The following is a 524,182-nucleotide window of genomic DNA, read 5'->3' on the forward strand; positions in this document are numbered from 1 at the left end:
TCAAAACACCTTGCCACAGTATGCATCAGCCTCTTAAAACCAAGGGAGCTGCTTGTAACCAAAAGGTATACACGGGCTCAATTTCTCCAGGATAAAACATCAGGTGTTAACTCTTGCTATTTGCTTCTGACGTATTGCCACTACTGTAAAAAATCAGCGTTTAGGAGCTGTATAAAAGGAAGCATCTGAAGTACCTTTAAAGAGCAATCAAAACAATATCATTCTTCATATGTCTCTGTTCTCTAAATACCTCCTTAAAACCAGCTTCTGCAGTGCTGCCATCAACTACCTTCCTTTCTCCAACAACACTTAAGATGACTGGGTCGTTGTAGTTAATATGTCTATAAAAACTATACAAATGCACACAGACTAACTGCTGCCTTCACCTTCTTCATGTCTGTCTGAGCACTTGTGGCTTATCCTTATTTACCCAGAATGGTTTGTTCTCTGAAACTAAAATTGTCTTTTTTTTTACAATCTCTATAGCAACTGGGACAACGACCTTAATCTTTATCCCCTACTACTTCTCTTGAGCCAGAATCAGAGGCTGAAGGAGCTTCTGAATCTTTCACAGATGGGATGAAGGACTTTGAAGCAAGGTTGCTTCCAGAGATGGTGAGGAGAGAGGACAAAGAAAATCTGCTGCTCTAGGGTTTTCTGTCATTAGGGATGCAGTACTGGGCATGCACATCTTGAGACAAAGCAAACCCTGTAATGTTAAGAAAGGATGTTGAATGGTGGTCTAGACAAAAAGCTGGGAAATCTAAAAAGGGATTTCAAATGAGTAGTACATATGTTTAGCTGACATGATTAAAGACGCACTAAATTATCCTGGCTATAGTTATTACAGGACAAAATCCTATAGCTCATATATTCTCATTTTGACTATTAAAAGTAAGTAACTGATTCACAGTTTTGATATTTACCATTAATTCCTTAAAAGAACTGTCCTAAACATTTTACAGTCCTTTAAAACAAAGTAAAAAAAAAAAAAACTAGAAAGACCTTAATTGCTCTTTACAGGGTGTAAAGAGAGGGATGAAAATGGAGCACAAAGAGGAACCTTTTTTTTCCTGAGATAAGAGTGAGGGCTTGCTGAGAGACCCAAAGGAAAGGGAAATAGGTGTGAGGGTGAGGTGATCTCCTCAGCGTGTAGCACTGCCACACTGCCTACAGATCCCAGGATAAAGCACAAGTTCAGCATGGCAGTCCTCAGCTCTCGTCAGTCGCTTGCACAGCTTTGCTGCTGCACTGAAATCCCCAAGGCACACTAAAAGTACTTCCAGCTTGCAGTTTTCTGTCATTTGAGAAGATGGCTCACAAGCTCTATTTGACTCAAGGGATTGCTGTAGGTACAAAACAACAATAGTGCTATCACTAAGCAAATGAAATAAGTGACCTATTTTGTTACCTGCCTCTTTATGTATAAATATGAATAAGGTTTGGCTTTTACCTGCCCAGGTAGTCATTTCACAATTCCAAGGTTTCAATTTATAGTTTTCAAACCCAACCATTCATCTTAATTGTTAAAAAATTTGATCTAGAATTTTGAATTTAAATTAGTGATGTAATTACTGCAAAATGTCGCCTGCTCAGTGCCAAGTTAAAAAAAAATGTGTACCCATCCTAATTCTCATTTTTCTTTTAGCTGTGTCTGTAGTATGAAAAATCGACACAGCAGTTCCAATTGGACACAGATTAGGAGTATCCTGGGTCTGCAAGTCCATATTTGCAGTTCCTCAAAACCTGTCAGTATCATAATTATCATTTTCAGTCGTCACCTCTACATACAAAGTCTACAGTATGAGGGACACAGCTCCCCATTTATTTTAGAAGCACAGAGACACCTACTTTCATTCTACTTTTAAGGCACAAAATATCACTAGAGAGAGATTGCATAGTCATCATTTTTTCATTTTTTTCTCCTTTATTTCTTTAAAACTTGTGGTCTTCCTGCCTATAGAGCTTATATAGAAGGACACAGAAAGAATCTCCAAATTTCCTTTTTTTTAGTGATCTTGCGCTTTTTTTTTAATTAGCCAACATTATCTGAGCAAAACATTATCTTTGTATGATGTGCACTTTCTGGTGCCAAATTAAAATGAGCAGTGCAAAAAAGGTATTTAGTAAAGTGGAAACATTAATTTGTGTAAGAAAAAAGATGCCATCCTGAAAGTTTAAACATAATGAAGGCAAAAAATGAACATGCATTTGGCCCAGGATAGTTTCTGCATCATGTTTTATGATTGTATTATTTGTCTTGCTTCTAGTAAGCATCTGACATGCCTTAAAATATGAAAAAAAAAAAGAAATGGTTAATATGTTAGCACTAGTGGATTTCAATTGGTTTTGTTTATTAGTGCTTACATAAGTCTAACAAATATGAAATTATTCTTCACCCAAAAGGTCTGCCTTCTCTTACACAGACCAGAAAATATATTTTTTAAATCTTATTTACAAGCTGTATGTCTATCTCATAGACCCTATACATACTAAACCCGGAGTAGAAATTATTGGGAAGTAAACTTGGCACTATCATTAGCAAGGGTTTCAAGAAACCTTATTGAACAACAGTATGAGGAAATAATCATAAGAAAAGACCATAAGAGCAGAAATTGAAGGCACCACAAGTGTTTGAAAACCAAACTGGGTTTGGTACAATGGGGTTACAGCTCCCATAGGCTGTGAGCTGCCTACATCCCATGCCACTGGTGTCACTAAACAGCACACATGGGTCAGGGTGGTAGCTCTGCCATGGGAGCTCATTTCACTGACAGAATGACAGGAAAGGTAATAGCAACAGAAATATTTAATTATTTCTGTAAAGGTAGACACTTCCATGAAGAGGACATGCACTTTTCTTGGTATAGCAGCTGTCTTATTTCCAGTCTTATTAAAAAACCACAGATTTGTAACTCAAATTTCAGAGGTGAGAGAGAGAACAAAAAATATTGAAAACTAGTGCCAAAACTCTCCAAATTAAGCTCCTAGAACTTTGGACACTAAGCAGCCTGATTTCCAAAACTGCAAATCAGACATCTACTTAGTTGCCTATATTCTGGGGTGCTCAGCAAATTCCAAGATGCCCAAAAGCCCTGTTGAGTACCCACCGGCTTTCACTCAGCCTGATTGTTTGAGCAAACCCTGTTGGAGGGGATGGAAAGACACACTGCTGTGATTTGAAATTATTTTATTGACAGCAGAAGCAGCTGCCATTTGAAGCACATGTCAAAAACAGATTACCAGATGTCTCGTCACCTGTAGAAGCTTTAGAAAACATTTGTAAACAATAGTTATAATATTTGAGTGTTAGCCCCTTCCCCATAGTCATTCATTTTGGATGTCTTTGCACAAGGGGTTGTTAAAGAGATCCTGAAGCAAGAACTATGTCACATGGAGTGTTTATCAAAATTACATCAAAATTCTTCCACGCTGGTGGCCTGGAAAAGCATACTATATTCTTCTATAAACAGATGATCTGCAAAGAGACCAGAACTTCCAAATTCTTAATTCATTGACTACTTCAGCTAGCAACATGTGTCAGAGAGGAAGTCCTGCTGATAATAATTTACCTTTTTCAATCCTGAAAACAATGGGAAACAGGTCTCAGACATGTTTCCATCATCCTCCCTATAGGAAAAGAGAAATACTTCTCACCCCCTCTGCTCTGGCAGTGTAATGCCATGCAGCTCCTCCTTTGTATGGTTATTAAAAATACCATATAAAACTCTTTGTTCCCAAGCCCCCACTACTGAGGGATCTGTTCAGTATCGTCTCTACACTGCAGGATATTTGCAGCTGTTTCAAAACCCAAGTTTAGAGCCTGGATGCCCCCAGTAATCAAGCTGTACAAAATGGAATTGAATTTCAACAGTTTGGGTCTTATTTTTGGGATGTTCAGCGGAGGAAGCTCGAGGCTGGTCTCCAGAAGCCAGGACAGCTTGGCTGGGAGAGCTCTCAGAGGAACCAGCTTGCCAATAAGAACATCCTCATCGCTCCTGGAAGTATATTTGCTGGGCTGAGGCATCCCTGATTGCAGGAGACCTGCAGGACAGGCTTTGCCCATGCCTTCCCAGACCAGATGGTAAGATCAGAAATTCACCTAAAACAGTTCAACCATTATTGGGCATTCAGTCCAGGGGCCAGACTACAGCTCATCTGAACTAAAGCTGCCCTGAAATGTGCAGCAGATTAAGTATTCTAATAGAATAAACCCCTGCACTTATGCCTCAAGAGAGATTTTGGAAAGCCTTGGAGAGCAGTGGTCTCCCTTAAATGCAGGCACAACTGACTTTCACACGGCTTATGACAAAGCCAATGTAATGCTGCATACCATCAAGAAGTAAAATACATGGCTCTATGGTAAATCCTAATTCAGTGCTTCAGAAAATCCAGGTAACTTTATGATGGCTGTGTGGGATACAACTCTAATTAAAAATATTATTTGGCAGACAGCTGTAGGTAGGATTGGTAGGAATTCAGGATTTCTTTTTTTTTTTTTTTAAAGCACTCTACTCAAGCTACATGAATTATAATTGAGCAAAACTCTTTACAAACAGCAATCCTAAAGTACTCTCAAGTTGAGCTGGGAGGTCACATTTTTCAGCAGCTAATTACTGAACTAGGAGGAAAAGAAAAAAATACAAAACGCCTCAAAGAAAATAAAACAAGTATTTATTATATACTGTTACGAAGAACTGATAAAATAGTTATTTTCATAAATTTGTACAAGTGTGGTTGGAGAGAGCAGGTGTGAGAATGAAGGACTCCCATAGTAATCTCTCAGGAAGCATGTTGGGCTCCTTCTCCAAAAGGGATAAATTTTCATAGAAAAATGAATTGTTCAAAAATTTGCTCCAACAGCTGCTCAAAACTTTCAGTAGAACATTTTTCAAATATCGTGGCATATTTCAGCTACAAAAATCACCAAGTCTGCCATTTCTCAGAAACAAGTCTGCATGGCGCTGTAGCAGACTCAAAAGCAGACTCAGTACGTATCCCAAGGGCACCGCACGCCGGACTGTGAAGTGCACAGAGGAGATGGGCTGATCCTGAAAGGGAGAAATGTTATTTCTGCTGCGCTACGGTGCAGTGAAAGCGAGCGGCACCGGCAAAGTCATGAACTATTCACAGCGCTCCGAGAAGTCACTGTGTAATGATGCACAAGACAGGTCAGGTTACATTACAGCATCCATTCCGAGAGTCTTCAAAAAGGAGTTCTAAACGCAAGATCAATGACGCGCTCCGCGGGCCGGGCGCGTCCTGCCAAGCCTTCGCCGCTCGGCAAAAGGCTACCTGCAGCAAAACGTGCCATTTCTGTCCGAATGGTCATGTCCCTTTCACTTCATGGCTGACATAACATCGAGGCGAATTTTCACGCCGAAGCGCACTCAACAATCATTCACTGTCTCTTGACGGGAAGCCGGCGCTCCAGCGAGGGGGGCGCGCCCGGCGGTGGCAGCCCCTTCCCCTCGGCAGCTCGAGGGTCTGGGTCCCGCAGTGCCCCGCCAGCCGCGGGGCCCCGCCGCCCTCAGCGCTGCCGCGGTACCTGTTGCGGCCGGGGCGCCCTCGCGCCGCTCCCTCAGGAGCCCGCGGCGGGCGCGGCCCGGCCAGGCCCGGGGGGCCGGGGCGGGCAGAGGGGCGCCCCGGGGCCGCGGCGCTCCGCTCCGCGCATGCGTCCCGCTCTCGGGAATTGGTTCTCCTCGCCGGTCCGCACCAAGTTCCAGTCCGCGGCTGGTCCCCCGTGAGGCGGCGGCCGGGATGGGGGCGGCTGCGGGGCGGGCCGGCCCGCGGGCGCTGCTGCTGCCGCTGGCGCTGGTCGTGGCGTGCGCGGCGCGCAGGTGAGCGCCGCCGGGCTGCGGACGGAGGGAGGGAGACAGGCGGGCGCGGCGCCGCTCCCTAACCCGCTTGTGCTTCTTCCCGCAGCGCCGACGGGCCCAGCAACATGTCCTACGTGAAGGAGACTGTGGACAGGCTGCTCCATGGCTACGACATCCGCCTCCGCCCGGACTTCGGAGGTGAGGCGCCCGCGGCCCCCCGACCCGCGCCCCGGTCCCCCCCCCCCCCCCCCCAGGTGCGCTAACGCAGCCTCCCGCTTCCCCCGCAGGTCCGCCCGTGGATGTGGGCATGCGGATAGAGATCGCCAGCATCGACGTGGTCTCGGAAGTCAACATGGTGAGTGACCCTCGGGCCGGACCCCACGCCGCCCCGGCCGTGCGGGCGCTGCCGCAGCCGCGGGACCCGCGATGCGACCGGCCGGGAGCCCGGCTGCGCGGGGATGCGCGTACCGAGCCACAGCGATTGCCACAAAATAACCGAGCACGTCTCAGCTGCTAGGAAAAGTTATTTGCGTTTTTGGAATGATGTTGGCATGCCTGCGGTGGCACTTCAGAAGAGCTCCCTGCCCTGGTCAGAATGCCTACTGCAGGTTTGAGGTTTTGGGTAACTCTTGCCCCGGTTTGCCCTTTGCGTAGTCAGCAGCTGCCGTCGGAAGTGCGGGAGTTTCTTGAACTGTAGCAGCAGATGGCCAGATGTGCGTGTTTTCATGTTAAATTATTTAAAGAGTTAGACGGTTCACTTTGCATGCTAGTAGCCTTGAATAAAAGGTGCAAAGAGAAGAGAAGGACTTCTAGAAAATGCTCTCTTTCTTGTAGAAGGGAAAAAAATTACAACACTGCAGAATAAGTACATAAGGATGCTTCCAGCTATCAGAATCAGAAGTCTCATAGCTACAGGTGTGACACATACTGCATTTGATTCCAGCTCTCCTGCAGGAAGGAATGCTAATAGACAAGCAGGTTTAAAGAGCAAAAATGTGACTTTAGTGCCTGCCTCGTTTGACAGCCTTTTCCCAGAAGAAGACGATGAATCAGTTGCAAGTTTGAATGTTGTACAAAATCATGTTGAATTAGTCAGCAGCATGGGCATTTTGCTCTCACTCTCTTTTCTTATGTTTGATCTCACTTGAAAATCTCAGTTGCTTTCTGTACATAAGGGAACACCTACTTAGTTAAAAGAAGCTTAGAAACCTTATATTTCCATTCTGATCAGCTGTTTATTTCACTGGGTGATATTGTCCTGTTTGAAGTAATTTACCCAATGGTGGGGATTTCTTCCTTGCTATATTAGTTTATAGCTGTAATAAAAACAATCTCTTCATTGATTTTTTTTTTTTTGTTTTCATTCTTAGGTTTTTTTCCTGTTGTTTGTTATATGTATCACAGGTTCTGTTTGTGTGCTACTGTTTTATATGCTTGTGAATATGCGTGGTAGAGTGGGGAGGAAGCAGAATTTGTCATGTTGTGTATAGCATATCAAGGTCTGCATACTGCTAATGCCGCACAAAGACACTTTGCAAGTTTCAGCTCCTGGTCTTCCTGTTCCTGTATTGTACTTTCAGGGAGGAACATGTTGCAGACCACACAGATAAGGCAGAGGAAACAGAACACAGACCTTATCAAAATAGTCAAAGAACAAATCTACTCCAAGCTGTTTCTATGACACCTACTGTAGTGGGATTGCTGCTTTCACATCTGGAAAAAGCCAAACAGAGCAAAACACAAAAACACCTGTTCTGAAAAGTCCAGAACTTATCTTTTAAAGTCTCAGCACCTGAAATATTGTTAATCTGTAGGGGGGTGGATGTGGCAGTTTCCAATGGCAGTCTCACAGGGCATTAATTGCATTGCACCAGCTCATAGCATTTTTTAGTTGCATCCTATACCTGTCAAAGCTTTCTTCCCCATTCTAACACTTGCACAGCCTCTGGGAAAGAGAACATATATGCTAAATGGATTCTTTGTATAATCTCTGTGTGTAGGGGGCAGCTTGGCTAAAACTGGTCCAAAAGTAAGAAAATATTTTCATTTCATAAAATGCCACATCTCACAGTGGAGGGAAGCAACTGGTCCAAGCTGTAGCTGTAGCCATTCCTGAATGCAAAATATGGAGTGTCCATTCTGAATCAGTTTAAAAGGGCTTTGATATCAGAAGTGCTGCCTGTACATACCTGTATGTAGTGTTCATTGTTGCAAGGTCTTTATTGTGTTGCTAGAGATTGTCTGCCTGGTTTTGGACCGTGATCAGTAATTTCATACATCATTGCAAAAACAAGGTGCTTGATATCTTGCCATAAGAAGAAAAGGTTTTTTACGTAGTAAAATAATGCTTTCTTCTAGTCCTTTTTTTATTTCTGAGAAATCACAGCCTTGAGATTCTTAATGTTGCAGTCACATGTAAGTCATTCATTGTCTTTTCCTTTAAACTATGTCTTACCGATTTTTTTAAAAGTTTATTTAGTAACAACTACTGTTCAGTTGCTTCAGGGCCAGAAATGTTTTTCAGAAGATCTAAGTTTATAGTGTCCTTTGGCTATAGGGCAGTTTTGTTGCTGAAGGAATAGGAGTAAGGAGAGCGATACCCTCATCACGTGAGGCCCTCCTGACAAGAGAGTCTGGTTGGATCCACCAGAGTTCAATCAGTCTCACCATAGCAGTATTGGAGGGAATTGTCTTATCCCTTGGCTTTCCTCAGGAACATGAGAACTTATGTCTAGAGTGATAGAGGCACACATTTCCAGTCATGGTGCCCACAGAGTTAAATTTTGTGTTCCAGTCTCAATGCATAAATAAGAGTAAAGACTATATATAGAGGGGGAGAGAGAGAGGCTATGAAGGAGGTGCTCTCCTTTGGTGTGTTGGGTGAGACGTGGTCATGGCTGTAGACTGTCTGCTATGTCAACAGGGTGATTTGTACGTCCAAGTACATCCAGTCCTTGGGTAAAAAGTTGAGAGATAGGCAACAGAATTATTTCGAATTCTGCGAGCACCAATAGTAATAACTGTCTGTTCAAGCAGCTTGGCTGGTTGAAGTGGCTTGTTCTGATCTGTGAGACTATTGTAAAATACTTTACTCAGTTAATGAAGCAAGACTTGCACAATCTGGAAGTCAACTGTTGTAGTTGACTTCAGATATGTTGTCTTATGTTGATTTTTGCAGGTAATAATCTGAAGAGCTTGTCATACAACAAGCAAGCAGGAGAAGTAGAATGTAAACATCCTAGTGACCATTGCCTGGTGCTAACCGTGCTTCCTCCCTTACGTACCATGAGATACATTTCACTTTAGTTTTCCATCTGACTTCCACAACCTTGCTCTGGTAAATGCAAGCATTTAACTTCCAAAGGCACAAGGTGACCTTTCTCCTTGTCTCATTTAATAACTGTTGAGCTAATTTTCATTCATGACAGAGCTCCATAAGTATAATAGACATTTGCATGAATATAGAGTTCATTAAGAACCATGCTATGACTAGATCTATTAAACTGCTGTGATGTCTGGTTTACTCTGATGCCTTTATGTGGTTGGCAGAAGGTGCTGCTTGTACATCAAGAGTAAACATGGGCAGAATCATTGGCAGTAATTTGTGTCATGCTTCAGGGCAAGCAAGCTAATAATGTATTTCTCTATCTACTAAGAAACAGTCGAGAGAAGTAACTGGACTCGAAAAAAATTCAGATGGAGTACATGTTGTAGTTTCCTCTAAAATGTGTTCCTTACTGAAGTAAAGGTGGTCACACTTTTATAATGGGCAAAAGATGACATGTACATGTCCTAAAGTTAAAAAAAAATGCAATGGTGAAGAAACTTTTATAGGGTAGTTAAAAAAGATGCCAAAGAGGAAAGAAAAAAAAAGGAAAAAATCCCTTTATTTTATATTGGGACCACTGTTCCTGACCTACCATACTGATTTTACACTGGTGATGATGTAGTTTCTGTGATCGCAGACTGAAGGTTTCATGTCTCAGCAAAAAGAGGTAAATAAAATCATGGAAAGAATGTATAAATCTTCAGCTTCTCTAAAATTGTATTTATTACATTTATCTTATCTCCCAAATAAGCCACAAATCTTGCAGAGATTAGTTTATTTAACATCCCAACCTGTTGGGTAATGTCTTTTTGCCCCGGAAAGCATTTATATAGATTAAAACTGCTGACTTTTTGTATACTTTTTGTAAAGTTGATAATTAAATAAGTCAACTGCATAAACATATATGTATGTATGTATGTATGTATGTATGTATGTATGTATGTATGTATATGTGTGTGTGTATATATATATACATAAACAGAAGTTTTCCAGTTTGCCACAGAAGCATCCAGGGCCTAGAAGAGCAAAGGCCTTCCCCTTCCTTTAGGTCTGATGTTAGCCCAGTGTGGCATCCTACAGTGGTAGATGTTTAGTCAAGAGAATCTGAATCTGTTGGCCTAAACATTTGAGCTGGGTAATGCTTAGAACCAAGGCACTGAAAGTTTGACCTTTAATCCTGGCAGGCCACTGCTTGTGCATCAGACCCCAGATCCAGAAATGGTAGAAGGACTTCCTGTACATGGGTGGAGATTAAGACACTTTTTGCAGATTGAGAAAGACTTAAGCTGTGTTTACTGGAGTAGCCAGAATTTCATACATCTTATTCCTCCTTTCTGTCTTAATTAGGTATCTGAGAATTTAGCATGGTGGCTGTTGTGAATCTCAACATAGGAAATAAATCCTAGGGAACCAAATTGGCATTATGAGCCCCATCTCATGCCTCTGCATCACAGCAGGCAAGTCTCATTTTTTGTAATTGTAAGCTTGGTTTATATAGAACTAAAATGTCAAAAATTCCTTTAGCCCCAGCCAGTGTGGAAACACAAATGATAATAAATGGTCCTTGGTCTAAATATATTTACCAGAAGATATTCATATTAAACTAATTAGATTAAACTATTTTTTCTCTGAAAAGTCATAAAGCTTAATAATTATTAATGAAAATTTACTTAGCTGTAGTGCAGAAGAAGAAAGGAGAAATACTTTTTTTGTTATATAGCAACTGTCCTAAAGAGCATGAAGGACATGCAGAGATACTTTAATATTAATAAGAATGTTCAATAACTGATTTTAATTTTTTTCAGCAAATATGGAAAAACTAATCAAGTAATAATACATAAAGGCCAGATCATTTCATCACTGTCTATTCCAAACAGGAGTAATTATATTAGTGAAATGAGGAATGAATGTAGAAATGGGCAGCTTGAGGTTAAACGACTGTGTCACTGTTAGTGGATGTTTTGTTGGATCGTTTTTGATTTGACAAGAATAAGTGTATTCAACAAAATGTATTCAACAAAATTGATAAAGAGGCAAAATTTATAAAGCAATTGTGTGAATGTTGTCTCATATGATCCAGACATCTGATATATCTTAATTTTTCAAATGTTGAATGAAATTGAGACCAGCTTCAGGGTTGATATAAGCTGTAGTCCACATTTTCCTTTAGGCTGACAGGCACAATACTTTTCTGATTTCAAGACAAACTAGCTGTGAATGCCCTTTAGAAAATATGTATTTCTTTTGTCTAATGTTAAACTCACAGTTCCCCACAAATGCAACTCTCCTGACTCCCACAATCGAGAGTTAATCATGTCATTATGGTGCCTATGAAATTAAAGGGGTGACACTCTCCCGTTTAGCAGTGGAAGCTTTAGCACCCAGTTTGAGGTGTGTAGGATTTCATTAAATAAGGGGTGTGCCTGTAAGAGATAGGCTTTTTAGTTGTGTGGAAGGGAAAAGGACAGGATTTCCCCAGCACTGCCTGTTTAGAGTACATGCATCAGACAACATGATTGTGCTGTGACTGCTGGAAACATCCAGCTGGTGATCTGATAATGTGCACAAGTCCTGCAGTTCAGCAGTACAAACCTTTGGAAACATTCACAGTGCCAAGTCGTTGTCTGATAATGGAACACAAATTATTAACTCAAAAAGACCCATCCTCCTAAATTAACTCCTTTCTATAAAAAGAACAAGAAATCCATGAAATTAAATTTCATGTTTCTTTTCTTGTGTGCAGGACAGGACAAGTGCTTCTTTAAAAGCTTTCACATTTTCCACAATTGAATTTCCCTTTTACTTCTGATTTTGGATTGTACATCGACTTCTGAAAGAGAGTATAAGAACCCTCCAAACTAAGAATTCTTCATAAGGAAATTCAATGCATGCATTCAAAAAGCCTCCAAAACATACCTTTTTTTTTTTTTAATCAGCTTTATTTTGTACTCTGTTGCTAGAAAAGTTCCATACCTCCTCTAGGCCATAATATCATAATTATCTACCAACTGCAGCCTCAGTACAGACCTGAAGCTGAAGCTGTGCAATCAAGAGAGGGAACACTCACACCACTAGTTCACCCTGAGGTGGGAAAAGAGGGAGGAACCTCAGTGGAGGAACAGTGACAACCTGAAAAGCTGTTACCAAAGACCTGTTCCTGTTCACAGGATGCCAGGTATTCTGTGACAGCAGCTCCAACTGTTAAATCAAACCCAGAGATTCCTTCAGAGGTATCCCCAACTGGTGTGTTTTGTTGATCCCTGTATTCTAAACAGCAGCTGCTTGGGAGAATTCTTGGTAGTTTTTTACCTCCCATCCATCTTGAGTGTGCTGGACTTTAAAGCATCAGTAAAGGCCTAAAAATAACTATAAGGTCCTCTGGCAGGTGTTGAAAAGTAGCGAAGATGGCTACTGGAAAGATTTTATACCTTAATGCTCTTTGAGACTCCTTATTTTCTTTTAGAAAGAGAATCCAGAATCTCGAGGTATGCACTTTCATGCTTGTAGAATTCTCTCACATAAAAAATGCCTGTAACTCTGGCAGTGCTCCAAAAAACATATTAAAATGAAATTATTTCCACCCCAAAGGCTAAACTACTCCAAATATGCTCACAAGGAAATTGGTCGTAGGAGTCACTGAATAATCTAGCAGAATAACACTAGATAATGCAGTTGATTCTTTCTTTAAGCAATAACTGTGTTAAGGTTTACGTGGGATGGAAAATGTAGATCAGATTCCTTGCCTATCAACTTATACAATAACCTTGCAAGATGAAACGGTGCTTTTGGCCAAAGCACTGAGGTTGGCTTCATCTCCTGCTGGAGCAAATTCTTAATGTTTTAGGAAAGGTAATTTAAAAGATTCAAAGGCAGCTTCTAGAAAGCTGCATAATCACTCAGACATCCACCTTATAACAAGATTGACTTGTATGGTTTTAAATGCTCACGTTACAGTACATAGTTTCAAAGCATAGATTAATGATTTTAGACTGCCAAACTTAATTAAAGGTTGGAATAATGTTCTCCATTAAAACTCATCAATCCATTTGACTGAGATGGAAGAATTTCAGTCATGTCTTTTTTAATTGCCTGTAGAAAGAACTGAAGAGTTAGCAAAGTTAAAACTGTTGAAACACATAAACGGTGTCTAAATATTATGCAGGATCTTAATCATATCAAAAGAGGAATGAAGTTAATTTTGTAGCATAATTTTAACCTGAAGAGCCTCGTAAGTGACTGAAGTAACGTGAGTAGAAGTCAATGGCATGTAGATGTGTTTGTGCTTGTGTATCGCAGAAGCTTCTGTAAGCACTAATTATTGCCGTGCACTGAGGAGTCCTGTCCCAGCCAAGTGGACTAGATGCTGATAGTCCCATGTTTTCAATGAATATGCTCACTGATTAAATTTCTTACACCACTAAAATGAAGTACATAATATCTCCACCAGTTCAACAGTTTACTCAGCAGCTTGCAGGAACAGTTCAGCTCTCCAGTTTACATAATTTTTAAACCTTTGTTTCTTTATAATTTTCTCTGTTGTTACTCTTCAACAGTATGAGAGAATAACCAAGTCTGGAATTATACCCTCCCCTCCTGTGTTCTTCGTTATGATTTATCCTTTCCTTCATCAGTGGTTTTTTTGCCAACCATTAACTGATCAAAATAATACACTGGTCAAGGAGGGAAATGGATGAGCTTCAGAGGCTTCATTCACATTAGCACATTTCACAGGCAGTGCAGCTTTGTCACTGATTTCCTGTGAAGGGAACAAAACATGGGATTGACAGCCACCTGTAAATTCTGAAGTTAAATATTAATCTGCAGATGATTCTGACATACTACTCAGGCAAGCTTATTACCTGGGTTTATTGTGGAACCTCATGGTTTCAGTGACTTTTGCACAGTTTCTGTTTGGAAATCCAGACACCAGTGGTGCTCCAGATCATAGAGAACAAGTAAGTGGAAGTGGTGTTGCTGAGGACAACCTGTTGTGCCAGGGAATAGCATCAGGGCCAGACTCGGCAGGAAAGGACCGCTGGCTCAGCAGGGACCCTGCTGATCTCACTGCTGCCCTGCAGGGCCCATCAGGTCAAGCTGCTGTCATGACAGATGGCTAATTCTTTTCAGCAGATTTGAAGCAGCAATACCGTGGTAGATTATTTTTTATAGTTTTATATTTTTTCTATTTAGAACCTTTTACAATGGTTCTAAATGCAGGAAACATTTTTTATGAATTGCATAGTTGAGTTTTTTTCCCAAGGATGTTTGTGGGGCTAGAAGGAACTTGAAATAAAGCAATTGTTGTGCTGTTTTTTTCTCATCTAAGTGATTATAGTAATGAAGAATTCAGCACAGTGTTATGGAAAGGAATTTAAAAATATGGAGCTATGTACTTAAAACTTTAATCTGTTAAACTCATTAGTATGCATAATTTTGCAATTTTTATTAAAAAAAAATTGGAAAGTCAGTATTTCATGTAACTTCCAGTAAACAGAAGTGCTCAGTACAACATGTTGAAATATTCAAGAACTCTGGAGCAAGAAGCTGGACAAACTTTATGCAACAGCAAGACAAATGCAATTTTGAACCAATACACTTGCGTTGAAATATTTTATTAGCTAAGTTTTATATTTATCCGTGTGCTCTTGAGTCAAGAAAAATATATTTGACATCTTGGTATGGGAAAAGATTGCTCCCATTTATTAGCTGTTCTTCCACTTCAGAATATCAGCTCCAAATGGCTTCTCTGGAGTACATGGAGCATTGACATGCTTGGCTCACCTTGTTTATTGGTTAGTTCCTCTGAAAATCAGTGAAGTTGCATCAGTAATGAGTCAAACCAACCTTATTCAAGATGATTATACTTTCCTGCAATAACTGCATTTTCTTGAAAAAAATTTTGCCAGTAATGTATAAGCTCAAACTGTTCTGAAAGCACACAGACATCAAGAAAAAACTTTTTTAAATGCTTAATTGGTATGATGATGGCTCTAAGAAGCAAAAGGCAAAAAAATAATGAAAATGAGCAATTGAGAAAAAACAAGGAGTTTGTTATCCTCATGGGAATATATTCTCTGTCATTGTGCGGTCTTGACTTGCAGACAGCTTGGTTTTCCTTGAAGCATTTTTACTGTTTTCCTGCTGCTGTATTCATGCATCCTAGCCTAGTGTTTAAATTAAGGGTTGGAGCAATCCTCAGTATCAACACAGGCTGGGGAATGAACAGATCAAGAGCAGCCCTGTTGAGAAGGATCTGGGGGTGCTGTTGGGTAACAGGCTGGATGTGATCCAGCCATGAACACTCACAGCCCAGAGAGCCAGACATGTCCTGGGCTGCATCTAGAGCCCCGTGGGCAGGAGGAGAGGGAGGGTATTCTGCCCCTCTGCTCTGCTCTGGTGAAACCCCACCTGGGGTGTTGTGTCCAGCTCTCGGGTTCCCAGCGCAGGAAGGATGTAGACTTGTTGAAGCAAGTCCAGAGGAGACCACCAAGATGGTTAGAGGGATGGAGCAGCTCTCATATGAAGAATTGGGATTGTTCAGCCTGGAGAAGACACCAGGGGTAACCTAATTGCAGCCTTCCAGTCCCTAAAGCAGCCTACAAGAAAGATGGAGGGGGACTTTTTACAAGGGCATGTAGTGACAGGAGAATGGTTAATGGCTTCAGACAAAAAGAGAATAGGTTTAGATTAGATATTAGGGAGACGTTCTTTACTGTGAGGGTGGTGAGGCACTGGAATAGGTTGCCCAGAGAAGCTGTGGATGCCCCATCCCTGGAAGTGTCCAAGGCCAGGTTGTTTGGGGCTCTGAGCAACCTGGTCTAGTGAAGGCTGTCTCTGTCCATGGCAGGGAGGTTGGAGCTAGGTGATCTTTTCTCTTCCAGCCATAACCATTCTATGATTATATAATTTAAATGTTGGTATAAGAAGCTATCAAGTCTTCCCAAGAGTAATCTGAGACCTCAGTCTCCTTAGTCTGTGCTGAGCCAGATCCAGTGAAAACAAAATGAACATGAATACTACCTATGCATCCTCTTTTTTATTATTCACACTCACAACCACATTATCAGAATAGCATGCAAGTTTTAAAAGTCACAAGTGGGAATCTCTTCTGTTCTTTGTAGGTACCTTTGATTTTATTTCTATATTTGACTTTAAAATAAAGAAATCAAAATAGACCCATAATAGGAGCTTTGAATTTTTTACTGAAACTGGGTAAATGTGTGAGTGTTAATGCCTCTTCCTCCTGGTAATCACAACAGTCACTGTAGCAGCAGAACAAATCTATGATTGGAGGTCCTTATTCTGAAGAAAAAGGCTGTGATTCAGGCTGCTTGGGTCATGCTCAGAAAGTGTTTTGGAAGCCAGTGTCTTAGATTTCAGGCTTGTGTTCAGCCAGAGATCAGTGCCTACAGGGGTTATATGTTGTTTGCTTTATGGAAGGAAAGACTCTCAGGGGAGAGATATCAAGTGGAACCAAAGTGTAAATTTCTCTCCTTACATGGATTTTTTTCAATTGGTTTGTTTGTTTTAATTTCTCTGGCCCTCAGTTGCTTCTCTGTTAAGACTTCTACTTTGCAGGGATACTATGGGATTTAAATGCATTGTATGAGCATTCATTTGGACAGTGAGCAAGTTTCTGCACACTCAGGTGGAAAGAAAAGGCCTGCAGCCAAAAAAGAATATATCCCCTGTGACCAGTTATTTCAACACAGCATCATGGCTTATAACCTAGCTGGTCTGTTCTACATCTCTACAGCAATACTCCTGCAGTCTTGACAGGAATTTCTTACTTACCTAGTGAGAAATCCCAAGAAAGCACAAGATGTTGCATAGTTATTACATTTTCCTCAGTGGTATTGCTGAATGACATATTGTGATATATCAAGAGGCAACTGTGAATTGAACTTCACTCATCACAGTACTTTGCCCAGTATAGTAGGCTTCCAGATGAACATAGTGAATGTCAGAATAAAGAGGAGTTTCTGAATACCACACAGCATCATGCATACTTTGTCAGCATTAGCTTTTAAAGCACATATGATTCTGCGCTGGCTTGGAAAATCTTCATGCATTCATTATTTATTTAGCTTATATATTCACTCTAATATTTAAGAATATATTGTTTGCAGATGGTTTCACAGGAGAAGACAATTATGATAGTCTTTTGTCAGAAGAATCAGACATCAAAATATGAAGCTTCTCTTTCTGTTTAGTGTTTGATGCCACTAAATGCCTATTTCTTGTAATTAACAGAACAGGTAAGCTACTTGCATGATTATTTTGTTAGGAAGGCTACTTAACCTTACTTAATTTCAGAACATTTTTTGGAACGTGATAACAACATGCAAAAGCAGAAGGTTTTGCTAATCATTAGGGAAGTGGCAGTTTTTCAAATTTATCACTCAGTCCTCATATTGTCTTTTGCAAGATATTGCAAGGCTGGCATGTGGGGAGGAAGAAACAATAAAGACTGGCACAAATTCTGCTTTTTGTCTCACACACTTACCAGGGCAGTTAGCATGAGCAGAAATTCCCCTCTGTGAAAAGGACATTTTTCTTTAGGTGTTTGTGAAAGAGTTTTAGTGCACCCTAAAAAACAATAGCCTTCATGCAAAGTGTGTGGCTGACAACTGAAAATACTCTTCCCACACCCGCCATTCTTATTTCTAGAGTGGACATTTACTTCACTGGGTGCTCTGTCAGTGCCAGGCCAAAGGGGCTCTTAGACAACTCTGCATTGCAGTTTCAGCCCTTTGGCCTCTTGGTAAGTTGTGTCTTATGCTGGGAGTAGCACTTTGAAGTCAGCCATCCCTGGGCTAGAAGAGTGTGGATACCTAGCTTTAATTCCTGGGTAGATGAGGAGGTCAAGTACTTCAATTCTGAAACACTGTTACTGATGTGCTGGAATGAGAATTGACTGCAGTAGTGCCAAATATCTTCAGTTGTTATCAGTCTACTCACCAGAGAGGTAATGCAGGTTCCTTAAACGGGCAAAGAGGAAAGTTTTCATCCCTCCTCTGAATAATTTGTTTGAAGTATCCTTATCTCTTTCTTTATTAATCCTATCATACAAAGTCTATGCTGATATTTCTTTGAGGTTAGGAGGCTAAAGTTAGGCAGTATGAGACCTTGACAAAGATTTTTTTCCCTGCTTTGTAATATGTTACTCCTTAAATTCAAAGCAAGGAACACTTTCTCACTTAGCAATTCTCATGATTCAAGCATTATCACAATCGCAGACCAGTTGCACAAGTAATGTAAAGGCATCTGAAAACTGTATGGATATTAGTGTGGTTTGATGCATAAAATTGTTTCTTGGACTCATTTTTTTTGGCCATGTCTCTAGGAAGAAAACCAGTCAAAGCCAACACAAGGTAATATGGCTGGTGTGTGCCAAGTGGAAATTTTCATGCACTTGACAAGAAGTCCCTATAACTGAGTGAACTGGTGTTATAGCTGCTTAAAGATACTGAATGAATGACAGGACCTAAGAATGATAAGATATTTAGATCCATGTCAAAACCTGATACATTTATTAAGAGTAAAGTGTGAAATGAGAGAAGTTATCTAACCTAGTCCATCCACTAAGTGAGGAGAATCCTACCCTTCATTGTGTATTGGCTGTTCATACTCCAGGCCAGTCTGAAAGATTCCAGGAGCTAAAATCAGAACATTGTTGAACAGTCCTTCCCTATCTCAGTCAGGATATTCTCCTTAACTCCAAGATACTATTTCTCATCTATTCATTTTATGACTTTTATATCACATGTAAGCGTCTGCTCCTTTCACAAAAGGAAAGCTGTCATTTTTTCTCCTTTGTTTTACATTCATTAATGCTTTTTTCCCCCTCAAGTTTTTTTTCTGATATGGTATCTTTAAAATCAATGGTCATTTTACTTACTTTCAAGTTAACAAAACAGCACATCATACGCCATTGCAAGTAGCAGCCTATGTAAGGATCTGCCTTAGGCAGTCTGGAATGCCATGCTTGGCTATGTTCCTGCTTCCTGCGTGAATTTTCAGATGTTGCTGAGAAAACTTAGCAACTGATGTGTAAAGCCATTAGGAGTAGGAGTAGTCCATTTTGGAGTTGTACTTTTCACTACACATTGACATTAGATCAGAACTCTTGTTCACCAATACTATTATAAGTTGGCAGTAACTAGTCTGTTTTGAATAAGTCATATTTAGATGAAAGAAGGAGGACAAGCAGACAAAGTGTAGTTTCAAAAGCCAACTTCTGCATATGTATGTATTCCAGAACAAGGTGTCTTTCAGATGTTGGATGGAAAGTAATTGCAATTCAGTGTATCATTCCCAAATCTCCTCATTTCCCTGTAATTTTGTTCCTTACAGCACAGCCCTGTTGGTTTTTTATACTATAAATAGTATTTTATACTATAAATAATATTTTATTAATTCTGTTCTTACATCTAAGCAATCTTATTTAAATGTACCTGCAACCTTTTTATTTTAAACATGACTTCCTGCATTCATTCAACTTTCAGGTTGTCATCCTGGAAAATGATATAGATTAAATTTGTTTGTGAAAAGAACTAGGAGTAAACAGGCTCAAGATACTTTGCTGACATAAATTATTTCTCAGCAAGTTCTTAGGTAGTCTGACTGAAGTTAGTTTGGAATCAACATCTTTGAGATAAGGATGTAGATAAAAAGCTTTGACTGCTCAGCCTGGGCGCTATTGCAGACCTAAAACAATCAAATTCTTGGAGAGAGTGTATTTTCCACAATATGAATTCTACAAGATAGGCAACTTCTATATTGCTTTCCACATCAGTGCCAAGAATGAATTTTCATGCAAGGCTGAGTGAAAATGTGTTACAATAAGATAAGTAAACACATTTTTTAGTGTCAGCAATCTAGCTTATTTTCTCAGTGTTTGGTTTTCCAGTGAATATGCAGCAGTAGGCTATCAGCAAATCTTTTTTTTTTTTTTTCCATATTCAATATCTTCTGACACATGAGATATGCACAAAGGGGCAGCAAAGCTGAAAGCTCACAGGGTTTCTGATTAATTGTTGTAGATGTAAATAACAGAACACCTGTGTGGCAGATGTGAAGGGGGACTTCTGGTATCTTTTAGGAAGATACCCAGCTAGAGTTTACTTATGGAGCTGCTGAAATTAGCCTGCACTTTGAGAGTCATTTAGATGGCATTCCATGGGTTTTGTCTGGTTCCAGGGAGAACACTGACATTTTGAAGTAGCAGTGGAGGCAAGAAAAGCAAATAGCATATGAGTCTTCAGTGCAGACATACCTTAGACCCAGGTCAAGAACACCACTTAAAAAGAAACCAAAACAAAATAGTCATCTTCTCTCCAGCATGTTTCTGAGTTTGGTGAGGGTGGGCAGCATGTTTCCCCGAGGTGGATTCTAAGCATCAAGCTGGAATATGTTTCTCACCTTAGCAGGGAGGGATATAATACCTTGATAGCAGACATGGGCAATTTCTCAGTTTCTTTGTAGTCGTGGTACACCCAGACAGTCTTACTGACAATTTGAGTTCAGAGTCAAGTGATAAAAGTGTATCAGAGGATCATTGGAATGTATTTCAGAAAGGATCAGCATGAAAAATATGTAAATAAAATGATAATAATGAACCTAGAGCATGCCAGACTGAAATATAAATACTAGATGGTGTATTGTATATAATCTGTCATAGTACGATCAAATTTTTAAAAATAACTACATTTTTCATTAAAGATGGTGTCTGAGCAACGAAATCTCTGAGAAGAGATTAAACATTAAAAATTAAATCCAAAACAATTGTTTTTTTTGTCTGTCTGTTAACAGATTAAATCTCTTCTATCTAGATACCTGTAAACATAATATAATTTAAAGAGAAATACAAAATGTAATTTAACTTCAATTTTTTAAATTTAATTTTATCTTATACCATGTTTTATTGTCCGTATTTAGCTGGATGGGAAAAGATGGCCAAGAAAATTTTCTTTCGAAAGAGAGCTCTCTGCATTCTGCTGTCCCTTGGCTCCTATCTCTTGTCCTCATTCTTGGCTGTATCTCAAATGATAAAAAGCCAGAACTGATGTTTCAATAACAAGTGCTAGATTTATTTGCTCAGGTAGCTGCATAACTAGGGATTCGAGTAGGAGGATTTTGGCAGAAGTGTGATGGGGGAAACACTGTCTGGAAAAAAGTTTCCTAAATTCCTGTATTTATTTAGTGATTATCATTAACACATTTATTTAGTGATTATCATATCACAAAAGGCTAGGGACTTGGTATTAACATTGGAAAATGGAATGGAATAATCTAAAGCATCACTTTACTCTTCATTGCTAAACAAACAGAGCAAGAGAAAAATTCATAGAAATCTGCACAAAGATGAGAAGGAATCCTGTAGTGCTCTACCATGATTGTGAACAGATATTATCATCTTTGGAGCAGAAACAAATTCCCAACTCTACTCTATAGCCTTCTTCCTCCAGGAAATGTTTTGAGCGTGATATTAAACAGTGTTGTGAAATTTACTCTTAGTTTTCTTGCTTCTTCTACACAAAGATACAAATTTTTAAAAATATAAGCAAAGTACTGTGATTCAGTTTTTATAGAATCAAAATACTATGACTCAGTTTCTGTCTCCCTTTAGGGTGTTCCATGGAAAATATCAATGGATTCCCTTGGTGAACTAAATGGTAAATGAAAACAGTGCAGAAGTCCAACTTTTATCCTGAAGATTTTATAAACCATTCTTCCTGTACCTGTGGCAGTTATTGTTTCTTTATGTTTCCCATGCTTTCAAATGGGTATTACTGCTTTTCTTGTAGGATCCTTTGGAGTCTTCTTCACTTGAGATTTGCTGTTAACAAATTTTCAGTGTACAAAAATCTGCTGCAAAAAATACTTCAAAACCCATTAATCTATCCCTTGCTTTCCACTTCCAGTATTTGCATCTGTTGGAATACAATAGTTGACCAGCAGCAGAAGAACTGTGTGTATATCACACTCTCCAAGCAAAAAAAAAAAATTTAAAAATAAGATGCTTGAAAAAAAAGTAACTTCCAAAAGAGGTATGAATGCCTGGCCACAGTTATTTAAACATTTACTTAGTCAAAAGTATGAATCAGGAAAAGAAATGTTATCCGGTAACAAAAAACTGCTCAGGTCAATGATCAAGGACATCATATATGAAGTTGTTAGGGATCATGTAAAAGGCAGTGGTGTTCTTCCCTGAACCAGGACTAGAAAGGAAAGCTTCTTAGGCTATGATTCTAGATAGCCTGATTCAGTTCCTAAGTCGGCTGTAGAGTTGCAGTTGTATTTTATGTAGCAATATTATTTTCTTTTGCTGAAGGTCTGAGCTTTTCAACATGACCAGTTACAGCAACATCCATCAGATTTATTGCTAAAGGACTGGGTGATATTTTATGGTACTTCTGATTTCATTTTAAAAGAAGAATTACCTAAATTAATTTCACAGCATAAGAACTAGAGTCACAAAGAAGGATTTATTTCCCTGTATTATATATTTCTGCATCTGTATTTTCGTTTTATTAGGTGACTATGATTTGCTTCCAGCATTTTCAGATCATGGAGGAGTTTCTTCGAATTCTCATAATTCAAGTTCTAATCACTTGAGAATTAATTTTTGCTCACACAGTTGGGGAAAAAAGTGGTTAAGAGGATTATTTTATGAAAGAAGATACCTAGAAATATGCATTTTTCTTTAAAATTCTCTTCTAACCTGTTGATCATAAGCCTGAGACCTAAACTAACAATATCTACTGGACTTGCACACATTAGCAAAAGAAAAAAAACAAACATGGTTTTATGGAATCTCCAAGTCTTTGACCATTTTATCTTTTCTATAAGCTTCTGTAATCTGTAAACTGATTATAGAGCGGCAAGATAAAAAACAGTTTTGTTTCCACTGAGTCTAACATGTTTGTCAAAGCAGTGATACAATTTGGTTCTATGCTGGGCTGCAGAAAGAAAAAACTGGTTTTTTACTTTCTTTTTCATAATTCATCTATTCTGGAATGAAAGCAACTGGAAGCAATATCAAGTAAAAATCCCTCCTGAATTAAACCAAGGGAATGCAGATCAACATGGACAGATAAGGGCACATCTGTTGGTAGAGCACTTGGTCACAGTGTTGTCTTGCATGTGCTTTTAGTTCCTTTGGGAGGGTGTCCCAGTGTAGACTACTATTTGGTTTAGAATATCTGAAAATACAGAAGACAGTATAATGATGAAGACTGGAGGGAAGGGCATGAAAGAGATTCAGAATAGCTTATCATTTTTGTAAATTTGGACATTTCAGAAATACTGGGCTTCCCTATCTCTACATTGCTGTAATTTTTTTTGTTCCTTTCCCCATTATGTTGTTCTTGGTCAAACCGTAGGTTCATCCACTCTTTTTGCTCAGCTTGCATAAAACTCTGCTTCCCCATTACAGTGGTATTGGAAAGTTAGTTGTGAATAAGAAACAGAAGGAACATTTAACACTCAGTTTTTCAGGAGCATTCCTTTAGTGATTGCCAGCAAGGCAAAGTATCATACAAATAAACACAAATAGCTCATAAAGGAAAATTAAATAAATAAAATCCTGTGACTGGCGGTTCCCCTTTGCTGTGCAGGATATTGTCTATCAGTAATCATTCCAGAGTGCAGCCATTAAGTTCAATGTTTCCTCTGTGGGATTTTCTAGCTGTCTGTAAATCTACCATTGGGTAAAAAGCACCAATGGCATTATTCAATATCTGTACAGGTCTTCTCATAACCTGTGACATAGATCAAGTCTTCTAGCAAGCTTTTCTACATTAGAACCATCAGCATGTTTCAATACCATTGACAACCAAAGATGTGATCATTAAAAGGTACCTTTTAGAGGTATTGAAATAATTTGTTAAAGGTGTCAGAGAGCATTTGAAGTAATTTCTTAAAAGATGTCAGAGAGTATTTGCTCACTGTCTAACCAACATCTCTTTGGAGCAAGTAGGAGTTGCTCTCTCCTCTCTTTTCAATATGATTGTTCAAAAATAATTCAAAATTTAGCACAAATAGTTGAAGAATCAAAGCAGTCTGTTTTCTCAACCAGTTTGAAGTCTCTAAGTCTCTTCAGATTTAGCTGTCACTAATGTACTCTTTGGACTGCAGTCCAGACAGAGAGTAGGAATAGCGAAGACCAGTTCACAAATAGAAGGAGCTGTAATTAAGTTTCCAGCCTGTTCCCAAGCCCATTCTAGTCTTAACAGCCTCAGTAAGACTTAATTCTCCAGCATAAGTCAACAATACCTCCATTTATTCCAGGGGTTTATACCAACAACAGAGAAATCAGTATAAAGTTTAAGAACTACAGTAACAAAATACTGGGTTCTGTATCATTTCAGAGCATTTCAAATGCTGATGCTCTTTGATGATGCTGTTTTTATCAATACAGCTGTGAAACACTAAGGAGAGAAAAAGAATACACACATGGTATGCTTGAGCTACTCTTTTCATGGAAAGGCTTCTAAAGAAAATGAGACAAGGTCAGTACTTTAATATTCGTAGCCCAGTTAAGATATATGACAATATATCAATATATTTGGGTAATGAAATGTATAATCTATTAAGTGAAAAAAAAAAGTCATTTCAGGTAAATAAGGTAAATATCTTAAAGCTTGAAAATGACATTTGTTTAAAAGAGAAGGATTTTGTTAAAGAGAATGATTATTTAAAAGAAAATCACATTAACCAATCAACTACATTTTTGAGAACTAATAAAAACTTCAAATGAAAACTTTATGACTCTCTGACTGAAAAAAAAATCGTACTGCCTTGACTAAAAAGAAAAGAGGCAAAAAAGGAAGTGATTACAGGCTGAGAATTTGTATTCCAAGTTTTAGTTGGATGGTTGCATTGTAAACTCCTCAGATTCCTTATGTTCACACTGCCAAGAATTACTCTAATGTAGTAGATGAGAATTGCTCTAATGTATTACTGTTGGCTGGAAGTAATTATTTCAATTCAAAAAACTAATGACATTTACTAGTATTGCCATGCTGCTTTATTGCAGCTTTGAAAAAAGATGGGCATACTGAGTGGTGTGGCATTCTAAACAGACTAAATTTAGAGCCCTGTTCCCTGCTCTTTCCACTCCGTTTCATGAGATCAAATCTGAAAAGCAGCACTTTGTGTCAGGCCTGCAGTGGTGTGATAGAGTAGGTGCAATGGCACCTTGAATTAGACCAGACTCTACAGCATGCCTGGAGAATGTGAGGTATCCAAGGCAATGATTGGTCACCCTGTGATGGAATGTAGGATAATCATCAAGCTAATCCCTTTTCAGGGATTCCATGTTATGCAGGATAACATGAAGATACTAGTTTAAGTATCTTCATGGAAGCAGGGAAGCCAGATCTTGCAGCACTGTGCCCAAAATAATTAGTCCAGACTCAGCAGGGATGATGAATTTTGCCTTGGCATGCAGAAATATGGCTTTATCAATTCTTTCTCGGTACAGACGGGTGAGAAGCCATTTAGGTTGCCTGTACCAAGACTTGCAGCAAAAGAGTCACATGCATGAAATTAGAGCATGGGGTCAGCTCACTCAACCTAACCTAGCCAGACAGAAGCTGTCTTCCTAACTGATTGCTCATGGTGTGGCCTTGCAAACCAGATGTTCGTCACAGAGGAGAAAGGTACAATACTGTTGTCTTTTCACTTGGCTCCCTTTGGGCTTGAGCAGTTGTGCAAAATCACAATTTCCATGTTCTAGAGTAACTGATTCCATGCCTTCTGTAGTGGGTTTAGTACTGGCCAAACACCAGTGCACCCACTAGAATTATTTACTCATTTTATGCTGTGAGATAAGGATTAGGAGGAGAGCAAAGCAGGCTCGAGATGTTAAAGGGTACAAGAAAACTTAATTAGCAGAATTAAAAGAAAAATAGTAATAAATCAGAATAAGCTTTCAAAATACTTCTACTCCTCCCAGCTTTTCTTTTCTTTTCCCACTGACAGCGTAAAGAGACAAATTTGGTATTTTTAGTCAGTTTACCACTCTTAAAATAATCTTTCTTCAGCCCGCTTAGAAAGAGGAGTCTCTCTTACCATGCCATGGAGATTTTTCCACAAGAAAAAGATCTCTTGTGATTTTAATTTTCACGAATAGCAGCTGCCCAGAAATCTGCAATTGTGAGGTCCCTCCCACAGTTTTGGTAGTTTCCCCACAACTACCACCATGGGTCATTTCAGCTTATTCAGGTACAATTTTAAGGATGAGCTGTTCTAGTATAGAAACAAACGTTCTCTTCTTTTATCTCTGGGAACAGAGGTTTTCTTCTTCCATTCCTGGGGCAAGGTTTTTCATCTCTCATTACTCTCTGTTCAAGCTTCCCAATGGATCACAGCTACTTTAACATCTGCTTGCAGGTGCCTCTGGTCACGGGTTTAGTTAGAACGCTACATCCCCCAGTGCATTCCATGCGTTACAGGGAAAAAAAGTCTCATGCATCAATTATATCTTCTCCATAGCCTTACAAGAGAATTTCAGCCCAAGACTAAGGCACCTCCTCATTCTCCCATCTGGGATTTGACTCCTTCTTCACTGACCTCGATGTCTCCATGTTATTTTCTTTACGTGTCTTCACTCTTTCCTTTTTTTCTCACTTGAGAGAGGATTGATGTCTGCAAGTTTCATCTGTGCGCTGAGAGAGTTAATACTTCTCCCTGGCCTATAGAAGGTTGTGTGATCTCTGCCGGGCAGCGGCCGCTCTGGCTGCACGGCTGTTTTCTGGCCCTGCCGCGTTCAGTGCCAGTCCGGGGGCTGCTTTCTGCGTGGGGCTGCAGGGCCGGCTCTGTTCATGGCCGCGTGATTTTCCACCGCCACAGCAGGGTGGACTCCAGCCCCACCCAGCTAAAAACCGAACTACGTTAAACCATGACATCTCCTTAAGGAATGGTTTGAACAAAGTTATTCTAAGTTGCTAAGTTGTTCCTGTAGAAGTAATTGCATGGTTTTGGGCAAGAAAACATGAAGTGTAACATATCTGAGGTCCTGCCCTACTTCCATAAATGCCTAATATTGAAACCTTATATTAAAATGTTTGCATGTGAAGTTCTGAAATAAATAGGTGTGAAATACAAATCTGTGTTTCATGTCTGGCACAGAAAGGAAATGTGTGTATTTGTGATTGCAATATGGGTGGACACCAACCATGGGACGGCTGCAAATTCTAATAATAACTGAGGAAAGTAAAGCATAGAAGAAGGCCTTTGAACCTAGCTTTTGTTTGCCATTAACCTGGATTGATTTAGGAGCATTTGAATTACAGCATTCAGGATGTTGCTCTTTGCTTGTAGTCAGGCCTTAGAGTGCTGCAATAATAACCTTTTTAAGTATAATTTTAAAATATTGTTTGTATCCTTGAAACTATAGCTTTGGAATATATAGAAAGGGAATATGCTTATCTCACTCCTTAACAAAACTGAGAAAGACAGCTTGAGAAAGGAAGATGGACATCATCTCAAGGATTTACAGCTTCACCAAGGGAAGCTGGACATCACTGTTGTGAGATTTATAGTCATTGTAATAACAAGGGGGACCCACATCTGGGGAGCTGGACTTCACCAGATGGGATTCATCATTGTTCTTGCGGAAACTGCACAAACATCTCGGAGGCTGCCACCACCATCTAGGAGTCCTCCTTTTTTGGGACGCCTCCTGAGAAAAACTAAATCACAATAGCGTATAGAATTGTGATGTGAACAAGTAGAAATAGAAACTGCTGAGAGAGCTTCTGAGTACCCCTGTAAATACCTGTAAGCCCAAATATCAGTGTGCAGTTGGAGGGAAAACTGCCTCCACTGTACCCAGCGTGTTTTGCTCAAACTTTACCATAATTAATTAATAAATTGATTGTTGCTTGAACGTTGGCCTAGTCAAGCCTCTTATTTATAACATAGGTTAGGAGATCTTTCTCCTTTTTAATGACTTTATTAAAAATCAGGTCAGGTGGGAAGAATCAACGTGTCACACTCACGCTGCCGCTGCTTCCCGGAGTGGCGGCGCAGTGGCGCGGAGGAGGAGGAGGAAAAATGCCATCCTCCTCGAAGTAGCGGGGTGGTACTCGACAAAAAAGGGGAATTCTCAACAATAGGGAGTTAACGACCGGCTAATAACAGGTGATTACAACATGAAACTATCAACAAGGAACAGTTTGAACTCCCCTCTGGCAGCAACTGGCCCAACCTGTGAACTCTGCAACCTTTAGAAAAAGTTGATAACTTTTCTGCTCATCACTGTTCTGGTGGGAATTCTCTTCCCCCAGGAGTTGAGCAGAAATTCAGCAAACTTACAAAGGAGGAATGTATGAAAACTCACAGTTAAAATCTTCTTCCATTGCCTTGGCAAGGAGTAAGGACTGGTCATATTCCCCTGTCAACAAATCTATGTAGGTCAATGCAAGAACCTATATTACAAATTCTTAGTATACAACATTTACGTGACCACATTTTCAGCAGAGGTAAGGATAACAAAGAAGCTAAATCATAAAGATATTTTTTATTAAGACAAACAATGAATTTCTCTGGATTTTCTACAGTGAAGTTGTAAAACCTCCCTGAAAAGATAAAAGAAGCCTGCTTAGAAGATTTTTTGGATAGTTGAAGTCCCTCTGTACCAAATGTGCCAACAGGCTTTATTTTTCAGATGACAAATTTCTTAATATGAAGTCCCTTCTCAAAGGTGCTAAAATCTAGCAACAGTACAGCAGTAGCCACAAGGATTATAAACAGGAATCTGTCAAGTCATAAATAATTTATTAGCTTTCTCTAGTCTTGTAGCAAATTCATCGTCAGAATACATGGTGTGTGTAATTCTAACTGAAATACACATACCCGACAGCTCTGCATGAGTGTTTGTACTGGGAATTACAAACTGGAGCACATGCAGCATCCTGCTCCTTTGTGACTGCATGTGCTAAGAAAGGGGGTGAGGCAGGAGGTCAGTGCCTCCCACTGCATAACCACATGATTCCCAGCTGCTGGTGCAATGTATAGGAACATAACTGTTATTCCTTACTGGCTTGTGTTTTCCAGACAGATCAGGTTAAAACAGAGCTTTGAAAGCTGTGATTGGTGATGGCAAAGGCTCAAGCAAAATAAGCAGTTACCTAAACTAAGCAAGTGCGGGACGTAGAAAATTTGTAGGGGTAAACATAGGAGGGAAATCCTGTAGTTCTCCCAGCAGTGACCCCAACTCTACTCCAGGTTCAAGCCTCTCCCTGAAACAACTCATTCAAGTGCCCTCTCCCCATGCATCCCTGGAGGCAATTTCCTCTTGCAATGCACCCCTGGTTCTGCTGCGCTTGCCGGCGCTGACACTGCAGGAAAAGGCTGTGTGGTTAAAGCTGCTTTGGTGGGAGGGAGAGGCAGCTGGCAACCTTCTCCTTACATTCCTCCAGACAACAGGGCATGGTGTGAGCTCGGTACTGGCAGGGAAAGCAGCTGCTTTAGATGTAACTGAGTGCACAAACAGACACAAGTGTCAGGAAATGGAGCTCATTCGGCCTTTGCTTCCAACCCACACAGGTAGATAGTGCCTGACAGAGCAACACTCTTGTGGTTGTGAAACTGAATTTTTGTCAGAATTAGTGAGTTATTTTGCCTCAAGACAGTAAATATATTTGTTTGTACTGATACGAAACCTGCAGCCCACTGAGTATATGGGTGGATATGAACCAGCTCATTCTGCATCTTCCATGTACTTTTTACAACAGAAGGCTACAGATCCTGACACAGCGTGCTTTGCCACAAGGAGAATCTGTTTGCTATCATTGCACATGTCCTGCACAATTTGCAAGATGTGATTTCACTGTGCTGAATCCTTAAGGACCAAGGAGCACTTATATATGAAATAAGCTTAAGTTTTCCGTGCTTGAATTTCCATACAGCCTACCATCTAACTCCAGAGGTCTTCTCATACTGTTTTTGGCTAGTGTAAGGGTTAACTCTGAAGGAACAAGAATACTCTCAAATTCATCCTAGAAGAGTTACTTCAGTTTCCAAAAGAGAAATTTGCAGAAGAACCTAGAGCCTGAACTGATGCTTCCATCTGCAATCCCAGGAAAGCAGCATCTGTCTAGAGGGTTAGGCTTGGATTCAAATAGTGAATTCGCTGCAGCTATTAATGATGTAAAAATAGTTTTATTTTTTACATTAGCTCTCTCATTTTTTCTGCTACCTTACAAAACCTTTTCAGATTATTGAAGGGCAATTATGAAGGTCTAAAATGTATAAACTAAACTCCTCACCTACTGTGAGCCTTGTTTGTGTTCTACCAAGGTAGAAATTTTCAGGTCAAAGCACAGCCCCATAGGTGTTAGGCATCTGGTCCAAATAATAATCTAAGCTCATTTTTACTGTCGTAGAGAAAGAAATGTCTGCCCAGCAAGTTATCAGTCAATTTATTATCATTTAAAAAAATCATAAAATGTCTATCAAAGGTATGATAAGAAATTCTTCTACTCTTAACTGAAATAACACTTCATATAAAGAGAGAAAATTATTTATTAAATGAGCGGGACAATTTATGTGAGATAGTGAGCAAGGGGTAAAATCAAGAATCAGCAATAAAACATGTCAATAAACCAGGGTAATTGAATCAATCACAAATGTTGTTAGACTTTTTTCTCCACTCCCAATCTGAAGCAGAGTGAGTGGCTGTAGCAAAGCTCTATTTGGAGATACTCTCCAGTTCCATATTTGCCATCTGGAAATGGCGTGACAGAAACACACTGATGTGCATTTAAACACACACCCACACTCTCAGAGGCCCCAGTTACATAAGAGTATGAAGCAATTAAAGCCTCCTGATTTAGAAATAATGCTATTTATTGCAGCTGATTTCATGCCTCCTTCTTACATGCAGTGCTTCTTAAAATCACAGCCTTGGTGTGCCCCATCCCTGTGCTGGGAGGAGGCAGTTCATGCCATGGCTTCAAGTCCCTTTGGTCCCAATGCTGCAGCCAGGGAATAAATAGGAGCACAGTATTGCTTCTCCTGCCTATGCACTTGATTTCTCAAGCATGGAAATGGAGTCAGGAAGATAGAACAAATCACAGTAATTTCAGATGTTGTCAGGCTTAATTTGTAGACTTAATTTGTGTAATTAAGTCATAGAAGCACTAGGTCTTAGGGGCATCTGATGCCATCAGACTTGCATTGCTGAGTTACAAAAATAAGATACTGGTTTTCTGTGTGCATTTCAAATTAAAATTACTTTCAGCTGAAGAAAACTTCATCACTCAAGGCTTATGGGGCTGAAATTTGAAAGCATGGTGGTAGTTAAGAGACTCACAATAACAAATTATAAAAAGGCAGAAACTATGTAACTTTCTTTAAAAATAAAGATATGTCAAATAAACATAAAAATATAAAAAGAACTATACTAATCAAGTTACATTTGATAGGAAAAAATGCAGCACCTTACTGCCCTCTGTACCAATTTAAGTGTTAATGTTGCAATCAGCAGCACTTAGGTTTTTTTGTTGATAAACCTTCAAAACAGGGAGATATGTTCATTTTGTTTGAAAAAGTCAGGTTCCCTCAGTTCAGTTCCTATCTGGACCAAATAGACTGTGTGCAGATGTGTTACCACAAGGAGTTTCTTAGAAATAGTTTGCTAATGAATTAATCATTTGCTAGAAAAGAACAATAGGAGAAATGTTAGAAACATACCATTTTTTTTCTAAACTTGTCTTCTTTTATGTTACCAAGTACTTCATAATGGATTTTCCTAGGAGTAAGAGAATCCCAAAAATCTTTAAGTCCATACTTCTGACAGGTTTTGCTCCTTTTCCTGTCAAGATCCTCTGGTTGCTCAATGGCTAGCATTCCTGAAAGACTTTTTAAAAATTTTACCATCTTCCAGTGTAGTTCACAGGGCCAAAAGTAGTATTTCCAATTAATTAATCTGTGAATGAGGACAGCTTCCCTGAGGTGGTCTTATGTTGTGCTCTAACCCTTAGCTTGTGCTCAGTTCACTTTGCTCAGCAACTAACTGGTTGCAACATTTTTATCTTGGCTCCAGCCCCTATTTTGATGTTGAGCTGATATATAATGCAGTAAAAAAAAATAAATAAATAAAATCCAGTGGTAAATGATGAGTATGAGTAATCAACTTGAAACGAGTAGGGTCAATACCTATGCGTCACCTGATAAGCAGTGTCCGCAGCCCCCTCCCCTAGGTCCTAAAACACTTCCTTTCTCTTCCATCATTGCCACTACCCCTCTGCCTTTTTTTTTCTACCATGTCCTCTTTTTTTTCTTCCTGAGATGCCAAATCCTCAGACAGGGCTTGGCAGTTTTCTTGATTTGCACTCTGTCTGGCTGGCCAATATGCTGAACAGCACAGTGGGCATCTTAACAGCTGTCCACTTTCATATGCCACATATTGTGCACAGCATACCATAATAGATAAGATTTATTAAGTGTTTAACTGGAAATCAGGCACTAATCAAATAATCAAGTTCTGCTGTTTAGAGCCACTTCCAGAATGAATGCTCTACTCACATGTCCTGCCAGGGGTTTGACCTGAAATCATTCCAGTTATTAAGCTGATCCATTCCAGTTATTAAGCCTTAGGCACTCTGAGCCGGTGAAGGGCAAGAGAGCAAGTACCAAAGAAAGACACAGAGATCTTTACATAGAGGGAAAACCCATGTGCAAGTTGTTAATCAAACAGTAGGTGGTAGCTCTGACTCAAAAGACTTCATCATCTGAGTTACAAGTCTTAATACTTTGATAAAGGAAACAACTGAGTGAAAACAAAAGCATGTAGGAATCCAGCTGGTGTAAAAATCCTTTTTTTTTTCTTCCCCATTGTCCATTGTCCTGAGTTCATGAGTTAGAAGTTCCTGATTACAATTTACCACCTGTCATCATCAGATTGAAAGACTACGTGTCATGGTAAAGGGAAAGGGGAGTGAGAAAGTTGTCTGTAGGAAGCTTGCTACAGCTAGGAGAGGTAATAGACGAGAATAAAGGTTTTGGGGATGTAGGGAACCTCAAAAGCAAGACTTCAGCTGAGGATGACCTGCAGCTCTGGTAACAGGATAATTTGTATCATAGAGATCACTCTATGTGTATTTAGGACAGTTTCTTTAGATGCTATTAACATTTACTACTGGAACATTAGGAATTGGCATGAATAGGTATTTGTGTAATTGTAAAATAAATTAATGTATTTAAAAACTTCAAAACTATCTTTTGTCCTGCCTCTTACCAAATACTGATAATGAAATATTGCACTTAGACATATTGGCAGTTCCAGAGCAGCCTGAGAAGGTCCCACAGTCCATTTCTTTGAATGTTGCAAGTTTTAGCGGTGCTGTAATACCTGCACAACACCTGTGGTTAATAGGGACTTAGAAACTGACAGAGACTGATCATCTGTAACAACCTGAAGTAACTGATATAAAACTGATGTAAAATGTATCCTCAGAATTTGAAAGTTTTCCCCTTGCTAGCTGTGATCTACTTTGTTTCATTCTCAGCCCATCCTGTCCTGACTTCGCAGGTCAAAAAGTCAGCAGCAAGTCGAGTCAGCCATAGTCTTTCAGATATTTGAAGACTGATATATCTTCTCTCCTATATGTCTTCTCTGTACTGTGTTAAATACAAGCTGTTGCAGATTCTCCTTCTCTTTACACATCCCACTAGAGCATATGCCATATGCTTATCCTTCTGCAACAGCTTGACAGTAGTCCACATTTTGTAAGCTACATTTTGCTCAGAGCTGCTTCTTATTCCTTTCCTGTATATATACACATTCAGTATATATATGTGTGTGTATGTATATATATATATACAGGATGGGGATACTGTACACAGTGTTACTGTTGAGTATAGAACTTGAATGTGTTATTAACTGGATCACATCACATTTTTTTCAGCTGTTTTCTGAATTTATCAAGATCTTGACACAAATACAAGATAGGTAAAGGAAAAGACATAGCAGAATCTTTTCTGTCATTAAAATAATTGTTTTTTCTATTACAGGCAGAAATTTAAGCAAATCCTGTCTCAAAAAAACCAAAACCAAAAAAAAAAAAAAACCACCCAAAAAACATGCAAGCAAAAACAAAACAACAATTCTGTCACTAAATGTGTTAAAGGTTGAATTCACCACTACTGTGACAGGCTTCTATCTTAAAATTTCTTTACAACATTCTTATAGATGGTGACAATTTCTAGTGACATTTTCTCACATAGAAGGAATGCAGTCCTCTCATTATCTCTGATAGTGTACAAGTTAATATCAAATCACTTAAAGTAACCATAACGAAGTCACAAGCCACAATATTTTACTACTGCATTTGGTCACTTCAAAATATGATATTGTTTTTTAATATTATCTCTTTTTTTCTTTTTTTTTTTCTTTTGCAATGCGATGTCTGTCAGCATCTAGGAGCTGACTGTAATAGAATCCAAGAAAAATATCCAAGAAAATCCAAGAAAAATAGTCCAGTTCATAACACATCAAATTAGAGATAATTATTGAAGCAAGGGATGCTGCACTCCCTCTGCTTATAACAAAGGATGGAAAGTAATTTAAAACGGTGATGCAGGAAGCAGCACAGTATTTTTTCTGTGTAATATTTAGGATAATGCATTCAACTCCCTATTTACAGTATTACAGTGTACACATCAAAATAGTGCAAGGAGTAAAACATTAAACAAAGATTGGAATTAAAAACATTAAACAAAGTTGGAATTTCCAAATTCCAACTCCAAATGCCATTGGAAACAATGGCGTACTTGCATTATCTCAAAATAAATGTGATTAGTAGGCAAAGATTAGAAATAAAAGTTAAGGCCTTAAATCAGTCTTGCTGAATATCTGTAATCCTGTGACATCCAAAATGTCTGTCCAGAATCAAATAATCTGTCTGAGAAATCTATAGAGGTATATTAAAGCAGCACTTCTCAAAATTGAGAATATTGCCCTTTATTCATTTCATATTTTAATACTGAGTCAGAGTAAGGGTTCTTCACCTCAGAAAGAAAAAATTACACGTCATAGTCACCTTCTGCTGCAAAAGATGGAGAGCAGATTATAGGCATAGAAATCACCACAGATAATTCTCCATTCTTTCTCAATCTGTACCAGAAAGAAGAAAGGTTGAGAAACAACAGCTCCCACAAATGCTGCCCCATCTCTGAACTTAAGAAGCTTATGGTAACTTACGCAAAAAACCAAATCCACAGCTCTCACCTTGCTGTGAGAACAGGTAGGGCAAGAAAAACCTGGACTGGCATGATTTAATACCTGCCAAGAATGCTACTGCTCAGAAGATATATTTTATAGTACTAAGTAGTGCAAAATCTGTGAAGAGCAATTGTGGTGTATACATGACATCCATGACAGGATGGATTTATAAAAGACAGCTCTGAGAAGTTGCTAGGTAACAGTGTCTTGTCCTCACAACTGCTGGGTGCTGATCATCTGTTCTCACGATGCTCTGCTGCATCCACTTGTCCTTGCTCAAAACTAGTGTGGATGCACTAGTTAAATAAAAGTAGATCTGAGATGATCTCTCTAACTTACAAGTGTTTCATTTGCCAACCTTTTGAAAGTCTGCCTAATTCATCACACTTACACCAAACACAGCTCTTCATATTTCTGGGAAATTAGTTCCTGGTCCTCAATGCTAACTCTTTCTGAGTTAGACCAAGAAGGAAATTTTACAGCAGAATGCTCACCACTCTGCCTGATTTTATTAAGAGAATACATGACCTACAATATTGCGCTCAGTATGGTGTCAACTCAAAAAAAAAAAAAAAAAAAAGCTCCAGCAACACATACAGGAAACTAACTTTAAGGATATCTGAGAAAAAACTAGCCCTGCACCAGGACTCTCAGAGGACCTGAAATGGCCTAGGGGAACAAAGATGGTAGCACCAAAACAAATCCAACTATAAGGCAAGTTCCCCACAACCCATCATAAATAATAAAGCACATCTGCTGCAGACATAACGTCACTGGGATTTGTATGATTGAATGTGACAGCCAAGGAACTCCAACACTATCAGTGGCTTTGCTTGGGCTCTGTTTTTTTCCAAGCATGTTATCACAGCTTAGCCATTCCCTTGCTTCATTTCACTGCGGCATTTTGTCCTTCCTGTTGTTTTTAAAAGCAGAGTGAGCAATACATTATAGATCATTGTCCTCCAGAGTTAGCAATTCAAAGTGAAGAAGTCACCCTCTGAGGAGTGAGCTGGTACAGCAGCTCCCTGTGGCCTCAGGTCTGAGGTGAGTACAAAACCTCTAAAGGAACAGCTTAGCTGCCCCATCTGTTCGCTGTGATGCTTTACTCTCCAGCAGTGCAGGCAAAAGCCATGAAAGCCTGGCTGCAAGAACCCAAGGAAAAGAAACCAATTCACTTTGTTATGCAGAAAGCTCTCAAAGGCCATGTATCTTTGGTGAGATCCATTATAACAGGAGCTGTAACTTCAAATGATACTTCAAGTGATCCCCAACTGCCCAATAATGGTGTCCTGCTTCTGGCAGTTTTGATCAGTTCCAGTCAGGAGAAGAGTTATTAGCTTAATAAATTCTGTTCAGCCAGAAGCCAAATATTCTCAAAAACAGATTTTGGAAGTAATCATCATATTCTTCTGCTGGGCTTCTTATTTTTCAGTGTATTGCCCTAAGCATTCTTTGTACTATCTAGAATTAATGGCTTCATGTTAGAGACTCTCTAAAGGCAAACAAGAGTTTTTAAGATTGCTTTACACCCTTTCCAAAAAGTGCCACAATCCAAGTGCATCTGAAACCCCCCTCTCTCATGTTATAGAAACTCTTCCCAAGTAGGCCAGAGACTTGCTTTTTGCACACTCATTAGGTGCCATGACTTCAAGCTGGGCTGTACAGTACGCCCCTGACAGAAGTCCTCCTCCACCCAGGACACACAGCGTCCTTCTGAAGGCAGAGCCTCACCAATCTGCCAGGATTATCCTGCTTGAATAATTCATCACATCCTACTGCCAATGGTTTTTGCTGTTTGGGGACCTAGTTCATTAAAATTTCTTCATAACAAAGGCACTTAGCATATGAAATAAAAGCCAATGGCACATCTGACCACTATTAAACCATAGAGTTTTCCTTGAAACTTTTGTTAAGTTCAACTTTTTTAGGCACAAAATGGATTTTGGTGCTTACTTCAGTCCCTTACCCCCTCCAAATTCCCTTTTCAACTAATTTCAGCATCTTTACCAGCACATAATGCTTTCAGAAATAGTCTCTTTTCACTGGCATCTTTCCAGTTCTTCAGAGTACTCCTGAGTTTGCAACTTACCAAATGTTGCTTTCTTGTTACTTCAGTCACAGTCAGTCTTTCAGGACATACTGGGGTATGCCTTCAGCACATTATTGTGCCTCTGCAACACATTCCCCCATTCCAGTGTGCAGCACCTTGGTCAACTGCCTAAAGGCACAGCAACCACATCTTTTCCTCCTCAAGGAAACACAGTATTTTCTAGAAGCTTTTCTACAGTTTAGAAATATCCTGTAGCCAGTTTGAATCTGTTCCTTTTTCTTCTTCTTACAAAAGTTTCTGTTGCAACTCAAAAATCATTCGACAGATTTATTTTTTTTAATCTGAAGCTTTGGTAGGAGTGGTACTGGACACAAAAGGAAGAGTTCAAAGAAAACTGAGATTTTTCATACATGTTTCACAGATGTAGATTTCCTCCGATTCTCTCTGCTGCCATAGTGCTCTTTTTTCATTGTTGTACTACATGGGCTGCCATCAGCTGCCAGTCTTGGGTTAGGTTCAGCTGTGAGCTGTTTGGAACACTAGTCTTAAAATAATTTGTTTGTAACCAGAGATTTCACTTATCACAGCTGCAGACTGTATTATGCAACTCCCCATTTCTCTTTTGTAAATAATTTTGCAGACATTTTAAATCCTAAATCCCTAATTTGCTACTGGTGGCTAAATATTATGCATTAAAGTCTTCTTCAGTGACTACCAGCTTCTCAAAACTTCCCTCTTCATAACACAACAAATGATTAAGAACAATCATTTTGATATTTGTTACCTAATTAGCACTAGATTTATTCTTCCTTGTAGTCAACTCAATGCCAAACTAGTCAGTACAGTTCTTCATGGCCACAGATCTTTACCCATTCATTTACCTCGCTTGAAAGCACACTTCACAATATATACCAGATGCTGTGTGTATGAATGTATTCCACATGAAAACAAAAATCCAGTCATTTCATTATTTTTAAAATGGTTTGAAATACATATGATGTCTACAATTTTACAATAAATAGAATAATATAATTAAGCTCCCTTTCAGTATGAGGAATGAGTTTAGTTCATATCATACTTCTGTTTGGAGCTGCTTGTCTCTATATCAGATCCACTTCAGAATGGATCTTCCAAAGCCTCCCAGACAAGTACATGAATGCATGTTTTTTACTGCCTGTGTTGTATAGCACAACATCATTTTCAACAGACATCAACATCAGAAACAAAATGACAATGCAGATTACCATCATTCTACATGAGCCACAGAAATTATATATCGAGGTCAAAGCTAAACATCTGGGACTCTAGGAAGTGTTTTAGCTAGTTGAGCTCACCCCATGCCCAGTGTGCCCCTTTGGTGAATGTCTCTGCCATAGAACTTTTGAACAAAAGTGTTCATAAAGTACAGAAGTGGGAAGTGGGAGACAAGTCAAGTACCCAGAAATTTCTGGGTACTGAGAAGTTAAACAAACAAAACTTGCAAGAAAAAGTTTATAGGATTTTCCATTTTTTTCTAATGGATGAATGCCTGAAAATTTCCCTTGCTTATAATAGATACCTGTTAATACCATATGTCCGCTCAAAGTCCCCAGAGCACATCACATACTTGTTCATTTGCCTGTATTTCTCACTTCCTAGCTTGCTGTGACTATAAGGGAAAAGGTATTTTACTGTTCATGAGATGTTTCTGCTTTATCCCCTCTCTTTAAAACTGGTTGTTAGTTCACCCATTAACACTAACTGCAGCAGCAGAGCTATCAGATGTGGAAAGCCAATTCTCTCACTAAACATTTAGAACTTTTTGGAGTAATAAGGCAGAAAGCAGCTAATGCACCATGCAATGTGCTAGCAAAATGTGAAGCACTACAGCTTAGATAAACCCATTTGAGTCTAATTCACCTTTTGCATGATCTCAGTAAACATTTCAATCTTCTGAATAAACATGTGTTGGTGAAGGGTGATTGCCCAAGTCAGAAACCAACTTCTCCTCAGTTGACATTGCAGTTGCATAAACACCCAGGATTAAAACCACCTAAAAAACTGCAAACTTTTCATAAAATCTACATTGATAAAAGTCACAGAATTGTTGAGGTTGGGAGGCACTCCTAGAGGTAATTTGGTCCAACCCCTCTGCTCCAGCAGGGCCACTCTAAGTGTGTTGTATAGCACCATTCCCAGACAGCTTTTGAATATCTCCAAGAATTGAGACTCCATGACCTCTCTTGGTAACACATACCAGTGCTCAGTCACCCCTCACAGCAAAAAGCATGTTTGTGAAATTCAGGAGAAACTTCCTGTGTTTCGGTTTGTGCCTGCTCACTATTGTCCTGTCACTGGGCACCACTGGAAATAGCCGGGCTCTGTCCTCTTTCCACAATTTCTTCAGGCATTTACAGACATGAATGAGATTGCCCCTCAGCTTTCTCTTCTCCAGGCTAAACAGCCCTAGCTCTCACACCCTTTCCTCATAGGAGAGGTGCTCCTGTCCCTTAAACATCTTTTTGGCTCTTTAACTAAACTCTTTCCAGTAGTTCCATGTGTGTTTTGTTCTGAGGAGACCAGAACTGGACAAAATATCCAGCTTTCCTCTTGCCCAGGGCTGAGTAGAGAAATTATCGCCTTCACCAACCTGCTGGCAGCATGTTGTTTGACAAAGACAGCCCAAGGTACCATTAACCTTCTCTGCAACAAGGGTACATTTCTGGCTCATGTTCAGACTACTTTCCTGGTGAGTATCCACCAGTATATACCGGTGAATGGTGGTGTTCTTACTCAGAGGCAGGAATTTACATTTCCTAAAATATGTGTGTGTATATATATATGTGTGTACATGAATATATAGATATATATATTTCTCTCTGTGATTTGCATCAAGGAATTGCAAATTTCTTAACCAAATGTTAATTTTCTCCTGTGGTGTAGCTGCAGGGAGTGTTTTAAGCAATAAATACTAATTGAGTTAAGAGTAGCTGCTATATCCAAACTACTTGAAAGGATGAAAGGCAATTTCCCTCCTAAGGAATCCAAAAATCGCTTGGGATTGCAAGTCTACCAAAATTTCAAGCAGAAATGTACTAAAGCCTTCAGAGGAGGCACATGCTTGCAGTTCCCCAGGCAATGACAACTACACTTTGCCTTGATTCTGAATCAAAGAAAAAGGTCTCAAAAAATATACTCAGTACAAAGACACTATTTCTAGTGCCAGAGCTAAAGCTTTCCAAAGGATTCAGCTGCTATACTGTAGTAGGTGGTAGGTTAAATGGATGCCTTCAGTAGCTGAGTTCCAGACCCTCTTTCTAGGTTGAAGACACTATGCTGGCTTTTGTTTTGTCTCCAGTTCCCAAAGTCTGCACATTCTCAATCTGAGCAACTATTGCAAAATTAGCAGCAAAGGAAACATTATACTGATTTATTTTTCATTTCTCTTCCTTTCTGATTTTCAAATTAAAAATTTTAAAGAGCCTTCAAGAGAATATCTCTTCCCGTGTGTACCTATTTTGACATTTCTTACCAATTAAAGTGTGGCATTTTCTATAATACAATATAGTAACTACAGTCCTTTAATGAGTGTAATTAATTAAGTCTCAGAGCATCCCTGTGAAATAGCCAAGACTTATTATTTTCCAGGTAAGTGAGCTGAGGCACAGAGAAGTTAGGACCAAGGAAAAACAAGAAAAATGCTCAAGAAAAACTGGCAACAATAATTCTTACACAAATGCTGATAAGTTTACATTTCTTGATACTAGCAGCTTATTACTTTGCGAGACATTCATAATTGCTTGTTAATTATGAATTGGAACTGGTTTTGAATGGTCTGTTAGGCTCTCCCCCAACCTTATTTTGCTCCTTCCTTCAGAGTTCAGCATATAACTTGAAAGTCTGCATTTCAGCATCCAAAGATGCCACACATAGATGACTTATGAAAGTCATTAAAGAAATAAAAATAACAAACTTCTGAAACTGGTTATGGTAGAGGTCCATAGTGGATTAATCAGCCTTACCTGTCACTTCTACAGTAGATTGGAACATTGTCTATCCTCACTATGGTTTATAAAACAAGCCACTGAATGTTGTAAATAGGTAAAATAGTAAATACTGGCTAAATAGCACATAAAAATTAGAACAGTAAAGCATGGCATAGTGGATAAAGGTGCCAATAAACCATGTTTTTAAAATTCTGACAGCATGTTAGGGCTAGAATGATTTTCATTTCTTCTTGTTTCCAAATTCTTCTTAGTTACATCTTTGGATAAGGCCTGATTTTTTAAAAACTGCTAGAACCCACAGACCTGCTCTTTGGGAGTGTTTCAGGATGTGCCACATATCTGGGGTTTGTGCCTGGCTTTTAATGCCCTGGATGTACCTGTAGAATGCAACTGTAGACCCATTAATGGTCATGGGAGTTAAAGCAGAAATAGTTGAGAACTTGTTAAAAGTCTGTATGACATTCTATAGTGTGTCAAAGAACAGACACTTAAACAAAACAAAACTCTGTCAGGACGTTTTTCAGGGATTGTTTTTGGACTTTTCCATTTCCAAACTACAGAAGCCTTGAAGAGTATGTGCCAAAAAACACTGTTGGCATCACATGTCAGATTTCCAAAGTGATTGCCCAGGAGGTTTTTCTCATAAAACTGTCCTCTGGAAAAAGAAATAATATCCTCATATAACTGGGCTGGCAATCTAAACTAAAAATGGTAATCAAAGGATTAACAATGTCATGTTCTGTAAAACAGACAAATTAATAGCATTAATTCACATTTGTTCCAACTTAATTTTTGAGCATATTTTTCTTTTTCTTTTTAAATTATTTTCTCATATGTGTGGCACAATATTTATGAGTCCGTTTCAAAGGTGTTTTATCTCAGGGTGTTAACTCAAATCTCCGTAGGTGGCTCTTTAGCACAGAGCAGAGTTCATTTACAGAGCAGTTGTTCTAACATCTGCCACCACTCCGCAGGACAGGTGACCTATTTTGTATTTTGGCTTTTGTAAAAGTCTTACAGTGCCGTGTGGTCCTTTAGACATTGTGATCTGGTCCTAAAGATCATCCTTTTTAAGCTCCTTCTTTGTTGTGTGCTTGTTTATTCAAGGCTTGAAGTGTTTACTTTCAAGTAAACTACTAAGAGTTTAGTCAGCACAAGTACAAACCCAACACTTCGTTAAGACAAACATGCCCTAAACCAATTCACGCTCATTGAAACCTCACTAATGAAGCCTTTGGCATGTCCAGGTTTCCTTCTGACAGACATGTGTTCATGAAGTGATGTGTGTGTTCATGATGAAGCGAACCATGTGCTAACACAAGGTTCTGATGCACCTACATCTTGGTTTCCCACAAAGGACCAGATAGTACATGTCACTACAGGCATGTGTCAGGGAAGAAGGCACAAAACATCTTTCCAGTTCTTGTCCATATTCTAAGTTTCTTTATAAACAGGTCCTTCCATACCAGTGCCTGGACCAGACCCTACTCGTAGTGCTAAATTTCTGAATCTCATACAGATGCAGTAGTATTATTCTCAAACAGACATAGCAGAGCCTCTTTTTACTTTTTTGTCTGTTTACATGGATGCTTCATCTCAGGTGGCTGCATGCCTCTCTTCTAATTGAAGCCTCCTTCCCCCATCTACACAGACACAGGATTTTAATCAGACTATTTGTGGTCTACTTACAGTGGACAAACAAGTGAACAAAAATTCACCCACCCAGTTTCCTTGGTGAGTTGCCAAAGGTATGTGAGACCAGAAAACATAAAAACACAGAACTCTCCTGCCATGTAGCTGGAGAGACAATTTGTCCTACTGGCATCAGATAATTAAATGCAAACTAAAAGCAGGAAAGCAAGCTGGTAGGTACTGAACATGAAAGAACAGTTCACCATGGCAAGTGTAATTATACTCTTAGGCTTTAACATAAAAAAAATTGTAAATAACAGCTACTTCTGTATTGACTAGTGTCAACACAAGATGGTTTTAATGTTCTGAACTTCTAGGAGTGGGGTATATTCCTGTCCCTGAGTTTCAGAAAGCATTTCTCACCCAGCACCACCCTAGCATTTGTTAGGATCAAAGTGAAGGAGAAATTCCCATATGGTTTCTGTGACTCAGACAGCTGACCAAGAAATCCCTGAAGAATCACACCAAGAAATAGCTTGATATAAATTCAGAAAGGTGGAAAAAAACCATGATGTAGAAAAAGATGTCTTGGGCACGTTTTTATTAATTGAATCCAGCTGGAAATGACAGAATAGGAAGAATAAATGTGGGAGATGGCAAAGCAGGAAAAACACAAGAAGAGAAAACAAAAGGCCAATATTTACTACTTTATTTTAAACGATATTATTGTAGACAAAGTCCAGTCGTAAGTCAGAAGAAAATGTTATTCAATTTGTGTGTTGCCGAAGAAAAGTTAGAACCCTTAAAAAAGCTGTGAAATATTGTAAAACAAAGATGTCATTGGGACTCCTCAGATGCCATATGAAGACCTAAAAACATGAAAACAGTGATTCACTTCCTCTAGGAAAACCACAAAACTGTTCAGTTCAAATAATCTGCTTCCATTATTTATGTTGTTCATCAAATATAAATATGTTTTCCTATCTTCTGCTGATCAAATAATGAAAATATTCAAGTCTACTCACAAAAATGAACTCCAAGCCTGAATCTGCTGCCCCACCATGATTAGGTGAGGTGATCTAGAAGGCTACAAAAACAGGCTGGGGTCATGCCTCTGTAGCGAGGACCTTTCACAAAGTAACTCTATAGCATGCCTTCCAGCAGATCAAGGTGTCCTGGTGTATCCACTGTCAACAGCAGAGCTGCACAGACCTGCCTGAGGGTCGTGGGCACCCTGTTGCTCACCCTGCTTTCCACACCAAAGGTGGACTTCACCAGCAGCTCATGCTGCAAAAAGGTCATCTTTAATCCATTATTTTCACAGTTCGCCTTGTCTTCCTCCCCAAAAAAACTTTTGGATTTGCGTAAATTAAAGCCACTGGCTGTTTGAATAGGTCCTCTGGCTGGGATGCCTGATATGCCAGGTCTAATGAGGGTACAGCAGAGAACATCTGCTCAACATAGGTTGAGCCGGTGACAATAGGACAGAAGAAGGCAAAACTTCAGGCTCCTTCCCATTAGAGCTCTGGTGATTAGTACTTGTTCATTCAGTGTCACCTGGAAGTCAACTGTGGGCCAGGTTGTGGACTCCATTATCTGTATACACGTAATAATGTTTCCCATTAAGATGATGCTGGAATTAGGAAGACATAAGAAGCAGGAAGGACTAGGTGTCTGAACATGCATCACAAAAACTTGACTGATGGCAAAATTAACAAAATTTTTTTCTACTTTCATATTCAGGAGAAATTACTTGAAATATCCACTAAATAAATTAAATATCTACTACAGCTAACAATGACTGCTGAAATATGTTGAATACAGTTAAGAAAAGTAAATTAGGAACATATGACTGAAACCTCATTCTCTTGAATTCCATGTTCTGGTGGAGATTCTTGCACAAGTGGAAAATAGCTGCAACAAGGCACCCTTTTCTTACAGCATCTTCCAGCTTCTGTGAAAAGTACAAGACTCGTATGAGAAAGCTGAGCTTTAAAACATCTAGCACTCTGTAGGCTTTCTAGTTGCCTTGGAGAGGAAAAAAAAAGAAACAAAGCAGACATGCTAGCTAGAATAAGCTGAAAAGTACATCATAATGTTAGAAAACTATGAAAAAATATGTTGAAGTAACTCTCATGCTTTAAAGGTCCAGCCTGATGGGGAGAAAAAAATCCCTTGGTGAGTTGATCTGTGAGTTTTCATGATCAGTGATGCTTTCAACAGGAAAGGATTAACTGAGTGGCAAATAACTTTCCTTTCTTCTCTATGGAAAGAGATCGTGTTTCTTATGGATTCATTTCAAAATTAGTTAAGCTTGACCCATCATTTCTCTCTTAGGGTTGCTTCTTCCTTCATTTTCTAAAACACTTTATATCAAGTCTGTTAAAAAACAAATTGAATATATAAATGAACTTGACACAGCCTTTCTTACTAGTTACTTCTGTAATCAGTAGACAGTAATTCCTATGATAAATTAATATTTTTATATTCACATAGTAAAAGGCTAAAATGGAAAAACAAACTATCCTATAAGAGAGGAATTTAGAAGCAAAAATGAAAGAAAAGGATTTCAGACCAAATAAAATTCTTAGGTTTTGAAAAATTTTTAAAAAATCTTTATCTTGTTGTCTTGGTATTCTGATATTCATCATTGCATACTGGCAAGTATGTCTCTAAAGGACTGAGAAGATGTTGAGAATTTTCTTTTTCTTCATGTGTGATGCACTCATAAAAAACACATATTTTTGCTATTTGGGGCATGTTTTAGGTTAAAATCCTTAACCATGGTATAACTGATATGGTTGGCTGTTGCAGGGGGTAAAACATTATTTTATTCCAAAGCAAAGCTGCTCCAAATAATGTCTTTGTAAACACATTCCCACAATTGAAAGTAATGTGCAACTTTCCTCTGTGAGATAATGGGCATATTCCTCTAGTGTGTTCAAAACTAGTCAGCTCACAAGTGAACTTTGTTACATAAAAGACATCAGTTTTACAAAGAAAGAAAAACCAATTATGTGGTACACAATAAGCAAATGACAAAAACGGAAACAATTGCAGAAATTCAGGCCAATTGCTTCAAAATTCAGGTTGTCGGAATAGTCAAAGCGGTATGCACAGACTTTTTAATTTACCTGAAATACAGCAAAACAGACATCAAAAGCATATCTCTGAATTTAATATGATTCTCCTATTTCCTTTAAAGGTCCTTGTCAGACATAAGTCTGTGCTCGTTAACATGTAAGTTCTTGTGAACAAAACATTCTGAAAATTCTGCTGCTTTCACTTTGTAATATTCTAAATGTTCTTGATGGGATCATTAGTCAGTAATACTTGATGGCTAGTGAACCTCACACTAATGAGGGTATTTGAACCTTAGGGTTGCCTAATTAACCCTGCTTCAGTTGCAAAGTAGAAGGTTGAAAGTTTCAGAACAGAAATAGCAATTAAATGCAAAATTTATTTAACTTGCTAGAGCAATAGAAGTACATAAAGAAAACTCAGAAGAATGGTCAAGTGTCTAGCATGTATAATCACAGAATTTAGTGCTGAATTCTCCATTAATGTCCCCAAAATAGTCTACCTACTTTGTATCTCTTAACAAGCATTTCCAAAATTACCTCGTCATTGTAGGAAAAAAAAAATTACATGTGGCCACTCAAAGTGGAAAGCAGCAGCTCAGGGAAGGATTTTAGGTTTCTTTCATGAAAGCATTGATTCAGACTAGCATCAAAAACAGTTTTAGATTTCACCATCTGTGAAATGTAGGAGCTGTCTTTATGAAAGCAGGGAGATTGCCTACAGCTGATACTACCAGCCATTACAAATTAATGCATTTGTCAGAAAAGAGCATTGATTTCCAAAGGCAGTCAACACCTGCCTGTACCAGTTTTTCTGTGGAAAGCTGGTATGCTGCTTTTCATTGCTTTAGGAGCTCTGTGAATCCCATGTTACTCTCTTAAAATTTCCTTGGTTTGCTGCTGGCTATATTACCTATATCTTTCCACTTTAGAATATTGGTAATAAACCTTCATAGGGTGTGTTAGAGCTCTAGCCCTGTTGTGCTAGGCATGGCTAAGATCTTTATGATATTACTTTACTAACTCCTTTCAAGAAAAGGACCTGGACCCCCATCCCAGTGCATCTGAGTTCAGTTAAGGAAAATGGAATGGCATGTTCAGTAATAACAAATAGGATTGAATGGCAGCAGACAAAAGTTTTGTTCTAAATCAAGCTGATTATTTTTCCTGAGAGGACACTGTAATTAAAAAATTACAGAAAGTATCTGAGAAAACTAGTGTCAAAATTCAGATGATCAAATTGTGTGTTCATACATATCTGAAGTATATATAAGAGCTTGTGAAGTTCTAACAGAGAAATTCATTATTTTAAACCAATCAAGTATAAAAATCAAGAGGCTCAGAAACAATTCTTGTATGGCACTAACAACTTAATAAATTTACAATAAAGCTTCTGATTTTCTCCTGTAATTTCTTCTTCTAGGTTTTCCCAGGATTTAAATGATTTAATTTTTTTTCTGCATACTGTCTCCTCTTTCCCAGCATCTCCACTGGTAATTTTACTTTCTCTTTGCCCTCACACAAATGTTGTATTGCCTTAGCCACTGCACCCTCCTGTAGCCTTTCATTGCAGTCTGATTGGAGAAGCTCTGTAAGCCTGGGGAAAAGCCAGGCTGTCTGTTGATCTAACCAAAGCAGTGTGTTTGCAGAAATATTCAAGAGGCAGGATGCACTGTGTTCAGAATTTGTACAGGGTCCAGTTTTATTTTGATTCCTCAGTGGCTTTATAGCATATGCTCAGGAGATAAAGAGAGCTAGGAGCACTATGGCTTGAATAGGAAGTAACTTATTTGTCATAGCCATACAAAACAGCCACATCAAAGTAAAAATTGATATTAAAAAATATGTGCAAACAGATGAGAAATTATTGCAAACATTGTCTGTGTCCCTGTGGCTTCTATCATGCTCTTTTATCGTAATATCAGTGTTTTCTGTTAGAGAAATCTTTATTTTTTTTATTAAAGAAATATGATATACCTTAGAGAAAAGAAAGGGAAATGAACTGGTATTCTAAAATCAAATGTCAGATCTTCCTCTGTCTAAGCTTTCAGATGGTTACAAAAGGCTTAGCTGGAAGCCAATTCTTATGCCAAGATGCCAAGATACACACTGAAGCATTCCTATAGACTTACTATTTGAGCTGCACTATTATTCCTTTATACACTGTACATTGGCCAGAAGGAAATATTATTTGCAAACACCAGCTAAAGGAAATGCTTTATATAGTTGCAAATCACCTGTATGTCTCTATAAGTATGCAAACACAGTATTTGATTCCCAACATTTCTTTGGTAGAAGTATGCTACAAAGGTTGCTTTTCTTTCCTTTCCTCCTCATCCCTCAGTTTTCTTCACACTTGGGAATTCAACAAGAGTCTAAAACAAAGTAAAATACATCTGACTTTTAATAGCTGTTACTCAAAGTGACTCAAAGCTCCCACTATTATTTTCTTCTTTATTAATAAAAATTCAATCAAAGTAAAATGTTCTAGATTAATTCTTCATGAGCTCCATTTCTGTCATTTTTCTGCTGAGACATGACAGCATTTCATGGCTAAAAAAAATTATTTCTCAGTATTTTTCTCAAACACTTTAAGTTAAAAAGAAAAACAGCACAGACATGCACAGGTGCTATTACTAGAATATTACAGAGTAAAATAAGGCAGGAGATTACCTCAGAAAATATCATATGTGAATGAAGGTAATTTCCTACACTTGAATGGGACACAGATTTTCCCCACCAGGTCAGGGTTTAAAGTCACCAACTTAACACATGCCTGTGATAACTTTTCCTTCATCTGTAAGTAAAGAAGATTTAGCAAATTAGAGAAGCCCTTTGATCTACTTGATTTTCTTGTGTAGATGTTTAAAGCTAAAAATTTCAGCCAAAAATTTCAAATATAAATTCAATAGAAAAAAAAATTGTTTTACAGATAATAACAGTACAGTTGAAACTTTTAAGCATGTTATGTTGTCAGACATAATTCTACTTTAACATGCTTTTAAACAATGAGACATTTCCTGTTCAAAAACAAATGTTAAAACATCATGCAGGAATATATAAGAAGAATTTGCAAGTCAGTATCATCATGTAATATCATTAATAATCATAATCAGCTCTAATGAAATTTTTAGTTCAGTACATGAGCTTTTTTGTATTTATCTTAGACACATAGGCATTAGGTAAGAGACAAGGGGCAAAAGTTGGAATGTGAGAAATTCTGACTGAACATAAGAATGAAGATTTCCCAGCTTAGGACTATGACACACCAGAACAGATTGTCCAGGGAGGTTGTGGATTTTCCATCCTTGGAGATATTCAAAATTCAGGTGCATGAGGCCTCAAGAAGTCTGATCTCACTGGATATGCTGTGAGCTGGAGGAGGTTTTCTGCAACATCCCTCCAACTTGTATGATTCTGTAATTCCTATAAAAACTGGTAGGTGTACCTTAGAAAGAGGCTGAACACCCACACGCTTTGAATCATGTAACTGGAACTTTGGGCAGGGCTTTCACAACAGAAATAATTTTTTAAATAAATATTCATTAATTCTTCTCACAATTTATGAATTTTGACCTCTCCAGTGTTAAAAAAATACTGCGTCAACAGCCTGATATATTAGTTTATAAGATTGTTTTTTTCTAGTATATTCATCTCTACCTAGTTATTTAATAAAATAGTTTAAAAAAAGCAAAACAAAACAAACATGAGGTGTCATTTGATTAAAACAATTTTAAAAGAACTTTCATTAAGTATTTACTTTTGGGTGATCCAAAACTCTTTTCATTTTACATTTGTCTGCTGACCTAAAAAAAAAAAAAAAAGCCAAACCTCCCTCCCCCAGACAACAAACCCCAAATACCTCATGCTTCCTTCTGATGCTGCTATTTCTTGATGCTCAAGTGACATATCAGATAGATAAGTATTCAGCTCTTTCATCTTTTTTTTCATCCCATTCCCCAACAAGGTCTCATCTTATAAAATATTTTCTTATAATTCGTCTCCTAGTCTATGGCTTTTCAGTATTAAATATAATCCCACTTTTACTACTCCAGCACTAAGATGATCATTGTGATATTCTGATACTCTCTGATGGTAACAGTGGCTCCTTACTTTAATATCTGCTGCAAATTTCATTGCTACATTTTTATTTTTCTAATGGCAGAAAAAATATAAGAGAGAATAAAAATTAGTCCCAAATCTCTTCCTTTGAGTTTTTCTGCCTGTAATCTCCCTTGGCGTGTGACTTTCTATGTTCTCCATACAGTACTGGCACAGCCCCTCTAAACCAGACTCTTAACCATTCTGCTGTTTTTTCTGAGTTTGGCTGGAGTGGCATTGATTCTCTTCACAGTTGCCCAGTGTGGGGCTGTGGTTTGGGTTTGTGCAGTGCTGATCAGGACAGGGATGTTCTGGTTATGGCTGGGCAGTGCTTCCAGAGAGGCAAGGCCACCAGTGAGCAGCCTGGGGATGCACAAGGAGTTGGGAGGGGGCACAGCCAGGACAGCTGACCCAGGGGATATTCCATTCCATTCCATATGGTGGCATGCTCAGCACTGAACCAGGGCAGAAGTGGCCAGGGTGCCACTGCTGAGGCCCTGGCTGAGCAATGGTCAACTAGTGCTGAGCAATTGCTTTCATTTTCATCACTTGTCTTCCCTGGGTTTTATCTCTCTCTCTTTGTGATTTAGATTTTCACTACAATTTAATACTAATGTTTTACTTCTGTTATTAAACTGTTCTTATCTCAACCCATGAGTTTTCTCACTTTTGCACTTTCTTGCACCCATCCTGCTGGGAGAGGTAGGGAGAGTAACCAAGTGGCTGGATGATGCATAGTTGCCAGATGGGCTTGAACCGTGACACTTCTTTTGTTTTAATTCCCATTTTCATCCATTTACATCATGTAATCAAAGATGTTTTTCTGAACATTAGATAGCCAAGGTCCACCAGATTTCTTTTATCTAGGGAATCAGTCACAGAATAAACATGAAGTTACATTGATCTACAATTGCTAAGCATATGTTGCATTTTATTTTATCACCAGCTGTTTCTAATTTTGTTACTTATGGTATTAAAATAGCAACCAAACAAAAAAAAAAAAAAAAAAAAAAAACAAAACAAAACAAAATAAAAAAACAAACAAAAAACACCCCAAAAAAGACCCACCACACAGTTTACATAATTCTTGAGATTCCTCTAAGCAAAACAAAACCAACTCCAGGGTAAAAGGAGTTATCAATTAATCTCAGATCTCATATACAAATGAAACTTAATCTGAAACAATGCATACTTTTAAACACCCTCAATCTAAAAGTCAAGTGAGAGCAGCAGCAACTGCCACATCCTAATTTATTTACCAAAACAAACAAACAAACAAACAAATCCAATGGTAAATATGTACTAGCTAGTTGTGATAGAGTTGACTTAGGTGTAAAGTTCAAAGACTTGCCAGGGAATATTCTATATCTAATATTACATTTAATAGATTCAGGACAAAAATAAACCACAATTATGAGTCACTAAACAGAAAAGTTACTTGCAGTTAAACATTATATAAGATTTCCATTTCCTCAAAGACTCAAAAACCAGTATCATAAAGTTGAAAAAGTCATATATCAAGTGTAAAAAATATGGTGTGCTATTTACAATTGAATGGGCTTTGCTTAAAGATTTGATTAAAAATTCTAATTAGTTTTGCACTTCATTATAAAAAAGTATCTAGAGAATAAGTTATAAAACCATAGAATGGCTTGGGTTGGAAGGGACCTCAAAAACCAGTCTGGTTCTCACCCTGAAGTAGGTGAGAACACCTCTCACTAGGGGAGGCTCCTAAAAGCCCCATCCCACCTTTCCTTGAACACTTCCAGGGATGAGGCATCCACAACTTCTCTGGGCAACCTGTTCCAGTATTTCAACAGCCTCCCAGTAAAGAATTTTTTATAATATCTTATCTAAACTTACTTTCTTTCAGTTTGAACCCGTTCTCTCTTGTCCTGTCACTCCATGTTTTTGTAAAAAGCCTCTCTCCATCTTCCTTGTAGGCTCCCTCCAGATACTGAAGGCGGCAATCGCATCATCCCAAAGTCTTCTTTTCTCCAGAATAAACAAATATACTGTAAGATGTTATGAAAAGTGGTAGGATAATGAGGCCTTTGAGATTAGCAATTAGTGCCATTCTGAGAATTCAATAACAAAACACACATTGTCATGATTTGGGATGTAGAATCTCTTGCCCTACACTAGTTAGCAGTCAAGTTAGAAATTTGGTTCTCTCTGAACTCTACACCTTTTTTCCCCATCCATTAAGCATAAAGCACAATCCTGTACCCTATCCTGAACTACAGAATGGTCCAGATTAGATATTCTCTATCTAGATTCATTTCTATGCCTGAGCCACAGTCAGAAGAGACATTTGCCAGCTTAAAAGCATTATTTATCTAGATTTTCCCATTAGACTTGTCTCTGAAAAGAGCCACTAGTCCTGCACTAACAGTGCTCAGGCACTGGTATCATCTCAAGAAATCTCCCCAGGCAATTCTGGTCTTGGGTTGTTAATTTGGTTTTTGGATGGATACATATCTGTTAGAGAGAACTGTGGTAGATCAGCGATTTTCTGCCATCTGTGAACAGATGGATTGAAATTAGTTACTAATTGGGGTGAGGGACCTCAACACATGAAATATCAGCCACCTGGGCCATTAAGTCACCTGCTCTCCTAATGCCTCAAAATGGCTCAGGGATGTCTTTGTAATATTTGCAGCTGGGAAGGATCCAAGTTTCAATCTTTCTTTTGGCTGACAGTGTTGACGCAGGCTTCAAACCAGGCAGTGATTAAATCTTAGATTTCTGAGTTTGAAATCCCAGTGTTGCTTTGAGTTGCATTTTAAACTAGTAAGTATTCTTTCACCTCTTAAGTAAGCAATCCACTTATAATAGCAGACCCCTGTCTTGCAAGCAAAGCATTGCAATGGAATTATCTCAAACTGTCAATGTCTGTTTTAACACTTGCAAACATGATCCCAGATGTCTGGGGTGTCTCAAACATATATTTTGCTACCAGTTTTAAGACTTAAATCTTGCATTTGTTGCTAGAACTGGATGCTGTAACCATAGTGATTACCTTTCAGTTGCTAGACTTTGACTCTCCATGAAATGAAGAAGGAAAAGGCTTGGGGAGAGATTTAAACAGTTCACCCAGTATTGAACTGGCACTTACTGCTGAATCTACATTGATACTGTGGAAAATAGGTATCTTTATGACAAGCAATCTTTGCAGACAGAATTTGAAGACAGAATACGATTAAAAACTGACTGAAATCAAGGATTAAAGAACAAGATTTTTTCCTGTAAATACAAAAAGGGAGAAATAAAAACATTGTTCTCATACAGAACATTAATCTTTAGCATAGCAGATATCCCCATCACAGAAAGGCTTTTCCCAAACATCAGGTTGGTGATGTAGGAGAGGATATATGAGAAAAACCAAGCGCTGGGCAGGGACTAAGATGTCGTAGTTGCTCCCCGGGTGCTGAGACATAAAAGCATTATCCATGTCATAAAACTGTGGCAGCTACCATTGCAGCAGACCAAAAATGATACCTTTTAAGCCTACTGAACTTCATTTTGCTGTAGCTAAAACCAAGCTATTCTCCCATCCTGTCCTCTCCACATTCTGAGTAGGATTACATTACCTATATATATATTTCTTGCAGAAGCCACAAAGATCTTACTCATCTGCAGCTATTTCACTGCTCAATACGCCAACATTTTTTGTCTGTTTTATCACATCTCTAATCGAGGGGAGACCCAGGAGTTAACATTCATCTGGCTGTCTTAGAACAAGAGGGCTGTCAGGATAAGACTTGCTGTCCATTTAAAGTCTTGTCTCCACTGTAGCCAGCGTCCTATACTATATAAAAAGGTACAAGAATCCTCTAACATAGAGAAGTGGAACAATCTCCCCCCCAACATTATTTTCATTCTGACCCACAAAAGGGAAGTTATTTTGCCCTGAACCATGCTAATTTATATTCCTCCCAAGATTTATTTACAACACACTTTCGTAAGCCTGTTTTAACAAGTGCAAATTAGGTGTCACGTCTATCACTAAAAATAGCAAACTGAAAAGCATATCAGAAGAGTAATTTATATCACTCAAATTATGAGAAATTATAGGAGATCTCCCTGCAACAACACTGGTGAATGCTGGAGATCTATTTCTGGTATTGTGTTCTAGGGTTCAGAGTGGTTGGAAAAGGAGGCAGGACTACCTGCTTCAGATGATTTGCTAACACTGACTGTGAGAGCAAGGTGTTCAAGTCCCAGAGCCACTCTCTGATTTTCTATCCTTTTCCAAAGAAAATGGACTATTGCATCTGGAATGTTTGCGGTAGGGTTTGTTAAGAAGGAATGTACTATAAGAAAGGAATGTACTAAAGTGAGAGCAAAGGAAGGCAGAGCTGTCCCTTGTTTCCTAAACTCCATTCTCCACTGCACTCATTTGCTCTATAATTATTTTCTGAGAAGGGTCAATCTTCAGGGAACAGATGTTCATACTATCCTGAGATACCTTAAAATGTTGTAATTAGCTGAAAGCAAGCAGGAGGATAAATTATTTTTGTAGTTCAGTTAATTTATTACTATACCCTAACAGATCTAAAAGCCATTCCTGCTATAAGTAAGAGAAAAACTACAAAACCATTCAGATAAAACATATCCATCTGTAGAGCCCTATGACTAGCCAGCACATTTATTTCTTAGCATTCAGTGTCTGCTGATGCAAACCCACTGGTTCTGTAACAATTGAATCGAGGTTTGTGCAATTTAACAGGAAAAATATGGAAAACATCTATTTTACTAAACCCATACTTGACTTCACCTACACCCTAACATCAGGAACCTTAACTGAAGGCATTTGCCAAATCGCTTCCAAGATTTTCTTGCTGCATGGCATGGTGCTGCATCCTATTTTGTGCTGTAGCTTCACTTGTTTCATTACCTGGGAGGTCCTTAATTCTGATTAGGAGCTACCAGCCAGAGCTATTTTATCATACTGAAGATCAGCAAGATTCACTCAGTCATTTCCACAAAGAAGAAATCCTTCCCATCATCTGCATTGTTGCTCATACCAGGAACAATGGCATGACCTGGCCACCTCTGCCAAGCACCAAAGCTTCCCAAAAACTGATCTCCTGACCCAGGAGTTCCCCCTGGTCACTTTCTCACCCCCTTCTTGCCACAGACTCTTTGTAGGTGGCGAGAGGAAAAGAGTTACATCTGTCCCATAGTTTACTGCTCTATAGGAGTGGTGCTTTACTGACACTGGTTTCCGTTTGTGTCCACAGACACCTCTTTTATGAACACTATCTTCAGAATAGCCAAGCCTTCTGGACCTCTACACTTCATGCTGCTCTGATAACAGTGCCTCTGATTAGCTCTGTAAGAAGTTAAACCAGTCCTACAAAGAGCTGGTGAGAAAATACCATACTTCAGCTTTGAACAATAGTGTCACAGACCTAAGCCTCACAGTTTGGCCAGCTGTATGTAGAACATCTCTGGCAAAATACAAGTCCATTTTAGTGGAAAATTAGTCCTACTACACAGTAGAGGCATCAAGAAACAGAAAAGCAGTCATATTTGTAGAAGGGGGAATAAATGTATAGGACCAATGCCTGTTTCACAACGAAAACACAGTGAATTTCCATTCCTCTCTTGGACTGAAATTGTCTAATTTGCGAAACAGTGAAAACTTGCCAGTAACAAACAGCAGTTTGCTTGTTTCTAAATGGAAAAATATTCATGAGGACTTTTAGTTGACACAGTTGAGGCTTTACAATGACTCCAGAAACTAAAGCTTCAGAAGAAAATGTTGCCTGGCCAACAACCCATGGATTTAAGATCCCTCAGCCCTCAATAGTCCCTCTAGCATATATCATATCAGTTGCAATAAATTCAGGACGCACCAGCCTTATGGCATCTGCATCAGTGACCATCAAGCATGGGTCACATAGATGTTTTAACTTTATCCTTCATAGCTTGACACAGCTGCCTCTAGAAGGCACCAAGGGAAGTGAAGCTGTGTGCAAAAGAACTGCTATGTGTACTTCTCCTGACCTTTCGAGATGGACCAAAAAATGAGTATTTCAGAAGCACAGGGACATGTTAAAAAAACCCCAGACAACAACTCAACAAACCAACTCCATGCTTCTGCCAGCAAGGTTCCATCTGTCCCTCTCAGAGGTCACCATGCTGGACAAACTTCACAACAGCATCTCAATATTCTGTATAATCTCTATTTTTTCTTTTTTTTTTTCCCAAGTTAATAAATGAGCAAACAGAGCCAAGGTAATACTGAAATAGTTGACTGGCTGCTAAGCTCCTGCAGTATTTTAATGCTGTGAAAACACTAATAAACTTACCTAGCAAATATTAGAGAGTAGATAGGCTCTTAGATGCCAACCCATGAGATGCTTGAGTGTCACAGTCATTTGGGAAGGGTTGGTGCAACCCTGGCAATAGAACTAAGCTGCTTCTGTTGACTTGACACTGTAGAACAGTTGTACACAGCTACCAAACCTGGTCTCAGCTGTAGCCCCATGCCTGGCAGCACAGTGCTAACTCATTCTGGTTCACCCTCGCCTCCTCTGACTAGAAAACAGGAAAATTGCCTTGACTGAGGACAGTGGTACATGAGTCCTGTAATCTTTCACAAGATGCTTTAGTTTTTCCTGCCTTGTTCTTGGAACAGTAAATCCCACTCCAGAGCTGTGGTTTCACAGCTGCTCTGAGCTGCTCTGCAAAGCTGCTTTGGCTTCGTCCTTCACTCTTAGTTGTCCTTTTCTGCCTCAGAACCAATGCTTGGATAGCCATTGGTGGTGGAGACAGGATCAAGGAACTTACCTACACAGAAAAACACCATGCAAAAATAGTAATGACAAAGTTCATCTCTAACCTGGATTCCTTCCACTTCCTAACTAGTTATTCAAATATGTGCAGTCACACAGGAAAGGATGGAAGTAGCACTTGTCTTGGGCCTCACTGAGGTAGAAGCCTTCTGAAACTTCAGTCTCAGAGAGAGGTTTTGCTGCCCTAAGCATTAAATAAAACTGATTTTGAGGTTTGCTTTATTTATAAAGTCATTTACATGAAGACACTCTCCCAGATTTTCAGTATATTGGCACCAGTCCCAATTTTTTGCACTAAGCTACTCAATTCCTCAGATAATTACTAATCCCACGTTCTCCTTAGTTACATATTTTGCAGAAAAGAGAGCCTGCACCTCCATATCCTAATCAGTACTCAAGAGTATTAATCAGATGCTTTCCAACTGACTGATGAGTTATTTGCTCTTTCTTGGGTTTTTTTTTTCATCTCCTAAAATGTCTACACATACTATACAGTACTTTGAAGTGTTGGCTCCCATGAGACTGGCAACAGCACCGCATATGTAGGGTTTTAATCAGATTAATCATATTAAATTGGCCAGTGCCATTAGTTACCCAACTGATTATGCTGTTAAAATAAAAATAAAGTCCTTTACTATCAACACTCTGCATTCTGCTCTGCATTCTGTTCTGAGGATTTAGTGTCAACAATACATGCATTTAAAGGCAATCTGATTCCTTGCAAAAGCCAAAAGCAAATTTTCCACAGAGAGTCTACATCAGTGTTGTATACTCACCAGCTGTGATGTTAGATTATCATGTAAGCAGCTTAATAATATTTAAATTATGCAGCTCATGAGAAATCGCATGAAGGGTTTTTCCTCAAGCTGCCTTTTGTTGAAACATCCCAGATGAAAAGCTAGTATTTACAGCCCATTTGGTTTGCAGTGATCCCAAGATGACAGAATTCAGAATCTGGAGGATAGCTGAGACAGTGAGCAGTGGAGTTAGGACTCAGGACATCAAGACAGTAGAATTTGGTTTATTTGGGTAATTGGTAAGTAAAATTCCCCAGCAAGCAGTCATCAAGCAGAAAGAGATGAGGCTGAATTTTTAAGAAAACCAGGAACAATCTACTTGTGTCATGCAAGAAGGCCAGACTTTCACCAGCAGAAGTGCCAGGCTAAGACAGAAGCCTCTCCATGAACTAAAACACAGCTGGGAGCATACAGAAGGAGGAAACAAGGCAACAGAACTGGCAAGGAAACCAGTGAGAAGAATTACTGGTCAACCGGCTGGAAATGAGAGGAAGTGGAGCTGCCCTCTATGTGAGAAAACAGCTGGAATACTTGGAGCTCTGCTTTGGGATGGATCAGAAGCCAAACAACATTTTATGAATCAAGATTAGCAGCCAAAGCAATACTGTTTGGCCTTGTATTGTGGGTATTTGAAATCCTGGCCAGGAAGAAAATGCAGATGAGACTTTCTTCCAGCAACTGGAAGAAGTCTCATGTGCACAGGTTCTGTTACTCATGGGACACTAACACTGCTGTATCTGCCAGAAGGATGATGCAGGAGGGCTCAGGAAATCTAGAAGACTTCTTGAATGCACTGATGACAACTTCCGGTAACTGAGAAGCTAACAAGAAAACATGATCTGCTAGACCTTGTAGTTACAAGAATAAAAAATTTGTCTGAGATAAAGTCAGAGGCAACCTTAGTTGCAATGACTATGAAATGGTAGAATTCAGGAATCCAAGAGGAGAGAAAAACAACAAAAAGCAGCAGCACAGCCATGGATTTCAGGAGAGCAGCTAAGGCTGCCTCTGACTTTCATGTTTCAAATTCTCTTTCAATCTCAATGAGACCCTTCCAACCTAAATGAGTCTTTGATTCTGTGAAGCATAAAAATATTGCTTCAAATCCTAGTTGGACATGACAGTAAAAAGAGACAGGGCAACAGGAAAGGTTTCTCTATTTAAATTAATTGTAAAGTGAAGATACATACAACATAGGTTAAAAGATAATTAGGAGTTCACTGATAAGAATTTCAAAACTGCTGCCAGCCCTGGTGAAAAATGTGTGTCATTGAGAAGGTCTCTGGTGATATGAAAACCAGCAAACATTATACCCATCTCTAGGTGCAGCCAGGAAACTCAGAATTCAGCAGGTGGAAAACTCATGGATTAAGCAGCAGCTGAAACAAGCCACAAAGTGCACTTTCATTGCATAGATTGTGTACTAAGTGACACTGGCAGGATATGGGCAGCACAGAGGGAAATTTTTACCCTCCCATATTCTGTAATGGTACGGCTGCACTTCCAACAGTGTCTCCCATTTCTTTCCTGGTACTGAGAAACTGAAAAGGATCTAGTGAAGAGCTGTCAATGTGACCAGGGCCTTGAGCACATAACCTATCAGGAGAGACATGGGAACTTGTCTCACTTCAGTTGGCAGGGAGAAAAGCCAAAGGAAAACTCATGGCAGCCTTCAATGTCCTGAAGGGAAGATTGCAGTAAAACCACTCTCAGTAGTGGCAGATGAAATAGTGAAGGGCAGCAACTACTAACTGCACACAGGGAGGGTCAGAGGAGATGTCAGGAAAGATTTCTTAGCAAAAAGGTGGTACTGCACTAGAAGAGTCTGCCCACAGATGTTGTGGAATTCCCATTCTTGAGGGTCTTCAAGATCTTCTAGACAAAGCAATATCTCAACCTGAGACAGGTTGGTGACAGTCCTGCTTCTGGCAGGAGATTGGACTAGAAATTCCCAGAGGATTTTGCAACCAGCACTATGACAGTGTCACTAATACCCTTAGTGTTATCCACTCTAAGCACAAAATGCCTCTGCTTTGACGGTCATTATAAAGGAGAAATGTCATAATATTCCTCTCTCCCTGGTTCCTAAATACAGCACAAAATGTGAATATCAGCCTGACCCATGATTTATGGGTTAGAATCCTGTAAAGCAGTCAGGGTGATAAAAATATACAGGAAAAATGTCTCTGGCCACATAAGTCATCATAATCATGACCATTTCAGAGAACACTATTCAATCATATGCCTAATGAACAATGAAACTAAGTTGTCCTGAGCATTTAGAAAAAAAAAAAAAAAGTAGTAGTTACATACAAAGCTACAAAGCAACCAACCAATTAAACAAAACAAAAACCAACACCAAAAATACCCCCCCACACACACCCCGTAAGGTATACACAAGTTTAAAGATCTGGCAGCAGCTATGTAATTACTGTTTCTATTCCAGGTAGAGACACTGACTCATCACATGTCTCTTTGACCTCCATCTGCTTTGCTCTAAACTAAAGAGACTTGATATAGTAGAATGACAGCTGAGAACCAGGAAGGAGGAATCAAATAGATTTCAATCACCAGACCCATAGAAGTAGAAATAACTCCTGCTCCTAAATGGGTAAAAAGTAAATTTTATAAATATATAAAGGCATTAAAAAATCAGTTGCTGTTTTTATAAAGTTAGCCCAACCTCATACTAAGATATATGTATCTTCCCTCCTACATTGTTAAGCATCTTCTGGATCCAAAGAATCTAGCTATGGTTGGCTGTCTTTATTTCTGATTTCTTACTTTAAAGTTTGGCTTAAGATAAGACCCTCAACACAGAATTAAGGTTTGTGGGGATTTTCTTTTACTTCACATGATGAGCTAGTTCATCCTGGGACTCCAATTCATTTTACATTGCTGACACTCACTTTCTCATGTTTTCTAACTTTCTGTCCAGTTCCTGTAAGATTTCTGGTACTGTTAGTCCTTGTACAATAGGGTTCAAGACAAAAGTCAACAAACCTCTCCCATCTGCTCCTAAGATTGCAATCAGTTCGGCTTCACCTGTAGCACTGTGCCCTGACATCACAAGGAATTTTACTGAGCTCTTAGACATACAGCACACTCTGTAATGGTCTCATAATTCACCCCTGCTGAGCTAGATGGAAATTGCAAAGTAAAAAAATAATCAAGTACTTACAGTAACAACCATTGATAGAAAACAGGCTGCTTTCCAATTATCTTGTTTAAAGGTAGCAAGGGAAGTGGGGTTTAATTAATTCTTCACTCTTCTACAATGTTTTTCCTTAATGGGAACTTGAAAGCACTGCACTCTCCCAACTACCTTCAGCTTAGTTTGCTTTAGTCCTCACATCACAGTCCATGTGATAGACCCTCAGAGCTCATCTATGCCCAAGTCATGAGTCAGGCCTCCAGTCAGTAGAGAGCCATCTCCAAATAGTCCACACAAGAAGACGGGAAGTACAGTTTTCACCCAAATGCCCAGTCCTACTCCTTTGTATTGATGTTTCATCTCCAGGCTGGATGAAATACTTTAGAATGTCAGTTAAAGCTGAAAATTTTCTTTTCCTTGGAGTGCTTTCTCCACCTGTTTGCAGAGAGGATGAGGACAGCCCTTCCTGAGCACAAGGTCACAGTCCTCAAATGTCATTGCACCATTTCCTTTCATGCTTGCATATGAGCAGACAAGTTTTTGTAAAACTCAGAGAAGGAAGCTAAGATATTCTGGACTTCAGCACAAAGCAGCATATAATACTAGAATAACTTTCCACTGTAGTTGTCAATAGCTGGTCTTGAGCATTAGCTGGAGTCCTCAGACACAGACAGAAAGGTATGGGCCGCCAGGACAAGTGGGGTTTGTTTGTGGAGTTTTAGCAAAAACTTATTTTTAGCTGTGTCACCGAGAGAAATATCTGATACTGCTGTCTACATTTGCTCTTAAAAGATGTATGTAGGCTTTTATTAACGTATGGTGGTCTGTGGGCTACTTGGAAATAAGGAACTTTTCTGTTCCTTTGTTTTCTCTTCAGTTGTTCTTTCTGAAACACCAAGTGCCCACACTAAGGACAAAGTGTCAAGGACAAAGTATCAAGGACAATGTTATTTGCTGCCTGTAAAAAATACATAAACGCACTGAATATAGTCACTGTATATGTCACTACATTTTTTACTTCTTTACTCCAGCATTCATCACCATGACATCTTAAGAGTGTTTATCTCCTGTGCCATATTTCTCCTGTTCTCCACCCCTCCCCTTGTACAACTTCATGACAGTATTACCCTCTATAAAAAAAAAAAAAAAGACTAGCAGCTTCAAAAGCAAAATCAAATATTGTGGGAATACATATCATTGCTTGTTTCCTACTAAAAGCAGTTGATCTTTACAGGAATATGAATCATACCATGGACATGTTCTGATTCTTTTGTTGGCAACATAGCCACTTAAGACAGACATGGTATTAAACTTGAACTGTGAAAAATGTTATACTGGTGTATCTCACTGCTATCCCAGACAGTGGGTTATGCAGCTGGAAGTTTGAGAAGGATACAGTAGTTTTACACCTTTCTTGAAGGAGTTTCCAGCTTGCAGTGAGGATAACAGTAACTCATCTGCTTACCTGCTGCCTTACTTTCCTGCTAAATTTTGGCAAGTCCACTTCCATATTAGTTTTAGTAACATCATCTCTCTTCTTCCTATACAAAGAGCAAATGGCACATTCAAGCCTTTCAGGTTAGCAAAGTTCAAATAAGAGGGGAAAAAAAGCAGCAAAGGGCAAGGCAGTAGATTATTGGTTTTAAGTTTGGAAGTCCTTACTCTTCTCCTCAGGAGGCAAAACAGAACACACAAGATAAAATTGGGATTTTACCCTCATCTGTGTTAAATAACAAAAAACCAATGGAACACCACTGTCACAACAACCCTTTTAAATGTCAGAAGCATTTATTACTGCTTCTGCTAAGTCTTGTTACTAAAACACTGAACAAAATGCAGCAAAATATGTAGTTTACAGTTGCAACTGAGAAGTGTTTTGCTTTGCTTTTCCAGTAATGCTTGGATGTAATTCTTATCCCATTGCAGTTCAGGGCACTTCTGTTTTGACTTCCAGGAGTAATACTGGGTCCCAATACAGTAATGTTTTTACTTCCAACATTATTACGATTCTAATCTTGTTCTTGGCTGTGCTTTGAGCAATAATGAGCATCATCATTACAGCTATATGGATTCCTGCTAGATCTTTGCTTCTTTCTGTAAGACCCAACTGTCATGCCACATAGGTAATCATAAAGTTATAAATGCCAACACTTCCCTGAAGAATGAGCAGCATATTTGAGCAACAAAAATGCAAGGCTCTTCATTAGCAATTGGAACTACTAACTGGATCAAACAAAATTAAAAAATCACAGAATCATTTAGGTTGGAAAGACCTCTGAGGTCATGTTGTCCAACCTTTGACTGATCATCACCTTGTCAACCAGACCAAGGCACTGAGTGCCACATCTGGTTGTTTCTTGAACACCTCCAGGGATGGTGACCCCACCACCTCACTGCGCAGTCCTTTCCAATGTTTTCCAACCCTTTCTGTGAAGAAAATCCTCCTGATTTTCTTCAGAAAACCTGAACCTCTGTGGCTCTTCCCATGTTGCTCTTTGTCTGGTGAAAAGACTGACTTTCAGGTAGTTGTAGAGAGAAAGATAAGGTCCTACCAAGACTCCATTTCTCCAGATTAAACAACCCCAGTTCCCTCAGCTGCTCCTCATGCGACTTACACTCCAGACCCTTCAAGAGTTTTGTTGCTCTTCTGTGGAAATGTTCCAGCACCTCAATGTCTTCCTTGCTGCGAGGGGCTTAAAACTGAGCACAGCATTCGAGGTGCAGCCTCACCAGTGCTGAGTACAGGGGGACAATCCCTGCCCTGCTCCTGCTGGCCACACTATTGCTGATACAGGCCAGGGTGCCATTGGCCTTTTTGGCCACCTGGGCACACCTGGCTCATGTTCAGCTGCTGTCACCAGCACTCCCAGGTCCTTTTCTGCTGGGCCACTTTCCAACCACTCTGCCCCCAGCCTGTAGCACAGCCTAGGGCTGTTGAACCAAAGCATAGGACCTGGCACTTGGCCTAACAAGACCTCACACAACTTTTTCTCCTACAGAAATCTCACATCTATAAACAATCTGTAATTTTCTGGTGGAAAACATGATCTCTGCAAAACAGAAGTTTGCTGTGTGAAAATTCTGATCCTGTTAAAGAACACCAAACAGCTCCTGTGTGGAAAATAGAAGGAGTTTATCCTGTTGTCCTGGAGTCGTAGCTTTCTCTTCCGTTTTCCCTGTCAGAAGTGTAGCTCACAAGAGTCATGGCCTCCTGTGAACCAGGCCAGGGAATACTGAATAATTTGAGCACATGCTCCTTCTCCTGTCTTCCCACTACTTTGGAGAGAAGAGGAGAAGAGCTGGTAACATGTGCTGCATCAGTCTTCATTGGAAACAACCACAGGAACTCTTAACTGTGTCCTTAGAAAGAAAGGCAAGTGCAATTGGTTCAGTACTGTACCCCCTAATTCCCTGGCTTTCTTGTTTGGCTGGACTGGAGACTTAATAAAGAGATGCAGCTTCGCAGACATTTTTAGAAAAGAATATGAGTAGAACCAGTATATTCTTCCTCCTTAATTTTAGCTAAAATTTTTTCCACTAATTTCTGTGCAGTATCTGGAATTCAGCATCAGGGGCAGTCAAGAAATAGGGGAGAACCCAAAACAGCCCGCAAAGAAACAGGCAAAAAAACCCCAACACAAAGCACACACAAAGTCCAAACATAAACCCAAAATCCCACATCAACGACTGTGTCCTCTTACCATAAAATAGCTCTTCTGCAGGTGAGGATATAGAGCTTCCCTTGGAGTTCCAAGGTAGGACAATTAACTTGCTGAACAACTAACAGCTGCTTCTGATACATTAACATTCTTGCAACATAGGAACGAGTACAATTTTTTACAATTTGCAAATTTATATATTCGCCATTCTTTCAAAACTCTGCCCTTCCTATTCTTGTATTAGATAGACACAGAAAATGCTCTTTCTTAATTAACAAGAGTTTGCAGTCACAGCAGGATTTACATATATTGTTTTTCTGTATTTTTGGCATTATTGCTGTCAATATTTATATTCTGATTATCACTCCATATTTAATTTTAAATTGCAATTCCAGTTACATTTGTGTTGATTGTTATAATGTATCTGAGTTTCATTGCATCTCATTTTCTGTGAGGCTGCCAGATATTGTATTAGTGGGTGGTTCCCAAGGATAAAATTAAAATTTAAGATTGTTTGGGTGTCCAGTGTTCATCCCACAACTACCAGTATGCACTGCTGTCTGTTAGAAGTATGACATTGGTGCACTTCTCATATTAATTTTGCTGCACAGTGCCTTCATGTGCAACCTCATGTAGAGAGCTACTGTCTGATATTGACCTAGAATAGCTAAATATTCACAAAATAACATTTGACTTGCTAACTTTTTCTAATAACTGCATCCACATTATTTATTTTTTGCTGTTAAGGCTTTCAGAGTGTGCTTTGATATGCGGTTATTACTTAAATATATCACAATGTGCTAACCTGCTGTTCAGTTCATGAAATGATAACAGAGCTTAAATTAAGGCCACCTTGGAAAAGGAAGAAACAAAAGGTCTTTTAGACCACCAAGCTGAACATTGCACATTAAAAGATTCCCTATTTTCTCCTTAAGATATGGACTTTGTAAAAGAAAAAACAACTAGCAGTACAGCAGATATGTGAACTCATCTTTTATTCCACCAGAATCCATAATTCAGCTGATAAACATGCTGAAGTTCTAGTTCTGTGTCTCTCAGAAGGTTAGATTACAATATAGTAATGTATTCCACATTATATTCTGACGTACTGAACTGGTAAATCACAGGGTAGAAATTACCAGCAAGTCCAAATTCTTCAGTTATTTTAATGTATCTCTTCTGGTTTCAGAGATCTACAGAGGTTTAACAGGAAAAAACCTGTTCTTATCCTTACATTATCTATTCTTATTCCACCAAAGAATAAAAGAATAGGGGGAAAAAAACAGAATTAAAAAAGGAATTATTGTTGTATGGTAACTCTTCAGTCTATTCCTTACTGAAACTCCAAATTGTTTATCTGACCTCAAGTACAATATGCTTCAATGGTCCATTCACTTTCTTTACTGAGAAATTTATACTGGGAGGCTTGGTGCCAGTATTTATCTATGAGGCTTCTTAAATTCAGACTATGAAATAGCTTTCAATTTTGGTAAAGTAGACTAGTTTCTCTTACTCACATTTTCACAGAACTTCTCTTACCTAGGACTAGCATGTAAGTATTTGTCTTAGCAACCTACTGCACCTTAGATTTACTTATATGTTATAGTACACATCTACATACACACATTTACAAATTTCTGGTTTGATAAAAAGAAATAAGAAATTTCCACAATTACTAAGAAAGAAAAAAACATCTCATAATAGTAAATCAAAATTTGTCATGGAAAAAATGGAAACTAGATCAGATACATACACTGCACTATTAAGTCTACTGAAATATCATGATTTTTCAGCAGAATTACAGATTTTTTTAATTATGAAAAGTACAGTTCAGAAAAAAAAACTGTTCAGTGTGTTTCTATAAAACATGAATTGTTTTTAAAAACAAATCATTGGAAAGAACAGTTAGCTGCAGAAATAGATTTTCTTTTTTAATTTTACATTGGGCCCTGCTTCTTAAACTCATGAATAGAATTTTTAAAATATGAAAGTTAAATACAGTGTGATTTATTTGCATATATAGACTTATGCTTGAGATCTTTCATAAGAAGCTAAAAAAATTCTGCAGCCAATTACCACTACAGATGTGACAGATTCAGAAATTATTCATATAGTCTAGAGCTTGAAAGCACAAAATCCCCAGCAAATTTTACAGGGTAGAAGACAAGCAGTCATTAAATCCTCAGTTCACTCACACCACTGTACAGTATAAAAACTAATACAAGAACCTCCAAGATGTGGCTAGCCATATGGCTTGCCAGCATTTAATACTTTGCATATGAGAGATAAGAAGGATAAGTCTGTATGCCGTTAAAAAGCAATTAGAAATTTTATAATTACAAAATTTGGGTTATTATAGTGCAGCTGTGGTTGGCTTTTCATTAAAACAATCTTTGACTATGCTTTTTAAAATATGAACTTACTGCAACAGGGACTCTCACAATCGTGACATCAGACTATTTTTCTTACTTAAATACTGAGTAAGTAATACCCCCACGTACTGAGGAATGGAAAAAAAAAAGATAATTTTCTCAGTTAGGGAACACTGAGATTGCTTTAGGATGAAGGTCAGATTTCTTTTCCTCATCAACACTTGCTGGCTTGCCACATACTTCTCCATGGTACAGCACAATTGCAGACTAGTGGATCACTCTCTCTACTGTGGTGTTGCCAACAGCAGCATCTTGTGTAAAGCACAAATGTTGGATGAAACAAATCCTTTTAACAGACCATGATGCTAAAAATAGCAAGTCAACTTCTTCTAGTAGTCATAGCCAAGAGACAGAATTTCTTTATCTTTCACTTGATCACATCCCTTAAGATCTCTTGTAGCTTACTGTGGCTGCTCTTCTCTGGATTGAGCTTTGAGAACCATTGCATAGACACCATTCTCAATTGTTTGGTTTTCTATAGAACAGCATAACAATTCCACAAAAGCAGCCTTAAGGCCTAGTGAAAATATAAAGAAAGGCAAGAAGGAGAAAAGATAATTATGTATAACCAGAATTTCTGTTCCATCTGTGCTGCAGGCTACATAGGCTCTGCTGGATCAGGCAGAAGATGTAGAGGATAGCAGGTGCAGGGGGTTTGAATTTTATCAGTCATCTATGAAAGCTTTTCTGCCTAAAGAGATTTGAAATAGAGCAGGTTAGGAAACAGATAAAATGTATGAAAACTGCACCAGAATAGTGGTGGGGGCTTATGGGGTATTTGTGCTGTTAGGTGGGGGTTTTGTTTTGTTCTTTCATGTTTGGCTGATTTTTGGTTTTGTTTTTAATTTTTGTTTTCTCTCTTCCAATTCCCAACTGGTTTTTGTATATGTGTAAGAGGAGCTAAGGGTAAACTTCTCTTTAAGTGGTGCTTCTAACCCACCTCTATTCAAGTTTTACATTCAAAAACTTGCTTCCTTAGTATTCCTGCTCCTCTGTACCCCTATTTAAATTAAATCACCTACTCAGCAAAATCCAGCATATATCTCATTGCATTACTTTGTAGTTCCAGGCTTGACCAGTATGGTCTGAAAAGGAAAGGTGTTCTGACCTCCTCCTAGTGACCCAGGCCAGCAAATAACTGAACAAACCTTCAGCATACAGCCTCTTGTGTGTGTTGTGGGTAGCAACCAGTTTGCAGGCCTGAAAAGGGGCATATCTATGAAATCCTTGCAAATCTGGGGTCTGTGCTCACAGTGGATGTAATTATCCTATTGTATATAACCACTGATCATCAATCATGATATTTCACCCATAAAGAAAAAATCCAAAGAAAACTACTGGCCCAGGATAAGGAAGAGCAATATTTGTATTAGCAATTTTCACTGGCAAGTTTGTATTATAGCTCTGTTGGTTGGGAATTTTCAGGTAGAAAGTCTTTTTGAAAAGTAACTCTGCTTTGATTTCATGGCAATGATACAGTCTTAAGAAGACACTATAGATGAAGAGCGCAAATTGTATCAGACAGCTTTTATGCTGTTTCTTCAAGAATTAGAGTCCAGGCTAGGATTTGTGACAATGACAGAGGTAAGGTTTTCTATCACATAAAAGAAAATCTTACTCCTGACCAGACCAATTTTTTCAGTAATAGCTATGATTTTGATGCACTTTACCATAGAAATGTGGGACAAAGTGACCTGTCACTTGAAAACAGGGCTGGGGGAGGAGATGAGGAAGAGAAAACTGATAGTCCACATACTGATGTTCTGTTCCTCTTTAAAGAACTCCATGAGCTACAAAGTACATGGGTTTTTCCACTTGAAAAAATTGACTACCTTTAAAATCATCAATTTTCCAGAAAGACATATACAAGAGAGCAGATCAGATTACAAGCCTTTTGAACAATTTCTTTTCAGACAAAATGAAAGCCGAAAGGCTGCGTAAATGGTGTTTCACTGGAGTTATAACATGATAGCCAAGTTGTTGATTTTCTGTACAGCAAAATCCAAGTGGCAAGGACAGAAAGCGCCACATTTCCCAGGCTGAGACGAGATATGCCTGGCTATCTGCAGTCATTAGATATGGCAACTCCAGCAGAGGCAGAACGGGAAGTTATCCATTATGTTCTGAGATGGTGTTTGCTCTTTCTGAGGAGGGCTAGGCCTTTCTGGATTGTGGGGGGAATTTTTCAGGGTGAAGGGAGGGAATATCAGACAGAGGGAATATCAGAAAAATATCCTAATATGCAATGCTATTTGGCTGAGCTCAGCTAAACACTGCTCTTTTCACATTTAAAAAAAGGAAAATTAGAAACCAAGTTTGATCCACAGACTGGAGACCCAAACATGCCATCTATTCCCTCTGGGCCAGGAGAAAGCCTGGTGTAGTCACTGCCAGTGGTAAGTGTCAAGTTTGACACACTAATATGAACAAGCCAAGATTCATAATCATGCCTAATGGCAACAATGCATTGATGATCCTTAAATTTCCTATTGCTACTGATAATCAGTTACTGCAATTCATCCAAAAATAAACTTCTGGTCAGTCAATCAGCATGAAAATACAAAAAGCCCTTCTTGTTTCTTCCCTAGGACTACACCTTGACCATGTACTTTCAGCAGTCCTGGAGGGATAAAAGGCTCTCTTATTCTGGAATACCTTTGAACTTAACTCTGGACAACAGAGTGGCTGACCAGCTCTGGGTGCCGGACACGTATTTCCAAAATGACAAGAAATCATTTGTCCATGGGGTGACAGTGAAAAACCGAATGATCCGACTCCATCCAGATGGGACAGTCCTTTATGGCCTACGGTATGTTGGGCATTTTCATCTCTCTGTGCTGGCAGAAGTGCAGGTAGAATCAGTGCCACTTTCCTGTGCTTTTTTCCTGGTTTCTCATGTATGAGTCAGCACATACTCCATTTAGTTGACCACAACACACCCAAGGATTTTCCACAGAGCAGCAACACAACCTTTAACAGCTACAGCTGTAGCTAATGAAGCCTAATGCCTCTCTTCCAGCTCTTCTGAGTGTGTTAAAACTATTAAAGAGTTCACCCAGTAATCAATCACAGCTCACACAAACACTTCCTTCCTTCTAAAATTTCTCTAGCAGCTCTTTGGGACAAGGGGAATTTAAAATTTGGAGTAATTTGAAGAAATGTGATATTTGGTAGAGAATACAAAGGAGATATTTGTAGATTTGCATGAATATTAATTAAATATTATCTATATGCCTGAGTATAGGCTCTCAGGGTGCAGCAAGGCCAAGTATTGCCAGAGGGTGCAGGAAGAGGTGCTGAGCTGTCAGGTCTTTTTCACAGCTCCAGCTGATGCACCATGTGTTCCCCAAGAAAAGGCAACTGTTTAGACACATCTGGTGGACAGACTTTGGCCTGTAGCTGCAAGTAAAACACATGTAGTGTCCCCATCCCACAAGAAAGCTCTAACCAAAGACAAAAATAACAAATGAGCAGAAGAAAAAATGAAGTTGAGATACATTAAATTTTTTTTCCTGCAACAGATGGCAGTTATGGCACTAAACTTGCATCTGTTACAAGTGGTCACTTTCCTCATAGTGATAAATATGCTTCTGTTCGCCTTTAGCTCATGTAAGCATCAATTTTTTCGTGTTCCAGGTGGTATATATGCCTTGTAAGAAACAAAACATGAGAAAACACTGAAGAAAATACTTCAAAGTAAAACTCAGCATTCAGAAATTTGAGCACAGTTCCAATCTAGTCTCACAAGCAGAAAATAAGCTCTGCAGCATATTACCTTGATTTAGCATCTGTGCAGTAGAGAGCATGAGGACAGTATCACCAAAGCTCTCACGTGGTTTGTGACGTGTGAGTTTCATTTTCTTTGCTGAAGACAGAGCATTGGCCTTGCGTGTCTTGAACAAGAAAAGCAACACCAATTATGCTGCAACTGGGGTCTGAGTTCTTCACAAATTAATTAGGGTCTTTAACCATACCTCAGGGATGATTTAAATGCTTCCTTTCCCTCATGATCCCTGTTCCCCAAACAGCTTTTCTGTTTCCAGTCCAGAGTTAATATTTCCATTCAGGCTCAGTTATTAAATTTTACTGGCTTCTTTAAACAGAAATTGGAAAAATCATAACAGCTCTAAATAACCTGTTTGCTTGCACCCATGTACACAGCAGTTTTTCATTGATGCAATGTTCAGCCTCAACAGAGCTGAGGAGAAATAAACCAAGGTTAACAATTTGGCTTTACAGATGAATAAACAAGGGAAGCATGCGCATAATACACTGGAGTGGTTTTAAATTGTGTAACAAAGCATTGTCACTTTACTATGTCTCCATTATTGGATTGTTTCTATGATAAACTCAACAATCCCTTTAGCTATTTTTGTCCAGTAACTTTCAGCTGTTATGCGCCCACAGTTTAAAGAACAATATGTGCTATAAACTTGTGCAGACAGAGAATATTCCTAAGGCTTCTGACCTCTAAAATTGGTCATTGTTGTTATGTCTCCTGCTTCAAAAGGCAGTTCTGTTAATTGCTAACAGTAGAAAAAATGTGTACTATTACAAACCAAATAACTCTTTTGTCCTTTCACCCAAGAACTACACAGGCAAACACATTTAACTCCATGGTAATATTTCCAATGAATTTAATTTCAAATATCCCAGGGAAGTTGAGTGTCACTGTTAATTATTAACTACCTGAAGATCATGTTTCTTCAGTTCCTGTCAAGTACTCCTGCCAGCAACTATGATAATTTTCTGTAGTAGAGTCACCTGCTTCCTAAGAGAAATGAAAAAATCCCTTTGGGTCAATGTGCAAACCTGCAGCACTGTGAGGCTGGTGTATGGGACAGTGCCAGCCTGGTGCCAGTACAGCTGGTAAAATACTGGATTATTCCTTTTTTTTCCCCTTACCAATTTTTAGCAAGTGCTTGGATGCCATTAGCTCTAAAAAGTTCTGGCACTAGTAGTGTCTCTCATTACTTTTATTCCCTATTCAGGCAAGATTCTCTGGAAATCTCTCCCAAAGCTCCAGAACCTTAAACCAATACATTCTGTTGCTTCTTTTGCTTCTCCTTTCTCCAAGTAAGATGCTAGACATGTAATGTGTCTTTGAGATATTTAAGGAACCATTCATAATTTATTGTACTGAATTCCATATTCAGATTCTTATGTCATGATGTCAGGAATGGAAGCTCTGATTTAAATCATCCTTTCCTAGTATTTTATGCCACGTCTTAATTCTTCTCAGATTTTTAGTAGCAGAAAAATGACCCCGTGTTGCTTTGGAGACATCTGTTCTTGTATCATGACATTGCCTCACAATAAACAACAGCAGAACTTCATGTGTGTGGAGGGAGCATACCTTCAGCAGAGTTAGTTGTTAGGAAGTGTGACATACCTTCAGCAATACCTTTGCACTGACTTCTCTCTCTCCTGATGTTCAGACACAAACCCACCTTTAATTAGACCAATTCTTTATTTCAAGGCAGGGGGACTGATTATACCATGGCAAGGTGTGGAGAGCTGGTTTAGAGCATCTAAAACTTTTGGTTTCAGTGAGACCACACATTTTTACACTGCTACAGCAGAGGATGCCACTTTGCTAGGCACTGCTACAATTGCAAGAGGACAAGGGGAAGAATAATCTTTGTCTTCAACATAAGGATTTATTTCACCACTTCTTACACAAAGATTTTCTGTGGTGCAAACACTGACAGACAAGTTCACTTACCTCCAACCAATTAACAAAGGAGAACTGATCCATTTAACATTTGATTTACTAACCATTTATTCATGCAATATCCATGGAAGCAAATCCTGGAGGTGGAATGCAAGAAAAGCTGTATTTCCATGCAGAATGTTTTTAGTATGATCTTGAAAGTTAAGTGGACACTTTTACTTTTTACTTCCTCAATTTTTCCAAAATAGCTGAGCGGGTTATTAAAGAAATTTGCTGTAGAGTTGTTTACATCTTTTATTGCAGTGAAATTTTAATAGTTTGTGGATTGCTTTTGCATTGCTATGTTTTGGGATTATGGAGTTTTGGCTTTCCTCTAAACACCTTCATGGATTTCCTTAAAGAGTCAGTTATTGATTTCTTCTGAGGACAGCCCATCATGGCAACAAGTAGCTAATTTACACCGGTACTCAATAGATTGCCCTACTTGTGTTACTGAACAGGTCCAGCCAAAAAAACAGACTGCAGTTGTTCTAAATGAGGAAAATCTGTGTCATCCATGTAGTGAAATAAAAAGCTACACTTTATTTCACTACAAAAAAAAATAGAGAGCAAATTATGAAGTAGTATTTTATTAGGTGATAATTTTGAAAATCCTACAAAAAATATTTCTGAAAATCCTACAAAAAATATTTCTTCCATGCATCAATGGAAAAGATTTAGCAGTGAGCATTTTAAGACTCACGAGAACCAATCTGGGACTGCCTTTATGTTTTAGACCCTAAAAATATACAAGAACTTTGCAGAAATAAATCAAGCAATTATTTATCATTTCTTCCATTTAATACGTAGGGAAGGTGAGGACATACTTCAGGTTGAACTGATCTCTGCAGAGAGTTTATTTTAAAAAAACCAGCAGAAACACACAAGTGCTGAACATGGACTCAGTTTAAATATATGAGCATTGGCTCCTGTAATCAGTAGTTGAAGTACATAAACTCCACATGGTGGTGTCACAACTGGCTTCACAGGTCTGAATTTCAACACAAGCTTTAGATGCTGTAATTATTACAGCTGTCAAGTACAGCACTTTGAAGAACTAAATAAGCATTTTGTAGTACAAAGCCCACTATGCTTTTTTCAAAGATGACTTAATTGAAGCAGGGTCTAGATCAAATTCAGATTACTGAAATGATGTGTCAGCTATTTAAGTATATTAATATTTTAATAACTCTTTAATCTCATTAACAGTATCAAAAGAACAAACAAAAATAATTAGACAATATTTAACAAATGTTTAATTTTAAAGCTGAAATGTACTGCAGTGTATGTGTTGCATATTTTCTAGGCAGCACACCATCTCTTACCATCTTGGAATAAATAGATTTTGGATGATTTTCTTATCCTCTATTTTACAGGCTCTGTTCTGCCTACTAAATTTGGCTAAGTCCTCCTTTTCTCCCATATCAGAAGTGCAAATATCTTCCAATACTTTGAAATTATTACTCTTTCACTGTCAACCTCATCTGCATCAAAATTGCACTTTTAGATAAAATGGTCTGCAATCTTTTTAGTGTTTTACTTGTTTTAAAAGAACTCCAGTCCCACCAAAGCTCATCCATAGTGTGTATAAGTAACTCTATTATAGTTGGCTCAAACATATTGGGAGACAAAAATCAAGTGAAAAAAGAATTTAATGACAGAGAGTAGCACTGAAGTACTTTTGATCAAGAGATATTTCAAATAAATATACATACACACTCTAAGAATCCCTTCATCCAATAATAATATAGGCAAGTTTTTACAAGTATTTCCTTCTTTAGTTGCTTTTAGGGGGTAGGCATTAAATGAGAAAGGAATTTTTGTGTATTAACTAGCTCGGTTGTCTCACGCTGTAAAAGCTCAGATGCAGAGATATCCTACAACTGAATAACCAGAAAGAAAATCCTCACAAGCTTTTCACAACTGAGCCATGTAACTCCTGTTGTTTCAGTGCAGCCAGTTAGATACACTCCCCTGAAGCAGCACATACTTAACCTGCACACTCTGGAAGTTAGTGCTTAAGCTTGCATAATGTCATCATATTTGCCTTTTCCCTGAAATTCTAGATTTTTATCACATTTCTTGCCACTTAAACTTTGCAAGGAACACCAAATGGACATATACAATTACAACACTTACTTGTATTTTTGAAAGAAAAAGGCAAAAATATTTTAAAAACCACTGTAATTTAAGTTATATAGCTGGAATATATTTTAGCAGTACAGATTATTTAGTGTATGTTTTTATATAAGGCTATATACAGGTACATAAAATAGATCTATTTTTTATATATATATATAAAAAATAGATCTAAAATAGATCTGAGTCCTCATATGTTAACATATTTTAGTATGTTTCATATCACTATAAATTTGGTACATACCACATCATGTGTGGTTTTCAGATCCTGAACTTCATTAAAATGCCATTTATAAAAAAAAATTCCCTCAAGTGATAAAAATTTAAAAGGGACAGTAATTAAATCTGAACTTTGCTGCAGATGTCCAACTTACTTGCTATTAATTTTGAGCATGCTGAGAACAGTTAAGGCTGAAAGACAAAATACAAGTTTTAGCTGCTTAAAACTAACCTTACTCTCATTTCATTTATATTGCTGTTGATTCATGACATCAGTTGTTCAATAAAAATTGGAGGGGCATAGGAAGAGGAAATCTGTGCCATTTCTGTGCAATAAATGTATCAGGCAGGGAAACTGAGGTACTAGGGGAGACAGCAAATATTTTACCAGACCTGCTCTAAACTGATAAATACACTTAGATACAAAAGAGGGAAGAGTCTTAATTTAGGTGTTCTCTCAAAGAGACAAGCACTTTGCTAATAAACACTACCTTGAAAGCTGCTGAAATCCTGAACAAGTAAGGATACAGTCTGTTTGCTAGAGACATAAAAGTGAAAAAGGAAAATTAATAAATGATGCCAGGTTGTGGGGGCTGCTGCTCTCAGAGACATGCCCTTGCTCAAAGCCCAGAGCAGTCAGGCCATGTCTGCTCTGAGCTGCAGCATGCAGCTGTATGAAGGTGCTGTATGAAGTGCTTAAGGGTTATTAGTGTGAAAAGCAACCCTGCACTGATTTAATTCACTGCAGCTATCACATGCAGTGTTAATAAGTAATTTTATGAGAAATTAGAATCAATTTTTTGAGAACAGTGCAAAGACGCAAATAATAATGCATTAAAAATTTTTGCAGGCAATATATTTTCTCTTTAACCCTCACTCTTCTATAAATATCTCCACCTAAAAAGAGGATTAGCCTTTCTTCTCAAATATCATTGGCTTGGCTTAAAAGTAGCTGCAAGAGAATTCACAATCTAAATAATAGCCAAACCCTTGAGTATGATAAAATGAAAAATATAAAATTAGTTACTCCATAAAATACAGTTGTATATTCCTGTGTTTGGCACTTCTTCTATAGTATCAACATACATGGTGTTATAACTGCCAAGACAAAATGGCCTCATTTTAAGAGGCAAAATATGTGACAAAAAATCTGCTGTAATTTATAAAACCATTAATAAGGAAATCAAGCTGAGCAGACAGGAGGTAGGTACTTCAAATACAATTCATGTCATTTTGGATTACCAATCTAATTAGACATGATCTTCCAGGAAAGAATCTAGAAATATCAGAAGTCCTGGAGTTACTCAGAGCCTACAGCAGGAGTCAAAGTGTGGACAAAGCAACTTGAAGATCATTCAGCCCTTGAAACCTGCAGTAGCTAAATGTAGATGGGAGGGACCTACACAGGAGTCTGAGCTGACAGTGAACTGTTCCTCAGTCTCTGGGCAAATCATGGGGCAGTAACATCAGCTCAGCTCCCCCAGCCTGGGTGCAGCTCTGTCTGCAGCCAGGGTGGCTGGTTGCACCTCAGCTGAGGTACCTGCCCCCAGGTCAGGGTTACACAGCAGTCAGTCTCCAGCTTCAATACCAGCAACATGTCCCACTGACAGAAACACTGGCTCCAGTTTTTGAAATTCCCCTAGAAAAGCAAACAGCAAACTCCCAGATACAGCAACAACAGAAAACACCAGCACAAAATAAAACCCAAATTACTAAACAAAACACAAGTACACAAATGGAAAAAACACACACAGGTTCTTTCTAGAGCTCAGTAAGAATATACACTCATTACACCTAGCTTCTCTTTGAAAAAAATACTTCAAACCAAACCAAAACACGTACAAATTACTCATGCTCGCTTATTGCAAAGCGAAATGTTTTACATATGCAAAGTCCAGTTCTTCGTATTCACAAGAAATTGACAAAGACAAATTTTTCCAAGCCACATGGATAACAATAGGCTTGGTTCAACCAGACACCAGTCATGCAAGCAGAAACATACCTGTCCTCTTACACCACCATCAGCCCTATACCTGAGACAGAGGAGTTTCTAGTCTGAGATCAGTTATGTACAAAGGGGAATCTGACCTCTCCCATGGATCATGGCACAAGCAGAAGAAACCTGGAGAAGTTTAAACACTTGGAACTTCTCAGGCCTGGGAAGTTTAACTGCCTGATGCTCTCATGCAGGCTGCTGATGTGTCTTTTAGCAGAGCCTCTACAGCAACCTCAGAGAGTATAATCACAAGAGACTGCAAATGCAGCATTTTTCATAGTCATTAGATAGATGGATTTGTAAACTATGTGAGACAGTGTGATCAAATGGCTATATTGGAAGCATAAATCTACTTCCAGTCCTGTTCCTGTTGCATTTGTGTAAATTAAGAACCTGGAAAATAAATGTGGTGTGGAAAACTTAATATTTTGAGGTTTATCAGTAGATATGAGTTGTTTCAAACTTGTTCTCGGGTTTGTTGATAAGCCTTTTTACAAACAAAAGACCAAATACCTTAAGGCTAGCTATTTTTTAGTAAAATGAGAGCTAAAATTGAGCAGGTTTTTAAAGGCCTAACAGTTATACAGTTAAATTACTCATATATCTTCAATGCTGCATTTATCAATTTTAATATCTCTTGGCCAAGGAACAGAAAGAAAAATTGCACAGATTTTATTGTTATGGATTTAGTTCAAATAATGTCTAACCCATTTCCTGTTATTTTCTTCTGTCAGAAACCATCTGTGGAATACACCTTTGGAGTCCAATTTAAAAAAACCTCAATTTCTCTTTTATTAGTCCTGAGCTATTCTGCAAGAAATATTTCCATACCCGAATAAGAATTTCTGAAGAAATACTTTCCAGAAATCTCTAGTCATATTTTCATGTGGAAAGAGGGGAAAGAATAAAAGATAGTCAGAGTATTTCCTAAGAAATGTTCAATTGATCCCAGCTGGCATAATTTCAAATACATTTGGCTACTTGTCTTGTTACAATGTCTCCAGCTGCTGAGAGAAGTAAATGGAAAAGCTATAAAATTCGGACTTTTAAATTTTTGGCAGGATTCTAGAAAGGTATAGCAATATTTCATTTTTAAAATTATTTCTTTATCTGAGACTGATAATTCTGCTCTTTATATAATTTGGTAACACAGGGTATACATTTAACCCATCTACAGAGAATTACTGAAGTGCATAAGGACTCCAAGATGTCTCTCAGGGCTATCAGAGTTAAGCCTAAACTGGCACAAGGCCTGTATCAGCCAGATTTTTAAAACCCCTAAGGCAACAATTTTAGCTTTTCACCATCTATCTACCTTTAGATGCAGGGAAAAGCAATTCCCACTGAAACACTTCAAGATGAGCAAAAAGAGTTCAGCAAGTAAAACCTGCTTTAAGTAAAAGGCTTAAAAAGCAAAGAAAAAGAAGACTAAGGAGTAATTTAACTCAAATTCTCAAAAGTTTTAAAATACATGCTGTCATCCAAGTGTGGGCACCAAGTGTGTATTAAGACTGCTACAGATTTTTGTGTTACCTGGGAGCCCCCTGCTGGGACTCTGTCGAGAGAAAATGAGAAAAGAGAAGGTTTTGTTTTGAAGGTGTGGTACAGATGTTTCAGTAATATTTAATTATGCTATATATGGTATGTTAGTGCAACCTTATTTAATTTCTCATAAGCAAATCACTAAAAATGAGAACTCTGCACAGCAGACGCATATGCTTAGTATTAGTTAAATGCTTAAAATACTTTAAAATATCACTTATTCTCATAATTCATGATGATGATTCAAATGGGCAGCCTATCTGCTGAATATAAGGAATTCAAACTGATGGGTGATCTGTGTGGTTATCATTAAAGAACATATAAACAGAATTAGCTTTATTCCATTTGATTAACACATACACCAAAAAGCCCAAAACCACAGACATTACAGGACTGCAAGAAGAGCAAAATACCAAAAATAATTTTGTCTAACCAAACCAACACATTTCAAGCTACGTACATATTAGAACAATTGCTGTAACTCACAGATCATCCGTATTTTCTTTCCTGAAAAATTCATTTAAAATATTTCAGCCCATACTGTAGTCCCTACCTCCTCCATTCTGCAGGTACAGCCATTCAGAGCTCTGTGTAATTAAACTGCCTAGGTTATAAACAGCAGCCTCTTCCACAAGTATTTTGTACCCATATATTTTCACTCTTGTGGTTGTCAATGATACAGACATAAAGCTTAGTTTCCAGATTAATCTTTGAGGATATTTTGTAGGTCTCCCTATAAGCTGGAAAAGTTTTCTCAATGGCAATGGAAGTTTCTATCTTTTGTGAGCATTGAGGCGATGGCTGTTTGATATATATGTATGAGCCTTCACTCACTAGTGATCTTTTATTCCATTTTTAATTCCTTTTTTCTGTTATTTCCAAATGGCAAAATGTCAGGCTTATGTATAAGATGCCAGTGAAAATATCAAAGCATTTTCTTAAGAAAAAATCAAAGGCCTGCATGCTCACAAGATTATAAGTAAATCTGCCTGAATACTGCACAGTGCTATTCAGGACTTTTTGCTTTCATGGGGAATAACTCAATCTTCTGCTATGCTCAGTCACCTGTAGGAAATTTTATCAGTATAAGCAAATTATTTGCTAAATTGAAGAGCTATTAGCATTCTCAAAGAGAAAGTCATGGCCATAGCAAGAGGAGTATAAAGATCAAAGGAAAGAACTCATCGCAGTTCTCCTCAGTATGCCAGGTATGCACTTTGTGTAAAGGTAACAATAAGTAAAATGTATATGTAAATATTTTCCCTTCCAAAGCATCTTTAAATTAGATGCAGGAAGAATGTATGAAACTAGTAGAAGATGCAATATATGAACTTAAAAATGTAACATTTCCAAACCCATTTTTAAACCCTTCTCCTATAAAGGTTTCAAACTCCATCCTTGGATACAAAAATAAGGTGTTCATTGAAGGAAAAGAAATCATTCTGTGAAACCACTGGACACTAAACCTTAGCAGTAATGTGTTATTTAGATACTAGACTTGAGAATAATAGCAAAAAATTGTACAGGATGGAAAGTATAGGGATGAGAGTTTCAAAACCCTACAGGCTGACACAATGACTTTTCTACATTTTTATTAGTTTATCCTAATGAAAAAATATCCACGCAATTTATTGTGACTTACATCATCAAAACAGTTCAGGGAAGAACTTCTGAACTATGAAATTCAACAGAAAATATGACACAGTAGTCAAGTAGCAATGCCATACTGTATTATTCCTCTTGTCCTGTGAGAAGGATTAAGAAAAAAAAGAAAAAAATAGTAAAATTACCCAACTACCTCTTGGGACTCAAGAAGCCATGCAACACAGAAAGGTTATGATGAAACAACACAAAGTGAGAATTTAACACCATAAACAACCTGGTTTTTATCTAAAAATTCTTCTTAACTACTCAGACAACACAAGCAGAAAAGTTGGCCTGTTTTATAAGTTTCAGTCTTAATTCATTATTTTAACATTATGGTAAAGAGCATCTCTGTCAACTAAGGAGATTTTTACTTGTTCTGTCCTTATAAACATTGCATAAATAAAGGCACAGTAGCATTAAAGAGGGTCTGTTGTACTGTGCTCTTAAAGCTAAAGATAGAACAAACAGGAACAACAACAGATACTGACTGTGAGGAATTACACATCAACTACTTGTAGAAATCAAATGCAGATGTGTTGCTAGGAGAGAACAAAAGCCTGCAGAGTCTGAGCCTGCAGAACATGAAGGATCACAGAATCACATAATATTCTGTGTTGGAAGGGACCCACAATGATCATCAAAGTCCAACTCCTGGCCCTGCACGGGACAGCCCCAAAAATCCCACCCTGTGTCTGAGAGCATTGTCCTAATGCTCCTTGAACTCTGTCAGGTTTGGTGCTCTGCGATTACTCAAGGCAGGAGGAAAAAAGCATCTGTTCCTCCCTGCCCCCCAAAAAAACCCAAAACAAAAGAAAAAAACTAAGCAAACCAAACCCAAACAAATTTTAAAAATCAAAAAAAAACCTGAAACCACCAGCTAATTTTTTTTTTTTTAAATAAGCAACAACAAAACAAACAAACCAAAAAGTGACTGTACCAAATGATACTAACATTACTGCTGCTATCTAGCAGACTTGTATTCTCTCCTGAGCAGGGTGTATTGGTCAGTGGATATTATCTGCACCTTTCTAGTCATTTTTTGAAGGTTTGTGTACAGACATTGAAAAAGTTACGGATTTATCACCTTTATTTTTTAATCCAAACCAGGTTGAAAACCAGTTATCTGACTTTATATCTCTCTTGAACCATCGTTTGTGCTAAGCACTTCCCACCCGGCTTGCTCTTTTTCTTTTATCTTGCAACATACTTGCACTGTCAAACTAAATTACTATTTGCAGTAAATTTCAGCTCCAAATCTAAGGCATTTTTTATTGAAGTATCTTGGTTGCCCTGATATGCCTCTTGGGATTTATATTGTAAAATATAATATATTGTAAAATTTATTTTCGTGGGTTTATAGCTGTGCAGTAAAAATTCTCATTGCGCTGAAATTTGGCTAAGAAACATCAAATACACAGCTTTTTTAAAATATATATTTAAAAGGTTTTACACTGAAAATTGTAGTGACTTTGTATTATTATTCTTGATATTTACAAACATCTTCATTCTTCCACCATTCATCTTCACTCTACTCTGACCTATTTCTGATGCACTAGATTGAACAGTATAATGGTCCTACATTATCTTTTAAAAGAACATATCTGGCTTAAGGTTTTGATTTTAGAAGGTTCTAATTCAATCAGAGTGACATGTTTGCTCACAGACCTTTTGTCTTGCCACCTCTGTCCTCATCTCCCCCATGTATGAGCTCTCCCTTTCCCATTGCCTCCTATTGCCACCACTCTGCTGGAGCTTCAGGTTCTTCCCTTGGAAAAGGCAGAAGCCAGCAAGTCAGCTTGTCTGAATTTCAGGAAATTAGCCCACCCCACTCCTACTTCGTGATAGTCCTAAGCAGCTATTTAACTGTTTAACTATGTAGCTGAAGCAGAGTTCTGGGAGCTGAAAGACTATTCATTAAGGGTTTAAGCAAAAAATGACGAATTTACTGACAATTACTTGGAGTGTCAAGGTAAATCTCCCAAGACAACTGAAATGTGATATCTCCTTCTCCAAAATATTTTCATGCCCACAGCACTCTAATTGAAAATTATGTAACCTTTGATACATTCCTACTTTGCATTGACTGTAGAAGTTAATGTTTTTTGTGGAAAAAAATACAGGGGAAAAAAAGTGACCTACAGCTCCGGCAGCAAATCTTTTTAAACAACTGCCAAGTAGGACATAAAATACAAAAGCACAGTGTTCCCATAAGCATTCAGTAGCACCTGCCTAACACGCCTGATAACATCTATTTGCATTCAGAAGTGAGGTTAAAGGTGGGAATGATACCACCAGCTTACATTTCACAATAAAAATCAGAGTAAGGAACAGGGAAATCTGCTTGAAGACATCACTTGCCGCAGGCAGTTCTTAGGCAGTATTGTCCTATACATCACAACACCATTACCACAGGGTGCTGCATCTGAAAGCCTTCATCACAAAACACATATGCCCCAAGTTCTGCAAGAGATTTCTGAACCTGGAATACTTTAAGGAAGATCAGCAGTGACCTTCTCCAGTAAACAACCCTTCATCATTCTGACAAACAAACCAACAACAAAAAAAGAAATCAAAGGAAGAAAATACAAGAAAGAATAAACAGCAAATGGATAACAGGTTTCAAATTCACAGTCAGTTCAGTCTAGCAGAAGAGCATTTGACCATTGCATAGCTTTGTAGGCACAAAACAGGTGTGATAAACTAGTGCCTGGGTCATGTTAAATATTAATTGAAGCAAAGTAAAATGACCACAACAGCAAGACCAGGCACGTGCTTACTCCTATCAGCACATCCTGCATTAGGCTCAGTAACTGTTTGGGCATATAAAGACACAGTCACAAACCATTCTTTCTCTCCTCAGTGAGTGTCACACTGTGCTCCATGGCTTGCCCCTGCCTGAGACTGAGCAGATACCTCAGGATTAGGCTCTGCTGCTGAGACAGACAGGGAACATTCTTTAAGAATAGTGTTTTGACTCTTCCAGGACTTCTGTCTCAGACAATGCTCAGGCAGCTTACCAGCAATGAGCTGACCATGGCAATTCACTGGTGGTGAATATTCCCACTGACATGGGAATAACTTGACAAAATTCATTGTGTGGGAGCACTGCCTTCATCTGTTCTTCATCATCATTACTCTCTTCTGATGTGGTGCTATTTAATGATCTTTAGGGCCCAGCATGGAGCCCAACTGATGAACTGATTCAAGAACAATAGTCAGTTCAGGCAAATTCTGCCTCATTTGTCTTGGCTGCTGTTGAGTTAATATAACCAGGGGGAAATAAGAATGGGATAAGGAGTGTCTCAGAGGAACCTACAGGACAACATGGCAGCCCAGGCAGACAACTCAGTAGCTTTTGGGGAGAGCATATGAGAATGGAAAGAGCAATAGGAGCAGTCATGTTTTCATTAAGTTGTTATTTTTTTAGCATTCTTATTTCAAGCCAATGCAGTTGATTGATTTGACACCCTGCAGATTAACTTTTCATGCCTGTCTTTTGCTTGAAAACAGACATTTGTATTTACACCTCAGAGAAAACCCAGTATTCCTCCTCTACATTTGACAAGTCTATTCACTCTCAGGAATGTTACTAGCTACAAGGGAAGGACAAACCCAGAATGATTCTTCCAGGTCTCAGCACAAATCCATGACCATTACTATGCTACAGCACTAGTCAGTGCTACTATTAGTTATTTCTTCTTCTAGTTTTTTCAATAGTTTGTTGTGGTTTTGTTGGGGGGTATTGTCACTGACCACTGCAGCTCATTTTATCTTAAAAGCAGTGTTTCAGCCCTTGAAAGGCATTGATAATTTTACCATGTGTCCCTTTCTGGCCACAGCTGTAGTAGCTCAAGTCCTTTATACCCGAGGCAAACGACGTTATCACTGAGCTGTTCACATTTTGTTCAAAGTTCAATGTGGGCAACTAAAGAGACAAAGATGAAGGAGAGGCAAATCAAGCAAAAACTGCCAAGTTCAGGGTATTGAGAAAATACAGTAGAAAGCCCATAGTCTGACCCATTTTTTTCCTGCCTAATCTTTGTGCAACTTATGTATAACAGGTCACTTTACCCAATATTATAAAGGCCTTTGAGCTGTGTGTTTCTCTTTACACATCTTCCTCAAGGTCCTTTTTATTTTGTCATGATTATTCAACTGCACTATTTCTCTGAGCAAGACCAAAAGGAAATGTGTGTTGTACTTTTTAAGCGAAATCATACAAAAGCTTTCTTTTTAAACTTGAGTGTTATCGCAAAGTATGCAGTCTACAGCAGTGACTTAGCAGTTGACAGCTTGTCACCCTAGAGTCATGGATATATGTCCTACTGGGAAAATTAGCTAAAATATAATAGTTTCCTAATTAAAAAAAAAATAAAAGTTTTCACATGCCAGTCTACTCATATCTAAAACTAAGGATCCAATGTTGCAAATTTTTTATCAGCTTCTAATGAGATCTGTGAAAGCATTATTATTTAATTACCTTTTGGCCCTTGACAATTTTACTAATACTCATAACTCCTTTTTTTTTAATAGAATTTAATAGACTTTAATGGAATGTGACCAGACAAGCAACACACAGGCTGTTGGAACACAGATTTCCCAAGTGCACAAAATATTATATCAAATACCCAATACCAAACCAATAATGCTGATGCTCAATGTACTCCCTACAAGGAGGCTGCTCCAGGCAGTAGAAGTTGGGCACATTTCCAGGTGCAGAGGTGACATTTCTCCCAGGGTCAAGCACTCAGGCTGTGCTTGGAAATGTATGGTGTCAGCAGGTATGATAACTATAAACCTTGTACATGGCTTGGACAGAGAAAAAATTGGCAGATTACATATATTTTTATTCCTGCCTTCCTCTATTCCTTCAGTAACTCTCCTTACAAGACATCCCCACACAAACATCAGGATTCTTCCAGTTTCAGAAAAATTAAACCAGTTACACCAGGGATACAGATCTGGGTTCTGATGTTCCTAGGGGACTAAGTTCCCTGATACTAGTAAAGTTAAATTAACACTGATTTAATAAAATCACTTTTTTACCTGGAATATGAAAGTCTACTTCCAGCACGTACTAGAGCCCTAGCACCTACAGTGGTTAAGAGAAGCATGTTTCTTCTTTATTTGATTTGAAGATTTCATTTAGCTTTAAAGGAAAAAAAAATTAGTCTACCCCAGTTCATATCCTCATGTACATTTATAATTTATGTTCTGTCGACTGACAGAAAAAGAACAAACATATTAAAATTTGATACCTGACCTCCAAATGAAAACCTCTATCGTGAAATTCTATTTCACAATAGAATTTGCATTGTTTAGTTCTCATCATCTTCACATTTAATTAATATTGCTGTCTTAAATATTGCATCTATTTCTTGTCCAAGAATTGAGGAAATTTTCTAAGTACTGAACCATAAATCTACTTCCTCTATTCATTCTGAACCCACTTTAACTGCTCATTGATGATTTTACTCAAAATACTAAGCTTTAACATTTATTCCTACAAAACCTGCTGCTCTGCAGGGAAATCTCTGACAGTATTATTTAAGGAAGTCAGATTTGAAAATACTGGACATCAGTGGTTTTTGTTGGTTTTTTTTTCATTTAATCTTATCTTAAGCAAAAAATAACTTGAATATATAATAAGTATAAGATATTCAGAGAATAAGGCATCAAAGTAAAAGCTAAGCAGTAGATCGAATAACTTGAACCCCAAGCCACAATTTCAAAAATTTAAATCAGTTGATTTTGCTTTTATGCAAATACTATTTATCTTGCCTGTTGGCAGTTCAGACTTCATGCCATCTCAGAATGTCTGAGTACTGACATGAGTGAAATTAAGTAGCATAATGAAATATCTCCACCTAACTGCTTGTCTTCTTTGCATAATCCCATTTTTGGCATTTGTAGCCAAATTATTCTAAAGAATGTAAGGACAGTAGAATAAAATACACTGTACAAACAAAATAAATTAGCCCCAACACCTGAACTTAAAATGTATTTTAAGAATGGAAAGCCTGGAAGAAACACATCCTACTTTGAGATATAAATAGTTCTGCTTCAAGTGTAGGATTAATCCTGGTCTTAAACATTTACAAAGCCTTATGATATTCTGCCATTGCCACAAACTTGTGCTGAGGGCCTTTCAGGTCTAATCCTCTTGAACACAGATTTATTGGAGCTTTGCCCTATCTTCAGAATACTGCAATCTCCTTCCTGCCATTACACCCCTGTATTCTGCATTTGAATGTCTTTATTTTTAAGCTGCTGGTGCATGTGCAAGCCATCAGTTACTTTCTCCACCCAGAGAGAGCGCAACCGCTAACAGGTCTGGGATTTATTTATTCTATTTATAATAAGGTGCTTGATTTTATTTTCATCAAGACAACAATTACTATGATTTCATCTGGGTTTAATTTATCTGCTCAAATAATTTTTGTGGTTATCCAGAGCATAGTGCCATTAACAATTTTACACAGCTGAGCTCTATCAAGAGTGAGAAACATGCTTGAAAGGCAGATTAATGAACTACAGGTAATGAAGGTTACTGAATCCTGAAGCACCCCTGCAATTACATGCAGCTGTTTTCATGGAAACTTAAGATTCCCAATAAAATTTAAGCACCTCCAGCTTTAGGAGGGACCATTTGTGTTGGCAGGCTGGTGGAAAAGACAGTACAGTTGGCAGAATTACAATGTCAGGGGAAAAGATTATGTAGAATATTTAAATTTAAGATACAAACAATTGCATTCATTACTACTTCACTATCAATTTGCATTGATGATGAAAGAATACCTAATTGCTGTTGCTTATATAACTTATATAAAATATGCAAAACTGAAGAAGTAGTACAGATACCCTGCCATTACGAATAACTGATAATTCAAACTCTGGTTATCACAAATGAGTGTTTAGGATGACTCAAAAATCATTGCCAAATATATTAGCAAAAGAAGGTTTAATATAAATTTGAACAACTTCACAAATTGGACAGGTGACTCTTTTACTTGCTATGCAGATGAAGCATACAAATGAAAATCAGATTAGAATCAGTTTAGAAAAGTGTAAGGGTGCAGAACAGGGTGCATGACTCATTATAGATCCAAGATGGCAACATTCATCCTATACTTGCTATAGTGGGTTTCAATCACTTCACACAGACAAGCATCTACAGACACAATGACTGTGTCTAAATAAATTTACTAAGATTTACCTGTTAAAATTACCCCCCATCCAATTAAATACTCATATTAAATACCTTGTCATTTCTCTGTGGGTGAGACTTGAGCCTTGAGAGGTACTGGGGGTGTCAGTGTGAGTTTTCAGTGGTGGACCAGCAAGTATAGCAGAGCTCTGAGAGGTGTCCCTCTGAGAGAGAGGTGCATCCACTGCAGTCCAGAAGAGCTCAAAGGGCAGCTCTTAGAACTGCTGCTTAGAGGGTCACAAAATGCTAGGCTTCAGTCATTAGTGAGTTTCTATCTGCAATCCAAGCTGGTAATTACTGGAGTTCTTAAAAACGACGGCATGGCTCCACTCAGCTACAGTTCAGGAAAATAATGTTCCAAGGCTGTCAGAGGCTGACTGATTCTCTCTTGTTCCCCTCCTTGGGGAGGCAGCAGAAGTCCCTGGTACAGAGAGTGCCACCCCCACCTTAGCCATGCAGGAATTTGTAGCACGGTCAAGGTACACTTCACCACTCAGCTCATTGCCCAAAAGCCTAATGGGAATCCCTGAGACCACAAAGCAGCCTGAGGAGGCAGCAGGGGGAGTGCAACCTCACCACAGTGGTTCAGAAAAGGCTCTGGTTGATACAGGTGAACTAAATTACCATAAAGGCCGATTTATTAATTGGGAACAAAACATTTCCCTATGGAACCTTCATTAAAAAGCATTTAACTGTGACTAATGTTAGTATATTGTTATGTGTGATCTTAAGCGCTATTAAGCAGGTGTCTGACAAATGAGTGTCGTCTCAGTGCCTCTCAGTGAGGTATAATTGATACATGGCTAATCTAAATGAGGTCCTACCGCAGCTGAAGACCTTTTTTTATGGCAAATGCATGTTAAGACACATGGGACAAAATTTAATGGGACAAAATCAGCCTGTCAAAAAGTATAAATGTACCATTTTCATGGTACTTTACACAGTATTCCAGAGTAGTTTCATGGGCTGGTTCTAATTACAGTCCTTGCTAGATGTTCCTCATACCAGATATGACAGATGGATTTTGTAGACTTAGGAAATGTTGAAGCATGTCACAGTAATAAAGCATGTGGCATTTTTTTCCTTTTTAATTTCTGACAGTAAAGTGACAGCAAGGATTACCACCCCAATACAGCATGTAAGTGTGTTTGACTTTCAGCACATCAAAAGTAAAATCTCAAGATGTGCTCCTCTGGCATTCATTAACATGGAACTGGAACAACAGGACCAAATGCAGATCAAGAAAAGAGGTTATCTGCCTTTATCTGGTATAAGTCTTTGGAGAAAGAAGGAGAGAGACCAATAAAATTATAAGCCAAGTTTGCCCATTCACAACTTCAAAAGTTTTATAAGCATTTAAGAACCCATCTTTAACAAAAAAAAAAAAAAAAAGCAAATGAAGGTGTTAATTCACTTGTCTTTTTCAAAGGGAGCTTTAAAATTTGATCCCCATCCTCATGAAGTCGTTTAACCTTCCTCCCACGCAGTCACAGACTTATCAGCAAATATTTTTTTAGATGTTCTTGTGATTTGTGGTCTAACAAGGCAGAGGAATTGCCTTGCAAAAAGTCTTAGGCTGTGGAGAATACTTTTAGGGACCGAATATCAACTCACATGCCCTCTAGAAGAAGTAAGGATCTGGTAAGGATCTGAAGCTTCCAGCCTGCAATCAGAGTTACTCTCAATGTTAATGAAGTAACCGCTGTACAATGTTATATTTCACTAGTGTTTGATTGCTTCACGCCATTATTAGAGGTGATGTACAATTATCATAATTAAACTGATTATGAAAGCATAAAAATCATGAATGAGGTAGTATCAGGTATTCCACGGCATGGATGAGAATACACCTACCTATCAGACAAACTTAAAACAGCAGTAAGTGACAACAAAATGGAAAAAGAAGGATATCAGCAATATGAGATAGAAATAAAACAATTTGCTGAACAATTTGAAGATGTCTCAATTAATAACATTTAAGAAAAGATGTCCAAGTACAAATCTCACTGAATGTTCTTCAAAACACTGTACACCTTTACACAGAAACTGAGTCAAAATCCTCTCTACAATATTCAGCATATAGTTGTATGCTTTATGCTGTAACCAGTATACTGTACTGCATAAATTGATCATGCTTTACAAGCCCTGTAAAGACTGCATGCCACAAATCCAAGTACATACCATTCTGTATTTCAATAAACAGAAAACCCATTATAGAAAATCTTGCCATCATAAACAAGTAAAATGTGGTTGCAAGTCTCATTGGGTTTTTTCACCTTCCTCTTACAGGATCACAACAACAGCTGCTTGCATGATGGATCTACGCAGATATCCTCTGGATGAACAAAACTGCACGCTAGAAATTGAAAGTTGTAAGTTACTGGAGGGAAAGGGTTGGCCAAATGACAGCTGAGAATTGAACCACGTTCACAGGTCAGGCAAAACAGGAGCAAGTTGTTCAAATACCGTGGGTTCAGTGAGCTTGCACACTGAACATACTAAATGTATTTCTGTAATACACAAGCCAAAATGTGTTTCATTCACAATACTGATTGATCCAAGCTTGTAAGATGTCTTTCAAAATCTCTCGACAAGGAAGGGAGGAGGGTACTTTTTGAAAATTAGCTCAGAGGACAGCAGTCAAGCACTGTCCATCTTCAGTGCCTAAGCACTGCTGAACCTGGATTAATTAGTACGTTCATCTCTAACATCAGGATTGACATCTGTCCCACGTGGTTGTGGCAGGATTGATCAATTGCTGTTAGCAAATAATTTGGAGGTTATAAAAGGAAATAACTTGATCCTTCAGCACCAGGGTTAATGAGAGCTTTGTCACTGTCTTCCATGAGCATGGGAACACAGAGTGTATTTACAGATTTTTGTTATTGTCCCTTTATTTTATGATGGTAGCTGTTAGAGAAGTGCCTGTGTAGGTTTTTGAAAAGAATCTTTATTATGCTGGCCATGTAGCTTCCCTTTCCAGTGTTTCCCATCATGCTACTGATCCCCCCAGTCACTTTCTGCTGGTTCAAAACTCAGTTGAAGTGTCACAATCCACCACTTTGCAGGACCTAAGAATTTGTTTGTTAAAATGCATGTTTGTCTTCCCATACTTGGGCTTTGTAGTCCCCTGTCTATTTTTGGCACAAAACAATTTTCTTGCTTGCTGCTCCTTGGCTCATCTTTTGGCTTAAAGTTATTAAGGTATGTAATGGATGCTTTTGGAGAATGAGTCAAATCTTGATTTTCAAAATATAGTACATAACACTTCTCCTCAGTCACTTTTCCACCTGATTAGCAGAGGAAACAGATATCTATACAATACCACAGCAACCAAAATGGGTGACAATAGTGAAGTTGCCTTCAACTACCTCCCAACAAATAAACTAGGTAAGTGTTCAATATGGAGTCCCCAGCTCAGTCATGACTGAAGATGGTGAAAGTAGGTAAGCATTTATCAGCTAGCATATATCAGCCCAAATAATGAAATTAGACTGACACTTTACTGTTTTGTACCTCTCTTTTCACAAGCTTTCACATAAATGAAGCTTTGTAGGGATAAATATTCGATGAGAATGGATTTAGTACTACCACTGAGACCTCATCAAGAACCAAAGTTAGTATCAGATGGAATAAGCAATTAAAATGCTAACACAACCAGGGATGAGAGAATACCATGTCATTCATGTGGCCAGTCACACATGCCCAAAAGAAAATTGCTTTTCAGACCTTTTGAACACTTGTATAAATAATTCATGTCTCCAGAGATACCTATGTTGGTATGCTAAGACTTGTTGTACCAATCACAATTTGCAACAGGTCAAAATTAGAGTCTCAGTTTCTTCTCATGAGCGTTTAGGTCAGCTCTGCTACCAACAGAATGATTTTCCAAAAGCACAGATGCGCTTACCTGCTACTGGAAGCCCACAAGGGATAGATGTGTCAGGGGCACTGGTGTCTTTGACAATTATCCACCTAAAATGTACCTTCTAATGCACTGCAGTTGTTCTCATCTGCATGTCTAAAATTCTTGAAAATTATTGATCATATGTCCTGGGGTGCCCTAAACCAGGACATCATATTTGGATGAATAGAGTACTGAATGGCAAGCTGCCAGCTTCTTTCTCAGGCATTTGAGTACAAGTAAGCCATTTGTCCAGAGTACTCTGCACTCAGTAGTACCAACTAATCCCCTTGAGAGTAATGAGGGGACAGAATGAAATAGGGTGAATAAAAAGGTGATAACCATGGCCATGGCTTCTCTGCTCATGCCATGTGTGTTAGGCATGTGCCATTTGCTTCCACAACAGAACCAGTTTATAAGATTCCCACCCTCCAAGCTCTCCTTCCAGCTCCTGCATCACCCTTCAGCTATTGAGCTTCTGTTCTCTTTATTGTGCCAGTATAGAATGTTCACAGAGCTAGGCTGAAAATGAAACTCTTCATATTTTTTGGTTAAAAAAATATCTCTTTGATAGAAAGGCTTATCCACCACAATTTTGGGACAGACAGGAATTCAATAAACGTCAGGATAGAACTATTCCTTAATTAAAAGGGCCAGGGAAGGTGGTGCTGTACTCACTAAGCAAGTCTCTAAATCACTAAGCAAGTCTGCAATAGCAGTTTCTCACCACTAGACAGATACTGTGCAGAATGTGCATTGCCAAACCATTTTCAAAGGACTGGAAAGTGGGCTTGTTCATCTTTATACTGTGCACAGTTTTGTGGCTTAGCCCATGTGGCACCAGCTTCCAGAGCAGTACTTTGTACTGTGAGAGCTACAGGACTTTCTTCATTCCCAAAGGTTGACAGGCAGTCAGCTTCTCAGAGAAGGGTGCTTCCCCATTTCTAAAAAGAGCAAGCTGGAGACACATTTTCCCCTCCAAAACCTGAATGCTCCCCAATGCATCGACAACAGCTGTGCAGCTGTGCAGCACTGCCGCAGAGCACCAAGGCTGAAGCACACACAGCCTGGCTCTCTTTTGGGTTCCCATGAGTTTTTAGGGGTGAGTTACTCCTGCTGCAGAAGGAGCATGTTCCAGAGGAACCAGGAGGTCCCACAGATTAATTTGTCAAGGAATAGATGAGCATTGCGCTACTTGTGAGCAGAAAGGCACTGAGTCATTTCTCCTCATAGGGATGCTGTGGTAATTAGCCAAAGACATACCCTGAAAACCCAAAGTGATAAGAATTGTTCCTTAATAATACTTAACAGTGAGTCATTTCAGGCATTGCAAATAGCAGCAAAACAGCTGTGAGACACAGGAATGGAAAAGAGCATAAGGAACCAAATGCTGCACTTTTATCAAACCTCTCCAGCAGCACAGCAAAGGCATGGATAATGCATGCCTATATTGAGCCAGCAGATTATTTTCATGAAAAAATTGCATTTCCAGCTTTCCTAAAGCTATCTTACAGGACTGCAGAAGCTATGTATGCATGGCTGACAACAAGAGAAATGTATACATTTAGGAGGGGAGCATTTTGGCTGCACATGTTTCTTCACACACATTTTTCACAGCTTTACCCAACCAGTTCACCTTATTCCAAATTCTGCAGTGGAAGATGGGGAGACCATATCAGACATTTTACACCTGTTCCAGTGTCTAATACCATGATGGCCACTGGAAACTTCTGTGTACAGAATCAAGGGATTTTATAACTGGAACTGCTTCATCAGTGGAGCTGGGATCTGTAACAATCCATTTCTCACAGATTAGCATATACTGGGAAAGAGGAGACTTAATACTTGGCTGGAGGTTACACAGACTGCTTGGCACTCTCACATGAGCTCTGATGGATGTCAGCTTGGCAGTTTAAGATGTTAAATCCCCCAGCTGTTAATTCTGCTGTATCAAGTAGCCTTTGGCAAAGGCTGCAAATGCTATGGCAGTTCAGAACCCAGTGCCTTGGCACAAGTCCGCTGTTCCTGGCAGCAGCCAGGACAGGCTCTGGGCTAGCATGGGTGCAGACACACAGCTGATAAAGGAGCAAGCAGAAGGAGGAGGCAAACAACCAGGGATGGTAGGATCAAAATGCTACAATTATATGACCCAGAGATTGTCTGTCAGAGACTTCTGACTGCACACAGCTGCTCCACTCTAGCATCCTTCTTTACAAGTACAAGTGCTAACCTCACTGCACTACCTAGGGAGTAAGACAGAATACTGTTATTGTTTTAATATTCTTTGTCCCTCTGAGGCTGCCAGTATCACAGTAACAGCAGGATCTTGTGGAGTGAGCTTGCACCTGGCTTTCACTCATCAGAAAAAAATGTGTGCTGACAGCATCACTCTTACAATAAATAACATCCCCATTTGGGGTTTTACTTACAGCATCACACAAACTTCAGTGAAATGTGTTTCACTGTCACAGGAGAGGGAGGGACCAGCTGTGCTCCAGTTTGGCAAAGTTATTTACTTATTGGCAAGCTACTATATGTTTTACAACAGGTCTGAGCTGACTATCAAAACCATCCCTTTGGACTCAAAAATCTGTGTCTCTATGACAACAGTTAATGCTGCAGCAGGATTCAGGGATCAACACTGCAACACTAAATTGTGCATTAGCCTTGTCAGCAGCACCTTTAGAAACCACTTGAATGGGTGAACTGAACAAGCCCACAGAAACCTGAACAGAGATACTTGGGGAAAAGAGGAAGATTTATTCCGTTGGCTACAGTATAAGAAATGGCAATTCTGTTTTAATTCCATTGTTTTATGCCTGTCCCTTCTTCATATAGAAATAGATCTAATACTAAATATATTTAATGCTTCTATGAAAGCACAACCAACTTAGGGTGATATTGAGTAAATCAATAAAATGCTCCACTTGAACCTCTACGTAGTTTGTTGCCAGGAAAAAAACAACAGAGTTCATACCTAAACATTCATTATCACCTTTGTTGGCACAGAGCCATCTGAGGGAATGAGATTTGAACAGATTTATCACAGATCTCTGCTTGAGACAAGATTGCATTGATCCAGGGTATGACTGCATTTGAACTACCAAGGATGTAAGAACTTACACCTCAAACAAATAGGGATTTTTTTTTTTAGAGATGAAAAACCTGTCTTAAATCCAAGCTTTCCCATACAGCTTTTCCTTTGCCTGTCTGCAGGCACCAGATATCTAGTAATTTATTCATGCCTAGCAATAAAAATTCACTAATGAATATTGCTGTTCTTGTACCTGAGGCAGCCAGAGCTTTGAGCTGGATCCACTTATATGTTGTCCCTAAAGTATCCAAAACCACTAAAAGGGCATCTGATCTCATCCTGCTTCTCACCAAGCATAACAAATTGGTTCCACAGAAAGCATAATTTCTCCTTTCTCAAAGGAGCTTGCTGCTCAGAGTATTCTAAAAGCCAGTTGTAAGGCCCCTACCCAATTAAAAAAAAAAAAGTCTGGAAGGAGGATGAACCCAATGCCTTTTTTAAGAGCTTCTATTTCTGACTTTCCTAAAGAGGGCAGCCCCCCAATACCCCTTGCTTAGGTTTTGCACATCTGTGAATGAAGAGCTTCTCTCACTCACTCTCCTGCCAGACTGTCCCAGCTCTCCCATGAGACCTGTCAGCCATAAACCTGTTCTCTGGAATGAGTTGCTTCCCATGGGTCCTGTAAACCCTGGGTGAAAAAAAACCCTGATTTTCTCCCCTTTGACTTGTCTCTGGTTGTTACAGCATAACACCGGGAACAAAAACTTTCTTCTGCTTCGGGCCAATTCCTTTAAGTGTTCTAAAATCCATACTCAGCTTTAAATTTCTTCCAAACCTGGTGGAGTAAGAGGAGCAAGATAGAGGTACCCAAAACTCAGATCATTCAAACAGCGCATCTTTCTGAGATGTGATGCAATGCAAACTGTCTGAATGAAAAGCTCAGAAGGGTTCCTGCCTGCCCATCTTCCCTTAATGTGCCAGCTGTAAGTGATAGGATGTTCTTAGCATGTCATCCTGTTGACAGCTTTCCCAACTCACCAGTGTGCAGGTGAGTCTCCATCCATGCCTGCTGTGCTCCCATTGCTGCCTGTGCTGTGACCTGCACAGATCACCTTATTTCACAAAGACTCTCCCCCTGGATCAAATGCCATGTTCAAGCTCCCACAAAGCCTAGGAAAAGAATAGGCAACAGCAGGACACAGAAAAGCACATTTTATCACAGCATACTCATAAAACAAGCAGGACAGTACCCTACAAAACACCCCAGCAAGAGCAGGAATGGAGATCAGCACAAAAGGCTGCCAAGTTATCCCATGTACTGCCCACTGGCATAGCAAAGTGACTACTCTCTGGGCAACACATTTTGCAATTTGAATCTGGCTTTATAATTTATTAAGGCATTCAGATAATAGAGCCTAGGTTACTCCATATACCCTATGCAGACTGTACATACTGAGCTGGTATCATTGCAAATGCACTCGCAGAAGGATTGCCCATGGAGACTCTGCATGCACACAACAATCTCTGGATCCACATTAACTTCTGACATGCCATCCTTCTGAGCTGCAGAGAACATGCTGGCAGCAAAACAAGAGAGATTTTAAAGTTACAGCATGAGCATCCACAGCAGTCAATTTAAACATCACAGGAACAGAAAGACTAGCACAGAGCTGTGAAGCTGAGCAAGTTGTTTTTTAGATACTTTGAGAGGCAGATTCACAAATAGCTTGTTGATATTGAAACTGAGAAATTAGCCAAGTAGGACTGCATGCATCCTTTTTTTTTTCTTTTTTCACATCAAAAGTTAAAATGTATTTTTGGCTCAGTTTGTGTCATTCCTTACCACTCATCTTTTAAGTCAGCCACTGAGCTAAAATAATTCATTCTTCACAGCACACTAGTGTTAAGCCACAGTGACTGCTCTGTTTCCACACTTTGGAAATATTTCTTTCCCCAGAGGACTATAAATCAGTCATGTTACTTTCAGAATGTATTTTTACACTGCACACAAATTTACAAGTTGCTCAGATGCAGATAGTTTAGTCTATATGACTTTCACATTTTATTTTCAAAAAGATGGATAGCTTGTCTTTATATGGATGCATAGATTTTAATAGCAAATATTTGACATTCAACAATTCCAGAACATGAGCATATGAAATTAGCAAAGCTTGGACTGTCTTAAACACTTCTTTTATTACACACAGAGGAATGCAGAGTTATTTTCACCGACTGCTCTTCTTGTTTAGTGTCATCTCAGTAATCTCAGAGGTCCCAATATGTGACCCAGGGTGCTCCCTGGCAACCACAGAGGACAGGAAAGCTGGAGCTGAGTCACTTCCCAACACAGCCTCATCAAGTCAAAGTCTTCAGCCTCTGAGACTTCTCAGGCCAGGGGAACAGCAAAAGGAAAAACTTAGCCTGCCTTTAAAAAAATTTAAGGATTCATTTGGAGGAGGGGCTGACTTCTCCAGAAGCAGCTGTGCTCTTAGATGAGTCTGTATTTCTGCAGTCAGAGCTAAAGCAAAAATAATCTCTGCACCTGGTAATATAACAATCTTGGAAAATCTGGTGTACTGTGCTTTGAGACAATACAGTTGTTCTTGATTGGCACAGCCATAAGTATTGTTTATATATTTCAAGACAATGTGTCTTCTGCCAAGGTGTGAATTGCTGTATAAAAGAAAAAAACCCAGAACAAACTGGAAGATTCTGGTACTCATGGATTTGTTTCAGTTTGTGGAAATGAAGTCTTTCCCCCAATGCATCTGTATTTGCAGATATTATAAATCTTGAGGATTTATCTGCTCAGTGCCTATCCCTTCTCTGTCTTGATCTATATGTTTGACTTCTTGACACTGCAGTAATACAAACAACAAAACACAAGGCCTCAAAATCTCAGTGGGAAGATGACTTATCTTAAACTTATCTTAAAACTTATCTTAAAACGTCCAAGTACAGTGAACTTGCACTTGGTTCCATGTTGGACAAAGCATTTTTTTTGACTTAGAGATGGAACAACTGAGAGGTGTTTTAAAATATTTTGTTTCATTTCTAGTCCCATGAGAAAGGTGAGACAAATTCTTTATACAAATCCCTTTCCCACATTTCCACATTTACCTCTCTGAAAAACTTTATGCCCCTGCATTAAATAATTAAAATGTTAAAAGGGTTTTCACTGTCTCAGGTGGGAACACAATATTGCGCAGAAATATGCGTACTTGTATAAGACGTGCTGGCAGAGGTAAGAAACATACAATGTCCTGATTCATCTCCAGTCCACTCTCATCTGTGGAAAGAAAGGACCCTACTGCCTTAAAGAAGAGCAGGTTTTGGCCCGACCCACAGGAGCACCAAGCAGATGGACCTGGATTTCAAATGCCTTTTTCACCAAGTACAACAGCTGTATCTAAAGTTGGGCGAGTCTGCCTGGCAACAAAATGAGAGCACTTAGAAGTAGATCTTAATTAGTCAAATGAAGTAAGTGCTCAAGGGCAAGATGTGTTTACAATATGAGCAGACAAAACTGTGTACCATGCAATATTGACTGAACTAAATTAATTGAATGCTAAGCAGCTGAACCTCTGTTGCTAATGTTTACATAATGTGCTTATAAATAGTGTTGTTCCCTTTTTAACTTTGTAAAGCAACTCTAGTCAGAAAAAAAACTTCTAGGATTATGGCTCAGACTGTGAGAGTTGTCTATTGTACAGCAGCTCAAATGAGAAAAGAAAAAGAAGGAAGAAACTGGTGGGGTTGAAAAAAGATTTGCATTGGACTTACAAATTCTACATAAAATGTGCTCCTGACAGCGCTGCAAGCAAGTTCCCTTTGTCAGGTTTGTGTGAAGGTGTGGAAGTCCTTTGAGTTAGTAAATATGGTGAAGGATTGCTTCAGGAGAGGGCAGGTCTCTCTCAACATGCCAAGGTCTTTCATCCTGAGTCTAGCACTCCCAGACGGTGCTGCCAGGACTAGAGTGGAAACAATGTGTAGTCTGCCTTTTGCTGCTCCTGAAAATGGATATTTACTTCCTCCTCATCAAACCAGAGGGGAATAAAGGTTAGAAGAAAAAAAAGAAAGAGGGGGAATAAAAGCAAGCAAACCTCTGCAGAAGAGGTCAGGATCTTTGGCTCACCTTTCTGCCTGTTGAGATACAGCTGGTAACCAGTAGTGTCCCCATTCTTAAGAAGAGTAAGAAAGTGAGAAGCAGAAAGATCAAAACAGATTCAGGAAAAAGGCATCTCTGAATGAAAGGAAGAGAAGATGGCTGAGATTTCTGACACTTGCTACTGGAAAGAAACAAATCCTCTCTTTCCAGCTCCAAGCTCTCAAGGACAGTCTGGTACCACCAGCAGGTGAAATGGCATGAAAGGCAAGGAGACTCTTTGGGTTAAGCTTCTCATGCATAGCTGCTGCACTGATCACTGTTGACTAGTCTTTAGACAAGAACATGACAGTGTGACTTCAGAACTTTGGTGGTTTCAACCCCACAAGAGAAGAGGATCCAGGCAAACAAGTGAGAAATGTGGAAGCGATTAAACAAAATGTTCCTCAGCATAAGTAATTGCCAAAGTAACTATAGTGCCATTGTAAAACTTTATGCTTCAGAGCCACTCAAACCAACTTATAAGATGAGAAACTTGCTAAAAGTCTGTAGAAACTGAGGCATGATGTGTGTGTCAGAGCTGACCTGTCCCTGTACGTATTACATGTACAATTACACAAGTGTCTGGGTTGCACAAGAGGACGCCATGAACACATACTGCTCGCCTGCTTTCTGAAAAAAAAAATTAAAACAATATATTACTGGTGGAATTTTTTAGACAACAGGTCATCAAAATTATTCAAGTCGAAATTTGAATCACTGGCACTGCTCACTAAACATTTGCATATAAGGAACTTCACAATTTTCAATGACATCTTAGCCTCTAAGCTGCTACGGACAGGCTGCTTATTACTACACAAAATGTGTGGACATGAACAAGACTTTTTAATCACAGTTTGATTTACAGGAATTACACAGAGATGTGTAGAGCAGAGGCTCTTAACATCAGGCTAAAAGTCATCACTCCAGTGATGAAAGGAAAGTGCTGTAAAGGTGAAAGAAATGAGATGGGTAAATCAGGCTGCATTGGAACAAGTCAGACCCCTAGCTGTTGTACTGGCTTAGATCAAGTGTCTGTCTTAACCATTATCTTGTCTCTGAGAGTGGCCAGCAGAACATATCAATGAAGGCACAACAGAGCCCAGGACACTCATGCTGTTATTTCCTCAGTGAGCACCTCCAGTAAATGTTCTGCACTTTGCTACATCCAGTCAGAAATAGTATCATACTTAACAACCTGGATAGATTTTTATTTTGTGATTCTGCGACGGCTTTTGAACAAGCAGAAACTAAGGACATTTGTGGCAATGAGTGATTTCTGCAGTTTATCTGTATGGTGAATTTCCCTTTATTTCTTTCAAACTAGCCACTAGACATGATTTGTAGCTTTCTTGGTCTGAAAGTCTGATGTTCTGTAAATAACCATGTGCTCTTCAAGCTCACCATGCTAACTTAGGATCTTACAGACTTTTTATCAGCCACCTTGCCTCCAGGCTAAAGAATCTTGACTCAGACAGGTCCTCTCTTCACTGGAATCAAGTGTGTCCTTCATTCTAGTCAATTTAGGATTGCTATTTTGGGCAAAGAAAGGAAACTCCATGAAATAGCACAACATGAATTGAAATGTATATGGAAATGCAAACAAAGAATTTTGCATTTGCTTCCCTTTCCTAATAATTCCTCAGTTTGTTGTTTTTTGGTTTTTTTTTTTTTTTTCTCTCATAGTTAGCTATGAGAGAATTAAATTCTTAGTAGTGAACAGGACACAAAAATACCAGCATGCCTTACAGGAGGTACTCTTGCACATGGAAGCCATACTAGCTAAAACATACTGATGTGTGTTTCTGATTGTTCATTGCATTATATTTATTTTAGCCTTTAAGTTCCTATGCCATCACTGGCATAGTCCAGTAGAAGGAGCCAAACTAACTGGAAGGCATTTTCAATACAAGTTGGACTATTTATCCAGAATCCTTCATTTCTCCCTGTTGAGACACAGGGATACAGACAAGTTCTGCTGTGTTAGCCATTGAACAGATATTAAGCAAAACCAAATAATGTCTCTCCCACAGGACTTTCAGGTTTGTGTCGGGTCTCACTGGCAAAAAATGATAACAAGTAAAACTGAACCAACATTAAAGGTACTTGCAAATTAAATCAAGGTTATAATTCACTCTGTGAACTAGATGAGGATCTTGCAAGAGTGACTTTATGCTGCAATAACGTTTATTTTCCTCTTCTAATGGATAGGAAGTTATGTCTCCAACTGGGATGGAACAGATTGCCGCATACATAAAACTCATTTTTATTTGAGAAACCTTCTTAATGAACTGACAATGTTTAGTACTCCAGCAAGTAAAAGTAACCAAGTTTTCATTTGAGCCAGTGTTGCTAAGGCTAATTCATATCCCCAGGGCAAACAAAAAATATTTCCCAGTGGAAAAAAAAAAGTACATTATAGATGCAAATACACACTCAAACACAAAAGGCAGGAAATCTTTTCTATCACCTTAATGTTAACTAGTTACACTGATTTCCAAAACACATCTTCAGATGTGTGGTGCCCCATTCACAAGTCAGATTTAAGATTAAACAGTACAATATGTACCACTGTATGGACTGCCTTGGTGGTGTGTGGAAGAAATGAGTTATCTTCCTGCTTGAATGCAATCATAGGAATAATAACAAAAAAAAAGTATGACATTTAGCAACAAAGACGTAAGTTGTTAATGAAAGACACAATCCAGGAGGAACAGAAGAGGGTTGGGGTACAGCCTCAACCTCAGCTTGAGGACCCTGTCCTTACCTAGGGCCAACTAATGTGTGCACACGGAATTGCTGTAGCCCTTGAAAAGCCCTATTTAGATCCGAAGGAAGAGACCCCGCTGCTGGGTGCTGCTGCCCCCTGCCCTGGAGAATCAGAAGGGAAAAGGGATTCTGTTTGGACATCTCCATTGAATTGCTAATGATAGTGGAACCATGATTTGCATTTGTGAATGTAACACACATCCTCACTTATCCCAGAGATATTTGAGAAGTGCTGCAGTGTAAAACAGAACAGCCTGGTGACATCCCATACACTGTTAAACTTGGCTAAATCACTATGTCAGCAACATTTCTTAAGTATTTTTTTTCTGTGAATAGGGAGATTTATTCATAACCTATTTCTTGCCATGTGTGTATATACTTACTTTTTAGATCTGTGGTACTTCTGACCAAGCATTCTCACTTAAACTCTCAGATGCTGAGGGTTAAAACAAAACAAAACAGAACAAAAAGTTGGCGATTAAGAGCTGTATTTTAATTTCTAGACAATATTTTCTAGGAAGCAGAAGTTTTATATCTCGAGTTGGGCAATTAAATGTGCTTTTTAGTGATTTGAAGATGGAAAAGAATCTAGCAAGCAAAAAAAAAGGCTTAAGTAGAACAAATATTTTTTCAGGGACCATTTTTAATTGTACAACAAATAAATAAATAAGTTTTTAGTGGTCACTTAATATTTCGGTCAACAAATCCACACGGAGAATTCCTGGGAAAATTACTTTATTAAGCGAGCTAGACTGCTAGGGATGCCAGCACAGCAATGAGGCCATGCTCGCTGCAGAAGCTGGGAGCAAACCAGCTCCCTAAATAATCGGTTCGGGTTTCGGCTCCCCGCGCATCCCCCGCGCGATCCCCGCGCATCCCCCGCGCATCCCCCGCGCATCCCCCGCGCGATCCCCGCGCATCCCCCGCGCGGTGCCAAGGCGGAGCGCGGGCGCCCCCGCGCGGTGCCGGGACGCGCTGCCGGCGCTCCGGTGCCCGCCCGGGACCCGCGGCGCTCTCTCTCCCGTTCGGCCCGGGGCAGCTCCCGTCAGCGTCGCTGAAACACGGCGGGCCCGCGGTGTCTCTGACTTGTACGAAACTCGTGTTGGGACATCACGGTCCAGCTGCGAGTGCTGCTCTCTCTGTCACGAAAGCAGAGCGATGCGTTTAAATTGGTGGCATGGATACGTACGCAGAGGGAAAAGGATTGCACGGCAAAAGAGCTGCCGAGGGAATACCTGGGCAGTACTGATAAGTCCGGTGAACAAACCGGCATTAACACTGGCCACTGCAAGGGCAAGACTCACTTCTCCTATCACTGAAACAGCTTTTCTTCCTTTGTAAACGCTAAGGTATTTGCTGCTCGAAATAAGGGGTTTCCATTGCCTGCTAGCCAGCAGTCAGTACTGCTCCACACTTAAAGGTTTCTCAATTTACATCACTACAGCTCCTCGCTTAAAGCCGCTGTCCACTTGAAAAAGGAGAAGGAGCAATCTGTCTCCTGTTCAGAGCTGAGATCAATTCCTGCCTTTAACCTGCCACAACCTTCCTCCCAAATTTGCTAGAAATAAGCCACGTCGACACCTATGAAACACGAGCACCTGTGAAATTCCTGCACCTCCGAGCCACTGTCAGCCATGAAAAGCAATGCCTCTCACACACCTAGAACAATGTGCAAAACACATACGGAAAGGGCATCACACAGCAACAATCCTATCAGGGAATGGACTGTCCCGGGAAAATTTATGCCTTGTTAGTGTCTAGCAGAGATATTACAATCACTGCCAGGGAAATAATGGATGTACTGAAGTGCACGGTATCTAAAACCACAGGAAGATATTTTTGCTCAACTACTTTTCTAAAAATGTGAATGCTCCTGGGTGAAAAACATCACTATCCCTTTCTCATAATTTCCATCAACTTTAGGGAAGCTTTAATTAAAGAAAAAAATCTATATATTCAGAAAAAGTACTAGCTCACATTCGACCCACTTTTCGTTGTATTTGGAAGCTGGCAGAGATCAAAAACATGGCCTATCAGGAGTAATAGCTTGTCACCAGCTGATGCCTTACATGCAAGGTTCTTGCTTTTGGTTAGTTGACTGTATAACCTACTAGTTCTACTTTTCACTTAGAAGCTAAAGTCATAGCAAAATTAAGAGAAACCACATTGTCTACATTACAAAACTCACATAATTTCCTTTTGCAAAAGTCCGACATGACCACACAGCATATCAATAGCATGGTGCAATCTTTTTGTAAGAAGTTGTGCCTATTTTCTTTTTGAAATCTGCCTTCTGATTTCCCAGGTGTTGATTTGGCACCTATGCGGGTTTTAACAACCAAATCACTGATAATTCACCTTCAGGGAAGGGAATTTCAGCCACAATAAGGGGCCAAACTATTATTTCTTTTCTCAAAATGTCACAGAAACTGCAGAGAGGCTGGCTGTGGCTGCCTTAAGAAGCTGCAAGTAAAGTCTGGAGCTCCTGGGGACTGGAGGCTGTTCCTCTCACTGCCCTGGGTCCCAGCCTGGACTGCCCAAGGAAATGGTACAATCGGAGCAAAATTGGAGGGCGGGATGTGAAAACGGCAACAGGTGATGACAGCAAAGATCAGAAGAATAATTTCCATGGTTTTCTTCCAAAGCCTGAGGCAGAGTTCAGGATTCTCACATCTAAACCTTCACCTGTGACTTTGCAGCAAGTAGCTGCTCAAGATCTAGGTAGTGATGTTCCTTTTGTTTTTTATTCTGTCCCCTAAAGACAAAGACTGGGTATAACCTCATGTAGAGGATATCTGTGCGGTATGCAGTCTACACACAATCAATGCCCTTCCAGGGTGAGATGGCAGTTCCAATGCCATCTGTTTTGCACCACCTTTTCTGAGAAGAGAAATCCTTCAAGAGCAGGTTTTTGTAAAACAGATTTGCAAGAAAAGGAAGTTAACACTTCCCTGCCAATCTCAGTCTTGGTCTTTTAAACAGTCTTAGCAGTCTTCATTCACTTTCAGCCATTCTGTATCACACCCTACATGTATCTCATGTCAGCCCTGGGGTTTGTGTGCAAAGCTTTTAAAGCAGTTACTGAAGTCTCAGTACCAAGCAGCTACCTCGACCTTTTGCAGCAAAAAGGAATGAAAACCAGCCATGCAAAGCTCTGTGTCACAGCCCTGGGATGGGTCATTTGAAACAAAAATAAAATAGCATAAGTAATGGGAAACCCAGTTTTAAGCTTGCAGCAGCAATCCATATTACATAAGTTAGTGTGGTGTTTCAGAGCAATTCTGATAGTTAGAAGACCACGGCACTGAGCCGTTCAGAAATAAAATTTGTGACCATTTAGCCTTGTTCAGCCCATCATTGTGCGTTTGCATCAAAAGAGAGCTGTTCAACAGCTGCAGACTCTCCAAGCAATCTCTGAAGCCTGGCAGCAAGTCCTAAGGGTGCCTCTGACTGTCACCAGGGAAACCATAGATCTGTTCTGCATGTGGTCAGCCTTCCAGGGAGGAGGCTATTACCAGGCACCATCATAGGAAAAGACATCTCAAGACCAATTTCCTTAGCTGGATATTGCATTACTTGTGCATATGAAAGGGTAGGTTCCTAACTCTGTGGAGGCTTCAAGGCTACAGTTGATTAATCTGGCAAAAGTACTGTCAAGTTTTCTAAAGGTTTGAGTTCAAACACATGTTTTTATTTGATCTGTATTATATGATTTAAACCTGATTAAATCTAACACCTGAAGGAAAAATTTAAAAATAGATGAGATGTTCTCTCCTCTGGTAGATATCTGGGGAAAGTAGAAAAATGCAATAAAGTGGAACCAGTTTAAATATTAGTTCAAAAATGTTGTCAATTGCGAGATTTTTTTGAAACTCAGTCACTTCTGAGTTCAATCAAAATATTTCTGAAAATGGTAACAATAATGTTAACATTTCCAGTGATATAATAGCAAATTAATTTTTAATTACATTATAAATAATCAACATCACTGTTAAAAGGAAACAGAAGAAAGGTGCTAGTTTTGGAGTAAAAAAGAAATAGTTCTGTGATAACAGAAGATCAAAGATGGCGTGGTCTAATTAAAATATAAAATGCTTCATGAATATCAAAGGGTTACCTACAGCTCTGACAGACATTGTCAGGTGATACTACAGCACCTTAATTCTTCTAGAATCATCTTTGTCTCCACTGGCTCCCAACTGTGTATTTTGTCACATCCTGCATAGGAAATCAAATTAAAATCTGGGAACTGAACCTGGTTTTACTGTCAGAGCTCCTCCAAAGAGAGTTTAAAAGTTTTGCTGATGATGTGTCTGTCTGTTGGCAAACTGAGCAGCTCAAGCCTGACTGAAAAGTAGTAGTATTAGAGCTAGCTAAAAAACAAACTTTAAACATGAATTCTGTTCTTGTTTTTTGTCTTCTCCTCTTCTGCATCTAGAATCTTCCTCAGGGTATAGAGAAGGCTTCTGTGTAACAGGAATGTCACACAACAGAAGGCTGAATTCCTGTTTAACAGCAGCTCCTTCCACTTGAACTTCAACTGTTTAAGCAAAGTAATAAAACAAAAAGAAAAGTCAATAATCAAATTGTGCCTCTGTTTCAGATGGATACACTACTGATGATATTGAATTTTACTGGAATGGAGGAGAGTCAGCAGTGACAGGAGTTAATAACATCGAGCTCCCACAATTTTCTATTGTGGAATACAAGACGGTATCAAAGAGAGTGGAATTTACAACAGGTAAGCACTGACAAGTTAAAAATAGCTGTCCCCTCTTCCTCCAACCCAGAAATATCAGTGCCTACCTTTTGTGAGGCATTAGTCATTTTATGACTTCTTTCTTTCAGGAGCATATCCTCGACTATCACTGAGCTTCCGGCTCAAAAGGAATATTGGATACTTCATTTTGCAAACCTATATGCCTTCCACGCTGATCACAATTCTGTCATGGGTGTCCTTTTGGATCAATTATGATGCCTCTGCAGCCAGAGTTGCTCTAGGTAACTTCTCAAAATAACTGAATGATGTGGGAACTTGCTGTCTTTGAAAACAGGGGCACCAAATTCATTCTGCTGGTTGTAGCATCATTAATTGTGATCTTACACGAGCAGCACAGGGCCTCAGTTGTCAGGAAGGCAGGCAGGTGTGACTTTGCCTACATCTGAAGCTCTTGCTCCACACTTAGGCTGGGATTCTGGCTGCCTTCCTGTTGCCATAATGGTCTTTGGATCAGGCCAAAAGCATCTTGCTTCCAAACTGGAGCGTAAAAGTCTAATTCAGGTGTCTGAGTGTATCCACGCTGTGCTGCATGAACAGCCCCTGTTGATGTTAAAAACTGTTCTCTCAGTCTAGATCTGTGACTGGAAGGAGTACACAAGATCCTACTGACATCAGTGGAGATATACCAGCCTACACCAAATAAATCTGGTTTACCTATGGTTGGTTGTTTTCCATACCACCTTCCTTCCTACAACTTTCCATAAGAATGAAGGTCTTCTGCACTGTCTGTGCTTTAAGGCATATATTTTTTCAGCTCTATTGCCAAAAAATTAAACTTGTTACACCTGTGCCTAGAGCTATTATCTACATGCACTAATGACCTGTGACTAAAGCAGACTAAAAAGTAATTTCATCCAGCTAAAAGAAAAACACATATGAGGAAAAGAAAAATCAGTGGTGGAGAACACAATGAGATGGAAATGCTTTACTTGCAAGCACCTAGTTAACAGGAAAAGTTGTTTTGGTACAAGCATATATATTAACCTTCTCTTCATCAAAGACCATGACTTTATCAAAAGGCTTCCCTTTCTCCTTTCAGTCCTGCATTTTGAATCAAAAGCTAGTTACTTACTGCAGATCCCCTCAGCAATGCAAGCCACATATAGGGTCAAACAGAGCTACTGCTGTAAATGAAGAAGCACTTTCTCTCATAGAAAGAACAGCAATCAACTTTTGCTATCCAGGTCAGCTAACACCACATTCCCTAGCACAGTTATTGCAAAAATTAAGGCAAGAAGTTCCAACATAGCCTGGGCTATTAAAGGTTATTTCATTCATCCTCTGCTGCATGAAAAGCCAAGGAAGGTGCTATCAGCAGCCTTGCAAGGTTACGTTCCTTTCCAGTTCTGCAAAACACATTCCTTTGGCTGCTAAGAACCTGATCACACAATTCACCCACATGCATGAGAAGTGCAATGCTGCCATTACATCTTTTGTGCTCAAATCTCCTTCCTTGTCTTATTAGTCAATGTCTGTTTCTTCCCTTCGCAGGAATCACGACTGTGCTGACCATGACCACCATCAGCACCCACCTCAGGGAGACCTTGCCAAAGATTCCCTACGTCAAGGCAATAGATATTTACCTGATGGGATGCTTTGTGTTTGTGTTCCTGGCCTTGCTGGAATATGCCTTTGTAAACTACATTTTCTTTGGGAAAGGACCTCAGCGTCAAAAAAAGACAGCAGGCAGAGCAGGACATGCTACAGGAGAGAAGAGCAGACTGGAAACAAATAGAGTCCAGGTAAAATGTTCAAGCTGTCTTGTCAAACATTACTTTTACTGTAAAAAATGTCCATTTATATGATGATAGGGACAAGTACAGGTGGAACACGTGCAAAAGCAATGCAAAAGCACTTAAGATTGCCTAGAGAAAGATTGTATTTTAAGATCACAGCAGCATATGGTCTGTTCCATCTTCAACTGGAAAGAGAGCTAGCTGTTTCCAGAAAATGAAAATGAATACTTATGACAATTATTTCTTTCTTCTTTGTATTTCTTGCAGAAGAAATACAAGGGGTACAAGGAAGTTAAATATTTATCACTTCAGCTGTATCTTTTTTTTTGCTTTAGAAAGTGGTATAGAAGAAATGTATAGGAACTTTATAGTAAAGTTACTATACATTTCTATAAAGAAATGTATAGGAACTTTATAGTAAAGTTCCTCTTTGCATACAGAAACTTCACCAAAAAATAAAAAGCATAGACAAGCTCAGTTGCTTCAGTGAGCCCTGAATGAAGCCTTTAGCACTGACCTTTGAGGAACACAAGGATGCTGCTGCTAGGTTATAGCAGCTTTCATAGATGTCAAGACTTTTCCCTCAGCTAAATTCAGGCACACTACAATTATCCCCTGTTTAAAAAACAGGCCAGAAAACTTACAGAAAGTAATACTACAGACATATTTTTAATGAGGATGAGTTAATTTTGCAATATGCCACTGAGCACATGAAAACATCTATAAACCTATTTCACTTTCCCCAGTTTTTCAGAAACAAACCCTTTGGAGTCACAGGTGTATTTGGCCAGTCTGGCACAGAGGAAAATACATATCCTAAGAAGCCAAAAATTTTCTTCCTTCCTGTGCTTTACTTACAGTATATTACATCCAAGTATTAATGAGATCTTGCGCAGGCTGTCCTATAAACTTCTTTACTGCTGTGGCCTGAGGGGAAAACATTTGAGAAAAACTGTATTCAAGCCCTCTGTTCAGTCTGAAGAAGGAGACCGACACATAAAACTCTAAGAAGTAAGACTTGATCAATGGCTACAGTATCATGTACACATCTGGAAGTGCATTACAGAAACTCTGTGATATTAATTCTAGGGCTGTGTGTTTGGTGTCCCACCACTACAGCTATGCACCCTTAAAAAAGCCATCATATCCTCAGTCTCAGTGAGCTCATGAGCCTCTTAAAAGTTCTTTGCCTTCTGTCCCACTGTGTTGGAGATGCTTTATTACAGTGAGGGCAGAAATTCGGTTCAGGCAATCAGCAATCTCCAAGACCCCACAGAGCACAGGAGATAAACCACCCCAGTATGGATTGTTGTGCACAGACACTGTGTATCCATTTCTATCGAAAATAAGGAAGGGGAAAAAACAACATAACCCACAAATTCTGACCAGCTGCCTCAACAGCTCCTGAGATAAACCAGCCTAGGTGAGACACAGCACAGCAAGGAATCATGACGAAGAGGAAATCAAGACTTCTTCAGAGGTCAGCCTTGGCTACGTGTGCCCCAGCGCACTGAACTGAGTCAAGGATAAGAGTGCAGGTAAGTTCTTCTCCTACATATTTGGAGAGTTCATTTAACTAACAAAATGCCATAACTCATAACTAAAAGCTTTTTTCTAAATGTTATGCAGCAAAGATTACACTGAGATTGCTACTCAGAATGGGATGGAAAGTTTTTAAAGCACCACACTGCATACACCGTCATTTTTCTGATTAAAAAAGGAAGTCGTATATGCTTTGTACCAGGTTTTCTAAGTGCTCCCACTTCAGACAGCAACCCCATTCTGAGACTGAGAGTGCTTTAAGTGAACAGACTGCTTTGTGCCTGTACAGTGCAGGTTTGTGATCATAAATACAAATATATGCACACATATACATAAACACACACATGTGAATGGATATGGGTGAATTTTGTGTTCCACACACTGATGAGAGACATTGTGAACATTAATTTTACTCAGCATAGAAATACTGATTTCCACCAGTTGTATTTCTGTCTTTGGCAGGAAGAGTGCACATGACCAGAGCAGTGGGACACAGCAAGGTTATGTAACCTCCAGTGAAACAGCTCCCAGCCCCTCTCCATCACTTTTTGAGATTTTTCACTGGTATTATGATGCCTGCACCAGAGCAGGGGAAAGCTGGTTTTTGAGCATAAAAGAAGTACAGTTGTAAGTATGAATACCTATAGGACATTTTTTCCCTTTTACTCTTGACCCACACCACGTACCCATACAGGCACCTGTAATTATTAGAAGATATGTAACAGTGCTTCATCTCTTTGTGCCAGGTGAAGATATTGATCATTCTCATCTGACATACAACTCCAAAGACTAAAAGAGTTCAAATTTCTCTACCAGATAACATAAGCTTTAGATGCTTGAGAAACTCAGCAAACTGACCACAATATGAACAGTATAGAGAAGACCAGATGAAAAATGAAACAGAACTGCTGTTTCATATGTGGCTGTTCCATACTCAACAGACTGAAGAAGATGGAAATAAAGTCTCTCTAGCTTTACAGTTTATGGCATTTTTATTCTTAATATACAAAAACTATTAATTTGTAGCAAACAATCTTTCTGTTTCTCTGAATAAAGTATAAAGACTGTTTATATCTCCTTGTTCATTTGTCAAACGTAGATGTCACTGACATCACCATAATTATGGATAAAAAGAAAAAACACCCAGCAAGAAAATATTTAGATAGTCCAAGCATGCAACTGCTTCTCTTTTCCCAGACAATTGCAGCATGAATAGTAATTACATAGAAGATATCTAGTTTGGAAAAAATGTGAGTGGGAAATGGGCTACACCATCAAAAGGTTTATAAAGGTTTATCAACACAAGGCAAGTGATAGATTGTCTCCCCAGTTCTGCACAGCATCACACTTTGCTTCCAAATATCCTGTGAAACACTGAACACTTGGGATAGAAAGCCAGAGACCAGCCACAGGCTCTGAGGAAAACTTACCATTTTCCAATACAGTGGCTACTGGAAAAGGAAAAAGAAGGGAAGCACGTAACCACACAAAAATCTTAACCTTCAAGTAAATCTCCTTGTGAATAAGCATAGCCTTGCTGAGCATAAGCTGGGTTTTTGCAGATCAGATTGTGGTAACACTACAGCATTTGTTCTAATAAGACAATCTGTATGAGTAGCATGGGCCTGAGTCTTTCATCTTAAGAGGAAGAAACAATGGGTTTGTATTGAGAGAAAACAGATGTTCTTACCTTTAATCTCCCAACAGTTAAGGTGAAAAAAAAAAAATAGTAAAAATTCATTCCAGACAGTGTAAAGGATTTGAGACCCATTCTCTGCCAAGGAATGCTAACATGCACTTCCTCTAGAGCTGTCTGGCTACTTTTTATGCAGTCAATACAGGCCTGTTGCTTTGGCTTGTTGTCTTTTTATTACTTTAACTATTTTACACATACAATATCATTTGATGATCCTAAGCAGGAAACTCATTTTCTAAGTGCCACATGACAAGAGGAGGTTTCATCCCCCTTAGTGTGGGGACATTTATTCCACCCTTAGTGCTTGTCAGTGGCCCAGTCAGTCAGCATCCTGTTAGGGGCACCCTGCACTGAACTGCCCTGCTGGGTCACAGGCTGATTTGACTGTCTTAGTCAGGGACAGCCTGAGGGACACCCCTCAGCAGGTCTTCCCAGTTTATAACCCCTTTGTGGGTCTTCCTCTTTATTTATGTTACCCACTGCCAGCAACAGCCAGCACCTGGGAAGGACTCACGCTAACAGCTTATGGAATATCACTGTTTATGAATAAAAAATGGTGGCAGGGTAATCTTCAAGGATTGCCAGTGACAGTATCCGACTGCAAAACCATATTTAAAGCAATACACAGACAAACTCTAGTCCCCAGTGAAAGCATTCAGCCCACAAAGAATTGGGTAAGAATCACAAGTGATTCTTACTCAGTTGGCATCCCTGTGGGGTAGAGGACATATTCAGCCCATCAACTGATGCCAGTAGTTGCAATGGAGTCTTCCCTGACTTTTCCCCATTCTCAACTTATTTGTATCCTGTTTCTTGACATTTAGGTGGAACTTGAGCCACTGTATAGTCATAAACAGTTTTGTTACTGATTGGTGTAAAATTCTCTCACTTCACTCTTAAAATCAATAAAATGTGAAGCCCATGCCCAGTGAGGGGTGGTCATACCTTGGATAGAGGTGTGAATTAGTATTAAAATTAGATTAAAATGAACCAAGTTCATCTGAGGAGAATGATTTCAGCACAGTTGTTGGCTCACCAGCAGATCAGCTGCACGAGTCTTAATACATTGCAGTGACCTTCAAAATATACTGAAAGGATTTTTAACGATGTGGGAAATTGTACAGAGCATTTGAACAGGTACATAAGAATATCTTTTATACTCCCATGAGCTAATCTAACCAAGATCAGTGTAAGGCTCTTGTCTCTGAATTGCAAAGATTGCAATTCAAAGACCAACTTGCTTATGACATACAAATCATCTTGCCTAAAATGGCTTAAATTAAATTAATTTTAAAAATAACAGGTTCATTCAGAACGCTTGGAGCAGGAATTCAGACACTGCTTGGCTCATGACAAATTGTCAGGATATATTAATTTAAGAAAGATCCCTCTGAATCACTTCAGAGTGTAGGCAGCTACAAGTTTTCTTCCCAAAAGAAAAGTCATAATAACTGCTTAATAATGCATGCATTATTGTTGCTATTATTACAACACTGAAGTCAATTAACTTACACATTAGATTATGTAATCAAAGACCGCTCACGGAGCTATTTCATAAAACTGGGAAGAAAAGACTGACCTATCAAAACTTCTGAGAATTAAAAAGAAAAAAAATTCTTTTTACACAGAGACAACTCTGAGAACACAGAAAAAATGTCAGATCTTCAGAGTAAATGAATAGTCCCATAGTTATGGCAGTCCTCTGGAGAATAGGAGACCCTGGCTTAAATGTTCCTTCTTCTTAAATTTGAAGAACTGACCTAAAAAGTATGAACTGGGCAGCCCATATCTCAAGCAAACATTTGAAACACCATGCTGATGTGTGACAAGCTGACCTTTCCAACCCAGAGCTTTTCCCACCAAAACAGTGGTGGGAACTGGGGTGTTAGCACTGAATGCTCATTTCAGCACATACAGAATCAATTTCTAAACCAGAACAGTGCATTTTCTACCTGTGATGACTTATTACTTCACTTAGAAGGCTTTTTTACCCCAATTCTCTTGTGTGGCTTACCTACAAATCCTCCCTTCACTGAATTCCTTTCAGTTAGCAAGTGCTTAGTCTGGCACAGTGCAAATATGCCGTCAATAATCATGTAAAGATTTCTCCTTGTGATGGCAAACATCTTCCCCATTGCCAGGTGGAACTGCAACTTTCTTTGGTCCCATCTTTCCTTTGCAGCAACCCACAAAAACTAGGTTTCCCTGTGTGTTTTTGTTGCAATTTCTTCTTGCACATTCTTCAAATCTGCTGTAATTATTATATCATTTCCTAGGTTCTGCTATGTCTTACTAAAATGTAAAGCTCAGAGTGTAAACAAAGCACTGCATATCAATGGTGCTTCACAATGCCAGATATTGTCTATAATTAATACTTTATTCACTGATATAAAGGCATCCACAGACATGACTGAGTTTGTTATAAATTTGGGATAGGTCCAACACCTCCATTTACCAAAAATAACATTAATAGTCAAGCCTCAAGGTGAAGACCTTGAAGTTTCATTTAAGAGGCCAGTGTTCTGATGCATATTTATCTCATGTGAGCTACGGTGGATATTTAAATATCTGTGAATTTGAAACATCTATTAAGTCTTTGTGGAGAAGTTAACCTGGAAATACCACAAAAACTTTTCAAAAGAGGTTTTACTACAAATGTGTAGAAAAGTAAAGACTTGTGAAAAGGAGAACATTTCACAGCAATGCAGCAATTAGTGGTTAATTACACTCATACATAAGAAGACAATGATACAAAAATATTTAATATTTACATATATAGTTGTTTGTGCCAGACATGTACATACTGATTACAGTTTCCAGTTTAGGCATTTAAAACAGTGCTCTGACTAATAGCACAAATAAAGGGACATATTTGAAACAGCTCTTTCTGATGCTAATACAAAAAAATGCAATTGAATATAAGTTTTCATTGAATAAAATGGATTATTCTATCTGCACATGAACAAGTTTATGTGCTGATTTCACCCCTGTAATATAGTAATTGCCCAAAATCAATTCTCATCATGAGTATTTTACAATAACTGATAAAATATACGTGTATATATACACACTCTTCATATGATGAACCCATTGTTACAAAACTTTTAGAAACCAACCTGCAGCACTAAAACAGTCAAAGACTGTTTAAAATGGGCAGAGACAGCAACATCTTTTCATCTGGAGTATGTGAGAGCTTCAGGTGCCAGTCACCAACTTTAAAGATCAGTATTTCATAAAGGCCGTGGTCCAAGTAAAAGATAAAATTACAAAAGTCTAACTTCACAGAGGATGAGAAAATTAATTGAATTACAAGACCAAGGAGCCAAGTCAGTATGGAAGATGCTTAGCTGTTGAATAGCTAATTTCACACCAGTCAGGAAAGCGTATTCAGTGTCTTTTCAGCTTTGTGAATGCTGTACCAGAAAGGGCTGTCATTGCAGCCCCAGGAGCACCCTGACACTAGAGCCACAAGGTCCATCTGGGAAACACCTTGGGCTGGCTGAGGAGCTTGTCTAATCCCCATTCCTTCCTTGACACAGGTTGATGCCCATGGAAACATGCTGAAACCACGTGAACTACGAAATAACGTTTGCACGATCTTCCATGAGCCCCAAGCCAGCACGTTCCTGTACAACAGTGCCACCCTGCAGGACAGAAGAGCCACTTCCAGCAGAGACCTCTACAGCAGGAGTGCTCTGGACAGGCACAGGCTCCATAAAAAAGGACATTTACGCAGGAGGGCATCCCAGATCAAAGTCAAAATCCCTGATTTGACTGATGTTAACCTGATAGACAAGTGGTCCAGAATGGTCTTTCCCATCATGTTTATTCTTTTTAATGTTGTTTACTGGCTGTATTATGTCCACTAAGTTATGCAATAATGTTACCACTGACTAACATAATTAGACTTGTTTCTTTTCCTTTTCAATTTCATTAGTTCTGAAGAACTGCAGTAGCTATAATGTCCCATGTTCAACGTAAGATACTCTGCCATGGAACACTTCTAGATTTAAGCTTTTTACAACAAACAACAACCCAACACAAATCCAGGGTTGCAACATTTAGATCAGAACAGTACAGATCATCTCTTAAGGAGCATCCTGAGAAAAATTGCTCTACCTTGATTTTTAAAAAGTTTATGCATCACCCATGACCATTCTGTGCCAAATTTGTCTCACTGTGTTTCTTACCACATATTGGCAGCTCACAGCAGCATGCTTCCAAACAACACAGTCAAACTACTAGTAGTATCTATGTCACTGTCTTTCACCATTCAGAGTGTAGAGAAATTTGAAGAAATTACAGTTTAAAGAATTATAACTATTGCACCATGCTTCACTTCAAACTTTATAGCTTTACTGGGAAGTATTTCCATAGTGTGTTTGAGAAGTATCACTCAAGGAGAAGTCAAATAACATTTTCATAGACAGAGATCTTCAAAAGAAAAAAGGGTAGCAGAGAGAAATCCCATGGAGTATCCAAGCAAGTAATCAGCTTATTTGATCTTCATGGAATTCTGTTATTTCCACAATAACAGAAGCAAAGTCGATATTTATGAGAACGGTTCTGCTATATGTAATTTTGTATTAAAAAGTAGAAAACAAGCACATGTTGATTCCTTGAAGCAACTCTGTGGGATACCCCCGGCCAAGATTTTTCTTAGCACCCAGGTTTCCTGTGGCTGGTAATTGCAACATTCTCCCAAAGGCTGGTAGATGTCTGGGAACAGATCTGAGGAAATTTCTGCACACAGTTTCCTTCGGATTTCTTTATTCCACTGAGAGCCAGGAGATGCAGCTGAGCCTTACGGCACACTGGCAGTGCTGGGTGCACTCCTCCTGAGGAGCTGCCTCTTCTTACCTGGCTGCCTATTGCCTGACACAACTCCAGCCAAGGAGCCAAGGCCAAGGGCTAGCATCATCCATGAAACTGAGAAGCAACAGGTCAGTCATCTTCTGCCTATATTAAATAGGTTGTAATATATATTAAATAAATTAAATTAAGGAAGTCTTGCAAACTGAACTTTCCAAAACTGCAAAAAATAGCACCAGGAGGGAGACAGCAGTAGGACCATATGTGCTGTCCATTGCAAACACATATCCATTAAATAGTTTTGAATTCTTTCAACTGGCATGAGACTTAACAGAGTAAGTCCATGAGCCATTGAATTTGCCTGCTTTGTGCTTAGACACAAAAATTATTTCAAAGAAAGTAATGAATTCTGCAGATTTGTAATGTAAAATACAACCATCAGTGATTCATGTTTTTCATTACCTGATTTCCCAAAGATATTCACAGACAGACCTCAGGTAAGTAATTAAGCCCAGCTGATCCAGTGGTGAAGAGATACTACAACTTCTCCTTACAGCTGCAGTGAACGTTTTAGAAGAGCAAACATCCAACATCAAAAAAAGACTTTAGGTTTAAAAAACAGGATCCTTTGTTTTTGATTACAAGGGCAGTTGCAGTCCTCCAACATCTGCATACACATATTTTTCCTAGTTTATGATTCAGCCAGATACTCCTGGCATAGTTGATGGGTACCTGGACTAAAATCAGTTACATTGTACAGTTCCAAGGGAGAAAAAACAAAGTATGGAGCAGGGTAAGAGCCATTAACAAAACAAGAGCAGGGCACATGCAAAACTCCTTGAGAACAGCATGTTCCAAAACAGGAGGAGCTAGCCTTCTGCCTCAGGAGATGTCAAACACATGCCTATCCAAATCCCAGCCCTGCAGTCCATTTTGAGCAGCACGTACCAAGGCATGTCTGTATCAAGAGCTGGAAGCCATGACCTCGAGTCAGGAAACAGCTGCCAGCTCTTGGTGCAAAGTTTAGCAGCAGGGACTAATAACCCATCACATACAGAGGCAAGAGCCACTAACTGTAGGTACAACTCCTTCTAAAGAAAAAAAGCAGAAGAAAACATTTCTCACCTGAGAGCAATAGCTTGGCAGCAAGGAAAAGCCAGTGGTTATTAGTGGCATGGCATGGCAAAATGAATCCATTCATAGGTTGCCCAGGTACAATGCCATCTGGAGCTAGAAATTATGGAGCACAAAAGAAACACGATTTCTCCCATCAATAAGTTGGAGTAATTTGGCTGACTTTGTGCAATAAAGCTGAATAATGCTGTAATGCTAAGTTCCCTCACAGTGGTACTTTAGTAGTTTCCCTACCCTGAGGAACCAGACTTCAAGATCAGCACAGGTAAGGACCTATTGCTAATTAGATTTTAGCTAAACTCCCATGCAGTTTGTGCAGCTCTCATGCAATTTCTACTGGAAGTTGTTTCGGCTGGGTTTCCTTAGTTGAGTTTCTACTATCCCTGAGCATCAATATTTGTGTGCCTACCTGGAGTCTCCCAACAACATCTGAATCTATTGATAATATGGACCAATAATTTTCTTTTCATTCAAAAGCTAAAAGAACAGTAAGGATCTGAGATACTACATTCATACAAGTTTCAACAAAGCAGCTAGCTTAGCTAAGACAAAGCTCACAATAATCACCCCTCTTCTCTAGCAGAGAGAATCTTGATTAACTCCAGCCTTATTAGACACAAAAAACAGTCTTTTCAGTGAAGCAGGAATATTATTGACATTACATTGCTTTATGCTACCACTGAACAGCACAGAGGTTGCACTTTCAGAATATCTGCTGGTTCACCTAGTTCACCCTTACAGGAAATGTTCCTTCCCTTTATACTGCAAGTGGAAGATTACTTGACATAAAACACAGAAAAGCCACTCAGGGCCAAGTCCCACCAGCTGTTTCCCATCACCAAGGAGCCTGTTCCCATGAATTCTCACATATTGAGGATGCATTGCTAACACATCCTTGGTAGTATTAGTAAAAAAAAGGCTGGGTTATATCTGTTACATAAAAAAATGGGTTCTCTATTACAAAGCACGATCTCCCCGCATCTGTGACTGTGCATCTCCTCCTACCTCCTTGGGCAACCAATCATCCTGCAGCCCAAGGAAGGCAAGAGATCACACAAGACTAATGAATTTCAGCATGTAATAATGCTGAAATGTATACTCACAAGCTGAAAAGAATTAAATGACAAATAAAAAAGGTACCATTTCTTAAAAGAAGACCAGGTGACTTTGGTCTACTTGCTGCGTTGGAATGCTGTTAACTCTAATGGTGTTGTTTGCTCTTTGACATGTGTATTTCTCAATTATTTTGTAAGTAATCTTGAATCTCACAGATTATAAAAACATCCCTTCTTGTCTAATGTGGGTACCAATCTAAGAAATGGCCTGGTACTCACTGTTTTACATGTTTTTTATTGCAAAGTCCAATTGCAACACCAATGAGGAACTAAAATAATTACATGGCAGCAGAAATATGTCATATTGCTAGAGACCATCTCTGAGCAATTTAACTCATCCCTGGCTCTCTGTACCTGCACAGTCTCATGCAAAAGTATAAAATCAGTCCCACTGCCAAAATGTAAGAAAGATAGTTTCCTTTAGCAGATCATGCCTTTCAGTGAGAACATCAGCCATCTCATCCACATCTGTGAACATACCAGTCTCCTTGTTCCTGTCTCTGAAATGTCATTTGCTTTTCTATCTAGCTGACAACATATTAACTGATTTTTTTTTAGATTTTTAGAAGGAACTTTAGAAGGAACTTCAGAAGGAACTTTACAAGGAACTTTGTACACTACAGCTGACATTTCTGAAACAAATCCAGCAAATCATCATTTCAAGAAAGAGCTGAATGAGATTTTGGCATAGGTAAAGAATTCAGGATAGGGCTTCACAAACGAAGTTGATAGCAGTTCTCATTAGATGATCCAATGTCTCACTGGGTCCCATTTAAAACAATATTAATAGAAATATGACAGATCTGAAACCTCTGCCTTCACCCCCTCACCCCCCCAAAAAAATTACTGTAGCCATCAAAAAAAATTATTTAATCTCTATGATGCCAGGAATCCTTCCCCACAGACAGTCCATCACCAAAGCAGTCCCTGTGGAACTGTAGCAGTTCCTAGTTAGAAAAATCCCCACACCTTCCAGTGCCTTTCATTACTCTATTAGCTAAACTAGCTGAGTAACCCAATGCTTAAAAATAGCCAGAGCCTTCTCTATGTAGTACTCTCCACACAGGCCTGCAGAAGTCCAAAGAATGGTATTTGTGATATTTGCCTCCTCTTCTAGGTTTTGGTGGGAGTCATTTTGTCTTTCTGGAGAAGCCCTAAAGCAGGTATGAACTAAAATTTTACAGAGGAAAGAGCATACACCAAATGTAACTGAGGTTGATTTAAAGTAAAAAAAAATTATGGACTATCTTGATGCACTTATGAAAGCATTCTTTAGTACTAGAAGAGTAAAAATCCCTTTACTGCTGATAGTGCATTATAAATATTAATTCACAAATCAAAATGATAGCAAAATGTGCATACTTCAGGATAGGGTGTTACTGGTTCTTAAAACCACCTTTCAGAAGAAAGCATAATTATGTCTCAACATGTTTCCCGTCAGGAAGCCTTGCTTCAGAACTCAGAAATGTTCTACAGACTTATTTAGATCTTCTAAAAACACAACTTTCTTGGCATATATAACTGCTTTGTTGCAAAAGCAGTTTTATAAACAATAGTCAATCCCATACTGACAGTTTGCTGTTCATATGCAGTTCTGGTTCCCTTTAGCATACCAAGATCAAAGCTGACATGGCTGATATGAAAAAAAAAGGTTTTTCTGAAATCAAGAGTTCTGTGAAACAGAAAAAAGTGCAATGAACGCCAGTAGAGGGCAAGCAACGTTATTTTTATAATTCACTTTTTATATTTTGTAGCAAGATATGCTGATTTTCTGAATCAAATTGCAGGTCTGTTTATGCAATGTGAATTTCTGTAGGTGCTTTTTAGGTGGTGAAAATAAAACTTCCTACAGTGTGTCTATGATATTGTAGGTACCTCCTGTACAAAGTTTTGTTTCTGGTGTAAATTACATACTCAAGAGGCCCCTCCTGCAAAATCAAGAGAGATTTCTAGAACACCTTTATGATGGTTAGCTGGGGGGCTTTTTGCCCATGCCACTGCAGGCCCCAGAAGTGAGCTGCTCTGTCAGATAAGGACTGGGAGAACAGGAACCCATGGTCTAGAATTGGGCCAAAGGAGCAGCATCTCGTGGGAACAATACTTACCTGTTAGTGTGGTGGGATGTGCAAACTCCAGAGCTATCCCACATGCTGCAGCCGTTAATCAGAATGAGTTCACACATGGAAGAATGTAGGAAAATACAGATATTGCAAACAGAGCAGAAAAGCAAGGACAAAATTCGGTTCCTTAATGCTAATGGGGTCTCTTTAGACTCTCACACCTTTGGCCTAATTCTTAGTCACAGGCACAAGTTTCTTTGTCAGTGGGGCTCCTCACACCAGAAACTCTCTTCAAGACGTGCTCCTGGCCACAAGCTTCAGATGCTTTTGTCCTGTGTATGTTTGTCCTATTTACTACCTGCTCATGTCTACCTGCATTCAGCAAAGTGTAGCTGAAGATGACACCACTGTAATGGGTCTTGTGAAAGCTCTGGCTTTTTTTCATTAATCTGGTCAGGTACAGTCTCCACAAAGGCCTTATCTGTCACAACAGGAGACCTTGCTTGTTCCAGAAGTACCTAATTCTCTGAGCAAAGAGGAAAAAAAAATAATCTGACAGTACAAAGAGCAAGCTCTGTTCTCCATTCTTTCTGGTCCTTTTCCTTGCCATCTGCTGGAGGCCATTATGAGCCTTACATTTGTCTGTAGAGATGTAAGGTCAGGATGCACGTTTCAAATGCAGTGCCGTGTTTTAGCTGCTGCTTCTCAACTGCTTGTCAACTGGCGCTCCTGTCCCCCTCTGGCCATTCACACTGTGTTGTTATGCCCCCTATTAAAAACATAATTTTGATGGTAATATTAAAAATACTCATTTTTTCAATAAAGTCTAACACCTATTAAAAAAAAGCATCTCACTGCACATTTATTTCTGTCAACAACAGCAGTATCAAAAATCTGTCTTCTTGTTAAAAGCAAAAAAAAATTGAAAAAATATTTTTTCAGCCTTTTCTGTTCAGTGCTGTAGTAAGGACAGAGAAATATAGGATGATACCACAGACTGAACACCACCACATACCCTTAATTAGAAATCCATTATTACATAGGTTGCTAGAGAATTTAAAATGAAGCTATGTAAGCACTTTAAGTCTACTAATAAGAAAAAGTCACAAATATTGAAAGTAGAATTAGTATCAGATTGTGCAACTGAAGTTTCATGGGTTGGACATAAAAATGGAAGTTATTATTTGTGGACTTTTGTTGTTGAGAAAATACCACTATTTTGTATTTTTGAATGGTTGATCTTGAAAACTGAGAGCAACACGTAAAATCAATGTAGCAACACAAAAGTTCACTTCAGCAACACACCAAAAATTAGTTTTAAATATCCACCTTCCATTGAAGTACAGACTTTCTAGGTATGTTTTTTGTTGTTGTTTTCACAGTACATCTATAAATACATCAGCACACAAGTTTCTTCTATCCAAACGACATCCCAAACAATAGAGCACACTTTTATGAAATAAATTGCTGTTATTAAATCCACAACTATAAATAAAAGTAGTTCCCTTTTGTCCTAAATGGTAAAAAACGGCATGGTAACAATAAAAACAAAAATTAAAGCCTCTTTTCTCTAGAAAAGCCTTTCAGCAATACATGCCCATCAGATGAGCAAGAGTTCTACCTTCAGACATGCATCACACAATACATGGAGCATTTGAACACATAAGGCCATATTCTCCTATAAAGCAACTAGACCTAGAGGAAAGGAAAAAGCATAGCCAATACAAATATATCTATAAATAAAATAAAGAGACTTGGTAAATTTATTCCTTACACTCACAATTAAAAAAACAGCATCCTCCTAACATGCTGCTGGACAACCCGCAGTAACTCTTTCCAGATTTTTCATAAAATTAAACAATTATCACTTCCAACCTGATTTTTAGTTTTAATTTTTTACCATTTATGTAAGGCCCTTATGTGTTATTCGATCCATTATGAAATTTGTTGCTTATGGAAATTCAATACTATGATCAAGCCATATCTGTTAGAGGTTGTACTCCTTTCACTAAGATACATCTTCCACTCTTTCATCTTTACAACTCTTTACCCACTTCTCCATTCTTCAATGGCTGACACTGAACATGTATATCTGATTAAATGTATCAGTACCAAATAAAAGAGAAACAATATATTTAGGTTTCCTATCTATTAAACCATTAAAATCCTTTTCATAGAAGCCTTTCTACAAGACCTTCCTCCTCCTCTGTGACCAGTACTCTGAAGTCCATTATTTTATATTAAACTTTGCATATATGAAAACCTATGGCACAAGAAAATACAGTGGAGTAAACTCAAGACCCTGATTCTGAAACTATGAATAAAGTTATCAAAAATTTCCTTATTATTTATACAAAAGTTGCCTAAGACACGCACATGCACACAATGAAAATCACGCATCAGTATTTATGCAATCATTACAGATCATTTGCTCCTTATGTATGGAAAAATGGCCTCACAAATAGTAGAACTGTAAAATCTCTGGTGTGCCCTTTCCTAGTGTTAGTGCTTTTAACTTTTCTTACATACTACAATCAAAACTCCATCTGGTTTCAGATAAGTTTAGAGCAGAATTTACCAATTATCTCCTGTATTAAGTGAGCTAGGAATATCTTTCTCATAGTCTATATAGGTCAGCTCCTGTCCAGCACTGCACCCCCTTTTTAAAACATTAATATTTTTAATTGAAAAGCTACCAACAAGGATACACTCTGCAGTGCTTTTTCTACAACTTCTGAGCACTGAACAGGGTGCCTAGAGAAATCATGGTGCCTTAACCACTGGGAAATACTCAAGACATCTGGAAACGGGCCTGTGCAGCCTGCTCTAGGTTACCCTGTTTGAGCAATGAAACTGGACAAAATAACCTCCAGAGCTCAGATCCAACCTCAACTGTTCTGTCGTTCTACACTGGTTTTGTTTGTAAAGGTGATTTTCCCCAGCATCTAAAAAGATTGAGTTTAGAGATTCATAAATCAAAAAATAGCTTACTACGATTATTCACACACAAAGTCAGGTGTTTATTTACCATATTTACAAGTATAAATACATTAATGCTACAAATACTCTCTCATTCTTTATTAGCATGGCACTTTAGATAAGGTAACATACAATGCCAGTAAGGTGCCTTAGTTTTACCAGGCACCTGTGTAGTCACTGCCCAAGTTTTACCAAAACAAACATGGCACATGTTGTGATTATCTTCAAATGTCTGTAAATCTTTAGTACTAAAAGCAACTGTACATTAGATTTCCATATTTTTGGTCAAATAGATACAAGAATTATTGAAAGATTAGTAGTTCATTTGGTCATAACAGTCTTCTGACTTCAGTATTTGACAGCACCAAAACCTTTCCGCTTTGCAGTGAACACATTTTTTCCCTAAAGCATTTAGGGAGCCATCACCAGCAGATGACTGTTGATCTGAATTCCATCATTTCATCTGCAAGACAACCTTCAAAAAGGAGAAAAGGAATGAGATTAAAGATGGTTAAGAACAAAATTTAAGCAGCCTATGAAGAGAAGCCTTTTGCTTTCTGTTTCAGTATAATAGGCAACTGAATAAACATCTCTCCTCTGGAAAATACACTGTTCCTCTCTCAACTCTCTTTTACAATCCCACAAAACCATCACTTAAAATAACTTCTTTACCCTTTACTGCACTCAAACCCTTCTTTAGCTGCCTGCAATCAAAAAGCAGAATAGTAAGTCCAGGTCCAGTGAGACTCCTTCTGCACAAAGCAGAGGCAAGGGACCAATTCTGAAGTGAATTCCTCCTCGCGAGCCCACAGAACTAAATATGAAGATGACCATATCCCATAGCTTGCAGACAGACCCTCAAGCAGAACAAAGGGCATGTGAACACTAAAGTCTGTCCTGGAAGAATCCTTGCTCACACACTATTTTTATTTAGTTTTGCAGGGAAGAAAATCCATATGAAAGCAAGGTGTGAAAGCTCTTAAGGGCTATAATTTCATGCAAACACAATTTTCTTCAAATCCTCATTTTCCTTAGCCTTTTCTTAAGAAATCTGAGACCCTTCAGGATCTCAGAAACCTTATAATTTCACTTGAAAGTCTCTTCTTGGGTCACTATACTGTAATCTTTGTAACTTTCTTTGTGATTCACTATGCCATGGAAATCAGAAGACTTAATATGAACCAAATAAGTCTCCCAGACAATGACATTTTGTGAAGCTGAGGCAAACGTGGGAGTTCTCACCAATCTTTCCACATAGGACAGGGATAATCAAATTAAAGAATGTAGATTTAGTCTAGATATTAGGAAGAAATTTTTTACAGTGAGTGTGGTGAAACACTGGACACAGATGCCCCATCCCTGGGTCAGGCTGGAGAGGGCTCTCCAACCTGATCTAGTAAAAAATGTCCCTGCTCATTGGGACATTTGCAGTGAGCTTAGACTAGACAACCTTTACACATCCTTTTCAACCCAAACTATGCTATGATTCTATGAATTCTGCTTAAAATAAATCAGTTTTGTTCCTAACCTAAAAAGTTAGGAACAAAATATTACATCAGTAAAAGTTACCTTATTAGCAGCTTCCAGTGCATTTATTAGGTTCTGCAACTCTTCCTTATTCATCTCTATAGAAATTGGCTTAATTTCACCATTTTCTCTCACATCCAAATCAAGATTGAGGAGTGGCATTTGCAGCATGGAGATCTTATCACTGGAGAGAGCAAGCTATGCAGATTGACACAACAACAATTAAGTGTAAGGTGGAGCCATTAAATTTTTAGTCTTTCATAATATCACATCTATATTTTATATTGAACTTATAATACCAGAACAAACATCAGCATGACAAAATTAACTTCATGTAAGTCATCTCTCATGTTTTCAGGGTTTCTTCCTCCATTATTGGGACTTTTATTTGTTAATACCAACAATATATTGAATAAAGACCATCCTCTTCATAGACATGTCCTATACACTTGCTAAAACCAATTTGTTAAAATTCAGGGATACCACATTTTGGAATTCTAGGTGAAAACAAAGGATATATTTGATCACAGCTCTTAATGAATTACTTAGATTCTGAAATCACCACATTCAAATGGGTCTTCCAATCAACAAGAAGGTCTTACAGAATGGGTTTGTTGCATTTTTCAACACTCTGCAGCTGATCAAACACAACGTCAGACATCCTATTAGACATACACCGAGTCAGGTTACATGCCAATTGTGCTTTCTTTTTTATTGACTACAATACTCACTCTAGCATAGACAAGGCTTTTAAAATGCATTAAAATCAAAGATCAGTTGGCAGTACTATAGGTTAGTATTGCATAGACCTATCTTTATTTAGAGAAGAGAATGCAGTGGAGCTCAATCATGACAAGCAAAAAAAAAAAATCATAACCAGCTCAAGGGGGTAAAAAAGTGGTTTTAAGAAAAATACTTCAGACATGTACCACTAATTTGCATCACAAAATAAAAAGAAACTCAAAAAATTCTCTAGACAAAAATTTAAAAGAAGCCACAAAAAAACCCCAAGAGTTCACAAAAGTCTATATTTTTGAAAGCAGTAAATGCAGTTAGCAAGAGATCAAGCCCAGTAACAGTTCATCTAAAGCACATTATGATGCCATATGTGCTCTTGCAAAAACTTGTTTGTTTTGGGCATTGTTCTTTACTACCAAAACAGGAAGTCTAATGATAAATTATTTCAAACTAATTATTGAATGTCCATTGCAAAAATATGAACATTTGAAGAAAGTCAAGAAACCTTATCCTGAATCAGTCAACTAATCTTAAAATTAAGCATATACTTCTTCCTTAGAGAATAAACACTGTTTTTTCAGGCCTCAAAATTATAACAGCATATAAAATGTTCAGGTGCTCCTGAAGAGCACCAAGTCTCACTGAGCAGCTTTAAAAGAAAAGACAGGAAAAACAAAATAAAACAAATTTTTAAAACTTACATTTGCAAATTTCTGGCAAGTCTTTAATGTGTTTTTACATCAGTCATTAACGTAATTTTGCAATACCTCTAATAATTGAACCACTCTGCAGAGGGAGCAGGCCTAATGGGACTGTATCAATTCACTTCCCTGTTGTAGAACATTTCTTTCAAACAGTATCAAGGCAACACTCTCACCTTTAACTGCCAGTCAAAATCCAACAGCTGGGCAGAAGAGATTGCATGAACATTTTCTACTAGGGCATTCCTGATTTCTTCCTTTCTACCTTTCAGACATTTTGTGATTGCTTCTTGATAATCTGAATTTAACTCAATTATCTGCTGAGCAGCCTACAAAAATAAAAATAAAAATTAAAACCACGATCAACTGCACTATGAACCACAGAATTAACATGTACTACATGCAATAACTAAAATATCTAAGCTGATAGCTGCCCTTTGTGGCTGCTCTCTGTCTTTGGTAGTTAAGAGTCAGTGTTTACCACATCAACATACAGAAAAAGATCATTTAAATTAAAAGACACCGGAGAATAGAGGTTTTATCAGGCTTCTTACATGCCACCCTAAAATCAAAAGAACATCACACTCCCAAACAACTCAGGTGTAGGTCTGCAAGTTTCTCAGCATCAGGGCAGAGGCTAAATAGATCAGCTCAGCTGAAACAGAAATACTGATGTAGGGAGGTCCCCAAGGCTACACAGGTGTCTTTCTTTAACCCAGCTTAGCAGGTGGTCAAAATATAAGCAATATGCAAGAGATAAGAATTATTATTTCTTGTAATAGATTTTGCAAAGTTTATACCTATAGGAATGTCCTGAACTACAGTCCCTGTACCACATGGTCCTCCATTCACACTTAGATTTTTTACAAAATTTATTTACATACAGTCAGTATTTTACACCACTTCAATGCAGTACTAACAAATAAAGAAAACCAAACAAGAAAGTGAACTTGTTTTATTGTTAATGAGCAGTATTATATAAACAGATTTATTCTGGGGATACTCAAAATACCAATTTAAGCTATAAAACCAGTATTTTAACAAGTATCCTGTTTTAAATTCATGCTGAATTTTAAATTCAGCATCTATTTTAGTTTTTGTTGTAGGCATCTTGGCAGCATATCTCTAAATGCTGCTCACCTTCTACCTATTTAAGTTGAATCCACTATCTATAAATCTTACACTATAAAAATATTTCAGGATTAAACAAACTACAAAACTAATCACTCCAGTCATTATCTGTCCAAGTCGCGGCAAATCAGTGACGAGCCCTTACCTCTTCATCAGACATATTTTTGCCCACTGCAGTTTTGAAATACGTCATAGTTTCTTCTAAAACCTCCATCCACTCTGACAAGCTCCAAACATTGCCATAATCCTGGTATCGAGGGTATGCACGGCCGCAGACGCCATCAATTACCTTATGAAGGAACTGAAACGATGTGATACAAAATTTCTAATTGTCTCACGGTTAATCCGTACCTTATATGAGACTGATCAAACACTTCAGTTGTCAACCCTCCCTCCACTGGGAGGGTTGGGAAGCCTCAGGGCTTCCAGACGGCAGCCCACACACCCTTTAAAAAAGCCCCGAACAGGTACTCCCTGAATATTAACTGTCCTCCCGTCTCCCCTTAAAGGCAGTCTACGAGTCTGGCCCCAGGAATCACAACGCGATTCACATTCCTCCTGGACTTACAAGCGGACTGAACAGCTGTGAGCACAACTACAGTCCAGCTGAGACGCCGAGTCACAGGCCGCCTCAGTGCCCCGCGCACCGGGACTGCCGTGCCGGGCCGGGCCGGGCCGCCCAACACGACCCGAGCTGCTCATCGCCGAGCCGTGGGCTTCCCTAGTCTCCCAAAGCACTGTCCTCTGGCACTGCGGCCTGGCTGGAAGGGCGGCCCGCTCCGCGACCCCGCGCCGCCGGCGGGCCCTGCCTGCCTCCCTCACAGGTGCCGGAGGACGGCAACCCCCCCCTCCCCGGCCCGGCCCGCCCTACCCGGGCCGCGGGGAGCCCACCTCGAGCGCCCGGCCCGGCGGGAGCTTCTCCAGCAGCAGCGGCATCTCCGCCACGTGACCGCCCCGCCGGCGGCGCGCATGCGCAAGTGCAAACACCCGCCCTCATCCGCTCCATAGCGCGGGTTCGAGTCCCAGCCCCGGCGTCCCGACAGCCTGGTGCGCTTGGCGACCAGAGTGTGCCCCGTGGGACCTTCGGTCAGACGGCGAATGAAGCCAGAACCCCCCCTAATTTTACACGCTTTTATAGGCAATAACACTTAGGCTATTTTTGCATTCTGCCTGTCTTGCAGCTTTGCTTTTTACCCCTTAACAGGTTAAATTTGCATTTCGTGGCAAGCGAGGAAGCTCAAGATTTAAAAGGGGCACCACATACGTGATTTTAAATCAAATTGAGGAAGTTAGGAGAAACACTGACTGCAGAAGCCTGTGCTGCTTGTACAGTGTTTACCACGAGGAGCTCATTTTTTGAATGCTTTATCAAAGTGTGAATTCAATCCTAGGCAGACAGTGGAGGAGGTTTATGGAATAGGTTTGTACATTAGCAGTGACCTTACCGTGTGTTGAATGATTGAATGTGAATGCAAAGAAGCAAAATCGCTGTGATCACTTTTACGAGAAAAGCTGTAAGAATTCAAGTCACAGCAGGTCACAGAACTGCACAGACTGTTATACCTGTAGGCAGACTTTATTTCTCTGAAATCACAAGGCTAATTTACAGTCAAACAGTTATGCATATGTAGGCGTAACACTGGGCCATAAGAATATCAAAGCAGCTACAAGTCAGAACTGGTGGACAGAAGGTGTTTGTAAAAAACCCAAGCTGGTTAAGTCAGTCTGCAGCACAACTTCTTCACAGACAGTCATGTGGCCTTGTGGGAATGATGTGGTGCATGGGAGTTTTGGAGAAGAAATACATGGGGAAGAACCGACTTCAGGTTTTGCTGACTGAAAACTTTCAAATTCCCCCCATTTCCCTTAGGGTTTGCTCCTGCTAGTAGATTAAGATTTTTAAAAAATTTATTCAATTTTATTATGGAGAAATTACTCAAAGCTGCTGTTTAAATGAGGAGTAGATGAAATTTCAAATTTAAAATTTATTTTCAATTGTAATTTCCTTTCTTCCCCTAGAAATTTGTTAGATAAGTGGAAACTTAGCCACTTTTGCTGTGTGCTTCAAAACAGAGCACCAGGGGGAGCGTCTGCTCCAAACAATTCAAACCAGTGACAACGGAGAAATGCGAAGGTGATCCAGACTTGCAATGAAATAATTTAGGAAATAAAGAGAAAGGTAGTGAGCGTCCCACTCAGTTGAAAGGGCTCAAACAAGTGAAAATTGGAAGTGAGCAAAGATGTAACGCAAGAAAACAGGAAGAGATAGAAGAGGATAGGAAATTGCCATCCCACGTGACACTATCCCAGGGAACAGTTTCAAAGAAGCTAATTTTTCCCAGTCTGAAGAATAAAAAAATTCGCTTTTCATTTTTTTCACATATATATAGTTTAAAAGTAATATTTTTGATTCAGCCTATTGGCCCATGAGGAGCAAAATCAGACTGCTCAAGGAAACCACAGCTGTGTTATAAGTCCCTCTTTCAGAGCTCATGTTCAACTGCAGAGAAGTAGAGAATATAAAACTGGCCTTTGGCAGTTTGGACTTTGTTTGGAACTGCATTATTCGGATCTGCCATCAAGTCTTAACCTTTAAAAATACCTGTTTTTCATGCTTCTGTACCACAGCAGTTACAACCCACACCACCCCTTGAAGTTAAGCTCTCAAATAACCACAAAATCAGGGAGGAAAACTTGTAGAACAGTAAATACATAGGCAAGGATTTTAAAGCAGCACAGAAAGAAGCAATTTTATGAGAGAAAAGTGTAGAGTGAACTTTACATTATTTTATCCACATTGCTGATGACTTTAGAAGGGTTTATTTGCTTATAAAGATAACCCACAAGCTAAATTACAGTAATTAAACCCATTTTAAGATCAATCCATTTGTTGCCCTTGGTTTTGGAAGAATATAAATAATTAAAACTTTGGGAAATAACTTAATAACCAGAAGTTATTAATATTATAGTAACATACACTTTATCTTAACAATATAGTAATAGTTATATATTCTTATATGTAATATATAATAATTGCTATAAATAATGTGTACATAATATAATAGGAGAGTGCTGTACATTGCTGTAAGTACATCCAGTTGGGGAGGATATCCAAGCACCAGAATAAGGGTCCCACAAGGAACTATTAAACAGGTGTGTCAATAGCAATAAATAGGTATTTTACCAACACAAAGGGGACAGTAAAGGCTTTTTTTAAATGCAGTGGAAATGCTGAGAGTGCAGTTGAGATTATGCTGAGCTAAACATGGGTTGCTGTGGAGAAGGGTGGTGCAACTGATCCCCTAGTCCCTGTTGCCAGCTCTGCTCCCTCTCCCAGACCCTCATGCCTGCACTAGGGTGCCTGGGGCTGCAGGATGAAACTGCAGCTGATGTAGATGAAAAGTCATTTTATTTTTGCATTCTTTTTTTTCCCATGTGTTAGATTTCCAATGTGAACAGAGCACCACTTCTGACAGAAGTGACCTCTGCAGTTGGGACTGGGGACAAAACTACCCCTTCTGGTAGCCTATACTTAGGTGAAGTTGGTTGACACATGAATATCAATCAGTGAACTTTATCTATTAAACCAGGAATCTTGAAAGTTTTTGCAGAAGCTTACATATAATCATGGTCCTAGTGATATGCTGCAGCTGAAGGAGATTGAAAATAACATATCTCTATTTAATGTTTACACTCTGAGGAGCCAATGAAGTTCATAGTGATGCTGAATGAACATGACACTGATGTGCATAACATACTTTATCACCTACTTGCTGTTCATCATCTATAATCATAATTCCTTCCAAATTACAAATCTGTTTCTCAAATAATTTTACTTGTAAATTTTGAACATACAAAACCATGAGAAGTTTTGGTTCTTTGCCTCAGTCCTTATTCAGTGAATATAATACTCATGTATTCACTCTCTTGAGACATGAGGAGTACAGTGTGTCATGCACACCATGGATACAGTCTGTGTCCACAGCTTTATCTCTATCATGTCTCCTTTTTCCAGTAAGAGATGTAACAAGAGGAACTTAAACGTTCTTGAATTCACTTCTCACTAATATTTCAAAATCATGTTGTTGGTTTCTGTACTTCTGTCCTTCCCACAGACTGCACTCAAGAACTAGCAATAGCTCTGAGGGACATTCCTGTGGTTCAACACCCCTTAGAGTCACAGTTTATACACTGAAACTGTACTGCCTTTCACGGACAAAAGCATACTGAAGAGATCATTCAAAACAGCTCTGCTACACTGTAAGATCTTGAGAGAGGAAGTGCTATTGTTGGAAACACTCCAAGCATACTTGGAAGTACCAGATGGAAAAAAATATTGTACATATTACTTGAAATCAGTTAATATCATAGGTTTGTAAAATATCTGTCCTATGTACCTCTCAATACCTGCCTGGCTGAGGTAACAGAGGAGCCAGGAGCTGGTATCACACCTGGTATTCTGCAGGGCAGAGGCAGAGGAATAGCTTACACTAGAAAAGTGACATCCTAGGTACTCCAAGGAGCCTGTAGTTGGCTTGAGCCATACACCCACTAAAACAACAGGTCAGAAGACAAACTAGAGTCAGTAGCTGGGAATCTGCTCATGAGTACCACGGGTCACGATGTTTTGTAAGCAGCTGGACACTCTCAGACCTACCCTGCCTCTCCTCTCCCCAAGACACAATTCTTTGCATAAGCTTCTTTGATTGGAGAGGGTGGAGTCTTCATCTTCCCTGCTACAAGAACATTATGAATATTTTCCTAACTCCCCTTTCTACAATTTAGACCCTTTATTTCTTATCCCATGCTCAGGGAACCTGTAGAAAGTTTATTTTTATCTTCTCTATTGATACCATCTTATAAGGAAAAATATATTGTCACCCTTTCTATCCTTCTATGACCCTTTCTTCATGCTTTAAAATTCTGGATGAACTGAACACCAGGTACACATCAGAACTGGAATTTTACTCACAATGTTCAAGCCTAATGATTGTAATGTCTGGAATTCAAAATGACAACAACAGAAAATCAGCAATCCCTTTTAGGTCAGATGTAGTAAAACTAAGTCAAAATATTCCCTTGCTTTTCCAAGCCCAACCTTAAGATTTCAGTATTAATAATGAATGGTAAGAATGTGTTGGTGCTTTTCAAAAATCTTTGGACATCATAAAACAGAAAAGAAAATGCCCAGTAGGTAGATTATGGTGACTCTTAACCCTAGTAGTAAACAACAATTAGTACATGCTGGAATATGCTGCATAGCAAGTTGTATCAACACGTCATAATAGCAGTGGGGAGAAAGTATTCCTAAAACAATAAACACCCCACTACAAACATCTCATCTACACAAGAACTTCAGGGTCTGTATTTATTATATAACTCTGAGTTGAGAACTACTATTACAGCTACTGTGGATTTTACTTTTATCACATCATATTTTGAAATGAAATTAAAACAGCAGCTGCTGAAAGTTACACTGGCAATATTCTGTTTCTGCTGACAGAGGTTGTTTCAACCAAGGGCATATAAAGAGAAGGTAACTATGACAGACTAAGAAAAAACAGTTTGTATACAGATACATCCATAGTGAGGCACAGCAGTGCTTTTTGACTAAATCTCTTCGGGGGTAAATAAAGCTAACTTCCTCCCAGGAATTCCTCACAAAATGGCCTCGTCATTTATAAGTCTTTCTCAGTCTTGTCAGTCTGTGTCCAGCTTGGCAGCACATTGTATTAGCCAGATTTTCTAGACTTCTTTGTGGTCTCTAAATAATACGGAGCAGCTTTCCACATCTCTGCATCCTACTGCTCTTGTCTTTTCCATCGGAAATAAGAATTTAATAGGCTTCTCCAAAAGATAGCAAAACAAATGAAAGTGACAACTTCTCTCAAAGCTAAATGACTGTTCAAGTATTAATTTGAAAACTAGATTTTTAGAAGCAGTTGTCAATGTTCTGGACAGCTTCTGCATATTTACCAGCTTTTCAAACTGTTAACTCTCACTGCAGTTGTATGACCACATGACTCATGACCTTCATGACTCCTGTGACAAATTGTGCTTTGAATCATACTACTGCAATTCCCCTTTTTTTGCTTCTTTTTTTTTTTTTAATCTTGAGAGTGTCTCAAATTAGCAAAGGCACAAAAAGAAGAGAGGCACTTTTTTACATTGGAAATTTTCTCATGGCTTAGTTGATGAATAAGACACTGTACCAATCCAAACATCTCAGCTTGCCTAAGTGTTATTTCTCTCAGTACAAAAAAAAATATTCTAAGTTTTCAAAAAACTCTACCAGCCATCTGAAAAAGTCTGGAAGCCCTCCAGTGTGTGCACAAGTGCAAGAATTTTGTACACAGTAAAATGCTACATACAAATAGGGTTTGCTATTGTAATAACAAATGGTAAAAATTGCTATAGGAATAATAAATAAAATAATGAATCTTATTATGTGGGTGACAGTGGTATTTTGATTACTATTTTGCTCACACCAAATTTTCAGTGGGTTGATTTTATTACATCAGGAGAGATATTTTTAATTTTTAATAAAGTGGCTGACATTTACTATTATTTAGAATTACTCTGGAGAAAATTCTAGAGAAGAGCTATCTAGAAAATTTGTTTGCATTGTGAAAATGTGACCTACTTGTTCTTCCAGATAACACAATAAAGAATGTAGTCAGAAATTTTCATTTCACAGCTTGGAGAATATTTCTAGAGAAATACTGAGCAACTTAAACCAGAAAATTTACAATTATTATCATTTTCCCAGTTTTCCTTAAATAATTCTTCTCCTTATCCAGGCAAAATAAGGAGAAAATATAAATTGTTCACTTCAAAACGGGACATGCTTTTTCCTTATGGTATTTACAATTAAATATATGACATAAAGTTCTAGCAAGGAGCAGTTGGTTTATTATTGTCACATAGTGCAGGTTACAAGTAAACCCTAAGCTTTCTTCTAAATTTGAACTTGACCTACAATACTTGTGAAAGTATAAATTTCTCTTGTCTTTACCATGGGTATTGCTTTTCATTAATTCATCTTGGATCTGTGATGCACTGGGCTCACCAAGTGAATCAGAAACACCTATGTGGTAACATTTCCTCCAAGCAAGCAAAAGCTGTACTTGTGCTTTGTCTCAGTCTTGGTCCATCTTTGTTTAGACTTTATCTTGGTTTACTGGCTCTAGAAGGTGAAATGATCAGATAGAATGTCTGCTGGGGCAAAGTTTCACCATCAAAAATGTTTAACTATACATGAACATAAACATTAGATTTTTTTCATTGTGGTGTCTTGTGGACACTTTTAATCTGATTCTTGGTTTCCTAACCTTAAATTAACCATTTTATGAGAAACCAGCCATGGATTTTTCCTCTCAGGTGAAAAACACCTGAGAGAATAAAAAAAAATCTGAGTGGTATCTTCATATCTATCTGCTGGATTAGTTTTATTTGTTCAAGAAATTGATATAGTAATTGTGGCATAAGTAGTTAAGTTAGAATATTGACAAAATTTGTTTGGCAGGCTGGAGTCACTGTCCAGTAGAAATTGTGTTAGAAAAACTGTAGGAAAATTTAATAGGAAAAAAACACTTGAAAAATATTATAATGCAGACAGTAACTTTATGCAAGCAAAGACAGAGAAAAAAAACAACAGTTACTAAATATTTCATTTGATATCACTGACTCACTTCCTTTTGTTAGCTGATAAAGTGGTTTGATAAAAAGAAAGTGTAGAATTAAGATTATTTGTGGACCAAATGAATTCAACATGTTAACTTGCTTCTATATACAATGAAAAGGAAGGCACAGAAGTACATATCCTAAGTGCATATCAAAAGTGTTTTGACACATAATTATACTGTAACAGTGTAAACCAGCAAATGACAAGTTAGATAGATATGGCTGAAGATTAGCCATGGGAAATTGCCACATCAGAGTAAACAGAAAAAGAAGGAATAAAGCAATTTTCCAAGTGCATTAAACTGCCTATGTGCAGTTCCACTCTAGCTAGAACTACTTTCCAATCGTATGAACACTTTTCTATCAGTCCCCAAGTATCAGCATTACATGGTGTTCCCTTTTATTAGGGTTAGTTTTGTGTCTTCTTATTCAATGGGCCTGTGTTAGTTCATGGGGAGTGAATATGGATTGTTAGAAGCTTGAGTCTCCCCATAGATTACCACCTCAGCTTCTCTATTAGATAAAGTAAAAATGGCAGGATAAGAATTCCTGATGCAGTAAGCAGACAGTATCTCATTAAAAATTATTTTCTTCTTGTCTTGCTAATTCAGAGCCTCTTAAAAGTGAAAGACTTTCAGATTCCTTGTTAAATTCCAGCTGATAATTATTTTCTGCAGAATGGATAAGATGAACATCTCTAGAACAAAAAGTCTCATCTTAGTGTCTTTAAGGATGGAAGTTCCTAATACACACAATGCCAAACCATAGTGAGTGACAATCAGTAAGTTCTGTGCCAATAACAATAACTGCTACAGGCTGCTAATAACTGCTCTCCAGAACTGGCATCTAATGCCAGCTTCCTGATTCTTTCCATTCTTCAGTCGCCTATACTTGATGTATAAATCACAGGCAAAGCATGAGGATTACATGAGTGAGTATTAGCCAGTTATTCCCTTAAAACTTGTCTACACAAGCTACGTCACAGCAATTTATCCACAATTTACTAAGGTCCGAATGGATTGTTAAACTGCATTACACCTTTGGCTGGACACTTTTATTAGAAATTTAGTTGGCCTTTGGTCAGTTTGATATGATTCATTCTTATCTGGTTTACTTTAGCAAAACAAAGGTGGATTGATAAACACCAGGAACAAAAAGAATTATTTAATGGAAGCAGTGGTCACTGCTAGGATATGAGCAAATGAGTATGAATTAGAGTTTGGAAGCTACAAGATAATTCTTAACCCTCACAGCAACCAAAATCTGAGGCGATTTTTTTAGTACAGTAATATGAGCAAAATACCTAACTAGTTTTAGAAAAAATCAGTCAGTTTATGAAACAGAGGCATGCTTGCAATTGCAAGGATTTAATGACCCTGAAAATGCCTTTCAGGAAAGTCCCCACAATAATATTTACATACCACTGTACCTTTTGCAAGATTTTAAAATGTATATCATTTATATAGAATGTACCTTGCATGATCAAATATTAAAACAAATAAACAAATGCTCAATCTTTCAAACTGAGCATGTAGGCTCAGATTCACTAACAAACACTTTCATGTGGTGGTGTTTATTCTCCCTTATTCCAATTTTTATTTGTAACCTGAAAGTAGTAATACCTTCTTGTCTCACAGGGAGCAGGAAAATTGAAGGAAAATTCATGACTATTTATAAAATGCTCACTCAAGTGATAAAAACAATCTCCTCACAAGGAAATCAATAAACCAGTACAGATCTAGACAGTGTATGGTAAATAAAGGCTATGGCCACACACAAACTAGAGCAGATAAACAGCTGTTTGTTCACTGTGTATCTGTCTTCCAGGGGTCCTGCCAGGAGATACATCTGATGATCATGTAGGAAATTACCTTCGTGCTAAGCACAACAGACTGCATTAATTTGCTCTGGCAGCATTGCTTAGGACTCTAAACACATATTTATCAGCCAATGATCTGGTGAACCATAATTCAGTGTAATTTAAAATTCCATGGTTTTTTTAGGAAATCTCTGCTTCGGTTAAATTATTTGGATTTATTGCAGAGCTAAGGAAGTAAAGATATCATGAAATTACTGGATAGCAATAAAATCCCTTTCTGGCTATAAGTTATTATTAATATGCCACCACACCTTCAAATATATTTGAACTAGAGTAGATATCATAATTTGTCACTATTTACCTGTAAATCCACACTGGATCTCTCCAGTATATCCACTGACCTCATATGAGTGCACTATGCTGATGTGAGAGCATCCACACTTCAGTAATGATAACCATCTATCTCTACAACCCCAAATTGGCACTGCTATTTATGTGGATTCGTCTCTGGGGAAGAGATTCTCCCAAAAAATCATACCCAGGTTTTCACATTCCATTACCTTGAGGTGCTCTGGGAAATGTTTGATAGCATGCTATGGCAAATTTCCCTCTTCCTTTCAGGTCTCCATTGGAAAGTTTTCAGTTTGCCGACATGTTTAGTCAGCAGTTCAAGAGCTCCTCTCTTTCATGTGTTCCAAACAGTGTCTGTATGAGCACAGCAGGCTGAGCTGTTCTTGCTTGTACTTGCACAGTTATTGCAGCCATAAACAGATGGAGAGTTTGAAATACACAAAGAGCTCTGCCACTGTTTTGGAGTCATCAACCGCTCTTGTGTCATTGGACTAATGTCAGGGAAATTCCTGAAACTTCAGGAAAGCGTGGAGAGGTGCAGAGCACACATGGTCACTTAGAGGGTTGGACCACAATAATATTTACTGGATTTAAATATAAAAAGTATTCACAAAGACAGGAAAGAATAATCCAATTTCTTGTCAGAAGACAGCTACTGAAGAAAAATGTACATCTAATATCAAAATTTTTTTAGTACATACAAAGCAATATTTACAGGGTATTCGCATCAATGACCAAAGCGTTGAGAAACTTCTTATTAAAAACCTACTTGTCTTCATATCATCACCAAGAGATAACAGAATTGCCATTATTCTTATTTTCATTAGAGGTGGTTTCCGGCAGAGAAGGCACTAAGTGGTTTAGGGCACTAAGATCAGAGTGGAATTTAATTCACTTTGCTCTTCTGTGTGACTCCAAAGCTAGTCTGAAGCCAATGTTTTAAACTGAATTTTTACAGTTAGTGTGGGCACTGACTGTTCACAGGAGTAAAAGGTAGGACCGACAGGCAAGGATCACAGTCTTTTGTTATTGCCACTACCCTGGATGACCTGAATTTCAAAGTTTTCCTTTTTCATGTGGTGGTTCAGGATATGATATAAAAAAGACCTGCAGATCTCTGGGGAAACAAAAAAAGGATATATCTGTGTGGAGGATGTTCAGTGTTATACCTACACCAAGAAAAGCTATCAGTAAGATTTCTCAGTCAAGCATTATTTCTGCTGACTATGATCTTTGTACTTTTCCACAGGATACCCAGGAGAAGACAGTTTAATTACACTTCAGACATGGTGGATGGTTGCTTTGCATGTCTGGAATCAAGACCATTCATACTACTGGACAATTGTAGTGAAGGATAAAAGTGCAAACGTGTATGTAATGGCCAAGTCAGGAGTCAGCAATGCCTCCCACTCACCTGATCAGCCTCACCTCTCCAAACACTCACATGCTCTGCTTCAACACATCTAATTAAAGTGCACAGAGTGCTACACTAAGGCAGCTGTGCTCTTTCTGGCAGGGTAGCTCATTTATGGCTTGCTCAGGTATTTCTGCATGCACTGATGTAGAGGCCTAATTGAGGCAATTGTTACTGCTGCACAAACAAGGCAAACAAAATAAGGCATTTCATAGTTGCAGGCTTAAAGAATGGACTGTCATGCATGAAAAAAATGAATGGGAAATGTAAGACTCTGGATATGAATTATTTACAGTTGCAATGGGATTACAGTAGCTGTGGTTGGTGACAAGCTGCGTGATATTCTCTTCTTTTGTCAAACATCTTTGCCAACTTTAATGTTCCAGTAAATCAATGTTAACTGATTAAATTACTTTAAAGTAACTGGGTTTTGGCAAAGCCTACTACCAGCTTGTGTCTTGCAGCAGCTTGCTCTGCCCTCCCCAGAGTTGATTCATCTTTCCTACAGCACCTGAGCCAGCAAAGCTGGTAGATTGTAGGTGGATCTCCTAGCAAAGGATCTACCTTTGCTAGGCGGTAGCAAAGAAATAGAACTCCACATATTTTTCTGACAAGAAGATCCTATGTAATTTCAAGGCAGTGGTTACAGACTTCCTCCATGTAGAATTTTTATTCCATCTGATATGCCAATATGTTTTGAAATTTCTACTCGCCACATGGGCACTCCAAAGAAGAGACCATCAGCAGCTGTTCACTGAATGTAACCAAAATGTTTTCAGTGTGTGGTCAGGGGTGCAGGACATGCTAGAATGCAGGAAACAGTGGAAAATAACACCATGCACATAGATGGGAAGGAGAGCACAAGCAAGTACCACTGCTCAGCACAGCCCTCCCAGGTCTTTGTAAGGAATTCATTGTTGACACTGGACAAGTACTGGTAACCCCAGTCTATTTGAACAGGGACCAAGAGATCTGCAAATAACATTTCCTGGTGGATTTTTTTTCTTACTTTTTCTTTTTCAGCAGAAGATGATCTCGAATGAGGAATCCTCACACTTTCATGTAAAAGGCCATGTGATTATATCGTAAGAGGCAGCCTCCAAGAGTGCCCTGGAAGACTGCAAGATCAAAAAGGACAATGTGGCACTTCACAAGGGGTATTGATGAAAAACTCACTGAGGTTCCTGATGGCAGTGATTTGTTTAAGGCAATTTGGGCAGTTTCTCAATAGCCAGAGGCTTACTTCCCAAAAAACAAGAGGAAGTGTTTACTAACCTTGATTTGCCCAGTGGCCAGAAAACTTGATGTTTAGACAGGCCAAGCTGCCTTCAGTGTTGTAAATGACTGTAAAAAAGTAAGAAAATCAGTTTTCCTTAAGAGCTGTCAAGGGTGTCAGGTATTGTGACAACCATACTCCTACCCCCAACTCCATTTGCCGAGGCCTTAGGGCAAAGGAAAAATAAACCTTTCAACAATACCTAACTGAGCCTCATGGACTCTATGGCCGAGCTCTCTCACCCAGAGCCGTGGGGCGTGCGGAGGAGCCGCTTTTGGAAGAGTCCCCGCCGCAGCTCGGGCCGGCGTTCCCGCCTCAGTCCCCCCTCAGGGGGAAGGATCAGAAGGGGAACGGGGCCCGAGGCTGCTCCGGGCGGCGGAGGGGCGGAGGCGGGCGGGGGGCCGGGCGGCACCGGCGGGGCGGGGCGGGGCGGGTGCGCGGCCATTCCCCGGGGATGTGCTCGGCTCCGTCGGTAAGTGCAGGGCAGTTTCACGGGGCAGCTCGCCCGTGGGGTCGGGTGCGTGGGTGGTGGTGCGGGAGGACAGCGGTGCCGGGCCCCGGGGCCGAGACGAGGCGGGGGAAAGGCGGAAGCAGCGGCCGCGGGGGAGCTCCCCTCAGCCCGGCCGCCGGCCCGGAGAGCGCTGCCGGCGCCGGGACGGCGCCCCCGAAACTCGGCCGTAGTAAAGGACGATTTGTGGGTTTGTGCTTTTAAATGTCCCCGGGACCACGAGCGACTTCCACCCCCCCCCCCCCCCCCCCCCCCCGCCATCCGCCGCTGTGTATGTTTATCCCCTCTTCGACTTTGACTCCAGAAACAAAAGTCTTTGTTTTAATAGTTCGCGGTGGTGACTGAGGTGGCAGCTTTTTCCTACTTCACAGATTCATGGCAAGGAAGTAGACTTAAGTCCATATAAGTTGCAGGTAAATTCCTGAAACTCTAGGAAAGTATGCAGGGGTGCACATGTTCACTCACAGGTTTGGATCACAGCAGTAGTTACTGGACTGAATTATGAAAAGTATTCACAACGGTGGGAAAGAATAATCCAAGTTTGTATCAGAAACACAGCTACTGAAGAAATATGTACATCTAATATCAAAATTACTATTATTTTAATACTTACAAAGATATACTTACAGGGTTTTCGTGTCTCCCCGATGACCATAGTGTTGACAAACCTCATTTAAAAACATACTTGTCTTCATATCATCACCAAGAGATAACAGAATTGCCATTATTCTTGTTTTCATTAGTGGTGGTTTCCAGCAGAGAAGGCACTAGGTGGTTTACCTAGGATTGGAGTGGAATTGAATTAATTTAGCTCTTCTGTGTGAGTCCAAAGCTGGTCTGAAGGCATTGTTTTAAACTGAATTTTTACAGTTAGTGCATGGGCACTGACTGCTTACAGGAGCAAAAGGTAGGATTGACAGGTGAGGATCACCTTCTTTTGTTAATTGCCACTGCCCTGGATGATCTGAATGCCAAAGGCAATAACCAGAGCTGGTATATGTTTTTGACGAAAACTAGACTGAAATCGGGACCAAGTGCTCTACATGAGTACTTAAAGATACTCTCTGTATCTCTGCAGGCATTCCTGTCCCACCTTGCTTATGCCAACATGAGTACTTTCACAGTTGTAATGATGGATTGGGAAATGCAGTGATGTTATTGTCTTTGAATTAGTAAAAGGTCTTACAGATCAGTGAGAACCAGGTTCAGTAAATACCAGACTCATGAAGGAGTTGACTAAGCCAGGAGTGGAAGGCAGAAGTGAGAACAGTTCTTTTCAGTGTTAACTTTTAACTCAGTTCAGCTGCTCACAGCAGTGATTATCTAGTGTCTTAGATAGTTTTGGGGTTACTAGGGTCAGAATTTCAGCATTCTTAACTCCTTGCATAGTTTGTTTTTAGCCTTCTATATATTGTGGCTTAATTTTTATTAATAAAACTTAAAAGATATGCATTTGTAGTTGAGCCTTCAATTGCTGTAGGTTACTTCTCACTTTCATGTTTGAAATAAAATCTCAAGAGTATGTTTTATAGGGGTACAGGAAGTCTCTAGTGGTTAAGTGGATTCACAGGTTATTCCTGTCAATATATCTCCAAGCAGTAGGCAGGTTTTATTGCTTTGTGGCAAGTTTGATTGTCTTCCTGAGGTTGTACAAGAGTTGGTTTTGTCAAAAATTCAATAACCCTGGAGCATTAGACCTGAAAACCTCAATGGATACCTTGGGAATTTATGGAACTTTTGAGTAGCTGAAAATGTAGATGTCTTATAAAACCAGAAGAATAGAAAAAATTATTCAGAAACCTAATCTAGGATTTTAGGAACTTAAGTACAGTTTCTTGCTTTAATAGGTCCTTTCAGTATAAATTTCAGTGAGTATGCTAAACCTTGTCTACTCAAAAGAGTTAGAAACCAGCAATACTGCCAATATGGATAAAGTATTTATGGTAGCAAAGGGAGTGTACATGGCTACAAAGAAAAAAAAAACAAAACACATTCTTCTGCATTACTTGAACATCAGTATAAATTTTTAATATGGTCCACACCTTAGTCTTACTGTGAAATTCATGTGAATTTCACACATAGCAAAGCATCTGTAGTGACTAAATGCTGGCTGACCATAAGCTAAAGATATACCTGTGTGGAAAGACAGTCATAAAAGAGTAAAACTTAAACTGCAAGGTTTTGATTTACAGTTTTGAGACCAGTGTGGCACATGAGAACATGGCACAAAGCAGAACTTTTCTGATGGAGAAAAGGATGTAAAATATTTTCACAGGTGATCGCTCTTCAGCAGTCTTCAGTTTTATTTTGGAACAATTTAATCTGAAATTTAAACCTTAAATGTGGTAGTGTATGCTTTGGCTGTGTCTATAGGTACAAGATCTGATTGGTATCCTAAATAACTTTTCCTAAGATGAAGGAGATTTTCTGCTTTTATATGATGCTCCCACACTGTAGTATGTTAACCAGTATTACTGCATGGTTTGCTATTAAATTATCTTGCATCCATCCTTGTGTCATGGCCTTGGCACTTCTTGGGTTTTAATGCATCCTGCTGGTTGTTTTTAATTTGTGAAGAGCTGTTGATGGCTGGCTTAACATACTCAAACCAAGAAAATTCCTTTCTAAGATCCAAGGCTTTTTAAGGCTTGAAAGTTTTCAGTGTTGCCCATGCTAAATTAGACTTTGTAGGTAGGAGTACCTGGCAAAATAGTGCCACAGCAATTGGTTTTTCATACTAACATTTGCCTTCCACTCTTAATTCAAGAATTTTTACATCTTTTTTATAAATATATAAAATATATATTTATAAAATATATAATAGAATATATGGCTGCAAATCACCACATAATTTTCTCAATCTGAAGTTTTGATTCCTGTAGGTTTTTGGCTATTTGTCCCATAAATTGACAGCAAAACTCTCTTATCCAGATCTATTTGGCATATTAGAATGCCTCAGCAGATTTCTGTTTGGTTTGCAAATGTGTGACAAATTTTTGAAATACCATGTTACAGAGAAAGCAGCAAACCTTAGGAGAAAAGAAGTCTTCGTTCTTCAGAGTGTAAATTATTCTTCAGGCCCTGGTTCCCTGAAGCGTCTTCATTTTCTGCTAGCTTCTGAGTTTTAAAAGATGATTAAGAGGAATTTTTAATATTTTGCCTGTATGGTTCTGTCAGTGTAGTGACAAGTGCTAGTGTAGAGTACTGAACCTGTGCAGTAACACTTGCTAAATGGGACTGTTGTGTGGATTGGGGATGATCCATTCTTCCCCATTGTGTAGTGCGACTTCCATCTAGGATAGCATTTTTTATATTCTGTGGTCACTCGGACATAAGGGGGAGATTCCTTGTCTGAGTTGCTTCCCTTTTAGGTGCTGTAGAAATTTTTCAGGTAAGATAATTTTTTTATTGCATTTCTGTTTGCCACCAATTAATGTATTACTTCCTACTGGAAACTAGCCCAGATGAAGGCCTACTGCACACTGCCTCAGGAGCAACAGGATAGAGACACACACCATAAGCATGCATGTGTCAAAGGTCTGGGGAACATTGTTGTGAAATAGGTCATTTACCAAGTGCGTTTAACGAAGAATTTTCTGAAAGAAAAATGAGGACTAATTATTTGGAGATCACAGCAAGAGAAGGATGTTGTCAGAAGGGAGGAAGTGGTTAGGAGAAGCCAGGGTAAATGGTAAGGCACTTCACATGGCATGTGAGCAAATGACCACAACATAATAGTAAGGTGCACTTCCAGAGCAGGATAAACATAGGCTAAATTATCTATACATCTGTTTTGCTGATGATCTTAAGAAATTATCTAGTATGAGAGAGATCAGGAATTGCTAAGTGACTTGCCAAAGGCTACCAGTAATATAACTGGAACAAAGGAATTTTTAGTGTCAGCTGCATCCCCCACCAGGAAAGCTAGGAGTAAAGGGTTGCATGCAGATATGCGGGTGATACTTCACAGAATTGGAAGCTGACAGAATTTAAAAAGGACAGTGGAAGGGAAGTGATAGGAAAAGAAAACAACTTACAGACATGAAATAGACCTACAAGAGGTTGCTTACGTGGGGCTTTATGATGCAAGGCCCTTCTTCCAGGGTACAGTCTTTAAAAGTAGGGGTTTTCTCAGCATTACAGCAGAGAGGTCTCAAAGCCTGTTTTTGTTGTGATATAGGATGGTCAGACATGGAGAGTGTATAGTGTTGATCTGTCCTGTGGTAAAAATAATACTGTTGTGCCTTGCTTTAACAAAGGCAGGACAGCCAGCTATTTCCTGTTAACCATATGTGGTCCCTCCAGTTTTTCATGTCTCAAACTGTATTATAAGAAGGTGAAAGAATCGGAGCACATGAAGGAACTGGTGTAGAAAAAAAGCAAAGACAGCAAATAAATCCAGTGTCGTATAATTCCCTTCCACATTTCATCGTTATCATTATGTTAGTAGCAGTTAGTAAGCTTACTACAAGAACTTCCCTTTCTGAGTGTAAGACATACCTGAAATGCCTCTATATCAGTTGTTTCCATTTAGCAAGATCAAGAGTGTTTACTTGAACAGTGTATAGTGTGAAAATAAGGACAGGCTGGCTTGTGTGAGACTGTCCTCAAAACTTGGCGTGTGATCATTTAGGCTTCCTGTTTTCAAATACATGAACGTTATTGCTGGGGGTTTTAAACATAAACAATTTTTTTAGAAATTAACTTCTAAAAATAGTGCTTCAGAGTAACTCATCTTGTAGATCATTTGCCAGTGTTTCAAGAAATATCTGGTGTTTTGTATTTCTACTTCAAGTTCACATTAGCTGGGGAACTCAAAACTTGGTTATAAAAAATAACATGACAAGAGGGTCAAGTAATGTTTTAAGGGAATTAATTTCTCAGAAAAATTGTTTAAAATAGCTTTTATTTGATCTTTGGTGACTTAATCCTCTAAAATGTCTAACATGAAGTTGATGAAACTTCTTCTGACCACAGAAAATGTGTTCAATACTTTATGAACCAGATTTATGGAGGAAGAAGAATAAAATTCAAAATTGAGTTAAGAAATGCAAAAGAGGTTTCTGAAGTTTGAAACATCAAAAGTGCTATTTTAAAATGCTGATAAAACTATTTGGAAAAAAAATTGCAAAATAGTAGCTCAATCAGATCCCAGGTGAGTCAGAGGGCATTATGGCAGAGGATGAGATCCAGATGCTTTTTTCCCAGGATATCTGTTAATTGTCTGATTCACCTCTCTCGTCATAGGAGATTATTTGTTATTTCTCATACAGTGTTTCCAGTGCGGTGGGTTTGGGTTAGTTGTTTCTCATCTCTACAATCTTCAGTTTTCTTAGACGTAGTTATATTAGAATACTGGAGATACTGACAAAAACATGCAGTGCACAGACTGAATCTGATGTTTTCTGTTCCTTTTTAAGCTCTGCTTCTCTGTGGTAGGGTGGGGCAGAGGGTTTGGAACTGTGTCAGGAGTCAGAAAGGATGTGTATGTGGTGAGGGGTAACTGCTCTTCAGCAACATTGCATATGCAGTTTAAACTATTAGCTTCTCATCCAGTGGTGAGGAATTCCTTCTCAACATGCTGTCATGTTAAAATGTCCAGTGCTCTTCCTCCCTGCTTTCCCAACTGCTTTATTTTGTATAAATAGTGGTCACCGTGTATCAAATGCTAGAAAAGATAATAGATTATGTAAACAAAAAATACTTAGAATTTAGAAGGTTTTGAAATTTGTGAGGTATATTTTAGCTGTATAGGTTATTTTGCCTGTATAATTTTCACTGAATGAACAGGATCTCCTGCTTAAGCTTTTGCATTCCCATTAGTCCTGGGAGATCAAAAAAGAGTACCTTCCTTCTTCATCAGTATTAGATGTTTGTTTGCCTGATCTTATGAAAACAAAAATTATTTTCCCTACAAATGTAACCTACTCTCAGATATCTGGCTGGTGGTATCTTGGAAATTTCCTGGCATTTACTTACTTAAGTTTGCTCCTAGGTCATTGTACACTGTAACAGTGTGTAGAGATATGTCAGATTATTGGGCAAAAGTGGGGTTAATTGACACACCCTGTATGATTCATGCTAAAGATGAAAGTTTAAAGGAGTCTGAAAATTTTAACAGAAGAAATTGTGGTAAAACTCTCCCTGATAATCCAGTGTATTTTTAGTTAAAGCAAACATTTAATTGAAAAGGCCTTCCATTGTACAAAATCTGTTTTACAATTACTGTCTTATCACAGCAGAGACAGTTAAGGAGAATTGTTGTTTCTTCAAAATGGCCAAGCCTTAAGGATGTCATCCAAAATCCAGAAATTTGGGGTTTTTTAAATCACTGAACTGACGAAATTTGTGATTGCAGGAAAAACAGCCAACCTACCTCTTTTCAGCCATCTTTTAAAATTCTTTAATTTCCAGTTCTTTGTTCATTAATTCAGTCCTAACTTTTGTAGATGAGTCTGTGTTAATTTGGGGCTTTGGGAGCTCTAGGTGTATTGAAATCTGCATAGTCCTGTATGGACTCCACTAGCAGTATGTTCTGCAGTCCCTAAACATTTTTGAAGACTTTTCAATCTTTAGACTTGTTCTTAGGTCCAGTGTAAATTAACTGAAGCATCTCTTTCACGTGTGTACAGATCAGTGTTTGTATGTAAGACTGTGTGGTAGCCGTTTAATGTGATTCATTGGTGTGAAGTAGCTGCTTCTAAATGTGAGTTCCCATTTCTGGAGGAAAAGCTGACCCTGACTAAAATGGCATAGTAACCTCTGTGCAGAGGGCAGTCCCTCTGGGAACTGTCTCCCAGGCAGTAGGATTAGAAGAAGCAAGGACAGAAGATGCCATATTCTGTGAAAGTAAGAGGATGCCATGTGTTTTAAAAGATCTTCACAATCTCTTCTTTCTTGCTTCTCTAAGAAGTCTCAGACATAGCTGCATTCCCTTGCAACCTTTGGTAGTCTGATGATTACTGGGACCACAAGGTTTAGGACTGAGAAAAAAAGGAAAACCATTTCCTTAGACTGGTCCCTTATGATGTCTGGGGCAGCACTGCAGAAGGGCCTTGGAAGCACAGTAGGGTACTGCCAGGGGATGCTGAGAGGAAATGTTGTATAGAGGTTTTGGTGGGTTTTTTCTCTCCTTTGTGTGCAGGTCATGGTTTCTAAAGAACATGATTTTCATGTACATAGTTACAGTCTTCCGAGACACCATGGCAGTCAATAGGTACCACATTTAATGGTGATAGGACAAAAATGTCCCATCTTAATTTGATGATATGAAGAAGCCAGATAAGCATTAGAGAAGAGCTTTCTAGCTGTGACACAGACATCCTGGCTTTTTAGGAAGTTTGAAGAATCTCCTTTTTCAGAACAGAATGTGTTGATGTGGAGATATAAATAGTACCCAGTTTTTAGAGGACCTGGTGAGGGTATCGTGCTCATGTGTCAAGAATTCTGCAGTTGTAATAGAAAAATCAAGGAAGATACGTACAAGAAGATAGTCTGGATAAAATAGTCAAGTTGATAGTTTGCAAAATTATTATTTAGAGCAACGTGTTGGAGGAATCTGAGCAGGACAGAGTGGCATTTGTCAGTAGAAGAGAAAGATACCACATAAACAGAAGCTTGAATTGATTGAAACCAAAGTCAGGATTAGTTTGATAACCACACAGGAGAGTCTGTTGTAAAGAGATTTCCTTTAGGAAGATCCAGCAAGTTTTAGAAGCAACTTATGTGTGGAAATTTAGAAAGAGGTTTTCTTCAAAAATTTTGCTAGAATCTATGCAGGTAGTAAGATACCAGATGGAAGGAACGTAACCCAAAGCAAGAAGTACTGATGATTTTGGGCTCGTGCAATTTATAGTTTTAAACAAATATACGATGAATTGTTCTATGGAAGAAGTAATACAAGAAATGTAGCAACCATTAGTTAAAACTTTGAAATTGTAAAAAACTTTGTTATAAAAACTAGCACTTCTGAGCTTCTACTAAAGCATGGTTTCTGCAAGAAGCCTTTTCTGACTGCATTGGGTGATTTGATAAAGTGAGCAACACATAAGTGTAGCTATGAGCTTTGACTCTCTGTAGGAAAACAAATTCCTGGGTAGAATGCTAGAGCTAAGTTAGGTGAGTAAAGGAGAAGCATTGGCATGAAACTTATTAATCCTCTGTCAGTTGTTAAAAGTTCTCAAACCTCTTTAATTCACTGGAAGAAGTTTGGTTGATAATAGCTACTTAGTGCCTTTCGCTGGCAAGTCCTCACTTTGTGCCTAAGGCTGTATTCAGATGTATATTACTAGATTGTTGTCTTCTGAGTTTAAGAAGGTATGTTAATCACCAGCATGGACTGCAGTGTCTGAGATGTGGATTCCTTTCAAAATGCTGTTCTCTGTAGAATTAGCAGCTTGTCTGCCTTTCTGCACCATGCTTCGGCATGAGAAACTGGTGGGTGGACTGCTATTACGAAAATATTGTGCTTTTTAAACAGAGTAATCAAATTATAGAATCCTGAAAGGTGTGATGAAATTCAGACAAATTCTATCTTTGAAGCAGAAGTTCCTGACCTTACATAACCTATTAACAGTCTGGGCTGGGTTCATTATGAAAATTACTTTTTTCCCTAGGTTCATTCAAAACTGTAGCTGTGACTTTTTGTTGAAAGCCTTTACAGAATTGTTGTAACTTGCTGTATTTTCAAACATTTCTAGAGAGATGACTCTCCTTGGACTGTAAAGCATTTCACGTGCAATGGCAGATCCCATCCGCTGGGCCCGATACCGCTGGCAGCGGCTGATATCAACAGAGGGCAGAGAATGCAGCAGCAACAATTCAAATAGCAAGTGCTATCAATCATCAAAAACTACTGGCAAACATAGGATAGTGATACCCTGTTTGGGACATTTTAAAGAAGAGTATGAAAAAGTGTCAAAACTGTACATGAATAACAAAATACGGACTACTAGGTATACTTTATTGAATTTTTTACCACGGAATTTATTTGAGCAATTTCACAGGTGAGGAACTCCTTTTTGATTGTGGTAATTCTTCTGAAACTGAATCCTTCTGCTTAAATGTTTGTTTGTGTTACTATATTAAAAAAATTATTCCTCCTGCTGGCCTATCACTTCTGAAAACATACATGTTATATGGCCAGAGTTTCTTGAGTATTATCATCATTGAGCTAATCCTTTTCTCCTTAGCTTATGTACTTTCCACTTACTCTTTTCTTTGGACTCTTGAACTGTTTCTTGATCTTGGAGCACTGCCACACACCAATCAGCAGTGGGGTTTTCAGCTTATTTCCTGCAAATGTCTTTTTCCCCTTCCCACACGTCTTTCTACTGTGTCAATTTTTTTCATCTTCCTTCTGCTTGAAGAACTGTGGATTTGTCAAGCTACACAAGAAAGTCACAGGATGGCTTCCTTTTTAAAACATGTCATCTTCCTAAGAGATGATAAAATTAAGTTTAAAGGACCTGGAAATTTGAGAGTGCAAAATTCACCAGTGCCTCACTCTGGAAAACATTTGCCTGGATGACAGTTTTGAAAATACACAAGAATTCTTGGTTTCTGCATTACCTGGTCATGTATGTTAAGCAACTGTGTTGCTAAGTAATATATTGACTGGAGAGTGAAAACAGAGTTTGGGATAGTTATTCCTTAAATTGTGGGTGAAGAAAAGATAAATCACTGATAATTTAAATGTCTGTATAGCATGGAGTGGGGAAATGAGGATCATTGCCTGCTAGCACATTAAATCCTGTGTTTTCTCTTTGTTTCAGAGTTGCCAATTTATATTTCCTATTTCTGGTTGTCCTAAATTGGGTTCCTCTAGTTGAAGCTTTCCAAAAAGAAATTACAATGCTACCTCTGATAGGGGTTCTGACAATTATTGCAGTGAAGGATGGTCTGGAAGATTACTCAAGATACAAAATGGATAAACAGATAAACAACTTAGTAACCAAAGTATATAGCAGGTAAGAGACAAGAGTGTTTGTGGTTTACTGTTATTATTTGACTGTGACTATTACATGACAGAGTTGGTGATAACTCTTTTGTTTACCTTCTGGATACTTATAGAAGCATAAAATAATGTAATTTGGGAAAGGTCTCTGAAAGTCATTTAGTCTTAATCCTGCTCAAGCAGGGCTATTTAGATCTGTTCACTCAGGAACTAATTGTGACTTGATCACCAGTTTTGTTAAATGGTTATCATTAGTGTAAAATCTGGAAAAAAAATTTGCTTTGAGGAAAATGAGTTCATGCATGTGTTTGTACTGTATTAACCAAGGTACTTTGACTAGTTAAGCATTGTTAAACATAGCATTTGTTTTGAAAGGTGTATTTTTAATTCTTCTAAAATAGCTTAATGGAAATTGAAAGGCTGCTAGTTTATTAACAGCATCATGTTGTACTCATAGAGCAATATCATTTCCCCAAAGAGAACAAGATGGTTTTCTACTTGAGTGCATCACACAGGTCATTCAGTATGAGTGTTAACATCTGTATTCCACCATGCAGGACTGCAGTGTTACACACTGTGGGTGCAAGTCAGGCAGGGAGTCTGCTAGTGGTGAGTCTGCTAGGCAGTTATTATCATGGATGATAAAAAGACACGAATGCGTCATATTCTAAATTAACCATGAAAAAACTTCTCTAAGTATATATCAGTGCTGCCCACATAATTGTTTTTCTTTTATACCTCTCATAAAAGGATATTCCAGATTGTAAAATACAAAGATAAAGGAAATATTGTGAAGGGTTTTTTTTTTCTTTTTTGCATGCTCTGTTTCCATGTGGGAAAACAGTATTTTGGAAAATCTCTCATTTGATATGTTGTAGTAGCCATCACAAATAGCACCTCTAGGTTTTTCTCAGTTTCAGCTTATGCATTTATAAAAAAAATCATTGTTCTTCTGTGTATTCCAGGAAAGAGAAGAAATACACAGATGAATGCTGGAAAAATGTCAATGTTGGGGACTTCATCCGGCTTTCACGCAATGAAATCATTCCGGCTGACATGGTGCTGTTATATTCTAGTGACCCAGATGGGATCTGTTATATTGAAACTGCAGGCCTTGATGGAGAAACCAATCTAAAGCAGAGACAGGTGGTGAGAGGATATTCAGAGCAGGTAAAAATTGTGCTTTTCTGGTGGTGTAAGAAAGCTGACATGACAGGTGGTGAACTAAAAAAGCCCAAACAACTCAGCCCTCTAGAGTGCCTAATTCATGGTAGCTTAGCAATCCCCATCTGAAAATCAAGGTACTAGGTAACACATTTCTAATTTGTTGCTTGAGTGGTTTTGGAGAAAATCTTTGCATGTTCACATAATCCAGAGAAAGACAGATCTATCTCAAGTAATGAAAACCAGCAAAATTAACAAGTCAGGTAAATCTCACATAGTTACATATGGTGTATAACATGTCACGGGTGAGAAACTGGAGCTCTTTAGAAGGGATTTCTGTCTCCAACCATCTTGGCATTCAAAGAGTAATACACAAAACAGAAGAGGACTGACTTCCTGAGGATGATAAACTATTTTGTGAACAAACTGACATTACTCTGCTGCTTTCAAGATACTAAGATGTTGCTTCCTCTTAGGAAGGGTTTAATCTCCTTTTCCTTCTACCCCTGTGGTTAGCTGAACCACGTACAAGTTCATGGGGGTGGAGAAGCTAATATGTCATTAGCACTAAAACACTGTGAACAGCGAATGTTTCCTATTCAATGATAAGAAATAGCAAAGAACTGCAGCAGTTGGTTCCCTCTTAGCCTGCATGGCCAGTGACTGAATCCAGTCCTTGCTGCAGCATCTTCAAAGCAAGTGGCAAGCACTGTTCTTTTCTTCTGGGAAGCCTAAGCCAAGCTGATCAAAGGCATTCCTAGGTCTCCTCTTGCACCTTAGCCATACACCCACCCCATTCCCATGCTATGTTATCAAATGGTGTGTGTCAGGAACACAGCACAGCCAAAGCAAGCGGGCTTGGCCCTGGGAATCTGCATCTCTCCATCTCAGTGAGTGTCTCATGCAGGGCCTGTCATTCCCAGCTCCCTTACTCAGTTTCCATCTTTGTCTCCCTTCTTTAGGGACCTTTACACAAAATCCAAGTACTTCTAATTCTGCCAAAATTTAAGTCTTCTCTTTTGTGCCAGGAAACATAGGAAAGCTTCTCAAGAAATAATGTACAAAGGCTTCTACTCTCAGTGTTTGCTTTGCCAAAATAACAATTATAATGAAAAAATATAGAAAATAAACTTATAGTCCCAGAAGATCGGTGTCCATATTAAGACACCTGCATTTGGACATAGTTTTTGTAACCTCTATTTTATGCTGGCAGAGTGTAGATAGCTGTGTCCACTGTAGATTACACCCAGAGTTTCAGTGCTTCCTGTTTCAAGGTATATTACAAGAAGCTCCACCAGCAACATATATTTTGATGTTTCCAGACAGTAGAAGAAAAGAATTGACTGCTTTGGCTATTTCCCTTTGAGAGTAGTTCTTATTTGGGTAATCAGTGTACAGTGAAGAATTCTTGCAAAGCATCAGTCAAGTATTGTCTAACATTTTACAGAAATGTTGTACCCCCTATGCAAATTGGCATGAGAAGGGTCAGTGGAGAGACAGGTCTTTCACAGTTAACTAATTTTTGTAAAGAGAATGTATCTGTGTCAAAGACTGTGTTCATACTGACTTCAGTGCAACAAATCAATATAGCAAAACATAGCAAAAAAAGAATTTTAATAAGGCTAACAAAGTACTTGTAACAATATGATGTCTTCTGAGTTTCAAATTCTACTTACAGGATTGTGTTTTAAGCTCACAGTTGCTATTCTGCCAGTGTGAAGTCATCCAGTAGATGGAGTACAGTCTTCTCAGAGACTTGTAATTATGTTGAAGATATATTCAGTAATACCTGTGAATCAGAGAATAATGCTTGGGAGTTTAAATCCTTAAATTGGTCATTAGGGTTTTTTCTAAAGAGTAGAACAAATGACTTTCCAAAAAGTTAGTGGCAGGTACTCAGCTTGGAAATGACTCAGTTATACCAGAGGGAAGCCTGTGTTATACTAGAGAGTAGAAGAATATTCATATGCCAATAATTGAAATTAAGTCACAATAGCAGGTAATTCCATAGATAAGGTCTTTGGTTTTTCTCTTACTTCTGGTCATGTTTCATTCTTATTAATAAAGGAGATTTGGTTCACTTGACTTTTCACTGAAATGCTCACCTGCTTTTCATTTGCCATATGTTGTTCTGGTCTTTCATAACAGCCTTTTCTTTGGTACTTATAAGTCTCAAACATCCTTGCAAAGTTCTAGCTGCTTTCTTTGTGTTTGCACGGAAACCATCCTGGTCATGGTACTGGGAGAAAAAGTCTGTTTGCAAGAAATTCTGCTTGCAGAGAAGACAGTGTCTCTTCTTTCTGTTTTTTCATTATCATACAATGAGAAAAATCTATGGGAAATCTCTGCCTTTCAGATGTTCTTACTGCTTTTGCATTTTTTTTCTTCTTCCTCATCCTTCCACCCATTTTTTTCCTCTCCAGTGTTCTCAAAATATCAGCAATTCAAGTGATACTTGACAGTGTTTAATATTTACTAGGAAGTCCAGTGGTGTGCAAATCTGATTTATACTAGGTAGGAGGCCATCAAAACCACCGGCAACCTCCAGTTTAGAGGCTAAATTGTTAGATAGTAGTATCTGAACCTCTAAATTTACAATGTTTTTAGGTTCTACACATTTTGTCTAAGTTCTCTGGGTTTTTTTCCCTTCCCATGGCTTTAGGTCTCTGAAATTGATCCAGAAGAATTTTCCAGTAGAATAGAGTGTGAAAGTCCTAACAATGACCTCAGTCGTTTCCGAGGCTTTGTGTAAGTAGGCTTGCTGGCTCTTCAAACTATTGTCATTTGCTTTGACATTCTTACTAATTTGATGAGATCTTGTAATGTTTGCTTTAAGAAGTAATGATATGGATAGAGGTCAGTTTGCACCACTGCGTTCCTGAGTGCAGCACAACAGACAGAGCTCCAGAAGGGTTTTCTGAGCAGCAGATGGGGCACTGATGCTTTTTATTTTGTATTAAATATTTTCAACATCTTAGTTCAGGTTGTTTTGCAAACTTAATACTTGAAATAGCTGTTTTAAATCTGCTCTTCATAACATATGGTATCTATAGTATTTGGTCTGAACCACAGCCAGACTGGACAAGCTGCATTGCTTAGAATTAGAAATTGGAAGGACTGGCTTCCTTTCCTACTCGGATTTGTTTTGTGTAACCATGAGTCAATTGATCAAACTCCTTTTCACCAGTGTGCCTATGTCTGTCTTTTCTTCAGGCTGGGTTTCTGTTATGAGTTTCCTTCATGGTTAGGATTGGAAGGGACCTTAAGGTACTAGAGGATCATTAAGGTCCCTTCCAACCCCAGCCATTCTATGATTCTGTGATACTTACAGGTTTATGACTTTCTATAGATAATAGGAAAACAAAATACTTTTTTATGGGGTGACCTGTTTTCAGGTTTTGATAGTTAGAAGGTCTTTATTCTTTCCTTTGCACACTGACACATTAGATATTTGAGAATAAAAATAAATACATATAAATCTTATTCTCTGAGGAAACACCTTGACAAAGAGTGGGCCTAACTGTTCTGGAAGCATACCACAGGAGTGACAGTGCTCACAGTAAATTTACAATGAGATTTAATATTTTTTTCAAATATTTTCTTATGCTGATAATCCGAGTAGGATAGGGTTTTAGATTTCCAGTATTTGCCTCTTTTAAGTAGTGTTGCCCACTTCTCATATACCAGATAGCAAATGCTCAGATTTTCAAGGGTGATCTGCTTTCCTCTTACTCCATTCATATGAAAAGTCCAATCAGACATGTCGGGATGGCATTCAGTGACTTGCGGCTTCTTTGGGAAATCTGTTCCTAATGATTTTGCAAGGCCTGGTTGGTAATTGCTGGATTCCTACAGCTGACATGAGGTGATTTTTTTTTGCAGTGAGCATTCAAACATGGACCGAGTGGGTCTCAGCAAGGAAAACTTATTGCTCCGAGGATGCACAGTAAGGAACACAGAAGCTGTTGTAGGCATAGTGGTATATGCAGGTTAGTGAACTGCCCTGGCTCTCACAGACTTGCAAACAAGATGGTTGTGTGCCCTAAGAAACAACATTGTACAAAGGGGAATTGGGAGAGTAAAAGCTTGAATCCAGCAGAAGGCAGCCATAGCTAGAAATATTAAGAATTCATATCTGAGTTAAGTTTGTTTCTGTTTTCACAGTAAAATCTGATACCCCTGATTTTTCCTGGAAGGGCAGATCTGTTGTGTGTGAACAGGTCCTCATCCTCAACTTGTTAGTTGCAATGGTAAACTGAGATTTTGAAATGGATATGGAAATGTGTGACTTGCTTAGGACTTTTTTTCTTAATCAAAACTGAAGCTAGTGCTGTTCTTCTGGTTCTGTTCTACAATTTGTAGAAAGGACGGAGGTTTTCACACTAATCAATATGAGGTATCCAGCCAGATACTTGTAACACAGGTGTACGATTTTGTAGAAAATGTTAAAATAATGTGGAAGGGTCAAGAATGATGTTTCTAAAGGAAAGAATATTAGTGACAGTTAATGTAAGCTAATGAAAGTTAACATATGCATGACAGATTTTGATTTAACTTGTTCCGTTTTCTTTAGGACAGAATTCATGTATTGTAGGAGAATCTAGTTTACTCATATTTATAATGGCTGTTCAAATATTATTTAATAGAAATATTCTGTTTCCCAAAGCTTTAGAAATAAAAGGCACTTGCAGTTGTGATACCTGTTATTAGAGAATTTCAGCCTCCTTTTTGGTTGCAGGTCATGAAACCAAAGCTATGCTGAATAACAGTGGCCCTCATTACAAGCGTAGTAAATTGGAAAGAAAAGTGAACACTGATATTCTGTGGTGTGTTCTGCTCCTACTTTTGATGTGTTTAACTGGGGCAATAGGTAAGTGAGAATCACTCAGATTCCTGCCATTTTCCTTTCTCAGCCTACAATGGTTAGTGTTTTATTTTGGGGCTGATTGATTTTGTCAGTCTTCATCCATATGTAATTTCCTGAAGTTGGGAGTTCTGTGAGGTTTAAATTCATGTTATCATGTTTGATCTGGAATGTGGTTAAAAAGTGTGTTCCTGATGTGAGTTTTTGGGTCTGGATCCTGTTTCTCCATTTGGTTTATCTTTTTTCTAACTAACTGTTCAGCAAAACTCCTATTTTCCCATAGAATTTTTCAGGTAACATGAGATACATGTACACATTGTAGTGAGAGACCCAGTGTAACTAGAGCTGTACTGACTTGATATTTTAGGGGTTGATTAAATGATTAGCTTACACCTAAACAGACTAATTTTTCTGACGGATCATAAAGGTGTTTAAAATATGTTAAAAATAAGTTCAATAAAACTTCTTCAGATCACACTTAAAATTATGACATGATGATGTGTTCACTAGTAGACTAAAACCTAGACAAGCAACAAAAGGATAACAAAATTAATTGCCAGCAGGGTTTTTTGGAGGGAAAAAACTGTGAGGTGTAGTTAATGTTTCTTTATTTCTGAGATACGCTGTATAGATGCTGTTGATAGAAGGTGTATAAGGTGTTTCTTCATGTATGTATTGATACTTGGAACACCTGTTGGGAAAAAAACCCAAGATAAAAAATTGTAGTTTAAAAGCTTAGAAAGAACTGCAGAGTGTAACAGCTAACATAATAACCCTGAGCTGTGATACACTTCACATAAAACTGATTGACTTTATCTTGTTCTTGTTTTCAAGGTCATGGAATTTGGTTAAGTAGGTATTCAGAAATACCTTTTTTTAACATGCCCGGGCCAGATGGGAAATCGAGTTCTCCAGCATTAGCAGGCTTCTATATGTTCTGGACAATGATAATTTTATTACAGGTAACTGGTCTGGTTTGAACACGGGTCATATTCTCATCTCATTTGTACCCTTGAAGTAACCCTTTGGCTTCAGTAGAGCTACTTCATGCTTGTAACTGGCCGAAGACCATGGTTTTATTTAATCCCTGTGTTTTATTTTGGTAGGTCTTGATCCCTGTTTCTCTCTACGTTTCAATTGAAATTGTCAAATTGGGACAAATTTATTTAATACAGAATGACATTGATTTTTACCATGAGAAAACAGACTCAACTATTCAGTGTCGAGCGCTAAATATTGCTGAAGACCTTGGTCAGATTCAGTACATTTTCTCTGACAAGACTGGAACCCTCACTGAAAATAAGATGGTTTTTCGGAGATGCAGCATTGCAGGACAGGAGTATTGCCATGAGGAAAACGGTAAGACACTAAACCTTTGTTCACCTGGATCGTTTTTCTAACATATTTGATATCATGAGCTAAGTATTCTTTACTCATTGTGGAAGAAGTCATGCCTACTCGGTTTTGTTTCTCTCCATGGAATATTCAGAACCCAGAACATTGGAAAATTGCCCATCTGCTCCTTCCTCTCTTTTTTTTCTCTAGCTAGAGTGACAATGCTTACCTAGCATTTTAAGTTTTAAACATCCTGCTGACTGTTCTAGCAGTGTGCCACTTTTTTGTAGTATATGTTAAGATTCCACTTTGACATAGTTCTGCTCTTGAGGACATAGTAACCCAAATTAAATACATGCTTAACAGTATTACTACATTATTTAACAGTAATTTTAAGGTACAAGTCAATCAGATGTGTGTCCATGTGTGTGTTAATGCTGCAAAGGTAAGTTCCTTCATTATAAATGACTGTAGTATTCTTAATTAGATCTTACACAGCTGCTTATTATTAGGCAAAAAATCAAGAAGTAGTGTTAGTGAATAGTTGTTGTCTTATTGTCTAAAAGTGTAGGATCTTTAAATGTGTATTTCATGAGAGCCAACTTGAAGTCTTCTGGGAGCTGGGAGAAGATATAGCTCCAGACACAAGAGAAAATTGGGTAGAGTGCCATGAATGATTTAATTAGCCATTTTGTTAATTAGGTAAAACCACAAAGTATTTATTACAGTTCCCATGTTTGTGTACTAGTGCCTGCAGATATTTGCTCTTTTGCTGGTGGACAGTGCAAATATTCCATATGAGATCAAGGGTGAGGTGCTGATGATGGAAGAACATGTGAGGCACAGCTGTGTAGTAAACCCTCTTTGTGGTTTGCATGGGTTTGCTGCCAGATAGAACTGCTCACAACTACAAGCAAAAGGCACACTCTGCTGGCCACAGCAATGAATCAGTTCAGCCCTTCTTTTGTTGTGCCGTGGGACCAGATATTACAGACAAATTTTACAGCAATTTCTGCACATGTTTTTTTGGAAGTCTTATGGTGAGGGTTCCCAGATGCTTCTTTGGCTTTGCATAATTGTCCTAGGAAGGATGACAACAGCAAAGTGAGAAAAAATGTTTAAGTTTTGAACTTGACGAATGAATAACTTAAGTAAAAAGCACATTATATTTTCAGAGCATTTCCTAAATCAAGGAAAACTTTCAGAAAAGAAACCCAAGAGTGGTGTGAGTGATGCAGCTGTGGCTGATTCAGGTCTCAGTGTGCCAGGGAAAGTGTACCTCCACACTTCTGCTAGTAGTTCATATAAAGGTATCTTCCAAAATTATTAGTGTGTTGATTACGTACATAAATACTTCTTCCTGTGCCCTGTCTTTTCCCTGAACAGTAAACATTCATTTCTTCCTAACAAATTAGAAATTATATGAGCCCTGAAAATCAGTTGGAAAAATGTTGGAGGTCCTGTTTTTTAGTCCTGGTTTATATTTGTTTCGATGCATGGAGCTGCTGTTTGCAGGGCTCTTGCTACATATGGTAAGAGTTACAGTGCAACACAGTACAGTCTTTTGCATGGAAGCTGCCTAATCTGAATATGTATTTCTGGGTTTGTATCTGTATTTTATGGGGGAAAGGGACGCCTGTGATTCAGAATAATCCTCCATAGATATGTCCCCAGGCTGTGTTCTGTCTAAAGTGACGTGTCCTTCTTAGACCATGGCAGTAGAGCAGTGTGCTGTTGTAAGAGATGCCACATGTTACTTCAGAGAGAGCATGCAGCTTCTCCACAGCCTGGAAGTAGAGCAGAATGGGTGTGTGTTGTCCAAGCCTGCCTCTACAAACACACATACTAAGTCATTGGTGCTGCTTTCCAGTAAGAGGTATCAGTGCCTCGTGTGGGATTTTGTATTTGGTTGTTGTGGAGAGCCGCAGTCTGTTATGTTCCCACTTAGCTGCTTTATAAAAGAGCTATGTTACTAGTTTCATACTGATATCAGGAAGATGGCCTGCCAAGGAAGGTGTAAGCTCTGGCCTCTCTGTTCCATCAGAATAGCAGGATGGAGGATGGAGGACTGGATTCTTTCATTTGTGTTGCAGAAAGAGAAGACAGTAGAAAATACAAGACTTGCAAATGACATACTAAACCTATTTCCATCTCATTTAGAGCAACAGACCTGGGGACTGACCTGTGGAAAGGTCTTCTGTTTGCATAAAACAGAATTGTATCCTGCTTTTCACTTCTTTCCTGTACATTTGGTACCACCTCAAATAAAGAAATAGGGAATTAGTGTTTTTGGTGGACATGTCTGCAATGTACGCTAAAGTTGTTTTTTTGCTAGGATGCCATTGTTTGTATTCAGACTTCAGTGAAATAAAGAGGCAACACAGCTCTCAGAACAGTTTTTCCATGCTGTCTGTGGATTTTAGGCACTGAAGTGCTAGCATATGCTCATGGAATGCTGTTTTCACAGTGAGAGGTAAAACTTGAAAGCTGAATTGTGTACATAGTTCCAGTGTTTTCCAGAGATTTCAACTTCTGGCATGTGTTCAAACACTCTCAGAACTCCAGTGCAAACACTTGGATATGTTCTTAATCAAGGACATGATAGCATAGGAGTGTTTCCATTTGCTACAGAGGTTCTTTACACTATTGATTTGTGGAGAGGAGCAGAACTGCATTTACATCTCTGGCACAAAGGTGTTACACATGTCCAGACAAAGTTTGATTATTGAAACTTGCTTTTCAATTAAAAACATAGAAAATGTGTATCTTTTTGTGAGGGGATGTCCAGTACTGAAACAATAAACACAGTTTGAATGAGTTCCTGCTAGCAGCTGTATTTATCAAACCTGGGGCATATAGTCCTGATCCATCATAACATAATGGCTAGAAAACTTGTCAGAAGTCTGGTCCTGTTTTTTTGGCTTAAAGCAGAATTGTTGCTATTATTCTTGATGAAATTCTTCATTTTATTTCTTCAGAACCTCCAGTAAAGTCCTTTTCAGTGCTTTCTCAGGCATTCCATTCTAATATGTCCTATCATCTCTGACAAGGTTTTGTTGATACCTAGCCTGAGTCCATCTTGCTACAATATGGAGCCATTGGGTCTTCTGATAGCCAGTGTTCGCAGAAAACAGGCTATTTCCTTCCAATCTCTATGCAATTTCCCTTCACTTGAACATTTGACTCCCATCAATGTGCCCTTCTGGAGGTTGTGTAACTCCAGTTTATTTTACTGTATCTATGTGACTCATGTTGTGTAGAACTCAGATCATTTTTGTTCCCTCTTCTGGATCCAATCCAGTAGAATGCTGCTCAAACAAGAAGATAGCATGGTGGCTTGTTACAGGTTTAATTTTTCATAAATGGTGGGTTATTCTTAACTATATAAGTAATTCCTTACTTTAGGTGGTGTTTTGGACATGTTTCTTTTTGCTCATGGAACAATAATTTTGTTTCCCTTTCCTTAGCAAAGAGGTTGGAATCCTATCAAGAGATTGATTCAGAGAATGAGGATTTAGCTGATTGTCAGTGTGGCTCTTCAACCCCTACATCAAAATGTCAGGATCACAACTGCAGAGCTGTGTGTGAACCTTTGAACAGAAAGTCTTTGAACCAGTTATCTGGTAGTTACTCCGCATTCAAAAGGCAAGATGAAGTAGGTGATATTCCCAACTCAGGACACATGGCTTTCAGCAGTCCCATTGTAAGTAGAAGCTGTTTGGTTCGATGCTAAATTTCTGAATTAACTCATGAACGTATCTCTTTTTACTCCCATTTGATCAGATTGGTTGTCATTTAAGAAATCCCTTCTCTCTTCCACCCAAATTCTGGGTGTCATGATGGCTTAGTTGCATGCTATTTACAACTGATGTTGCAGACACATGTTGGTTCATGAAGGTGTATACTTTGACTCTTGCTGCTCTGCATCCATGATCACTTCAAATCAAATTACTGACTTAATAACAGTTTGTTCTTTTATTTTAAGAGGTTTCTAGCATTTTCTTTTGCTTTTAATAGAAAATATCTATATGGTCAATACTTATTTGAGGTTATGTGAGGAGAAAACTCTGCTTCTGTACCTGAAGGCATCTAAATACCATTCATCATACTTAATCTCCGTTGAAGTGTCTAAGGCTATGAACTAAGCCTTTAGTGTTTACCTCTTTGGGCAGGAAGTTTGCCATTTTCAGTGGTCTAGTACAAGGCAGTGAAGATGCCAGTATTCCTTTGTTTCCTGGTGTTACAACTCAGCACAGGAGGGAAGTTGTATGAGCTTCTACACTTCGATCGCCTGGAACTGATTTAACCTCCAGAGGCTAAGTTTATAACCTGATGGAAACTTTTGTTCATTTCATAATAGGAAACAGATGTTGTACCAGACACACAGCTGCTGGAGAAGTTCAGTCAAATTTCTTTTCATTCCTATCAACAATCAGAAGAAGCTAGCAGCAAGTTATCTTTGGAGACAATGTATATCACTGACTTCTTTCTTGCTCTGGCAATCTGTAATACTGTTGTAGTCTCAGGCCCCAGTCAGATCCGTCAGAAGGTAAGAAGGCCTTGTTTTGGGTTATTTGTCCATTTTTGCAAGTAGCTGTACTCTTTTTAGCTCAATTACAAAAAGAAAAATTTTGTTAATTGAATTAACTGATATTTAAAAAATTATCCTTTTCACCTCTGCAGTTTTGTCCTATTAGAAAGAAGGGAATTACTGGAAAACCATGGAGCGCAATGAGTTAATGAATGAAATAATACTGATAAATTGGCTTCAATCTTTTTGTTTCTGTAACCATTAGTAACTTTTACAAGACAAATTTGGAGATTAAATTGCAGTTGTAATTTTTTCCATATTCTAGTTATGGGTTTTTTTAGATATGGGCATAACTTCCTATAATAATACATTGACAGTCAGGTTATCTTCACAAATAGGTTATTGTTGGCTGAAAAATAAGAATAATCACTGAAGATTCACAGAATATTGAAATTAAGAATGCTGTTACCTCATGGAATGCTGTTCCCTGACTATTCAAATAGCCATTCAGCAAAAGTATGGAAGATGAAGTTTTATATATATATTAGTCTAAAGAAAAATTGCTTTGCAGTATGGGATAAAGTTGTCTCACCGTGAATTAACAGTGCATTTTCTAGTCTGCCCTGGTTTAATAGTTTGGAGTGACCACTTGTTTTTTTTCACAACCTAATTTTTTTAAAATATAGTACTTTTTTTGTTTTCAGATATTTTGGGGTTTTTCCATGTGGGATTTTCATAACTCCATTTTTTGCCAGTTTTGACTGTGTTGCGGGATAATTCCCAAGTAGAGCTTTGATTTCTTTCCCTCATTACCTGGTGATTCACATTCATTGACTTTGTTTTTGGAAAAAAAAAAAATAGTGACATGTGCAGAACTAGATTTTTGTGTCCGTCTAGGTAGTAAGCCTACAGCCATAGCTGGGGACATTCACAAAACATATCCTGTGGGATATGAAATACCTCCTATTTATAAATAAGCTTGGTGTTTTAGTGTGCTTCCAAGCATTCCCAGAAAGTGTGCAGTAGGCAACCTAGAGATCCATGTGAGGCAGATGAGTTCATATCAATAGTATTCCTTAAATGGGATGAAGAATAATATACATGACAATCTTGTTTTTTTTTTGAGAGTAATATGTCTGAATAACTTGCCAGTGGGGTAGATGATCTCCAGGTCGCTAATAGGTAGATTGGGAGGAGCAATGTGGAAGGAGGTCTCTGAGTTCATGGTTAGGGAATGACAGGAAAGAACTCAAGGCAGCAGGAAATTTCAGTGTTGCCATAGGAAGGGGCAATGAAAGGATGCATTTCTAGTCCCTCTTTCCATGATGTTGAATGGAGACGCATTGCAACTTGCTGGAACTGTGGAGGACTGAGCCATAGTTTTTTCCTACCTTTTGGTTTTCAGTGGCAAAAGAGAACATGCTTCCTGGTAACTCATTCTTACGTCCTCACCAGCAGTGAGAAAGGAATGTCAGCCTTGTACGCCTGATTTTTGTAAGCTGTTAGCTCCCTAGCTGTTCTGAGTAACAGGAAGCCGATTATTTTGTAACACTGATCACAGGAGAACTGTCTTTTAATTTAAAACACTAAAAACTGTTGATAAGTTGTCAACAGTTAACTGTTGATAACTGTTGATAAACACAAACTGAATGTTTAGTAGTTCTTTTAGCTACTTAGTGTGAGGGGGTTGGTTCATTCTTCACAAGTATTTTGCTAATTCAGGACAAGGATTAAAGTGTTTAGTTCAATGTGCCGCAACTTCAAAAAGTTACAATGTCATGCTTACTCTGTTCATTACTGAAAGTTCTGAAGAGAAGTATTGCATGGAGTCATGAATTCAACTTGAAACACATCCAATTTTCAGACCTGAAGTACTTCCACAGCTTGTAGAGGCTGTTTACTGTACTCATATGGTTTACTTGAGCTGGCCATCTTTAATACAGTCAAACCCATGGTAAATTTTAAAATACTACTTTCATTATGAAACATACCTATTTGGTAAGGTGTCCTTCCTTAATATAATAAAAAAGGAAGAATTTAACATAAATACTTTCTCTAACTATTGTGTTCCAGATGGGACTCTCTTCGCTGAGTAGGATGCCTATTAAATCTCTTGAGGAAATCAGGCAAATGTTCCAGAGGTTTTCAGTCTGGAGACTAAGTTCTTCTCCACTTCCAAGTGTAAAGGAGTCATCATCTGAAAGCCCCAATAGTTTTGTAAGAAAACTGTCTATTTTTAGAATGAAACTGGCTTCACCTACTTTGGATGGAGATGCTCAAAGGATTTCTGAACCCCACAGCCCAGAAAATTCTCAAGTGCCTGGAGAACTACATCTAGTGAATATAGCTGCTGGTGGTGAACCCAACCATGCTGCGTCATCTATTGCATTATCTCACATACCAAAACTCTGTTACGAAGCTGAGAGTCCAGACGAAGCTGCCTTGGTTCATGCTGCTAGGGCTTATAAATGTGTTTTACAGTCTAGGACTCCTGATCAAGTAACTGTGGACTTTGCAGGTCTGGGGTCTTTAACGTTTCAGCTTTTGCATATCCTGCCTTTTGATTCACTGCGGAAAAGGATGTCAGTGGTGGTTCGGCATCCAGTCTCCAACAAGGTGGTGGTGTACACAAAAGGTGCAGACTCAGTCATGATGGATTTGTTGAGAACTGCATCTGAAGGTATCTACAGAACTTAATGATAAGTTTTAACATTTTGCTACTTCAAGAATGTATTTAGACTTTCAAAATTTTCTGCTAAATTGAGCCTAAACATGCGTGTTTAATTTGCTTTCTCTTCTTTTTGTGTGATAGTACATCCTAATAATTCTGAAATTGAAGAGAAGATTAAAGAGAGAACTCAGCAGCATTTGGATGATTATGCCAGAAGAGGACTGCGCACTCTGTGTATTGCTAAGAAGGTATTTCTTTTAATATATATTTTGAACAATGTTTGCAGTTTGTCACCAGCCTCAGTGGTACCACCAATGGAGCAGACATCATGCCTTCTAAACAGATTCTTCTATTGCCACATTTTAGGAGGAATTTGTAAGAAAACCCAGATCATTTCCTGACATCTGTTAGATTGCCATTTTTGTCAGCTCAGGATTCCAAGCATCTTAGCATCCTAATTTTAAAACATGGATTGTCCAGAACAGCCGGATTTTTCTTCAGGAGTCATAAGCAGGTCTCCTTGTGTGAATCTTACCCTGGGTGGGATTTCAGATACAGAAAAGAGATCAGGTTACACCTGTTTTATTGGGTTTCACAAACAGTTTGCGGTATTACAAACTGTGCATGCACAATTGAAGTGATGCTTTGAGATTCCATTTTAAATTCAAAGCTGCTCAGAAGTAAAATTCCATAGGGGTCAAAACAGGCTAGAAGCCTCTTGACAAAGCTTTATGCAAAGTGAAAGTGCAGGCAGTGTGGCTGTGCAGCCATCGAGCTGTACCCTGCTGTGCAGTGGTTCTGTGCCAGTGTCAGTGCTGCAGGTGAGCAGCAGTGGGGACAGTGCACTGTGCCCATTGCCCTGCCTGCCTTCCATCTAAATGGAAATCTGTCAGGCAACCCCAGGAACCTGCAGGGTGCCAATGAGTAGCCTGGCAAAGTAGTCTAACACTCTGAACATTGTACTAATCTATGGACATTCTGGAGCATGTGAGCAATGTGCTGCCAGGAGCTGCAGTTGCAGGTTCAGGATATGGATAGCAGAAGTAACCATGAGAACACTTTTGATGCACTGTTGAAAATCCATTATAGATACATGCCTATGTTTTCCCTCCCTGTGTAGGTGATGAGTGATGCAGAATATGCAGAGTGGTTAAATCATCGTTTTTTAGCAGAAACCAACATTGACAATAGGGAGGACTTGCTGCTTGAATCTGCCATGAGGCTTGAGACCAAACTAACCTTGCTTGGTAGGTAGAAAATACTGTAACTCCCAGGAAAATGCCTGTGATGTTCATAATTGGAATTTGCTTGCAGAGAGCTGTGTTAATCTCAAGCTGTGTAACACATAGCTTTCTAATGACTTAGAATTTATCATCACTCCTGAATTTTCATAAATCTCTCTGGTAAGTTTGTGCTACTTGTAAAGCACACTGAAGACAGATGGTGCTCTCCTGTTGTTTGTAAAAATCTACTGTTTTGGGGGTTTTTTGTTTCTTTTATTGTTAATATTTTGTATTTTTCTATCTTCACTAGAGTTTTTAAATGCAATTATAACAAACACATGAAATGATAGTAACAAGTCACAGGCCTGCCTGTACAAATATTCAGAGATACCCGACTTCTGGGCATATTTTCTATCAGTGTTGCATTTGTGGCACAGCAGGTGTGCTTGTGCTGTATTCTCCTTTAATAACATGGAGAGAAGTCAGGCATGCTTCTGCCAGAACCATTCCTCTGAAAGTCATTCAGCTGTGCAGAAATGAAACAAAAAATGTTTGCTGTAGGTGTGTGAAAGGTAAACTGCAGGCAGTCTGGGATAATCATTTTAGAGAATTGCCCAGCAAATAACATTTAGAAAACAAAGTGCAAAGATCTGACTGTGGTGGTAAAGGCAGCTCATGCTAGAAGCTGAAGAGAGAGATCCTATTGTGTAAAGGTGCTCCTTCTCTCAGTTTGCTTAGTGTAAATGCAATAAACCTTCATCCTGAAGGAATTCTGGGATCACTGGCTTCAGTTTCTGCAGAGAAGCTAGAGCAGTGCTGCAAACTGATTCTTTCTAAGTATATATAGGTACCCTTGGGCACTAAAGCCAGCAGAGAGAAGTCAAGCTGCTTTGGAGACCTGCTGAATTGCAGGTTTGTGTCTCTGGTGTTACAATAAGCAATATGGGTTGGCCCTAACATTAAATGGAACTGAAAATAAGGAGGTTAAACAGCTTCATACTGCCAAGGTGCTTGCTTTCAGGAAATTCCAAGCACGTGGTGGTACCATGTCTGTTATGGGATGTGGGTACACAGAGAGAACCAGCTCATCCTGTCCTCTTGAAGCATTTTGGTACAGCAACACTAACCTTTCTGCTTGTCTAAATTAAGGTGCCACTGGCATTGAAGATCGCCTGCAGGAGGGTGTTCCAGACACAATACAGGCATTACGGAAAGCTGGAATAAAAATATGGATGTTGACAGGTGACAAGAGAGAGACAGCTGTCAACATTGCCTATGCTTGTAAACTGCTGGAACCAGAGGACAGAATCTTCACTCTTAAATCACAGACTAGGGTGAGTAGAAAAGTAATTTTATTCTGTGCTGAAAAATTCAATAAGGCTAGTCCACAGGACAGTACAAAAAAGCAAATGTTGTTTGCTTGAGAAATCAAAGAACATTTGCTTTTCTTTATTGTTCTTCCTTTTGGGTAAAATATGAAATGTAACAACAAAATATGAAAGAACATATGAAATGTTCTTCCTTTTGGGTAAAATATGAAATGTCCCTACATTATGATTAATTATTTTAATTGAATAAACTGTAATTTCTCTCCGTGGTAAGTTAAGGAGTTGACATGGCCTCAGGTTTAGAGGATTGTTCTAAGACCTTTAATTTTTCTTTTTTTCTCTGCTTATACTTACCTTAAGAAATACAATTTGTATATGCCATAAAAGATAGTGTGGCAAGAATTAACTGTGGAGAAAATAAAGTGAAAAAAGAAAGGATTTTTAGTCCAGTTGTGTTTGAGGAAAGCTTGGAGTTTGATTTGTGCCAACATTTTCCTTTTACTCTGCTTGGAAATCAGTGTCTGACTTGACAGTGAGAACTAAGCCTCTTTTGAAGTGCTCTTCCTCCCTCTATCTAGGCTCAGAAGTAAAAACCAGGATTTGATACTGTTGCATTTCAAAGTAAAATGATGAAAAGATTTAAGAAGATGTATTTTCTTCTATGTTGCACGTGCTTTATATAGATTGATTCCACAAACTTCTTGAGCATCTTATATTGATTCTGATAAGGTAAAACATTCTGCAAGGCCAGTTCCTCAGTAATTCATGGTAGCTCACCTGTAATGTGATATGAAGTGCACTTCTGGCTCTACATGCCAGGCAAAAGAAACACAGAGAGCAAAAGTTTTATCAAAGCTGTATTTATATTACAGAATCCTTAATTGTTGCTTTTCCTGCTAGTCTGTGGAGGTTTTCTGGCTTGCATAGGTTTTTCTCTCTTCTCTTAGTGCAATACCCAAGAAAATCTGCTAAAGCAAAGGTTATCACAGACACTTTTATTAACAACAGTCTTTATTAACAACAGTCTACATCCTTTGTGATTTTAAAGGGGTATTCAGCCTCACGTCTGAACCTTTCAAAATAAATACTATACAAGATCAGCATTTGACATTTTCCCCATATGTATTTTATGAATTGAAAAGGGAGGCAGAGTACAAACAGTATTTCATAAGATGCCTTTCTCTTGTCTTTTATTAGGATGCCTGTGCCTTGGTAATGAGCAAAATTTTAGAAGACATCCAGAAGAATGCTTCTGTCAAAAAAAACCATGGTGAGAAACTTGGAAATGTCTCTGCAAGTCCCTCCACCCAAGCTCAAGGGTTCAATTCAGGCCTGGTTATTGATGGAAGAACTTTAGAACATGTCCTTCACGACAGCCTACAGAATATTTTCTTGGAACTCACAGAAAAATGTCGGGCTGTAGTCTGTTGCCAAGCCACACCGCTGCAGAAGAGTGTCCTGGTCAAACTGGTGCAGAGTAAGCTAAAGGCAATGACATTAGCTGTAGGTGAGTCTCGTGGTTATCCTCCTTTCTCTGAAAAGAAGTAGAAGCCGGTTTCTTCTCTTGTATGTTTTGTTAATGTCTGTTTATTTTATGAGCAAGATAATCCTTTGTAGTTGTCTCTGACATGAGATGATGCTTGTCTTCTGAAGTAGCAAATTTAGTCCATAAACATAGGTCAGTATAAAGCAGTAAGAACAGCATCAGTCATACTATTGTTATGTAACATGCAAAGCAGCAAGTGAGAGCATTTTTCTTTCCATCATAACCCCCCAAATTAGGAGGCAGAGGGGAGACGACTGGCTGTGATTTAAAGCACCCATATTTTGTGGTGCATCATGCCAGCTAAATTCTGACAAAAGGAGCATCTATTACATATTTGGAGAACATAGCTCAGTTCAGTTAGGTGTTTCACTTACTAATCCTGTTTTCCTTAGTGCTTTTCAGTGTTGGCCATAAAAATATATTTCTCTGAACTCTCTGGTGTTTGATATTTGTCTTTTCCTGCCCCCTCCATTGCAATGTGATAGTCGGCAAAGCTAGTTTTGATTTTTCCTCTTTTCTCTGTAGGTGATGGTGCCAATGATGTCAGTATGATCCAGGTGGCTGACACTGGTGTGGGAATATCTGGCCAGGAAGGCATGCAGGTAGTGTATCCAAAGACAGCTGCAAATGATGTCAGGGTCAATTTTAAATCAGTTCAGAGTGTACTCTGGAGACTCAATAGCTCCACAGTCTGTTCCCTTACATGGGCAAAACTTTGCAGCCTGAGCCTCACACCCAGGCCTCAGCATTCCACCAGGAGCAATCAAAGCTGAATGCCGCAGGTCAAGCTTCAAACAATAGTTTGCTGTCTGTCAGTGGGCTCCGTATGACTCATGTCATGCAGGGAAATGAGCAGCCTAAGTGTCAGTGATTTCTGTGCAGTGATTTATTGTGTGGTAATAATGATGACAGCCATATTCCTGCCTGGGCTGTGTTGGCCTGAGCTCTGTGTGTTAGTTGTAAAGTCTTGTATGGAAGGGGATATCTGAGGGAGGATAACTTGGCAAGCACTATGTATAAAAAAATCATAAAATGAAAATTTCCAGCAGTGGGTAAGTTGCTTGATTGGTAGTATCTGAAGTTTATTTTTAACGGTGTGGTTATAGCATATCCTTTTGTTCATGTGTGTTGCAGGCTGTGATGGCAAGTGACTTTGCAATCTCTCAGTTTAGACACCTCAGGAAGCTGCTGCTCGTCCATGGTCACTGGTGTTATACCAGACTTACCAACATGGTGCTTTATTTCTTCTACAAGAATGTGGTATGTAGCTGTCCCATTCCAGGAGAATCACAGTTTATGTATTTTTTAGCACTGAAAGGTTTATTGAGGCTTTATTTCCTTTTTTCTCTTCCTATTGTGAATGGTTTCAAAAAGCATGTGTCAAACAATTCAGTTTCCCATTTGCTTGCAGAAGCCAGAGACTCTTATTTCTTGGACTAAATTTCCCACTTAAAGTCATTGTTTGATTTCATTAAACAGTGGGTGAAGGGCACTACTAATATGGTGGCAGCATGACTGTTTCAGCAAGTCATGTCTGATTTTGAAATGTTTCCACGGATTACTTTAACCAGACCTAAGACCTACTGGTTTTTCTCTTGTTTTTAAAGCATTTGTCAATGCTGAAATTTCATCATGTCATCTTTGGCTTTTCAGACCTACGTGAATCTCCTGTTTTGGTACCAGTTTTTCTGTGGGTTTTCAGGCACATCAATGACTGACTACTGGATCTTGATTCTTTTCAATCTCCTTTTTACATCGGTGCCACCCATCATATATGGTGTCTTGGACAAAGATGTATCTGCAGAGATACTCATGGAACTCCCACAGCTTTACACAATGAGCCAGAAATCTGTGGTAGGTTACAGAGTGCTTGGCCTGAAGCAAATTGAAATGGTCAGCATTTGAGCCATTTCTGTCTTTTATGTTTCATCTCAGACAAACATTGTTTTAAATTACTTTCTCTGTTAGGAAATGTCTAGGCCTGTGTAATATGTGCACAAATAAAAACCTGTTTTTCAAAAGATTTTTTAGGCTCTTTTCAGAAATCGACCCAATCTTATCAGACATTTGGATGATAAAAGAAATTAAGGACTTCAGGTAAAGCCATATACTAGACAAACATTGTTACCAGCATGTTTTTTTTCATTCATCGTGTCAGCTGTCAACATGCTGCCTCAAATTGGGATTTGTTTGAGCAAGATAAGGGCACTCTGTATACTCTATATTTTTTCTTTGTCATATAAAGGTCTCAACTGACAAAGAACCAGAGCAGATTAGTTTCAAATAATCCTCAAATAATTTCTGTCAGTCAGGGTACTTTTCAGCTTACAGGTATGTTCTGTTATTTACCTTCCCACGTGAAAACACTTTACATCATACCTGGTCTGTCAGTAATTTCTGTCAAAACATTTAGCACAGAAAATCAAAGGGAGTTGAGGGAGTAGGTTCTAAATCAAAATTATATATCTCATTGGGGTTTTTCCTGACTTCTGCTTTGCTTAGCATGAAGTCTAGCATAATTTTAAATTTATATTTCTAAAAATTTAATAATTAAAATAGTATCTTTATTATAACAATTGAAGGCAATGACATACTGAGCCTGAGACAAAATCGGTACTAATAGTCCAAAGAGAAGAAATATTGACAGCATGAGTCACCTAAAACTCAACATTTTCTTTATGATCAGATCCTACAATATCATTAGAAGGTATTTCTTAACCAAGAGGATGGTCATACACTGGAACAGACTCTTAGAGGTGTGGTCAATACCCCCGAGTCTGTCAGTGTTAAGGAGGCATTTCCACAATGCCCTTAATAACATGCTTGAACTTTTGGTCAGCCCTGAAGTGGTCAGGCAGTTGGACCAGATAATCCCTTCCAATTTAAAGATTTTATTCTGTTCTATTCTACTCTATTCTAACAAATATTACTAAAAAAAGAGCTACAATGTGTGGTGTTCTAGTGTTGTCTCATTTATTATAACCTGGCAGAAGTTTAGGTCCGGTCTAGAAGAGAAAGAAGGTTATACAGTGAACAGACAAATTGTTTTTCTTGTTTGTGGACTTCTACATTTCTCTTTATATGTGCCTAAATATTTTATGTTGCTTGGTTTACAGTATTTTTGAAAAACAAAGTATTCTTTTGGTACCGATCCAAACCTGTGTAGATTAGCTTGAGCAGGTCTGTGCTTTGTCAGTCAAAGAATTTTGATTAAGTAAATGTTGCAAGGCCTCATTATTTGTTTTGATCTCCAAGATATGTACAATGCAGTGATCTGAGCTGAGATGAAGATTTTGAAGCAACATAGTCAGAATTACTGCATTACATAATATATTTTCTTCTTTCACTTTTTATTCCCTTATCTTCTGTTAGTTTTTTTGTCTTTTGTCCATCCCATCATTCCTTTCTCTCTCCAACTGTGGTTGGAGTTACTATCATTTCCTTTCATGTATGGAAGCACATGGAAATAATTGCTTGGACTTAAATACAGTATAGAAAAAAAGAGAAATGCTTTAAAAGATGCAATAAGATGCAAGATCATAATAATAATATATAATGGAACAGTAAATGGGATTCATCTTCAGTAGTTTAAAGCAATTTCCTGAAAGGCAAATAAGTTTTCCACATCACCTTCAGTTCAGTGGTTCAGTTCTTAAAAGGGCTGAATGGCTCTTTGGAAAAAGCCATCTCTCCACTATCATAGAGGACATCCTGGATGATTTGATGTCTCACCTATGTGTCTCACTTCAGTGCCTGAAGGAATGGGACATAGCTGAGCCTGAGCATAGGTAACTATGCTTTCCTAGGTGGTTGATCTGTCATGGCAGTCTGCTGCTACTGAGGGAGGAAGTCTTATTCCTTTCTTCCTTTTTTTCTTCCTGTTCCCGCTTCATCCATATAGTTAAACTGTTTTCCTAGTGCCAGCTCAGTTATCCCATCAGGTCCTCCCAGGAGCTGATTTTACTCACTAAAAGAGCAATGTGTTATTCCAGCAGAAAAGTGAGTTGGTTTCTCACATCTGATGAGTTAAATTAGCTCACAGAGGAGTCAGCACACATAATGAAAAGGGATGGAGATAGAAAAAGGTGGGACTTGGTATTCAGTGATGGTAAGCTGCAGGGTACTTGCCTGTCCATCAACCTCTTCCCCTCCTTGGGACTCAGCTGAGGCTCTGGTACATCCATTCTGATAGGAACAGCTGCAAGATCAGAGTTCCCAGAGCTGGCTGCTGATTTTAATACTAACAGTTAGCTATATTAGTGTGGAGGGAGATCTTTGTTCTAATAAGTGTTACAAAAAAGATGCCTTTTTCATTTGGAAACTAACTGGAATTACTTCTGCAGATAATCTTTCCCCAGGTCCAAATTAATGCTAGTTGAGGATGCAGCAAGTTCAATTTGTTACAATGCTGTTATGTTTTTCTCTTACAGGCTTACTTGCCTTCAGCTTTCTGGATAACCTTGCTGGATGCTTTTTACCAAAGTCTCGTTTGCTTTTTTGTGCCTTACTTTGTAAGTGCTGGCTACAGAATATATTTATACATTTTGACTTAAAAGCAAATTAGAGAATAGAATGAAGTATTTGATTTTTACTTCCTTGTATATAAATGTACACTAAGATCATCATTGGAACAGAACTGAACTGTGGGTGTGCAAATATGTATGGTATTGAAATTATTCATGCCACTTCATGGTAGGACTATACATAAAGAATATTTGACACTGACCACCGTCTTCCTTTACAGACTTACTGTGGCTCAGACATAGACATTTTTTCTTTTGGAAACCCCATAAACACAGCAGCACTCTTCATTGTGCTGTTTCACCTTCTCATTGAGTGCAAGTCTGTGGTGAGTACTTTGTTTCCCAAAGAGTTCCTTACAGAGTGTGTGCATACAGCTTTCAGTAAAATTAAAGGGAAGAGAGGTCTTCAAATACAAAACGGCATAAGTATAAAAGGGTCAAATCCTAAAAACTGTATTTATGTGATCATGTGAGCTCTCCTAATGCATCTGTCATTGGAACCAATAGAAACATGACTAAAAATAACAAAACTTGGCCTCAGAATTATCTTTAAATAGTGAAATGATCCTGCTTCCTTTTAAGGGTGGTTTGGGGGATGTTGGATCAGTTTTGCAAATGGTAAAAAATCCACCAGTGACCTGCTGAAACTTCTTTGGTTCGCAAAGTTTGCATCTCAAAGACAACAGTGTAAATTGCTGATTTTGAATGTTTGGAATTGATTATTTTCTCTGTGACCAGGATAAACAGCTTAGAGGTGTATTTTGATGCCAGAACTGGAAAACCGATATGCTAAGAAACATTATTTCAGTTTTCAAGTCTGCACAAGCTAAAGCATCTACCTTAGCTTGGATAAATCTAGAGTACTTAAAAGGGTAATACTTGGGAGTTTGGCCTAATTTTAAAGAAAATACAATAATGGGTATGGTAGAAGGACACTTATTAAATGAGTTTTGTTTTTTCTTTGACTTTTTAAAAGTATTTTTAGGATTGTTTTATAATGGACAAAATGTCAAGTTGTGATTCCATCTTTTAACTGTTCTTTTGGGAGACAGGCATAATTAAAATGTCTTTATTGAGAACGTACATATAGCATGAGTGTATTCACACTCTGATTAGAGAACTTTACTTAAATGTGTTTTGTTTGGCATTTTTTAATGTTGGCAGGCTGTAAGAACAATGACAATATTGGTTTTTTTTTTAGTAGCTGTTATAGCCATTTACGTATAAAATTACAGAAAAACTCCAGTGTAGAAAGGTAACCAATGTCTCAAGCAAGATATATAGAGGTGGTGTCATGTGAAGATCTCACCTCCATTTGCTTGAGAAAGATTTCTGTGCTGCCAGTGGATAAGGTGGTAATCTGAGGCAAACGTCTTTCACAAAAGAATGAAAAGCTCTGAATTTATGAGAATTAAAAAAATTAAATATCTGGAATACCTGCATACTGTAGAAAGAAGGCTCCATTCTTTCTGGATTGGTTTGTATGAAATTAGGAATATTATCTGAACAGCTGTATCCTCTGTTACATTCAACAGCTGCCCTTGGAGGAAAAGTGTGCGTGTTCATGCAAATACAGATGTAACAGTTTTACAGCTTAAATCTTATTTCTTTCCTTGTCTGAATTGCAGACATGGATACATACAGTAGTTTTTGTTGCCAGCATCCTGTTTTACTTTGTGTTCACTCTGGCTGTTGGAGCAACCTTCAAAACCCACAACCCACAACCAGATTTTTACTGGATCATGGAAAAGCACATGACAGACCCACTATTTTACTTAGTTTGCCTCCTGACTACTTGCATTGCTCTGCTACCCAGGTGAGTTTCTGTTATATAATTATAGATTACTGCTGTTACCAAAATTAGTTTTCTGTGAGTCAGTGATGTTATGAAACTTTGGCTAGGTCTTTCCTCCTTAGCATCCCCCAATAAAAATGAAGATTTCATTACTCTACTAAACCAAGCTATGTGAGGACAATTTTTTATTGCCATTTAGTTCTCCAACTAAATTTCAGTAATAAAAATTTTCTTTTGTGACTTATATAATAATAATAATTGTCTTGGGAGGGCAAAGAAACAGTAATTTTTGTAATTACAGAGTTCATCATTTATATACAAATCAGATAAATTAGTGACCATGTACTGTATGTAGACAAAGAAATACTATACTTAGTCTGTGTTGGTTTGTGAAGTGATTTTCTGTTTGACATTTATGTCATGAATATGTACGAGAGTATTTAGAGTGAAGAATGCATATACAGGCTTCTTTGTGGGGTGGAAACATGCTGACTAGATTTACAGTGGGTCTGGATAATTTTTTGTCTCACTGAAGTTCAAGTTTAATAATTAATTCACCCTGGAAGGGCAGTAGTATTGGGTGAAGGTGGGAGACTCCAGCATGCTGAGCAGGGAGACACCTCAATGAGCCAACAGAGCAAACCAAACCATGTGAAAACCAGTGAGAGAGACTTCATCAAACCTTCTGTTTAGCTTTCTTTAGTAGCCACAGCTATCTTCATTTCACTGCCTGAGCATGAACTCAAGTCTGTAGCCTACTAGTGACGTGCCAGCCAGTGCTAATTACTCATTCTTCCATGTTGTGTCTCTTTCTTTCCCTCTTATATCATTTCAGAAAGAAAGAGACTTGAAATTGAATTGCACAGACAGATACTAAGAAGAGTTGAGGAGAATAAGTGCTGTTTCCTGCTCACCTGATGTAATTTAATATCATTAGACACAATCTGAGCAGTTTCTGGATCAAGTGCTGTAGTACAGGCTGCATAAATTACCAGTCCCGCCAGCAGGAAAGCTGGCAGAGCCATGACTGTAGATGCCTGCAATGGCCACCAAGTATTAAGTCCTGTTTGAACATGTCTGATCTGTGTTTTAGGCGTGTCATCAAGAGTTTTACTGCACTCACTGGGGATTATGACTGATCTGATCTGACTGATGGCTTTGGTTCACACTTCAGCAGAATGACAAACCATGAGGTGCAAGAAACACATAGCTTTCTGTCCCTGCTCTCAGTTGGTTCAGGTGGTGACAGTAGAGCCTTTTCTTTCACACAGTAAATCCCCCCTACATGACAAGATAAAGGCTGTTGTCAGACCTTCTGGTAGGGCTGTCGAGAGCCAAGGTAGGATAAAGGTTTCAGCTTGGTGGCTACTTCCAGTGTGTGGCTGTTGAATTTTGAAGATGACAGCGGTTCTCATGGTAAATTAAAGGCAAACTATTTAGAAATTCCTTAAGTCATATGTATTCTCCTTGTGTCAATACCTCAGAAGATTTATACTGTTGTGGCTAATTTCAGCTTTTCCACTGCAGTGATTTGAAGCCCGGAGTACCTATTACGGGACCACTGCTGTCACACATATGTTTTTTCCCATGTTTATTTCTGATATCCTTTGTAGGGTGCTGAAAAGCCCCCACTCAGGGCATTGTGAGGCCAGGGGGTCCTCTGCAGCTTCTAGCATGAGGGAGTGAGACTGGGGCTTTCACTGGAGGTTTAAAGAAGTTCTCTTACAGAAGGACAGACGTTGGATGCCCTGCTGCCTGAAAATTCACTGCAAAAATCTGTGATTAAATCCAACCTAAATTGCCAGTTAAGTCAGTTCTAATATCACAGAATTATTGAATGGCCTGGGTTGGAAGAGACCTTAAAGATCATCTAGTTCTAGTCCAAGAACTAGGCTTCAGGGTTACTTGAATGGTGTTTGGTTTCCTTTAGGCACTGGAAACAGTTTTGGGGTTTATTTTAAACAGCTTATTTGTAACTGTGTTTATTTTGTAGGTATTTGATAAGAGTTCTCCAAGGAACACTGTTTCCATCTCCAGTGTTGAGAGCCAAGTACCCTGTCAGACTGTCCCCCAAGGAGCAGAGGAAAGAAATGAAGAGTTGGAAAGATGAGTGCAATGTGAATTATAGGGTGGAGCTCCAACCTACTTCTGTGCCTTCCAGCTCAGCTGCAGGTGCTGTATGAGAGGAAGAAAGCACTGACAGTGTTTTGCCAGCATCTAAAACACCTTTTCAGACCTGTTCAAGAGATGGGTTATCAAAGAACACCTCCTTCTTACCAGACATTCAGGATGATTCTGGGAGTACAAGTGGCTTGAATTCTGAAGACTGAATTTACCAAAGGAAACTAATACATTTACATTTGGTGGCAATAGATCATGTGCCAAAGTCTCTGTGTGTGCTTCTGAAAAGGGCAGCAGTGCTGTATCTCTAGCACACATAGAAATTTTGAGTTCTGTTTTCTGTCAAGAAGATGCTTTACTGTATTTTACAAAGTTGGAATGCTAGCTGGTTTAACACAGGAGTAATAACTGCTGATTTCTGCCATGCTGTGGTTTTGTTTTCTTCAGCCAAGGTAGATGATGAACACATTTCCTTAAAAGCTTGTTTGTAAGACTTTCCTGTAATTTATTAAGATGTTCAAGGTCTAAATGTCTGGATTATTTTTATATTTCTTCACACACTAGACTTTGCATACTGCTTATTTCTTGTATGCAACATTGCATAATACCTTATGGTGTTATGGACAGGACATTGCATGAGTGTGGATTTGCAGAATCCAGTTCAGGTAAGTCAGCCCGCTCCCTTACACTGCTGCCCTAGAACCCGAGCATGCCCTGGGATTCACCACTTGCTGAAGTATGAAGTAAGCTACAGGGTTGGGATGTGGTGTTACTGGTTGGCTTGTTTCAAGACTTTTTATTACATGTTGTAGTGTGTGTAGACAGTAATTTATACAACCACTGTGGTCCAGTTTGTTCACCAGGCTATTGCAAGGGCCATCTCATTGCTGGACAAACACCATTTTAACCATAAGAGAGAAGCCCAGATGAGACACATGTAAAATGTCTCCCTCACCTTCTCCTTCACATAAGGAGCAAATCCTAAGTGCAGCCTTTTGTTTTCCATGACAGTTCATCCTCCTGCTGTATCATTCCATTTTGACTCCATGTGCCATTTCATGTTGTCTGCCACCAAAACTGACTTCTTTCCCACCTCACCCAATTGAGATGTTGGCTGGCTGTCTTTTCTCTAAACTACCTCGTGCCTGTACTGCAAAATTGGGTGCCAGCAGCAATGAGGAGCTTCAGCTGTCTTCAGGTCTTCCCTTACAAGTAGCAGCTTTTCGCTGGTAACATCACTCTTTTTCACTCTCAGGTGTTTTTAAATTCCTCCACGGCTTTATAATAATCAGTTTAAGTGTCTCTAAAGGCTGCTCAAAAGAAGGCATCATGCATTGCATGTCTCACATTTAAGTGCTGTTGTTCATCTGTCTCCAAGATAGATGAGTCCTGCCCTCTGCCAGTTTCCCACTGCTCACACACTGCACAAAAAGTGGCTGAGGTGCATGTGGCAGCTTCTAGATTCCAGACTCTCTAAAATATTGCCTGCTTTTTACTTCCCTTACCAAAAAGTTACATGGACAATTTAGAGAGGAGCTTAGGAAATCTGTTTGTATTCACTAGCACCTGTTGAAATAAACAATTTCCTCAAAGTGTAGCTGCTAATGAATTATTAGTGTTGAGCCCATTTTTTGGTTCTGTTACTGTCTCAAGTTTCTGCTTTCAAATTGCCAAGATATGTGTGCTTATTTTTAGGCACCATGTTTTGGGCAAGGACTCTGCTTTCTCATTGAACCATGAGCTTTCCACATCAATGATCAACATTACATATTCCAAATCTTTTAAGATCTCTGAAAGAATTTAAACAAACGCTGTGAGGTCTGGACCAGCTGCTGCTATACATGGCAGATATTGAGGGCATGCTGAGTTCATTCAAATGCCAATCACCACATGTTACTAAATGTTTAAAACACCTCTGTATTCAAAAGGCAGAATGTAATTAGGGCTGACTCTATCCCTAGTGTTAGTGAGGGGAGAAAGAGAAAGTATACTTTTTGTGTAGCCTGTAGAAGAAAAGTAATGGATGGAGAAAGTGATGGCAGTCATTTCTGAATTATTTTTAGTTTGGTTCAACATATGACAAATGTTTTTGGTAGGTTCTAACATAAAGTTAGTGGAGGCCTTTGAAGTGATGGCAGACATTCAAACTCCAAGAGATCATGTTGGTTTGAGTTACTTTTTCAGATATTTATCTGTAACATCCTTCTTGCTGTGGGGGCGGCACCTTGCCACAGGTGTACTGCAGGTTTCCCATGTCAATCATCTCAGCTTTCTTGACAAGAATTGAGAGCTGCAAGGCTGCTAAAGAGTCAGCAGGTTGTGCAGGGAGGCAAGCTGGTACTGGGGCAGAATAATACAGGAAGAGAGTTACTGGGATGAAGTGAAATAATCTGCTCTGCTCCACAGCCCCAAGGCAGGCTCAGCTCCACCCTTGTCCTTCCTAGTGGATGTTATCCTGCTGTAAAGAGCTCCGGAGAAACAGGCAGTGCTCTTCTGCACTTTAAATCCACAGCCTCCCTGCACTTGTGGCCACTGAGAGGAGATTGGTCCATGTTTTACAAGTCTCCAACTCTGTGACTGAGTTGAGCTTTGATGGGGGAGCTCCAGCACTTCCAGTGACCTGAGGCAATGCAAGCCTCAGCTCTGTCCCCCCTGCCTCTGTGAAAAAGAGTCTGGGCACAACACCAGCCTGTGGCCTGCCCTCTTGTTGCCTCTGCTACAGAAACAGAACCTACCAGCAGATTTGACAGGTGATGATCATTTAGTGTCAGGAGTTTGCATTTTTTTCATACAAAAGCTGTAAGTATTCAGAGTGATTTTTCCGAAACCTTCTGACTAAGCCATGGCATCAAAATAACTACATGAAGAAACACGAGTGAGAGTCATCTGTTAGACCGGGGACCAGCTCCATGATAGACATTTAAATTGCTATTATGTGACTCTCTACAAGCCTCAGCACTCCATTACTCACAACTTAGTGCAGTGAGGCTTTCAGGACACTGTTCCTCTCTGCTGAGATTGTAAGTGCTTTTGTACCACTTGAAGTAGTGAAAAGTAATGAGTGTGTGTGTGTGTGTGTGTGTGTGTGTGTGTGTGTGTGTGTGTGTGTGTGTGTGTGTGTGTGTGTGTATTGCATACTGGTACTCCATGTTGCTTAAAGCTGCCCTCTACAAGTCTGTATTTTATTAGAGGATTTCAACAAGCAGTCTTAGTCATAACATAATTATCTGTTGGGTAAAACTTGCTTTGGAGGTTGTTTGGTGGTTTTTGTTTGATTGTTAGTTTTTTTGGTGTGGTGGTTTTGAGGTTGGGTTTGTTGGGGGTTTTTTGTGGTGGACAAATAGCAGAAATAGCTGAGGGCATTTGCTGTGATTACTTGCTGTCTTTTACTGAAGGGGAGATGAGGGTTGTGAGTCTTTAATAAAAGTTTTAAAATATTAATTGGCCATAACTAAAGTAGTGCCAAATGAAGGGTGGAAACACATTGCACTCCCTGTACTTCTCAACAGTTCCATGCTCCCTTTATTATTTTTTTTAGTACTGAAAATGTCACAATCACCTACTTGCTTCTCCACGTAGGCACAGCGTGATCTGACTTTTCCATTTTGAAAATAAGCTTTTTAAGAGCATCTCAAAGGTGCCTTCCACTTGTCATGAAAGGAAGCACAGCATTTACACTTCTTTAATTTTAAAACAAACCAAAAGAACCACCTTCAACTGCCCCAAACTTTGCAGCTACATCTAGAACAGCCTTAACTCTGATTTTGATGCGCAGTATTTGATTTGCAGAAGAAAGGATGTTTTAAAACTTCTTCTTTCACAGCAACCACACCTGTGCTAAACATTTGTGGGTGGCAGTCAGCCACAGCCTTTACTGAGTATTTTGACAGTAAGTGAGCTTTGGTCTGTACCTGGGGCACAGTTTGAGCTGATGTTTAGCCCAAGCTGTTTTTCCACAGACCCACTGGCTGCAGCACGAGGCTGAGGACTGGCTGAGGACCAGCAAAAGCAGAGCACCCACTGCTCCCAACAGCCCTGGCTCTTGGCCAAGGCTAATGGGCAGCTTCAAATGTGACTGTCTTAACAACGTTCCCATAGCTGAATTTCAGTGTGAGTTTTGTATTATTTGTTCCTGTTTTATTCAAGTTATATTACTCTTGCCCTCATGGTCCTGGCTACCTTCTTGCAGTGGAAAGGTAAATTTAACTCTTTTAAGCTTCTGTCTGCTTATTATTTTGATTTCAATATGTGTACATGTTGTTGAAATTCTGTGTACCACTTATAAGACATTTTTTTTTATTTAAAACTAATTGCATTCCTGAGCAAAATTATAGAACAAAATGTGTTCAGATTGCAGATTTAATTGCAGATTTAGTTTTTCAGATTTCTAAGTTCAGAGTAGTTGTCGGCAGCAGTATTTATAGTAATATTCTGTACTGGAAGCATACACACAGAAAAAACTGAAAGTTGTACAGTGGTAGTAGTGCCAGAATCTCCACAAGTATTGCAGTACTAACAGGGCTGCTAAAAAAAGTCAGCTAAGGATTCAAAAATGCCTTTTAAAGGCTATTTTTAGGCATTATTACTAAAGTTATAACTTGTTACCTCCGTATTATCATTTAGTCTCTCTAAAGATTAAAACACATTTTCAACAGAAGTTATTTGGAAAATGATTGTAAATTTTTATTAGTACAACTAGAAAGAAACACGTTGGCTTGACTGAGTGGCATTGCTTCCATTTGGAGATACAGCTGTGGTAGAAGCAAAACCAACAAATGTTACCTGACAGTGAGGCTACTACACCTGTGAGACAAACAGCATAACTGTGATCACAGCCATTGTGTCAGCACAGAGGAAAAGGCTTGATACAGTGGAAGAAGGAGCATGTTTGCCTATTTCATGTGCACACATAAAAAACCCCGTATAAAAATACATCTATAAAATTACAAATTTCCTCTTTACATGGAATGTTGTGTCAGACACAGTCGTGGGAAAAGGTAAGGCCCAAGTGCTCCCTCCTAGAGCCATCTGGGATGGGGTACAGCCTGGAATTTCTTCAGACATCCCATATAGGATGGGCCTGGACCTTATGTTTAAGCAGGACTCTGCCTCATTTCCTGGGAGGAACTGCTTGGAAACTGGTGGTAGGTCAAATCCAGGTAATTACAATGTGTAGTTACATGTTATCATTTGGTAATGCTGATATCTTCATGAATGATTGTATGTACTCTGGCACTTTACAAAATTCAAAGCTGCTAACCACCGGCCATATCTGGTGGAGAGAAGCCAGGCTGGGTTGCTTATTCTGCAGCAGCACCTCTTTGGAAAACAGACCTGGCCAGAACCTGTCTGACACCAGCCAGCTGGCTCTAACAACCACTGGGCCACTTTCTCCTCAGGGAACTCTTGAACCAGCTCCAGGTCTCAGAGCTTTTCTGCCCTACAGCCACAGAGATCCCAGCCCTAGAGGAAAGCTGAATGAGGACTGAGAGCTCCAGCCTCCATATCCTTGAGGCAAGGACATCAATAACCTGCTTCAGCAGTAATCTACTTGGACTAGATAAACATGGTCCCAGCTGCTTTCTCTCATTTATAGCTGGGGCAAGAAGAGTATTTTAAGTGTTATATCCTTAAGATACTAAAAGTAAAAAAACCCCAACAATCAAACCTAGCAAAGCCTTGAAGAGTTTTCCTTCTGAGTGTGAAACAGCGACTGAATAATCACTTAAATAGTTTCAGAATCCATAACATAAATATTGAGTATTTATTAATATTCATGTCTACAGTGCAGTCAGTCTACTGTGACTAATGTTCTAATGTTAGCAATGTTTAAGGAGAAGATATGGAGATAAGAGATAAACCTTCATGACAGCAATAGATCTATGGAGATGAGTTGCAACATGATTCATAGTACCTGAAATGTCCATGTGTTAGGTCTTCTTTATGCATGTTTCCACATGCGGCAGTCATGCTGTTGACAAGGCCCTGCCATGCTGTCATGGGGCCATGCCAGAGGTAGCAGAGAGGATTATTATGTGCCTTAGACTGGATTCATAGGGGATTAGGCACAGCACTGTATTTAAAATACAAATTTTAAATGCATTGTTCCCCAGTGGAATTTGTCCTGTAATCCTCAGATTCCTGACTTGTCCTATTCTGGCCTCCTAAAAGCTGATAGCTGTGCAGGACATCATCAATAGCAGTTGATAGGGCACACTTCCTCTCTAGCACCATAAAAAGGTGCCAAGCTCCATCATCTTTTCCAACCAGATTCTCTTGGAGTTAAGTGGAGTTAAGGCTTAGTGTCTTACTACTGCACGGAGCACTCCACATCTGGCTACCAAGCACTTGAGCTGGGCTCCTCGAGCATTTGCTGGTGAAGCTGTTGTACTTTGTTTCTGGTATTTCTAATACTCATTTGAACAGAAGCTGGAATCCCAAACCTTCTATCACTCATTTTCTTTCTGCTTTTTTCCTTTTCCCAAATGCTTTATCGTGCTCGTCAAAATTAAACTTTAAGTGCAAGGTACAAGAAGAGACCTATACAAATGACCCAGTTCCCCAGTATTAGTGACGGTGCCCACACTGCATCTTTTGCATTTTAAACCTGCATTTTCCATGTCTCACAAGATGTCCAAACTAGCTGACTATAGGAGGGGAAACCATTGCAGTGGTATTGTCATCCCTCCTGTTTTTAGAGAGCTAGAGATGGTCAGTGCATGCTCTGTATGCTGTATACAGTGTGAGGAGGAAAGCCAGTGGGGCACAGGTTTGATAAATCACTGATCAGTGTAGTGCTGCTGAGACATGGGTGTTTCCTGGACACATTAGGACAGTGGAAGCTTCAGAAGATAAGTGCTAGAGGCTGTCCAAAGAGTGAACAATAAAGTTTTGGCCTTTACTGACAGTTACAGGACTGTTGACCTACTGCTTCCTCCATCACCCCAGAGAGATGCCCAGTCTGGCTCTGAGAACAGAAGCTGTGGAATCAGGACACTACAGGGTTATGCCCATGCAAATTAACCACCCTGAGGGAGAAAATGCACTAGCTCAGGCATGCCAGGAGCATATGGCTTCCCACCTCTGGAGACCTGCACGTGTGCTTTGATGTGTCCTGTGCCACATGGATGTACAAACCCATCAATCTCTTCCACACCCTCCAGCATGTGGTATGGCTCTGTTGAGAGTTGTCCTTGTGAATGTATGTCCTGCAATGCCACATGAGTGCACAAAGTTCCTTCCTCATCACAAGAAGTGAGTGAAAATGCATGTGCTGCTAATTGAATAGTACTAAAATAGGTTATTTTAAAAAGTTTTTCTAGTCTGTGCTACTGCTTAGTTTTAATAGCTGAAAGGCAGAAAGTGGTTGATTCTTTTCTTTTAAGCTTTTTGCAGTGTTTAGAATAGCACCACAACACAGTTAAAAGAAAAGTCAAAAGGATTATTAATTCTACCACAAAGTATATTCATGAGCAGAGGATTTACCGGTAACATACACTGCATATTCCAGAGCTCCACAACAAGAACAGATAGAGCTTGAAACTCCTTTTCACAGAGTTTCTGGACTGCAAAACCTTCAGTGTTGAAGGGCTGATTCCTTTTTTCTCTTGTCTGTCAGCACAATTCTTACCATCTGGAGTTAGTTTAGCAGAAAGGTGTGGATATATATTTGTCTTTCAATCCACTCAATAAAATGTGACACATTACTGTAAACTCCAGGTCCCAAAACCTTGGAAAAGCAGACAGAGCCCCAAGATGTTAAACCAAACAAAGTCCAGCGCCCAGCAGTATGCTCACACACAAGTGGTCCTCCACTGTCACCCTGCAACAGAAAAGTTCAAAACAGTCTATTACACACGTGGCCAGCAGTCATCATTAAAGCTATATCACATTTCCTACAACCATTTGCCTTTAGTAAATACCTCAGCTGTAAAAACCTGCTGAACTGCGTAGCCACACAGAGCATTACCAGTATTTATTACCCATTACATTTGTACAAAACATAAGCTGTAAAAGGCTCATACAAATAAAAAATTTAACTAATACAGATAAACCCTAGAGTCTTCAAGCAGCATTTCACTGGTATGAAGATAAGTTCTTTACACCAATATTAACAACAATAGTAATAATAAAAGTTGGGTTCAAGTATGTAAATAGACAGCTGTCATTCCTAGAATAGATAAAGTATGCTACACCTAATTAACATCACAGTATTTTTATTTCTAAAACCAATTTTGTTTCTGGAAACTTTCTGTTTCTCCTTACAGAGAAGCCTACCATGCAAGAGTCCACGGTGCCAGATTCATAGCCTGCACACAGCATCCTGCTGGTGATGATTTTCATGTCAAAATACGACTGGCATTTTTCTAAGGAAATTATCCGAACCTCTCCTTCTTGAAGCTTGAAAGGCACTGAAAAACAGAATTAGGTGTTTACTATGCCAAATTAACAAATACTTAACTATAATGACTCCATGAAGTATGACAAACATTTCCATTGGGATACATTATAAATATTGCTCTCTATATATGTGTTAAATGTAAGGAGCACTATGTGTTGCATTCTGGAGAAGGACTAAGCACACAGGGACTGGTGTTTCATTTGATGTTTACTGAGCGACTTTTAAGATGGGGGCAGTAGTGGCTGGAAAATAGTAATGTGAGAGAGGTGGACAACAGTTTGATTCACTGTTCCAGGGCGGGACCTCCCTGTTTCTTGGTGTCTGTCATGGTAAAACTTGGTAATAATCAGAACTATTTTGGTTATGTTTGGGTAAATTTGACTTAAAAATGTACCAGGAAGTAAGGATTTGAACCTAATGAAATTATTGTAATATGTTCAAGAGACAATAGAAGACTTTTTCCTAGTCCAAGCAACTGAATAAGCTCAAATTCTAATTAAATTTGTTCAAGCTAGGGTATGCAGTACTAAATGCTATGTAGCCATGGCAGGATTTGATGCTTCCTAGCATGAAAGCTTTAAAATCAACTTTGACCACATTAGAGAACAAAAAACCATTTACTAGTCTGCAAAAACATTCTGTCTTGAGTTTTTTCCTTGACATCACATAGAGATATTTTAGATGGGTAGAGTTGCCAGTAAACAGCTTACCATTCACGTATCCAATTTAATTTTTACCACATCTAAACTGGCCACTACAACTGAAGTTCCACTGAAGCAATATGGAAAGGAAGATTTCCTTACCCAGTGTACAGAAAAGCCATCCCTAGTAATTACTATAACAGCAAAGGCAGAAAGACAATGGCTAGTGCATTAAAAGTGTTGGGGCCAGGCTAATTTGCATACTATTAATGCAGAATCATTTTGCCTGAACAAAGATTTACATAACACAACAGTTTTTGCCAAGGATTGTGGCAGCCCCAAAACAAGAAAACATGCTAACGTTCTATTCAGAGCTACAAAAACACCACTTGTGACTATGGAATAAATTGTCTCACAAGTATGAAATGATTCATGACCCTGTTCCTCCAGCCTGTATGCCAGTGCTTCCAGTGCCTCCAGCTTTCTCTGAGCTAAGAGTGTTTCCCCTACACTGATGAGGTGGTACCTTTGCAATACTGTTCTGACTGCAACTTAGATGGGTAAAATCATAAATAATGTGGGGGACTTTCTTGATAGAAGTTTCCAGATCCTCAATATTTTTAAAAATCAAGTCAGTGTCTAATATTAAGGAGCATAAATTGAGCCTGCTGCTTGAACAAGCTAGGCTATAATCACAGCTTGATCCCTTCAAGAGTAGTTAGACTTCCCTAGTATTTACTACGATCCAGTAATAAATGGATGAAAGTTTGTTACAGTATCACTTATTTGATTAACTCAGTAGAAGCTTCACATGTTTTTCAAATGTCACACACACAGAGAAATACTCTTACTTTACAAAAATCACAGAAATATTCATCTTACTTTTGTTGCCCATGTGTCCCCAGCCTGTGATGTAGCAGTAGGTGTCTGGCTGAACCAACTGGTTCTTGCTGGGCAAGCAGACAGGTCTTACATAGCTTGTCTCGTTGATGTCCTCATCTAGTTCCACAATGCTGATATCATAGTCTACAACTGCTCTGTTGTAGCGTGGATGGAGGATGATGGTCCTCACTAGTCGGGTCTGCATGAAACTTGATGGATGATCAAGATTGCTAATCCCAAACACTACTTTCCAGACAGCTGCATTTTCTCTCCTTTGGAAAAAAAAAAAAGAAAAATAGGTAACCTTTCTTTTAAGCTAAAACACCCAATATATTTTTTTTCTCCCTTTTTGTATGCTACACTTTGCAAAGCATACAAATACTACAAGAAGAAAACAGATATTGATGCATTATTCCTTACAGCAAAGATCTGAGCAAAAGAAGTCAATGCTTTCCATTTGCCTCCTGCTTGTAATCAGACACACTGAAGTTGAAGCTCACTCCATCAGAAGATATGTAACCATGTATTAGTTGCTGTATTAAAGGCTGTCAAAGTCATCCCTTGGATCCTTCCCAGCGTTATTTGTCTCATGCTCAGTGGTGGGCACATACAGATTTTGCTGGGGTGAGAATATTGTTCAGCAGTCTGCTGCTGACAGCAGTTAAGTCTCGTTGAAAACCCTAAGGAGTCTCAAATAAGCAATTTTATTGTGTAAATTAAATATTTTATGATAGCCACGGGAAAAATCTCATATTTATTCAGCATTCAGTCTGTGCCATACGTTCTCTGCCTAAAATCAAAGGTTACTTTGACACTTAAATTTTTCTGAGACTCTCTTGGTAAACATACAGGACCAAAAAGCAATGATACATATGATACAGGGGGGAACACTGAACTGTTGTCTGTTGAGACACATCAGAAAAGCCTAGATTTTATGGAAGGCTTTGAGGCTGTAATCTCTCAGTCTTAACTGGTCACAGGATTAGTTGTGGTTCTTTGTGGTTTCTAATTAGTCTGTGATGCTAAAAGCTCTCCAAAAAGTTACCATTTTTCACAACTGCTGAAAGACAAGTCCATATAACTAAGCACCTTTGACAGGACTGAAGCTCATTCAAAGCAGTGCAAGTAAAAGCATGCAAAATTTCAACCTTCTCATAGTGCTCAACAGGATTTTCATTCCTGTAATTTGTAAAGACATTCAGTTGCTAAATGAAGACTATGTTTATCTTAAGAGTTGGAAGAACATTCTGGCATTTCAGACTGTAATGATTATTTTAGCATCATGTTCAATTCGTGAGCTGCTCCGTAAAGTTACAGAAATGAAGTGCTGAGAATATTTATATACTATTGTGTTTATGACCATTGTAAAATAGCATTGCCTAGAGAAATAAGTAGTCAGGCAGAATGCATTGTCCTACACATAAAAAAAAAATCTTTAAATGTTTTGGATGCTTTAATGTATTGCATTTCAAAATGATCTTGACAAAACTCTGGGGAGTATAATAAGAGAACTTGCAAACAACACAATGTTAATATAGCCCTTTCTATTTATGCCCTCTGCAAGCATTCATGGCTATTTGTATTGTTTTTATATGGTCCAAACTCACATGAGTTTCACAAAATGGAGCATTTTGTATAAAGGACCAGAACACTTTAAAATCTCTTTATATTGTTGTATTATCTGGTTGGTTTGGGAATTGTTTTAAATACTTTATGTAAAAAAAAAAAAATTGTGACAAAGAATGGTCTTGCTGATGATATACAAAAAAAAAAAAGCTTACAAAAAATGTTCTTACAAATGAAGATTTTCAAGATTTCAGGCTTCTGGGTACATCCCCCCCCAATCTATTCAGAAAGGCAGAAGAGAAAAAAGTTCATATAACTACTCAATCAATTATTAGACCAGACTATCTTAGTACTTTAAGGTCTTTCAAATATAAACGTGAAAGAAACTTGTTAATAAGTTATACTTTTAACTCACAGGGATATTATGTATGTCTGCATGACGGATAAATGAACAGCTCCAAAATGTAGTGGCACTTTCTCTGCATTTGACAAAACTGGGAGAATTTTTACTTTACAATGTGACAGCTCCTTTGCTTATCTTTCAGTAATGAGAGGAAACTTATCCAGGAAATTCAACAGCAGTCCAATATTGCTGAAGAACCAACCTCTGTCCCATCCTTTATTTTAAATCACCAGAAAGTGTTCTTCCAAAGGACAGGAAATATTCCAGAAGTATATTTAAAAATACATGGAGAAGGAAGAGAAATTCCTTCTGGACCCAAAATCCGGTAAAATACAGTACTCATGTTTGTATTATACAGGTTTAGCAAACTTTTAGTTTAGAAGGACAAACACCAAAGAACTCAGGTTTTCAGAAATAAAAAGACAAACTCTAAATTTTTTACTGAAAAAGGGAATGACTAACACTATAAAGAAATATCAGTTCAAGAGAATCTTGCTTAATATAGAATTTCTGCTGCTTTAAACACAAAGAAAGTGTTTGTGCAGTTTAAAATAATTTCCAGTGAGCAAGCACCAGTTTACAGCAGGATTAAGCAACCATATGCCAGAGAAGTACTTGCTAACTACAGCAGAAAACACTTGGTTAAGTTTTCTTTAGAAACCAAATTGAAAAACTTTGGCACATGACAAAATAAATCAGGTAATGGAGCTCCCTCTGAAATCTGTGGTTCATCAGAAAGAAATACTGGTTAGCACCAAAAAGTTGACAATGATCAAAACAATTGCTAAGAGATGTAAACATCCTCTGCACTCCAGACTGTCCTTCCACCATGGCCTCTGACACCAGGAGGCACTCAGTTGTTAATACTGACTTGTTAATGATTGCAATCTTAATAAAAAGAAAAGGCAGTGACTTCAATATGCCATCTGCACTGTGAGTAAATATTCAGTTTTTCTTTTTACCGGCCACAGCATTTTTTCAGGGTCTTTTCTACACTGGTACAGAGGATGATTTTTAAACTCATGGCAGTTGTATTACAGCTATAGAATTAGTGCTTTGGTCTTCTTCCTTCTCCTGTTTCCTGCTGAAAGTCAAGGCACCTTCATTTAGCTTTCATCAGCAGAGATGCCAGCCGTGAATAATAAAACATGTGAAAACCCAAGCTGATGCTGGTTTGTACCTTTTACCTTCTTTTTTAGTCTCCTAAAACCAGGTCTCTGTGACTGACCGCTCTGCAAATGTCTCCACCTAGCCCTGTGTGTTTTGTAGAGGGAGAACTTGAAAATCCACACAGGCGATGTGTGAAAAACACTAATCACTTGGTTTTAAATTTTTAAAAGCTTAATAGTAATAAAATAGTTATAAAAATAGTAATACAATTAGAGTAATAATAATTTGGACAATTTGGAATAGGACAATATGAGACAATAGAAACGAAGAGTTACAAACGCCTGGATACCTTCTTCTGGGCAGCATAAGCCCGAAAAAGGACACCTGTTAACAGAGGATTAACTCTTAAAAACAATAACTTGTTGCATATTCATACACTTCATGCATGATGCATAAATTCTATTCAAATACAGGATTCTGACTGGTCATCATCAACTTCTTCTTCATGATCTTAACAGCGTCCTTCTGTCTGAGCAAGGCAGGCAGAAGTTAGTTTCTCCTGATAATGGGGCAATAAATTCGCTTTCTCTGAAAGATTTAGGTGTCTTGTGACCACTATCTCTGTGCGAGTCTTTTCTTTTAGGAAAAAAGTATCCTACATAGCACAGTTTCTATTTTAACATTTTCTTATAACTTAAAACCATATTAACACACTACTTAAGAGAATTACTACAGCATTACTTTCTAACACAACGCATATAATATTCATTTTAACATTTGCGAAAAGCCGATCGTAAAATAAGCATTTTTCACGCAATATACGAGCAGTGAAACCTCTGAGCGCTCTCACCCCTCGAAGCAGTGCGCGACGGTCAGGACCCATCTGCTGGCGATGAGCACACAGCCGCAGACGTGCCCGCTGGGCTCGCTCTGCAGGGAGCACTGCCAGGGCCAGCGCCCCGGCCGGCTGGTCCTGCCGCCCAGGATCCTCTTGCTCATGCGGGCGGCGGGGCGGCGGCCGCAGTCTGCGGGGACAGCAGCGTTAGTGCCACCGCGCTGTCACAGCCTGAAACCGCGCTAAACAATGCAGCAAAGGAGGAAATCACCAAGCAGGGCAAGTCATCTAACCAAAGTGTTTGACACGCAGCAGTATCAGACACTGAGCCACTTTTTGCATCCCTTTGGATCAAAGGATTTGCTCCCCGGTTATTAATTTTGCCTGGATCAGCCTGAAATATTAACCAAGCCAAGTCTGGAATCTTGACTTGCTTTCACTCAGACTTCCTGATGGTTTTTTTTTCCTTCTAGGTACTAACATGTTTGGCCTACTTTGTATTATCCGGAAGAATTGCTTCCAAAAAATCTGCTTGGCTAATAATAAGGTTTTTCTTAAGTCAGGTGTGAGATTAATGTCATGCTGTTTACTCAGCTACACAGCAGAAAACTTCCTTTGCCTCCAGAAATTACTAAGGGAGAATATTTGAAGACCTGAAGACATTCTGGTACTTTGTCCCTTACACTTTACAAGCCACTTCCACTAGAAGCTACACCAGACTACCACCGGCCAGTTATTACTCTAAAATCCTTCACTTTTGTTTCACTTTTTTTTCTGGATTTGAAAGATGCCAGGCTTGTTATTTATTCTGTTTATACTCAGCCTAATTTAGAGAACAAAAGAACACCACCAGTTTCTGCAAATAGCACCCCAAGGGAGGATGTGCTGCCATTGCGTGTATCTGGGAATTTAGTGCTGAAGAAATAAACTGGAGCAATAGTTATTTGTACCTTATAATTCTTACTGTTTTCATTTAACTTCATGGAGTAAGCAACATATGTCAGAACAAAATACCTTCAACGAGCTTTTTGAAAGCTCCTTTGAGCTTTTGCCTTTCTCTGACAAGTGGCAAATGTTTTGATTAGTCTCCCAAATTTAGCTCTGTCTTGTAATTCCTTTTCCCTGACTCAAGCTACTTCATAGTTCAAGTGTTCTTCAGCAAAGCTCTTCTTGTCTGTAGAACATGGTTTCATCAGAGATGAAGAATTTCTGCATTTTCAAACCGCTTAAAATTGCACAGCCTGCTGTGCCAACAGACTAGGTCCATAACTTTCGACTTCAGGTTCTTCTGTCTTCCTGAACTTAACAAACAGATCACAGCTCCAACTCCCAGGCAGACAGTCTGCCAACCACTCTGCTGGTTAAGGATATTTTATCAAATTACTTTCTGAAACCTAATTACTGACAGAATTCCTTTTGTGGTATCAGGAATGGGCTACCTTAACACATAGCATCCTAGACAAAATGTAAGAAAAGATGATGAGACTGAGTGAAGTAAGGAAAAATAAACCCAGTGCAAAATTAGATGTTGGAGAGGTCTAGTAAAAATTTCAGAATGAATCTACACTAAACATCTTCATTTTTAAAAGTGATTTAACACATTTTGAAAAATATCTATTTTATAAGCACTTCTCTCTTACCTTCTTTAGTGCAAAAGAGAGCCACTTTGCTTCTGCTTTGACACGTCTGTCTAAATATGGAAACAAAACATGGTGGAAATATCATTAATTGATTCATTTTGGTAATTTGAAAATCAGCACAGGTATTCTATTCATTGCTGTAATCCAGCTGTTAAAAATTCCCTCAAACTGTAAAAAGACACTCAAGGAGCTTCTTATGCCAGATCATCCAGGGCTTCCAGCATCTGCCTGAAGATAATTCAAAATATTAGTTCAGCTTTACAATACATTTCATGAGTAGGTGTCATATATTTTGCAGACTGCCTTGCTCCCAGGGCATGGATCCAGCTCTGAGGTCAGCTGGGATGCACAGTCTGTCAAGTTCTTATTTACAGCACCTGAAAGCACAGATTGCCAGTCTCCTCTTCCTTACACTCAAAGGACAGGATTTTCTTTGAAATGCCTTTGCTAACAGATGATCTTTCATGCCCTAAGAGTTTGGTTATTTTAAAAGAATCCAGGAAGTCTGCAGAAGTAGGTATTATAACAACAAAAACATACTTTCTGTTGAATATCTTCACATAAGAGAGGGAAGAATTGATTTTTTTTGTCAAGGAAGGAGAAGTCACAATTAAATCAGCAAGAACTGTTGCACAACTAGCTGACTGCCTTTTTATTTCCACAGTTTTTTCACTCCTACTGTGTACATGCTTTTCTGAGGCAGGTGCAGAGCTGAATACACAGGTCATTTCTTTGCCAGGTAATTGTTTGCAGACTTTAATCCCAGCAGGTAGGCAGTATCTTTAAAACTGCATCCACCTAAAAAGAAGCTGCATTTCATGTTAAATCATAGATACTAATGTGGGCAAAACAACAGTGTCAGCCAGCCCACCAGATTACCTGGAAAGGAATTCAACCAAACCTTTGTCCCTTACATTGCACATACCTCATTCATACACTGTAAAAATCAGTCTATTTGTCTTCCTGAAAACCCAATTCAAAAAAATTTATTTTTCTAGAGACAGTAGAGATAGACAACCAATTTCAGGAAATTAAATTGTGTGCACAATTTTGACAGGCAAAGAAAATACACAGACTATTGACTTACCATACAGCCAGCTCTAAAGAGAAAACTTTAAAGATTTTATGTGTGCACTGCCTGCACTGTGCTGTTCCCTCCTATCAAAACTTTATGATTTAGTGGTGTACTTGTTAGTTCTTGGCCAAGTTCCCATAAATCCAGAAGCCTGGCAACTCCTTTAAACATACAGCATACTCCACAGCACAAACACTTTACATGCTGCAGGTGACACAGATGAATACACCCAGACTGCAGGGCTCAGGAGCACTTCCCAGTCATCTGGACTGCATGCCTGACGCAGCCAAAACCAAAAACAGATTTAACAATAATCCTCATTACTGATGCTTTCCCTCCTTTAACCTGCACTTTGGGCAAAACTTAATCTTTTGTGACTAGAATTTGTAACTCAGAGGCTCCAGATCCATTACTACATAGGTTTCCTAGCAGACCTCTTCCAAAAATGTCAAAAAGTACCTTGAAATTTCTGCTTTGCACTTTATGACTGAACAGAATATGACTCTGGATCTGCCTCTGCATCTGGTCACAACCCAAGGTGTTTATTCTTGTATTACTCTGGAGAAAAGCCTTTAGATACTGTTAGGCTAGAGGAAAAAGACAGTGAGAAAGGAAAATCAAAGAGTTAAAAAGACAACTTTCAAGTATTGTTCAGTAATGGCCCTTCTAGATGAAAAACTATAATTTAAAAGAATGGGGAAAATAACAGTGTAAAACAAAAAAGGTACAAAATTGAGATGTAAGAAAGCAAAATTAGGTCCTTGCAGGCACAATCTTTTTAGTATTCTGTCACTAGAGAACACTTTGAGTATAGAAAATATTGGAGCCAAGCAAAAGAAACGTAGATTTCTTCCTCAGATTTTTGTCTTCACACATATTGTATCTCTGCAGTTACCCAAGACAATCTTTTCTTGTGAAACACAAGGATTTTCTATGGAAGAAGAATGTTCTGAAAGCTCCTGGGCATTTCAAAGAGAATAGGAAAACCATGAATTTGCTTTTTGAAGAATGCAGTTGCCAATGGGGATTAGGTGGCTCTCCCAGTTTTGCCCTGGATTTCTGGTTCACTGGCTCTTCCAAGTCACACTTTGAATGTCTCAGCCATGAGTTAATACAATCATCTGAAGCCAGAGCTAAGGAAACCTACTGTAAGTGGACAGAGCCTCTCCTGAATGAATCCAGCCTACACAGGCTGCAGAGGATGGTAAGATGTTGCTGCAGACTTTGCTATACAGTACTTGCTGGACTTTTCTTGCTCAGCAGAGATTTAACAAAGCTGTTTGGTCCAGGCGCTTCAAGGGCATCACCCCTTTATCATTCCAGAATGATATTCTACCAGAATGGGCCCCTGAGGATTCACAAAATGGTCTCAAAAGAGACTACAGTGGTTGTAGACACTGAAGTAATTGTAGAATGTATCTTAACAACTTACATGAGGATGTGCTGGGATTTATACACAGATACCATGGAAAAAAAGAGCTTACCAGAGTTTGTCATGCTGCATTGATAAGCTACCACTCACAGCAGTAAAACAGATCTTTTTTAACCTGTTACTTACCCATTCACTAGAAGTGCATGTAAAGTGGATGCATTTTTATTCTTCCAGTCTGAGTGCAGATTCAGCCATTTTTGGTCCTGCATTTGCTCGCTCTCTATTACAATTTCTGTTTTGGATGGTCCTCTGAAACAAATGAAAGACATTGATAGAACTTCTATGTTACAGTTATGGAGGTGAAGAGGCCCTGACACACCTGCTTACTCTAAAGATACACATCTGACTGATATGGCAAAGCCACGAGTGGCAGATGCACAGTTAGGAGAATGAAATCACCCTGAGAAGCCAGGCAAGCCAACATGACTGTCACATTGTATTTCCCAACAAGCAGCAGAATTGGAATAAGGAACAGCAAGAACCTTCTGGTGGCATTTACTGTAATGCACACATTGATACTCTTTCAACAGCTTCTTGGCCTTGCAAAATGCAAAAAAAAAAAAAAAAAAAATTAAAATAGATCTTTATATGTAAAAGAGGTAACAGAAAAAGTACTTTCTTACATTCCTGTCACTGGAAATCCATTAAATTTAACAGTAAAGAGCAGTCTAGACCTTGTTATTAAGGCTTGAGAGTATCTCTAAGTCCAAGCTGCTTGCTTTGCAAAACAGAACAAATCACTGGTGACGATGTCACGATGTCAGACCCATTCTTCTGCAGCAACCTAACAGGTATGTGAGGGTTAGAATGGTTCACTAGGAGATACTTTCATATATCCACTTCCTCAGTCCAGTTATTGCCTGAAAGACTCAAGAAATTGCTATTTTATTATACCTTGACTGCCAAATGGAAAAAATAGAGCATTTCTAAATTACTTTGTCATGCAGCTTTCCAGCACAGAACATTAATGATTAGCCATCAGTCCCTGTCAATGACAAAGACTTTGAAGCAGTGCTCTCCCAAACACCAGTCAAAGGCCAAATTCTAAATCCTAACTCATGGAAAAGAGAATCAGAGAATTTCAGCAAAACTGTGATGTGTCCTTAAATTGGCCCCTGAACCCAATCTCTCATGATACCTGGTCATGCCAGCCAGGATATTAGCTTGTCTTTAAATCCAATTCTCAACACGGATTATATTTCTTTTATAAAAAATCTTTACAAAACACCAGCACTCTTTAGCCACGTGACTGCACAGACTAATAGAGATCAAAGAATTGAGTTTTATGGTAAAGTTGTCAGTGTAACCATATGGAAATACTTTCAAGGGAACTGGCAGAATAAACCAAACTTCAGGGTCATGGCCCTGGACCCTGCCTGTAACATGACTTATTTTTCAGAACCTTCTCTGGACATATTAAGCAAATATCATTCCATGATTTACTAACCAGAAGGTGCAGGCATATGTTTGCTGCAAAAAGTGTTTTCTTTCTCAGTGCCTGCTTTTAGCATACACATAAAGATCTGCTCTCTTCCACACTTCCTACCAAACATATGCAATCATTTTTCTTAGGATGCCATTCTGCCTTATGATCTCTGAACAGTGATGTGCACCATTTCACAACTGTGTACAGTGGTGTTTTATGAACTTGTGAACAGTGTCTGATCTGTAAAATGTGCAAAAAGGTGTGAATATCATGCCATTTGATGAATCCAAATCTATATTAATACCAAATACCAGACTGTTTTGATGAAACCTTCAGTTCTGTATTACTGATTACAGTGATGCTGTAATCAGAATTAAGGAGATATGTACTTCTAAATCAAGATAACAACCTACAAAACACTTATACCTGCTTGAAATTTCATAGTTATTTTACTTAAGTAGAACAAAAGTCAAAAGATTATACTTTTCTTTGGTGGTCACTGTTTGATATAAAACACTCAAACCAGGATATCTTAATTTATATCTTTAGAATGGCTTCTATAAACATTTATGTTTCCCCCCTTGATGGTGCTTATAAAAGATTTTCTTTTAGATAGGCAAGGGCTGCTCCGTGTCTCCTTTCATCTACTTAATGGAAAATAGCCAGAGTAAAGGGGAAAAAAGAGCCTCATTTCTAGATGAAAACAGCTGGAGACAATGGTTACCATTTGTGTAGAGACCAGAGCATTCTCAGAATTGCTAGAGAATGAGAGAACATGAGCTAAAAATCTTAGGAGTAAAGATGCAGGCTGGTGAGAGTTTCTAAGTGGGAGACTCTCAGAGGGGCTGCTGGGCCAGGAGCACACATTACACCAGGGACTGTAAATCCCTCGGAGAAAAGGAGGGAGCTGGAGCAATGGGTTCCCATTTCCCCAGCCCCATCCTGTGCTCCAGAAACACAGCAGCCAGCAGGTTCTCCTTGGTCCCTCTTGGAGCTGTAGCACACATTTTCTTCTGGGTTTCTAAGACAACAAGGTTATATTGCTAATTGCTTCTAAACATCAAGCTACGTCTTCAAGTTCAAAAACAGCTCTCCTGGCAGTTTTTTACTTTAGTGTCCTGCTGGAGTTGCAATATCTTTCATGATTTCATCCCAAACAAATAAAGACTTTTTTATTAAATGCTTTCAGAAGGCTCCTTTACTTCTCTGTAGATTTCTGTTTTCCCCTTTGGTTTGAATAACCATAACAGCTTTGCTCAGAAACTTGGTGTGGATTTTAAATTAGTGCTTTTAATTATTACCTTCACTGGCAAAAAGCAAAATTGAAAGAGTATTTGTTGACTGAAACCATACACACTGGAAGACAGGGTGCAGTTTTGAGGTACATTGGTTTAAGATGATATTTAGAAACTGGAAAGGATCCCACAAATGGCTTTCAGATTTTTGAGGGGCCTCTGGCACTGACTCTTAAGGAGGGGTAGAGGGTACTGAACTTGCTTACTCTTGTGAAGAGGAAGCTAAGGGGCAATTCAGCAGCAGCCTGCAACTACCTGAAGAGGAGTTAAAACATGACTGAAACAAATTCTTCTCAAGAGTGCTGCATGGTAAAACATGGGGAAATGGCCCAGACCTACAGCTTTGGAGACACAGCACATGAAAAGGAAACACTCTTTCATTAGGGAGGTGAAGCAGCCCTGGAACAGAGCGCCCTATCCATCAAGGTTTTCAAGACTTGGCGAAACAGAGCAGTGGCTGAACTGATCCCATTTGGCAATAGGTGTGCTTCAAGTGGGAGAAGGATTAGATGTTCTCCAGATGCCTGTTACAGTGAGGCTTTTAGGATTCTTTTGCACAGAACAAACACACTGTAGGGACCAGAGCCTATGATGAAGAGCTGAATCCTAAAGAAGGCCAACAGTTACTAGATGAGACCTTGCACACACCAGAGCACATTTTAACATTACAGAACAGTCACTGAATGACCAAATCACAAAAATAATTAGGCTAGAAAGAGCTCAGAGATCATCAAGTCCAACCAGTATCTGTTGAAGCTACATTACTTCAGAAAGTTTATTAATGCTATCTGCAAACTTAACACATTCATACCATGGTTACAATAATTCACACATTCTGAGGGGTGATTTTTTGACCAGATCCCTCACCAGATTCACAAAATAATTTGAAAATCCTACTTGCACCACATGACTTTATAACATCTCACAGTGCTATTTGGATGAAATTATTTGCATATTCTAGTATCATTTTACAACCCACATCGTTCTGAAAGTCTGAACAGACCAAACAATTTTCATTTTCTCCTGTGTCTAATATCTGCAGTAAATCTTTATAAGCAGAAGAGCTGCACTAGTCCTTCTGAGCTCAAACTGCTAGAATATAAGACTCAATTAATAAATTCTTGTCCTGTAGTCTCAGCCTATGGGCTTCTCCAAGACTGTGGAAAGTTCCGTATTAAAGTAAGTGTACAAGAGATATACAAAATACAAACCAAACAAATATACAAATAGATATACAACAGATATACAAATACAAAACAAACAGCAATGTTTTGTTCCTTTTTTCTTCTCTGCATTTGAGGTGATAGAAATACCAAATTTAGTAGAATAAGACAAGTGTGACTTTCACACATATTTTCATTAGGTTCTCTGCACTGCTTTCAAGAATGAAATGAGATTTGGACCTATGAAAAAATTCTTCCACGAGACTTTCTTTCACTAAAATGTTAACTATCAGAAAATCAGCCAAAAAAACATCTTATGAGGCCAAAAAACCAGATGAGGTCATCTAATCTATCCCCCTAATTTGAAATAAGATCAACAATATCTAAATTCTCTCTGGCAGATTTTCATGCCCCCAGTTTGTACATAACTTTAATGATGAAGAGTCCTCAGCACTTCCAGCCAATATATTCCAGCAATTTTTAAATTCTTATTCTAAATTTTCCTACTTGCCATTTAAGCTCATCATCCTTTTTTTCCATTGGAAATGGAGAGTAGTTTATTCTTAACCTTCTGTATATTTCAAGGCTCTTATAACTCCTTCCCCCTGACTGACTAAGCAGAGTTTCCAATCTTTCTTCACAGACCATGCTTTCTAGGTCTCTGGTCATTCCTGCTGACCAATTCTCATTTAGTCAAATCCAATACAAACTGAGTACCATGAAGTGATTACACACAAACATTCTTGGTTAATTCAGGCCATTTCACCAGCCTGTCAAAAAAATTTTGAATTCTAATCCTGTCCTCCAAAATGCTTTTAGATCCTCCCAGCTTGATGCTGAATGAGAAATTATCAGGCCTGCTCTCCACTCTTTCATCTGAATGACTCACAATACCACTGTAGCCTCCCAGACACACTGCCATGCATCCAGCCCCCCAGCAATACATCTTCATGGTCTGACAATGAATCATCATTTCCACATCATTTCATCTCTGTTCATATCTCCTTACTTATTTCAAAAGTCATTTCACACAGTGTGAAAGTTAAAAGTATATTACATCTACAGTTTTTTCCCCATCCACAGTGTCTCTGGTATTTCAAGGAACAAATTCATGGACTCTGACATGATTTGTTCCTGCTAAATACATTCTGTCTGTCATTATGACCCTATACTACTGTAATTTCTTGGTAATTCAAGCTAGGAAAGTGGTTTGGAAATCTTTGTATCTCATTCTTTTATCCTTTTTAATGAAAGATGACATACCAGTTTCCTCCACTCTCTACAACTTCTCAAACCTATGGCTACCACTACTATCAGCCATAATAGAAACCTGCCAGAGATGTAAATATTAAATGCTCTTGGATGATTTCAACAAAACTAGCTACTCTAAAGAGCAGTGTATTACCCATTAATTACTTACTCTAACCCTCCTTCTTAAGTCTTTGCTATCTTAGTAATGTAATACGATTTCCTAAGGTTTCTTTGTGGTTTTGTTTTGGGGTATTTCTTGCTTTGCCTTTTTTTTTTTTTCCCTGTATAATATTCCTGGCTTTTCTCATTTCTCAGGTTCTGGTTCTACACCAGTTCTTGCAGGTTTGATCTACATGTTCACTCTCTCTAGAATTCCACTTTCCATTTCAGGTCACCCTACAGCTTGTGCCTTAGCCAAGTCAGTCTTGCTCCTTCACAGAAAGATGTCTGCTAGATCTAATGACCATTACAGGGCACATAAAATTCTAACATATTCATTTGATCTTAAATAGTCCTTTAATCTAAGTCAATTAAAAATATTTAATAACCTATAAAATCAGTTACTTGTTAAATCAGGCAAAACATTTCCATTTGCAGTAGCACTATCACAACTCAAGTAGGAATTTCCAACTAAAATTTTACTAATTTTTCAATTTCAACTTAAAAATTTGAATACTCCTTTGATAAATTTAATTTTAAGCTAGCAATTCTCTTATGTGTCTTTAAGAGAGGAATTTTTAGAATTAAGAGAGAAAAAGAGAATCCCCAGTCTGTGTTCTACATTATAAATGTGCTATCAGTGGGGAAAAGCAATGTTTCATTAGATAAACTGTACAATGGAAATATTCAATAAAAAGTTTTCAGAGAATTCTAGTCTGTTACCTGCTGATTACTGCGCACAACAGTCAAAATTTACAGTAAAAAACAAGCTTTATGACTTGCATACTAAATTATAATGAAAAACGAAGAAAACAAGCTAGAAGGCAGGGACTAATTTTAGGTTATGAAGTTCATCATTCTGTTTGTAACATATTTGGGATACTTCTGTACAGCAATGTTCTCAGTACCTTATTCTCCCTTTTCCATTTGGAAAAAGTTGTTCAAATGCATTAAATTGCAAGTTTAGAATCAAGTATAATCCATAAAGTGGATTACTTCTTGCTTCCAAGGAACAGTGCCACATGTCAGTTCAGTTTCTATCATTCCATTCTTGCAGGCCTCCTGTGACAGCAGGTTTGAGAAAGGAAGCCTTGAGTTAGACCAGAAGGCAATGGATCACACACATATGGAGACCAATTTAGGGCAAATTAGGCCTATTTCAGAACTGGAACAGCATCTGTACACATTGGTTAAAATGTTTCTTTGTCCTGAGTAGAATTCTCTAAAGCCACAGCTGTGCTATAGAATATGGAGTAAAATATCAAAACCTTGATTTTAGCAGTATTAAAATCAGAGATATCTGAAATTTTAAAGTGAAAACATATTAAAATATAGAAAATAGAAATTAAAAGTATTCACTGCATTGATAGAAAAAATAAACAGGCATGAATAAATGAGTCTTAAAAATTTTTGGTAGATGGGTATTACAGAAGAATTCTGGGTTTTGTTTTGTTATGTTCTTTGAGCAAATAAAACATTAGCTGAGTTTCCATTATTCCTCTTGCAGAAATAGTTATAGAGTAATAAAAAAACCAAATGAGATCATGTGAAAACAAGAGATTGTTTGTCCAGCAGCTTGACTGCTCAGTTGTCAAATATTCAAGATCTTTACACCAAAGACATTGAGTGAAGAGTACCAGAAATGACAGAAAGCCAGGCAGCAACAACAGACTTGTCCATCCCTTTCATGAATACATACACAGCAGATGCTACAGCAGAGGAAAGAAGGAAAAGGAGCTGCTGGTTTCAGTGGACCACCAGTGACACCACTTCCAAGAAAAGGAGCAGCAGGCACAGGAAGAGATAACAGGAGATTTTTAAAAACAAGTAACTTGGTAGACAGCTGCAATTTTACACTGATACTAGACCAGAACATGAAGTAGAATTCTCCTGTACTCTGCTGAGCACAAACTCTTGAAGTTTATTGTACTTGCTATATCTTCCTAGTGCAGCCAAGAAAGACAAATTATTGCACTGTATTTTCCAGAATGACAGAACAACTCCACTACTGCCTTTATCGAATTTCAGAGCTGAGCAGGCCATGCTTTTATGATTGCCATTTCATCGACAAAGAATCTGGACTACCAAGTACATGGAAAGTGGGTTTTTTCAACTGAACATCACCACAAAACACATTCTTCCAACATTATTCCAGTGTTCTGAACCTATGCAGTACACCCATCCTCAGCAGCACAGCCTCTAGCACACACCAGGACAGATGTGAGACTGACTGCTGTTATGTCCTCTACCTGTGCTAACAGAAAAACTAATTGCCAGAGACTGCATTTAAATTCACTGTAATGAAATCTGGGCCTCAGCCAGAAGTCTCTGAATAAACTTTTATGTTCTGACATAAAGAGGCAGTCAGATTAGATGGCATGATAGTCCCATCTGGTTGTAAACTGTGAAACCTAAGACTTGAGCATTCCCATTAAGCTCTCAGCATCACAAACAAACAAATTTAACATCTTTTGTACTAGAGAAAAACATAAGAACTGCTAAGAATACATGTTGCATAACTTGAGCACCAGCCATCATTAGTCCAAAGCCTTTCAGACAGTGCTTGGAACTTGTGGCTTTGTGTGATGTTGCTTCATGCATCACACAACACATTCCATGAGTGGCGCTATGAAAAACTGGAAAACCACATCGTCTGTGGAATTATAACTAGCAAACAGCCAGCAAAATTGCTTGCATTTTGTGAAATGGGCAGAATAGAATGAACTTTTCATGTTGCTTCAGACTGAAGGTTTATACATTCCAAACAGACAGACTACTATTCTGTAAAATGTGTTATCACTGTCCATTAAATTAACCTAACTTTAACCACTATCACTTCATTATCTTAATTTTCTTTCAGATTAATTTAGCCTAAATTATTAAAATATGTTATTTTTAAATAATTAAAATATCCAAAAGCTGTTAGAAAGACATTGCCTTTAGATTTTAAACATTACCACATTATGTAGTAATTGGGAGCTTTTATTTGGCAAAGCACCAGACAGTTTGCAGAGCTTTACAGAAAATAAAAATTCCAAATGCTACCATTCATTGTAATTCCTGGTCTAAGGCATTAATAAGTCTTCAATTTGATATCTCACATACATTATTTTTCTCTAAGAATAAAAAAGACAGCTATTAAAGCAAAATCAAGTGTTGCTGTAAGTAATTATTAAAGAAATTTGCATGGCCACAAAACTGGGTGGTTCTGCAGTGTGCTCTAATGTGGACAGAATTTGTACACTCACAGCTTTAATTTTCTGAAGGAGTAAAATGAAGCTGTTCCCATTGGGAATACTTGCAGAAAAGCATTGCATAAAACATTTCATATTTACTTAATAGTTTTTAATGTAAAAAGGAGATGTTTTATCATTACTTGAGTTCTGTGCAATATACAGTCTAATTTACCTGCACCCTCAATGGTGAGTAGAAAGAGCTTGTTAAAAACACCAATATTGTCAACCTCACATTCAGCCATTCTTGTTATAAGTCAATTAAATAATGTATACAGGATGTAAATACCAAGAGATGAAGTTCATGGCTTCAGATCAGATTACACAGAAGCATGAAACTCCAATTATAGAGTCTTCCATTTCACCATATAGAAAACATTAGCCTCTGTGACATTTTCACTGAATCCCTGTGCAATGTTAACAAAATAATTAAATAGCTATATTGCTCATATTACTCCTTTTGGAAATCAGTTCTGGTAACACATTATAATTTTTGTTTTTCTTATGGCTTTTCAAAGCTAATTTACTGGATTTTTGGCAGTGCCAGTCCACAAAAACTTGAGAACAGCTAAGAAAATCAGGCTTCAGGTGATTGACAAAATTGGGCAAAATTGACAAAACACTAGTCTGGTTTTCTGAAGTACTGCAAGAAAGAATTAGAAATTAGTATTGCAGTTAAACTGAAGTTGCAGACTTCAGATTTAAGTTTCCCACTGCCCTTGACACAACTGCCTATCCCTACTAAAAAGATCTTGTAGAAAAATTGATTTGTGGACTATGTCACCCTGTTAGAAAATGGAATTACGAGATTTAAGAACCATTTTTGTCTCTTACATTTTGTAAAAGTGTAGGATTGATGACACCTGTTAGCAAGCATCAGTGAAGAAGCAGGAAGGCGTAAGTTTCTACCCATGCTGATTTCAGCCTAGGCACACCTCTGAAAAAATGAGGGAATCAGAGGTATTGTGATAGTTTAATACATTTTCATTTTCCCAGCAGCAAGCATCATGGGAAAGAGAAGCAAATTTTATGTTAGGACCAATGGCAAAGTGAACATGAGTCAGCAGTGCCCTGACAGCCAGGAGGGACAACCCTGTCCTGGGGAGCATCTGGGACAGCATCACCAGCCAGGCAAGGGAGGGGATTGTCCTGCTCTGCTCTGCTCTGCTCTGGGATGGCCTCACCTTCAATATTGTGGGCAGTTTTGGGTGTCACAATGTGAGACATTAAACTGTTAGAGAGCACCCTAAAGATGGCCATGAGGATGGTGAAGGGACTGGAAAGGAAGCTGTACGAGGAGTGTCTGAGGTCACTTGGTTACCTCTGGAGGGGAAGCAGAGGGGCAGGCACTGATCTCTTCAATCTTGTGCCCAATGACAGGACTCAGGGAATGGTATGAAGCATCAGGGGAAGTTTAGGTTAGGTAACAGGGAAAGGTTTTTCACCCAGAGATGGCTGGGCACTGGAACAGGCTCCTCAGGGAAGTGGTCACAGCATCAAGCCTGTCTGAGTGCATGAAGCATTTGCACAGTGCTGTCAGGGCACTGTGCAAAATTGTTGGGGCATCCTGTGCAGGGCCAGGAGTTGGACTCAATGACACTGATGAATCCCTTCCAACTCAGGATATTCTATGATTCTATAAAGATTTATCAGGATGGTATATAAAGCTAAAGCATAAAGATAATGTAAATACTGTTTAGATACACTAAACTAGATAGAGGAGTATAAAATTGTTGTGTGTTAGAATGGCAGGCAGTCTACTTACTTCAGTTCAGGGCATCTGTCAGAATGGATGCCAAGTATCCCTGCAGTGCAAGACTATACAGAGTACATTAAGTGCAGACTCCCTAACCCAGGGTCTTTATCCTCCTGTGTACTTTGAGAAAGGTACAAAGACGTCAGTTTGTGTAGTAGAGAAAAGCAAACAGAAAAGACACCTCTTAATTGAGTTTGGGGATTAGACACTGGCAAAAGATAGCCCTATATACCATGAGATTTGCCTCTTCCCTGTAAGAGACAGCTGTGAATATCAGAGCTGCTGAACTTATTTTTTATCCAACAGTTGTATTTTGCATCAATTATTCCACAACTTAGTGTGCATGCAATAAGACACTTAGAAGCTATTTCTTTTTCTGAGTTCCACACAGAAACCCTCTCTTAAACAATTTGTTGTCCAGAGATGCCCAAGTTAAACACATCCACTTGTCTAACTTTTTGTTAGCATTTATTGCAGAAAGCAAATAAATGAAGAGGATTTTCCCTCTAAGTCTGGAGGAAAGAGAGTTACATTCTGAGCCTCAGCAATAACTGTGAGTTCAAGTACTGAACCTTGGCAAAACACCTTATCTTTTCAAAACACTCTTAATAACAGTCGTGGAACAATTATAAAGTGGTGAAAGGGCCGAGATTTTAGTGCAATTCAGTTCCTGCCATAGTTCACAAAATTTTGTTACCTCTTTTCTCTGTGAACCATTTCCACACTAGGTCTAACACTGCAGTGATCAATGATAGTTCACAGCTAACTCCAGCACTCTGATTGTCCTAAGAAATCACCAAAGCTACAAACTACTGACCTTACCCTAAACCCATCTGATTGCAGGCCAGCTGGCTTAAGTTTTCTTGCCACTCATCAGCACAAACATGGTTATCAGCAGCTGACCTGTGAACGGTCAGGAGCATCAAGGAATTCCTGGTTTTAGACAGTGTAACTGGAAAGAAAAAAGGAAGAAAACTTCAGCATTATTTCAAATAGTTTTATAGATGGAAAACTGAAAACATACAACTACATTCAAGATTCTTCCAAGTTGCTGCACTTCTCCTAGCTTTACACGCTGAATAGCTATGCAATTTAAAACCAGGGCAAGTGTGCTTATCAGAACCTTGCTAAGAGTGAACTGCATGACACACTGAACAGCAAAGATATTGAGAGGGTAAGAATAAACCCAAATATTTCTAATTCACCATCACAGATTAACAGGGGCTGCTGACAGCCTTAATTTTTATAGCCATAATCTTGTTAGATAATCTAGACAGAAAGACCATCACGAGTTCTTCTCTCTTAATCTGTATATAAAAATTCAGGAACTGCTTTTATCACATGCAAAAAAGATTCTCAAAAGGTCCTTCCAAATCTCAATGTCTTCTTAATCTCTCCTCTACCCACAGTACTTTCCAGATTACACACATCATCTACACATTTTCTTGCTATATCACTTTTGTTATGTCTTTGCACTGTCACATTTCACACTCAGCTTTTGCTTTCTCTTCCGCCCACTTCCTTGCATGCTTTCCCAACCTCACCCCAGTCTTCTCTTGGCTAACAGAGGGAGCACCTCTCCACCACTGTATTCTGAATTAAACCACCAGGGAATGCTAGCATCACCCAAATAGCACTTTGAGGCACCAGACAGCAGACACTTACCACAGTCCCATTCATCTGAGCTGTCACTGCAGTCTGCCTGCCCATCACACCAGAGTTCACGGGGCACACACTCATGGTTGGCACATTCAAGTTCACTCTCGTCACAAAATGCTGCAAAGACAAACACATGCTTCCTCCTGAGAAAGGCATGATCAAAGTGAAGATCACATTGAGATGAAAACTTGAGGAGGGTGAAGGTAGATATAGATCAGATTTATGGAAAAAGTGAGACAGATTTGCAACAAATCTCAGCATGGATACCTCTGATGCAGAAGGTGGTTGCTGCCATGCAGTGACAGAGGGCATTGCAATTCAGAGGGAAGGGAGAGTGTCTACAAATGCAAGATCTGGGATTACTTAGTATCATTTGTGATCTTGTAATATGAAACCTGTCTAAATCCCTCAGAAGCTGTAAGAGAAAATACTGTTCTGTGTTTTTTAGCCAACTGATCCAAGTTTGATCTAGCCATACATGCAGGCCACTGCTCATTTTGGCAAACTTATTCATAGGCTTCACTTAGGACACAAAATGCTCCTACCAACAGAACTCCAGAGACTCAGGAGCAACTTCTTTTAAATCACAAAATTATATCCAAATATCCCAGCAAAAATGACAAAATACCAGGTTTCCTCAGAGAATGAAGAATTTCCGTTTGCAACCAACTTTACCAACCAATGATCCCTCCTTTCTTGTGCAGACTTTCTCCCAGTATGTCTTTTCTGCTTCCTTGTCGTGGGAGCATGCCCACACACCAGGTTTTCTCAAGAGAACAGAATCCAGAGTACCACTAATATATTAATGAACGAGGAGCTAACATCCATCCCAGGGCACTCACTCCCAGCTTAGTGTGCAGGGTGGGAGCCTGCAAAGCAGCTGCTGTGTGCAGATGTTCCACCACTTCCCATCCCACTCTCAGATGGAAAAACAGTGGGAACAGAACTGAGACAGCCCCCACAGGGGAGCAGGGTGCAGGATGCTCCCTGCCAGCACTTTGAACAGACTTGCACCGTGCACATGGACCGTGTGCCCCTGCCACCAGTGCACCCTCCTAAGTTCTGTTTCTTCATTGTTATCCCAGATTGGATTGCAGAAGAAATCTGTGGAGCCAAGTAGGGAAACAGAATCTAAGAAATGTCAATCAGGAAAGAAACTAGACAAGGCATTGTTTGCAATAAGACATAAGACATTTACCAAGTAGAAATCAAGGAAAAAATGAGCAGTAAGCAGCTATGAGCAATGCCTGTATGGAATGAAGTTAAGGAAACCTGGGAAAATAAGTCAAAAATCTACAAGGAATAAAAGTACAAAGGCACAGGAACAAGGAGGGAGAAAGAGAAAATAAAAAAGAAATTAAAAGAGGACAAGAGTGACCAAATAGACAGTAAGGATCCAAGGATGTGAACAACAAAGGACACAAGATGAGGAAAGAAATTAGACATAGACAAACTGAAAAGGGAACTGAGGGAATGACTAAGTCTTCCTGCCTATAGAAAGCATAAAGCATCTTTACTTTGATTTATTTTGGACCCCAACATCCCAAAAATGTTATCATCCTTTCAAGGGAGTAACAAACTGCATGAGTCCTTACAGCAATTCTTTTCATCCATCATGTCAGGGCAGTCTGGGAAACCATCACAGATCATAGTGTGTTTGATGCACAGCTTCTTCAAAGGACACTCCCAAAGACCCCTTTCTCTACAACCTGGAGGCAGAGAAGCACAGTTCTAAATACCTGCATGCCATTTTGAACCGTTTTCTTCCTTAAAAGTCCTGAAACACACCAAGTACTTTCACTCACAACATAAATTATTTTCACTTGCGACATAAATTTTAGGAGGTACCAAGAATAGTTACTAATGAAGAAATGGAAATAAGATTGGCACAGTGCACACTTGATAAATGGATCTAAATATTGTAACACTTCATGATACTTCAGTGCTTTTGAAATAATAATTGTATTATGAGTGTGCATTACACATATCTATAATGGTTTAGGCATTAGCTCAATGAGCTCAAAACCCATGCACCACTATTCCTGAAATACACTTGCTAGTAATATAAGAATTTTTATAATTCTGAAGTCTGTAGAAATTGCTTGGTCTTTCAAAAGCAAATCCTATAAAAGCATGGAATCTCCATGAAACACTGTAGAAATACATACTTTTTTTCTGGCAGTGCTGATGCAGAATCTAACACAGAATCACAATGAAAGGTAGAAAGATAATACAAAACTATGTCAAAGTGCTTTGACAGAAAAATTCCTGTTGGTCAGCTAGAGGAAATAAAGAATAGGCCAAGCTACATTTTGGAAAATAGTTTTCTCTTGTTTCATTACACTTTTTATTTCCATCAATTAATAAAATATTTTATTGTGATATCAGTTTGAATACTTTGACCTACTAATGTCCTGTATGACTGACACTCTGGTTTTATAGGAAGCCATAAAAATGACATGTTGTCCTGACTAAGCCAGATGATTTGATTGCCTTGTTTGGCCAGTTCTGTAGATGATACTTTTCATTTTAATCCAAGGGCAAACTCAATTGATAGCCCTGATGCTCATACATACAAAAAATTCAGGTATAAATTTAAAAACAGTATTTAAAACAGCACCTCTCTTTGCCTGGAGCTGGAACTGTGAAAGTGTATCAGCAGTAAGTTATAAGTAAATATATTGTTTCCAAGAAATTTTAATTCTGAAGTACATATTTTACAAATATGAACCAGAGAATCCCTACTGGATTAATGGAAAAATCTGTTCAGGTTTTACCTGTACCTGGATGTGTGGGGTGCTTGATTTTGTTTAGATTTGAAAAAACATGTAAATAAATGTTAAAGCCCAGAGAAATAAATAGCCTTAACCTTTGAAACTAATTCTTCATGATCAAATAACTTTCTTGGGTATCACCACTTTCCAGGTCTCCTTCTTGACAATATTTATGATAACTTTTAAGGAAAAATTAATTGAAACAAAAAAAAAATCTCTACTCTTATATAGAACAAGGAATTCCATGTTAGGCTCTTGATACGAACATGAAACAAAAAAAGCTTAAACTCCCCATAATTTATGAACCTAGCAATTTTTTAGCAGTGTTTACAATTCATTACATACACGTTTCCTTTTCTCTTCATCACACATTACAGTGTTACACTGTGAAGTGTACCAGGGCTCTCCAAAACTAATCACATAGAAAAATACAGAGATAATTCCCTATGAAAAATTCACCTGTCACTGAATTCAGGGTTCAAGCAACTGTTTTGTCGGTAGAGACCATCTACCATTTGGAGTATTTATATTTCATCTCTAGTTTTTTTGTAACATTCATTTTTAATTCAATCAAAGGGAAGTGAAAACAGAGCTAGGAAAACTTGTCTGTATGTACATTAGCCCCATCTCAAAAATACATTTTGACAAGAGATATGGTTTTATATATGATCTTACCTTCATTCTTCTTCATAATATGAAGGAAGTTACCAATTGTTGTCCATATATACATTTCCCACACAATTATCATTAAATCATTAACGTCAAGACCTCCACATTTTTCTCTCACCTAAAACACTACAGGTCAAAACCCAGATAGCAGAAAATAGTGAAAGAGAGTATTGGCTATCAATGTTATGTCCTCATTTTTTTTAGGAGGTGTAGGACCCTCTTCTGTTCCCTGCCAGAGGCATTGTTCAGCAGCCAAAAATTTAATGCATTCAATTACAACCAACTATAATATTTAATACTACAAACTCTAGTGACATCTTTCATAATAATATTTTTTTAATTACCTTCCCTGCACTTTATTGCACTCAGAAGTCTCACTTCCAGTAATCTCAATCAAATTTTCTCCCCAAATCCCAGTGTAGATGGCACTAAAATCTGAGGATTTCGTTGCACTTGCATGGCTGAGACGTCCTCTCACAAAGCCCATGTGAAAGTCTGGCAGGGATTGCAGACAGAAGGAGACAGTGGGTGCTGAATACAGCTCTCCTCTGCACAGGGAGAGTACACCCGAGTCCCTTTGGACAGTTCTAACTTATATTTTTTGGCCAGAGTAGTCTAAGCATAAGAAAGCTATAGTTAGTCTTTTTCAGCCTCCTTCTGCCTGCATTGTAAAGCTGTTCCACATCTATCATTCAAAGCATTTCAAATACAAGGGTTTCAAATTAAACATTCAGTGGTTTTTTAATGTTAGAAAAGCTAATAAAATAAATACAAATAAAATAAAGCTAATAAAATTTGAGCTATCCATTTACACATGGAAAGATCATCAAGTTTTGATTTTGTCCTGCACACATGGAATATGAATAAGTTATAGACAATTACTCCTGGAGCTCTACAAGGACTTTTTGTTTTTCAGTAACAGTATGAGCCCTGGTCAGTGTAATGTCACCCTGACAGCAGTAATTTCCTATCTGATACAGTCTTCTATATTTATAGAAACTGATAAGAATTCTGTTGATTGCTTGTGACATTCTGTCTAGACTTTAGAGATCCACTCGAGAAACGAATGTCACATATTAGAACAATATTTCATATGTTAACGTCTAGGAGAACAAAATTATCCTAAAAGACACATAACAATGTGTTTTCTAAGGAGTTCAAAATTGGTGGCAACAAAAAAAAAAAAATTACCAGGGAGGACAATTGAGACAATTGATTCAAAGTAAAGAGATGTCAGACTCTGAAAGCATCACTGTGATCATCAGTTCTGACTTTCCTTTATAACCCAAACAAGAGAATGACCTAATATTAAATCATATTTCAGAGAGCATAGCCTTTTTTTTTTCCTTTCTTTTTTACAGGGGTGGGGGGAGGGGAAGAAATAAAGAAAGAGGAGAGAGAGTACAAGAATGATCTGGAAACTCCCAGAGACTGAGAATACATCACACATTGGGGGTAAATAAACCCCTGGCTACTGTAAACATCAAAACAATCTGCTTTTTAAAAAGAAGCATTTTATAGGGCTGCTAAGATTGAACTTTAGCCTAGCTTTAGCTTTCTGGTATTGGATTTCATTTTACTGTCTCTGAGTAGAAATTCTCTTATTGACACAGTTTTGTTGTTCACATAAGCTCTGCTTCCCTCCTAACCCATTCTCAGTTAAATAAAATACATAGACTGTGCACCTTAATCCTACCCTGCTGCAATAAGCACACCTCAATACTCTGCTGCAATAAGCACACCTTTGCTCATAAGCACACCTCTTCTCTAAATCCTTAGTGATGTATGATTATTCTCTTTGCCCCTAAGGACGCCAGGCCTGCATGCAGACCCCACTGAAGGCTACAGCTTAGTCAATTAATAAATATTTAGGACTCCTTTCTCTTTCTGAAACTGTCTTGCCAGCAGGTAGAAGGATATGTAGCGACCAAGAGATTTCTTGATTCTTTACAATTTCTTGGTTCTTTATTCTTGGCTCAATACATCCCCTTAAATTAAAAGTCAAAAGTATCTATACTAAAAGTAAACTCAGAAACATATTAGAGAATAAACTCTGAGGGCTTATGCTTGTACTTGTAACTTGAGGTTGACCAATCTGAAAAAGCATGCATAATCCACTTCAGCAACACAATATACCATAATGACATCTTTTGTCTATACAACCTAATGAGAACATAATCATGTATAAATTTAAAACTACATTTACAGATTCAAGATTAAATCTGCCAGAGAGTTACATTTTAGCTCAGTAAAGCCTTCAGCAATATGAAAATAACTAAATCTGCAAAAATTGTTTATCTTGATTCTTTAATGGGTACTCAAACATCCCAGAGTATGGTTATCAGAATCTAAATGATCAGTTATCACAAATTGTATTCATGTTGATCAAGAAGGATTCTTGCTACAGTATTTTTACTGATACTGTCTTAAAAAATCCCCAATACATGTAAATATACCAAAAAAGGGGGTTCTCCTTCTCTGAACTCTGATGCTACAATTCAAATAACTGAATGAAAGATGAAGCTCATTCCCCAGCGCTGCAGCTGCCCTCCATCCCAGCTGACTGGTGCACTCACCACAGCTGTCCTCGTCGCTGTCATCCTCGCAGTCAGCCTGCCCATCGCAGCGCCGCGACGCCAGGACGCACCTCCCGGAGCGGCACTTGAAGTGACTGGGGGAGCACTCTGCCAAGGACAACCAACAAACAGCACTCCTCAGATAAAAGCTTCATCATGGCATGGGCACTGATCTGTCACCCAGGCTGTTTCACAAGGGTAAATAACACAGATAGAAGGCTTGTGAGACTGGAAATGTCTGTCAGGTGAGACTCTTCATAATTGCGCCAGGAACGTGGTGGAGCAACATTTTCCAGAGCTCTCCCTTCTATGCTGCCCTCTATCAAATGTCATTGCTTTGCCAAATCACTGGCATGAAATGTTTAGACCATGGCTATGAATCTCCTGGCTATTCTTCTCACCATTGTGGTGGTGAATTATGCATTGAAATAAGTACTAGAAATCCCCAGGATTAAAAAAAAAACAAACAAAGATTGACAATTCTGTGTCTATTTCAGCTAATGAAAACCAGGTATAACTTTCCACTAATCAACCCTTTCACTGCTTCTGCCTCATCTCACAGTACCATTCTGGGACAAAGGAGTGGAACAGAGCTGGCAGATCTTTAAGGAACTCTCATTGAATGCTAGCAATTCTCTGGAGCAAGAAATCCAGCAAAGAATTCTGCCAAGAGACTGGCATGGCTGAGTAGAGGAACTCAGTTTGGAATAATTTCCACAGCTCAAATATAATTTAAAGGGGAGGTATAAAAAAAACAAAAACCAGTGACTTTAGGAACCCATTTCAATCTTTTATTTGCTGCAATATGTGCAGGAGATACCTTCTACATCTTCATCTGGTGTCAGACAGGTTTGGTTGTCAGAGTTCTCATCTGGAAACTGAGTGCAGTCTGTATCTTCTGGCCACTGCAGACCTACAATCCCAAGCACAGCCTCACAGCGCTCCTTAGACTGTACACATAATGTCCTGAGGAGACAAAGCAGAATTGTCATTGTACCAAATAACTGAATGAATGGCTTGGAAATTCACAGATACTAGAAGTTAATAATCCTAGCTGAAGTTAAACATGAAGATCAAGGAAAAAAATCAGATATACAGATGTTTTAATATTAAAAAAATCAGATATACAGATGTTTTAATATTAAAAAAATACATATATCAAAGAATGCTACGGTTGAAACACTAAGTTACTGTTGCACAGTTATGTCATAAATAGGTTAATGATAACCAAATATAACTGCTCACAAACATGCTCTACTCAGAAAGAGATGGCAGAGGATGATTTTTAAGAAGCACTAACTGCTCTCCTTCAGGGAAAAAAATCAAACACATTTTGTATTAGTGAAATGCTACCTCTTCTGATCATGCTACCTCAGAAACCAGAGAGCTTCAGAAGGACAAAATATTTAAGCCTGCACACAAAAGAGGGAAGAACTCCCCAGGGAATTCAATAAAATTGAAACTTTAGGAAAAGCAAAGCTCAGACCAGCCTGGTCTTGAGGCAGTTGTCAGTTACAGCAACAGAATACCTTCTACATCTTCATCTTCTGTTAGACAAGTTTGGTTGCTCAAATCAGGAAAAGGCATGAATAAAGTCCTTCTGCAGCATTTTTAACCATATAAAAGATAGGACCCACTAAAAAATTTATTTGTTCCATTGAGACTGAAAAATTATCACTTGTGTCTCTCAAATGCCAAATGCTTTAAAATTATAAAGGTAAAAAGGCATAATAGAAAAATCCCCTAATGCTTGAAATATTTAGCCACTACTTTTGACTGGGATCTTAGTAGGTTGAACCCTTTTTTTAAATTTTATTTTATTCATGTAATTTTAATTTTTCTTTATGTATTTTGATTATTTACACATCTTTCTTCTAGAGATAGTCCTTTCATGGAAGGCATCTTATTCCAATCATTTTCCTTTGACCTTTTACTGAATTGAATTTTTTTATTTTCTTGCATTAGCTTTGGAAAATGCTGTGACCAAAACCAACAAAACAAGTCTGTATAGGATTATTTTATGCTATTTTTGGAAAATAATACAGTATTAACCCACCCAAATTTCATTTTGTTTTGAGGAATTAGATGAAGAAGAGTTCTCATCTGGTGAATTGTTTGATGCGTTTTTCCATGTCAAACAATTCACCACTGAGTTGAGTAACCAGACAGAAAGCACTGATGTCAACCAAGTTACAGACTCTCTCTTTTACATCCTACTCAATATCAAAAAGGTTGACTGACAGACACCACTTTACAACCTCAGATTTCTGGATGCCAGAATTTTTATTTTCCAATGACAAAAAACAAAACCCACAACAAAAATATGATAATATAGCAGAGACATCTAAGCCATTTCTGTCCTGTGTTCTCTGCACACTCTGATCTTTGGTCAAAGCTGACCTGTTCCCAGGTATTATAAGACATTTATTTGTCTGTCTCTGGTGGAAGAATTAGAATCTATTTAAACATCAAAGTAGGCATGGACTAATATTATCAACTCCTTACCAGAGATGAAGAATAATGTTCAGAAACTGAAAACACATTTGATACATCAACAAACGTTATAAACAACAATAAGTTCAGTTCCTTCCAAAAAATCACTTACCGGTGTTTTTTACTTTGAATAAAACTTTATGAAGACTGTTACAGTTAAAAAACAAAGCATGACAGCCAAACTAACATAAAGACAACAAAAAGCCTTGCAAAGCAGTCTCTTCAGAAAAATTACAGGCATAACCTTAAAAAGCACAGCAGCACAGTGATGTTACTCAGTGAGGGTGGTGGAATATTTACTCTGACAAGCAGAAAACCTAAGTTAGCCTGGAATTCAGAATGATGTTCCACTCCTAATTTAGAAAAGTACATTCATTAAGATCACAGGTTTTGTTGAGCATTTGGACAGGGCTTTGCATCAAGTTACGTACTAATGCAAGGAGCTATTACAAAATGCTAATGTTCCAAATTAAATTATTGATTCCATGTTCAAACACCCTTTATAGTGACACAATTCTAATCAAACACACAGAAATGGAAAATACTTCACACAAAGCTCACAGCACCCTTCCTGTCACCTTGCTCAGCAGTGGAGTGAGCAGGTTCACAGTGCTCTGGGTGAAAAACTGAAGGGTCCTGGCAAACAGGGCTGCATCTGGCTGCTGACTGCTCACCTGTGCTGCTCCTCTGGGCTCAACTGCAGGGCCTGTCCTGCTCAGTACAGCTACAATGGCCTGGATGCAGCAGTTTAGTGCATCATTAGCAAGCTGATTATACACAACCAAGAGATGGTGTTGACTCTCAAGGGACAGGCCTTTGCACTGGGCAATCATCAAGGACATGAAATTTAACAAAAACAAATGCCTGATCCTGCACCAAGGATGGAGAAACACCAAGCACGAGTTGGAAAGCAGCCATCCAAAGAAGGACTTGGGCATGCTGGTCAGCAGTAGCCTTTTCCTACAGAATTCCAAAGCAAAATTTTTGGCATTTTCAATGAAAGCATAAAATTGGGAACAACTACTATGACAGACAAAAATAGATAGTCAAAAATTAAATGAAATATGGTTTAGTACAATACCTGCAAGGTGGGATCCGCTGATTTGTATGAGGGTCACATTTTGGTACTAAGATTGTACAGGCAAAAAACATCAGATACTTGTAGCAGTTGGTCTGAACCAAAGCTGGGAAAAGGGAAGACTCCCAGCTGATAGAGGCTTCCTTCTGTGTCCTGTGGCCCAGGTAGTTTGGGTAATAAGTATAGTTGTAAGGCAAGTTCATACAAAGTTCCAGAGTAATTGGTTCACACTGACCTTTCACAGAGAGAAAACAAACAGAACCACAAATGGTGTGAGATTAAATTAAATACAGAAGAAATAATTCCATACATATTTTCAAAATTATCAGTCAGGGGGTATCCTCTCAGGCTTGAGAAACTACAAGTTCCAGAGCTAGAGATCCCTTACAAGCCTATTCATGCCAGTAAAGTGGGTTTGAATTCTGCCAACCTCATAACCCATTAAGATACTTTCATTTCCTAATTAATATTCATTAACTTTCTGAGCAACATCTTAACTTTACAGTGGTACAATAAAGCATCCTTAAACCAGTAGAGTGTGTACTGTACAGCAACACACTGGTGTACCTACTATCATGACACACCTCAAACTGACAGGGCAATTGGCAAAATTAGGAAGACAAAAATGATCGGATACTTTGGGTTAGAAAGGATCTCAGGAGGTTTCTACTCCAATGCCCTGATCGAAGCAGGTCAGCTCTGAGGACTGATCAGCTTTCTCAAGGCTTTAGACAGTCAGGTCATAAAAATCTCTAGTGACAAAGACTGCACAATTTCTCTGTATAGAAAACAGAAGCTGGGATTTGCTTTTAATTTTTTTCCTTGTTTACCAAGATCTGAATGAAGGGACAATTAGGTTATGTATTGCACAAGCATTGAGCAAGAGACAGTCTACATGCTAATAATTTGATTTGGGTAAGACATAACTAATAACAAATTAGAATGATAAGCAAAGACAAAACAGATGCAACAGCTACAAGTCCATATGATTATATATATTTATAGCTACATACAAACATCTTCCAACTTTTGGGAGTTTATTGCAGCAAATTTTGAACTAGCCAAGTATTTTGGATTTCTAAAAATTGTATACTTTTTGTATTTCTTATCACACTGGTATTCCGAAATATTTATTTTTCAATTTTCCACCACAAAAGAAAACTACAGACAGAATTTCACTTCAATTCAGACTGAAATTTAACTTTTTATTTAGCAATGAGATGATTGTGAAATTATTTAAACTTATTTACTCTGGATATATTGAGAAAGTTTTCCACAAAAAAGTATACCATTCAAAAGTAAAAGAATGCATAAATTTGTCTATTCTGGGAGCAAATATACCTTAATATGATTAATATTCTCTGTTAGCCAGCTGCTAGCATCAGTTGCTAGTACAGTGTGACAAGTGTGTCACCCCATAGTTGTATCTTAAGGTGGAAGAAGATCCAACAGCCAATTATTCAGCTAATCAGCAGAACTGGGCACTCTTCTTGGTCTGGAATTTGGTGTAACAACTTTTCTTACTATGTACTCCTAATGTGATGATCCCAAAACTCATTTTACATCCAGCTTTTCCTCACTGCTAAATCCTGGCATACTACCAATACTGAACTGTTTCTGCTGTCTGAAACCACTTAGTCACATCTTCAGGGTACGTGAGGTTCAACGACTTTCACAATCCTCCTCGCATTATTGCCATTTCCTTTCCTTCATGATGAACCATCCCTTGTCCTTCCACACTTTTGCCTGACATGCCCAGATCAGTTGGGCCTCATCTCTTGATTTTGGCCAATAAACATTTTTCTTTGATGTGTACAGAATTTTACACATTCAGCAATATTTCAGGATGACCACAAAAGTACGTGCAATATTCCACACGTTTGTACAACATAACATAACATCATTCAAGATTTAAGGGTTGAGATGCCCATTTACCATTCTCTTTTATTACAACTCGTATTTTTATGGGTTTAAATGAATTCAGGAAGAAAATCTAGTCTACTGAAATGCTGCTGGAAGATAGCTCTTTACATATTGATAACTCCTTTCAATATGATTATAATTTTCATACTGTTTAGAAAGCTTCCATTACGTTATGTACAAAAGTGTCCCTGTAGGTTTGAAAATAACAACGTTGACTCTCACATGCAATTCCCAACAATCCAGAGAGTAATAAACAGAACATATGGTCCAGGGGAACATCTGACTCATTTTAAGTAATCCAAATGTTAGTCTTCCTTCTGAGTTTGTCCTACAGCTTAAGAGGTCCTGCTACTCCCTTACCTACAATACATGTGAGTACAACTTAATGAGTAGGGAACAAGGAACAAAATTCATTGCATCTTTCATCCTGAATTAAAAGAAGAAAGAAACCAAAACAAACAAAATAAAAGTAAAAAAACCCAACCCACAAACAAAAAACACCAACCAAAAAAACCCCACAACCCAAAACAAACAAAAACCCCCAAGCCAACAACAACAACCAAAACAAACAAAACCACCCGCAAGCCAAGATATTACCACATAGACAATGCCTGGATTTAAGATCTTCCAGTGTTTATTATTAACTTGCTCTATCCATTGGAATCTCTATAACCACTCTGGACAATCTGTGTCCAGTCACACTTGCAGTAAAAAAAAGTGCTTATCATCAGAGCTTCATTATGTTCCTGTGCTTCACTTTGTGCCAATCACCTCTGATCCTGTCAGTGAGTCCTGTCTTCTTTACTCTCTCCCTTCAGATATCCATTCTGTTATCCTACATGTATTGTATATGCATTATAATGCCAGCCTAAACTGATCTGATATTATCACATTTGGAAGAAATCCATCATATTCAATATTGGGAAATGTGGCCTACACTTTGGAATTTTTCAACCAAACAGTAATCTGGGCCAAGAAGTACTGCTTTGTCAAAACTGAAATTTTTCATGAGAATTCTCATGTCTCACCAAAGATGAAATAACTCAGGTCAAAATATGAAAAATGAAAATATTATGAAAAAAATATACAATAGTACTTCCAGATGTTATGCAAGAACAATCTCTCCCAAACTGTCTTGCTGCTCCATTGTGTATAAACAATTAAATATTCACTGGACTAGAAAAGGACAAAGTCTAGTTCAGACTATGTGTTATTTCTGCTACGAACTACAGACAGTTGCTCATAATATGCTGAGGAAACATCTTCACTAAAAAGCTTTTGGGTTTCTCATAATATGGCGTAAGAACATTGCTATACAATTCAAATATTACATGTCAAAAATCACAGAATCATAGAGTGGTTTGGATTGGAAGGACCCTTAAAGATCATCTTTAATGGGAGATCCTATTGCCCCTAGCAGTTAATGGGAAGGTGTAAATCAGATGGAACCAGACCCTTTGAAGCATGCAGGGACAGGATGAGAGGCAAAAGACATGAAAGAATTCCAATCTTTTATATGGAAAATAGGTTTTTAGAACAGAAGTGCTCTAACAGTGAAACAGATCTCTCAGAAAGATTTTGGAATCTCTGCCCTTAAGGATAGAGCTGCTCAGCTGCACAAGATCACAGGTAACATAACTTAACTGGCACTGATTTGATCAGGAGTTTGGCCTTGCTACCAAAGGTGTTACCTAGCTTCCTTCTAATGCTAAAAATGGTACATAAGATTATTCCTTTCCAAAAACTTAGGCAAAGCATTGATAGAAGCACATGTAAAGCATTTATGCTTCATAAAGTGTATTACAGCTTTACTTTAGCAGCATCTAAAGGCCCCAGAATGAGTGGTGTCTGTCTCAAACACTTGAAGGCAATAACAACAACTCTAGAGAATATGGAGTTTGGACTAGTTGACCTTCCCATGTCCATTCTATTCTAAATGGAATGACATTATCCACACAAGCTACCATATAGTGTCAAAGCATACCTTGCAGAGAGAACTGCAGCACAAAGCAATTACACGTGAATTCTGTAAAAATAATCTGTAAGTGAAGCCAAGTCTGCCCATCCATCAAGGTGATCTGAATTAATGTGACTGTATTAACACAGCACTAAGTTTAATTAAACTTTAAGTAGTTTTTCATACAGTTCTGCCCCACTTTCAAAACACAGACAAATATATTTCTATTGATTACCTGTTCACATAGCACAATTGAGAAAAGCAGCTATTCAGAAGCAAGTGCACAATTAGTACAGGAACCTTGCATGGAGTGGTATAGTGCAGCTCAGAGATATGAGGACACATAGAGTTGAAGACCTTGATCCTCTACCATTTGTATTGGTCAAAAGTATAATTAGTTTTTACAGCTTGAATACCAAAATCATTCCTTCAAAAAGGTCTAAAAGTTCTTCAGACTACTAAATACTGTAACATGGGGTTCTTTATATTGGGAAATTAAATCAGTATCTTCTGCTTTACACTTACACTATACTGTTTACTTTACACAGACAATGAATTAAATTAATTAAATGCTAAGAGAAAGTGCAATGGTAAACACCCATGCAAGAAATATAAAAAATTCACAGAAGAGAAAATTAAAATACCTCAATGTCAAATGTCATAAATCCTAAACACCAATAACCAAGAGCTTTGATGACATATTTTCTTCAACACTGCCTTTTTCAAAGCTTAGTCATTAGACATCTACATTAGCTAGAAAATTACAGTATTAATTACTGTGTTCTACCCTGCATCCTCATTATAAACTACAACACCCCAAAAGAGCAACAGTATGAAGCCCATGACCTACTTACTGCAGTTTGCCTGGCTGTTTCTCATCTCACAGGGAGAAGCTCCACAGGGATCAGGGCAGGAAGAGCACCTCTGGTCTCCCTCCTGACAGAGGGTTTGATCTGAGGGAAGCAGAAATGTACTTTTCAAATTATTTACCAGACTAATAAAAATGGCTGGAGCATAAGGAGACATACTGTGTTTACATAAAAATTAAGTATTTCCTTTACATATTTCAATAAGTACACAATAGGATTTCAAGTACAGTAAGGAAGAAAAGTGTGCAACACTGTTCAATTCTCACTTTTTTTACCCCTCTGTTCAATATTTAAAAAGTTATATCCCAGTTTCTGAATGAGAGGCATGGATCACCATGCAGAATATGAAAAGTCATGCAAATCATATTTCAAAAAGAACAATATGTCCTAGCTGAAAGAGAACACTGTCTGGGGATTATTCTTCAATGCCATTCAGTTGATCCGCTTCTCATTTTATGACTGTTTTATTTGAGAATACAAGACATCCTAAAGGAAGGTCAGAGATGAAGACTAATTGTCCTCCTTTGACTGGTTAAAAAACAAACAACGACAAAAAGAAATGCAAAAATCCTGTGGTCCTAATGATGGACTTCAGAATAAATAAAACCAGCACTTCCTCAAAAGTTTCTGAACTACTTGAGTAGTTACTTTATCTGACAAATCCCTGGACTTCTCTCTCTCTCTCTCTCAGAGTTGTGCTAGCTCCTTTCCAAACCATTAAATTCTCTCTTCCATGTGCAAAATGAGTCATTTAGTTTACTGTTCTGTAAGGAGAGACTATATAGATGGTATTCATCATCTTATCCTGGTCAAAATAGTTTATTGCCCTGATTGCTTAATATTTGTATTGCACTACTGCCCATGAACATTAGTCATTCATCCCTCCACTGGAGATACAGAAGGTGCTGAAGAATGATCTAGTTTCAATAACCTTGACAACAATCTTGTCTAAAGGAACTGATGACACAGTCACATCTATCATAATTATGTGGATTTACTTCCATTCATACATGTTGTATATTGAAGCAACAGAGGTAATTTCTTTGCTATAGTGACTGACAATCTTATTTTACAGCTGCCTCTGACTGCAAAATTGATCTTGAAAAGCAGGAAAAGCCTTTTGACTTCTAAAGCTATCCCAAATATTTACATTAAAATTATTTTTAAAGTTTGCTCCAACTCTTTCCTATACTTTAAAAATCCCTGTTCTACAAGGTAGATTCTTGTGATCCTAGCACAAATAATGCTGAATTTCTACAAACACACTGTCACCCTGTCTTTTGAAGAGATCACAGAAACAGTTGTGAACACATCTATATTAGATTTCTATTGTCACAAAATGAATGAGAGCAGCACTCATATACAGATGCCCTACCTTACATTTCCTTAAGGCATGGAGTGAAGGAGACCATTCTTCTGATCCAGGTAGAGATGAAGCAGCAGTCAATTGCAATATCTGAATGTACATACTGCTACTAGGACACAAGATCCCTGCATCCTTTTATAGGCAAGAGGAAGTCACTACACCCTGACCTCAAACTTCTATGCTGATTTCTCGTATTTATTGTGTTTGTAACAAAACCAGTACTCCAGACTCCATTAGGCCTAACTCCACTGACTCTGACAGATATATCCAAATTTTTAAAATTTGATTTGTAGAGCAGAAAAGTCTTTGTAATAAGTGAATGTCCTACTACATTTTTTGCAGTTGCTGGAAACAACAAAATATACAAGAAATACAACAGTAAGTTACAAACAAGAATTCTGCTTTGCTTTTACATCTTTAGTTTCCTTTGCAAGGAACTGAAGATGAATGAAAGCTAAATTCTGCCAACATATTCCCATGCAAATTAGGATGGACGGTTGCCTAAAGAAAGAATTTTTCTCTTCACAATACTGCAAAATACTGTATAGAACTTTTGCACATTGAAGAATTCATAATAAAAATTAGGAAAATGCTTGTATTTAAAAGCTCTTCAGTTTAATGCCAAGCAGAAAAAATCTTTTATCATGTAGTGAGATCACTGAATACATAATTATCACCCCACACTACTGCTTGAATATTTTAACCTATACCTATTCATTATACCAAAAAAAAAAGATTTTTAACCACTGCTTCTACATCAAAAGGGAAAAAAAAGAGGCAGTGAAAACAAAATACATCACTGACTTCTAGCCCGCATTATGTAAGAAAAAGGGAGGATAAAAGAATTAAAAGGATAAGACTGAGACTGGACATCAAGAAAGAACAAAGGTGAATGTTTTGTGAAACTGCACAGTCAGAACTGAGGACAGAAACTTGTTTCTGGGTTTTAAGATTGCCACAGTCAGAACAAGAAGATATTTCATGCAAGACCTTTTTATAATTCAACATTTAAAGTGAAGAAAAATAATAATAATTTCTATGTTTCAGCTTCTCAGGTATTTTTTGGAATGAAAGTATCTAAATTGGAGTAGGAAGATACCAAGACCTTTCTGTGAAAAGAAGGGACTGAGTAACATGAAAGGATTTCTTTTAGACTGGTTTTCTAAAGAAAGAAGGCTTATATAATCACACTGTTTATTTGTTTTATGATAACAGGTCTTTTCTACTCTAATTAACTATTAATTAACTATTAAATAGCTTTTCCTATTAGCATTACACTTGCCAACACTAGCTTTCTGCATAAGGTTAACTATTTTAATTTCTTGAAAATAAGATTCATTTTAAAAAAACATTAATAATTCTTGCATTAAAGAAAGGCTGCAATCTGAACCTATACCTTAACAGGAATAAGAGAATTATACATGAAAAATACCTTCAAATTTTGAAATCATCATAACAACATGATGTTTCTGAGTGTCTTTGGAAAACCATGTTGTGGGGCTCAAGCCATTGCTTAGTTTCCTCTTCTCTCATAGAGTCCATAATAAGATAGCTATCAAGTAGCTGTGAAAACTTCTGTTCTCATAAATTTTCCCTTAGTCACACTACATCATTAGTTTACTTATGAAAACATTCTTTCTCTGATTCCCAAGTTCTGATAAAGAAAAGGATTTTAATGAGAAAATTCCTCCTCAAATGACACCAGTTCCTGTAATAGTAGATTCTCATTGCTCCAAACAATTTATTTCAAGAAACAGCTAATTATATCAGATTACTAAAAACTGTGCTAAATATCACCCTCACTTCTTCACCTTTTTTAATAATTTTAAGTATTTAAAGAAGTCTTTTACAAATGCCTGTGTGTAAGCATGCAGCAACCAGCCTCAGCAAGTGTTATTTGAAAGGTAAAGAAAGTAATTTGTCAGACAGCTTTGGCTAAAGGCACTGTGGAACACAGCAGTCAATGCTAGGTTGAGTGAGAAGAGTAAAATGAGGCATATCCTTACTTTCACTGCAGTTTTCTTCATCACTTCCATCTTTACAATCATTATCTCCATCACACTGGAATGCACTAGGAATGCACTGCCCATTTCTGCACTCCACCAGACCCTGACTGTGACATGCTAGAGAGAAAAAAATATAAAAAAGACAATATTCTGATCAATGAGCTCAGTGAAGCACTGCATTATATCTGAACATCACACTGAAGTTATTTTAGGAGGAGCTGATAGCACTGCTTAGCCCTGGAGATCAGGAGGCATTTCTCATTATGTGTCGGCTGATTTTTCAATAGCTCCACTGATCTTTACATACAGAGACTGAAACTACAAATGTCAGGTATTAGCAACAGCCTGAGATGAAGCCTTAACTTCCCCAAGGAAAAAGAATGCACATAATTTTTACTCATATAGTGGGAACATTACAATTAACAAAAAGCTAATTCTGTAATTAACAAGAAGCTCTAACACAAAGCAATGCTTTACTTCTCAACAAAGGCAAGAAATGTTTAGTTTGCTGCTGCTGTCTACAGAAAATGGACATTTGTCAAGTGTGAACTTCTGAAATAAAATTAGTTTATAGTTTTGCCTTGCAAGTGCATACATTAGTTATCTTACTCTTTTTTTTTTTAGGGTGTTTTTTTTGTTGTTGTCTTTGTTTTTTTTTAGTTTTGAAAGAAAGAAAAAATAATTTAGAGATTAAGGGAACTTACAGCAATTGATCTCATCTGATTTGTCTATACAGTCATGGTCACCATCACATACCCAATCAGCTGTTATACATCTCCCCTCTCCACACTGGTGATGTGTCACTGGATTACAATCTACATAAAATGCAAATTTGAAGAAAAAAAAAAGGATGCTAAGTTACCATTTGTATATTTTATATTAATGATCCATTGTTCTATGCTTATTAGCTAATTTTCTTATTATTTTAGCTATTTTTTCTTGTTGATTAAGCCATTTTGAATTAATAGATTATATTAAGAAATTATTTTGTATCTGCAGACTTTTTTTTACAGGTGGTAGTTACATACATTCTTAATTGTATTGCCTTTATAGTGATGCACTCATTCCTTCTCTCAGGTGCACAGCTGGGACTATTTGTAAATAAACAAGTTTCTAAGATTTGTTAAACCCATTAGAAGATCTGGCTTCCCATCTCAGGGAATGCTTTTCAGTTAACCAACATTTTCAGTAACCATCAGAGAAAATAATTTCCTTCGTTTATCTTTTTACTAAGGCATTTAAAAATATTTTGCAACTTCAGGAACTATATTTTTTGCAGGTACTTGGAATTTTTCATAAGAATTACCTACAAAGAAATTATTTCAATTGCCATCTTATTCTTTCCACATGAATGCACAAAGAGCATTCTGTTGAGCACAGTGACTTTACATCAAAACAGAGAACACACATAGTCCACTCCTCCAAATCTGCTATGAAAACCAATTACAGCATGTACAAAAACTTAGATTTAAAAAATTGTATAGCGAAAATCTTCATCAAGGTAGGAAATACAGGAGACAGATCAACATTTGGAAAAACTTAATAATCTTTAAACTAAGATTAGATATGAAAAAGAACCCACTAAATTACCAAAACTGACAAGAAAATATTGAAAAGTCCCAGAGTGTGCCTAATTTGAAGAAATAAAAAAAACTCAGACAAAAATGTGCCTTGATTTTCAGTTTTTATATTCTTTGTGTTCTTCCTTAGAAAAGCAAAAGGAAAAAAGGGAGAAATAACATTTTAACTGTTAAAAATTATTTTAGAAAACATAATTGTTCTCAAGTGTAGTAACAGGACCAAAGGTTAGTGAAAATAAGGCCTTCTAAGTTTCCCAATATTTCCATGTTAAGATTATTCTTTTTTAATGTCAAAACTTCATTGTTTCTCCTATGGAAGTTAAGCATAGGTACATATGGTACATATGGTAGGTAGCTAAGTGTCATGAGAACATGGAAAGTTGATTAACAAGACAGTTTGAAAGAAACAGAATTTGATAATCAAAACATATGACTTCACTATCAATTTTATATAAAAACAGCTCAGCTATAAAACAGTTGGCACCACCAGTGCCCTCATATAGTTTGCTTTACTCTCAGTTAAATCCAGTCAAGCTAGCAAGGAATCATCTTTTGGAATTAAACCAAATTGAAAATAGCAGTATTTATTATAAATACCAAACCCTTTGAGATTTGGACTGACCCAGAACTCTCTTTTAAACCTTTTCAAATTTCAGATAGAATCTGTGAACTGTTTTCACTTTGCTCAAACACAGTAAGAGCAGGGTATATTACTCCTTCAGGAGCTTAAGGAAAAGGTTTACTGGCTTAGGCAGCCCTGATATCTCAAAGACTAGAAAAGCACACAACCACATTTCATTTACCACAATTTTGTTCATCACTAAGGTCCCCACAGTCATCGTATCCATCACAAACAAAGGTGTAATTGAGGCATTTTCCCGTGTCACAACGAAATACATCATTGCTGCAATCTACAAAACAAAGCATGTAAAATGTTAAGGTTGCATTGGAACACTCATATAAACTGTGAACCCTGGAATGTACTGACTACACACAAGATTAGCTAAAGATTCCTTACACCTTACAGCTCTGCATTAATACTGGTGTGTACCAGTTTATGAGAAACTAATCTGGAAGAACAGGAAAAATCAAAAGCCATTTTTAGAAATTTTTACTCTCTCCCCGCCAGGTAGTTTTTTTTGATCAATACCATAAGGAGAGAGTGCTCTGGCTGCACATAGGGACCTAAATGTTTAATTAATTTATACACATAGAGTTCTCAAGCAATGTTGTAGGTTTCACCATTGCAGATTACTAGGAAAATCCAGAGTACCTGATGTGGTTATTAAGTGGAGATGAAGATTCTAACAGCAAAATCAAGATCCCCAGACCCTTCTTTTGAGCCTGCCTTTGGTCTTACAATGATTTCAAATGAGCTTTATGCTTCACACAGTTTGGAGCTCAAATTTGGCCTGGTGCTTTCTCATCAAGTAATTCTTACTGTCAGCCCTAAGTGGGTTTAATGTTTTTTCATGACTGGATGCATCAGTAAAGCCTGCCAGATATTCTCTGAGAATAACCATAATACTTGAATAATATCAGGTTCAATAAAAACATGGAATCTTTGTTGTAGCTGAGCGGGTTGAAGAGAAATTATGGTTTGTGGTATATGCTCCCATCAGTAATAACTTTTGATTTCAAGCACACAGCTAGGAAGTGGGTAACTCAGTTTCACTGCCTTCTTCTAGACTTTTCCTTGACCTCTAGCTTTCCAGGGTGAATGCCAAGATACAGAAAAATTGGGTGGACAACACTGCCTTCCTGTTGGAGCTATGCCACTGGAACCAAGGAAGTCCTTTGTTTCTGTTCTTACTGGCATATGAAGGCATTTTAAATTAGTTATTCCCAGAAAACAGAGAGAGAGCTCAAAAAGCAGGGGCTGGAACCAAAGTGCCTCTTTTCTTCTGAGATGATCAACCACAAAACAACAGAATCATGCTACCACATCCCTCTCTCCTCTTGGCATGATTCCTGTGTTCATGATTGCACTGTGGCTCCCCTTTGAAAGAAGGGGGTCCTTCTAAGGATATTACACACTGAAGGGTGCAGAACTCTTCCAGAAGGTGCAGTGGGGTTTCTACCCTTTCAGATCAATGTCAACCAAGTGTTTCACTTTCTAAGTGAACTTGAACGAGTCACTCTCCTTCCCCCACAGAAGTATTAGTGCTTTCTTTAAGTTTCATATTATCTTAGAAAGCCCAAACAGAATTTATAGCTTAAGAAGAATGAAATGCTTCAGGATAGGAAGTAAAAAAATATGGCTGAGCCATGAGCTACATACTCAATAGTTAATTCAGCTTCAAAAAGAACCATTATTCATAAAACAGGGAATAGCAAAAACCCCGCACTAAACAAAAATAAATTTAAGTTCTTGCTTCCTGTAAGCAGACCAACACCCAGCTGAGAGTAAATTCTAAACATCACTTGTTTTGAATATGCAACAGCATGATGTACTCTGGCAACCTTTAATCTTATTGATCAGTTTGTAACTCTGACAGTTTCTGTGCTTCTTCCACTGCTCCTCCTACAAATGAAACAAAACTGCCTTTTTCTATGTTATTTCCTCTGGATAAATTTACTGTTTAAGTTCCATTCATACCCCTATTCCTGTTTCCATCCATACCTCTCAAGCTGCTGCAGTGTCCTTCAGGGTAGACAAACCACAGGCCCACACAGACAGGGTAAACAAAAAGAACACAAACTTCCTTGCAGGGGAAGAAGATTCACTTGATGAAAATCTAACAGCCTTAATATACATTTTCTTCAAGATATTGGCAATAATGTATTGTAAAGGTAGTTGGTTACTCTATTAAGTAAGATGGGCACTTGGAAGCTGCCACTTGTAAAAGGCTCAAGTTACTTAAGTTTTATAAATTATGGGGATATCCCCACTTTCACAAAATTAAATACAATTTTACTCTACTCCACTAAACACAAATGAAGCCTGGTGAATATTTTGCATTCAACAATTTGGCCCTGAGATAAGCTCAGTTGGTTAAATCATGGTGGAAAAGGCAAGGTGGCAGGTTTGATCCCTGTATGATCCAGATCCAGAAGGACCTGCTGCACATGGGTCTGGGCAAACCCCCAAAACATCCTACCCTCTAAACTGGACAGAGATGGATTTCATGAGTGGACTGTTTGGTGGATAAGGAAGTGGTTGGACGATCACATCCCAAGGGTCTATAGCTCAGAATCCCAAAGGACATCAGTGACCAGTGGTGTCCCTCAGGGCTCTGTACTGGGACCAGTGCTATCTAATGTCTTAATTAATAACACAGATGAAGGGATCAAGCACAGCCTCAGCAAAGCTGCAGATGAGATGGGGAGATGGTGTGGATGTAAAGCTGAGTGGTGTGGTTGGCACACCTGAAGGACAGGATGCCACAGAGAGGGACCTGGACAAGCTCAACAAGTGGGTGCATGGGACTCTTGTGGTCTAACAAGATCAGGCACAAGGTGCTGCACCTGGGTCAGGGAGAACCCTGGTATCAAACAGGGTGGTGAACTAATGGAAAGCAGACCTGCCAAAAAAAAATTGGGGGAACTGGTAAATGAACAGCTGCACGTGACTCAGCAATGTGCACTTGCAGCCCAGAAAGCCAGTTATATCCTGGGCTGCATCAGAAGCAGCATGGCCAGAAGGCTGAGGAAGTGATTTTGTCCCTCTGCTCTGCTCTTGTGAAAGCCCACCTGGACTGCTGCATCCAGCCCTAGGTGCCAAAGCACAGGAAAGACAAGGACCTGTTGGAAAAGGTCCAGTCAAGGCTACAAAAAAGACCATTGGGACGGAACAGCTCTCCTTTGAAGAAAGGCTGAAAGAGTGTTGGGGTTGTTTCTCCTGGAGAAATAGTGGCCTTTCAGCACTTTAGGGAAGCTTATAGGAAAGATTTCAGGAATTTAGGGAAGCTTATAGGAAAGATGGGGATAGACTTTTTAGCTGGGCCTGTTGTTATAGGACAAGGAGTAATAGTTTTAGAAGAGAGTATTTTTGGACTAGACATAAGGAATAAATGTTTTACAATGAGGATGGGGAAACACTGAAACAGGTTACCCACAGAAATGGTAGACACCCCATCCCTGGAAATATTCAGGGTCAGGTTGGACGGCACTCTGAGCAACCTATTCTGTAATTTAATGAGGAGACTTAAGACCATGAGAGGGACAAGGACTGCAAGAAACACAGCATCTTTTATCAGCCAAGCTTTCAGGCAAATAGATCTTCCTTCAGTTTTGCTCTTTCTGCTGTGTAATTCAGGAAAGTTTTATTTGACTTCCATACCCTCTCCTCAACTCCTACCAAGCATCCTAGTGAAAGATGTTCTCTGCTTTTAAACCCTGTATCATTAAACACACAAGCATCCTTTCAAAGGCAATCTTAGCTCCTGAAATTTATGTTTATTTTTTCAAGACATGTAATATATTTATTTTTTTACTACTAATTTCTTCTTTTCCTATTTCTAATAGAACTTGAGCGCCATAGTCTCATAGGCATTTTTAAATTTTTGAGCTTACTTTAAATCTAAAGATACTGCTGACATGAAAAATTGGAAAATAAAAACATACAATACTTTTTACATAATAGACATTATCTCATCCTCCAAGAAATAAATTGTAGGCTATTAAAGGAAAAGCAAGCTCTAGCCTTATTCATATTGAGACCAGGAGGAAATTGCTGTCCTCATTTATTTCTTGGAGTATCCCAGATAAAATCTAACAACAACTTCCTTAAAAGCAACTCTGTGAGTCTTGGAATGCCCAGGCTCTTAAATCACTAATAAGAACTAATCTTCTGAGTTGAGTCTAAACTGCACAGTCTGACATTTTTCAAAGTCTGAATGAGAAATCCTGTTTTGTGGCATCATGTCCTGTACAGTCCCCATTTAGTAATTTTTCCACATCTTCCTCTGTTCTTTTTCTTCTTGCCTTCTCATTGTTTTCTTAAGGTACATTTGCTCCATTTTTCTAAAGGTGTCTGTGTTAACACAGAAAAACACAAAGGAGCTCTAAAGACATGCACTACCACAGACAAATATATAAAAATTAAGCTATCACATATGCACATTCTACTGCAGCACATACTGGGATTAATTTAAATAAATTGCATCCAGGGTTGAAACCAAGAGAACTTTCTAAACAGATGGTCTTGCATCTAGTCTAAAATCAATGCCAAAGACCAGGATAAAGCTACAACAAATAGTATGCAGCTGGTTATCAGAAGTGCTCCTTTCTGATGTACACTACTGATCCATTAAAAAAAAAAAACACAAACAAAAAAGCCCCCAAATACTTCTCATTTCCACAAAGCTCCCTCGAGGCATAAAATTTGATAGCTGAAAAGCACATGCTGTGGCCTGAGTGAGCAAAGCTAAACCCAGTCCACAGGAACTGACAGAGTCCAAATGTCAATATATGCAAACACCATGCAAAGCTCCTGCTCTGTGCCAATAGCCTGCTTCAGCTCCCAGGTTTCCCTGAATGGATTCAGTACTTCAGCAGAACACTGCAAGGTTTAAGAAACTTACTACAATGGACCTCATCACTCCAGTCATCACAGTCGTTGTAGCCATTACACTGCAGTTTCCCTGGGATGCAGATCCCACTGGCACACAGGAAACTCTCCTCTCCTCCACACAGTGCTGTAAGAGAGCAGAAAAGACAGAATGTGGAGAAAAAGCATTAGCTCAACCCTACAAAGTCAGTGATACTAGAGTCTTACAAATGTTAAACTGACATTCAGTAGTTCCCATAGGGATTGAAATGTATTTCCAATTTGGAAAACATTAGGATAGCTCTCAGAGGAATATCACTGAATGCAAGAAGGTCAAGAGGAAAACCTAAAAGAGAAAAAAAAACTTGATTTTTGAGATAGCACAAAGCCATTTAAAACTTCTTTCAGTGAATGGCCCATTTTAAAAGACCTCAACAGGCAGGCATGAAAGACTATTACACCTGCTAAATCTGCCCCTGGGATGAAGGAAGGAGCCTTACATTCTCATGTGGACTATGCCTACAAAAATTTAATAATTTTTGCTTAAGACTTTACTGTACAGCCCTTTGGTACTCCTCACAGTCTGCCAAACCAATAGATATATAGTGGATTCTATGAGGTACCACTTAGCACTAGGCCTGCTTCTTCCATGTTTTTCAAAAATTACAAAGAGCTCCAGCTTGCACTGGCTGCATATTCAACTATTTACCTAGATTTTTAGCTTTATTTGTAGTCCTAGAATAGCAGTCTTTTCTATCACACTATGGCAATGTCTCTACACACAAACACACACACTCTCAGCACCTTCATTATTAGTTTTAAATTTTGTCAGCAGGAGATTTTTTTTTTTCAACATACTTACTTTCTTTTCTAAGCCTCACTATTATTTTATTATCCCCAAGAAACAGGGCTAACTTAGTTAACTGAAACACACACTCCTTATGGAAAATTTGTTTTTAATAAAAAGGAGTAATTTCAAAATCTTTTCTATGACAGCTCCAGGTGTACTGCCCACTTGGACAGCAAATTTTGATTTTACAATACAAACATCATTTTCCAGTTGTGTAATGAGAACATGGTTATTGCAGTGAAAGCTGCTTCTGCAATGTATTTTAAAGGAGGTAAACTCCTAACTCTAGCTTTACTGAACAGTGCCCAAAAGATTAATTAGGTGCCCTAATACTAATTTAAACCAAAGATTTTCAACCAGTTTGTGCCATTTAATGTTTGTGACTCTTCATCAGTGACCAAGTAGTGCAAAACAACCAGTATCATCCTTTTGCACGCCCTTAAGATGTCTTCCTCAGTAGGCTCCCTCACACTGTGTGCTTGGACACATTTCCTAACCTCTAAACGAAGAGTTACAGCCTCATCAGTATTCTATCAGTTTTGGAGGAGTATTATGAACTGAAAAACAGGACAGCCTTAAGACAAACATGAGATTAGACAACAGACACAGTCTCATTTTATAGAGTGAAAAATGAGGCAATGAGATATTGAAGTGAAAGTTAAAAGGACTAATGAATAATAACATCTAAGACACAAAAATCAGCAAGTGATTTCTTTTGGAGGGCAAAGACTGATGTCATTTTACATGTTCAAAGAATAGCTCTTGTTGCCTTTACTTGTAGATGCAAATGTCTCAGTTGCAAATAAACTCCAGCTATACAAATGAAGAGCCCAGTTAGCTGGAAGCATTCAAAGAACAGTAGAGAAAATTTTTATTCAAGTGCCTTGCTCAGCATGGTCCTTGCAACAGTGACAGGGCAAGAATCTCATTTCATCTGATAATGTCACACTTTATTATGAGCCAGTCTTTTTATTTCTCCAGTTCCCTGCCCTATACACTGCATTTCCGGATTTCTGCAGTCACTAAGCTCTACAGGGGCCCCTAGAAACAACAGACTTCCTTGGTATGGAAGTACACTCTGGACACCAGAGTGTATCCCACAGACAATGATGTCAGGTAAAAATAAATATGATAGCATAATCAAAATTTTGTAATTCATCATACAAGAAAGGCTCTTAGAGGTTGAAAAGGCAACTTTAACTGCTGGGTAATCTTACATTCTTCTAACTTGGCCTTTACACAATTTTCTTCCCATTTAAAAAGGAAAAGAGCATAAATAACTCAAAAGGAACTACCTTGATTTGCTTTGATGGAGACCTCCATCAGTACAGAGCTTCACTGGTGTTAAGACAGCAAGAGTAATGGACTTTTGTGTGAATATGCCAGTCTGGCCAGAGAGAATGAAAGTTAACAGCAGGAATATCTGATAACTTTTCTTACAGATCAGAAAAGGTTCCAGGGTTCCATATTCATTTCTGGGCTATGAACAAGTGTGTTGAAGCACTCATAAGTCATCCTGACTCTGCCTCCTTAATACATCTCTGTCTTGTTCTGCTCCTATCCCAAACCACTTCTCCATTTCTGCACACCTAAATTGAGCATTTTGCTTGTATGTTATACATTTATCTTGTATGTTATACAAAAAAAAAGAGGAAGAGTGAAATTGCTTTTCTTTATCTCAGTTTTAGCTTCCAGCTGCAATCAGATGGAATCTTAAGCAATTTTAATCTCACCTCTTGCAGTCTTCTAATAGGTAATGACAGGATATGCTTGGTCCAGTCAGTGCAGTGTTCAGGGCAAGGAGGGAACAGACACTGTGGACAGTACTTCCAATTAATATAATTTCTGCTTTCTACCAAGCTTGTGCAAGAAGTCTTCAGCAGGCTGAAAACCCTTCCATCACACCTCCAAAGATCAGATTTTAATGGAACTTATAAAAGCCTTATCTAATGCTGTAAAACAAACACTTTTGTTGAATGCTAAATTTCAGTATTTGATCTGGAACCTAATGGATTTAGGTATGAAACCATTTATAAGACTTAACTGAACACAGGCTACATAGTCAGAAACCCTGGTATTGTACGAAACAAAGCAGCAGCAGCAGAAGAAATAATGCCTAAAGTAGATGTCTGAAACAGGAAAAACACAGACCATTCCACTCAAAATTACTACAAATTGCAAAGATTTTATTCTACAGAAATATGCTGGGAAATGTTAATTACTGATACCTCTGTAAATAATTTATACATTTATTAATAAAATCATGCAAATATACACACACACAAACTCCTGAAGAAGAATGTTGTATAAAATGAGCCCAAATAAAATGGAAGCAATCCTTGTCAATAGAGAAACTTGCTTGTTTTCGTCCTTACCCAGAAAGTTTTACAATTTGGATTAGCTTCCAAAATCCTGGACTAAACACCAGTGGCAGCAAAGTGTTTAATTTTACCTTGTCTGGTGTACTATCAAAAGTGTCTTTGAGGAGGTAAGACCATTTATTTGCTGTACTTTCCAGATAGTTTACTGGAATGTCATCTATAGAAGATTATGTGGAAAGGTCCCTGGAAAGGAATCCTGAAGAGAGCTCAGACGGAAATAAACATTATTTTACCATCCCCAAGATTGACATCTGGTTGCATTTCAAGGTATAGCAACAGATAAAGCATTCTACAACTGTGAAAATTACCATGGAAAGTACAATTTTTTTTTTTCAAATCAAAGAGGAAACCCCATTTACTATTTAATGCTATGGAAGAAGAGGAATTAAAACAACCAAAAGGCAGTGCTCTTCATGCAATACACTGACAAGCTGTAACATTATGGAACACAATACTATGGATGTAAAACACACACAGACCCATGTAACAAAGGGACACATTAATAGAATAAAAATCTATGGCAGGTCACAAATTACAGAAGAATCCTTTAATCTCAAGCAGATGGAAAATGCAGGAGTATTTGGAAAAGTACTGCCACATAGTCTTGGCCTGTTCTCCTTTTCTGGGCATTTGATTTTGTCAGCTTTTGGAGTCAGAATTATAAAACAGCCAGACTTTTTCTCTTACCCAATATAGTCATAAGAGCACACTGGAACACAGAAGAATCCCTGTATTCTCTCACTTTCAGACTTCCATCACCTGCTCCCTTACCATTTATGTACCCTGCAGGACAGTGTATGCATCTAGCTGCTGTCAATTCTAGAAAGTTTGGATCACACTATGATCACAGTCATGGAATTAGAAAAGCTGGCGACTCCTTACCCCCAGGTAATTGTTCATTTCTCTATTTCCTTAGGATGCAAAATCCTGTGGGAGAAAAAAGACAAAAGACCTTTTCCTTTCACTCAATGATGTGGCCTAAAAAGGCCACATAATAAACTCCAAGCTGGAAAAGAAACCGGCAAAAAACAGGAACACAGGCAGAACAGGAGAATAAAAACAGAGAAAACAACAAAATATAAAGCAGGATCAATAGAATTAAAGAGTGATTTGGTGGGGGAAATAGTTTAAACAACTGTGTGTGTTTCTTCACATGAAACCCCACGACAATCCTGAAAAACATTTTGTTTTCCTCAAAAAATTATTCCATTATTGCTGGTTTTGTAGCTGTTCAGCATCAATGTTACACATACACAAATCATCTCTCTCTCTCCTCTTCACTGCATTAAGTAAATGCAAGGGCACAAAAGAAAGATAGTATCTTCCTGATTTTAAAAGCTTTTTCTCAGAAAAATTATGTACCAGCTGTATATAATTATATTGCCTATAGAAAAATAAATACCTGTTGCAATCAGGTATTCAAATTCTCTATTCAAATTATTCCTCAAAGAGAATCCTCTTAATTAATACCAGTTTGAATGAAGCTATGGGTGACCTAATTGCAGCCTTCCAATACCTGCATGGAGCCTACAAGAAAGATGGAGAGGAACTTTTTACAAGAACACGTACTAATAGGACAAGGGGAATGGCTTCAAACTGAGAGTAGGTTTAGATTAGATATTAGGAACAAAATCTTTACTGTGAGGGTGGTGAGACACTGGAACAGGTTGTCCAGAGAAGTTTTGGATGCCCCATCCCTGGAAGTGTTCAAGGCCAGGTTGGATGGGGCTCTGAGCATCCTGGTCTAGTGGAAGTATGCCTTACTATGGCAGAGGGGTTGGAGTAAGATGATTTTTAAGGTCCCTTCCAACCCAAAATGTCATGACAATGAAGTTAAGTTCAGACTACTTGTGCATCACTTCTTTAACAGAAACAGACATTCATTCTTAATGTCTCTTTAGCAAAAATACAGAAGGGAACAATGTCTCATAACTCCATACTGGAATTTACATAGTTTTGTGGTATAAACAGTAGAAGCATCATATTCACTGCTGCTTTTGAAAGCATTTTACAATTCAAATTAACAGAAAAATAAAATCACTTCAGGGCTTTTTTGCAAGCTCCATGTTAATCTAAATCAGATTATTTTGTTGCTTTACTTCTCATTCAAGCTACTGGGTTATGCTGGCTGGTCAAAGCTAATAAAATAACATTGTAAACAGTGTCAGAGAGAGAGAGAGAGAGAAATGCACAACTGAAATTTTTCTGTGAGTAGGGATATGAATAACAGCCCTCAGGAAGGTTTCTCTGATTTCTTCCCTCCAGAGTGCATTATTGGTTACATGGGGAGGGAATTACTGATTATGCCTCCTGCTCACTCCCTTACATGCTCGTAGCTCATTAAACCTGTGAAACCAGTTCAACCACCTATCTTAAATCTCAAAATATAAATTCTTACAACTATTATTAGGGTAGCTGATTTTCTCATCTATTGAGAATTCACTTGTCACTTATGTAACAGATATCAGTCTGAAGGACATCAGCCTTCAGAGCTGCATCTTTTTCTCAGTGACTCAGAGAATGACTGAATGACTCAGTCATTTTACATTCAGATGTTTTTACTATAATGGCATGGCTTGGATCTTCCAGTAAAATCCGTACATCTGTGTTCACATCAGGGTTGCATTTCATAATAGATGTCCCCACAGTGGTATTGCACACTCAATTTCCAATGCTTGTGGAGCTAAATTTTAGACAAAGATAAATATTAGCCGTGACACATGCCCAGTGTGTATGCTCAAGACAAACCCTATTCTAACCAATAAACATTTTTTAGGAGAACTGTTAACTGTTCCCAGGATAAATGCTCTGGATTCTAACTATAACATGACTCAAGCATATTTTCTCCAACAGGGCTTGGAACTACGGCATTCAAGGATGTTTTTGGAGGAGTGATAATCTTAAATTCAGAAAATGTGGAGGCTATGGAGTTTTTAGCCAAAATCAGACAAAAATAAACAAGAGAAATCAAGAGAAAGTTTTGTTTGAGATTGTGTGACTGGGTGACACTGTACAAGAATCTGTCAAACAAGCAGGTACAGTAGTCAGACCTTAATTTTGATAAACACAGGATGTAACTAAAGATGCAAAAGAGAAACACATCACACAAAACAGATTATATGCAAGGCATATGTGGGCATGGAAGGATTCACTGCATGTAATCTGGAGGCACCAAACCCCAAAAGAAAATACAGAGTTGAGAAATAAACAGTCATAAACTGAGGACATGCCCTCGAAATCTCCAGGAACTGAACCCTAAGAAGAGTGTGAAAAGCAGTTTTTGCTGAGCACTAGATGAAAAGGGATTAGAGCAGAGACTCAGCTTCAGCTGTTTGGTTCTTCTGTGGTCAGAGAAGCAAATTCTCTCAAATAGACAAACTGCAGAAATATTTAAGAACAGTACAGTTTATTTCTGTAGGAGAAGCAGTCTAGTGAACCCAAACTCTTACCTTTTTCAGTCACAGAGGAATTACATAAGAACCATTCTTTCAAATAAAAATAAAGGTCAAAATATTCTCCTTCTTCATAGAATCACGGAATCTCCTTATTCATAGAATTCATAGAATCACAGAGGGGTTTGGGTTGGAAGAGACCTTAAATATCATCTTACTCCAACCCCTCTGCCATTGTAAGGCACACCTTCCACTTGACCAGGCTGCTCAGAGCCCCATCCTACCGGGCCTTGAACACTTCCAGGGATGGAGCATCCGAAACTTCTCTGGGCAACCTGTTCCAGTGCCTCACCACCCTCACAGATTTTGTTCCTAACATCTAATCTAAACCTACTCTCAGTTTGAAGCCCTTCCCCCTTGTCCAGACACCACACATTTTTGTAAATAGTCTGTCTCCATCTTTCTCGTAGGCTCCCTGCAAGTCCTGGAAGACAGTTCAATTATAGTCCCTCGTTCTACATGAAAACCATTCCTATTCAAGCATCATGCACAATGAAAAATTCAATTTTAAAAACCCCTTTTGTTTTATGCAACAGGATGTCAGAACTGACAATAAGTAGGACAATAAGGGTGTCCACACTCGGTCAGGTAGGAACAGCAAATCTCACAACTGGCTGTACATTTTTTCCCCTGGTAAGAAAAAATGAGCTTCCACTGAGTACTTACCTCTAATTTCTGCAGTTCACTACCAGATGAATACCAATCCTGCCATACAGATTATGGAATAATCATTAACCAGGCACTACTCTTAAAAGTTCCTTCTCTAACAATAGTAAATATATTATTTTAGCCACAGGCTGTTCTGAAGCTTGGAAGTTTCATAAGTGACAAATTTCTTCTGGCTTATTCTAAGCTTAGCTCTTTAAACTTGGTGGGGCTTTTGAACACTCTGACCAGCTGTAACAATCAATGGTTACAGCAACCCTGTGAGCTAAAAGGACAGTTTTAGTCCCACTTTACACAGAGAATTTAAGGCACAGAAAATAAAAAAAGCATTTTAAATTTACTTGCTTACTGTTCCAATTTGGAGAGATCCATTAGACCTAATTTTTTCAGCCTACATATCACAAATTTTTATCATATAGTTAAGACACTGGTCCCAGCAGCTTTCACTACAGCAACTTGCACAAAAGACCACAGGACTCTATAATAAAAATTTGTGGACAGTGTTCAATTTAATTGGCAATCATTCAACTTCGAAAAGACACAATCCTTTGGATCCTTCCCTACCTCAGCCAACACAAAAGTTCACACAGATGAAGGTAAGTATGGACAACAGCCTCCTTTGCTTCATGACTTTTCAAAAATATGCCTTTAGAGCTGGAGAAAATCCAACTGGTAAAAGACTTGGTCTAATAATCTTAGGCTATATCATTATGTATACTCAGGAACTACAAGGAGGTAGCCCAGGATATATAATCTATTTTAATTGTACCATTAACTAACATTTCAAGATAGAATGTATAACCTCCCTGATCTTTTAAGGTAGTTTTAAAGAATTTCTCGGGGGTTTTTAATTAAAAAACTGAAAAACAGTGTTCATCACACCATTTCTTCTTGTTTATTGTCACACAGAAGTCATTAAGAAAGTCAGAACTCACAGACAGACCATACAAGCCTCAGTCTCTCCATCTCACAGAAAGCCTATCAACAGCAAAGTCTCAGATGACAGCAAGGGAACTCCAGCAATGGGGTCAGTGAGAAAAAAAGTCAGGCTTACTGCTCTCAGGTGTGATCTCACCTCTAGATTTGGATCGAGAGAACACAGCAGCACCTCTGAGGAGATGGAAATGCTTTGTTTTTAGAGATTGGCTGAAAACCTGCCCAGTAGAAAATGACCAGAGAGTGCTGGTTGACAGCTGGCTGAACAGGAGCCAGATGTGCCCAGGTGGCCAAGAAGGCCAATGGCACCCTGGCCTGTATCAGCAACAGTGTGGCCAGCAGGAGCAGGGCAGGGACTGTCCCCTGCTATTCTTGGCACTGGTGAAGCCACAGCTGGAATCCTGTGCTTAGTTTGGCACCCCAGTAAGACATTGAGGGGCTGGAGCATGTCTAGAGAAGGGCAACGGAGCTGGGCAAGGGTTTATAGAGCACAGGCCCTATGAGGAGTGGTGACGGATCTGGGGTTATCTGGCCTGGGAAAAATGCTCAGGGGAGACCTGATCACTCCCTACAACTGCCAGAAAGGAGGTTGTATAAAGGTGGCAGTGAGTGTCTTCCTCCAGGTAACAAGCAATATGACAAGAGGAAAAAGCTCAAGGAGAACCAGGAGAGGTTTAGATTGGAGATTAGGAAAAAATTTCTCCATGGGAAGGCTGGTCAGTCATTGGAACTGGCTTCCCAGGGAAGTGGTGTAATCATCTCTGAAGGTATCTACAGGATGCACAGACGTGACACTTAGGGACATGGTTTTGTGGTGGATTTGGCAGTACTGAGTTAACAGCTGGACTGGATGACCTTCAATATCTTTTTCGAGACAAAAAATTATTCTATGACTTAATGTCTGGGTGTATAAAGACCATGCTTTTTGAGAAGTTTACCTCTTGATCAGTTTTGGGCTCATTTTTACAGCAAGGAAAAAGGAGATACACTTGAAATTTGGCCTGTGCATCAGGTTCCTACTCCAAATAACAACAAAAAGTCAATAGGTCATATTACTTTCCTCTAACCTTCTTTCCTTGAAACAGCTGAATCAGCCTGAACAATTAAAGTACTGCAATCTATAATCAACTGACAACGAGACTTTATTACAGTAATAAGATGGAACACAGAACAATAAATAACACTTTCACCCCAGAGCTTTTCCTACACAGGAAGAAAATGAATTATTAAATGAAAACTCATAAACACAGTGTAACAGTTAAGAATGGAAACATACACTGCTTTCCTTTTTCTTGGTGTGGTGAGAAGCATACCCTTGTAGTGGTGTCATTCTCAGTTTTGTTCTGGAATTGAGAGCACTTCAAGAAGTCTGGCCAAGAAGCATTCACCATACCCAGGACTGGTTCACAGCCTTCTTTTGCTGCCTCACAAAACGTCCTGCAGGGCAAGAGGCCTCGACTAAAGAAAAGAGACAGAGCAAAATTAAAAATTATTATTACTTTAGCAGGTTGTGAGAAGTTTTTAGAAAGCACAGAAAGTAATAATAAGTGCTTTTGACAAATTTTGCACTCTACAGAGCTACACCCATACCCTTACAGTGACTAAATTTCCAACACAACTTTTTTTGCAGTTTCTGTTTAAATTACTGCAGAACCTCTTATGCTTTAGCAAATTAAATTCTGCTTTATTCATAACTACAATATCACAGACTGATCTTTTTCCTGGTGCACCACAGACATCTTTCTCTTTACGTCTGACTCTCAGTTGTTCCTGCCCATCTCAAAACCATGGCTAGAATTCCCTATTCAGTCACAAGGAAGTGGCCCAAACTGAAGAAGTCTACAGTACCCAAAAATTTACCAACTTAGTGTTTCATTTTACAGTAACAGAGAATAACATGGTACTTTTAGCAACTGTGTGACATGGCAGCAACCACGAGAAAGAAATATAAAAGCTGTCAGAGCTGCCTCACTACAATGGTAACTAAGAGATTGATGTAAAGCAAAATACTCACTTGCATTAGTATTTTGAAGTCAGTATGGTTGCCTTTCTCTGCTTAGTATCTAAAAAGACAAGTGTGCTGCCAGTGTTGTTACTGAGTTCATTACATACTCTGGCTGGAACCACTTTTTAAAAAAAAGGTGGTTTTAGAGATGCATTCTCCAGGTGATGCTAAGGACTTTTACACAATGCACTTCACACGCTGCAGTATTGAACTTATCTCAGAAACAAGTCAAGGAATTTATCTCTAAAATTGTCTCTTGCAGCTTCTGGGATGGCAGATTATTGTTGCTGGTAAAGAACCATATATATTCTAAAATAGCCCTTTTCACCACCAGATTATTTTACTGTGATCTGTTGAAAGACAGAAAAATTTTGCAACGAAGATCACCTATATGGCTGTGTACAAAACCAAGAATGGTTTCATCTGAAGAGAGAAGAGCTGCCATTTATTAGTTCTGCACATTGTACTGGCAAAGTTCCTCCAACTTGTAAAGGTTCTTCACATAAAGATGTTCTGAAACACTCTTCTGCTTTGTACAGAACCTATTCAATATGAAGAGAAAGAAAGGGCACAAGAGCTCTTTAGCAGCCATCACTGCCTCCTGTCTGGAGCCTGAGAAACTCCTTAAATAAAGAGGATTTGACAGGGCAAGTGACTGTCTCCAGACATTTTTAAGCTCATCCTTCCCTTCCTTCCCTCCCTCCCTCCCTCCTTCCTTCCTTCCAACACTTCTGGTTTTACAGAGATTCCCTAATATGGAAAAATGCCTAAAGAAATGCTGCTACTTACTACAGAAAGCACTTGAGTTTCAAAATATCTGTAAGAAATAAGATGTCACAAAACTAAAGTGGAGTATTGATTTGACCTGTTGGTGATAACCCTGTCTTTCATTCAATCTGATATACTTAATTTAACTTTCTGTTCATTTTTTACAAAGACACAAAATATGCTACAAAACTGTATTACAGTGAAAAGTATTGTAAGCAGCAATTCTACCTCATTTACTGGCGCAAGGGAGCACACCTGATAATCACATGTAGTAATCTGAAGGCGTTACATTCTGCTAAGTTTATTTTTTGATCTCAAAAAAAAGTGTTAGTAGGGACATTACTTGAATTTAACAGGCCTCCAACAGAGATCTACTTGAGTTTGTCACAGTTAACTAGTCTGTACATGATTTCTACAAATGGGAATGCTATTTGAAAAAAATCCCAAACAAACAAAACATAAAGAGCTCTTGAGGACTCTCAGACAAAGTTTCATAAAAGTCTGGAGTATTTGATATGATCTCTGTTTTTCCTGACCCACAACTAAATCATTAACTTTTAAAGCACCACACCTCAGCTATAGCCTGACATTTAGCAACCAGGCAACAGTAGTATGTGTACGTCAATATCATCAAATGTAACTATAGTAAACTTCCATCTCTATGGTTCCTTGTTTCCAAAGGTCTTTAAACATACTGAACATTCATTTAAATCAAAACTTAAAAAATAATATTAAACAGTTATATTAAAATACAAATATGCAGAGTTATACTTACACGCAATTGTTAAAAAGCTTCTAAAAATGTCAGGAGTAATTTTTTTCAGAAGATCTATCTGCACATTGAATTTTTTACATCTATATGAGGAAAAAACCCAAAAATACAAAAAGTTCACGTTGTTTATTTATATGATATTGGATTTGCATGGCAAGGTTCTTGTAGTGGGAGAGATACAGGGGTGCCTCCTGTAAGAAGCTGCCAGAAACTTCTGCGTCTGAGAGAGCCAACTCCAGTCAGATACAAGACAGACCTACCACTGGCCAAAGCTGAGCCCATCACTGACAGCTGTTGTACCTCTGCAATAGCTAAGGAGGCAGGGAAAAAAATCTGTGCAAGGCAACTGCAGCCAGGAGAAAGGAGTGAGAATATGGGAAAGAAGCAACTCTGTAGACACCAAGGCCAGTGCAGCAGGAGGGGCAGCAGGTGCAGCCCTGGAGGACCCCGCTCTGGAACAGGTGGATGCCCAAAGGAAGCTGTGACCCTGCGGGATCCCACACTGGAGCAGGTTTGCTGGCAGAACTTGTGACCCTGTGGTGAACCTACACTGGAGCAGCCTCAAGTTCCTGAAGGACTGCACACTGTGCAAGGGACCCAAACTGTAGCAGTTCATGAAGAGCCTAGCCCATGGTAAGGACTGACGCTGGAGAAGTTCATGGAGCACTGTGTCCCATAGGAGGGACCCCATGGTGGAGCAGAGGAAGAGTGTGAGGAGTCCTTCTCCTGAGAAGGAAGGAGTGACAGTGACAATGTGTGATGAACTGACCCACACTTGCCATCCCCCTGCACCTCTGATGGGACAGGAGGTAGAGAATTCATGACCAAAGCTAAACACAGGAAGAAAAGAGGGATGTAAAGAAGTTGTTTTAAGATTTGGGGTTTCTTTTCTCATTGCCCTGCTCTGATTTGACTGACAATGAATTAAATTACTTTCCCCATGTTGAGCCTGTTTGCCTATGACAGTAGCTGGTGAGGGATCTCTCCTTGTCCACATCTTGATCCATGAGACTTGTTCTGTATTCTCTCCCTGGTCCAGCTGAGGAAGGGAGTAACAGAGCAGCTTTGGAGAGCACCTGGTGACCAGCCAGGGTCAAACCACAGACATGCACAGAACAGTAATAATTTGGAAATTACCAGTCTTCTAAAAGACAACTACGTAGTGATCAAATAACCAAGCAGAATTTGTAGTCTCTAGAGAAGCTCTGACAAATCAGAAAACATGGGATTATCCAGCAATTACTGCAATATTTGGCCCAGTTTCAATGTTGAGTCATGTGTGCTCCATAAATTAAATATTTCTGGATAATGATCAAGATAAGTATGGACTTATTGCTTAATTTGCTGGAGGATGAAAATATTATTAATAGTCTTTATCTTGATTAGTCGTATTTACAGCTACTCAGAGACCAATCACTTAAAAAATGAACTGGCAGGTCTATGGCAATCTTACCATAATTGATTTGGCACCACTGGCAGGCACAGAAGCAAGCTGTAACATATTAGTGTGTGATTCAGCTCATCGGGATACTAAAAGAAAAGCTCCTGAAATTGGAGTTTGATGAGAGAAAAAAAATATGACAGACTTTTATCTCTGTGGTTGGTTTCCCCAGACCCAAAACCCACACGTCAGTAAATTCAGCTGCAAAGAAATACCAACATTAAGAAACGTAGGGAACAAAAAATTTAAAAAAGACATCTTCTTTACTGTTTATTAAAAAGCATATTAAAAGTAGAGAGAATATATGAGGGCTTTAAATTTGCATAAGGTATCTTTGAAGAAGCCAGCTATCAGAAGTTTTGTATTAAATACTCATTGAAGCACATATATTCAATACAGTATATACTCTGTTAAGTGATTTTAAGTTTCCAAAGAGGTTAAACACTGCCTGAAAGCAGTGTTTAAGATCTGACTCCTTGTCAAGACAATCACCTAGTGTTCACTGACACTGGAACTCAGACTGCCTGACTGTAATCCTACGGGGACCTACTCCTCATAACTCAGAGATATTTTACACATTTTTAGATTAATTTTTTTCAGAATTTACTCCTTCTCTTCTTTGCAATCACATTACCATGAGCAGGGGTCCTCAGTAGACTCTGTTTCTTGAGTGGTTGTTTTGAGTACTAGAAGTTATCAAAGAAATAATACTCTAAGAAGCAGTAAGGAGAGGGAAGATCCTCATGGGGACTGTTTTCCTCTTGCTGCAGAATTTAGCACATTTTCTAAGGTTAGCTCAAGATTCACGTTAGCCTGACTCCCAACCTCAGCAGACACTGAGGGCATGTCTTTTCTGAAAGCAGCAGCACTGTATGCAGCTTGGTTCTCAAAAGCCTGGATCTGGTTCTGTGCTACTTTCACTTTTGCTGCTTGTAAGAGCTGTTTTTAGGCTGTAAATAAGAGGTCAAATAACTCATTCAACTCTAGAGCAATGTGACAAGAAAAAAAGCACCTTTTTCTCATCTGGCAATTGATTGGGTTGTCCAAAAGGATACAGACAAAGAAGGAATAAGATGTCACGAGAGGGAGAAGTAGAAATTGCTAGAGCTGACAAAAGCATTAAATTAAATAAATTTAACAATTAGCCATCCTGCAGAAGCTCCCCATGCAACCTGGTAAATACAATAATATATCTAGTGCTTATTATTATCTGTGGTATTTCTTTGTGTCTTCACAACAGTGTCTTCACCGGTAAAAGCACTGCTATAGACATGCCCCATTGAGAAATTCAATATTGCAGTTTTACAGGTTAAAACAATAGAGGGTAAATGATTTGCAAAAGGCTTACAATCAAGCTGTTATGCCAGAGCTGAAAATGCAGCATGAAGATCACTCTGAGAACACACAACTGTTGGCTGCATTGCTAAAGGTCACATTTGTGGCTCATTAGACAACCTGACTGCAGGCAGACTGATGAACATTTTCAGCTGCTGCTGGTTCTCATTACTGTTTTTTCTCCAGCTTCATCTCTTCAGTTGTTTCAGGATAACTTTTTCTGTGGCCACACAATAAGCTGTCTTCAGGTACTGGGACAAGTTAAAAACAAGTGAAGGGTATTTTGCTGTATCATTTATACACAGGCACGCATGCTAAGAATGGTGATAGATCTCAGGCCCGAGGCAAAATAAATGAACAATAAATACAGTTGTGAGAGATTGCAAGGACAAACTGAAACACCATGAAATAATGGGAAGAAGAAAACTGAGGGTACTCCTTATTCTACAGCCCTGAAATCAAACAAGTTGAAGTGATTAGCTCACACACCAGCCTTTGTGTGTTCTAACTGTCTTTAATACTTTTCATTATATTCTAACAATAACTTCCAGGCAATATAAAGGTCAGAAAAAGAAGTTTCTACAGCAGAGCAAACGCACACACCCAGGATTACAGTTTTCTCTTTTCACAAGAGTGACCATTCTTGTGAAATCTTCCTCTCTTGCCCTCTCACAAGTACTCCAATATGGAGAGCAGCACAGTCACTGACAGAGTTTTATGAGACAAACTCATAAACATCTCAATATCACTTCTTGATTCATGGATTTAAAAGAAATTGGCTGCTGATGTTTCACATAATCAAGAAAATTATGCATTTTTATCTTTACTTGTTTGGTTTTCATCTCCAACTTGCAAGTTCATTTGAAATTTTGAATTTCTATTTTGTCTCTTAGATAGGGGTTTAAATATGAAATTTGCTTCTTTACATAATAAAATCTGAAAAGAAAGCAAGATTATTTTCGATTTTTATATTTATTTCACTTGACAAACTGGTATTGAATCCATATAGCAACATTGAAAGACGGCATCTCAATTCCATGGAACACTTTGTAACACTAAAAGCAAAGCAGTACCTCCCACCTAGTTTTTAGCTTAAATGCATGTAGTGTTTTCTCAAAACAGGTTCCTGTGTATAAGTACAAAGATGCAGAATTACCTGTAAAAGGACAGGACCCACAGCCTGAGAAACATGGAACATCTTAAAGGAGAAAAAAGGCCTCAGAGGTGAACCTGGTAAAAGGCATAGCAGCTCAGTTTCCTGGAAGTGGGAGCCTGAATAATGGGGGGTTGCAGCTGTTTAGACAAGTTCAAGGCCTTGCATGAACTGGCTGAACTGCAGGTAAGTGTCCACTCATCTGCCCTACAGGGATTCAGCATAAGGATTTACAGCTAGTGCAGAAGGCCAGTTCTAATTCATACACCCATGAATACCCCATTTGCTGTCATGAAGCTTGGCAACTGCAAATGAGCCACAAGAGGAGTGCCCTTTCCAAGAGACTGAAAAAAGCCTGGGTTATACAATGAGAATGAAAAAGATGGAGATACTTAATGGATTGCCTGCAGCATGGAAGAAAAATCTGTTTAAAGGCTATGAGAACAGAAAAGTGGCAAAACCAAATTCAATGAAAAAGCTGGACTAGAATCTCTTCTGTGGGTGCACAAAGATTTTTTTCACTAAGAATGACAGTTCGAATTAACTACTCCTTAATAGTTGCTATATCTTATGTTAACAGGAAAGAGACAGCTAAAGAGCTATACTTGCAAAAGTCTTAGAACACATCTACTATCCAAGAATACCATACCTAAGAAAGAGCTCACACAGAACTCTGAAAGCTGTTCAGACGGGGGGAAATATGGATTCCTGATTCCAGTGAAAGTGGAACTGGGAACAAATCCAAATATACCATTAGATTAAAAAGACTCTTCTTATCCATCCAAAAATGAGTAAAGGAAGCAGCAGCTGCTGTTGAATTTTACTTCATCTACATCAACTGCTGTTATTTAACATCTCTTTCAGGCTTAGAAATGCTCTTCAGACAATGCGGCCAAACTGTTGATATCCTTAAGGATGGACACGTACAGTCTCTAAAATGCAAGTAGAATGGTTTGCCAGTGCAGTAATATTTTGTAGACAAAGCCCAAATAAACTATTTTGACCAAAATAAGGAGTCACATCTGAGTCAGCAGTGAGCTGTGGCAGCCAGGAGGGACAACGCTGTCTGGGGGCCATCAGGCACAGCATCACCAGCTGGGCAAGGGAGGGGATTGTCCTGATCTGTTCTGCACTGGGGCAGCCTCACCTCAAGTCCTGGGGGCAGTTTTGGGTGCCACAATGTAAGACAGATATTAAACTATTGAAGAGCGTCCGAAGGAGGGTAATAAAGATGATGAAGGGTCTAGAGAGGAACCCACACGAGAAGAGACTGAGGACACTCGGACTGTTCAGTTTGGAGACAAGGAGACTGAGAGGAGGAGACCTCAGCACAGTCTGCAACTTCCTCATAAGGGGAAGTGGAGGGGCAGATGCTGACCTCTTTAAGTTTGTGACCAGTGACAGGACTCGAGGAAACAGCCTGAAGCTGAGTCAGGGGAGGTTTAGGTTGGATATCAGGAGAAGTTCTTCACCCAGAGGATGTTTGGGCACTGGAACAGGCTCCCTAGGGAAGTGGTCACAGCACCAGCCTGACAGAGTTCAAGAAGCACTTGGACAATTCTCTCAGGCACAGGGTGTGACGCTTGCAGATGGTCCTGTGCAGGGCCAGGAGTTGGACTTTGAGATCCTTGGGGGTACCTTCCAACCGAGGATATTGTATGATTCCGTGAATCAGCAAGAAACAAATTCAAAAATCCCCTCTGACTCCTCAGTCACTTTCCATGACAGCACAATACATCACAAGCTGAGCTTATAACACACCATAAACAATCAGAAACTCCTAAAGTATAAACTGTACAGCCAATGCATAAATATTGCAATGTAGCATTGAAAAGAAAAAAATCTATCAAAAATTTTCAGTGCATTCTGTGCAATGACCATAATCAGCTGGGATGATCTGTCCTGACTAAAGCAATCAGCCCTTCCAGATTTCTCTTCTTGATCCCATCACTTGATTCAAAGACAACAGTGAAAATGGGAGAGAGGCACTAAATAAATTTATTAGAGCTTTAGTTCAGCCTTGAATCTGTTGAAATAAGTATTATTAAGAATACTGCTACAACTACGAGCTACTTTTATAATCTCCTACTATCTGCCAAAATGACCCCTAAATGAAGTCATATTTCTGAAAAATCTTGCCTAGTATTCGTTATGCAAATTATGAACACACTATTTATTTAGTTTACTCTATAGAAATTTCTTTAAAAAACAAAAACAAACTACAAAAATGCCTGAAAATCCAGGTTATGAGATCTTTTGATTTTAGCAAACAGAATTCACACTTGGGAAAGAGAAGCTGGCACAGTGAAAGTGAAGTCCTCTGCATTACACACCAGTATTTCAATCACAGCATTGCTGCAGGAATTCTGGACTAACTGGAAGTAAATCATACATTGCACAGCTGCTCTAAGTATTTGTATCTTCAGGATAATAAATACACCCAAAACAATACTGTTCCTAAAGAACTGCCTTCCATTTCCACAGATGACCCTGTGAGAGGTGCCCTTAATTTCATGCAGTTTCCAGAACTAATGTTTCCCTGTGCACTCCAGAGCATTACCAAAAAGAAGACATCAAGAGTCAACACAAGTTAAAACTTTCTGAGCTGCATCTTATCAGGAATCTGAAAGAATCAGACACACTTCTCACTCACTGACATTCGAGGATCTTCTCTGAGTAGAAAATCATTGTAGGCCATTATCATGCTGCTTCAAGTTCACATTAAAATTGTTTCACAAACAAATCTGTCAGAAGCAGATGTCATCAATTCAAAGAAGCTGTCCTACCCCCCATCAGCCTGCCACAACTTCTCCCCATCTCTCTTCTCTACTTCTTTGTGCCAGCACAACACTTCATGCTGTTACACAATGGATAGCATCAGTCACTCCTAATTTAATTCAGATCAGTTTCCAAATCCAATCTGACATGGAGCTGACTAAATACTCCTGACAGGACATGCAAAAGACATGTGTGAGATGGGGAATAACAAGCAAGAGAATAGGATAATACTGATTCTTTCAGCACCACTAGCCTTTTATATAGCATTATCTATCATGAAACAGTAGTCTGGAACATGTTCTCCAGAAGGGTTGTGAAACCTCCACCCTCACAGGTCCTCAAAACCCAACTGAGAGTGGCCCTGAGGAGTTTCATTCATTTTTAATGCTCATCCTGATGTGAGCCAGGAGAGTCCCAGAAGTTTCTCTCCTCCCCACCTGCATAACCTCGTGATTCTAGTTTGACTGCCCTGCTCAGCCTGAGAGCCTGGTGCTTTCCTGTGGGGTCTCCAATAGGGCAACAATACTCCTCCTGACAGAGGGAAAGACTTGTGAGAGGTATGTCTCACTAAGTGAATCCTCAATAGGGTTTCAGTGCAGAAGGTTTATAAGCTATTTGTTAATAAGATGGGCACTAAAAGAAGTGAAACATGAGCTGAAAAGCATAGGAATTCTTCAAGAATTCTTTAACCTCACTTCAATCCAAAACTATCTTGTTCACTTATTGCTGCACAAGAGGGTGTACTCATATCTAGCAGAAGAGTTCTATCTACCAAACTAAGATAAAATGTAACCTCATCTCTATGTTTCTGGTTGTGAGCCCAGATACACCAATCCAACAGGAAATGATCAGTGTTAATACTCCCGAAAGGTGTATGAAAATGCAATGTTTTACCATAAATTCCTACCCTACAACTATTGCAATTTACTAAATGAAATAAATTTTATTCTATGAAAAAAAATGTTTTTCTAAATTAGCAAACAAACATTAACAAAAAGCCATGCTAATTTTAAAAGTAGCTGTAATAAATTATTTCACCTACATAAACGATCAGCATTTATTCATAAGAAATTATATATTATTAATAATATACTGCATGTGCAGAAGAATGACTTATGATCTCTAGTTAACATACCAACGTAGGAACCATAAACCACAGCTTATAACAGATAATACACACAGAAAATCATTGCAACCACAGGAATGAAGGCAATCAATCAACAACATATTCATTAATAAAATAACCAGCCCTCCTGATTTTCCTTTCTGCCTCCTTCCCTTAACTTCTCTGCGCAGCATTGTGAAATATAGTTCCAAGCAGACATTTCCATGCCCAGATTGTTCTCAAAAGTGTTTCTCTATCTGATAGCCTTTTAACTCTGGTGCATCCATAACACACACACTTTGAAGTTACATCAGTGGGGAGGGTGAAACACTGCATGAAGTTTTGATGCTGCCTGCTATGGCAAAGGCTGGCTTCACACGCATTGGACCACACACATAATTCTGGCCAATGCAGGATGCCAACCTCTATATTTCTATATTACTTTTCTAACTTTTTATGTTTTTAATTAATTTCTTATTCAATCCCCTCTTTTGTTACATTGACTTATTGACAAATTATACTCACCAGTAATTTTCAACTGTTTGTGGGCAGGGAAGGGACAGTTCTCTGAATGTGGAAAACACATTCTTTCCAGCATCCTGTCTCTCTGTCCTTTTCCCCTATATTTTGTCCCTGGTTTGTCCTTCCTGACACTGCCCCAGTGTAAAAGAACTGGCATCACAGAGTTAACTTCAGGCCCTGTACCTAGATCCAGTACCACCCTGAGCTATTGGGACCCTTTAGGTCCACCCACAGCAGCTGAGCCATGACAATTACAGAGATGCTTTCAGAGACTCCACGATTTTTCAGATGTGTAAGCTAGGAATTGGTGATTAAGTTCCACAGGCATATCCATAGGCACATAAACTTTATAAACAGAAGTCTCTCTAAGGTAAGGACATTTTTTTCTTCTAATTCCCTTATCTCCCTCTTCTAACAGCCATGAGGAAGAGCTTAGTACTTATTGGAGCAACTTCCCAAATAAATTTGAAGTTTCAATGCTCAAGTACTTGAGCACTTTTAGTGATTACAGAATGTTTTTTCATGAGCAACCCATTTTTTTCCTTCTGCTTTTTGCCCAGGGCATTATTTAGGCATTAAAAGAAAAAAAAAAAGGTGCTTTTTGCTTTTTTCTTTGTTTTTTCCCCTCAAAAACTATACATATCTTGAGAAAGGGTTCTCTCAGATATGAAGATAAGTTATTCAACTTTAAATACAGGCATTTTGGCCCATGCCACTTCATTACCAACGTTCTCCCCAGCATTCCTTGCAAAAGCAAACTTTGTATTTGTCACCTTCATACTATCTAGGCTTGGGAGAAAGTAGTAGTGGCTCCTAAGGTGACGAAGATGACATCTTGACTTCATGGTGTGAGTTCTCAGGGGCCGTGTAAACCATAATCTTCTCATTAGCACATTGTTTTCTGCTGTATGAATAACAGCTAGACAAGATTATTAATATAACTAATTAACTATGAAATTATTTATGAACAATACAGGCTGCCCTGAGAAGAAAGGTATATCTCTAGAAGTGTTATTTTTTGACTTCTGTTTCTTCAAGTTTCGTCACTTATGTCTTGGCAAGATGGTCCACTCCAATACACATTTCTTCACAGAGAAATGTGAGCATTCCCTTGTTTGAAGTCAGATATCAACTCGTTGTTTCTTAACTAAAAGTCTCACTCATGTCTCATGAAGAACACATTATACTCATAGGACAGCAGAAATAAAATTTTGTTTTTGAAAAATTATCTTTCCTTAGAGCAGGAACTGGGGCTTGAGGATTTATTTTCTTCTTGATCATTTTTCTGCGCAAGTATTTCATCACTTTCTGGATCTGCATATTGTAGATTTGCTTTGATCTATGTATCTATTTATTACCTATTCAATTTTCCATTTCAAGTCACCCTGATTTTATTAATTTTATTCACTGTGTCCCTACATTTATAAATTCATGTCTGAAACACTGAAGTCATCACTGAAACATGTTTTCAATCATGGCTTTGCCTATGACATCTGTTACTGCACATAAACGCTTTCAGAAGTACACAGAAACTATCTAGTGCTATTTTACAGATACATTAAACAGACAGTTTTGCTAGTTTGAAACCCTCTCCAATGCATTACACCTCTCAGCCATTTCACTTTCTTGTTGCTGTAAATTAGTTCTACTTCACCTTGAATTAGTGTGCTATCAATTTGATGGTAGGCTGGAGCTGACATTGAGTACTGACATTGCATAAAGCCTTACAAAATGTTTCTCACAACATGTTGACTATCTGCCATTAGCAACTCTATCCTCAACATTTTGCTTATCAAAAAATTACACCATAAAATCATTATTATAACTAGCAGTTAAATTACATCTATTGGAAGATTATTAACTGGTAGACAGGACAACATTAATGAAAAAATGATTCCTTTGTTCTGGTGCTCTGGGCTTTTTCAAATAACACAGACCCTGTGTATTCCTCACAGTTTAGCAGTTTTTCTGCTAAACAGTAACACATATCAATTCCCTTAGGAGGATGCTTTAAATCAACAATAATAAGACACAAAAACCCCCAAAAAACTAGCAGACAGAGAACGCTATTTATGTGGGCAAGCATTTGCAACACTATCACACGCTCTAATTTTTGTGTTCCTTTTTGACAGGAATTGACTATACACGCTTTTTATTAGTTGGACCTCCAAGGTTGTGCGGTTCAAGTCACAACTGCACTTAAATGGACCATACCCAGATTTAAAAACTGAAGACCGGATTATGACTCTGTTATATCAAAGACAGATTTTACAACAGTGTGGGTTTTCATCACACAATTAGTCTGCTGGATTCTGAAGTGCTGCAAGCCAAGTCATGGCAACATTTAAAACAAAAGACATGCGATTTCAAACGTTCTATGTATAAATCACTTCACCCACTAAACACCACCTCTGCTTTATTTTGAATTGAATCCTAAATTCAATTCTAAACTTCTCTATCTCCTTGGCGAACAACTACTGCCAGAACTACATCTGGAATAGCCTTTGTGAGTCATGTTAAATTCCTTAGGCTAAAGAGGCACCATCAAAAAGGAAGTGTATTAAGAGGATAAAGCAACTCCCACAGGATGTGAAAGACAGGACTGCAAACCCAGGAAACAACTGGTAGCCACTTATAATAATCTGAAAGAAGCCTCTACTCCATGTGCCTGGGTCATGGCAAGAACTACACTGGATGGAGTCATGAGAAGAACATGAAGAGACAACCCCGTTGTGAAGAGTCATGAGAAGAACATGAAGAGTCAACACGGTGGTAGGAGAAAATTGTCCCTCCTTACTCCTTGGAGACCTGGTAAATGATTGTCACCAGTGCAGTGGCTTAATGTTTAAAAGTAAATACCACCAATTTCAATGGAAGCATCTCTGATAGGTTTATCAGATAGGATTCTGAATATCCTTGCAAAAGGGTTTCTCAATACCTTTGCTTCAAAAATCACTTTGAAGCTAACTTCATAAATGTGTAAAATCTGAACATTTCTTATAACTGCAGAATGGCAGAGTTCCCTGTGAAACTATAATTTGACACCTCCACACAGGTGCATTATAAAAAGACAGCATTATAAAAAGCTGGGTCACAGATTACCTATGGGATCGTTCACTCAGAGCTCCCACCAGCTGCTGTTTTGTCTCAGCATATTTACCAAGATTTTGTTGCCAAAATCAAGTGGATTAAAACAAAACTGAAGCATGCCAGTGGAGGATTGCCTGTACAAACTCATATATATCCACACATCATTCATGCACAATTAAACCCATTATGGGCTTTGTGCAATAGATATTGACTCAAATATATGCTGATAGCTTCCTGTTCAAAGCCTTAAAACAAAAATTCTCATTAGCTATGTAAACAAGATCCATGTGATCAGTCAGCTTTTTCTCCTAAACACTTCAAAAGCCTCAGTTAACTCCAAAATGTAGGTTTTCAATAAGATCTCACTATTTTAATAAGTTTAGGTGTTATAACTGTGATAAAATATAACTCATTTTGCTGTCAGCAGGAGAAAAAAAGAACATGGATAAGTTTCAAGTGAAGTTCACAAAAACAGGAAAAAGGAACCACACCACTGGTCTCATTCAAGGATTATACTAAACATGACAGACAGATATCTATTACTCTAGGAAGACTGATTCCTTTCCATTTTCTAACAGAACATGAATGAAATTGTTTTGAACTGTCGACAGCTTTTCATAAAAGACACCACACATATTTCTGGATTTGTTTTCTGGACCTAATATTTCATCCTATTTTAGGCCCACAGTGAAAATCATATTATTTGTTTTTTTCTTTTACTAATTACAGAAAAAAGATTAAGACAATCAACCAGAAAAAAACATAGAATTTGCCTCTCTGAGTCATATCAGCAGCTCTTCAAAGAACATTTGACTGCACACAAACCATTCACAGCTTCTTAGAAGCTATTTAGTATCAACCTAATTTTCTTTAGTTAATTTCTCCCATTCCAAACATACCATATTGACCTATTCCAACCTCTCTGGCTTTCTACAAGTCTTTACCCAGCTACTGCTGTGTGTAGCATAGATATTACAGCACAATAAAATATGTTGCATTTAGACATTTACATGAGAAATTCCTCTCAAGGAAAGAGTTAGAAAATCAAAGAAAATCTTCTCCCTTCATTGTATTGCTTTGCCCTTTAGAATTAATCTAAAGGAGGGAGAAAAGGTTGAATTATAGCAGAGAGTTTTGCCATACATTCACTATGCATTAGTTCACAAGCAAAGAGAATGAACAAGAGAAATTAATTTTCAGGGTTTAATCAAGCTGAAAAATAATGTTGTGTCTAAAGACACAGTCTATAAGTGTTATAGAGTAGTTCTCTGCTCTACTGTAAACTTCTTGCTCAGTTTTGGCTTCCCCAGCCATTAAGGGGCCAGCATTACTTTCTCCTCCCATCCTTTATTTGTTTTCTTCACGTGGGCTATAACCTTTCAGAGGCAGGAGGCTGCCCCTCAGTGCAGGTTTGCACAGCATCCAGTATAAAAAGCCATGATCTCAAATGGACTCTTTGAGCCCTAACTGAAGACAAGCCATTTCACAACTTCTTTTTCAAAGATGTCTGACATGAAAAAAGCAGAGTGAGTAAAAATGTACAGAAATGCAAGGTACATCAGAATTTTAGCTTGGGAGCATATTACACTTTCTAATTTGCATTACCCTAATACTATTTTCTAGCCTAAGTTTGATTTCCAAAGATAGGAGACTCAGGATCTCTCAATGGAAGGCATTTCCTCAACTTTACAATATACTTCTACAAAGAGGATTACTGTAAGTACTCAAGCTATTATTTCTGTTTTAAAGGCAGCATGACAGCACAGGGGTATGAGAATCATAAGCTTCACATTTATTCCCAGCATAAAAAGTCAAAATAAGACATGTACATGGGCCTTGAGAAGCTTATTAAGCCTGCCTACTTTTCCAAGTCTTTTGATGAAATTTGATTTTTTTCATAGAGTGCAAGAAATATTAGAAAGCATCAAGCAAGCAGTCTGTATTATGCAGTAATAGGCTGAATTTCTCTAGTGATTTTGAATCTTTAATTTTTACATTAATTTTGGCTTTACAACACATCCTTTTTTTTTTCCTTTTGAAATCTGAAGACATTGCAGATTAACTTTTATTGTCTTCCTGAATTGTGGAATCCAATGCAAGTGAGTTGCTATAAACAAACATCCACTACGTTGCAATAACTGACCTTTGGCCCACTCTTAGTGTCTTTCAGCACTGAGGGAGAATTCACTAGATTCATGAATCATAACCAAGAGCTCTGAGGACAGATCTCTCCTACAACAAAGTACCAGTGTTGCACGTGGTCGTCAAGGGATACAGACTATTACTACCCAAAAGGACGAAGTTACTGCTGGGAATGTTTTAGATGTCATGAGATCAGCACATCTAGTTTAAGGTGGTCTTCCACCACTGGTATTAATTTTCATGTTTTCTCAGCGATGCTGATGGACTGTTGTAGGACAGGGTTTTTTAAGGCTGGTTTTTAAGTTGCATTGGAAAGATCTCATCCACCCACTCAAGAAGGAGGAAGTTGCATAACACCTTTATGTAAGCAGTCCCTTACTACAAAAATTATGGGTAAGCACAAAAAAAAAACCCTACTGCACTTCAAATTTCCATTTCCCATTTTCACACAGGTTTTAGTTGTACTTTTAAACTTTTTCTGTACTGGAAAGTAATATATAGATACTGTTATGTACTTTCTTAAAAGAGCAGGGCTAGCTGATTTTATATCCAGTTGCTGAAATTAAATACAGCTTTTAAAATTGCTGTATTTTTACTGTCACACATGGTTTCACTGCAGTAAGACATAGAAGAACATTTCTGAAGAGCAACAGCATTGTGGTAGTATTCCAAACTCCCTGTACCTAACTACACAAACAATGAATATGCTCTCTGCCTAGAAACTTAATCTCCTTCCAGTGGTAATGAAAACAATGTCTATAAATACACGAAAAATAAATGGGAAACAGGCATAAGTTTAAATATCAGAGAAAAGCTATGTAATGACAGCTCACTGGATGCCAAAGATTAGTGCTTGTAACTTTCCCTCTTGTTCCTTCTTGTAAGGCACTGTCACAATTATTGCTCCCATGGCTGCAAGCTGCCAACAGACTCTCAACAATACCTAAGAATAGACATCTAGGCATCACAGGAGCTTCATCTCTTCCACACTGTGTAAACAACATTTGTCACATTAAGCTTTACATACATTAGGGACAATTGCTCTGCAAAGAAAAGAGAGAACAACAAATGAAAGTGATGTTCAGATATAGAACCGCTGACGTTCGAATGAGCCAGCTGTGACTGACGGCAGGAAATAATGACCACGTCAGTAACAGCTGCTACCAACATGAGGGGATGTTTTGTCATGCTGTATGTTCCAGACAACCACAGTCCTCCCCAAAAAACGCAACAGCATATGGACTATCTGCATTCACTACCACCAGAGGCTTTCCACAATGACTCTTCTGGTTCAGTATCTTTCTGCTAACTAGATTCCCTTATTCAACAGACCTAACACGGGCCTGTCTCTTTCATTTTTGGTATCTACACTCAGCATATACAAAGTAACATCCCCCTACTATGTTATATGCTTTTCTCTAGATTTCACTGACAGGAGTTGTGGGGGAAAGGTAGGGAAGGGGCTGGGTTGAAAAGGGAAGGGAAGGTGTTAATAACTACTTTTTGCAGATCTGATCTCCTTAAAATACGTTATTCTTCGCTGTAAAATATTTGTGTTTGCAATAATTTGATGTTACAAAAAAGACAATAGTCACAAAAATCCCTTAGTCACCTACAGAAGAAAAAAAAAGGATTCTCGTTTAAAGGAGAAACCATAATTTAAATTTGGACAACTGAGGTTTAGCAAACTAGACTTTAACCAAGACACTGTCAATCCACTCTTGCTGTTCTTCCCACGGTTGCTACTCTGATTGCAGTCACTCCATTTTCAGTGACATTCATGGCACACTCTGGAGACATGATTACTAAAACTGAAGTCAGATTCTAACATAATCTTACATCATTTTCAGTCTTACATTTGACCACCTTCCCCATCAGTCTGCAGGGGCAACAATATTTTCCACCAAAAAAAAAAAAAAAAAAAATTAAAATACAAAAAGAGGAACCACTGTGACCTTCAAGACACAAAACAGGACAGCAAAATCCAGTTGCAGCTTTGATATTGTTAATTAATGGGAGAAGGTTGCTGCTATGGAAAGCAGGAAAAACAAAAAGAGAACAAAGAGGGAAGGGGGAAAAGGAAAAGCCCAAAGAAGAACCCTGACTCTTGAATCTCTAAGTATTTTGGTTGTCACTGAAGAAGAGAGCAAAAACATGTTTTCAGGAAAGAAATGGAAAAGAAACGTACAAAATTTATCCTTCCACCATTTTACTTATTTGATTGTTTTAAGAGCTTTGCACTTTTGATACTCACAACTCACTCTCAACAGGTTTGTGAAAGTCAAATTCCGAAGTAGGCAGAGTAAGTGAAGCAACAGAGAAATTGCTTGTCCTGTTGTTGAACATTTAAATGCATCAATGTACTACCTGAACCCTAAAACTAATTTTTAGAGAAAACATGTAGTGTAAGGCTGTTTGTTATCAGATTTGTTACGTAGAAAAAATTGTAATACTGAATTGGAGCAGAGGTGCTTTAACTAGTAATGCACCCAGTTAAATAGGGTTAATTTAAAATAGCTTTTGGTAGGCTAACAAAGATATGTACACTTTGCATTTGTTTTAAACCACTTAGCCAGTCTAAAGATCAGTCTCATTTCACTGTTACCTGGGCTGCCTTTCCTCCCCACTAATCCTATCTGTGTAACCATCTGTACACCTTTATTCTGGGTTAATTTTCTGTCACTTTAGTGAGCTTAATTAGCCAGTCCAGGAATCATTGTGATGCACGGGAAGTGGCAGGCATATATTGCCTGGAGTGAGACAGTACCTTTCATTGGCAACTGAATTTTTTGACCAGTTCTGACAGAACTTCTTTCATAAGTATCCCATTCCTTCTAAACTGCACAGCTTTCAACTTCCTGGGCTTGTTATGTTGTTTGAAACACTTATTCAATTGTCATATTCTCTTCCACTAAATTTCACAGTGGAGGAACTGGAAATAAAAAATGAAAACAAGGAGAAAGAAATCTATCCTCTTTCACCCTCCAGAAACATCAAAGATTGTGTATATATAATTAAAAAATATTCCTTTTCCCCTTTTTGTGTCGTGTTTTGATTTTAGCTCTTCTAAACTCACTGATCCTCTTTCAAATCAAATTTAAAAGTGCATGCACATTCTACTAATGTTATGAAATTATGTAAATGCAGTAAAATATATGCTCCTTAAACTTCCAGAATAGTTTATGTCACCCTGAACATACCCTGCTAATTTAATACCAAAAAATATATTTAAAATATTAACTTTGCTGAAGGAAATGACTGAACAAAGTTGAAGTTTAACAAACAGCCACCCCAGTCTGTGACAATACTATACATATCCAAGACATTATTGTTACAAAGCATTCCATTTTGGCATAGCCAGATTGGAGAAATTAGGCAGAAGAACTCTGGACAGGTTTCTTTAGGAAAATAAGCCTGGCTGCCCCAATATCACAATTTTAGTTTACACAGTGGCAACACTTTTCTAAAAGAGCTCTGTTACAGTTGGCTAATCATGGCAGAAATGTTGTCAATAGCTTTGACAGACAGGAATTTTGCAGTGAGGTCACAGGCTTAGTCTGGATCTTCCCTTGTCTGATTAGACAGAGAGCATTTTACCACAATTGGCTCTAGTCACTGATGGATTTTCATTCCCAAATACCTGTCATCACCGTCACTGATGCATTCAGGAAGAGCGAGACTGCAGCCAAACAGCATGATGTGCTGATAGCAGTTGAGACGACTGAGGTAACTGAAGAACTTCAGGAACTTTTCCATTTCAATACTTTTGACAATGGAAAGAACTGAAGTTACAGTGGTGTAGTTATATGGCAGCATTTGGCACTGGCTGTTGGTGATATTTCTGCAGGCACCTGTGAAATCAAGACAGTGTATTTAGAACAAGAGTATGACCACTGAAGAGCATGTATTGAACTGAACAGTCAGTACATATAATATATAAACAATGCTGGTATCTCAGAGGTAAGATTACATTCCATAATGATATTATAATACTGTCAAAAAATAAGAAAAAAATTACACCAGAGAAGCCTAGCTTGGAAAACCAAATAAGCTTTAAGCTATTTCCACAGTCCTCTGACTTTGAAAAAACTGTCAGAGGATTTTGTTTGTAGAAACAAAACAAAACCAATTTCTTTCTGACACAGCCTGGATACAATAAAATTCAATGGAATCTGAGAATAGAAGTCACACAGAAAAAAAATTGGTTCTGAAACTGCTCTGGCTTTAGTGTTCCCAAAAAGTTTCTTTTTTCACTACCATTCTACTTTCACAAGTAGAAATGTCATAAAGTGAAATTTCATCAAAATTGTTAATGAGGTCATCATGTATCTCCTGAGGCACAACTGCAAGATCGTCCCTGCCATGGCATATGGCAAGAAGCACTGACATTTTTGTCATGTGCATGGACTGTTTTAGACATTTTAAAATTTCTACAGTCCTGACAGTTCCTTGGAGCTATCTGATCTTTTTGTGGTACTCACTGGCTGGACAGCAGAGCAATGAATGCAAAATTCATGGATAAGAAGAAGGAATTTTGGGGCAATTATATAATAATTTTTAAAACAAAGAAGATACTAAACCCAAGACCTCTCCTTGCACAGAATGATCACACAGAGAAGAGTATAAATAGTCTCTCTCCATCATTCTCACAGGCTCCTTTCACATACTGTAAGGCTGCAATTGTGGAGAATATAAACTAGTTTTGGCAATACCTATAGGAAGGTAAGAAGAGCAGTGAATGGGAATAACAGCATGTGAAAACACTGTTGATCAGAACAGCATGGTCCCTAATTATATGGGTTATTTCTGACATTCATCTGAATTAAGAGTTTTCTGTTTATCACCAGCAATTGCCAAATGGATTGAACTGGTAAAAAAGTGCTTTTTTCTACTCCAACAATTGCAGTGCAAGTGTACAGTTTCATATTCAGTCCTGCTGAAACTAATTTAAACTGCACATTTTCCCTTTCCCATTTTCCTCTTCAAATTGTTCCTACAGCTTGCATCTGCACAAAATACATTGAACTAGCAGGCTGAGCTGACTGGAAATAACCACCTACCCTCTCTCCCAAAAGACAAAGTTTATCGTAGCCCCAAAGACAAGCAACTGGAACTGCATCTAAGCTTAATCCTCTTTTTAGTTTTAAAAAACTGAGCCATGCCTGTAATGATAACAAGTCCTAAGTTCCTCACCCAGAAGTGATTGCTGCTTCCAGATTTATGAGGCCATGCAATGAACTAGCTCTGCACATTAGCCTGCCTGCCTTTTCTCTCTTCTCTTGCACCACAATGTTGTTTTTTGGTGGGCACAGGGTGAAAGGTGAGAAAGAAGGGGAAAACAACTATTTAATTTGGATAAAATAATTGGATTTAATAGCTTTTTGGCAAAAAAAAAATTATTTTTTCCAAGAGAGGAGAAGGGGTGGGGCAGTGCAGTGACAGAAACTAGAGGTTAAGATCAGACGTGCTGAAAGACAATACAAGAGTCAGTACAGTGAAATCTTGTGGCTGGAGGGTGATGTGGTATGTTTTAACCATTGCAGTAACCATCAAGGCCACATGATCCTTGTAAACCATTACCATTTGTTGGCTAGATTTTCTTTGACAGAAAAGCTAATAGTACTTCATTCTCTGTGTCAGGTGTTGTAATTAAAACTATCCATTTCTTCAGACCTGTTTTTTCTTGTAGTGTTAAAATTTTTAAGTATGACACCCCTACTGATTTGATCTTACTAGTCTACTACCACAGAATTAATTTCTTAAATTTTTTGAGATCTGTTATCCTGAAATTAAGGGTACTTTTCCAAGGGTCTAAAGAGTACCCAAATAGTGCTCTTCCTACTAATTGAAATGGTGGGGATTTCCTCCCGAATTTATTTTATTTACAACTAAAATAAAATGTAGATATAATTTCTCCCACTTTACTCACTTTATTTCTCTGGGTTTTGCTTTCTCTTACGCAATTTAGCGTCAAACCTGCCTGTTTTTCTCAGCTTTCCAGTACGAGGTGCAGGCGGCAATGGGGGTTCACTGGCTGGACTCCGAGCAGAGACCAGGGCTGCCCCATGGCAGACAGGGACGGATGCAGCTGGCACCCAGCAGGTGACACAGGGCACAGCCACGAGGGAACACCGCTGGAAAGCCAAATTCTGCACTGGGACTGAGCGAGGAAAACAGAAGTGTGAGAAAGAATCCTGTAACACTGAGCTGAGGGAAGAAGGGGGAAAGGCTCTTCAGGCACCACAGCAGAAATTTCCTCTACAGTCCATGGAAGGGAGATGGGATGGAGCAGTTATCCACTCTGCAGCCTGCTGAGGGCTCCATGCCAGAGCAGGTGGCCGTGTCCTGAAGGAACTGCAGCCCGTGAAGGACCAGTGCTGAAGAAGGCTTATCCTGAGGAACTGCAACCCATCCAGAAGGCCCACACAGGATCTGTTCAGGAAGGATTGCAGACCATGAAGAGACCCAGCACTGAAGCAGGGAAAATTGTGAGGAGGAGGAAGCAGCAGCAGAGAGGAACTCTTAGGGGCTGATCACAATCCCATTCCCCATCCTCCCATGCCGCTCACAGCAGGGAGGAGGTAGAGGAACTGGAAATGAAGGAGTGAAGCAAAGCCTATGAAAGAAGGGCAGGATGAGGGAAAGTGTTCTAGTCCTTGTTATTTTTTTTTCTCACCATCCAGTTCTGGTTTTAATTGGCAATCTTTCAATTAATTTTTCCTGGGTCTGTTCTGCACCTGATAGCAATCAGTAAGTGACCTCTCTGCCTTTCACTCAACCTAAGATATTTTTTATCTTGTTTCCCGCCTCCCACTGTCCTGTAGAGGGGATGGAGTGAGAGAGAAACTGGGTGGGTATCTGGCAGCCCATAAAGAGAAACCCACCACAGTCTAATAAAAAATGTCCTTTCTTTCCAAAGTGAAGTAGCATGAACATATAACTGAGAACACTTTTTGAGACACAATTCACAACTGAATCAATTCCACAAAGTTAGTTTCAACTCATGCATTGCTGTACTGTCTCTTTAAACACTTAGCTGGCCTAGATCCCACTTAGCCATGTCAGATTTGGATAATTTTTAGGTGCTTCTCACTGCATGGAGGTGACCATGGCAGGGAAGATAAACTCCATGCCAACCAAGCATAACTTAAATAGAGACCTCAGAGTCATGTGGAAAAAATTCAGCGATGTGGGGAGAGGAAGGCTGAGAGAAGGGGAAATTATAGGTCACCTTTCTGTATGGAAGGCTAGACAGAAGCAAGGAAAAGACAGGGACACATCAAAGATGCAGTAACAGATTTAGATCATTTGGGTTATTCCCACTACAGAATTAAGTTCTCATGAATCTTGGTGTCAGGCTATATTGACTATATAAAAGCATAAACCAAAGGAAAACTTTGAATGGGCAGAAAACCAAAATTAAGCTGTGGAAGGAAATAGCTTTAAAAAAATCTAGACTTCAATTTTTTTCAAGTCTGATCAACATCTCTGTATCACTTTTATCACTTCCTCCAGTCTAAAACTCTCAATCCCTCTAAAAAGCACTCTGTTGGTTAATCTGTAGCTATTGGTGTCAGGACGTATTTTGAATCATGGTTAAAAGACACTAAGGAAACATCACAGAGAGTCTGGCCATACTACTCAAAATATACCAGTCAATGGAAGTCACAATTTTCTTCATACTTTCAGTTTGGATCCAGTTCACTTGGCTTTGTTTTTAAATCAGATGGTTAAAGATCTTTCTTTTTTTACATTTCTTTTTCTCTTTTCCTTTAACATTTCCCCTTCAAGACTCCTAAAAATGCTTATCTTTTAGGCATCTGTCCTGAATTTGCCATCATAAATAGTGAGACAATGAAAGCATTTCATTTCTTGGACAATTTCAGCTCTTCAGTGCCTGAATGATTCTTCCCATCTATAGGAGACCCCTGCTGTCTTCCCCCCAGAGTCTCTCTTATTCTGGACACAGTGGAAACTACTGTTTATACAACATAACCTCCCATGTCATTATATTTCCTTTTGTATTCTACCTTTACCTTCTTTTCACTTTCTGAATTGCAATATCAGCTTCATCCTATAATTTCTACAACTTTGCATTGTTAATGCAGCTCTTATTTTCAGAGACACCTTTTATATCCCTACTTGTATACTTTCTTCTCTACCCAAGATCTCAGAAATTATCTAACAATTATGACATAGAATAAGTGCATATTACCTTTCAATCATGACTGCAATTTACTCTTCAACACATCCCACCTTGCTTGTGATGCTTCATTATTTTCTGCTACTCGGATTTCATCCAACTTTTCTGCGCTTAATGGCTTATGGTTTAGGTAAGATTTTTGAAAATTATTTACACAAGAATTTTAAAAATACTTACAAGGATGTAAACTATTCAGATACATATAATTTTGGTCTATTTTAAATCTATAGTGACTGGGGTGGGGTTTTTTTGACTAATATCTTAATTCTAAAGAAATTTTACACTTTTATGTCCCTTGAGCCTCAGTTTCTTTTTTTTCCCTCATGGAATGCTGAAACACTTAGAACACAAATACTGCAAATGTACCTTTATCTAAATAACAAATTAAACACTTGTTTTAATCAGACTGCCTTGTCATCCTACCAAAATTCAGTCTATCTAAATGAATCATACATGTTTTACATGCAGTTAAAATTATAGATGCTAACGAAAGCATTACAAAGAGTGTTCACAACTTTATTTTCCTACATAATTTGAATCACTAACTGAATATTTGAGACTGCCAAATAAACATTTAACATCTTTCATTGTATATCCAAAATGAGACATCCAGCTCTGAAAGGCATCTATCTCATTAGAAGTGCACCGTTTTAGTAAGCATTAGTTGGATGCCTCAAATCAGAAGTGAGACGTTTGCGAAAATTTGCAGAACCTCTCTGTCAGACTGTGGGTAATTAAGGGAATTCTTAAGTTTAGCACTGTTCTCAAGATCCTGACAGAATAAACTGCTTAAAACTCTTTAGATCCTCACATGTAGGAATAAAAATTAGCCATAAACTACATGGACAATTTTTTTTCATAATTTTCGGAGCATCAGCAGACCCTCTTCAAATCAACAGGGGAGGTACATGCCAAATGACTTTTTAAAAGCTATAACTTCAGCTTCTTTTGAATTTCAATCTTGAGGCTAGACAGCTTCTCTACTGAGAGCACCTTTTAAGCATGTGCTGAAGTGCTGTCTGAATAGGAATGAAGTTAACATATGCTCAAGTGTTGTTCTAAATAGTTGCCTTCCCTTTTTAAAGATGTCACTCTCTCGACATCTGTAGCTCCTTGAGATTTAATGTGAACCACAACACATGGTCACCATAACACTAGAAAAATAAAAAATTTGCTAAAGAGACATCTGTAAATGAAAGAAGGTTCCAAATTCTTCATGATAAGGAAAGTGGAGTGAAAGAAATTGAAGTAACACAATGAATGAAGAAGAGCTGAATGTCTACTCATCTGTGGTTCCTGCTAGGATTCTATTCAATTGCACATATTCCTTCTGTATTTATTCAGGTACATTTGCACAAAATCAAAACAGTATTTTAAACTTCCACTCATACTGATGCTTAAAAAGAAACATAATGTACAAAATGCATGTCGACTGCCTCTGATTAGCCCAAAACTTCTTCTAGAATAACAGACACAATTCACTTCTGCAACTCTATTAAATAAGTATTGAATGATAACTGCATAGGAGTAATTTCAATAATGATACCATGAATAAAAAAAAGTTGTAGTCAGTAAGATGCTTATAAAATACAAATCACATGGTTCAAAAGCATTTATTTCTTAAGGTTTCCTTACTGATGTACATCAGGCAACATGTTTCATTATCTTGCAACTACAGCACAGATCGTCTTACAGAACTAAACCATTCCTTTATTATATATTCACCTTCTAAAAAATAGCATAAAAGTTGTAGTTTTGAGATTAAAATTAATCTCTAATTTTTAACTATGGCAACTTAGCAAAAAGTAAATTATTGGACAGCTATCTTTCTCTAAACTGATGCCAACCACTACCACACAGTATTTGCCAAAAGAAATCAAGAGACCAGTGTTTGCTTTGTTGCTGTCTCTCATTTATACCTGCTCTCTGTTAAAAAAAATCCACTGAAAGAGTAGGGGGATTCTTTATCACTACCAAAATTTTTAATATCCACATAGCACAAAAAACTCACTGGTGACAGAATCACCACTTCCATGACACTTCTCGTTCCCTTTGCAACTGACAAACTATTTAGCTGTACCATGGAAATGGAGAGGTCATACCTAGAAGCATCCATTGAGCACTGACAAAGTGAAGGAAAAGACAAATTAACTCCATACTCTGGTGTAAAAGCACAATATTACAAACAACTGTCAACAGCAAAGTCCCCATTTCTAATAGCCGCTCTCTACAAGCACAAAATTGGTGACCAGTATTTCTCATTCAAGAGGTCTACCACAGCCAATAAACCTTTGGTAAATACTGTGTCTGCAGAAAACAGAAAAGCAGAAGTGTGTGCAAACAGCAATACCACCATTATCAAAATGTAAAAATGATGAAGGGATGGAAAACAATGTAAAAAGAAGCCTCTATTCTAGCTATGAAAAATAAGCATTTCTCATTTGCTAGAACAGAGATCCTCTACTGCAAAATGGAAACATGGATTATTAAGAAGCACTTACATAAAAGCACTAATAGCTTTCATTTTAGGTGATATTTTAGGCATAAATGATCCTGTTGACTTTGGGAAATTATCAGAAGCAATTTACACATGAAATGTGTAATGTCTTAATCCCTAAAGAAAGGCTTAAGAGGAGTGCATTTATACAGTCTTATTACAGCACAAAGACATAATCTAAATATAAGTAGTAGTAAGTTTGTTACATTTACATGTGGGTAGACATTTGACAAACTCCTGTCTCCAGAGGGCTCAATAACAGTGATGGTGGCCTAAAGATAGAAGCAAGGTACTTCTTGAGTAAGTCTCCAACAGAAGGTCATGACTTCTCTCAAGTCAACTGACACAACCAGAAAAACATTTCACAAGACAATTGAACTGTTGCAATGGTGCCATCCTTTCAACCATGGCGTGCTTGCCATTTCCTTTGAAACAATTTTTGTGCCAAACCACCCAAGAGCTAAGTTAGCCTGGGTTAGGGCTGAGTCAGCTCACTGAGCAAACAAATGCCATAAAAAACATGCAGCACTGTATGGTTCAGTGCAAAGGGAATGGGGACACTTTGTCAGTATCACCAACCTTTAAATGAAGCCCATCTGACTCATAATAGTTTACATGGGGAAGAGGAAAACAAACTAGAACAGCAAATCCCATCCATGGATCTGAAACACAAGTCAGGCACCAGGACTAGCTGAGAACAACTGCTCTGCATTTCATTTCATTCAGCAAATTGTATAACTTTAAAGGAATGAGAGATTGTCCACTCCCCCTTGTGCTCCACAAGGTACCAAAGGGAGAAGTTGTAAGGCTACTGACCACCTGCAGTAGAGAGAAAAACAATTCATTATCTCCCAGGTAGGGAGTGGATTACCCATGAGGGAAATACAACTCATATTTTAGATCAGATGTGAAATGTAATCATAATTATTTTTTTAAGGCAATCTGTTCCAGCTGCTTTAGAGTGGAACACCACACCCAGTCTGCCCCAGACACTTCTTGCACAGAGCAAGTCTTAAATTCTAACTCAGCTATTCTCTTCACCAAAGAATATTGCAAAAGGCTGGACACTTCATCAAGTCACTTCATTTTATGGAGTCCCACTTCTCTCAGCAAGTTGCTTCCAGATGGTGCTCTTCTTGGCTGAAGCACATACTTCTTAATCCCTTGTATAGGCACAGCTGAAAGCAGGTAAACTCAAGAGCCAAAGCTGAGGCTGAATATTTGCCCCCCTGCAGTCAGGCGTGTTCCAGATCTGGTATTTTGATTAGTCATTTCCTAATTACAGAATTCTTTAGTGAAATTGGAGACATATTTCTAAGAGCCTACCATTAAACAAAGGGCACATACTGAAATTAATTTTACACTTAGATTTATCATTAGAGGCTACTTTCCATGGTAGATTAAGTTGGACAGGACTTTGCTATTCTTCTGAAACATGAGCATGATTTTAGCCCCTTGATACGCCTTTTTTAAAAAAAGGGGGATAAAAAATGGTAGCCTCCACTGAAACCAGGCAGACATCCAGATGGTTTTGGCTGGGGTTTTTTGTGGGTTTTTCTAACAAACACGTTTTCAATAAGTGAAAATGAATGCTAACTTATTGACAACAAATTAATTATGTACCAATACTGTTATGTTCAAAACAAAACAAAAAAAAAAAACCCACAGTGCTTTTCTAAAAGACTTAGAATAGTTTAGGTTGTGAAAAGGTCAGCACAGAAATAGGCTGTGCCTGAGCTGTCCAGTTCTCTCTGGTTAATTACCTTTCTAGGATAGCCACTCTTCTGATCTATTTAAAAAGAAATTAGGCACCTTTTTTCCAAGTACGTTTCACAGTGATAATTATACCCACCTCAGCTCCAGATAAAACTAACACAGCAAACCCCTCCCTGCAAAATCTGTCTAGGACCTAAGAGCGCAGTACAGCACCTCACACTTGAAAAGCAAAACACTGCAAGTACACACAAAATATGCTTTGCAATCTGCAGCTTCCAATGTGGAAATTCACAGGGGACGTTTTAGATCTGGGTGCTGATCTCCAAAGCCCTGATTAACTAAGACTGATCCGTCAAACAAATTAATTGTTTCCCCTATGGGAAATTCCCACAACTATATTTTTGAAGGTATGTATATGCTTGTTTTATTACAGCATTATCATTGTCTCTAAGACTGTTTGTGTTAGCCAGAAATACTGCAGCCCAGATCGTCTCAATTTGATTGCCCATTTCGCAAAGTATGCGTTGCAGGACATGAGATACAACTTCCTTGGCCATTGCTTTATCCAACTGCTATTGACTCTCCTGTTTGTAGGACTGGAAGTTTCTTTTAACCATTGCACTTTTAAAATATTCAGTGAAGGCCTAATTCCTTTTCTACCACTACAGTCGGAATGCTTCTATTCGCAGACAAGCCTAGCGGGCTACGTTAATGCAGTTATTCTTGAATATTCCAGTTCTTGCTACGTCAACAAAGAAGAATTCTGACAAACTTTCTCAGCTTGAGCAATTAGAGGTCAAAAACAACCCCATTTTTTTAGTGTGTAAAAGGAAAATGTTTAAGAGCTTAACATGATTAAGTTTCTTACAGCTTTATGTAAGTTCAGGTTGTATTTAAATCTTAGAAACATGATGCCTGCAAGTTGCTTGTGCAAACTGAGATTTTTAAATCCTTGTACTTCAACTGCTTTTCGCAGAATGGAAAATCCATTCTGTTCTTTCAAATAAATCCACTAATAAATATCAATAGCTTCCTTCAATGCTCTCTCTTATAGCTCATTGTTTAATTGCCTGTGTCAGCTGGAGAGAAACAAAAAGTTTCCCCATGAAAATTAGGATTATCTTAAATATCATTAAACCAGCTGTAATGTTAAAACTTTTTTCAACCATGCAAAATGTTCATGTTCTACTCCCAATTTTTTTATACCCTAGAATCACAGAACAATTGGTAGAAAGAGTCCTTTGGAGGTCTCCACCTAACTTTCTGCTCCAAGTGTGAGGTTGCTGCCAGTACACTGTCATCCATGACTTTGAGTCTTGGAAACACCCAAAGAAAAGGATCCCACAGCCACTGCAGACAATGGGTTCTGCACTACCCAATGAAAAAGATTTTTCTAATATCTGCTATGAAGTTCTGCTATTTTATTTCCCTGGAGAGTACATTTTCTTAATTAGCAGTCATAATAAAGGTGAGAAATACAGATTTTGTGTAAGGATTAACAGCTAAATTAATCTTCAGCTGTGTTTGGCTGTTTATCTCTTTCTCAAATTCCCACCCTAGAATGATTTCAAACCATGGTACTCATTATGTTGTTCTTGAATTTCACATGATTTACTGTAAAAGATGACAGTGACTCTAAATCACTTAGTTGCATCAACACTCTGACCTTCCAAGATTTCAACATGGGTTTAGAACTTACCATTTTGTATTAATGATGACTCTGTGCCCACACCTGGCTGCACTCTATGTGTTAAAATCCATAACAGACCATGCAGAAGCACAAAACAGATAAACTTCAATCAATCATAAAATCACAAAGTGCTACGACATGTAAGGTATACCTTCGGAAACAAAGTGATCAATCACAATATAGAACAGAAAAAAAAAATACATTAACATCACCTTTTTGTTGAAATAGCTACACAAATACCTTCTAAATAGTTTCAGACAACCTGATGGGTCTGAAACAAAAGCCAGTGCCTGCAATTCTAAAACAATTATCTTCAGATATGCCTTGCTTCATTGTTACCATTCTTGAAAGCTTCACTAAGCATGTGATGTCTTGCTTAGCCTCTTGGCCACTTCATGATTCAGTCTGACAACAAACATCTGTTTGAAATGCAAGCAAGAAAGTATAAAAACCCACGATGAATGCAAAACAGGCGTAAAGCTGAAAGTCTTCCATTCTTTCAAGTTTTAAAGGAACACACATCCACAACTCCAGAAGCACAAGTCATTTAAACTCCAACGAAGCTGATTTTTTTTCAAAGCTGAGTAGAAGTGGCAATCTCTCACTCTCTTACTCTAAAGGAAACCACACCACTGTAATGCCAAAGAGTAAAGATACTAGAAACTTCAAGGACGGTGCGCTAGTTATTCACAGTACTTATTGCAATGGTAATCGCAACAAATATTTGAAGTCTATTAGATATCTTACATGGAACATTGTTTCATCAGAATGAATTTGAAGAGATGAACTACAAACAGAAGAACTGCAATAATGAGCCACAAATTTATTAAAGAGAATTGAAATCACAAGCTTAGCTAGAGGCAAATGTATGACAATGTTAAAAGCATCATTACCATTTCCATACAAGCATCTGAAGTTTTTGGCAAACTTGCAGTTACCTGTCAACAGTAACACACCAGGTGATAAAAACTAGCAAGCTTTTTTTTTCCCTTAATAAGCATAAATGGTAACGAAAAATTGCTCTATATATTAATGAATGGCTTTTAAGAATACTTTGGATTTCAGCTAATATATTTCACATGTCAGAAACTTCATGGTTTCCTTTCCAAGCTATGCTCATGTACTCATAAAAAACAACAATGGTAAAACTGATGAAAACCAGGTTCTTGATAATGAATTTTGTGAAAATCCACATTTCTCTTAGCTTACTAATTTTGCCCTGTGAAATGCAAATACAATTTTAAATTCCTTCTAGGGAAGAAAAGCAGAATTTTGATTCTTTTGACTAGTGAAAAAATTTTAAATGAGAACTGTATTGCCAAATTTTAAGGCAGCTTTTTTCACTGTTTTAATTTTGAGAAAAAATTTAGGTATTAGTGAGGTAATGAAACAGACTGAACTGCTGGAAAACACTCTCAAGTATGGACTCAAGCACCAACAAAATTAATAGTTACCGTATTAGTCTAATCATGCTTGCATTTGCATGGCAAAGATACATTTGAGTGACTAAATTCCTGGCCTGATATATAGGACACTACTTATGTTCTTCTGCACCAATCTGAAAAAATCAAAACATTCTCCATTCAAGAGAAAATAATGTTTTAACAACATCTTGAATTCTTTTTTATTTTTGAAGACAAGAATACCCTAAAAATCTACCATGGGTTCAGCGCTCCTGTTACTCCTTACACAACTGAGTGTACTCCAACTTGTATGAGTAATTAAACACAAATTGAGCTAAAAGACAAAATTATTTATTAGATGACTGCTGGAAATACTGGGGATTAGGGAGACTCAAGCTTGTGGACTCACTTGGGATGCAGTTACTGGATACCTTCGCTTCAGCAGGAAAAGATGGTTTATAGTATGAGCAGCACAAGGCTGAGATAGAGAGACACAGAATTTCTTGCTTCTGCACCACCTGTGACATATTGCGTCCAGCTATCCCCACCGTGGTTTTCATACTGCTCTTTCCTACCAAACAGAAAGGTGAGCTGGACCCTCTCTCTAGTAGGAGTGGGAGAAAACAAAATCCTGTGTAGTAGAATTCCAGTAGTGGCAGAACCCCAAATACATCATAAGAAATGCTGGGTAGCGACAAAGAGATTTATTTAATGTATAACTAGAACATAGTTGAGTGATAAAAGAATTAGGGTAACATCAAGGCTGAGTGGAGGACTGCAAAGAAACAAAGCCGTTCAGTTTCAAAGATGCATTAGAAAGGTGAAAAGACCCAAGGTACTTTGGATGCAAGTAAGCAAACAGAAATCCTGTGCTTTTTTGAAACTCCTGTGCTTTCTGAAACTTAGACACAGGCACTCGCTTTTACGAGAACACTTTTCCACTTCATTCCTTAAAGCAATCATTTAGGGCTCGGGGGGCTTTCACTCTCCTCTGTACTTGGGCAAGCAACCGTGTTTCGCTCTGGGAGCGCCCGCTGCCCCGCTCCTGCCCCTCTCCGGCTCGCCTTCTGCCCCGCTCCGGTCGCACTCCTGTCCCGTTCCAGGCCTCATTCCACGCCCCACTTCTGCCCCACTCCCGCCCCGTTCCAGGCCCCTGTCCGGCTCCGCTCCCGCCCCGCTCCCGTCCCACTGCCGCCCCCTTCCAGGCCCCTCTCCGGCTCCGCTCCCGTCCCAGGCCCGCTCCGGCCGCGCGGGGCGCGGGACTCGCGTTCGCGGCGCCCTCTGGCGGCGGCGCGGGGTAGGAGCGCGGCCGGGCCCCGCCGCGGCAGCCGGGCCGTGCCTCATGAGGGGCGCGCCGGGCCCTCAGCGCCCCTCACAGCCGGCCGGGCCGCGGGGATGCCCCCAGGGACGGGCATGGCTGAGGAGCAAGCTTGGCCATGTTCCTTTTCACGTTAGGATCTGGCCACCGCTATAGTTCTCCGCTGAAACTGCTTCTGTGAAATGACAGAGGCGCTACTAGACTGTCTGCTAGGGGAGATCTATGGGAGATTTGGCACAAAGAAAAAGGAGTATTAAATATACATATGCAAATACACCAATGAGTAGAAGAAACAAAATCAGATACTAACACTTCCTGTCCCAGTGTATATTCCATTCATCTACAGGATGTTTTTCTAGGAAGAAAAACTCTCTACTTCTTCCTGTCTCTCCAAATCATCAGTATTACAAAACAGGGAGTCGTGCTTCATCTGAATCAGGTCTCCCACTTTACCGTCTCAGTGCAGTCTGCTTTTATTCAAAGAGAAAAAAGAAGCAATAAATTGTATTGATATTTCCTTGGACAACCATGCTTTATTCTTCTCAGTAGTTACTATTTAAAATGTGGTCTTTTTTCTGTTAAGCATTGATTGACAGATGAGTTGAATATTACTCCATATACTTCTAAATTCTATGAATAAACACTACTGAACCTATTGATTCACCTGACTCCCATCCTGATGGTTTTGCTATCAGAAAACTCTCCAGTGAGCCGTCCTCGTGACTTATGACCATGGTCCATGCCTCCAGAGAACATTTAGATAAGAAGTCACACAAACTCAAATCCCTCAATAGGAAAAACATATTCCTTCACTTGCTTCCCAACAGAGTGGTAACACAGGATATATTTAACTCAGAAGCTGACCTTTGGTAGGGGCCACCATTATATATTCAAGAAAAATTATAGTAATATTGGGCAAATATAAGGAACAACCACCTAGGACTATAACAACAACTTCTAGCAATATAAAATCTTGAACCTTCAGAAGTTTCCAATGGACTATTGTTTCTATGAGCCCCAACAGACCAACCCCTCACAAAGCTCTCCAATCATTTCCATACTTTCCGTTTTTCCCATCATCCTGTGGCACTAAGTTCCATGAGGTCTCTTTTTTAAGCTTACTGCCTGATGGGAAAAAAAAAAAAAAAGGGGGCAACTCCTCATGTAATGAAAAACACTTGAGTAACTGTTTTGTTTCACCTAGACGCTTAAAACGGTCTGACTATCCACCACAACAATTTACTTATAAGCCAGCTGTTTTCCAGAAGGAAAACAGTGTCTTCCTTTGATTTAGTGCCTCCCCACATCTAAGTCTTTCCACGTCTTTCTTAAGTTACACACTGGCATAGCAGTACTTTCCATTTTGTTCTTTGTAGACTTCATGATGAAGGTTCTCATGGAGACAGAATGCTGACTGCAGCAAACCATCAGGTCCTTATTTTGGTGGCAACACCAGCTGAAAGTCCAGCATTGTATTTGATAGAGTTTGCATTGTTTCCCACTCTCCAGCATTCTTTCACATCTATTGGCACAATCATTTAAACATTTTAGTGACTGATAAAATGCCTGTCTCCCCTATGAAATCTTTATGTGATTCCCAGCTATTCATTTTAGGGAGCTAGATCTGTATAAGAAATGTCCCTCTGTAAGACACTGCCTGTCTGTAAGATTCCACCAGCAGCCTTCTTCACTCTGGAGCCTAGCCATTCATTCTGATTTTTCCTTCCGTCTTTTAACAAATGCATAGTCTGTGAGAAGAGGTCTGTAAGACTTCTTGGTGAAGACGAGCATTTTGAAAAGCCAAGTATGTTGTATTAACCAGCATTTTCACTGTTTCCTTCAAAGAACTTTCTAATAGATTTGTGAGCCATTGCTTCCCCTTGTAAAATGAAAACAAACTACTTAATCTCTTCTTTATTGTATCATTTATTCCTATTTACCCACTAATCTATTCTTTGCTAGAATTTCTGCCAAAGAACTTCCTTCTTCTTCAAAGACTTCTTAAATAATTGACGCCATATGTGCCAAATTTCATTCCCCTCCAGTTAGTAACTCAGCAATGTCTTACTTATGTTAGTTTGAAGTCTTGACTGAATACCATAGGGTCACAATACTTATAATTTCTCTTATTATTGTCTTTTACTGAAGCTGTGGTCCATCAGTAAAGCAAATCCAGCACTAGGAATACTAGCATCAGACCAAAAACTTAACAGCCACATGAATGCCAGTCCAGATGTGTTCACAGAATTTTGTCTGGTTGGCTTTGAAGTGGCAGTCTCTATGTCATATGACATATCATTTATTATTTATTTTACTGCATAAAATCTGCATAAAGTCCAAGTTACACATGCTTACTAAATGAACATAAATGCATTCACCTCCCCACATTTGAACCAAATGAAACTTGTACAGACGGATGATCTGCTAGTGTGCTTTGATGATGATAGAACATCAGCCTGACACTTCATTTAGAGGTTAACTTCCTTGCAAATATGCTTAAAAAACTCAAACCTCTGTTTTACATCGGTTCAAAAGTGATTACATCAATTCATGGGAGGACAAACAACTGCTCACTAGGACCAGGATCTGCAGATCACTGGAATCTGCTACCACATAGCGTTCAAGTGTCTCAGCAGCCCAGCCCTAGTTTATTCTTCTTCAGGCATGTGCTAAAGTTCACAGCTGGATTCAGACACTAAGCAAGAGAGAAATAATTTGCTCTACTACCACTAATCCGATGTGGTCTTTAAGTTTTACTTGTCCCAAAAAAAAATTCTACTCCAACAGAATATTCCAGTTTCACTGCTCCAAAACTCATTTATATCTCACTGTCCTCCACATCAGAATGCTTAAGAACTTCCTATGAACATAAGACCACATTCTGTGTTACCTTAGGGATCTCTCCAGGAAGAAAGCTTAGTGGAAAAAAGAAGATCAAAGAGACTAAAGATGAGTATAAGGAGTTAATTTGCAAAGGCCAGGACAAGAAAGGAAGTGAGTAGAAGAGAGTGCTAGAAAGCCCTGCTTTGTAGTCCTCTATGCCTTGGAGAGCCATGGGAACACACAGTTATTATAAGTTCAAATTCTTATGGATACTTAATTTATTTTTTTTTTAATCTACACACAGAATTAAGACAATGCCTCCATGAATACGGATAAGCAAAACACTTGAAAGTGGAATCAAAGACTGCAAGGTTATAGATTAGTAAAGTACTATCTCCATGTTTTGTTTTTTGTTATCTCAGTTTGGGATGGGATTTTTTCGTTGTTGTGTTGGGGTGGTTTTTTTTAAGAAATCTGTTGTATATAAAATTTGACTCTGAAAAGCTGTTGTCCTTTTCTCTTTACACAGAAAATACTACGCCACAATAGAATTCCAAGTAGTCACACATGCTGAATATACACGCAGTCATACTGCTGTTGGAATGATCTGCACTTACCAGAATAGAACGCATACTTGGAAAGTGCTAAAAGTGCCTCTCTGTATAACACCAAAAAAATTAGAAATCCAGACCTAAGGTTGTCCTCAGTCACTGTAGTGCTGTCCCTGCATTAAAACTATAGTAGGGAAAAATATCATGCGCCATACACACATATGTGCATATTACATATGCATATTATGTGCATCTCAAAAAAGTTTATTCCAACATAGTAAGAAAAGACAAAAGAGCTGTTTCACTATATTTCATCTATATTTCCTGGAATTTCAGGTGTCTCAAACATGACTATGAAAATATTTGTAGTGTAGCACATTATGCTTTCTTGCTGTTCCTTGGCACAGTGATAATTTGCCAAGTTGCCATAAGAAGTAAATAAATTAACCACTAATAGGATTCAAGTGTCCATTTATACACATTTATTCTGAGTTTGGGGTGCCCGGGGAGAAAAAGAGAGAAATCTACATAAGAAAAATCACTTAGCAAATAGAACCTGCAAAAAGCCTGCACCATTCAAATGGCTTATGAAATCACTATAGTCTAGGGGAGAGAAGAAAATACTGGTAAATCAGTGATTTACATTACATTTTCTCTATGACCTCATGAATAAGTTTTGCTCTGTGCTCTGGTGGGATTAAGCAAAAAGCAATGATAAGCAGCTCTAGAGAAATTGATTCATTTCAATATGGTACCCTTTTGTTTCAGCAATTAGCAAAAGCAGCATCAGAGAATTCTTCACTACCACTAATGTGATGAATTAATAACATTTACTATGACATTAATAAAATGCACCTACCTTCATAGTAAAAAAACAAAAAAGTCCTGATCCCTGTTGTTACTGCCTCTCCAAAATGCCAACAGAACTTCATTGGTACACAGAAAAACTGCTTCAAATTAGAGAAGAACTTATCCATTAAGAAAAAGTTGTAACTGCAATTACATGCCAAGATCAGGAATATACTTGCCACACACACAGTGTTAAAGAAACACAGAATATACAATCTACAGACTTAATAAGTGCAGTAACTCATTTCTAGGCTTGGTAAGCCAATTCACCAACTGAAGAACATATTTTAAGTTTTCATACTGAGAGAATTTACGGCATCTTTCTTAACCAGTTGAAGAAATGTTCTGATAAGAAACCAATTGATTGCAAGATGGAATGTACACAACAAAATAAATTATGGAAAGGGACACACATTCCTTAGACCTCACAGAAAAACATAGGGGAGCATGCCAATAGTATGCTCTGTAGTTTTTGGGTCAGAACCATGGAGCCAAATAAAATATAAACTTACTTTTTTTCTGATCCATTTTTTGTGACACAGATGGACGGGTAGGACTTAATATTGGCAGAGTGGTCATCCTCTCTGTGTTGTTAAAAGAAGCATCTGTAGACCACAACATCATCTCCTCTGCAGTGGCAAAGAGCTGGGTGTTGTCTTCAGAGCCCTCTGCCAAAGCAGCTTCAGAGGCAGGTTGATGACTGAGCACTGTGGCTTGAGTTGAGGAACCAAAGGAATTTTCCTGGAAAGACTCTCTAAATATATTTGAGTTCTTGTTCATTTGGTCAATGTGGGATAAAGGCGTGGTGGTCCAAGAAGAGGGCTGTGTGCTGAGATCCACTGTGGGATCAGTCTTGGAACTATTTTCAACCATATTTGGCAAAAGATCAGCAGATGTTTCAAAGTCACCATTTACTGTGAGGCCCTCACTTCCATTTGAATAAAAGCATGTTTTTTCTAACACTCCTGCAATAAAGGAAAAAAACACCAAAATTACCATCACCTGGAAGAGTGTTGCCAATTTGTTTTTTTAAAGTAATTTAATATCAAAATTAAAATTAAAGACAAATTTAGGAATTCCATCTGGCAACAAAATGACAGGAGCACATAAAACATGGTTGCTGTAGGATAAATAGAGAAACAAATGCTTCCATGAGCTTAAAATATTTTAATCATATTTATAGTATGTCACCAAATACTAACATGTTTAAAACTACAGAGTGCAATTTCAAGGAGCTTCAACATGCATTCATTCTATATCATAATGTTAACAAGACGGACAACGCTATTTTTCATTCCTTTTAAACTGCATCCTCTCTTTGTTTTCATAGTACCACCTCTTCAGAAATCCAATTCTGAAGCTTTAAGGGAATCAATACATTTTTAACATATTCCATATTCACCAATTTTTAAAATGGAAAGAGGTACTGTTTTCTCTATATAAGATTATGTACTTCAACTACCACTGCTAAATATGGGGCCCTGAGTTATTTGTCATTCTTCTCTGATGATGGATTTTATATGTACAGTTATTGACTAAAATTTTGTCACTTGCTGGCTTTATTTTTCAATCACTTATTATATTATAGACAAAACCAGACTTTTCTTAGTTGTATGTGTTGAATAGTTCCAAGTAATTATAATTCACAAATCAAAACAGTAAGTAGATGTATCCCACAAGCGTCAGGAATTTAAACTGCATAGTAAGATAACTGATCTTTAACCTAGTAATCCAAATAATAAAGAAGATATCTTAGACATGGGTAAAACACATAACTTATTTATCTATAATAAAAATGACAAATATTATCTCAAATTCTTTAACCAAATGTATTAGAGTCATATTTAATGCTAGAAGAGAAGCATCACTCTGTATTACAATATAAGCAATTTTTGGTAAATAGCAAAAAGTAATTTTTGCCACTGACGGGTAAAAAAGCTCAACAATCATAATAGACACAGTGCATCTAGACTTGATTATAAAAAAAATTAAAAGGAATCATCAAAACATAAAGTCTCCCAAATGTACCAAGTACCTTGGCAACAACTGATAATTTTTGTAACTTTTCTTCATATTCATTTGATCCTTCATTAGCTGCTTGGTACAGATGAACCCCGATTGGCAGGGGGGTTGGAATGAGATGATCTTTCTATGGTTCCATGATTCCTAAGTCCACAGAACACCCACCACCATCTCTCCTAGACTTAATTTTCATTTTGGTAATTGCATTTACCAAAATGGCTGGTTGCACCATCACCACTCAGTTAGGCCTTGCTCACCCCCCACTGCCCTAGGCTCTGTCCCTAGACAAACCCACCCCTCTGCCAGCTCCAGGCACCACACAGAGCCCAAGAGGGTATCCTGAGCCCATTCCCATTACTGAATTCCTCTTCTCACTTCTCCATGCACCCTGCTGCCAGAATAAATCAGTTCACTGGTCTGAAATTCAAGGACTCAGCAGGCAGAAATGTCTATTAATCACAGCTACAAGTAACTGAAAATGCCAGAAGAATCCAACTTAAGTGACTTTAGGTTAGCAAGCTTTATAGGTAAGGGAAAAAAGAGCGCTGGAATCACTGAGAAGGGGCAATGTCAGCATTTTCTTTTTTACTGAGCAACCTTTACCTATGGCAAATGCAAACAGCAAGAAAAACTGGTGAAATTTCTGAAATATAGTGAGTTTCAAGTAAACTGTTACCATTTGAGATTTATCATGTCATCATTTATCCAGGCTGGATTGTTTTGGCTCCAGTGTCACTAACTGTGAGTAAATCTTTATGTCTAACTTCTACTGGACAACCCAGGGGAACTTTATACATATATATATATATATATATATATATATATATATATATGTTAGGGTTTCTGGTTTTCCATCAACAGATGTTCATATATCACTAGGGTTTGGAGGAATTTACTGTGTGTACTTTACAGAAGCAACTAAAAATCTCCCACCTGCAAATTATTTAAGCAGCACTTTGTTTGAGTCCTCTGTCAAATGAAAAGGTAAGTGCATTTTCACAAATAGGGACTAGTATTAATATGATTTGCTAAAGTCTAAGGAAAAGTGAGTGGTTGTGCTCAGAAATTGTGCTCACTAAAATGTAGCCTTATTTGGATGCCAGATATTTGTGTTCAAACAAAGCATTGAATATCTAGAATTCAGACACCTATTTTGTTTCAAGTTTCAAGTTTCAAACTTCAAACCAAGTTTTTTTGCAGTTTTCAAAAAGTTAAAATAAGCTTTCTGAACTCCTTTGGGAAAGTGCATAGTATTTTTCCATAATTCAAGAATAGCTTAAGGTATTTTTTCACATTCTCTCTCCTTCTCCCTAGACTCATCTCTTCTCTTGCACTCAGCACAAAAATAGTAAAAGGCTGTAACACAAAGAGCTATTAATTTGGTCCCAAAGAGCTATTAATACTGATTTAAAATTAAAGTTAAAATGATTAGCTATTTATATATAACTCAGCAGAATAAGAGGCAATACATTACAAGACAGGTAAACTCTTGAAAAATGTTTGAAAACCCCCTTTGGTTTAATACCGTGGTCAAATAAATACAGAGAAACAAAATATTGAGGCTACCCACTGGATTCTATCTCTTCTCACTCAGACTTATTCCATTCTTTTTCTGGAATAACAAATAATAACTATGTTTATCAATGCCATGAGGCCATTTACTTCTTTCACTGAGATCCCCAAATGCTTGTTTGCTTCTTCAACCCATCTTTCAAACAACAGCATTTTTTGTTCTCTTTTTACAGTTTCCCAGTGATAACAGCTCCTCTTAACAGGGGGAACCACACAATGAACCTCTTTGAAACAAAAGGACTTCCTAATTGTATCATCTCCACTGACAATGAGCAGCATTAAAATTTTTTTTAACCTTTTTTCCCTCCAAAATAACATCAGCCTGGCTCAGGTACATACGCCCTTGAGGGAGGCAGGAGTAGGCCCGTGGCACTCCCCACTTGCTCGCTCTAGATGAAAACTCTGTTTCCACTCAGTTTGTAAGATTTTTAGGTGACTTTCCTGAGTCGCCTCTTTCTTCTCCCATTCTGTCCTTTCATCAGTGCCTCATAGAGAATTTAGGCCCTTTATTCCAGGCTGCAGAATCCACTCTCTGTGCTGGGCTTCCATTCACTTTAATGTTCATCCTTCCCCCCACCCTTCCCCTAAAAACACTATTGGATATCTTAAATCTTAAATTAAGCTTACTGGATATGTTTTTATAGCATCTATATTTAAATTTCAAGATACCTAAGAAAACAGAGTGATGCTTTAAAACAATCAGTTCTTTCTTAATCTCTTCAGTGAATTCAATTCTATCAATGTTTGCTAACAGACATGCAGCACATACCGAACATGCATTTTATTCATGTATACAGGAACACTATATACAACTATTCTTCAGACTTGGGTTCATACAGAGCTGTAGATGGTAAATCATAAGCCAAATATTCATTAGTTGAGAAACAGATGTAACCATTTTCAAATTGTGTCTCCAGCTACAGCTGGGCATGTCCAGATGACAGAAACATGAAGTATGCTGGCCTTCATTGTGCTTGGTACAAAAGAGAGCTACTGGGACCAGACCCATTCATTTCAAAGCAATGCTTTCCAGCAGTTTTAATGATCATTTCCAGTTGCTGTTCACTTTGGGGAATTAATATTTTGCTTGAATACAGACAGGTTTAAAAAAATTGACAGTTTACTTAAAAATGGACAGTTAAGAGGTTTAAGAATTAGTCACAATGTTCAAGCTCGTAAATTGAGATTCTGGCAGTGTAAACTGTGGAAGATTTCTAGCTCTGCAGAGCAGGAAAGCTCAAAGAGACCAAGTCTGTTTAAAAACTGATGAAACAGAGCAAAGCAGTCTAACAAAGTATGGGTAATTGATGAGGAAGTTGCAAAGGAAATAAAGCACTGTACACTAGTTCACTAGTACAGCTGGTCAGTACATATGAACTGAGATTTCTCCTGCAGGGTGACTCAGCACTCTAGAGAAATGGGCACATTACTGATACTTTGAAGGTCCCATAGTATACCAAACTATTGCATGTCAGTCAAGCTGCAGTAATCTTTCTTTCTTTTCTTTCCTTCTTTCTTTCCTCCTTCCTTCCTTTCCTTTCACCCACCCCCCTCTGCCCCGCAACCTCCCTCCCATCAAATAATTTCTATTAGCCACTCAATACTATCAACTTATTTCTTACACAGTAAGACTTCATATCAGTATTAGAATTCAGTTATTATTGACCTGAAATAAACACGAAGTACTATTCTGGATATAGCGTATTGTAAGTTTCTATAACAGACTATATTTTATTACACACACTTTAAATGTCCACAGCATTAGTTCATCTAATTCTGGTCATCAAATATATTTGCTTCTAGGCTATCAGTGCATAGAAAATGAAAGCTGCTGAGAAGAATAGTAAATTATAAAATGTTAATTCAAAAGCTGCTTCTGCCAGTTTTAGACTTGGGTTACAACACCAAGCCTTCTTATACAGTAATGACATTGACTTAAGAGGAAACAGTCACGATATTTGCTACATAAGCAGGATCAGAACAGGCCCCATTTCCCAGAGGATTTCATACATTTTAATCACAGGTTGATCCATGTCTGAGGAAGAGACTGAGTAGAACTGATGTAAATACACCTGCCTTTTTATCTGCTTCCTCACCAAAGAATGAAAATCTAGGGCAGAGGATATGAAAGATACAAATGGAATGCTAAACATAAGGAAAGCAAATTTAACGGCTTCATATTTCCTAATTGCAATACTTACTTGATCTTAATCCATTTCAGACTGTTCTTAGTTCAGAGATACAATCCAAGACTTACCGGTCAATCATAACATTCACTAGCTTTGGGGGTTTTCTTACTTCCTGAACTTAAACTAAATGAAAAGAACAGGCCTACAACGTCGTTTGCATATCCTTTACAGACTGAATGGAGAGAACAGATTTAAGTTGTTCTGATTTTGACAGTACTTTTGAAACATGCTTACTTTCTTCCTATGCTTGCTGTTTGACTTTTTGATGTGAATTGAAACTGAAGTGTTCAAAATAGGAAAATAGATTTATATCTGTATGTCTGAATCCTGGATAGAATACCCACTTATTTCAGGTGGGCTTCTGAAGTACCTAAGGAATTTCAATTAGAAAATGTTCTCACTAACAAAAAGAAAAATTTAAAAACCCCAAAAACACTTAGCACTGAAAGCAAATTTTATAAACTTTTTTTTTCCGGAAAAAATATGCTTTAACCTAGTTTTATTGTCCTTTTCATTTTGTACTTGAAAAAATGTAATGATATGCCAGCTTTTCTAAAAGTAACAAAGGGAAGACTTTTTAAAAAATTTATGCAAATAAATCAGCAGTATTTAATTATGAAAAACATATACACAAAATTACTTAACAGACTATGCCATTATGAAGTCTATGAATACCTTGAACTAGTTACCACAAAACATATTTGGGGTTCTGCATTGGTACAAATTTTGTATGTAGAAGAAATGAAGATAATTTTCCTTATTCAAACAGTAATATTTTGTATGCAGTTCAGAAAAATTTGTGGCTATTTATAAATTAAATTTCACCTGGAAATGAGAACCAGGTTTGCATATGAATGTGTGACATAAATGTATGTATATTCCATTCCACTAATAGTGATCTAAAATGATAACAAAAGTATCTTTTGTACTTGTAAAATAGCTGCTGAAAACTATCTACATGTTCAAGATAATGTGTTCCTCAAAAATCTACCATGAGAAAACCAAAAGAGGTTTCCTCATTGATACTTTAAATACGTTTTAAGGATCTGAACATAAATAGCAGATTTATTTCTCTGCAACAAAGAGTCACTGGGTAGATTGGTTTTTTAGGTAGGTGTGCTAAGATATATGTCTAATGTCCACAGTTATATTAGCACTTGAGAATGTGGTCTTAGTTTTAGCTGCTTTAATTAAAAAAGTGTCTCCTTGGTTAAAAAAGTACTCACCTACAAAGGTAAGCAGGATCACCAGCAAAAGGATAAGGGCACAGATGCATGGAATCAGTACCAGGAGCAAAAGTCGAAGGAACTTGGCAGAAGCCAGTTTCTGAGAGCAACCATCCCCCATATTATCCTCATCTGTTCCTAAGACCTGAAAAACAAAAATGCAGTTTTATCATGCTGGGGACCATCAGTAATTCCTATGTTTCCAACAGCAGTCGTCCCTCCGTATTACACAGCTACGTGATTAAAATATATGCTGTATATAGATAATAGATTCTTAAAGACAAGTTGTATGTAAATTTTCTCTCAGGTCAACAATCTAGCGCAATCCATATCACTTATTAAATTTTACTAAATATCCACAGACATATAGTTTCATTGAAATTTCTGAACATTTCTGATGAACTGGATGTTGAATAGGCATTTCATTTGAAAAAAAATGTAAAATACAGAATAAACTTAAGGAATAAGGCTAAATACAGATTATTTTATAATTCAAAACAATCCATTACTAATTATTCAAGAGCTCCATGTTCTTGTTTCTTTTATTAAAGAATCAACATATTATTATAATCTTTAAGTGACAATAGAAGACTTATTTGCACAGTAATGAAGTCTGATTTTTTAAGTACTTTATATAATTATAACTTAACACAGTATTCTGTAGTTTGCAAATCACATTTTCTATTCTTGAGTGGAATACAAAAGAATAGAGAAAAACAATTTTCTGAATTCAACTGAGATGCACAAAGTACAAAAATTCAAACCCCTGCAAAAGCCTAAACATGCATTTTATATTTTTTTAAACCTAACTCCATTAATACTATGATCACATATACTGGAGAAATGTCATTGGTTTTAAACAGAAACAAAAACAAAATTCCAAATTAATGTTTAATAGCAAGATTGAAACTGTTGCAAAGTCACTGCCCCTTTATTTGAAATTGACCAAAAAATAAAATCTTCCCTGTGATAACGTCAAACTGGATGATAGGTTTATTCATTGCAGACAGTGTCTTCCCAAAGGATGACTAATAATTTATCCTCGTTGTCAGGAAGATCAATCACATCAAAGTTGGTTGTGTCAGGACACAAGAGTAAAGGCATCCATTACCCTGACAGCCTCTCCATGAAGAACCTCAAGAGACTGAAGTCTACAACATAAATAATAATATTCTTGTAAATGCCAGTCTCTGTGGGTTATCCCTTTAGCTGACTCTGCTGAACGTGCCTTTCTGTAAAGAGCAGGTCATCAGACTAACTGGCACAAACCAAAGCTAAACTATTTCTTAAGGAATTGCTGCAAAGAGACTGGACCACCCCACAACCTCAGTCACATTTACTGCCTTGAATGAGAAGGCAGAATCATTTTCCATCATTCTACAATGTCACCCATTCCAGCATAGCATAAAGACTATTTAGGAGGAAATTTTCCTTACTGATAATAGAATTATCAACTATTCCTGAAACCCCTGGTTACTAGACACTGCAAGACCCTTGACAGACAGCAAAAGCCAAGAAAACTGCATTTGTGAAGTCTTACATGTCTCTACTGGCACTACTAAGCATCATATCATCTGACCACTTTGAGACTCATCCAGTGCAGTGTCTGTCCCATTTGACTTCTTTTCCTACTTCCACTGTTCAAAGTAAAGACATTAACACTGAAAATGCATATGGTATTGGTATGGTGTGAGCTGCTAGTAGCATCTCACTTGATAGTCTTCCTCCTATTCCAGTGATTCAGTCTCAACACAGTCCTACTACTAGATTTATCTAGCAAGCAGGATGGTAAACTTAAAGATGTTGGATTTATCTGAAAATCTGAAACAGCCAGCTCAGGATGAGAATAGAGTGTCTGTTGAAACAGTCTGAGTGAGATGACAAGGTCTGTAATCTGATCCTCATTTTCCACAACACAAAAAATATAAATAATATTGCAGAGAGTTAAATGGTTGTCAGAATTATTTTTTTCTTAATCACCAGCTTATTCAGAAGTAGAAAATGTTCTAAGACTTCAGGATACCTCAGCTTAATTAAAGCCCTTGTCCACAAGTGACATCTAAAACATTCAGATAGAGTTAAGGATTTAGGTGAATATTAGGAACTTCAATCCATGTAACATTCAGACAACAACTGCTTGACTTCCTACAGTCCACACTTGTCAACCTTGTCATATTAAAGTCTTCAGTGTCTGCCTGATGGTTTGCTTCTGGTAATGCTGGAATCCAGCAGCTTTAGCTGCTGTACTCATAGCAGGCTTCCCTGAATTCCACAACCTGGATTTGCACAGCCTGTATTAGGCTCCCTTGTGAGTTCTGAGCACAGGTAACAGAGGAATAACACAACTCTGCTATGAACACAGATCTCCCAAAACACTGCCATAATTACTTCTGAAAGCACAGACACGATGCAGTAGATGCAGTGCTCCCACAGGAAAGGGGGCAATTAAGTTCAATACCCTATTTTGCCTGAAGCAGTTAAGAAATTAGATCTACAACTGAGCAGACTACCACAACCACATGAGCACAGACTCCTCCTGAATCAGAGCACGCCATGCCTTGAAATTATGATATTCTGTAAAAAAGAACCTGGTTCTTCTGGTCCAGACAGCAAGAAGCAGGACCATCACTACACAGCTCAGTGATCAAGGCACTCAGGAGCTGATTCTTAGCTTCTTCAAGACAAACAAATTTTAAATCCAGCTCGTTTAACAAAAGAAATTTCTCCCAACCAAGATGCACTTCTTGCAAGCCCCAAGCAGAAATGTCCAACTCTACCCAGTGTAATGCAAAGTAAATTCTGACCTGTGACTCCACAAAGAGCTTGTCTTAGGAGTAAAAACTTCGCAAGAAAGAACAAAATTTTTGTTCTCAAATATTTGAAAAAACATTCAGAAATAGTATCCATCATCACTTTTTTACTCTTTTTGTGAAGAGGGGATGACATTGATTATTCTGGAGGTACATGAGATCTTAATAATCTCAAGTACAAGTGTTTAACTGACAGCAGCTACCACCATCATCATATATAAACCTTAGAGTCAACTTAGCAGAAATATTAAATGTGTGCCAATTAAAACAGCGAGCTTCTGGTGATCCTCTGTTTCTGCGAGAAATGTTTTATAAAGTCTACTAGCATTGTAAATACTACTTACTTTATATAAATGTTCAATACTAAATGAGAACATCAAACATTTTCTTTCTTGTCCACTCCCAAAAGCAATAAATCTGTCTTCGTACTGACAACCCACTACCACAGATTTTAAAATGGGCTGTTGTATCCAAATTTGCTTTCAGTGTCTGCTCAAGAAAAGAATCACAGAATCACAGAATTTCTAGGTTGGAAGGGACCTTTAAGATCATCGAGTCCAACCCAATGCTGTATTGTTAAAGACATGCTTCTTTAAGCACCATTAATTGCTTGTAAAAATTTATAGGCAGCTAAACAGTATGTTGTATTTTTCCTCTCTACAGCAAAAAACCCTCAGGAAAAACAATACACCTATTTAAATCATCATCAGTGACTATGCAAGCATAAATTAATTTTTCCAGTATTACCATCATTTTCCCAATATTACCATTTTCCATCACTTGAACATCTACATTAGTTTTTTTCTGTCAATTTCTCTGATGAATATGAACTAAAACTAGAGGTAGTGTTGCTGGTTCCTATATCAACAATGAGAATTTAATTAAGCGTCCTATGGATAAACATGAACACATTACACCTACTGTTTGTATATTCCCTGACAGAGTTTCTTTTCCTCTTGCCACCAAATACAGCAATACACAGAGAATACATCCACCAGCTTGAAGTGCTCTAGTATGACAAGGCTATCTGCATAAACTGCAGACGTGCTCTGTTCTCTCAGTTCTAATGAATAATGGAATAGAGGAACAAATAATAGACTAAAGACATAAGTAATGGAATTGTCAGATAAAAATGGGCCTATGGAAGGAAACAGGGGTGCAAAATGCTTATTCCTTGGCTTACTTCAAGCTTCTAGGTTAGGGGCTGAGAGGAGAAACCAGTCTCCCTCAACTTTCTGCGTAGCTAATAGCTTCTCTGACTCATTCTCTAAGTCTCTAAGACTGAGGTACCAGGTAGATACATATTTATCTCCCTTTCCAAGGAAAGGACAAGAAGACTTAAATGCAGAATCTTTGAGGGCCCACTGAAAAAAATCAACCCTAAATGCTAAAGATTTCAGCATAAAATAGATTTAGCCAAAAATCTATAGCACTTGACTAAAACATATTCTCAATACTTGAAGAACTGGTGCAAGTTCTCTTCCAACCACTGCTATTAGAAAACTCAATCTGGGAAATATTTTTCTGAATTAAATATTTGTGCCCTACAATTAGGAAGTGTTTGCTTTTTAAGGCAACAAGTAATTTGCTTTTAATACAAACAGGTTTTATATTTAACAAGAATATAATCAAAAGAGAGGATGCCTAAAAAGATCAGATTTTTTCTGACAGCTAAGAAGTTTTGTCCCCAACAAAATTACATTAACCGCTGCTTACCTGAGTGGCATTCTTTCAGTAATGACTGCAATAAAGGAAATAGACTAAAAAGAAATTCTGAGCTAATTTCAGTGTGTATTTTTTAAAAATTCTAGGTTTATCTAGGACTGCTGGATCAGACTGCTCAGTTTATTTTCTGGAACCACAGAGGGAGGAAAAAAGTAAGATGAAAAAGAGTGTGTAGTCCCATCTGCCTGCAAAAAGACTAAGAATTCATTAAACCAAAATTCACAGCTTATTTTCTGCAAGACGTGGAAAGAATCTGATCTCATGGCTGTCATTTCAATAACATGCCTGTCATATTAAAGCAGAGAAATGACAGATTACATTAAGATTTATGGGTGAAAAGCCTATGGCAGCATGCAATTTTCCTTTTAGATACTAAAAGTATCTAAGTTACTAGTCTATAAAACAGCCTGAATCATGGTATAAGCACTCGACAAAAATATCTCCTGCTGTTGTCACCACAGAACTAACAGATGTTCTCCCAATAAAGAAGTATCATTAGGGCTAATTGCCTACTGCCAGTATCTTCTATGCATGATGGGTCTCTACACAGAAATGTAGAAGACACCTCTTAGATCCGAAGCATTAATGTATCTTGAGCAAGCCATACACCAAAGCATTATTTAGTGTTTGTAATGGAAAGAAATGGAAGGAGGTACTACCATGAAATGCAGAAAGAATGTCAGGGGGCAGTAAACAGGTGACCTCATTGTCCTCAGAAGTCCTCATAATGCCACTGAGGAATCTGCTATCCAGCCAAGCTATAATTATGTAAGATTACAAAAGCTATCTGCAGCTCCTTCCATATCCTTGATACTGTTCCTCTTCTAATGTCGAAGCAGTGCTCAGTTGTCAACTCTTGTGATTTCATCCGCTTTTATGACGCTTTTATGATCTCTAGATACTGGACTGACATGACCATACCAGCCATTACAGCTTTCCCTTTGCCATTACATGAAGATGGTTCCCACCTGTCATGGCTGAAACAAAAACTGAACATGTGAAGTGTCAATGTTTAAGCACAAAACACCACGTATATATATAAGTTTAACCATACTCATTCTTACAGCCTTTTCTGATCAACTCATAATATTCAAAGGCATGGTAATGAGTAAGAGAAGCTGAAAATGGCCTACATTTCTCATCAGTTCTTTACATGAATACTAGGAGGCAGTAATGCACCTCCATTCACCTACTTTATTGTCAAAAAAATATAACACCATACTTCAGTAGTCATTGTAACAAGTAGAAAGTGTAAGATAAATCATCCAGAGGTACAAGGTCACATGCTAAAAAAAACATACAGGAAAAAACTTGCAGAATATTTCATTTTCAGTGTTGGAGGAATTAGAGAGCCAAATTGAAACGGACCCTGATGAATAAATGTAAAGGTAGCATAAGAAACTGGATACTAAGCAGCTTTTGTCTGCATTTACATGCAGAACCCAAATTCTAGTGTACAGAAATTGGAGAACAGTAGTGTCATAGTTATTCTAGAGGGAGAAAAAATCTTCTCATGCAGTAAAGCAGGAAAAAAAAAAAAAGAAAACTAAAACTCAAACCCCTTTTCATAGAGAAAGCAGAAAAAAAACCCAGACAAACAACCCTTTTCATACAGCAAATCAGCAAACATGAAAAGCACGTTATCATCACAAAGTTGTTATTTGCCAATAAAATGCACTATTTTCCTGACAGTTCAAGTTCACTGTAATCTTGTAATTTCTCCCAGGGAATTCCATATCCTCAGACAAAATACAAATTGCTGACATAATTCATTAGAAGTTTATTTTGATTATCAGACTTCCTTTCTCTTCCATAAAAATAATCAATCCAAAATACAGAGTAGCCCACTAAGGGAGATATCATAAAAGCTGGGCATATCTTTCCAAAATAAGTATTTGGTTGGTGCTAGAGGCCACATTCTTTTGCCTGAAGCATAAACCTGAAATGCATTTAATCTTCCTGATGTATATTTTCACTTAAAATAAGTAAAGTGCAACTGTGTCAATGATGTTTCCTTTGTGTTGAAGAAGATGCAAGGTGTAAAATAATGTGATGTTTTGCCTTTCACACTACCATATAGACCCACTGACCACTTCTGTTCAATAGACTTTTCAAGCTGTTTTTAATCCAGTTTGAGAAACAGTGCTGCAAAAATCAAATTGGGCATCACCAGAAGTCAGTCACCAATTCACAAATATTTTTTACAAATTTACAAATATTTATGTGATATTCTTTCAACTTCATTTCTGTTGCACAAATTTGGAGTTCTTGACTCCCAACAATATTTGCAGTTTTGTGAGCCATTGAAACAATTTTGGAGCTGAGTAACTGAGGAGGTATGCAGGAGAAGCTCAGAAGGGACAAGGTGACATGCAGGTATGTCTCTCCACATTCAGTGGCAACACTGTTCCTACACTGCTCCAGCTTCAGTTTGAGTGAGCCAGCAGAAAGTGGGCTGAGACCAAATCCAAAGGCACACCTGTGGCGCTCCATTCTCCTGTGTGTGGGAAATCCTTCACTGCTGCTACCAAGCGAGATCTCCTTTGGTGTGTGCATGCTGCGCTGTTCAGTGTGACTGCAGACACCTCCTGCACAAGGCACCCTCACTCTGCATTTCTGCCTGAGGAACAACCAGCTATCAGAGCCACCAATATGCACTTCCAAATCTGCTTTCATCTGGCATGACAGGTAAATGCTGCACTGCCACAGGTGCTGCCAGCACCCAAGTTGAGCATACCAGAGGCAGGCTCTCTTAATTGAGCATACACTATCTTTACAGTGTATGCTCAATTAAGAGAGCCTGCCTCTGGTGTAACTTCTCTTTCATACCTCATTCTTCCCTTTCTGAAGGCTTTGAGGGAGATGGAAGTAAGTTGGCCACTCAGACACAGGCACTGTGGCCAGGCAATTTGGAGTTCTGAGTTTATTCTCATTTCATCTAGTTCTTCGGGGAAAGAATACACTGTTCTATCCTGGCAATGTAATAGAATATAAAGGCACTTTGAAAAACATCTATTTGATATCAAAATAAATGTAAATAATTTAATAATTGGTCTCCCTAAAAATATTTTATTTAGACATCAGAAAGCTATTGACAAGCAAACTATTTACCTTGATTCTCCATTACAGGTAATCTATGCTTCACAGCTCATGCAAAAGATGAAGTGGAAAGGAAAGGATTTTCATTGATTCCATGTGTGATACCAATAACTGTTCTCCATCTCATTATAAATAAGAATTAGACACACCATTAGCCAACATATACAGTCAGTACAAATCAGTCTTCCAAATTTGAATTAGAAAACAGGGGAAAAAGGATATTTATCATTACTAGGGAAAAAGGATATTTATCATTATTAGAGAACAGTAGCATCACTCTTAAATACCAGTATGTTGTGATCCCTTCGTTTCTAAAAAGAAGTGCTGCTGGATAATGATTCTGTTTTGGCATAAATGCTAATTGTTTACATAGTTACATATTGTACATATTTACAATTATTTATAATTTCACTGATGTAAGCTTAAACTACTGTGGGGATACTTCCCACATTTACAATGGAACTTTGTTGAATTCTCAAGAATGTTCAGATTAGGAAATAGTACAGCTGATGGCAAATTTACTACATTTCTAAGTTCTCTCTCCTTTATTACTCACAACTGCTGGCAAAGATGTGTGATGCTGCCATTCCTCATAAAATGAGCAAGGTTCAGTAAACATATGGAAGATAGTAAAGAATTTTTAAAAACAGAAGTGTGTATGAAAGGCAGTAGTTTTAAGGATTAGACTATGGTTAGCATTATCTGATACTTCTCAGTGCCAGAACACGAACTTCCATTCAGCCCACTTCACAAGCAGCGGGAAATTGTTCTGGGGAAAGTACTCTTTAGCTAATGCAGAATTCATGCTCTAGGGGTTATTAGTTTTCTTTAAGTTGCTACAGCTTGCAAAAATTACTCATGGAAGTTTCCACAGTGCCGTGCTGTTTTTCTGAGCACACGGAACGACTATTCTAATGCTTTCCTGACTACCCAGATGTTCACTGCATTGACCTAAGCATGCTGAACAGCGATGGCAAGCCTCTGGCTACACACTGCTGAGAATCACAACCCAGCAAGCAGGGAGTAAGTAACACAGTACCCTCTTCAGGTTTGTGCCTTACTGGGAATTCAATGAGCAGATGTCTGCAGAAGAGCCATTAGCATAAGAAAGGCAAATTCAAAAACCATAAAAAAACCCCACAGAAAAATCTTAATGGCCTACTTTCTGACAATAAAAAGAATTGGAAAAAAAAAACCAAAAACATTTTGAGGGGGTGGAGGGATACAGTTAGTGGAAAACCTCCTCTTAAAAGAATCTTTCAAGCCTGGAAAACTAGAAAGGGCAAAAGAAAATCCTGCCTGTCCTGAGGCTCACATTCAGTGTATCAGTCACCCACTGTCTGTGTAGAAGTCCCATCAGAAGCCCCACTCCACAAAAGTACTCAGAGCTCATAATTGGACATACCTTTTTCTCTTGCAAATGCCTCATCAGTAGGTTTAACCCTCTGTGCAATGCCTACTGCTGATTATGCAATTGCTTAACCCATTTAAAATCAGAAGCTTTCAATTACATTAACTAGATGGTAAATTAGAATGCAAGCTAAAAAAAATTCAGGAATCTTTTTTAAAGCATTTGTCTCTTTATCTTTCATGCATTTTTATTAATTTTTCATTAATTATTCTTTAACTATAAACATCTACCTAGAAGAAATTAAAATTTAGAATTTGGATGTATAATGTTAACTTTACTGACTTTTTTCTGAATTGTGATTTTAAAAGATACTAACCCTTGGACCAAAGATAAGACCAACAGTAATATTAATCAAAGGAAAGGATTTGATTTGCATCAAAGCAAAGCCTTATCTGTTCAGCATAGCTGGATTTTTATTTGACCTCCTCCAAAAGATGAAAATGAGTTTACACAATGTCACAAAGGTCAATAACCTACTACTTAAAAAATTTAGAGGTGACTCATTCATTTTTCAGTAGGATACCACCTTGTTCAGAAACAGGTTCATCTTTGAACACTTTGCTTCAGTAAAAGAAAATAAAGAAAGGGAAAAATATTGTTTGAAATTACCAGGACATTGAGACAGAAATAACTGGAGAGGTGACTAGAGACTAAACCTATTCAATATTGCTGAACTTACAAAAAAAATTAGCCAATATAGGAAACTCAAGATTAAGTGGGTTAACAAGGCACTTACATTGATGTATTTATTTGACTATGACTTTGATATTACAATGAAGTTTTATAGATCACATAAAGATTTATGGGATAAAAACATCCATCTAAGTCACTGAGACAATAACAAACTGATTATTTCATCAAATAATTAAAATTCTACTGTATTTATGGCTAGAAATATTCAATTTGTCATCCCTAGAACAGATGCCAGATTTCTTTCCATTCACATTTTCTTTGGAAAACTCCAAGAGTCATAGAATAATCCTATCTATGATAAGAAAAAGCAAATGGAAACCATCTGGATTCTCAAACCATCCAAACCATCTCATACCATCAACACTATTCCATATATCTCACTTTATGGGGGAAAAGGATTTGTTAACAACTTCTAAACACATTCAATCATCATTTCAGACTTTCTCTCCAGACTTGTCTACATGCACTACAAATTATTTAAACAAACACCCTTAAAATGGATGAGCAGGGACAAAACAGAGCTTATGAAAAGGCATTTACTACTTAATTCTTCTGTTATGCAGTTGCTGCATATCAAAAGGCAACATGAGGAAAAAAAAAAGAGAAGAAGAAAGATAGCTACTCACTCTACAGTTCCTAATATTCTTTCAGATATATTACCCATTTAGGCAATATTTGCAGATGCACAGAACTAGCTTTTTCAAACAATAAAGTATCCCTCAGCAACATCTGTCGCTCAATACTGTGTCATGGCAAAGAAGGAAAGGCTGTTAAGGCAAGGTGGGCTTGGCTATCTGTGTTTCTTCCTGGAGATGTGAAAAGGCAAGAGGCTGGGAAAAGCCTGAGAAATGCAGCCTGTGCTGCTTCTACAATCTCCAGGTGTAACTGGTTTCAGGACAACTTTATCAGAGGCAAAATAATCCACCCAGTAAAAAACTGGATGGCAAAAGCAGCAGCAATGGAAGACATGTCCATGTCGCTCCACTGTCCCACAGAAGTCTGGAGAAAACATGATTGTGTATTACAGCTATCTGTTGTACTGTCACATGAATGCAGAGCTGCAGGACTCAGATGTGGGATGGAAAACTCCTCAATGCTACCTACCAGAGGTTTGACTTCCAAGAGAAAGACCGGGCTGCTTTTTCACTGCTTCACTGAGAGGCAGAAAAGGGGGAAAATGAGAATCTCTTTCCTTAGGAAATGCTTCGTGAATCTTTCATGTTATCAAGAATTTTTCAATAATATTAGAGTGACAGTCTAGGCTATTTTGAAACTAGGAGTTCTTTTGAGGTGATGAACAGTAAAAGGAATTGCTCTGGGCAGTTACTACTACAGCTAAATCACTGCCAAGTGAAATCTCTCTCTGGCATCAAACAAATCAGTTCTGAAAGATTCTAGCACATTAGTTTTAAAAACACGGGTTCTGCATATGGCAAAACTGAGTGTTACATGTTTTAGGAAGGGAAGAAGGGAAAAACAGACTTTGACAGTCACCAACCAGTCCCAAAGCAAGAGCACCATACACTGAATATTGCACTCTCCCTGAATTACAGCACATGAATTGGAGTAGATGAAATCTAATGCAGTCCTAAAAAAAGGATACTCTACCTTCACTTCCTTTCCCTTAAAGGACTAGATGATGATCAATTAAATGTTCAAAATACTTCTTTTGCAAGAAAAGGTTGGCCTTGGAATTCTGGAAGAGCAATAGCTTACAGGAGCACCTGCAGGGATGCAACCTGACAGTCTTAGAGTCTACAGACTTAGAGGAGCTGTCCCCCAGGGGCAGCACCTGAACCACCACAGCACAAACTTCAGCATTCAAAAGCAGCTGGCAGTATCTGATTTTCAGATTCTATTCAGTTTCTAGAGGTCAATGTGCTAAAAAGCTACCTTATGCTGGAAACTCAAAAAAAACCCTGAGAACTGTAGACTGTGTGGCACCCAAACAAGCAGATGATGCAAAGGTTCCCCTCTAATGACAGAAATGATGAAAAGGAATGGAAGGATGGCTGGATTATTTTCATTCCTTAATGATATGGGGATAGGGGAAGAGGGACAGGGAAGCAGAAAACCACAGAGGAAACACTGCTACTCTGGTCAGTACCCTGGCCAACACTTCTGTCCCAATTATATGGACATCCATGTAGGTGGCAAGCTGATGGCAGTGGAGGGATGGCAAGTTTGGCCTCCTTGAGAAGACAGCAGGAGCTGCTGAGTGCCAGGTATGTCCAGTCCCACCTGGATGCATACCACGGGACAGCTGAGCCCACCAACCAAGTTGGTGGTGCCTCCATGAAAAAGTATTTAAGTAAGGGCACACACACAACACAGGCAGAGAAGCAGGAAAAGAGTGAGAAATAGCAGTGCCCACACCAAGGTCAGAGAAGTACATGCTCCATGGTAGAGCAAATACTCCCTAAAGGACTGCAACCCACAGAGGATCCACACTGGAGCAGAGGATGAGTAAGAATGAAGGAGTAAAAGAGAACCACAGTCCTTCCCTGCGCTGTTCATTGCCTCACTGCAGGGACTGAGAGCCACCTGTGGTGATAACAAGGGGGAAAGAGAGGAGTCTGGAGGGAAGGTGAGAGGTCTGGGAAGTGAGAGGTGTTTTCCTGAAGCGTTTTAATGCTTGCTTCATTTTTTTGTTTTTGTTTTACAACATCTGAGTCAGTCAATATGTATTAATCAGTAATAAACTAATTTACTCCACTCAAATCTGTTTTGTCCATGATGGTAATCACGAAGGGATCTTCCAGCCTTTATCTTGACCCAGCCTTTATCATTCTTTCTGTTTTCTTCCCCAGCCCACAGGATGGGGTAGGAAAAGAGCAAGTGGCCATGTGGGATGGAAATAAAATCTTTAAAAAATCTTTAAAATCTTGGCTGTGGGCCGATGCCACGCCATCACCACCCCTAGAGTCAGCTGAGCCCCGAGGGGCACTGAGGGCCAACAACTGCGACAAGGATGAACCAGCAGCATCAGACAGCATTTTCTGGTGTCTGTTGCTGGCTTTAACCCCCAGATATGCAAGTTTCGCAGGTAAAACAACCAGAAATAATTTATGCACAATTTGGTTACAAGAACTGCTTTAAATTATAATGTCTTGAAACCATAGGCAAGGAGCATCTATCCCTTCAGGGGAGCAGCTGTCTGCACAAGGTAGGCACAGGATGGAATCTAATTTTGACTTCTGAGGTAGCAACATTCTCACCTCTTTTTGAAATTGGAATCTCTTGCTTGACAGTCATCTTGTTATTATTTTTACATTTAGGAAATTCACCATTTTTTGTATTTCTTTCATCTTTGCTGGTTAGAAAGGCGAGCTGAAATTAAAAGCGCTACTCGGAACGATCTGTTCCACAGCAAAAACGAATTATGCTTCCATCTGACAGCGAGAAAAGCATTTACCGCTGGGGCATTAAAGTGTACACAGACCTAGGAGCAGGGGGGAGCTCTCAGCGCTGACGGGAGCGCCCAGGGCACAGCGGGAGCCGGGCCCGGTGCAGCACCGAGAGCCGCCGGGACCTGCCGGCGGGGCTCCCCGGCCGCTCTATTTTTACTACGGTATGTTTTGCATTCAGACTTTCCACTGCAGGCAGCCTGGGTCAGGGGATCCGCTCTGCCGGGGGAATCTGACAGGTCAGCTCAGCCAGAGTTATTTATAGAGGGCGGGGGACTGAGGGAAAGGATGCGATCGGCTTCGTATTCTTCTGCCGCAGGGCTGCGGACTGGGAGAGGCACCCAGGAGCAGCCCCCCTTCGCCGCTCAGCACAGCCGGGTAGGGCGGCCGCGGTCGGGAGAGGGGACAGCCCGCCGGACACGGGGACAGCCCGCCGGACATGGGGACAGCCCGGCGGACACGGCGGCTGCTGCCGCGAGAGCCAGAGGGACAAGGCCCAGGCGCTCTTCCTTCCCTCTCTGCCCCCAGTTTAACTCCTGCAGGCTCTCGGGGAGTGAGGGCCACCCCAATCCCCGCTGTCCCAGCCCTGGCAGCCAGAGTGAGGCCCAGCACAGTTCTGTGTCAAACTGCACACGCTCACAAGGCAACAGCTGACTGCGGAGGGCCAAGAGAATTAAAAATTCAGAGGCAGTGAGAATAGTCAGGCTGCAGCTATCTGGATACTGTCTTCAGTCACTGCTCTGAGTCTGAAGACTTTTGTAAGGAGGATTTAACCTTTCTTTCTCCTGCTATGACAATCCATCACTTCACAGCAGGTTATCACCTACCCTTCTCTCCCGGCACTGGAGAACTCTATGTACCCAGCCTGCCACTTATGAGGTCCATTTCTTTTCAGTAGGGAAAGAAACTGGGACAGATTACAAGCACCAGTATTTCAAACTGTAATCAGACTGCCCCCCTCAAGCCCTGCTGCTTACTTAGCTGCTTCATCCTGAAGGCATTTAACTATCAGGAGGTGTCTGGCAGCCACATTTGAAAGGGCCTAAGCTGCATGTGCAAGTCTAACACTGCCCTGCTGCAAGTGGCCTGACATCCACCCCTGCCAAACCCTGGCTGGCATTCAGAAACAAGACATTCATCTGGCCTTGTAAGCACTTGCTAAGGATACCTGACAAGCTGACAGGACTCTTCCCACACAATGTAGCTATAACCACCATCTTTTAAAACCTGACCACACTAGGAGATAGTGCCACCGAACAGCATGATCTGCTCAGCCTGAAAGCAGATGTCCTGGTACCGAGGGCCTCCCAGTCCAAGTGGGGTCAAAGCCACAGCTCCCACGTCTTAAGAAAGTGCCAGTAGTGCTCATATTGTCTCCTGGATTGGGATGACCGGAATCTGCTGGGCCCCAGCATGGCAAAGCTTGACAGAGCTCAAATATCCACTTAGCCACACTGAAGTGCTGTCTTCCTGCTTGTGAACAAAGGGTTTGTTTACAGTTCACCATTTGTTGGTTAGAGCAGTTGAGCAGGAGCTGCTGGATTTCTTCACCAGATACAACAATCCCAAAACTCCCTTGTCTGTGTCACCTTCACTTGAAAGGACCATTCTCCTTCTGACAAATGAGATTTCTGTCTAGGTGCTTATCCACCTCAGTCTCTGCACACATTCCTTGTCTGGCTGTGCGACTAGAAATGACTAGAAATGACAAGAAATTATGTGTCTGGCAATACACGGGCTTAATACAATGCCAGGACAGTAATGTTCCTCAAGGGAGCTGAGTGCTAAGACCTAAACATGTATATCAGCTTAGCAGGAAAAGAAAAATTTTAAAAAGGGCAACTCCTACATTCAAGTAAGCCCACATTTTAAAATAATTACTGGCACTGTTAACAGTCCTGGCTTTGACTTGTATCTGCAGACATCATGTAATACATAATTAACAGCCAAACAATAACAGAGATATATAAAATTACCCTGTGCACATTTTATAGAACACCTCCAATCATGACATATTTCCAACCATCTACATACAATACTTTTAATTCACTGGACATTCAAGTTATCTGCATACAGTTGAGTGCCAGCTAAGACTTGTAGAAAGGAAGTGAATGTTTTCTTCAGTATTTTATAGTTCCAGCTCCAAAAGACTCAGGAAAAACAATATTTTGTCCTGATGGCCTCATGAGATACTAAAAGCACAAGCAAACTCCTCTAACATGGGAAAGAGTGCTGTACTGCCTGGCTCACCACCATGAGAGCCTTCTCAGGAAAATGAGTGCTGGTGGCTTCCTTAAAAATACATGCTGAGTGAGGATTAAATGTGGGGTTAGAGGGCCAGGCTTCTCCATAGGCAGAAAGACCTGTCTGCCTGTTGGAGTATTTCATAAATGGCCTTTGGATGAAAAAAAGTAATGAGCATTTAATTTCTAAAAGAGGTTTAAACACTGTTTAGGATTCCCTTGATCAGCTGGAGGAGTCCCGATGTTTCTACAGAACCTAGATGTCCAAGGTCCTCTGGGGATACCACCAGCTTTTATAGTTCTCTAATTTCTTGTATTACAATTTTTTTGTTGTTTGGACTATCTCAGTGAAGCATTCATTCATCCATGTGCCACAGCGCCCAAGAAGCTTATAAGAGAGATCTCCAAATACAGCATCCGTTACAAAACCAAAAGAATTTAGTCCTGCTGACTGGTCCAGCTTTTAGGAACACAAGGAAGGGTGTATGTACCCATATGGAAAAATCCACTACCATACTCTCACTGCTGAAAGCCAAAACTTCCCAAGAGATCCTGTGAATGCATTAAAAGCTCTAGATATTTGATTTCACTTCAGAGTTTCACAATTGCAACCAGACTGCTGGTAAATTAAGTTAATTAATTAACTGCTTCCCATGAAATGCATCCAAGGACTCTGCATTTTAAATCAAGTGAAGCAATGATACTACTAAAGTATACTACCATGTTTATAAACTTGTGAAATCCCCTGCTAGGCCATTTCGGTCGCGTACGATCGGCGTGACAGCGCGAGAAGCTCCGTCGCCCTCTCCACAAGTGCCACGCATCAGGCTCAGCACTCCGGCGCGGCGCTCGCCGGTGCCTCCCGGCTGCGGAGGGCGACTCGCTCGCCGTGGGCTCCCCGCTGTACAGCTGTGGCCCCCGCCGCGCCCGCCCCTCTGACAGCGCACCCGCGCCGGTGACACGAGGGAGACACGGGCGCCCCGGCTAGCGGAGGGAAGGGCAGGCTCAGGGGACACACCCTGCAAACTCGCACTAGCGCAGCAGCCACCTCTTCAAGTTCCCTCTTGCCCCCTCTTATGCAGCCTTTCCCATAAGGACGGAAGACTCCCTCATCCTCCCCACAGGTGTGTGCAGCGAGACTACCCACACCACACCTGCGCTATCCCCTCCGGACACTTGCAACCGCACAGGCTCTCCCTGGAAGGATTAAGTGCCCCCTCTGTGACCCTGTGCAGGACAACCTCCTGACGGCCAGCGGTACCATCCCGCCGGACAGCCGTGGGAGGGGGGGTTGGGGGTCCCTCCACCCGACCCCAGGGTGCACCGACGCAAGGATAAAGCCAGCTCCCGCTGATGCCGGGAGGCAACTACCGCGCCGGAGTCACGGTGCATCGGCTCCCCGGGAGTCCAGCCGCCGATGGAGCTGTCATGACAGCCCTGACAGAGGTTAAGCCTAAACTTTGCTCCCGCAAATCCTGGCCGGACCTGTTGTCGGATTCGAACAACTCCTTTCCGCTCCTTCCAACGGCAGAGAATTTACCGAGCACAGCAGCCCCGCTGATCTTCCGCGCTTGGTGAGAAAAGCGGGGCGAGGGCGCCGCTCTGCTCTCCCTGAGACGCCGACAACGAGCGCTTGTTGGCTGCGGCTCACCTGCAGCCCGCGCCTCTGAACGCGGCCGTCCCCAGCGTGTCCCCGCAAGTTTCGACACAGGAGCGCTCCGGGACGGCCCCATCGCGGAAGGCTCGGCGCGGCAGGTCACTTGTCCCCGGCCGGTCACTTGTCCCCAGCCGTCCCCCAGGCCGCGCCCCCCGGGGACCCTGCCTGCGAGCCACGGGTGCGTTCTCGCTACAACAGCTCGGAGAGGGGGTTGCCCCTCCTCCGCTTGCCCGAGCACCCTACCGCTCAGCCCCGCGGCGGCAGCGCCGGCTGTGCGCCGCGCACGGGAATTGCCCCTGGGCCGGCTGCGGCCAGGGGTGTCCCCCGAGCGCGCTGCCCCCACCCGCAGCCCGGGGGTCGCCGAGCGGCGGAGCCAGCCGCCTCCCCAGGCCCCCGGCCCGCTGTCCCCAGGCGGCCCCCCGCAAGGAGGGGAGCGCCCCGAGGTTCGCCTTACCCGGCTGGCGGAGAGGACCTGCCGGTAGCGCTCCTCCTCCGCAGGCAGGGCAGGGAACTGTTGCGTGGAGAGCATGCTCTGGCTGCTGCTGACCCCTCTCCACTTTGGCCGCCCCCTCACCGCTCTCTACCTCGGTCTCCGACGAACCGCGTCCACCCGCCCCCTGCACAGACACACTTGCGAGGAGGGCTTCGCATTTTGTTTGCTCTGCAGACTCCCCCTCCCCGCTCCTCCACCCAATAATAATAAACCTCCGCGAGAAAGAGCCACATCCCCACCCCTTTCGCACACAAGACTCTACCCCTCGGGGACACGCTGAGAGACAGCCCACTTGCTAATTTCGCCCTAAAGCCATCCCCCAGGGAGGGCGGATGGAGTGGGCACAGGCTTTGCGCCCCTCCCCATCCCCCCATCCGGTTAAGGCACGCCTCATCACGCTGCGAAGAGCTTCAGATAAGCCCAAATCAGAGATGATGAAAGGGGCAAGAACCCGCGGAGTTCGCCCCTGGCATCCCTTTACCTTGATTCGCCGGGGCTCCGCCATGCCCTGGCCCCCGGGCGGCCCGGAGGCGCACTTGCGGCTGAAGCGATCCGAAGCCAGCCCAGCGCACGGACCTGCAGGCGCTCTCGGCCCACCGAGTCGAGGCGCAGAGTTCAGAGCGGAGGTTGGCAAGCGTGGGCCAGACTCCCGTGTCCCTTCATTCATCCGCGGTTCCCGGGTGGACTTCCCTGCGCTTTATTTTACGTTACGGTCCGGCAAAGGCTTTCCTTTCAGCACAGGGACGGAGAGTTTCGCGCCTGCCGGGGCTGCGACGCTTCCCTCTGTAGCACAGCGGCTGGCCTGTCGCAGCCCGGCTTCTAACGCTCCAAAGAGAGCTGAAAGAGGCGCTGGCATCGCAGGAGCGGAGCGGAAAGAGCTGCAGCAGGAGGAAACTCCCGGAGCCAACGACATGTTTCCCCAGCTCCTTCCCCGCAGGAAGGCTCCGGTCCCAGCTCCCTGGCGACAAGCCTGCCGTGCCCCGTCCCTCCCCTGCGAGGAAGCGCTGCGCGGTAGAACAGCGGCAACCCGACGGCGTTACCCCTTGTCCCCGCGCCGGTCCCGGTCCTGATCGGCCCCAACGATCCGGAGGGATGTGCTGGTTGTTGCACATCTATTGAAGCAAAATTCTCAGGCCAAGAGATAAGTGCCGCCTGAAGTTGCAAATGACAGAGCAAATGTCCTACCCCCATGAGATACCAGCTTTTATGACCTGCATTTGATATGTTTGTCCCCTTGCCCTGTGTTGCATTCAAAGATGTCAAGTCTGACTGAAGCCCCGGTCTCTGCACACAACAGAGCTCACCAATACTATCCAAGAAAGATAAAGCCAACAGGACAAAAGGCAAAACAAGGAGTACAGAATGGGCAGAAGTGTGTGCTACCAGAATTGAACAGTTCAGGACCCTTCCAAGAGTCTCAGAAAGATGTCACTGGGACTACTGCCGGGTTCTGAGATGACATCTGTAAACCAGAAAGGCTTCTAGTTTATACTGAGCATGATTTAATACTTCTGAAATGCTATCATTCCAAATGTGAATCAGAAAACACCCAAGAAAATGTGAACCACCACCTCTCTATGAATATGGCTTCCAGCCGTCATCTCTCTGGACAATCAGTGAGGGTGATACCCCTCATCACAGTGTTTATATTTGTAAATATAAACACATGGTCTTATATATGTTTATATTTAAACAATAAATAAGATGAACACTTCTTAGCATTTTTTTCCCAGTTTCTTTTCCATACCTGTATTTCTGTACCTCCAGATTTAGGCCCTGTTACCTTGTGTGCAAACGTTATGGTGCAGACAGTGTTCTCTATGCTTCTGGAGTGCCAATGTACTTAGAGGCTTCTGCTCATGGTAATTCAGTGCTGCACCTTTTACCCAACCAACCAAACATCTCTCCAAACCAACCTCCAGCATGTGGAGGAAAACAGTGGTGGTTTTAAAACAATTGCACCAAAAATAGGAAAAGCATGGGAATAGAGAAAAGAAAGACCATTTATGCAAAATCACCATATTGCTTAATGTAAAACAACAAGTATTTTGTGCTGTAATGTAGGAATCAAACCATAATTTGTGATTTATGACAGAGATTAGAATTTTTGACAGGGCTGCCTAATAACAGTAAATGACAACATGTATCTAAGAAGTGCAGTACATGACTCAGACTGCAAAGCCAGCTTGGCCTTGGCTGAGGATGGCTTCAGCTGGAGAACTGTGAATTCCAAAGCCCGAGCCAGTCTTGACTCCTAATCTCAAACTAGTTTCCTCCAATAGGAGTGCCACTGAAACTGGAGTTTCACAACAAGATTCAGCAACCTACAAAGAAAGCCTGAGTTCTGGTTTTGTTGGTGATTTTAAGGAAATCACTGCATGAGCAACATTTGGCATAAATAATGCTCAGTTGAATCAAACCACAGTTCCCTCAGAATATTACTTCTTTCCACACAGCTGCTGTTTAGCCTACCTTACAGCTGAGTTTGATGCATCACAGGTCATATTCATACACTATCCATACCCCAGAATTGTTTTCTGGTACCACATCATGAAGACATCATAATGCAGTGTTCAAATAATTCATTAACATCTAACCATATTTCCATCTTTGTGGAAAGAAGTATATCTCATTATCTTTTAATTTGACTTAATTTGATTTTTTCCCTAATTTTTACCTTTCATTTCTTTTCCTAGGAAATTCAAGACATTACAGGTTCTTAATTTTCTAATTCTCTAGAGCAACTGACTAATTTACTTGAATAAGAGCAGACAGGAATACAAATGTATTCATGAAGAAAGGAAAGGGAGCAACTGAAATGCTCATAGATAACAACTGGTAACAGGATGCAACCCAAACAGAAGAGGGATATCCAAACTAAATGAAAATGATAACAGGGCCACACATGACCCTGTTCATGACTCAGAGAAAGCTGGCACAGGGCAGATATGTTTTGGGGCCTGAACTACTACTGAGATGACAAACTCAGAGTTCACTGCTTTAAAGCCACAATCAAACATAGATGTTTTTATGAACAAATTTTGGTGCTATCTGCTTAGTAACATTTCTTTCTCTAGTTAAGGTCAGCACAAATGTCAAATAAATCAGCTATATTTCTCTCTCTGAGGCAAAAAAAAAAAAAAAAATCTACCAAGTCCATTCCCATTTGTTTCATCTTAGACTTCCCCAACCCATTCTCACAATTTTGTCAGAGCAGTAACATGAAGGAACACAATTACATAATTCCAGCATTCATCTGAGAAGTAAGAATTATCCCTGCCAGAGAAGGGGGCAAAAAGCCCTAAAACTTAGGCTGCAGTGTGTCAGTCATCATTACCTGGGAAGTTTGCTGCTTCACTACACCAGTCCTTGAGAACAAACAAATTTTCAAGTTTTTTTGATACATTTATTGTCTGACTTGGTTTTTACATTAAATTAACACACACAATGGATTGATACTGTTACAGGGAAAAAACTTGCCCTAGGAGTTTCCAATCCCAACCATACTGAACAGCTTCAAGAACCTTGGCTCAATGGAAGGATACATTTTCACCACAATGCACCCAGAATCAGGAAAAGCCAGAAGTTTTTTCATTTTACACATACCTAAATATTCCTCATGTTAAGCCATCATCAGGCTTCTACCGCTGTTATTTCCCTTCAACAGCAGGTCAGATTATATAATTTGTTTTAATGTATACTGATCAATATGCATTTTTTTGTAAGCTGTTACCATTAAAAATATTTTCTCATTACATTATGTAACAGTACATTACATATAAACTGCTACCAAACCCTATCTTCAGTTCAAAATTTCTTTTTTAAATTACCATCTTTCATTAATATTGAACAAAAGGTGATTTTACCTGTATCTTTTACTTCAAAGGTTGTTGACAACATGCAGTTCCAACCAAAGAAATGCAAAATATTAACTGTAAAAATATTTTAAAGAAACAAACAAAAACCTAGTGATTTATTAAACTGCAGATTGCTTGAACCCCCACACTTTTTTTTATGCCAAGAAATAAATATCTGGTTCAGCAGGCAGACCAACAGAGTGCAAATGACTCAGATGGTGGATAAGATATACCAAACTATTTTGAATAAAATTTCAAAAATAGGTATGCCTTGCATATGCAAGGTTCAGAAGAGATACAAATCCTTTAAGAAAGGGAATATGCCCACTCACACATACCTTTGTATGAACAGAATGAATTTGTATAGTAAAAAAGCGTGGCAATCTTTAATGAAGATGAAGCCTTTTCCTCTCCAGTATTTCCCACAAATATGCAGAAAAGATTACTAAGAACTTCTTCAAATATCTCATAAGTGCAGTTAATTAGTACAACTCACTAGAGAGGTTTCTTCTCTTTGCTGTAGAAGCAAGGATAAATTTTCCATTGTAATTATTTTAAAGCTAGCAGTAAATAAAAAAAATAGCGATAATCATGCAAGATAAAAGCTGCTTCCACAAAGTTCTCATTCATGTTGATTTCCATATTTTAGCCAGAAAGGTATTTTTTTGTACTTTTGGATAAACCATCACATTTTACTTCATCTGAACAAAAATATCTCTCCTTTTTCCTTAGTGACATAAGAGTTACTGACATATGCAGTCACAATACCATAGCATCACCTCACTCTTATTAAACATACTTATATCTGAAATTATCTTCCAGGCATTAATATGATAGAAAAAAGTTAGAGCAACAATATGAAACAATGTTTACCTTTTATACCAGAAAATAAGAAATTCAATGGAGATGCAACTTTGCACAGTGTAATTTCAGTTAATTCTACAACTTTAAATACTAATGGTCTGACACATAAGTAATATGCATCTCTAAAAGTTAATTTAAAAACAAAGTACCTTTCTCCTCATTCACCAAACTTCTGTGAAAAACTGAAACTAAACTAATTTTATCTCTGTTTTCTTTATCTATGTAATCAAAAGCTTCTGCCTTTTTGCAGCTTTTCTATTTTATTTTCTTGCTGCTGAATCAGAATTACAATAGGATATCTGTTCAAATTAATACTGGGTCCCTTCACAAGTAAGTCAAAAATCAACAAGAAGAGCTTTCAAGCAAACTGCAATGTTTTCTGCTAACATGTCATACAATGGTCCCACTGCTTTTGCAGGATTTGTGATGAAATTATATGCCTGAATTACAAGGGCATAATACTAATACCTGTTGGCCATGCACCCTATTTTTTGCAGGAGCTTGTAGTCACTTTGCAGTAACCTGCAATACTCAAGTATCAGCAAAAAGTTTCTAGCAGAGGTTTAAAAATTCAGTTTTCTGATTTCCCCATTTCTGAATTGAACTTGCAGTCTCTCAGCTGAGACTACATAGCTTCTCTGATAATCCTGAAGCCAGATAAAAACCTTCCAGTTCTACCAAGGAATACTGATAACCTAAAGCAAGGTTTTCAAAAGTGTCAGTAAGAAAATATTTAAACATTTGGAAGTTCAGCTAGATGGTTTAAATGTGACTATCAAGCACCCTCCAGATGGCTTCAGAAGATCATATAACTGTATCGTTACACTGTCTAATTACATTTTTGCACACCTGCACAAATAGCCAACTCTGACATTTATCCACATGAAGAGTCAATTGATACTTTTAAGTTTAATTTCAAATTGTTTTTCTGCTGCTGGCAGTTGGGGCAATAGTAAGAATGCAGCCTTTTACCTTGAAACTTCTTCACATCCATGTTCAGCATATGCATCTGTCCACTGAAGGAATTTTCCAATTAGTTCAGTTTTGAGGAAACAAAGGTGGGAAGGGGCAGGGTCAAACAACAAAAAAGCAAACCCAACTGTTTGTAAGGGGGGAGGCACTGTTTTGTTTGTGATACAGCTGAATTGAAAGATAGTTCACATTTCCTTTATCTGAACAAAGCTCTGAACAAGGCCCCAGAATATGCAAGCCTAAGTGACCCAAGGTTCCCTGTTAGTTGCCATAATTAAAACTGGCGTGAAGCATAGAAGTAAGTATTGTGTGATACAACAAAGATGAGCATAAGAACACTAACCTTCAATAAACAACTAAGCTGATTTTACAGGAAACATATATTCAATAAACCATTTTATACTAAGCTATTCTTAATATTATGAAATGGAGACAAGGAAAAAGAGCAGAATAATAGAAGAGATGTTAACAAATCCCAATCAAACTATCAGCACTTCAGTGTAGACTAGAATCTACTATTACTTTCAGTGTCTGACTTCAGTTTTGTGCTGTGAATGTAATAACACAAAAGGTGACATTTCTTCTCTCCTCTACATTTTTCTTAGCAAAGAGTATACATACATAATCTATGCTTATTAACTTCTGTTACACACAGACTAACATGGTAGCTACTTGAAGTCCAACTGAGGTATATGAAATATTCAGTTGTTTTCAGTCATTGTAGACCATGAGCCATGCAACCATCACAACAGCAACTCCGAACACTGGCAGCATAATGAAGTTCTTGTACTTTTGCCACGATGATTGTTCAACTTCTACCTCATCCTTTCTTCTCTTGTTCTTTCTTCGCCCTTTTAATCTATTTTCAAAAGCTTCCAGTTCAGCCTAAATAAAGAGAACCACAAGTAGTTGACATTGTATCGGAATTAAAAGCAAGGAAATGTGAAGGTTTTAAATAGCATTACCAAATAACATTCAATAGAAGTAACTGTCAGCCAGGGAAAGCTACACATCTCACAGATGAGATGTTGGCACTACATGCCACAGGTACAAAGCACATTGCTTTCAAGTATTAAACCATTGTTTAGTTTCCTATAAAAACATTGCTAAATGCAGCCAACTGAAGTTTTGCATGCTCAATTTTTTAATTCAGGCTGAAAATATTAAGCTAAAATATGATTGTTTTTCCATGATATACGTTAAAAATACATTTTTTTCCTATTAAAAAACACGTTTGCATTTAAGCTATTTTACCAACTTCTATAAGGGCATAGGCTGAAATCTTCAAAGACATTCCCTTGTAATAAAAATGCACTCTGCCAAAAATAAATTAATAAAAAACATAAGCAACTAAAACTCTATGCTATTTCCCTCAATTCTTTATATTTGTATGGTCACTAAGCTTCAGAATAATTGCTATACTCTTAAATACACACAAAAATATTCCATTTGTTAAGTGTTATAACTCAAACATTTAACCACTCATATGAATTTAAGAGGTATATAATATCCTCCAGTAGGAAGCACATGCCTATAGGCCCAAAAAAGGAGCAAAACAATTGTAAAAGTAAGAATGCCAGGCTTCCAGCAAAGAATGGTAGTTTCAGGGTCCTGTCTGGAATAAACAGATGTTCCTCATCCCCCTCCACATTTTTTTTAAAGAGCATCATGAGAATACAGAAAAAACTCATTTGAGTGTACACAGCTGAAATAAAACTGCAACTAGGCAGCCTAGAATAAAGAGTGAAGACTAGGATGAGGCTCCAATGAGACAGTATCTAATTGCTAGGAAAACCTGAGACAGACTAAAATCAGAAAAAGTCTGATGATGACCTGGATTTTTGGTCAAGTTGCTAGCTACCAGAGAAAACATGGGACAAGGCACTAGGGAGCAGAGAAACCAGATGGAATGAAAGGAAAAGAGATGGGAGTAGCAGAGCGCAGCAAGGCAGGACTGGCTGGGCAAAAGGCGCAAGACTGAGCTGAAGCAGAGGAATCATGGACAGTGAACAGGGACAAAGCCTGGCCATGAGAGGAAATAAATCTACGTGACTATGACTCCAGTGCTGCCAGGAAGAGGGACTAAGACAATACAGTAGGTGCACTATAAAAACAAGTAAAAGACTGTTTTGGGAAATGGACAGAGTAGTAGTTCAGTAAATAAAATTTTCATTCAGAACTCAGGGGTGCCTGGTGTCTGGTCTTCCTTCACTGACAGCAAATATTGGTCAGTTTCACAAAGCAGCTCTTCCCCTCCTGAGCCAGATACCACTGTTAGCAGGGGAAAGGGACCTATTTTGATGTCTATTCCTTTGTACCTAATAAAGGCAGAAATTGTTGGCACTTCTCTGATGATATGGGAGAAGAGTTCAGACAAAGTCACAGCCTATTTGAAACAAGATTACTCTCAACTAGCTAATCCTCCCTTAGAAAAGCAAAGTATTTTAATGAAATAGTTTTTCAAAATCCAAAATCTGGAGGCAAGGGCAGAGTTTTTATGGTTTTAAAGACAACATGGCAGTATTTCATGACAGTATTTCATTTACTTGAGTGATTGACACTCAAGTAAAGTTTGGGGCTTCTATAGCCCCAAATTTGGGGCTTGTGATCTGTACATTTTAAAAGCAGAAGGCTCTAGGAATTAGAATAGTTAAATTCAAATATAGGGCTCAAACAAAATTATGTAATAGCTATTGAATTGCTCTCCTAGTGAACTCTACAAAAATCTGTCTAAAAATAAATATATAATTTAAAAAACCAAAAACACAGAATGAAAAAAGATTTGTAGGCACAGAATATGAGAGAGAAGCCATCACTACCCTTGAAAAACTACCTACAGATTTTGTGTGACTGTCACATTCCTGAAGTGTCACCTTAATGACCTCTGAAGTAATGGTTGTGCACAGTCTTCAAACAAGCTTAACTTTTCAAGCTAAACAAGCCTAGGGTTTTTATTTAGATAAGAACCTAACTTCTTTGTATATAAACATACTAAAAGTAAAATGGCATGTGTTTATTTGAACTGTATACTCAAAACATCTAGCTCAGTGTTGCTCAGGCCCTGGATTTTGTTCTTTCACTTGTTGTTCACTATGTCCTTTCTACACTGAAGGGAGAAGCATTCCCATGGGAAAGTGTCCTAAGTGAATGCATGTAACAGTGACAAAGCGTATTTACTGAAAGTGAGGATATATTTTTATTAATAGGGGAGGGGAACACTTGACTTTTTAACTTCTAAGGATCTGCTAAAAAATTTTCTTTGTACATAAAAAAAGAGAAAATAAATCTTTCCTACAAGTCAGTAAATTACACTTCAGGTTCAAGACCCTAACTTCCAGTATTGAAACTCTAAACAGTTAGCTTGAAAATTTAACTAAATCTTTTACAATGGAGAGGGACAGAGAGAGCTTGGTCTGAGTTGTTAAATAATCAAAGCGCTGATCTTTTTTCCACCTCTAGCAGTTGTGAAAACCCTGCCCTCACAGGGTGCCTCTGAATTAGAAGCAGAGGGAAAGTTTGGCTGCTAGGGCCATGACAAGAAGCCTAGCCAAGCCATCTCTTCCACTAAGAAAGAAGTGATTCCATCTGTAAATGGTATTAGCAAAAGTTGCTACCAAATATAGCAAATACCAAAATATAAATGCACAGACTTACTAGAGCACTAACTAATTTGTATATAAAATATTTAATGAAGTATTAATCAAAATAGTTTTAAGAAACTGTGATTAATAGATGAACAGTCTCTACAAAAATGTGCTAGTGACATTGAGGAAGGTGGTACAAGATGCAAACTTTTGTCAGAAGGGAGTACACTTAAAAATATACTCTTAATGTGACCCAACACCCTACGATAGAGACGTCCTCCAATTTCCATCAACAGATGGGAGAGTATGAGTTCTAACTTGATGAGAACCAATGTTAGATAAAAAAGCTGCACTAGTTGAGGTTAGTACTTGTATGCAGTTCTAGAGCCTATTTATTTGTTACAGCTGTCTCTTTTTTTGCAATTTGTTTTGTCCTTTTTTTTACTGTTTTTGTCCTACTGCTCCTAATGCACTAAATAACTCTAAGTTAACCTTTTAATAAGGTTCATTATGTATAGGTGAAGTTTTCCATCCCTGAAGTTGCACGCATCACAAAACACATATGCAGGAGCAGTTGCCACATTTTGCATAAAGTTACTACTGTTGGGCTGGAACTGTGAGACCTCAGAGAATGTACAAGTAGAAAGCAATGGCGGTGTGACTGCAGAGAGAAACAATCACTGCTGGAGAACAAGGCCAAAATCCAGCACACTGTGTTGGTAGAGTGAATCTGCTACTGTTTCAGAGGAGCCTCCTTATTGAGACTTTACTAGAGGGACTATAAATTAAGTGATTTTGAGCAGAAATCATTAGTATTTGGGTGAGATGCCTTCTGGAATGCATGAAAACACTCACTGCAAGACAAACATCAGCAAATTTGGCTTTCTAGCTCTAGGACTGCATCCATGTTCTTTACATGTTTAAATGCCCATCAGAACACTTCAGTACTTAACTTGCAGAACCAACACCTACAGATTTCCTCTGCCCCGTTTGTTTCAGACATCTCTAAGTTACACTTCCTGACCTATATGCCAGAAGTAACATTTCCAGGGTCAGCTTAGAGAACAAGAAGAATTAGAAGAACTGTCTAGAAGTTTTATGACGGAATATGTGCTCAATTCTGTAGACAGCTGAGATATGAATGTTGCAACAAACATTGCAGGATGATCACAAAACAGTGCCTGGTGCTCTGGACAGATGCATAACCATGTTTTTCTTGCAGGATGAGCATACAAGGTTCCCCTCTGACAAACAAAAACATGCCTTCCTAGAACAATTTAGATGTAACATTTTCATTAATTGCTCAGAGAACTTAAATAGCGTGCATAACAGAAGTTGCAACCCACAGAGAAACTGTCTATCCTAATGAGATTGGGGAAATGGCACAAGTGGATCAGCTCTGTAAGCCTCCAGTGCCCTCTTCCAAGAAGGGAGCAAGCCACTGATCCCTGATAAAAACAGTGTGACATGCAGGTGGCCACACAAGTGTAAACTAAATACACAGATGCTGTGATAATTGAGTAAAAGGAGTCAGAAAGCACACACCAGACATGGAATATGATTTGGTGTCAAACGCTCGCTCAGGCACACATGAACTGGCTTGAAGGCATGCAGACTCCAGATGACAAACCCATCCTAGCCATCACCCACTGAGCTTAGAGTGTTTGCCTGAATGTGATCAGCACCTCCAGACAGCTGGCACAGCAGCTTTGTGGATTACAATGCCAACCACATACCCTCACCACCAACAGCAATTACAGTAAATACATGTTCCCCCCCACCCCAGAGACCTTGAAGGACAAAGACTCATCTAGCTGTCCTTGCTCTTTCATAATAGGGGAGGGGAACTTCATCCAATATTTAAATCTTGCAGAGGCTAGTCAGTATTCTGTAGTGTTTATGCTATATAAAGTGCTTGATTAAAATAAAGCATACTTACTAGTTTAAAAATAAATTACATTATACAAAGCTATAGTAATACAAATCTTTATATAGCTACCATTTTGCACAAAATTATGAAAATTGCTTGTAAAAATGTGGCCTCAACCATTGTAAATAATTTACAGCACACAGAGCATGGTAACAGCTGACAGGAATGACTGTGCATACCACATTAAAAACTATAAATCTTTAATAGCATGTAAATTACATTATTTACTAACAAGAACAAGGTGAGGAAGATGTGGATGAGGAAGAAGAAAGTCTAATACCTGTTGTCTTCGCTTCTCCTCTTCAAGAGCAGCTTTGGCTTCTGCTTCTTTTATCTGTCCAGACACACAAAGTTATAATAAACTGTTTTAAACAGCAGCTAAACCTATTTTCTTAAGAAGTCATAATTACTCCTATAGAATGGTTCTCAGCAAAAGCCTGCAAACTTTCCATCATGTGACCTCCACCATCTGAAAGCCATATGAAAAGTAGTCATGCAAGTTACAACTGATAACACCATAGAAATATTTTGCAGAGTTCAAGAAAGCAAATTAAATGCTAGAAAGTATTAAGAAAGATATGGTGCAGAAAACATTGTCAATATGTAAAGATGCCACATACTTCAATCTTAGCATCTGCATTCCATTTTGGTCCTACAATAATAAATAAATGTGAAACCTGAACGTATACAAGCGACAACAGGATGGAGTGGCTGCCATCTGAAGAGATGCATTACTAGGATTCATCAGGTGACTAACAGGACACCAAACCCCGGAGACTACACAGATGCCAAACAGGGATAAAACATCAACAATTATTTTTCATAATGCAAAGGCATAAAATGAATTTACCAGGAGGTTGGCTCACAATAGAGGAAAAGTATTCTACTCCCACAGAGTATTTGGCTAAATCTAGAATTTCAGTGCTACAGGACATTTGTATATGCCAAAAGTTTATGTCAACCGAAAAACAACCAGGCATGCTAATAGGAGATAAATCCAACAAAGGCCATTAGAAAGACACCATCTCACCCTCTTGAGTTCCCACAGGAAGAGTATATGGGAAAAGTTTATATATCTCCCTTTCTTTATATCTTTTTTAGGCTTTTAGCATTGCAGTCACTGAATCACTCCCTTAGAAAAATAAGGTGTAAAAACCTATTAATAACTTGAAATGAAAAAAATCTTGATCCTAGTAACTGGATGATTTGCATACTAACAATGAAAACAGCTTACTGAATATTGTTTGCACAGGTAGAATTGATTACAAATAATTTCCAATTCAAGAGCTTTTGATGACTAAGGAGACAGCACACTAGCTCATGCATTAGCACACTGTGGCTCAAACAGCAGGCACTGGGGTCAGGGCCAAAAGCACAGTCCTATTTGCAGGTTTTCTGACTAATTTTTACATTACTAAACCTTGTATCAAATAAAAGCACTACTGAGAATTTCATTAATCTAGATACAATGGCAAAGTCTCTTCAGAAATGTGTGTAAAGGACCTTTTCAGCCATGCACATCTGAAATCTGAAAGTCTTATGTGCAAAAAACTACACAATGAGCCCCCTCATTTTTCACTGCCATCTAATGGCAAAACTTTAGCTACAAAAGAAAAAGTGACCTTCAAATGTGGAAAAGAGCAACAGAAAAGCTTCTTTTTACACTGGTGTGGTCATATTTGTATGAGATACACAGGTATAATGTACACAGATAAAGGGAACCTTAACTATTATAGTCACAGCATGGGAAAACATTTCTAGGACTATTTCTTTAATAAAACATACAGTAAAAGACACATTCAATTCCTACGCATCTAGTGAGTAAGAAATGCTTACTCAAGAGGTGCCAAACATGAAAAGTTTCATTAAGAACTAATGCACTTTGGTTTTAGGAATTAATGGGTGTTTTGCAAATGTGCAAACTAATTTATCTATGTAAATGCTGCAGATTTCAACAAGTTTTCTTCCAGTCTGGACACATTAAACAGTGACAGACATAAATAAAGCACTTTCATCAAGTGTCTGTATTAGGCTATACTAGTATGTCATTTGCATAGTACGTCAACACAGGTTACAAAAAGGTGCCTAGGAAGAATTTAAACAAAACTTTATAACTTTATATAAAAACCCCAAAACAAGTAAATAAATACGCATTCGTCTGAGAAGAAGGTACACATAGCATGGTTGTACCATCCAGTATGTCTGTGGCATTGCTTACAGCAGAAACTTGTGGCCATTTGCTCACTGCCTTAGACCATTTCTCCCTGTGGATTACAACATCAGGGCAATGGTGTAGTATCTGCTCCAGTCAGACAGCACTGACACTGCACCACTCTAAGACATGCTGATGGGTCTCAGCTCATGCACTCTTACTGTGAGCTCACCTTGCTTTAGGGAGGGACTCCATTTACTATGAGCTTATCTTCTTCACATTCTTCCTGGAACTATTTGTTATGGTTGGTATTCCCTAAAGGCATACCCCAAGAGTTTTAGCATTCAACCTGCTAGCAAAGTTGCAGGATTTGGTCAGTGTGGTACTTGTTAGAACTTGTCAATCAATCCTGAAAATCTGAGCAGAAGCTGACTTGTCAGCTTTGCCCATTAAGTTCTTGGGTTCTACATTTATCACATCTAATACTTACCTGATAAAACCCAAGCAATTTATGCATCAATTCTTTTTGTGTATGTTTTTATTAAAGGTTTGTAACAGCAAGGATCATATCCTGTCTCTCTGTGTGACAGCACACAGCAAATTCTTTACTTCATGAAACAGACGAGCTAGGGAGAAGTCACATTAACAGCAGTCTAAGTAGTATTCTGCAGTTACTGGAAAGTCTCAATTCTTCCAGTATAGGATAACTAATACCTCGTGGCAGATTATACTCCACACTGAGCAACTGATAGCTGCAAAACCTTCACTGAAAAGGCAGATCTTACAATGCCCTGTAAAGCAGTCTGACTCTAGTCTTACAGCACTAATGACTATTTTATCATCACTGATCATCACTTGTTCTCAGTGAAAGAGGAAAGAATTAGTTCCAATCAATTCAAAGGAAAAAAAAAAAGAAAAATAACATAATGCTGTTTAAAAATAGTATTTAAGTCAATTAACACCATTCATAAATTCAAGAAAAAATAGCTACTATTCAACAGCACATCCACTTACGTTGCATTTCTGCAGGTACTGCCTTGAAAAATAATGTGCTCTTTTTTCTACTCTTCTTGAAGCTCTGAGAAGAAATTATAGCTCCAATGGTTACATTACCTCATATGCTTTCCGCTTCATTTCCTTGCATAATGCATCACATTCCAGTGAAACTTGGCCCTCTTGTATCTTGCTGCACTGCACTTCCTGTTAAGTATAATTTGTCTTTTATGATCATTTCCCCATATAAGATGTTAGTTATCAACTTCTTTATGAAAATAATAAAAGTTTCTTATTTAGTAAAATATTTGTTTTACATATAAAGCTAATGACTGAATGTTATTTCAACCTGTAATTATATATTAAATTGTCCTTTCTCTCCTTTCTAATAAGCTAAGCTGAAAGGAAGACTAAATCTACAGTCCAGTTTAATTTTTACTCCTCTTTACTCATCTGTTTGCCTTAGACAAGTAAGATAAACTTGTGAACCATTGCATTTAGAGTGTCAGTAATTTCATATTTATTAACTGGCTTAGATTACAGGACATAGTGTGGTCATGGAGGGGAAATTAAGTAATTCTCAATCATACTTTCTCCCCTTTTCCTAGTATTGAAGAAATTTTTAAAAAAATCAACAAAGTGGTTATCTGTAAGCAGAGGCTGCTCAGTTTTAAGCACTTATTCTATATATGTCATCTTTTCTCTTGCTGAGCATCCCACCTGCAAGACTTCTTGGATGCACAAGACATATTTTGGAGAAGCTGAGGACTCTGGGGAACTGCTGGAAGGTTCAGAAGTTAACTGGGTCCAGAAAGGTAATTTGAACATTTTTTAATTAAGACAGATCATGGTTTTTTTTTTTCATTAAGACATTATCATTTGTCAAAACTTCATATAAATTTCTCTTGTTCCCCTCATGATAGTGTATAGCTATAGTAAACCTGTTATATTACTTTGTCCTTATCTGTGTTAGAAGCTAAGGATGCTGATGCCCATACTTGCTTTTAGGTTTGCAGGGAACCTTAATTATATTAGTTCAGGTTTCACAACATCTGTACTAATTTCAACTTCTGTACATTTTCCCAATATTGTCATAAAAATGTAATTTTTATTCTCAAATCACTCCAGATTATCTGAGTATTTTTCTCACAAAAATTTAAGTGTGAATGAAATTAAAGCTATTGTAAGTCAGGCAGCTAACATATTTTAGAATTAACAAGATTTTATATTCTCTAGTAAATCTTCTGATATAGCAGCCCTGCTATAGTAACAGGCCCTATTCCAATCTGCAGCATCCACATAATCCATCCATACAACCTCAGGAACAAGCAAAGAATACACATCCTTCAAAAACTGCAACTTGTAAATTTACCTTTTTCAGTCTCTTACACAGACATCGGAGTTTAACCTTCTGGCTGCAGTTAAGAGGACAGCTACCTGAATGGCAAATCTCTTTACACCGGTGACCACAAGGCAACTGTAAGGAGCAAAACACAAATTAAACTCCCACATCAATAAAGCACAGTAAAATGACCAAGAACCTATGGAATTGGTTTTATTTCAGACACAGAATTTTAACAGAAAACTCATTCAGGTAATCAGTCTTTTAACTTGTGAAATAACTGATAATTTAAAAAAAAAAAATTTTTTTCCCCCCTTTTTTTTTTTGGGGGGGGGGGGGAGGGAATGTTTGCTTATTATTTACTGGTTTTCAGTTCCTGTAGGATGATTTCTCTTTTATTGACACAGCTTCATTAGAAGACAATTTCTCCTTTCACATGTTTCAAAAACAGCAATTTCCACAGTAATGTATACAACAATCACCCTAGCTATCTCTGTGCTGGGGGAATACAAATGGATAAGCTAAAAAAACCCTGAAAACTGAAATTATGTGTACTGTAGCTACTTGCAGATTAGATGGAGTAATACAGGAAGAGGAAAGAATCAGAAGCAAAAAGACCGCAGAAGAAATCTTCTGTTCAAGCATTATCTGAACTAGGCAAAAGTCAAATAAAGGTCACCAAAATTCTTATCATGTCAAAAATAATTTCACAAAATCCTAAATTTCAGCATTTGGCAGATTATCCTATTTCTGCCATCTGAAAGATAGACATTTTTTACTGCCAGTGGAATTTTTAACTTACAAAGAAAATATTATCGCTCATTTACTGTGTAAGAATTGAGTTACTAATTTAAGTATGCTGATTGATAAGAATGTAGCAGTGCTCCCAGCATTGCATTAGATAAAATATGTCAGGAAAGTAAACAGATTTTTATCATTGTTAATAACTTGACTAAAAATATCCTTTGCTCACAAGAAGTCTTCACAGTAACAATTTTTCATTCTCAATTACATAACCCAATACTGTTAATAACCAAAGATAGAATCTCACAGAAGACATCTAAGCAACTTACTTATAGAGAGCTTTAAAGCTCCCCATGTGGTTAAAATAGCATTAGACAGTGTTCTTTATCAAAAGTGAAATTTCACCTCTTCACTGTCATCAAGGGATTAACACAAATTGGAAAATGCTCTAAGACTTACAATTTTAAGATACGTTTTTCACATTTATTAAAAATTCAAAATGTATACATACTACATCACTTCATCCACAAGAATGAAAACAGTAAGTATCAAACCCAGGTGGGTACAACTTTGATTAGTAAGTCTGGGTTCTCAGAAGTCCATTGGAACTGGCACAACATCTGAGCTAGTATCATGACACACACATCTAAACAGAATATGAATCTTTCAGAGTAAAATTAAGGAACACATTCACATCTTCATGTCCATGACAGGCACAAGCCATTTATAGATAGATTCTTTGTGCTTTCAGCTCAGTTTCTTAGTTATTGTTTCAGCACATCTCATACAGGACTAGAAGGAACCTTTACCTCACCATGTTCTGTCCTGAAATCCAGTCCTCCTAGAGGCAGGTACCTCATATATCCTTCCAGGACTGGATGAACACCTACTGTGGAAACAGTCCCCCATTCTGAGCCTATTCTACTGTTTCACTAAGGAGGGTGCTCCATGAGGTCACGACAAGATATAAGAGATTTTTTTGAGTTTCCTAGGTTTGTTCTAGCTAGTCAAGCTGCAGTTCTTATCCTCATATTGAAGTACTTCTGTCTTTTCTTAAAAAGCTCTTTATTACCATAGTATTGCCTTAATTGAATTTCGACTATGTTCAATCAATGTTTCTTGAATACACAGCCAGAACTGCATGTAATATTTCAAGTGACATCTCAGCAAGAAGGACTTTGTACAATGCCTTGATTGTGCCTCATTCTTAGTAGAGTACATTCCCCAAAACATCTTCATCTCTCATCGCATTTCTCTCCAGCTAATCATGCTGTGAAAATAAGAATATCTGCTGTTTCCTGGGAGTTTATTGTAAGTTTCACGTGTATGGTCTTATGGTTTCGGGCTTTTTTTCTGTATTTAATAACATGACCCCAATACATGTGTTCTACAGATGCCCTTCCTCAATTCTCATTCACTGACAACACCCCACAACTTTTCATCAGAAAATTACCATGTTTTCACTGCCAAGGTCATTACTGAAAACAATGCAAAGTTAAGAGTCAGTTCAGTCCTTGGAAAATCTTCCTTATTGTTAATATCTCTTGCTCCATCTTTTTCTTTAGTTTTGATGTTGTTTTGGGAGAGGAAGTTGGGTGGTTTTTTCAAAAGATAATAAAAAACAGTTGTTTCTTTTAGCCACCTTCATGCTGGTATTAACGCTGGTATTAACCCTCTCCTGTATCTGAACTAGATAGTCACTAAGTAGCATTGACTCACTCATTCAGCTGAAGCCATATGCAGCAGATCTCACCTATTCATTATTTCCGGAGGGAAAAATATATAAATTGGTCACCTTATCAAAGAAGGAATCTACGTTTTTTTCAGGCACAACTGATCATCACCAAATATTTTTTCCTGAAATCAAAAAATTATTTTGCCTCATTTTGAAAATATGAGGGGAGAACCTTGTCTAAGCTTTGTATGCTAACAAGGCAAGACGACCATCCAGAATGTGGAAGCTAATGGCCGAGTCACCTCACAACTGACTACAGTCTCTGCAAAACCAATTTGCTGCTGCATGAACACTGCCTCCTGGCTCCCTACACAACAGCATCAGACAATAATAATAACTCCATCTAGTCTCACCTGCAAGTCACTCATGCTGGCTAGAACAAGCCATGGCTAGAACTATTACTTCCAGCTTACTCTTCCATAATAATTAGGCAAATTTTCATTAATAGTGTCAAAGCCCAAACAGTCGTGTCCTAACTGACATGTCAGAGCTGCAAATTCAAGACAGTAACCCTCACCTTGTCCTCTAAGTGCTACTGCAATAAAATTCTTAGACACCATTAGACCAAAATATTTATAGCACAGGAGTATGTTTAATCCAATACTGAAAAGCAAATGCACACACTTAAGTTTCCCTTCCAGCTTTTTTCTAGTCCTATATCTCTGTGCGGGGAACTTTCTTCTTACTCCCTCCACTGAAAAAAACAACACTAAAAAAAAAGTCAAGAGAAGCTGTGCAATGAATGGCAAAACAACATTTCCCCATGATCCCAGAAAACGAAAGCAATCATTCTGCTGCTTCTGCTGGATAAAAAATGTAATGGAAAAGGATTTTTTTTTTCTTGTTTTTAAGTGTCAGTGCTGAACTACTTGGTGCTCAAAGTGTGTGTCCCCTTTGGGGGGACAATGTACAAAATCTCTTGTCAATAGCTTCTGGACTAAAGCCCAAATTGGACAGACTTTATGTTTGATATGACAAGGCCATTAAAATAAGTGATTTAATTCTGGGGAAAAAAAAAAAAAAAAAAAAAAAATGTCCTACAAATATTTTTTCCATAGGCAGTGCATTTATGTCTTAACATTATACCTGATGATGACAAACTCAGTCAACACTTACGGAGGTTTAAGTGAACTCCAACAGAAAGCAGTAAACACAACTAGTTAATACAAATCTGATAATACAAAAAACAGCCTGGTACTAAAGAAAACAGCACTTTTGAGCACTGATCCCAAAAGCTATGTACAAAAGAGAATTTTATCACTTCCAAAGACAAAACTAAATTTTTCCAATCCACAAACATTTGCAGAATTAAATTTTATTTCCAGAATGTTTAATAGGTTCAATGCATTAAAAAACCCAAAAAGATTTATCATAATGGAGTCATGTATTTCACATCAAGACAAAAGCAAAGTGCACAGTAAAACTACAAAGTATGGCTATTTTGTCAAAAAATAGTAACTGCATGGAATAAAGTATTAAATACAGATTTACAAATACTAACAGGAAAACCCAGACAATGAAAAATGATGGACTTAAAATTTCTATGTAAGAATTGTCTCAAAGCATCTGCAAGCATGATCGTAAGAATTTAATCACCCTGATTAAGAAAAAAATAAAGCTATATTTCCTTTAACAGGATATCTTGTTACTACTACCAAACAAAATAATTAACTTTTTAATTAAAATATCTCTCATTTAACAGCTGTTGCAGCACTAAAGACACTGCTTCTCCCTAAAGCAGAAAGGAAACGTCAGCTGTACTATGCAATGCTGGAAGTTACTTTTTTAGTTATATACTGCCATAGCCAAAAGAAGAGCAGGGAACTTCTCAAATTTTTCAAGTTTCTGTAGCATTTTTGCAAAGGACCAGACAATATAATTGGTTTTTTTTATCCCCAAATGCACCACAGCAACCGTAAAACAAATGTGGTAACTGTCCTACCACTGTCTACTAATTTTGTCTACTGCCATTTCCATTAACCAAAAACATCTCAAAGTGACAACTGCAGTAAAATACTTCATTCTATTGAACCTAAGTTGCACTATGGTAAGCTAGAAGTGATAGTGCACACTGATTTATAGGAAACATCAACTTCACTGAGCTCTGTGAATGACTCGATGCCAGCTTCTGATATGGAATAACAAAATTCTCAAGAGACACTAATTTGAAATTTACTTGAGGCTTCCAGAACTACACACAAAAACACTTACAAACCAGTTTTGGGCAGACATTTTAGATCTGCAGTCTGTAAATGCTCTAAATTCACTAGTCATATACAACTTATCGCTGGCCAAGTTGTAAGTTCTTGTCTCACAAGACAAAAACTTAAAAACAACTGAGCTTGGCCTGTATTTGCTGGGGAGAGGTGGTAGTAGGAGTGGCAGGGTGGTGTCTACTAAAGCTGCCCCTTGAAATTGTGTTTATTGATGATTCCTTTAAAAGAGAACTATGAGTATAGTTTGTGTTATGATACAGGTATCTCGTTTCCTCAAAGCTGCAGAGATGTGTTTTGTTTATAAAACAGAGACAAAACATCCCTAGAACTGTTCAGAGAAATTGAACAGATTTTTTAGACAAAAAAATAGTAAAAACCCCATACAGTACCCATGTAGTTACCAAAGTAGAATCTGAAGAAAGTAGGAGGAAGTGTAACACAAAGATATGAACTACGTGAAGCAAGAAGGTACTAATAGCTAATTTCTGTATTTCAAGAAAGACAGTAAGTGCTAGAGCTAGCACACAGGAAAGGAAGAACATGCATTTTTCCATCATCAATTACAGTAAAACAATGCTCTGGACAGCAGAAGCTGGAAAAAAACCCTTATTTTCCAAAGCATTTATAGGAGCAATAATTTTAGAACTGCTTCATAAAACTAACATAAATTCTGTTGCTGTAGTCCTTATATCACATCCCACCAAACTAAGTAAAAAAGACATTATCTGTGGAACAGGGCAATTCTGAACTGCAAGCTGGAGTTTAGGACCACTGCTAGGTGGATTTTCAATCCCAGACTAAGTCTGGGGAATACATTCAGAAAAAATCACAAGAGTTATATTAATCAAAGATGAGCTACGAGAAACAAAAGATTCTTTGAAGAGACGCTGAAGTACAGAACATATAGTTCATGATAAGAGATTGTAAGCACTCTTAAAAATACAGAGAAGGAAGTCATGGAGCAAATAAAACCAAAGGAACAGAGAAATACATGAAAGGAAAAAATTAAGAGATAAATGGACAATTAAGTAATATCTCAAAGTGTTCTGCCACCAGGCAGTGAGTTTTCAGACATCCAGATGAGAAAATTGTGACAGAAACATTCATGTACAGAAAAAAAATCCACCAGATAGGCATATACAAGGGCAAAAAGCAGAAAACACAAGTATGTACAGAGCACAGCCTTCCTGTTGGGGTTAACCCAATCTTGTCTGAAAAGCAGAGGATCAGACACTGTTGGGAAAGCAGGAGAAATCTTGTAAATTTTTGTATTTAATCAAAATAATAAAAAAAAGTTTTCTAATAAAGACAAGGACTCAAATTTGAAATTTCTGACACTGGATGATAATGAAATTCCTACTTTTCCACTTTACACATTTTCTAACCCTCCAGTGGGAAATGGAGGGTTAGAAAATGTGTAAGAAGAAAGAGCTGTCACTCTCAGCACAACTAATGATAACTAAGGAACAAACATAAAATAGCAAGTAACAAAAGGGTTTCTGAAAGCACACAAGCAGCACACAATTGCAGCACTGGGAGGGACAAGGACAAAGTCCTTTGGCTCATCCCTCACATCCAGTTGTGGGTAACACTGTGGCAAGAGACATCCTGGAACACTTCTAAGCTGCTTCTGATGAAAATTCGGTAGCTTTGTAACTTAAACATAGTATTGAACAGGAATTTTCTTTACTGATGCTACTGGCTCATAGCCTAAGTATCATGTAGTAAGGATATTATTCTTCTCTTCTTCACAGCAAACCTTTAAATGCACCCAGATACAGCAGATACTAACTGGCTTGTCTTCTATTTTACACTACTTAACATATATTTCACTAATACACCAGGAAATTATTATCTCATCTCATTTATTAAGAAAAAAATCCCTTAGCCTCCAAATTACACAGACAGAGATTCTAAACCTGCACTTACATGAGAATAGCAAGCACAATTCTTACCATTTTTCCTAATCAAACAGCATCTTATCATTTATGAGATATAAATTGATGACCAGTTTTTAACCATGTAAGAGGACATACTCTTCCACATTAAACCTCATCTGTGTGTTTAAACATCCAAGCCATTAGTGCCTTGGAGACAAATCTCTGTTGCTTTAATACAACCCTCCAAGTTGGCAGGAATATATTAATAAATGTCCTTCAAGTACAGTTCACTAAACACCTTCACATCTATAATTTAACATATTCATTTAGACTATGCTTCTCTAGTTTGCTTGGCCTATATTCACAAACTGCCACATACCCAACAACTGAAGTATTTCTTTGGTAATATAGCTTACCTCTTTTGGACACTGATTTCTGCAGGAAATAAGAAGCTCCTTTTCTTTTACATCAGCACATGTTAGTTTTCTGTAAAAGGAAAGATGTATTTGTGTTTAAAAAAAAAACCCAAACAATTGAAAAACATCTGAAGTCAATGCAATTAGGGGTGTATTTTCACTATATTTCACTGTAAATAAAAGCAGACTCATTTGTCTACATCCTGTGTGACTAATATAAACTGCCCTGTTTTACAGACAAACCCACATAAATTTAGAGGACTTAACGTACTTTGAAGAAAATGAAGAAAAATATACTTGCATATGATTAATATTTTCAGAACAATCCCCAAGTTCCAACTTATATTTCGTGAAGTCTAGCTTAAAATCCATTCACACACACAAATTATTAAAAATGTGCACAAATTGAAAGACTAAGCAGTTTTTCAATTAAAACAGCTTGAAATTATAAGACATTAACTGCAAAGACAAAGATCTTTTCGACTAACTACATTCATTCTAATACTTGTATAAAATTCCTCTTCACATACTCTAAAAGAAGCACATACAGAAAAATTTTATGTAGATTACATTATATTTGCATAATTCAAAGGATTATCTATATTATAAAAACAATTTCTGTTCATGAGACTCCATTCATTTATAGTAATTTTAGCAGTAATACACAATAAAATACTTGCAAAATTTAAATAGGAAAAAAAAATATCTTAGAAATTATAATCAAGAGAAATTTTATAAATTGCCATAAGAGCAGCTCCCATCCCCACACATTTCAAATTACTTCCAGTTAATAGCATTCAAATGAAAAGCTGGGTTGTGTTCTGACACTTACAAGCATTCAATATACAGTACTGATAGTTTGCAGTGACACTTTATTTTAAGCATCTGGAGACATGATGGGCAATCACCAGGATGACAGGGCAGAACACATCGGTGAGGACAGCCAGCTGGCCGGGGCTTGGTGCACTCCTCTTCACACTGCGAACATTCTGGACCCGCCTAACAAAATTAAAACAAAGTACTAAAGAAGATGCCAAGTATTTGTTTTGTGGGGTGTCATTAATGACCTGTTACACAGAAGAAGGAGTTGGGGTGTTTTTGCTATGAGAATCAAGCTATTCAGTAAGATATTTCACAAGCAAGAGTAATTATTAAAATATGTTTTTTTAAGAAAAAAACAGAAATGCCACTGTTTGTCAGTCAAAGAGAATTCTGTTTTCTCTCCTGGGCATAAAAGAACCTCCTTAATATTAGGGTGTTGGAAAGTGACCATAACCCCTGTTAATTCTCTAAGGAAAACTGTTAGAAAAATAAGTCATTACATATTCAAAACCAACTTAAACCACTCACCATGTTCTTGTAATTCTTGAGTCATTACATACTACCCACTAATACAGGGGTGGAGGGATTGGTTTGCTTGATTTTAAGAAGCAAACTTTAAGTCATTCCATTTCCATACACATATGATATTCTGTATAATCTTCCAAAAAGGAATATTAACCTGGGAATATCCTAGGAACTGCCTAAGGTCTTGCTTCTACTCCACAGACTACAAAAGTTACCAGAGCTGTGATGTCACTCTCAATCCAGGTGATGCGATCACCAGCACAAGGTGATGAACAGCACAGTAAATAAAGCTTCATTTCTACTCAAATTCTTAACAACACTTCCAGAACCCCAGCCTGCGACCAAATAGACCCAGACAGATTGACATGACTTATCAACTGAACCTACACAACACAATATTTAAGGCCCACTATCACATTCAATGTTTAGTTTCCAAGAAGTCAGCCAAAGTAAAGCAAATTTATCCAGGAATGAAGCTACAAAAAGCTTCCCCAAAAGGACTTTTCAAACACCAGTGTTCTACTTTATGCTGTTCAAAATAACAGCATAAGAATTTTCAGGTTTTAACAGTTTTTCCCCGGTCCCCTTTCCTTCTCCTTCTATAGATGAATAATTTTTGCTGAAGTTTAAAAAGAAACCTTTGTACAATGATTGTTTACAAATCTTAACTCCCAAAAATTCAAATCTAAGAAAAACAACAGCAACTAAAACCATTTAGAAAACTGTCTTATAACATTTAACAGTAGGTAAAAGTAAACAGCTGGCCTTTCTGCAACATTTTTCTAACACAACATGCAGAACAAACTGAAATTCCAGACAGAAAAATCACTACTCAGACATATAAGGCAGAAATTTAATCAGCCCTGACTACATTTAGTCTACCAAAACAAGAGAACAAAAGCTCTAAAGGTCAACACCAACTTGAGTTCATAAGAATTGAAGAAAATTGAGACATTAGATTTACCCATGCTTTGCAGGTACACAGACTCCCATTCTTCTAGAATGTACTGCCTCGTTCAAAATGGAGCTAGGAATAGTCCTGACTCATTCACACTTTAATTGGCTTAACTGAAGCAGCAGGCAGGCAGCCTCTTATAGTCAGAACTGGGGATGCTTAGCTGTCACTCTCACTATTTCCTGATGTCACTCTGTTGCTGCAAGTTACTGCTCCACCAGTTGCACTAACAGCCCATACTTCTCACACAAAATTTCCACAATCATAGATTAATGTGTTAGCTACAATATAGAGTTATTAAATGACAACACCATCACTTCCAGGACATTATGCTATTTAAGTTAAATGTAAGCTAGTTAAAATACAACATTCCTGCTTTATACCCAAATAAATGCTGCTCTGTTTTCTAAATGGCCAGACTGCCCATGCTGCAACTTTTTCTAAAGTAATGCTTAAAAAAAACTTGAGAAGCTGTTTTCCTCCAAATCATGACTCTCCCAAACTATAAAACATATATATGTGGCTCTGACTGCTCATAACTTGAACAATTTTAAGTTTTATACTCTTGTTTCACATTATCTTCAGCAGTTAACACCTGCAACTTAACTGCATAAATGACATATTCATGTTTATTAATGTCTACTAGAAACTATCATCCCAGTACTTTGAAAAGTTTTCAGCAGTTCTGCAACATTTCCAGTGCTCTCCTAAAGGTGTCCCAGCCTCCTCAACTCATTTAAGATCTCCTCAGTAAATAGGTTCCCCAGCAGATTGCAAGTGCATTTGTGGACAGGGATTATGAGTAGCTCCCCTTGATCTTGACAGTTACAAATAGTAACTTCAGAAGAGACTTCTCTAGGGTGTTAAAGTTCTGATGAATTCAAAGTAATGTCATCCCAAAACAAAGTTAAAGAATTTGCAAAAAATGTAGTATTGTCTCAGATTGCTAGTCTAAGGAAATATAGATTAGCTAACTGTCACAGCATCAATGGGAACAGCACACATGCAAGTCTCCCAGTGGGATCCAGAATAGATCTTTACCTTCCAGCTGCAAATTCCTTATTTTCCAAGTAAAACTGAAGACAATTTCCATATAAAATACAAAAAATATACAAGAACAAAAGCAAGAAAGAAATTAACCTACCTTCTCTCCATCTGCACTACTGTTCGATTTAGTAACACGATGACATTCTTTCACACAGGTATGATTCTGACAATCAAGAAGCCGCCCACAAAATCTCTTACATGAGTAGGGATTTGCAGAGTGACATGGTAACGGACTAACCTAAAAGTTAAAAATAAGTAAATATATAGATATGCAGGTGGGATATATATAAAAACATTGCACATATGTACCATGTGAGAAAGATGTATTTACACACACAAAGACACAGGGTTATTACAGAGAAGCTTTGGTTCTCCTTTGAAAAAAAAAAACACCAGAGAAACTCTATTTGATTTTTTAAGCATCATTTGGGTTCATGTCCACATAACAATGCATTCATACAAATTTGTTTTACACTGTAACAGGAAAAAAGCACACTTCATTAAACTAGCTAACTTTTGCAGCATAGTTTCCCTTTCTTTTTGAGAGAACATTATGCGCTCAAATCTTTTAGCGTTATTTGCTCCGTCTTTCTCAATTGCACTCGTGTTCCATTAAAGATTCCTAGGGTGTTTTACTATTATTGCGAAAGACAGTAACAGTTTGCTTTCACAGGGCTAATTGTGTTATGGTCACCATAAATCAAAAATATTTTACAGTCTGAAAAACAGAAAACAAACTGGAAGCCAGAAATTCTAAAAAGCGAATACTGACTACATCAAATATAACTCCCGGGAGAGGTAAGGAGAAGCAGAAATAGCTCCATAACAGGACTAAGTTTTTAACATCTTATGTCACATTTGTACTTTCCAATTTGAGGTCAACACTCCAGTTAATAGAACTCTGCAGAAACCTTCAGAGCATCTACTTAAAAGCCATTACTCTTCACTGGTACTGAAACCAGTGTAAACTCCTAACTAGGTTACTTGCCTAAAGTTGAATAGTACAAGTCCCTCCATACAAAAGGATTAGAGGAAACTCGCTGTTGGCATTTTCCAACCATTATATAATACTCATACAAAAAAAATTAAGTTTTCTATGATGCTGTCAAAAAAATTCTTTTTTTTTCTTAATTTCATGTCATTTCTCAGAGAAAAACAAACTATTTGTGATGTTATTACACAAGAGGCTAATGTGACATAACTCACTTTGACTAAAGGGTGTGATTTTATGTTGCAACTGCGGTTGAACAAACTGCTTTGTAGGGTACCCATTCCTTTTCTCTCCTCAAACTCTACAGCCCTCACAGCCCTCTCCTACCACTTCGAACAAGTCCTACCACACATTCCTCTTTACAGAAAGATGATTCAAATAATCAAAATGGAAGAAAAGGAATCAAGAGAAAAACGTTTCTTGTCTTTTGCCAGTGGACTGGCCATACAAACAGGTGAACACAGGAACTGAAAAGAAAGAAGAGAGATGACCCCACAGGGCAGAATGAGGGACAGCCTCCCTTCAGCACTGTCCATGTTATCTCCCTCAATCACACAAATACAATTTAAATCCACTTGCCTATATAATTTTTCTGGGCTTCACTCAAAAAATACTACTCCACTACATCACTTCTAAATCCAGTTCATTCACAAGACTTCTGAACTCCCCTGATCATCCTGACTCACCAAGACTGAAGTGAAGTCTGCATGGCAGGCTGAACATCAAGCATGGCATACACAGGAGAAAATCTTGAGGCCATCACATCCAACCACTTTCACACCCCTGTGTCAGAGCAGAAGCTAATGCTGGCTAAAGCACTAATACAACAACCACACCTGGTTCCTACTGCCCCTTGCAAACATCCTGCTCTGTCCCTGATGGACGCTTCTGGCGACCAAAGGAGGAAAAGCCAACAAGCAGCAGGTCTGAAGCAGAGACTGGTACCCTACCCAGAATGCACTTACCAATTACCAAAGCTTTTAATGTTCCTAATCTCCCTCCCCAGAGCACAACATCCTTTCAGTAGCAATGTAAGTAGTCAAATGATGTTAAAGATAAAAGAATGGAAAAAAAGAAATGTGTTAATCATTACATTCCGCTCACTTCTCTACCTTTCCTTTCTCCCCTACTGCCACTCAGTTTTTTATGACTATGCTTCTGCAGTGGCTCAGACAGTGACAGCAGATCAGGGCAACAACAGCAATTAGCTCTAGCTGTTCCATAATGCTGGTGAGACTTGTTACCAGGAGTTAGTCTTCCACCAATAAGGACACAACCACTAGCTCCAGTTACAGCCAAGCACTTGGGCAGAAGTGGAGCATGCCTCCCAGTAGCATTGCTCAAGTACACAGATGAGAAGCACTGTTAAACAAAGGCAAGACTGGTGAAGCACACCAGTCAGCCAGGCAACAATGGCAGCTTTCAGAGGCCTGACTAGAGGAAACATTCCAGCCCTCTGGCTGCATCCAGCAGAGCTTCAGCACGATATGACAATCTCCTGGAATCAACTGACACCGTAGCCAAAAATTGAAAATTTTCAATTGATTTAAACCTACATTGGTTTTTTTTTTCTCCATTTCTCTGCTATAGATCTAAGTAATAAGTCCAGCTAAGTAAGTAAAGTTTTACTTCCTACAGTTGGAATGAGTTTCTGAAATGGTTAAATGAGGGCTGGAATTCTTAATAAAAAGACAAAGATCAAAATAGCCACAAACTCCAGGAGGCTGATGAGCTGAAGAATGAAGAAGGCAGATGAGAACCATAAGTATTTTATGAATGCTGAATGGGGGAAAAAAAAAGAAAAAGAAGGCAATATTTTCAGACTACAGGTCTTCTACAGGACAAGGAAAGAAAGGAAAGGAAAAAACACATGACAACTTTCAAAAGCTTTCTAGGATTTTGGGAAATCTCCCAAATGCATAAAAGCAATTAACAGATAAATCAATTAGAATATGAAAATAAAAATCAACATGGCAAGGAAATTCTGGAAACCTTTATAAGGGGTTTAGCCACAAAGAAGAATCTCATTAAGTTTCACATTAAATTTTACCTAGAGGTAGAGTAATGGTCTTCCTCCTATGAACAAATCAAACTAAAACCCACTTTGAATATTAAAACATACCATTAAATTCCTACCAAAAGGAAAAAAGAAACACCCAGGAAGAAAGAGAGTTCAATGATATATCAAGCCCAGCCTGATACAGGATATTTACAAGGAAGCAATACCAGAGCATTTTCTTTCCTCTAGAACATTTAATGAAATGTAGCAACTAGAAGAAAATCACACACAGCAGATAAATTGTTATCATAGTCAGTAAAGATTTCCTTCATTGTCATAATTTACCTTGCATCAGCTTTAATGTATGCTTCCCATAAAAAAGAGATTTAGAATAACTTCACTTTAAAATATTTTAAAACAGTAAATGTGTACTACTGCTATGAAATTCCAATGTATATAACAGTTAAAAGAACATCAAGATTTCTTTTTTGAGATGGCACCAACTGTTGATAGGTGATTTTTTCTGACACACAACCTGAAACAAAATTGAGAGCTACTTTTAAGAGCTTACAAATGGAAGAATAATGAGTTATTTATTTTTCTAAATATATGTAAAATTATTTAAGAGAAGGCTGTAGACTTCAGATAAAAAAAATGTTCTTTTAGCTTAAACATCACGTAGAATCATACCTCCACTAAGCACAGATTTTATCTAATTACATAATCTGAAAAGTAATTTTAAGTCTGTTCTTAAGTGATAAATTGCTTGTTCTAAATGCCAGAACATGTAAGAGCTCAAACTAAATCAACCCCTTAAAAATACTTCCTAAACTAAATACCAAAGAGAAAAAAATAGAAAAAACAAGCCCATACACAACCTTCCTAACAAAAAAACAACTCCAATATCTACACAAATTAAAATTACTGTCCAAATATTAAAAAATTAGACAGTAGATTTGTTTGTTATACAAGTCCTAAGGCATTTGCTTTTATTCTCTCTTCTACACGTTGTCAGCAGGCATCCTGATAAAACACAAGAAGACTTTACAGCTTGCTTCATTCCTAGTTTCTTTCTTTTTTATATCTCTTCCATTATAGGAGGTATAACAATAGTCCAACATAAGTAGTAGCATAGTACAGCAATAAGCACCTACTCACAGCAAAAGTATGCTCAAGAAAATTGCTACTACTTTTGTCACTTGTGAACAGTCCACATTTCCCAGTGAAAATCCCCTCAGGAGCTGGATCCTTCTACTGGAGGGAAGCACTCCTAAATACATATGTTTTCTCTTATTAACAAATTATTAAATTAATTTGAGCTGAGATTATTTGTCAGGAATAATGTGGCTGTAAAACAGTGAACAGACATTACATGGTTTTTTTTTCTTTCCAGAGATCTCAGAGCAACACAAAAATGAGCAATGAGCACAAAACCCACTGCAAATAAAATACACTTCTTATATACGTTAATGAATCATTCTTTTCCATAACTTCCACCAAAATCTGAAATAGGAGACAATTTCACTGGGGGAACTTCAGCAGGAAGGCAGCACCGCCCTCTGCGGGCTGACAGAAGTAACAGTTCATCTAGAGCACCATGTAGCATCAAAAATTCGAAATAATTAAAGTCAGCTGTAGATTCACAGGGATTTGTCCTTATTTCTTTGCAAATCCATATAGAAAACATGACCCAAAGCCACTGAATGATTTTGCCAAGACTAGTTCTCAACAGAAAATGATTTTTTTTAAATTATTCTGAAACAAGTAGTAATAAGTATGTAGTAACTGTTACTATTCTCTCTTTTAAGTGTACTGATACTGTCCTTCTGCTACGAGGAAGAATGAACTTCAGAGTCATGTACATCTGAACAGGACCAAATCCTTTTACATTGTCTAGATCACATTATAGACTGGGTCTATTGACCACAGCTTGCATTTTGTTTAACATAAATTCGTGTTTGGGAAGTTTGGGTGAGATTCGGTATGTCCTACCAAAAACCATGTCACTGACTCAATAAAAATCTGGCTGATACATATCTAAGTTTTACTGTAGAAAAACAAAGCAAAGCCCATCTGTTTCAGCAACAAACAGAGAAGCACTGTTGTTCTTTTCATCCACTTTCAGGACACATTTTCTTCAGCAACCATCAAGCTGCAAAATAGCTCTGTGGAAAAGCTGCACTCACAGCCTGGATGGGTTAGGAACGTGCTGCCCCAACAGGCTGCAGCTACATGGACACTGGCAACAACATTTGAAAATGTCACCAAAATATAATTGAGGCACCATTACAACACACATCAAGATATTATTAATAAAGGTCAAAGGGAAGAAAAAAAAATAGGTATCTTCAACATTTTTCTCTTTATTTAGTGTTTTCTACAATTTTTTACTTGCTTAAAATGATCCTACGTTTTTTGATAAGTTAGTCAGGTTTCAACAGTGAATTTATACCAGACATACCAGTAGACAAAGCCATAACAGCAAAATGTTTTTTTAAAATTAGTTTAGCAATCATCTTTTGAAATCAAGAAAAAATACTTCATCTTACATTTCATAACTTTTAGAAATTATTGTGAATAATGATGACAGCTATTTAAGCATCAATTAGATTCTCTTCTCATGTAAGCCAAAACAGACAGCAACTTCATCTAAAACTAGAGAAGGCTACACACCAGAAAGATAAGTTAGTTACTAACACTAAAGAAGTTTGTACTATACTGTCTGATTTCATCCATGTGTGCTTAGATCCAAGTCACATGAGAATTTTCCTGTATGACATTTTATTCCTACTCCTTTTAAAATATACACAGGAGTTCATAGAACTCAAGAGCGTGTGACAGAGAGAGAATATTAACTATAAAATGAGGGGAAAGAAGCATAAATATTTAATAAGATATCACCAAAAAACATTTAAACACAATTTAAACACCTGCAAGAAAACACAAGGAGCTACATAAATCATGAATTTTAAATTTCTGTCAATGAATTGCACAAAGTCAAATAGTTATACATTCTTCAGAAAGGCACTAAAATACCTTCTGACATGTAAGCTGTTGTGTTAAGGTACTTCATTGATTTAAAAATATGTATTAAAAATCTACTTTTTTTTAATGTCTTTTGTTTTGCAGACTTAGGAAGTAGAAAAACTGCCATATTTCACTTCACAGGGAAGTTTCCATGACTTACCTCATGCTGTCCAAAACACTCCCTATTAAAAAATAAAAAAATCAAGATTTAGAAAATGCATGTTTGTTTAGGGGACTTCAAACAGCAACAGTGCTTTTCACACAAAAATAAGTGCAATCTATTTTAAAAGTGCAAACTAAGAAAATCACCCATCTATTCAGCTCAATGCCTCCTCCTTTTCAACAACTGTTGGATTGCTGTGTTTTACAATGAAAATCTCAGAATTTGTTTCATTGTAAATTAATTATAGTTGTATATGAAATCAGTTACTTTTTAGAAAGTAATCTGCTTTTGTTCCAAATAGCATCTTCTTTTTCCTCTATTAATACATCATATTTTTCAGTTATTTCAGAGGTCTAGTCTGAAGAACAGTTGTTTTTTAAAAAAATATCCCTGGTAACTTCTTGGACACAAAATATCTTTCAATATAAAATCTCTATTTTTAATTTGCCTTTTTTTTAATTTTCAATACTTACACTGGTATAGGAACCTCACAGGGAGGGCATGGTAATGCAGTCTGAATGAAGGCTGGCTCAGCTGGCTGCTCCCAAGGCCCTGCAGACTGATGCTGAGAGTAAAAGACACCAGCTGAATACAAAACATAAATGGAACTACCTGCTTGACCATAAATAAATGTACAATCTAAAGCCTTTCCAATTCTAAAAAATTCACTTTCTAGTAACTAGCTTTTTACTAATGGAAATCTCCACATCCCATATAGACAAAAAAATTAGTTTTATACTTAGCCTGGTTAGGGATAGGAAAATTAAGTTCTGTGTCTCCTAGTGCTAAAAATTAAGCACCAAGCCAAATTAAAAAGACCAGTAAAACAGTTCTAACCAGTTAATAAAGGCAAATATTTAAATTATAAAGCTACTTCTATTACTATCATGCAGTGCATAACAAGCGTTATGTTAAAAACTGCCAATTTCTGACTTCTAACTTTTTGACTTCTAACTGCAAAATTTGATGGTTTTGTAAATACCAGACTTAATTTTTTTTCCCTTATGTTAAAAGCAATTGCTTAAAGCTGAAATTAAATGTTTTTAATTCAACTTCAACAAGAATCTTATCATTTTTTTGAGCAATTCAATTATGTATTACAAAATTACTTTGATTGCAACAAAGGAACTAGAACCACTTAGCATCATGCTGAGCAGTACATCTACCTCTGTGCTTGATTATGTGTTTACTCTGAACTCCAAAAACCTCAAAACAGAAGATTCAGGTCAAACTGATGCCCATTGCTCCAACCACAAATAATGTACCATTTTTCACTGTTTACTTACTAAGCCAGTTTGCTTCACAAGTGCTTCGTCGTGGCAGGAAGCAGGGCACAAATGGCCACACGTTAAGGTTTTCTGGCAGGGCTGGCGACACGGAGGGCACCGCCCAAAGTGACAATAGTGTTTCTCCTGGGTAGAATGGTGACAGGTAGGTGGCCGACTGAAGTAAAATCCAAGAATGAATCAATATGACAGCAAGAAATACAAAGTTACAGTCACTGGGCAAGTACCTTCAACATACAGAGAATTGAAATTAACAAGTTGTTGGTGTTTTTTGTAAATTAGTTTACTTCTCACCTTCAGCAGGTGGTTAACACTACAATAAAACTAGAGAGGAATTCTAAATAAAATTAAAAATCAAAGTTGGGTTTACATATTCAAACAGCTGTTTAAATCCTAATTCTACTCTGCACTACATAATCTTGCTACACCCCAGCAGAAAATACTCTTTTTCTTTTGCTAGCATAGTTTTCTAGATAAACTGCCTCACTGAGGTGCTTCAAAACATACCAGAGATGACTTGAAGAAATGAGCAGGACTACAGAGTTGGAAGAGCTTGGTGAGACAGAACCTCCCCTATGAAGCAGGCAAGCTGCTTATGAAACCTCAGTGTAAGAGAGGTATCTGATAGGACGCATTATTGCTAATCTCCATCTGCATGGTCAAGGATTCAGAAGACTGAGAAGTAATAACTGTAATCAGATAATGAACAATTTTTTGCTTTCAAGGTATATTTTACCACTTTCTTTAAGAACAGTTTAAACTCCACTTAACAACAGAAAACAGACCCACTTTCTATACTGACCTGCACAGCTGCTTGCATTTGGGAGGTTTGATGGTGCGCTCTCTGCCACAGGGCACTTTAATGACAGTTTTTCCACAACTGCATTTCACATCTACAGTCTCCGGACATGGATTACAACTACCTAAAAATAAACATATTAAAAATGTGCCAAGCAAGTCAGAAATAACCCCTCTATCACATTTTAAAAAGAAGCCCAGTTATTTGGATCACACAACATTTCAATGTTTTCATTTGTATTTCAGTCTTACATACCTATGAAGAAATGTCATCTTTCATCTAAATTCAAAAAGGGACACTGAAAAACTGGTACAATAAAGTTTTGCAGATTTAGCATGCTATTAATGTTCAGTCTATGTAAAGTGAATGCTTCCTTGAAAACGTCCTCCATCTCTATAAAGTTACTAATCTGATGCATTTTAAAAACCTGTATCTGTAAAAGATCTGTTTTAATTCATAACTCTCCCACACCATTTCTTCACCAAGTGCCAACTGCTAAGTTTTATTATTGAGCAATTTAACAGCAAGAATATGAATCTTCTAAAAAAATCAAAGACATGGGATTTTAGCTTACTAATCATGTTCCAATCTGAAGCTTTAAAGAAAGCAACTGAAGATATTTACAGCAAAAATTTTTAATCAATTCTGACTTGCTAGCAGGATCTGAAAAGCAGCATTTCAAGAAGCAGATGTCTCACTGGCAAAAGGCTGGTGAAGAGAAAAGGATGGAAGCACTACAGTCTTCATATTGCAAAGTAAGTTAAATAACAATATAGTGATCAGCATGCACAGAAACATAGAACCATTTGGGTTGGAAGAGATCTTAAAGATGGTCTAGACTCAATCCCTCTGCCATGGGCAGGGACACACTTCACTAGACCATACTGCTAAAAGCCCCACCCAACCTAGCCTCAAAACACTGCCAGGTATGGAGCATCCAAAAATCCTCTGGGCAACCTGCTCCAATGCCTCACCTCCCTCACAGTAAAAATCTCTTCCTAATATCTAATCTAAACATACTCTTTTTTCATCAAAAGAATTGTCCTGCCCCTTGTCCTGCCACTGCCTGTCCTTGTAAAAAGTCCCCCTCCATCTTTCTTGTAGGCCACCACAGGGACTGGAAGGCTGCCAATCTTCTCCAGTTACACAACCCCAATTCTCTCAACCTTTCCTCACAGGAGAGGTGCTCCATTACCTCCCACCATCTTGGTGGCCTTTCTCTGGACTCACTCCAGCAGGTCCATGTCCTTCCTGTGCTGGGACCCCAGAGCTGGATGCAGTGCTCCAGTGGGGTCTCACCAGAGCAGAGGGACAGAATCACCTCCCTCCCCTGCTGCCCACAGGGCTCTGGATGCAGCCCAGGACACGTTTGGCTTTCTGGGCTGGGAGTGCACGTGGCTGGATCATGTCCAGCCTCTCACAGTACCCCCAAGACCCTCTCAGCAGGGCTGCTCTGGATCTCTACATCCCTCAGCCTGCATTGATACCAGGGATTGCCCCAACCCTGGGGTGCAGCACCTTGCACCTGACTGGTAAACCTCATGAGATTCCCAAGGGCCCACTTCTCAAGCTTTTCCAGCTAGTTTGCAAAATAAACTGAAAGTCTAAAGCTATACTGCCCAGAGTGGCTAATATGTCTACAATTCACTTAAATATCCTATTAAGGAAGACAACTGACTACATTCTTCAAAATACAGAAAGGCAGACATCAGGGATTCAGAGAGCCTGAAGGTAAGGTGAGAGCACACAGTTCTCAAATCAAGCATTATAATGTACTACAGTATGAAGCAAAACATTTCTATTCCCTGGCAACACATTGTAAATTTCAGCAAGCACAATAAATATTTAAGAAAAGAAGCTAAGAAAAAAACCCAAACCACAAACAGAATAGATAAAGTCACCTTTTTTCAGGGACCCCTGCTAAAGGCCAAGTGTTTATCATCACCAACCTCTAAAAATTCTGAGATTTGGTGCCTTTTAAAGGACCCCATCTGGGAAGTTATTTTCTAGGAGGCAAATCTTTTTGATTTCCTTTAATATCAGTGGTCACTGCAATCTGACAGCTCATAGGAAAATTACCCTGACCTGGTATTACATACTAAAGATAAAATAATTAATCATAACTTTCAGTAGCTATTAAAATATTGGTATATAGGGAGAAACAAATGAATATAAATACTCCTACATTAAAATAATTGCCTTTATTAGGAATACTTTCAAAGATTTATGAAGATATTACAAACTGTACTAAACTGTATTTTGTTAAAACGGAGAATTTAGAAAAGAAAATCAATTTATCACGTGGTATCATTAGTGATTACCTTCATTATATGCAACTTTAGTTAGTAAATAGACAATTATGCTCTTTTGATAAGTTACTCATCAAATTGTATATATTTGTTATTTACATTCTCAAAGATCACATTTGTTTTCTTCCAGACTTTGCTTTATTGTTTCATATTAATCACTAGAAATCTTTGTCACTTTTAGCCAGCAGCATCAAATATAAACAATCATTCAGCATAAAAGCTTATCCTATAATACAGCATAAGCTCTTTAGATTTCCAATCAGAATTTTATTCTAGAATTTAGTTATCAACCAAACTAACATGGAAAAGCAATGTTACCAGTTTTCTTCTGACAGTACACAAAAAATTACATATTTCCAAGATTTTGGAGAGCTACAGGGGATGGAGAAAAAAGGAAAGGTAAAGAGAAAATGGGGCACAGTATACAGAGAAAAGCCAAACTCCTAGTTTGTGGTGACACATTTAATAGCAAGTTAACAGGTACAACTACCACATTTACCTATCCTCTCCTCCTAAGAGTCACTGCCTCAGAAGGAAGACTTGCTGAACAAGTTGTGATTTATTTCCTGAGTCATTGCAATTTATACTTCAGAATACTAAGGAAAATTACAGGGGCTACTTGGCTGCTGTTTCAGCAGGGCAGCAGCTTCTATGGGGAAAATTGCTGAGAGGGCAGACAATTTTCCAGTCATTCCAATTTAATCCCCTACCAAGCAAATGTCCAAGCAATCTGCAAGGTAATTTTGCACATTTCCAGCATATTTCTAACCAAGGTCACTAGATTCAGAAGCAAACTTTTTTGTTACCCTTCTTAGTCAGTAACAAGTTCTTATTCTCTTTCACCAGTAGGATACCGATATACATTCAAATTCCATCTTTTTTTTTTTTCATTTTAAGCCCACATGTTGCATTCTAGGATTTTTTAAAACCGTCCAGACTCAATCAGCCACAGTCATTTCTAGTATCCATTTGGACATTGTTATGCAGAATTATTGAGAAAATGAAGTCAAGCCATGGCTTTTGTACTACACAACTGGAAAGGAGACAAGCATTTTCAGAGGAAAAGTATTAAGCAAAATCACCAGGTAAAAACTCAAGTTGCCACTATATGTAAGTCCTTAAGTTCTAACCAGCACTTTCAAACACACTGCCCCCACAAAAAGCCCACATGCAACAAAGGAGAGAATTTATTAAGCACTAAACACAGTCATGCAGGCATTAAATTTGGCAAAAAATAAACAATATTCCATCACTACAGGGATTCTTCACCTGTTCTTACCTCTGTGGCAGCCTGAAGGGCATTTGTGATTTCTGCAGCCGAGAGTCCGCCCGCAGACTTGATCACAAGGTGGACAGTTTCCAGAACAGCACTATTAAAAAAAACCCCATAAAGTCTAATAACTGGAGGCAGAAATTGTTGGTGCACACTTTCCCTCTTCTACTATCTCATTTTTTCAATTTTTATTTTAAAAAAAGTCAGTGCAATTTAGTCAAATTTCCTCAAACTCATTCCAGAAAAAAGGCTACCTGTAAAGTGGTTTAAAAAAAATTCTTATTACAAAATAACAAGAAAACACACATTTGAATGCATCATTTCAACACATTAAAAAGGTAGAAGGCTTCAGAAAAAGCATAAAGTTCAAAATATTATAATATTTTAATCCCAAATAATTTCAGAAGATAGATCATCTGACACTTCACCTAATTATTCTGCAATTTCTTCCAGTTTTATGCTCTATTGCCCCCAGCACAAAAATGTTGCTAACCATTTTTTTATATACCTTTTACCTCTGTAGTAAAGGCAGATAACTTCAAGACCAGTTAACTATTTTCTATTCTTAAATAAATTAGTAACCTGAAAGAATCAAAACATTTCATAAAACCATCACATCAGTGGATGCCGCATCATGAGAGAACATCATCTTTTCTATTAACTTGGAAAGCACCCTCCTTCCAACAAGAAACATGTATTTTCCACCATGGAGGTGTCAACATTGCATTTACTTGTTTTGTAATCTTTTCACATCAAATAAATTTACTACAACAATAATATTCAAAAATACTTAAGGGTAAAACTGTCTTTTTTCTTGTGGTAAGTAGTCCAAAGTATTAATTCAAAAATAGGAGGCAACTTTCAGGCTCTCTTGAATGAATAAACTGAAAAGTACTTCTGATACTTTTGACTTCAAATAAGAAGAGAAACAAAACTCCAATTCCCAACCATCAGACAACTGCTGCTTGCACTGCTGTGTATGTGGGGTGGAATGCTGGGCTGTCAAAAATAGTGTGTCCCTGACAAAATTATAAGTGTTTCCCAGCTCTTCCTACAAAGTAGGGAAATAAATTGATTTAACTGCTGCAGAAAGCATAAAGCATCTGTGACTACTCAAGAATCTGACAGCAAAACTGCCTTCAGGAACTGTACAGTTGTCAAAAATCCACTCCTTGTTTATAAGGCCAGTGAGTGTTACTCGATGTCATCCTTTTCAGAGAATTCTGGTACACTGAAAACTAATTTCAGTGACATGGAAGAAAACTCATCTTGCTACATAGTAACATGAGGTGAAGCAATAAGTTGATGTGATTTCATTAGATTTTTTTTTACAAGTCAGCTAAACAATGCATTTGAGACAGATGATCTCTGGGCATTACCTTCCTGCGGCACTGGTGCTTCTGACAGTCCCGGATTTTAGTGCACTTGGTTTCACACAGGTATGGCTTATGGCACGGCATGCGCTTGGTGTGCTTCCCACAGCGACACTGCTTTTCAACCTCCTGGGCAGCAGGACAGGGGAAAAAAGGCAGGGTGTTGTCCATATAAGAGAAAAAATAAAAGGAAAATAAAATGTTCTACTACTATCTGTAAAGGAAAAGTTCAAGGAAAAGCAACAATATACTGCATACACAAGGCCAAAAGGCAAGTGTGTCCTGCAAGATGATAAGTGTAACCATAAAACAAATTCATACAAAAAAGTACCTCTCCTGCACATGAAAGTAGATTCCCCTAGCGTATACAGATAATTTAAGAAGCAGATGAGCAGGTTTATCTGACCTTCATCAAGGCTATCAAGTGATGATTACTATCACCTAGACTTTGTAGCCAAAGCTGGTTCAGGAAGAGACAGATGAGACCTGACAGAGCAATGGCTTTGTAGGCCAGACCACAGAAGCTCCAGAGATATCTAGAGCACAGTAAATTTCTTACTGCTAATTTTCTTACAAAGAAGAAAATAGTGTTATGTTATACCACCTTCTATCTCACTAATGAAGGAATATCATATAAAGACAAAGCCAAAAGGAAGCTAGAAAAGATGGGGAAAAAATCATCTTTTGGGGCATAATAATTAAAAAAAAATAAAATAAAACCAAGCTAAAGCAATACACTCATCCACAGGTGCAGCCTCAACTCAATACAGTGCTCAACTACTTACTCAGAGCTCTGTTGGGGTGGGAGGGGAATAATGAAAGAACACGTTGCTTCTCATAAACAAAGTGACAGATTTTGTGAAAGATATGATTTCATTTTCCTTAGGTGACTTGCACTGTTCCAGGCACATAGTTTAAGAGCCCAAACAAAATGTGAACCTGATAAAGTAAGACTAACCTGCCTGCATATTTCACAGGGACCCCGATGACAGCGCTGTGAACATTTATGGATGCCACATTCCAGAACTTTGTCACAACTATCGCCACAGGTGGGCACATCTTCTGTACAAGGCAATGTAAATTCTAGATGAAGAGAGAAAAGTACAAGTAAACATTTAGGGAACGAAAAAAAAACCAAAATATTTAGGAAAAAAATGCAATGTATAGTAAGTTCAAATGACTGTTGTCTTTTGTTTTTTTAAAAGCTTCCTTAGATTTACTTATCTATTCACATCAAAAATTAAACCACTGGTGCTAAATAAAGCTTTGAAAGCTATGCCAAAAAAGTTAATGTACTGTCATGGTTGACAGTAAGAACTTTTTATAAACCCTGCCCTGCAGAATTAGCCTAAACAACTGACTGTGAAAGACTGGAGGACTTTTTATTCAATTTATCATTGGAAAAAAAAAAAAACTAGCTTACTTGTTTTTCCACATGGACAGGACCTTTTCCCAGAACGAGGACAGTCTCCACAGGGACCAGCATGACAAACTTGTTCACATGTGTGATTGCCACATGGCAAACACTTCCCACACACCTGAGAAATTCAGAGAAATCAGTGAATGCAATGTAATAGAACTACATACCAAGCCAAAGCAAGACAAGGGTAAAAAGCAGAGTGAAAATGCTTCTGGATGGAATTTCACTTTTCCTGAATTTTCTTAATAAATGTTGTATTTGCTGAGTTCACTCAATAAAACTGATCATCCCTGCAGCAATCCTGCCTGGAAGGCCACAGTACAGTGAGGAGTTAGTGATTCACAAAACCTGAGTAGTTGCAGGTCTGCGCTGGGCTGCACATACAGCTCAGCTTTCAGGCCTGCATTGTGCTGCACATACACTTTGGCCACAGGATAAACTTATTGTAGCAGAAGAGATTGGAGGCAGCTCCCACTTGGTACCAGTGATTATGCTGTCTGCATGTCCTTGCCTTTATCTAAAAGCGCAGCAAGAAGTTCTCATATGAATACCCTTTCTGCTTGCCTGTAGATCGAAGATGCTTTCCTCTTGTAAGAAGATCCTACAATAACCTTCAACAACCAAAGTGGGGTCTGCACTGTATGCTGCACATCTATCATGGCCCATTCAATGCTGCACAGTTTGGCACCCCAGAGATCTAAAGGGACAAGCTAGTCTTTAGATTATACTCCTTTTCTCTACAGTGTCAGCTGGAATAAACTGTATTTTAACTGATACTTCACAGAGGCCAAGTACCTTCTTTACTGGGATCAGAATGGCCAAGTATCTCCTGGTAAGCCTCCCTTCCACCACTTAATTTTTTTAATTAGTTTTATTTTTTCCAGTCTGTCAATCCATAGCCTTGGTCTTAAGCACAGGCTGCAAATATACTTCAAAGAACTAATCACAAAGCTTCCATTCTGCTAGAGTCCTAAACTAAGCATGAAACTCTTGTCCGTTAAGCTGTGGTTTCATTCTTATTTTTGAAGGCAACAGCTAAAATTTCAACCTCAAGTACAAGAAAAAGAATATACAAAGTTAAATTCACTGCAAGAGTAACCCAAGAACAATTCCAAAACAGTAAAATTTTAACTATTACAAAAAATTAATGGAGCCACCAATTAAATCTCTTCTCAAACAATGCTGTTTATATTTTTGATTTGTACACTTTCAAAAGTTAATTTTTTTTTCTTACTGAATACGTTTTTCCAATCTTTAACACACCAAGTAATCAAATTTTATAAAGGTGAGAAATCTGTTTAAAAGGATATACCTTTGTGTGAACATACCTGATCACAATGCCACTGAGGGCTTGCACAAAGTCTCTCTGCTGTCTGTCTCCCACAGATACACCGCTGTTTACTGACACGTGGACAAGGCTGACAATCTCCTGTATGCAATTGCAAAGTGACACAGAGTAGGAATTGCAAAAGAATGACGTGTCTTAACAAAAGAAACAGCTACTGCTCTGCAATTTAAGAAAGGTTTTCTACCTGCATGACAGGGATTCTCACAAACATGCTGTCCACATAGCAATGTTCGTCCACACGGCAGGCGACAAGACCACTCCTTGGCACTGCACCGTCGGGGCACTGCTTTGGCTTTCTTACAGTGACAGGTTGTTGTGACCATCTTGGGGCAAGGTGGACACGGTCCTAATTACAGGAAAAACAGTATCTTGCTAATGACCATTCAGCAAATGCAGCCTTGACTACATCTCTTCTATTCTGATAATTAACTTAAATATACTTAAGAGATGTTAAGTTGAACTGTGTAGCAGGTACCTAAATACAGGTCACACAACCAAGAAACACAAAGGATTTACCTGGATGACAAAGCAGCAAACATTTATGACCACAGGAGGGTTTGAATTCCCTCTCACATATTTGACCACAGGAGTGAGGTACCAGCCATGGATCCACCGCTGGATTCTCCACTTTTCCACAGTAACAGTAATACCTACTGGGAGTTTCAGAGCGTTTGTATTCAAACCTACATTTTGGACTAAACAAAGGAAAAAGGAGTGAAAACAAAAACAACTTCTTAAAAAAATTTGAAAAAAAATGGCAGTTTTAACACTTTTGCTTTCCAAGACTGTTTCAGTGCTATCAATGAATTTTTTAAAACTACTATGATGAATAACAAACATATACAGTAACACAGAATACAGGTATTTCTATATGTAAGATTTTACAATACATTAATTAGAATGTCAAAGGAATTGCCTTGTTAATGCAATTTCTTTTCTCTAAGAATATATACAGACAAAAATAAGCACAGCAAAAATCAGAACAGTTTTTATGTCAAGCAATATCAAAACAATCTATGCAACAGTTAACCTACTTAAATAGAACCAATTAAAAAAAAAGGATTAAACACCAGGGGTTTACTAGTAGCAGTCTATTAGTCATGTAAAACAAAGTTTAGCAATGCTATTAAAACCAAGCATAATAATTTGAATTTTATCTGAAAAATTTTAGATTAAAGATGTACACCTTTATTGTTCACCCCTGATGTTGATAGAAATTTAAAAATTAATTCTTGCTAAAGGTAGATAGACACTAGAGGCCTGGAATTTATAAAGCGCCACAGGCCCAACAGAAGCCATGAACAAGGCAGGCAACACAAGGAGAAACAAAGCAATTCACATTGCTGTCTACACTGAGAAAAGACAACAGACAAGAAGGTTCCCCTCAGAGAAGAATAGAAAGACTTTGAAAGACCTATGCATTCATGTTTATCAAACAAAACATCAATTTGCCCCGATATATTACAGACCATTAACCATTTCTGTATAGTGACAGCATAGTTTTAGCATGTCCTTACATGTAAAATAAAATATCATTTGCCTAAAGAGGCATTATCAACTTGAGATACTGCCAGGCAACAACTGACACTTTATTTCCTAAACAAACCTGCTTGGAAATTTTATTCATGTAGCCCCATTATTACCTTCTTCTTTATACCATCTCAAGGAAAACTGTAAGACCTGACTTAATGCTTAGATTATAATGAGACAAAAAAAAAAAAAAAATCCTTACATCTTGCTATCTGACAATATTTTTTAAACTTACTTCATGGTGCCAACTTTAAAAGTTTAAAAATATGTAAAGCTATTCAGAAATAAATGTCAGAAGCTGAGACACATAACAGATAAGTTACCTTCTCAGAGGTTAAAACTAATTTGATGCAGCAAGGTTTTAGTATCACTGTGAAATTTTTCTGAATCATGTCAACAAAAACTTATATAATTTTAAAAAGGAAAGAAAAGTCAGCCTTCTGAACCAGTTTTTTTTGTTGTTGTTGTTGTGCACTTGGTGTACAAGTACCACTCCTTCTAAAGGAATACCAGTTTGCCTGGTTTACCCAACAGAAGTAACTTCGCAAATGTACCATGAGGAGCTCACCATGGCCAGGGATAGTCTTTCTTCCCAAAATCATCATCTGTCAGAGGAGAAGATACAAGGAAGAGGCTGTCCTTGGCCCACTTTTGGATACACACCAGATGAAATATACAAAAGCATCCACAACAGCTCCAGACCTAAAGAGCAGACATCAAGCATCAATTGCTTTAAAGGAGGTTTCTGTTTCCACTGATGAAGAGCCATAATATGTGAAGAAATATTTCCCTTTAAAAATGGTTTTCCAAAGATAGATTATACCCACTGTTAGATATATACAGACAGTTTTTCTGTTATAGATTCATACCTATAACCTTTTTTCCAACTCCCGTGGGAAGTTTTTGCGAAGGCTGAACAGAGCCTAAAATACTCAGATAATCAGAGAAATGTTGATTTAAACACTATTAGAGGTCATGTAGCACAAACTGATGCTCAAAGAAGGACTACTGCCAGCTTAGCTCTGTTCAGACAGTTTTGCCAAGCAAAGCTGGAAAGTCCTGAGGGATGGGGACTCCACAACCATTGTGAGCAAGGTACTCCAACTGTCATATTACCTTCCTAGAATCCAATCTGCACCTCCCAAGGCCCAGTTTATGCCACTCTCCCTTATTAAGCCACATGGCACCATAAAGATGACTTTGGCTTTACCCAAAACTATAACAATTTGGTAAGAAAAGTGCAGAAAAAAATTTAACTAATTTTTTTTAATAACTTAAGACAATGTTATGAAATAATACTGTGAAAATGCAGATATTTTCTCCAGTAACTTACAGAGGACAGTGCCAATGACTAAGTTTCTATAACTATGGTAACTAACTTCCCAAAATTAAAGCTAAGCAGGAGACATGATGTAAACAAACAGACTTGGCCAAAATTACGCAGATTCAAGATAATTAGCAAACTACTGAGTTATAAAAGAAGGCTTTCAAGTAACCAAATCATCTCCCTTCTGCTAAGATAAGATTAACTCTATCAAGAGCCACAGAAATATGAAGCTAAACATACTCATTGAGGTCTGAAAGAATATGGATTAAATATGTTAAGAATTCATACAAAATATATTGCATTTCTTTTTAGAAAGAAGTTACTGACTACAGTTTCATTGGGTACTTGTAGTCTGTGCATATCTGTCATAAAAAATGTAAATATTTCAGAAATTTCTGAAAAAAAAAATTTTTTCACTTAATTTTTTTTTTCATGTCAAACACACAGCTGATGCCTCAGGTTTTAGCTTTTATATTTTCCAGATTCTGTACTGCTTTAGTGTGGAGCTCTGAGCATCATATTAAGGGATGGTAAGCTCTCTTCACAGAGTAGCTTAGACAAAACAATTCTTTTTCTAGCTGGGGACCCAAGAACAACCAACCCAAATTTCAGGCCCAAGAGCACAAACAACAGTGGAATGAAGAGAGGAAAAACAAGGAGGATGGGACTTCATACCCTAAGGCTGGACAATTAACTGCAATATGCAAATGGACCAGAACTTATAAAAGTGAGAGACCTCATGACCGGTCGTCCCTTTTTTGTGACCATTTTGGGTCCATCTTGGGTGTAGCCCTGGCCAGGCTCTTGTACTGCCCAAGGTGTGTCCATTGAGGCCTTTTAATAAATACCTACTTTATTCCTTCAGCTCTGCCTACTCTCTGCTCCAGATCATCCTTCACAAGGCATCACAGTTATACATGTTTTTGGTTCATGTACCTCTAACAGAAAGAGGAAAAAACATTTGTCCTGAAATCTTTTCCATATAAAATGCACCTATATGAAATAGGACAAACTTCTCTGACACACACTCCTTTTTCCCCTAATCACTACTGAGAGCAGTGAAGTTTATCTTAGTTTCCCTGCTGTAAACCTAACAGTAATATCTCCTAATGTTCTAGTATTTCATGTTTTGCTTTGCTACTCCATAGCTTACTGAATACACAATTGCAAGCACTGGTATTCAAGCACTTATCTTCATCACCTGCTACTACCTAAAACTTAAAAATAGCTAATTTACACAATGAGAACAAACATATCACGAAAAAAAAAAAAAAAAGACACATTCTGATTACAAGTTACACATATAACCACTTAAGTCTTCCAGTGTTTCAAAATCCAAAGATGCCAAATTTGCATTTAGTACTTTTACCATTTTAAAGCTATGATCCCCAAGAATAACCTGAATAATATAATACAAGTTATTCAGACAGTAACATTTGTTTTGCTCTATAAGATTACTGTAAAGTACTTACAGCTTGGTTCCTTTTAACTGAAGCAATGCAGATGAGACATGTCATGGCCCCTGACTGAAAAGCCTCATTCATGTACTGTCTTGTACGTTCCAGCTCACTTGCATCTCCATCTTTAATGGATAAAGATTTTTAAAGCAATTAGTAACATTTGATCTGTTATTTTGTACATGTTCAAACTACTGCATAAGTATTTTTTCTCTGAATAAAGCCAGTCATGTATTATTAAAAACGCCACACTTAAGACAGTTAAAAGCTACACCAGTTAAAAGCTATACCATTGCTTCTGCACGAAAAGACAAGAAGTACAGCCAGTATGAACTGCTGGGAAAGAACATTTTTAATGTAAGACATCATGACAGAGTACCTTCCTTCCAACTACAGTAAAATTCTAATACAATGATACTGCATTGCTTATGCTTTCAGACCAAAATAAAAGTCAATAAATGAAAAAAACATTACCAGTTTGACTGGTGTAAATAGTAAATGTTTTGTCCAAAATCTTCCCTTGTTTTGCTTCAGCATCTTCATCATCATCTTCAGACGAGGAGCTTAACTGGTCTTCAACTAGCTTTTTTGCTGCAGCCTGATTGGCCTTCTTAATTTCATCAAATTTCTTCACTGAAGATAATTCTATTAAGAGAAAATACTCATTAAAATTATTATTAATACCATGATAGCTAATTGTCAACACCACATTCAGTTCTACATACTTTCAATTGTCCTTTTCTTTAAAGAGTTTGCTGATTTTTTTTAAGAGTATTTTATCACTACAATTTCAATACCACTCAAGAAGAGCTAAATTGTATTTACTTCTTTACTGTGCATTACCATAGAATTCGCAGCAGGAATTATTATCTATCAATTACTGCTGACAAATCAAACATAACATACCAAAATATAAGCAACTATAATGCTGCTTTATGAAAAGGATACTTAAAAAAACCCCAGACATCCCCCACAAACACAACTGTCATAGCACGAGGAAGAGAAAAACAAAACAGGACGCGCAGTTTTGTTTATAACAAATTCACAGTTGTTCTAACTTGCAGATACCATACAGGTATTTCTCCAGCATCTGGTTATTTCTTAAATTATTATTTTCACTGATCTCCCTCGAATTCAACAAATCTTTAGTGCAAGAGTGTGTCCACACTATTTCACAGATTTTTCTATTAGACCCAATATATTTACCGCGGTTTCGTCAAGCTTAGTTTTAAGGCTTTTCTTAAGAAACTATGATGCCGCTGAAAAGAGCTCTGTCTTTGGCACTTCTCTGCTGTATTCCCCAACGTGCACTCACAGCTGCCGCGTACAGCGAGAGCCTGCACCTTTCCCTGACCGGAGCGAAGTGTTTCCCTGACCAGCACCCCTAAGGCTGTCTCCACCGAGCAACTCCCCTGGCTGTTTCCAACCAGAAAGAAACATTTCATCCATTACTTCACACTTTACTCTTCTGCTTCAGGAAGACGGTCCACTCAGTGCACCCTGGCGAGGGCTTAGCCCCTCGCTCCTCGCCACTGCCCGAGGCCTCGGGTATCTCCCCGGCAGGAGCCTGCAGGCAGGACACGGCACATGGCGAACACGGGCTCGACACCGCCGAGTAGCGCGGGAGGGGGCCGGGCCCCGCCAGCCTCCCTTTCCGCGACGCCGGGGACAGCGCCGACCTCGCACCTGCAGGGGCTCCGGCCGTCCCCGGCTCCCCAGCCCGGAGCCCGGCAGCGCGGGTAGGGGGCAGAACGCGACACTCACCGCTGGCCCCCTCGCCGATGGCCCCCGCTGCCGCAGCGCGGGCACCGCCGCGGCCCCGAGCGGCCGGGGGCCGGGCGGCCGCCCCAGAGCGAGCGGCGAGCTCGTCCCCGGGCCTGGCGCGGCCGCGGCCCCGGCCGCCCTGACGCCACTGAGCCTCCATCTGTCCCTCGCCAGAGAGCGAAGGACGGCGGTGGGACCAGACCCTCCGCCACCCTCCCCCGCCGGCACAGCCGCCCGGGGAGCGCCGCACCCGGCCCAGCCCAGCCCAGCCCGGCCTGGCCGCTCCGCCCGGCGGTGGAGGCGGCGGCGCCGCCGGTGCTCCCGCGGCAGCGCGACTACAGCTCCCGGCGCTCCCCGCGCGGCGGGCGGGCCCGCGCCGGCACCGCCTCAGCCGGCCGGGCTCGGGGCTGGGGCTGCGGCTCTGTCCCTGGGTCACGGAGCTTGGAAAGGGTGTGAGATCACCGTCATTAACCCAGCGCTGCCACGTCCACCATTGAACCATGTCCCCAGGTGCCACATCTGTACGGCTTTAAAATACGTCAAGGGATGGTGACTCCACCACTTCCCTGGGCAGCTTGTTCCAATTCTTGACAACCGTTTCGGGTGAAATTTTTCCTAGTAACTAGGAAACCTAGTTACTAATCTAAACTAATCTAAACTAATCTAAACTAATCTAACCTCTCGTGGCGCAACTTGGGAGCAGTTCCTCTCGTCCTGTCTCTTGTTGCTTAGGAGAAGACACGGCCCCCCCTGCCCTGGCTGCCGCCGCCCTTCGGGCACTTGTGTCGGCGGTCAGGTCCCCCTGAGCCTCCTGCGCTCCGCAGGGAATGTCGGGCGGCTGCTCCTGCGGCGTGCGGCTCTTGCAGATATTTTCTTCACAGCTCCTGTAACTCCTATAACTTTCTAGCTCCTGGAGTATGACCGACCAGAAAGCCTGTTTAGAAACTTGACTGAAGCACATCCAGAAAGTTATAGCGCACAGAAAGATATATTAAAGAACCCGTGTGCCTCCTAAGTTCTGACAAATAAATGCAGGTTGAAATAATTTTAATTTTATTGACATTTCTTTATAGCACTTACATTATGTTGTATGCCAGGAGGAAACTTTGCATTCAGCCTTTTTTCAGCAAATACCTTCTCATAAAAGTTGTTATAGAAGACTTCCAACCATAAGTAGTCTGAAAATAGACCACTAGAGATAAATTCTGGTTTGCTGTTTTATTTTGAAATTATTTAAATTAAAAAGTCTTTATTCTCAAGAAAGAGGCAGCTAGTGAATACAATTCATGTCTTAGACTGAAGAATCAATACTGAAAAAAAAGTTAACAGTAGATATCTGTCCCTTTTTTAATTAAATCTTCATATCACACATTTATTTATTCTAATAAAAAGTCTTAAGCACTTCAACAAAGAAGTGCTTTCTAAGTGCCTAGTAGCCATATAGGATAGGTTGCTGCTGGCATACAGATTGCAAATTATATTCAAGACGTGAGCTGGAAGAGTGTTGATTGCAAAGTCCAACTCTCAAATTATAGCTAAATGCCAGAATAATCCTTGTTCCTGTGTACAGGGATAGAATCTCTACTGACAGGATGGCATACCCTTTCCCCTTATCACCTAAGGAAGCCATTTATCATTCAAAGCACAGGATCAACAGGGCATGAACAGACATTTTGTGTTTATATTTACCCTTGTTGTTCTATATATATCCAATGCAATAGGTACTTCATAAAATTTCATCCTTGCAGTAAATCAGGAGCTATTTCTGAACCTCTGGCATTCTGGAAAGCATCAACATTACAAAAAAATAAAACAGCCAGAAAGGAATGCGCTTTATAAAAATGCATAATTTATATTATCTCCATCTCATTAAGGAGAGAATGCAAGTGAAGAAATATTATTGACAGTAACATGTACATGGGTATTTTTTAAGAGTGGCAGTCCAGTTGCTCAGGATAATCAAATTTCTCTAAATAGAGAATTATTCATTCTCTCATTACAGTCCCTTTCTTCACTCCTTTTCATCAAACTTATCCAATGTCATGTGCCTATGATCTAATTCTACTGAAAATACCCAACTGCAAATACTCAGCTGAGACCATAACTGAGCAAACCATTTTTTTGCCAATGGAAAAATAAACAAATTAGGAGAAAGTCCAAGGAGATAATGCATCTTAAAGCAGTTAAAAATGAATCTAACATATATATCTCTAGACTTTACTATCTCAGAAGTAGTTATGAAAAAAGCAGCCTCTTTAGTAATATTCTTCCTGCAACAGCATCTACAGAAGGTGCTGTAGGAAGAGTTTGGCCTGTTGCTGTCATGTCTTCCCCTAGCACTCTGCCAGCATAAACAAGTGTTACATTAGGGACATAAACATTTTTAATTACAAATCTTCAAAACTTGATAGTCCATGTTCTGCAGCCACATGATTACATAGAACAGAACAATCTTTAATGTATATTTTATTTGTATATTGTTTGTATATTATTTGTTCTTATTGGGAAAAGAAAACTAGATTATGAGCCATCCATATCTTTCATATTGATGCTTGCATAAAGTTGTATTTTCTCCTCTCTGGATTCCAGCCTTTGCATGTACTATCCTGAAAAAAGGTGTATTTCAAACTGCCCACTTATATTTCAAGAAATCAGCCAAGGTGGACCCAATGAAGTAATAGTATTTTCCAAATCTTACAGCCTTCAGTATTCTCATCTACATTGTAGATGAGAGTAGATAATATTAGTAGATATACCTAATTCTTTTTATAATATTGCATGCTTCATTAATTTCATGTTAATCAGCAGATAATAAAATGTGCTCATTTTTACACAAATTTAATATAGTGGTTAATTGCTTAAATAATATAATTGTTACCAAACCTTTCATTCTTTCCATAAGCAGACACAAAGAAATTATTTTAAAACAACCAGCAGAACTTCCGATATTTTTCAGTGTATGACAGTGCATGTGCCTCTGCCATAGAGCAGCATTACAGAGAATACAAAACACATTAGCAGATAATAACACCTGTCTGTGCAAGAGCAAAGTGTTATCTTCATTCTCATTCTTGATTCTTCTTTTTCTGCCCCAAAACTGCCAAATGCACTGCTTGTAGGAGATTAGTGACATTGTCTCAACAAATAGGGTTTTTTGTAATTAATAGTCAGGTACTACAAAGATTAGAAATTAATGTGTTCAGCCCCAGTCCGGATTTGACCCTCAGTCTTATTGGCAACTTCCATTGTTTTTATTCTGCTTTTGACAATCCAGGTTTATCTGTGGATGGATCTGCTTCTTCTAAGTCTGCGAATTCTTCCTCCATAACTGGCTTCAATATTTTCTCTATTTGTGTAAGTCTTTTTTTCACTTTTTGTTGTGCACCTTCATACTCAGCCAACAACCTTGCAAACTTTGTTTGCAACCTGTCCATAGCACGTTCCATGTAGGCGACCTTCTCTTCCAGATCTTTTGGATCACTTCCTAAATTTGCAATTTCAATGTCCAGCAACCCATCTTTCATTAGGATTTGCTTGCCTTTTTCTTCCAGCATAGCCTTTGCGTCCGGATACTCTGTCAAAGCCTCCATGAGATCATCTTTAGACAGACAAAACAAGTCTGAGTATCCAATACTTTTAATATTGGCTGTTCTTCGATTGCCAGCTTTGCTACCCTTGATATTAAGAATGCTGATTTCTCCAAAGTAGCTGCCATCACTTAGGACCACAAATTGGGTAATTCCATCATCAGCAACTACTGCCAGCTTGCCTTCTTTGATAATGTACATCTCTCGTCCAATATCTCCTTTTCTGCAAATATAATCCCCAGGACTGTATACTTGGGGCTGGAGTTTCAAAACGAGTTCAACCAGCAAACCTGCTTCACAGTCTGCAAAAATCCGAACTTTTTTTAGCGTTTCCAGATGAACGTTGATTGCAATCTCTGCTCTTAGTTTATCTGGCAGATACTTCAACACCTCCCTTTCATCCACAGCCTTTTTGTTTGTCCACAGGTAGTCAAACCACTTTATAACTCTTTTTTCCATGTCCTTACTCACATTCCGAAAGTGCATATACTGCTTGATAGCATCAATCCTTGCTTGGAACTCCGCCCTGGCAGCATTCATGTTGGAGATCATTGAGCCCACGTTACCAACAATGGTAGCAAAGATCAGTACTCCAACCAAGAAGTCAACAACCACAAAGAAATACTCAGAATCTCTTACAGGAGGGGGGGTTTCACCGATAGTAGTCAGGGTCAGTGTTGACCAGTAGAGGCTGTAGACATATTTTCTAGTCAGGCGGGCAAATTCAGGGTCTGAGGTGTTGGGGTAGACCCACGTGTCAGCCCCAAATCCAATGGCTTTTGAGATGGAGTAGTACACACAGGCATTCCAGTGAATAATAATCACAATGTACATGACAAGGTTAGAGATCCTGAAGATGTTCGGGTAGTTTGTTCTTGTTTCTGTTCTCTGGAAGAATTCAAACATCCGAGCTACTCTGAGTAGTCTGTTTATTCTTAATTCTGGGTAATTCAATCCTAACTTAAAGTATAAGAGATCAGTTGGTATGATTGACAGAAAATCTAGTTTGAATTGAAAAGATTTCTTGTATTTCTCTCGTAGCTTATGTTCTTCTTTCACCAGAAGACCTTGCTCCAGGTAACCTAAAATAAAATTTTAAATAATAAAGAATGCTATAGGTTCAAATATGTTGAGTTTAAGGTCAGTCCAAATCTACTTTGAAAAAATATTTTGGATGCAAATTCCATATGGAACATTTCTCTTACTTTTTACTATTTAATTTCTTATTTCCAAATAGTCAGCTTAGTGTTATATGGTTCAGCTATGAAAGATAAACAATTCTAGATCTGAATATTTTCCTCTACTTTTCCACTATGGTGAACATCTGAAAACAAACCCCCATCTTCCCCTCCAAAGAAACCTCCACAAGCTATAGGAAGGGTAATTTATGAGGAAAAAAATCTGAACACAGGAATTGCAGTTCCATATTGAGTGTTTCTACTTAAAAGCTCCCTAGGTAAATATTTTAAAATAGATAGTTGTAGCTGAAGTTAATGGGATGTCTTGCTTGCTCAATGGTCTTAAAAATCAAGCAAATACTTGAATCTCCCATTAATACAAAAACCAGATTTAGGTGCTGGTTTTTCAGAACCCCTGATCCTCTCTTGGCTGCACTACATCTTTCTTTTGTCTGGGTGAGTCAGCTGCAGGCAGAACAGCTTGTACCTGCATATCTCAAACTTTATGTGTCCTTTGAGTAATATATAAAATTTCATCAGAATTTCTCCTACTTTTACAGTAAGGCTGCAGTCTTTCAGAAATCTAACTCAGTGTCTTTTTTTCACTATTGCACCTCATCGAGGCTATTCAAATAATAGAAGTAGTAGGGTTTTGATTTTTAAAAAACTGGCATAAATATGTAAAAAGGAGTAATTAATCCTTGAGTATATTTACCTGTCCTTGTCCGTACAAACATATCAGCAACATAAATGGCATCAGAAACATAATCAATAATAAACCATGCCACTAAGTAATCATGCTGAAGCTCATCAAAACAGGCTCTGAATATGAAAAAACAAAAGTAAATTACCATAAAACAAAAACTAAATACTTGTATGAATCAATGATTTTTTTTTTTTTATCTAGTCAGGGATATTATGGTTTTCCAGAAGTTCTATGTAGTCACTGAAGGAGTACATCACCTAGCAATAATCATGGTCCAGTTGTACATGACAGGCATTGTGATGCAAAACAACCAGTTGTAATATATATTTCCTGCTGGATCAATGGTGAAAATATCTTTCTTCTTCCTAAGTGGTAAACAGGGAAAAAAAAAAATTAATGAGAGACTTGAAATACTCATCTCATTTTTGAGGAATTAAGCATTCCAGAAATTATTATTGTGAAATAAATGGTCTTTATCAAAGTTAAACTTCCTGGCTCAAATGCATGGAAGATATGAAGCTGGTACGACTTGGTATAACACAAATTTAGAATCTTAATTTTACTGACCAAAGTTAGCTTGGCAGTCTCACTTCACTTCACAGTGGCACATGTGATTTTTAAATTATTTTTTCCTACCCAAATAACTCTCTCGTCTGATAACCTATTGTATCATTAAAAAAAAAGATTATGTGACTATTAATTTTTAGATAAATATAAATTATGAAATGTATCATGCCTTTCTCACAGGGAAAAGTCTGGCCCTGAGGAAGATTAAACATTGGCATCGTTTACATAAAGAAACCAAAGACTAGGAAATCATACAACACAGGATTCTATTGCAATGTTTTGAGTTTCTCTTCCTTAGCCAGAAAATTATGAATTTACCAAGCAGACTATAAAGCAACAACTTTTAGAGCATAGAAGAGTTTATTAGCTTGTAGGTGCCTTTGTGTGTGGAAGAGGTTGCTTTATACTGGCCCATCATTTGCTGCAGTGTGTTATACAAAAAATATTAGCTAATGAATCCAAAGGAGATATATCTTGATTAATGATCACCTCCATGCATGCATATTTCTGTTGTCCACATATGACGTTAAGTCAAAACAACTCTACTCTAGGGAGAGCAACAGCAGTCTGTACACTCATTCACTAAGGTATAAACATCTTTCCAGGACATCTGGGAATGAATTTGTTCTTTCACCAAAAACAATTTTATTACATAGCATAACTGGACCTGAACAAAAAATACTTACTCTTCTGTATTTTCTTTCTTCTTCAACTTATCTTTATTTTTATTTTTCTCCTTTTTTTCTTTGGTCTTTTGTGTTTCTCCATCCTTTTTTTTTTCTGGCTTACTAAGAAATAGATTAACATTTTCCATTGTTAAGGACCAAGTAAAACACATGTAGAAAAAAAACGTAAATCTATAGAAATAGTAATATTATTCTTCATCTTACCTCTTCTTTTCTTTTTTCCTTTTCTTCTCCTCTCTAAAAAAAAGGAAAATATGATAGGGTCATGGGATGCACATCCTGTGTCTTCAACATCTATTTATTAGAAGCATCTGAATTCAGTAAGGATAACATTCTATTTATGTGTTTAGCCTTCAAAAAAAGTGTTTTTCTTATTGCCTGTTATTTCACCTAGAACTATTTTTGTTTTAAATCAATAGATACGATGTCAGTAACTTTGGTAATAAGGATGATGGTCATCATAACTGATGTGCATGAAGTTGAAATGTATGTGCAGTCTCTTTTGGGCTTACCTGAATGACATAACTGTTTCTAATGAAACAATTATATATTTATTATAATTATTTATGTCTGCTTTTTTAATCAAAATTGCAGTACTCTCATTTTGTCAAATGGCAAAGATACTTACTCATCTTTATTACTATTATTGTTAATATTGTAGCATGCAAATACTCCAGGTAGATATTGTTGCCTGGGAAACAACAAAACAGCACAGTTATATATCTGCTGAAATTTAAAAAAAAATCTCCTAAATATTTACAATAAGCAATATACTGTAATCTTAAAAACTTAGTTTGTTACTTAAAAACTAAGTTTATTACTAAGTGAAGAAAATTGTATGATAGCAAGTATATACACTTAGATAATCCTATGTAAATCATCAAATTAAAAAAACCCAAACTAACACAAAATATATTTAACATACCTGTCTTCTCCTTTGTGTATCAGTCCAAGGTCCTTGCTGGTGTCATGCACTACCACACTGGGAACAACTGTATGGGAGTGATGGGTCTCAATCACTCCAACCTTCATGGTCAGGTTTGTTTTAACTTGGGTAATTGAAGACTGAATAAAAAAAGGATCAAGTCATTTCACCACTAGAATAAGTAGCTTTTTATTTTTTTCCCTAAGAATGAATCCTTTACATTCTTGCTTTCCCGAAGACCAACAAGAATATTTGCAGTTTCCTGTCTCCCATGACATTCCCATCAGACAAGAAAATGACCTGGCAACTCCTGCTAAAGGGAATGTTGTACACATCTTTAGGGAAGCATGAATTTAGGTCTTTCTCCTGAGTTTTGACACATACTTTGAAAATATTTAAACAATTGTGTTTGAAACATCTACCGCTGTTTCTCTGAGTTTTGGACCAAAGGCTTGAAACACTGTATCAAGATGGAGAAACAGATTTATGCACAGATGGCATCCTGAAAACCCAGCTAAAAAGTATCCCCTGGTTGTAGGTCCAAAAGATCTCAGTATATCTGATAATGGGGACTTACACTCTGTTGAGATCAAAGAGTGGGTTCTGTAAGTAAGAAGGTAAGACTAATGTAGTGATTTCCTTATTCATATAGCACATGGTATATAAACACCTAAATAGAACTGTTAGAGGCTCTTTATGTCTTGTCTGTTCATCTCAAGGGAAAAAAAAACCCCGAAAATGTCTTATAGCTAATACAGTGCATTCTACTGCATAATTTTCTAGCACTGGTGTAATTAACTTCTGCTGTCCTTTTTCACCACTTATTCCTAGAGTGCTGTCAGTTATGTCTTAGCATCAGTGAGACTGCAGCTCTTCAGGCATGAATTCTACCAGTATGATTTGCTCTTGCCATGGCCATTTAGAGAGAATTATAAAACAGATATTGGTACTGCTATCCACTGCAATAACAATATGTGTGTGTGTGCGTGTGTGTGTGTGTGTGTGTGAAATCAGAATATAGAGATCTCTGTAAGTTACAAATTGACAAATCAGTGTCTGTACCACTGATAAGTGAAGTCACATGCCATAGGAATCAGTCTTAAAGCAGTGTATTCTGGCACACCACGAAGGAGGAGCGGAATGATACGGCTGACATCACTGTCAGACTTGACTTCCCTTATTTGTCAATGAAACTAAAAATATGCCTATACAGGAAACAGGAGGGGAAATCTATGCACTCATCAGACATGAATGACACATGGTGCAAAAAATAATACAGCAAGATCGCAGAATAACAGAATATTCTGATTTGGAAGGGACCCACAAGGATCACTAAGCCCAGCCCTTAAGTGAAAGGCCCCTACAGGGATCAAATCCACAATCTTGGTGTTATTAACATCATGCTCTGACCAGCTGAGATCTAATATTCTACACAATAGAAAGATAAAGATTGAAGATTAAGATGTGTTATTCCATGAATAGTCCTAAATATAGTCCAGTATTACTGGGCAGTCATTTAATGCTTACCAGCATGGACCAGGTCTAAGATAAATAGACATAAAAATATTCTAAGACATAGCAAACTTCAGGTTAGATTCATCAGGAGACTAAAAGCTGAATCATCAGGAGACTAAAACCAGGGTTTCCAGTGACTTACTGCTTGAAAGTGAGAGGATTGAAATTACACCAGGTTGAATTAAGTAGCTTTATATCTGCTTACAAGTGCTCTGAAAGCCCTATTAATGCTGGCACACACAATTCCATCCTGATTAAACCTATATCCTCCACAGGACCACACAAATAATGTTGCAAAATAAAGCTGTGTCCAACCCCAGCACCAGACAAGTTCAAATGCATTAATCTCAAGGGAAATAATTTCTCCAACAGAGTGGGCTCTAAACCAGTCAGTTCATGTTAGCATTTCTACATAGGCATATATTTTTAATGTTTACTTTTGTTCTTTGAGTCTTCCTGAGTTTCAAAAAAGAAAAAAATTGATGTTGTGCTCTCCAGACACACTGATTTGCAATTGTTCTAGAGTTTAAACATGATGATAAGTTTGGTAAAATAGAACATGTCCAAAATTACACCAATCCAGAGTATGTAGCCTGAAGGCTGGGGGAAAAAATCTTTGTCCTCTACATTTCCATCTTCTTCAGCTTAGTAGGAATTTCTTTGCATTTTTTCAAATTAACAAGTCCCTCTGTTTCTGTTGGTGTCTGCTGTAAGCAGGGACAGTGTGGGATACCGTGTGTTCTGGGGAAGCAGCCATGGCAGCCATGCATAGGGTTTGCTGGGAAAGAGGAGCTGCCATTTGAGGCAGGACTGGACATTTCATATTACTGAGGCACTGAAAACAGTAAGTGGCATAGAAACTGAAGTATTAACGACCCTGTAGTCTCAAAATACCAAATTTGAATGTCAAGCTTAGGTAAGTGCTGCACCAGGTTCTTTTCCTGTCAGTCAGGATGTGTTGCACAAGAGTATCTTCAAATTCCATTAGTCTAAAAGCAAATTGTGGGGAGTTTAAGTTCCCAAATCTAGGACACAGAAGTGCTAATGCAGCATGTGACCAGTGCAAGACACAGAAATTAAATCTAGTTTGGGGACTGCTGTTACCTTGTTACAGCATTTGCCCATACTGGGTACAGTAGAAAATATCACATTAAACTCACTGGGTCCAAATTCATCTTAAAGCATTTTCAAGCCTTTCAAAATTTTTCCTAAATTTTACCACTATCATGATTTCTATTCTGCAGTCACACATATTTTTTTCTTTAACTGATACATTGTCACAACTTATTACAGTGCTTTTTAATATTGGGATGCACATTTTCACATTATCACATTTAGGTAGTAAATTCAAAAAGTCATAGATTCTTTCTATAGACATATTTTAGATTTCTACCATATGGTTTTTACTGTATCATCCCAAATAGTTTCCTTTAACTACTTGGATTTTTTTAAAATGTAACTACTATGATAAACAACTGAGTTTTCAAGCACTATGAGCTGAAAACTAATTCTATTAATCACTATACATCAAAATCTTTAGGTCTGCAAGAAAATGAAACAGATTGTGCCTTTTACAGGATTGTGATGAGTGGAAGACCAGCTTCTCTCTCTTCTGTTCTCCTATTTTACGTATTTCTCCCTTTCTTACTGGCCCACCACATCTCTAATCATTATTTTCATAGAGAAAATTCTTTAAGTAAGGATACCCTGGAACAGATTTGGGAGATCTATTTTTTTTCTTTACAAAAAGCAGCAAAAATCTTCATAAACACTGAAATCTGCAGCATGCTACAGCATGATCTGTCTTTTCTAACATGCTAATAGTCCTCAGCAATAGTTCTGCAATAAGCAGTTTCAACAAGCAGTGTGCATGCTTACCTTGGGAATGTAATCTGCTGCTTCTACTAGAGATTTCAGTCCTTTAAATCAGCCACATTTCTTTACTACATAAGCAGAATCACCATGAAAAGCTAAACATAGTCAACATTTAATAAATAAATTCCTTATTGATTGATTTCACCAAGAGCCAGCCCCCTGTGCAGTTCTCTGAATTATTCTGAAGGAAGGACGTGGTTATTAGAGGAGGATTTCCTTGACCTGGTGATGGATTTTGAGATTTAGAGGGAGATGAAAGTAACAGTGGCAGTCAGTATTATCCTTCACCTCAGCAAAAGCTTACTAGCCCTACCTACAAGCACAAGAAGTGACAAATACTAGAATGGCTATGTTTTGAAACTGAAACAAAATATTGTAAATAACTATATATTCAGTATTGTATGCTCACTTGTTTTCTTAATATTGCAGATGCTTTTTAACTGTAGTAACAGGATTTTTTTATAATAGATAAAACACCATAAGTGGAAATTTCCTCTTTATTTTAATGTGTATGCCATTTGGCTGAAGTAAATTTTAAATTTATTAACGTTTTTAAATAATATAACATAACATATTTTGATGCTTAAAAATTCAGTGAATTGTGGATACATTTTTAGTGGAAAATGCCTTGATTATGAAGTTCTAAGACACTGAACGAATCTTCAACTCAGTATCAATTATGACTTTGCAAAATGGTTTAAGTAGCTGCATTCCTCCTCCATTAGAAATGTGCAAGAGTGCATCTGTAGTGGCCAGAGATTCAAGAAAAGCCCCATGAGGATACTAGCATATACTTCAAAAGAGAACATGGTATTTGCATACCTCACCTTTCATATTTCACTGCTGGATAGCAAAAGAATGAGGAAAATAATGCTCTCTGAAGTTTGAGTGATTAATTTTTCAATCTGGAATCTTGTACCTGCCCCATTTTTGTAAAAGAAAAAAAAAAAGGTTCTTAAGCAGCAAAAAGAGGCAAATGTTGAAACTTGAATTTGTATCTTTGTCACAACTCAGACATAGCTAAAGTTTTTACATTCTATGAATTACATTCTAACTTTGCTTCACAAAAAGCAGAATCCAGGAAAGCAGTCCAGCCCCTGGGACTCCAGGATTTTCATAAATTCGTTTCTATAACCAAGGGCAGCAGGAAAAAATGCCATTAGCAACCATAGGAACCAAGTTAAATCTTGCAGCCCAGGTGACTGAGTTTATGGATTTAATCATAAAACAAAAGCTCAGCACAGGTGAGCCTCCTGATGATAGAAGCAAATTAAACACTTCTGCTGCTATGACTTTCCAACCCTGAAGACAGTAATTCCATTTTCCAGAAAAGAAAACATGCATTGAAATTTAAAGAATAAAAATAATACAAGGAAGTGTATAACCTTATACACCATGGGAGCCACATACAGGAGTTTTGAGTAAGATATGCAACATAACAGATAAAGTGAATAATCTTCTAAATTCTGGCTTATGCTTTACTGCTGTCTTTGAAGAGCTGAAATGCATCTGTTATCCTAAAATCATAGCTATGAAAGGAATCTCAGAAGGTTTCTGCATCCAACTAGTATTGAACCTTGATCACATTTACTTCTGTCATTCTCCAGGGTTTTTCCCTGTCATGCTGTCTGAAAGATGTCAATGTTCAGTGCTGAGCAGTGATTCTGTGAATATGTGGTGACACTAAGTGTTTGGGACATATGCCTTGTTATATGTCACAAAAGAGTTGATACACCTTTTTAATCTGGTATAAAACTGCCAGTTTTCTTATAAGTCTTGCAAAGCAAAACTAACTTATTTTTTTCTTTATTGGTTTACCCTGGAATTTTTTAAAGCTCTCAAACAGAGGAAAATGAGTCCTACTAGGCCTGGCCACTTCCTCATCTGACAGTGGCTAGGGCCTCACTAACCTGTGAAGAAGTTTTCAGGACAAATTCTGGATAAACTCAACACAATGGTGTCAATTCTGCCCTCCTTTAAAAGCCAATTACACAGCTGTCATTGACTTCATGACAATTATATTTGTTTAATGTCAATATTTTTTCATGGATATTTTTTCCTGTCATTCTGTATTCCAGCGAAGTAACCTTGATTGATGGGAGAATGCACTAATGGATTATTGTTTTAGTAGGCCAACTATAATCTCTTTTTGCATCTTGCATTGTCATCATCTGTAATTCTTCTCAATCCTATTAATTCTACATGTAGTTTCAGATACCCATAGCCAAAACACTAAATACATTAAACATATGTATGACTTGTAAATAAGCAGGTTTTAATGGCACATTGCCTTTCAGGTTACTATGTTGAAGCTCTGTAAACAGATGAGTGTTTGGATTGGGATTACAGTTTTATTTTCTGCAAATATTGTTCTGGTTTTTCTAGTGCTGATGTGATTTCAGCAATTAATGTCATGTTGGAAGTGCTGTAGCTGAGAAGACTCCAGGGCTTCTGACTTACTTATGCTCTTGTGTAGAATTCAGTGTCATGAAGTTCACTGGGCCCCAATGAGGCTTGATGACTAGAAAACCATCAGTGCCAACAGTGTCTCCACCAGTAGGTGGAACTGTATTTTTACTTTAGGGTGATGGAGAGTGAAATAGAAGCAATTTTAAGATGTGTGTTGGTGAGTTGGATTCTAATGTGCAGATGAGGCTGGAATCACAAAGCACTGCAGGTGCTCTCAGGCACAGAGCGCTGCACCGCACACTGTGCTCAAACGCTGTCTCAAAGCCTCTCACCATCATCCTCCAGGTCCAGAGACTAGTTTCTGCATGACTACTCTGCACAGGGACTAGCACTTCTGAAATGTCTATGCTGGGTCTGGCCATGCTTGGCAGTTTTTTCTGTGCCCTGAGATGAACCTGCCTTAAGATTATCCCTGTGTCTTCCAGGTTCAGTGGGTGTTTCTTCCCTGAGATGTCTCCTCCACTCCCAGGCTGAAACCTGCAAGGAACAGAGAGACTGGTTTATCAGAAAACTCTCTGGAAAATACTAAATCTTCATTCAATGGTATAATTGGGAAAAAGAATAATTGTAGTGACCCTAAAGAAGCTCTAGAAGTTTTGTATAGTCAGTACTTCTGTTTAGCAGAATTTAATTTCAAGTTAAAATAACAGAGGAAACCTTGGTTGGTTGCGCAGAATAACGATGCTGAAACATTTACACACAAAAAGGTGATTCAACTGATATTAATTCTGCTTAAACAAAACTCATCAATATATGACATTGCCACCAATGAGAGAGGTAGAAAGTAGATAAAAAAGGCTTAATAAATCCAGCCTTGCATGTTATTCACTCTTTGTAGTATAGAAGGGGTTAAGGTGGCACTATCGGGGCATTTATAAGGGAACATAAATACAATTGATTTCTACACAGCAATCAGAGCAATCTAATGATATTGAACTTCAGTCTAGAGACCTTTTTTTTTTTCTCAGTTGAACCTAATTTCTTCAAGCATTGTTCCTGCAGGTCTGCACTAAATCACGATGTAGTGGGGAAGATAGAGTTCCCATGGTCCGAGCTTCATTCACGAATCTATTTCAGTAATTTTTGTGTGGCTACATGCCAGGAAAGGTAATGAATCTGTCTGTAGCTTCTGTATTGAACAGAACTCATGTTTGGACACTGTCGTGTAGCAACGACTGCTGGTAGAGTAATGCAGGACAGGGAAGCTGAGCAATGATAACAGGATTTAAAAATGCCACAGGCAATTTTCATTATTAATAATAAGTGAGATAGTTCTTGCTTCATGTCTGCACCTGAACCAGCTGCACAGTGAACAGGTTTTCTAATTGTGGTGAAACTTGTCATCATCTTCAGTATTTACGATAATATAATTCAATACTGCATAAGGAACTCAATGTCCATGCACATAGGAAAAAAAAATCCTCAACAAGATTAAATTTATAACAAAGCCAAAGAGACACACAAATTAGGGTAATTAAGTTGTTCATGGCTAACACAGAGGTAAAGATGGGATTTATTAAGTCACAAAAATGAGGTTTACAATGGCTGTTTTAGTTATAAATGTAAAAGATTAAAATTGGCTAGATAGCCAGTGCTTCCATTTTTATGAAAGATCAACAGTTAAAGTCAGTGTTTGCTGGCTTTAAGGAAAGTTTCGTTAAACCTTTCATATATTACATAGTTAATGAAGTTATGTAACTACATAAGTAGCAGAATTTAACATAAATTTTCTCTTGCATTTTCCAAACATTTAATGGGGGGTAAAATAATGCAATAACATAGAAGGACATAGCAGGGTTTCACATTCCTCTTTGGGAGAAAGGGAAACTGCCACAAAATCACTTTGACTGTTACTACATGCATATTTTTACTTCATACACAAAAGGTTGATCTGTGCTTAGCTGTATCTGGCCCAGCTCCAGGGAATTAAATGGGTCTGTGCTGATTTGCATTAGCTCATGATCCAGGCATTGCTCTAAATCAGTCATAAGTGTCATTTTGAATGGCAAAATGGCATCTTTTTACTCTTTATGTCAGTTAACAAGACTGTATATCAATACTTTATTTTCTTTCCCATTTGACCTTTACACGTCATCCAAAATAAAGAAAATATATCAATGTTGATAAAGTAATTTTATATAGTTAGTTTCTTCCTGACATTGTCTCAAAGTTCTTCAAAACAAATTGAGTATGAAAACTGCTAATTATCAGTGAAGTATTTACACATGAAGTATGCCTACTCTCTTCTGTAATAATATCATGGATTGCAAGTTTTTTGCATCTGTCCATTGATTTGGATTGTTAGTCACAATTTTTTTGTGACTTCAGTTTGTTTTTTTTTTTCAGAAGAAAAAGGCTCTCACAGTGCTTTTTGCAGTTTATTACAATATAAAAATATGAAGCATTTAAAGCTTTTCAGCCAAGGAACAATAAGTATATAGCATCATTTGAGTTGGAAAATACTCTTAAGATAAATAAGTACAATTTGACCCAACGCTATTACATTCACCACTAAACCATACCCATCACTACTACATGTATACATCTTTTGAGTACCTCCAGGGATGGTGAGTCCGCCATTTCTTTAGATGGCCTGTTCCAATGCTTGACAGCCCTTTGAGTGAGGAAAAACCTCCTTGGGAGAAGAGACCAACCCTCTTCTAACTACAACCTCCTTTCATGCAGTTGTAGAGGGGTGTAAGGTTTATCCTGAGCCTCCTTTTCTCCGGGCTAAACACCCCCAGCTCCGTCAGCCACTTCTCACTGTGCTCCAGACCCTTCACCAGCTCCACTGCCCTTCTCTGGACTTGCTCCAGCACCTCAATGTCCTTCTTGTAGTGATGGGCTCAGAACTGAACACGGGATTCACAGTGTGGCCTCATCAGTGCCAACTGCAGGGGGACAAAATTTTGCTGGCCGCACTATTCCTGATACAGGGCAGGATGCCATTGGTTTTCCCAGTCACCTGGGCACACTGCTGGTTCATGTTCAGCCAGTTGTCAATAAACATAAAAATCAGATTAAATATTTTATTCATTAATTAAACAGTCTTTGATGTCCATGGCCTGCTAAAGGACTTGGCTGGTAGAGAGGCCCATCTACAGAAGTGTTAGCTCTGTGGTTTCTCAGTATTCTTGCTCTGGGTACTGCACCACAGTGAAGCCGGGAGCAGCAGGTCAGCAAGAGCTGTGCCAGAGGAAGAGGTGGTCTTTGGCAGCTCACCCTCTCCCACCTTCTCTGCTGCTCCAGCAGGACTTTGTGGATTACCACTTCCCTTCTCAGCAGATCTGCCAACAGAGTCACTTGCAGGATTGCAGCAAGCTCAAAAAATTGCCACATTTTTGTAGAAATAGGGATATGAACAAACAGAGTTGACAGATCTGAGAGGGCGCAGAACAAAAATATGAATTTGAAGCAGACTGCAGACATGTATCTGTCCATAGATGTGGTTTTATCCTATGGGCATGCTTATGTTGTACAAGAAGATCACAGTTTTCTCCCAGACTTTCAGATGCTCTAAAATTTTAACTCTTTCAAATAAGTTTTAAAATTATTGCTCTGGTTTTTTTAGCAGTAACCTGCTTTAAAAATGTTAAAGAAGAAAAGTCAAACTATTTATCATGCAGCCTGTGCTGGATTCAGACCACCTTCCCTAGAAGTTGTTATAGTGTAGGCATAGTAAAGATAAAGTGGAATGGTAACTAAAAACACAAAAAGCAAATGCAATGTTCCTTTTCTTCTAACATACAGAGTGCTGGTTATGCTAAAAAATAAATACAGAAATAAAAAATGAGACTAAGACATTGAAACTGATCTCTCTGTTTAACCATAGGACTGCAAAGTCAAGCATACCTAAGCCAAGGAAAACCAAGTTATTTTGTTGATAATGTCAATGTATTTCAGCAGTATGCCCCAATGGTAGAATTTTCAAAACCAATGATGATTAGTTTTGGTACTGTGCTGCAAAGCCTGGTTCCAGCTCTAATTTCAATCCTGCATGTCCCTGTGGTGCTCTGTGGAGGTGTGTTAAATTCACAATTTTGCCTCCAGTTAGAGAAATCCTTGTGCATGCTAAAGGTCTGCAGAGTGTCCCAGGAAGTTTGCTGGGCAACATGTAATGTTTTATTAAGCCTTACATTTTGTAAATGTACTTCACTTAATCATGTCAAAACCAAGACCTTAGTTGAAAATATTCATTGGGTAATAAAGATAATTATTTCTTGTAACATCTTGGAACCTGTTAAGCCACAGGGAGTCGTCTCAGGGTATGCATCACCAGACACTGCCCTTGTTCTAGGACGCTGCCATTCTTTGGCTGGGGGATCCCTCTGCTTGCCCGCAGATCCACCGGCCAAAGCGAGCACAGGCAGCTTGTCACAGACATAAGTGGTTGTGCATCAAGACTGTTCATCTCTTCTCCCAGCTACGAAGGGGAAGAAAATTCAATCTGTAGAGACTCCCAGGAGAGGCAAATGCTGCCAAGGTACTTCAGGAGAGAGCACTCTTTAGATTCAGTGTTCAGATGGGGCCACAGAACTCCCCAGGTCTGGAACTCCATAATGATCCAAAAAGCCCATTCGGGGTCACTCCTGGAGCCCTGCGTGCCCTTTCCCCACCAGGCCGGGTCCAGAAAGGTGGCGACGATGCCACCTCCGTCTCCGCCGGCGAGCGGGCGCGCCCAGGTGCGGGCGGAGCCCGGGGAGCCTGGCAGGCAGGGGGCCGGAGAGGGCTGCCCGTCCGTCCGTCCGTCCTGCCGTGCGGGTCAGCGTCTGCGCGGCCGTCTGTCCTGCCGTGCGGGTCAGCGTCTGCGCGGCCGTCTGTCCTGCCGTGCGGGTCAGTGTCTGCGCGGCCGTCTGTCCTGCCGTGCGGGTCAGTGTCTGCGCGGCCGCGGGGTCGGGGCACCGCGGGAGGATGCGGGGCTGGCTCGGTCTGCGCGGAGGGTTCGCGCCGGTCGGTGCGCCGAGGGTCGGCGGGGCTCGGGGCGCGGCCGTGCGCTCCTGCGGCCCCGGCGCCCGGAGCCCCCGTAAGATTTTCCTCCGCCCTGGCGTCACCCCGTTGTTTTCCGAGGAGTGGCGTGGGTCCGGCACTGGGGAGGCTCCTGCGGTTCTGCCGCGGCTGCCTCGGGTTAAGCATCTTTTCACCTTTGTTTTGTGCTTTTCGGTGAGTCTCCACTCCAGGTGTGCGAGGGAAGAATTCCTTGCTGCTTCTCGATACACCCACTTTTGGCGCCAGGAGCCGCGCCTTGGCAAAGGTGGGCTTGGTATTTCCTGGGTGACCGAGAAAGGCGTTTCATGTTTCTGCCAGGGGTGAGCTGAGTCGTGAGCTCGTTAGAAATGGTTAAATTATTGTCCAGTCAAAGCAGTTAGTTTTTGAGATGGCTGAGGACCAGTATCTTCAGTGGCAGGTTAAGAACCAAGCTGGCTGTCACTAACCAAGGCAAGTCAGCCCTACACTGCAGAATGACAGCTGGTAAGACGTGTCGCGACCAGTGTGTAGCACCGGGATGTCTGGTCTACCCAATTCAGATAGAGAATATTTAGGCGTTTGAGGGAAAAAAAGAAAAAAATAATAGCTGAATCATAAAAAAAGTTTAAAAGTTACACCAGCAACTGCCTTGGCTCAGGCTGGTTTCCTGTTGCTGCTAGCCTTGAGTCAGAGCTGGGAGAGATTATTTCTGCTAGGAGGAGTTCTGCTGACAGGTTCATGTTTGTTGACATTTGGAAGTAGGAGGTGAAACTAGCTTAGCTACAGAAACTCTGTGCTGAGCAAGCCAGGCAGCCTCAGTGATTTGTCATCTTCCTCAGCCTTTCCAAGTGATCTTCAGACTGTTCACAGGGGTAATAAAATAACAGTAATTCCTGGATCAGCCTCCTCTTCCCGTCTCTCAAGTGCTTTTTGATCAGTGGGGCCACTTTTTATGCAAGTGGAACAAATTACTTTTTTTTTTTTCTTTAACCATGAGAAGCTGCTCAATCCAATAAACAGATCTTTAGCATTCAAAATTACTCTTCTCAGTGATAAATAATATTTCTTAGTGAATGTGGGCAAGGATTGTAATTCAGAAAGGAGAGAAACAACCTGCGGCAGTCACTGGGTGACTTAGTACAAATGGCATGATTAAATTTTTCTTATGTTGTAAGGTATGCTGAGGAATGAAAAGCTTTAGAACACATAGAAAAACATTTTGTTTCATGTGAAACAAAATAAGCCTGCCATTCATCTCCAGCTACATGAAAGTACACCAGTCACCAAAAAGGAAGAAAATTGTTATTTTCTTCAGGAGTGTTTATCTTCATGTTTTCTTTTAATTAAAGGCAAGAATGTTACTGCTTCTCACACTATCCTGGTTTGGCATCAGTATAGGTATTGGGAGTTAAGGGATTTCATTCACCTCTCCATTGTTTTTTTCACAGAATAATAGAATAGTTTGGATTGGAAGGGACCTTGAAGGCTATTTAAACCAACCCCCATGCCATGAGCGGGGGCATTTTTATCTTGACCTGGTATGTGTTTACTAAGAGAAAATATATTTATGCTTAAAGGGCTTTTCTGTAATTTTGTTTTGTGATTATTCTTCCCTAATTATGTCAAAAAAAGTACATGCAAATTTTTTTTTCTTCTAAGACTATGCTAATAGTTTAGGATTTTAAAGTACTTTCAGGTGCAAATGCTAATTCCATATTTTTACATTATCCAACTGTAATTTCTAGTAATGATAAGAGTGTAGAATAGTATCTATCCAACATATTATGCAACAGTAACTGCATGTTGATTTAAGTTCTCTAAGTTTTTAATCTTCAACTGTGGAATATGAACATAGTTATCTTGTGAGAACATTTTTATTAAGTCTGACTTAGCAATACAAAACAACTCCTGTTATATGGAAACACTCTTAGCAAACAAGGAAATGTGTTTGCACAGCCTGCAAATCAAATTATAACTGCCTGTAGTATGTTTGTTGTATAATATGGAATGAGAAAACAGGGAGCAAGTAGTCACTCTAGTTCCTTACTTGTACAGGGTGCTGTCTCCCAGAGCTAATACCAGCATTGCCAACTGCAAATAGGAGATTTTTGGGGCCTTATGTGTTTTAAATAATTTTTGTTAAACTGTATTAAATGAATTATCCAAGCCTGTTTCTTGTTAATTGTTCAGTGAAGTACTTTTGATATAACATTTTTATTTCCAGAACTTACATGTGAACTCAGAGGCACATCCTTCTCTACCAAGTCCCCAAGAGGCATTTCTTCAGCTGGGAAAGGGGAGAAGAAAAAAAAAAAAGAAAAAAGGGAGTGTATTACTGATGCTGTTACTCTTCAGGATGAATCGTTCATGTATTAATTACAGGGAAAACATGGGAAGCAAAACTATTTGTTGCATCCCCTGCTTCCCATGTATCACAGTGGACTGAGATTTTGTACTTCTGCAAATTGTTTCATATTTCAATTGTTTCATATTTTAACGTGTCTTCAAAATAAGCCTTCTTTACAAAAAAGGTTGTTCTTAAAAGTTTTCCAGGCTAGAGTCTATAATCCACACTGGTTGCCTGATGTACTCTACTGGGACAAACCGAGACATCAGCCTAGACTGCCTGAGCCCTGCTGCAGCTGTGCTGCCTGAGCCCTGCTTCCCCATGAAAAAAGCAACTCCTTTTGTTCTTGGAAATGCAGTACCTGTTCTTCCTTTAGAAACAAAGCTAGGCTGATAACAATGATGTAGTTCCCAGACTGTCATCATAGTGATACTGATAATGCTTGGCTGGCTGAGTGTGAAGCTTTGTTCTCTGCTTGGGGTCACCCAGCTATCCAGCAGTGTTGCAGGGATAGCTGGGGGAACTGTCCCCTGTGATCTACCTCCACCCAGGGCTTACTGAGGTTAGATTTAATTTGCTGGGAGGTGTCATGAGGCCTTCACGTGAAAATTTTGTGACTGGTTAGATAAGACTTGGCTCACACAGTATTCACTGAACAGTTTTCATAAAATGTCTTAGTGCCCGTATGCAGTGAGAGTTTGCTCCCTGTTTGATTTTCCTTCCTTTTTTTCCATTTGTATTTCCAACCTCAGCTACCAATGTAAAACCAGAAGCCTTGAATAGCAGCAGGCTTACTTTAACAGGCAAAGTCCAAAATCGGATTTGACTATATGTTTGTGGTCTCTGCACAACAAAAAGGAGCCGTCTCATCTTCAGGTTTCAGGTTAGCTTTTAAGATTTTGAGTTGAATTTTAAATTGAAACTGATATTTTTTTGTTGCATTGCTTGGTATTCCCCTTATTGCCTGTCTGAGCCAATGAAGTGCAAAATACAGATGTAAAATAATGTAATCACCTGTGAGCTACAGGAGTGGGTAATGACCCAGGGCAGCATTGTGTACATTGTGTGGGTTTTGTGTGTTATTTGCACAGTCAGAAATTACAGGTGCTCTTCAAAGACACAAAAAGGAGTGAGCAAAGTGAGGACAGGGCTCCTGTTCGTGAGTCATTTGCCCTTCTTTTTCTGCTCCCAGGTGCTGTGCTCTCCTTTTCTTGCCCTGACTCCTGCCAGGCATGGTGCCAGATCATCCACGTGTCTGAATCACGCTCTCCTCTCCTCACCTCTATGGAGGGGACTGGCAATGAAACAAACTGGAGCATTTCCCTGCCTTCTGAAAGCAAATACCACCTCTACATTGGCTTGGCTTTGGCTATAGGCTCCAGTGTCTTTATTGGTTCTAGTTTCATACTGAAGAAGAAAGGACTTTTAAAACTGGCAGACAGAGGAGTCACCCGAGCTGGTAAGTGATGGTGCCATCCTTGCTCCTGCTGGGGACACAAACGCCTCTTCTAACTTGACCAAATCAAGGTTCAAGTCACAGATCACGTGTTTAAAAAAACTTTAATGGTGATCAGAAGTCTTGTCTTGGTGAGGGATGGAGGCATGGTATTATTTCTGTGTGTGATTACAGGGACTGGGATTTCAGAACTCTTAGGACTATGGGATCTGCAGGGGGTGTTAGATCTAGTGAGCTGGTGCTATTTCCTCACTGAGAGCAATTAGCAAAACAAAATTCTCCATTTGTTTTACCCTCCAAAATGCCCTTTTCCTTCTTTTCCCCCTGATTTGAGATTGAAAGTCTTAAGCTTTTTGGTTTTGCTCAGCTTTTTCAAAGTGAGTGCAATGAGTTGTAGAAATGACATTTATTACACAAGTTTCTATGGTTAGTACAACTATCCCTTCATCAAAGTCAAGAGATGAACAGCCAGAAAAAGAACAGTTCCACTAATCTCATCATTTCCTTTGCATGGATTTAAATACAAAGCATTAGCAGTTTTTCTTTTTTTGTTGTTGTGTTTATTGCAAAATATTATTCCAGAGAATTTGGTTATTTGAAAAAACTGATACTGAATATTATATATACTTATGTTTTAAGTTTTAAAAAAAATCATGCACACAGGGGCATTATACTTTAAAATTTCTTCCAACCTAAAGTGAAAGGAAAGTCAAATGGCAGTTGACTGTATGAATATATTGGATGTGACCTAGAAAAGCATTTTGAAACATTTCTTAAGCTCACCAACAATCTTTATAAACATTTCACTTTTGCTTGAAACTTCCCCTCTGCATATATTTAGTCAAATAGCATTTTTTAGAAGTTGAAGTCACAAAGCAGTAGAGTGGTTAATGTCAGCCAAAATCAAATATTCTTCTTGTTGCATCCAGTGTAACATGCTCTTTTGGTACTTTGTTAGTGCAAATGTGAAGTTGTACTTTTTGTTTCTTACAATAAGGTGATTTGTTTCTTCTAAGATGTTATTTTTTCTCTTTCAGGACAAGGTGGATATTCTTATTTGAAGGAATGGCTTTGGTGGACTGGACTGCTATCAAGTAAGTCAGCTCTTTCCTCTCAGCCTGTATGTAAATCTACAAAAAGCAGATTGTTTTAAAGAGATTTATTGTCTGATTTTTCATTCCCTTCACTTAAAAGAAATCTCCTTGCAATCACATTCATGACAAGCTGTTCTTATATGCCATCTTTCAAATACTATATTTGGTTTTCAGAGCTCTTTGCAGAATAACCATCTTTTCTTTAATATCTGGTCGAATGCCATGCAATTGCATCTGTCCAGCTTCTAGGAGTACTTAGGAGAAGAGTATTTTACTTTCTTCCAGCATTTATTAATTGTGCAGCTAATTTTGAAATGAAAATGTGCATATATAGTGCAGAAAAAAGATTTTGGTTTGTATTTGCTATCATAGTTTTCATACAAAACATTTACAGTAGTGTGCCTTTTAATATTCTCCTCCAAGCTGATCCAAATGTTCTTTCTTCTGCAGTGGGATTAGGAGAAGCTGCAAACTTTGCTGCCTATGCCTTTGCACCTGCAACCTTGATTACCCCCCTGGGTGCCCTGAGTGTTCTCGTAAGGTCAGTACCAATTGGGAGCAAGCCTTGGCAAATGAACCACTCAGTGCAAGAGGGAAAAAACCCTGTCTTTGCCTGAAAGTCGAGATTTTTAATAAGAAAACTGAAAAGCAATTGATGGGCAGAAAATGCTTTTTGTTGCTTGCTGGAAAGATATTTTTCCTTATTTAGAACTGAGTTATCTGGGTAGATAGAGTCAAAAGTCTTGTTGCAAAGGCCACCGAATGCCTTCCCAGTAGCTTTCCACCTAGATCACAAAGTAATTCTTATCAGCATAAACAAGGTATACTGCTGATAAAAGGTAATTTATCTATTCCTGGAGAACTGGAGCTTTTTAAAAAACTTATCCTGTTCTTAGCTATGACTAAACTTTAAATAAAAATACAGCATTCCTTCACAAAATGTTTTCAAAAATGTTTATATTTATAGGAGCATAATTTCATATTAAGGCTCAGTTAGTAAACCTTTTGATTTTGTTTTGTCCTTTTGAAATCTGTTTGGAAAGAAGGCAAAGAAAATCTAAGCTTTCTTCTGTATCCACAATTAAAAGTTGTGGTTCATTTGAAACAAAAATGTCTTTCACAGCATTATTGTTTCCTATGTATGAAGAAAAAAATAATTTCCAAGTTCTTAAGCACATACAGTAATGTGGCTGTCATAGCAGCAGAAAAGACATGGGCTGTGCATACAAAAATTTTATAGGAATAATCTTGTAGAAAAATGAAATTATAGTATTTTAAATATAAAACTCTCATTTTTAAGAACTGAGTATATTATGTGAAACACTGTGTTTAAAACAACATGCGCCACATATAAAAAACAAAACAAACCCCAACCAAAAAATAAACCAACAAAAAAAAAACACAAACAAAGAAACAAACAAACAAACAAACAAAAACCAAAAAACCCTAGGATGCTTGGAACAATCTACCTGCTCAAACTGCAGCTGTTCTGTCATAGCAAAACAAATGTAACTGAGTCCCTGCAGTGGTGCTGGGGTCAGCGTGTTGGTTAATGCAGATCAGCTGGCTGCTGCTATGCAAAAACAGCTTGAGTTTTATTGCCCTTTTCTTTCGTGGGGATAACAATCATTCAAATTTTCATGAGACAGAGGGGTTGTTAGAACTTCATGTCATTGAACTCATTACCCTTGTGTGAAAAAAAAGTCTGTATTTTGATCAGTGGGTTGAATAACAATTTGTGAGCGTGTTCACACACCATTAAACCTGTGTCTGTGCCCAAGGTTGTTCTCTAACAGGGTAATCATGCCTGTGAGTGGTGTAATTTAGGCCATGTTATTGTGCTTAGGTTAAATAATCAACCCCGTGGAGATCCTGGGGTTGATCTCTGAAGGGGGAGACATGCCTTCTCTGTGTTTTGGGGAGAGCCCTGGCAAGCCAGGCAGAAAGTATGCCTGGGTGGGACAGCCTAGGGAGGGATGAGGAACAGTTTCCAACACTCATGTGCATTGGTTGTAGTGGCAAATGAAGTGCTTTGAACCATTTTTGGAAGAAAGAAACAGCTCTTGTGGTTAATCTACAGTGAGAGTGCATACCCTGACTCAGGCAATCAGGAATGAGAAGCTCCTTAGCAATTTGGACCCTTTTACAACCTGGAGGGAAGTGATAAGAGTTGCTAAACTCCCTAAAACCTGACTTTACCTTCTTGGTCATGACCAACTTTCTTGGAAAAACTCCTTACAATTTGATCGTTTCAGACTGGTTTACCATATATCCAAATTCAAAAGAGGTTTTCTGTTATGCTACACAGAGAGATTTTGAATGTCTTCTGTGCCTGGTGGAGCTGAACATTTTTTTTTATTTTGCTGAACAGTGCTATACTCTCATCCTATTTTTTAAATGAGAAGCTGAATATTCACGGAAAGCTGGGCTGTGTACTGAGCATTTTGGGGTCAACAGTCATGGTTATTCATGCTCCAGAGGAAGAGGAGGTCACCTCACTAGATGAGATGGAAAGAAAGCTGCAAGATCCAGGTCTGTATGCACTTGCAGTGAAGACATGCTGCAGTTCATAGGGAAGTGTCTAGGACACCGAACAACTCTGAGCATGTTTGTGGGCATAGTCTGGTGTTGTGTGTATGTATTATTCTTTCCTTTCCTCTTTTTTACAGTGTTTGTTACATTTGCTGTTCTCCTGATGGTCGTTGCCCTTGTCCTGATCATTGCTGTGGCTCCAAAGAGAGGTCAGACAAATATCCTGATCTACATTTTGATTTGCTCCCTCATCGGCGCCTTCTCCGTCTCGTCCGTGAAAGGCCTGGGCATTGCCATCAAGCAGATGCTGCAGGGGAAGCCAGCCTATCGCCACGCCCTGGTTTACATTTTGGTGGGCATCTTGGTGCTCTCAGTCAGCACTCAGATCAGCTACCTCAACAAGGCCCTGGACGTGTTCAACACGTCCCTTGTGACCCCCATTTATTACGTGTGCTTCACCACCACGGTGGTGACGTGCTCCGTCATCTTGTTCAAGGAGTGGAGCAGCATGGAGCTGGGTGATATCATCGGAACCCTGAGTGGGTTCTGCAGCATCATCATTGGCATCTTCCTACTGCATGCTTTCAAAAACACTGACATCACCTGGAGTCAGTTGATGTCTGCTGTGGCCAAAGAACCGTCGCCGCCGCACCGTGAATTTGAAACCAGTCACACTTTGCTGGTGAGCATGGAGGACCCAGCTTTGGCATACGAGGAAGACAACATTTTATTTAGTCAGTGAAGCACTCAGCAGCATTCATCATCAAAGTGTCATGAATTGCAAACTCAGCCCACCATGTCTACTAGAAAGCTCTACTTTTCTGCAGCCCTCTGGAAATTTGTCTGTGAGGCCTGTTAAGTATGGACCACTCCTTTCTATGTCAGCTGTTGGCAGTAATGAGTGAAAATGGTCAGTAATTAGCACAACAGACAGAAACCTGGTGGTGGTTATATGTTAGGTGATGAAAAACATGGTCCTTTTTTAATGCAGCATCTCTTCCTGTGAAATTTTAGCGAAAAAGAATGGTCTTTGTAAGCCATGTTTAAAAAATGCAATTTCCTTTTGATGATAAAAGACAATCCTTGCTGAAGTGGCTGGTACTCTGCTATTATCTTGGTGATGGCCTTAATATTTCTGGCTTTCTTTATATTTTTATAGTTTATTGCCAAGTGAGCTTGTAGATATTCTACATGAAGGATATTCATTGGAGACATAATATGAAGAAAACAGTGTTTAACCCTTTTAGTTTTTCATATAAAATTTTATGCAAGATTTTTTCACTTTTGATAACCTGAATGAACATTGCTTAGATGTCACAAAAAAATTTTAGTAAATACAATTTTTGATACATCTCAGCTTTTCTATCCAAGAAATCCCTGAATGTGCCTGTACTTTCTTATTTCAAAACTAAGACCAAGTTTAAGAAAACAAAATTCATTAGAGGCCTGAAAACAGCTGCTACTGGCTTAAAAAGTTACATGAGGTTATAGAGTTAAGTATTCAAAGGAAATAGAAAACCAGAACATGCAATTAAAAATTTCCAATTTGTTTTATATTATTTTGAGGATTACAAAGTGGCTTTATGTATTTCCATACGTCTTCCTAATACAGCCATCTATTAATTAGAACCCATATAAGCTTTTCAATTTTTTTCCTCATTTTCTGGGAAGGTATTGTTCTTTATTAATAATAAAGCAGTCCTGTTAATTTTTATTCTTAGTGCAAAATTCATTTTACAATCCATACATATTTTTACTTCTAAAAATACTTGGTAGAGGATAGGCTGTAGGCAAGGGGTGAGAAACGTCAGAATGTCTCTTTTTTTGAGTTTGGACTTTTCTAAAAAAGAATATTAGATGTTTTACAATTTGTTAACCTGCCAGAGGCCTTGAAGATCGGTAACTGAACTGTGGTGCTGTAGTTCCTCTGTTGTGGTCACTGATCTTCCTGTCACAAAAAAGCTTGCACAGTCCATGGTTTGTTCATTACCATCCTCTTTGTTTTCCACTTTGTAAGTAAGTAAGTAACTTCAGCAATCAGACATGTGGTTGGTTACAAGCTCATCAGAAAGCAGCATTTCCAGTCTTTGGATATTTAAGTGTGAGTCCAAAAAGTTTGCCAGAGGATGCCAGCACTTCAGCAGTTAAAAACTGGTTTTGATCAACTGAAGTTTATATGCCATGAGAACCTCCTCATGAAGCAAGCTATGTGTTTTCTAATGTTCAAAAGGTTTAGTAGAAGACAGTTTGGATGGATAGAAAATTGTTCTGCCAAAGAAAGCTCATCCTTTACAAAAGGGTTGCTGCTTGTATTTCATATTTTTGTGTGGCATCACTGTTACCCAGCAAGAGGGACAGTTTCACCAAGAATTTACTTGCCTTCAAATATAATGACATTGTATACATTATCAATTTGGAGTATTTTTCAACTTGAGTGATGAAATTCACAGCAATTCTTTGCTGTTAAAATGCTTGTGTTAAAAAAGCTTCAGACAAGAAAATCTGCTAACAGGGTTTCATTACTTCTTAGTTTATGTAGAGAATACTTTGGTTTTATTGACCAGTTTCAAGCTTCAAAATCTTAATAGTTAAAAAGAAGTAATACAAACAATAAAAAGACTAAAGATGGAGGGGGTTTTTGTTCTTTAACAAAAACTTGAATTGCTTTTCTGAATTACACAATTCAAAGAATAACTGAAGAAAATATTGACTGTAAAAAGAGAAAAAGAAATACTTTTGCATAGTTTGTGGCCCCTTTATTTGCTTATAGAGTCATCACTGTGATGTGACCAAATGAGTTATTTGTAAGAAATAGCAACCAGTCCAGTTCTTGAATGGATGTGCGTTGGCATTTTTTAAAGATATGTCATAATACTTTCTTTGAGAAGGCTGTGGACTCCTTATATACCAACTGCTGGCAATAATTAGCTTATACCAAGCAAAATTCCTGTATTTTCTACTGGACCTGTGTATTTGCTATTACACATAAATAGCAACTAATAATAAAAGAATGTTATTTTCTAACAATGTCAAAAAACCAAAGTCAATAGTTATATTTTCATGGTGTAAAAGAAGTCCATCATGTTAGAAATAAATTAGATTAATTTTTTGTATAAAAACATTTGTCGTAAGAGATGCTATTTTTTTAAATGTTTATATTTAGTTACTAGTTTGGAATAACTTTGATTTTTTAAAATTTCAATTATGCTAATATTTCTCTTGTAATAAATTATTCATGGTTATGTACTAAATTATCTGTGTTTCTTAAACAAGGGATTAAAAAAGAGTATCATTCATATTTCTAAACCAGAGAAGAAAACCTGAAGCATGTGCATCTCACAGCCAGTCTCAGTGGAGAGTGTTTCAGTGAGTTGTCAGGTTTTCCAGGCAGTGAAATGAAGAACACTATTTAAAGTAATTAGATGTGTTTTGGTATGTAGGGCAAATGGTTAAGAAGGAGAACAAAGCAATCCTCAGAGGCAATATATTGCTAACCAAATTACAGCTTTTAAATGCTGATACTAAACAAATCTTGGCAGCTACTTATTATTACCATATCTCAGGACAAATTAATGGGCAATTAAGTTCCTTACATAGCTGCACCAACCAAATTTAGGTAGGTCAAGAAGACTTGGATAGGTTAAAAAAATCTGTACAATTTTGGAAGGAAAAACATCAGTTATTAGTTTCTCTAGAAATCTGTTCTACCATATTCATTTTCCAGCCACACTTGAAAGAACCATGCTACTAAAAAATCTTCATCCCAAAGGGTACATATTCAGAACTTCAAACTCCACTCATCAGGGTTGCCTCCTGGAGCTATAATGGGGAATTGCATACTTCTAAAAAATGCCATTCTCTCATTCTTTAAATTCCAGCAAAATAAAACTGGCACGTGTGCTAGGGAGTATCATTCCAGCAGGGCAGGTTTGCAGTAGATGACTCCTTTTGGGCTGGTTTTAAAATGGTGCCATGGTTCAGAACATGGGTGGGAGGCTGGGCAGGAGCCAGACTGGTGGTGCATGGGGGAGGAGGGATGGTGATGTGCTTTGGTGGGCTTGTAGGGCCTCCCATCTGTGAAATCTGCTGGGAGGAGAGGGATGGAGGCAGGAACTGGTCTGAAACAAGTCTCACCAGCCCTGTACACACTAGTTATTGGTCTGCATTGCTTCTCAAGAGTACTTTGATAAGATAATTCAATTCACTCTCTGAAAATAAATTCCATTTTGTCAATAATGCATCTTTTTATAGAAAAGACATGTATCCTATGTGGCTGGCTCACAAAAGCTTGGGGTTCTGCCTTTTTTTCCTCCTATCCATAATACAGACTTGTTCCAAATTTTCTGATATTTTCTGGTGTCTTCCTGTATGGAGGTGTCTCCTTTACTGCTTTTTCCAGATCTCATTTTCATCACATGGAAGTTAAAAAAAAAAAAAATGAACGGACATTTCTTTATGGTCAGTGACAAGGATGTCGCTCACTATTCACCCATATTTTGCCTGTTAGAATATGGTTGGAATTTGAACTAAGCTCACAGTCACCATGAGGTCTAAGATGGCCTACTCAGTCTTTATGTAAGGGTGTAGCTGTTCTGGTAAATAAATACACTGTAGATACCTGACCTTTGTACTGAGACCATTTCTTGCTGCCAATTAAACAGTTTCACTGACTCTGAAGCAAGTTCTCATGCTTTTTCATTCATTTACTGTCAGCTTGATGATAGCAGGTGTTAAATTTATTCCGTGTCAGAATGTTAATAACAGCTTCTTCAAATTTTTCCCCAAGAAAATCTTTCCTACAGAAAGATTATATTGGGAAGTGGAAGCCTGGTAGGCAAGCATTATTGGCTCCAGTTATTAGACCAGCACGTTTCCAGGATGGGTGGAAACATGAATATGGGTCCCATAGTCACCATGGGACAGCTCAGTGAGAGGCAGGAGCAAGGTGTTTTGAGTACATTAACCTAATGGAGCTGGTTTTTACTTCATGGTGCTGTAACATATTACACATTAACTTGCAGTAATATGGCAAAACCAGTTTTACAAGAGCTGCTTAAAAAGATGTCTCATATATTATTCAAAGTCCCCATTTACTTTATATTGTGGAGAGAGCTTGAATTTCACATTGGTAGTGCATCATCTGCTGAAAAGCTTTGTACTTCTGTGGCCTGAGCATAAACTGTGGTGAGCTCCATGTGTGTACTGTGTTGCTGTCTCTGTCTCAGCTGAGAGGGAGCAGAGCCAGGACAGCTGACCTGAAGTGGCCAAGGGGATGTTTCACACCACAGCACATCATGATCAGTGTACAACCCGGAGGAGAGAGGGAGGGAGGCTGGCTGGGGCTGCTGGTCACTGCCTGTGCGTGGGCTGGGCATCGGTCCGCAGGGAGCGAGCCCTGGTCCTGGGCATCACTTGTTTCTTTTGCCTTCTGCTCCTCTCTCTTTCCCCTTTGAATCGCTATTGCTGTTGTTACATTGACTTTGTTCCAGTTATTAACCTGTTCTGATCTCACCCACAAGTTTTACTTTCTGTCTCTCTGTCCCACCAGGGCAGAGGCAGGGAGCAAGCAGCTGCGTGGTACTGTTGCCAGCTGGGGTTAAGCCACAACAATTACAGCTCTGCATTTAGTCATAGGTCTGAGAAAGGGTTGAATGCTCATAAATAAATTGATTATGAAAGTAATCAATTCTTATGGGAAATGACATGAAATAACAAGAATATCATGGTTTACTTGATGCAGAAATCCCTTAGCAGTGTGTTTGAAGGTACTCCCGAATGTTCAAACAATTGGACTAACAATTTCTTTTCCCAAGGGTTGATAACTATCAAAATACTATTGCAGTAAAGATGACTGATTACTCCCAGGACTATGTTTGATTATGAGATGCCATCATCCTTTGGAAATTCCAAACTTTGTGGGATTTTCTATATTTAATGTTAATGTTACAGTTATTTTTTAAATTTGGAAATAAAAAATTAAACTGTGACTCAAGTTGTGACAAAAATTAAATTGAACTCATCCTTTATCTAGCATGTTTTACATATTTTGTCTACAAAACCCTATAAAACTAAACATTGTGATGTATTTACCTATAAAAAATTCACAATGCAATCACACATTTCCAAGAACATGTTTATTTGCAACGATCTGACTATTTTGTGTCGCTGTAGGACACGAAAGAACACACGCACACACCGCTCTCAGGGTGAAGAAGAAAAGAGGCAGTTTATTTTCTGACTCCAACATTTATAGTTTTACAAAGGTGACAGTGGATTGGAGGGTGACAGTGACACCTCTCCACAGACACTGGTTTAACCAACAGTCTATCAACTCTCTCCTCCTCCATAAAGGAATGCAAAACAATGAATTGTTTACAGAAAGTGTGTGAGAAAGTTCACTACAAGAATGTCAACATCAGAAGGCTTAGAGAATCTCAAAAAACCAGGGCGACAATTTTGTTTTAAATAATTATGAATTCCATCTACCTTTCCTTCTCTACAGCATATTTGTGTTGACCACAGTTAAGATTTAAAATTTAAAGTGAATAATAACATAGGAAGTAGGGGTACAGACGTGTCCATGTAAGGTATCATGGGATCCATCTGAGCTTTACTGCCAGGTTCCAGTTTTAACTTGCCCATGAACCATCCTGGCCATTTGCAAGGGGAGGGCTGAGGCACTACTTTATCCAAGTAGTGGGTCCAGGCACACGTGTGGGCACTGCTCCAGCAGCCAGTCACTTAGCTGGCTGTCCCTTGGACAGAGCCCTGCTCTGCTACTCCAGGATGCTGGATGCTCTGCAGTGCACAAGGATTTGTCTTTAAAAGTGACTAGCCAGAGCTTATCAGAGGTTCTTCCATCATTTTTGCTCTGCCAATCAATATTCCACGGTGCATGAGTCATTGTAAGTATAAATAATGTAATAATATTGATGCAAGAATCAGTGTAACTCTGAACAAAAGAATGAATAAAAATATCTATAAGGTGAGTAGACTTGGTTACTGCTTTCCAGTCAGATTTTTTCCCTAACCATGAAAACAAAGCCTTGAGTGGCCCAAACCAGTGTCCTGGAGTATCTTTCTCAAATAAGAAAAACTGTGCCAGGACCAAACAGCTGCTTCAATATGCAGGATGCTGGTAGTACTGTGATTTAGGTAGAGACCTCTCCAAAAGGTTGAGGTTTTCTGTACCAGCTTCATTAGTGGCATGCTTAATGCTAACCTTTCAGGAAATATATTGGTGTAAAATCTGTGGCTATGTCATCTCTGTTAGATCTCTGAGGGTCACTGTTAACTCTGCAAAAGTAGGACGTCCTTCAGGTTTCTGAAAAGAAAAGCAGAGGATAAACTTGTGTTAGCAGATTGGCTGATTACAGTACCAGACTTCAGAAATTAGATATAAGTACATATGAGATAACACTTAAATATTACAATTAATTTTATTAATGCAGATGAAAAAAAAATTGTAATTTTAGAGAAAAATAAAAATCTGTTATTCATGACACCAGCAGCATGAGCACAAACACTTGTAAAAAGATTCCTGAAATTTCTTTATACTTATTTCAATTCTGGATCAGAATTCCTATGGAATTTCTCCCTGCAGTAGGTCTATGGAAAGCCCTACCTGTCAAGAAAACATGGCACTCAGGAATGCTTCCTGTGTTTTTGAAAAAGGATATTCACTGCTGTATAATTTGAAGTGCTGCAGCTCAGTGTGGAACAAACTCCTCTCTGGTGGCAGACAGGAAAGAGAACTTCTTCCCCATGATCTCTCTGCTGGCTGGCACCCCAATGGATGTTTGCAGTAAGCAGGCAAGCTGGATGCAATTTAGATTTCCATCTCTTAAGCTTTTTTTTTTTACTCAGGATTTAAAAATTTTATTCAGAGTTGTAAGGTGGGAGATAAAGGAGACAGTGGTAGCAGGAAGATACCCCAGCTACTCACTGTATATTTTACATTTTTACATTTTGCTGCCTGTGATTTTACATTAAAAAATTGCACACAAAGCTCTTCTGAAAGGACTTTTAACCTAAAAAAAAAAGATGCATTTCTTCTAGACACTAGAGAAGGAGCATCCTTAAGGGATTAATCAGATGGAGTTGATGAAATCAGTGTTTTGTTACCAATATAGGAAATAATAGGTGCTGGACAAATGGTGACAGAACATGAAGTACTAAATCAGCTTGGAGAAGGTGAAAGGTGCAGCTTAGGAGCTGTACTGATGTACAGAGATACTGATATACACTTGAAAAAGGCGTTTCAAAATCTCCTTTTAGTGGCCATATCCACTTGGTGTATGAATGTGTCATCATTCAGAGCAGATCTAGAGAAAGCCATGAATGATACAAAGGCACAAGAAAGGCATCCCATTGCACCCAGCAGAGAAACAGGACAGCAGTGGCATGTTCCAACCCTGGGATGCTCTAGAGCTATTGTACTGATAGTGTGCTCTGTATTTCTTAGCTGCACCAGTCAAAAGAAGCAGAGGCTTGTAAACTTTGGTGTAATTTGTGAAAAACATACTCGGAGATGCTGAGAATGCCACTGATGTGAAGTAAGGATTTAATGCCTTGAGCCTTTAAGATTGCTCTTACATCCATGTAAAAAAATAAGAACAAAGTAATACCTCAGGGGAAAAAAAAAAAGGGAAACAAACCTCATGCCAGCAGCTGTACATGACTTTGTACACAGGATGTGATGCCAAATGCGGTCGATAAAGTCGGTTACCCTGAGAAATCTCACGGACAACTTCAGCATTTGACTTGGTTTCAAAAGGCATTTTGCCTTCTGTGAAAACTTCCCACATCAGTACACCTAGGAATGAACCAAAATAGGTTTAGGACAAAACAAAATATGACAAACCCACAAGCTTTTAACAAAATTAGGAGAATAAAAAATATTCCTGATTCTTCTGTGTTGAAAAAGGAATGAAAACATGGGCAGCCTGAGCTGAATGAAGGATGCAACCCAAACAAATTTCAACTAATATAATTCTGCTGTCTTTTGAATCAGCTAAGGTGATGGCCCATGAAACTCAGATGAATATGTTTGGCTAATGAGGACTCATCAGAAATACACGTTTTAGTCAAAATCTACTTTTTAGGTGCAGAACCTTTCAAATGAAAAATCCATTTGTCCAATATAAGCAAACTGTGAAAAATGGGAAGGACTGAAGCTTAAGATAGGTAGTATGGGTAAAAATTTACACTTTCCTAAATCACATCAGTAGTTTTAGGGAAGCATGGTTGCCCTTTCACCTAATGAACTCACCAAATGACCAGACATCTGATTTGCTGCTATATTTTTTGAAATGAAAGACTTCAGGAGATGACCATTTGACTGGAAACTTGGCACCTGAAGAGCTGATATATTCATCATCAATGACATATCTGAAGAATTAGAGGAAACCACATATATTTGAATGAGAGACATTTCCACAAATGGTTTTGAATTCTAGAAAAATAGTATCAATTTGGGAACAACAAAATTATATCACTATTTTAGTATAAAATGCACACACACAAAAAAACCCCATAGCTATGCACTTAAAGACATTTCTGTTTAAATGAATGATTTGGATTTTGGATTATTATCAGAAATATGTCAGAATAAAGCATTTTGGTACAAACATAAGAGTGACAGGAGACAAGACAGTTATTATTGTCATCTTTTGGGTGCATATCAACAAGACACATCACCATGGGCAGGAAAATCAGCAGCAATAAATAATTAGTCTTTTTTTTAAAGGATCCAGCTTTTCAACCACTTATTCTACCCAAATAAGACTCTTGCTGTCCATCTTCACAGATGCCATATCAGGGACACTGTTACCAAAGCAACACACAAAGAAATGTTCATCACATTCGAGGCAGCAGTTCTTGTAAGTGCACTAAACTAATTATTTTTCCTCAAGCTCATAGGAGCTCACCTCTGGGATAAAATGAAATTATGTGCCTAATGCAGGCATTTATAGGACAACATTTTAAACGATTACTAGGCTGACCCCAACATCCTTATGAACTCTGTGCACATTTTCTGAGTATGAATGTTCCTGAGCAGATCACAGATGTGCAGTACACATTTATTCTCAGGGAAAGAATAAAGGTAATTTTTTAAAGCACCTTTTAAAGGAGGTCACATTGAAATAAATAATCTTTTTGCCTCCCTTTTTCGTTTTGGTGCAGGCACAGAAACGTGGCTATTGAATAGGGAACATATGAAATAGCAGTACAAAGTAGTCTGTAGTAGCAGTTGTGTGAGCTCTGAAAAATTAGGTTGTGTTCCCATCATGTCTTCACAGCCTCCCCAAGAGAGTGAGTCCTAGAGCCACCGCACTGATCTCCACTTTGTGGCCACAGTGAGCCTTCAGGTCCATTATTCTTAGGCTGGAGCCTGACAGCCACCTTGGTCTTGCTGTATTTTCTCAGTCATTTGGACGAGTCCAGAGCCCTGATAATGACCTTGCCCTCTTGGGGAGCAGTACAACCATGGTCCAGGATAGCCCTTTGAAAAACAAGTCCTGAGCTATAAACTGCTAGGGTGTTGTAAGCCTGAGGTTACAAATAGGAGGCAAAACTGAAGGAGCGTGGCTGTGCTGACCTAACGACTCTCAGCCACAAAGTAAATGTCACCACAACCTTCTGCTCAGAGCCACTGACTGTCTTTCAAGCTCATCTGCCTCCTAAGTGAGCTGATTCACTCTGCTAACCCCCAGAAAAACCAGCAGTAAAACACAAAAGTGGAGAGCTTTGTGCTGGGCTTGCAAGAGGAACAAGAACGAAGACATCCCCTTTGGGCAGCATTCATCATTTGGCCGGCTCAGCTGTGTCCTCTGAGGGAAGTCTGTGAGGCTAGAGCTGTGTTTCTCAGGCTGGTGCTTGTCAGAGTTGAGAGTGCTCTCTTTCCTCACTTTGGTTCTATCACTAAGCAGAAAAACCACTTCCCTGCTAGAGCAGCATGTGTCACACTTCCTACCCACATGGTCCTCCTTGCATCCTGCCTCACCTCATCCTGCCTCACCTGCCTCCAGAGTTCAGCACCAGCTCCAGTTCTGTCCCTACCAACTCTCTGACCTGACCTCCATCCTGCTCAGCAAAGTTGGGGAACTTCTTTCTTCAGGCTTCTGGCTGCCCTGTGCACTCTGGGCATGTCTCTGTCCATAAACACCTCTGAAGTTTACCTGGCACTTTGTTTACCTATCTGGCACTCACCAAGAGCAAGAGGAGGACACGACACCCAGTTCATGGTACAGTGGTTAAACAACATAACAATTTTCATCAGGATTCAGAAATTACCCACAGTGGGATTCCCCAAACCAGTGAAGCAAGCAGTGAGGTTAACTAAAGATCATGCTGCAGCTGGCTGAGAAGAGGTGCTCACAAAACCTTTGTCAGTGGCCTCGTACCTTGCCATGCCAAAGTCAGATACTTTAACCACGTGCTCCTCATTGACTAAACAGTTTCTTGCAGCCTGGGGAAAATGAGAGAAACATATCTGAAATCTCTGCTAAATAATTTTAAGAGAAATACAGCAGCTGATTATATTTGTTCTAGCTCATGCTGTTTATATCTGAAAGGAGATTAGTGTATTGGTCAAAAATATTAGTGAATTTTTGTCTCTGAGCCAGTGCACATATTTCACTACACACACGTAACACCTAGCATCTTATATGCTTGTAGTATGAGTTGCAAAATGTTTATGAATTCTTAACAGTGAAAGACCTTTAGGCTGCAGAGTCTAATGTTCCAACCAGATATTTTCCTGAGCATCAATACTAGGGACAATTAGTATAAATTTTAAAATCTGTTTTGTGATGTTTTCATTACAGAAATCAGGAACCTCCTGGTAATTTTCAAGATTTTACATTTCTTCATGTAACTAGGTAGGAGAAGAGGAAGATTTCCTCTCAACATCCAAATGTGAGCATTGAAAAAGTATCAAGGAGTAAAGAAACAAACTCCCTTCCTCTAATTCCCTGCCTATGGGCAGAAAAGCCACTCATATATCCCAGCATTAATGAATGGCTGTAGGGAGCCAAAAAACATAGATAGAAAAATATTTCAATTTTTTTTTAAATTCTCATTGTTGCTGAACTTTTGAAATGCTGTGGTTTTGATTGTGTTCTAATCACTTTCACGTTGAGATGTCATAATACCAGATAGTTCCATGTCAATATCCTAATTTTCTCTGACCTCTCAAGGGGTTTTTCTAAAGGACAAACTTCTCTCAAGTAGTTTTTTGAGCTGTCCATGAGCAAAACAACAGCTGAAAAGTTTGGGTTTGTCTTATTGGATCCTGCAGGGCTGAAGTCTTACAGGATACATAGTGTCCCATAAAATGCAACAGCACATTCTCTACTGCAAATATTTGATAAGAACCTCAGAAAACCTATTGTACTTACCAAATCACGGTGAATAAAGCTGTTTCTTTCCAGATATTCCATCCCTTCACAAACGTCCTGGCACATGCTCAGGAGAACGTCCCTGCCGAGTTTCCCCCGCCTTTGCCGAAGGTAACTGAGCAGGGAACCATTTTCCATGAATTCAGTCACAACATAGAGGGGTTTGTGATGTGTGCACACTCCATAAAGCTGGACCAGCTTTGGGTGGGAGAGCTTCCTGTTTAAAATCACATTTCAGACAGGTTTAGATTTGTTCTTGGCAGGTAACTAAACATTTGATTCTCTTGATGGTTTTGAAAAATATTTTCACTACTTGATAAATAGTGTCCTATTCAGCTGTCTTCAGAGCTCTCCCAGTACTTAGCACATTTCTCTCTACAAGTTCCTACAAAAAGTTCACTCTGTGAACTCATGATTGTTCATGAGTTATAGAAATGCAGGGAATGCAAAGCTTGATTTGGTTGATGCAAATTGGAAAGGTCCAGTTGCACTTGGTTTGCAGGCAGGGGCCTTGACCCTGCAAGGGTTCGTCTCTTCTGGGCTTTGCCAAGACCTCATGTGGATACTTCCCTAATTTGCAGAATTTTCAGGTATGGTAATACAGTTTCTCAAAAGCTTTAGTTGGATAGAAGCTCTGCCAGTGTTCCTAGAGACACTGAGTTATGGATTAAAGAACAGTTGTAGGAGCACAATTACATTTCCCCAGAACATTTATACCCCATTGAGCTCCACAGTACAAAGCAAGGCACACTCTAAAGAAAGAGTCTGGTCATAGGAAGCATCTGCATCAGCTTGGTTCAGACCTTTACATCAGCCTTTCTGTCCCACACACCCACCCCCATCAAGCTGCTTTGTTTGTTTGAAATGGAATTAGGTTATACCTATTTCTTGGAAAACTGACAGAATATCTTTTGTACTTACATCATCAGTTTGGCCTCCTCTATGAAATCATCTTCAGACATTGCACCTTCATTGATTGTTTTGATGGCAACCTTGACAGTCTCTTTCCATTTACCGAGATAAACAACTCCAAACTGCCCACGCCCAAGTTCTCTCAGTAACAGCAGCTCAGATGGGTTTAATCCCCACTCCTCTGCAAAAGCAAGACAAAATGTCAGGAGGGTCAGGCCAGCTTTCCTGAGCCATGCTCCAGGAAATACACCTTGCTGATGGCAGTTAATGAGCACTGCAAAGCATCACACTTGTTCATCAGCTGTAGCATGAGTTTTAAATATCTGAAAATTTCCACTGGCTATATATGTTTACATATAAATGCGATTTTACAGCTTAAAGGATTTGATTGGTAATTTTCCTTAATGTAGGAATGTCTGAGGCTTGAAGATAAGGCAAGTGTTTAGCTTTGATTACACATGCACTTTGATATGTGATGTTTTTAGGTCCAAACCAGTTCCAGATGGATTGTAGGGCTACAGAAATAGTCACTGGCTATCTTTATTGTAATAACTACAATATTGTAATAACTACAATAGCTTAACCCTTCAGAAATATTAAGCCTTAAGATTCATGGGAACATGAAAGACAGTATTGGAGGTTCCTGTTGTCCAGTAGATGGTATGAGATTCCTGATCTATGTACACAAAACTGGCATTTATTGTTTGTTTGTTTGTTTTAGTACCACATAAGGTTCCATTCTTATTTTAAAACCTGCAGAACTGACAAAGAAGATCTTCTCCATAAACAGTATTAATTTAAGGTTTCAGTTTTGGTTTCCTAAGCATTTACAAAAATCAAATAGCCTTTCAAAAGCTATTAAACGTCTATTTAAGTCTTAGGTTTGCTTAGAAAAGTCCAAATAGATCTGAATGCTCTGGTGGTTGTAACAGGAGCACAGCAGTCACTGCACAGAAGCAGCTGAGTCAGGGGTCTCATTTGGTACTGACACCTTACACCGTTTATCTGTTTATTATTACCAAGGAATTTCACAGATACAACTTAATTACTAATATAAGCTAAATTCTTGCCCAGGCAGACAGCTAAATCTCCTTCACAAGAAGATAAAAACTTTACCATAACTCAATCCTGCTGTTTCTGGTGAAGTGCGTCCATCGGACCCGACTGGATGTCGGAGACGTGTGATAAGACCTGTCGGGGACAAAGCCACAATATTCTGCTGACAAATTACCTAATTTTAAAATATGCTATATCATACCTCTTCTCAAACAAAACTCCTTGGAATCTGACGTAAATTTCTTATTTCCTGAAGTTACAGTTTGCTCAGATAAAACACCACAATGAGAAAAAATGGAGAAAGACTATTTAATAGGGCCCTGACTACAAAAGTATTTCTATTTTCATATTGCCAACAGTAATACTCTTGCTTTTTTGTACCATGATAGTGAGCTTAAATGAACTCTAAAATACTGTATCCTCAACCTAAGCAGGGTCTGCCCACATGACTTCCAGGTTTGAAATATTTTTGTGTCTCATTTCTTTTCTTTGCATTTATAAGCCAACAGTACTAGTGAATACATCCTTCACTAAGGACTCCCTGAGTTCATTGATTCTTCCCACGACTACTTTTAGGGCCAATTCTGCTACAACTGTTTCCTACAATTCTCCTCCCTCCAGCAAAAGGCTCTGCCCATTCCCATATATTCCTCTCTAGTGGAAGGGATCTCCGTGTGCTTTCCCATCTTCCCTCATTCAGAGTAAAACCATTTTATATTGTACTAAAATGATGGGCAGAACCAAGGTTATTTTTCATGCTAAAAATTATAAAAATTATAAAAATCTGCCATCAGCCAACTGTTAGAGATATCTAACCCTGGTAAGCTGAAAGTCAATGTTAGAGAGTCCTTGTGAGCACAAGGACTAATTCTGCCCTTGATTGTTTGTGGTATGGCTTGGGTTTTTTCCAAAATCAGTAGAACGCTGCCTGCTGATGCACAGCACAGCTCCTGCTTTTATTAGATTGCATGTATACTGGTCCTTGTCACAGACAAAAAAAGAATTATGGTCAAATTACACCCAAGTAACATTCAGTCAAATGTGAACCAAGAGAATACAGAGCAGCCTTTTATTTTTGCTAAACTCATTTAATACATGTAGACAAGTTTGGGAGTTTCTCTTCCCCCATGGTATACATACATGACAGCTATGACTTTGCCAGAAAGAATCAAGGCATATTTGAATTTATCAGAAACACTTGTGTCTCTTTTTATAATGAAAGTATTAGAAAAAGATGCAAAACTGTTATCAGCTTACATGCATTACCTGCAGCGTTGTGTTGATGATACTCGATGAGCTCAGGAATGGATGAGAAGGTATAGTTTTCTGCTACATAATATTGTCCTGAGTGATTTTGTTTAATTTGATAATGTAGAATATCTCCATTATGACTTCTGAAATCAACAAAGCATTGTAACTTTCAGTTTTTAATTTTATAAAAATAATTTATCGTATAGATCTGCTTAAATTTCACTATGGAAACATAGAAAAATCTGAAAACTTGGGACACAGTTCTCAGCTTAGAATGGCTGTGTGTACCAATGGCTACTGTTTCAGGAGAAAAAAAAAAGATTCCACAACTGGCTCTTTCTCCCAACTTTGGGAGATAGTTGCACAATGCCGTTTGTTGCCCAAGTATTTTTCACCCATGTATCATTGCACTCATAAGAAATAGGCACAGGGTTTAAGAAATGTTCCTTTTCATTTAGTATTTATTTGAATATAATCTTTTAAAATTATAATGTTACGAATTACCTGCATTTTCTTCCAAAAAACTTAAACACATATTCATGTATAGCCTGTGCTTAAATTTTCAGTTCTATTACTTCAAAGGGTCTTCACTGGTGCTTTTATTTGATACCTTTGTTTTTCTGTATTCTCATCATCTGTCTTTTGTGCTTTCTGTATATTTTGCTGCCCATCTATCCCTGCTTTCTGTGACACTCAAAATTAAGCAGTTTCATTTGCATTTCAGGCTGTGGTTGCTGAAGGTTAGTACTCTAAACTGTGGACACATGGTGACAGCAAGCAGAGATCATAAAACAGACACATGATACAGTCTGCATTACTGAGTCATTGTCAGAAACATCAGAAACTGAGCCTACAGAAATTGTGAGTCTGTCCCCAGCACAGGGATGGTGGGGAGGGCTGGCCCCATATTTCCAAGGAGGGAAGGGAGGGAGGGAGGGGAAACAGCAATGCCTTAGCTCCTCTCACTTCTGGCTTGTTGTAAGAGGGAGAGAAGGAAAGCAGACACCGTTGATATAGGGGGGTGTGGGGGGTGACGAAAAGGGTATAAGACAGCTTGAAATAGGTTAAGTCAGTGGTGTAGGTGATACAGGCAAGTGTGAGTCCTGTGGCTGTTGTCTGGAAAAAGTAAGATTGCACAGTAGGGGTGAGGTGATTTTGGGAGACAAACAGGTGAAGTTTGAGGACAGCAGACTCTGGGATGGATTTGCAGTGCACAGAGCCTGTGGAGAAAGGAAATAGTTTGGTGCAGTGGCCAAAGGCTGTGGCACAGTTTCCACAGCAGGTCATTTCAGAATTTCAGTGAGTGCAGGTAATCTTGTCTTGCCAGGACATTTGCACACTGACTCCCAGATCCACCGCCCACCTTGATCTTTTCTGCACACAGGGTGATTAACTCTGCATGAACAGCATCCCAGTGGTTCCCCGCTCTTGTGCACTGCATGTCCAACCTACCCAGTTATTCTGAGGAGTCTGGAGGAAGCTTTTCCATCCCCACTTGACCCAAACCCTAACCATGCAGAGGAACTCACCCCTTAGCCTGCGAATACATGGACAGCGTAAGAAGACCCTGCCGGCTTGAATCTCTGACAACAAACGCACCTTCTTTGGGCTGAAAAGAAATCCAAGTAGAATTATTTTATGCTTTTGAGCTTCAGTAATGCTCCCTTGAGACAGGACTTGCAGCTGATTACCTAATTCTGTAGAATACCTGTGACTACTTGGGAGGAAGATAAAGAAGTGGAGAACAGGAATAGATAGCCAGGTACATGGCAGAGCAAAATAAATCAAAAGAAAACTATAAGTGTCAGAAAACTTTTTAGAGATAAAGTAATTTAGCTGAATTATACTATTCAGTGTGAGGCAGTGAAAATGCTTCAATTTATTAAACAATCAAATTGTACAAATCACTAGGAAAAAAAAAATCCAGTTAAAACAATTCCATCTGAGATGTTCTTCCTTGGTCCTGGGCCTGAGCAAAGCCCCAATGAGTATGACTGAGTTAGGCACTTTGGTACCCAACAGGGGGTAGAATGCAATGTGAATTGTTTGCTCTGGACTTAAGGAAGATGCAGGGGTTTGTTAAATTCTGCTAAACCCAGAGCTAATTAGCTTACTACATGGATTTCAGTTTTTAATGTCTAATGCAACAGACAAGCACAGCAAGCCACATAATTTGATTTATCTGGCATGGAAAATCTACATAGAATTTGCTTGGGCTACAACTTCAAGCTTTGTGAAGTCTGGATAGTCTGCACTTTACACTTACACCAGAAAGCCTTTTCATTTTAAGGTAGAAACCTTAAAATGTACTTTCTATCTTACAGAATACTAAAAAGATTTTGATTTGACTGTGATAATGCTCTTGATGCCTCTACTGATTGGTGTTTTTCAGTACTGTTAGCTCTATGTGTAAGCTGAATTACCTTCTGGTGCAAAAGAACTTCTGCCTGGCTTCTGTTCATGTTTCTGCAGTACCACCTGCAACAAGGACATAACCTATCCTTAAATTCAGCCAGTAAAAATGAATGTTTGCTTTGTTTCACAGTTTATTAGTTGCATTATTCCAAGTCAAAAAACATGTTTAGAACAATCATTGCATATGAATATATCTTAATTTGGAATTATTTAATTAGACCTTTTTTTAGAACTTTTTGGCCCCAATTTACTGTTACTAAATATTAGCTAAACAAAATGAAGAAAAAAACAAAAAGAAACCCCAGGAAAAAAAAAATATGCCAAACTATGATGAAATTTACAGTTCTGGATGATGAAGCTTTCTTCTCTACAATTTTTCAGAATTTTAATCTTCTCTCCAGTAATTTAAATTTACAGTAGTTGGAATTAGCTACATGATCACAATAGGCAAAGATCAGAATACAGAAACATTATGCATTGGGTCTACAGAAACAGGAAAAATCTGGATTCTGACACTATGATTCATGTACATGAATGTTAATTCATTTTAAAAGTAATATTTTGTATTTTAAAAAAAGCTTTTGATAAACATGTTCATGTCTAGTCAAAATTTGAAGGATCAAACATTAAAATGTATCTCTGCAATCCATTTTTAGAAATAAAAGCCCAATAATTTTCAAAGGTACTTACTTGTATGTTTCTAAATTGCTTTTCTTGTTCTCAGTGACATAGTTGCTGGGAATTAGACCTTCATTCCTGAAACAACATTTTGGGAATAATATTATGATATGGTGTAAAAGATTAGCAGGATTAAGATATACATCATCCTTTTGTTGAATTACAAAGGTTCCTTATCCTAGGAGCTATGTTGCTAGATACTGAATTCCAGCATTAGAACTGAATAAAAATTTGAGTCCTTTCATCCAGGCACAACGTTTTTGTCCCACGACCGTGGATGGCTACTCAAATGAAAAAGACAGATGGTATAGGCTGAGATTTAGGAAAAAAAATTATTTTTCTTCTGAACCAGAAGCCACCATATTTATTTCTGGCCTATACAAACCTCCTATATGAAGAAATACAAAGTGTGTGCTTGCTTATATGTTCAAAATAGTTGTCAGTATACTTTTACTGAAAACATGAGTTGAGAAAAAGCATTTTAAATATTTAAAGGAGAAATCTGAAGGGAAAGGAGATGGTTATAATATAACATACAACCATTCCCAATATCAGAGTACAGGATATACTGAAGATAATGCAAAGGAGAAACAACACAAAACAAACATTAGTGTGGAAAGGATCCTAACTGAAGTTATCTAGTCCTCTAAAATAACCAGGTATTTTGGGGAAGAGGTTATGTTTCAGGTAACCATAATCTCTATGGTTTCATAAAGTTTTTACATGTACACTCTCCACTGTAGAACACTTGAAATGTGGAAAGCTGGGTTTGCACATGGCCCAGAGCCCAGTGATTCACATGGTCTTCAAACACCCTTATGTTGCTCAGGACTTACTGAGTGTAGGGCTTAACTCTGAATTCCCAACAGATTCTAGATTCCCTGTCCATTTCTGGGGTGCCAAGCCCTGCTGAAAGTCTGCCCAGCCAATCTGTGTGCCTCATATATGGCAGAACACTATCAAGCCTGTTCCTAAATAGTCTCAGAAGTCTCATTCTATCTGCCCACTTTGGCACAGGTTGCTTTAGACTTTTTTCTTCCTGTGTAGGGAGATGGAAACAGACACCCTCTCTCTTACCCATGTCGGTCTCTTGCCTTCCACCAGAGGGGATCATACTGTTCGAGGATAATGTATTCTTCTGATTTCTTGAGAGGCAGATCTAAAGGCCCTCTAGCAAAGAAGTCATAGAGTGCAATAACTCTGGGTTTGTTCGTGTAGTCTTCAAAGGCCTCAGGAGGCAGAGGAGGCAATGGCTTGTCCTTAAACTGTAATTCTCTCTTGTGCTGCTGAAAAATCAAAGTATTTTTCATAACTAGTTTTTTCTCTCTACTATAGATTGCTTAGTTACTGATACTCTGTAATTTTCATGCAACAAAGAACTTTATATGTTCAAGAGCTAGTTACTCCCCTGCTTATTCTGACACTGAGCCACTGTATGTCAAATCACTTCAATTCTCTCTTTTCACCTGCCAAAATGTTACTTACCCCACACTTCCAAATAGATTCGTAGGAAACATCTGGTTGTGAGGCAGAGTACTGGGTCACCAGGACAGCATCAGGGTCCAGGTTCACTTTTGTTCTCATTTCTCTGATTTTGAAAAACATGAAGTATTTGTGTGAATGTGTATCTGTAAACATCTACATAAAAATATCCATGGCCATCCATGCCTTCCTTCATTAGATATGCAGAGTACAGTGTCTTTAAACTTCCACATATTTGCTCTTCTACTGCAAATAGAGGGATTTTAAGTCCTTTATGTGTAGATATTTAATTACTGAAAATCTTAAGCATTTCACGTACCTTTCTTGCACTGAGCAGCAGCAGCAGCAGAAAACAGACTGGATGGTGTGATCTGTGAACAACAACAATTTCCATATTTGCAGTGTTCCTGTTTGTTTGCTCACAAAACTTACAGAATTAAGGACTATCCTATGTGCTTACACCCACTGTTATCTCTGTCTTGCTTTGAGATATCTAGCAAATCATTATGGCTGAATTTGCAGCCACCAAAACCTCCAGATCTTTCCTACCACAGTCCCCCTTACAATGTTTTGGCAATTATGAGGCTATATGTATGAGCTAAATCAGCTCACTAAATCAGCAAAAATAAATAATAAACAAACATACATTATTAGCCAAATTCATACCAATTTGACTGATTACACCACCCTGCACAAGCTCTACCTAGTGCAACAAGGGGGATGAGAATCTTATCAGGGACAGGAGGTGGAGAACTGTCCCCTTCAGCACTGACATAATTTTTAGATTATTCAAGCCAAATACAAAACCATGCTTGCATGACAAGCTTTTCTTTATTTTGAGGTTTATTAAAGGAGCCACACTTTATTAACTTCTTTGAATTAATACTGATTTTCCTGTTTCTGTTGCAGCCATTAATATAATAAATGCACTAGCCTAAGTTTAAAGTACAGAGAGAATATGTGCTTTGCACATGCATGTCACGGGGCTGATAATCCTTCTTTATAAAATTTTTTCTAAAATCCAAAAGACATGGGATACATCATCACAGACATCAAAAATTTGGAGTGAAACCAATCTATCTTGTATGTGCAGCACAGAGGATATGATAGTAAATATGTTGTAAGGCATTAAGAAGATTTGAATGAGGTAAATAAATGGTTGACACTTGGTCCACTCCTACCCAGGCTGAGATGTACCTTCCTCAGTTTGTGTTCCCAGACCAGTTTGAGCTAAGCTGAAGCAGTTATGGTCCTGTAGTCTTTCCCTCTGCACCTCATCTCATCTCAAACTGGGCAAGACAGGATGATGAAAGGGCAGGTAATCCCTTGCTACTGGGTCAGTTCCCTGAAGTCTCACCCTCATGCACCACCACTGTGCAGGTGGGAGGGCAGCAGCAGCACCTGCAGGACAGGCTCGGGTTCTCAGGTGGAATGTACAGTCTTTTAAGAAGCATCACAGCCAGGCATGGAGAGACAAGGTTCCCCTCATATTCAGCTGCACTAACACAAAATAAACTTTATACCCCACTATAATGTGTCCTATTTTTCTCTGCCGCAGAGGTCATAGTTTGCAAAGAGGCCTCAGGTTTTTATTTGAAATAGACTTCCCAAAGTCTCGGAATTTTGCTGCTTTGTATTTTGTTAGTATTTCATATGATATTTCTTTATACAGTCCCACCAGTTCCTTCCACATTATTTGTTTTGCCTTCATGGCAATTTTGCATTGTCGATCCTAATGACCTAATCCAGCCTGGAATAAATAGGATGTCCCTTCTGGTGTCCTGTGAGACTTTTTGTCACTGCCTATTACCAACTGAAAGCCAAATGTGCTAAGAGTAAGAATCTTAGCATTCAAACCATTAAGCAACCTTACCACATTATGAAAATGTAATTATTTTCCCTGTGAAGGTACACAGCATAGCAAATCTTGTGCTAATAAAAGAAGTGAGAATGTTGGATATCCCAATGATAAGACCAAATCTAGTTCTTAGTTGGAAGTGCCCTGTCTCATTAGTGGTTTCTTTAGATCGTCTTAGAAGTCATGGTGAAGTTTCCCTTAGACTGTTGAATCCTGTGAAGAATCTATTGTGTGGGAAACAGATGAGCTGACAGTAGTCAGAAGACACCATCAATTGTTTGATAAAAGCTTCCAGTGACAGCTGTGAAAAATGCAGCAATTAAAAATACCCAAGCCAGCTGGCAGCAACAATTTTCTTCAAAGCAGCCAGACTAAAAAGATATTGTCGATGAAGTTGATTTGCTGCGTAATTGTCCAATGCACATTGAATTGTCCCTTGGCCACTTAAACCTGCCTCATAAATAGTCAACACTGTGGGTGAAAAAATGCTTGGGTTTCTTTTATTTCAGCCAGTGACATGAAGTTTAATTAATGTCGATAAAGTATGTCATTATTTGCAAATAAGAACAATATATTTGAAAACCTGTTTCTTCTCATTGAACCATCTAGTCTAATTAAATACATATTTCTCTTCAGTTTATCTGTCCTCCATTTGTAAATGTAAATGTAAAACATTTACAAGAAATAGAGCACTGCAGACTTTCTTTGTAACACTAGAATAACCTTCTAATTACATTTTGAAGATTTGGCTGTTAGCTTGAAAACAAGGGGTTCAGACAGATGCTATGGATGCGTAATTCTGTCTTGTTTTCTTTATGAGCCCAGTAATTTGAGTATATTTGCATATATGATATTGAATATTTATCCTCTAGTCCTATCAATAAAACCACAGAAAATGTATAGGCTGAAGCTGTAATTGTGATGTCTCTCCCTGGGACATGTGCTTCACTTGGTGAGCAATTTTTCCAGGGGTGGAGTGTGTAACCTAATAAAGATGACAAAATAGGAGATGATAAATTCTGCAGACTGTAAGTTAAGGCTCAGATTAGATTAAGGACATGGATCAGACAAGACCACGCTGAACTGAATTGCAGCATCTGGAGGAGCAGCACAAACTTTGCACAGTTCTGCCAAAGTTTAGTTGTCCTCATTCACTCCATTGGAGTATTTTAAGAGAGAAATAACAGCCTATCAATCCAGCAGATATCACCCTAAAGCAGATAATTTCCAGTTCTTTGAGAATTAATTTGTCTTTATACATCTTTTCTCAGCAACCTCAGTCACTTCTGAAATTCTTTTGTCCCTGCATTACCCCTAGAGTATTTGTGGAATTAATTCAGTAGAAATTAGTACAAGTGTAAATTATTGCAGTGCAAATGTACATTTCTGCTCGGAAATTTGCCAAGGCTGCTAGGAAACATTATCAAAGCCCACAGAAAAAGGCCTTCAGCTCGGCAGAGCTAAGTCCTACTTTAGTTCAATTGACTTAAGGCCAGAAGCATTGACCTGATGGCTTGGAATTCCAGTTCTCGAGCAAAGACTCATGTACTGATCTATGCATTTTACACCTTCCCTGGTCATTGGTAGCGTCTTGACTTTTCCCTCCCGATTAAATTCATATTTATTAAGTTCATCACTTCAGAAACCAGGCCCAAACTGTGATGCTGCTTCAGGAACACTTGGCCAACACCACAGATGGGGAAAGCTTTGACACACTGAGCGAATAATTTGATTGAACTTGCTCTCCTTGTGGCCAAGGAAGATGCTGATGCTGAGGGCTGCAGAGCAGTGCGTGCTGTCACGCAGCAGGAAGATGGCATTTCCTGCCTGACACTTCTCACCCCCACATGCACTCTCTCATGTCTTGTGCTCTTCCTTCCTTTCTCTTTTCTCTACACCCATCAGAAAAACTAAGAAATAATTATAATGCTTAAACTCCTGTATTTTAATTTTTCAAAAACGCAATTAAATTGAAAATAGATTCTTAGAATTTACTAATTTAAACTATTTCTTCTTGATTATCCCTTCTGCTAGATCACTGAAATAAATGGAACTATTCTATCTGATCTCCTCTGATTTTTCACCAAGGTCATTCTCCTAAGCAAAACACTGGATTTATCAAGGAGTGTTAGTGTCACATATTAGCAGGCCTTGATCCCCTGGTCCCCAACTCAAGTAACCACACTGTTCATAAAGTAAAGATTAGTCACCGATGGTATCACAGAGAGTTGTGCTTCAGCAAGGAAATCACATTTTGGATTCCATATTTGGAAGAGAACAGAGAGACCAGTTAGATTTGCCATGTTATAAATTACAGACTGCTTGGGCAGGACACAGGAAAGAAATACAGGCTAAGAGGAAGAAATATTCTATAATTTTTAACAGCAAATTAATTTTGAAGTCTGTTAAAATAAAGTACTTAGGGAGCTATCAATTATTTTAGATTCCGCTTCTCTGTTTCCGACCTAACCAAAAAGCTTCCCAGAAATTTAAAAAAAAAAGTTATCTTGCTTCTTTTAAATCCATACCAAGGAAGATTCCTCCAGCACCCACAGCCCCATCAAATCTTCCAGCTCACACTCCCTGGAGTTCTATCAAAACACAAGCTACGTACACACGTTGCTTTGATCCTTGGGTACACCATGATGGAACAACTAAACTCAGTCGTTTAAAACCTAGGTTTAAATTAAACAAGAAGAGTATTTGAGGTGTTGCATCTAGAACTTGCCATCTTCCTGCTTCAGCTGTATTGAGAATTTTTTATTTCTGCAATTTTTGATGAAAGTTTGCCACCTTAGACAAAGTTATTTAACACAGTAACAAACAAATACAGTGCATTTCACTGCTAATGTGTAATTTTTCTTTCTGGAAATGAGCAGTTTAGGAGGAAGACACTCGTGTATAAAGCAGTGTCACATTATCTCCCTTATGTCAGTCAAGCAAACAGAATCCCAACACTGGCACAGAGCCATGACAGTTCTGTACATCAGACCTATTAGGATGCTCTGTTTCAAACCAAGAAATAACCATGGCACAAGAAGCATGTGGCTAAAGTAAAAACACTAGGAAACCAGTGTTGAAGCTAATCTGACAAATACTCAGCCTAAAAATGTGCAGCTGACATTTTGATAACCAACTTTTGAGTCCTGGAAATAAATCTATCTGTGCACAACAGAGCAGATGGGATGCAAGAGGAAGAAGAAAAAGATGGGTCAGCTGTCAGAAACAGCCATTTGCTTAAGCAGCTTAAAGAGAGTCCCATCAGAACAGAGAAGGTAGAGTGAAAATACATTGTGGCCTGATACAGTCCCACAACACCCAGAGTACACTTTGGGTTGATAATGTTGTCTGTATACATGGCAAATTCACACATATATGTGCAATCTTCTTCCCATCCTCAGTTGTTACTCACCGTAAATGGCAGCTTTAGGAAAGTAACATCAAAGACAAAAGCAACAAGTTAGAAATTAATTTTTACAATTTGCATTTTATAACTTTGCTATTTCACTATTTTCTTCATTTGAGTTTCTTTTTCTGAATCAGTTTCCCAAAGCACTACTAACACTGAAGACACTCCAGCCCATGTCTAAGGTTTGCACTCTTCCATCATTTTTTGCTGGAAGCTCTTGCTCTTGCAATGGAGCAGAAGGTTAACTGTGTTCAACACTACAAACTCAGCTTCACCCACCAAACCTTTGCTGTAATACAGTGTGCCTTCCAGTCTCATCTGTCAGTTTTCAACATTACTACAAAAATCAATAACCTGGTAGAAAGCCACAGTAAAGTTTACTTCTAAAAGCATTTTAAAATACAAGCTTTCAGCTTTTGGTGTGTGCAAGCTGAGGCTTCCTGTCTTTCCTGTGAGTTAACTGTACTCCGAGGAAAGACAGGCTTAGTTCTACCAAACTCTCTATCCATGTCTCTGCAGTTCACAAGTTTAAGAACAGTATGTGGAAATATCTCCCTATCTATATGTAAAATCAGTTGCTTTGCTAAATCCGTGATACAATGGATTCATATTGGCGTGGTAATTTTGAAAGTCCAGACAAGCAGTCTTAACAGAGATCCCCTTAGCAGTGCAAGAGAAAGTAGATTCTTTCTACTATTATTTAAATACTTCATTTGTGAAGTACACTGCTGTTGCACAAAACAAAACTACAAGATCAAAAGATCAAAATACCCAGCCAAGTTTACTTACAGGTAGAAAGAATCATGTCTGGTTATCCGTCTATATTAAAAGGAAAATGCAAACCTCTCTTCATCAGCTGTGCCAGTAAAACAGCCCAAACTGAGCTCTCTGCTCTGATATGAAGCATGGTAAACCACAAATATTGCTTGACCACGCCTACTCACCTTTTATTTTAAAAAAAAAAAAAAGACCCAAACAGAGTAGAAGGAGAAAAAAGGGTCTGCTTTCTAGCATCAAAAATTATATAGGAAAAAAAAAGTTATTAAACTGTTACCACTAGGTCTAAGTATTGTTTTAAAAAAAAGTAAAAAACCCACAGCAGATATAAATCACAGAACGGTTTTGTTCACATGCATTTTTGACCCCAACATTTGACAGAATTCAGTTATAATAAAAATGGGAGGAAGGGCTTAAGGGTGAGTGAACTTCATCCTGAAGTTGCTTAAGGGTGAGTGAGCTCATCCAGAAGAAAGGATGGTACAGCATTTCAACTTGCCTTTGAAAACACCCGGAGAGTCAGCAACACAGCTGCCTCCAGAGGTGCTCTGGTCCTTTCTAAAATTAGCCACCTAAGGCTACATTCAATTTAAAAAAATTTATTCATCTAGAAATGGGGTGCCTCAGAGTTCCTGACATCCTCAGTATCAAGCCCAATACCAAGTAGGCAGAAATTATCTTCAGGTACTGGGAAGAGGCAGGTGAAAGGGTCAGATTCAAAGCACCCATCCCACTGAGAAAACAGCTGCCAAAACTACACACAGTTAGGGTGTGTTTTATTACATAAATTAATTATATATATTTAATTATTGTAAAGAAATAGGCTTAAGGTTCATTGCAAGCAATTAATCTTCTGATTTCCCTAAGCTTCATTTGGGTTTTAAGGGAAACATTACTTATGACATGATGTATTGTTGAAAGAGTTAGCAGCACCATCCTTTGGAGGTGAAAGTGGGGTTCAAAGGAGCAGTTAGGGAAGGAAAGATGTTCTTGGCTTACCTTAAATGTTCCACATTGCTTTTTCCACTACTTTTTCTACCAGGTAGAGTAGAAACCCCTAGACTTTCCCTTTCAACAATGCTTGCTCTTGGTATTGACTGGAGAGTGGTTTTGGACTCAGCAATTTGACAGGTTAGTTTGCATGGTTGGAATAATCTTCTGAGACTTTGTCATGAAGGAAATAGGCATTTGAACCTTTCTGGCAGCCTGTGGCTTTTCAACAGAATAGCATGAGAAAAAGAAAGCACTTCTTCCAAGAAAGAGGAGGCTTCCTCCTTTTGAACATAAAGGCAAACATTAAGCAAAGCAGTGTGGGAATCTAAATATCTCTAAAATTGATTACTGAAATACTCCAATGCCAGAATGATGGAATGTGTTAAGCTAACTATGGTTACTCTTAATAACTTCATTGGAAATTAAATTCATTATACTTCTCTCTGACTACTTGCAAAAAAAAATTGGTGCAATCTATTTGCTGTTATACATGGCACAACAGCACGAGTAGCAACAGAAAATGAAAAAAAATTAGTAGAGCTCCTTAGAAGGGGACTACAGTGAAACAGGAGTACAAATAGTCCTCATATGCACTGCTACCAAGTTAGGTTATCTGAAGTAGGCTTCAGTAAGATTGTGGAGATGTTAGCCTCCAGCAGAGGGGCATGTAAATTCCAAGGAGAGTTCAGGTAATGCTGAACATTTCATCATGGCCAAATTCATTTAAATATGGATTAATTCTGCCATATATATATATATATAAAGAGAGAGAGAGAGAGAGTGTATGTATACACACCAAAGTGTATATCTCTATATATGTACATATATATATATCCATATATACGTATATATATATCTGCACTACCATAATGCCATACTCATGTGAACAATTAGTTTGACTTCCAATGCATTTACAGTAAATTATAGGCTACAAATGATTGGTTCCAAACAATAGTTAACATTCAGTTTATTTACACACACATGCAGTATGATAGCTTCTGTTATGAACAGAAAGGTTAGATCACTGTGTGTACAGACAATAGACAGAAACACGAGCCCTTCTTAAACACATTCGAGAATTTCTTTCATTTACAACCCTCTGTATAGAATTGTGTGTTTAAGTGAAGGAAGGACAAATTTTTGCTTGAACATTTTAAGACAAAACCCCCCCACTTTATATAAATAAATGCATTCAATTTATATATTTACAGTACATACAGCATATAAATAATTTTATAATTAATCCAAAACATGGCACTATGGTTCACTCACAGCCAGTTGTGGTGAATCTTGGACTTATTTTTCATTAGTAACATTAGTAACAAAGCATGGGAGATCTCTGGTAAACCAACTTTACAATGACTCCAGGCATATCATGGCTCATGAAGCACAGCTTTTAGAGATTTATGCTAAACTGAGCTGGTAACAACTTACTACATGCAAATGAAAGAGATGCATTTTGTCTTCTTGATCAACACCCATCAACCAAGGAAAAGAATGTTTCTGGAGAATCTCTGGAAACATTTCAGTGTCAGTAAAAAGCCATTTATAGATACCTTCCACTTTTAAGCATTCAAATCACTACTAATGCTACTGCCCATGTAAAGAGAAACCCAAAAACGTGAACTGTATGTACATGAACCCAACCCACTAAATACAAACGAGGTTCCTGGTCTCTGGCCACATTTTCTCCCTCCATTAAGAGCTGAACTTTACAGCTATGCTTTACAGCTATGACTTTTCAGAGAAAATGCAGAGACTGCTAATATTGCTGAAGACACTGTGCTCATTTCCCAACATCATGGAAAATTCTCCTTGTTCTGGAGTGCATCAGATATTACAGGTTCCCCACACAGTTTATTTAGCAGCACCCAACAGCTTACAGGATCAAGTTCCTAAAAAGAAACTATGAAGCCACATATCTCTCAGAAGTGCCTGTTTTTCTCTGCTTGTGCTGCTGTTGCCTTTTTTCAAAAAGCATCTTCACCCTCTGCAATGTCAATGATTGCATGAAGCAACTCTTCAAAAGTCGGGCGTTCCTCTGGTTTCTAAAAATAAACAGCATGCACAGCTGTGATCAGAAATCAATAAAGTTGTGTTGATTTTGATAAATTACTGGACATATCATCGTTCTTTGGTGAGGAATTTAGCATTTCATTAGGTATTAAATGTAAAAATATTTCCTTGTCTGGATTTTGGCATGTGTCACTTAATCTCAACAAGCAACACCTTTTCTTTATGCTTTGAAAATAGCTTAAATAGGTGTTGCTGAACTACACTCTTTATATAATTCATTATTTTGCATAGTTTTACACCTTTTTTATTTTTCTTCCCCATTCCCACCCTTCCCCAATGAACTGCTCCAATCTTTCTTTATGCAAGTTTTTCATGATTCTAAGAATTCTGGGTGTCATTCTCTAGTGCCTCTTTTATATCAACTTTATTTTCTGAAATCTGAAATGAGAAATGATTTAATTTTGTTACTAAATGCCTTCACATACTCAATCTGACAGTTCATTTATTTCATAGAAATTTCTTCAATGTTTTATCTTATCAGAACTTTAGTTCAGTTGCACATGAATAGCTGAGAGACCTGGATGCACTCAGAATGCTGCTCTAGAGAAGATAACTGCTGTTTCTAGATCAACCTTTATTTCAATTCAAAGACAAAAAAATTTAAAAAAAAAATTTTAAAAGTATATATATATATAAATACCTCCTGCCAGCACATCATCATCATTTCATACATCTGCTTACAGGCCAGTTTGGGCCGATACAAGCGATGTCCTTGGCTAACCATTGTTACCACTTCATAGTTGGAGCTTTTTTCAAAGGGCATTTTTCCTTCTGTATATACTTCCCACATTAAAACACCTGGGGGGAAAAAAAAGAAGAAAATAACTAACTTCTTAAATATATGTGTTTATTAAACATAGATGTTTATTTTGAGCCTTGGACTCGAGCTTTCTGATAGATAAAGAGTTTGAGATCCATATTCTAGACACTTTTCACGTGTCATCACTGAAAATGTGTTATTCTAGTAGCATGGGTTTTAATGAATAACAGAACTAAATGGGTCTGGGGAACTTTATCTATTTATTTTATCTATCTATTTATATTATCTAATATTTATTATATTTAATAAAACCATGACAAATGGTTTCTCTAAGCTTCTTCTCAGATGTCTGAATCCTTCCCAATAACCAGAGCTTAGCTGCTACTTACAAAATATAAAAAATACACTTTCTTTCCATGATGAAGAACTTACCAAATGACCAGACATCTGACTTGCTGCTGAATCGGCTGTAATTAAAGACTTCTGGGGGGCACCATTTCACAGGAAATTTAGCCCCTGAAGAACTTGTGTATTGGTCATCAAGGACATACCTAAGAAAGCCACACACACACCAAAAAAAAAAAAAAAAAAAAAAAAAAAGAAAAAGAGAGACATGATATCCTCCTGTCAGCCTCCAAACCTGCAAATTTGAATTTAGCTTTGGATTGGAGTTTTAGAAGCTCATATTGCCACCTAATGGCCATGGGCGTTAGCATCACAAGATAAAAATAGCTTCCCTGGGGCAGTGCTACTGCTTCCGCCACAACTCTGTTCATTTTTCATTTTTCGTATTACCCCAGAGTCCTTTCTTGTGATTTATTAGCTATACAGCATAGGCCTAGGCCACCTGCTAGTTAAATGTCTCTATTATGAGATAAAATGAGGGAAAAGCAGAAATTTCATGTTCTGTTTTTCACCAGCAAGTCTGAGTTCAGTTGTCAGGGGACACAGAAACTTAGCAGCACAGACATGTGGCAGAAGTCAAACCACGGTGCTTTAACACCTTTCTTGGAAGAGCTGCTCCCACCACTGCCTCACCCACACATCACCCACGAGGCACTAACAAGGGCAGGAAATTAACCCCCCTCCAGATCTCAGCATCTCCCAGCCCTCCAGCTAGCACAACTCTGAAACATCCATCCCAAGAGAATCCCAAACTCACTGAACAGCCTCCTTCTAACATCGATTTAACAAAATACAGTTTAACTATTATCTCTGCAGCACCTCTGCTCTCTGAAACACAAATTCTGTCTTTTTTAAAATGAGTAAGGAAATCAACACAGAACAAGCAAGCATTAAAGGAAAAGAAAAAGGCAAAACAAACCCCAAAAAAACCAAAAGAAGAGGTCAAAAAAGATCATTTTTGTATGCAATTTTTGCTTGGTCTGTGCTGCCTTTGGGCTAAGTACAAGGCTTAGGTGAATTTTCTCAAATCTCCATAAATGCATTTGCACACTCACACATACCTTGTCATTCCAAAATCCGAGACTTTGACCACTCCTGAGTCACTCACCAAGCAGTTCCTGGCAGCCTGCAATGGGAATGGTTAGAGCTGGATGAAAACTTGGAGTCTCTTGCAGACCAATTACAGTAATCTTATCATTATCATGTTTTTTTTATTCATTGCTTAGCAAATGAAGCCATTTACCACATTTAGTGGTGTATTCTCATTATAAAAAGTACATGTGCATCTCCTCTTGATAGTATCATTTTCACAACTACACTATTGTGGAAAAGATCACCAGAAAACATTATCATCTCAAGGGATTAATGTGTGGTGAAAATGGCATCAATACAGAAAGGAGATAGGCTGTTATATCAGCACAAATTGCTACTATTTATAAACATTTCAGAGAGATTTTATTCCATTTTCTTGGGAGAGAAAAATCTCTCATGATTTTCTATACAGACCAGTTTTAGAGATTTGACTAGACCATAAAGAGCCAACTTTATCCACCTAATTTTCTGCAAGAACAGAAGCAGTTGTAAACAAACAGGTCGCTTCAAAAAGAAATAAATACATTCAAAAATAAAAATTTCAAAGAGGAGTGTATTGCCTAATGGGATGTTACCAGGTCTCTGTGGATAAAGCTGTTCCTCTCCAGGTACTCCATTCCCTCACATACATCCTGGCACATGGTAAGCAGAGTGTCTTTACTCAAAACTCCCCGTTTTTGTCTCAGGTAATTGAGAAGGCAGCCATGCTCCATGAACTCTGTCACGATGTAAATGGGCCTCTGCTGTGTGCACACGCCATACAGCTGAACTAGTTTGGGATGTGTTAGCTTCCTGAAAAGATTGAGATCATATTGTTATTACTTCCTCCAGCCAGTGCTAGTTCTCCAGCACACAAAACTGCAGAAGTACCACCTCCCCCAGAGTTTATTTAGAATCAGTACACAGCATCAGAGGCCTAGGACTGGAAATCAAAGTGCCAAGCACACAACTCACATCATTACTTTAGCTTCTTCAATGAAGTCCTCCTCATACATGGCCCCTTCCCGAATTGCCTTGATGGCCACCTTGTACTGTGCCCTCCACTTCCCGAGGCGCACCACGCCGAACAGACCGCTGCCCAGCTCCCGCATGAACGTCAGCTCTGAGGGGTTAATCTCCCATTTCTCTATAAAACAAAACAAGTTAACAGGTAAGGAACCTGCTGAGCTGGTAGAGGATAAGGAAGAGGAAAGAGAAACTGGACTGGTAGCAAATTAAGGATTTAGGTAGAAAATGAGGAGAAATAACTTGAAAAAACTGAACACTCCTATACATCACAAAACAAACTTTTAGGTAAATGTGACCTTTAAGCAGCTCCTGACTAACAAAGAAGTCAAAATTCAAACTTTCCTCAGGCCAGTAATTGCATACTGATACTATCAGATTTGATCTCAACAAAATACCACCACGAAGTTGTGCCAACGCATAGAAGTTGCTCACATCACCACATTTGACAAATGGCTATTCCAAGTTTATATTTTAAAACAGTAACCCCTCAACAAAGATCAAAGGGTCAAGTTTGAGTCAGAAGTCTGGAGACTAATGAAGGAACCAAAGGCACAGCTCTCTAATAAGGCAGAGCTCAAGATTTCCATGGCAGAAAGCATGGAGGAAAAGACCAAATTCCCCTGGAGCACCAACGGCACGTGGCGCCTCTTCATGCTGATACTCTGGTCCAAGCTGTACTCTTGAAAGCACAGCTTGGACCAGCGTAAGTTGATATAGCCAATCACAGCAGAGAATCAGATCTTCTCAAAACTTCTGGAAAGTATTGTAGCATCTCAGCATACATAAAATCATTAGAATAAGTGTAGATGAAGACAACATGCAATCACCATAGCTGAATCCTGCCGTTGTTGGTGCGGTCGTCCTCTTCGGGGTCACCGGGTAACGCAGCCTGGTAACGAGACCTGAGGTTCAATGACAATTCAAGAGACACAGTTTACTCCTGAAACAGCACCAGGCAGCAATTCAGCCTCCTGCTCACTGCAGACTCCAATTAAGAATATGTAGAAAAATCAGTTATAATAAAGGAAAAGCAGGAGTATGTTTTTGGGGTATATTTTCCAGAGTGTCATCGGGAAATGCTGGGCTATCTGAGTTTGATGTAAAGATCTGGAAATTGTAGCTCTTGAGTGAGATTTATCCACAGACCAGACTTGGAAAAAAGAAGTATTAGTATCTGGGCCTTGAACTCAACTCCTATACTCTCCCCATTCCATCCTACCATGGGCAGAGACCAGCATCAGCCATCAGCTATGGATCTGGAGTAGGGATTTTCTAAACAACACATTATTGTTCTCCTCAACTGTTTGCTGTATGGGAAGGTCAGATTATTTCAAGTGGCAGTGACCAGCAGGTAAAAAGGTAGGCCCTGCAGAGTATTCCCTATCCATCTACTGTGGGTTACAGGCGGCTGATGGAAGCACTGTGTGGAACTAAGGGAACAAGGAGGACTGTGTGGAGCTAAGGGAACAATTCTTCCTGACTTGATACAACTATTCTTCTCTTACTCTGGGGCAGTAACATTTTATACACCATAGATAGATAGATAGATAGATAGATAGATAGATAGATAGATAGATACATACATACATACATACACACACAGACAGACAAAACCTTTCAAATTACTGCCTATATTGAAATAATGTGAAACCGCAGTGTTTCATGGCTCCCCTGAATAGGAAGGATCCACAAAACACCCCAAAATTTCATTCAAACAATAAAATGTCTTGAGCTCCTTTTTAAATCAACCTTGGGTGATAGAAAGAATCTAACCCATCTACCTGCTGCATTATGGCTGTGATATTCAATTATTTCTGGAATGGAGTTAAAGAGATGCTTTTCTGCGAGGTAGTACTGTTTTGGTGACGTTACTGTTTCTTTTATATGATAGTGTCTTATTCCTGATGAACCTTCCCTGGGAAAAAAATAACAACAATAACAGTTAGTAATAATATCATGTCATTTATGGTGAATTTTTTAAGAGGAGCACGTTGACAGGGAAAAGTAAACCTAAAGGGCCAGCAGAAGTGCAGAGCACCACAAGAACAGCTTGAATACCAAATATCCTAAGCAGTGGTGACTTGCCTTCATCTCAGTGCTCAAACCAAGTTGAAGATTAACCCAGAAAAGGTTAATTTTCAGCCCAGTGAGCTCCCCAGTCCAGCTCACACCTGCAGACACAAATGCAGGCTGGCAGGAGAGAAGAGACCAAACGGGGTGGGAGAGAAAAACCTCCTCCTTTGGGTGGGGGTTAAGGTCTAAGCTGGATTAAACCAAATGGGAGCTAACCATGGAGTTGAGAAGTTCATTTTAGTCACCTGTCTTTTTTATCAGCAGCCCATTTCTTTATCGAGCCTTCTCCTGGCTTTCCCCCAGCCAATGAATTTGGATACAGATACAAACAGATTCAGATGAAACAAGGTGTGCAGAGAAGCCACAGAAACTCACCCTCCAAATTTTGTGTAAAGGGAAACAGTATACAGGCCAGGCTGACTCGAGTCTCTCACCACAAAACCACCTTCTTTATCCTAAAACACAAGCACATTGACAGCTCTGAGCAACTGGTTTTAAGCAGCATGATTCTTTCACTTGGCTCCAGGATATGCACTAGCCAAAAAAAGCCTCTGCTTTAACTCAAAAAGCTATTTAAAGTGAATTTCACAGCTGATACTACCAGGCTGATGTGCTTACCTCATTTCTGAGGAGCTGCTCTGCCTTGCTTCTGTTCAGGTTTCGGCTGTACCACCTGCAACACAACATCAGTAAACAAAACTTCCCCAAGGTGCATGATTTACCTAAAATGCTTTAAGCAAAGTATTATGAAGCTGGAAATTAAATAATTTTATGATAAATGAAGATCAAGAATTGAACCTTTGATAACATGCAAAAATAAGTCTCTACTACACTGTGCAGTTGTCCCATAAAAAAAGCCCTGAAAAGAATCCATGGAGATCCTACAAAAGCTCATAAAACTCAGGGAACTGATGGAAGTTTTTGGAAAAAACACTTGTCAAACACGTCCAGGCTGATGGCAGCAGTTGCTGTGAAGAGCAGCCCAAGGAGGAGGCTGGCAGCCCTGGGGAAGCAGCTGCCTGCACACTGGTCAAACCACCCGTGGAGCTGCTGTCAGACTGCTCTGCCATTCAGTGTCTCCACACCTCTGGGCTGCCAGGGAGGATCCAGCTAGCAAAGGAGAGGCTGAAACTCTGAATTAAGTGTCATGGCTGCACATCTCTGAGCTCTGTGCTGCATGGGCAGGTTAAAGCAGCTACAGAAGCACCAGCATGTCAGCCAGTCACAGAGAATAACAAAAAGGGGAAAATCAGGCAGTTTGCAAATGGTGTGGTGCTGTTGTTTTGAGCTGTGCTGTTATTTTAGTAACCAAGCAGGGAAGTGGCACAGCAGCCTCTAATCAGATTCTGCCTGTTCTGGAGACAGTGGTTTCTTGCAGTTGGTACATGACCTGGAGTAATGCTCCCTGGACTGCACAGAGACTCAGAATTTTGGCCCCAAGGTGGTAAAAGCACAAAGTGGCTGGACCAGATAAGGCAGTCCAGTTCCTTCCTTCCCTTTCTGCCAGCCCTGCAGCCCAGCCCAGAGCTGAGCAGAGCTCTTAGCAAGAGTTCCTAAGATGAGAAAGCAACAAAGAATTCCCTCTAGTCAAGCTAAGGGCAAAATCCCAGATGAAATTCTGCCTTCTGTCAAACCATGGCAAGTAGGAATCAACCACATGTAGCTGAGAGTAAAGTTCTGGAGCTACTAACACAGCTTTGAAATTTGGTTTTATTTATTATTTTCTTACAGTTCCATTTTTTCACATGTCCTACTCTCATGCATAACAGTTTATCCTATAATGATCATCATTATAGGATAATGAGCATCAAGAACAAGTTTGGAGACTATCATGTGAAATTTTACACTGATGTTCTTAAATAAGTACTCTCTAATTAAACATCAACTGGAAAAAGCATTAAAAAAAAAAAGCTAGACCTTTATAGCTGTTAAGTTACATTGAAATCTGAAATGCATTACAAATTTTCTCTTGAAGTTCTTGAAAACCAGAGCTTCCAAAATATCCAGTCTTTCATGTTTATTTGGAGTGACTTCCACTGTTTTCTCCTCTACTGTTTACTGCTACAAACTTTGGACAGATATGTCACTTTACTATTAAAACCACATTTAGCACACTTAAAATGGGTAAATTTCCTTCAGTTTCCCTTTGTCTACCAGAGAATTAAGAGGGGAATTTTGCTTTAACCATGAACACCTAAATACCACATGCTGATGGCTGTCTCTCTGACTTCCCTTTACATTATAAATGTATAAATGTAACTTCACTGTACAGTAGAAATCAAGGAGGAGAATCTGAAAAAATATATGCCTATTTCAGTTGTTTAAGCTTAACCTTTAGGTACTACTGTATGTGAACAGTTGCTTTCAAAATGTTAAAAATACATTGTCATTCTCGAGGCATAGGTTTCATTTCATGATATTCCAAATTTTAATTCAAGCATTCACTTACTCATATTGATCAAGGTTGTTGGACTTCTTTCCTGTTACATAGTTGCTTGGAATATATCCTTGTTTTCTAAAAAAATACAGAATAGATCATCTGAGTGAAAACATGTAAAACTGCATGCCTAGAAGACAGGTGTTTCATTAACTAATTACCAGACGTCTCCCGATGTAATTTATTAATTACTAACCCACCCACTCTACTACTGATTATTCACAAACTAATTTTCCACATCAGCATTTCCACATTAACTTTCAGCACCCCTAGAAGAGTGCCATGGGCAGCAGAAGAGTCCAAGAAAACCAGCAGAAGGGACGAAGGAGAGTGAGTAACCCTCTGCTGTTCTGTCACTCTTCTGCACTCAGAAGTCCCAGTCAGGCAGGGGAAATATGTGTGGAGCCTGACACAGCCTGATAACTCACAATTACCCAAAACATATGGCAACAGGAACCTGATAAATATTGAAATATGAAAACTTTCATCTTTGAAACCGCAGGGAAAATTCTAATACAGGGAATGTGAAGTTGTAGTCATTACAGCATCTCACTGCAATTCTCTCTCAACTTATTCAAAGATTGTCCCTAATGATCCCGCTATTAAGTAAAATGATGATTATTCAAGTCTGGAACTTAGAGCCTGCTGAGCTAAATGTTAACCATATTGCTCCCTAATGAGATGTTCCCCAGGGAAGTGGGAATACTTTACCAGTCTAGTGAGGTTTTAAAGGATGGCTGGTGCTTTAATTGGGGAACTATAAAATTGGAAAGTAAACATAATTGGAAAGGCTTCCAGTTCTGCAACCGTCTTTGCACTTGGGTCCCACAATCTATCTGTTGAGTACTGCTCTTTTAAAAATTGGTTTCTGCATGAGAATTTCAGAGCCTGGGCCTAATGTAGAGTCTAATGCAGTTATTTGTTGATACATAGTCAATATGAACTTCTACAATATGAAAATAGACTTATGAACTTTATAACAAAAAATAAGGAACCCATTTTTACCCATATTTGTCTCTCGCCTTCCACCAATGAATGTCATTCTTCTCAATCACTGTGTATTCTTCACCTTTCTCTAATCTCAAATCATGGTGTTCTGTAGGTTCAAAGTCATACATTGCTACCACTATCTCCTCCTCTTCATTCCCATTTTCTTCAACTGGAGGAGCAGGTGGTGGAGGCCTTCGCTGAAAACAACACAACGTTATTAAATTATCATTACCATTACAAATTATCATTATAAATTATCATTATCATCCCACGCTGCTCCACCTTCCCGCCCCATTCATCCTCACCACCACACCAATGCAGCCTGGAGCCAAAAGCTGGGCTAGGCTGTGGTGGCCTGGGGGGCAGATGGGCTCTGTGGCAGCAAACCATGCAGGTGCCATCCATGGGGCTGGTTTGTGCTGCAGCCCTGCAGCTGCCAGTAAAGAGCAAAGCTGGCTGGCATTTGCTTTTTGCCCACATCTTCCACCAGCAGTACAGACACAGCTAAATTTCAGTGGGATTTTTTTCACCCCGAGATAGAGCAGGATGCCAACTGATGCATCCAGAAACAGACCTTTGCTCCAGGATACAGCAAGTATTTTGAGAAATGTAAGCACTTTTTCAAAAAGCAGTAATTATCTATGCAATATTTTAAAGATTCTACCTACCGCACTTTTTTCTGGCATCGAAGAGGACAATCTCATTACATCTAGAAACAAAGCACAGGAGAGGATTTATGCCTAGTTATTTAGCTATAAATCTTAAAATTAAAGAAAAGGTTTAAATTTCAGATTAGGCTTGAATGTCTTAACGAGCCCTCAGTATGGCCTAGAAATTCAGAAAGCAAAGAGAACTCCAATAAAGCTATAGGAAAAATGATTAAATATTTTTGCAAAAACATCCTAAATCAGCCAGCAGGTTACACTGACCACAGATTTGGCAACACCTATGCCACACCAGAGAATGCCACAGAGAGCTCTGAACCAGTCCTCAGATGCAAAAATTTATGAGAAATAAAAAAGGGATAGAGATGAAAAAGGCATGAGAAAATGAAGCTGTGATCTTGTCAGCATGATGATCTAAAAGTCTGTTAGAATTAACATCTGCCCTTTTAAAATACACAAGCCCCTGACCCTGCCTTGCTAAATAATGCATAACAGTTGTATGTATTTTCTTATTACATCTCCCAGATCCAAATTTTTTTCCCCCTGCAATGCTTTTTTCATGCATTTAAAACATTGAGCTATAGGTCATGCTTTTAACTTTGCTGAATCAGATCAGCCATGAGCCCCTGTTTATTCTGCAAGTCTTCTAATGCTACTAAATCCCCAGGTCCCCCTGACTGCCTGTGCAGACCTAAGAAATCACTGGGTGCCACAGATTAAACTGGGAGACAAGCAATGGCTCAATTTCTTTCCCTACAGCAGAATTTTCCTTAAATCAAGGACTGAATAATTACTAGCTCCTTTGTTGGACAATAATGCAGTGCCACAGCAGTGCACACTACAGCATCCACTGCTGAATCAGCAGAACCTGCAATCTGGAGGCTGGAAAAAGTCACTGCTCATCCAGGTTCAGCACAGGGGCATTTACAAACCTCATTCAGTCCAGTGTCTGTAAATACATTAAACCTTCTTGTATCATTTTCAGCTTGGTGTAGGAACAATGCAGTTATTATCCTTTCACATATATGTGAAAGAATAATATGATAATATTCATATCATATATGCACATGGATATGCAGAGGTTTTAATAAGTAACTGAAGAGCTGGCATGATTTGTAGCTGAATCTTTTTACCATAAGGTTTTATCCTCAGTCTAAGGTAAACACTTGGTCAAATAAGTTCTAAATGGGAGAAAAAAGTCAAATTAAATTCAGCAACTTCAATAATTCCTTTCAGATTCATCTAAACTTTTTTCTTTTTTGCAAGGATATTTTGCTGGTTTTTCTATTTTTTACCAAGAATGCTTGGTAATTATTTTTGTCTTACTTTAGGCACAGTACCAATGATTGACTCTGCTCTACAAATTTGCCTAATACCCAGGGCATTCAGATGTGACAACGGGATCATATAAAAATGGAGAAAAATATGCCAGAAGAACTTCATAAGAAAACATATGTACTTACTGTTTTCAAAAAGACTATATTTTTCACAGCCAGGTGCTAATTTTTCTGTCTGCCTGCAGCATTGATAAATTCCCTCAGTCCAGAATTTAGGATGATATTTTACCATTATATTGCTGTTGTTCTTTATTTCTACAAGAAGAAAAAGAGCATATATTGAAAGACACAAAAAAACCCAATAGTCTGCGAGCGGGTAATTTTAATACAAACATTATCTTTGACATGAGGCGTAATCTTTGCTTGCCCTTACTTTAGCATGGCTTCTCTTCTTCAAGTTTACATGGAGGTGATAAAACGATCCCAGAGGATATGTTTAAGGTAATAGCTTTATTCCAGAAGGGTATGCCATACTCCCCCCTACCCCCACCATCCTAGCAGGGGTTTGGGGCGTCAGTGAAAGGAGACCCTGCACCACTGGGATCAGTCAGGCAGCTGTGTAGGCTTTGGGAGCTCTGCCTCCTCCTTTGTTGCTGTTGCAAGTGAATCAAATTCATCCACAAACAGTGTTCTGGGGGGAAAGACAGTTGATATTTATCTCTATTCTGTGGCACAATTCATCATCTTGGCCTGGAAGGCTCCTTACCCCATGCCATGGGCTTGCTGAGTTTCAGAGGTCCCTCCTTGCCCTCTGACCCCAGCCCAGAAATAATTTCTTATAACTTTACAGACCACCTGTAATTAATGTGAGCACCTAATGGTGAGAGAGGGCATTAAGAGGCAAATAAAAAAACCACCTTTACTCAGTGTGAAAGCAACTATCTAATCACATCTCAGCAGAGATACCTCCTATCATTTTACATCAGCTTAAGGCCCACAATGTTGCCTAGCTACATCCAAACAGAACTTTCCAGTGATGCCATCAACTAGCTTGGATAAACTTGTTAACTCATTGTGCAAAAGTAGAGTCAAATTCTGATTGCAGCTGCACTTCACCAAATCAAACTAGATCAGTCTGAGTATTTGAGACTGTCAGTACCTGTTACCACACCCTGTGTGTGCAAGCAATGAGCTGGCCCAATAAAAATTAAAACTGGTAGATATAAGCAGCAGAAGCTCTACCATTTCACTTTTGTAATTTGTTGTGGGCTGATGTAGCCAGCAGCTAAGCACCCATGCAGGCACTCACCCACTATCACAACCCAGTGGGATGGGGGAAGGAACAGAAAGAACAAGAGATAAAAACTTTTGGCCGGAGACAAAACCAGTTTAATAACCAAAAGAGAGAAAAAAAGAACCCAAAGTAGTGTAAAGTAAATCACTCACCATCTACCACAAGCAGAGCAGTGCCCAGCCAACCCCTGTGCAGCAGCCAATAGGGAAGGAAAAAACCCTAATCCCTGTCTTCCTCCACCCCAGTTTTTACTGCTGAGCTCAATTTTATATGGAATAGCCCTGTGGTCAGACCAGGCCTGCTGTCCTGGCCGTGTCACCTCCCAGCCTCTTGTCCACCCCCAGTCTGTGGGGGCAGAGGAGGAAAAATGCAAGTCCTCCATGCTGTGCAAGCACTGCTCAGCAGCAACCACACCACTGGTATGTTTTTAACACCATTTTGGCCACAAATCCACAATACAGCACCAAGTTAACTCCAGTCCATGCAGACAGCTCAAGCAAAGGTAGCTGCCTATGTTAGAGTTTAAGTACAAGCAGTTCCCATTACCTTCTTTCAGGTTCCTCACCCACTGATCCCGGCTTTGTGCACTCGGTGCAAAAATATAAAGTGTATTAGCATCATATACAACCTGGAGGGGGAAAAAGAAATAATCAAAATACATTTACCTCCTAATGTTAATTCATTTCTTCCTAAAGAAACAGAACAAGACAAATGACTGTTACACTTGGCAAAATTATTGTATTCAGGCACAAAATGCAGAAACTGGCAAAGGTTATTAAGGTGCATTATTCAGACAGATGTTTTCAGGAGAATTAGGAAGAATTTTGTAATGGCATATTATCTTGTCAGCATTCCTTAAAATGCTTGCTTCACGCTTTGCTTTGTTCATTCTTCACTGTGTTTTTTCTAAAAACAGTTCCATTAGATGAATGAAAGCTACTTTGTAATCAGACATTCTCCCATGCGATTCAGTACTGCTGTGGAGTGAGTCTTTTTTATTTCTCCACTGCTTGTATTAGCAGAAAAAGTGTGTTGCTGTGGCCAAAAAGGATCAGAGTCACTGCTGCCCCTCTCCAGCAGTGGAATTCCTCCTCACTCCAACCATTCCCTCTATAGTAAGGAGGGAATAGTAAGCATCCAACCCCCACATTTTTCTTTTCCCCCTCTAAGCACTTTATTTTCTGTTTTCATTTCTATTCAATTCACAATGAAACATGCAAAATGAAAAAAGCAACCACTTCTATTTTGATTTTCTTATTTCTATATAATTTCATGGCAATTAGATTTAATTTAATGTGAAAGAATGAAGACAGGAAAATTGGGCTGTCAGCTCACTTGTTCCAGCAGAAGAACAGGGCAGGGCAGTTTCCAGTCAAAAGTCAAGCTGAGAGGGTGAGGAAAAGAAAACAACCAAGTGTCTGTGGCCCAACTCCCAAGGGAAAGGACTGCAAGGGCAGCAGATCCCCCTTGCAGGGGATGTCTTTTAACCACTGATCCTGAATTACCTCCCACCAGCCCAGAATGGGAGAATGGGCTCATTATTTGGAATTGACAGTAATTTTAAGGGCAATTATGTCCAAATGACTCGGTGTTGTTGAAAAGAGCTTTACTTTAATTTATGTATTTTGTATTTAGAAAACATACCTGAAAAGGATATTTATTTTGACATGGAATAATACCATCACTTTTTACAACTTCTACACATTTAATCCTTGAAATATCCACAGATCCTTTTCTGTACTTTTTCTATAAGAGAAAAGAAAGAAAACATTTGTAAAAAGATAACCAATTTATCTAATTTTTTTTCAGCAGAGACATCTTGATTTCTTTCCCACTTATAATAGTGATTTCACTTCATGTGACTTTAACTGGAGAAGTTGTCTGAAAACTGAGAGTATAAACATCTGCACTTGCAAAAATGCACTGAGTACAGTAAATTTGCTTAGTGAAAAGTACCAATTCTTTATATAGAAAGTTTCCAATCAGATGTGATTGTACGTTTGATGTACTCTTCTTTGCAAAAAATAACTTGAGAAGAAAGAAGTGCTTCCCCCTTGCTGAATTTGTGATAAATAGTGGTATCATCTCATCTGCTTCATTGTTCTGTTGCTGAAGTGCTCCCACCATTTGGAGGCTTTTGCTGTGTTCCACTAAGTTTCCAGAGAAATTTGGACGCTACACAGGCAACACAAGTCCCTGATGAGACAGAAGGCAAAAGATACAGGTGTAACCCTGGACCAAAGTGGGGTCTGTGTTGAAGGAACTTCTATGGACAAGGCTAGCAGAAGCCCAGAGAAGCAAAATCAAAAGCATGGACTAAATCTGAGATTTAGTCACCTACACTGATAATTATGAGCATTTTAAAGAAGGCACAGGTGCTGAGCAGGTGCTGCACAGCGCATGGAATGACAGTGTAGTTCAACCCTCTGGAGAGGCAGCCCCTTGGAAGAACAGCTGATGATGAGAGGCAGGTGTACTGGGCTTTCATCTGCACTGAAATCCACAGAAAGACTGTATAGTGCCATCTTTCACTTTTGGGACAACCAAATCTCTATCAGGAGAGGAAGTTTCTACTGGAATCCAGAACAAAGCAAAAGCAGTAGCAGCTCATGGCTGGTACTGAATTAATACACAACAAAAAAATTGATTTGCCAAGCAGGTCCAGAAGATCCAGTCCAGAGTACATCTTATGAAAGACTGACACCATTCACACAATGTGGAAACAATTAGCAATTACTGAATTCTTTGAGACAGGCTAATCCTTACTCAGCTCCTCTCTTGGGGATGGAAATTTTAGCCCAAATAGCAGAAGTCTGGTACAACAATAAGCAACTGAAAACACAGTCTTGTGAACAGGAGCAAAGAACAACTTCAAATACAGCAGTTATGATTCCATCACCCTAGAAACACTACAGTTAATTACACATGAAGTTTCATCAGCATTTAGCACTCTGAGTCTTATGTAGATTAATGCAGAGAAAACATGCATAAAGAATTCATGTACATCAGCATCAGGAAGAATGACAAGGGATAAGGTCAGATAAAGATGCAACTGCTATTTGTTACCAGAAAAACCAACACACACAAGAGAGGCAGGTTTTTTAAGGGGAATGTATGGGGGAATTAGGTATATTAACCAACCATAAAGGAAAAAGTAAATCATAAACATTACCATGAGTTGTACTACAAAGATTTATCAAGTAATCCTGAAAAATAATTTTGTTCTAAGTATACAACCTTGGATTTTTTTTACCAAAAAATGAAGTTTTTTATTTATTTTATGTTGGTCACTTCCAAACTCAGTATATTCTATGGTATTCCCCTTACTTGAACATTGACTCCCTAAAGTTCATGCAAAAAGCCAAAAGTTGTTACTGAAATCCACAGCACTTGGCAGAGCAGGCAGTACTGCCTCTCCCTCTCCTTGTCACTGTGTGGCTGCCCCGGCAGTTTCAGGGATGCCAGGTTAGCCAAGGCAGAACAGGAGGGTCCAAATGAGGTCAGCCTTTTCATGAACCCCAGAATTCAACCCCCCACATAACTGTGCTGAAGACACTCTCCCTCCAGATGTCTTTTTTGCACAACAACAGGCAAAGAAGACACACCACTCCTGTAACTTATCTACCCTGCTTTCTGTGTCCAGAGCGGGTCTCATACTGCTTGGATCCCACCTGCTGGTTAACTGAGCTTGCAGGACAGACAGACAATACACATTGGAGGGGGTTTTTGTGTCCAGAATCTCAGAAATCCCTTGGAAGAACACACCATTATTTTATCTTGAATCACCCTCCTTCTGGGCTCAGAGATTTTCATGCCAATTCTGTCACACAGGGAGCTCACTCAGAGGGCACTGACAGGAGGACAAAGGACAGGAATCCAACTAGATAACCATCTAACATTTGGGGGGAAAACATAAAGGAAATCCCCTGGTGTACAGCACATCATTCTAGTAATTGTATTTCCTAAGTCATACCTTTGTATGCTTTCTTGATTTAGGGTGGCTCAGTTTGCTTCATCACAAGATGCTAAATTAACACAAAGCTGACCCACCTTACAAGGCAATCCACCTTATTAAACCTAATGTCAGGGAAGATCCTTCTGTTCTTGCATATTTTATAGATTTAAAATCCCCCTTGCATATGTGAAATTAAAAACAAACCTACTGCTCAAGACATTTTCAGATCATATCAGAAGCAACAGTTATTAATGCCAAGTGTGCAGCTCTGTTTTAGCTGACCATTACTCATTGTATAAACTATGGTGCACAGAAGCAGGAAAGAATGACTCAAGAAAAATGCTAAAGAGACCACTGCAATTCTCTCTCCTCCCTACCTAAATGATTTCCTTTTATAATAATAGGACATCTTGCAAACCATAATTGTGTTGCATTTATTCTCCAGGCAAATGGGTTCTATGGGCTCTGTACCCAGCTGTATAGCAGACATGAAACGCAGAATCAAGGCAGAGCTCAAGCCCTGAAGCCGTTGGGAAGTAGAGATGTGGGAATGAGCCAGCCCTGAGAAATTCAACCATAACCACTCTTTCCAACAACAAAAGCTACAAAGAGACAAAATTAGTACAATGGCTAATCATGCAATGTTGAAGAGTAAGAAGCAGAGGGACATTTTTAGAGATTCTTTTTTTTTTAGGTGGAAGATGGTTAACAGAGTAGAAAAAAAGACAGATTTATTGTAGAAGTATCAAGATTTTACCAGAACATTCAGGCATGTTCTCTGAATGGGATACAAGTACTCACAGAGGATTATCTGGAAGAATCACAGGTCAGTGAAACACAGGGATCTATGAAACCTGGTCTGCTCCTTTACTATAGATAGATATATGCCTCTAGAGGGAGGCCTATAGAAGCAAATATGGTTAGAATAGTAATAAAAGTATAAAAATACTAAGTCCCAATAAGAAAAACCTAAAATAGGTAAAATATGTGCTTCAAAGTCACACTAAAGGTTGGGGTTTTGGTGTGGGTTGTCTTTTTTAATGCATCTTCTTTCTGAAAATAACAAAAGGGAAATGACTATACAGAAACTATTATACAAAGCTTTTCAAAATGCTGTACTTACTTCATATTTACCTATGTTTCAAAATATTGATTTACAGTTTCAGAAGTCCTGCTCCTTGCTCTCAATGGGTATGGCCAAGTACTGTTTCCATACAATCTCAAAAGAATAAGCTATTCCTCTTTATTTTAGCATATTAAACAGTAATACGAAGAAGTCATAACACTAGACCTATGTTGTCAGATATGGAACAAACACAGGATTACACAATTCCTTTAAAAAATAATCTTAGAACACAGTAAGACAAGAAATACCCAAGGGTCAGATAAGTATCCAATCAAGCAGCTGATCCTCTGTACATTTGGAATTCCTCCTCTGCTAAATACAGAAGCTTTACAGCTACAGAAGCCCATATTCTCACTATCAAATGAAAATATTTCTTCAGTGTATTTCCTCTTTGCTCATGAACATATTGCACTGTTTACCCCTACAGAAGTACGTGTGTATGTGCAGGTGTTAAACAACACAAAGGATGTTAGATTTGGGGGGAAAAAAGCCTCAATGAAAACATGCATAAGTCAGCCCAGCTTGCAAGAAATATCTAGATTTTTGTCTCCCCCCTGCTCTCTCTTTCCTTGATGTACATACTATTTCTTTCTTCCATGCCTACCCCCATATAGGAAATCCTGAGGTCATCAGCATGTGACCCATGGAGCTCGTGTTCTCACAAGTGCAGCCCATCACAGCACTGCTTTTATCTCCTTTTATGGAGTGTCTCTTCAACTTTGCAAAACCACAAAAAGCCTGGCTAAGCCAACACTGCCTACAGACAGCTGCTCTGATAGAATATGCTCCAGAGACAAATGTACTGGTATTTTCATTTTTGGGTTCTTTGCAAGGAGGGAGGCTGGGCTTTCAGGTTTTTGGGTTTTGTTTCTTTTAATAGTATTGCCATTTATTAATAAGAAGCACTGACTAGATACTTCTGCAGTTCCCTCTTGAGGCAAGCAATTATGGATTATGTGAATATAATTACTGTAGCTAGGTGTTAGGTGGCCACATTTTCTATTCCTATATTTTCCAGTGTGTTAAATACATTGAAGAATGCCCTTCTCCTTTCGACTGTATTTTAAAATTATTAAGAAAAGCGAGTAGCAAGTATTTTTATTTACCTTTTGAAAGTGGCTAGAATTGATAGGAAAAGTGAAAGGTGATTACTATTCTGATCTAGTCTGACCTGATCCAATGCCTGTCTGCAAGGAAGAAATTAAAGGGGAAAAAAATACAGACATAACTAAGAAGAAGAAAGTTTTAAACCCTGTCTTTCAGATGAAGAAACTGAGAATCCATTACCATGGCCTGGCTGATCAGCAGATGTCAATGACCAGCACTGGAGAGACTGAAAAGCACAAAAATAAATTCTCTGTCATAGCACCAATACAACTTCCTAACCATGACTACAGTGTAGTATCTATAATTAATGTAATTAATTTACTCTTCTCCTGCAATGGAGAGGCAGCCATTAAAATGTGCACAACTGCAGTTATGATACATTGCTGCAACCTCATAAAAGTAAAGGACACCGAATAAATCAGCCAGATCTCCATCCATATCAGGCCTTAAATAACCTACAACTCTTCAGCTGTCAAAGTAACTGCTGTGCCTCTTCAGGTTCTTTCAGACAAGTGTCTTCTCTTCTTGGTTTTTTTGTGAAGTCCACACACACAGAGCTCTCAGTCTGCCCAGCCTAGCTGAAGCATTTCTGCCCTGTTTTCTCCCTGCTCAGGACCACCCTCTGGCTGCTGGGTGAGTGACACCTTGCATTCAGCCCAAACTCAGCCTCCATGCTGTCTGAGCCATGCAGAGAGGAGAGCCCAAATCCACAGGCATCTCAGGCAAGTGACCAGAGCCCAAAACAGGATCCAAGAGATCACTCAGCCAAGGCACCTGCTGCTTTAGCTACTTTCTCGAGGTTCAGGTGATGGAGTCCACAACGACAGCCCCCAGGTCCTGCTGGGGACAGCCTGACACTTGGCTACTTACTGCTGTTCTGTGTGTCTGAACATTTCAGCATCCCTGCCTTTTTCACTTGTCCACACTCAATTGCATTCTACAAAATAAAAAAGGCAAACAATTTAACACACCACACACCTAATCCAAATATACCACAAGGATTTCTAGACTTGCTTGTCAAAACACTCGCAGCTCCTTCAAGTTTTATTTCACCTGAGAACTCAACAAGCTTCTATTCCAACAACAATATCAGTAGTGAAAACACTAAAATGCAAAATAGGACATCCCATCCAAGATAGGCTCTCAATCTGGAAACAAGCCAACAATGCCCATTCAACACAGTACCAGCTTCCCATGTGCTCTGCAATCAGATTTACACAAAGTTTATATAGGTAATTTCTAATGCTGACATATGAAAATGTCTCATTCAGCAGTGTCAAAAACTCCATACTTTGAAGAAAACACAGGATTTCTGCTGCTCTCTGCTACCCACAAGACTTGCTATCTCATAGCAGACAGAGCATAGATAAGTCTGAGGTTATTTTGTTTTGTTTCTTTATTTTGTTTTGCTTCTTTGTTGGCTGATGTGCAATTTCTGCATCTTCCAGATACCTTCAATAAGCCTGGGTTCTCTTGCATTTTCCTCTAAATTGTCTTCATAGATTTAACTTTCTCAGCTTCTCTTCTGCATGCTTTTTAAAAACCTAGGCCATCTCTAGCCTTCTCTTATCTATTTTCCAGTTCTTCCTTCTTAAGACCTTTAAGACTCATCCACTCCTGTCTAGTCATAAGGTAAATGTTCTCATCCATGTCTTTTCTATATCTCAACAACTACAACCTATGCTTCTCAACTTCATCTACTTTTCATTTGTTCTATCTCATAAAAATCAAAATACTTGTAGAAAGATAGTTACTGCAGATTCTCGTTTTATAGCTGACTTTTCTTTCAGTAGCTGTTATAGAAAACAGGGATTTGCTACTACAACATAACCAAGTTTTGTTTTTACAGCTTAGGTGTTTTTATGAATTGCCCTTTAGAAGTGAGCATTCCCATGCATCTGTTAAGCTGCTCCCATTCACATGAATAGATTTACATCATGTCTCCAACTTGAACACTTTTCACTCACAAGTACTTTAAGAAAGCTCTGTCGTTATGACCTGTGACTTGGAACTAAAAAATTCTCTCTAAACCTACTGGTTTCAGAAGCATTGTAATACTGAATTGTGCTTTCATTTATATAAAATAATTAAATCACCTATGCAATGACTAAGGAAATCCCTTAAATCAGGGTAATCATTTTAAAAATTATAAAGGATAAGCACTATAGGAATAAACAACAGTAGAATGAATTAATCTTCTGTTAAAAGAAGAAAAGGAAGGAGATTTTTGGAACTCTATAATGTTGTTGTGCTCCAAATGAAATATTTGCACAATATTAGTGTTGCAATGAAGCTACACAATTTTACCCTGAAACCTACAGCTTTGGGGTGGGCCCCAGAGCTTTATTTTTCCTTCCTTAAAATATCACCACTGTAATTTCAGTAGCTTCTGTCTCCTCTATATTCAAATTAGAAGAACCAAACATAACCCTTACAGAAGGACCTTTTTTCCTCGGGAAGACACTTTCAAAATGAGCAACCCCCCAAAATGTTCAGCTTTGTATTCTGCTTTTTTCATTTTTATCCTGGTTGGTTTTCATCATTTGTAACAGCACAGTCTACACAAGAAAGTGTTCACACGAGCCTGATCCTAATGGCAAATAGCACTACTGCCACTGAAGACAGGAGCATTCTGCACCTCCCAAGTTCAGACTCTCCAATGTTTTCCCTCAGGGAACTATCATTTGCCTTCTCTGTAGAAGCAGATGTTTTCTGCACACTAATAAACAGGTAAGTGATGTGCCTACTCCAATATCTTCCGTGCAGCAGTTCCAGAGCTAATGGGCATTGCAGCCCAAACTCTGCCCCCTTCTCTTCCTCCCTCTAACACTGCAGACTCCTGTCCACCCAAACACATGCAGGGTAACCACAGGAACCAGGATTTAGCCTATGCCTTTTGAAAATGCAAAATCCAATGTCCACTATTTGTTGCTGTGAACTGTCATCCACACAGCAAACGTGAGCAAACAATAAAGATGCCAAAGCATAAAGAAATTTAATGTTCATAAGCTCAGAGTCAGTCAATGGTTATATTCATGGTCAGTGCAAGCTGCAGTGGGATGGAAAGGTTCATTCAAACATGCTGTGCCCTGTGTGGGAGGACAGTAACCAAACCACACACATCAGCACACCTTCAAACTAGAGAGTATCACTGATAAACAAGCTGAGTGACAAAGAGAGAAATATCGTGGTGAAAGGGAACATTACACAGGCTGAATATATATGAGGATACTTACAGTTTACATATTGACAAGGATTGATAAAATTATGACCAGACCTGTGTTGCCTTTTGGAAGCACCACACTCATGAGAAACATCAATGTGAAAGTTTTCAAACCAACAAACAAGCAGGACACTTCACTTGCACAGACCAGCTTTTTTCAACTATTTCACTGCTGAGAAGTACTTTAACACCTACACTTTCTTTCCTTCATCATGACGAATTTCCTTCGCCTAAAATCCCATCTAAAGCATAAACCTGCAGTCTGGTGGCACTTTTAAGTTCAAGCAAGATTCCCTGCCAGCACTAGCTAACAGAAACTTGTGTGCAGGAGGTGTTACTTGCTGTCCTGGCTGTTCTGTAATGCAGCAGCAAGCCTGCTCCAGCTGAGGCCATCCGACTGCCCAGTTCAGAGACACCTTCTCCCTGTGTGCTGAGAAAGGATTCACAGCAGCCAAACTCACTGGCACACAAGGAGAAAGCCAATAAACCACAAGTAGGTGGTGGCCAGCCCCAATGGATGTGGTAGCTTGGATGCAATTTTTGTGTGGTCTGGTCTGCTGGCTAACTCAAGAGGAATAAAGGATGCTGTTCTTTGCAGCCAGCCTGCAAAGGAGCGTGGGGGGCACGAGAACTGCTGATAAAATGAGTCCTCCTTTCCATTGTCCAGCTGATATTTATGAAGTGTTTAAAATTTCAGCGGACTCCTAGATAAACACCTAAGTTTTGTCTTTCCAAACATACACAGATGAAAGTGTGAATGCACCGAAAATAAACTCCAGGGAATTTTAAATTGAATATTCAAGATATGAGGTCACTTTTGACAGAAAATGGCTAAACATACCTAGGGCCACACATATGTGGTGTTATTTCCACAAATGCCTCCTTGGAATTCAAACCTACACTCCATTCAAGATGAAATTAGCAATTTGGAAAAAGTCATACTAAAACTTCAGCTAAATTTTTCTTGGTCAAGAGTAAAGAAAGCCATTCCAAATGAGATTGTTTTTTTAATCACTGGATGAAATATTTGATTTTCAAACAAGTCAAATAATTTCAAAATTGCTTCAATTTGCTTATCAATTTGATACTGACTAGTATGTTTTGATTTCTTGAAAGAAAACAGCTCATGAAAATGACCAGAAGCACACCTGAAATATTATCCTCAGTTTTCAAACCAAACAAAATTGAAAAGAGAAGTCCTAATAAAATATTTCATGCTCGTGTTTCCTCATTTGAAACAAACAAACACTGCCTTTGCTGTACAACCAGATTATCCAGCCAAGTCCCACCACATACCATTACTCCAGCTGACACCAGTAAGAATAGTGCAGCAGCCCTCAAGAACAAGGGCCAGTTTGTGAAAAAATACCTACCACCTCCAACTTCAAACTAGTTACTACTGTCTACATAAGTGTGTTTAAAGCTGCCTTGGTAAGTCTGCAATACATGTTTGAGAATACTGCACATATCTTAAGTCTTTCTGACTGTAGCATAACCAGCAAGATGTACTTTATAGTACATCTCCATAGTCAGAATTGGAAGATATTTTACTTCTACTCTACTTTTACACGTTCATGACCAGTACTCTGTGCTTGGAGACCAATGCAGTTATATTTTACTACAGTGAACTTTTGTCTTCATTGTAAATGGACCACATCACATTCAGATTTCAATACCCACTTTTGCAACATTAGGAAAAAATACAGAAAATACTCTTTCCAACAATGACAGCTGATAAACCATTAAGAGCTTCAAGAAACAATATTAGTTCAGCCTTTTTATTTGCTTATGATCATTTTAAGTCCAATATTGCACAATAGTGCAATGATGCCATTTCCCCAACAGCTATACTTACTAATTCTCAGAATTTATGACCAAGAAAAAAAGACAAAAGCAGAACACATCCCAGCTTAAACAGAACATTTCTCTTTTCTGACATTAAAAAGCTATTTCCATGACACTTAAGGCACATTGGTTCCTGATGTATTTTTATTTTCAAGCTTCTTAATGTCCATCTTTTTAACAAACCTAAAGTTGATACTTCTTCCACATTTTTTATCCAACAGCATAGTGCCCAGAAGGTAATCAGTAAAAACCAAGGTCCTATTGGCTTCCTATGCAAAGTAAGTTTCCCACGATATTAATCATAATTGTAGAGCTTTGCACAGGTGACCCAAACCAGGATTCTCCTTCCTCAGGCTTCTGTGTTTTGAAACCAGTCTTGAAATGCAGCCTCTTCACTGATTCTGTAGCTATGCTCCATCAATAGTTCATGCTCCTGCTCCACGACTTACAGCAGAGCAATACCTTTAAGTGATAAAACTCTGTATTTCTCCTTCTCCTGGCAGCAGGGCAGTTCCAGCTTCACTGCAGGCATGCACTGTCATTGTACCATGGCAGGGGGCCTGATCTGCTTGCAAGCATGTATAAAAAGATTTAAACCAGCAATGAGCAAGCTAAAACAAGATTTTAGTATGTTGTTAGTAGTCATGTTTGGGAGATAATCATTTATGCCTCCAAGTAAGGTATATGGGACTTTTTCAGTACATAGGACAGGAAAAACAGAGAAGAGTGGCATTTATAATATGCCATTTCTGGTCAAAGAGCAAGCGATGCTCCCTCCACTTCTGGCTGCACAGAACAATTAAATCTCTCAGCAGCATTTACATGAACACTATCTGCTATGGCTGACTGCTTTTTGTTGTCATAAATGTTCCACTTCTGTCACCAGACATACAAAATGTCTAATTCTGTCACTTTATTAATAATCCCAACCTGCCCACACTTTGAGTATTGACTAATCTGGTTAATGAGATTTATTTCAGTCTTGGTTTAAAAAAGAAGTGGTATGATTATTCACGTGCCCACAAACCCTGGGTTTTTCTTGAGCTCTCTCTACTGAACTTCCATAAAAGTTAAAATAGAAGAAAACAAAATATTTCAGATTGGCCAACAATCAAACTGGGAATTGCACACTTGCCTAGAGGAGCAGAACTCAACCACCCTTGGCAGACTGCTACCACTGCAGTTATGGGATTAAAATTAGGGTGTGAGATCCTCTTGGCTTGGGATTTCCATGCTTATTTTACCAATCTGGACTTTAAATACTGCCAAGCCCAAAATTAAATCAGTCTGTACCTATCCTTTCATCTGTCATGTCTTTAAATTCAACCAGCATACATAGTAGTCACATTTATTTCAGCAATAACCCCCCAGTTATTCAGAGGGGGCAGAATTATCTTGATGGCTAGTAACATTTTTCTCTTCATATAAATTAACTCAGCCAGAATATCCAGATTACATATTTACAGCCACCACAACTGACTTTAAAAACCCCAAACAATAACCAAACAAATAATTAAACCCACAAACATCTTTGCCATTTAAGTTGTCCAGAGACATTAAGAACTAACTGTGCCACAGAGATCTTAACCTTACAGTTGTGGTTTTTTAAAGAGACAAAAGTATTTAGTATGCCCCTTTAAGATGAGAGCTCACTATTTTCAGACAACACTGTTAATAAAATAAAATGCTGATTAATGTTTAAAAGAATCTAAAATGAGAGGAACAGTGAAAATGAAAATGGTTTGAGGCTGGAAAGTAATGCATTATGGCTGAGCCAGTCTAACAACCTGCTGATGTCAACAGTTGGAGCCTCCTGTTCTCCTCCACCACCTGGCACAGCCTCTGGCACTTGTTAGATCCTGCACCCAGCTCATGCAGCGTGCTAACCCAGCAGAACACTAATCCAACAAAAATAAAACCAGATCAAATACCTTTCTGCTGACCTAATTGCAGCCTTCCAGCACCTGAAGGGAGACGACAGCAAGAGAGAAACTTTTTCCAAGGGCATGTAGTGACAGGACAATGGGGAATAGCTTCCAAATAAGAGGTTTAGATCAAATTTCTGGAAATAATTCTTTACTGTGAGGGTGGTGAGGCACTGGAACAGGCTGCCCACAGAGGTGGTGGATGCCCCATCCCTAGAACTGCTCTAGGCCAGGTTGGATGGAGCCCTGAGAAATCTGGGCTAGTGGAAAGTATCTCTGCCCAGGGTCAGAGGGGTTCGAACTGGATCAACTTCAAGATCCCTCCTGACCCAGGCCATTCCATGATGCTATGATTAACAATTTTTTTCAGAGCAATATGGATTCCAAGAAGGACCAGAAAGAATTCAAGCGAGCAGGGGAGTCTAGGAAGGGTAGGACAGGGACAAAATGGCCTTTTTCAGCAGCAAACTGATGGCATAGCATAGGCATAATGCATATTTTCAGCCCAACTGGCTGTATCTTAGGCAGAATTTTTTAAGTTACTGCATCTTCCACTGAGGGCACTATGGGCTGCCCTGTTCAATCTCACTGCAAAGAAAAGTTTAAACCCCCTCTCAGAGAGATCCACAAGTCAGTCTCCTGGAAAAGCATTTTAGCCAGAGGACATTAACCTGCAGGGCAAAGGGAAAACTGGAAGGGGAAGGCTGGAAGAAGGGAAGCTGGAAATGGTAACTTCTTAAAGGGTGACAACTAGACCTGCAAAACCTGTTTGTCACATTTCTATTTGATCTGAATGCAAGACATGGGATAAGTAGGCAAGACATATTTCAGAGGGCTTCTTAGCCCCCACGTCTTTATGCTGTGGGAGGAGGCCAGAGTCACCAAAGTAGGAGTGACTGGTACACTCTGCCATCATAAAATGGGGATGGAAAATTCCTGAGAGGAGTGTGCAAAGAGGAAAGAACTGAGCTACTGCCAGCAGTGTTCAGTGACAGGGCCAGAGGCAGTGGGCACAAACTGAAAGACAAGAGGCTCCATCTGAACACCACGAAACAATGTTGGTCTTTTTTTACTGTCAGGCTGACTGTGCCCTAGCACAGGTTGCCAAGCAAGGCTGTGAAAACTCCATCAATGGAGATACTCAACAGCCAACTGCACAGAGATATTTGACAGACTGCTGGCTCTTGGCAACCAGCTCTGTGTGGCCCTGCTTCAGTAGGGGGCTTGGATCAGATAGCCTCCAGAGGCCCCCTCCAACCTCAGTCTGTGATCTTGCTCCTAATCCCTGACTGTGTCCAAGCTACTTTCAGAGAACAAAGGGCTGTCAGCATCTTGTAGCATGGTAAGTGAGCTCAGTTCTGGTGCAACCATAACGACTAGCAGAGAAACATGCTTAGCAAGCCTTAGCTCTCCTGTACCCTCTTCTTTTAGCACAGGTCAGACAGCCAAGACAAGAGGTTGCAGGGTTCCCTCCATTAAGCTTTATTTCTTAAATGGCTTCCCAAGATATACAACATGTTTCACAAGCTACTGCCGTCATTTTAATCCTCTTCAGCATTGTGACAAGCATGGAAAGTAGCCTCACTTCAGTGGAAAATCTCACTCCCAGCACTGAGGATATGACATGGCACTCTGGGGGCAGGTGACCTTGATGAAACTGAGTCTGAAGATTAAGTCTGAAAAAATGCTGGTCTAAGGATTTGCACAGTTTACACTGACTTTCTGAGTAACTGAATTTACACAGAAAGTGGTAATTGGGATGAGTTGTTTGTATGGTCAAAGATAAACTGCTTCCAGCTTCATTTCAATCACCAGGTAGCATGATCCACTCTAATGGATCCTCTCTCTCCTGAACTTGGTCTGCAATGCACTGCTCCTATCAAATGATCTTTCTCCTGTTCAGCTGGAGTTAATTGCCAGAGGTGAATATAATGGCCTTCACAGCACACATGGCTACAAGAAACTGCAATTGCAACTTTTTCTACCTTTTCCCCAATTCATCATAGCAGTGTCCTTTCATCTCTCTGTAGAGAAAAAGAAATCAGCTTTGATGACCACCTCTAAATGCTGTTTTATGTCGTTCCTGCCATTGTGGCTATACACTACTTCTCCTATTAAGAACCAATTCACACTGACTACCAGGTAAGTTGCCTACACCTCTGTCAGCTTGCATTATAAATAAGAGAAATGCCAGCTCACGTCCACAGCCACTAATGACCATTTCCCTGATCAGCTCTTGATAGCATGACATACAGTAGGAAAAAAACCCAGTATGGTACAAAGGCAAAAAGGAACAAAGGCAATCTGTGTCTCCTACCTCTGCTCGACCTTCGTAGTACGTTAGCATAGACTTTGTAAGTACAAAAAGCCTCTCTTTGTAGTTTAAGGGAGAAGTCCTCTTCTTCTGCTGCGATCTTTTAATCAAAATCTCTTGTAGGATAGTAGTCGTATTCATTTCAGCCACTTGTCAGCTCTCTTCTAGCCATTGAACATCAGTTCCTGTGAAGAAGAGGAATAAAACATTACCAGATCTTTGGAGGATCACAGAACTGGAGACTTCTGTAACAAACAGAGCTTCTACTTATAAACGAAACTGCCTGAATATACAGAAAGCTGGAGCTCACATGGAAGTTTACAAAAGTTAATTATTAGACTAAAAAGTTCAGGCTTTGCTCAGCTGAGGGCTGCACTGGCATGTTCCCAGGAAGCCAAAAGTTGTACGTGACTGGGAGAAAATAAGGTACATTGCAGCCTGTGTCACAGAATATGGGTGAGAAGTCTGAAATGTGCTCCAGGCAAACAGCAGCGCACAACTGCTCTTCACCACAAACCTGTATAGAAGTTTCTAACCTGTATAGAAGTTTTAATTGCTAAGGTCTGTGCATGTATAAATGTCATTTGAAAAAGAGTTCTATATACAAATTGAAGATCATAGAATCACAGAATATCCTGCATGGAAGAGACCTACAAGGATCATGGAAGTCAAACTCCTGGCCCAGAACAGGACACCCCCAAGCATCCCACCATTTATCTGAGAGCATTGTCCAAATGCTCCTTCAACTGTCAGGCTTGGTGCTGTGATCACTTCTCTGGGGAGCCTGTTCCAGTGCCAAACCATCTTCTAAGTGAAGAGTCTTTTTCTAATATCCAACCTAAACCTCTCCTGACACAATTTCAGGCCATTCCCTTGGGTCCTGTAACTGGCCACAAGAGAGAAGAGATCAGCGTCTGCCCCTTCTCCTCTCCTCCCAAAGCAGTTGCAACTGCAATGAAGTCTCCCCTCCTCCAGACTGGACAGACTAAGTATCCTCAGACATTCTTCATATGGATTCCCCTCTAGACCCTTCACCATCCTTCTTGCCCTCCTTTGGATTCTCCTGAATAGCTTAAGGTCTTTCTCACATTTTGGCACCCAAAACTGCCCACAATGTTCAAGGTGAGGCTGCCCCAGAGCAGAGCAGAGCAGGACAATCCCCTCCCTTGCCCAGCTGGTGATGCTGTGCCTGATGCACCCCAGGACATGGGTGGCCCTCCTGGCTGCCAGGGCACTGCTGGCTCACAGTCAGCTTGCATCAATCCCAACTCCCAGGTCTCTTTCCACAGTGCTGCTTTCAGCCTCTCATTCCCCAGTCTATACACACAACCAGGGCTGCCCCATGCCAGGTGCAGAATCCCCAATGTGTTCTTGTTAAACTTCAAATGGGTGGTGATTGCCCAGCTCTCTAATTTGTCAAGGGCTCTCTGCAGGGCCTCTTTCTGCCCTTGAGAACAGATACTCCCAATTTAGTATTTTTGGAAAATTCATGTAATATTCTTTCAATCCTCCATTCAAGTTGTTTATGAGGATGTTGAAGAACGCTGGGTCTAAAATGAAGCCCTGGAGAATTCCACTAGTGCCAGTCATCCGCCTGATGTAACTCCATTTACTACAACCCTTTGAACTTAAGATGGATCAGTAAAAGTAATATTGAAAATTTACCCCAATTTTATTAATAAAAATTTTCAGACACAAATGGTTGTTTGGAAGGTATCAGTTTGAGAACAGAGAACTTAAACTCGTTTTTCAGAAACTGCTAAGCATATGCCTTCCAGCTTCTGTTTAGAAAGATTTCATGCTGGCTATCAAAATCAAGCAATTGAATTCAGGCAGTTTTGGTCACTCAGTAATGCCAAGCTGCTTTAAGCTCTACGCCATGACTGATACCTGCAGGACAAACTTAGGGGTAGATGAAAACCAACGCTCCCACAGCTGCTTTGTTTGCCAGTCTGGCTCCAGGGTCCTGCTGTAGGCAATCTCTCTGTTCTACACAATGATGCCAGCTTAAACACAGCTGACCTCCTCCCTCATCAACCCACCACTGTCCTGCCATGCCCCTGCCTGGTGCAGGTGTTCCTTCTGCCAGGCTGGGAAGCAGGTTAGGGAAGGGATCCAACCAGGATTTCATCATGCAGCACAGGCAGCTGCCTGCACAGACACATTAAATGAAGTGGCACGGAGGCAGGAATGAAAGGTGTGGGAGAGGTTGTGGAGAAGCTCTTCCAGAAATCTTTCTCCCCACTCCCTTTTGCTTTGCTCACTTTCTGCCAGCCCTGCCCATGGCACCACTTGGGCCCTCCCTGCCTGAAGCTGTGCTCCAAAGCCAGGAGAAGCTGCAGGCACAGACCTGGAGAGCAACTCTGGCTAGAGCAGCACGGCTGGAGCTGAAGCCATGGCTTGAAGAAGGAACAGCAGCATCTGCTGAAGCACCAGTGGCTGTGAATAATCTCTCAACTGTTTGGAGGGGGTGGGGGCATAACCCAAACCAAAGCCCTAGAGTAAAACAAAACAATAATTCATTCTTCACAGGGCTTACTTTATGCACCTATTTGCTCCCTAGAGTATTTCAGAATTCACTGGGAAAATGGCACATTTTTCTCTGCAGGCAACGTAACTTCAGCATGGACAAAACAGTACATTTCACAGAATTGTGACAGAGAATCTTGAAAAGCCACAAACCTCCTCACAACATTGCCTTGCACGATTTAATTGTTAATAAAATCAAATGTAAACAAACTCACTGTAGTGTGTCTCATTTTGTGAGCAATTAATGGCTCTCACGATACATGAAATGACACTCTTTGCCTTCCAGTCTAGTGTTGATACTGCTTTTCACTCCCTGGTTTGACCAGCTGAGCTCTCATAGCCCATACTGCTGCTATCTCAACAGCTGGAAGTAGTTGTTAACAGCTTTAAAATATCCTTTACTTTCCTAGGAATACCTCTTCATATGTTTAAAAACAAAAAAACCCCAGTGGTTTAAATGCAGCTGCAAAATAAGACCAGGCTAGATGCATAAGTAAAAGATGATGATTGGACTGCAAATGGTGATTATTATGAATAATCTCTTTTGGTTATTTCTCTTTTTCTGAAATGCATACACATACATTTTGTTGGTAATCTGTCATATTGCATTCTGGGAAGAAGGCAGATCTTTTTTAATCAGTAATTGTCTTGGATATGTTACTTAACTACTAAAGCTGACCAATTCTGTTTTATTGCCCTTCTAAAAATAAATTGGCAATCTTAAAGGTAATTGCAGAAGGAAGAATACTACCATAAACTGAAAATACAAACATTGTCCAAAAAATTAAAAGTCAGTATTAACTTTCAGACCAGCTTAATGCACACAAAACTTTAAGGGTTCCCATCACAGGCTTTCCCACTCAAACATTTCTACTGATCTCAATAGTAAAAATTCTCTGTTTGTACTTCAGAAAAACATAATTATTATCCATCTTATCTCTAGATCCCTAGAGTGCTGCATTAGAGAGCACAAGAAGGATCCAAAGTTAACTACGATTTCAAATCTCAATACTGATAATGCTAATATATTTCATTTCTCTACCAGGTTACATTAACATGATACAAGAATCAAAAAAATCCTTTTGACAAAATCGGGGTTAAAAAATAAAAACATCAGTAAATGTCTGCTCTTGGTTGCTACACTGTATTATCTCTGCTATGAAGATTTCAGCAGATTAGATCGGTTCCCAGGTCACAAGATCAGCCTTTGAATCTGCGTTTGATCACAGAAACCTGCCTTGTTTGGGGTTATTTCCAAGTCAATGGCTCTAGATACATTTCTGTTTGGCTCAGGATAACTGAACCCTCACCTATCATTCTGAATGTTCTTTTTCAGGATAGCAATACTCCATTAAGAAGCCCCTGTAACAGCCAAACTTATCTCTTAACACACCCATATATCACTACTTTTCTTCATTGCAGTTTTAGACATTTTCTGCACATTTTCCCTGCCCTCACTTCCACCCAAACACTCCTTTGTTCCCAGACCATCCCTCAGAACATAAAGCTGTTTGCATGACACATTGTTATCTTGTTATAAACAACTGTGGGAGTTTCAGGCTGACACCCAATATAAACTTTTCACAATATGACTGGTGCCAAGGAATTGCCCTGTTCCCTGCCAACTGTAGTTACACAATAACAAAGACAATCTAATTTGAAGAGATGCTGAAGACTCAGAATTACGGCAGAAATCAGAAAGAGTTACAGATTCTCGGGGCAGGAAAACATCCTCAGCTTTAAGTATCAAAATTTCTGCATCAGCTCAGGTTTCCCATCTTCCCACTGTACAAGTAATAATCTGTGCAGCCATGAAGTCACCGTACACCTCCTCACTACAAATGAAAACAACTCTTCAGATAAGCCTTCTAAGTCAATATTGGTCCAAAGGCACTGCACAGAGCTTCTGATGCATGCCACCTTCGCCAGTTTTCACTGGGGAAAACTGAGCCACTAGGTGATGTGGTAAGCTCAGGTGTTGCAACACTACCCACCCCACACACCTTCTGGTTCCCACTCCCAGCTCCCAGATTGTGTCTGTTTATTGAAACAATTAGTCACTGTGAGCCTGCTGGACTGTAAGAACCTTTAGTATTCACAAAGTTGAAAAAATTTATGAAATTCTTCAGTGCAAGTTCTAGCGAGCAGAAAAGAGAAAGTGCATCCAGTCTGATCAAGCCTTCTCTCAGCCAAATGCAACAAGTAATTGTCACTTTTTAAGGCACAAATCTTTGCACCACACATAGTCAAGAAGGGGCTCACAAGGAAAAAACTCATTCTGAAAACCATACTTATCACGATGATACAAAATGAACACTAGCAGGAAATATTAGCTGAAAAGAAAAATAAAAGCAAGGTGGAACTGCTTTCTGAGTTTCAACACCTCCTTAGTGACGGTAAAATGTCCCTAGGAATTTGTGTCCTTCAGAGCAAAGTCTAAATGTTAAGCTGACGGGCAATCAAGGCAGACAATCTCTCTAACAAATAAGCATCCTCAGCTTTCTGACTTGGATTTCATGAATCGTGCACAACCGCTCTTTTTCAGATTTGGGACACATCAATCCAAACCTGTGTCAACTCCAGATCTGGATACTTAACATTGAAAAGGTACCTCCTAGGGCAGTAGAATAAAAAAAAAAAAATCATAGAATATTCACTACTTCAATTTTGAAAGTATCAATCAAAATGTCAATTTTAAAACCCCAATTGGTTCCTTGTAATCCCTCCTCAAATCTGTAAATTTCAGAATATTTTTCCTCCTTCATTTTAATTAGTTCAGATCAGCTGGCTGATCCAGCTCATACTGTGTCCCTGCAAATGTCTGCAGAGGGGCAAGTGAAAAGGCAGCACTGTGCCCCTCTGGGCTGAGAGCAGGAACAGTGCAGAAGGAACAAGGAAAGGAGAACTCCTTACCTTGGTTTTTCTGCTGGAGCTTCTGTTACTTTACCATGAAACCATGAACTGAGTTACATGTGAACATTTACATAAGTATCCAGCACAGGCTTATTTGAATAATTACTACTCAGTGTAAGCAAGGATTGCAAAATATACTCTTGTATTGCCTTTTTGTCCCACATCTAAGGTTGCAAATTCAAACTCAAAAAAATAAAATACAACTGTTATTAATCCCTGTCCGAAAGGTAAATTTCACAGAAATGCAAATACAAAAGAAATATACTTTAGGAAAAATCTGTCATAATATAAAAATTCAAGTTCAGGAGAAAATACTGTAATAATATACAAAATGTATCATATCCAGAAAATGAATAAGTAAAAAACACTAGGAAATATTTAGATTTACTTTTTTCCTCCTTCTTTTTTTTTTTAACAGCAAGCTCTCAGAAACCATTTCCATCATATGCAAGTTTTTGGGGTTTTTTTAATTGTGAGAAATGTAATTTGGGGGGACTACTTTCTAAGAGAAATTATAGCCATAGGTTTGCAAAAGCTTCGTTTCTCTTTGAAAATCAGCCAAACAATAAATGGCTAATTTTATACACACAATCAAACTCTGTGAAAATAAAATTCATATTTACCTGTATGAAATTTAGGTTTAAAAGTAACCAGGCTAAGGGGTAACTCTGTGACAACTCTGACTGGAGATTTTGAGACCATGTGATACTGCAAAATATCCTTTATTCAGCTGAAAGGTACTCATGCACACACACAGAAGGAGCATTTCATCACAATCAGAAGCAGTTTTCCAAAATTTCTTAGAAACAGGCTCACTACATTTTACAAAATACATAATTTCTTTCCTTTCGGCATTCTAACTTAGGTAGTTGGGATAGACAAAGAAAACTATGACAATTGATGGTCCCTCTTAGGGTCAGCTGGCATTGAGGTGGTTTATCACATCAAACTGGAGCATCACATCATCAACCATTGCAAAAGGGAAATGCACCCCAGAGAGTACACAGAACAGCTCAGGGAAAATGGAAAGAGAGTTTCTTTTCCCCTTACAACAATGATTTCGTGGAACAGGCATGTACACGTCTCCAAATCATTTATAAACTCAGCTGTTCCTCCTTACTGGGATTGCCTGCAAACCCTACACTCCAGTTACTAAGTTATCCTTTCACAGCTTTAGAGGGCACCTTCTTCACAACTAAATTATTCTGGAAATTAGCAGCACTATGAGATGCCATACAAAAGATGGACTGATCAATTTTCACTAGCCTCATCAACTTCTTATATTTTTATTCATTCCTCTAGAACTGAGTACTTGTAGTTTTCTTATTTTTCCCACACAAAAACTTTGCAATATTTATAAACTTGCAGTGACTATTTTGCCTTCAGTTTATTCAGATCAAAAACCTCTATCATTTCTGATGTTCTCTGCTGCAAGACAAAGCTGAAAATTAGTTTGGGACATGGGAAAGCAAGGGACAAAAAAAAAGACTTTGAAACTTCAGAATTTGATATTAACCTTTAAAAGGGAGACAGCAGATTTCCCCAGGTCCAGGCTTCATAGCTCAGGTTTATTTTCATTCTAAATACCATGTATAAAGCAGAGTGACAATGGCAAACAATTTTCTGTTAGCACCACAGAGGGCAAAACCTGCTGGATGACTTCACCAGGACTTCAGGATGCTGCAAGAGGTTTTACTGTAGCTGGCAAGATGAGGCAGAGCATAAAGAGATTTGCTTAATTCCCTTGTGCAGCATAAAGGTCTGGTGAAGAATATTGGCTTGGGTTTACCTGCACAAGTATAATGGACCCTCGCCTGACAGAGAAAAGGTAAAAGATAAAGTAAGAACAGGAAGGGCAGGACAGGTTCTGAACTGGGAAGAGGCATGTGGCGTACTGGTCCCTTTCACATGTTTATGCACCTTTGAAAGGAAACAATCTGCTTTATTCTGGCAAGCATTTCCAAAATAAGGTCAGAGAGGGACATGGAAGGACTAACTCCAAACTGGCATGGCATTGGTTTGGAGGAGCAGAAGCACCTAAAGAGCAGAGTGTATATGCTCCACTTCAACATAGGCCAAGGCTACCCCTCCATGACCCCACTGGCCGGACATCCAGTAAAGCAGAGTGCTGCCTCAGCCTTTTTCCAAAAATCCCCGGCTGATAAGAGGGGAAGAGAAACAGAAACACCCGCTTTCTAAAGAAACAGGCAAACAAAATGGGTGATGCTGATGCAAAAGATTTTTCTACTTCTCCAGGAAGCTGAAGATTTAGAGGGGTAGGAAAATAAAAGCTCTATTAAATCAGAGGTTGAACCTAACTCTGTTAAGGAATCCTAAAGCTCACTATCAAGTAGGACAATTGCTTTTGTACACAAAACTGCAAGTATGAGAAAAACTAAATCAAATTTATAGGGAAGAAAAATATAAAAAGAAAATAAGTCAACAGTGCCTGAGGGTATCTTTCTTTTCTACCATAAAGGAGTCAACTTAATTAACTTTCTTCATAATTTGAACTTGTCATCTCAAATGTTATACAATCTCAGATAAGCACGTGATATATTATACCAAAAACAAGCTCAATTTATCCCAGTATTCAAGACACTGTTTTGACATGGTCTAACTAAAATACTGAAATACATACAAATTATGACTGTCTTTATGCACAGGGAATGACTCACACTTCCTCGAGTTATTTCTCTTTCCAAACATTCTGAGATCTTTTTTCCCTGGACAACTGCTTGTTCTCCACCTACTAAAGAACTACTTGTTCTCCACATGCTAGACTCTGTGGAAGCTACACAGTAAGAAATGCTTCAACAAACATGAGAACTTCTGCTGAAGCCAAAGCTGAGAGAAGTTGACTCAGATGATGAACTACTGGGCCCATCTCACGTGTCGACTAATGGATGTATTTATCTTCAAAGTCTTTATTTTGAGGTAGTATTATAAGGTCACTTGATAAATGTTGCTTTTTCACACCTACTGAGCAACTGACTAGGGCCACCTGACAGGGCTCAGTAGGTGTGAAAAAGCAACATTTATCTATATCTAAACAATATATCTAAATTTACAGGTCAAAACTTCCTTCTGCACAGGAAAAACCCAAGGCAGTGAGTGGGGAACAGAAAATATCCAAGCTCAATTTGTCACATTTTCCCCGTGTTGTTTTCACTTGGACACATCCCCTCCACTGCAAAACAAGCAAGAGATGGAACACAAAACGAACCATTTACATTTCAGCTGAGATGGTGTACTGCCCTTCCCATGCATGGCAAAGCAGTGGTGCTGGCAAGGTCAGCCTGCTTATCTTGTGATTCCAGACTCTCTTACCCTGTTATGTTGGATAGGTGTGCTTATTTTGGCTGGGGTAGAGTTAACTTTCTTCACAGTGGCTAATGTGGAGCTGTGTTTTGAAACTGTGTTGATCAGAGTGTTGATAATATAGAGATGGCTTTGTTATTGTTGGGCAGTGCTTGCACAGAGCCAGGACCTTTTCTGCTTTTTGTACTGCCACACTGGCAAGGAGACTGGGAAAGCATGGGGAATTAGGAGAAGACACAGCTGGGACAGGTGACCCAAACTGACCAAAGGGACATTCCAGACCATAGGACATCACCTCAGTATATAAAGTGGGGGGAGGAAGGAGGAAGGGGAGACATTTGGAGTTATGGCATTTGTCTTCCCAAGAAACTGCTTTGCATGATGTAGACCTGCTTTCCTGGGAATGGCTGAACACCTGTCTACCCACAGGAAGTAGTGAAAGACATCCTTGCTTTTACTTGCATTTCAGCCACTTGCTAATAAAGTCTTTCCATACAGGACTGAAAAGCCAGGCTGTGACCTTGAAGAATTTCTTCTTCACATATAGTGCACCCTAAGCAACAAGGAATACCAAAGGACTTCAGCTTCATTCATGTCAATATATAAGTATTAATTCAGGGGAAAAGTTTTTCACTGAATCTGAAAATAAACACAACTGACACATGGCTGTGGTCTTGTGTTTTCCCTTTCCTCTGGTTAATGCAAGGTAGTGAGCATCTCTAGCCAAGCAGCTTGTTATCTCTGCTCTCCTTGATATCAGATCTCAGATGTGTTGAGGTGCTTCAACTGTTGCAAGTTAAACAAGGAATTGGACTTGGATTTGTCAGGTGTCACAAGACATTTATGGTCTCAAGGAACAGCATTCAGCTCAAGCTCTTTGAGACATCATGCAACACAGTCATTTATGCTTCACAGCATCTTACTCCACTCTGCTTTTCTATGGTGAGACACAAGGATATTAGAGAATCAATCAAACATCATCACAACTTGGGCTACCACAATCCAGTCCCATTGAGGTCAAAATTACAAGAATTAAAGTCAAGGCACTGCAAAGGTAAGATTTATGGTAAGGTCTCAGCTTTTCATGGGGAGTGCCTGCATTACACTGACTTTCAGGTTAGTTTCAGGTTAAGAGATCCAGAATAGTAACTAAACCAAATTGAGGGAATTTGGCTCCTTGCCCATACTTTTTTCCTCAGAAAGCTATCGTCCCCTTTGTGTTTGGAGACAGTGCCTTGATGGGAAGAGAAAGCTGCTGTGGTGGCAAAGAGGCTGCCTGCACAGAACAATGGCCCTCCTCCCACTGCTCTCACACTCCACAGCCTTTCACCATGCTATTCTCTCAAACTCCCTGTTTTATCTCTGCTGATAAAACAGACCCTCACAGTTCATCTGACAGTCTGGAGCTGTAAATATCTCTCCTTCCAACAACTGAACCTGCTATATTCAAGGACCACTGAGGATGACTGATTGCCAGCCTGCAGCTCCGAGGAGGAGATGGTCCTCATGGCTCACAACGACAAAGCAAACTGAAACAGTCCAGCCAGCATGGGCTGAATGAAACAGCAAGATCACATGTGGCTACATAACTGAGCATGTGACAGATTATGTGTAAGCAAGCTGAATTCAAGTTGCAATAGCAGTTTTGAACCAGCCACTCTTAATATTGGAGTGTTAGATCTCTTCATGTTAAAAATAATATTATTTTAAGCATCTTCTGGATATAGATTAGGTAGAAATTTTAATTTCAAAAGACCCCAAAGTATATTTAAAATTATCAGTTTAGGGGATCTCTCATGGGACAGAAAAAGGCTCATTCAGCTCAACTCACTTTGCACATCCCTTGAACTGGGTCACACAATTCAAAGTGGAAGAGTCGCTCCCCTTCTCCTTCTCCTGCCATGGCACTAGAGACCACTGATGGGGTGTGCAACTTCAGCTGGGAAGAGATGCTCAGAATAAGGGTGGGGAGGCAGGGAAAACACACACAAGGGTTTTTTTCTGCCAGGATATGGAGCTTGCCCTGCGGTATAGGACATCCTGTAATTCACAGGACAAGTAGCAACCTGGAATATATTAATATACTTATTGTACTTATCTCACCTACCCTGTAAGCTAGCACAGTGAATCTGACAAGATTTGTTCACAGGGCTGCCTAGGACAGATTTACAATGTTCAGCTAAAATGAAGGGGCAGATATTACCTGGTGGTGAGTTATGTGGCTATCCTGTGGAGGGAAAAAAACCAAAACCAACAAAGAGAGCCTTTTTTTGTTCCATAAACATAAATGGTCAGGAGTTTGTCCAAGACTAGTGTACAGTGCGCACTCTGGAAGTGCCCCTAGAAGGACAGGGTCCCAGTGCTGTGGCCAGACCCTCTTTCAGAAGGAAGAATCCTGCTTCCTTTACTATCCAAAGGCATGCTTTTCTGCCCTACATTCAATTGAAAACAAGACCTAGATCTTACAAGTTAATCAGATCACAGCTTGTATGTAATAGGCACACGGCTGAACAAAACCCCTCCTCACAGGAAACTCAGCTGTGACCTACTTGAGCCTACATAAAGTTATATCCTATGTGTGGCAAACTGGTACCCATTCACATATCTGCTGATAAGAGAAATGGAAATGAGAAAAAGCAGGAGTGCCAAGAAAGCCTTTGCTCAGGTCCCACATGCCTCAGCACACTACTTTTTTTTTTTCCTCTTTTCCTGCATTTGTTTAATGTCGCATAGGATTTTTACCTTAAGAGCTGAAAGAGAGTAGCCCAGCTGGCAGCTTGGTGCTTTGCTTCAGCAGAGGAGCTGTGACTGCAAACATGGCCAAACACTTCTCCTTCCCCTCACCAAAACCTGAGTGCCACAGCTGATGGGAAACAGCTCTTGTACATGAGCCATTGGCCAGGCTCAGACTCTCCCAGAGCAACCCCTCTCTCTGCAGCAGGCTCCTGAAAAGCCTGTCTCCTGCCCACCACACAAGGGCAGGACCACACCATGCTAAGCATGAGCTTTACTGAACTGCCCAGAATACAGGACAGTCATGCAACCAAGAGGTGTCTTTTCAGCAATATCATTTCCTCCTAAATGTTTGGGTATAGTCCAAACCCAAGACAACTTCTAAGTGATGTCATTCTTCCTAAGAAAGGTAAACCTTGCCCATGATGTACAGACCTACTCTCAGGAGACTTCTGTAATTCTTCCCAAGATTTCATGACCCCATATGAACACAGTGGCCACTTCACAGTACTTGCAAGAAATGGCTCTCTCTCCATCCCACCTCCATGCCCAGGAAATGCAAAAACCTGCTCCCTTCCCCACAAAGCACCTTCTGCAATGAGACTGTCCTCACACCAGGACATAGTTGCTTATCTATTTTTCAAGGTTTTAGCTCACATGTTGTTTTCCCTGACTCTGAATCATAGCCCATGGGGCTGAGCCAGGCCAGGGGATGACTGAGAACTGCCAGTGCTGTAACGGCCACGGGGCAGTGCTCAGTTCCCCAGTTCCTCTTCTGTCACACCAGACAAAGAGCAGACATGTCCACCCAAACAGTCATTTCCCTCACTTGCCCACTGTTTTCTTTCCTAATGCTTTTTCCTTTAGCAAATACACTTAGAAAAACAGACCAGAAGCAGGAGAGCAGAACGCTTCTCTGCCTGATGGCTGGCAGAGCAAACTGGTGATTTGGTGCTAGAAATAAACTGCTCCATTAACAAAAATACATTTCTTGAGGCCTGACTGACCATTTGGTAAAACACTGGTGCAATTTAATGGGTTTCTGGAGAGTTGTGTCCCATTATATCAGTAATACCTCTAATGCCTAGCACTAGCATGAAGTCCTGGCCAGGAGAAATAGGGTAAATTGATCCCACTGAAGTAAGGAGCAGGATGCAGCCAGTGTAGTGAGAGTCTATCCCTTGCATTTTGCATAATGGAGAAAGCTATGGGCATCAGCAGGTCATTTAATGAACTTCATCACTCTAATTTCCATGGTGCAGCAACTGACTGACCACTGCCAACACCTTCTAGACAAGGTATCAGTAATTTTGTGCAAATACATGCATCTAGATAATAATAAAAATATATGTACCACAAATGCAAAAATATATTATATATATCCTTCAGGAGCACATATGTAATTAGGAATATAAAAGATCTACCACCTCAGGCTTTCTTCATCAGGCCAACCTGTACTCCACTCTATTTGAGTACTGTTTTCCACATTTTTCAGTTTTTATAGTTTCTTATACTATTTCTGCAAGAGAGTCGTTGTAGACTGCTACAACTGATTCTTTGGCATGCACAAATCTTCCTTTTTCAAAGAACAGTTGCGGGTTCAGCAGCAAGAAGGTAATAGGTTACTGAAAAAGAGTCAAACTAAGCAAAAGTAGAAAAACATCTTAGACATCAATGGTTAACAAAGGCTAAAGACTGTTTTCCATGACCTTTGCATCGACAGCAGGCAGCACAGACTTCTATTGTCTAAGAAACAGAAAATGTTTTGCATATTTGAGGTATAAATATTTGTACGAAACATACACTATTCTGCACTTTATCTCGGGCATCCAGTTTATAAGCTAGCACAACACAGAGGTAATCAAATCTACAACAAGTTGCACCTATATTTGGTGGGGGGGAAGACTTTTCTTGATGCTTCCAAGTAATTCTATTAAATTAACCACTTCCCAGTTATTTTAACTTCATTACAGGTTATCACACATCACGGTGTTTCTGATACAATGTTGTTTCAGGGCAAGATGAAAAAATATGGAGCTAATATTGTTTTATCAGCTCTATTATTTTTCTCTCTTTTTATCTACTGTAGACAGCCTAGTGGATACACTGCAATGCCAAATCCACAATGCCTACAACTAAGCTTTAAAATGTAATTTAGCTTAGGACATAGTTCAAACTGCCTGACAGTAAATGGTTTTAAAATATTTCAAAGATCTAAAAAATTCTATATTAGCATTAAAAAAAAAAAGAGGTGGTACTCCTATAAATTTTGAAGGGCTAATAAAAGCAGGTCTGGCAGTTGATAACCAGAGTTCCTCCAAGACAGAGATGTAAGTGCCAGTATGGTTTTGATTTGCACACCTATGAGATTACCTTATCAAAACAAAAAACATGCCAAACATAATCACGCTGCTCTGCTTTCATTGGTTTTACCAGGCAAACATAGAAATCAACCATTTGGTTCAAAACAATCATAATACTCATTTAGAAATTTGGAGGAACGTATAAGGCACCCTTTCAATAAGAGCTAAGTGCAGAGATAAATGTGATCATTTCATGATAAAATGTATTTCACAACAAATAAAACATAAAATAAACCCCAGAGAAACATAAAGCATACCAGAGGAGAGTGTGACAGTAAATGGGCTCTTTCCTGCTGCAGTTCCCTTACAAACCATAACCACCAAATGACTGTAAGTAACTCCCTGTCTGGGAGCTACCTCCCCACCTACAACAGCAGTACCCCTAAAGGGCCTCCTCTGCACAGGTGAAATGATCTGAGCAGCCTTCTGGTGTGCCAGAAGGAAAAAAAAGCACATGCTTTCTGATAGCCCAAAATACTCTAAACATTTATGTAACAGCAATAAGTAAAAACCCATCTTCCAGTCTCTGAAGAGTTCTGAAAGACTGAACAAAATATCATCTTCTATCAAGGGTGAGACAGTCAGAATATCAGAAACATGTACTCTAAAATGAAAACAAAAGTTCCAGAAGCAAGTACTCACAAGACACCTTTCTGCCTGCATTTCTACTACAGTCAGTTTTTCCATCTATAAAAGCTACATGTATTTGACTCATAAAACAATCCTAAGTATTTCAGAGTAGCATCTGTCATTGCAAGCAGGGAGCTCATGGCCATGCCTGTACCAAAAGTTCAGTTTACAGCCCAAATAATTACCCAATCCAACTTTTAAGGGTGCAGAAAGGAAGCCTGTGGAAAAGCACCATGCGAGTCTCGTCACCTACAGAACAAGCAGCAGGTGTGCGTATCCCAGCACAGGGCTATGTAAGAGCATTCACTGCCAACAAAGGGTAACCAATGTGGGACAGAAAGCAGGAGGAATTGTTAGGATAACTGAACTCAACAGAAGGCAATTCTTCCCTTGAGACAAGGCAAAACAGTCTTAGCACAGGACAGCGGTTGCATGAAACTAAGGCTGAGAGAAGAAAGTCACGTAAACAAATAAATACTCATCAGCGTTGGCTTTCAAATGGATTTGGCAGCCTGGGCCACAACCCCTTGATATTACACAGTTAGAGCAATTTTAAGCAAAGTTTTAAAAGCCGGCTTTTGTCACCGCTCCCGCTTAGGGCTGCTGTGACACCCGCGCGCCGCGGCAGCAGCCCCTCCGGCGGTGCCGCACACCCTCGGGCTCGGAGCGGCGGCCGGGGGGCTCCGTGTGCCGGTACCCCGGCAGGTCCCGGCGGCGGGCACGGTGCGGCTGCCGGCGCTGGGGCAGCCCCGGCGGGGCGCGCTGCACGGAGCCGCCCGCTCCCTCGGCGGGCACCGCCGGCTTGCCTTACCTGCCCCACCTGCGTGTCCCGGCCGCGGTCGCGGAGGGAGTCCGGGCGCCGGCGGCGTGGAGGGAGGCGGAAGGAGGGAAGGAGGAAGGGAGAGAGGCACCGCACTGCCTCGCTCCGGCCCGGGAAGGCGGCACCACCTCCTCCTCCTCCCGCCGAGCGCGGCTCCCCGCAGAGGAAGCAGCGGAGGCAACCGCTGCGCGGGGCGGCCGCGCTTGTCTGGGCGTCCTCCGCGCCCGGGGCGGGTGCAGCACTGCGAGAAGCTGAACTGAGGTGTCCCACACCCACTAGATCCGTCGGGAGCTGCCTGGAATCCTGTCCGAGAAGTACAAGAAAAAGGCAAATTACGTAACTCGGAGCAGGTTGCAAACGCTCCCTCAAAATGCCCCAGCTGGCTGTAAATTGTGTGAAAGCTGTGCTTTGACTACAGCATTTCTCTTACCAAACCACCCTGAGAATGAGTGCTCGCAGGGCTCCGGGCTGGGCCGTGGTGTGACGGTGGGCACAGCATTCCCCCATCCTGAGTGGGCTGTGCACCCCAGGCTGCTCCTCTTCAATGCCCATCTCAGATCTGCTCATGTCCCAGTGCTCCCCGGGGGTTACAGTGCCTTCCTTCATAATTAACCATGCCAACAGTCACATCCAGCCACCTCAAACCTACAGCCAAAATAACTGAAGTGGCTTTTTGCCCCCCTCAGGTGCCTGTGTTGTTCAGAGTTCAGGGTCTGTACTGAAATGGCACGTAGGCTCTTTACCTCCTTTCCCTCTCTTAGCCCAGTCTGACCTATAGAAACTGTCGCTGCAAAACCACATTGAAAGAAAAAGATCTTGTAAAGTTTAGTAGAAATAAATCTCTCACATTTCAATCAGCCTAGAGGAAAGCAAGCAGAGTCTATGCTGTTTGCAAGAGAATTGTTTGTTGTGATTAGTGTATAATAGCTGTATCAGCACAGATGTCTTTCTGTTCAGCTCAGAGGAAATGACTTACCGAGCCTTTGTTTTCACTTGAGGGATTTCCTCCAACTTTGACACTGTGGCCATGTCTCCCATGCCTGTCACACTACTGCTGAGACCTGGGAGTTATAGGGCTGAATGCCTAGTGTGTGGAGCCTCTCTGTTTTAAATACGTGGGCAGACTCTTTGCAGACACTTTATGATGACTAATGCCACCAGCCCATGTCACCACTCCCACTTCCCTCCATATTCACGCATTTGTGGTAGCACACACTCAGGCATCCATTCAGACACCTTTACCCACTGCCGCTGATGTGGTCAGTTTTGCAAACAGGCAACTATTGCTTCATTTTTCAAGCAATGGCAGCTACAGCTTTCCTCACCCCCTCTGCTGCTGCTGTGGCACAGAGAAAGGGCAATAAAACCACACAGTTGCTTAAAGGAGGAACTTGAAATAGCTTTGCCCCATATGGTGCCCTTTCTGATCTCTAGAAAGAAGTGGCATCTAGCAGAAAACTAGATTATGTGTTATGCTACACTGTGACTTAACCAGCAGCAGCTACATTAGTCCTGAGACTTCACTCCAGAGCTGCAGCAGAAGCAAAGGGATAGCAGGGCACATCTCTGTGGTTCAAAGCATGTGGCCATTGCCATGCTGAAGTTGTTCTTACAACTATTGATCAGGGGTTAGCTACTTTGATGTTGATCAGCCAACTGACAGAGCATTTGTGGTGGATGTGTGGAGCACAAACTTGCTTTCAAACTTTATGGAGTTTGCAGGTCTCGGTTCCCTTCCTGTGCTCTTCTACCGCAATGGCAGACAAAGGACATCATCAGCACAGTGGAATCAAAGCAACTACAGGATGACACTGCTTCTCAGGATTTTGCTCTACTACTAAGGAAAGAGTAGTGGTGAAGAGTCCTTGTGGCAAAGTCTCGAGGCAGAAGTCTCACTTTGGGAAAGATTGAGACTTATGAAATTTCAGGCCCACATGTAGTATAAAGTACCAAAGAGGGAAAGACAAATACACAAGCTGGATGACAACTTTAATAGACCACCTTTTCCAGCAGTTTTTCACCTATTGATGCTTCATCTTCTCATGGTTGATGCCCATTTTCTCTTTGAAGCCAGTGTTGTTCTTTTGGGTGTGCTCTTGGGCTCAAAAAGCCACTCTGTAATATTTTTGGTCAGAGAGAGGCATCTGTACCAGTCCCTCAATCACAGAGAGGCTCTTTTTCCTTTACATGCCTGTCAGATCCTCTTTCTCCCTTCATTTCTCAGAGGATTCTGTCAATTTAGTCACTGAGCATTTTCTTTGTTTATTTCTCTTCCCTCACTTGCTGTACACAGAGATAACACTCTAAAGAGGGGTTAACACTCTTTAGAGAAACCCTGTGAATGAGAGAAAAATTGCAGTCATTCTTCATTATCTGGTTTTCCTATCAGCAAATGTACTGGTTTTCCTTTCTCCATAGCTTTGGCCCAGTTTTGAGAGATTTTGGGAGTGATAATTCCATTGTACCACTGAAAGTAACTAAACAGTGGAGTGTAATAGAGACCTACTATAAAATACTCTTTCTTGCACTAAATATTGTTGTCTTGAAGGTGTATTCCAGTTCAAGGCCAGCCACTGGGTTGTGTTTTGTTGCAGTAAATGTGAGGATGTATCCTAGCTGTGCCAAGGTTTTGAGGAGACATACATTGTGTCAAGAAGCAAAAGCATCATATCAACGCAGCAACAGGTTGGGGCATTGGTGCAGGGTACTGCAGCTGTGTCATGTCTGGTAAAATGTGTCTGTTATAGACAAATGCCACCCTAGGGAAAGGTACTTGCCCAGTGGGGTCATGGAACAGATCACGTTGAGTGCGATCACAAGGCACATACAGGGCAACGAGGGGATCAGGCCCAGCCAGCACAGGCTTAGGAAGGGCAGGTCCTGCCTGACCAACCTGATCTCCCTTTTATGACCAGGTGACCCACCAGGTGGATGAGAAGGGCTGTGGATGTAGTCTGTCTGGACTTCAGCAAAGCCTTTGATACTGTCTCCCATGGCATCCTCCAGGAAAAGTAGGCAGCTGATGGCTTGGATGGGTGCACTCTTTGTCAAAAACTGTATGGACAGCTGAACCCAGAGAGTGAATGGTGTCACATCCAGCTGGTGGCAGTCCTTAGTAGAGTTTACCAGGGCTCAGTATTGGGTCCAGTCCTGTTCCATATCTTTATCAGTAATCTCGATGAGGGAATCAAGTGCACCCTCAGTAAACTCATGGATGACACCAAACTAGGTAGCAATTGATCTGCTGAAGGGCAGGAAGGCTCTGCAGAGGGATCTGCACAGGCTGGATCAATGGGCTAGGACCAGTAGTGTGAGGTTCAACAAGGCCAAGTGGTGGGTGGAGCACCTGTGTCACAACTCAGTGACCCCTGCAGTGCTGCAGGCTGAGGGAAGAGTGGCTGGAAAGCTGCCCAGCAGAAAAGGACCTGGGGGTGCTGGTCAGCAGCAGCTGAACATGAGCCAGATGTGCCCAGGTGGCCAAGAAGGCCAATGGCACCCTGGCCTGTATCAGCAGTCGAGTGGCCAGCAGGACCAGGGCAGTGATTGTCCCCCTGAACTGGTGAGGCTGCACCTCAAATCCTGTGTCCAGTTCGGGCCCCTCACTGCAAGAAGGACATTGAGGTGCTGCAGTGAGTCCAGAGAAGGGCAATGGTGGTGAAGGGTCTGGAGCACAAATTCCTGTGAGTAGTGGCTGAAAGAGCTGGTGGTGTTTAGCCTGAAGAAAAGGAGGCTCAGGGTGGACCTTATTGCCCCCTATAGCTACCTGGAAGAAGGTTATAGTTGAGTAGGGATTGGTCTTTTCTCCTAGGCAACAAGTGGCAGGATGAGAGGACATAGCCTCAAGTTATGCCAGAGGAGGTTCAGGCTGGACATTAGAGGAATTTATCGGAATGGGTTGTCCATGTAGGAGGTAGAGTCACCATCCCTAGAGGTGCTCAAGAAATTACTGTTTGTGGCACTTGATGCCATGGTCTAGTTGACAAGGTGGTGATTGGTCAAAGATTGAACTTGATCTCAGAGGTCTTTTCCAACCTAAATAATTCTGTGATTCTTTGATTTACAGGATATTGTAGTCACAACAGGAAGATACAGTCAAAATACCAGGGAGTTCTGAAAGTACTCTGGAATACAAGGAATCTGGGTTTTTACCCACTGCTTTAGAATATTATAGCATTTTTCATTATAAATATTGCCCAGCACAACATGAAAGATCTGTGCACAAGCTATGTGCACAAACAAAACATATAACTACATAACAAAACATTTGTTTTATTATGTGGTTATAAGCTAGATTTATGGAATAGCAATTATCCATATGTATCACTTGTCCTTTCCTTGATCACCATCTCCTCTGAAAAGTGCTCTCTAGGAACTTCACTTTCTGGACTAGGAAGCTGGTGTTTCCAAGTGGGAGGATGTAGCTGCTATTGCTGGATGGCTGAGAAGGGGCAGGCCCTGACCTACCGTGGTGAAAACCTTTGCTGGTCTAGTGGGATTAATCTTTTTGGGGATGAAGGGTGATTTCCACCATGATAACTTTTTATCCTTTCAGTGTGAACTATTGTCAGTTGATGCCAGATTTTCCTTTGGCATGCAGCTGTGTCACCTGACATTTTGGGATTTTCATATCCACAGTCTAGCAGGATGCTAACTAAATGAATGTTAACTCCATGTAGGAAAAAGAAACTGGGGAAATAGTTTATCAAACAGCCAGGTTATTGATATGCCAGGAGTAAAACCCACAAGACTTTGCAAGGAACACTAATACAGTTACTAATTTAATGAACAAAAGATAAAAGAAGCATGTATCAGGCTAAATTAGCCTTCAAAAATCCAGAGACCTTTCTAAAGCTACCAGACCCATAAACTTGCAAAAGAGTTTGAGAAATTTCTTTAGTAAGTGGTGAGCCTGCTTGACCACAATGTTTGGTAAAATCATAAAACCACACACATTTGTCAAACCTTTCTTTCCTCTTTCTCTCTGCTATGGTGTACTGCTTCAGTGCAACTTGCCACAAACAAAGGAGTTAGTTATTAAAAACAGGGCCCTGTCTTCAGCACAGTGCGGCCCAATTTGAGTGGTGGCTTGATGTGCTAATGTAATAACATGATAGGAAAGTATTGTGAATATATAACATGGAAGAAAAGTAGTGGTAAGGAGTACACTGAAGTTCTTTGCCAGTCCTGGTACAAAGAACAACTATCTAAAAAGACAAAGATGTGGATTAGTATGCTGGGTTGTTCAGCTCTGGTGATTGTCAGCTTGTGCTCTCTGAGTCTCTAGATACTTCTCAGAGGATCCCTAGGAGGTAACCAAGAAGGACCACCCTCTTTAACCAAGTAGGATTCACTCTCTAAGGGTCTTTAGATCTGAAAACCACTGCCCTACCAGCTAATGTAGTCAGTGTGGACTGTCTGAAGCATGGACACTGAGATGGCATCATATGTGGTTTAGCACGTGCTACTGGTAAGGAAACAGGAAGTCTGCTTGAAGAGTCAACTTTTAGATTTCAAAAGCAAGTTTAGCCTTTAGATATGAGTGGCAAAGCAAAATTTAACCGATTAATATGGGTGCTCAGTGAACAGAATCTGAGCTCAGCAAAACTGGGATTTCACATCTGACTTCAGTGAAGTTGTTACAGGGAAAATGCTGAAAGGAAATTTTGTGTCAAGATGGTCTGTTGAACTGGAATATAGTATGGAAAAGTAGCTGTCAATGTGTAATTTTAGCTTGTACGTAAAGTATTATGTAAGACTGAGTAAGGTTAGAAAGCAAAGCAAAAATGCAAACAACTTTTCTCTCTCAAGAGAAAAGAATATTTAATCTCCCTTTCTGAGAGGTTTGTATCACTGTATATATAACCATGGTACACTGATTTAATTATAAGAAACAACTGAACCACATTGATTAGAAGGCTATCACGCCAAATCCCCAAGAGAAGGTCAGATTCTGATTGTGATATTATTGTAGATGTGTTCCTAGTTAAGTTATTCTGAATTTACATGTAGGTCAGACTATGGTTTTGCTTATGGACGTTTAGTGTATTTGGGATTCCCTAACACAATTGCAAAATAAAACATACCATCTGGTTGACAATAAAAGTTCACTTCAACAAATGGAATCAGTAGTATGGCAGCAGCCTTCAGTCCAAGCATTTTGTCACATGACTCTAATTTCTGCCCTTATCAGGCTGGCATCCCAGTAATGACAATTCAGAGTAAATCCACTGTGATAATCACATACTTGACCTCACTCACTCTAAAACCCATTTTCCAGCCTTCATTGCCAGACAATAATGTTACAAACTTTCAAAACAGTTGCAGCAAGTAACATTTGTTTTGTTATTAAAGAATTTTCAACTTCATGTTAGAAAGTTTTATTTAACTGACAATCACTTTTCAAGTTATATTTACTGATTAAATAAAGTAGGGACATATATAAAATATTTTTTTTTCCTAATTCAAGCCCTGTGGATGTGCATTGCTGTGAAAAAAGCTGAGTGAAGATGAATGTTGCATCCTTCGAAATATCATGTCCAAAGCTATGGTCTTGCTGAAAAAATTGCCTTCATTGTTCCTAAAGGCCCTTAATATTGAAGTATAGGAAGAGTTAGGGACCCTCAAGTGTCACAAAGAGGGAATTTCCACTTCATACTTCATTGCTGTTTCCTTGCAACCTCCTGAAGCTACAGTCCAACATTCTAATAATTTTTCAAGTCCAACATGGTCTGCAGATATGGTGTTTAACAGGTGTATGTGTATATATAAACACAGATACACACATGTGCGTGGTTGCTCACACACACACTATTTGCTATACCTCTAACGAAAGACAAGTTAAAACAATGCAATATGGTTCATCACTTTGAAATATGGCAGTATGAACAGACCATAACCCTAGCCTTCCCAAATCAATACCTATGCTTCATTGGACTTTGTCATAAATCCAATATTTTCAGAGAAATATTTAGCTATCACTTTTTTCTTTAGGCAAAAAAATAAATTGTCAAGAGCACTAAAAGCTTTTTTAAAATAATAATTAGATTCCTTGGACAAACATTAATGTTTTTCTCAAAACTTTCTTGCCAAAATGCTTATGAGAAAGGAAGAAGTCTTTAAGTCTCTTGCCTTGTGTGTTTCTTTGTTCTAATAGCCAGGCCTGTCACTAGTAGGAGATGCCTGTGCCATGACTGTGAGTGGGCTGACACATTGCTATCTACCCTCACATTTGGCTTGCAAACAATACCAGGAACTGAGCCCATAGAAAATATCTCACTCTCGCCAGCCTGCCACATTGTTTGAGCTGGGAAATTGAGACAAACTGCTACATTCTCAGTTAAAAATAAGAGGCCTTTGAATTTTCCCTCTACTCTGAACTTTCCACTAAAGGTTGACTTTTGTCATTTTGGCACATCTTCTGAGGTCTGACTATAGCTTAGCTTTTATGTAGGGCTTTCTGTACTTAAAGAATTGTGCAGCAGTGGAACAGGTTCAGACCTGTTAACAGAGGAAGTGCAAAATGTGTCTTATTGAACCAGACACCAGCATCCTACTGTGCCCTAATGTGCAGGTTTGGTTGTGATGGGGGCAAGATGCCTCAGCCCAAGACAGTTCCCTTCTCCTGGAGAAAGCCTAAATGTGGCTCATACCTAGCCCTAGAGCACCACTGACTTAGCCACACTTGGGCTGAATCTGCCCCATGCATTCTTTTGATTTTGCATCCTCCATCAATCCCTCATGATGAGTGACTCAGCCTTTCCACCAAGGAACAAAGGCATTTAGAAGGTTACAGCTCATTCCAAAGATCGTTTCAAGATAAAAATGATAAAATAAGTTAAACTGCATGTGTACAAAGTACAATACTGCAAGGAACCAGGGTTTTTTACAGAGAAGGATAGATACAGAAGGTAATTTCTAATAAAATGTACAGGTTCTGCTGTGCTTATTATCGTCAAGCCCTCAATAAACAGATTTTCTGTGATGGTAACTACATGTTCAGATATTATTTCTCCTTTTTAATTTTGGGAGAGAAATATAATTGTTTAAAAGTATTAAAAATTTGATATTCTACCTGGCAGCAAGGTAGAATATTTCTATTGCTATTTTACTTATCATATTCTAATACCTCAGCTTAACATTTTGATTGAAGTCAAATACATATATATACACAGAGAAATACTTGCAGTGAACACTTGCAACATGGTATGTGTACTGATACCCATAATTATTACATGCATTAACAAAACCCAACTAAATCTTGTAATTTTGCAACTTACCTGAATTACAAAGGCACCTGAGGGATCCTGATGCTACAAGCTTTTAATTCCCACTGATAATAGGAATAAATAGGGAGTATAAGATCAGGTTTTGGTTATGGTAAACCATCAATGCATGGCTTATTAATGTATTGTTTGCACTGGGAATGTTCAAACTGTGTAGAACTGCAACTTGAATGTGGAGGAAGCTGGAAAACCTACTCATGGGGCACTGTTCTTTGACTTGCATAGTTCTTCCTCCCCAGTGTTTACCCTTGTTGCTCTCTAAAACCACATCTGGTTTCATCTGGTTGAGCCAAACAAGACACCTCCTGACCTATACTTAAGGTATCACTATTTCCTTGGCCATTTTAAGGTTCTCTCTTCTAAACTTCTCTGAGTGTGTTTTAACCTTTCTTCACTGTGACATGTTCTGAGTAATCTCCATAAGGTCTCAGCCTAAATAGTTTCAAAAATATTTTGAGCCACGCTTTTCTCTTCATTTTTATTCAGCAGCTGATAAACCTGTAGTTACTGAAGAAATTCCTCCTAGTCTTTTAAGTACCTTGCCTTTGTTGCCTTAGACTTCTGTTAATTTAGACTTTGTTTTATGTCTGTTCAGTCCAGATATTTTCTTTTGGTCACAAGTGTATTTCATTAGTTAGTTCTTGTCTTTGGACATAACCATTAAAAGAAATAATAAATGCAGTCAGTCCCTAATCCAGTTGCACAAACAATCCCCTATAGCCAGGGCAGTTTCCTCGAAGTACAGTAATTGCTGCTGCTCTTTGGCTGGTTTCTTTCACACTGATTTCCATATAACACCATGTCAGTCACTTTACTGAAATCTACATGAATTTGCTTTATTGCAATTTAATTTTCTAAAAACATTGTGTATTTTAGCAAAGAAAAATACAAGTTGATTTGTTACAATCTATCCTTGGCAATTATGTCTCCCATTTTTATCTGCTTTCATAGCTGCTTCTTTCACAAAAACTTTGAGTCCTTACAGACAACTGAAATCATCATAACGCACTTTTGTGAATCACTTTTTTCCTTAAATTCTGCTACTTCACTTTTTAGTCTTTTAATCATATGGTATTGTTGTCTGTTTTAGTAAAAACCTTACTGCTGGATTTATTATCTCTGCTACTGGGCCTCCTTGACAGGCGAGTTCTTTGCCCTTCATTTTCACCTCACACACAACAATTTCTTTCCACACCCATTCTCATGAACATCTTTGGGTTTAGCTCTGTGCACTTCAGCATTATCATTACTCATGCTGAGCCAAATAATCAAGTAGTTTGGGGTGGGACCTTAATTATCTTTAATTGTAACCACATCCATGATTTATAAGGCATGCACTCCTTTTTTTGTTGTTTATATGGCCAAGGTACCTTTTACTATTTGCTTAAATTTCTTTTGCAGTCTCTTCCTAAGCTTGACTTTTGACATTTTCACATGCCTTTTGTCTGGCAAGACATTTTTTCATTTTCTGTTCCTTGTAGACTCATTCTTTACTTTATAAAGTTCAGGGTTTCCCAGTTAATTGTGAATGGAGCTATTTCCATATTTTTTTCCCTTTGGGAGACATGCTGAAGATAATTTCTGGAGCACTTAGGCTTAAAGGAATTCCAGTTTCCTTCCACAGTTATCTGACTGAGCCATTCTGGCTTCAAATCAGCTAAGTAGAACAAATATTTTTAAATTTATATTTCAGCTAGTTACATTCTGCAGAGCTTGACTTACCCTTGAGTAGTTCTACTAGGTGTACTAGAGAAAAACGAAGCACTTAAAAACCAGAAGTTGGAGCAAAACTTCTCCAAACAAAGATCTTAAGGGGATATACATATCTTAAGAAGATCTTAAGAAGAAATACATACACATTATACATGCAGGAGCATGAATAATGACACAGACCATTTTATCAGGCTGGTTTTTCTAATTTTCAGTAGTGTCTAAAATGCCTGTAAAATAAAGCAAAACCAGAGGAAAATAAATAAGATTAGTTGTACTGTATACTTTAAAGGATGATCTTGCTACTGCAGTTATTACTGAAAAAGGAAAAAATCCTAGTCTGCTTGGTGAATGTTGTGATAATATTAGAAGGGAAGCAAATAATTCAGTAAGGAAATAATGGAATACATTTGTCCTGATTTTTTAACATCAAATTGTTTATCAAGATCCACCTGCAGCTGGGCAGCTGAATCTCTGTATCAAGCCTACTGACTCATGGTGAGGGACCTGTCATATCAAGACCAGACTATTTGCCTTTGACTTTGTTGGGAGCCACAATGAGAGGCCATTTGCCTGCAAGCCCTTCTGAGGGGTCTCCTCTGCCCCTTCCTGGACAGCCTGCTCTTGTATTCCAGTGTGATTTATAAACAATATTTCCCCAATTTGCATCTCATTTACAAATCCTATACTATTCTTGGGGAAGGTAATGATAGTTCTTTTTGTGGACTTCAGCAAAAAGGTATGCACTTAATTAGGCCCCAGAAAACATGCTTCGGGAAACAAATGAATTTTAATTTTCTTTTAGTTTCCCTGGAGGGCCTTTCCTTTCACTTGTCCTTGCTGACAGAGGGCACAGTGACTAACTCAGCTCCTCATTGAGGTCAGCTCATTTATTTGAGCAGCAGGGACCACAGAAGGAATGTTTTAGCCAGCTCTATGAATTGTTTGTTATTTTACCCCTGTAGGGTAAAATCAGCCCTCATGTGATATATTAAAAAAATACCATACAAGAATCCAAAAGAAAAACATCATGACACTGCATTAAATAATACTGGTCTTGAAGAAAAGAAGTTCAGTAAGTGTTGGGACTGATTACACCGTAGGAATTATTTCATGGCGTCCTCCAAATACAGGGAACTCCTTCTACTGTGGGATGTGCAGGGTGTCCTCTCCAAGTGCTCCCAAAATGTGGGCAGGAAAATGTCAGTGCAGAGGGCAGAACACACACATACCTGTGCTACCTCCCCACAGCACAGGCATGGCAACAGCTGTCCCACGAGAAACTCTCCACACACATTTGTCCTCTCTCTGAGCCACCTCCTCAGGAATGAGCCCTGAGCCACCAAAGCCATGACCGAGGTCTCTTGACATCAAGACCTCTGAAAGAGGGTGGCAGGAGTCCTGGCGCACCATCTGCTCCCTGGGAACGTTCCGGTTACGTGCTCAGACTCAGGCACAACGTGGTGTCACTAGATGGCGATGGATACCTTCGATACTGTGCAAAATAGGCAAAAGCTTTCTCAAAAGAGAACAGGGAAGAGAAAAAAAAAGAGCAGAAGTTGCATTATACAGCGATATGCCACATCTCAAATAACATAGTCTCGTTTTCTCTCCAGACTCAAGTACCAACATAGTATCCCAGGCTTCTTTGGTAATTCTTTTGTTTGCATACAGTATTTTGGTTACTCATGGTCACCCATTTTCCTTTCTTGATTGCAAATCTCAATTACTATTGGCAGCATTAGCATACTGTCTTCAGACAGAAGCAGAGCCTTGTTAAATACAAGCCATTAATAAATCGAGAATAAACCTAATTTAATTGCAAAGTTTAGTCTATGCAATGTCAATACCCTCTCTCTCTTTTTCAATAACAATTTTTTCTGCAAATCTAAGCAAAAAGACATTTAAAACATACTAGCTTTTCCAGTATGCAGATTTCAAACTTTCAACACATTTGAAAGTTCCTGGCTTTCCAATTACTTTGCATTCTGAAGGTTTGGTGCTTTATCACGCTAAAAAAAGTGCAGAGGGAAAACTGTTTTTAAAACTTGAGTGCAATGAAGCCTTCTTCCTTCCAGCCTTGGCCTGTTAATAAAGCCATATTGGGAGAGCAAATTTAGGAATTTTGTTTCTCAATGATAGAACAGAAGGTTGCTTCATATAGGTGGAGGCATGTAAGGTTTCACTCACTGTTACCCAAGTGATTAAAATCACTGCACTCACAACTGAACATCAATCATGACTCTTCTTGACAACAAAAAATCCTTTCCCAATGTTCTGAGTCACCACAATGTCAATTCAATTTCCATGTCACCACAGCATTTTAAGTATGTTGAGCTCAGCAGTTTTTTAAAGAGCAACTAAGTTATTTCCAAGTGATTGATAAACATGAAATACTGCTAAATCTATGACAAAACTGAATTTGCTTTTTTCTTTCTCTTTTTCTTTCTTTCTTTCTTTCTTTCTTTCTTTCTTTCTTTCTTTCTTTCTTTCTTTCTTTCTTTCTTTCTTTCTTTCTTTCTTTCTTTCTTTCTTTCTTTCTTTCTTTCTTTCTTTCTTTCTTTCTTTCTTTCTTTCTTCTTCCTTCCTTCCTTCCTTCCTTCCTTCCTTCCTTCCTTCCTTCCTTCCTTCCTTCCTTCCTTCCTTCCTTCCTTCCTTCCTTCCTTCCTTCCTTCCTTCCTTCCTTCCTTCCTTCCTTCCTTCCTTCCTTCCTTCCTTCCTTCCTTCCTTCCTTCCTTTCCTTCCTTCCTTTCCTTCCCTTCCTTTCCTTCCCTTCCTTTCCTTCCCTTCCTTTCCTTCCCTTCCTTTCCTTCCCTTCCTTTCCTTCCTTCCTTCCTTCCTTCCTTCCTTCCTTCCTTCCTTCCTTCCTTCCTTCCTTCCTTCCTTCCTTCCTTCCTTCCTTCCTTCCTTCCTTCCTTCCTTCCTTCCTTCCTTCCTTCCTTCCTTCCTTCCTTCCTTCCTTCCTTCCTTCCTTCCTTCCTTTCTTCCTTCCTTTCTTCCTTCCTTCCTTTCCTTCCTTCCTTCCCTTCCCTTCCTTCCCTTCCTTCCTTCCTTCCTTCCTTCCTTCCTTCCTTCCTTCCTTCCTTCCTTCCTTCCTTCCTTCCTTCCTTCCTTCCTTCCTTCCTTCCTTCCTTCCTTCCTTCCTTCCTTCCTTCCTTCCTTCCTTCCTTCCTTCCTTCCTTCCTTCCTTCCTTCCTTCCTTCCTTCCTTCCTTCCTTCCTTCCTTCCTTCCTTCCTTCCTTCCTTCCTTCCTTCCTTCCTTCCTTCCTTCCTTCCTTCCTTCCTTCCTTCCTTCCTTCCTTCCTTCCTTTCCTCCCTTCCTTTCCTTCCCTTCCTTTCCTCCCTTCCTTTCCTCCCTTCCTTCCTTCCTTCCTTCCTTCCTTCCTTCCTCCCTTCCTCCCTTCCTCCCTTCCTCCCTTCCTTCCTCCCTTCCTTCCTTCCTTCCTTCCTTCCTTCCTTCCTTCCTTCCTTCCTTCCTTCCTTCCTTCCTTCCTTCCTTCCTTCCTTCCTTCCTTCCTTCCTTCCTTCCTTCCTTCCTTCCTTCCTTCCTTCCTTCCTTCCTTCCTTCCTTCCTTCCTTCCTTCCTTCCTTCCTTCCTTCCTTCCTTCCTTCCTTCCTTCCTTCCTTCCTTCCTTCCTTCCTTCCTTCCTTCCTTCCTTCCTTCCTTCCTTCCTTCCTTCCTTCCTTCCTTCCTTCCTTCTTTCTTTTTCTTTCTTTCTTTCCGTTCTTCTCTTTTCTTCTTCTCAAAATATATTGTAAGCCAGACTAAAAAATTCCAATCAATGCCTTAGAAAGTACCTTGTTCTGTCTGAATAATTTAAATTTGGTTAAGTTTAAGCTTGCTCAGCTAAATTTTGTTACATGCCTTGTAACTTGGTAAGGAGACCGACGTACTGATTGTCTTTCATCCACGACACTGTCAGCAGAAAACACTTTTTAAAAATTATTTATAAAGACTTTTAAAGTGTATTTATGCAGAGCTCACTGCTGTTTAAAGTTTTTAGGGAATGAGTACTGAAGATGTGTGCAGAGACACTGACTACATTTTTTCGTTTCCAAACTCCAATCTAAAGGGCTAAACATTGTTGGTGCTGTCTCACCACTGATGAGCTGATATACTCAGAAGTCTTTTATAAATAACTGAAGTTACAATGTTGGTTCTTTTTGTGGAACCAGAGTAACAGTTCTGACTTCAATTCTGAAAGGAACATATGATGACAGGAACATGTTTCTTCCACTCTGTATTCAATGTCTGCACATGCCATATATTGTAATGATAAACAATGATTTATATTTTGTCAAAGGTTCAGCTAAACACTGCCTAACACAAACATGTGTAAACATGTGTGGGCCTGCTGAACACCTCCTTTGAGAAGTCTGGCAGGCAACAACCCTTCTGCAGGAGAATAAACAAAGCTGCTTAAAAACCAGTCCAGTTTTCCAGATATCAAGTTAAATATTTACAACAAATGTTAACTTTCCACCAGGTATCTGCCCATCTTCATGTACTATTCCCCCTGAGGGACTGTCCTCCAGGTGACAAGTGAAATCAAGGTTTCAAAGTCAGATTCTAAGAGTTTTGACAGATGTAAAGACAAAGATTCAGCAAATCACCACTGTGAGACTCTAACCATAGGGCTGTCCATGCCAGAGAGCTCAAAGGTCAGCAAAAGAAAGCTCCTGGTGGCGTTTTTCTGGGATCCACTCATCAGGATGTGTATTGAATTATTTGAGTGACATGAGAGCCTTGTTCAGACTTCCTTTCCTTTGGCGAGACTGCTCCTCATTTTCTCTCATCTCGTGAGTTTAGAACCTGCCCCAAGTTAGACAAGAGAAGCACCAATGCATGTCCTGAGATCTGGAAATAGTGCTGTGGAAAGGCTGCTTTTCTCCTCCCTCTCTGTGATAATGGAAAACACAGTGTGGGTGCAATCACAGCTGTTCACAAAAAACTGTGCAACAGATCTAATTTTCACACACAGAGGAATTTCTCTTGCTATTGTGACACAGTGGAAAGGTTTCATTTTTGTGGCATTACTATCAATTAATACTATTTCTGTATAATCACCCAGGGGCCTCTGCTTGGGTGTGGTCTCACATCTGGCCAGAGCAAGCTTGGAATGTGAGGAACAAGAAGGTTGTGGAGGCCTATTATTGACCTGATATTTCATAGGAAGCTTATGGACCAAACCTTGCTGTTCTTCAGTTCCCAGCACATGAGAAGGGCACTCACAGCACAGGAATGAATGAGAAAACAGAATCATGGCCCTTGCTATTCAAAGCACAGACTATGGTGACTATTAAGCAGCGACTCCCTTTGTTCATTTAATTTCATTTCTGCCCTTACTCTTTGTAAAAATAGCAGATGATTCAGCCGTTCTGAAGCTTTTTTCTGAGACTTTTTTCTCACTTTCCTCTCCCTTTGTCCAGACACACCTGCAGGGAGTGTATCTTGTGGTGAGAAAAAATTGCTACAGCTGCTGGCAGCAAAGTAATGGTGTCAGCAGAGGACAGAAGGTTGGAGTAGGAAATCTGGGGGACAGACAGGCCATGAAATGAACTGGGGAAAGAGGAAGGGAGAAGGAAAAGGAAGTAGAGGAGAGGCAGGATGCAGGCAGTGCACTGACCACTAAAGAGCTCTCAGAGCTGCCCCATTACCTATCAGAGGAGGCCCCTAAACATGACAGAATCACCAGGAACAGCTGCAGTTTTGGCAGCAGCTCCCAGGAGCCTGGGTCTCTCTGTGGTCCTGGTCCTCCTTTGCACTGCCTGTCTGCATCTCCTGGCAGAGCCCTTTGTCACAGCCCCACTTCACACTCTGTCACACTCGCAGTTCCAGCCACCAGTCCCATCCTGATCCCAGTAGCTGGACTATAAAAAGGATTAAACTCCTCCTGTTGCTACCATAAGAGCATGATTAATTCAAGTGACTGAGGGTTTCTCCTGCCACTGATGTTTGGCCTGAGGATAGTTATAGAAGAATAAAGTTATATTGTGTGGTCCTGCTATAAATGCTCTAATTTGGAATAAAGTTCCCTGCATGGTTTAAGACCCACCAACTACTGAATCGTCAACAGTGTCAGTCTAAGTGTCAGAGTCATAGAAGATCCTTAATGTAAAAAACCTTCATATAATAGTTTTCTTAGCCTTTTGGAGGACTGTAAATTCTGCTGATAAGTAACTGTTCTCACAGAATATATCTGGATTCCCTTAAGGCATTTGACTTTGTACCATATCATACAGACATAGAGAATGAGCTGGATTTAAAAACTGATTTACAGACCAGTCTCTAAGGAGTTATGATAGTCATTAACGTGGTGCCAGTGAGCAGTGTCAAAGGTCTCAGCTTGTGGGCCAAAACTGTTTAGTAGTTCTATAGCTGTGAGAATGACACAAAATCTGTGGCAAAATCTGCTGCTGCTAAGAAGTTTGTTTCACTTGCAGATAACATTACCATAAGAATAATTAAATTGCTTTGTTGAAAGATACCAGCCCCGATGTATTTTGATGCAGTTAAACACTTAAGGTGATAATTGTTTTGGGAAATCAATGACATAAATTGCATGTATGGATCAAAGGCCTGGATTCTGGTGAGAAGCTAACAGTGACAGTGCAAAACCAGCCCAGAATAAACCCTCATATAATGCTGTACATACAGGGAATGTAAACTTTGAATGTGTAAGGGGAGAACGTTGTGTAGGCAAGGAAGTGACCCAGTCTTGTAAGGATGCTGTAAACACATGCCTGGCAGTCTCAACACACCAGCAGCCCATGGACCATACCTAACACAACCCAGATTGTGTGGCATTAAATGCCCCTAAACTTTGCAACTTCTCAACACATCCAGCAGGTCTGAGCACCCCAGTCTTATTTTCCTTCTTCCCTTCCTGAGCCTGGTAAAAACTGCTCACAGCAGTGCCATCCCCTGCAGACTCCAGCCATCCTCTGTCCCACTTGCTGGTGGTCCTCCTCTCCCCTGCTAAACCAGGCTCCAAAATGAAGCTGGTGAGTAGATGGAACTTGGGAAGAGGAAAAAATTGTGAAGGGATGGCACCAAGGACTCTGTCTCTCAGTGGCTCAGGGAAGGGGGACACAGAGCATCCCCACAATGCCAGCCAATGAAATTTGGATAATTTGTCACAAGACACAAAACATCCCAAGAAATAGAACAGGAGGCAATGGGCAGAAAGCAATGCACAGGAAGTTCGACCTGAATATTAAGAACTTCTTTACTGGAACTCATTGTCCAGGAAACACAATCCTGTGCCCTGAGCTCTAGGATGACCCTGCTTGAGCAGGGAGGTTGGACCAGATCAATGACTGTGGTTCCCTTCCCATATTATCCATTCCGTGATTCTTTGATAAATCCTCAAGCCCCACTAATGCCTTAAACCCAAAGGTGCAAGCTTTGCTGTGGAAGACGAAATCACCACAACCTTTACAAGAACATGCATCTATTTATACAAAACGTAGACTCGAAGGATGTTTAGTTCACACGTCCCTCATACACAGTAGGCCCTTGGACTTTCACCTAGGCCTAGGACCATGGGCAGCCTTGTATTCTTCAGAGGTTTTGAACGGTTTTGGAAGGTATTCCGGGGCTTCCCATACAACTCCTGTCTGGGACCTGTGGTGCCCACGACACGGGAGACGAGGCCAGGCTAGGCCTCAGGAGCGAGCCTACCGCAAGAGCCGCTCGGACGGCCCCAAGCGGGGCTGAGTCACAGCCTCCCGCTGCCGGGGCCGCGAGCCGTCGCCACGCTCGGCCATGGCACGCCGTGCCGCGCCGTGCCGTGCCGGGCCGTGCAGCCCAGCGAGAAGGCGGCGCGAGGGCCGGCGGTTCCGGCGGCAGAGCCGGGAGGCGGTGACATGGCGGCGGCGGATGTGCGTCCTGCGCCCCGCCCCGGCCCTGCCCCGCCGCCGGCCGCCCGGCCGCGTAGACGGGGCGGCACGGCCGCCTCTCCCCGCGCAGCCGCCGCTCTGCCGGCGGCCGCCATGGAGGATGTGGGCTCGGGCGTGAACGCGGACGCGGAGGTGCGGAAGCTCCAGGAGCTGGTGAAGAAGCTAGAGAAACAGAATGAACAGCTTCGCAGCCGCCACGGCGCCCTGTCCGCCGCCCCCGCCAGCCCCAAGCGCCTGCCAAGCGCCGGGCCCTCCTCGCCGCCCCCCGTCGCCTCCCCGTCGCCCGACGGCCGCTCTCTCAGCTCCCGGGCCGCCGCCCGGCGTTCGCTCCCCGAGGAGCCCGGCGGTGGCGATGGGGGCAGCGGCGGCAATGGCCTCCTGGACGAGGCGGCGGTGCTCAGGCCGGAGGAGCTGGAGCGGCTGGCCGGTTGCGATGAGGACGAGACCGGCTGGTGAGGAGGCGGCCGGGGTGGGGATGGGGCGGGGGCGGGTTGGTGAGGAGGCGGGCAGGGCTCCGCGCCCCCCTCCCCCCGTCGTGCCTGAGGGAAGGGGCTGTTTCCAGGCATGTGCCTGATGTTGGAGAGGGTCTCGGGGCTTTGTGTGTCGAGGCAGCCTCGCCCTCTGGGCTGGGTGAAGGGCTTAATGAGCTGTGCGAGACGTAGCGGAGCCTGCCGGGGAAGGGTGTTTCGCTTTCTGCACACGGCGAGGGAGCTCCTTGGAGGCCGCGGCTCTACGCAGCTGCTCGGCCGCGGTGGGAGCGGTACTTGGGGGCACTCGGACACCGAGCGGGCTCCGGTGCTGCCGCAGGATCAGCCGGCAGTATCTTCGGGAGTGCAGGCGTTGAGAAAGTTCTGGGAAATTTCTAGGGTAGTTCAGAATTAGCCCACAGGCTTCAGACATGCATCAGAGACATTTAATGCCTCGATTTCTTTCCGTTGTAAAGGCAGCAAATGTAACACTTTTTCATCTCATAAACGTGTTGCCCTTAGGTGTTCTAATTTATTGCTAATGACGTAGGATCACGGTTTCCCTTAGGTGGGTCCTCGTTATAAATGGGCTGCTTACCCTGCTGCTCCAGCAGAAACAGCTGTAGGTGGCTGTTTGCCTTGTCATTATTACACTTGAATGAGCTTCCACTGAGAACCAAGACTTGCAGAGTCTCTCCAAACATCACGCTGTCTCCAGCTGTCGTTTTGAAGTTTCCTATGACAGTTGTTGAGGGGCAGCCTCAGAGCTGCGGGAGAAATAGTGGTGAGGAGCACCGTGTCAGCACCATGTCAACAGAGAAACGCAAGGGAAGCGTGTACAGGGACAAAAAGTGTAAACTTTTGTTTAAACAGACATGCAAACTGTCTTGCAGCAGAACTGATTGTGGATCCATCTATGAAGGTGTCTGGAAGCAAAGATGCAGACAAACTTACAAAATAAACAAAAATGTCTTTCAGAGTTAGGAACGCCTTTAAAAATGCTGGAATGATTCCATGCATGAGCAATGTTTTAGTTGCTCAGGGAGGAGACAGTGCACTTCCTTGGAGAAGTCATTTGCTTGACATTCAGCCTGATCCACTGGAGAAGTATGAGAGCATAAGTTTATTCTCATCCAACACTAAATTAACACAAGGCATCATCTCCCAGAAGATGAGTCTGCAAGGCAGCTACTCTTATTTCTCTCTGTATGCCTGGTAATCTACAAGGGCCTACAGCTCTTGATGAAAATAGAATCTGGTAAATTTGCACAGCAAGTTTGGAGTAGCATGGCCAAATTTGTGAATGTCATGAATTCTAGTGACAATAGATGTTACTGTTTAATACATTCATTCTAAATCATGGGTAACATAATGAGTCTCTTAAGTGAAAGGGAATGTCCCGACAGAGTGTATGGTGACAGTGTATGGTGACAGTGGTGGCATTAGTGCTGTGTTTTTGTTGACGCCGTTCAGCCGCATGGTTTGCTGAGCACTGCCCTTGCTGGTGTCAGGTGTTTGGCTATCAGTTATTGTGGCACCGTCATGTTTCTGTGCAAGTTCTGGTGCTCAAAATACAGCAAAACTTAGAGCCAGTCTTTTGCACATCTTCACTCCTTTACTAATATTTTGGCAACTACAATGCTGAAGTGTTTTAGCTACTAATTTTCAATCTCAGGCATGGGACACTGACTGAGACACAAATGCATGAAACAAAAAAAGCAATTGTAAAAATTTACTAATTGTCACACATATCACAAAATATGGATATGTAATTATTTTTAAAAATGTGTTTTCCTGCTGTAGTTTAATATGCAATTAATGATATAGTTTGGCTAGATTTATGATTTTTTTGTTCCAAAGTACTAAATAAAAATGGAAATCAAGCTCTTGGAATTTCTAAACACCTTCTAATTCAACTGTTGAGACACTAAATAGTCCAACCCCTTTTATTTTCCTATGAAGGTAAGATGCCTTTGCATTTGTGCATTTGATTAATGGAGGTTAACTCTCTCAATGGAGTTTGAAATTTTCAGAGGGCTGATGGAGCAATCTAAAAGAAACAAGCCTGTTTCTTTTAGGAGGGGTTGGTGTGAATAAGTGGATTTTCCTTAAACTGTTTCATAGAGATCCTGCTCCTAAGGCCTTGGTTATACAAGGTCATAAAATAATTTAATCAACTGAAAGGGTGAATGTATTCAATAAAATTTAAGTCTCATATGAACTCTTTGATGTTCAAATGGATTGGATCACTACTGCTTAACCCAAAATCATGTTCAAAATATGGGAATATACGCAATCAATCAAATATCTCTTAGCAGCTGAGGACACCTCTTGTGGAAACAAACTAAATTTAAGTCATTGTTTGCATATAAAAAATTGATGCATCTTGCCTGTTTTGCTTGTTTACACATAGAAGTTAAGATTTGTCTTTACTTTTGATTTCAAAAGGACCTTGCTGTGGGCAATAATAGGTGGTAAACAGTGCTGGTTATCCCTGTCCTTTTCTGTTTTGTGTAATACAGACATTTTCATACCCCATTATAAAATTGTCTGCAGTTTTGTCATGGCAGAATAAATATTTTTCTTAACTGTTAAAATTACCTTGTTTTACATTTAATGCTCTCATGAGATTAGTGGCTGTGAATTTAAGACAGAACACTTGATACTGTGATTGAAATTGATACTAGAATGTGACATGTTTCTTTAAATCTACATTGTAGAGTTGATCAACTTATTTTTAGCTTTTAAAGTGCATTTAGGTAAGTACAGAAGAGAAGTGTAAAGTGAAAAAGTAAGGGGAAGGTGCAACTATCAAACGAGCAAAGGAATTTTGACACTGCTGTTTTAATAGCAGCATTAGCTATTAAAACATCCATACAGTGTTAGTGACTTTTGGGATTGTTTATATTTTTTGTTTGTTTTTTTTTCTCTGTGGTTACTTAAATCCAGATTCACTTCAAATTTTAAACATTTTTGCATCAGACAATCTTCATATTATGTGGTAAATTATTAAAGATATTTCAGTGAAATTGAGTTTCTTGTCCATATGCTTCTGAATGTTGTTTAATGGACTGAAACTTTCTTCCTGATAAGGTCCTGAAGGTTGCAGATGGGCACATCTGTACTTGCACACTGTTCTGAGCTCTGCACAGACCCATGGAGACTTTGCTTTAGGCCTGCTGATTATTTCCTTCAGTTATCAGCAATTTTCATAATCTACTCTCTGGGTGTTCCTATTTAGCTGTTCTTGAACCAGATTGCATCAAATTTAATTTTTTTCAAGTTCAGTCTGAATGGGTCTTTTCTTACTAATTAATTGAAAAGACAGTAGGGCAGAAGGAGTGACCAGAGTGGAGAAATCTCAGAGAAGTGGTGTGCACCTCCTTGCCTGACTTGCTGGTTAAGGTTGGGTGTGGATGTGTTGTCTGGATAACAGTGTGCGGGGTGGCTTGCCATGCTGCTTTTAAAAAGAGTTTATTGGGTCTTGACTTTATTGCAGGATAAGTGTGCACACGTGGGCAATTACTGTAGATTAGTTACTGTGCTGTGAACCCACTGTAGCTTCCTTTGTGGTGACTTGTTGCACGGTCTCCCAGATTAAGCTCTCTGAGAAGTTTTGTTTTAAATGTGAGCAAAGCATGCAATGCTTTTCTTCAAAATTTACTTGCAGCATGTGCATAAGAGAATATAGAGCTTGCCATGTATCTATTTTGTTCATGTAGTTGCTCAGCAAACTTCAGAACAGTTGTGTCCTCTTCAAATGACAGTGCTATAAAAACCAGCCTAGCACCCATGCTTTCATATTAGCATGAAGTCTCCTTGGTAGGGTTAAAATAGCTGACAGTTGACTGACCTCATTTACAAACAAAAGGCAGTTATTGTGTATTATGAAATTATTGGTGTTTTTTTACTAACTGAATAGTTAAAAGTAATAGTTTCAGTGTTTGTTAAGAGCTCAGACTGGCTGTGTATCCTGACTAGTTAAAATTGAAGGCACATACTTTTACTATTATACCCACTCTTTCAGCAGCTATTTCTAATTTGCACCTGTTGATAACAGTGCAAGTATCCATTCTAGCCATCCATTATTGTTAGAGTGCCAAGGGCCTGTTTGAGATACACAATTCTCATCTGTAATGATTGTCTCATATTGCTTGATGTCCCTTGAGCACAAGCATTGTTTTGGAATCCTGGTTTGCCATAGTGAGCTGGTAAAGTATACCATGACTTTTTTAGGGTAGAGCTCCACCTGAATGAATTCCCATTGCTGAAATTACATTGCAGCATTTCCTGCTCAGCTGTTAAGTTTTATTGTATTAATGTGGTTTAGGCCCCTTGGAAGCCAGACAGGTTCTGATTAATTTCTGTTCCATGGTGTAAGTAAAAGAGAAATTGCTGCTTTTCATTTTTTGGCAGATAAAAAGGTCAATTTGATTTAAAGTTTTTGGGGTTTAACCAAATTCAGATAACATCTTCACGAACTAGGAAGATAATACGAAAAGAAGCATGTAGGAAAAGCAAGGGTTTTGGAAGTCATCAGTGTTATAATGAAAAACAACTGGTAACATTAATAATGCTCACTTGGATTATTGTCTTTGAGATATCCGTATTTGTTGAGAGACAGATATTTGAGGACTGGAGGAAGAATCCTGAGAAAGAACTATTTCTGACTTTTTTTGTGATAACTATACCTTTTAAACATGCGTGATATTTAGATATAATGAAATCTTTGATATAGGTTTCCTTTACTGACCTAATGATATTCCTGAAATTTACCACGTAATCAAATCTTGTTTAGGCATGATTCACATTTCTACTACTTGTAGTTGTTGGTAGAGCTCTCAGGCATAGTCATTAAATGTAATTTTATTTGGAACACATTTATTAGGACACAGAATTTCTCAACTTTTCTCTCTTCAGTGTAAATATGAACAATGCTATGTTTGAGCACATATGCACTAACAAATTTCTTCTGAAAAGCTTCTCAAATAGCAGACAGTTGTACAATTTGTGTAATAGTTCTAGAGAAGCTACATGATGGTGGTTTTGATGGCCCATTTCCCATTCTGCAACATTCTTTTCCAACACAAACGTGTTCTTTTGGATGAGGAAATGAATAATGGCAGTAATTTCCAGCAACTAATCAGGGCACAGCTAACTATCTTTAATTGCTGGGCACAGAAAGATAGTTGTGTTCCAAATTGTACTTTGCAACCTCTTGGATATTGTTAATTCTACTTAAAAATTGCATTATGTAACTGAGATGTACTATGGTAATATGAAGGTTTAATAAGACTGTCAGAGGCTTTTTGTAGTATTCATATTCTGGAGTTTATATTCATAGACTGGAGTTTGCTGTAGTTTGTGCAGTGTCTCAGAACTAGAAGTATTCTGTGAAGTAGAGCTGAAAACTAATAATTGCGGGCTGTGCAATGTGTATCTTAGCCACAGCTGCAGTATAGGAATCTTGTGGGGTGGGGAGAAGGAAAGGAAGTCTGTGGGCCGCATAAGTGCAGGGATGCCACTTAATTTTTTGATTGATGAGTCTTTCAACCAGAGATTCTTTTCAGAACTTTGCGTGTCCATTCAAAATCTGTTCTAAATTTCAACATGCTTAAGCCACTTCAGATAGGGTTTCCTAAAACTTTTAAATTGTCTTAAAATAGCTTAGATTGACACTGTTGTGTTCTCAATTATCTGTTTCCAAGACTGTTCAGTATTATCATCTCCTGATTTATATGTTTTCAGTAGCTTTTCACTGTGAAGTTTCCTTCTTGTATTTTAGGGGCATTTCTTATTGATTTCTCCTTGGATTTCAGGTTTTTAATCTTGCTTTTGCATGCATCATGTTTTGTGTGCTCCCATTTTATTTCCTTTATTGTACCTTCAGTTTTTGCTTAAAGCTGATGTAGCTAAAATAAATGAACTCTAACTTCAGATTCCTTCCACTTGCCATTTTCTTTCTAATTCTGATTTGTGAGTTTATGTTCATCTGCATGTTTTCCCTCACTCTTATACTGAGCAGTGGAAGAATTTTGATACAAAAAGACACTTCGTTTTTTTCCCAGTGAGAATTTTGGCTTCTTGTTTCATGCGTGTGGCAACTAGCCTCTTGTGTTTTAATGCACTGGGAGGTGTTCCTCAGGTGAGGTAATCTGTACACAGATATTCCACTCTTACTGCAGTGGTGTGTCCTCTTTCTTCAAAGCCTTTTCTGACTCATCTGTGTCCCAGTGCAACATGCTGCAGCTTGTTCCATTTGGCTGACATCATATGTGCTTGTAGTCACAGCAGTCTTCCTGCAAAAGCAGCCCCTCTTCTGTGCTGCATCTTCCTGGAACTAATCAGTAGAGCCCCTGGCTGCTTTCAGCCTCAGGTTGCTGCTGCTCTGGTGTGGTTGACTAGTAAGAGCCAAAGGAAGGAAATATTAATGGCTGCAGCAGAGTCATAGTGTCTGGTCTCCTTAGTGTTGTTTCAAAGTAGATCAAGGTTCTTGAGCTCCTTTTAATATACCATTTTGTTCTGCTTTACCTTAATGCCACTGAGTTGTAGAGTCTTTACTCTGTTGTGGAGAGATTGGAGCGTATGTTTCTGTTGTGTTAACTTTTGTTACATGAGTGGCAACTGTTTGTTTTGTTGTAAGTTGTCAGCTTCCTCAATCCTTTTTACCTTCCTGTTTTGAGAGAGTTGATTTACAGTGGTTCAAGATGTATAAAGTTATTCTATTTATCCTCTGTCTTGAAGTTGCTGTACTGCCAATCATTGCTGTTGTGTTGCCGTAGAATGCATTGACAAGTACAAATGGGATCTCTTCTGGAAGGTTCTTCAGCTAAAGAGGACCTATATCATTTAGATCAAACAGTTTGACAAAGAAGACCACTTAGCTTTGTGAAGTTACTTGTATATGCTTCATGTATCTGTTCTTTTTCTGATATTGGGAAAAGAGGAAGAGGTAATAGAGGCATCACTGTGATTCTTAGCCTTGCCCTTGGTCCTTATGGTTTTTGTAAAATCCAAATTAGGCAAAGCAAGTAGAATTTAGTCAGTGTCAAGACTTGAGATTGGCTGTTCCTTGTCAGGTGGAATATTAAGATCACTGCTTTATAGTGAGACTTTTTAATTGCTTGATGTGCAGTCCTGAAAAAACTATTTTGTCACTGCATCAGTGACAAGTGTGTGTTGTAGTGGAGTTGCATGAAATATGTATGTTGTCAAGTTCTGTCTTTCCTTGAAGTCCAAGTTATGAAACAAAGGTTGATAAAGGAAAACAGTTGACTTGGAAGAGGTGGGGGGAATATGCAATATATATTTGATTAGAAGGGGAGGTGGAAAAGAGGGAGGGATCTGTGTGAGCTTGGATTGCTTCAGTAAATAAATTACTTGTGAAACAAATGGAACAAAAAGAACGTGTTGAAACTTTAAATATCAGGTAGAGTTTTGATTAGAACCATCTTGGAGGTTTGTTGAAGGTACCCCTTTTGTGTGTTTCTCAAAGAGAACATGCACTTTAATTTCTTGCCTTTTATACTGGCTGCTACTGTAAACTGAATGTGCATGGAACTTCTCAACACAGCAAGGCATGTCAGCTATCCAGAGAACCAGGAGTGAGTCTGGCCTGTACTGGGCAAAAGCTGGCCTTGTTGCCTTTGACGCTTCTTTGTATTGTATAAACATACCTTAGGACAGAAAGGAGTACAGGTAAGTACTAAAAAGACAGTAAATTCAAATTGCTAGAGAGAGAGTAAATGTTAAGCATTACTTTTAATGGTATGGAGATGTCATAAAAATTACAGAAAGTGGTGTCATTGTTTACACAGCTGTGAAAATTGAGTGACTCTTGTGCTTTTCGAGGATCTTCAGTGCTATAAATACATGAAGGGCTTTTAGCTTTTCTTTTGGGCTGAGTGCCCAATTGTAGGCATTTCTACAAAAGCTGTTATGACAGACAGCATGAGATTGGCCAAAGCATAAACGGCTTGAACTACAGTAAGTGACAGTGACTATTTGGACTGTTACAGACAGCTTCATTTTTATTTTAAAACCTGGCACCTGATAAATATTTTCTCACCTGGATCTGCAAGCATAGCTTGCTAATTTCAGTGTTAGAGGGAAGAGTGTTTTGGAGCTCGATCTTAATAAAAATCAGTGTTTTGGGTGAGTGGTGGTTTTATAACATAAGTTTTTGTAAGAAGTGGACTTAATGGTAGTAATTACAAAAAATCTCTAAAAGCTATTATAACACAAACAGTTCAAGCTCTAGAATTACAGAGGAGAGATGAGATAATCTTGTAGAGAAAGTTGTGGGAAATAACTTCTGTGTTGCTAATGTGATTGCCATAAAGAGAGCAACTTTTGCTGTGTATTTTGTACAGAAGCATGTCTGATTAGACTGTCAGATGTTCCTAAGTGACGCTGTGTGGCATACAATCATATTCACTTGGAATATGAAGTCTGTCATTACTCTAGAAGAAACACTTGTTTAGCTGATTCTACGCATGCATAATCTCTAGTTAAGAGTTATGTCTTGCAATTTGCTTTTGTCTTTTGCTGAACCACATTTCCAAGTTTGGTTCTAGTCCAAAGTAAGGCTTAAAGTTCCATGTTGGGAGTGTGTGATTGCTTATGACTTTTCCTTTTATCTGTCTGTTGAGGGAGGAGAAGTTTTCAGCTAAATCCCTAGAGTTTTTAAACTGGACTACTACTTTCTTCAGTCATGGAATGTTGATGTTAAAATAAATGAATGGAGATGCGTACAGACAAAGGTTTCAGTATATCTGGCAAAACAATATGATCTTGTTGTTTCTCTGTACTCTCCTGTGTGCATTATCTCTTTTTCCTTGTTGCTTGACTGTATACCTCTTTAGGACACAGATAGTTTCTTTGCTCTGTGTTCAAAGAGAGTGAAAAATCAGGTGCTAGGATAGAAATAATAAACAAAAATAAATTGTTTATTGTTCAAGGCTACTGAAACAGTAGTTGTGTTCTGTGTACTTTAGCACCGCTCCTTGGCTATTAAGATGCCTATTGCTTCCTTTGCTTAGGAAAACAAGAGTTCTCTCTTGCATAGGTTTTATTTCTTTCAGGTGAATCTGAAAAGATTAATTCTCATTTGTATGTTTATATGACAGTGAAATTGTCCATAATGTGTCCGAAGTCCTTGGAGCCATATGTTCTCACTGTTATATTCTATCCAAAATAGTTAATTTTAGGGTCAAATCCGTGTGTTCTTCATCTTTTGGGATTATACTATAGTGTAGATAGAGTATAAAAACAGAAATAGCATACTCTGTGGTATTCTGTTGCATGTCTGATCTTATGCTCATTTTGTCTGTCCTCATAATTTTTTTTTCCTCTCCAGGTTATATACATCTCCAAAGAAGAAACAAAATCCACTCCAAAAAAGTGTCAGTCCATTAGTTTGGTGCAGACAGGTATTGGATTACCCAAGTCCTGATGTTGAATGTGCTAAGAAGTCACTCATCCACAAGCTGGAACAAACAATGTCGGGTGAGTTTTTGCACACTGAAACCACTGGGTTGTATGCATTTATTCTGAAGCAGCATCAAAATTAGCTAATGGTTGTGAGATAAAACATCTATCGATTACTTGTGTCTAAAGCTTTTATTACGGTTTACAAAGTCATTAATTCTACTCATTTTACTCATATGGATGAAATGAAAGAAGGCATTAGATCATGAGTCAAGATTTCAGAGTTTTGTAATACCTGCATGCTTTGGTCTGATGTTTTCAGGAAAAGCTGATGTTTTTAGCTCAAAAGTTTTCTCATCTTTTTTTTTTTTAAATAGAAGCCTGTATTAAGAGATCATAATTGTTAGGTGCTTGTCAGTATGTTAGCATGAAACTTGATTTTCCACTAGATTACTTCATCTAAAGATGAAGTTTTACTTCATCTAAAGAAATGGAGGCTTACGTTTTTGAATACTTTGGGGAGATGATGATTTCTTCTCCTCACATCCCCAGTAACTTGAGATCTAGTTACAGTCAGATTTTTAAAAAAATCCAGAGTTTATGATTCTTTCTTAATACTAATTAGTTGGTTATATTCAAAACTGGAGAGTGGGAGAGTGTTTGACCCTCTGAGAATGAAAGTCTGCATTCTCCATCCTTCTATTACCAGAAGGTAATATTTTTTATGTCACATCAGCAGCAAAATGGTGAAGGTCTGATTAGAATTCTCTGTCCATCTGGTTTCTTGCTTTGTTTTGTTTGTTTGTTGGAACTTTTTTTTTTAAATTATGCTGAGAAAACCTACTTTCTTGCTGTTAATAGCTATTCTCCTCCTCTGCCATCTTTTTGTAGTCTGTTACTGCTACACGTTAAACTGTTATCTTCAGGAATTAGTAGAATAGTTGGACTTGAGCCAAGAGTGTATGAACACACAGTTCCAGGAGTGGTTCCAACAGCCACCTCCTTTCCATGGTTATATGTAAACTTTTCTGCTGAGTTTGACTGTAACTTCTTTCCCATCCTTGTATTGTTTTTTTGAGCAATTCAGTCTTTATTCTGGTTTGTACTGAAACTGTTCTTAATAAAATTCGAATCCATTCTTTATTCTTATGAAAATTGTGGGCACAGTGGTGGAAGTGCCTTCAGTATGAGTCACCCTGAATATTTCCCTATTTCTTGTGCTTTTTTATGCTGCCTGGACAAATTAAAAATTTACCTGAACAGTTAACATGGTATATGATTAGATACAGGCAAAGAACGAGATTCTGAACAACAAAAAGGACTGACATCACAGGGATTTATGAAGGATGATACAGGGTTGGAAATCTGAATACTACTGAGTATTTATGAATGGATAGCAGTTGATTGATAATTCTCTTTGTGGTTTAACTTCTTTCAGAACTGAGTAGAAGTCTCCCAGAAGTACCACTAATTCTGCTACCCACATGGTATCTTTAAAAATTCATAGCTAAAGCAGAATAGCAGGAAACTTCTCTGTGAAATGGATACATTTGAAAGTTTTAACATTCCAACGATCTGTTTTCTCTTTTTTTTGTTTTCCCCTAGATCTGTGAATCTGCTTCTGGCAGCGATACTTGTAAGAATAACACAATTAATTTGTACTATTAATTGGTGGAAGTACTAATGGTAGAAAAGATGGGCACATACTGGTTGGAGCAGATTGCTTGTAAAAATGAATTTTCAACAAAACAGAAAATTGTCTTTCAGAGCAACCAGCCTCCTTTAAGAATAAGGATAGCAGGAAGCTCCACTGGAGAAGACAAGTAGTGTTCTTGTAACTTTGTGTCTATTTTCCTATTCTAAACTTCAGGAGTATAGGGTAACTTGCATTTTGCATAGTACTTGTATCTCATGGACCCATCACTTTACCTGTTAGTAGCTGCTGGTTCAGTTCATAGATTCTGGTTCCAGTCTCCATGGATAAGGCTTTTCATGCATCTGTAACTTTCTTTCCTGAATCCTTGCTGATGCTTCTTTTGCATTGACTCTTTTTACATTGTTAGTTCCTGTTGTTAGGACTTCCTAATCTTAATATCTTTTTCTTCTTTTTCAGTTTCAAATGCTCTCTTGTATGTCTCATTCTCTTCTTCCATCATATTTTTCATTGCATGACAATAAAGGAGAGAAGAAGAGCTCTCAGCTCCGTGCTATTGCAAGCAGTTACTGATGCACAATGCCTTGTCAGCAGTCAGGTTTACAATTGCAGAGCAAGTCGTGGTCAGTGTTGGAAGTGTGTTCAGACTAGAGGGAACTTTAGGTATATTCTGCACTCAAATTTTCCTATTTTCTACAGCAAAAGAGAAATTCATTACCATTACAGCAAAAACATAGCTAAAAGGAATTAGATGCTGCATACTCTTTCTGAATGTTATGCCAGAAAATTTACGTTAAAATAGACTTGCTGATTATCAACCCTCCCTTCTGGTGTTTTGAAACCTAATGTGTAATCTTTTGTAAGCTAGTGTTTAATATTAGGATCGTTTTAATGCTAAAATGATTATCTGTCTTGCTAGTTTTGTCTGACACCCCTAATAAAGACCATATCTCTATTTGTAAAAATAGCAATGTCTTCCTGAGTCACAAAAATCCCTGTTGGAAAACCTTTAGGAATTCTGGTCCATAAAATGGGTTTGAATCCAGATTTTTGTTGTCTGGGAAAATGTACTGTGTTGATGATGAAGGTTCACATTAGCTAGGATGAAAACTACTGTGTGTATCAAGTCTCACCTCATACAGGAGCAAACTTTTTACATGTAGCAAAATCGTGCTAAGTTTCATCCAAAAAAAATCTGTGTATGATCAAATACTTTGTATCATTATGGATGTATACAAAGAGCCTGTTTTGAAGACTATACAGCAGTAGAATTGTTTTCTAATGTGTGGTTAGTATTTTAAAATACTTGTCTGTGTAATAAATACAAAAGAAAGAACTGTTGTGCAGACTTACATTTTAGGGATTTTTAATGACGCTTTTTGGCAAGAGATGAAAAGTAGATTTTTGTTTTTTGGTGTGAGAACAAAGATTCAGTTGGAATAGATGCTTTGGGTTTCCTTTGTGAATGCTAGAAGTTGATATCAAAGGCCTCATCATAATCACCCAGAACAGAGTGAGTTGTAATTACTGGTTTTGTTTACTGAGCTTTGTAATCAAATGGAGGTTTTCCCTTCTGACGCTCAAAATAAAATGAAGATACCTCATGAATGCTTGCTAGAATTTAGTGAATTCACAACTTGCTGAAATTAACAGGTATTGTTTAAGACTTGCAGTGAAAGCTGGAATATAAACCTTTCACCCTTCATCTACAACTGTCTTTTCATTCTAACTAAAACACTGGTAATATTAACTGGTTTAGAAAGGATCTTTACACGAGATGCGATTTTAGGAATTTGCTGCAAAGTCAGCTTTAATTTCTGCTGCTTTTGCCTCTGTCCTGTATTCTGCCATTGGCTAGGTTGGATGCTTTGTTTTTTGGGGGGCACTCTTAAAAAAAGATTAAGTGATGCAATTAGTTAAAATACTCCTGATATTTTGTATCTTTAGTAGGTCAGATAATAGTGCAGCCCCACCAGTGTTTGCACTGGACAACTGAGGATGTAGTGACCAAGAGCAAAGGGGAGGACATGAAGCTTTGCTGGGCTTGGCTGCCGAAAGCAGCATTTCATGCAACTGTAATCTGTTTCGGCTTCTAATGTCAAATTAACAATGATTTTTAGTAAGGAAATTTGGGGTTCTTTCCTTATTTTTTTTTTCTGTCCACTGCTATCAGTAGCATAATTCTTACTTCACTCATTGAAGCCCCTTTTCACTCAGAGAAATGTCACACAATATATTTTTTAATAGCTTACTTTCAGTAGCTGGGTGAGCTTCAGCTGAATCTAATCTGGATGTACATAGCATCAAGTTGGCATTTCTAGCTTTTTCATCTTAACATTTTGCAATTTAATTTATCCTTATATACATTTCTGCATTAATATACTTCCAGCAGTGAAAAAACTGATTTGTAGCAAAAGTGTCTAAATATCTTTTGGATCCCACTACCCCTGTAGCTGAAATTCCATTTTTTGTTATATTTAAAATGTAAACTTTTGAACAAAATAGTCAAGTAACTAAACAAATAATATACCTGACAGCCAGTGGAATTTCAGTATTATACTGTTCACCACTGTTAATGTTCACCAGTGCTTAAAATTAATCTGAAAATACTTCAACATTCAAACATTTACAACAAATGGCAGAGGAAAGTACCAAATTTAGGTCTTTTATTGCGTATGGGGTTGAAGCCTATGGTCAAAAAATCCCAAGTTATTAGAACAGAAGTTTAACAGTAGGAAATAGTCTATGTGCTTTAGTCTGGTAGGTTCTGGTACCCACAAATCTATACAGAAGCGTTTGCCTTACTTAATGGCCTTTGATTTTAGCATATGCTTACGGAAATTTTTTAGGTGGTACTGCTTAGTTGTGTGGTGCCAGTCTTGAGGTTACTGTTGAAGTATTGTGTGATTCAGACAGGTCTGAGAGTTCTGAGAATATGACTTCATTGTGTGCTCTGGTTTGTACGTAGTTGTGTATAGGGTGTATGTTAGTATAACTGAGCTACTACTGCCTTCCTGCTTCCCAGCACCTGCACTGGACCTCTCAAAGACATCAGCTGTAGTGATCTTAGATCTGACTTCTAAAAGGAAAACACTTGTCACTATCTTGTCTTGCCCTCTTCTGCCCCTCTTTTCACATTATGGTTATATCTAGGGGTGAAGAAAGCAGTGGAAAAACTTTTTGGTGACTGAAGTTTTCTACTTAAATTGCATAGTAATTAAATCACACTAAAGACATAATATGGTATTGTATTTATTTTTCATCGATTCATTCAGTATAATTCATCACTTTTCCCCTCCTTCCTGCAGCTCTCAAGAGGCAGAGTTTGTACAGCAGCCCTTTCAGTGCGGTCAGTTACGCGAGCTCCTACAGTCCAAATACCGGTAGCCCCTACAGCAGTGGCTTCAACTCTCCCTCCTCAACACCGGTGAAATCTGCTTTAGTGAAACAGCTTATACCTCCTGGTACCTCAGGTAAGTCACTATGTGTCTGCTCTTTTACTTTCTACCTCCTCTTCCTTAACAAATATGCTCAGACAACACTTGCATCAAACTAGAGTAAGAAAGACTCCAGAACTTTCCAGCATTTTGTAGGATGTGTGCATCACACATTTTAAGCTTTTGAGGATGGGATTTTTGCATACTCTCTGGCATGAGAAACATGTAAAATGTTCTTTGGGTGTCTGTGTCCCAAAAATTACTGATGTATGTGATTAGCAGTTAGACCAAAACAGCTGAGTTCATTCTGTGGAGTTCCAAGTGGCTTCTGGAACTGACCCTGTAATTGACAGGGGTGTAAGTTCTGTGGTAGGTGTTCAAAGGTTAGGGGTTGGTAGTTGTGAAGTCTTTTCAACTATCCTATTGTTTACTGACTGAAACATTTGGTATGCAGTGTATCCATCAATACCTCTGAGATACGAACAATATAATAATAAGAAGAAGCATACATTCCAGTTAAGCATTCCATGAGACTTTGTAGCCATCAGTGTAAACATTAAATTCTGGCAAGGTTTTCTACGTTTATTCTGCTCTGTAGATATTTTCTTTGCATAAAAAAATTAGTGCCTGGAATGTATCTCTACTCTGAAGTCAGACTGTTGGCTTATTGTATATAATTTAAGTTAACTTAGAGGAAGGATGAAAAAACATTGCATTGACAATCCAGCTATCACTAGTTCACTGGACTATAACAGAAGCCTACACTGCATGAGAGCCATTACCCAGTTTTTGGTTTAATCTCAGTAGCTCTGCTCTGCGTTGTGTGCTACAATGACGTGTCTGCCTGAGGGACAGAGATGTAACAGGCAATGGGAAGGCAGAAGGCAGTGAAAAGGGAGAGTTTTTCCTTGTTATAGTTTCAATGTTACAGTTTAGCAAAGGTGTGTATGTGGAACAGGTAGTATTTTCAGATAAAGTCTATTTTAAGCATTCCAAACTGAATCAGTATTCATTGGATCAGCAAAAATGTTATTGTTAAGAAAGATCCAGTCAAACTTACATCTTAACAAGGTACATACAGAGGTGAGAATGAAAGCACAGATGGAACCAGGTACACAGGTTCTTTTTGTTGTAGAGCTGTGCAAACTTCATAGCAGTTGTAACATGCTATGATAGACCAAATTATTTGCCACTAGTCTGTTTTGAGACTATTGCAATGATTTTATAAAGTTGCCCGTTTTTAGAAGTTAATGGCTAAGATCTGCTTACCTGCTTTTGTAAGTTACATTTTCCACCTAGGTTTGCAATAAAATAATCAAATGTTGCAAATGGTTTGTCAGATCAATGTCTCGGTAGCAATTTCTTCAGACTGGTGGTTTTTACTAGGAAAGGAAATGCAGCTTGCCTTTTGTTGTTACTAAAAAAAAATATAAAAATTCTTGTTACTTTATTTTCCTTCCATAGGTCATCTTAAAATTTCAGGAGATAGAAATCCTCCACTAAGTCCACAGTCATCTCTGGACAGTGAATTAAGTGCGTCGGAGATGGATGAAGACTCTATTGGGTCTAATTACAAGTTAAATGATGTTACAGATGTGCAGATTTTAGCACGAATGCAGGAAGAAAGTAAGTGGGTTTTTTTTCCTGGAATCAAATAGAGCTGTTGCATTTTGTTTTTCTAATAACTGCAGTAGTAGTTGTTTAGTAAGCATGGAAAAGTGGTATAACTTCTACTATGGATGTACAAATGTAGTTTGGCCAAGAAAACTGGTTAAGGACTTCAGCCTCCAGGCTAAAGAAAGGAAGTTGCTGTGCAGAAATTTTCTTTGGGAACAATGGACAAGACAATGGTGGAGAGTGTGAATTTGTAGGGTACAGTATTTGCTAAAAGGATGATTGTTAGAATAGACTACTGCCTGCCACCATTCTTTTCAGGAGATTGGTGTCTTCCTGATGTAATCCAGTCTTGTTCACATGAATGCTTAAATCATAATTTAAATAATCAAAATAGAAAGTCAATATGGCAAAGAATTATTAAGAGAAGTGCCTGTATAGATGTCTGTATTTAATTATAGCTTTAATTGAGACTTTTTGTCCCGCTGACCAATTTGCAGTGGTAATATTTTCAGTTGTCTAGCAGGTGGTCTCCAGACTATTTTATTGTGTGTCCTTATCAGTGAAAAAAAATCAAAACCAAATGCCTAATATATGTACTTTTTAATAAATGATAGACATGTATTACTGTAATATATAACATACACAAATATACACAAAATTATAATTTAAAAAAGTGTGAGATAAAGACAAGATAAATGCTGGTTTAAAAAACTAGTTGTTCAGAATTTTCTTGCTTTATGCCAGTGGATTGGTTTGCATATCCCAAGGGGTGTGGGCACCACACTTCAGAGACCACTGATGTAACACCTCCAGTTTCTCTAGGAGTAGCTTATTGTGTTGCTTTTTTGGTTAGATTCACTAACACATTGCAAGAGACATTTTATTGTGGCTGCTGTAATTGTTGTAGGATTTTACTTGATACCAAAATTATGATGTAGCTAGTTGCAGCCTGGGAGAGGAGATGAACAAGTACATACACAACACACCGATACTGATGATTGCTTTACTAGAAAAAGGAATGAGCTCACCTAATTCAAGTCATTAGCTGGTAGATAACTTTTTGGATCTAATAGGAATTTATTTAATGCCTCCAATAACAGGAGTTAAGGTGAGCCAAATCTGAGTTTGAGAACTGTGCAGATATCTGCGTGCACTGTCTCTAGTTTGAACCATTTGTGGGCTGGAAGCAAGTAAACAAGGCTCTTGTTGTTGCCAGGCCTGCGGCAGGAGTACGCAGCCACAGCGTCTCGGCGTAGTTCTGGCTCCTCTTGCAATTCCACGCGGCGAGGCACGTTCAGCGACCAGGAGCTTGATGCACAGAGCTTAGAAGATGAGGAAGATGGCACACATCACACAGTGCACCCTGCTGTTAGCAGGTTCTCACCATCACCTCGCAGTTCTCCCTGGCCTTCACCAAAACAATCTCCAAGAAATTCGCCTCGCTCCCGATCACCTGCTCGAAGCATAGAGTACAGTAGAGTGTCACCACAGCCTATGATCAGCCGTTTACAGCAACCTCGTCTTTCACTTCAAGGCCATCCTACAGACTTGCAAACTAGTAATGTCAAAAGTGAAGGTAAAAAACTGTTTGAAGTTCATTACACAGGTAGTTGTGTAGTTTCTCTGAAGGAGTTTTGTCAGTGTGCAGTCCTAAAACTGTGCATCTGGGTAACATTGTGGTTTAATCTCTGAATTGCTGAAGAAAACACAGAGCAAGCAAGCTTAAGTTCTGCTGGGGCATCCTTACAGTCAGATGAGTTGATAGGCTTATATTTATTTTTGATGTTATCCAGTCAATGAGTATAACTGAGTTTCATAGTGACCAAGGTCTGTATTTGGCAGGCAAATGCACTAAAATAAAGCAGGAAAACTCATTTACTAGTAGAGCTAGGCCTTGCAGATGACAGAACAAAATGCAGAGGAAAGTAACTGTGGTCAGATAAGAGTAACATGGTGATTTTTGCATGCTTGTAGCCTGTGAGGCAGCTGAATGCTTTCTTCTGGTTGCACAGGACTCTGAAACTTTTCAATCATGAACTTAGTCTTAAAAATATTATTACCTCATTCATGCATTTGTTGGATATTTTAGATATCTCAAAGCTGTGAAAACTGCTGCGTAGTAAATAAAGTTTGGAGTAAATCCAGTGCAGTTATACTGCATTGGCATCGAACAGAATGATATAATACTGATACAACTTTTCTTCCTGAATCTACTTTTTCCTAGTAGCAGTCTAGCAGAAACTCCTTTTAATGGGATGAAATTTTGCAAGCATGTTACCATTTCAACAAACCTATTTTTTATCCAGCAAGTAAGATTTTAAATTTAGAAAGAATATACATTTAGATATTAAGAATTCCCCTTACTAATAATAGTGGTTTGGGGAAATTGTAGGTATCTAGGAAAATGTGCAACACAAAGGCAAATCAATTATATTGTAACTTAAATGAGAATTCCTTTCCCATTCATTTCTTAAAATGAAAGTCTTAATGCATGCTAGATGAGCTGCAGTAAAAATATCCTATGAGAGGCGTGGTACTAAAAGCTAGTATCCCACATACCAGAGGGATCAAAATAGAGTGTGTGATCATGCATTTCTGAAACACTTCCAAGGAGTTATCTTGCCAGGGTTTTTGTGCAGTTGAGTGTTGCTTGGATATTCAGAGTTAATATGACAGCAGCCAAAAAAAGTTGTTAAGGTTTTCTCTTTTCTTTTAATATTATTTGTCTAGAATGGTTGGAGGGAAATTTGGTTGGCAGAGTTCAACAATGTACTAAGTGCAGTTACAAAGGAATGCAAACTGCTAAGTGAAGAAAGTACACTTATTGGAATATTCAGCCAGTGAAGACTTAGTTTTGTTTTCACATTTAGTGCTTGTGCATTGTAACCTACTTCTTCCCTGCATCCCTCTGCAGAATCAGGTTGGCCACTCATCCTGTCAAGGTATCTTCAGTCTTCTATCCAAAGTATGTCATCAACCCAGCTCTGCATGGGTTGGAGATACACAGAATGTCATTAGACTTGAGAAGTACTTAATGGCATCTTTTCATATTCTGTGAACAGTGGTACAAATATTAGAAAGCCCCTGAAGTATCAGCATTAGCTGAGTAGATAAGTCAAGTCATATGTGAAAGATGAAGCATAACTGGACATTTCATTATTTCTGAATGCTGTGTATGAAGATATCCTTACCAAGTGGGTGTCTGTTATTTGTTGTATAATGGACTGATACAGGACAAGGCAGTCTCAAAAATTTCTCAAACGTCTATGTTGTTTCTACTCTTCAGGCAAGCATTTTGTTACAAATAACCTTCTCGGTAAATAATTTGAAAACTGTGCAAAACTGCAAATTAGGTTTGTCTTTTCAGCTTTGACAATAGTACAATAAAACCCAGAGAATCACAATCCAGATATGTTTCAATTTCAAAACACTATATGCTTGACTTTTTTCACCATAGGTGAAAAATAGACATTCTTACTCTTTACATACATAAATATTTTGTATGTGATAGATTTGAGAAGAAGTAATGTAACAAAATACGCTTTTAAATTGCAGTGTAGTTTTATATGGCTAACATTTTATGTCACTTACATATGGGGCTCAACTACGGGTTCGCAACCTGACCTTTGTCCAGCATCAGGCTACACATTGTATCTTTGTATTATTTCATACAGAAAAACTAAGGCGTAGTCTTCCAAACTTGTCCAGGACATCTAACATCCAAGCTGAGTCTGTGAAAAACAGCAGGAGTGACTCAAACTTCCAAGTGCCAAATGGAGGAATACCTCGCATTCAACCTCAAGCCTCAGCCAGTAAGTACCTTTAGTACTACTTCAGTGTAAATTTCAGAGTGAAGTGATGGCATTCAGCTGTCTTTGCCCAGTCTCAGGGCAAAGCAAAACATTGCATGCCACACTGGAGATGCTAATCTTGATTTATAATCAGACTTTTGTGAATCTGTTTTTATGGTACACAAAATACTCAAAGACTGATTTCTTATTAAGGTGTCATTCATAGTTTCACAAAAGTATATGTAGAAGTAATATGAAGAATTATAAATACAGTATTTGGGTATGTCCAAAACTGTTTTCTTTCTAGGCTCTGAAAAAAACACCTAGATGATGTTTATTGCTTTTTTTTTAACTAGTGAAACATGACCTGAAAGTGTTAATTTCAGTTTAGCCGTTTAAGTTAACCCGTGTCTGCAGTTCTGCAGTTTCTTTCCTTCTACTTTTTTTTTTTTTTTTTTGGCACATGGATTATATATCCCGCTGGCAATTTTATTTACTTTAAGTGTCAGTAACTAAAAAAGGTTTGGATGAACCTGAGTCTCATAAAACATATTAGCCCATTGCTGGACTCCCATTGCTTTCCTAGTTTCTCCAAAAGTTAACTGCTGATGTGAAAAGGCTGCTGTTCTCACAAATCTCTTGAAAATGGTGACCTTAAAGAAGCCAAAGCAAATTAAATATTAAAAAATTAAATATTCAGTGTTTCTTTATATGTCAATATTGCCAGTTCTTGTTGTTTAAATATTTCTTGACCATTTCTTTTTAAAAAGGGTTCTGAATTTAATAACCTTGTGTGACATTTTCAAGGGAAGAACACATTATGAATATTTTTATATGTAGAGCTTTGAACTGTAAAAATTCTGTGATAAAGATTCATCAGGAATCTAAGCTTGACAGGAAATGTAAAAATAATGTTTGTGAATTTAACCAGGGGTGTTTTACCTATAGAACAGTGAACGCATAGTGGCATACCTAGTTGGTTGTTTTAAAACTTTCAAAACAATGTGTTGAAGCTACCAAGTACAGTTAAATACAAAATAAGGAATAGAGAGCAAGCCAAAGACTCCAAGGTTTCTGTCTTTGTACAGACTCAGAGCAGATGTAAGGATTGTGTGGACAGTCAGTCCCAGGTGCGTGATACTGTAGTAGACAGAAGTTAGGGTGACTTTACCATTGTTCATGTAAGTTACTCCAGCATCCGTTCACTTTGGCCCTCTTCTTCCACCTTTGGCAGACACTCAGAAGGTGGGATTTCAAGCTGAAAGGATGTTTGTGTAGTTCAAATGCACAACTGTTACCTGTTAGGCAGCCTTATCAAAGTATAAAGCAACCAGAGCAGTTGGGCAGCTGGTCTACGGCTGTGCTATTTCAGTGATAGGAAGAATTAAAAAAATGAGCTGAAAGAAAATGAACAAAAAATATTTTTAGTAAAAATCTCTACAGTTTTTATTTGGTGCTTTAGAGTTGAGTGAACTGGGAAGGGAAGAGCTTAGAGAGCAACTTAGCTAGAAGGCTACTTCCAGAATTAAAAGTATATTCATAGTTAAACTTTCTGGAAAGATCAGACAACAGAAGACTCAGTGTTCAATATTTAGTCAATTACTTCATTGCAGCAGCCAGAGTGGTCTGATTGTGTTTATATTTCTTTTTTATCAACTTGTGGATGCATTAAGAATTACTAGGTAAATTTGCTTTTCTTTCATAGACAATTTCCCCAAATGTGAACCACTCTAGACCAACTTACATTTAAATGTAAGTTAAATATCATTAATAAAGGCCAGATTTCTAGCTTTTACAGTTTCCCTGCTCTTACAGATGTTTGTCAGAGTCTTGCTATTGACAATCGTAAAACGGTTTGTGTGTGAAGTCAATGAGTAAGTATCTTTGCTTAGTCTGGATTAAAAAATTTTCTGCAAAACTGTACATTGTATAAAGATTTCCAGAATTGTGTCCTTTTTATTGTATACTTTTTGTTTTATTGGTTTTATATTTTGTCACTTTGCACAAAGCACTGTTAAATTGCAGCAAATTTTTGTTTTCCCTTGGCAATGATTTCTGGGTCTTGGGATTTGAAGCTTCCTCATACACCTGCTAGTTTTGCATGAGCTTACCTTTGCGAGGATGCTGGCTTGCCACTCGAGGTCACTACTTTGCTCCTTGTCAAAGATTTGCGGTTCATAATTTACTTGCACATTTGCTGTGGCTGCAATACTGAACTTGCTATGGTTGCTGGCATTCAAAAATGAGCTAGGAATCCAGTAAGTTTCTGAAATGACAATTCCTCTTAGAGTTTTGTAGCCAAATTGTATTTGCTTGCTTACAGAAGAGAGAGAAGACACGTGATGTGTTAAGAGGTACAACTGTAAACATGAAAACATTGGGATTTTTAACGTTCAGCTGCAGTGTGGTGAACAATCCAAATTGGTTTTGAAGAGAGACTGAATTAAATAGCAATTGTAACAATTTGATTCTTCATTTACATCTGATTCTCTGTGCCATTCTGCAGAAAGTACTTTTTTTAAAATATGAAAGCTAGTAAATAGTTCACCTTAAAATACTGGAAGATATGGTAATATGTGTGTTCCCCAAGGAATAGGTATTATCTAAAGTGTTAGTAGTGGGAAATCTCTGTGTTTGGGTCCTATACCAAATAGATTGTACAAAGCTCTAGAAACTGTAGGGTGACTTCCATGTAGGAGCTACCTGCTTTCAAATTCTCTGTGATGCTTTTGTACTTAGTGGCACTGTGAGCACATGGATGCTTTTAAGAAGACCTAAATACAAAACTTTCTCGAGCTGTAGATTCAAACTATCAGTAAAGTGACTGGTCTGCTTGCCAAGGTCCAACTGCTTGGCATGTTCAGAGTAAAAGGAGGAAGAGTAAGTTTTAAAGAAACCAAGTAGTCCAGTTCTGTTGATCAGAAGTAAGTGTAACTACATGTGTTCAGCACACAGCAGTTGTGACAGGGAATGTCACAGCACACAGAGCACTTCAATAGCAGCAAGTGGTGTGGATAAACATGCACTGGGCGCTTATCTCAAACTGCATGTTTGCTCAGCATTGCTCAAATTGTACTGCCTAAGCTCTGTTCAGTGTTTCAGTGCACAGAAATGTTTTGCTATTGAGTGTCTATTTCCTAGAGTCTCCATTGAGAAGGAAGGAATTTGATATATGCATATTTAAAATCCTTTCCATATCATCCCATCTCTCTGACTTGCAAGAAGTGTGAATAATGATGGGGGAAGAAAGTGCCATGTGCAGTAGCATATTGAAATCTGAGTGGATTAGGACAAAACAAATTCAAAATATGAAGAAAGAAGCTTTTCTTCATTTTGTGTGGTATAACAAAAACAGTGATTCTGTAGAAAATAATAAAGTGGAATACTTGAGGACTGAAGCAGTCTGGCTAGTGGTCTGCCTCAGTAAATTTCTAGGAATTGTGCTCATATTTGGAGACCGTACTGTGCTTAATTGGCTATTCACATGTATGCTTTAAAAAAGTTTCTAGGAAGACCATGTGCCAGTTGAGTAAGAATTACATATTACCAACAGGCTATTTTGCATTAGATTCTAGTTGGTAGAAGGAATAAGGTTTTTTTTTGTAGTAGGCACAGGCAGACTTTTACTGTTTTTATGAACAATCTAATTCCTTTTTGCTGTTTGTTGAACATGACAGTTTTAGTTAGTTATTAGGACTAAATTGAATAGCCTGCCTAGTCATAATTTCAACATGATGTTAAAACACATGATGAATTTTTTATAGTTCATAAAATACTGTGTATTTTGCACTGACTAAAGCATAGGAAAGGTGATAGTAATCATTATATGCTATCAAACAAAAGGATTAACTAATATTAGGATTCAAATTGTTCCCGCCCACTTTCTTTGTAGCAATATTCAGTAATTTGTGATGGGATTATTCCTTACTCAGGGTCAGGATCTTTTTGCACAGCTGTTCCCCCATCTTTCTTCCTTCTCACAATGGAAATAAGCCTTGCTAGTGCAATCAGTTTTGTGCTGCTATAAAACTTCATACACTGAGATAAGCAGAGATGTTTATTCATGCATTATCATTTTAGGAAGTCTCTGTGTAGTCAAAGCTTTATTTCATTGACTACTTTCCTCCTTCTCCCCCTTAAATGTGCTGCGATGGAAATAGGCTGAGTCAATGCATTCCTTCTGGCAATAAGTAATTCCCTCCATGCCAAGATTCTGCAGCTCTTGGAACATTGGCTTCTCTCTTGGTAATTGGTAGGTAGTGAGGTCATTTCAAGGCAGCACCCGCCCTTGAATGTTACTAGAAAAAAGGCAGGACAAGGGAGAAAAGGAGCAATAAAAACCAATTTCCATGATGCTGGGTACATGCTGGCAGTTGATAAATCTTAGTGTTAAGTCTTCATTTTAAGTCCTCTTGCATACCTTTTGGAGAGGAGAGAAAAAAGACATCTCTCTCAAGAAGGCTTAAGTCTCCATAACTGAAGAATACAATTTGTTTATATGATGATCGTATTAGACAAAGATTTATGCTCTTGTATAGTATTAGAAAATTTATTTGAAAACACTTCTGAAATTAAAAATTTAGTCTTGCTAGGTCAAACACAACAGTTTAATTTTCATCTGTATCTAATCTTGCTCTCATATTGCTGTAGCATGTTTGCTAGGTGGCTTGTTCTCCCTTTGGTGTTTTAATTTTTGGTTTGCATTTCTGGGCTTTTTGCCCTGCAAGAAGCTTTATTCTTACCAAATCTGCACATTTTGCATTGCAAAATTTCTGACACACTCCTCTGCAACTCTTTGCCATTAAGAGCAAGCACCATCCACAAAACTCCATCACTTCCAGAGTCATAACAGCTTTTTGAGTGTTTTACTCACACTGCTTCTTGACGCTTCACAAGTGGATACAATTCTGAAATTCCCAGTAAATTTAGTTTTCTTATCTTCTTAGACAAATATAACACTTCTTGTCTTTCAACAGCTCTGCAAAGGCAGAAAAATTTGCCTCGTGCTGCCTTCAAAACCAAACAGTTTCTTCAAACTCCATCTACAAAAGGAGGTAATTAACTTACAACCTCTTATCAAGCTCCAGCAAATCTCGGATAATGGTTCACCTGCATTAAATCTCCCATGTTCTAGATTAATAAAGTTGCTCTTGCAATTACTGTAGAGATTAATCAAGTGGTCCTTGCTGTATGAAAGTTAATTTCTTGGTCTAAATATTAAAAATAAACTCTGTGTTATATAGGAGATTGAATTTTGGGATAAAAATCCAAGGAACAGTGATTTTCTAACATTAATCAGGAAATAGGGATTAGAAAAGTAGACTCCTAAATACATATTCACTAGGTCTATATTTGTATAGGAATTTTTTAAATGGCAAAATACAGTTTTTAAAATGGAAGTTGTAAAAATACTCATACAATCCTTTGTGCTGGGAACAAAAGCTAACAAATTTATCCTTGAAAAGATGAGTGTAGACTGTCAACTTATTTTGCATGTACTTGTGCTTTCTATTTTCCTCACAAAACCAGAAGGTTAATCCCAACACAGATTAATTAAGGTTTTTTGACTCAAGGAAGCAATTAGAGACTCTTGTATTTAATAGTCCAGTTTGCTAATGGCTGAAGTTGACTTTTTTTTTAAATACAATGAAATATCGAGTCTCTAATGCAATTAGACAGTTTTATCTGATTTTTCATCAGCTCTGGCAGCCTTGTATGTGACACTGCCTCAGTTTCACAGTTAAGGTAAACAATTATTTTGGTTTTAAGCATAGTTAGTCTGTTGTCTGTTACAATCAAGAAGATCTCATTTTAAAGATCATATTACACTTAAGACTAATTCATAAGCTTTTAGAATCCTTTGAGTGTTGTGAGAGTCACTGGTGCAGACATGAGGGGCTGACAGAATGTACATGTTTCTCCTGGGGCTTAAACAATGCCAACTCCTTAGAGTCATCTTCATGCCATGCAGAAAGTTTTAGCAGAGTATAATGCCTGTGAAACAGATTCACATGTCTTAAGAGGAAGTCTCTTCAAAGTTTTCATACTTTGTACCAGATAAAGTTCTCACGATGTTTGGCTTTGTATAAGACCACCATCGCTATTCCTCTGCAGAGCTTTCTTTGCTTTCTTTCCAGTTGGCCATGCCCTCCTCTGGCTGTCTGGAACACCTACTAGGTCAATGGCCTAGTCCGAGCCTGTAGGAATACACAGAAAATCAGCTTTTCTTTGAGTTTATATTATTTGTAAAAATTTATTAAACCTTAGAGAATGAGGAACAGAGCACATTGCGTTGCCAGTCATATATTCCAGTTTATGGCTGTTGTCATTCCTTGCTGCAAATGAGGACCCTTTCAGTTACTTGCTTTGTCTTTTTCAGTTATTTGCTATTTTATAGTCCTTAATGTGTTGATTTTCTTTCTCCTGATCTGAGATCCTCATGAGTACAGAGGTATTTTAACAGTAATGAAGCAGAGAAATGAACAGCTGAGCAACAATTGATTTTACCTTCTTAAAATACTGTTCATTACATAGCTTGACACCTTTCACACACATTGGCTTTTTTTTACCACTTTGTGGTAACATCTCCCCAGCACCTTCTCTTCTCCAGGCTGAAGGTCCCCACCTCTCTCCAGATAGAGGAGAGATACTCATTCATGCTCTGTACCTGCTCCAGTAGGTCCACATCTTTCCTGTACTGAGATGACAGATCAGTTTATTGATTCTGATAGTTATACCTCATCTGTTCTTTCATATTGGGGTGATTCATCTCATCATAATGGTTATGATTTAACAACTGCATTAGAATTTAATCTGTTTTCAAGTTGGTGTGCAGCAGCTGGCCTTGGAGTGCAAGCCAAATAAGTTTGCAGCTTCACAGCACCTAACTTTGCCACATGGAGATCTCGTGCTCCGTGCCCACAATCCAGGACAGAATCCAGAGAGGGTAGGACATCTAAATATCATAACTGCACCATGCCTTTTAATTTTCCTTTTTTTTTTTCTTTTTTTTTTTTTTTTGGCTGCCAGATGTTTTAATTGTAGCTGTTTCTAGTTTACTTTATAAGGAGACTGAGTTGTGTAAAGTTATTAAGCACTACACTTACATGTTCACATGTTTTTGTTAAACATGGATCAGCTAAATACTATACATGGTTACACAGTTACCAAATAGTCTGTGAGGCAGTACCTCAGTCTTTGTGATCCTGTCTTAGAGATAGACCAAACTGACTATAATGAATATTCAAAACTGCTCTGAGACCAATTCTTTATCTGTAGAACAGAACTATTGGGCAGTTTGCCAGACTGCGTCATGTGGGCTGCTCTGGAAGACAATTCATTCCTTTATGCACAAGAATGAATATAGCTCTCAGCAATGTCTGCAATGCTGTGCTGACAGGAAATGTTTTATGAACTGACAGCTCAAGTTTGCAGCATGGTAAAGTATAGCCAGCAGAAGGTTAAAGAGGTTGGAGAAGACTAATTTACTGGATCCTTACTTCTGCTGGGAATGCTAGAACCTTACTTCTTTTGCAACTTTTTGTTGCTTCTATTCTGTACCTAAAAACCTTTTCCCTGGTGTGCCTGTAAGAGGCCCAAAGCTGTATTCAGTTTTTATACACTGGTATTGCTCTGTTCATAGCTGCTAACATGGTGCTGTGTTTGTGTTCCAAGCATTGTAATGAGGAGTTCAGTGATGAAAGCTCCCAGTATTTACACTGTAGAGTCACTTGGAAATTCTGCAGATTTGATTGCATCGATGTTAACAGGCGAGGTCACGTTTTAAAAACTGACATATAATCTATCTTAGTCATAGGAGCACTTGGATGCTCTTTCTTGTCCAGTCATTCTGTTGGTAATGCTTTCCTTAATCCATACTCTGGCTTGATGCCAGTTTTTATTTTAAAGTTTTTTACTTAATCTCCCTGCCACTTAGCAACTGTCATGTGTTTTTGACCTCTCTGTCACCTTTTCTTGTCAGCTTTTCCCATGAGTGGCTTCATGCTGTGTTTGATATTGCTGTCAGGGGAAAGGCCCCCTTGGGTAATCCAGAAAAGAATCAAATCCAATTCACATCTGTAATGAGGTACATATTAATCTTCCTAGACATCCCCTATAAGAAACAGTTTCAGAATACAATCTCAAAATTACCAGTTCCTCTGTACCCCATTTAGGATACTACATTCCCGCATTACCTGTCTCCTTTCTCACTCCTCATGTTCTTACTGGATCTACCTTGAAAATTATAATAAAAGCTGTGTTAAGGACCAGCTTCTTTATGCACAACATCTGTCAAAAGCAATGCAACTTTGGTCTCAGTATAAAACATTTATTTAGTAGAGGAAAGTATAGTTAATGCAGATTTACTAAATGTAAACATGTTTTTGTTATGTGATTGATTTGATCATCCTGTGTTGACTCTTACTGACGCACCCTAATCAGTTTGAAAAGCTGGTGAAATTTCATTCCATTACTAAGATTATGGGTTAATTTAAGCATTCTGTTCAGTGATAAGTTATGCATAATTTGTAAATGTTCCTCATACTTGTGAAGAATTATGCTTAAGGTTTGGCATTATCAAAGGACTGTTGAATATTCTGTCTTACTAACCTATCCCAGAAAGGACTTGATAACAAAACCTTGCATACTAACTCAGGTACAAAGTACTAGAAAGGAGGTATTAGTTATACTGATAATTTAGGTAATGTTTGTAAGGAGAGGAAGGCTATAAATTGTTAAGAGTTGTCTGGTTTAAGTTTCATAGCAGCACCTTAACCTCTTTGGTGTTAGGGCTTGGCTGATGTCATCCCTAATCCAAACTACAGCATTATACCAGTTACTAGGAAGAAAAGTAACTCTATCCCAACTTAAATCAGGACATAGAACCCCATCTTTTTTTTTTTCATCTGCCAGAAAATATGGGATGTAACTATATCTTTAGATGAATTCTAACTCAGTGGTTAAAAAGAACAGCATAAAAGAAATACCAAGATGCTCTGCACTCAAAATTTCATCATTGAGGTATAATATAGACTTTGAATCTGTTTAAAGCCTGTGTCACACTAGAATACTGTATCCTTCAACATGTTCTTTCACAGATGGGAATTAAGTTCACGTGTTTCTGAAGCAGTTAAATTTCTTCTTAAGCCTTCTTCTCTATATCTTTTGACTTAACTGATACAACAGTTATAGCCTGATTAGGATTACTTACAAATCCAGATAAATATTTGTAGTCAGCAAAGAGGGCATTAGAGTTATGATATCAAAAACACATGACAAAGAGGACATCTGAATTCCTGTTTCTCATTGCTGCTTGGTTGGCTGTATTCCATTATACATTCCATATTGTTTGTACAATCACATAAAGTAATTTCCAGTTCTTAATTTCAGTAATATTGTAACACAAGCTGAAAGTAACTTCTGTATTTTCCAGTACCTTCTTCGAGTAAATTCCGCTCGCCTGCGGCACCGTCTCCCTTGGCTCTCCGACAGCCAGTGAAAGCGTTCAGTACCCACGGGCCAGGCTCGGGTGCCTCTCCAGAAGCCGCTCAGCTGACGCACAGTAGTTCTTCACCAGGGCCTCTTGCAGCCCAGAGCTCAGGCTTGCCGAGCCCTGCCAGCAGTATTAACAGTACTACTCTTACCAGACCAGCAGGGATGAGGAGTGGTTTGCCCAGACCCAGTGCCCCTTCCACAGGGGGCATCCCAGTGCCTCGTAGCAAACTTGCACAGCCTGTTCGCAGGTGAGTCTATGACAGGCAGTCTTAGGTTGAAGTTTTCAAAATTAATTTTGTTCACTGTGTATTTGTGCTGCTTCTTCTTGCAATTGTTATTTTGATCTTAAGGTTTTCAGAACAGAAATGGAGGCCTCCATGTGAAGTATTTTCAAAACAGTTTTGAATCCAAACTGAGAGATAAAGGTTCTTTAATGAGAGAGTGAAGGTAAATGAGTGAAAGTGAAATCAGTAATGGAAGATACTGAACTAAGTAAATAAAATCTTAGTCTGGGAAGGCAGCAAGAATTTGTCTGCATGTGGTAAAAAGTTACCAAAATATAGCTGGCAAGAGAAAATTCACTTGTGTGAGCGACACATTCTGAAGTCAGAACTGCTTGCCTCCATAACTCAAGCAACAGCACTGTGGTGAGAGTAGTTTCTCTCCTTGGGCAGCTGGAAACTTCCAGAAAGAAGATGCACCAATGCATCTATAACGTTTGCTAAACTTAATGTAAAAATCACTGCAGGTAACCCACAGGATGAAACAGAATTTTTAGCTTAAGCATAACTGTGCTAGCACCCAACTATAGAAGTTGCTTGATGTGTCCTTTTGAAAACTACTGCAAGAGAGACTGAGTATTAACTGTAAATGTCAGTTTTTACTGAAGGTGTTAAGTAGAAGCTGACATAAGGAAGCAGTCATCCATGAGAAATACTAAGAATCTCCTTGAACAGAAGGGAAAAACAGTCTGTAGTACTGTAAAAAAGATAAAATGGTGGTAAATAGCACAGTGTGGAAAAGTTCTGCTCTGCAGTGAGCACTAGGCAGGGGAATGACAAGCGACTGTCACAGCACTGACTTTTGTGGTTAAAGCCTGCACTGGTCAGCAGTACAGAACTCTGTAAGAAAAAGCTGTTGTTTTGCCAGGAGTTTGCTAATAGTAGTGAAGTGTGGTTGTCCAAATCACAGCTTGTCTTATAGAAAAGTGTTTCACTTACTAAACTTTTTTAAAACTGACCTTATTATTTTTTTTTTAAGTTTGCATGTATAGGGCAAAGGGAAATAGACCCAGGTTGCACCAGAGGTTTAGACTGGGTATCAGGGGAGATCTCTTCACCAAAAGGGTTGTCAAACGTTGGAACAGGCTGGCCAGGGAAGTGGTGAAGTCATCATCCACTGGAGATATCTAAAAGATGTGTAGAAGTGGCATTTTGAGACATGGTCTTGTGGTGGCCTTGGCAGTGCAGAGTTAATGGTTGGACTTGATGATCTTACAGGTCATTTCCAGCCTAAACAATTCCATGGTTCTATAATGCATATAATGCAGACTCTGTACACAGTGCAATAATCAAGTTTCTATGAATGTGAGATTTTGATGTAAGCAAAATGCAATATTCTAAACAAGGATTTGCCTGTTTATATACATCACTGAAAAACAGCCCATTTTAGGTGGAAGCAGATTAAGTTTGCATTTTCACAGAGTATAACAGCAATAAGTTTTCTGTCTTATTTATTTATTTAGCCTTTTTCCTGGTGTGGTAGTTGCCAAGATACAACGCATGAAACCTGAAACTGGAAATAGTCTAGGGTTTATCTTAAGTAAACTGAATTGCAGAGAAGTAAATGAAGGAAGTGTGTATTTCAGTTATTTATAAAATGTTTAAATTTTTATGTATTGCAGATAGAGACTTGAACAGTTATATGTGAAACTGAAAAACATCTCATTTCATTTTAGATCATTGCCCATTCCCAAGACATATGGCAACGTGAAAGATGAGAGTTGGAAAGATGGCTGCTACTGATCTGCACAGCTTAATGCAGAGTTCCAGTGCTCATGGATACTTCCTCACCAGGCGAAAAGACAGCTTGATTAAACAAACTGTTCAGATGTGACTCTTGGAATTTGTAAAAATTCCAAACCTCTCTGTCTCTAATTAGCACAAACTGGCAGAGATTATTATAAAGCAGCACTTTAATGACATCTAACATCAGATGTTTGTTGGTCATACAATCACTTCTACATTAAATTGCTATCAGTTCTGGGGGCTTTTTTATTGCTTGCTAAAAATGTTATCAATATGAGCATTTATGAGAGTGGCCAATGTCGGGGCAAAAATGAATGAATGCCAAAGAAATGCCCATCTTGAAAAACAGCAAGGATAACTATAACATACATTATCCAAAACTTCATTTTCAGCCTGCTTTAACTCAGCAGAAAGATTGGTTAATTTGTACTATTGAAACAAGGCTACATGAATCAGAGCTCATGTTCTGATTGCAGATTGCTACAGTGCTAGGGAAATGTTGCTTTTAACAATTGTATGAGATCCCAACTGGGACTGGATCCGTCCTTCAGGAAGAATCAGCAGTTACTCTGGAGGACTGGGCAGAACAGGGAGTCGTAGCCATGACTTCTGTTGCATTAAAAGGTTTGAATGTAGCAGACACACACAATGCAATAGTATAGATTACATCTTTCCTATGTTGATTTATTGGCTTTACCTACTCTTCCGTTTGATTGCCAAAAGGGCTTAGTATCAGTTGTACAATCTTTCTAACTTTAAATTCCTGGCTCAGGAAAGATGGCCTTCATTATTGTAGCCACATTTTTAACACATGGCTTGCTATTTGGGGAAAAAATTTTTATAGCAGGTTTCCTTGCAAAAGAAAGAGCAAGTGATAATTTTGATTTATTCTAATACCATACCACTATACATGCAGCCTGCAGCAACTGTAAATGCTGATAGTTGAGAAGGAAACACAACTATGCACTTGTAACATACAAATTTTAAGGAAATTAGTTGACTCTTGATGCCAAATGATATTCATTTAGGTGATGTTCCATGGTATGAGGGAGTTTTCTGTATCCTATTTTTTTACTTTCATCCATTTCTTAAATTGGTTTATTTTAAATTGTAAATATTTTTACAGAAGATATTGCCCATGTAAGTGTGTTTAAATATGTACTTTGCCTTACATATGTGTATCTTACATTACTGGTAACAGAGTATGAAACCTGCTATGTCTGTTTACAAGCTATTAAATTCCTCTGGTGGCTCTGACTTACTCTAATACATTTTGCTCAGAACAACTGATATATTTAGCATTGAACCATTGTTTTCTGTTTTGGAAGACATCATGCAAAAACCTGTACCTAAAGTTGTATTGAGTGGGACTAGTTAAGTGGAAGGGATTTTGTTTGAAGGTTTTTCAATATTTTGGATGTACAGTTGATGAAGTAAGAGAATGTGAATGGTATATCCTTTGTGCAATGATTGACAAACACTACAAGTCAGATTGGACGGTAGGTAGTCTTCAACCCCATTAGTAACTGAGCTTGGGACTGCTGGTGTATTTTGCTCCCACCACTAAGAGGATAACTAATCCTGAAATTCTAGCACTTGAATTTTAGGCCAACAATAACATGTTCCGGGATGAAAAGCCATTCAATACTACTTGACTTGGAAGAAACCAAATAGGAAGGAGTGGAGACTAACTTGCAACTTAAACTACTCAAGAAAGCTCTGGGTTGATGGGTGACTTCACACACCAGACCAAGATTTGTGCTAAGACTTCAAAGTCGGGGTGTCAAATATACTGTAATTGTCAGATTGCAGCAGAAACCACCTTTCACCAGTGCAGAGCAGTACTTGCCACTAATGTAGCCTTGAGTCACCTGCAGGTACAGGGAAAGGATTTATCTCACAGCACTGTTCAGCAGAAAACAGGACTAGATCAAATATGCATATTCTCAGTAAAGTCTGAATTTTAATATTTCAGCATTGTACAAATCCGTGCTGCAGTCTTCACTGAAGAAAGGGGAATTTAAATTGATGGAATTGATCAAACTTCACTTGACTTACAGATTTTGAAAGTCAGTTTAGGTGACAATATTGGGGGTTTGGCTGCATCAAACTTGTGTACGTTTCCTTAAGTTAAGTAATTCATCGCTTGGGTAAATTCAGCTTGAGTTTTATAGGGATTTTTTTTCTCTGCTATTCTCCCCGAAATACAGCAAATGACTTCCTGAGAAGACAGACTGTCTGTTTGCTAGAAAGCCTTTGTGCATTACCAGTTCATTGATATCAGGAAATCATGGGGCTCTGTGTTTAGAGATTTACTGCAGAATTGTGGAAATATGGATTTGATAAAATAGTGCCTATGATTTACTTAACTTATGTTTGATATAGTAGTAAGGGTTTTATGAATGTGGATTACTTTTTGTGCCAACAGCTTGGAATTGATGTATGTGTGTAGGCAGAAGGATTTATTCTGCTCCCAAAGTTATTTAATTTTTTTTTGTGTTTGAATGTTTTTGTAAGTGTTAAAAGTGTAAAAAAATATATAAAATATTCTTACCACAAAATACTTCCTGGATCATTGTTTTTACAACAAAGTGTTTTTAAAAGCTTTTAGAAATTAGAGGATATTTTATGGTGGTTTTTTTTTTTTTGTCTGGTTGGTTGGGTTGTTTTTCAGGAACTGTATTCTCTTTTTTAGAGGTTACCAGTATTGGTTTCTGCACACTGTAATTCATGAACTGAGTACAACACTATATTTGGGTAAAATCTGTGATTTCATTCACAGACAGAGGTGGACTTGTGCCTCTGTTCCAGAAGGACCCTGCATAGTTCAGACTTACATGAAAAACTATTCTAAATTTTCATCCAGAGTGATTTGTATGGGCAGTTTGAAGTATACAAGCCTGCCTTTCAATTTTCCAGGACTTCAGACTACCACATGAAACAAAATTTTAATTTTGAAAATTTTGGCATTTAGCAGAAAATTGACCAATGCAAAAAGTTTACCTACTAAGCCCTCTTGGAACTGCTAAGTACAAGTTTTATCTACCTTCTACATGAATGCCTCCATCTTTGGCTCACATACAAGCAAGAAGTTAGTTTTGAACTTGGTATTTTTCTATAATTGCATTTTGCTATAAAGCAATGGATTCAATACTAATGTGAATGCCATCTTTGTCTTGGTATTAATAACGGCAGGTTTAATTCTATTTGGTAGCCACTTAATATTAAATTTAACAGAATTTAAACTGTAAAACTTCTAATTATTTATCTCAGCTTAATCCCTTATTTTTTAATTAAGCCAGTAGGTTAAAATGTTTCCCCCTAGTTAACTGACATATTTATGGAGAACTGGCTTCAGACCTGCTGCTTCTAAAAGGTATTGTCACTTTTTAGTCTGCAGTCAAGTACCATTTGCCCCGCTCCTTCAGGAAAGTAGAGCAGTGTGAAAATCTGGTAATTAATAGCCTTTTGCCCTTCTCTTTTAGTAGGTTTCTGTAACATGCTCTTCTATATTAAGCTGTTGTTTATAATTGGTATCATCACCATATTGCAAGACTGAGGATTAGAAATAGTATTTTTCTCAGTTCTCATTCTGAGGGAAGGTGTGACAGCTCCTTTGGGTCCTTTTACATGTCATGTGTGTTCCCCTCTGGTTGCCCGACTGCAGTGGTGAAAGAAGAAATAGTTATGAACATATAAGGAGGCAGAAGACTGAAAATGCTTATGCTGCTGGTCTTGACATGGCTGCAGAGTGCACAATTCAATAATTTAAAACTTGCCTTTTATATTTCTTAGAAGTATTTGCATTAAAACAGGTATGAGACATGACCATGTCAGCAGTATTGTCTGCAGTTCTCCCTCTTTTGATTGAAACAGAACAAACTTTAGATTCAGTGTTTATTTTTTAACTAAAACAGGCAACATATGAGGTTGCTTTCATTTAAGAAACAAACCAGAAGGCCCACCTGCTCCTGACTTGCATTTATGCTGCTGTGCAGTCCGAGTCTGACACCTACAGGCAGCCTGTCTGTACTCACTGTACACTGCAGGGAGGTGAGGCTGGCATTCAGCTGCTCTCGTTCGTGTTGTACACACAACTGCCCAGTGAAGAAGATGCTTTTGGCTCTAACAGTTAAAGGAGCAAATTCCACCTGACTCACTTTCCACAAACATTTTTACAACTGTTTTCAGCTATGAGACCACTCAGAATTGTCCTGTGTGTCATTGGCCTCTCTGCACTAAATGATAAATTCTGTTGGGACCACATTAAGCACTGAGAAGGACACAAAATGCAGCTGTAGTCATTAAGCTGATTTGTAGCTCTTCAGCATTTATTTAAAGGAATAGGTAGCAAAAATTACTTTGTGCATCATCCACCTATTACAAACTGAATTAAAAAAATACTAGATTTGAAAACTGGAGTGCCTGAGATCTCTATGTAGTAGGGCACTCTCAGGGGACAAAAGTATGCTGTCTCTTTCATCAGACTAAGCAAAAGAAGATACTTATATTGTAATCTGAGCTTCTGTCATCAGCAGCATAAGCAGAGAACCACATGGTTGGGAAAGCCCTCTGAAATAATCAAATCCAACCAGCCAAGGGCCATGTCCAGTATTTCCTTCAGTACTTTCAGGGATGGTGACTCCATCCCTAGGCAGTGCATTCCAATGTCTAATCACCCTTTCTGTGCAGAAAATTCTATGTCCAAACACAACCTCCCCTGGCACAGTGTGGGGCCATGTCCTCTTGTCACTGACTGACTGAGAGAAGAGGCCGATCCCCACCTGACTACAACCTCCTCTCAGGCAGTTGTAGACAGGGATAAAGTGTCTCCTGAGCCTCCTTTTCTCCAGGCTAAACACCCTAACTCCCTCAGCTGCTCCTTGTGCTAAAACTGGAACACAACTTGAACTTGTGCTCCAGACTCTTCACCAACTTCATTGCCCTGAAAGCAACAAAAATAACATAAATCCATTTTCTTTTGAAAATAGCTTTAACAACAGTAAATACAGTAAATAATAGTTTAAATAACTAACAACAGTAAAGTTTAAAAGACAGTGCCATGTGGTGCCTTCTTCCCCAGCATGTTCTCCCCCTCCTTGCTGTTTTTAAATTATCCCTGAAAGCTTGCTTCCATTAGCAGTACAGTATGGGAACTCAAGACAATACACCTGGTGGGGTGAGTAGGATCTGCCTTACTGAGAAGGTAGGTGACTTTGTGGTTCCCAGTGCCACTCAGCTGCTGGTTATCATGCACAATGCACAGAACACAGACTATATATTATTTTCCATTCTCTTTGCCATGATTTTCTTGGGACTTGGAAAATTGCAACCTTTCACAGCCCTGCTACGACAGGCTAATTAAAAACCTCACTAGTGCAAACAGCTCGGACTAATGTCAGACAAACTACTGGCCCCCCACCCAGCACATGATCTCTGGAAGCCTCATACCAGCTACGTCCCCTCTCTTCCAATAGCAAGGATAGGATTTTTTTTCATGGAAACTCTCTACATAGTAACAGGAAGGTGAATAAAGACACTTCTGTTCCTCACTGTTCTCCACCTCTGCCCTGCCCAAGAGAAGGTGCTTATTAAATGTGGGAGTAGGTCATCAGTGACTTGACTTGGGACTCTGTGTGGCCTTGGCTGCTTAAAGCCACAAATATCAGGAAATAGCTGGGGTGTGATGTGTTGGTGGTGGAAGAGTGGTCAGGGTAGGGGGCTGCATGCTGGCCTTTCTCCAGTCTCCTGCTCTTCCCAGGCACCTGCCTTGGGCACTGACACATCAGCTGCTGGGTTGGATGGGGGGGCCCTGCTCTAACAGCAGCATCACTGCACTGTAACCCCCAGCAGTCTCCTCCATTTCTCTTACAATGCTCTTCCTAAGCTGTTTCCCTTTAGACATTATCAGCAAACAAAACTGCACAACCCATTACAAAGCTTAGTTATCCCACTGATCCTTACCTGCCTTTCACTCAGCAGGGTTAACACTGCTGTGCACATTTTACAGCTGCTGCTGGTCTCTGTGCTGCCCATGAGTGCCAAAATGCTGCCAGGAGAAAGCAATGCTGGACCAAGCTCTGGGTTACAGTGACTTTGGTTCCTGTTCAGAGCAGAGGGTAAGGCCAAATGTGCTGCTGGCTTACTGAACCCAATACATGCCAAATTAAAGGCAGAGTAAGTGTTCTTGTTCAAAGCTGTTTGTCTTAATGATGAACAGCCGGACAGACTATTGTGCCACCATAATTTTATCTTTGTCACTCTCCTCCTTTAAAAATAAAAACTTCATTGAAGCTCTTGCTGCCATTTTGAATCCCCTCTCAAAGAAAAAGAGAGGGAGATCAGGAAAACCCTCTCCTTTCCATGCTTTGCCTCAGCTCTGTCTTAGACTTGTATTTCCGAGCTCCACAGTGATCCATTTACCCCTAAATTTATTCACCCAACTACTGACCCCAGGGCAGGCTTATATAGTTTCTGTTCATCTGTTCCCCACCAGGCTAATGCAGACACAGAAAACCACTCTTAATGCCGCTTCAAGTGACCTGTCTTCAAAGGAGTCATGAAAACCTCGTCCTGATTCTCATCCCTTTAAAACCATGCCTATGTGTCAGAGACAGCAGTGTGATATCACCACCATCACACAGCCTCAGGAAAGCAGCCCGGAGCATCCCCCTCCATGCGGGGCCGGCCTTGCTGGCAGAACCGGCAGCTCGGAGCCACAGGACGCCCCTGCCTGCACACGCAGCACCTGCAGCAGGGTCACGGCCCAAACCCCCCCAGAGGGTGCGGCTGCACTGCCACAGCAGCCACCGATAACAGCCGGAACGGCTGCTGCCGGGCCAGCACTGCCGAGTCAGTGCCCACAGAACTCCTGAAAGCCTGTGGGCTCAAAGAAATAATTTGTAGTAGTGCAAGAGTGGGCTACAGAAGACCCTCAGCTAGTTCCCTGCTCTGCCATACACTCCCGAGGATGCTCGTTTATTTTCTTGAGGCTCAGTCCATCATCACTGAAATGACTCCCAGGCTTCCTGACTCATGTGCTGGGAGCGAGGGGCAGGTGGCTGCTCTTTAGAGGAAGGGACAGCCAGTCAGTTCATATCTGGTCTGATACAGCAGGGTAAGTTAAGAACAGAAATTTGGTTGACCTCAGTTTATGAGCTCAAATGTCAGAGAGCAGATAATACCTATTGTAAATGTCAAAGTCAAGGGATTTTTATTTTCCCTTTAAAAGAACATCAGCAAAGATTTAGTGACTCTTGATACTGCCATTCACACAGGCTCAGCATGAATGGTGGAAAACACAAGGCTCTGATAAAGTCTGGCAAATTCGGGCTACCTTTACCAGAGCACAACAGAGGGATTTGATATATGGTGAACTTCTCACCTTTACAATTTATCCCCAAAATTTGCCCAGGGAACTGAACTACAATTCTCTGCAGGTCCCTGCATCCAGCCACCAGGGCCAGCTCTCCTGCCCAGTAGTCCACTGCCAGTGGAAGAAATGGAAAATTCCATTTACTGTCGCAGCATATGCCACAGCACATGTTGCAGTTGAGATGGCCACATACACAGAGTACATCATACAATGTCAGAAGGCTTTAACCCATGCACAGCAACACCAAACCACAGCAGTGTTCTTCAAGTGTCTGCCCATAGAGTAACACCATATCTCTTCAAAAGGCATCAAGCACCTGTCCTTCTTGTTCTTTAGCCCAACCTTTTATACCCCTCATGTTCACACATTGCACCTGTGTGCCCTCTGTTCCCTTTGGTGGTTGGTCAGTAAGCTCAGCACTCCATGGCTCATTGCTTTCAACACTGCCCACCTGCTTTTCACAGCTGTACCCACTGGGGATGAGCCTCAGCCACAGCCCCACTCCCAATTACCACACACTGTGTACCTACAAAATTACAAAGCCACTTCACAACTTACTGCTCAAGACTTGCTACAGTGTAGTAGGCTCTACTGATTTTGTACCCTATTTCCCCACCTTCACAAAGGTACAACACCAGTGTAAGACTCCTTTCCCCCGCCCAAGTGCCTCAATAGCAGAACTGAAGTACAAAAATAGGTGTTCCTTGTCAAGGAACTCCAGCCTGTACCCTGTTCAGGGCCCTGACTCAGCCCATCTCCACTGCTCCTCTCCCAGGCCATTCCTCTGTGCTGCCCTCCACACTCTCTCAGCTGTTTTTCATTAGCAGATTCTATCTGTGTGCGCTCATTTTCTGCATCCTTCTCATTATCAAGATAATTAAATAACATTAAATATCCAAACAAGTAATTGAAATCTGCCTACCAGAAACCTTCTTTCAAAATTTGAAATGTAACCTACCACTGGCAGGTTACATTTATAACCCCTTTATGCACTCTTTTTAGCCCTTCTATTTTCCTCTATTTTTTGCTTTTTATTACTCTATTAAATATTGCAGGGTTTTCTTTTTGCTCTCTGCTTCCTACCCAGGACTCTTCAGACACTAGAGGGTGATCTTGTCTTCACTGTGCTTTTTCATCCCAAGTTTAGTCTAGTTCAGCTTCAATTCAACACATTGTCCTGAGCTTTCACTGAATTGTCCATAAGGTCCTGAATGTAATTAACAGCTGCATTTATGCCAGGAAAGCCCTAGTCTGAGGAAGGATGAAGCCACACACAGCAGGCCATAAAAAACACCTCTTGAGGAATATGAAACACCCCCATTAATCTTTTTGCTCAGTGTCACGTGGACTTAAACCTCCTTAAATTGTTTAGGATTTCAGAAATATTTTCCTACTGGTCTGGGTTTTTCCAGCTAAATGTGTGGTGACACAGCAACATCTCAAGACTGTGGAATGTACAAAGGTTTGTACTGAGCTACTCAGAGATTGCATGCATTACACGAGACACACTCCTCCTCTTCTTGCTGTGGCAATTAGCACAGCACTCAAGTAGAGCCAACCCCAAGGGCAGCCCCTTGGAGCAACCCAAATGCAGTGCTGAGCCACCAATTCCCACTGGCATGGCTGTGAAATCCCTGGAGGGGTTAGGAATCTGAGTTGCACCAGGACTGCTTCTGCTTTGGGCAACAGCAGTGACTGCAAACTGATGCTGTTACTACTCTGCAACAGGGAGCACGGGTCAATAGTCTCCTTTTCTGCAGAGCTTGGCTTCTCAGGGCTTCCAGATTTGGGCATTTGATCCAAGAAATCTCCTGGGAAGAGCTCAGCTGTGACATGCCTTTTTGCACAAGCAACAGTGAAATTTGCACTCATATATTAGTGCTTCCTAGGCTGGTTGGCCAATGACTGTTACTGTTTGTTATCCCTCAAAATTAAATTTTTGGTTACTTAAGGTCTTTCTAAAGTCTCCTTCTGAGTTCTCAGATAACATCTTTCATTATCTAATGAAGGCTAAGATCACTGCCAAAAATGTCTTGAATGTCAAAAGGCCTGGGATGCTAATGGTGACTGCCAGCATGCTGCAGGGACAGGGAGCAGCCACGAGCTGTTTCCCTTCCACGTGAAAGGAAAATATGCTTGGACACCTTTCCTTTGCTACTGAATCAAAGGGTTTAAAGAAGCTCTTACCATGAATTGCTGCTTGCTGGAGGAACCCAGCAGTCATCCTCCCTGTACAGTCTCTGTGGGAGCAGGATTCTTGTGTCTGTAGAGACTGGAGGTGATTGCTCACTGTTTATGGCAGGTCCTAAGGAGGGTCTCAGCAATACCACTCAAACACTTCAAGAAGCTACAAGTGAAAATTGATTCCGTAGATGTTTGGCAGTGGTAGAGAAACAGAATTGTTTTGTCCTGAGGGATCACACTGTACATGCTGCCTCCTCAGGAGTATGGCACCTATTGGAGCTTAGTGCACTTGTCGCCAGTGTGCAGCTTTGCCACTATTTCCAGCATGATTTTATGCAAATTAATCACTCCCATGTATAACTTCTCCCTCTGTACATAACCATGATAATGTAATGACCCTGCATCTTTGCACTTGATAATAAACCCTCTGGGGACAGGGAAGGTCCCTTCACTAGCTGGCTTTGCATTACCACCTTGCATTTGGGACCTGGATTTGTATAGATTTCTTGGTGTTAGCTTGAAGCAACCTGTTCTGCAAGGATGAGTTTCTGTATTTCCATGGGAAGTGGTGACTCTGTCATCTGCCCATCCCCAGCTTCTATCCTGCACAGGGCTCCCTTGCCTGGAGGGATTTGGGCCAGGTTTGCATAGGTGGACTTTCCCTTGTGGGCCTGGGGTTACTGCCCGGTACCACTCATAGCTGGGTGGAAACACTGAGCACTGACACCTTACAGATGTCTGTGGGCAGCTACTCCTTTGGTTCCAGTCAGCTTTGATTTTAGCAACAACAATCTCCTACTGAAACTTCCTCAGCATTTAGATTAACCATGCACATATGGGTAAACTATATGTTTCAAATATTTTATTTAGAAATTATATGCTTCAAACAGTGTATACGAAATAAATTTTATATGTTTATTTATATTATTTCAGTAAATTATATATTTTAATATCTTAAAATTAATTTAATAATATCACTAATATTTTGCTTTCTTATAATGGACTGAGCAGAGGAAAGGAGCTCTTATGGTGGCCCTTTTGTGTATGTTTATTCCAATCTTTTGTCTTTCTTTAATTCTTTCACCCTGAAAGAAGGGGCTGACCGCTTTTTATTCCTTCTGCTGACTATCCAATCTGAAACAGCTCTGTCCGAGGCTCATTCTCTGGCAGGCAGGATGCAAGATGCTGCCAGCTTAATAAAATTTGCAAGCAGTTCAGAACACAGACTTCATTTCTGGGCTGTGAACCACACCTGACGTCTCCAGCTTGGGCAGATGCCTGCGATCCCAAAGGTGCTGCCAGCAGCTCCAGGCACAGTTACGCCCCAGAGAGACGCAAGGTTTTATTGGTACCGGCAGGTGCCACCGCGGAGGATAAAGGGCATTAAAGGGCACATTAAAGGGCACAAGGTACCAAGCAACCGGGTAAGCAGGGCCAGGAGGAGCCTGTGCCACCCCAAAGCGAAGTCAGCAGCTGCAGCTCACGCTGCCACAGAGATGCTCACCTGATCTTTCCTGGGAGATCGCTGCTGCCTGCCCGGACTATCTGGCCTTCAGCTCCACGGCTTTTATTTGCCCCATCAGTATCTAATCTGAATCTCTCTTACAGCAGCTTAAACCCATTGTGTTTCTAAGGAGTTGTGAGCTTATAAAAAGAGATTACTCTCAGCTACTGGTAGAATGGACAGCCCAGGCAGAAACAAATATTCCCATGGCTTCACACCCAGCATTTCTGCTTAGGCACTGCAGAAAGGAAATAAAAGATCTTGTTGATCAAGACATTCATGCTTTTATCTCTCTGGAAAATCAACAAATATACAAAGCCCAGAGTACCTCTGCCTCAGCTGCAGTGACATACAGGCTCTACTGACACTGTGATTGATTCAAAAATATTCTGCTTCATCAAGGTTTTAAAATTGCACATAACACCGTGTCAAGGCTATTTTCATAGGCTTAATATACAACATTAGCTAAGACAAGTATTAAGAGATATCTATTACGTTGTAGATTTATTTCTTCCCATTTCCCTGACATTTTTTTCTAGACAGCTCAAGAGTTAATTTAGGTAATGGTGCACCTATTTTGAAGGGCTTCCTTATTTGCTGATCAGCATTACTGATACTCATTTTTAATATCTGGTAAAAATCTGGCAGCAGGACAAGAAGCATTTTTATTCTATGGTTATGCTAGCACAAAACAGCTTTAGTCCACATCCAGGCACCTTCGATTGCATGATAGAAATGGCTGGTAACTGAGTGCAAAGATATTTTTTGTGTGTAACCTGAGTTACAGAATATTGATGCTATTAACTCTTACCATTCCCACGGGGCTCACCATTAAAATTCCTTTTAATATGGAGAAAGCTTTGGCAGGTGAGTGATGTAATTTTTCTTTTGGGTGTCTTTCTTCAATTAAATGAATACTCTGTGAAGCAACTGCTGCTGTGGATGGTATTAAATGTATTTATTTATACATTTTTTGACACCTAAATTATCTTTGGGACAATATCTTGGTGTCATTTACTCTGATCTGGTTTTTGCAAATTATAGGTTGTATAGGCACAGAACCACATCTGTGTGATCTACTTCCACATTACCTCTCTTGATTTATGCCCCTAAACCCAGGTTCATAGATAGAAAATTAAAAGGGGGCTGGGACCCTCAGCAGGTGATGGATGCCAAGTAAACCCAGCTGGACCTGAAGCTGCAACTGCACGTCCATCCTGAAGCCCCACCATTTACCAGGCTGTGCATCCCATCATCACTGTGCTCTCTGACCTGTCCTCCACAGCCATCAGGGTCCCCCACACCACAGTGTGGTTCCCCAGTCTCCCACAGCATCAGTGGAGGTGCTGAGCAGGCTGTTTGTGACGCTCTTGGGGAGGTCAATCAGAGCTCTGACATGCAAGACATGCCTGTTTCTAAAGTCCTATGAACACCTGCCTGTGAGAACCTGTGCCTGCAGTGCAAAATAGCACTGAATTTTAAATCTGAATCCAGTGCTTTCTGAGTCATCCTCATCTCACCTCCTTGTCCCTATCTGATGGGGCAGAATGATAATTTTGGCTCTTCTGGACCAACGCATGCATTAGTCATCAGGTCATTTATTATGACTTTTCATTTTAATTCTGATAATACTCCAACTCCAGAAAAAGATCAAATGACAACAAAACAGAATAGTGAATGAGGCAGAATCCTTTCTTATCTGAATCTGGGTAAAGGTACCTCACACAAAGGCATTTACTTGCTTAAAGAAAAACTTGCTGCTAGTAATTATTTTACAGTTGTAGGGATACAACTGCCTAAACAACTCACTGTCAGCAGTCACTTTACAAAATTATCCTTCAATGATTCCCTGATTTCATCTCTTTTCATGGACCAGAAGACCTTTTCTAATGGGATGGCTGGCAAAAGGCCTCTTCATTTAGAAGGCAGATCACGCAGCCTTATACACTTAGTTCGAATTATGAAGTACTGGAACATTGCGACCTGAGGCATCCTGCATCACTTGTTGATTAATGGTTTCAGACATCTTAAAAATAAACGTGGGGGAACACCAAGTGCAACAGAAGGATTTTAATAATTTCTGCCCTTTATTGCTAACCCAGAGCTTCAGTGAAAGGCTCTGTTCCCTTATGGTCAGAGACTGAACTTATAGAGGGGACATAAAGGAGACTGCCCAGCCAGGTAGCACGGCTTATGCTTGTTTCCCTTCCACACCACTTCAATTTAATAAAATCTCAGAGGCTCTAAGTTGCTCGGTAGAGGGCACTGCTCCCAAGGCAGGCATAAATACAGAGCAGGACTGGACTGAAAGAGGCATCATTAGGAAGAAGAGCCCATAAGAAAAGGGGGACAGCACTCCCATGAACAGAGAAATGACAAAGCAGAGAAGAGGAGAGGCAGATGCAGTGCAGCAGAGGAGGGTGCCTGGAAGCCTTTGCCACCTCAGCCAGGAGAAGGCAAGGATGATTCGATGGGATCTCACGTTTAAGAGGAGACAACAGGGCACAGCAATGACTGCTGCTGAAGAGGAGAGGAAGGGACATTTATCTAATTTTCTGCGCCCTGAAATTCAGACCCTGGGACTGGTTGAGGATGCTGGCCATGGAAGAAAATATACTGATTATTGTGGAGGTTTACCAAGCAGGATTGAGCAGCAACACCTTGCCAAGGACAGGACAGAGGAGATTTGAGGATAAACAAGCTCAGGACGAGACGTAACAGTGCTGCAATGGGGCCAGGTGTCATCTTGAACAGTAGCAGAAAAGCCTGGAAGGCAGGAAAGGCACATCTACCCTAGTGCTTCTGCACTACAGACATCTGTAGGAGCAATGAACTAGCAGGAAACCCACGACTTGTGTTTTCTCCACCCGCATGGTACAACTGCACTCTGCCTCTGTGTGACCACAAGCAGCTTGGGGCAGGAGCAACGTTGATCAGGCAGCATATCCACACCAATGCAGTTTCTGCCTGTGTCTGGCTGGGGAGGTTTCTTGGGAAAAAGTTGATTGCACAGATCTCAGTGTTTCATCTTATTTACAAAATGTATTTTCTCACCTGTTTAGAGACCAGACAACATAACAAAAACATCCCAAACAACATAAATTTTTTAAAAATTATAAAGTCACTTGTCTGCTAAGATCTGACAGTTCCTGGCTCTGTGAGGGTGGGCTATGGGTGCGAGTGACAAAAGGTGCCAAGTCCCCTGTGTGCTGCCACTCTTGAGAGACAGAGTGGGAGACAGGTCCTAGTTCATCAAAGGACCAGGTGATAGCACAAAGATAACCATGGAAGAACAAGCAAAAGCACCAATATCTCTGCACAATTAGGCTCCAGTTCCTAATTTTCTTAAGCCACAGAAATAAGTGCTCTGAATCTACATTATAAATAAAGATCAAGCTTATGCATTTCATGGAGTTTACCAGAAAATTACCCTAACCTGCATATAGGGGATCACAGAATACACGATAAAGAAATATTTTAATTCAAGGCAACAGCAAAGACTTTTTCCCATGGTTATTTCCCAAGATTATTGCCCTATTTAATTTTATTTCTATCCATAGCCTAGGTGCATAGCAAGTAAGGTAGAAATGAAGGGATTGTACATCCCCTGGAAATCAGAAACTACTCCTGCTAGGTCTCACCTGAACATCACTTTCACAGCAGCATTTTGTCCCAGCATCTTTAGTAGCACACTGCCTTAAGGTGCTGACTGAAAGCTTTCCATCCTCCAGGACTATCCTTCAGAGGCCTCTCTTCCTCTGCAAACACCCAGCACAGCTCCACAAATCAGCTGGCATGGACTGCGGAGAGGCAGAGCGTGACTTATGGGAGGGTGACGCCACTTCCCACAGACCCAGGCACAGCAGGCAGGAGCCAAGGCGGGAGGAGCGGGGAGCTGAAATGGATATCAAGCTGAAAATGCAAAGAGCAGGAAAAGAGGGGGTGACCACTCCTTGCTTTCTTACTCAGCCCCACTGGCTGCTTTTATGGAGTGCTCATAACTATAGCATGCACACACCTTAATTGCAACATGTTTGGGACTTAAGCTTTCAAGTTCAAGATCCTGATTTATCCTTAACTCACTTGGGCTTTGCAAACCAACCCTTGCTGCTCGAGGCTCCAGAGCCTGCAGAGCGACAGGCACACACCAAACCTCCTCTTGCTGCCTCAAATTCAGCTCAGTGGATAATACCCACAGTGACTTCCCTTGGGGGTCACCAAGAGGAAGCATAAACACAATTATTGTAATTTTGCAGTAGTCCTGGGCTATGCAAGATGCTTTTAATCTCTGTCAGGAGAAGCAAGTGATTGAAACATCATACTGTGTGCTGAAGCAGTCACTGAGTAAACAGCAAGGTTGCTTTGTTCATTCCTTACAGTACTATCAGAATTCCTTAGAAATTTATCCTCTATTTTTCACCTTTGATTCTATGAATAAAGGGAAGGCACACAAATCCTGTTACAAAGGAGCAAACAAAATTCCTTGGTTTTGAGAGACTTCTCCCTCTCCAGACTGGCTCATAGCACAAGTGCTCTTCTGTGGAAATCAACCCTCTTTTAAGATTATAGTAAGGCAATATTTTAATAAAAGTTACAAAATACAACAAGTTCATATTTCAGTGGTTGTTGCCCTCCGTCTTCTTTGTTCTTGCTAACTCTAATCCTTTTACCCATTTTTCAACAGCAGGACTAACAAGGAATAATTGAGAATGATGTATGATCAAGTTTACTTGCCAAGTCTTTTTATATCAAATATTCAATTTGTGGCTTCCAGTAATAGCCAGGAAGGCAGTATTCTTTCTCCTGCCCTCCACAAAAGAAAGCAGAAAGGAATTATCCATGGAATTAGATACATTGAGGTGTTCACTATGTGTGAGCTGGCTGCCTCACAGCCAGATGCTGCAAAACTACTCAGCATCACTCCAGACTCCAGACTGTGCTTTCATTATGACATATCAGAAAAGCCTGCAGCAAGTTAGAGACAACAACCATGCTCAGCAGTAGGTACAATGTTTTTTTTCATTCTAAATGCTCCATGTGAAAATATTCCAGGTGCCCACTAGGAGTGGAGGTACTTTGTGGATGGACAATTTATAAAACTTATTGGCTGGGTTCAGACTTGGCTTTCCCTGAAGGCAGCTTCACTGCTCATGTTTAAACCAAGAGTTTAACTTTCATCTTAGCTGATAAATTATAACAAAAATCTCAAGAGGTCTGGATCGGTTGCAATGCATTCATGACATTTTCCCACTATAGTTCAGTGTGCCTTGAAACTGAATTTTATGCTGACTGGGTGGGCTCTGAAAGAGCTTGCATCTGCTTCCAGGGATACTGGACTCCTCCTGTAACTGCCTGCACCATAGATGCCACACATTATGATATAAAAATATCTTCTTGTAGCCAGCCCTGCTGCAGTGGGGAGTTTGGGGAGTGGCAGTCAGAGATAAAGCAGGAGGGTTGGCTGTGCCCTTCCCACCTGCTCAATAAGCAGCCCCCTTGTGCTCACACAGTGGATCCATCCTGGGTCTGCCCACAGTGATCCCTGGTCAGCCCCACCACAGGGAACCACCCAGGCATTTCTTACAAACCAGGGAGGGTATGATAAGTGAATGACCTGCATGTTGCAAAGCAAAGAATTGGCTACATGACAGATGGAATAAGACATAACAGTGTCAAGACTTTATGAACCACTGCAAGCACTTTTCTGTGTATGCAAACCAGAAAATTAAATCCAGAGGATGCTGTTGGCTCAAAAAGCCAACCAGATCCTGAGCTCCCCTCCTCTAGAGGCCAAAAATATGAATGAACTAAAGCAATCCGGATCCTATTTGGTTGTTCAGCTCTGACTCATCTTCCCTGAGCTCTCATCTGAGCTCTTAGGCTAATGACAAGGAAACAAACACAGGCAGAACAGTACTGAACTTCGCATCATTATGGCAAAGTTGCTTTTCCAGGATTTTGTCACCACGTACTACTTGCACTTCTTGCATCACCTGTGCCCCAAGAAACAACCAAAGGTTTAATAAGCAAACCGTCCAGCTTTCTTTGAAGCCACCAATAATTTCTACTCGAGTCCCAGGACAACCTAAAATTTTACCCAAGCTTGCTGTTTGATGGAGTTTAAGGCAAGCAGCCAGTCAGGGCAGCTCCCACAGGCTGTCTCCTTACATCCGGTGTGCTCTCCTTCAGCTGTGACCCAAAATGCTCCATGCAGAAATAGAGCCACACACGAAGTGCAGAAGCCAAGGGGGAGCCCCTGGGGATGCTCTGTCCTGAATCAGCTACCCTTACCCGAGGAGTGGTAATGTGAAGTGGTGGCTGTGACCCCTCTGAACCCTGCGGGTAAATGAGGGAAAGAGTTTCATTCCTAAGATAAGGCCAATAGCAGTGCCAAGAGTGAGAGTCACGATGTATCTCCTGCCCTGGGAAGCTGCCCTCCTCTCTCAGGAGCTCCTGCCCTTGTGAGTCTATTTGGGCATTCTATACAGCACTTTACTTCTGAAGGAACATAGTGACACACAATTATTAAATGAAAAGCAAATGTTGTAAGCACAATTTTATGACTGAAAACAGTTTAATCGCCATTGGATGTGATTTTTGGGTGACGGACTATATGTCTTACCCTGGTTTGAATATTTATGTGCCTGTGAGTTTGCCTGCTTCCTTCACGTGTACTCACTACCCTGTAAAAGGTATCACCTCTCCTGACAAGTTTCTGGGTCCCCACCAGCAGAAAGTGGTGCCTTCTCCACCTCATAAAAGGGCTTTCAATCCTTCCTCACACATTCCAAAACCTTCATATCAATAGCAACTTGCCTGGAAGGGGAACAAGCTTGGCAATCCCTCAGCAGGGGGGGTCGAGTGCTGCCCACCCACATCGCGTGACATTGCGACGCTAATTGACCTTTTTGAAATGCCGACGCCAAAGTAAATCCTGTGATACCTCAGGTCCTCCGCTGGAAGAGTCGGGCCCTGCTGGCTCCAGAAGAGGCTGCCGAGGGTCGCACCGGAGACGCGGATGCGGCCGCGAACCCGCCACCGCCTGCGCTTCCCTCCGCCGAGCCCGGGCGGCGCTGGCGGCCGGCGATGACCGCCGTCGAGGCGGCAGCGAGACACCGCCCACGCCGGGGGTGGCCCCGCGTGGGTCTGGGGACGCGCGGGCGGCGCCCGCAGCAGACAGGCAGCCGGGGACCGCGGCCGCTGCGCATCAGCAGCGCCCGGAGATTGGAGCGGAGCCGGGGAGGGATGCGGGCACCGCCGCCCGCCGGGGCGAGACCTCCCCGCGTCCCGCACTGAGTGCCGGCACTCTCCTCCGGGGCTTGGCGGGGAGCCGGCGGCTCCCGGGGCCGCGCAGCCCATGGCCAGTTCCGCGCAGCCCCCGGCGGCGGCGGGGGGCGGCGGCCCCGACGGCGGGTCCCTGGCGGGGGGCGGCGAGACCTTCGGGGACCGCTCTCTCAGCCAGGGCCTGAGCGTGCTGGTGGGGCTGGGGCTCTGCGTGACCATGCTGGGGTTGGGCTGCGCCGTGGAGTTGGGGCAGCTGGGGCAGCAGCTCCGGCGGCCCGTAGGGCTGCTGCTGGCGCTGCTGGGACAATTCGTGGCCATGCCACTGCTGGCCTTCCTCCTCGCCCTCATCTTCGCTCTGGACGAGGTGGCGGCCGTGGCTGTACTGCTGTGCGGCTGCTGCCCCGGGGGCAACCTCTCCAACCTCATGTCGGTGCTCGTCGACGGGGATATGAATCTGAGGTAGGTGCTCCGCTGCCCCTCGCCCTCAGCCGGCCGGGGGGCTACGGCGGACCCGGGAGGCGGGGAGGGTTCGCTGGGCATCTGCCGCCGGTGGAGCCGGGACGGACGGACGGACGGGTGGGCACGGCGCGCTGGGAATCGCCCGCACTGCTCTCCGTCCTCTCCCGTGGAGCATCTCACAAGAGCCCCGACACACGCCTCCTGCCTCCTTCCCTAGAAAAGCCTGCGTGCCCGCGCCCTGGCTAGAGCAGGGAAGGGGGTGGAGGATGGACAGGGGAGAGAGGAGAGCGAGCGGGCTCTTGCCGTGGGAAGTGCCCAGCGGGCTGCGGAACCCGCTTCCAGCGGGGGGTTGGAGCTTCCCAGGGTTACCCCCCGGCCGGGCGCGCGGTGATGGAGCATTTCTTTGGTTTCCCCGGCGCAGCATTATCATGACGGCCTCCTCCACGCTGCTGGCCCTCTTCCTGATGCCCCTCTGTCTCTGGATCTACAGCCGCCACTGGATCAACACGGCCGTGGTGCAGCTGCTGCCCCTGGGGGCGGTGAGCCTGACGCTGGGCAGCACCCTGCTGCCCATCGGCCTGGGAGTGCTCATCCGCTACCGGCACCCCCGCGCCGCCGACCTCCTGGTCAAGGTAGGCACAGCGCCCGGAGGGAAGGAGGGCGGCCACGCCGCGGGGAATGAGCGGGGGCGGCACCGGGGACGGGGAGCCGATGGCAGTAAGCACTGTGGTCTCTCCAAACCGGTGTTAGTGTCACATAAGCATATTCAACTACTTAGGCAGAATACAAAGACTTACAGTCTTGAAATAAAACGGTGGAACAGAGAAAGCGAGAGAAAGGGCGGGTTACCCCCCGTCGCAGGACACAGGAGGCAGGGCAGTGTGGTGCTCTACCCTCTATCCCGGCAAGCATCCTGGACCCCGCAGCAGAGGCATTCCATGACATCCTACTTTCTCCCCACTCTTGCTGCACCCACGTCAGGAAAAACCAACCTGCAGGCACAGCCACACTTCCTTAAAATGTGCAACTAAATTAGCTTAATTGAGAAAGGAAGAATGAGGCACAAGTCCTGACTCTTGTTTCCAGCGAGTCATCCCAAAGCAAAATGATGGAGGATGACCTCATCCTGTTCCTTTCCTGGGATATGATCAAACACTACCAAAATTCCAGGCCAGGAGCAAACCTGGGATGGGCAGTGCAACCATGTTTTGCCATTTAGATTCTTTAGCAAGCCTCTACTTGCTATGCTTATCCTTTCAAAATAATAGCCCTCATATTGTTTATCAATGTCTTTATCTGTTGCCAGATTTCCCTGTGGTCCCTCTTGGTGACTCTGGTGGTCCTGTTCATCCTGACTGGGACCATGCTGGGCCCAGATCTGTTGGCACAGATTCCTGCATCTGTCTACGCCATTGCAGTGCTGATGCCTCTGGCAGGGTACGCCCTGGGATACGGCTTAGCCACGGTCTTTAAAATGCCACCACACTGCAGGAGAACAGTATCTTTGGAAACAGGGTGCCAAAACGTCCAGCTCTGCACTGCCATCCTAAAACTCACCTTCTCCCCGGAGCTCATAGGGAGCATGTACATGTTTCCCTTGCTGTATGCGCTTTTTCAGTCAGCAGAAGCGGGACTGTTTGTGCTGGCATACAAGATGTATGGAAAAGACAGCTACAAGCAAGATGCACTTGGTGAAGAGGAAGACACAGATATTTCCTACAAGAAGCTGAAGGAAGAGGAGGTAGCTGATACTTCATATGGCACAGTGACCACAGAGGAGCACAACTCCATTCAGATGGAGCCGACTCAGACGGCACTTTAGGCAGGACAAAGAGGTAATTTTCAGAGATGTGAATGTGTCTTGTGCTTGTAACCAGGCTGAGGTTGTGCTCACTGCTGTGCAAGTGGAGCTGCCCGGCCTCTATCGTTTCTCCAGCTACTCCCATTGTACAAGGTGATATGTGTTTATTACCATGACAGTTCTACTCCCTCAAAAGTAAACATAAAAAAATGAAAAAAAAAAAAGGAAAAAGCATCACTGCAACACAAACCAGTAACTGTAAAACTTCACTCAAGGAGGCTGCTGCCTGGCCGAGTGCAGCAGGAATGGGTAGAAAGAAGAAATAGTGTTCTACAGAGTCAACACCAACTCAATGTCAGTTCAGATGACAGGAAAAAACACGTCGCATGTGTATCTCTGTGCCTCCCACCTGCTGTAGAAGCATTGTTCTCATTGTTATCACCACAAATACATGGCGAAGCCGAACCAAACCCGTGTTCTCCACTGTTTACTCCCTCGGAAGCAATTAGTAGCCGTGCTACCTGGTCCAGCTGGGGAGCTGTGAGGGGGGTGGGGGATGGCCCAAGGCCGCGCACCAGGTGGGGATGGTAAGGGGCCGCAAGGCCGGCGCCCGTCCGGGGGCGAGGGAAGCCCGGCCCCGCCCCGGGGGTATTTAAGGCCACTGCTCGGAGGTTGCCCTGGGTCCGGTGCGATGGCTGAGGAAGCGATGGCGAGCTATCTCTACGCCGCTTACCACCCCTACTCCTACCGCTACCCACCGGGCAAGGGGGGGGCGGGCGGCTGGCGGCCGCGGGGCAGCGGCGGCGGCAGCTACTTCCCGGGTTATGGGGAGGCAGCCGCCGAGTACTTCGACGACTACCAGCGGGCGCAGCTGAAGGCCATCCTGTCCCAGGTCAACCCCAACCTGACGCCGCGGCTCCGCAAGGCCAACACTAAGGAGGTGGGGGTCCAGGTGAACCCGCGGCAGGACGCCTCGGTGCAATGCTCGCTCGGGCCCCGCACGCTGCTGCGCCGCCGCCCCGGCCCCGCCGCGCCGCGGCCCCGTGAGGCGGAGCGAGAGCAGGAGCTGGGCAGCCCCGCCACCACCAACACCCGCGCCGTGCGCTTCCCCCGCACCATCGCCGTCTACTCGCCCGTGGCGTCCCGCAGACTCACCGCTTTGCTGGAAGAGCCGAGCCCGGAGCCAGAGCAGCGGCCGCAGGAGCAGGACAAAGAGGCGGCCGTCGAGGAGGAGCCGGCCGCGCTGCGGGAGCAGCGGGCGGCGGAGGCGGCTGCCGTGAGGGCGAGCTGGGAGAAGCCCCCGGAGACTGGCGCTGAGCCGCTGGAGCAGCGCTCGGCCGCTCCTCCGGAGCCGGCGACGGAGGCAAGCCAGGAGCCGGCAGAGCCGTCAGCCCAGGCAGAGGTGGCAGAGCCGTCAGCCCAGGCAGAGGTGGCAGAGCCGTTAGCCCAGGCAGAGCCGTCAGCCCAGCCGGCAGAGCCGCCGGCCTCACCCCAGAAGCAGCAGTCATCGGCGGGCAAGACCCGCCTGCGCTTCCAGGTGAGTGTCTGCCGCGGGGAAGCAGAGCGGGGCCTGCTGGCCCGGGAGGTGCCCGCACCGTCGAATAACATTGTCCCCGGCAGTTCCTGGAGCAGAAGTACGGGTACTACCACTGCAAGGCCTGCAATATCCGCTGGGAGAGCGCTTACGTCTGGTGCGTCCAGGGCACCAACAAGGTAGGGCCGGCTCAGATTGCCCCGGCGAGCGCTCCTCACCGCCGCCCCCCTACTGACCCCGGCCTTCCCCACAGGTCTATTTCCGCCAGTTCTGCCGGACCTGCCAGAAGTCCTACAACCCGTACCGCGTGGAGGACATCACCTGCCAGGTAAGGGACCCCCGCCCTGCCCTGAGCCCGGCCTCTCCCGGGCCCGGCTGCCCCCGCCGACCGCCGCCTTCTCCCTCAGAACTGCAAGCAGACGCGGTGCACCTGCCCCGTGAAGATGCGCCACGTGGATCCCAAGAGGCCCCACCGCCAGGACCTCTGTGGGAGATGCAAAGGGAAACGCCTCTCCTGCGATAGCACGTTCAGTTTCAAATACATCATCTGAGTGGGATGGGGTTCTTTGTTTTTGTTTAGGGCTCTTCAAGAAAACTGCAAGCAAGCAGGTTTTTTTTGTTGTTTTTGTTGGTATTGTTGAAGGTACTTGGTGAGATGTAGCTAGGAAAGCACGAAAATAAAAGTATTGCAAAGCATACTCAAATGATCAGGTGGGTTTGTGCCCAGCTCAGAGGGTGCATATTGTAAATTCTGTAACTTGCATAGGCAACAAGCCTAGAGGTGTATTGTAAATCAGTGCTGGTCTTGGAAGCAACTGACTCAGGACTTTGTAGACTCTCAGGTGGAAAGCGTTTCTGTTAACTGCTCCTGTTCTTGACCTAATCAAATGCTTGAAGTTAACATCAAACTGACATCTGCAGTGGGTAGCAGACCATCCTTCATGATGAACAAAACACCAGTAGTATTCACTTATTTTGCACACCTCTATTCACTGTACAAAGTATTCTGCACCTATTTTTCATCACTAGAAAATGATTGAGAAATGCTGTGTAAGTACTGAATCACTTCTACTGGTACACTGGCCTGCATTTAGCTAAGTTGATATTTTTGCTTGTAGGTAAAGGTGAAAGAAAGCTTTTCAGGGATGACTCTCACAAAATGCTGAGAAACAGAGTCACTGATGTTATGGTGAGGTCTCTTACTTGCACAAGGTTATGGAGAGAAGTGACACTTCAGAGGAGCAAGGTGCAATAATACTTTATCTACTTGGCTTCCTTTTCAACCTGCAGGTGAAGTGTAAGAGCTGTGTACTTGGTGGATTATAGTTGAAGAGTTTGATCTAATTTAGATACCTGCCATCAGGATTGACACTCCCACACTCCTCTGGCTTTGGGTTTGCAGCTAGGAATTGTACATGTTGTCTTTGGTAGTAATGGCAGAACCAGCACTGGTTCCTTGCAGATTATGCTCTCTCTGTGGGCTGGTGGTGCTCTCTATACCATGCTTCAGCCAAGTGTTAGAAGTTGGCTCTGTGACCAATGTACAGCATCACCATCTGAGCAGGTTCACAAGCTAGTAAAACCTACACCACTGCCCCAGTCTACCTTTTAGCTATGAAGCTGGAAAAACTCAGATGAAAACCTACTTTTCTGAGAATGCTATCAGCACTGTTAATTTTTAAATTGGGCATAGAGTTACCAAGCTTTTTGTTGAACTCTCAAGATAACTTCTCTTTCAAAAGAGTGATCTTTTTTATATTTGCTATAGCAAACTTATCTATATCTGTACCCAGCTTACTTGAGAGACCATTCTATTAAATGCTAAAGAGAATCAGTCTGAGCCCATGCTGTAGAACAGCTTCAGTGCCAGTTTCAGTAAGTGACAGCTCGTGTGTGGCAGTGTAGTCAAACAATATCCTTTGTATCAACATTTCTTGTTTGAGGGGCAGTGATTGTTATTTCTATATGCTTAACTCATCTTGCTGTAAGTTCCTGCCTCATTTCAATATGCCCCTTGAACCTGCTGCAGTAGGCTTAATGCCTCAGTGTCAATTTACTGCAAAATAATTTTATTTATTCTTACTGCATTCATTATTATAGCAGTGTGAAGCATTCTGGGAAGAAGTAGACCTACTCCCTCATGCTTGTACCTGAAGTGTTTTTCCATGTATCCCAGTAAAAGGAAATACCCCTTACTTTACCAGCTCACTCAGACTCTCACAGCAAATTCCATCCCTGCCCTATTCTATTTGAAAAGCTGCTCTGCAGCTGGGCAGTGTTCTGTTGTAGATGCACATGCCTTGTACTCACCTGTAGTTACTCTGATGAGCAATGGCAAGCCTCCAGCTTGAGGAATGCACCTGGGGCCCTCTGCAGCCACCTGGCCCTACTGCCTCAGTTTGCAGTGGCAGCTGTGATCTGGGATGTCTTTATTTCTGAGCCTGTTCCCCTCCAAGGATGTTCTTCAACGTTTTCCTATTTGTCTTCCCCATTCTCATGGCGGTAGTCTGTTCCTGAAGCATGCATTGAGAAACTGGCTGTGATGAATCTGTGCACCTTGGTAATGAGTCAGAGAACTGAAGCTCTGTGTCATGTCAGTATGAAGTCATGGCAATGTGAGCAGCTGAATGCTTCCTATTTATGTGGGCATCCTTACAAAACATGGCTTTGAGGATTATGTGCTGTGAATATGGTGACTCTTACATGATTATCAGTACTAGCCCAAAGTGAAATCTAGTACAACTTAAGGGCTGTCATCCTCACTAACTATAGTCAAAGCAGCACTTGGTTCTGCATGGTAAGATGTAGAAGAGGCTTAGCTGTGAACTGAGTAGCAGCAAGGAGGCCACCCCTGCTTTCATCAGCTACTGCAAGGCTCTGTGGCTTGGAGGAGACCAGTGCAGTGGGCAGCCATATTAAACAAGCTTTCTTTAATCCTGTAGCCATTCTTCAGTTCCA

At 39.3% G+C, this 524,182-nt stretch overlaps 12 protein-coding genes across 22 annotated transcripts; 6 read left to right on the forward strand and 6 right to left on the reverse strand.

Moving 5' to 3' along the window:
- Window positions 1-5,772: 5,772 nt before the first annotated feature.
- Window positions 5,773-115,020, forward strand: GABRB1 (gamma-aminobutyric acid type A receptor subunit beta1; the record flags this gene model as incomplete). Its single annotated transcript, XM_084204914.1, has 9 exons — window positions 5,773-5,840; window positions 5,926-6,017; window positions 6,107-6,174; window positions 69,672-69,892; window positions 89,836-89,918; window positions 106,001-106,138; window positions 106,246-106,398; window positions 107,669-107,919; window positions 114,691-115,020. The coding sequence occupies exons 2-9, from the start codon at window positions 5,945-5,947 to the stop codon at window positions 115,018-115,020; spliced, it is 1,317 nt and encodes a 438-aa protein (XP_084061040.1). The 5' UTR covers window positions 5,773-5,840; window positions 5,926-5,944.
- Window positions 115,021-123,296: 8,276 nt separating this feature from the next.
- On the reverse strand, window positions 123,297-128,299 carry COMMD8 (COMM domain containing 8; the record flags this gene model as incomplete). 2 transcript variants are annotated; one of them, XM_084204514.1, is made up of 5 exons in its annotated part: window positions 128,240-128,299; window positions 127,494-127,649; window positions 126,394-126,546; window positions 124,821-124,976; window positions 123,297-123,726 (listed from the first exon to the last, which is right to left on the reverse strand). In XM_084204514.1, exons 1-5 carry the CDS (start codon window positions 128,282-128,284, stop codon window positions 123,706-123,708), a joined length of 531 nt encoding a protein of 176 aa, XP_084060640.1. In that variant the 5' UTR covers window positions 128,285-128,299. The 2 variants fall into 2 exon arrangements, with proteins under 2 accessions (XP_084060640.1, XP_084060639.1); XM_084204513.1 differs by lacking the exon at window positions 123,297-123,726 and having other exon boundaries at window positions 124,788-124,976.
- A 12,023-nt stretch (window positions 128,300-140,322) lies between these two features.
- Window positions 140,323-181,968, forward strand: ATP10D (ATPase phospholipid transporting 10D (putative)). Of its 6 annotated transcripts, none has more exons than XR_014616131.1 (24): window positions 140,323-140,363; window positions 149,099-149,404; window positions 150,173-150,367; window positions 151,320-151,524; window positions 154,181-154,266; window positions 155,401-155,507; window positions 156,257-156,388; window positions 157,217-157,344; window positions 157,489-157,741; window positions 161,185-161,420; window positions 162,078-162,266; window positions 164,322-164,928; window positions 165,061-165,167; window positions 166,040-166,166; window positions 167,292-167,476; window positions 168,668-168,977; window positions 169,542-169,618; window positions 170,151-170,276; window positions 170,670-170,870; window positions 173,447-173,527; window positions 173,761-173,865; window positions 175,168-175,355; window positions 177,328-178,120; window positions 181,415-181,968. XR_014616131.1 is itself a non-coding variant. In XM_084204978.1 (23 exons), exons 2-23 carry the CDS (start codon window positions 149,139-149,141, stop codon window positions 177,515-177,517), a joined length of 4,101 nt encoding a protein of 1,366 aa, XP_084061104.1. In that variant the 5' UTR covers window positions 140,323-140,363; window positions 149,099-149,138; the 3' UTR covers window positions 177,518-180,459. The 6 variants fall into 6 exon arrangements, 4 of the variants coding, with proteins under 4 accessions (XP_084061104.1, XP_084061106.1, XP_084061105.1 ...); XR_014616132.1 differs by lacking the exon at window positions 181,415-181,968 and adding an exon at window positions 178,467-180,459; XM_084204978.1 differs by lacking the exon at window positions 181,415-181,968 and having other exon boundaries at window positions 177,328-180,459.
- Window positions 181,969-182,156: 188 nt separating this feature from the next.
- Window positions 182,157-303,346, reverse strand: CORIN (corin, serine peptidase). Of its 3 annotated transcripts, none has more exons than XM_084204984.1 (22): window positions 303,249-303,276; window positions 285,620-285,764; window positions 279,123-279,575; window positions 261,201-261,411; window positions 241,726-241,907; window positions 232,199-232,312; window positions 227,477-227,584; window positions 225,798-225,908; window positions 225,094-225,210; window positions 221,707-221,805; window positions 216,976-217,207; window positions 214,222-214,367; window positions 213,402-213,509; window positions 208,978-209,091; window positions 207,389-207,499; window positions 206,546-206,675; window positions 195,567-195,689; window positions 192,934-192,983; window positions 191,309-191,483; window positions 187,380-187,651; window positions 185,733-185,866; window positions 182,157-185,277 (listed from the first exon to the last, which is right to left on the reverse strand). In XM_084204984.1, the coding sequence occupies exons 2-22, from the start codon at window positions 285,738-285,740 to the stop codon at window positions 185,095-185,097; spliced, it is 3,294 nt and encodes a 1,097-aa protein (XP_084061110.1). In that variant the 5' UTR covers window positions 285,741-285,764; window positions 303,249-303,276; the 3' UTR covers window positions 182,157-185,094. The 3 variants fall into 3 exon arrangements, with proteins under 3 accessions (XP_084061110.1, XP_084061108.1, XP_084061109.1); XM_084204982.1 differs by having other exon boundaries at window positions 182,158-185,277; window positions 303,119-303,346; XM_084204983.1 differs by lacking the exon at window positions 303,249-303,276 and adding an exon at window positions 302,493-302,611 and having other exon boundaries at window positions 182,158-185,277.
- Window positions 303,347-306,574: 3,228 nt separating this feature from the next.
- NFXL1 (nuclear transcription factor, X-box binding like 1) lies at window positions 306,575-351,559 on the reverse strand. Of its 2 annotated transcripts, XM_084204910.1 has the most exons (22): window positions 351,258-351,559; window positions 349,968-350,138; window positions 349,509-349,618; window positions 347,278-347,411; window positions 345,696-345,874; window positions 345,364-345,525; window positions 345,160-345,260; window positions 343,835-343,949; window positions 343,370-343,494; window positions 342,418-342,540; window positions 341,045-341,135; window positions 337,460-337,580; window positions 336,658-336,814; window positions 335,845-335,936; window positions 335,369-335,390; window positions 329,289-329,429; window positions 326,675-326,841; window positions 325,843-325,912; window positions 318,882-318,986; window positions 317,630-317,716; window positions 314,645-314,698; window positions 306,575-309,735 (listed from the first exon to the last, which is right to left on the reverse strand). In XM_084204910.1, exons 1-22 carry the CDS (start codon window positions 351,415-351,417, stop codon window positions 309,562-309,564), a joined length of 2,661 nt encoding a protein of 886 aa, XP_084061036.1. In that variant the 5' UTR covers window positions 351,418-351,559; the 3' UTR covers window positions 306,575-309,561. The 2 variants fall into 2 exon arrangements, with proteins under 2 accessions (XP_084061036.1, XP_084061037.1); XM_084204911.1 differs by lacking the exon at window positions 317,630-317,716.
- Window positions 351,560-354,508: 2,949 nt separating this feature from the next.
- On the reverse strand, window positions 354,509-359,013 carry CNGA1 (cyclic nucleotide gated channel subunit alpha 1; the record flags this gene model as incomplete). The annotated part of the gene is made up of 7 exons (XM_084204486.1): window positions 354,509-355,926; window positions 356,738-356,844; window positions 356,986-357,093; window positions 357,982-358,083; window positions 358,186-358,218; window positions 358,610-358,672; window positions 358,889-359,013. 7 exons carry the CDS (start codon window positions 359,011-359,013, stop codon window positions 354,509-354,511), a joined length of 1,956 nt encoding a protein of 651 aa, XP_084060612.1.
- A 13,749-nt stretch (window positions 359,014-372,762) lies between these two features.
- On the forward strand, window positions 372,763-377,901 carry NIPAL1 (NIPA like domain containing 1; the record flags this gene model as incomplete). Its single annotated transcript, XM_084204000.1, has 6 exons — window positions 372,763-372,767; window positions 373,169-373,536; window positions 374,571-374,627; window positions 375,078-375,168; window positions 376,999-377,159; window positions 377,297-377,901. The coding sequence occupies 6 exons, from the start codon at window positions 372,763-372,765 to the stop codon at window positions 377,899-377,901; spliced, it is 1,287 nt and encodes a 428-aa protein (XP_084060126.1).
- A 6,382-nt stretch (window positions 377,902-384,283) lies between these two features.
- On the reverse strand, window positions 384,284-403,781 carry TXK (TXK tyrosine kinase). The gene is given in 16 exon segments (XM_084204487.1): window positions 384,284-384,483; window positions 385,817-385,974; window positions 386,431-386,549; window positions 388,565-388,629; window positions 389,561-389,777; window positions 390,482-390,653; window positions 391,589-391,663; window positions 392,795-392,922; window positions 394,309-394,388; window positions 395,203-395,257; window positions 395,885-395,950; window positions 396,950-397,155; window positions 397,358-397,460; window positions 397,674-397,725; window positions 403,411-403,432; window positions 403,436-403,781. Coding segments are annotated over 16 exon segments (1,680 nt in total). The 5' UTR covers window positions 403,529-403,781; the 3' UTR covers window positions 384,284-384,414.
- A 1,670-nt stretch (window positions 403,782-405,451) lies between these two features.
- TEC (tec protein tyrosine kinase) lies at window positions 405,452-449,394 on the reverse strand. The gene is made up of 18 exons (XM_084204488.1): window positions 449,264-449,394; window positions 433,967-434,148; window positions 420,113-420,214; window positions 419,015-419,096; window positions 417,361-417,489; window positions 415,901-415,941; window positions 415,248-415,429; window positions 414,255-414,320; window positions 412,424-412,478; window positions 412,181-412,260; window positions 411,514-411,647; window positions 410,560-410,634; window positions 409,679-409,850; window positions 409,300-409,516; window positions 408,694-408,758; window positions 407,660-407,778; window positions 407,108-407,265; window positions 405,452-406,439 (listed from the first exon to the last, which is right to left on the reverse strand). Exons 2-18 carry the CDS (start codon window positions 434,102-434,104, stop codon window positions 406,362-406,364), a joined length of 1,893 nt encoding a protein of 630 aa, XP_084060614.1. The 5' UTR covers window positions 434,105-434,148; window positions 449,264-449,394; the 3' UTR covers window positions 405,452-406,361.
- Window positions 449,395-467,192: 17,798 nt separating this feature from the next.
- Window positions 467,193-501,899, forward strand: SLAIN2 (SLAIN motif family member 2). Of its 2 annotated transcripts, XM_084204898.1 has the most exons (9): window positions 467,193-467,618; window positions 476,992-477,140; window positions 482,025-482,189; window positions 483,618-483,779; window positions 484,987-485,346; window positions 487,445-487,582; window positions 492,538-492,615; window positions 496,995-497,304; window positions 499,014-501,899. In XM_084204898.1, the coding sequence occupies exons 1-9, from the start codon at window positions 467,260-467,262 to the stop codon at window positions 499,078-499,080; spliced, it is 1,788 nt and encodes a 595-aa protein (XP_084061024.1). In that variant the 5' UTR covers window positions 467,193-467,259; the 3' UTR covers window positions 499,081-501,899. The 2 variants fall into 2 exon arrangements, with proteins under 2 accessions (XP_084061024.1, XP_084061025.1); XM_084204899.1 differs by lacking the exon at window positions 492,538-492,615.
- A 15,595-nt stretch (window positions 501,900-517,494) lies between these two features.
- On the forward strand, window positions 517,495-520,091 carry SLC10A4 (solute carrier family 10 member 4). The gene is made up of 3 exons (XM_084204225.1): window positions 517,495-517,889; window positions 518,311-518,521; window positions 519,196-520,091. Exons 1-3 carry the CDS (start codon window positions 517,504-517,506, stop codon window positions 519,709-519,711), a joined length of 1,113 nt encoding a protein of 370 aa, XP_084060351.1. The 5' UTR covers window positions 517,495-517,503; the 3' UTR covers window positions 519,712-520,091.
- A 230-nt stretch (window positions 520,092-520,321) lies between these two features.
- ZAR1 (zygote arrest 1) lies at window positions 520,322-521,775 on the forward strand (the record flags this gene model as incomplete). The annotated part of the gene is made up of 4 exons (XM_084204366.1): window positions 520,322-521,227; window positions 521,311-521,403; window positions 521,478-521,552; window positions 521,632-521,775. The coding sequence occupies exons 1-4, from the start codon at window positions 520,382-520,384 to the stop codon at window positions 521,773-521,775; spliced, it is 1,158 nt and encodes a 385-aa protein (XP_084060492.1). The 5' UTR covers window positions 520,322-520,381.
- Window positions 521,776-524,182: the final 2,407 nt, after the last annotated feature.

The sequence above is a fragment of the Fringilla coelebs genome, assembly GCF_963513975.1.
Source record: "Fringilla coelebs genome assembly, chromosome: 4".
In the NCBI taxonomy this organism is placed as follows: Eukaryota; Metazoa; Chordata; class Aves; order Passeriformes; family Fringillidae; genus Fringilla; species Fringilla coelebs.

Bases quoted from the DNA above. Each gene is read 5' to 3' on its own strand.
- TEC (XM_084204488.1), bottom strand. From the start codon at position 434,104: ATGAATACGACTACTATCCTACAAGAGATTTTGATTAAAAGATCGCAG. The intron at 411,648-412,180 runs GTGAGTTTCTGT...TTTTTTTCCCAG, and splicing joins CTTTACACAAAATTTGGAGG to GGAAGGTTCATCAGGAATAA. The intron at 407,779-408,693 runs GTATGTGTGAGT...TGGCTTTCTTAG, and splicing joins TCGGATTTTGGAATGACAAG to GTATGTCCTTGATGACCAAT.
- ATP10D (XM_084204978.1), top strand. From the start codon at position 149,139: ATGGCAGATCCCATCCGCTGGGCCCGATACCGCTGGCAGCGGCTGATA. The intron at 162,267-164,321 runs GTAAGAAGGCCT...ATTGTGTTCCAG, and splicing joins CCAGTCAGATCCGTCAGAAG to ATGGGACTCTCTTCGCTGAG. The intron at 165,168-166,039 runs GTATTTCTTTTA...CTCCCTGTGTAG, and splicing joins CTCTGTGTATTGCTAAGAAG to GTGATGAGTGATGCAGAATA.
- NFXL1 (XM_084204910.1), bottom strand. From the start codon at position 351,417: ATGGAGGCTCAGTGGCGTCAGGGCGGCCGGGGCCGCGGCCGCGCCAGG. The intron at 345,526-345,695 runs GTAAATCCTTTG...TCCTGTAATTAG, and splicing joins TTTGCTGCTTTGTCATCCAG to GACCGTGTCCACCTTGCCCC. The intron at 329,430-335,368 runs GTAAGTCATGGA...TTTAACTTTTAG, and splicing joins AGTGTTTTGGACAGCATGAG to GTTAGTCCGTTACCATGTCA.
- SLAIN2 (XM_084204898.1), top strand. From the start codon at position 467,260: ATGGAGGATGTGGGCTCGGGCGTGAACGCGGACGCGGAGGTGCGGAAG. The intron at 477,141-482,024 runs GTGAGTTTTTGC...TCCTTCCTGCAG, and splicing joins GCTGGAACAAACAATGTCGG to CTCTCAAGAGGCAGAGTTTG. The intron at 483,780-484,986 runs GTAAGTGGGTTT...TGTTGTTGCCAG, and splicing joins AGCACGAATGCAGGAAGAAA to GCCTGCGGCAGGAGTACGCA.
- SLC10A4 (XM_084204225.1), top strand. From the start codon at position 517,504: ATGGCCAGTTCCGCGCAGCCCCCGGCGGCGGCGGGGGGCGGCGGCCCC. The intron at 517,890-518,310 runs GTAGGTGCTCCG...TCCCCGGCGCAG, and splicing joins GACGGGGATATGAATCTGAG to CATTATCATGACGGCCTCCT. The intron at 518,522-519,195 runs GTAGGCACAGCG...ATCTGTTGCCAG, and splicing joins CCGCCGACCTCCTGGTCAAG to ATTTCCCTGTGGTCCCTCTT.
- CORIN (XM_084204982.1), bottom strand. From the start codon at position 303,193: ATGCTCTCCACGCAACAGTTCCCTGCCCTGCCTGCGGAGGAGGAGCGC. The intron at 221,806-225,093 runs GTAAGGATATGC...TGCTTCCCTCAG, and splicing joins TGAAGAAAACTGCAGTGAAA to ATCAAACCCTCTGTCAGGAG. The intron at 185,867-187,379 runs GTAAGATGAATA...TCTGTTTTTCAG, and splicing joins GGGACACATGGGCAACAAAA to TGCCTTTCAAGCTTCAAGAA.